Raw genomic sequence first — 490,246 nt, forward strand, 5'->3', positions numbered from 1 at the left:
CCACAAACATGGGCAGAACGTGTAAACTCCACACAGTCACCCAAGACCGGGATCGAACCCAGGTCCCTGGCACTGTGAGGCAGCAGTGCTAACTACTAGGGTGTGGCTAGCTATCAGCACAATTCCACAATTATTCAACACTATAGCCAGAATGTTTCTGGGACTCATTGATTTCAACTGTATCCGGTGCACTCAGCTGCTTCTTGGTGTTTTGTGCATTGAATACAATTTGTTGAAGACTAGCACCTGTGGTGATGGGGATTTCAGACGGAAGACTAGATGGATCATCCACTTGACACTTCTGGTTGAAAATGGTCTCAAATTTTCAGCCTAGTACCTTGCATTGACATACTGTACTCTGATATCATTGAGGATGTTCATTGAGCCTCCTTGTCCTGTTAAGTATTTAATTATCGATCATTAATGACAGGACTGCAGAACTTTGGTCTGATCCATTGGCTATGGAGTTGCTTAGCTACATCTATAGCACACATACATACATGCAGTAGTCCTATGAGACGAGATACACCGAGGGATGGTGATGAAGGAGTCTTGGATATTTCAGTGAGGTCTTAGCTTGTGAGTAATACTATGTCAGGCTGATGCTTGACTAACCTGTGGGACAGCTTTTGTTATGACACCCTAGGCAAGTCCAGCCCCACTCATCCCGAAGTCACACCACGTGAATTAACCAACAATTCTATACCCAAAGTCATTGGCCCCTTGCTGCCCAATAATTACAGTCACCAGATTTGTAAGTTTAAACACAATTACTATTTATTTATAACAAGAACTATAATGAAATACACAGCAAATACAATTGGTTAACTATTATGTAATGAAATGAAATGAAAAATGAAAATCGCTTATTGTCACGAGTAGCTTCAATGAAGTTACTGTGAAAAGCCCCTAGTCGCCACATTCCGGCGCCTGTTCGGGGAGGCTATTAAGGGAATCGAACCTTGCTGCTGGCCTGCTTGGTCTGCTTTCAAAGCCAGCGATTTAGCCCTGTGCTAAACAGCCCCTAACTGGACTAATACCTAACTCCAACATCAACTGGCATCCTGTCCTCTATGCGCGCACACACAAGACAGACAAACACAGAGGGGTGGAAATGGGAAAAAATAGGTGAAAGGGAAAAGAGTCTTTGCTTCAGATGATGATTCTTAGGATATTTTCTTCACAGTAAGCTTGCAGACTAAAGTATTTTTTTGCAGCCGGTTTCAGTTTGTCGTTTGTCTTCAGGCCTCGATAGTTTAAGGAACCCAACACCAACAGGCTTATTGGAGAGAGCGTAGCTGGATCTTTCTGGAGAGAGTTGCAGCCCTCACAGCAGCCTTCTGGAGAGAATTAGCAACAACTTTTCAGAGAGGATTAGATGGGGCTGTTCACAGTTCTGCCAAAATTAAAACTGAAACCTCTTTAGATCTCTGATCAATTTCAGTGCAATAAGATCTAATCACCACCTGTTACTGGGCAAAGTACAGTCTTTTAGGCCAATTTATTGAACGCCAGCCCAATCAATCAAACTGAGTCATAGCCCATCTCTTCTTGCTGCTGCCGGCCAGTCTATAACTCCAGTTTAAACCAACACAGCTATCTGAATTCTTCTGCTTGAATTAAAAGCCCCTTACAAAGACATGTGTCCATTAATCATTCATGAATCAAAAATCTAACTGCAAAATAAAGAATGGAAAAATAAGGGAATAAACAGGAAATACTCTGACACTTTGAAATTTTGGTATACGTCTCTGGAAGTTGGTGAGGAAAGCTTTGCAGAGTTGATTGGGCAGCATATATCTTTGTCATTTTCCAGTGGGAAGGTTAATGCTGTGTGGTCACAGAATCATAGAATTTACAGTGCAGAAGGAGGCCATTTTGGCAATCGCGTTTGCACCAGCCCTTGGAAAAAGCACCCTACCTGAGCCCATACCTCCACCCTATACCCACACCTCCACCCTACCCCGTAACCCTACTTAACTATTTTTGGACACTAAGGGCAATTTAGCATAGCCAGGCCACCTAACCTGCACATTTTTGGACTGTGGGAGGAAACTGGAGCACCCGGAGGAAACCCACGCAGTCACGGGGAGAACGTTCAGACTCCGCACAGACAGTGACCCAAGCTGGGAATCGAACCTGGGGCCCTGGAGCTGTGAAGCAACTGTGCTAACCACTATGTTACCGTGCTGCTCTGATCAGTCCAGTTTAATTCATATTTGATTTTGCATTAGTGATTTGATATAACTGAGCAGTTTGCTAGGTCATTTCACAGGGCAGTTAAGAGTCAATCTCATTGTTGCAGCTCTAGACTCACATGAGGGGAGAGAGACGTAGAGGGAGGGAGGCTAAACAGGAGATGGGGAGCAAGGAGAGTGAAAGAGAGGAAGGAGAGAGGGAATGTGGCAGTGGGTAGTAAGGGAAAGGGAATGCATGAAATGCAGAGGGAAGGAGGAGGGTTATGGACAGGGGAAAGGGGACCACTGGAAGGGGAGAGGGATGGAGGAGAGAGAGGGAGGGAACAAGAAATGTAGGGAAGGAGAGATTAAGTGAGGGAGAGAGAGGAAGGAGAGAAGAGGGAAGGAACAGCAAAGGAAGGAAAAGAGAGGTAGTAGAAAAGAGGGATGGAAGACTAGGGAGAAGGTAAGCAAGTGAAATTGGAGAACCACAAACAAGAGAGATGGAGAGAACAAAATCACAAGCTGGGGAGAGGGAGGTTTGCTGACACCACTGGTCATCATGGTGCTGCACACTAGAATTTCCATAAATCACCAATATCAAGGACTTCCAAAAAACTACTTTATTTCTGAGCTCACAGCTAAATACAAAACTTGTGCTGTGCCCACGTTCCTGATCACTCCCATGCTTCTACCACTTGGCCTCTTGTAGGTGCGTCATCACATTCGCAACGTAACTATTTGGTCTGCATACACCATCCTACAGATGCATTTTCCTCTGCTCAAGAAGGTCATAGATCATTCAGCAAACAGGAAGCTGTAGGAATTTTTTTTTCTTGTGCGGTCCACCCCCGCCGGCGGCGGGATTCCTGGTCCCACCAGCCAGGCCAATGGGGTTTCCCACAATGGGCAGCTCCATGCCATCGGGAAATCCCCAGACTTGTGGGTGCGCTGCAGGTGCAACGCTGCCGGAAAATCCGGCCAATGGAGAATCCAGCTGCACTTTCCTTTCTCCCACCGAATGCATCTTGTGTAGTATTACTGACAAGCAATTTAAATCCGAGTCGCTGGTCATTGGCTCAGAAAGATCACTTTGCAATGTCAGTACATCTGGTTGACAATTTGTACTTTCCAATTTTGCAAGTACTTCAGTTGGTTTGTAATTACCCATGACTGACTTTGAAAAATCAGTAATATTACTTAGTTCAATTCTTTGAACAACTCTATCAGCATTCAACAGTGAGTTTTTGTTTTATTCAGAGTAACAACTTTCGAATTGCAACACTCCATACCATCTAACTTCTTGATTTCCTCCAGTTTGCTTTGAAGCTCAAAAATCTTATTGTTCATCTCACAACCAAGTTCTAACAGTTCGTTAGTTTTGGTTTTAATTCCGCATTCAACCAATCATTATGATTTACCAGAACCTCCTTTTCTTCTTCAATGCATTTTCCACGATTCTTCATAACTACCTTTAATGCTTACCGGCCTCCACATTACTGGAGGAGGCGCTGACGACAGGGGACTGGAGAAGGGGGTAGTGTCAGCGGTCTAAGGAGCTATTTTGGAGGAGGAGAAGGCACCCCTGGAAGGGATCAAAGCAAAGTCGGAGGAAGAGTTGGGAGAGGATATGGAGGAGGGGTTCTGGTGTGAGGTGCTCCGGGGAGTGAATGCCTCCACCTCGTGCGCAAGGTTGGGGCTGATACAGCTGAAGGTGGTATACAGAGCACGCCTCACGAGGGCGAGGATGAGCCGATTCTTTGAATCACACGTGTGAACAGGACGTGTGTGAACATTGCCGGGGGGGGGGGGGGGGGGGGCGCTAATCACGTTCATATGTTTTGGTCCTGTCCAAAGCTAGAGGATTATTGGAAAGAGATTTTTAGGGTAATTTCTAAAGTGGTGCATGTGAAACTGGATATGGGCCCCCGGGAGGCTATATTCGGGGTGCGGACCAGCCAGTGTTGGAAACGGAGGCAGATGTTGTAGCCTTCGCCTCGTTGATCGCCCAAAGGTGGACCCTGATGGGTTGGAGGGCAGCCTCTCCACCCTGTGCCCTGGCGTGGTGGGGGGATCTGTTGGAATTCTTGACTCTTGAGAAGGTTAAGTTTGAACTTAGGGGAATGATGGAGGAGTGCTACAATTCATGGGCATTTTTAATTATGCACTTTCAAGAACTGGATAACATCAAACATTTGTTGAGTGGGAGTGGGTGGGAGGGTTGGGGAGGAGGGGGGGCGATGGGTGTTAATGGTGGCCATGGGTGATTCCTGATTCCTTTTTGTCAGTTGTTTATCTGAACATGTGGGCAAATGTTTTGGGTTTTGGGTTTGGTGGGAGGGTGGGATCGGTGTTATTGATATGGGGATTGACATATTTGTTACTGATTATTGTTTATTACTGATTATTGTTTATTGTTGGTGGGAGTTGTAGCCACCTGGGGTGGCCACTGCCCAACACAAAATGGAAGATTGCAAAGAATGCAGGGAAAATGGACATGTTGGAAAGCAAGCAGCTCGCAAGGCGATTGTGTATTGGGACGACTGCAGAAACCAGACAGCACTGTGAAAGAAAACCCGTTAACATACTAATGAGGCAATACCGGGCGAGTCCCCGATACAATGGACACAAGTTAAGCACAAATCGATACATTCTATGGAAGGCCAGACCCAGTGGCACCAGAGAAGCCCAAAACAATAGGTCCCAAGAACCGCCCCACCCACCAAGGAACTGCCATAGGATTGGGGGGTTCAAACATATCGATTGGGAAGAGACCCAATCGATTCCAAGCAGGTAAGGGAGTCCGCCCAAAGGGGCGCGGACCCCCTGGGACCTATAAAAGAAAGGTCCCACACATGGTTCAGTCTCCTGTCTCCGGGCTCCTGTCTTCTACTACAGCCGTCGAGCAGCAGCCACCAACAAGTAAGTGCCTAACGACGATGACCGCTACCAGACATAGGCACTCCTGACACCCTTGGCAACTGATAGCAATCTGAAGTCTGCAGACCAGAGCATAGCAAGAGGCCTTGTTCCCTGACCTCGCAGTTCCTTCAAGATAAGTATTAGTTGTTTAGCGGTAGGAGTAAGTTTAATCCTTTAGCATGTGCATGGGTAGTTATTATAATTGTATTATAATAAACTCTAGTTGTTTGGACTTACTAATTGGTGTACGGTTTTATTGCTTTGAACTTCACCTTGAAACTTGTGGCGGTGTCTTAACGGCACCTGGCGACTCCAGAGCTTAGATCGAGAAACAGAGCCAAGTGAGTGATAAGCACACTCACCCAGAACAACCAACATTTAGTGGCAGACTCTGCCGGGACTCGATTAGAAGTGCCCCCCCCCCCCCCCCCACTCCGAGAGAACCCAGAAATTTGAATTGGAAATCCAATTGGGAAAAGGAAAAACCACAAGTGTTCAAGGAGTTCAAATCAATAACGATAATTCGGAAGTGTGTTTTTGCATGCATAGCTAACAGGGTTGTAAGGTTAAACTGAGAGATTTTTGTTGCGTCAAACTGTCGGAAGTTTTATAATCAGAACATAGCGAAAGCCGTACCCATATTTAAAAACATTACCTGATCATCCCCTGTTCCAAATTAAAGAGAGATGGCCATGCAGGCAATGGAACGCCTCATGAACCCAGAACAGTTCGTGGTCGCAGCGACCAGCAGTAGCAGAGTAGGGCAGTGTCCCGTATGGGGGCTGGAACTCAGGAAATATCTCAAAGGGAAAGGATGGCCCCTTTGGAGTGAGTTTTGTGTGAATGAGGAGACAGGTCCCAGGAGTATAGGACATACTTGGTGGGAGAACCTTTCTCAAATTCACAGGAAGAATTTAAGTAAAGCACGCAAGCCGATGGCAATTGTGTCCTGCTTGGCACAATTGCGAGGCACAGAGGAGGTCGTTCGGACGCTCCGAGCAGAATTAGAGGAAAGGAAAAGGATGAGCAAAGTGGATGTCAGGGACATCGAAAAGGAAAACCTAGAGTTAAGAAGGAAGCTGGCAGAGAAGGATAGAGAGGTGGATGATGCCAAGAGGGCACATCAGTCCTGTCTAGCCCATCTGAGCAGTTCCCAAACCCAATACGAAAAAGCCTATCAAGATGTGCAGCGCCTCTTCTCTTCTGATAAGAGAAGAGTCAGAAAAGCAGATGTTACACTTGAAAGTTTTGAAAATATGTTGCAGAATTCAGAAAACCTGGTATATTAATTGCACAGAAAGTTTACATGTTCATGGCATGGCGGACAGTGGTTAGCGCTGCTACCTCACAGCGCCAGGTTCAATTCCGGCCTTGGTTGACTGTCTGTGTGGAGTTTGGATATTAGACCATGAGACTTAGGAGCAGAATTAGCCACTCGGCCCATCTAGTCTGCTCTGCCATTCAATTATGGCTGATACTTTTCTCACCCCCATTCTCCTGCCGTCTCCCCATAACCCCTGATCCCCTTACTAATCAAGAACCTATCTATCTCTGTCTTAAACACACTCAGTGATTTGTCGTCCACAATCTTCTGTGGCAAAGGGTTCCACAGGTTCGCCACCCTCTGACTAAAGAAATTCCTCCTCACCCCTGTTTTAAAGGATTGTCCCTTTAGTCTGAGATTGTGTCCTCTGGTTCTAGTTTTTCCTACAACTGGAAACATCCTCTCCACGTCCACTCTATCCAGGCCTCGCAGTATCCTGTAAGTTTCAATAGATCCCCCCTCCTTCTTCTAAACTCAAGTATAGACCCAGAGTCCACAACCGTCCCTCATACAACAAGCTCTTCTTTCCAGGGATCATTCTTGTGAACCACCTCTGGACCCTTTCCAGGACAGCACATCCTTCCTTAGATATGGGACCCAAAACTGCTCACAATACTCCAAAATGGTCTCTGACCGGAGCCTTATACAGCCTCAAAAGCACATCCGTGTTCTTGTATTCTAGTCCTTTCGACATGAATTCTAACACTGCATTTGCCTTCCTAACTGCTGACTGAACCTGCACCTTAACCTTAAGAGAACTGTGAACAAGGACACCCAAGTCCCTTTGTGTTTCTGATTTACTAAGTATTTCCCCATTTAGAAAATAGTCTATGCCTCCACTCCTCTTTCCAAAATGCATAACTTCACACTTTTCCACATTGTATTCCATCTGCCACTTCTGTGCCCACTCCCTTAGCCTGTCCAAATCCTTCCGTAGTCCCCCTGCTTCCTCCATATGACCTGTCCCTCTACAGATCTTTGTATCATCTCCAACTTAGCAACAGTGCCTTCAGTTTCTTCTTCCAGATCATTAATGTATATTGTGAAAAATTGTGTTCCCAGCACCGATCCCTGATGCACATCACTAGTCATCGGCTGCCATCCTAAAAAAGACCCCTGCATGGGTTTCCTCCGGGTGCTCCGGTTTCCTCCCACAGTCCAAAGATGTGCAGGTTCGGTGGATTGGCCATGATAAATTGCCCTTAGTGTTGGGTAGGGTTACTGGGCTATGGGGATAGGGTGGAGGTGTTGATCTTGGGTAGGGTGCTCTTGGCAAGAGCCGGTGCAGACTCGATGGGCTGAATGGCCTCCTTCTGCACTGTAAATTCTATGATATCTATGATTCAGCGACCGTTGAGGGCTAGCACCGGCACCACATGGAACACAATCGATTCCAATGAGAATCGGTGCCGGATTCACCGGGTTTGGGATTGACATTCAGGAGGCTGATAAGCTGCAGCCGCATATACAAACTGCACTCCCCCCACACACTCTCAGCTAATAAGATGGCACTGGTTGCGCTGGAGCATACCCATCCCATTGATGGGTCAGCTGCGGCCAGAGGGCACCTAGAGGGAGTAGTCTGGGGTAACAGCCATACGACTGTGGCACTAAGTTCACAGTGGGCAGACAGCGGCATATGCAGCTGCATGGCTGCCTTGCCAGCTGCAGCAATGGTGTTCTGTGCCCGTCCACTCCGACCCATCAGCCCACCTCCTGGCCACCCCCCACTACTACCCCCGACCCTGGCAGAAGCCCCACCCCCCCCTCCCCCCAGCCAGTGGCACAACTGTCAGCAAATTATGGCGATGTTGGACACTTCCAGCACTCCCTCTCTCCCCCTCAGGAGCCATGGTGCCTACTTCACGATTTTTGAAAGCACAAGTGAACCTAGCCGTCAGGAATTCCCATGGTGGAGGCGGAGAATTGCAGTGGCCATGGAGAATACCGGGTCAGGCTCGCTAATGATATGTAAACGCCATTTACTGTACTGCACGTGCGGAACCCGACGCCCGCCACGATTTCAGTGTCAAAACCAATTCTCCGCCTATTCGCCTTTCCCAATTTCGGCATTGGCCGATGGAGAATACCGCCTGGGATTTTTTAATTCTCTGAGGTCATCAGCTTCCATTCCTCCCCCCCGCCCCCACCCACCTCCCCCCACCCTGACCACTTGTACCCAATCACCAGTGATTCCTCCAAGAAATCTGTTGGAGTCAGCACAAGGTCAATCAGCAAGCGGAAGTGCCTGTCTGCTGCATTTTATAAACATGCAACAGGAAGTTCAAGGATAATAATGTTGACTCTTGAATTGGTCTTTATTCCAACGGCGACAAATAATTTCATGATATGTGAAAGAACAGAATTTACACAACATTATTGAAGGAATTTTTTCAAACAAATCTGCTATTTCTGTTGGACGATGAAGTGACACTGATGATATCAATCTCTTGATAATGTGGTTAGTTTTATACTCCATTAGGAGCAGAGTTCCCTGTCGGCGGGATCCTCCAATCCGCCGGCAGTGCACCCATGCCCGCGGGTCACCTGACGGCACGGGGTAGCCAAAATGGCCGGCTGCGGGAAACCACTGTTGGTGGGGGCGCGCCACGTGGGAAAACTGGGCTGGAGGGATGGAGAATCCCATTCTCTGTTTTTGATACAACAAATCCTGGGACTCAACTCGAGCCGTTTCCATGATTTCCGACAGACACGGCTTCCGCCTCTGAAAACAACCTGGTGGATTTTCCTGAATCATGACTTTTATTCTGACTGTACTGGCTGGCCTCCTCAGCAAATTCGGACACACCAGGCTTAGTCTGATCCTAAGATTCTGGCCCAGCAACAACCCTGCTGGCGGCACTCCCATTGTTGAGTATGAAGTGGTTCTATAGCCTAGAAATAATCATGCGATTCTGGTCTCCAAGGTTGCCCTTGACTGTTTTTTAAGGCCTACCTTGAAGGATTGGACTGCTCATTCAGACAGTCCGTTGGATGTTGGGTGGTTAGGCACAGTCCTGATGTGCTTGATACTATTTATTGGGGTGAAATTTCAAAACTCAACTGGCCTGGAGGCTGTTCCAATATCTGACACTGTAACTTCAGGTATCCCGTGGGTTGACAAACACTGACACAGTCTCTCAACTGTGTTGTGCGACCGCCACAGATTTTGTTTCAAACACTTCCATCTGCTTTGAATGGGCATCAACAAGAAGCAAAAACACTCTGCCCAAGAATGGCTTTGCCTAATCAACATGAACTTGTACCAATAACCAGTCCAGTCATTCCGAAGGGTGCAGTGGGCCAGTAACAGGCTACCTTTGTTGCATTTGACACTGTTCACAGCACTTCACCAGACTCTCAATATTGGCATCAATGCCAGGCCACCATACATAAGTCCTGACGCGCATCTTCATCTTCGATATACCCGGATGGGCACTTTGTAATTTGGTGAGAAGTAACTCCCCTCCTGGTGCAGGAAAGACTGCTTTAGCTCCCAAAAGTATGATTCCATCTTCGCAACTTAATTCATCGTTTCATATACAGTTAATGTCAGGCGCTATTTAAGGGAACCATTTCTATGTATCATTTTGGGCGCAATTGGGGTATGTTTCTCAACGGCAGCATTGGCGAGAGAGTGGGCTTTATTTAACGGCCAGAAATGAGCCCCCATTACTCGCTGTCTCACTGTCTGATTTACCAGACTCATGCCTCAGCTTCTCGGCACTAACAAGGGGGAGCTGCTTATAAACGCTCCCTCACTATTCAGTCCAGTTAACACACAGGCATGGCAGCACGCAGACCTGCTCCTCGCGTTGGGGTTGCCGACCTGGCCAGGCACCTTGATGCTGTGGATGAGAGATGGGACATCCTGGGCGGAATTCTCCGACCCCCCGCAGGGTCGGAGAATTGCCCGGGGCCGGCGTAAATCCCGCCCCGCCGTGGCCGGAATTCTCCGCCACCCGGGAATCAGCGGGGGCGGGAATCACGCCGCACCGGTCGGCGGGCCACCCGTGTCGATTCTCCGGCCCGCAATGGGCCGAAGTCCCGCCGCTGTCAGGCCTCTCCTGCCGACGTGGTTTAAGCTACCTCTGGTGCCAGCGGGAGCAGGCGGTGCGAGCGGGCCCCAGGGTCCTGCGGGGGGGGGGGGGGGTTGCACGGGGCGATCTGAACCCGGGGGGTCCCCCGCAGTGGCCCTGGCCCGCGATCGGGGTCCACCGATCGGCAGGCGGGTCTGTGCCGTGGGAGCACTCTTTTTCTTCCGCTGCCGCCACGGCCTCCACCATGGCGGAGGCGGAAGAGACCCCCTCCTCCGCGCATGCGCCGGCGTGACGTCAGAAGCCGCTGACGCTCCGACGCATGCGCGGACTCACGCCGGCCGGCGATGGCCTTTCGGCCAGCCGTGGTGCCAGTCGGCGGGGCGCCAAAGGCCCTTCGTGCCGGTCGGCAGAGCGGGAGCCACTCAGCGTGGGCCTAGCCCCTAAAGGAGCGGAGAATTCCGCACCTTAGGGGAGGCCCAACGCCAGGGTGGTTCTCGCCACTCCGGTACGCCGGGACCCCCCGCCCCGCCGGGTAGGGGAGAATCCCAGCCCCTATTCCTCAAAGGGGGTTAGAGGACCAGTAGCGGGGTCACCAATACCGCCTAGGAAGTAGTGCCAGCGGCTGTCTGTGCGGGCAGCATGACCAGGAGGACCACCGTCCAAAACAGGAAAAACAATGACATTCATCAAACTGCAACGTTAAGTTCCCACCTCTCTCCTGGCATCAGTTCTGCCTGGCACCCCTCAAATTCCCCAACCCACCCCATCCCGGAAATCACTGGCTGGCACCTCTCACCCTCCCCATATCCGATCTACGTGCTTACTCCTCAGAACCCACTAGCACCCACCAGCACATCCTCTTTATGCCCAGGTGCCATGCCCACACATGCAGACCTCCCGAAACATCAAGCTTCAGTTCATAATGCCCTCTTTTTCTCCCTGCAGGGAAAGATAGTCCATAATAAGCCGGAAAGGGCCAACAGGGAGGGGCGGGCGGGCACCACAGCTTCAAATCCTCACCCGCAAAGAGGAACCAGCCCTGGAAATCTTGGGGTTGTTGAGGAGACAGCAGTCATGGACAGTGAGATTGGCCTGCGTCACAGAGGTGAGGTTACACTGCCCCTTCACCCAGATGACTTGCCTCAAGTGAGTTGTTCATCTCAGAATAAATTATCCTTCCCTGTCACTGACCACATGTCCATTGTCTCACAGGATCTCCATCTGAGCCATCCGGAAGGACCGAGCCATTCAGAGTTGTTCACCCCAGCTGCCACCTAAGAGAACACCTCAGAGAAGAGCTCCGAAGAGACCACCATCGAGGTATCACAGTTTTCACCCCCATTTTTCATTAGCGCAGACACACACTCCTCGGTGAGCGACATTATTGGACAGACTTCTGGGGCACAATCTGGAGAGCATTGGACAGTTGCTGATGCACATAGGGTGGAGGCAGGAACATCGAAGGGAATCAGCAGTCGGAGGTCTGCTGGATCCCAGGACTCAGTTGAGTCCCAGTCAGATGCTGAGCCTTTGGACAACGTTAACCCAGAGCTGATGCAGATGATAGGACACGGCCATGAGAATCAGGAGGGAATGTCAGCGACATTCCAGTGTGTGCATGTCTGCTTGGAGGAGTCCCACAGGCTATGAACACAGGAGATGATGTCGCCAATGCGTGGCATCGAGGCCAACACTGCTAGCGTTATGACCGCAGTGGAAAGACTGGAGCATGATGTCAGTGTCTTGAGTGGCTGTGCCCAAGGCATGGCACAGTCTGTGGCGAGTATAACTGAGGGCCTCGCGTCATGTCCCAGACGATGAGGTGCATGCCCAAGAAGCAGGTGGACATTGCCGAGGCACTCCAGAGCATGACAAAGAGTCGTCCAGACTCTCTTCCCTCTCCAAAGATGCCGTCAGACTTGCTGAGGTTGTTCAGTATTTTCTGTTATTCTTTCACTCCAGAGCATGGCCCAGTCACTGAGGAGCATCGTTGAGGGTGTCGGCACAATGGTACAGACATTGGGGAGACGCCAGGAGTGGCAGAGCCAGATGATGCAGAGGCCTCTGGAGCTCACTCCAGCTGCCCCTCCATCCCATGGAGACCTCCAGGGTCCTATGAGCACCGTCAGGGAGGAGAAAGCGCTGGAAGCCAACCTGGGCCTGCCACCAAGGAGTGAACGACGGTCTCCAGTTTATCAGAATCCCCCCTCCTGACGCTGATACATCTCAAGGGCAGCGGGCAGAACAGGGCAGCACGAGCTCCAGGTGCTACAGAAGACTTCTGCCTAGGGCATCAAAGTCCACAGGATGCGGAAAGCACCTCGGATGTGCATCCTGGGGACAGACCTCGATGTAGCATTAGACCACAAACGATCAAGACGAAAGGATCACTGAATGGGCAGTGGGGAGGGGGGAATATCTGTACCTAGGGTGAATGCAAATGTCAAATATTCACAACTAAATCATGTTACACCTGATACATGAGAAGCCTCTGTCACATTGATCTGCACTGCGGGCCTGCCTGCACCCCCATCCAGTGTTGCCCTCCGCTCCCACCACCCATGCACCCTGGGGACAGCGGCCCAATATCAAACAGCCCCAATGCAGACCCCATCCAGAGAATGGGTGTAGGAGCGCTGTCAGCAGAAAGACAGGAGTCAGACTTTGACATAGACTGAGGAGCACCAGAGCTAATCTCACAGCGAGTTATCACAATCTCCTGCCTTGGACATTGACCCGTTGACAGTGCCGACACAGACCCTTGGAGCGTGGAACAGGATAGTCGAGAGCGGGGGTGTGGGGGGTTGTGGTTGTGGGAGGGACAGGGAATGGGGGGGGGGGGGGGGTAAGTAGAAAAATGGGTGGAAATTAAACGAATTGGGAAGAGGGTGGGTATGGGGGGGGGGGGGGGGTGACCTGACAAAGTCTCACACTATGAGAATCGGGTGCGGTTGAGAGCCTCCCGGGTCCTCCGGGCATGCCGGACCCCCATCCTCCAGAACCTCCTGCAGCTCCTCCCCAGGCTCGTCCTTCAGTCCCTCCTGGTCCAGCTCCTCCTACTCCTCAGATGAGGCCACATGTTCCTCCTCCTCAGGTTCGATTCCCGGCTGGGTCACTGTCTGTGTGGAGTCTGCACGTCCTCCCCCTGTGTGTGCGTGGGTTTCCTCCGGGTGCTCCGGTTTCCTCCCACAGTCCAAAGATGTGCGGGTTAGGTGGATTGGCCATGCTAAATTGCCCATAGTGTCCTAATAAAAGTATGGTTAAGGGGGGGTTGTTGGGTTAGGGTATAGGGTGGATACGTGGGTTTGAGTAGGGTGATCATGGCTCGGCACAACATTGAGGGCCGAAGGGCCTGTTCTGTGCTGTCCTGTTCTATGTTCTATGTTCTAGATGAGGCCACATGTTCCTCCTCCTCCAGCATGTCGCCCCGCTGCTGTGTCAGGTTGTGGAGGGCACAGCAGACACCACAAAGCGGGGCACCCTCTGGGGGGTGTACTGCAGGGCATCACCAAGACGCACCGCTCAATGACAGCACAGGGGGCAACATGGGCCTTGTTACATTGGGTCTTCGCCTCCGTCTCCGGCCTCTGTACTGGCATCTTCAGCATGTACTCAGCAGGTTATCTTGTCCCCCAAGAGCCAACCGTCATCCTTGAAGATGCCGGGGGTCTCCAAGTGTCTCAGGATGCAGCTGTCAAACACACTCCCTGGAAAGTGTGCACACACATGCATGATCTGGAGGTGGTGGTCGCAGACAAGTTGAACATTCAGGGAGTAAAACCCCACTGTTAATGAAGGGCATCCTGATGCTCTGGTGCGCGCAAAGCAACATACGTGCCATCTATTGTCCCCCTGGACTGGGGCATCCTGGCGATGGCAGAGAGTCCTGCAGCCCGGGCATCTTGGTGAGATTGGTTCAGCTCAAAGTTGGTAAAATATAATGCCCGGGCATACAGGGACCTTATCCATGGCTGCCGCGCACTTCTGGCCCCACAGTCAACAACCTCTCCCTCCCAGTAGATTGTTCAGGTTTGATTTCATTATCCCCTTTCTGCTTTCCTGACAAGTGATCATTTTCTTCATCGGAAAAATAGTATGAAAAATAGGGCAGCTCGATGGCACAGTCATTAGCACTGCTGCTTCACAACACCAGGGACTGGGTTTAATTCCAGCCTTGGACTCTATGGAGTTTGTACGTTCTCCCCGTGTCTGCGTGGGTTTCCTTCAGGTGCTCAGATTTCCTCTTACGGTCTGTGGATTAGCAGGTTAGGTGGATTGGCCATGTTAAATTGTCTCTTAGTGTCCAAAGATGTGTCGGCTAGGTTAAGGGGTATTGAAATAGGGCTGGAGAGTGGGCGTGAGCGGCGTGCTCTTTCAGAGGATCGAAATAGATTCGATGGGCTGAATGGCTCCTCCTGCACTGTAAGGATTCTATGATTCTCTGATAAGGCGGTGACATACTCTTGAGGAAATAAGTGGGGGAACAGAGGTGACTGGAGGTACAGTTACATCAATCAAGCAAAGTAGTGACTTCGATTGACAAGCCTATTTGAGAGAAAGGAGCAAGGCACTCAGGATTCATCTCCAGAGGGTTGAATTTGAAACACAGAGACATTGGACAGGATCCTTGGTCCCCTAGCCGCGTGTTCTCGGTAGAGGGCTGTTTGCTGGTGACTGGATTCCCTCTTCCTGCCACTTGTCAATGGGATTTTCCATTGAAGCCACCCCATGATACCGGGAAACCCACATGCCGGCCGGGTGCTGCTGGCGGGAATAGAGAATCCCAACAGCCAGAGATTTCTGGCCATGAAGTTAAACTTATAGACCACACAGTTCTGAGACAGTTTCAACAGTTGTGTTCTCCATGTTAAATACAAGACATTTGGAGACATTGGAGAAGGTGCAAGAAAGATTTACTAAAATGATACCAGAACTGAGTATTATACCTCTCAGAGAAGATTGAGTAGGCTGGGGTTCTTTTCTCCAAGAAAGAAGAGACTGAAGGTTTAACCTGATTGAGGCCTTCAACAATATGAAAGAATTTGATATGGCTGCTGGAGAGAAAATGTTTCCACTTGCAGGTGAGACCAGAACTAGGAGCCATAAATGTAAAGTACTTACCAGTAAATAGAAGAGGACCTTCAGAACAAAATCTTCACCCAAAGAGTGGTTAGAATGTGAAACTTGCTACCACAAGGAGTAGTTGAGGTGAATAGTAGATATATTTAAGGGGAAATGAGGTAAACACATGACGGAGAAGGAATGGAAAAATGTGCTCATATGGTTAAATGACAAAGGTTGTCTGTGTGGAACATAAACACCCAAAGAGATCAATTAATTATACACAGCTACGTCCCACAAAAACAATGAAATACAAAACCAGAAAATGTGGCTTCTTGCGCTTGTTACTTTAAGAATAAATACTGACCAAGTGGTCTCCTGCTCTTTTCCAAATAATGTCATAAGATCCTTTAATCAGCCTGAGAGGGTAGGTGAGGCCTATTTCACCCAAAATATTGCATCTTTTGTGGTGATGTGCTCCAACAGTACTGCAAGGAAGTGTCAACCTGGTTAACATGCTTAAATCTGGGAGTAGGACTTGAACGCATTGAACGCTCCAGCGCGGGGAAGAACCAGTTAAGGCCCCGCCTCCCCCGTCATCGTCTCCACCCCCCAGCCCCACAGCGCGGGAAACCAGAGGAAAGCCCGCGCTTTCGCACTGCCCCACCACACCCTTCTGACGCAGGTCCCAAATACCAGCCCCACTCCATACCCCCAACCTGACATAGAATACAACAAACCCCCCCAACCCTCCCCGCAAGATACAAAACTCAAACAATGCCCCACAGCAAAAAAAATAACAGAACAACACCCCCATAAATAACCATATCAAAATTGCAAAAGTACAAAAAAAAAGAGAACACAGCAACAGCAGAAACCAGCAATTAAGCATTACAACCGACCCCGCAACCCCCAACCCCTAGTTCAAGTCCAGTTTCTCCGTCCGCACGAAGGCCCACGCCTCCTCCGGGGAATCAAAATAATAATGCTGGTCCGAATAAGTTACCCACAGGCGTGCGGGCTGCAACATTCCGAACTTTATCATTTTCCTGTAAAGCACCTTTCGTCAGATTAAATCCGGACTGCCGCTTAGCCACCTCCACACTCCAATCCTGGTAGATCCGTACTACCCCATTCTCCCAATTGCTGCTCTTCACCTTCTTGGCCCAGCGCAGCACACACTCCCGATCACTGAACCGGTGGAACCTCACCAGCACCACACGCGGGGGTTCATTCTCCTTCGGCCTCCTGGCCAGTACTCTGTGTGCTCCCTCCAGCTCCAAGGGCAGATGGAAAGACCCGGCCCCCACTAGCGAGTTCAGCATCGTAGCCACGTAGGTTGTCAGGTCCGACCCCTCCAGCCCCTCCGCAAGGCCCAAGATCTGCAGATTTTTCCGCCTCATGCGGTGATCAAGCTCCTCGAAGCGTTCCTGCCACTTCTTGTGGAGTGCCTCGTGTCCCTCCACCTTACTCACAAGGATCCCGGCCTCCTCCTCTCGTTCAGTGGCCTGCGTCTGCAACTCCTTGATGGCAGCACCCTGGGTCGTCTGAATCTCCGAGAGCCTTCTGTTCGTTTCCTGCAGAGAGCTCAGTACCTCAGCCTTGAAGTCTGCAAAACAGCGCAGGAGAGCAGCCTGTTGCTCCAGGGCCCACTGCTTCCACTCCTCTGGAGCTCCGCCGGCCGCCATATTGGATTCCTTCCCCCGTTTTAAATGTAGCCACTATTGACTTTACTCTGCACCTCAGTTAGTGCGACACTCTACTTTGCTTGCCAGCGATTGTGCATAAAAATCTAAGCCGACACTGCAGTACAGTACTGCACTGTCAGAGCTGTTGTGTTTTGTATGAGATGCTTCACTGAAGCCCTGTCTGCCCTCCTGGGTGGATGCCCATATGAACAAAGGAAATAGGTGCAGAAATAGGCCATTTGGCCCCTCCAGCCTTCTCCATGTTTGCTGAGATCATGGCTGATCTATTTGTGTTTCAAGTTCTATGTTCCCATCTACTCCCGATAAGCTTTGATGCCCTCGCCTAACAAGCATCAATCTAACTCCGCCTTAGAAATATTCAGTGATCCTGTGTTCTGGCCATTTTGTATCCCTTAATTAGTGTGAAAACTGATATCTGGTCATTATTGCATTGTGGGGCTTGCTTTGTTCAGATTGGCAGCCATGTTTCCTGCATTAAACAGTGGTAAGAGATTAAAAGTACATAATTATCTGTAAAGTGCTTTTGTGATGATCTGGAGTCATGAAAGATGCTAAATATATTTACTTTTAATGTACCTGTTGATCTTTTAGTGGATTTATAAGTCATAACCTTTGGGGTTGTTTCTTGATGAACAACCTTCCCTATGGTTTTTAGCTCACTGCTTGTTCATGCATTATTTTTATTTTATTTTCTATAGTGAGCTTTTTTTTCTCAATAGGTACAGGATGGTTGGTAGAGCCCACCGGGTGTGTACCAGTGGTGGGTGGGATGGCCAGGTCCCAACGTGTCAGTGTAAGTTGGTACTCCATATCTTTTAATAATACTTTGCTGCTTTTTTGTGACTAACACTTGAGCCACTTATGGAAATTAATATTTCTTCTGTGGTGGCATCATATATCTGATTTTTCCTCATCGCTTTTTGATCTCTCCTGGATAACAATATTGACTCTGGTAGTTATTTCTAGATTTGGCACTCAAAGCACAGAATGGGAAATGGCTATTTGGATAAGCAATCTTAATTATTCCACAGATAAAACAAAATCAATTCCAAACTTATATTTTTTGCCAGGTTATGCATCTAATGTGATGTTTGATTCTAAACTTCTGTAAATTCCTTGTTGAATTGATACTCGCAAATTGTAGCAGCATTTCATGATGGACATGTTGTTCTGATGGATACAAGTTGTTCTGTTTGATGCCTTGGAGGCAGTAGGAGTTTGAACTATGAGGGGATTGCATGTTAGAAAGCTATTCTTTTGAACCCCACTGAAATTTAGTACAAGGGCATTCCAAATCCCAGAAGGGAAACTCGGAATGCTGGTTCTTAACTATTTATTTTTGTGATTTGAAAAAAAGTGAGAAAAATATGAAACCAGGTGAGAAAAAGGGTCAGTCTTGTTGTAAATGATTCAAGTAACAAAATATTTACTAAATCTTAAAACACACACTAAAGGCAACAGTAAAGAACAACATTTATAATGAACTACAATAATGGTTATTCAGAAAATTACCCATCCAATCTAAATCTATCTACTTTCCTAAACACTGACAATACATTTTCCCCAAAACAACATCCCACAGGTGTTAAAACTATGAGCCAATTCCAGCAAATATGTGCCACACTGGACCTGTAGTTTCCTTATGGGACATGTTTGCTACTTTAGAGTAGAGGTTTTGGGATCTAACACAGGGAACTTCTTCTGGTTTCAGCACAACAACCTGACCCCCTCTGAGAGACAAAAAACTGTTTGCAAACTGGGCATGCCATGATCTAGGCCACTTGACTGCTAGACTCCACTTATCAACATATCGGTTTCACACCACTGCTCGTCTAATCTGCACCTCACAAGTCCTCAGTGTAGCTACATGACTATCTTTGTAATTCATTAATTTTAATTTCATTCAAACTTCCTAACAACTACAAATTATTTTCTTGTTGCAAAATTGTTAAATAGAGCGCAATCTTCAATATGTAAGAAGAAAAGAGAAGACTGCAGTTGTGTGAAATTTGAAATAAAGGGGTGAAACTGGGTGGATAATTGGTTAAATGCGCTGGCCAGTTCCTTGAATAGTGCTATGGGAGACAGTTTATCCTGAGAACTGATCCCCCTTTGCATTAGGCTGACGAGTTACAACCAGAAAGCATGCAAAACAGTCCTCAGGGGCTTCTTATTGAGTAAGGGGGATGTGACCCCAACTGTCCAAGGATGGTAAGAGGACTGTAGCCAATCTATGTATACAGTGCTGGGGGCATCATTGCCCTTGTTACCCCACTGTTAACTGTCAGGCTTGAGGCCTGAAAGTTAAACCCCAAAGCAGGAAATGCTGAAAACATTAAACAATCATGCAGTGTCGGTGGCTAAAGGAAGGTCAGGATAATATTTCAGCTCCAAGCGCCTTCATCAGAACCCACTATTTTTTTTAGTGGTTCTTTCTAATGGAAAGGGAAAATATGCTTTTTACAAAAGTAAGATGCGACAGTGGACCGCAGTTATAATATTCTACAAATTCCTGATAGAAGCACAATCACTTTCTACACTGTTCCTCGGTGAGAGTCGGATAACTTAATCTGGGTCTTTGGGTGTGGGCACCTGTGGAACACTCCTTGTTCCTGGACTCTGTTCACGACAATGTGATACTTCCCACTACCCTCACCCTCTCTCAGCCCGCTGCACAATCATCTGTTCCTGCAGTCATTAAGAGGTGACCAATTTCATTCCCTTCCTTCAGTGGAGCAAAGCACCTTTCTGTGCTAACAGGATGGTGGAAACCACAAAGATGCATAATTTCAAAATGTCCTCCTGAAAGCTCCTTCAACTCTCCAGATAAGCAACAATGGTCTGACTATTTTCAGGTGAGAACACTTTAACTATAGCGAGAAATATCTCTCTGACATGTACTGTTCAGGACTGCTTCGATGGCCGATGGGGGTTTTGGGGGTTGGGGAATGGATGAGAGTAGAATCATATCACATTTAACAGAACTATCAATGACAAAGGACTCCAATGTTGACACTCTGTTCTGCAGGAGCTCTGATTGTTTCTGTCAATACGCTGATGAAAATGACAAAGTGAATCAAAAATGGGAGCTGGATAGTAAAATGTGCACTCTCGTTTTCATTGCCAGGTTCTGTTCAGTCATCACTCCAGTGCATTAGTTTCTGTTTAAGCAACATGTTCAGTCATCACTCCAGTGCATTAGTTTCTGTTTAAGCAACATCTTGATACATTAGTTTAAAATTCTCATTTCTTGTTTTCCAATCCCTCCATGACATTGACCCTCCCTTTCTCTGCAATCTCCTTCAGCCCTACAACATTGCAAAATATCTGCCCTACTCCAATTCTTGCTTCTTGAGCATCCTCAATTCTAATCATACTTCTATTCCTGTTTGTGCCTGCTAAGGCTATCAAAGCTCAGGGGCTGGAATTTTCTACCTAAACCCCTCTGACTATCTTTCTCTCTTTTTGTTTTAGGGCACTCCTTAGAACCTACCCTGGCCAAGCTTTTGGCTATCTGCCCTGATATCTTTTTAATGTTGCCCATGTAAAATTTGGTTTAATAACCACTCCTGTGAAGCATCTTGGGTTTGTGATGAATGTACAAAATTGTCATGTTTTATATATTTGCCATAATGTTATTAAAACCTGAGTAGTATGCATGCAGACAGTATGACTGCTAGAGCTGTGATTAAAGTGTTGTAAAAGTGAGATAATCATTGAATTGCAGGTGAAATGTCCTGATAGGTCTTGAGAACCTTTTACTTGTTTACAGATAGGTTGCTAATGGGATATTGTTTAGTTTGAAGGACCGCTGGGCTGTAGGAATATTGTGTTTGGTCATGGCTAAACAGGTCAAGGTACATCTTGTAAGAAGAGACAAAAAAGACCTCATGCACTAGGTACAGATGATATAGTTTAATGGGAGGAGTCAGGTCTGACTAAAGAGTCAGTAGGTCCTAGAACTCTAATCTGAACTGAGGTGTTTCAATTTGGTCCTGAAAAGTTCTCTCTCCAAAGATTCTGCTCAGAGAAAAGCAAGTAAAACCCTGGTTGTTAACTTTATTCATGAGTGATATTTAGTATATATTGGTTCGCTTAATTAAAATATAGTGGCAGGATTAGAAAGTAAGTTAATGGTTTCTTCTTTTTACTTAAGAACTGTTGTAGATGTTTACTGTAAAGTTGTTTCTTTCTTGCCAATGTGGTTAATTCTGTGTTTAAATTAAAGTTTGTTTTAACATGAAAGATACCCATGGGGCAGTGTTATTACTCCGGTGGTGCAGTAACATTTCCTCACAGTTTTACAAATTGAAAACAGTTGTGTTCTCATTCGGACACCGAACAGGTTGTCTTATTACATTAGAAACACTACATAAACATGTTTTTGTCCTATATTCATGTTTTTGTTTGTTATTATTGTATTCACTCACACTTTATTTGCAGTCATGATGCCTTGTTTATCTCTTCCTCACTTTTTTCATTCTCAATCTATCTCTTTGTCCCTGTTGCCCTCTAAAGAAATAATATCAGCAGACTGGGTTTTTGGTTTATGTATTGGGGTGAGGAAGTATCTTACTCTGCATTGCTGCCTATTGGTTCACCCATGTGTTGTCACTGAGCTGACTGAGTTTTAATCTTTGAAGCTTCCAATTTGACAGTCTAATGAGGACAATGGCTGAATTTCATTTTTCCCTAGCCATCAGATGTGAAAATCTTCCACCTATTCCAAATGGGCGAGCTCCAACACCACCCTATGGCGATTATTGGGAATATGGAATGATAGCAAAATATTCATGTATTGGTGACTACTCATTGGTTGGTGCTGATGAACTTACTTGTACAGCGATTGGAAAGTGGAGCAATGACCCACCAAGTTGCAAAGGTACAGTTAATTGATACTTCAGGTGGAAAATTGGAGTGAGCCATTGTTTGACATGGGATTTATGATTCATAACCTTCGAGGATCAGTTCTGGTGGCAGTGAGCACCATGCATATTTGGTGCTGTCACCTCAAATGCCTAATTTTAGCACAAGACTAAGCAGATACTGCTCTGCTGGTGCTTCTGCATTCTGTTGGGTGCCAAACACGCAGCAGGGAGCTAGAAGTGTAGCACATGGTGCTGCCGGCTTCTGTTCTTAAAGGCAGACTGCCCCCCTTAAAGGTCAGCTGCACTGAATGACAGGAGAGTGATACAGAATATGATCACTGCAAAGGGAAATGGAACACCAGGGCAGCTGAGGACCCCAGGATCATTATGCAGTCCTGGATGGTTTAGTGATGGAGGTGATCAAAAGGATAGACACCATGGTTCTGTGTGGCTGCCAGGAGGCCATCAATAGCAACCTTTAGAAAGATATGGGACAGGTCAGTATAGCAGTCATTCCCTGTGGCTGGACCAGAAGACATAGCAGTCCCGCTACAAAAATTTTGATAATTTCATGTCAGTAGTGAAGGGGCTGGATTCTCCAATTTTGAGTCTATGTCTGGACCATGTGTCTAATATTATGACTAAATAATCGGCGGCGCCCTCGCTCCAATGCTCGCCCAGTGTGGCCTCGCAACCATGCCACACAAAACCCCCGACTCTCCCTGCAGATATGGACGAAGAATTGCCGGGTCCGTGGCCACGCATGCGCACGTTGTGCCATACAACATGGCGCCGGCCACACGCGGACCCGTCCTGCCAGATGATGCCCCCCTGTAACCACCTTGCCACCCCCCCGGACCACTTCTCACCTCCCCCCCACAGTCCGCAGCCGCCACACGAGGTTGACAAACACACCTTAACAATACATACCTGCCACATACCTCCAAAATACTCTCCAGTATAGTTTAAGACATTGCAGTAGCAGAAGTTCTTCAACGTTATTTTATCTCCAAGTAACGTGCCGAGGCCTTTCAATTACATTAGTTTTTTTATATTTGTTCAGGGGATGTTGGCTGAGCCAGCAATAATTGCCTATCTCTAATTGCCCTTGAACTGAATGGTTTGCTCGGCCAATTCAGAGGGCATTTAAGAGTCAACCCATTGCTGTGGGTCTGGAGTCACATTGAAAGGTTCATCTTGTAGGTGAACGAATGACCTATTGTGAGTGATACGCAAATTTGTTGGGGGCATGTCAATATAAGCCTACTTGTGACACTAAGAAAGATTATTATTATTTATTCATAATGAAGAGTGATTTTCTGAAAATGTTACACTTTTTGTTCCTCAAGAGTAATGCTGTCAATAGGTTTGAAACTAAAGTGCTAAAATCATGCAGTTTCTTCAATTGTCGAACAGAGGAACCTCCCTAAAGATCATAATAATTCTGATTCTATGCTTTTCACACTGACAGTCCAATTGTTATAAAAAATAATTGAAGCATTACTTAAAGGGTTAGATATCCAATATGCAGGTAAGGCAATTTTGAAGAAATTCTGCAATTGCAAACTGGATGATCCTGTTCTTGATCCAGAACTGTCACATTCCAGCTTGTAACGTTCTTTGATTGTGCCGAGAGAATTAAAGGAGACTGCTTGGACACGTGACACCATTAAACTACCTGAATGGAAGACAATCTAATGTCTCACACAAAGGAATGACATCTCTGGTAGAACAACTTCCTCTCAGTACGGCACTGGATGTGTCCCAGTTCTGTAGTGGGTTTTAAACTGATAACCTTTGGATTCGGTGTAGAGACTGTGGGAAAATGAAGCAGATAATTACTTATCAAGAGATGCAGTTTTGCACGGTTGTAAAGGTGCAATATACTATTGTATGGTTGTACACATCACTATCAGTTTAACCTCCTCCCTTTCGCCCAGTCCATGCATTATCTTTTGCTGCCTAATGTCTTCAAAGAAGCTATGTGGGTCAGCAGATGACTCAAAGGTTACAATTTTATCACAAACGTCAGCCAGTTGGGCCACCATAAGCAGCGTTGTGTATGTGTATGTGTACGGACCTGGTGTATACCTTACTCATTGTTCCGTCGTCATTGGGTGCATTGGTACTGGGGGTGCATCCAGGGATGCAGTGGATATGGCTTCCTCTGAAAGGGTGGTGGCGCAGTGGGCACTGCTTCTGGTGGGGAAGATGGTGGCAGACCCCAATCCTTTGTTTGCATGACATACATTTTTGCATTCTCTTTTAGCTCTGCCCAATCTGACTTCTCTTCCTCCTCTTCCTCTACTCTCCTGAAGGTACACAAAACCGTCTTGAACCGAGAGTAGGGATGTTAATAGGGTAATTTCTTGCTGGCACTTAAGAGTGATGAGTGGTTATTTGTCACTGCCCTTTACTAGCCTGATGAAGCGCTTTTAGTGCTGCCGGCAGGTTGATATACTTGGCTTCTAAGCGTGTCACCCTGTACTCGGCTTCATCTCTCACCAAAACAGAGCGTTGGATGTCTTGGTAGGTTTTCTCACCTTGGGTCTGGAAGATACCCAAATGTACCAAGTTAGCCTGATTAGCTCATTTTAGGTCATTTATTTCCCTGTCTGATGTGACCATCAATTCACTCGAGACACGATAGGAAGTAAACTGTGGTTTTAATAGACTTACAACTGAGCCTGCCTGCGACCAGAAGAACTGAGGGCAGGCTCACAAGGCTGCAGTACTTTATACTTCCGGTAGTGGGAGGGGCCATGGGCAGAGCCGAGGGTGGAGCCCTGTACAAGCTCTTCATCTCCCCCTGTGGGCAGAGCCGCCCAACGGCTCACAGACAGAGCCCACAAGGACACGATACTATACAGTGTGAATAACATGAAGTACATTCACCACATTCACCCCCTGTAAAAAAAATCAAGTCCGGCAGGGGTTACGGGTCTACAGGTTGAGCCGGTTCGGTGGCCGAGTCGTCCTTTGGGATCGGCGGAGCACTGGGGTTGCAGCCTCTTCGGGTGGCTGGGTGGTGACGGTCGGTGTGGATATGAGGGAGGACTCCGGGGGTGTTTCGGTCCGAACTCCATTCCTGACCGGTGCGACCGGCGAAGGGGGGCGCAGGAAACCTATAGGTGTGGGGGCGCAGGGTGTGGGGGGTTGGGTGTTGTGTAGTGTGAGTGGTACCTCGGCGGTGGTGGTGGTAGTGGTGGATCCTGCAGGCGCTCAGTCCCGGAGGGAAACGGTGTCCTGACGGCCGTCAGGGTATTCAATAAAGGCGTACTGTGGGTTCGAGTGTAGCAGTAGTACCCTCTCTACTAGTGGGTCCGTTTTGTGTGTCCGGACGTGCTTCAGGAGGAGAACCGGGCCGGTGACCTCAACCAAGATGGGAGCAAAGCCCCCGTGGTAGTGCCCCTAGGAAAAACAAATAGTCGTTCGTGAGGGGTCTAGTTGGTGGCAGTGCACAGGAGGGGCCTAATTGCATGGAGCGCGTCGGGGAGGACCTCCTGCCAGTGGGAGATCGGGAGATTCCTGGACCGGAGGGTCAGGAGGACGGTCTTCCAGACTGTCGCGTTCTCCCTCTCCACCTGCCCTGGGGTTATAGCTGGTAGCCCTGCTCGAGGCAATGCCCTTGTTGAGCAGGTACTGACGCAGCTCGTCGCTCATGAAGGACGAACCCCTGTCGCTGTGTACGTAGCTGGGGAAACCGAACAGGGTGAAGACACTGTGCAGGGCTCTGATGACTGTGTGGGACGTCATATCGGGACACGGGATGGCAAAGGGCTAGTCTGGTAGTGCGGAAAACGCAATTCTCCTCATTGTAGGTGAGATTGAGTTTCTGGGCGGTTTGGAGAAATCGGTGGAGGTTGGCGTTGTGGTCCTGCTGATCATGGCCGCCGATGGTGACATTGTTCAAGTACGGAAATGTGGCGCGCAGCCCGTACTAGTCCACCATTCGGTCCACTGCTTGTTGGAACACTGAGACCCCCTTCGTGACGCCAAAGGGGACCCGGAGGAAAAGGAAGAGACGGCCATCTGCCTCGAACGCCGTGTAGTGGCGGTCCTCCAGGCGTATTTGGAGCTGGTGGTTTGCAGACTTCAGATCCACCGTGGAGAATATGCGGTACTGGGTGATCTGGTTGACCATGTCTGCAATTCTGGGGAGGGGGTACGCATCGAGGTGCGTGAACCGGTTAATGGTTTGGCTGTAATCAACCACCATCTGAAACTTTTCCCGGTCTTGACGACCACCACCTGAGCTCTCCCGGGGCTGTTACTGGCCTCTATGACTCCCTCACGTAGGAGCCGCTGGACTTCGGCTCTGATGAATACTCTGTCCTGCAGGCTGTACCGCCTGCTGCGGGTGGCTACTGGTTTACAGTTAGCTGTTAGGTTAGCGAAGATTGGAGAAGGGTCGATTTTTAGAGTCGCTAAGCTGCATATAGTGAGAGGAGGTAGGGGTCCGCCGAAGCTGAGTGTGAGGCTCTTGAAGTTGCATTGAAAGTCGAGCCCGAGTAAGAGTGGGGTGCAGAGGACGGGAAGTACATGCAGCTGGAAATGAGAGTAGCTGGTGCCCTGAATTGTTAGGGTCGCAACGGTGCGCCCTTGTATTTGGACCGAGTGCGAGCCCAAGGCGAGGGAGATAGTTTGCCGTGCAGGGAAGATAGGGAGCGAACAGCGTCTTACCAGGTCAGGATGTACGAAGCTCTCGGTGCTCCCGGAGTCAAAGAGGCACGGTGTCTTGTATCCGTTGATTTGATCGGACATCATCGAGCTCCTGAGGTGCTTCGGACGCGACTGGTCCAACGTAACTGCGTTGAGTTGCGGGTAGTCGGCGGCTCGATCAGCAGTGCTGGAGTGGCCCCATGATGACTGTCCGCGGAGGTCGTAGTCGTCGAGGTGAATATCAGGTGATGGCCAAGATGGCGGCCCCCGTTGATCGCTTGTGGCGGGTGATGAAGAAGATGGCCGCCCCCGTAGGTCGCATGTGGCGGGCGGCGAGGAAGATGGCCCCCAAGATGGCGGCCCCCATGATTCGCACATGGCCGGCCGCGTGGGGGAGGATTCCCAAATGGCGGCCCCCATGAGTCGCACATGTCGGGCGGAGTCGGCAGACACGCTACAACGATGCGGGGCCTGCGGGCCTGCGAGTTGGAGGAGCGATTGCTCAGGACTGCAGGGGAGTTAGAGGGTTTTGATTTCGCCAGGCATACTTGGCATAATGTCCTTTTCGACCGCAGCTGCTGCAGGTCACTTTGCGGGCCGGGAAGTGCTGCCGTGGGTGTTGGGGCTGGCCACAAAAATGGCACTCTGGCATGCCATAGTGGGTGGGTGGCCACGTGGCGCAGGCCTGGGGCAGTCACTGGTCGGGGGTCCACGATGGGGTCGCTTGGTCTGCGGGGAATGAGTTAAGACTTTGAAACGCGACCTCCATTGTGGTGGCTAGCGCTACCGTGTACGCCAAGTTCTGGGCCTCTTTTTCGAGTAGTTGCTGGCGCACATAGTTAGACCTGACCCCCGCAACGTACACATCACGGACAGCGAGTTCCATATGCTGGGAGGCAGTTCCAGCCTGAAAGTTGCATTCCCGAGCAAGGGCTTTTAAGTCGCGCAGGAAGTCCTCTAGCGACTCTGCGGCGTGCTGGCGGCGGGTAGCGAAAATGTGCCGTGTGTAGACCTCGTTTACCGGCCGCACGTATAATCAGTCGAGCATAGCGAGGGCCTCGGTATACGAGTCGGTACAGTTGAGTTGCGTAGAGATGCGATGGCTCACCCGTGCGTGCAGTAAGCTGAGTTTCTAGTCCTCTGTAGTCTCGGACATGGTCGATGCAACCAGGTAGGCCTTGAAACACCAAAGCCAGTGTAGAAAGGTTTCCTTCGCCTCTGCAGCCTGCGGGTCGAGTTCTAGTCGATCAGGTTTGAGGGCTGATTCCATAGTTTTCTTAAGTCTATTAAATTGATGTGACCATTAATTCACTCGACACACGATAGGAAGTAAACTGTGGTTTTAATAGACTTACAACTGAGCCTGCCTGCGACCAGAAGAACTGAGGGCAGCCTCACAAGGCCGCAGAACTTTATACTTCCGGTAGTGGGAGGGGTCATGGGCGGAGCCGAGGGTGGAGCCCTGTACAAGCTCCTCATCTCCCCCTGTGGGCAGAGCCGCGCAACGGCTCACAGACAGAGCCCACAAGGACACAATACTATACAGTGTGAATTACATGAAGTACATTCACCACACTGTCTTTGTCAGCTTTTGTTTGCTCCAATTTCTCTTGCTGTTGTTCTTTTAATCTTCTCCTCCTGTCCTTCCTTTAATTTCCTAAACTCTTCCTCCCTTTCCTCTTTAAGTTTCTTTATTTCTTTCTCCTTTTCCTCCTCCAGCTTTTTAATGTCTTCCTCCTTCTCCTCCTGCAACTGCTTTGCTTTTTCTAATTCTTTGTGAATGGTTTTTAAGACCCATTCGGTTCCTGTTAACTGTGCTAAGCAGCTCACTCTGGCTATCACTTTCTCATTCTTGGCTGCTCGCTTTTAATGAGCCTTCATTAAATCGTCCCAGTACATTTGTCCTCAGGCTCCGGGACCTGTTTCCGTATTTGCGCAAAGTTTTGCCCATTGTGACCACCCTTTCTTCTTTACGTAATCTCTTATTTTCTGCTCCCATATGGGACACTTCTCTACTTCTGAACCTTTTCTGACATTCTTAAGGATAAGGAGTAGGGAGTTGACTAGACTGCGGGTACGGCTTTGGGCTATGTTCCGGTCCTAATCCCTCCCAGTTTCAATACAAACTTGTAGAGTTTACCCTATCCTCCTCGTTAGTCACACATGCAGTTAGTATACGGTTTCCCGAGAAAAAATGTGATTCGTCCAATATGGAATACCACACCTGTGGGTTCTGATTTTTAAATAAGCTTTCAATAGAGACCTTCTACTCCCTTCAATTTACTTGAAATCCTGTCCGTTATGTGGGACATTTGCCGTCTTAATTCAGGCTCAGGCTAAATCTCCCTGAGTATTAGGTTTTGTGGGATTCGATATCGGAGCAACAAAGTCACTTCTTGTCAATATCCCACCAGAGTCGCCAATGTGTAGCTACTACAGTGTGTCTTAACCCATATGCAGTAGACAAATGACTGCAAGTCTACATGTTTAAATCAAACAGTATTTATTTGCATTCCTACAATGTTATAGTTAAACAATCACACCATCAATATAAGTTATTCTACAGAGTACTACAAGTTCATACGAGACCTTAATGTAACTTCAGAGTGACTAGCAAGTACCAGACAGATATTGGCCTTTATCTGTGTGCTGAATCCTGTAGTCCTCAGTGTCCGATCCTTGGTCAGGTCTGTTTCTGGCTCTGGTCTTCCTTCTAATGGTGGGGTGATAGTCTTCCTCGTGTTGGCCGGTGAAGATCATCGTTGTTTCATTGCTGCATGTTCAGAGAGCGATTCTAGGGAGGCACAGTACCTTTTAACCTAACCTTTTAATTCATGCCTTTTTGGATGGTCCCTGGGATGCCACCAATCAATCATTTTGGGTTCGATCACCCTGATCGATCAAGTCCAATCAGGGCCTGCCACCTTGATTGTGGGGCATGCACTCACCGGCCATTTCTGTAGGTGTCTGGGGACGTAGACCATTCCAAATAAGGAATGCAGGTGCCATTGTGTCTTTTAGATGAGTATGATTGGCACAATCGTTCTGTTGTCCCTGGGATGGCCTGGAGATGGCCATTTCCCTGTGCATTGCAGATTCTGGGCTGCAGCTTGTTCATCAATGTTTCTTTGAGCTGCTGCCTGCTTGTCCATAAACTTGGCCAATTCTCTCAGCATACTATGCAGGATTGCATCTTAGGTCGCTGTTGAAAATGAAAAATGAAAATCGCTTATTGTCATGAGTAGGTTTCAATGAAGTTACTGTGAAAAGCCCCTAGTCGCCACATTCCGGTGCCTGTCCGGGGAGGTTGGTTACGGGAATTGAACCGTGCTGCTGGCCTGCCTTGGTCTGCTTTAAAATACAGCGATTTAGCCAAGTGAGCTAAACCAGCCCTCGTGCCCACAGCTGTACAACAACAGACATTATAGCAAAATAAAAACAGAAACTGCTGGAAATAATCAGCACGTCAGGCAGCCTCTGTGGTGTCCTGGCTCTGTTCTCAACACAGCAAAGTCAAACCAGGTCATAATGTAGACTTTCAAGAATCTAGCAACCTTACTGTTTGTTAAAAGCATTTACAGTACATGCATTGTTTAAAAGATTGGTTTCAATATTCAGTGGCATCAGAATCCACTTGGTTAACTAATTTTTACATTCACTATATTGTATTGCCTCAAAACTCTCACATTAGAAGATTCAAACGTCACCACTTGTTTTATACAAAGCGCAACAGTCCTCTTCCATCTCAGTGTTATATAACTGCTGGTGGAAACACTGATCTGCGAAGTAAAAGTACACATATAAATGCAGCATAGAATTTCTATTTCCAAAGTTTAATTTCAGCAGTAAGTTAGTGGTTGGTTTAGTTCTGTTGGATGGTCAGCTTGTTTGTGATGCGGAAGGAGGCCAACAGCGCTGGTTCAATTCCCATTTTGGTTGAGGGTATTCATGAAGGCCCGCCTTCTCAACCTTGCCGCTTGCCTAAGGTCTGGTGATCCTCCCGTTAAATCACCACCAGTCAGCTCTACCCCTCAAAGGGGAAAGTCATCTGGAACTATGGCGACTTTATAATTTCAGCACAAACCAAATACAATACCTGCACAATACAGCTAAATCCTAGCCAACAAATAGATATAGGAATACTGGATAAAATATAATCTAAGAAATCAAGGTGCTGGTCTGGATCTTTATATTTATAAAATATGTTCAAATTTACATTAGGCTTGAGAAAAACAAAACATTATTGGGCCTTTTATATTATGATAGTTATGAAATCATTGTAAAAATCAAACTAACTCTGGTAAAAATGAACATTCACATTCATCCAGTTTTCCCTTTAAAATCAGACGTTATAAAACTGGTTACATTCATGCAGATTACTTGTCAAGTGAGCTGCATTTCTGTTAAAAATGTGAATGTCAATGGTTCATGGTAAAGTCAGGTAATGCATAATATCTGGTATTAAATTATCTTTGTTGCGCTGCAAATGAAGATGATCCCAGGAAAGAGGCTAGTGAAGATGCAGTGTTTAGGTAAGTTATTTAAGGCACAATTCTCCGGCCACTGTGGACGTTGACATGATGGTGCAGATCATGTGAGCCACCAGGGCTGGCAGAGCCGGATGATGCGGGGGCAGTCGGGGCTCGAACCAGCTGACCCTCCATCTCAAGATGAACCCCAGGGCTCTATGGACTCCACAGAGAGGCCCCTGAGTGGCAACCTAGACCCATCCCAAGGAGTGGCAACGGTGGCCACCAGCTCCCCTGATTTCCACCTCTCTGATGAGGCCGTGTCTCACAGTCATGGCTGTACATGTGCCGCAAACAAGTGCGCCGGGACCCTCAGCCCCAGAGGCCTGAGGACAGGGGCATCGAAGGCCACGAGAAGGGGTAAATGGCTGGCTGCCTCCACCTCTGATGCGCAATCTGGGACATACCTGGACTTAACGGGAGAGCTAGGAAAGCAAAGCACATCGAGGATTATTTGGTTTGGGGGGGGGGGGGGGGGGGATGGAGGAAGGGGGGGCACCATTGGGACAGTGACTGGGACATGCTCTGCAGCATCTTGGTAATGCCCACCTGCGAATAAGACTAACTCCGCAGCGTCTGGGTCTTTACCATCTGAGAGTGGGACATGTCACGCAGAACCTCACCAACATCAATCTGACACTGGGTAACATCCCACAGCGAGGCGGACATTCTGATGTGGCCCTCAGCCATGACCATCAACGACTGAACGACACCTTGGACACCTTGACCAATGGTGCTGACATTGTGCACCCGAGCAGTGTTGGCCTCGGTGCCATGCATTGCCAGGGACAACTCTTGCGCCAGTAGCTCCTGGGCCTCCTCCAATCGGCAAAGGATCTGCTGGAGTGTTGCTGTTATCTCCCTCTGAATATCCTGACCGCTCTAAACCCTCTCCGGGAATACCTTTTCCATCGGCTCAGCATTAGGCTGAGAACCGGCTGGGTCCTGGGATCCAGCAGACTCCCTGCTGTTTTGCCTGGGGGTTCCTGCCTCCACCTGTTGGGCATCAGTAGCTGTATGGTGCTCATCAGATTGTGCCCCAGAAGCCTGACCAATACCATTTTGCATTGAGATGCATGTATGCATGCATCTGCACTGGTGAAAGGAGGGGATGGCAGCTGTGACGCCTCAATTGTGTCTTCCTCAGAGATCTCCTCCGAGGTAGTCTGGTGGGAGGCTGGAGAGGGTGCCATGTGGGATGGGCTGGCACTGTCGGCAGGAGGACCTGCGAAAAAATGGACATCTGATCCATGAGAGGGATGGGTCAGTCAATAAAGGAATAACAACTCACCATTGACAGGTCCTCTGTTTGGAGCCCGGTGGTTCTTCAACTCTGCAGCATCCGCCATACACCTCATTGGTGACCTTCCTGTCCTCGACCACCCAAGTCACCTCCAGGGCACGTTTCTCGAAGGAGGTGAGGTTTTTTAAGCCTGGAACCCCACTGTCAGTTTGGGCCGTCACCCGGTGATTGTGGGAGAGCTTTTCCTGAGGAGGCACAAAGAAGGCATCATAAGCCACATGCATGGTTCACAGTGGCGGAATGGCTGGTGGTTCAGCATACTGGGCTAAACAGCTGGCTTGTAATGCAGGACAAGGCAGTGGCGCAGGTTCAATTCCCGTACAGGCCTCCCAGAACAGACGTCGGAATGTGGCGACTCGGGGCTTTTCACAGGAACTTCATTGAAGTCTACTTGTGAAAATAAGCAGTTATTATTATTATTTATTATTATTATTGAAGGGATAGGGGGGTGAAGGGAATGATGTGGGTGGTTGAAGGGAGGGGGTGGAGGAAGGGTTAGGGGGCCGCATGGAGATTACAGGGGTGGATGCTCGCAGAAAGGTCTTGGGAGGGGGATGGGGGTGTGTGCATTGGTGTCTACTCACTCATGCTGCCCAATGTGGACCGTTGATCTTTTTCCAGCACTGGAGGCCAGACCTCCTGCTCACTCTCCTGGAGCTCCCAGCCGCCGTGACCTCGTCACAGGCAGCACTGGCTGCCCTGTGCCAGACCTTCCAGGACCGATGTCCTATTCCCCCATGTCCAGGAGCCTCCTCAGATCTGCATTCCCAAATCTTGGGGCCGGACTCCTGGGTGCCATTGTTGCAAGCTGGCTGGGGTTGGCTGAGCAAGTGCTGCTCGACCTTGCTGACGACTGCAATGACAGCGAATTGGCTGGTGAGCCTTCATTTGCGACAAGAATCCTGTGGGACCTCATTAAGTGTATCAATTAATGTTGAATAGCGTTGCCGGTCTCCAAGCACCGGAAAGCTTGTGACAGTTCTTGTTCGCAACCACACTTTGAAATCTTTCCGGAGCATCGCGCCCTGAGTGAGCAATTATATGGGCCGGGATTCTCCGAAATCCCGGGCATGTGTCGACGCTGGCGTAAACACCGAAGTGATGTACACCAGCATCAACAAGCCTCCTGGTCCCGCAATTCACTGGTGTTCAGGGGGCTAGCACGGCGCCCGAGTGCTGCGCGCTGCTCTGGCGATGAAAGGCGGCCCTGCACGGCCGGCGCAGGTCCACACATGCGCATGACATCCGTCTCCGAGCCGGCGCATGCACGTGGTTGCCATCTCCGTGCCAGCGCGGGGCAACATGTCGGGGACCTTACTGCGGGCCGCGCAGAAGGAGGTAGGCCCTCTCCAGATCGCAGCCGCCGATCGGAAGCCCTTGATCATGGGCCTAGACCCCGTGGAGGCCCCTGGAGTCAGATCCCCCCCGGCCCGCCACCAGGACATCCACCGCGGCCGCAGGTCCGACCTCTCACCAGGTGGTACCAGATTGGAACCACGCCAGTGGGACTCGGCGGGAGTTCAGCCGGTCGCCCCCGGAGAATCGCCACGGGGTCTATTTCAGCGGCACCCGACCGGCGCCGCGTGGGTGCGATAGCCGTCGATTCTCCAGTTGCCGGAGCACCATGGTGGGAATTTCCCATGCCCCGGCGATTCTCCAACCCGCCGCGAGCTCGGAGAATCCCGCCCCTGGTGTTTGTTTTATGCATTTCCTAATGTATATCTCATAGTAAAAATTGAGATTGGACCAAAATTCTATGATGTGCAATTAACCCAAGATGCAGGATATAAAAATGCTTTCACAACAGAGATATAGAAAAGAAGACCTTCAGATTTCCAACACAACTGAATACCATACAGATTGATCAGAACAAGCTGATACTTAAATCTGAACAGAAAATTCTACCTCATTTTTATTTTGCTGATATCATAACTTCTCTGAAAAATAAAAATTTATTTAAAACAAAATCAGCTGAAGAAAATTGAATTTTTGACAAATGTATGAGGCAAAACTAATATTTGATATTCCAGCAAAACACATTTTATAAAACTTTATCCTCTTCATCTGAAAATGCATGGATACAGCTAATTTCCATGAATGAGGAGGCAGAAACGGCACTTTTCAGTGCTTATCCTCAATTGTAACAATGTAATCTCTTATTAGTGAACATGAAGTAAATTAATGTGTTTCAAACAATAAGATACTGCAGATCTTTTTAATCACTTAAGAAAATTATAACTGAAGCAGGAAGTAGTCTTCTTAAATGACATTTTACTGAAGACAGTTAACAACAAATCAAAAAAGCTACTTTTCCTTTTAGACAACTGTCAGTCATATGCAGAAGGCTGGAGAGACAAAGGTGCTATTCCGTTCTGAATACATTCCATAAATAAACAGTACAGTGGTGATGTACACTAATTTCACTTTCTTCCTGAATGAAATTAATCTATGACCTCGAATCCAACTCACTTCCCTCAAGTGGACTGTATTCTAGTGTCACAAGTCTTATTTCCAAAGACAAAACATGGCCAACAAAGTTTTCACTGTAAAAATTTTCACTGCATCATAATGGTCAGAAATACAAAGCGACCTTAAAAATATGGAAACAAATTCAGACAAAATTTGTTCTGCAGTAAGCATAGGCTATATTTACATTTGTGCTTTGACTGTGTACATATATTTTTCCGTGTTAAATATATTTTAATGCAGGCATTTATGTATTTTAAGCGGTAAATACATTAATTGAAAGGTTAGACAGAAAACCTAGTATAAGCACATCAGAGGTTTGAATGAGAAGATTGTCAGTTACAAACCAAATCAACAGACAAGACGTTGTTTCAGTTCAGTAGCTCTAAAGACAGCATTAATCTCAATAGGACACCACCAGAAATACAGATATGCCTAGGATGACGAGCAGTTCATGTAGGCGGCCTATTAGAGAAGGGGGAAAAAGAGAATTAACTCATTTAATTTTAAAAGACAGAACACAGTGAGCTATATTACCATTGAAGAGCCTGAAGAATCATGAAATACATGACTTAAAACATGGACAAAATTGAAATAAACATTGGATTACTGCGGATGCTGGAATCTGAAACGAAAGGGAAAATGCTGGAAAATCTCAGCAAGTCTGGCAGCATCTGTAGGGAGAGAAAAGAGCTAACGTTTCGAGTGCGATGACTCTTTGTCAAAATTATCAAATAAACATTCCTGCAAACAAAGTATTCAGTCAGTACTGATCAAGGGGTATTGTAATTCTACAGCAGGATAATCTATTTGGTTAATAAACCACAACGGTACTAGTGCTCACATTACCAGTGCTCACAATAGACTCTCAATAGTATGAAGGAGGAGGAAATATAGGGAAATTTCAAGAAATTGAAAATAAATTGAGCATCATTAGTAGTGATTTCAATTATCCTAATATCAGATGGAAGAAAAAGTGTGGAGAAATTTTTTTTCAAAAAATGTGAAAAGGAGAACTATGTAAAACATTTGTGCACTTGTGAGGTCATTCCTTAGTGCCCTTGAGAAGATGGTGGTGAGGTACCTCCTTCAACCACTGCAGCCCAAATGGTGTAGGTCAGGGGTGGGCAAACTATGGCCCGCGGGCCGCATGCGGCCCGCCAAAGGTCTTTTTGCGGCCCACCAAGATCAAGTCATAAAAAAAAATAAAAAAATAAAAAGTTTAAAAAAAAATTTTTTTTTTAAATTAAGGTTAATGGGGGGGGGGGGAGCTGTTGGGTTACTGGTATAGGGTGGATACGCTGACTTGAGTAGGGTGATCATTGCTCGGCACAACATGTGTTTCATGTGAAGTTTCTACTTTAAAATATTAATTAATAAAAATTAATTGCTTTTTTTTCTTTAAACTGAGTGACTTTGTTTTTCAAATAAATGTGTTTCATGTAAAGTTTCTACTTTAAAATATTAATTAATAAAAATTAATTGCTTTTTTTTTTCTTTAAAAACCTTTTATTTTGGCTATTTTAAATATTAATTATTTTACTTAATATACTATGCGGCCCTTTAAAATTGTGAATTTCTGAATGTGGCCCTTGCACAGAAAAGTTTGCCCACCCCTGGTGTAGGTATACCCACAATGCCATCAGGGAAACTTCATTGCAGTGTTCATGTAAGTCTACTTGTGACAATAATAAAGATTATTATAATATTATCAGGGAGGGAATTTAAGGCTTTTGACCCTGCGACACCGAAGGAATGGTAATCCATTTCAAAGTTAGGATGGTGATTGCTAGGAGAGGATCTTCCAGCAATAGTTTTCCTAGGTGTCTGCTGCCCTTGTTCTTTTAGATGGTAATAGTCAAGTATTTGGAAGGTTCTGTCTAAGGCAGGGTTTTTCAAAGTACAGGATGCGACCCATGAGTGGGTGGCAGGTGGGTTTCAGGAGGGTTGTGGAGTGATCGGTTGTGGCATTGGTGCAGTGGTCCTGATGACGAGAGAAGCACCCAACAGCTGCTATCTGCTGAATTGCTGCTTGTGCCCCCTTTCATATGAGAAGAAATTAGGCTTTGTGCAGTCTTCAGGCCAGAAATGTCGTCAGTGAACAGGTCATGCGCCTGGCAATGTCCACTTGGCGACAAGTGACCTCTATGTACGTGCTTTTGGTGCCAAATCACAGAGGTGAGCTTCTTCCATTTTCTAGCTGCTGGCAAGCAAGGCAAGAGGACTGTGAAGATGAATCGTTTTCTTACAAGTAAGAAATGGCCAGAGACAGAAATAGGCAGTTTACCTACTAAATGGGATTTCACATCTGAATCTGCTGGAGAGCCCAGGACAGGACAGGTCAATGCTAGTGTTAGCTTTGTACAGAGCTCCAAGGGCCTCTGATTAACAGCCTACAAAGAAGAAACTTAACTCGGGAAACAAACAGATGATTCATTCAGGTATAGTTTTGTCAATTCTGCAATGCAAATAAGGATCTAACAACACTCAAGAACCCATGTGTGTTATATACAGTGAAGTACTAAAAAATGAGAGAAGTTTCAGATTTTGAAAGAGAAAGTGGTGGATGAAAAATTCCTTTTGAGGTTGAGATCCCAGCATTAGCTGGCTGAAAATTAAAAGGCTAAGCTGTTGTACTTGACCTATAACAGCATATTAAAAATATGCCAAAAGCCCATGAGGCTGTCAGCATTCTGGAGTAGTATCTCCCAGGAGTATTCAGTGTTGAATAAAACAAGCATTTTGTTGCCATTGCCCTTCACAACAACCTACATGTGCGAGGTTGAATTTTTTATTCTCACAAAAACAAAGATGGCACAAAGAACTGGCTAAAGTCTGCACCTGAAATACGCATTGCCCTGTACTTCTATGAACATTTTCAGAGTTAGATGGTGAGTACCAAGCAGGCTCCCCTTTCACATTAAAGGTAAGTAAATGTGGCGTGTGTCACAAAGGTTGGCTGCTGTGGGTTGTGAAGGTTGGCATGTGCTCTGAAGGTTGGTCGGTTGGCAAAAGGGGGGCCTCGGGAAAAAGGTTTCAAAATCACTGGTCGAAGGAACCTTGGTGAGTTCCTGCAGTGCATCTTGTAGATGGTGCACATATTGCCACTGTGTTGTGTTGGCGATGAAGAGAGTGAATGTTTATGGAAGGGATACCAATCAAGCAGGCCCCTGTGCCCTGGATGGTGTCAAGATTTGTGAGTGTTGTTGGATCTGGACTCATCCAGGCAAGTGGAATGTATTCCATCACACTCTTGACCTGTGCTTTGTAGATGCTGGACAGACTTGGGGAGACAGCTGGTGAGTTATTTTCCACAGGATTTCTAGTTTCTGAGCTTCTCTTGTAGCCACAGTATTTATATGGCTGGTCCAGGAACATTTCTGCCCAATGGTCATCCCCACAGGATGTTGATAATGAGGAATTCAGCAATAATAATGCCATTGAGTTTTAAGGGTCAATGTCTTCTTGGAGATGGTTGTTGCTTTACTTTGGTGATAGTGACCACAATTCGATTACGTTTACTTTAGCGATGGAAAGGGATAGGTATACACCGCAGGGCAAGAGTTATAGCTGGAGGAAAGGCAATTATGATGCGATGAGGCAAGACTTAGGATGCATCGGCTGGAGAGGAAAACTGCAGGGGATGGACACAATGGAAATGTGGAGCATGTTCAAGGAACAGCTACTGCGTGTCCTTGATAAGTATGTACCTGTTAGGCAGGGAGGAAGTGGTCGAGCGAGGGAAGCATGGGTTACTAAAGCAGTTGAAACACTTGTCAAGAGGAGGCTTATGTAAAGATGAGACGTGATGGTTCAGTTAGGGCGCCTGAGAGTTACAAGTTAGCTAGGAAGGCTCTAAAGAGAGAGCTAAGAAGAGCCAAGCAAGGACATGAGAAGTCTTTGGCAGGTAGGATCAAGGATAATCCTAAAGCTTTCTATAGATATGTCAGAAATAAAAGAATGACTAAGGTAAGAGTTGGGCCTGTCAAAGATAGTAGTGGGAAGTTGTGCGTGGAGTCCGAGGAGATAGGAGAGGTGCTAAATGAGTATTTTTCGTCTGTATTCACACAGGAAAAAGACAAAGTTGTCGAGGAGAATACTGAGATACAGGCTACTAGACTAGAAGGGCTTGAGGTTCATAAGGAGAAGGTGTTAGCGATTCTGGAAAGTGTGAAAATAGATAAGTCCCCTGGGCCGGATGGGGTTTATCCTAGGATTCTCTGGGAAGCTAGGGAGGAGATTGCTGAGCCTTTGGCTTTGATCTTTAAGTCATCTTTGTCTACAGGAATAGTGCCAGAAGACTGGAGGATAGCAAATGTTGTCCCCTTGTTCAAGAAGGGGAGTAGAGATAACCCTGGTAACTATAGACCAGTGAGCCTTACTTTTGTTGTGGGAAAAGTCTTGGAAAGGTTTATAAGAGATAGGATGTATAATCATCTGGAAAGGAATAATTTGATTAGAGATAGTCAACATGGTTTTGTGAAGGGTAGGTCGTGCCTCACAAACCTCATTGAGTTCTTCGAGAAGGTGACCAAACAGGTGGATGAGGGTAAAGCAGTTGATTTGTATATGAATTTCAGTAAAGCGTTTGGTATGGTTCCCCACGGTAGGCTATTGCAAAAAATACAGACGCATGGGAGTTAGGGTGATTTAGCAGTTTGGATCAGATATTGGCTAGCTGATAGAAGACAAAGGGTGGTGGTTGATGGCAATGTTCTGACTGGTGTCCAGTTACTAGTGATGTACCACAAGGATCTGTTTTGGGGCCACTGCTGTTTGTCATTTTTATAAATAACCTGGGGGAGGGCGTAGAAGGATGGGTGAGTAAATTTGCAGATGACACTAAAGTCGGTGGAGTTGTGGACAGGGCAGAAGGATGTTACAAGTTACAGAGGGACATAGATAAGCTGCAGAGCTGGGCTGACAGGTGGCAAATGGAGTTTAATGCAGAAAAGTGTGAGGTGATTCATTTTGGAAGGAATAACAGGAAGACAGAGTACTGGGCTAATGGTAAGATTCTTGGTAGTGTGGACGAGCAGAGAGATCTCGGTGTCCATGTCCATAGATCCCTGAAAGTTTCCACCCAGGTTGAGAGGGTTGTTAAGAAGGTGTACGGTGTGTTAGCTTTTATTGGTAGAGGAATTGAGAGCGGAATTCTCCCATCGGGAGACAAACAGCCGACGCCGGAGTGAAACCCGGAGTGTTTCACTCCGGCATTGAAGGCCGCTCCTCGCCCCCTATTCTCTCTTTCTCTCTGCACCCCCCCCCCCCCCCCCGGGGGGGGGGGGGGGGGGGGGGGGTTAGGAGCGGCAGCACGTGAATTCCGCGCGCCGGGCCTTGACGCTTGCGTCAAAGCGGCGCGCCGGGAATGACACTGCCGTCTTCCCCTCCACTGCCCCGCAAGCCATGGTGGCTTGATCTTGCGGGGCGGCGGAGGGAAAAGAGTGCGTCTTTTAGAGGCGCCGGCCCGACAATCGGTGGGCTCCGATCGCGGGCCAGACATCTGCTGAGCACGCCCGTGGTGCTCGAACCTCCCTCCGCCCCCCACAGGCCCCACACTCACCGGTTGCGCACTGTTCACGCTGGCAGCGACCAGGTGTGGTTGGCGCTGGCGTGAACCTGTCGGGTTCGGCAGGTCGCTCGGCCCATTCGGGCCGGAGAATCGCCGGTGGTCGTGAGAAACGCGACACGCCATTTTGGGGGGGGGGGTGTGGAAGAATCGGGGGGGGTGCCAGGGCGGCATGCCGTGATTCGCCCGGCCCTCCCGCGATTCTCCCCATCCGGCGTGGGGTGTGGAGAATCGCGTCCTGAGTTTCGGAGCCATGAGGTCATGTTGCAGTTGTACAAAACTCTGGTGCGGCCGCATTTGGAGTATTGCGTGCAGTTCTGGTCGCCATATTATAGGAAGGATGTGGAAGCATTGGAAAGGGTACAGAGGAGATTTACAAAGATGTTGCCTGGTATGGAGGGAAGATCATATGAGGAAAGGCTGAAGGACTTGAGGCTGTTTTCGTTAGAGAGAAGAAGATTAAGAGGTGGGTCACTGTCTGTGTGGAGTCTGCACGTCCTCCCCGTGTGTGCGTGGGTTTCCTCCGGGTGCTCCGGTTTCCTCCCACAGTCCAAAGATGTGCGGGTTAGGTGGATTGGCCATGCTAAATTTCCCGTAGTGTCCTAAAAATGTAAGGTTAAGGGGGGGGGTTGTTGGGTTACGGGTATAGGGTGGATATGTGGGTTTGAGTGAGTAGGGTGATCATGGCTCGGCACAACATCGAGGGCCGAAGGGCCTGTTCTGTGCTGTACTGTTCTATGTTCTATGTCAGGGTACGTTCTTTACTCAGAGAGTAGTAAGGGCATGGAATGCCCTGCCTGCAACAGTATTGGACTCGCCAACACTAAACACATTCAAATGGTCATTGGATAGGCATATGGATGATAAGGGAATAGTGTAGAGGGACTTTAGAGGGGTTTCACAGGACGGTGCAACATTGAGGGCTGAAGGGCCTGTACTTCGCTGTAATGTTCTATGTTCTACTTGTTGCTTGTCACTTGTCAGTGCAAATCTGGACACCGTCCAGATCTTTCTGCGTTTGAACATGGACTGCTTCAGTATTTGAGGAATCATGAATGATACTGAACAGTGCACAATCATCAGCAAACAATCCCACTTCGAACCTTATGATAGAAAGATAAGTTGGGCTGGATGCCGGCATGGGAACATAAGCCAGAAAAAATGGCGCAAAATGGCCACCAATTCCCCATTTTGCTGGGGGCTAGCAGGACAACAGCGTAGAGCATCCGGATAATTGACTTCCAACAACCTTAACCAACTTCCTTCGTGCCAGATATATCACCTACCAATGGACTGTTCCCCCCCTTGATTCTCATTTATTCCAGTTTTTCAGCTTTGCTCGGGATAATTGATGCCAAACCTGGTCAAATACTGTCTTGATCTCATGTGCAGACACACTCACCTGAGTTCAACTCTTTTGTCCATGTTTGAACCAAGGCTGTAATGTCAGGAGCTGAGTGGCGTTGCCAGGACACAAATGATGCGTCAGTGAGCAGGTCATTGTCAAGCAAGTGCCACTTAATTGCACTGTTGATGACCTCTTCCATCAATTTACTGATAATCCAGAGTAGACTGACAGGGCGGTAATTGCCCGGGTTGAATCTGTCCTGCTTTTTGTATACAGGACATATCTGCACTAGTTTCCACATTGCCAGGCAGATGCCAGTATTGTAGCTGTATTGGAAAAGTTTGGCTTATGGCATCGGAAGGTCTATAAAGTACAAGTCATCAGCACTATAGCCAGAATATTGTCAGGGCCCAGTGCTTTCAGCTGTTTCCTGATATCATGTGGAGTAAATCAAACTGACTGAATACTGGTGTCTCTGATTCTGGTAACTTACAGAGGAGGCCCAGATAAATCATCCACTTGGTAGTTCTGGCTGAAGATTTTGCAAATGCTTCAGCCTTCTCCTTTACACTGATGTCCTGGGCTCCCCCATCATTGAGCACTGAGACATGTGTGTAGCTTTCTCCAGAGTTGTTTAATTGTCTGCCGCCATTCCCGGCAGGATGTCACAGGACTGCAGAGCTTAGATTTGATTCATTGGTTATTGAATCACTTTGCTCTGGCTGTCAACTGCTGCCAATATTGATATGCAAATAGTTCTGTGACGTTTCAATTTTGGGGAATGTACTTGCACAAGTAGAGTATGTTTTTAGAAGGAGAAATTCGAGGTAATTATGACTATTCAATATATTTATATATGTATAATTATAAGGCCTGACGGGATTTTGGTGGCAGCTGTTTTAATGAGCAAATCATGAGATGCAAATCAATGCAAATAGAGTTAACACTGCCAACCAGCAGGGGAACCAACCCACCATTAGGAGAATTTAAAACTGCTTTTATGCTGGTAACTTTCTGATATTTTGGCTTCTGCTTTATTCTCCACCAACCCACCACCAAACCCACTGCAGGTGGGATAGGAGTTTTCTGTGCCAAGTGTCAGCTACAATTGAAAACCATTCAGAATCGAAAGAGTGCTGGTGGAAATTGAAAGAGCCTATAAACAGAATAGAGGAGAATGAGAAAAGATTAGCAGCAATCTAAAAGGAAACTTCATATCCTTTGATCAACATATGGGCTGAATGATATGAGATGCCAGAAATCACACACAAATATTCCCCCCACCCCAGTAATTGGCTGGATGGTGGATTTCCACCATTCTGAGTCAAAATCGTCCGCCTCAGTCAGCTGAAGCTAATTGGAGGACAAGCAGAATCTTGGCATGGAGGCATGAGGCAAAGAATTTGGTTAAGTATTTTGGAGTCTCGCTTGATGCCAGCTCGATGACAGGGGAAGGGTACTAGGGTTTGAAACTGATGCAAAGTGCTAATTAGTATCTCTGCCATGCTTTCTAACTCCTTAAGTTAATCCCCTTTTGGTCTGTTAATGGTCCCATTGCACGCTTGTACTATTTATGTATCCTCTTCCCTCTTATGTTGGCTGGCAGACTGTTCTCCAACTAGAACATAGAACATAGAACAGTACAGCACAGAACAGGCCCTTCGGCCCTCGATGTTGTGCCGAGCAATGATCACCCTACTCAAACCCACATATCCACCCTATACCCGTAACCCAACAACTTAACCTTACTTTTTAGGACACTACGGGCAATTTAGCATGGCCAATCCACCTAACCCGCACATCTTTGGACTGTGGGGGGCACCCGGAGGAAACCCACGCACACACGGGGAGGACATGCAGACTCCGCACAGACAGTGACCCAGCCGGGAATCGAACCTGGGACCCTGGAGCTGTGAAGCATTTATGCTGTCTATGTTGCTCTTATTTCTTGCTTCAATTCCGCCCCCTCCACCCCCGAAATTTTGACATTCAGCCCGGTTCTCACTTGAATTATCGACACGACGTCTGCCGTATGCACCTTTGCATCCTTTTTTTGCTTCATCTTATCATCTATCCATTCCATCAACCAGGTAGCTTTGTTTGAGCAACCATTCCCTCTGTTTGGAAATGTATCTATAATGGGCCCAAATTGTTTCTTCTTTAAAGGCAGCCCATTGTTCTATTAGTTTTGGCTGCTCATCTTTGATTCCAATTTATCTGAAGCAGACACATGCCTATTTTCATTGAAATTAACCTTTCCACAATTAATTATTGAACTGTACCATGTTCTTTTCTATAGCTAGCCTAAACTCTATGATACTATAATCACTGTCACCTAAATGTATCCATACTGAAAGTTGATCCACTTGCCCTACCTGACTCACCAGAGCCAGATCCAAAAATGACTCCTTCCTTATTGATGTGGAAATAAGCTCATGTAGAAAATTTTCCTGAAAATGCAGAAACTCTCTCTCTCTGCCCTACTATCGCAGTTTATAATTTAATAATTAAAGTCCTTTATTATAACTACAATTATTGTACCTCTAATTTCCTTGCAATTCAATATTATTCCCTCTGCTAGGTGCCCTATAGGATAAACACCCAGGAAAGTAATAGTAGCTTGATAGTTTCTTCACTCCAACTAAATATATTCTCCCCTTGACCCCCACTGGAACATCCTCTCCCTCCTGCACAATAATGCTTTCCTTGCTGTCACCCCTCCTCTTTCCTTCCCTATCTATCCTGAAAGGGGGCAGGGAAATCATTAACCTTTCAACTGCATAAGTAGAGCTGGACAGTGTGGTATCGGCTAGAGAGAGCGAACTAGTCCTGCCCTGGTGGAGGTGCCTGGTTTGGAAGATGCTGTCAAAGTAGCCTTGGTGAGGGTGGCATGTGCAGTGCATAGCACAGGGACTGTGGTGCTGAGGACCCTGGTTGGAATACCGGCCCTGGGTCACTGTACGTGTGGACTTTGCACATGTCTGCGTGGGTTTCACCCCACAACCCAAAGATCTGCAGGTTAGGTGGATTGGCCACACTAAATTGCCCCTCAATTGGAAAAACATATATGTATAATTGGGTACTCTAAATTTTTGTAGCCTTGGTGAGCTTCTGCAGTATGTTTTTATAAGGTATATACTGCACTCATTGTGCAATGCTAGTAAGGTGAGTGAATATTTAAATTGGTGGATGGGTGCCAATCAAGTGGGCTGCTTTATCCTGGATGGTGTTCAGTGTTGGTGCTGTGCACCAGCTAAATGCAAAGTATTTCATTACATTCCTGATTTGGACCTTGTAGATGATGGGCAGATTTTGGGGAGAGAGCAGTTGGTCAGAAGTCATATGCCCATCTCAGGCAGAATATATAGGAGGAAGGTTGGACTAATGCAGAAGTGGGCCTCATTTAAAGGTTTTGTGAGGGTCATGAAGAGTCCAGCACAGGTGTGTAGTGTCAAACAGAAAGTAACTTTAACTTACAACAATATTTACACAGCAGCAGTAGTTCGCTCTCTCTAGCCGATACCACACTGGCCAGCTCTACTTATGCAGTTGAAAGGTTAATGATTCCCCTGCCCCCCTCAGTGCAGGAACTCATATTCCTCAAGCATCATGGGGCAACCAATTGTCCCCAGCCAATAGGATACGGGCAGGTTACAACATCCCTCCACCCCAAAGTCTGAGAAATCTACCAAAGAGCCTGGCAAAGGAGGGCATTGGACTCTGTTGACATCAGGCTGGTTATCATGTACACAAGGTGCCGGAACAGGCGGGTATAGCAAAATGGTGAATGGCGACTCTGAGACAAACTCGTAACAGCTGCAAATCTGTGGGCTGTGGACCCAAGGCGTCCCCCTTGGAGGCATCCTGTGTGTCTGTCTTGGAGTTGAGAACCTCTGTCATCTCAGCGTCCCTATTTCGTGGGGCTCAGTAGCTCCCCGAGAAGGCCGTAAGCGCAGTCCCAGAGGCTGGTCTCGAAGATGAGCACCCACTGTTTAGATTGGATTGGATTTGTTTATTGTCACATGTACCGAGGTACAGTGAAAAGCAGCTCAACAGAACATTAAGTACATGGGAAGAAAAGAGAATAAAAGAAAAGACTAATAGGGCAACACAAGGTACAATGTAACTACATAAGCACCGGCATCGGGTGACGCATACAGGGTATAGTGTTAATGAGGTCAGTCCACGTGAGTGTCATTTAGGAGTCTGGTAACAGCGGGGAAGAAGCTGTTTCTGGGTCTGTTCCTGTGTGTTCTCAGACTTCTGTATCTCCTGCCCGCCCGATGGAAGAAGTAGGAAGAGTGAGTAAGCCGGGTGGGAGGGGTCTTTGATTATGCTGCCCGCTTTCCCCAAGCAGCGGGAGGTGAGATGGAGTCAATGGATGGGAGGCAGGTTCGTGTGATGGACTGGGCGGTGTTCACGACTCTCTGAAGTTTCTTGCGGTCCTGGGCCGAGCAGTTGCCATACCAGGCTGTGATGCAGCCAGATAGGATGCTTTCTATGGTGGATCTGGATCTGGATCTGGTCGCTGCTGCGGCTGGAGAAACGATTTCTGGGAACAAGGAATCTGCCGAAGAAATGGTCTTCTGGACCTAATGTGATATAGATGCCAACATTGAACATGACAGTGGGCTTGCACCTCGTAAGAGAGAAGTCCCGTTTGTTGAAGGATAAAGCCTGAGACCACTGAGCGCCACTGGCAAAATTGTGAACAAACACCAGGTTGCCGGCAAACTGCCAGGCAGGCCAATGTCGAGAAGGGAAATGCTCCTGCTATTCCTGATTGCAGTTTATTTTTGCGCCAATGTCTGGGAAAATCATGCTGAGGCGGGTATGAAGTTGCTGTTCCATTAGGAGTTCTCTGGGAGATACCCCAGTCATTGCACACAGAATGGTCCTATAACAAGACAAAAAAGGAGCCAGTCTAGTGTCCACGGATCCGGAAGACTGTGTCTTGAGGCCCTGCTTAAACGTCTGTACTGTGTGCTCCGCAAAGCCATTGGAAGCAGGTTGGTATGGGGCATTGCAAATATGCCGCATCCCGTTCACCTTCATAAAGCCAAGTAACTCCTCACTCATGAAAATATGCTGTTGTCAGTGACGAGCACTTCTGGGAGGCCGTGCATGCAAAAAGATAAACGCATCTTCTCCATGGTCAAGCAGGATGTTGTTCCCACCATTCTGTGTTCCTCGAGCCATTTTGAATGGGCATCAATCAGTAAAAAGTACTTGGATCCCTGAAAAGGACTGGCGAAATCGGTATGTATCCGCGCCTAAGGCTGTTCTCGCCATTCCCAGGGTAATGGCTGGTGGAAGCATCTGATACTCCTGGCAAACGGAGCAGTGCTGGATTATCTTCTTAATGTCGGCGTCGAGGCCCGGCCACCAGACAGAACTCCATGCCAACATCTTCATTTTAGTCATGCCCGGATGACCATTGTGGAGGTCCTTTATGATCAGCTCCTCCCCTTTATCTGGGACAATGACATGTGTCCTCCACAGCAGGATAACACCTTAGACACTGAATTCTGACAGCTTAGGAGAAAATGCCTGCAACTGTTAGCACTGCTGCCTCACAGAGGCAGGGACCCAGTTTGAATTCCGGCCTCAGGTCACTATCTGTGTGGAGTTTGTATTTTCTCTCCATGACTGCGTGGGTTTCCTCTGGGTGCTCTGGTTTCCTCCACAATCCAAAGATGTGCAGATTAGGTGGATTGGCCATGATAAGTTGTCCCTTAGTGTAGGTTAGGTTAGGGGGTTATTGGGGTAGGGTGAGGGAGTGGGCTTGGGCTGATTGCTATTTCACGATGGGCTGAATGGCTTCCTTCTGCACTGTAGGGATGCTATGAACTCTCCTGTGAGCTGTCTATGACTACATGCCGAACCTTGGATAGAAGCAGGTCTGACTGGTTCCACTAACGGATCCGCAATGCCATGACCATGACTTCATAAAATTCAGGTTCGCGACTGCCTCGACCGTTGTAGAAGTCGACAAGAGGCTCGACGTGGCAACTTGCTCAGTGCATCGGCATTTGCAATTTACGTCCCCAGCTAATGCTTCAGAGAATACTTGTAAGCAAAGAGCATCAAAGCCAAGCGCTGGATCTGTACGGAAGCAACGGGCGGAATTGGCTTATCCTTTCTGAAAAGTCCAAGCAGAGGTTTATAATTGGTCACGATAATGAAGTGGCGGATATAAACATATTTGTGGAATCATTTCACCGCAAAGACCACCGACAGACCCTCCTTTTCAACCTACGCATGCTTCTTTTCCGCAGTCAATGTGTAGAAGGCGAAAGCTATTGCCTGATCCCCTCCATTCTTTATCTTGTGAGACGGGATGGCCTCAATATCATAGAGGGAGGCATTGCACATGATGAGCAGGGGCTTTGCAGGATCACAGTGGGTTAGATTTCTGGTCAACGATAAATGTTGCTTTACCCGCTGAAAAGCAGTTCCTTGCAGCCAATCCTAAACTCATACGCAATTCTTCTTAAACAGAAAGTATAATGGGGCCAACAAGGTCGCCAGATTAGGAAAAACTTCCCGTAGTAATTTTTGATGCTGAGAAAGAACCAAGATCGAAAGTGTCTGTCGGGGCAGAGGCCTGCAGGATCTCTGCGACTGGGTGCAAACCTTCATGGTTCACCTGATAACCAAGGTAGATCACTTTCTTCGCCTCCATAACGTACATTGTGGACTACATGGTGGCGCAGTGGGTTAGTCCTGTTGCCTCACGGCGCTGAAGTCCCAGGTTCGATCCCGGCTCTGGGTCACTTTCCGTGTGGAGTTTGCACATTCTCCCCATGTTTGCGTGGGTTTCATCCCCACAACCCAAAGATGTGCAGGATAGGTGGTTTGGCCGTGCTAAATTGCCCCTTAATTGGAAAAAAATGATTGGGTACTCTAAATTTAATTTTTAAAACATACATTGTGCGACGTAAATAGATTCCAACCTATGAGAAACACTTTAGCACAGCCTCAAAAGTGTATAAATGCTCTTGCTCCGAAGTTGAGGTAATGAAGACGTTGTCTAAATAAACAGCGACACGTGGCAACCTTCTCAAGATGTTCTCCATTACGCATTGGAAAATAGCACAGGCAGAGGATACTCTAACCGTGTATACTCATACAAGCCCATGTGCATATTAATAGCAACATGCTGTCGGGAGGCAGTATCCAACTTCAGCTGTAAAGAAGCATGACTCGTGTCCAATTTTGTGAACGAGAGTCCACCCCCAATGGGTAGTTATCCGCTATTTACATGTCGGCAGTGTCCTCCCCTCCTTCCCCTTCCCCTTTTGTTGTTGGGCCTCCCCCCCTGCCCCCCCCCCCTCCAGTCCTAGTTTTGCGTAGAGATCCTTTATGCGGGGCATGGGACAGCCAGGAAGCTGTATTTACCATTAGTTTGAAGTCGCTGCACAAGCGGACCATGTTATCTGACACATTACTTTGGTAGGACGACATTTTAACCCAACCCCATCCACACCACAATGAGGCCACTGGCATCCGTAAATGACAGGTGTCATTGCACCTTGTCAGAGGGGTCATTGCAGTCACAGCAGTGTCTTAACGGTTCCCCTGTATCACGATATAGGTAGCTAACCTGTATCAGTCAAAGCAAGAGTTTGAATATCCCGCTTAATGCGGTCAAACATCTTTCCAACCACGGAGATCTCTGCACCAATGTCCAACTCCATTTCAAGCGGTGTCCATTTACCTGTATTGTCGCCGGAACATCCATCCCTCTGATGCATCCACGACCAGCGTCCACACGCTGAGGCCGACGCCCACAGGTCCGACATATACCTGGCTCTGTATCCGTGGGATCTAGAGAAAGTTCTCTTTGGGTAGAAACTTTCAAAGGCCACCCACTTGGGCCCTTACGGCTCCCCATCCAGGGCATTTCAGGGGTAGAGGGAGGTGCTTCCAGATGGGAGGAAGTGCATCCCAGGGCATTCACCTCCATTCTCTGTAACTCCTGCACTCCCAGTTCTGTGCTTTCTCAAGCCAATGCTATCTGGATGGCCTGTTGAAAAGTCAATTTCGGCTTGGCTTATGGTTTCCCCTAGATAGCCGCATTGTTGATGCCGCAAACCAACCAGTTTTGTAATATCTCTGACAAGGTGGCACCTTATTCACAGTACTCTACAATTCTGCGTAACCTGGATAAGAGCACTACAATGGATTCACCCAGGGTCCTCTCTGCGATGTTCAACAGGTAACGGTGGACTATCACGGACTGGGTTGGGTTAAAATGTCGTCCCACCTAAGTTACAATCATTTTCATGTCAAGTGTGGTCGGCTATGTAAAGCTTTTTATCACCCCAAGCGTATGCACGCCACAGGCGGTTAGTAGAATAACAACCTGGGGGTCATTTTCGGTAATGTTATTCGCCCAGAAGAAGAACACATTCTTTGAATGTACTGGTTTCAATCCTCCAGCGCAGCATTAAATACATCCAAACTTCCTAAAAGAGGCGTGGTGCAACAGAAGGAAAAAACACTTCCAAACTGTATCTAACAAAACTCCAGGGAGGTGGCTTCAGCAGGATAGACAGCTATCCAATTTTGTAAGGGCCACGAAGAGTGTAGCACGAGTTGTAATGTAACTTATTTACAACAATATTTGCACAGCACCAGTAGTTCACTACTGTTTTTCTCTCTCTCTAGCCAGTATCACACTGGCCAGCTGAAAGGTTAACGATTGCCTGTCTCCCGCTTCACTCTCGGAGCTCTGATTCCTTAAGAATCATGGTGTAACCAACCTGGGGTGATGTACACAGCAGTGTAGTTCAATCATCGTTTGCACCAGTTCACAGACTCATAAGAACCCTGCCATTTGTGTGTTCTTGTGGAGTCCGTGCAAGTATTTTAGGCTGCACTTTTTTAGTTTCATGTCCATCCTTTTTTTTGAACTTTTGTTTGCACTTCATTCCCACGCTCCTTTTTAAAAAGATGTTTATATTGACATACTATGCACTATAAAATCAGTAGGGATCACTGCCGATGACAATGTACGTGCCATTTTCCTTTGTGCAGATCCCCCCCTCCTTGGGTCCGCCCGCCCCCTTCATTTGTTGTTTCAGGGTGTACAATGGGTAGTAATCTGCTATTTACATGCGGGCGGTGCCCTCCACTTCCCCTTTTGTTGTTGGGCCTCCCTGACCCCCTCTTTCCTAGTTTTGGCATTCATTCTGAGATTCATTTTCTCATGGTCTTCTTCTAGGCTCCCTGGCCTTTGTGTCAGTTGTTGTGTGACCTGCACCTGTACCCACCCCCACCCCCACCTACAGGATAGGGTCTTTATCCGATCGGAGGTCCGAAGGCTGCTCAGTGAGGGGATCATAGAGGCCAGTAATAGTCCCTGGAGAGCTCAGGTGGTGGTCGTCAAGACCGGGGAAAAATATTGCATGGTCGTCGACTATAGCCAGACCATAAATCGCTTTACGCTCCTAGACGCGTATCCCTCCCCAGAATTGCAGACATGGTTAATCAGATCGCCCAATATCGGCTATTTTCCACGGTGGATCTGAAGTCTGCATACCACCAGCTCCCAATCCGCCTGGAGGACCGCCACTACACAGCATTCGAGGCCGATGGCCGCCTCTTCCATTTCCTCCGGGTCCCTTTCGGCGTCACTAACGGGGTTTCGGTGTTCCAACGAGCAATGGACCGAATGGTAGACCAGTATGGGCTGCGGGCCACGTTTCTGTATCTGGACAATGTTACCATCTGCGGCTATGGCCAGCAGGACCACAACGCCAACCTCCACCGTTTTCTCCAAACGGCACAGAAATTAAATCACTTATAACAAGGAGAAATGTGTTTTCCGCACAAACAGACTGGCCATCCTCGGCTACGCCGTGGAGAACGGAGTCCTGGGCCCAGACCCGGACCGCATGCTTAGAACTCTTAGAACTCCCCCTCCCTCATTGCCCCAAGGCCCTCAAACGGTGCTTGGGGTTCTTCTCATACTACGTCCAGTGGGTCCCTCAATATGCGGACAAAGCCCGCCCACTCTTTAAGGCCACACGATTTCCCCTGTCAGCTGAGGCACGCCAGGCCTTCAGCTGCATCAAGGAGGACATCGCCAAAGCAGCCATGAGAGCGACGGCTTAGAGGTAGCTCTAGCAGCCACTTTAAATCAGGCAGGGAGGCCCGTTGCATTTTTCTCCCGTACCCTATCCGCTTCAGAACTCCGACACTCCTCAGTCGAGAAGGAAGCACAAGCCATCGTGGAGGCTGTTCGTCACTAGAGGCACTACCTCGCAGGTAGGAGGTTCACCCTCATCACCGACCAACGATCGGTTGCCTTTATGTTTGACAACTCGCAAAGGGGCAAAATAAAAAATGATAAAATCCTTCGGTGGAGGATCGAACTCTCCACCTATTGTTACGATATTAAATATCGACCGGGGAAGCTCAACGAGCCCTCGGATGCCCTATCCTATCCCGCGGGACATGCGCCAGCGCGCAGATCAGCTGTCTGAAATGCATCCACGTTGACCTCTGCCATCCAGGGGTCACCCGGCCCGCCCACTACATCAGAGCCTGAAACCTGCCTTTCTCCAACGAGGAGGTAAAAGCGGTCACCAGGGACTGCCCGATCTGTGCAGAGTGCAAACCGCACTTCTATAGACCAGACAGGGCCCACCTGGTCAAGGCTTCTAGGCCCTTTGAGCGCCTTGCGATCGATTTCAAAGGGCCACTTCCCTCCACTAACAAGAACATTTATTTCCTCAACATCATCAACGAGTTCTCCCAATTCCCTTTTGCCATTCCATGCCCTGATATGACCTCCCACACAGTCATTAGGGCCCTGCATAGTGTCTTCACCCTGTTCGGTTTCCCCAGCTACGTGCACAGCGACCGGGGTTCGTCCTTTATGAGCGACGAGCTGCGTCAGTACCTGCACGACAAGGGCATCGCCTCGAGCAGGACTACCAGCTACAACCCCAGGGGGAACGGACAGGTGGAGAGGGAGAACACGACGGTCTGGAAGACTGTTCTACTGACCCTCCGGTCTAGAAAACTCCAAGTCTCCCAATGGCAAGAAGTCCTCCCAGACGCGCTCCATGCAATCAGATCCCTCCTCTGCACAGCTACAAATCAAACCCCTCACGAGCGACTCTTCATTTTCTCTAGGGGCACTACCACGGGAGTCTCACTTCCGGCGTGGTTGAGGACACCAGGCCCGGTCCTCCTGAGGAAGCACGTCAGGGGGCACAAAACTGACCTCCTTGTTGAAAAGGTGTGCCTCCTCCATTCCAACCCCCAGTACGCATTTGTGGAGTTCCCGGACGGCCGCCAGACACAGTATCCCTTCGGGACCTGGCACCCACTGGATCCAGTCCCCCCCCTACCCCCGCTGAGGAACCCCTTACCCCGTTTCCTATGTTGCCGCCCCCTCGCGACCCCGATTCCGCAAGCTCACCCCACCGGTTCTACGCGCCAGAGCCAGTCCGCCCCCAGCGCCCCCAGTCTCCGGTCGAGCCAGAGGTGTATAAAGACCCGACCCGCCCCGGAGTCTGCCATCGTACCCCAGCTCTCAACACCCACCCAGCCACCGCAAGAGGCTGAAACCCCGGTGCTCCGCAGATCGAAAAGAACAATTCATCCACCGGACAGACTAACTCTGTGAGCCACCACCCCCGCTGAACTCAATTTTTTTCACAGGGGGTGAATGTGATTCACACCGGATTATAATCTGTATATACATGTGTCTATATTGTAAGTGCAGTTGCACTACCTGACCACCAGGGGGAGTAGCTCTGGGAATGCTCGAGAATTGTACTGGGCTTCTCCCTTGGCTCCGCCCAGGACTCCTCCCCCTGGAGCTGCTGTATAAAGATCAGTGCCACATGGTCAGCCGGCCAGTTCACCGAAAGTTCAATGACTAACAGGCTGGCTCTGTTGTGAGTATATTAAAACCGCTATTCTAATCCTGCAAGCACGTGTCCGTAGAATTGTTGGTTGCAACAGAGATATAGATCAGTTTCTAAACAGGAAGAGGAACCTGAGCAGTACATTCATCTAGATTGCCTGCACCTTCCCCACCTGGGAAAGTAAGAGTTCATCCCATCTCAGTAGGCCCTTTTTACATTCCACCACCAAACTGGTCAGGTTCCACTTGTGGATCCGTATTCAGTCGTGGACAATCTGGATCCTCAGGTAGCGGAACTTGGTTTGTGTTGATTTAAATGGTAGACCCTCCAGCTCTGCCCCCCCCCCCTTCTTGAGTTCACCCAGAAAAGTGTGGTTGTGCCCAAGTTGATTTGTACCGTGAGAAGGCTCCAAACTCTCCCAGGAGCTTCATGATTTATTCCATGCCGCTTTACGGGTCCGACATGTGAGTCTGTGGAAGATTTCTGGTGTGCCCTGCTCGCTCTGATGAGAGACTGCGATTGCCAGGCCGTTTTGGCCACTGAACGTTTGAACCTGCTAGTGAGAGACGCATTCATTACGGGCATAGGGTCTGACTACATCCACCAGCGCCTCTTAGAAGGGGCCTCGCTCGACCGCGCAGAACCAAGAAACTAGCGCTCTCACTCACAGTCGCCTCATGATCACATGGCACACGCCTCCTGGGCATCGTGGACCCCGCCAGCGGCCACCCCATCAGTGATCGCCCCCAGCCAACCCTACGCCTGCACTGCATGGCTGCCAACCAGCCCCGGGGGACACAAGTGCTACTTCTGCGGACAGACAAAACACCCCCGGCAGAGCTGCCCGGCGCAGAGCGCACTCTGCAAGGCCTGTGGCAAGAAGGGACATTTCGCTGCAGTGTGCCAGGCCCGCTCAATCGCCGCTATTGTCCCTGCACCCCCCACGTGCGGCCAGTGGGCACCGCCATCTTCCTCTCCTCAGACCACGTGCGGCCCATAGCGCCGCCATCTTTCTCCAGCCATGACACGTGCGGCCTGTGAGCGCCGCCAACTTGCTTGCCTCAGAATCAATGGGCGCCACCATCTTGCCTGCTCCAGGACACGTGCGGCCCGTGGCGGCACGTCCGCCTCAGGACCCCTGCCCATAGGGAACCTCATCAGACCACTCATCGCCTGCAACCACCGACGGCCAGCCACGTCTCGCCTCGGTCACGATCAACCAGTCGCGACTGCACAACCTCACGACTGCGTCGACAAAGGTGAAGGTCGACAGGCATGAGATATCCTGCCTTCTGGGCTCCAGAGCCTAACCCTGAAATTTGGCTGGCCCCTACCACCCCTTACTGTTTGCGGCCTCACGACCCTTAGGGTCGACCTGCCTTCCCTGTTTGCAAACCTCACTACCGATTACAAACCCGTCTGACGGTACAATGCCCAGGACAGGACCTTCATCAGGTCTGAGTTCCAGCGACTGCTGCGGGAAGGTACATTCAAGGCCAGCAAACAGCCCCTGGATAGCCCAAGTGGTAGTGGTGAAAACCGGGGAGAAAAACAGGATGGTCGCTGACTACAGTCAGACCATCAATCGGTACACGTAGCTCGACAAGTACCCCTCCCACGCATATCTGATATGGTCAATCAGATTGCACAGTACCGGGTCTTCTTGACAGTGGACCTGAAATCTGCCTACCACCAGCTCCCCATCCGTAAGGCGGACTGCCCATACACTGCGTTTGAAGCAGACGGCCGCCGTTACCATTTCCTGAGGGTTCCCTTCAGCGCCACCAACGGGTCTCGATCTTCCAACGGGAGATGGACCGAATGGTTGACTGGTACGGGCTGCGGGCCACTTTCCCGTACCTGGACAACGTCGCCATCTGCGGCCATGACCAGCAGGAACACGACGCTAACCTTTCCAGATTTCTCCACACCATCACACTCCTCAACCTAACTTACAACAAGAAGTGTGTGTTCAGCACGAACCGATTAACCGATCGGCTATGTGGTTCAGAGTGACCCCAGAGCAGGCCCGACCCCGACCGCATGCACCCCCTCATGGAACTCCCCCTCACCCACTGCCCCAAGGCCCTCAAACGATGCCTGGGGTTCTTTTCGTACTACGCCTAGTGGGTCCCAAACTATGCGGACAAGGTCGCACACTCATTCAGTCCACCGCTTTCCCACTGACGGCGATACTCAACAGGCCTTCAACCGTATCAAGGCCTACATCGCCAAGGACGCGATGCACGCGGTCAATGAGACGCTCCCCTTCCAAGTCGAGAGCGATGCATCAGACGTCGCTCTGGCCGCCACCCTCAACCAGGCAGGCGGGCCCGTGGCATTCTTTTCCCGCACCCTCCATGACTCTGAAATTTGGCACTCCTCCGTCGAAAAGGAGGCCCAAGTGATCGTTGAAGCTGTGCGACATTGGAGGCATTACCTGGCCGGCAGGAGATTCACTCTCCTCACTGACCAACATGTTGCCTTCATGTTTTTTTTTTAATAATAAATTTAGAGTACCCAATTATTTTTTCCAATTAAGGGGCAATTTAGCGTGGCCAATCTGCCTACCCTGCACATCTTTGGGTTGTGGGGGTGAAACCCACGCAGACACGGGGAAAATGTGCAAACTCCACACGGACGGTGACCCGGGGCGGTATTCGAACCCAGGTCCTCAGCGCCGTCGGCAGCAATGCTAACCACTGTGCCACCGTGCTGCCCGGTTGCCAACATGTTTAACAACACACAGCGGGGTAAGATCACAAATGATAAAATCTTGAGGTGGAGGATCGAGCTCTCCATCTACAATTATGAGATTTTGTATCGCCCCGGTAAGCCCAATGAGCTCCCCGATGCCCTGTCCCGAAGTACATGTGCCAGCGCACAAGTGGACCGAATCCAGACCCTGCATGACGATCTCTGTCACCCAGGAGTCACCCGCTTTTACCACTTCATTAAGGCCCGCAATCTGCCCTACTCCATCGAGGAAGTCAGGGCTATCACCAGAGACTGCCAGGTCTGCGCGGAGTGAAATCCGCACTTCTACCGGCCAGACCGTGCGCGCCTGGTGAAGGCCTCCCGCCCATTTGTACGCCTTAGCATGGACTTCAAAGGGCCCCTCCCCTTCACCCACCACAACACGTACGTTCTTAATGTGGTCCCGAGTATTCCCGATTCCCCTTCGCCGTCCCATACCCCGCTATGACGTCTGCCACCGTCATCAAAGCCCTTAACACCATCTTCGCTCTGTTCAGTTTGGCCGCCTACATCCACAACGACCGGGGATCCTCATTTATGAGCGAGGAGCTGCGCCAGTACTTGCTCAACAGGGGCATTGCCTCGAGCAGGACGACCAGCTACAACCCACGGGGAAACGGGCAGGTGGAGCGGGAGAATGGGACGGTTTGGAAGGCCATTTTTAACAAGGGGTGAATGTGGTAGTCACCCCTGTTGTATTATATTGTACATATTGGTATTACGGTAATGCCCCTGTACTACAGGTACGGGGGTAGATCCCTGCCTGCTGGCTCCACCCAGTAGGCAGAGTTCGAAGTGGGGGTAGGGATTGGGGGATTTTCCTCCCCTCCAGTTTGGTTTGTTGTTTTTTGTTGTTTTTTGGTTTGTTGTTTACTGTTGGGATTTTAAGGGGTGAAACGTTCATGTGGGAATGGATGTTCACATCCCCCCTCCTGTTTTATGGAACTGCTTGTGTTTAGCATTTGTTTGTTTCTTTTTAGGGGAGGTGGCCTGGGATTCAGGAGAAGTGTTTGTTTGGGCGCGGGAGGGTAAGGTCATCAGGGAGTCTTCTTCCATGAGCTAAGATGGGGGGAGGGGTGCTTTTGGGAAGGGCTGTCACACTGGCTCCGCCCAGTAGGCGGAGTATAAATGTGTGTGCTCTCTGAACAGCAGCCATTTCACCAGCTGCTGTAGGAGGCCACACATCTCTGTGTAATAAAGGTGATGCTGGTGAACAAAAGTGAGGTGGTGGGAGAGAAGGCAGAGAGGGGGGCACAGGGGTTGGAGGTTGGAGGAGGTTGTTGCAACGTGGCAGTGGGTGAGAGATAACATGGTCAGGGGAAGAGAAAGGAGCCATCTGGGATGGGCTAGGTATAGGTGGAATTAAGGGGGCGGGAGTTAAGTGGGTAAGGTGATGGACGGTAGAGGGGATTGGAGGCGGAAGCCTCCTGTAAGACTGTTAACGTGGAATGTCTGGGGAATGAATGGGCCGGTTAAAAGGTCGTCTGTGTTCGCGCACCTCAAGAGCTTGAAAGCAGGGGTCGTCTTTCTGCAGGAAATGCACTTCCGTGTGAAGGACCAGGTTAGGTTAAGGAAGGGGTGGGTCGGGCAGGTTTTTCACTTGGGGTTTGATTCGAAATCAAGAGGCGTGGCGATTTTGACGAGCAAAAAAATGGGATTTGTGAGTGTGAAGGAGATCAGGGATCTGGGTGGGAGATACGTGATTGTGAGTGGCGTATTGGAAGGGGAGCCAGTGGTGTTGATAAATATGTATGCCCCAAATTGGAATGATGTGGGTTTTATGAGGGGGTTGAAGGCAGCGAGCCCGGATTAGGCCATGCTGCAGTTGATCATGTTAAGTAATGGGTTAAGAGACATTCCAATGAGTTGTTTCATTTATGTTAAGTATCCAATAATTGACACTGATATGTAAAGGGGCTTCAGGTAGCCTTTGTGTCAGGTGATGTGAAGATAGAGTTTTGTGCAGAGTCTGTTGAAGTAAATTAAAGGTGCTTGTGGAAAAGCAGTGGAACCTTTGACTCTTTATACAGCCACAGCTAAACATATAACAAATGGTAGCAGAGGGTGATTGCTGTGCAAATGTGAAGATTTGAAGGATAAAACTTTCCAGACCAAACCAAGGAATGAGTGATAAGACAAAAAAAAAAGATATATGGCTGAACCGAGGATAAAATGGCCGGATATGACTACCCGCCTTATTTTCTGAAAGGGGATCGTGCGATCAATGGAGAAGTGCAGTAGTTATGGGGACTATGGCCTTGGGAAAGAGAAAACAAGGTATGGCATTGGCTCTTTCTTTACCTTATGACAGTAAAATCCAAAGCAAAGGGTTTTCTGAGCTGGACTAGGAAGAGTTAGACTCAGAAGAAGGTCTGGAAACTCTATTACGTTATATGGATAAGATTTATAAAAAGGATGACTTGTTAAGTGCGTATGAAGCATGGTCGGATTTTGATAGGTTCCGGACAATAGAGGATTTCTCCATGGAAGACTATATAATGGAATTTGGCAGACTATATAAAAGGCTACAGAAACACAACCTGGAATTTCCACTGTCCGTGTTGGCCTTTAAATTACTTGACTGGGCTAGAGCGAGCAACATGGATAGGCTCCTGGTTTTGACAGGAGTTCAGTTTGCGAATTATGGAGCTTATTCGATCAGATGACAGAAGCTTTAAAAAAGTTTATGTGGAAACATTCGATTCCGATGGCTCTGATGACCCACAAGGGTCAGTCTGCAATGAAACAGAATATGGAAGACACACTACGAACAGGATGGTGAAATCGCACGGCTACAAACAAGGTCCAAGACTATAGAAGGAGATCGGGACCCGGAAAGTATGAAGACAGATACCCAGTTAGAACCTACAATGAGAAATGCCCGGGCTATGATCTAATCGATGTTTTCGATGTGACTCTCAATACCATTATGCTTTCAACTGCCCAACACGTTATAATAGAGTGTTTGAAGCGACACATGATACGGAAGAGTCAGAAAGAAGGCATTGTCCTATTAACAAGCAGTTTTACGCCAGTAATGAGGGTGTTGGTTGCAAAATCCTTCAATTGTGCTGTATTGGACATCTAATGTGTATGGAATTGACTGGTTAAAATGTTACCTGGACTCCTTGAATGTTGAAAATCAGAACAAGGTTAAGGAATTTGAAAGTTCCACAAGTTTCAGGTTTGGGGATAATAATACTCTGAAGTCGCTGAAAAGAGTGCTGATCCCTTGCATTATTGCTGGAGTGAATCATTTCATTAGCATGGATGTTGTAACAAGTGAGATACATTTGCTTCTGAGCAGACCGTCGATGAAGAAAGCACACATGAAACTGGATATGGAACAGGATAAGACAACAGTTTTTGGAAAGATGGTGGACTTACAATAGTATCCCGACTGCAAATTGTATTCCATTACTGACAAGTAATATTTCAAGTACAGTTGTTAACGATGTGTTAGTGGCAGTTTAAAATGGGACGTCAGCTGATTAAAAAGCTTGTTGTATTAAAACTGCATAAGCAATTTGCGCATCCGTCTCCTCTGAGGCTGAAAAATTTATTAAAGGATGCAGGGGTAAGGGATGAAGACTATACTAAACTGATAGAACAGGTTAGTGATCACTGTGAAGTTTGTAGGAAGTACAGAAGGACACCAGCATGACCGATAGTAACCCTACCTTTGGCCAAGGATTTTATGGACCTTAAGATCTGGAATAAAGCCAATAATATATTTATTTTGCATTTTGTAGATTTAGCAACCAGATTTAGTCAATCAACCATTGTACGAAGTAAAGAAAAGAGAGTAATTCTGGATCAAGTCGTGGAAAAATGGATACAGACAGGAATGTGCCCACCGGCAAAATTCCTCACAGACAATGGGGGAGAATTTGCTAATAATGAGTTTAGGGATATGTGTGAAAATGTGAATATCACAGTTATGAATACGGCTGTGGAAAGCCCATTTAGTAATGGGGTGTGTAAAAGTACCATGCAGTAATAGATGACATGCTTTGGAAAATTTTGGCAGATAGACCAAACTGCAAGTTAAATTCAGCTTTAGCATGGGCGGTACATGCAAAGAATTCATTGCAGATGGTTGGGGGCAATAGTCTCTATCAATTAGTGTTTGGTAGAAATCCTAAAATTCCGTCCATCTTAGATGACCAGAGTCCAGCTTTGGAAGGGACTACAATTAGCTCTGCTTTTGCTGAGCATTTAAATGCATTAGAACATAGAACATAGAACATAGAACAGTACAGCACAGAACAGGCCCTTCGGCCCTCGATGTTGTGCCGAGCAATGATCACCCTACTCAAACCCACGTATCCACCCTATACCCGTAACCCAACAACCCCCCCCCCCCAACCTTACTTTTAAGGGCACTATGGGAAATTTAGCATGGCCAATCCACCTAACCCGCACATCTTTGGACTGTGGGAGGAAACCGGAGTACCCGGAGGAAACCCACGCAGACACGGGGAGGACGTGCAGACTCCGCACAGACAGTGACCCAGCCGGGAATCGAACCTGGGACCCTGGAGCTGTGAAGCATTTATGCTAACCACCATGCTACCGTGCTGCCCCCAAACATAGCAGTTACATAGCAGTTACTGCTACTGCTATTACATAGCAGTAGAAAAGCTTTTTTGGAAGCAGAAGTCTCAAAGAATTCGCAAAGCATTAAGACATAATGTACGGCCATCAAATGCTGTTTTTCAGCAAGGAGACATGGTATACTATAAGAGAGATAATTCTAATGAATGGAAAGGCCCAGGGAAGATCATAGGCATAGATGGCAAACAATTATTTTGCAACATGGCAATAAAACTGTTAGAGTACATTCATCAAGGATAATGGGTACAGATTACAAATTTTTAAATTTAGACAGAGCAGACAGCCATGACGAGGAACCAGTCATAGAATCATAGAATTTACAGTGCAGAAGGAGGCCATTCAGCCCATCGAGTCGGCATCGGCTCTTGTTTTGAAAGAACACCCGACCCAAGCCCACACCTCCACCTGATCCCCATAACCCAGTAAGCCCACCCAAAACTAAGGGCAATTTTGGACTCTAAGGGCAATTTCGCATGGCCAATCCACCTAACCTGCACATCTTTGGACTGTGGGAGGAAACGGGAGCACCCGGAAGAAACCCACGCACACATGGAGAGAACGTGCAGACTGCGCACAGACAGTGACCCAAGCCGGGAATCGAACCTGGGACCCTGGAGCTGTGAAGCAATTGTGCTAACCACCATGCTACCATGCTGCCCGGTACTCTGGTACACATGTGTTACAGAACTATGAGGACCAGTTAACTGATATAGACAGGGTTTCTGTAGAGGAACACAACACTTCTGATGAATTATGTTATGGACCAGGGTCTAGAGAACCGCAAAGTGTATCATGGAGTTCACCTGACCCACAACTTTTAATAGATTGTGGTATGGGGAGCACACGGCCCACTTTACAGGGGTGGTACAGCAGTAATGGAAAAGTATTTTTTAAAGCAAAACAATGTTTATACTATGAACTCAAGTTAACCTTTTTAAAACACACAATGAACATCTTAGCAATCATTAATTCAAATGCAACCCCCAAAGAATACAACAATAAGTAATCCTGAATAAATTCCCAAAAAACATGCAGAAGACAAAAGAAACACCTCTTAACAGACGTACTATATCAGGTTATAATTCTGAATTCACCAAATGAGAGAACAAGAGTACACCTGCTTTGTCTGGCTTCAGCTCCAACACTGGAAAAACGAAACCAAAAAAACACAGGCACACCCAAGCGTTTCTCAAAGTGTACTAAAAAGCAGAGCCAGAGCTCAGCTCCACCCACACTCTGACATCACTGTAGTAACATGAGCAGCCAAACATTTCTTAAAGTGACATTCTCGAGACACCTACCCCCACTCCAGAAAAAAACAATAAACCATCAACTTCAAAATGGTTTCATTTTCACCTTTTCACTATCCTTTAAGAAATGCACATTGTAAATATATTTTTTCATTTCAAAAACAACACCCGCAAACAGGTATAATAATATAGTCCATTTTTTTTTCTTCCTCCAACTGGACTCCTTCTCGATTGACAGTCTCTTTGAACAAGAAGGTCTCTGCACGATCCATCCATTTCTCTATGCCTCAGCATGTCTCTTTAAAGTCAGATACTTTAGTTCAATCTGGTCACGAGTCCCTTGTAATTCTCCAACACAGGAGCATTGGTTATCACCGCTTTCAAGCAGTCAAATGCCTATTGAAACTTCACTGTCCATTGAAATTTTCAGCGTTTCTTCAGCAAGTCCAACAGTGGAGCAATCACGCTCTAAAATCTTTGCACAAATGTTCGATCAAATCCACTCATGCCAAGAAATCGCATTATTTCCATTTGTCTTGAGGGTATTGAAAACTCCTCAATAACTATTGGTTTCAGATCCCGTGTGACCATTCGACCCTGTCCGATTTGTATGGCCAAGGAAAGTTCAAAAGGACTAAATTTGGTTGACTCATTAGGTGCATCCCTAATTGCAAACAGGACGAATGGAATTCCTTTATCCCAATCCTCTAGATAATCGTGACAATAAGCCCTCAACATTGTCTTTTATGTCTGATGCCACCCTTCTAACACTCCCTGTGATTCTGGATGGTGTGCAGTTAATTTTAAATTGTTTTATTCCTGAGCTATCCATAACCTCTTTGAATAACCTTGAGATAAAATTTGATCCTTGATCCAATTGTATTTCTGTGGGTAGTCCATATCTAGTAAATAATTTAAGTAACTCCTGCACAATCTTTTTAGCTGTAATATTATGGACTGAAATGGCCCGTGGAAACCTAGTAGACACTTCCATTATAGTCAAAAGATATTGATTCCCACTTTTCGTTTTAGGAAGCGGTCCTACGCAATCAATTAGGACCAGTGTAAAAGGTTCTTCAAATGCTGGAATGGGTATTAAGGGCGCTGGTTTTATCACTGCTTGAGGTTTCCCTATCACTTGACATGTGTGACATGATTGACAAAATTTAACTACGTCTTTATGTAGTCCAGGCCAATATAAATGTTTTTGTATTTTAGCTTGAGTTTGCATTACTCCCAAATGACCTCCCACTGGTACCTCATGTGCAACTCACAACACCTCCTTCCTATACCCTACTGGCAATTTCTACTTGATGAACTTCTACCCACTTTTCATCCGCCTGCATAGGTAAAGGTCTCCATTTTCTCATCAAGATATCACTTTTACGGTAATAACACTCTGGTATACACTCAGATTCCTCTTCCGTATCTGCTTTCTGATACACCAGTTTTATTTCTACATCTTTCTGTTGTAACTCCACCAATTTTCCTGAACTAAAAATATCCCCCTCATCCTCCACCTATTCTTGTTCTTTTCCAACCATCTGATCAAAAATAGTTTCTGATAGAACATACAGTCCAGAAGGAGGCCATTTGGCTCAACGAGTCTGCAACGACCCATTTAAGCCCTCACTTCCACCATATCCCCGTAACCCAATAACCCTCCTACCCTTTTTTGGTCACAAAGGGCAATTTATCATGGCCAATCCACCTAACCTGCACGTCTTTGGACTGTGGGAGGAAACCGGAACACCTGGAGGAAACCCATGCAGACACAGAGAGAACGTGCAAACCCACGCAAACACAGACAGTGACCCAGCAGGGAATCGAACCTGGGAACCTGGTGCTGTGAAGCCACAATGCTATCCACTTGTGCTACCGTGCTGCCCTGAATGGCACTTCAACTTCATCTTCACTCTTTGATTTCTCCTCTTGTCTTAACCTGTGATTTTGCGACCTTGTTACTACACAATCTGGGAAAATCTCAGGATATTTGCGCTTCAACACTTCAGTTGTCTGATTTTTGCACTGGCTTATCAACCACAGTAGGCATCACTCCCACCTATGATCCAGCAATATCATTACCCAAGATAAACGGGTCTAGGACAACTCATCGCCGCCGACTCATCGCCGCCGACTCATCGCCAGCCCAACTCATCGCCAGCCAACTCATCGCCAGCCCAACTCATCGCCAGCCCAATAAAAACAGTACAGTCAACAGACTTCTTAACAGCGCTCTGGAGTGAATGGAATCTATTTAAACCAACAGACTTCTTAACAGCGCTCTGGAGTGAATGGAATCTATTTAAACCAACAGACTTCTTAACAGCGCTCTGGAGTGAATGGAATCTATTTAAACAATTTAAACCTATAGAAAACCAAGGACATTTTAACATATTTTTCAGTAAATTGACTCTATTTAAAAAGTGCCCAATATAAAAACGATTGTATTTAACCAGAGACTGACGGAAAAATGCATCTAAACTGCATTTTACCACTGGTCGGCTGAGACAGACACTCCAATACAAATCAGATACAATGAGAAATTTCTGGTTTGAGAGGTAGAATTTAATAAAGATTTCTGTCACACTGCAAGGTTTGGCGAAATACTCACGGTGCTTTGTAGACTGTTTACTGTAGGGCTCTATTGAAATAGACACTGTTAATTGTAAGTTACTGTTTTTTGTATTGTGTTTTCCGTCCGTCTCTGGTTAAATACAATCGTTTTTATATTGGGCACTTTTTAAATAGAGTCAATTTACTGAAAAATATACAGTAAACAGTCAACTGACCAAATCTGAACCTAATCAATTTCACATTTATTGCTCGCATGTTCCATAACCCTGGTGTTTGTCAATTTCAGCTATTCAGCTATTCAGACGAAAAGCACAAAATTATATGTGGCAGGTGCGAATATACATTGAGCAACTTTGTGAGTTGCAAAGTGCACTCTGGTACAAGTCAGCTGATATATGCCACTGGTTTCATGCTAATAAGTTTCTTTGAGATGCCACGATTGATAACCCTATGCAGGTGTGTGTGTGTGGATGCGTTTGCGTGGATAGATGTGGGAGGATTATCATGTTAATAAATATATATGCAATATATATAGAGTCAATTTACTGAAAAATATGTTAAAATGTCCTTTGTTTTCTATAGGTTTAAATTGTTTAAATAGATTCCATTCACTCCAGAGCGCTGTTAAGAAGTCTGTTGGTTTAAATAAGACCTAAGAACATAAGAACATAAGAACTAGGAGCAGGAGTAGGCCATCTGGCCCCTCGAGCCTGCTCCGCCATTCAATTAGATCATGGCTGATCTTTCGTGGACTCAGCTCCACTTTCCGGTCCGAACACCATAACCCTTAATCCCTTTATTCTTCAAAAAACTATCTATCTTTACCTTAAAAACATGTAATGAAGGAGCCTCAACTGCTTCACTGGGCAAGGAATTCCATAGATTCACAACCATTTGAGTGAAGAAGTTCCTCCTAAACTCAGTCCTAAATCTACGTCCCCTTATTTTGAGGCTCTGTCCCCTAGTTCTGCTGTCACCCGCCAGTGGAAACAACCTGCCCGCATCTATCCCATCTATTCCCTTCATAATTTTAAATGTTTCTATAAGATCCCCCCTCATCCTTCTAAATTCCAACGAGTACAGTCCCAGTCTACTCAACCTCTCCTCATAATCCAACCCCTTCAGCTCTGGGATTAACCTAGTGAATCTCCTCTGCACACCCTCCAGCGCCAGTACGTCCTTTCTCAAGTAAGGAGACCAAAACTGAACACAATACTCCAGGTGTGGCCGCACTAACACCTTATACAATTGCAACATAACCTCCCTAGTCTTAAACTCCATCCCTCTAGCAATGAAGGACAAAATTCCATTTGCCTTCTTAATCACCTGTTGCACTTGTAAACCAACCTTCTGTGACTCATGCACTAGCACACCCAAATCTCTCTGAACAGTGGCATGCTTTAATATTTTATTGTTTAAATAATAATCCCGTTTGCTGTTATTCCTACCACAATGGATAACCTCACATTTGTCAACATTGTATTCCATCTGCCAGACCCTAGCCCATTCACTTAACCTATCCAATCCCTCTGCAGACTTCCAATATCCTCTGCACTTTTCGCTTTACCACTCATCTTAGTGTCATCTGCAAACTTGGACACATTGCCCTTGGTCCCCAACTCCAAATCATCTATGTAAATTGTGAACAATTGTGGGCCCAACACGGATCCCTGAGGGACACCACTAGCTACTGATTGCCAACCAGAGAAACACCCATTTATCCCAACTCTTTGCTTTCTTTTAATTAACTAATCCTCTATCCATGCTACTACTATAGATTCCATTCACTCCAGAGCGCTGTTAAGAAGTCTGTTGACTGTACTGTTTTTACTGGGCTGGCGATGAGTTGGGCTGGCGATGATTTGGCTGGCGATGAGTTGGGCTGGCGATGAGTCGGCGGCGATGAGTCGGCGGCGATGAGTTGTCCCATTCCCAGATAAACTGTATTCCTGGACAAGATAGTTTTGTTTTTATTAAGGGACAATTTAGCATGGCCAATCAACCTAGCCTTCACATCTTTGGGTTGTGGGGGTGAAACCCACGCAGACACGGGGAGAATGTGCAAACTCCACATGGACAGTGACCGAGAGCCGGGATCGAACCTGGGACCTCAGCACCTTGAGGCTGCAGGGATAATCCACTGCGCCACTGTGCTGCCCCTGGACAAGATAGTTTCTCTATTATTCCTACTACCACTTCACCACTCTTCACGGGACTTTCCAACCTTATCTTATATAATGGAACATGACTCCTCTCACCCTGAATTCCACATATTACCACCTTTTCCGGCAACGTTCTTCCAAAACTACATAACTCCTCATCTCTTACCATTTAAAGATTGACTAGCTGCCCTATCTCTTATATTGTGACTTCTTTACCTGCTCCTCTTGAGACACATGAGTAAACTTTACCCACACAAGTAAATTCTTTAAAGAGATCTGGCACCTTCTTATCAAACACCTCTTGATCACGCTATACAATCTCTTGCACCTCCTTCACTTCACTTGGGCTTTCCTTTACCACTTTAACAAACCCCACTGTCTTGTCCTGTTTTACCACAACAGCCTTCCCAGTGCTTTTCTTCAACCACCAACACTGTGACTTTACATGGCCTAGTTTATTACAGTGAAAACATTTGAAACTTTTCATTTCTTTTCCACCCTCCTGTATTTCTTTTTCAATCTGAGGTACTCTCCTTATTTTCTCCCATCAGATCACTTTTACTTTTACACTTGAGTATTTCTCATGTCCCCAGTTTCTATCCCTCACAGGCTGAAACTGATGTCGGAAACCAAACCTTGATTTATGAACTAATTCATAATCAACTGCCATTTCTGCTGCTAATGTCGCTTTTAACCCTCTGCTCTTCCACATGAGTTCTCACTACATCAGGAATTGAATTTTTTAACTCCTCCAAAAGTATAATTTCTCTGAGAGCTTCATACATTTGGTCTATTTTCAAAGCCCTTATCCACCTATCAAAATTACTCTGATCCTTTCAAACGCCATGTATGGTTGACCAGGTTTTTTCCTTAAATTTCTAAACGTTTGTCTGGAGGCTTCAGGCACTACTTCATATGCACCTAAGATGGATTTTTTTTCACCACCTCATATGTCCCAGATATCTCCTCCGGTAGTGATGCAAACACTTCACTGGCCTACCTACCAGCTTTGTTTGAATCAGTAATACCCACATGTCCTATGGCCATTTAATTTGTTTAGCTGCCTTCTCAAATGAATGAAAACGGCTTCTACCGCCTTGGCAATGCTTGTACATATTTAAATAGATCCCCACCAAGCCTTCGACTATGGCGCACTTTCTCACTATCGTCATCACTATCATCCAACTGTACGTTTCCCTTTACATCCACCAATTTTAACTAACTATCATGTTTCATGGCCATTTTCTGAATTCCGGTTTAAATTCACTACTGAAAACATTTGTAATTCTGAATTCAAAAAATGATCAAGGGATAGTCTTTTCATGGCAGAGAAAACAATAGTACATCTACTTTGTCTGGCTTCAGTTCCAACACTGGAAAAAACGAAGCCAAAAATACACAGACACACCCAAGCTTTTCTCAAAGCGAAACTAAAAAGCAGAGCCAGAGCTCAGTTCCACTCACACTCTGACATCACTGCAGTAACATGAGCAGCCAAATATTTCTTAAAGCCACATTCTCATGACAATTAGAACAGGCCATTTTTCCGAAAGGACAACTGCCAAAAGTTTTTTTTTAAAAATCATTTTTATTGAAAAATGTTGTATTTATATAACAACAACGAACCGCAATAAAATACCAACAATAACAATAATGATAACAGTCATAAACATTCGCCCATCTTCAATGAACAACAAAACATATTAACAACAACTTAAATTAACACAATATTAAGTTAAATAACCACAGAAAAAAATAGAAACAATAAAGTACACCCCCCTTCCACCGCCCCCCCCCCCCCCCCTCCCCCGGGTTGCTGCTGCTATTGACAAAGATACCTATCTTTGAGCCAGGAAGTCCAGAAAAGGCTGCCACCGTTTATAGAACCCTTGTACTGATCCTCTCAGGGCAAATTTGACCCTCTCCAATTTTATAAATCCCGCCATGTCACTGATCCAGGTCTCCACACTTGGGGGCCTCGCATCTTTCCACTGCATCAAGATCCTCTGCCGGGCTACTAGGGACGCAAAGGCCAGAACACCGGCCTCTTTCGCCTCCTGCACTCCCGGCTCTGCTGCAACTCCAACAATCGTGAGTCCCCAACCTGATTTGACCCTGGATCCAACCACCCTCGACACCGTCCCCGCCACCCCCTTCCAAAATTCTTCCAGTGCCGGGCATGCCCAGAACATATGGGCATGATTCGCTGGACTCCCCGAACACCTGGTGCACCTGTCCTCACCCCCAAAGAACCTACTCATCCGAGTCACAGACATATGGGCCCGATGCAGCACCTTAAATTGGATGAGACTAAGCCTCGCACATGAAGAGGAAGAGTTGACTCTCTCCAAGACATCCGCCCAAGTCCAATCCTCTATCTGCTTCGCTAGTTCCCCCTCCCATTTAGCCTTCAGCTCCTCCACTGAAGACTCCTCCACCTCCTGCATTACCTTATAAATGTCAGACACCTTCCCCCCTCCGACCCACACCCCCAAAAGCACTCTGTCCATCGCCCCCCGCGAGGGCAACAAAGGAAATTCCTCCACCTGTCGCCTAGCAAACGCCTTTACCTGCAAGTATCTGAACATGTTCCCTTGGGGAGCCCAAATTTATCTTCCAGTTCCCCCAGGCCCGCAAACCTCCCGCCAATAAACAGGTCCCTCAATTTACTGATGCCCGTCCTAAACCACCCCCTAAGTCCCCCATCAGTGTTTCCTATGATGAACCGATGATTTCCACCTAATGGAGCCTCCATCGAGCCCCCTGTTTCCCCCCTATGCCGTCTCCACTGTCTCCAGATTCTTAGGATTGCCGCCACCACCGGGCTCGTGGTATACCTCTTAGGAGAGAGCTGCAATGGCGCTGTTACCAGGGCACCCAGGCTCGTACCTCTACAAGACGCCATCTCTATTCTTTTCCACGCCGCCCCCCCCACCCCTCCCCCTCCACCCCCCCCCCCCCCCCCCCCCCCCCCACCACCTCCCCCCCCCCTCCATCACCCATTTACGCACCATTGACACATTGGCCGCCCAATAGAACCCCAAAAGGTTGGGCAGCGCCAGCCCGCCTCTATCCCTCCCTCACTCCAGGAAAACCCTCTTCACTCTCGGAGTCCCATGCTCCCACACAAAGCTCAAAATACTGCTAGTCACCCTCCTAAAAAAGGCCCTGGGGATGAAGATGGGCAGGCACTGAAAGAGGAACAAGAACCTCAGGAGCACCGTCATTTTGACGGACTGCACCCTCCCCGCCAACGACAATGGCAGCATGTCCCACTTCTTGAACTCCTCCTCCATCTGATCCACAAGCCTGGTGAAATTATGCTTGTGAAGAGTCCCCCAGTCCCTGGCCACCTGCACCCCCAGGTACCTAAAACTCTCCCCTGCCCTCCTAAGCAGGAGCCTATCAATTCCCTCCTCCTGGACCCAGCGTGCACCACAAACACCTCACTCTTGCCTAGATTTAGTTTATAGCCTGAAAAGGTCCCAAACTCAGCTAGCAGCTCCATCACCCCCGGCATCCCTCCCACCGGGTCCGCCACATACAGTAGCAGGTCATCGGCATACAACGACACCCTATGTTCCTCCCCACCCCGCACCAAACCCCTCCATCTTTCTGAATCCCTCAACGCCATCGACAACGGTTCGATTGCCAATGCAAACAACAAGGGGGACAGGGGGCAACCCTGCCTGGTCCCTCGATAAAGCCGGAAGTACTCCGACCTCCTCCCATTCGTGGCCACACACGCCATCGGGGCCTCATATAGCAGCCTCACCCATCTAATAAAACCTTCACCAAATCCAAACCTCCCCAACACCTCCCATAAGTACCCCCACTCCACTCTATCGAAGGCCTTCTCCGCATCCAGCGCCACCACTATCTCAGCCTCCCCCTCAATCGCTGGCATCATGATGACATTCAACAACCTCCGCACGTTCGTGTTCAGCTGCCTTCCCTTAACAAAACCTGTCTGGTCCTCGTGTACAACCCCTGGCACACAGTCCTCTATCCTGGTGGCCAGGATCTTTGCCAGCACCTTGGCATCCACATTAAGGAGAGATATGGGCCTGTATGAACCACACTGCTGGGGGTCCTTGTCCCTCTTTAAGATTAAAGAAATCAGCGCCCGCGATATCGTCGGGGCCAAAGTCCCCCCTTCCCACGCCTCATTAAGTGTCCGCACCAGCAGGGGGCCCACTAGGTCCATAAACTTTTTATAAAACTCCACCGGGAACCCATCCGGCCCCGGCGCCTTCCCTGACTGCATCTGCCCGATCCCCTTAACCAGCTCCTCCAGCTCAATCGGCGCCCCCAACCCCTCCACCTGCTCCTCCTGCACCTTCGGGAAAGATAGCCCGTCGAGAAAACTCTTCATTCCCCTCCTCTCCACCGTTGGCTCCGACCGGTACAGTTCCCCGTAAAAGTCCTTGAAGACCTCATTCACCTCTACCCCCTTCCGCACCACATTCCCACTCTTATCTCTCACTCCAGCAATTTCCCTAGCCACATCCCGCTTGCGGAGCTGATGAACCAGCATCCTACTCGCCTTTTCACCATGTTCATACACTGCCCCTTGTGCCTTCCTCCACTGTGCCTCCACCTTTCTAGTGGTCAACAAATCAAATTTAGCCTGTAGGCTGCGCCTCTCCCCCAACAATCCCTCCTCTGGTGCCTCCGCGTACCTCCTATCTACCTCCAGGATCTTCCCCACCAGTCTATCCCTCTCACTCCTCTCCCTCCTCTCCCTGTGTGCCCGGATGTATATTAGCTCCCCACGAATCACTGCCTTCAGGGCTTCCCAGACCATCCCCACCGTATCATTCACCTCGAGGTACTCCTCAACACTTGCCCGGACCCTCCTGCACACCTCCTCCTCCGCCAACAACCCCGCATCCAACCGCCACAACGGGCGCTGGTCCCGCACCTCCCCCATCGCCAACTCTATCCAATGCGGAGCGTGGTTGGAGATTGCAATGGCCGAATATTCGGCCTCCTCCACTCTCGGAATCAGTCCCCTACTCACCACGAAGAAGTCTATCCGAGAATAAACCCTATGTACATGGGAGAAGAAAGAGTACTCCCGTGCCCTCGCCCTCACAAACCTCCATGGGTCCACCCCTCCCATCTGGTCCATAAACCCCCTCAGCACCTTGGCCGCCGCCGGCCTCCTACCTGTCCTTGAACTAGACCGATCCAGTGAAGGATCCAACACCGTATTGAAGTCCCTCCCCATAATCAGACCTCCCGCCTCTAGATCCGGGATACGTCCTAGCATACGCCTCATAAAGCCCGCATCATCCCGATTTGGGGCATACACACTAACAAGTACCACCTTCTCTCCCTGTAGCCTGCCCCTTACCACCCTTACCATAACAAACCTACCCCCCTTATCCGCCACCACCTCAGATGCCTCAAACGACACATTTCTCCCCACCAGAATCGGCACTCCCCGGTTCTTCACATCCAACCCGGAGTGGAAAACCTGCCCCACCCACCCCTTCCCAGACGGACCTGGTCAACCACCTTCAGGTGGGTCTCCTGAAGCATTGCCACATCTGCCTTTCGCCCCCTCTGATGAGCCAGTTCCCTCGACCGCTTCACCGGCCCATTCAATCCTCTCGCATTCCAGGTGACCAACCGGATCAGAGGGCGTCCCGCCCCCTCCCCCGTCGACTAGCCATAGCCCGTCGACTGCCCGCCCCAGGCCAGCACCCCCCGCCCGACCCAGTCCCCACAGCGACAACACCTCACCTCTGTCCCCCCGGCCCACACCAGCTCCTTCCTGACCCTGCCAGCAGCAACCCGGTATCCCCCCCCCCCCCCCCCCCCCCCCGCCAGGCTAGGAACCCTCCTAGCCGCGACCCGTCCTCCATTGCACTTCCGTGGGTCAGCTACCTTCTGCTGACCCCGGAAACTCCTGCCAAAAGCCCGACCTCTCCCAAAGTGGGACCGTCCCCCATCCTGTCACTCCTCAAGGCACCGCTCCAGCGCGGGGAGGAACCAGTTAAGACCCCCCCCCCCCCCCGGTCTTCATCTCCACCCCCCCAGCCCGGCAACGCGGGAAACCAGAGGAAAGCCCGCGCTTTCGCACTGCCCCACCACACCCTTCTGACGCAGCTCCCAAATACCAGCCCCACTCCATACCCCCAACCCTATACAGAATACAACAAACCCCCCAACCCCCCCCCCCCGCAAAATACAAAACTCAAACAATGCCCCCCAACAAAAAACAGAACAACACCCCAATAATTAACCATATCAAAATTACAAAAGTACAGAAAAAACACAGCAACAGCAGAAACCAGCAATAAAGCATTACAACCGACCCCGCAACCCCCAATCCCTAGTTCGAGTCCAGCTTCTCCGTCCGCACAAAGGCCCATGCCTCCTCCGGTGAATCAAAATAATAATGCCGCTCCAAATAAGTTACCCACAAGCGCGCAGGCTGCAACATTCCAAACTTTATTTTCTTCTTATAGAGCACCTCCTTCGTCCGATTAAACCCAGACCGCCGCTTAGCCACCTCCGCACTCCAATCCTGGTAGATCCGTACTACCCCATTCTCCCAATTGCTGCTCTTCACCCTCTTGGCCCAGCGCAGCACACACTCCCGATCACTGAACCGGTGGAACCTCACCAGCACCGCACGCGGGGGTTCATTCTCCTTAGGCCTCCTGGCCAGTACTCTGTGGGCTCCCTCCAGCTCCAGAGGCAGATGGAAAGATCCTGCCCCCAATAGCGAGTTCAGCATCATGGCCACGTAGGTTGGCAGATCCGACCCCTCCAGCCCCTCCGCAAGGCCCAAGATCCTCAGATTCTTCCGCTTCATGCGGAGATCAAGCTCCTCGAAGCGGTCTTGCCACTTCTTATGGAGTGCCTTGTGCCCCTCCACCTTACTCACAAGGACCACGGCCTCCTCCTCTCGTTCAGCGGCCTGCTCCTGCAACGCCTGGATGGCAGCACCCTGGGTCGTCTGAATCTCCGAAAGCTTTTTATTCATTTCCTGCAGAGAGCTCAGCACCTCAGCCTTAAAATCTGCAAAACAGCGCAGGAGAGCAGCTTGCTGCTCCTGGGCCCACAGCCTCCAGTTCTCTGGTGCTCCGCCGGCCGCCATTTTGGAATCCTTCCCCCGTTTTTTCTGGGGAGCTGCTGCCGTTTTTTCCCGCTTTCCACTCCGAGTTCGAGGCATTAAATGTGGAGAAAGTTGATCACCACAACTTCTCCCACCGGGAGACGTCGAAAAAATTCCGTTTTGGGCTCTAAAGAGAGCCAAAAAGTCAGTTTGAATCGGGAGCTCCCAAATATGCGGCTTCCTAATTCATCGCCGCCACCGGAAATCCGACAACTGCCAAAAGTTGGTACAAAAGTGACATACGTGCTTGGAGGGTCTAGTCAATGGAAGGATGTAACTGTTATTAGTAGAGCAGGGAAGGCCACTGGAAAGTATAAACATTGGTTGAATGTGCAGCATTCCGGGGAGGCAGTCAAGACAATGGATTGGGAAGTTCAAAAATGGAGGCACAGAAACACAGTGCAAGTTCAGATAGTACATCAGATGGTGAACAGGTCCGCAGGAAAAGGTTGAGAACTATTGAAAGAACATTCCACAGCAGAAGGGAAAGATCAAGCAGGAGCAGTACAGAACGGGATACCAGGCACGATAGGGGACATAAGTTTATCAAGATCTCGGATCATGAGTAAGACTACAAAAACTCATAGGAGTAGAAGCCCACATGCATGTCAGATTTTGGTGGCTTCCAATAAATTAGATGAAAAAGGTATCAAAGATGCCAAACAGCAAGAACTGCATAGTTGGAATGAATTTAGGGTATACACAGAAGTACCGGATAGGGGACAAAGAGCTCATTCCCACAGATGGATTTTTCCCTCTCACCTTACCCTCTGCACAGGTAAGGTCCTGCTTCTTGCTGTCCAGCTCAAGGGCTCTGTCCTCAAAGGGCGTTGTGGCTTTCAATGCAGGCATGATTCTAATAGGCGATGCCTGCTCAGAGCAGTGGTGCTTAGGTTTGTCCTTCATTGAGACAGATGGGGAGAATTTAAGCGGGAGTCCTGCCAGGTCAAATGGTAATGAAGTCTAGCATGCATGGGAGGTGAGTGGGAGCAGGGATGTGAGGAGCAGATTATCTACTGGGCAGATCGTGGGGAGGGTGGTATGACAAATCCAGGAACCTCATGAGGTGGGTGGGAAACCGATCACCGTGGAGCAGTTAAGATGGGTGTGTTAAAGGGTGCACTGGACTAAATGAGGAGGCAGACTTACCCTAGCTGCATTAGGTCATTTATCTTCTTCCAGCACTGCAGCCTCATATTTTTATGGAGTGACCTGGCACTCAATATCATGGCCATAGCCTCCCAGGCGGGGTTGGTTACCTTTCTTACTGGACCTCTGGCTGATCATGGGTAGAGGATTGCATACTTCTGCTCAACATCATCCAGAAGTTTGGTGAGGACGTCCAATGTGAAACATGGTACTATCTTCTGACAGCCATGCCTCCGATTGGACTTAGAGGCATTTTCAAGGAACGCCCCAATGATCGCAAAGATTAAGTCTCCCAGGGTGAGCAAATCCGAGGCAAACTGCCACGAGCACGATGTGAAACAGGTGGAGAGAAAAAAATTGTTAAAGAGGCAATATACGAAAAATTTATTTCCGTCAGCATTCTCCCCAGATTTCTCACTGGAACCGATACTGAAAATATATTGGAAAATTCCACCTAAAGTAACCAGGGGCTGGATTCTCTGATTCTGGGGTTATGTCCCCACACCAGTGCGGGAACAGTGGTGTTTTACGCCAGAGAAAATGGTGCAAAACGGCCACCGGTTCCCCGTTTTGCGGGGGGCTAGCAGGATGGCAGCGTAGAGCACCTGGTTCCAGCTTCCACTATGCCCCGGAGAAATGTTGGGTCCGTGGCCGAGCATGCGCACAGCAACGGCCTGCAGCGGCCGTGTCATGCTACTTGGTGGAGATTGCTTGTAGACCCGGCCAACTAAATAGTCCCCCCCCCCCCCTTCGGCCAGCTTGTGCGCCCCGGACCATCCCCCACAGTGCCCCCAGCCCCGAATAATGTCGCCCCCTGCCCGTAGATTGGCCTTCTCCCGACTGTGGCGGCGCTGGACTGAGTCCACGCCGAGTTCCCGACAGGTGAGACCACATGTGACCCACGCCTTCGGGAAGTCGGGTGCGGAGCATCGGGGTTGGGCCTCGGGCATTGTCCCAGGGGCGGAGCATCACTAAACCTGCGCCACCCCCGATTTGGTCGGAATTGGGTATTCTGTGGCCGAACATAATTTCGGCGTTGGCGACCAGAAAATCCCACCCCAGATGTTTAAACTTGTACCCCTTGATAAAATTATGTAAAAACTCACTTTTTTCATTCAACGTCACTAATCCTTATTTACAATTGCATACTCCAACATCCACTAGTTAGGAATGACCAATGTCCTAATTCCACAGTCACCGTAATACATTCTAAACTATCTTACTTACTAATATTTTTGGGTTAATACATTATTGCAGTGAATTCCATCGAATACCAACTGATGATAAAATAATGAACATATTTTTAAAGTATGATAAGAGAAACAAGTGTTCAACCAAATAGTAAAAGATTATATTCTGAATACCTGCAATGCAATTTCAAGTTGGGATTCCCAAAAATATAATTCTAACACTGTTAACTGTCAGTAGATAATAAGAAAAAATGATAATGTTTCTGGATTATGAGAAAAACTTGTGTTACTCCATTTTCCTACTTACCAAAAATAATTACTCCGTGATCTGCAAAATAAAGATTATTATTAGTTCCATTGTAAAAAAAAATCTTGCAGTTGTCTAATGCACATAATCAAAGGCAATCCCTCTCAAAGATATATCCTTTTGCAGTTGGAAACAGTTAGAATTGTTCATACTTAATCAGTTGGAAGAAACTGATGTTTTGTCTGCCCTCTGGCTTCAGTAAATACTAGTGCTCCCTTTGGGCCATGCAGCAGCCAGAAAGTCTCTTCTTGGTTTGGTTTCTTAAAATTGATCATGTAAACCACACAACAAAAATAAATACATAAAGGGACTGCAAATTTTAAAAGTAACGTTTCTGTCACACAAGAGCCAGGAAATGACCATCTCCAACAAGAGTAAATCTAATAATTTCCCCTTGCCATTCAACACCATTATCATCGCTGAATTCCCCACACTCTGGGGTGTTACAGTTGACCAGAATTGAAATGGATCAGCCTCAGAAATAGCATAGAATAGGTAAGAGACTGGGAAATCTGAGGTGAGTAACCCACCTCCTGACTCCCGAAAGCCTATCCATATCTACGAGGCATAAGTCAAGTCAGGGGTATGATGGAATACTCTCTACTTGCCTGGATAACTGCAACTCCAACAACACTCAAAGCTCAATATCATCCATGATGGAACAACCTGCTTAACTGGCACCTTATTTGATTTATGTCTTCCACCAGCAACGCACAGTGGCATCCATATGTACCATTTACAAGATGCACTGCAGCAACTCAATAACTCCTTTGACAGCACTTTTCAAACCAATTACCTCTATCACATAGAAGGACAAGAGCAGCAGGTGCATGGGAACACCATCACCAGCAATTTCCCCTCCAAGTCACACTCCATCATGACTTGTAATTACACTGCCATTCCTTCACTGTCACTGGGGCAAAGTCCTTCCTACCCATCAGCACTGTGGGTGTACATACACCAAGTGGACAGCAAAAGTTCAAGAAGGCTCACCACCACCTTCTCCAGGGCTATTGGAGATTGGCATCAAATGCTGACCTAACCAATGATTCCTACATCCTCTGAAAGAATCTTCGAAAATCGGCCATGCTCTCAAACTTTGATAGGAATCTTGCTGCTGAACACTTCAGCTTGTTTTCATTCTTGGGTACAAGCATGACCAGTAATTACACAGGAAAGGCGAACCATACATGTGCTAATACTATAATATCAGTGATGAGAAATTCATTAAAGTATCTGTTAGTTAATTACCTCTTTGCACATCGGATTGCTGCAAGTAGAAGCATCAACCTTGGTTAGTCATGCTTTCAGTGCTGCGTTTGTGTAGATTCTGCCAAAAACTTTAAATCATGTCGCAAAGAGTATATAGGAAGATGCAGAATGTACAAAAGCAGAGTGAAAAGCAAGAAGGTGTGGGAAGAGAGAATACAAGAAGGTGGGAATAAATCGTGTCAGAGAAGGCAAGTCAGTAGGGAGAAAGAAGTGAAGGTGAAACAGTTTGTGAAGAGCCAGGGACAAGTAATATTTGGAAGAGTAAACTGAAGGGAGGAATGAGCATTTAAAAGCAACAGCGGAGGATATGTGGCGTTTTGTGACAGAAAAATCAGCGCAGCACCTGCATCGATTCAGCTACTTTAAATAAGCTAGCACCATCACCACATGGAACGGAATCAATTCCATGAAAAAGTGCTGGATTTGTCGGGTCCATGATTGGAACTTATGAGGCACACGCCACAACCAGACTTAAACGTCCCCCCCCTTTCCACGCACACAGACCTCCCCGACCCACCACACCGCCATTTGCCGTGACTGGGCGCAGGTAGCACAGGCGGTCACCACCGTGGGCAGTGCTGCAAGAAACTCCACAACTTTCTCAGCGCTGTCAGGGTGAGTCGGCTGCTCCGTGCTCCTGGCACTAACCCCATCCCCCTCACACACCCATAATCCTGCCCCACCCTCCAGGGGACGGACACCCTGCCATCATCGAGGCCACTATCTACCCAACCCCTGGGCTGCATGCGTTGGAGCATGTAACAGTTTTGTAGTTTTTATTTCTCCCCCCCCCCCCCCCCCAACCTCCCGCTCACAAGAAGGCCGCAGACAACTGCCGGGAGCAGGAGAAGACTGGACGGGAACCAGCAGGACTGCGGGCCCTCACTATGCCCGAGCAGAGGGCCCTGAACATGGCCGATGGCCCAGAGGAAAGGGATGTTGTCAGAGGTGGCGTGTGGTCATGGGTGAGCAAGTGAGACCCCGCTGAGCAGCGGTTGCCCATAACATATGTGTCAAGACACCCCCCTCTCCCCAGCCTGCTGTGCAATCATATGCCGTCTTGTGTCTTGCAGGAGAAGCCCATGATGGGGCCAGTCCATCCGGAGACCCCCGCCCACCGCCAGTGCCAGATCTGGTGCCCCTCAGACAACCGAGCACTGACAGGGAGAGCAGCCCAGTCACCAGCCCTCCGCCCGAGACTCTGGGCACCCTGGGGGCTCAGGTCGGAGGATGACACCGACTTTCCATCACAACTGTCCGACACCGCATGGGTAGCATCCGTGGTGGAGGCATTGGGGGGCGACGTTTTCAGCTATGAATCAGCGTGTCTAAGACCTGGTGCATTCAGTGCAGGCGCAGACCGAGGCTCAGAAAAGGGCTGCCCTCTCACAGGCAGCCATGTGCCAGAGCCACCTGGACATTGCAACAGAGCTCCTCAGCATGGTCCAATCAGAGCAGGCCATGGCTGGGAACGTCAGTGGCACTGGCCGGCGTGGCACAGACACAGGGAGGTAGCCCAGTCACTGGCTGATGTGGCACAGACCCACAGGGTGGTGGCACAGTTCACGGTATAGTACAGGCTCTTGGCTTACAAGTTGCCTCGGACAAGAGAACAATTGCACTTTTTTTAACTGTATAGTGGTCCCAAGGCAATTGAATTGTTTAACTCTTTTCAATTTGACACAAAGGAGGATATAAAGAGCTACAAGAAAGTAATAGAATAATTTGATCATCAGTGTAACCCTCAGACTAACGTGACTACTGAAACATATATTTTTTAAGTGGTTGTGCAGAAAACGCACAAACCAATAGACAGCTTCATTACAGATCTGAAGTTAAAAATGCAGACCTGCAACTTTGCAGAGCTACATTATCACTTTGTCGGATACCAGATCGTGTATGGCCTCCAGAGTGTTAAACGTTGGTGAGCATCTGTTTTTTTTAAAATATTTTTATTCTCCTCATTTTCCACTTTCCACAGAGGTCGATGCACAGGTGCATCTGTGCGGTCACGGAGGTCTACATGCCCGGTTGGCACAATACATCCATTTCAATGTGTATCGAGCACCAGGATGCCCAGGCAGCAGGGTTCGCCGTCATCGCTGACATGCCCTGGGAAAGGGGGGGGTGATCGACGGGATGCATGTCCCCCTACGAGCACCTGCAGATGACAGCACGCTCGACACAAACCAATAGGGGTTCCACTCAATGAACGTGCAGCTGATATGTGACTATCAGATGCGCATCATGGACGTCTGCACCCAATACCCAGGCAGTGTGCACATTGCCTTCATCCTGGCACACTTGATTCCTGGTATGTTTGAGACACCTGGGTCCTGGGTGACGGGGGTTAGCCGTACAATTGTGACTGATGACACCTAGCTGGAGGCCGCAGACCAACGGTGAGACTCGCTATAACAACGCTAACACAGCGGCCAAGGGTGATTGAGCGGTGCTTCGACCTCCAGAAGATGCAGTTCAGGTACCTAGATAGCCTTGGAGGAGCCCTCGAGTATAACACTGGGAAGATAGCCCGCATCCTGGCGATAACACTACATCTAGGTGGTCCCTCAGATGGTACTTCAGGAGTGGATGCAACCTGCTAGGATTCTCACCCTGTGCCTTGGATTTCCGTTGGCAGCGTTTTCTGAGGCCTCTGGGCCTGGATGGGCCCGGCTGCTGCTCGGTTTCCCCAGGTGACGTGATGCTGCCCTGTCCTGCCTGCTGCCCATCAGATGCACCAGGGACAGCAGGGGGAGAGTCTGAGGTGTGCGATGTTCTGGGACCTCCTCTGCGGGAGTACCGGCAGGGGCCCCAACACCTCCTCCTCCCTCCAGATGCATGGTGCGAGAGGAGCTATCCCCTGACTATGGTGCTGCTAGTCCTGGAGTCCCGCCATGGTCTCGGCCAGCATCTGAAATGATATCTATTACATCATCTTTGTGTGTATATAGTATATCATCTTTGTATATATGAATGAATATGTAGATTAGTGTATAATTACAGCACCCAGCCACCAGATAGAGTAAGAGCACATCTCACAGCCCACACAGTGACCCACATGATCTTGGAGAGAGTTAGGTGAGAGGGTTGGAGACAGTTGTTTTTCAGTAGTTCTGTGTATTGTAGTTATTTGATATAATACTTAGCTTTTTCGGCATACTTAAGAATTCGCAATTTATAACTTGGTGTAAATAAATTGACTTTGACTGAGTACAAAGTCTGCATGTTCTTTGTGGCAACACTACAACCATAATAATAATTTAAACAATCAAAGAATATTACATGGTACCAGGGTATGGGTGTCAGAAAGAAAGGAGTATTTAGATCTAGCAATTCGACAAAACACATTGAGGAAAGAAAACATGCGAAAATTGAAACATCCTAAGACCGACTGCAAAGAAAATAGCGCACCTCGTGCCAGATAAAAGATGGAAGGTTTGAAGACTCCACAACACCTGCACACATTGGGCAACATAGATGCGAACTGGCATGATTTGAGATAGCAATTCACGCTGTAGTACAGGCACTTGGCTTACAAGATGCCTTGGACGAGAGAACAATTGCACTTTTTTTAACCATAGTGGGTCCCAAAGCAATTGAATTGTTTAACTCTTTTCAATTTGACACAGAGGAGGATAAAAAGAGCTATAAGAAGATAATAGGACAATTTGATCATAATTGTAACCATTAGACTAACGTGACTTATGTGCACGAGGTTGAGGCATTTACCCTCCGGAGCACCTCATGCCACAGCCCATCCTCCAACTCTTCCTCCCAATTAGCTTTAACTGCATCCAATGATACCTTGTACTCCCCCAGAATCTTGCCATAAATCACCAACACCACCCACTTCTCCATTCCCCCTGTCATCAATACCTCTTCCAACAATGTGGATGCTGGTGCTCCCGGGAAGCTCTGAATCTCCTTCCTGGCAAAATCCCGGATCTGCAGATATCTAAATACCTCCCCCTGCCCCAGTCCATGTTACTCCCCCAGCTCCTCCAGCCTCAAAACGGCCTCCCAGGAACAAACCCTTTAATACCCTAACTCCCCTCTCCTCCCATCTCCGAAACCTCACATCCCACTTCCCTGGCTCAAACCTATGGTTCCCCCGAATCAGCATCTCTCATGACCCCACCCACAACTTAAAGAGCTGCCTCAACTGCCTCCAAATCTTCAGTGTTCCCACCATCATCTGACTCCCAGGATATTTACCCAGGGCCATCGGGAGCAGCACTGTTGCTAACGCCCTCAGCCCCGACCCCCTGCACAGACTCTCCTTCATTCTAACCCACTGGGACCCTGACCCACTTCCTCACCTTCTCAGCATTCGCCACCCAAGTAATAATACAATAGATTCGGGAGGCCCAGCCCCCTACCTGTTGTCCTCTGCAGAAGTCATTTCCTAATCCTTGCCCCCCACCCCGCTACCACCAAATAAACAAGGTAATCATCTTCCCCATCTCCTTAAAAAACGCTTTTGGTAAAAAGATCATCAGGCACTGAAAAAGAACAAAAACCGTGGCAACACATTCATTTGAATCGCCTGCACCCAACCTGCCAGTGACAGAGGAAGACCATCCCACATTCTCTCTTCCCACCAAGCTAGTAACATTGTACCTATGGAGCTCCCGACCCAGTCCCGCGCCAACTGCACCCCCAGATATCTAAAGAGGGTCAGCGCCCTACTGAACGGCAGCCCGCCCCATCCCCGGCCGGGACACCAAAAAGTATTCATTTTTGTCCAAATTTACCTTATACCCTGAAAAATACCCCAATCGTTCGGAGCAGCTCCAGTATAGCCACCATCGACTTACTCGGCTCTGAGTACAATAACAAATCATCCGCTTATAAAGGCACCCTGTTTTCCACCCTCACCCGGCACTATTCCCTTCCACACCCCAAAACTACTCAGCACGATGGCTCAATCGCTGGCGCAGATTACACAGGGGACATGTGACACCTCTGCCCGATCCACGGTGTGGAGCAAAATATCCTGTATTCATACTGTTTGTGCGGGCACTTGCCCTCAGCTCCCTATACAATACCCACTCCACAAAACACGGCCCAATCCCAAACCGCTCTAACACCGCCACCAAATATCCCCATGTTCAAAATTCTATTTCGGTATCCAGTGCCACCACCACCTCTGTCTCCCTCCCCTTCGCCGGTGCTATAACCACATTTAACACCCTCCTAATATTCGAAAATAGCTACCTCCCTTTCACAAACACCGTCTGGTCCTGCCCAATCACTTTCGGAAAACACTCCTCCAACCTAACCGGCAACACCTTCGCCGAAAGCTTTGCATCCACATTCAATAGTGATATAGGCCTGTACAAATCACACTCTGTTGGATCCTTATCCTTCTTCAGCAGCAAGGAGATCGAGGCCTGCCCCAACGTCTGTGGCATCACACCTTTCCCTTTTGCCTCCTCAAACATCCCCACCATCAGCGGCGCCAACTTGTTCCTAAATTTCTGATAATGCTCCACCGGGAACCCATCCGGCCCTGCCACCTTCCCCGACTGCATCCTTCCAATTGCCTCCTTTATCTCCTGTTCCCCTGTCGCCCCCTTAAATGTGATCTTATCTTCCGCCTCCCAAACCCGAGTATTCCAAACCATACAGGAATTCTCGCATCTCCTGATCTTCCCTGGTGGCTCCAACATACACAAATTCTCGTAAAACTCTTCGAACACCCTGATGATCTGATCCGGGGCCACCACCATTTCCCCCGTCCTATCCAGCACCTGAACAATTTCCCTCGCCACTGCCTCCCTCTGAAATTAAGCTGCCAACATGCAACCTGCCTTCTTCCCATACTCATAAACTGCCCCCCCTCGCCTGCCTCAATTGGCGCTCCACCTTCCATGTGGACAACTAATTAAAACTCGTCTGCAGCTCCCTCCTCTCCAAAAGCACTGGTTCCGCATCCTCCGCATACTTCCTGTCCACCTCCAACACCTCCTCCATCAACCTTTGCCACTCCACCCTCTCCTCCTTATCCACCTTCGCCTTAAACTATATAATCTCCCCTCTCACCACCACCTTCAGAGCTTCCCATACCACTGCCTGCAAAACCTCCCCCGTGCAATTAAACTCCAGGTATTCCTCAATTACCTCCCGATCTTTTCACAAAAAACCTCGGTCCCCCAACAACAGTACATCCAATCTCCACCCCAACCCCTGCACTGCCCCCTTCTGCAAAACTATGTCCACCCAATGCGGCACATGGTCTGAAATTGCTATTGCCGAGTACTCTGAACCCTTAACCCGAGACAACAGCGCCTTCCCTACCACAAAAAATCTATCCTCTAATGGACCGACGAGAAAAAAGAATACTCCTGCTTCCCCGGGTGCAAAAACCTCCAGAGGTCCATTCCTCCCATTTCCTCCATAAGCTCAGTCAACGCCTTCAGCCCCCCCACCGACTGGGCAAGCGAGCATGGCTGTAACCTGTCCAATCTTGGCTCCTGAACCAAGTTCCAGTCCCTAGCCACTATCAGCTCATGCGAATGCAAGTCAGGGATGGCCCCACATACCTTCCTCACAAACTCTACATCGTCCCAATTAGGATCATACAAGCTTGCGATGCCACCAACCTCCTCGCCAGTGCCCCTTTCACTATCACATACCGACCTCCCTAGTCCTCCACCACCTTCTCCACCTGGAACTTCACTCTCTTACAAACCAAAACCGCTACCCCCTACACCCTGCCGTCAAACCCCAAATGAAACACTTGGCTAACCCCGCCCTTCCTAAGTCTCACTTGATCCTGTACCCTCAAATGAGTCTCCTGCAGCATAGATGCATCGGACTTCAAACCTTTCAGGTGCAGGAGCACCCTCGACCTCTTCACTGGTCTACCCAACCTCCTCACGTTCCACGTAACTAACCTGACCAGGGGTCTCATCCACCATCACCGTAACTCCGGGCCCTGTCCAGTGGACCTGACCCGTCCCATCCATTGTTGCCATCAAAACCCTCCCCCCTCCCAGAATCCCCCCATCCACTTCCTCTCGAAAACACCTCACCCAGTATCGATCCCCTCCTACCCCTTCACACCTCCAAGGTGCATCAAAACCTGCTCACCAGGCTCCAATGTCCGCAGCTCCTCCCCCACCACACCACCATTCATGACCGAACTGAGGCTTGCTATGCAGGGGGCCCTCTTCACAGTCCACGACCCATTCTTAGTCCCATTCCTCACTTCTGCCCCAATCCTTCTGCCTTCACAAACACCTCCACCGCCTCAAATTAAAAGTCTCTGGAGTTGTAGCTCATCATCATCTTCGCTGCATACATCATTCCAAACCGCACCCCACTGTTACAGTGCCGCCTTCACTCGGTTGAAGGCTGCCTGCCTCCTCGCCTGTTAAGTCCTGGTATATGCGTATACCAGCTCCAGCCACTGCACCTCCCACTTCAGCTTTTCCCATCTCAGGACCTTCTCCTTCACATGGTATCTGTGAAAGTGAACAATCACTGCTCTTGGTGGCTCATTCGCCTTTGGTTTAAGCCTCAACGACTGATGAGTCTGGTCCAGGTCATACCGAGAGGGATCATTCCCCGCCCCCACCAACTCCGCCAGCTTCAGGCCCTCAATTCCCTCAGGCAGGCCCACGACCCTCAACTTTTGCCGCCTAGATCGATTTTCCAAATCCTCCAATTTTGCTCACAGCCTTTTGTTGGCTTTGACCATCCTCTGCATCTCTTCCTCCATCGAGGTGAGCTGTGTGCTGCGACATGGCCTCCTCCACTATTTTCATTTTCTCACCCTGCTCCCGCTCCTCGGCCGATGCCTTCAACACAGCCACCTTCACCGGGGCAATTGCCTCCTCCACCAATACCTTCAACGCCACCATCTTCTCCTTCCTCAGCACCTCCATATTCTTTGCGAACGGCTTCTTCTCCAATTCCAAAGCCATCACCTTGGTCATCTTTTTTGCCGTAAGCAGTGTGGCCCCACCCAGCGTCCGCCATCTTGCCAGGTTCTGGGCTGGCTCTTTCACTCGAAGGTGAACCCTCACTCCCTCCCTTCTTCACGGCGACTTTCTTCTGACTTTTCAACATTTTTCACCTTCCTTATTCCTTGATGCACAATCAATTACAACGAGACGAGAGTAGAATGTAATCGAGGCTTTATTACACAGAGATGTGTGGCCTAGACAGCAACTGGCGAAATGGCTGCTGTTCGGAGAGCACACACATTTATACTCCGCCTCCTGGGTGGAGTCAGCAGGCAGGGATCTACCCCCGTACCTGTAGTACAGGGGCCTTACCGTAATACCCATATATACAATATAATACAACAGTGGTGACTACCACATGCCTTCCTACAGTTGGTCATCAAAAAATTGCCCCTACCTAGGCCCATACCCCTGAAAGGTCACCCTACCTAGGCCCATACCCCCATCCTAACCCCGTAACCCCACTTGCACATCTTTGGACTCTGGGTAGAAACTGGAGCAACCAGAGGAGACCCAGGCGGACACAGGGAGAACGTGCAAACTCCATACAGATAGGCATCCAAGGCCCGAATCAACCCTGAGTTCCTGGCGGTGTGAGGCGGCAGTGCTAACCACTGCCACCTAACATTCAATTAGCTAACAATCCAATAGCCTTCCTAATAGTTTGCTGCACCTGCGTGTTCGCCTTCAGTGACTAATGGACAAGGACACCCAGGTCCCTTTGTGCATCTGCACTTTCTCATTTCTGACCATTTAGGAAATATTCTGCACATCTGTTCCTGCGACCAAAATGGATTACCTCACATTTTTCCACATCATATTCCATCTGCCATGTTATTGCCCGCTAACTAAGTCTGTCCAAATCCTCCTGTAGCGTTTTACATCTTCTTCACAACATACATTCCCACGTAGCTTTGCATCATTTGCGAACTTGGAAATAGTACACTTGGCCCGCACATCCAAATCATGGATGTACATTGCGAACAGTTGGCCCCAGGTACTGATCCTTGCAGTACGCCACAGCCACAGCCAGCCAACAGGAGAATGACCCGTTTATTCCTAAACTCTGTTTTCTGCCTGTTAGCATTAAACTCCAAAAAATAAGCCTCGAGGAGGAGCCACACAACTTCCCCTCTCCCCACCCTACATGCCGCCACCGGAGGTCCCTTGAGCGTCTGTTAAGAGAATCCGAATTAAAGCTCACTGATGCAATTAAAATATGCAAATCAAGTGAAGTAGCATTGAAAAGGATAACAGATTCATCTCCGTTAAAATGTCTTGGAAACGGTAGCTTCCAGCAATGACATTAATGCTGTGTCACAGATCAATCAAAAACGTGGTCTGAGCGGTCATTTCATGTAGGAGGTGTGGAAAGACTCACCCTCTACGGAAATGTCCTGCATATGGAAAATTATGTGACGAAAAGAAACATTTTGCACAACAATGCATGTCCAGTGAGATGCGACAAGTAACAAAGGTTAATGTAATCCATAAAATCTAGACGGTAAAAAATACGTCAGTGACAGATAGATTAATTGAAAATAAGCAATATGTTGATGAAAATATGGCTATTAAACTAGACAATACATTTTCGGTGGGTGCCACCCACAGAATCGAAAATAGAGAAAACTCGAAAAGACTTCTTGCAAGCTATGCCCAGCATGCCCTCTAATTCTATCTTTTACTCTCGTTCTATGCTTCTAAAACTTAATTCTAACTCTTTTAAACTCTCTTACAATGTTCTTATTCAATTACTTCCAGATTTAGCGATCTTTAGGACCTGGAGACACCTGAAACTGACGAACTGAAATCAACTCGGAGCAGCCGACCACGTGTGAGCAGCTGCCGGAGCTGCAGTCCCAGGCCTGGGAATTCCGCTACAGCGGCTGCCAGAGACCAAGAAAACACCCTAGAAGCCAGTGCCTTCACTCTACAGGCTCCCAGAGACCTGGAAAACACCACAGAAGCTGGGACCTCCACTCTTCTGTTCTCCAACGACCAGACCAGCATCCCAGCAACTGCAGCCCCATTCCCACTTTCCACTCACCATTATATACCTGCCCCCCTTATCTGCCACAATTCTCCCAGCCTCGAATGCCACACCCTTACGGATCAGAATTGCTACCCCCCCTGGTCTTCAAATCCAGCCCTGAATGCAACACCTGACCTACCCATCCCTTTCCCAATCTCGTGTGATCTGCGAGCTTTAAATGTGTCTCCTGAAGCATTGCTACGTCTGCCTTTAACCCCTTTAGATGCGCGAACACGCGCGCTCTTTTGACCGGCCCATTCACACCCTTCACATTCCACGTGATCAGACTGGACCAGACAAACCGCCCCCCTGCCGACTAGCCATTGCCTTTTCTTGGCCAACCTTGAGCCCGCGCCCTTCGCTTCCTCGAGCGCCCCTCATAGGAAGCCACCGCCCCCGACCCGCAATTGGTACCCCAAAATTGATACTTCCTCTGTCAGCAAAGCAGCATCCCCCCTCCCCTCCCCCCCACCCCCCAACAGCCCCATGACCCAAAACCCCCTGCCAAGCACCAACTGGGCACTTGCTCAACCTCCACTACGCTCCCGAGAGTCAGCTGACCCATGCTGACCCTGGCAGCTCCCGCCCCTGGCGCCGATCAGACTGTCGCCTCATTGTCCGCACCCTTCTCCCCATGTGAATAAACCAATTAAACTACCTCTCCAGCCCCAGTGAGTAAATAGAAATACGAAACAAAAAAATAAACAGAAGACATTAACATTGCCCTGTGAGGAGACACTTGTTGAACCAAGGCTCCAACTTCCCAAAAATTTGCACGAAGTACAGGCCCTCCTCCCCCCTCCGTATCTCAACTTTGCCGAAAACACTGCACCCTCCAGCCACCACCACAGCCCTTACACGCACCCAACATTGTATACAATCTTATATTAGAAACGGTACTGTGTTACCCAGCCCCACCGCCACATTCCACCAAAGCTTAGCCGTCCTTTAATTCAAGTCCAGCTTTTCTTGTTTGACGAATGACCACGCCTCATCCGGCGTCTCAAAATAGTGATGCACGTTCCTTGTATGTGACCCATAGCCTCGCTGGGTATAGCATCCCAAAATTCATGCCCTTGCTGAAGAGGGTCACTTCACCCGGTTGAATCCAGCATGCCTCTGGGTCAGCTCTGCACCCAGGTCCTGGTAGATGCGTATCACGCTGTTCTCCCACCTGCTGCTCCGTTCTTTTTTTGCCCACCGCTAGACAGGTTCCTTGTCCAAGAAGCAATGAAATCTCACCACCATGGTCCTTGGCGGTTCATTCGTCTTGGGCTTCCTTGCGAGGGCTCTGTGCGCCCCGTCCAGCTCCAGGGGTCGAGGGAATATCTCTGTCCCTATCAGCGTCTCCAGCATCTTGGACACAAATGCTCCCGCATCCGACCCCTCCACACCTTCGGGGAGGCCCACAATTCTGTCTCCTGGACCTGTTTTCTAGGTCCTCCAGCCTCTCCTGCCACTTCTTGTGGAGGTCATCCTGCGCCTCCACCTTAAGGGCCAATACAACCAACTCGTCCTCATGGTCGGATAACTTTTTCTCCATCTCCTTAATCGCTTTCCCTTGTGTTGCCTGAGTTGCGATCATTTGGTCTATTGATGCCTTCATCGGGGCCAGCATGTTCTTTTTAAGATCAGCAAAGCAGCCCCTAAGGAACGCCTGTTTCTCCTGTGCCCGCTGCGCCCATGCACCCTGGTCTATACCGGCCGCCATGCCGTGCCTTGGCGCCCGCTCCTCACGCTTCTGTCTGTTGGGACTTAAACGCTTCATCCGGCCACTCCTGGTCCAGCTATCTATACAATGGAGAGGGAATCCTTTTGGCAGTGTTCGCTTCACCAATCTGCCCCAAAACGTCCATGAAAACTCCTGATAAAGGTCTGAGAGTCCGTTCCAGACGGGAGCTGCCGAATGCGCAACCTACTCCTCCATGGCCGCCACCGGAAGTCTCGTCACCGCTTCTTCAATGGCCTTGGTGGGATCTTTTCACAGTTGTTCCATCTGCTGCTAGAATTCAGCTTTAATAAAGGCCCTCAAGTCAGCTTGAAGCCTTTAAGCTCGCCCTTCCCCCGCCTGCATGCTGGAAGAGGCTTTGTCTTTACTGCAGCTCCAGCCAAATCTTTCACTGTTTCTGCCGGGTCTGGTAACCAAGAGACATACCATTCCTGGGGGAAAGTACTCCTCCAACAATCACCTACATCTTTTCATCAAAATTCCACCCCGTATTGATTAAAAAATAGATCTTTTCTGTAACCTTGGGCAGGAGCTGCCATGTATGTGACCACTTACTCCATGGTCCACACCGGAGGTTCCTTAAAATGGCATCCTGATCCTTTATAAACCTATGTTACTGGTGGGGTGGGCTCATTCATAGCGCACCCATCAGGAGGAAGCCATACTTGGACCAGGTGGCTTGCACCCCGTTTTTCCCGCCCATTGTGCCACTCTGCAAATAAATGAGGCAATTCCAACCATTATTTTATACAACTTTAGTTTAACCTCCTTTCTCTTGTACTCTATGCTCCATAGCTAAAGTCTGGAATTCCGTATGCTTTATTAAGCACTAGAAATCTAAAAACTGAAAATGCGAAAAATGCAAAAGGAAATCAGCATCAGAAATTTTGAAAACATTTCATGTGAAATCTAAATAAGTGTCAACAGATTTCTTTTACAAATAGCATTCATTGCCAACACAATTTACCGAATTGAATAGCAAATATCTACGAAACATAAAACTTACAGTAAGCAAAACACAACAGAGATGGGAAATTTAAAAGTACTTCAAAGAATTAAAGAAATGTCCAAAAGGTCAGGCAGCATCTGAAGAAATTGGAAAAAGCAAACATTTTGATGCACGTCAGTTCAGGTAAAGGGTTACAATTAAAACATTCTCATCTTTTTCCACAGATGCTGTCTGACCTTGAACGTTTCCAGTACTTTAAAATGTTGCTAATGAGCTTAAAAGGTTATTCACAGCTTTCTTTATCAAATTATTGTTCATCTGATGTCTAAATGTGCAATTTTGAGTAAGCCTGTTCAAGGAATATACTTACCATCAGTCAAAATTTTACCACTGGGGGGACGCACCACTACAGAGAGAAAGAAAAAATAAATTATTCAACTGACAGAAAAAATGAACTGTGTTACTATAAAATAGTGATGATGTGGAGTTGGCGGCGTCGGACTGGGGTGGGCACACTAAGAAGTCTTACAACATCAAGTTAAAGCTCAACAGGTTTGTTTCAAATCACTAGCTTTCAGAGCACTGCTCTTCCTCAGGTGGATGAAGAAGTGGGTTCCAGAAACATATAGAACATAGAACATAGAACAGTACAGCACAGAACAGGCCCTTCGGCCCTCGATGTTGTGCCGAGCAATGATCACCCTACTCAAACCCACGTATCTACCCTATACCCGTAACCCAACAACCCCCGTGCGTGGGTTTCCTCCGGAGCACCCGGAGGAAACCCACGCACACACGGGGAGGACGTGCAGACTCCGCACAGACAGTGACCCAGCCGGGAACTGAACCTGGGACCCTGGAGCTGTGAAGCATTTATGCTAACCACCATGCTACCGTGCTGCCCCCAATATATATATATAAACAAAGTCAAAGATGCAATATGATAGATGCAGATGCTGGAATCTGAAACAAAAACATAAAATATTGGACAATTTCAACTGGTCTGACAGTATCTGTGGAGAGAAAAGGGAGCTCACATTTCCAGTCTGGGTGACTCTTTGCCAAAGTTGAGCTCAGATGCTGTTAGACCAGCTGAGATTGGCCAGTATTTTGTTTTTGTACTATAAAATAGCACTTAATAAAACATACATAGCACATAAAGGACCATCTAAAGTAAGCCAATGGTCCAGAACTTTGTGAAACTGAATGATCAGCGATGCACAATATAAATTCAAATTTTTCTGTTTCAAACTTCCTCTTACAAGTTACACTGACAATCCCTGCATAAGTTATTTTTATACTCCAATAAACATAACACAGCCAATGACTTACCTCAGTTGCATCAATAAGCTTATTAAATAAATCAATACTCGCATGATCAAAGTCACTGAGTTCCAAATTTCTAACCTTTCATTTTGCACAACACTTTATCATTTGCAGAAAACTTCTTTGAACTATGACACACACTATAGTTATAATCAGTTTTCAGGAATATTCTAAGCTAAGAGTTAATGTTTTAATTAAATTAAAATATGGTATTTGCAACTTCAGCTAAGTTGGCATCTGCAGGCACCATTCAAGTATTTAGAAAACTTAGCATACAATGAAGGAACATTTTGATGGGCTTTAGCTCAGAATTAAGTATGCCAATAAAGAGCAAACATTTTACTTTACATTGATCATTGAGTTTGAAATGAAATGAAATGAAAATCGCTTATTGTCATGAGTAGGCTTCAATTAAGTTACTGTGAAAAGCCCCTAGTCGCCATATTCCGGCGCCTGTTTGGGGAGGTTGGTACGGGAATTGAACCGTGCTGTTGGCCTGCCTTGGTCTGCTTTAAAAGCCAGCAATTTAGCCCAGTGTGCTAAGGGTTACAAACACATTTACACTGATTTTATGATTTTACACTGACTGCAAGGGCTCGACATCTGACTGATCATAAGGTAAGTTAATTTTGACATTATTCAAGATGCAAAGATGAAGCTACTCTGAGAATCTTGGGAGAGCTATAAATCATGCCAACAACAACTGACCAAGGCCCCAGTAGGGTTTGGGTTGTGGGGGTGAAACCCACACAGACACGAGGAGAATGTGCAAACTCTACACGGACAGTGACCCAGGGCCAGGATTCGAACCCGAGTCCTCAGCGCCACAGTCCCAATGCTAACCACTGCGCCACATGCCGCCCCAAAAATATTTTAAAGTGTGGGCTTGACCTGAGAGAAACTCCCCAAGGCCCAAAGAAATGATTGTTTGCGTAATTCAATGGCCCATTTGGAATTAATCGATAGCGCAACCAGGTGGTTAGATCATGGGGGAGCCAAAAACGAGAACTGCCGCCAATCGGTTTGCCATCTAGCCGGCATGCTCCCATTGGCAACATCAGGAACCTGCCATAGGTTCCGGGGACCCTGTTCCGGGGCCAACCCCAACACCTGCCTCTCTGCCCACTGACGACCCATAACTCCCACTGACCGCGGAGGTCTCTAGCCGCGCAGCTGAAGCCTATCATTATTTGGGATTTGGCAATCGTAGTTAAATGAGCATTTCACAGCTTCCGTGGATAGGCATGTGTGCCATGTAACATGTGAGAGTTATTTCCTAGCATTCTAATCAGACTGTGATGCATGGACACTGTGCCTGAATACTGTGGGAGGCAGCACCAAGGATGCAGCGGCCAACATCCGAACACCCGCGGCTGGCCCCCAGCACTGGGGACATTTTCGCGGCCAGAGAGTGGGTGTGTGCACCGGGCATGGGACCAGCGCCCGATCCAGGTAATGTTACGTGCGGGTGTCAGGGATCCGGTGAGCAGGGCCCCCCACTACCACCGCGAGTGCGTGGGCAGGGTGGGTCAGATGGCAGGGAGATTTGGGGGTGGGGGGGGAGCAATGGGGGAATGGAAGGCCCCTGGGTGGAAAATACCACTAGTCAGTCTCACACCCACTCCAAGCCCTTCCAGGTATTACACAAAATGTATAATATCTTGGACTTGACGGAAGCTGCCCTCGTGGTGCTGCTGGCAGGCCAGTCGGCCAGATGCCAGATTAAGCGGTGGCAGCAGCATTGACAGAGGCTCGAGGCAGTAGCCCATGTGCAGGGCCCTGCCCCACAGCTCACGTAAGTGGCCGCAAATCAGACCAGGGAGGGACCCAGAGGGGGAAAGCCAAAATGTTCCAAGATGTATAGCCTTTGCTGGTTTTTCGAACAGATGGCGAACATCGTGTGCCACAGGAGACTCCGCCTCAACAAGGGGACAGTGTGGCATCTGTGCCATGCCCTTACAGACTTGGCACCATGTGGAGGAGAAGGATACCCGCCTTTGGTGGCCGTCAAAGTCACCGCAGCCCTGAACTTCCACACCGCAGGATGATTCCAGGGTTCGAGCGGGGATTTGTGCGGCATCTCACAAGCTACAGCCCACAAGTCCATCCATGAGGTCAAGAATGCCCTGTTTGTCATGGCAACAAACTATATAACCTTTGACATTGACCAGGTCCAACAGGATGCCCGGGCAGAATGGTTCTCTGCCATTGCCGGGACGTCCCAGCTCCAAGGGTAGTGGATGGCACACATGCATTGTTGCGCTCCCCGGGCTGTCTGGGAGTGCCCTACATCAACAGGAAGGGGTTTCTTTCCATGAACGTCCAGCTCGTGTACGACCATCAGCTCAAGATCATGCACGTGTGCACACTTCCCAGGGAGTGTGCATGGTAGCTACATATTGGGGCAGTTGGCCAACCCCGGCCTCTTCAAGGACCATCCAGAATGGCCGGTTGGCTCTTGGTAGATAAGGAATACCCGCTGAGGACCTGGCTAATGATGCCAGTACAGCGGCCGCTGATCAATGCAGAGACCTGATATAGCGTGGCCCATGCGGCCACCCAAGTTGTCATTGAGCGGTGCATCGGACTCCTCAAAATCTGATTCCGATGCCTCGACCACCCTGGTGGTGTACTGCAGAGCACCCCTGGAGGACTGTCCGCTTTGTGGTGGTCTGTTGTGCCCACCTTGGCACAACTTGACACAGCAGCAGGGCGGCGTGCTGGATGTGGAGGGGTGAAACATGTGGGCACCTACGAGGAGGCATCGGACCAGGAAGAGCTGGAAGACGAGCCTGAGGGAACATGCAGGACCAGCCGGAGGAGGGAGGACAGGCGGCATCGGCGATGTTCCGGCAAGCCCGGAGGACTAGGGTGGCCCTCATCTTTGCCTGCTTCACATAGGAAGTGGCCTCATCCGTAATTCCCCCCTCCGCACTTTGCCCCCCCACTTCCCACCCACCCATTCATCAGCCTGCGCCCTCCCGCTCCTTTCACCCATTCTCTTACCTTCCCCCTTCCCCAATCCTGTCTTCCTTCTCACTCCCCCACCCTTAAGCCTTCCCCCTCCCCCTTCCTCTGCCCCCCTTCCAACCCCCTCCTCACCCTTCACCGCAACCTCCCCCCCCCCCCTCCCCCCCCCTTCATTCCACCCTCATAGGGTCTGTGTAACATCACTCCAGGACAAAGGGACTGCGTGGCACTGTCAGCAGGTCACTGTCTAGAGCAGGAGGGTGATGATGACCCGCTGAAAGCTGAGCGCGGGTGCTCCTCAATCTATGTCATAGTCTGACTCCTGTCTGCCCACTGAGTGCTCGCTTACACCCATCACTTGCAAGTGGTGTGCAACATTTTATAATGCTATACATATATCTGTCCCCAACTGTCCCAATCTCTCCAGATGCTCCACCTTCCTACTCCTTGTAATCCCTTTCCCCACCCTCCCCCCTCTTGCACCCTTGCCCCGTAACCCCCACTCCATGCCCTCCCAGTGATTTGCAATCTACTTAGTTAGCCTTCCTTGCTCTAACGCAGCACCTAGGTGTATCCCCAGGATGCAAATCAGAAGTGGAGGCAGCCTGCTGTCTGCTGCATCCTGTGGCCTTCGATGCCCCGATGGGCATCCTCTGAGACCTAGGGCCAGAGGCCCTGGCCTTCTTGCCGGCGGCACATGCCCGGCTGTGCCATCCTATCCTGGGTGCTGACTCCAAGAAGTGCCGTTGGCAGGGGGTTGGTCTCAGGGGAGCTGGTGGCTGCCACGTGGCCGGGCAGCTCCAGGTTGGCAACCAGTGCTCCCTCTTCCCAATTGGAGCGCATAGGACCCAGGGTTCACCTGGGGGATGGAGGGGCAGCTGGATCGAGCCCCAGCTGCCCTGCATCATCTGGCTCTGCCAGCCTTGGGGGCTCCCCAATGCCTGCAGCATGGTGTCGACACCCAGTGATATTGACATATTCTGGAGTGCCTGAGCAATGCCCAACTGCGATTATGACATGCTCCGCAGCGCATTTACAATGCCCACCTGCAACTGGGAAATGTTCCCAGTGCCTCAATTATGCCCACCTGAGACTGGAACATGTTCCGCAGCGCCTCAGCTATGTCCATCTGAGACTGGGTCAGCTCCCCCAGCGACCAGGACGTGCTCTAGAGAGCCTCGGCAATGCTCATCTGTGACTGGGTCATGCTCCGCAGCACCTCATCAAGGTCCACCTGGAATACTCCCACAGCGACTGGGACATGCTGTCGAGGCATTCACCCCTGGCCGTCACTGACTGAGCCATGCCTTTGACACCTCCACTCATGCTGCGAACGTCGTGCACCAGGCTCACCACTGCGGTCGCCACCGTAGCAGTGTTGACCTCAGTGCCACACATTGTCGGCGCCATCTCCTGCGCCAAAGCCACTGAGACTGTTTGAATCGGTTATGGACCTCCTGTCATGTCGCTGAATCCCCCTTTGAAAATCGCGGCTGCAACCTAGGGTCTGCATCAGCTCTGGGTAAATCTGGTCCAGAGGCTCAGCATCTGACTAGGGCCCAGCTGGGTCCTGGGATCCAGCCAACCTCGGACTGCTGTCTCAGCCGGCATTGCTGATGTGCATCGGCAACTGTGTGGTGCTCACCAGAGTGTGCCCAGAAACCTGTCCACTACTGTCACGCACTTAGGTGTATGTCTCTGCAGGGTAGGGGTGATAGCTGTGCTGCGAATACGGTGGTCTCCTTGGAGGCTGTCACCACTATAATGAGGCCCCACGGGATTCACACCACAAATCATGGTTCGCTTGCTGATTCGCCCGGGATTGCGTCAGCTAGTCCCGTTCTAACCAGTGACAGCAGAACTTTAAAAAAATATATATTTTATAAAGGTGAAGTCACACAGGATCCGAGGTGAGTTGGCAAGATGGATGCAGAACTGGCTAGGTCATAGAAGGCAGAGAGTAGCAATGGAAGGGTGATTTTCAGATTGGAGGACTGTGACTAGTGGTGTTCCGCAGGGATCAGTGCTGGGACCTTTGCTGTTTGGAGTATATATAAATGATTTCGAGGAAAATGTAACTGGTCTCCTTAGTAGGTTTGAGGACGACACAAAGGTTGGTGGAATTGGGGATAGCGATGAGGACTATCATAGGATATAGCAGGATTCAGATCGTTTAGAGACTTGGGTGGAGAGATGGCAGATGGAGTTTAATCCAGACAAATGTGAGGTAATGCATTTTGGAAGATCTAATACAGGTAGGGAATATACAGTGAATGGTAGAACCCTCAAGAGTATTGACAGTCAGAGAGATAGAACATAGAACAGTACAGCACAGAACAGGCCCCTCGGCCCTCGATGTTGTGCCGAGCAATGATCACCCCACTTAAACCCACGTAACCCGTATACCCGTAACCCAATAAACCCCCCATTAACCTTACACTACGGGCAATTTAGCATGGCCAATCCACCTAACCCGCACATCTTTGGACTGTGGGAGGAAACCGGAGCACCCGGAGGAAACCCACGCACACACGGGGAGGACGTGCAGACTCCACACAGACAGTAACCCAGCCGGGAATCGAACCTGGGACCCTGGAGCTGTGAAGCATTGATGCTAACCACCATGCTACCGTGAGGCATGGTGTACAGGTCCACAGGCCACTGAAAGGGGAAACACAGGTGGAGAAGGTAGTCAAGAAGGAATACGGCATGCTTGTCTTCATTGGCCGGGGCATTGAGTACAAAAATTGGCAAGTCATGTTGTAGCTGTACAGAACCTTAGTTAGGCCACACTTGGAGTATATTCTTCCATTCTGGTCGCCACACTACAGAAGGATGTGGAGGCTTTAGAGAGGGTGCAGGAGAGATTTACCAGGATGTTGCCTGGTATGGAGGGCATTAGCTATGAGGAGAGGTTGAATAAACTTGGTTTGTTCCCACTGGAACGAAGGAGATTGAGGGGCGACCTGATATTGGTCTACAAAATTATGAGGGGCACAGACACAGTTGATAATCAGAGACTTTTTCCCAGGGTAGAGGGGTCAATTACTAGGAGGCATAGGTTTAAGGTGCGAGGGGCAAGGTTTAGAGGAGATGTGCAAGGTAAGTTTGTTTACACAGAGGTAGTGGGTGCCTGGGACACAGTGCCGGAGGAGGTGGTGGAAGCAGGGACAATAGTGACCTTTAAGGGGCATCTTGGCAAATGCATGAATAGGATGGGAATAGAGGGATACGGACCCCGGAAGTGGAGAAGATTTTAGTTTTGACGGGCAGCATAGTCGGCGCAGGCTTGGAGGGCCGAAGAGCCTGTTCCTGTGCTGTACTTTTCTTTATTCTTTGTATCTGCTGGGTATTTTACGATTAATCTTGTTATAAATAAACAGTCAATTTATAAATCTGGTGGCTCTAATTATTAGGCAGCCAAGGGCCAAAGATTGCGGAGGATTTTGATACGAATTATTGGTTAATTCACATGTGTTGTGACTCCAGGGTACGTGGGGCTGAACTGACCACACACTTGCCCAGAGCCACCAGATTTTATAGGGGCTGGTTTAGCTCACTTGGCTAAATCGCTGGCTTTTAAAGCAGACCAAGCAGGCCAGCAGCACGGTTCGATCCCCGGACAGGCGCCGGAATGTGGCGACTAGGGGCTTTTCACAGTAACTTCATTGAAGCCTACTCGTGACAATAAGCGATTTTCATTTCATTTTTCATTTCATTTTTCAATAAATCTATTACGATCAAGAGATATTTTGTGAGACTGTTTGAAGAGAGAGATAGAGATCCTGTCAGATTAATGCCTAATGTCTGACAGCCTTCTACAGAAGCTATTTTTCAGCTCACAGATTCTAGCGAACTAAACTAAACCAAACCTTGGCCTGATACAGATCTAGCTCCTCCCACCAACCACTCAAATCCCATGACCTACATACGTACGTTTAAATACAATGTCTCAAATTATCTATGCCCCAGGGAATCCCCAGAAATCATAGCAAAAACCCAATAGGTCTCACTTTGTAAACATATACTGAGCTTCAAAGAATGATTATCTTACTTTACGACATCTTAATTGCACCTTTTGCAGACACAAAGCCTGTCTATCTTTCAAGCCAGGATTTTAAAATAATATTACTGCAGCAGATATATATAATACACTATAAATACCGATTTCTTACATTCATCATACACCAGTTTTTGGTTTCCTGGAACAGTTATAGATCATCATAGGGTAATTTTGTTGCAGAAACCTTAGATTAAATGATCACTTTTAAAATGAGGCAAACTTCAGTTCACATATTCATGTATTAAATAGCTATGTGGCATCAAAATAACGAGCGTCACATTAAAAAGTAATTGATGTTTAAAAGAGAAATATCAATGTTAAGGACACATTTTGCAGAAGTAAAATAGGGAAGAACTAAGTCAACAAGACAATAACTGGGAAAAATCAACACAATATTCAACACTTATGTGCTTTATGTTGAGCAAAACTCAACCCACATCTTCTAACTCTACCCTCATATTTTAGAAATAGTTATGTACCCCTTCGGCAGATAGGAGGTGATGGTGAAAATGTTTCATTTACACCACATCTTATAACACTTTTACCGACCACTTGAAAGCCTTTATTGCATTTGTAGGTAATTGTCTCCTTATATTTGTATGTAGGTCCAAATCCTGCACTTATTCGGCCATTTCGAGGCACTGGAGGAGGTGTACACCTAATAACTGAAAAGAAGCAATATATTAGTCTAACAAGATAGCTGTGTATACTTCTGGCACTTGAGAATTCATCTTAAATGACTGATGCTTTGCTGGTAAAATATATTTTCAAGAAATCAGGCGAAAAAACATTGTGCATGGTCCCAGTGGGTTCGGCGGAGACATCTCTTTCTCGTGAAAACTTCAAAGGAGCAGCGGGGGCGGAGCCAAACGGAGGCCGAAGCCAGGGCGCGATGTAGGTAAGATGTCCCACATTGGATGGCTCCCGCCTAGAACGTGGTAAGAAGACTGAAGCCCGGTCCCAGGAAAATTCTGGAGGAATACAAAAAAGAGAAAGAAATTTTAAAGAAATTTGAGATTGTAGAAGGAAGGAAGGGTGAGAAAAAGGAAAAATAATCAGCCGTTAAAGGATGCGAAAAGCAGCGTCGAGGAAGGGAGGAAACGCATGGTGGGCCACACTACTTATGGTGGAAAGGTGACCAAGATGGCGGTGGAGCTGGAAAAACAGTTTGCGAGGCACCTGGAGGCTTTGAGGAAGGAGACGGCGGTCGCATTGAAGTCATTGGCGGAGAAGGAAATCGCCCCGGTGAGAGTAGCTGTGGCAAAGACATCGGCCGAGGTGAAAGAGCAGGGCGAGAAGATAAAGGAAGTGGAGGAGGCCGTGACACAGCACAGTGACCAGCTCACCTCGATGAGGGATGAGCTGCAGAGGGTGGTGGAGGTCAACAGAGGACTCCGAGCAAAGCTCGAGGACTTGGAGAACCGCTCGAGGCGGCACAATCTGAGAATTATGAGCTTGCCCGAAGGGACAGAGGGTCCAAGCCAACAAAGTACTTTGCTATGAAGTTGGCGGAGCTGATAGGGGAGGGTGAGAAGCCCTCCCGGTACGAGCTGGACCGAGCTCATCGGTCATTAAGTCCGAAGCCCAAAGTGAATGAGCCGCCAAGAGCAGTAATTATCTGCTTCCATAAGTACTGCATGAAGGAGAAGGTGTTAAGCTCGGTGAAGCAGAAGCACGAGGTGCAGTGGGATGGTGCTGGAGTTCGGATCTACCAGGACTTGACGGTGGAGTTGGCAAAAAGACGAGTGGCATTCGAGCGAGTGAAGGCGGCACTGTACAAAAAGGCTGTGTGATTTGGTTTGGTATGGTATGCCCGGCGAAGCTGAGAGTAACGTATGATGCCAAAGACTTTATTTCGAGACAGCAGAGGTGGCTGAGGTGTTCGTGAGGGCAGAAGGCTTGGGACAGACGTGTGGAGCGGAGCTGGAAGAGAGACAGGGGACTGTGATTGGGGAGCTGGAAAGTGTATAAATGCTATAACTTTCTTTTTACTGACGTGTATTGTAATTTCCTTCTCTTCACATTGTTACAGAGTTCAAGTTATGGGTTGATTGGCATTCTGTGTTGTGACGGTTATATCTTAGTTTAGTGAATTGTATGGGTTGGATTGTTGTTTTTTCTTTCTCTGGGACTGGGTGGGAGGGGACGGTATACCTTGGCGGGGGGAGCCACCCGCGCCAGCTAACTAAAGTCGGCTAGTGAACAGAGGTGAGGTGAGAGGAGGGCTGCGGATATTGGAGCCTGGTTAGCAGGTTTCGATGGGCCTACGAGGCGAGCGAGTGGGGGAGAAGGGATTGATGCTGGGAGATGTTTTTTCAAGAAGAAATGTAGGGGGGGGGGGTTTTGGGAGGGGGGGAAGGGGTTCGATGTTAATAATGGATAGGGGCGGTCAGGCTCATGGGGCAGGGCCCGGTCGTATGATGATGGTGGATAAGAAGGGTGGGGGGCATGAGAGACTCCCAGTTAGGATAGTCACGTGGAACGTGAGGGGGTTAGGAGGTCCGGTCAAGAGGTCAAGCATCTTAAAAGTCTGAAAGCCAATGTAGCAATGCTGGAGGAGACTCACTTGAGGGTGAAGAACCAGGTGAGACTTAAAAAGGGCTGGGTTAGTCAGGTGTTTCACTCTGGATTTGACGGAAGGGCTCGAGGGGTAGCAGTAATGGTCAGCAAAAGAGTACATTTACAGAAGGAGAAGGTGGTGGCAGATCAGGGGGGTAGATAGGTGATTGTGACAGAGGCACTGGAGGGGAGGTTAGTGGCGCTGTTAAGTGTATACGGCTCCAATTGGGACGATGTGGGATTCGCAAAGATGGTGTTTGGGGCCATCCCCAACTTGGATACACACGAACTGATAGTGGGGGGGGAACTGCAACTTGGTGCAGGAGCCAAGGTTGGATAGATCACGGCCGTGCTCGCTGGTCCCATCACGGGGGGGGGGGGGAGGCGTTGGCTGGGCTAATGATGGAAATGGGAGGGGTGGACCCTTGGAGGTTTCTCCAAGGCAACCGAGGGAACAGGAGTACTCGTTTTTTCGTTTTTCTCAGCAGTCCATAAGGTCCCGCGGATCGGCTTTTTCGTGGTGGAGAAGGCTTTGCTGGCTGGAGTTAAGGGGTTGGAATACTCGGCAAATGCAGTGTCAGATCATGTTCTGCGTTGGGTGGATATGGTGCTGGAGAAGGGGTAGCGCAGAGGCCGGGTTGCTAATTAGATGTGGGACTTTGGTGGACCAAGTGTTCTGTGACAAAATTGAAAAGGTTATTAAGGAATGTGTAGGTTTCAACTGTAGGGTGAGGTGTCAAAGGCAGTCGTCTGGGAGACTCTAAAGGCATTGGTGAGGGGGGAGGTAATTTTGTTTAAGGCAAGGGTGGACAAGGAGGAGAGGTTGGAGCGGCAGACGGTAATAGTTGAGATGTTGAAGGTAGATAGGAGTTATGCAGAGGATGGGGACCCAGCAAAGCTGGAAAAGAGGAAGAACTACAGGTGAGCTTTGACTGACTATCTACCAAGAAGGCGGTGCGCCAACTGAGACAAGCAAGGTGTGCAGTTTACGAACACGGAGATAAGGCAGGGCGTATGTTAACAGGTCAGCTCCGGAGGGAAACAGCGGCAAGGGAAATTGTGCAGGTGAGGGATAGGGCAGGGAAGTTGGTGGTGGCTCCGGATCTGATTAACAAGGTTTTTGAGGAATTTTATGAGAGGTTGTACAGATCAGAGCCACCTGGAGGAGATCGTGAGATGCAGAAATTTCTAGATGGGTTGGAGTACCCGAGGTTAGGGGAGGGGGACAGGGCTGCATTAGAAGGAGCGATAGTGGAGCAGGAGATAAAGGATGCGATTGGGAGGATGCAGTCGGGAAGGTGGCAGGGCCGGATGGGTTTCCAGTGGAATATTATAAAAAATTCAAGGATAAGCTGGCACCCCTGATGGTGGGGATGTTTGAAGAGGCGATAGAGAAGGGGGTGTTGCAACAAATTTTGGGCAGGCATCGATTTCCCTGTTGCTAAAAAAAGGTAAGAATCCGATGGAGTGTGGGTCGTATAGGCCCATATCACTTCTGAATGGGGACGCAAAAGTATTGGTGAAGATACTGGCGGGTAGGCTGGAGGAGTGCCTCCCGAAGGTGATAGGTGAAGATCAGACGGGGTTCATGAGAGGGAACAGAGGTGGTTGTGCATTGGACGCTGAGAAGGCATTTGACCGGATAGAATGGGGGTACTTGATGGCAGTTCTGGAGCGGCCTGGGATTGGACCAAGATTTGTGAACTGGGTAAAGCTACTATAAGGAGCCGAGGGCGAGTGTCCGTACAAAGAACATCAGCTTGAGATACTTTTCTCTCCACCGTGGAACTAGACAGGGATGTCCTACGTCCCCCGTGCTGTTTGCACTCGCGATTGAACCGTTGGCCATCGCATTAAGAAGTTCGGGGGTATGGAAAGGAATAGTGCAGGGGGGGATAGTGCATAGGGTGCCCTTATATGCGGATGACTTGTTGTACGTGTCGGAAACGAGTGTGCCGATAGGAGGACTATTGGAGCTGCTTCGAGTGTTTGGGTCTTTCTCGGGGTACAAACTAAATCTAGACAAGAGTGAGTATTTTGTGGTGTCTCGGCCAGGGTTGGGGGCAGGGGTGGGTGAGCTGCCATTCCGTAGGGCAGGGACTCACTTTAGGTACCTGGGGGTGCAGGTTCCCGGGGGGGGGGGGGGGGGGGGGGGCTCTGCAGGTACAACATTTCTAGTTTGGTGGGGAGAGTGAGAGCTGATCTGGCAAGGTGGGATGGTCTCCCTCTGTCACTGGCGGATCGGGTACAGGCAGTTAAAATGAATGTGTTGCTGCGATTTCTGTTTATTTTTCAATGCCGGCTGATTTTCCTGCCAAAGGCTTTTTGCAGAGAGATTGAGGGAAGGTTTATGTCATTCATATGGGGAGGGAAGGTGGCCAGAGTGAGGAAGGTGCTGCTACAGAGCGGAAGGCAGGCAGGGGGTTTGGGTCTTCCGAATCTGATGTATTACTACTGGACGGCGAATGTGGAGAAGTTGCGGAGCTGGGTTAGAGGGGTTGACTCCCACCGGGTCAGAATGGAGGAACGTTTGTGCAGGGGGTCAGGATTGAAAGCACCAGCAACAGCGCCGCTCCAGATAGCCCCGGAGAAGTACTCAGGGAGTCCGGTAATAATAGCTTCATTGAGAATTTGGAGGCATTTTCGCCAACACTTCGGGATCAAGGGAAATGCCGATTCGGGGGAATCACAGATTTGAGCCAGGGAGTTGGGATGGAAATTTTCGGACATGGGAGGAGAAGGGGATTAAGACACTAAAAGATTTGTTTCTTAGGGGTCGGTTTGCAGGACTGAAGGAGCTGGAAGCGAAGTATGGGCTGGAACAGGGGGAAATGTTGAGATACATGCAGGTTCGAGATTTTTCCAGAAACGAGATACAGGGCTTCCCGATGGAGCCGGCCTCCACATTGCTGGAGGAGGTGCTGACGACAGGGGGACTGGAGAAGGGGGTAGTGTCAGTGGTTTACGGGCTATTTTGGAAGAGGAGAAAGCACCACTGGAAGGATCAAAGCAAAGTGGGAGGAAGAGTTGGGAGAGGATATGGAGGAGGGGTTCTGGTGTGAGGTGCTTCAGAGAGTGAATGCCTCCACCTCGTGCTGGGGCTGGGGTTGGGGCTGATACAGCTGAAGATGGTATACAGAGCACACATCACAAGGGCGAGGATGAGCCGATTCTTTGAAGGAGTAGAAGATGTGTGTGAACGTTGCTGGGTGGGCCCCGCTAATCACGTTCATATGTTTTGGTCCTGCCCAAAGCTAGAGAATTACTGGAAGGAGGTTTTTAGGGTAATTTTTAAAGTGGTGCACGTGAAACTGGACCCGGGCCCCCGGGAGGCCATATTTGGGGTGTCGGACCATCCAGGGTTGGAAACGGGTGCGAAAGCAGATGTCGTTGGTCGCCGGAAGGCGGATCCTGATGGGTTGGAGAGCAACCTCTCCACCCTGTTCCCTCGCTTGGCAGGGGGACCTGTTGGAATTCTTGACTCTTGAGAAGGTTAACTTTGAACTGAGGGGAAGGATGGAGGGGTTCTACATTCATGGGCATTATTCATTATGCAATTTCAAAAACCGGATAACATAAGAACATAAGAACTAGGAGCAGGAGTAGGCCATCTGGCCCCTCGAGCCTGCTCCGCCATTCAATGAGATCATTGCTGATCTTTTGTGGACTCAGCTCCACTTTCCGGCCCGAACACCATAACCCTTAATCCCTTTATTCTTCAAAAAACTATCTATCTTTACCTTAAAAACATGTAATGAAGGAGCCTCAACTGCTTCACTGGGCAAGGAATTCCATAGATTCACCTCCCTTTGGGTGAAGAAGTTCCTCCTAAACTCAATCCTATATCTACTTCCCCTTATTTTGAGGCTATGTCCCCTAGTTCTGCTTTCACCCGCCAGTGGAAACAACCTGCCCACATCTATCCTATCTAGTCCCTTCATAATTTTAAATGTTTCTATAAGATCCCCCCTCATCCTTCTAAATTCCAACGAGTACAGTCCCAGTCTACTCAACCTCTCCTCATAATCCAACCCCTTCAGCTCTGGGATTAACCTAGTGAATCTCCTCTGCACACCCTCCAGTGCCAGTACGTCCTTTCTCAAGTAAGGAGACCAAAACTGAACACAATACTCCAGGTGTGGCCTCACTAACACCTTATACAATTGCAACATTGAACATTAGTTGGGGGTGGGGGGGGGGGGGGGGGGGTGGGAGGGTTGGGGGGAGGGGGGGGGGTGGGAGGGTTGGGGGGAGGGGGCGGTGTGTGTTAATGGTGGCTATGGGTGATTCCTGATTCATTTTTGCCATTTGTTTGTGTGAACATGGGGGCGAATGTTTGGGGTTTGGTGGGAGGATGGGATCGTTGTTATTGATATGGGGATTGACACATTTGTCACTGATTATTGTTTATTATTGGTGGGTGTAAATTTGGGAGAAAATGTGAAAAAGGAGGAGAATAAAAAATATTTTAAAAAAAGAAAAAATGTGCTGGTCAATGTCTTGCTAAAATCACGGAAGCCTCTGTACAGTTCTATATAGAATGATGAAAGCAAAAGGTATTCCTGAAAGCCTTAAAATAAAGGAAGAACTGGAAAGTTCAACTCTGGCATTTTGGATTTCCCTAATGTTTGACCTTGCACCAAATATTTATCTTCTGTTGAGTGAACAAATCTTTCCATTTTTAAAATACTTTTCACACATTTCCATTTCTACGTGTCTAAATTAGTTTGAAATAATAATTGAATTCATCTCACCAACACCATCAAACACAACTCCTCATTGATGTACACTCGCATCTCCCTTTGTCTAGACCGCAAACTTCAAATTTAATTCCCTTTTTTGCAGAGTTAGTTCTATTTATAACTGGAGCAAGTCTATTACAGCATCCCTAAAGGAACTGTTATTATCCAGTCAACTTCCACTGTTCCATTCCTGCAAATTCTCACAAAGTGTGAAATTGTGAATGGCAAACGAGTGCATGCACAGAGTCAGCGCATGTTCGGTGAACACTTTCCTTGTGGAATGACGTGGGAAGGCTAAAGTTTAACATTCTAAATTGCAGATAAGTGAAGTTTTGTGCCATGAACCTGGATTATCAGTACAAATACATTTGCATAAGTAAACAAATTCACAAGAGAGGGGGTCATGAATGAAGGGAGTTGACTGTATGTCAATGCATTTGTACAGTCTCCCTGTTCTAACCCATCAAATTCTTCACAGTGTTATGAACCTTGTTGATGTTCAGTGCAAGGGTATCCCAAATCCCAGGAGGGAAACTTGGAATGCAGGTTCTTAACTATTTTTGTGATTTGCAAAAAGTGTGAGAAAAGAAATGAAACTGGTGAAGAAATGGGCCAGTTTTGTTGTAAATTATTTAAACACCAAAACATTTACTAAACTTTAAAACACCCAAGAAAGGCAAAAGTAAGGACAACATTTGCAATGAACTACAATAAAGGTTACTCACACCATATACCTAAATCACCACCCAATCTAAATCTATCTATTTCCCTAAACTTCAAACATACACCTTCCCCAAAAGAACTTCCCACAGGTTTTAACACTATGAGCCAAATACAGCTCCAGCAAATAAGTGCCACATAGGACGATGTCGCGTCCACAATCTCTCCACCACCGAACAGTGGCAGCCATGTGTACTTAGTGCAGGATGCATTGCAGGTGCAAAAAGGTTCCTTTGTCAGTACCTTGCAAATCCATGACCAATGCCATCTATAAAGACAAGAGTAGCAGATACCTGCGTACACTGCCACTTATAGGTTCTCCTCCAAGTCACTCACCATCCCAACTTGGAAATATATTGGCGTTCCTTCACTGTTGCTGGGTCAAAATCCTGGAATTCCCTCCCTGACAGAAGTTTGGGTATATGTACACCTCAGGGAGTTCAGCAGTTCAAGAAGGCAGCTCACCACCACCTTCTCAAGGGCAACTAGCAATGGGCAATAAGTGCTAGCCTAGCCAGCAATGGCCATATCCTGTAAAATTAATTTTAACAAATTCTCAATTTGGATATTTCTTGATTTTATGGTTTAGAATCTATAAAGCTTGCTGCCAGAAAAGCGCATGTTTTAATTCCATATTTGATGTTTTTGCATACTGACAGTATTTCAGCTACATGTATTAACCTCAAAATGCTTGATCTTTCATTTCCTTCTTAATCCTTTGTATTGTGAATGAAAGTGAATAATTTTGCAAAAGAGTCATTTTGGGAAGTGGAAAAATCAAAATATTAAAAATCGTTCTGACTTTTAGAAAAGTTGTCTCTGAATCTGAACAAAAACATATAAAAACTAAGAAAAAGCTAACGTGTTTGACCAAGGCATGATTGAAGTGAGGTAAGAATGACTGTCCTTGGCAATAAGACAGTATCTGATCTAATGTGGCTTCAAGGATCCTGAGCAAAAACTAGAGTGAATGGACTTGTTAGTGTGAGAGCACTTTGCAGGTCTCAAGTGGCCACAGATTCTGTTTGCTGCTTGCTCCTGCTTGAGGTTGCAATGTCTGAAGGCCTAGTGTTTATTTGTTGCTGCCTCTTCTGATTCTGTGGCCTGGAGCAAGGAAAAGGGAGGATGTAAGGTGACCAACTGCCAGTCTGAAGAAGGGCAAGTTGTGCTCTTTTACTCTTCTGCTGTGCTCTATATTGTGGCTTTCCAATGTAATTATTCCCACCTTTGAGGGTCTGCTGCTGGGAACTGCAGGAAGGAGAGAATGAGGCAGAGTTACTTGAATGTTGCTGCAGCTGCCTGGAGGCGATGAGTCTGGTTGCTGCTGCCTCCTTTGCTTCTGTGGCCTGGAGCAAGGGACGAGACGGAGCGATACGACCGACTGTCAGTGCTGACAAAGGGCAAGGGCGGCAGCCCGATTCAATTAAGCAACTTGCTGAAGGTACTGTAATAGTACTTTTGCAGTTTGCTGGTGACTTTATTGCATTGTTGACTGTCAACTGAGCAACCTGATGAAGGTATTGAAGGAATACTTTTGCAAATTACTGGTGACTTTATTGTTCTGCTCCATGTTTAATGCCTGGAGGCTGTGTGTTTGTCTGCTGCCCCTTTTGCTTGTGTGGTTTGGAGCAAGGAGGAGGAAAACAGTGCTGGTGAAGGGGAAGAGGTGCTCTTTCGCTCTTCTGATGTGCTCTGCATTGGTATGACTTTCCAGCGTATTTTTGCAGTACTCCTGAGTGACTTTCTACTGATGCGGGTCTATTGCTGTGAGTTGTAAGAGAGGTAGAGAGTTATTTTGTTGTTGACTGTTTGCTATTTAATGCCTGGGGGCTGTGTGTTTTTCTGCTGCCACCTCATTTTGCTTGTGTGGCTTGGAGAAAGTGGTAGGGAGGCTTTGCGATAACCGGGTCCCAATGCTGGTATAGAGGAAATGGTGTTCTTCTGATCTTCTGACATGCTCTGTGTCAGTATGACTTTCTAGAATGTTGCACTGCCCAGATCAGCGGGAGGGGGAAAGAATTTTATACTGTTGATTGTTTAATATTCCATGTCTGGAAGCCATGTGTTCATGTGCTGCCGTTCCTTTTGCTTCAGTAGCCTGGAGCATCAGATGGGAGAAGGAAAGATGACTGACTACCATTGTTGGCAATGGGGAAGAGGTGCTCTCTCACTCTTCTGACGTGCTCTGCATCGGTGTGACTTTCTGGTGCATTGCTGCATTACCCCAGAGCGACTTTACACTGATGCGAGTCTACTGCTAGGAGCTGCGGGAGGGGGAGAGAGCAGTGGGTCTATTCGAATGCTGGTGAATTCTTATACTGTTTCATGTTTAAGTGTGATTAGCTTTCTCTGTATGAATGTATTGCTATGGTTTTATGTTGTTTGCACTGATCTTCTGCAGCGAAAAGGTGCGTATGTGCATACAAACAGTACCTTTTGCTTGATGTATGGATGTTAAATAGTTTTTTTTAATCCTTTTGTGTAATGGTTTTGTTGACTGTTCAATAAACAAAATATTCTCAACTGGTACTGCAGGTTGTGTTGGCTGATTGGTAGCTTCCAACATGTGAAGGCCAGATGTTTATTTGTTGCTGCCTCTTCTGATTTTGTGGCCTGGAGTAAGGAAAAGGAGAATGTAAGATGACCTGCTGTCAGCGCTGGAGAAGGGGAAGGAGGACTATCTCTTTCCTGGCGTGCCCTGCATCGTGACTTTCTGGTGTGATTTTCCACTGTTGAGAGTCTCCTGCTGAGAGCTGCAGTAAGTGGATGAGAAGTGGACTGACCCGAATGCAGCTGCAGCTGCCTGGAGATGTCTGTTTGTTTACTGTGATGTCCTTTGCTTCTGTGGCCTGGAGCAAGGAAAGGGAGGATGTATGAAGAACTGCTACCAGCGCTGGAGAAGGGGAGGGCATGCTCTTTCTCTTTTACGGTGTGCTCTGGATCGGTATGACTTTCTGGTGTGACTTTCCACTGAGAGCTACTACTCGGAGCTGCAGGTGGTGGAGAGAAAGGAAGATTGATCCAAATGCAGCTGCAGCTGCTTGGAGGCTGTGGATTTGTTTGCTGCTGCCCTTTGCTTTTGTGGCCTCGAGTAAGGAAAGGGTGGATATAAGATGACCTGTTGCCTATGCTGGAGAAGGGGAAGGGAAGATCTTTCTCTTTTCTGGTGTGCTCTGCGTGGTGTGATTTTTCCTTTGCTGAGGAGTCTACTACTAGAATCTGCAGGCAGGAGAAAGAGAGGTGGATTGATCCAAATGAGAAACTTGACAAAGATATTGACAAAATGCTTTTGCAGATTGTTGGTGACTTTATTGTACTGTTGACTGTTTCATGTTTAATGCCTGGAGTTGGTGGGTTTGTTTGCTACCACCTCTTCTGCTCCTGTAGCCTTGAACAAGGAAAGGGACGATGTCTGATGACCTGCTGCCAGCGCTTGAGAAGGGGTGCTTTTTCTCTTTTCTAGCATGCTTTGCATCAATGTGATTTTCCACTATCGAAAGTCTACTGCGGGAGGGACTGGGGGGCGCAACCCTGAACTTTTATGCCACTGGATCAGTTCAGGGCTCGAATGGGAACTTGTGTGGCATTTCACAACCTACAGCCGACAAGTGCATCTGTGAGGTCACGGATGCCCTTTATTCTTGGGCAACTGACTATATCAACTCTGAGCCAGATCAAGCCCATCAATATGCCCAGGCAGGGAAGCACAGTGGCGCAGTGGTTAAGCACTGCTGCCTCATGGTGCCAAAGTCCTGGTTTCGATCCCAGCTCTGGGTCACCCTCCGTGTGGAGTTTGCACATTCTCCTCGTGTTTGCGTGGGTTTCGCCCCCACAACCCAAAGATGTGCAGGGTAGGTGGATTGGCCATGCTAAATTGCCCCTTAATTGGAAAAAATTATTTGGATACTCTAAATTTATTAAAAGAAACATAGGGCGGCACGTGGCGCAGTAGTTAGCACTGGGGCTACGGCACTGAGGACCTGGGTTCGAATCCGGGCCCTGGGTCACTGTCCGTGTGGAGTTCGCACATTTTCCCCGTGTCTGCGTGGGTTTCACCCCCGTAACCCAAAGATGTGCAAGTTAGGTGGATTGGCCATGCTAAATTGCCCCTTAATTGGAAAAAGGAATAATTGGGTACTCTAAATTTATATTAAAAAAAGATGCCCGGGCAGCAGGATTATCTACCATCGCCAGAATGCCAAGGTCCAGGGGGTATAGATTGCATGCATGTCAACTTGCGCGCACTGGGGCAACAAGGAGTGCCCTTCATTAACAGGAAGGGTTTCCACTCCCTCACAGAATCACAGAAAATACAGTGCAGAAGAGGACCTTCAGCCTATTGAGTCTGCACCAACACACAAAAACCACCTGACTGACCTAATCCCATTTACCAGCACTTGGTCCATAGCCTTGAACATTATGACATGCCAAGTGCTCATCCAGGTACTTTTTAAAGATGTGAGGCAACCTTCCATTACTACCCTCCCAGGCAGTGCATTCCATACCATCACCACACTCTGGATAAAAAGGTTTTCCTCAAACCCCCCTCACTTTGAATTTGTGTCACCACGTGGCTGACCGTTCAACTAAGAAGAACAGCTGCTCCCTATCCACCCTGTCCATGCCCCTCATAATCTTGTGTGCCCCGATCAGGTTGCCCCTCAGCCTTCTCTGTTCCAATGAAAACAGCCCAAGCCTATCCAATCACTGTTCATAACTTAAATGTTCCATCCCAGGTAACATCCTGGTAGATCTCCTCTGCAACCCCTCCAGTGCAATCACAACCTTCCTTTAATGTGGCAACCGGAATTGCGCACAGTACTCCAGTTGTGGCCTCACCAAAGTTCTATTCAACTCCAACAAGACTTCCTTGTTTTTGTAATCGATGTCTCGGTTGATAAGGGCAAGTGTCCCATATGCCATTTTCATCAGCCTATTAACCTGCCCTCCCGCCTTCATATATCTATGGACAAACACGTCCCCTAGCCACTGCCTCCCAAGCGGGACTGGCGGCCCTGCAGCTGGCCATCCGATCCCTTGGGAGAAAAAGGTGTCTGGTCCCGTCTCCATGGCATCCAGACGCCTGGCCAGGTCAGCATTCCCAAAACATGTAGCAGGTCTGTGTGGTGCCATGCTCATGTGCTGACTGGGAATGAGTTGGGGGGAACGTTTCAAAGCAGCTGTTCCATGTTAATGGGGAGCTGCTCGGCGTGTGTCTGGTAAATCAGCTAGCAGGACAGGCAGTACCAGCGTGAAGCTCGTGAGGCTTCGATATCGGCACTAAGTGCCATTGACTACGTGCCACAATCTCGCCGGCCTGGCTGTCGGGAAACACTGAGAAAGTCGCGTTCAAAATAACACCTAGAACTTTTCCTATTAGATCGCGCCCTTTATCACCTTTACTTTAGTGATACTGGGCAAAATTCTCCGCCCCCCGCAGGGTCGGAGAATCGCCCGTGGCCGGCGAAAATCCCACCCCGCCGTGGCCGGAATTCTCCGCCACCCAGGAATTGGTGGGGGCGGAAATCACGCCCTGCCAATCGGCGTGCCCCCCGCAGCGATTCTCCGGCCCGCGATGGACCGAAGTCCCGCCGCTGTCGGGCCTCTCCCGCCGCCGTGGTTTCAACCACCTCTGGTGGCATAGGGAGTGGGCTCCCGGGGTCCTGGGGGGGCGCGGGGTGATCGGACCCCGGGCGGTGCCCCCATGGTGGCCAGGCTCGGGATCGGGGGCCCCCGATCGGCGGGCGGACCAGTGCCATGGGGGCACTCTTTTTCTTCTGCCGCCGCCATGGCCTCCAACATTGGCGGAGGTGGAAGAGAACCCCCCTACTGCGCATGCGCCGGTGGTGACGTCAGCGGCAGCTGACGCACCGGCGCATGCGCGAACCGGCGAAAGCCTTTCGGCCAGCCCCGATGCCGGCCGGCGGCCGTCAAAGGCCGTTGGTGCCGGTTTTGGCGCCAGTCGGCGTGGCGCCAACCACTCCGGCGCGGGCCTAGCCCCTCAATATGAAGGCTTGGCCCCTAAAGGTGCGGAGAATTCTGCACCTTTGGGGAGGCCCGACGCCAGAGTGGTTGGCGCCACTCCGCTACGCTGGGACCCCCCGCCCCGCCGGGTAGGGGAGAATCCTGCCCACTGTGTGAAAATGCTGGGACCCCATTCCTAATATTGCAATGGGCGTGCCTACACCACCAGACTGCAGCAGATCAAGATAGCAGCTCATGAACACCTTCTCATGTTGACCTAGCCAGCAATGTATACATTCCTGTGAAAGCCTGAATAAAAACAAATACTTCATGTTGATTGATATTATAAAAAACTTGTCAATGGTTAAATCGGTAGCCCCTTGATGGAATTGACCGTAATTCTTCAAATGCAAGTATTAATTAACTATTGTTTCAGCTTCCCACCTTCCGCTGTGAAAGAACAATTGAAATTAATTTGGATTATCTATCTAAGTACCTGTGCATGTTGGTGGGCCCTTGTTCCACAGTCCTTTCGCTGTGCAAACAACTGTTGCTGAACCAACCAATGAATATTCACCAATACATGAATACATTGCGACCATTTCATATTGCCACTCCTTTGTATGAGGTGGCACTGGGGTTCTTCCGTTACTGAGAAGTGGAAGATCAGGACAGGTGGCAACTGGGGATAAATGAAATTTAGTTAATGCTCTTACCATATTGTCAGATTAAAACTTTATCTTAATTTTCTAATATCAGTCAAAATCACCGCTGCTAACCAGTATATTGCAGGAATCCTAGGTAACCCCCTATCAACATCCTGGGGTTTTTATTTAGGATTTAGGAATCCAGTAACGAGGAACTCACCTCCTTCCAAAGTTTGTCCAACATCGAGAAGGCAGAAATATAATGGAATAATCTCACCTTGCCTGGATGTCTGCATCTCAAACAGCACTCAGGGAACTTGACACCAGCCAGGACAAAGCGGCATGCTTGATTGGCTTCCCCTCCATCAACATTAACTTCCTCCACCGCCGACATTCACTTCCTCCATCTACAACATGGCACCTTCCAAACCCATGACCTCGACCATCTAGAAGGCCAAGGTAAGCATACGCATAGGAACACACCATCTGGAAGCTCCCCTCCAAATCATTCACTATCATGAATAGGAATTATATCACCACTACTTCACTCTCGCTGAGCCAAAATCCTGAAACTCCCTTGCCAACAGTACTGTTCGTGTACCTTCACTACAGGGGCTATCACGGTTCAAGACACAGCTCACCACCACCTTATCAAAAACATGGATGGACAATAAATGCTGGCCTAGCCAGCAATGCCTACATCCTCTAACTGGATTGAAAATATAAAGCACGGTAGCTGTGGGAGTTGATACACCTATAGATACACTTACATGTATTTCTGCCTTAACCTGTCCCCTCCCTCTCAGAACCATGATTGAGTTCTCCTTCTCCTCCCTTTAGTCACACGAACCTCTACATTCAATGAATGTCAGCCATTACCAACATCTCCTATCCTGACTACCTGAAGGACCAAGGATAATGGAAGGTATTTTTTGTGAGGGCGACAAAGAATCCAGCACGAGTTTATAAAGTCAAACAGAAAGGAACTTTATTTACTATATGTACACAGTACCAGCAGTTTACTACTAGTTCCTTCTCTAGATGATACAAAACTGGCCAGCTCTATTTATACAGCTGCGCTGCTAATGATTTCACGCCCCCCCCCACCCACCCCGCCCCTTCCCACCCCGCCCCCTTCCCCACTCATTGGGGGAGCTCATATTCCTCAAGGCACATGGGGTAACCAATTGTCCCTAGCCAATAGGATCTGGGCAAGTTATAACACTGTTAATTTCCTGCGCTTACTTGGGAAAATGTTGGGAAATTGGGGGTGGCAGAGGAAGGGAATTTAACATATGCATTGCAAAATCTAGAATAATTCTTAACAAATAGGGCACTAACTTGGATTCCAGTGGAAATAACCTACACTATCATAGAACATAGAACAGTACAGCAAAGAACAGGCCCTTCGGCCCTCAATGTTGTGCCGAGCCATGATCACCCTACTCAAACCCACGTATCCACCCTATACCCATAACCCAACAACCCCCCCCCTTAACCTTACTTTTATTAGGACACTACGGGCAATTTAGCATGGCCAATCCACCTAACCCGCACATCTTTGGACTGTGGGAGGAAACCGGAGCACCCGGAGGAAACCCACGCACATAGGGGGAGGACGTGCAGACTCCACACAGACAGTGACCCAGCCGGGAATCGAACCTGGGACCCTGGAGCTGTGAAGCATTTATGCTAACCACCATGCTACCCTGCTGCCCAGGGTATCAAGTAACTATCAAGTAAATTCAGATGCTTTGGCTGACCAAAAATGTGAACTTGTGTGTTTTCTTGAGCACTTGTTTGTTCTCATTCCTCATATTCCTCCCTTTTAAATCCCATCCCCATCAAACATTACATTCTCTATTGGAAAATATGTTTTGTGGCCTAGACCACTCCTACCAGCTCGGAAATACAACCAAAAAATGTAATTGAAATCCAACTGTTCTTTCTCATCGGTGGAATTTTCCCTGAGTTGCACTAAATGTGTGAGCGGGCCTGAGAGACTACATTCTACCCACCAGTCACAATGGTGGGTTTTCACATCGTATCACCTGCTCATTAATTATGCACACATGTGCAGCCTGCCATGATGCTGGCGGGTGTCCTCTGATTTGGCCTCCCTTACTCCAATCAGCTCACTGTTTCCTCATTCCAGGCACAATTTTTAAAATGGGGACATGTACAGCCTTCTCAATCTCAGGACTTCTCCACCAAAGACATGCCGCTAACTGTCAAGAAGACAGCAACCCGCAAATTCAGTGACTCCTTACTAGGTCACCTGCTGGACAGTCAACACCCGCAAAGATGTCCTCTAACTCCGCCCTCGAGGTCCAGCAAGGTGATCAATCTAGCTTGGGAGGCAATGGCAGCAGTGGTCAGTATCAATCCGGCCATAAGGTCAATCACATTGTGCTGTGAGAGGATGAATGATCTCACCCTTCTGCTAGGGTCATTAAACCCATCAATCTCAACTCAAATATTCACAAGGCTATTATGCATTCACTGGCATCTCTCTGACTGCCACCTCAGGGAGCAGCACCACACATTAACTCACACACTACCATATTTCCATTAAGGCATACTCTGGAGATCATGTCCTCACTCAGTCCATGGCTTGCTCACCATCCATGCATGGGTAGGCATCATTATCAAGTGCTCTGGCATACGTCTGTCTCACACCCTCTCCACCTTTCTTTATTAAGGTCAAGCTGGCACACAATAAAACGGAGAGGTCCCAGACTGTGGGCAGAGTGCCTGACATCAAGTTCCTCAGAGTACAAGAATTGAGCCATCGGGGTAGCTAGAGAGGACATTGACTATGCCTCTGCCTATTGTGAGTTTGACCACGATATCCAAGTGAGGATCCTGCGCCAGTTCATCCCATTGACAGCCATAGATTGAGTGCTATCTTAGAGTCACCTGCTTGCACTAATTATCTCTCCTTTCTCTCATGAGCACCTCTTGAAAGTTCCCAATTGTGTCCACAGCCCTCATCCTCAGCATGGAAGACACCCTGGATGAGGGTGACAATACAAGACACGTCACAGAACTTCCCCAAACTATACACCAGTGAAGGTATACACACATGAGGGGACCTAGTTCTAGCTCATGGTCACAATCTGGTGAGCACAGACACAAACGGGTCTACAGCAGGAGGGGGTAGTGACACCTGAGGATTGCTTTTGCTGGGTTCAAGTCAGATTCTGCTGAGTCCAAGTCAGATGGTGACCCTCAGGACTCAGTCAGCAATCAGTCGCTGGAGCTGCAGCGACAGTCAAGGAAGGATGCAAGCTGAAAATCTCAAATTGCAAGGGATGTCTACTTTCAGTCTACGTTGATAGCATCAGTCTGCCAACGTACAGCGGTCAATATTGGCAGGTTAAGGACCACCGTGGGCACATGGTCCAGGACATTGGTCCATCGCTACATTACAGCATCCCTTGGTGGCATCCATCAATGGCTATGTGAGGGGCGGAATAATTCGATCTCACTCCCACTGTCCCGTATCCTTAAGGAGTCTGTCCCAAGCCCTTAGGCATTCATAAGGAGATGGACCAGCAGCTGTACACCCTGGGTCCATCCAGCCAAGTGACCCAAGACCCTTGATGATCCCTTCTTCCTGTGACTCGATCATCTACAGCTCCACAAGCCATAGGGCATGTACCTTCTCCACAGCAGGACATCTGAAGCAAGCCAGGGCCCTCCAGGTCACGCTCCTCCGGAGGATGGCCACCAAGTTCATCACAGACAATCGGGCGTAACAATAAGCTGGTTGCCTTTACTGGCAGTGTGTATGTTGCAGAAGCACCAAAACGTAGCAGTAGTATTAGGAAAATTAAAACGGTTCAGCAGCACATTGGTATTCAGACATGTATGTAATGTGCACCGTTACAGACAGGAAGGGGATAAATTTAAACTGCTCTGTTTTCACTGTTCAGTGCCCATCTGTAAACAGAAAGGCTTTTCTTTAATTCTTATGTCCCCCTGTATAAATGGTGATGTATTTTCCCCAAAACTTTAATTTGTAGAGTTTCAATCCTCTATGAATAACTTACACAGCAAACCTGAGATAAGATCAAATAAAAAGAGTGGTTTATTTTCATGCACACACATAAATGCAAGAGGAAATATCCATCCCTTTGTGCTCACACAAGAAATGGGAGATAAGGGAAAAGATATCAACAATAAAATACAAATTAGGCTTTTACATGTGTCCAGAATCAAAAATCAAATCGAATTTTCATTTAGAGGGAATGTATGCTTATTGTAGAGTGATCTGCATTACTAGAGCAGGACCTCCACGATGGGAGAAGGCATGTAGAATGTGTTAATCTTGGAGGGACAAGTTCCAAGGTTCCAGCGATTGGCAGTATTTATGAGGGCAGCCAGAGTTCTTTCTGCTGCCACTTGCTTGATGTGGCTTGCAGGTTGTGGCCCGGAGGTCTGACCTTGTTGGAGTTAAAATCAGTAACGACTTAAAAGGTCCCAGAACTGTATAATTAAAGGAAGTCAGCCGGCCCAGGTCTCGGTAATGTGATACTAGTTTTGGGTTGTCAAATGAGGCTCTCTTGTTGAAATCATTTTGAGATTTGGACCTGCAAAAACTGGGCGCGGTTCTCCGGCCTTGTTACACTCTCACTCAAGTGAAATAAGGCCGGTGAATAGGGGAAAGGCAGAAAACGAGAACCGCGCCAGGTGCCAAACAATTTGCGATGCAACCAGTCCAGTCCCGTCGACAAAATCGGGATCTTGCCGCAGCGTTGCGAGATACCAATTATCACCACTTATGTTCCATATAATTAACAAGAGCTACCCGTATCCAACGACCTCCTGTCATTTAGTGGCCTCCCAGCAACTGGTCACGCTGGCACTGATTAGTACTCCTTTTGAAAAATGTGAACCTGGCAGAATGGCTTCTGTAAAGAGCCAAGGAAATGAGTAGCCATCTTTGCTCACAGGAAAAGAGCCTGGGGGCGCTGAACCTGCCACCACAGTGCTTGGTGGGGAGGTGGGGAACCCCCAGCTGGGGGTGCGGGACACTCCGTAGGAGTGGGCCACCGTGGGAGCGTGAGGGGAGGTGCTGAAGGGGGCAATTGGAGGGAAACTGCATTTGGCACACCATGCCAACCCCTGGATCGTGTGTACCCATTCCGGGGGCAACTCCTGTCCCTGCCCACCTGCCCCATCGACCATCCATGACCCCACCGACAGCCGAGGCCTCTGGCCGTGCAGCTAAAGGCTATTGCTAATAGGGAATTGGCAATCATGGTTAAGTGAGCACTTCACACAACCCACGTGAATTCCCGTGGGGGCCAGGCTATGTAGCATGTAGGGGCCATTGACCAGCATCCCAATGACACCTTGATGCCTGGACACTGTGCCTGAACACTGCATGAGGCAACACACACACTCAACAGCCAACATCCAAACACCCAGAGGATGGGACACAACTCCGGGGGCATGTCCATGGCCAGAAGGTGGGTGAGTGCCACGGGGTAGGGTGACTGGGGATGAGCCAAGGATTTGGAGATCAGCACGCATTGTGGAAGAAAGTGACAGAGGCATCAAATTAGTTGTGCACAAAGGTGTTTATTATGTTTTACTGTTCCCCAACTTCCTTATGGTGCTTCCCCCTCCCCCACCCTGCCCCCTCGTTCCCACTATCTACCCCCCATCCAACTCTCCCTACCCTCGCCGGCGCCCTCAGTGATCCTCGCTGTACTTGGCCCTCCTAGCTCAACCACTAGGTCTAAGTGTGTCTCATCAGGATGCACAACTGAGGTGGAGGCAGATAGCTGCTTATCACGTCCCGTAGCCTTCGATGCTGCGGGTGTCCTTGAGCCTTCTCTGGGGGCTCTGAAGCCGGACATCCCCAGCTCACTTGTCAATGGCACATGCCCAGCATGCCTCCCTGTCTCAAGTGGTGCCTGTGAGTCGTGGCTTCATCAGAAGGGTGGAACTCGGGGTAGCTGGTGGCCACGGTCGCCACTCCATAGGACGATCCAGGTTGACACCCGGTGCCCCCCCTCCCCTGCTGCTCAGTGCCCATAGGGCCCAGGGATTTGCGTCGGCTGCCCCTGCATCATCTGGCTCTGCCAGCTCTGGTGGTTTCCTGTGGTCTGCACCATCGTGTTGACATCCTGACCATCGTGTTGACTGCATTGATCTGCAGTGATTGGGACAAGCTCCGCAGTGCCTCGGCCATGCCCATCTGAGAGCGGGTTATGTCCCGCAATACCTCATCAAGGTCAGCCTGGCACTGGGTCACATCCCGGACATTCTGTCAGACCCACAGCCATGGCCGTCACTGACTGTGCAACACCCTGGACACCTTCATTAATGGTGCCCATGTCGTGCACCAGGCTCTCCACTGCTGTCACCGCCTTTGCAGTGTTGCCACGCATTGCTGGTGACAGCTCCAGTGCCCATAGCCTCTGGGACTTCTCCAAGCGACTATGGATCTGCAGGAGTGACATTGACCTCTCCCTCTGAATGTCTCGGCCACACCCTAACATCTCCATCAGCGCCGGAATGCCCTCTTCCACAGGCTCAGCATCAGGCTGGGACCCAGCTGGGTCCTGGGATCCGGCAGACCTCCGACTGCTGTCCTGCCTGGGGGATCCTGCCGCCACCTGATTTAATTAGCAGCAATATGGTTCTCACCACATTGTGACCCAGAAGCCTGTCCACTAACATTTCCCACCAAGGTGTATATATCTGTGCTGATGAAGGGTATGGATGACATTGTGACACAACTATTACGGTGGCATCCTCGGAGCTCTCCTCTGAGGTGATCTCATGGGAAACTGGAAAGGGGGCCAAACGGGCTGGTCCGCTACTATCGACTAGGGGTTGCGAGAGAATGGACATGTGGCCAGTGGGAGGAATGGGTCAGTCTGTATGGCAATAACAACTCATGTTTTATAGGCTCCCTGGGTGGAGCCCGGTGATTCCTCACCTCTGTGGCATCTGCTAGCCTCCGGGTTGGCGACCACTCAGTCCTCAGCCACCCCAGTCACCTCCAGGGCATGCTCCTCAAAGGTTGTGAGGATCCTGATGTCCGGCACACCAATGCCAGTCTGAGTCCTCTCCGGTGATTGTGGGAGAGTTTTTCCTGAGGGCTCATAGAGGGCACCATTAACCATACGCATGGCTCACAGTGGTGGGTGGTGGAATGTGAAGGAAGGGTTGGGGGGTTTGAAGGGGGTGAGGGTTAGGGGTCACATGGACAATTGGAGGGTTGGCTGCTTGCGTGGGGACGGGAAAGCTTCGGAGGGAGCGGGGCATGGTATTTACTCACTCATGCTGCCACGTATAGGTTATTGACCTTTTTCCTGAACTGGAGACCAGTCCTCCTGATGACAGTCCCCGAGCACACAGCCGCTGCCACCTCATCCCAAGCAGCATTGGCTACCCTATGGCTGACCCTCCTGGACTTTCGGACGAACAGGACATCCCTCCTGGCATCCACAGCATCAAGCAGCCACCCCAGGTCTGTGTCCTTGAATCTTGGGCCAGTCTTCTCAGTGCCAGCTGGCTGGTGTTGGCTGAGCAAGTCCTGCTTGATTGGTGGAGCAGATGACTATGAACTGTTCTTACAACCTCATGAAAATGATTTTGCAATCTCAAAATATTTTCTACTCCTGCCCACCATGGTGCTCACTGCAAATGGAGCTGAAAATTCTGGCCTCTGTCTCTCCAACAGAGCTAAGCACCCGATCTATCCCATCTTATATACGTTTCATCTAATCAAGTGATGGAACATGCTTGATAGGCTGAATGTCCTATTCCCGTTCCTATGCACATACCATGTGCCCAACTTACCAAATATTAAAGATGGCCCAATAGTATAAAAATATAAGGTTGCTTAATCGTTTGGCACACAATAGTCACCCTTCTAGACAAAATGGAACTTTAACTTACTTTCACATGATGGAGCCACGCCATCCCAACCATTATTTGTACAAACCCGGTGAGCATCACCAACTATCAGATACCTAGAAAAGGGGAAAACAATTCATGTGACAGTGTAAATCGATTTTTAAAAAAGAACGTACTGTTACGTATTCTTTTTACAACCTTCAGAGGCACAAAATGATTTACAGTCAGCTAATAACTTTTGAAGAGTAGGAAATGCGGCAGCCAATCTCTGTATTGCAATCTCCCCAAAACAGATTTGAATTAATATCCAGATATGCTCTATCTATGTTCATTGAGGGATACGTGATGACCAGGATGCAAACAGACAAAATGAGTAGAAGTAGGCCATTTGATCCCTCGAGTTTGATCTGCCATTCAGTAAGTTCATGGTATCTATTTGTGTTTCGAATTCCATATACCCATCTACCCCCGATAACATTTGATTCCTTTGCCTAACAAGAATCTGTCTACCTCCAACCTCTGAGGCAGAGAGTTCCAAAGTTGTACAACCCTCTGAGAGAAAATAATTCTCATCGCTGTCCTCAATGGGAAACCCTTCATTCTAAAACAGTGCCCCCTGATTCTGGAACCAGCTACAAGAGAAAATATCCTTTCCATGTCCACGATGTCAATACCATTCAGAATATTATATACTTCAATAAAGTCATCCCTTACACTTTTAAACTCCAGAGGAAACAAGCCCAATCTGCATAATTTTTCCTCATAAACAACCCATTATTTCAGGCGCCAATCTAGTTAACCGCTTCCAATACACTTAAGATTCTGCCCAAGGTCCTACCTGCAAGTGTGGAGGACACACAGCCTCTTGAGTGAGATCAAAGATCTTGATTTCTCATTTTGGAAGATAGTCAATGGCCATTTAAAATTTTTAAATTAGACACAGAAGCCAGTGTAACAGTCCTGTCAGATAAAGAGCCATAACTAAAACGCCTCTGGCTTCGAACACCAGACAAACCAGTCCAGGGGTCCAGAGGAATCAGAACTTTTGTCATTGGCATGATTCTGGACCAACTAATGTATGGCGTAAAATAAGTATTCAATCTGATGTATACCAGGTGCGATTTGATGGAAAAGAAAGTCCCCTTTTGGGCGTGTTCAGCCGGGTGTTTCCCGGCGCTACACCACCAAGGATAACCTCCCTATTCAATGGGACTCTGCTTCTTTTCCGGGCCTCGATGAGCAACGCCCCGCTGGGGCTGCTCTTAGGCTCATTTCCTGCACTAACGAGTTCAACCAACCAGTGCAGGAAGAGATCAGAGTGCCATTTCTAAATCGCACCCCAATCTCAGAACTCCACACCATGGCCTCTGGACCCCCCAAGCGTCCCGATTTACCAATTAGGGGGTCCTTGAGCACCCACCTCCACTCCAACTCATAAGGGCAGGGGACCCCCAGCCCGGTACGGCAAGATGCTACCTGGACACCTTGGCACTGCCAGCACCACCCAGGGATCCTGAGATTGCCAGGGTGCCAGGCTGGAAATCTTATGGTGCCCAAGTGGCATCAGGGTACTACCCTGCCAAGGCCCAACCACCCAGGGGCCCCTGACCATTTGTAAGAAACTCCCAACCCTCTTCCCCTGCCAAGTAATAATAATAATAATTGCTTATTGTCACAAGTAGGCTTCAATGAAGTTACCGTGAAAAGCCCCTAGTCACCACATTCCGGTGCCTGTTCAGGGAGGCCGGTACGGACCTGATCCACTTTTGTGGATACCAATGCTAAACGGCACCCGCTTGGGTCTCCGAGGCAAAGCCGCTCAATCCAGCGCCTTGAGTAACTCTTCCACAGACATATTGAAGTGAGCCTAACTTCTCACTTGAATGTACAAATCTGGTTCCCACCTTTAATGGCGCTAGATCTCGTTAGATTTTGCGAGGCGCAACAAGCGTCGTAAATCTCGCTAGAGGCCTCTCCCAAGATTTACTGGCCTCGTCACATCCAGAGTTGGGCCCAACGAGGCCAATAGATCACAGCAATCATCTGCAACCAGCTTTTCTCTCTCGAGCATGAATGCCTGTGTAGCCCTGAATCTCCTCAAAGTAGCAGTAGATATCATAAAGCAGTGTCATTAACATACAAAACTACAGGTTCCTGAGTACTCAATCAAAAACAGAGCAGGTTTGCCCATTGTTAAAAATAAAATTAAAATAAATCATCTTTATTGTCACAAGTAGGCTTACAGTAAAACTGCAATGAAGTCACTGTGAAAAGCCCCTAGTCGCCATATTCCAGCACCTGTTCGGGTACACAGAGAGAGAATTCAGAATTCTCAGCTGGTACGGAAATTGAACCCACGCTGCTGGCCTTGTTCTGCATCACAAACCAGCTGTCTAGCCTACTGAGCTAAACCAGCCCCCTACTAAAGGTGCTGGAAAACCTTCAATGATCAGACCAGCCAACCACCCAGGAGGCAACCAGGATGTCACAACTTAAGAATTTAAACAAGACCAATCAACATTTAGCACTGACAACAGTCCAGTAGGCCAACACTACAACCACTGAACATACAGTGCAATCTCCAGCCAGAAATACCAAAGACACAAAAGGGCTGGAAACTGGTAGCCACCATCCATTGCCAACAGGAAACACAGAGCTGACTGTGTGACTAAAACTTTATTCTAGTAGCAGGAATTCTAATCCTCAAAATAGAAAGATGTCCTCCATCACACTTAAAGGCAGTACATTCCAAACCTGAACCACTTGCAATGTGAAAACGGTTTTCTCACATCACATTTCCTTTGTTTGCAAATCACTTTAAACTCATGCCCTCATTATTGATACGTTTATGAGAATTAGCACTGTTTATTCCTATCTACTCTGTTCAGCTTCATCATGATTTTGAACATTATATCAAATCTCTTCTTCGCCTTAGTACGATCTCTTATTTTCTAATAAGAGTCAAAGTCCGGTGGTAGGTTTACATTGAGTTTATTGCAAAACGTACTTGGTACAAATTCAGATATAAAAAAGAAACAAAAGGAACACAGAGAACCAGAAAAAGAACCACGCGCACTGAAGGTCAAGCTATCATAAAAATTGCACATTTTTGGTCACACCCCACTTCGTCCCCCAGTGGCTTAGTAATCCTGAGTTGTGGCTCCTGATTGACACGCCATCTCTGCATTTTATAGCAGTAATTTATGCCTGCAACTTATGGACTACTGTCGAACTTCTAATTGGTTTATTCGCCTCTACATTCAGGCATTTACACTTACCTAATTTACTGCCGGCTGCGCTTACATTGTTACATTCGTGTTTGGCTTTTAAAAAGCTAATGTGTCACTCTGAAGATTCAATATTTTCCCACAGCCTTATTTTCTCCAAGGATAACAGTCTCAAACTCTCATAATTGAAGTTTCTCATCCCTGGAACTATTTTTGTCAACCTCTTCTGAACACTCTTGTGTTCACATCTTTCCTATAGTACAGCTCGCGAAACTGCACGATATTCCAGATGAAGTCTAACTAATGTTTTGTATAAGTTAAACATAACCGACTTGTATTTGTACCCTCTGCCCTGATGAATAAAGTCCAGGATACTAAATGCTTTAACTGCTCTCTCTACCTATTCTACCACCATCAATGTTCTGTGCACATATACACTCGGGTCCCTTTGCTCCTGAGCGCTGTTGATAATTATACCCTTTATTTTATATTTTCTTCCTACCAAAACGCATCTCCACATTTAGCTTCATCTGGCAGCTTTCTGCTAACTTGTCTATGCCCTTTGTGAATTTTTTGCAATCAGGTATTTGGAGCGCGGTGGGAATTCGGTGCAGGGGGGAAAGTGCGGTTTTGTGCTTTTTTAATTTGCTTTCTAACTTTTTAAATCTTCAAAGAGTGGTCTTGCACTGCTGCAGCAGTAGAGGCTACAAGGGAGAGAGAAATTTGGTAACTAGTGGATAAGGTCGGGTAAATATTTACTACTTTTTTAGCTTCTTGTGTGTAAGGTCTTTTAGTGGTTTTTAGTTTGTCAGGGTATATTCTCAAGTAATGAGGACCAGGAGAGAAGAGTCCTGCAGTATTGTGTTCTCTGTTTTTGTTCTTCAGGATTGTGAAGGTTGTAATGTTGACAAAGAACAGCACGCAGTGATTAACAAAGCTAATTTATTACACTATTACATTACACTTAATTAGATTCAACATATTACTAAGGAATTAGATAAGTAAAGAATGCACTACACTTCTACAACACTAAATTATGCTATCAGTTGGACTATTTCACATCTACTCTGTCTGGTTTCCTTCCACTCTCTGCCACTCTCTCCTGTGTCTCTCTCAGAAGTCAAGGAGGCATGTGATACTTGGATGGTTACTCTATAGCACCACCTAGTGACTAGAGTAGTAACATTACATTAGCCCTTTATGTTGTTTACAATATCCACATATTGTGACATACAGTAATTGATATTATCTGATATAAAGCATGTTCCAGAGGTTTAATTTAATTTAAACGGGGTAAGTCATGGAAGACGAGTTCAAAGCTGTGGATTGGATTCTCCAATTTGGAGACTATGCCCCCATGCCGACGTGAAAACGGTGGTGTTTTACGCCAGGAAAACTGGTGCAAAATGGCCACCCCGATTCCCCATTATGCTGCAGGCTAACAGGGAGGCAGCGTAGAGCACCCGGCTCTACCTGCTGATATGGCCAGTAGAATTGCCAGGTCCGTGGCTGCGCATGCGCACAGCAGCGGCCTGCAGCGACCGCACCGTGCTTCACGGCGGATGCCGCTTGCGGACCCGACCTGCAAAATAGTCCCCCCCTTTCGGCGGCTCAAGCGCGCCGGACCAGCCCTCACAGTACCCCAGCCCCAAATATGTCCATCCTTCCCCGAGGATCGGCCCTCCCCCAACTGTGGTGGTGCTGGACAGAGTCCGCAGCTGCCATGCTGCGTTCCCGCCGGGTGAGACCATAAGACACGCACGCTGTTGGGAACTCAGCCGATCGGGGATGGAGATTCGCGGGGCGGGCCTCAGCCAACGTACGAAGGCCGTGGAAATGCCGTGCGAGAGTCGGCCACTTTTTAGGGGATGGAACATCGGAAAAACAGCGCCTCCCCCGATTTAGCCATTATTTGGGTATTCTCCGCCCCGTCGCCGAACGCGATTTTGGTGTCAGGGATCGGAGAATCAAACCCGTGGTGTGCTCCTTGTACTCCACACGGGAAGCCGAAAACATTTCCAATGCTTGGGGCCAGCATGTGTGTAGAATGTGCTCCAGCTGCAGCCCCAGGTTTCAGAGCTGGAGCAGTGACATAGAAAATAGAAACAGGAGGAGGCCATTCAGCCCTTTGAGCCTGTTCTGCCATTCATTATGGTCATGGCTGATGATTAAGTACAAAACCCTGATCCCACCTCCCCCCCCCCCCCCCCCCCCCCCCCTCACCCCGGATCCCTTGATCCCTTTTGTCCCAAGAACTATAGATAAGTAGGCACTGTCTACTTATCTCTGTAAGTTGGAGAATATCATGGATAGTATGTATAGAGAGGTAGTCAGACCGCAGGCTCAGACTCCACAGGCAGGAAGAGAATGGGTGACAACCAGGCAGAGCAAGGGGACTAGACAGGCAGTGCAGGAATCTCCTGTTGCCTTTCCCCTGCAGAACAGATGTACTACATTGGACACTATTGAGGGAAATGGCCTCTCAGGGAAAGCGGCAACAGCCAAATTTGTTGCAGCACGATTGGCTCTGCTACACATGGTGGAGTAAAAAGTGGGGGAAGGCAATAGTTACAGAGCATTCAATTGTAAGTGAAATAGATAAGCATTCCTGTCGCCACAAACAAGACTCCGGGATGGTATATTGCCTCGTAGTGCTACGGCAAGGATGTCTTGGAGCAGTTACATTACGTTCCGGAGGGAGAGGTGAACAAAAGTGGTTATGGTACACATTTGTACAAATGACTTAGGTTAAAAAAAGGGAATTGATCCTAAAACCAAACTATAGGGAATTCGGAAGTTGGAAAGTAGGACTTAAAAAGTAGTGATCTCAGGACTACTGCCAGTGCCATGTGCTATACAGAGTATAAACAGCAGGATATATCAGATGACTACATGGCTGAAGAGATGGTGTGAAGGGGGAGGGGGGTTCAGACTACTGGGACTTTGGGACCAGTTCTGGGGCAGGTGGGATTAGTAAAAATTGGACAGGTTACACCTGAGCAGGATCGGGCTGATGTCCTGTGTGGTATTATTGTACATGAAGGTAATGCAATGGTAATTGCTAGAAATCTACTTTTCTTATAGGTAATAAAAGTTTAAAGGAAGAAATGATTTAGTGACATTATACTATTAAAAATCATATATTAGACATGACAGCACAAAAGGCTGAGAGCGTGGGAAAAGATCAGGGGCGGAATTCGCCCGGGGCTGGCGTCAATCCCGCCCCCGCCATGTCCCGAATTCTCCGCCCCCCGAGATTCGGCAGGGGCGGGAATCACGCTGCGCCGGTCGGTGGGCCCCCCGCTGACAGGCCTTTCCCACTGGCGGGAATCAAGACACCTACCTGACCGGTGGGATTGGCGGCACAGGCGGGGCAATCTGACCCCAGGGAGTGCCCCCACGGTGGCCTGGCCCGCGATCGGGGCCCACCGATCGGCGGGTGGGCCTGTGCCGTGGGGGCACTCTTTTTCTTCCTTCACCATGGCGGGGGCGGAAGAGACCCCCTCCCCTGCGCATGTGCCGGTATGACGTCAGCAACCGCTGATGCACGGGCGCATGCGCAGACTTCCGCCAGCCGGCGAAGGCTTTTCGGCCCCGGCTGGCGGTACGCCAAAGGTTGTTCACGCCGGCCGGCGGAGCGGGAGCCACTCCGTGTGGGCCTAGCCCCTCAATGTGAGGGCTTGGCCCCTAAAGGTGTGGAGAATTTCGCACCTTAGGGAGGCCCGATGCCAGAGTGGTTCACGCCACTCCGTCCCGCCGGGGCCCCCGAGCCCCGCCGGTAGGGGAGAATCCCGGCTCAGATAAGGAAGTCAGTTTGAAAACTGACCGTACACTACAAGGCCACATTGCAGAATAAACTAATTGTTATTACTGGGCAAACATCCCAGTTCTAGAAAACATGGTGGGAAACAGGTGGTTTGATCACACCATATTATGGAAACATATAGAAATTCTCCCATGCCACATTATCTCTCAAAACTTGATAGACAGACATTTCGGTCGAATTAGATGAATTATAATTATTTTAACCCAATCACAGTCAGAAAGGGGACAGAACCTAAACGATTATTATTTCTTTATGAGACCGGGAGAGAACCTTCTCTCTCTGAATTCATCTTTAACCTAACCTTTGAAACCTATTCTTACTTTGCTTTGCAAACAGCTATTTCCTTTTGTTTCATTTTTGTATTGTGTATTTTGATCAGAAGAAATTACCATGAACTGAATTGTATTTGAATTCAACTCAACCACCTGTATTTGCGTTGGACAAACAAACTTTCTAGATTCTGTATTCGCATAAAATTTGACTTGATCAGTAGACTTTAAAACTGACACCAATAAAGTTATAATTTACTTCACCCAAGAAGCTCAGTCTCGAGTTCTGTCGATTAATATATAGTGCGGCGACACATAAATATATTAACAAATTACAGATCCATCAGTAATGAAGTGGATACAGACAGCCACTAGAGGGAGCTAGTCCTATAAGTATATAAGGGATGATGCTTAGCCTTGTGGGAGAGACGGTTGGAGAAGGTGGTAATAGCAGGAGGAGGAATTAGCTAGAGAGACTGAAGATAGAGAGATAAACAATAGTTTAATCTGGTAGTGAGTTAGCTGTAGAGAAGAATGGTTGATATGTTATTGATCAACTGTCTGTTGCTTAGGGATAAGTGTCGAACCCAGTCCAGTTAAGTAGTGTTAATAAAGTTAGTTTTGTTTGTCAACAAGACTTGTTATTCTTTGGCTCAACACTACAGATCAAACCCTGAGGGTAAAGTAAAACAGAGAACAACACATCATGGAAGAATATTGCAAGAGTTGACGGGGAGGATTAAAGCCAAAATGGGAAGGGGGTGTGAACCTATGCGGGAAATCAGAGGAGGGGAATCAAGGACAAGAACTAAATATGGCAAGGGGAATAAGAAAAGTGATAAGCATGGAAATCTAGGACCAGAATGAAATAGGACTGTAGTGAAAAATGGAAACGGAGCAAGTAATGTGAAAAAGACAAACCTTAAGGCTTTGTGGCTTAATGCGCAGAGCATTCGTAGTACAGTGGATGAATTTATATAAACCGGACTGATATTGTCTGAATTATGGAGACATGGCTACAGGATGACAAAGGGTGGGAACTAAACATCCAGAGATATTCAGTATTTAGGAAGGAAACACAAAAAGGAAAATGCAGTGGAGTTACATTGCTGGTTCAAGAGGAAATGAAAGCAATAGTGAAAGATATTGGGTGAGATTTTCCTTGGCCGACACTGAAATCGCTAAACCTGATTGGGCGGAGAATCAGTTTCGACACTAAAATCGCGGCGGGACTCGTATTGATACCAAATCGCAACTCTCCGTCACCTCGACAGCGCCATCAATGCGTACCGGATCACACATTCAGTAAACATCATTTGCATATCATTAGTGGGCCCAACCCAGTATTCTCCGGGGCCTCCATGATTCTCGTCCTCTGATGGGCCAAGTTCCCGATGGCACGGTTTACATGTGCTTTTAAAAATTGTGAAACCGGTGTCATGGCTGATGAAGGAGAGAGGAGGTAGAAACAGAGAGGAGTGACTGTGGGCTGCCAGGCCAGACACTGGGTCAGGCTGACTGGGGTGGGTAGCGGAACACTGCCAGGGACAGGTGAGGGGGGTGATAGGGGGGGAAAGACCAAGCGGCCGACGTCAACCCCACAGACTGGGGCAGTGTCCAGGCACAGACAGCCATTACCACGGCCATCTTGCTGCGCACCCCACACACCACTCACCTTGGCCCTTGCTCTTGGAGTTATACCGGCCGTATTGGTGCCCATACCCCCTCACCCCTGCACCCATCCTCCGCCACCCGCCGACGGCCCAACCAGGGCAACACCCACAGTAGCCCCTACAGGAGCCACGGAGCATGCCCCTGGCAAGGGCAGTGCCAGCACGGTACCCCTGGCACCAGGGACGGATGCCACGGCCAGAGGCACCCACAGTGCCAGCTACCGACAGGGCAATGGGTGCGGGGATGGGGGAGGGGAGACATGCGGGGCAGAGTCCACAGTGTCAACCAGGGCCACCATGTACCCCATTGGACCGGGTTGGGCACAGGGGTATGCACCAAGCAAACATGTTGTTCTCTCAGCCCCTGCAGACAATTGATATTGGAATTCAACCAGTCGCCGCAACGTGGTGGATGGCATGCGGCTGTACGAGGTGGAGCCACTCGAGGAAGGGGAAGCTGCAGCAGCAGAGTGTGCCGCAGAGGGACAGGTGGCAGCAGCCCAGGATGAAGAGCTGGCTGCCCGTCAGGCCATGAATGTGGCGCATGAGGCTTCGTATGTACTGGCACGGCGTGTCATTTGAGGACCTGCCAGACTGGGCGTGCCGTCGAAGACTCCGGTTGAGAAGAAAGACAGTATGACATTTCTGCCAGATGATGGCACACCTGGCACTGTGGGGTATGGGGAGGACACTGCCCACGATTGCCATCAAGGTGACGGTTGCTTTCAACCTTTAAGTGCTGGGTCCTTCCAGGTGCCGAGAGGGGACTTGTCCGGGATCTCACAGACCTCAGTGCACAGGTACATCAGTGATGTCAGTCACAGAGGCCCAATATGCCCAGGCGACTCAATACAGCCACATAAATGTGGGCCGAGCCCACCAGGCAACGGATTCGCTGCCGTCACCTACATGCCCCAGGTCCAGGCAGTGATCGACAGGTTGCATGTCTCTCTTCGAGCACCTGCAGAGGACAGGCCGCTCTACGCCAACTGAAAGAAGGCAGAGAGTAGCAATGGAAAGGGGCTTTTTAGATTGGAGGGCTGTAACTAGTGGTGTTCCGCAGGGTTCAGTGCTAGGACCTTTGCTGTTCGTAGTACATATATAAATGATTGTGGTAGTAACCACTGCTGTATATATTAGGGTATGTATGGTAAGGCCTTGTACTACAGGTACAGGGGTAGTCCCTGCCTGCTGGCTCCGCCCAGTAGGCGGAGTATAAATATGCGTGCTCCCCGTATAGCAGCCATTTCACTAACTGCTCAGTGTAATAAAGCCTCAGTTGTATTCAACTCTCACCTTTGTGCACTTGATCGTGCCTCAATTTATTACACTAAAGTTTTCAGAGATGGACCTCCGCATCAAGCCAGATCGCCTGCAGCTGGATTCGCAAACAAGCAACGCCAAAAAGGACTTTGAACACTGGCTAGCTTGTTTCGAAGCTTACATCAGGTCTGCACCAGACCCAATTCCGGAAGCTCAGAAGATCCAGATCCTCTACACGCGGCTGAGCTCCAGCGATTTTCTGCTTATCCAGGACGCGCTGACCTACGATGAAGCGTTACTGAAAGAGAATTACGCTCAGCGGACTAACACGCTTTATGCCAGGCACATCCTTTCAACTCGTAGTCAATTCCCTGGTGAGTCAATAGAAGATTTCTGGCGTGCCCTAATTCCCCTGGTCAGAGACTGTGACTGTCAGGCCGTCACGGCCACGGAACACTCGAATTTACTCATGTGGGACGCTTTCGTTACGGGGATTGCATCAGATCACATCCGCCAGTGACTTTTAGAGGGGGCCACGCTCAACCTCGCGGCAACCAAAAAGCTGGCGCTATCAATGACGGTCGCCTCGTGCAATATCCAGGCCTACACGCCCAGCCGTGCGGCCCACCCCTCCTAAGCATCGTGGACCCCTCAGACGGCTGCCCCATCGGGGATCCCACTCAGCCAACCCTACGCCTGTGCCACGCGCCAACCAGCCAATCCCGGGGGCCCCAGATGTTACTTCTGTGGGCAGCCAAAACACCCCTGCCAACGCTGTCCGGCCCAGAGCGCCCTTTGCTAGGCCTGCGGCAAAAAGGGGCACTTCGCTCGGGTGTGCCAGGCTCGCTCAGTCGCTGCTATCATTCCGACCCCACCCCGCGTACAGACAGTGGGCGCCGACATCTTCCCCCCCGGGACCACGCATGGCCAGTGGGCGCTGCCATCTTCCCCTCCCCAGGCCACGTCCGGTCCATGGGCATCACCATCTTGTTCAACCCCCACCACGTGCGGCCTGTGGGCGCCACCAACTTGTCCTCCTCAGGATCGTCAGGCACCGCCATCTTGTCTCCCCCACAGCACGTGGGCGCCACCATCGTTTCAGGACCTGTGCCCCCCAGGCACGCTATTGACACCAGTGACGTCCAGCCGTGGCTCACCTCGGTCACGATTGACCAGTCTCGCCCACACAATCTAGCAACCGCCTCCACAAGCGTGAAGATCGATGGGCACGAGATGCCCTGTCTGCTGGACTCCGGGAGCACCGAGAGCTTCATACATCCCGATACGGTAAGGCGTTGCTCCCTCGCAGTATACCCCGCCAATCAGAGAATCTCCCTGGCCTCCGGGACCCAATCCACGGCGATCCGGGGGTACTGCATAGCCATGCTCACCATCCAGGGCGTAGAGTTCAGTGGCTTCCGCCTCTATGTCCTTCCCAACCTCTGCGCTGCCCTGCTACTCGGCCTGGACATCCAGTGTAACCTCCAGAGCCTAATATTTAAATTCGGCGGGCCCCTACCACCCCTTACTTGTTGCGGCCTCGCGACCCTAAAGGTCGACCCACCTTCCCTATTCGCAAACCTAACCCCGGATTGCAAACCCGTTGCCACCAGGAGCAGACGGTACAGCACCCAGGACAGGACCTTCATCAGGTCCAAGGTCCAGCGGCTGCTTCGGGAAGGCATCATCGAGGCCAGTAACAGCCCCTGGAGTGCCCAAGTGGTAGTGGTGAAAACGGGGGAGAAACACAGAATGGTCGTGGACTACAGCCAGACCATCAATCGGTACATGCAGCTCGACGCGTACCCCCTCCCTCGCATATCTGATATTGTTAATCAGATTGCAGTCCCGATCTTCTCAACTGTAGACCTAAAATCCGCCTACCACCAGCTCCCCATCTGTAAGGCGGACCGCCCATACATTGCCTTCGAGGCAGATGGCCATCTCTACCATTTTCTTAGGGTTCCCTTCGGCATCATTAACAGGGTCTCGGTCTTCCAAAGGGAGATGGAGCTAATGGTCGACCGGTACAGGCTGCGGGCCACTTTCCCGTACCTAGACATCTGTGGCCACGATCAGCAGGACCATGATGCCAACCTTGCCAATATTCTCCGCACCGCCACTCTCCTAAACCTCACTTATAACAAGAAGTGCGTATTCAGCACGAACCGCTTAGCCATCCTCGGCTATATGGTCCAGAACGGAGTTCTGGGGCCCGACCCTGACTGCATGTGCCCCCTCATGGAACTCCTCCTTCTCCATTGCCCCAAGGCCCTCAAACGCTGCCTGGGGTTCTTTTCTCACTACGCCTAGTGGGTTCCAAATTATGCGGACAAGGCCCGCTCACTCATCCAGGCCACCCTTTTCCCCCTGACGGCCGAGGCTCAACAGGCCTTTAACCATATTAGGGCCGACATCGCCAAGGCTGCGATGCATGCAGTCGATGAGACGTTACCCTTTCAAGTGGAGAGCGACACATCAGACGTTGCTCTAGCCGCCACCCTCAACCAGGCAGGCAGGCCCGTGGCATTCTTTTCACGAACCCTTCATGCCTCCGTAATTCGGCACTCCTCCGTCGAAAAAGAGGCCCAGGCCATCGTTCAAGCTGTGTGGCATTGGAGGCATTTCCTAGCTGGCAGGAGATTCACTCTCCTCACTGACCACCGGTCGGTAGCCTTCATGTTCAACAACACACAGCGGGGCATGATCAAAAATTATAAAATCTTGAGGTGGAGGATCGAGCTCTCCACCTACAACTACGAGATTTTGTATCGCCCTGGTAAGCTCAACGAGCCCCCGATGCCCTATCCCGAGGTACATGTGCCAGCGCATAGGTGGACCGGCTCCGGACTCTGCACGACAACCTTTGTCACCCGGGATTCACACGGTTGTACCATTTCATTAAGGTCCGCAATCTGCCCTACTCTGTCGAGGTAGTCAGGGCCATCATCAGAGACTGCCAGATCTGTGCGCAGTGCAAACTGCACTTCTACCAGCTGGACCATGCGCGCCTGGTGAAGGACTCCCGCCCCTTTGAACGCCTCAGCGTGGACTTCAAAGGGCCCCTCCCCTCCACTGACCGGAACACGTATTTCCTCAGTGTAGTTGATGGGTACTCCAGATTCCCCTTCGCCATCCCATGCCCTGACATGACGTTTGCCACCGTCATCAAAGCCCTCAACACCATCTTCGCTCAGTTCGGCTTCCCCGCCTACATCGACAGTGACAGGGGATCCTCATTCATGAGCGATGAGCTGCATCAGTTCCTGCTCCACAAGGGTATTGCCTTGAGCAGGACGACCAGCTATAACCCCCGGGGAAACGGACAGGTGGAGAGGGAGAACTGGACGGTCTGGAGGGCCGTCCAGCTGGCCCTACGGTCCAGAGGTCTCCCGGCATCCCGCTGGCAGGAGGACCTCCACGATGCACTGCTCTCATTCGGTCGCTCCACCATCTCCGGGGTGTCGCTCCCGACTTGGCTCGCAGCTCCAGGACCCGTACTCCTCCGTAAGGAAGTACGACTCCATAAGGAGGACCCATTGGTGGAAAGGGTGCAGTTACTCCAAGCCAACCCCCAGTATGCCTATGTAGCGTACCCCGATGGCCGCCAAGATACTGTCTCTCTCAGGGACCTGGCACCAGCAGGTTCCATGCCCACACAACCCCCCAGCCTGGCACCACCCTCCCCTCCCCTCGCGCACCCAGCAGCAACCCCCCCAGGACCATCCGTCCTCCCACAGCCCACACCCGAGAATGAAGAGGATCTCGGCATGCTCCCGGAGTCACCAAGGACCCAACCGATGCCAGAATCACCGCCACCACTGCGTCGCTCCCAACGTCAGATCAAGGCTCCGGACCTTGTAATTGGTTCTGGACTCAAAACTGTTTTCTCTGTATATTAAACTTCTGCTGTATTTAGTTCTCCACCACCCCCGCCGGACTTAAATTTAATAGGGGGTGAATGTGGTAGTAACCACTGCTGTATATATTAGGGTATGTATGGTAAGGCCCTGTACTACAGGTACGGGGGTAGTCACTGTCTGCTGGCTCCACCCAGTAAGCAGGGTATAAATATGTGTGCTCCCCATACAGCAGCCATTTCGCCAGCTGCTGTAGGATGCCACACGTCTTAGTGTAATAAAGCCTCAGTTGTATTCAACTCTCGTCTTTGTGCAATTGATCGTGCATCAATGATTTGGAGGAAAATGTAACTGGTCTGATTAGTAAGTTTGTGGACGACACAAAGTTGGTGGATTTGCGAATAGCAATAAGGACTGTCAGAGGACACAGCAGGATTTAGATCATTTCGAGTCTTGGGCGGAGAGATAGCAGATGGAGTTTAATCCAGACAAATGTGAGGTAATGCATTTTGGAAGGTCTTATACAGGTAAGGTAGATACAGTGAAAGAGTATTGACATTCAGAGAGATTTAGGTATACAGGTCCACAGGTCACAGAAAGGGGCAATACAGGTGGAGAAGGTAGTCAAGAAGGCATACAGCATGCTTGCCTTCATTGGCCGGAGCATTGAGTATAAAAATTGGCAAGTCATATTGCAGCTGTATAGAACCTTAGTTAGACCACACTTGGACTATAATGTTCAATTCTGGTCGCCACACTACTAGATGGACGTGGAGGCTTTGGAGAGGGTGCAGAAGAGATTTACCATGATGTTGCCTGGTATGGAGGACATTAGCTATGAGGAGAGGTTGAATTAACTTGGTTTGTTCTCACTGGAACGAAGGAGGTTGAGGGGCGACCTGATAGAGGTCTACAAAAGTATGAGGGGCATAGACAGAGTGGATAATCAGAGACTTTTTCCCAGGGTAGAGGGGTCAATTATTAGGAGCCATAGGTTTGAGGTGCAAGGGGCAAGGTTCAGAGGAGATGGAAGAGGCAAGTTTTTTTACACAGAGGGTAATGGGTGCCTGGAACTTGCTTCCGGAGGAGGTGGTGGAAGCAGGGACAATAGTGAATTTAAGAGGCATCTTGACAAATACATGAATTGGATGGGAATAGAGGAATATGGACCCCGGAAGTGTCGAAGATTTTAGTTTAGACGGGCAGCATGGTCGGCCAGGCTTGGAGGCCTGAAGGGCCTGTTCATGTGCTGTACTTTTCTTTGTTCTTTGTTGAAAGGGGTTCCACTCGATGAACATGCAGCTGATATGTGACCATCAGCTAAGCATCATTCACCTCTGCGCCCTATACCAGGGCAGTGTGCATGGTGCCTTCATCCTGGCATACTCAACAATTCCTGACATGGTCGCGATGCAACCCCGGCTTGGGGGAGGGGGGGGGGGGGAGAGAGACTCCTGGTTGCCAGGGTTATCCGCTATGGTCGTGGCTGATGACACCTATCGGGAGGCCATAGACCTACGCAGAGACCCGCTGCAATGATGCTCACACCAAGACCAGGAGCATGATCGAGCGATGCTTCAGCCTCCTGAAGATGTGGTTCAGGTGCCTGGACTGCTCTGAAGGAGCCCTCCAATATGATGCTAGGAGAGTTTCTCGCATCGTGCTGGCCTGTTGTGTCCTCCACAACATCGCGCAGCATATATGTGGTGTGCTGGAGGAGTGTGGTGAACCACTGTACACCTGTATTAGGGAATGTAAGGTATTACAGGTTTGCCGGTAGCCCCCGTCAGCTGGCTCCGCCCAGTAGGAGGAGTACAAATATGCGTGTCCTCCACTGATCTGCCATTTCGCCAGCTGCAGCAGGAGGCCACACATCTGACTGCAATAAAGCCACAGTTGTAACCAACCTTAGTCTTTGTGCAATTGATCGTGCATCAATTTATTGCAGTCAGATGCGTTGCCTCCTGCTGCAGCTGCCGAAATGCCCTTTCTGTTACAAGACTTGCAAGTGGGCGCGGGCGGGCCGGGCAGCGTTGGCGGGGGTGCTTCTGTTGGCCACAGAAGTAGCAGCGGGGACCCCCGGGGTGCGCAGATTGGCGTGTGGCGCAGGCGCATTGGCTAGGCAGGGCCCCAATTGTGGGGGGTCATTTGCGGGGTCCAGGAGGGATAGGAGGGGTGGGCCGCGCGGCGAGAGGGGTAGGCCTGAACATTACGGGAGGCGACCGTCATGGGGAGCGCTACTGTTTTTGTCTCTGCTTGGTCGAGTGTGGTCCCTTCCAACAGTCGTTGTCTGATGAGGTCCGACCCAATCCCCGTTACGAATGCATCGCGCATGAGAAGATTAGAATGTTCGGTGGCCGTAACGGCCTGACAGTCACAGTCCCAGACGAGTGGGATTAGGGCCTACCAGAAGTCTTCGATGGACTCACCAGGGAGTTGAGAGCAAGTGGCAAGTAGGTGCCTGGCGAAGAGAGTGATCGCTTTTTGCGCGTAGTTCTCTTTTAGGAGTGCCATGGCTTCCGCATAAGTCAGGATGTTCTGGATCAGCAGGAACACGCTTGAGCTCAACCTGGAATACAGGACCTGTATCTTCTGAGCCTCCGTCGGTGTGGGGGTCGCTGCGTTGATGTAATCCTCGAAGCAAGCTAGCCAGTGATTAAAGTCCTTTCTGGCGTCGGCCGAGTGTGGATCCAGCTGCAGGCGATCTGGTTTGATTCTGATATCCATCTTGTTGAAAATCTGACTGCAATAAATTGATGCACGATCGAATCGAGCTCTCCACCTATAATTATGAGATTTTGTATCGCCCCGGCAAGTTCAACGAGCCCCCAGATGCCCTCTCCCGAGGTACATGTGTCAGCGCACAAGTAGACCAACTCCGGGCCTACATGACAGCCTTTGTCACCCGGGGGTCACTCGATTGTCCCATCTCGTCAAGGCTTGCAACCTGCCCTACTCCGTCGAGGAAGTACGGACAGTCACCAGGGACTGCCAGGTCGGTGCGGAGTGCAAGCCGCACTTCTACCGGCCCGACCGTGCATGCCTGGTGAAGGCCTCCCGCCCCTTTGAGTGCCTCAGCGTTGATTTCAAAAGGCCCCTCCCCTCCACCGACCGCAACACGTATATCCTCAGTGTGGTCGATGAGTACTCCAGATTCCCCTTTGCCATCCCATGCCCCGTTATGACGTCTGCCACCGTCATCAAAGCCCTCAACACAATCTTTGCGCTGTTCGGTTTCTCTGCCTACATCCACAGTGACAGGTGATCCTCATTCATGAGTGATGAGCTGTGTCAGTTCCTGCTCAGCAGGGGTATCGCCTCCAGAAGAACGACAAACTACAACCCCCGGGGAAACGGGCAGGTAGAGAGGGAGAACGGGATGGTTTGGAGGGCTGTCCAGCTGGCCCTATGGTCCAGAAACCTCCCAGCCTCCCGCTGGCAGGAAGTCCTCCCTGATGCACGGCACTCCATCCGGTCGCTACTGTGCACCGCTACAAATAACACACCCCATGAACGTCTTTTTACCTTCCCCAGGAAGTCCACATCCGGGGTGTCGCTCATGACCTGGCTCGCAGCTCCAAGACCGGTCCTGCTCCGTAGGTGCATCCGACTCCACAAGGCGGACCCGTTGGTGGACAAGGTACAGTTGCTCCACGCCAACCCACAGTATGCCTTCATGGAGTTCCCCGACGGCCACCAAGATACTGTCTCCCTCAGGGACCTGGCACCGTCAAGTTCCAACCAAACACACTTCCCCGCCCAGGCACCATCCTCCACTCCCCCGGTGTTCCCAACATTAACCCCACCAGGCCCATACCTCCTTCCCCTGCCCACATAAGAGGACAAAGAAAATTTCGGCACGCTCCCGGAGTCATCTGACAGCAGGCCAGCACCAGCACCGCCATCCGTGACACTGGCACCGCAAGCTCCGACATCGCTGCCTCCGGTACGTCGCTCCCAGCGGAACGTCAAAGCACTGGATCGACTGAACCTCTAATGGGCACCGGACCATCAAAATGGACATTTCTTTCCACCCCCACTTCTTTTCTAAGACTCTGTACATAATTCACAACACTGTGTATAGTTCCACACCACCCCCGCCGGACTCATTTTAACAGGGGGTGAATGTGGTGAACCACTGTACACCTGTATTAGAGGATGTAAGGTAGGACCTGTATTACAGGTTCGCCGGTTGCCTCTGCCGGCTGACTCCGCCCAGTAGGAGTATAAATATGTGTGTCCTCCATTGATCTGCCATTTCACCAGCTGCAGCAGGAGGCCACGCATCTGACTGCAATAAAGCCACAGTTGTACCCAACCTTAGTCTTTGTGCAATTGATCATGCATCAAGAAGGAGGATGAATACAAGGCTTTGTCCAATGAGGAGGACGTGGGGGAGGGGATGGATGGGCTAGACATAGGGTCCAGGCAGGCACCGGAAGCCGCACAATGGCGCACCAGGACCAATGCGCATGGGATGCTCTGATCGCCTCCAGGTTCACTGACTGGGAGGGAGGGGGGAATGGCCAAGGTTTGTAACTCTCTCCTTGATACATACGTGCCGCATAACGAGGTGGGGGCCTTGGGTTGACAGTAACAGCGGGTCTGGCCCAAGGGATGGAGGATGATGACAACCCGTTCTGTGATGAGCTCTGGTGCTCCACAGCATCAAAGTCTGACTGCAGCCCACGGTAGCACTTTCCACCATCCACCTGGATGATCCCTGCATGCGAGCTGGCACACCAGTTGCATCGAACCCTGGGGTGACAGCGGTGGGGATAGTCGGGGGATGGGGTGGTGGAGGGTGGGGAGCCCAGTCTGTCCGTCCCCCCGTCCCCTCCACAACATCAGCCCATTTCTATATGTGGCCAGTCCAGAAAGGCTCACCCCTCATGCCCATCCGACAGAGCACCGAGACAAGTTGTAACTGTGGAAACAGATGTTTAATGTGAACAAATATTTACAGATTTGCTCCCGAGCCCCTATAACTAATCTGTGCCCTGCACCGGTGCCAACTTAACTGGTGTCCAATTTTCTGGTCTTATGGGCGCTAACTCTACGCCTCGGTGGTTCCCCAGACGGTACACCAGGGTAGAGGCTGCCTGCTGTGATTCCTACCGTGCGACTGGGTCCCAATTGGCAGGCGTCTGGATGGGCCAGGCTGCTGCTTGAGTGTCCCAGGTGGTGTGGTGCTGTCTCGTTCTGCCCACTGCCCACCAGATGCACCAGGGACAGGAGGGGGGAATCAGAGGTGCTGCAGTGTTCCAGTAACTCCCTTACAGGGGCCTGTATCCGTAGCTAAAGCTGCATGATCACACTGGGACCCTGGTAGCCCCCTGCAGGTGAGTGAATTTTACCAACCTGACACCTTGGTAGTGCTAGCCTGGCACCCTGGTAGTGCCCCTGCCAGCTAACAGTGCTACCTGGACACCTTGGCCATGCCACGCTGTCACCTAGATACAGATACACTTCCAAGGTGCCAGTTCCGGGATCCAGGCTAGCAATGCCAAGGTGTTTGGGTAGCATCAGCAGTTCCAGGGTGCTGCCCTGCCTCCAAACCCCTGGGAGATCCCCCCGGGTGCCGTTCCATGTCGTCCCCATTTGTGGAGACTGAACGGTACTTGCCTGAGATCTCAAAGGCAAGGGGGTTAGATCTCATGCCTTGGGTAGATCGCTGTCTCACTTTAATATGCAGATTTGCCAGAAAGTGATCCTGGCCAAAATTGGAGGGATTCACATCACAACCTCTCGCAAGATCATGTTAGATCTCGTGAATCATGGTGAGCCAGGTAGATCCCGGAAGAGGGATCACCTGGCATCTACTGACCACGCTGCACTGCCTTTTGGTGAACAGTGCCGGTCTCCACAAACGGGGACCAGATGGAACGGCACTCATGGGGGTATCCCCGGGGATTGGGGGCAGGGTAGCACTCTGGAACTGCTGGTGCCACCTGGACTCCTGGAACCCTGCACTGGCACCCTGGCCAGTCGGTAGATCTCACCCTTCATAGCAAAGCACTTAGAAAACAGAAGTAGAATCGGACAGAATAAGCACGGATTTATGAAAGGAAAATCACACTTGACAAATCTATTGGAATTCTTTGAAGATGTTACTGCTAGAGTTGAAGAGGGGATCCACTGGATGTGCTTTATTTGGGCTTGAAGGCGATTGACCAAATAAAGCACATAAGAGAGCATGTAAAATTAAAGCACATGGGTTTGGGGGTAGTATACTCAGATGGAAAGAAAACTGGTTGGCAGACAGGAAACAAAGAGTAGGAATAAATGGGGCTTATTCCGAAAGGCAGGCAATGACTAGTGGGGTACCAAAGGGATAAGTGCTAGGACCCCAGCTATTTGCAATATATCTTAATGATTTAGTTGAGGAAGTTAAATGTAATATCTCCAAATTTGCAAATGACACAAAGCTGGGTGGCAGGGTGAGCTGTGAGGAGGATGCAGAGATGTTTCAGTGTACTTTTCACAAGCAGTGAGTGGGTAAATGCATGGGAGATGCCGTATGATATGGACAAACGTGAGGTTATCCACTTTGGCAGCAAAACAAGAAGGCAGCTTAGTATTGAAATGGTTCTAAATTACGAGGGAATTGGACTTGGGTGCCCTCCAGTCGCTGAAGGTAAGCATGCAGGCACAGCAGGTAAAAAAGCAAATGGTATCTTGGCCTTCATACCAAGAGGATTCAAGAACAGGAGCACGGATGTCTTAGTGAGGCACACCTGGAATATTGTGTGCAATTTTGGTCTCCTTATCGGAGGAAGAATGTTCTTGCAATAAAAAGAGTGCAGAGGAGGTTCACCAGACTGATTCCTGGGATAGAGGGAGTGACTTTTGAGGACTGATTGGATTAATGGTTAGGATTATATTTTCTGTATGGGCTTCCGGTAGCACGATGTGAGGGAAAGACACGCAAGAGCTGTCTCCCGCTGGAATCCTGATCTGACATCATGGTCACGGAGGGGGAGTGGGAGGCTAAAAGAAAACACTGAAAAGCTGCAGAAAACTGTCAGGCTTGCTGGGGGGTGGCAGCCTGGGCCAGGGACAGTAGCAGGGAGTCATTTGGTGCGAAATCTGTGGACTTAGGGTGCCCCTCAAAATCGAGGTGGCCTGGCTCATTGTTGCAGTCTGTCTTTTAAATGCACCCCGTTGGTGCTACTTACAGGCTCCTAGCTGCTCGCACTGCTGAGTGCTGCGTGCATCCTTCAAATATTCTGAAGGCCTCTGGTCATCCTGGAGCCCACCCAGACCACCCTTCTGGACATCCTCATACCCCAGCTGTATCATCAAGCATCAAGCACAATAAGGGGCACAACAGGGGTTGCAGTTCCTCAGAAGCGCTGCCCAATTGCAGAGGAAGCAGTGGATCAACAGTGGTCACTCCAACCAATGGACACCTGGATCATGGCCTTTGGAGTCCTGCCTGGTTTGCTGCCCCTCTCAAGGCAGAGGCCTCAAAAGAGGCCCACACCCCTTTGGATCACCAGCAGTCGCTCCCTGATGAGGCTGGCAGTGCGGACAGCCTCTGCCAGTACCTCCCCTTCAGGAGTGCCGACTCGATTCTGGCGTAGGTGTCTCTCCGCTCCTCATTGGCATGGGCTTGTGGGTCCACTTGGGACTCCAGACCCCAGGGAGAGCTGGTGGTGATTTAACTGAGAATCACCACACTTCAGGCGAGGGGCAAGATTGAGAAGACAGGGCTTCATGAATAACCTCAGCCGGTACAGGAATTGAACCCGCGCTGTTGGCTTCCCTCTGCAACACAAACCAACTGTCCAGCCAACTAAACTAAACCATTTTTTTTCTTGATTGATGACCTTGGTTATACAAGTGATTTCTACTGTTCACTCCTTATAATAATCTATTTTCTTTCTTTTGTTATTACCATTTGGCACGACTTTCAATTGCCTTCGCAGCACTCTAAGTTAAATAAGCTTTTACTCCCCAGTTGTGACTCTCCCTGATAACAAGGTGTGTTAGTTAATGGGACTTACACGGCCTTCTGCAGCTCTTGATAGTTTTAAAAATTAGCTTAGTGTTTGTGTTGATCCATGTTATGTTATTTGTAGGTTATTGTTTGCCACCGTTCCATTTGCTTTTGGATGCTGTTATGTTCGACTGGATTAGCTTATTTGGGTTGGGGAGGGGGAGGGGGGCGAGGTGGTTTTAGTTTGCTGACGGTGTCTACTGGTCTCTCTTTGTCAAGTTACCTGACTTGGCTTGGTGTCCTGACTTGAGTTGATCGTCTCGCTTTGTCTTCTCAGTGCCCCTTGTTTAACATTCCTCCTTGGCAATGGCTGACCCCAGTTTGCGGGTGCTGAGAGACCTCCAATCCGACTCACTACCTGGAACGTTAGGGGCTTGAATGGCCCTATAAAACTATCAAGAGCATTCATGCAACTTAAGAATCTCAATTCTGATAATTTTATTTGCAAGAAACCTATTTACGCATTAAAAATCAGAACAGGCTACGCAAAAGATGAGTTGGGCAAGCTTTCCGTTTTAGTTTTAATAACAGGGACAGGACCATGGTGATTTAAATCAACAAATTAGTCAAATTCTCCTCATCCCAGATTGTGATTGACACAACTTGTCGATATATAATCCTATGCAGCTCCCTATTGAACATCCCAGTGTGACAATATGTACACTGTAAGAATAATGAAGAGTTAACAATTTACTGTAACTGCATCTAACCACTAGATGATGATCAAGTAGATCACGTGATACTCTTGATTCGGGGAGAAGTTTTTTAGACGAGGTAGAGAATAGTTATGTTATCAGGAGCTTTGTAATTAGAATCATAGTTTTAGTGAATCTATAATCTTTTATATCTTAGCAAGCAAGTCAAATCTATATAGTTGTAGTGTAAATAAATTAGCTTTGTTCAAAACTTAGCTTGATGTTCTTTGTGAAACACAACACTTCAAAGTCATCCTCATTCAGAAAGCAAAGAACATTGCATGATACAAGGAGTGGAAATCATAGGGTATTCTAAGATAAATAGAAAAGTTCAGAAAGAGATGAGAAGTTGGCAAAACATTTCCGTGAACCAAAACTTGAAAAAATAATTCTCACCAGAGTCTGACTACAACGTCGACGCCAAAGCAAATCCCAGTCGAAACGAGATGGAAGGTCAGGAAACTCCATGGCAATTTCATACTTTGGGTAAAGTAGATGTTAATAGGTGCAATTTCAAGCAGCAGCTTGAATTGTGTATTTCTGGCCTGGACCTAGAAGTGGACAGCGACCAGCGAAAAATAGCTCTGTTTCTAACAGTGGCTGGCTTGCAAACCTCTGAAATCTAACTCATTGGAGTTTGAGGATGAGGCAGATAAAAAAAAAGTATGTCAAAGTAATTGAAAAGTTTGACAAGCACTGCCAGTTGCAACAAAACAAAACGTTTCAATGGTATGTGTTCAGGTAAAGAATGCAAAAAGCAGATGAAACGCTTGACTGCTTCATAACGCATCTGAGATTCAAAGTGCAGACATGTAGGGCTGGATTCTTCGCAGCCCCGCGCCAAATCGTGTTTGGCGCAGGGGCGGAGAATCCAATTTCACACCGGCACTGGTCCGCCGATTCTCCGGGACCCGAAAATCGGCGTGTTCGTGGAGTACTCCATGCGGCTAGGGGGCCACTGCCAGAGGCCCGCCCAGTGATCCACCGCACCCGTACGGCTGGGTTCCCAACGGCGTAGTTCTAATCACCTTGCGCCGTTCGGGAAGCACGTGTGGCGGTTGCAGACTCAGTGGGGGAACAGACACTGGGGGTGGGGGGCCTTATAGGCAATCCAGGGGACAGATTGGGGCAGTTGGATCTTCGGGTGCACGGCCGAACATTTCTTAGCTGCCTTCACGGTCCAAGTCCGCCATGGCGCTCGGCGTGGCCGCTGGAAGCCGCTGCCAGCGCATGCGTGGACTCAAAACCGGATGTGTGGGAACCCGTACCGCAGCTAAAGTTGCGTGAATCACACTGGGACCCTGCTAGCCTCCTGCAGGTGAGTGAATTGGCTGATTTTCTTAATAGGAATCTTCGGAATGAAAGGCCAGCATTTTTACACCGGCGTGGCGACATATTCCCATTTTGGGAGAACCCAGTCCGTAATTTTTCGATTCTCCTCGACTCATTTCTGCGAGATCAAATAGTCAACAGAATTAAAAAGTGACAAAGGTTCTTGCAACAGTCTGATTTGATACTAGAAGGCACAATCAGTATGTGTAGAGCAAGCGGATGTGCCAGAAATCAATTCTCAGAAATGTTGGTCGGAGAAAGTGGCGCGAAAACGAATAACATGGCCAACACCATTAATGCAGTGGCGCACCTAAAAAAGAAATGTGCTCCGGGCGGCAACCATATTAAGAATGACAGCAGCATTTTACGCATGACTTCACGAGGTACATGTTATAGCCTCTTTTGCTGTGCACTTTTATTCTGGCAAAATGTGTTGCATTCCAAGAACAAATTGATTTTACTCTCTGTGGGAATATCATGGTTATGTTGTAATGCACCGACTGACCACTAGGAGTCTCATTAGTATATAAGTGAATTTTAGAGTCAGGTGACCTCAGATTGACTTGGGAACTGAAAGAAAGAGGATGCTTGTGCATGTTCATACCGTTATTCATCTGTTGTTTTGCATATATTGACCCACAGTTAATGTTAATAAATCACTTATAGCTTAAGCTACAAGCGTTCTTGCAATATAAACCACGCCACCCAACAAGAACATTACGTGGTACCAGGGTTGGATGGTATTAAACACTGAGGAAAAAGCCAGCCTGCCACAAGGTCTATAGAGATTTGAAGATTTTGTAGACTGGATTAATTAACAACATGGAGTCGTTGAAGTCACCAATGAGTCTCAGATTTCATGTTGTGTGTTAAAACAGCAATTTAATCTGTTTCTTACTGCAGAAAATCTGGGAGATTAGTCAGATTTGTGTATGGCAGTGATTCTCCTAACAGCGACAGATGAAAACAGTAAACGATGAAGATAGTAAAAATGTAACCAAGTAATTTGAAGATTTGATGCACATTACACCCGCAGAAAAAAATGAATTTTTTGAGCGTTATGTGTTTGGATCATGTTTACTGAAGACAGAAGAGGCCATAGATCATTTCATAACTTAATTTTTAATAATCTTCATTGTCACAAGTAGTCTTACATTGACACTGCAATTAAGTTACCGTGAAAAGCCCCTTGCCGCCAAATTCCGGCGTCTGTTCGGGTACACAGAGGGAGAATTCAGAATGTCCAAATTACCTAACAGCACATCTTTCTGGACTTGTGGGAAGAAACCAGAGCACCCGGAGGAAACCCACGCAGACACGGGGAGAACGTGCAGACTCCACACAGACAGTGACCCAAGCCGGGAATTGAACCTGGGACCCTGGAGCTGTGAAGCAACAATGCGACACACTGTGCTAACATGCTGCCCTAAAAGGTTAAACTTATTTAAAGTTAAAAGCTAAAACCTGTACAGGATCATCTCCACGTTCTCATGTGCCCCTTGAACCTAATTCAGTTCAAAGTACCACATGGGACACACTTGGCCAAGGCAAGGGTGAGCAGGATTTCCCCAAATGTTGAGAATAACTGTTCTCTTGCACCCACAGATTGCATGCATATGTTTTGGTTCTATCCCAGACTCGCCAGCTTCTGGGCATCCTTTTTTTAAAAAATGACTAATATTCTCCAAAAGAATAACAGCCATGTCCGCTGGTGGGCATATTTGGGATTTCTGTCTCTCTGATAGTTCACTCTGGGGCAGAGGCGGACGTTATCCCCTTTGCCTCATTGCTAGCCCGGAGGCGGATACAAAGAACAAAGAACAAAGAAAATTACAGCACAGCAACACGCCCTTCGGCCCTCCCAGCCTGCGCCGATCCAGATCCTTTATCTAAACCTGTCTCCTATTTTCCAAGGTCTACTTCCCTCTGTTCCCATCTGTTCATATACCTGTCTAGATGCCTCTTAAATGATGCTATCGTGCCCACCTCTACCACCTCCACTGGTAAAACGTTCCAGGCACCCACAACCCTCTGCGTAAAAAGCTTTCCAAGCACATCTCCCTTAAACTTTCCCCCTCTCACCTTGAAATCGTGGCCCCTTGTAACTGACACCCCCACTCTTGGGAAAAGCTTGTTGCTATCCACCCTGTCCATACCTCTTTTTTTTTTTTTTAGAACAGTACAGCACAGAACAGGCCCTTCGGCCCTCAATGTTGTGCCGAGCCATGATCACCCTACCCAAACCCACGTATCCACCCTATACCCGTAACACAACAACATCCCCCTTAACCTTACTTTCATTAGGACACTACGGGCAATTTAGCATGGCCAATCCACCTAACCCGCACATCTTTGGACTGTGGGAGGAAACCGGAGCACCCGGAGGAAACCCACGCACACAGGGGGAGGACGTGCAGACTCCACACAGACAGTGACCCAGCCGGGAATCGAACCTGGGACCCTGGAGCTGTGAAGCATTTATGCTAACCACCATGCTACCCTGCTGCCTCTCATAATTTTGTAGACCTCAATCAGGTCCCCCCTCAACCTCCGTCTTTCCAACGAAAACAATCCTAATCTACTCAACCTTTCTTCATAGCTAGCACCCTCCATACCAGGCAACATCCTGGTGAACCTCCTCTGCACCCTCTCCAAAGCATCCACATCCTTCTGGTAATGTGGCGACCAGAACTGCTCGCAGTATTCCAAATGTGGCCGAACCAAAGTCCTATACAACTGTAACATGACCTGCCAACTCTTGTACTCAATACCCCGTCCGATGAAGGCAAGCATGCTGTATGCCTTCTTGACCACTCTATCAACCTGCGTTGCCACCTTCAGGGTACAATGGACCTGAACTCCTAGATCTCTCTATACATCAATTTTCCCCAAGACCCTTCCATTGACCATATAGTCTGCTCTTGAATTTGATCTTCCAAAATGCATCACCTCGTATTTGCCTGGATTGAACTCCATCTGCCATTTCTCTGCCCAACTCTCCAATCTATCTATATTTTGTTGTATTCTCTGACAGTCCTCCTCACTATCTGCAACTCCACCAATCTTAGTATCATCTGCAAACTTGCTAATCAGACCACCTATACCTTCCTCCAGGTCATTTATGTAGGTCACAAACAGCAGTGGTCTGAGCATGGATCCCTGTGGAACACCACTAGTCACCCTTCTCCATTTTGAGACACTCCCTTCCACCACTACGCTCTGTCTCCTGTTGCCCAGCCAGTTCTTTATCCATCTAGCTAGTACACCCTGAACCCCATACAACTTCACTTTTTCCATCAACCTGCCATGGGAAACCTTATCAAACACCTTACTAAAGTCCATGTATATGACATCTACAGCCCTTCCCTCATCAATTAACTTTGTCACTTCCTCAAAGAATTCTATTAGGTTTGTAAGACATGACCTTCCCTGCACAAAACCATGCTGCCTATCACTGATAAGTCTATTTTCTTCCAGATGTGAATAGATCCTATCCCTCAGTATCTTCTCCAACAGTTTGCCTACCACTGACGTCAAGCTCACAGGTCTATAATTCCCTGGATTATCCCTGCTACCCTTCTTAAACAAAGGGACAACATTAGCAATTCTCCAGTCCTCCGGGACCTCACCCGTGCTCAAGGATGCTGCAAAGATGTCTGTTAAGGCCCCAGCTATTTCAACCCTTGCTTCCCTCAATAACCTGGGATAGATCCCATCCGATCCTGGGGACTTGTCCCCTTCCGTATGACAACTTGACCTTGAGTATTTAAACGTCCATCCCTAGCCTCAACATCCGTCTTGTCCCTCTCCTTTGTGAATACCGATGCAAAGTACTCATTAAGAATCTCACCCATTTCCTCTGAGTCCACGCATAAATTCCCTCTTTTGTCTTTCAGTGGGCCAATCCTTTCTCTAGTTACCCTCTTGCTCCCTACGTACGAATAAAAGGCTTTGGGATTTTCCTTAACCCTGTTAGCCAAAGATATTTCATGACCCCTTTTAGCCCTCTTTATTGCACGTTTGAGATTCGTCCTACTTTCCCGATATTCCTCCAAAGCTTCATCAGTTTTGAGTTGCCTCGATCCTTGCCCCGTGAGGGGCCTCACGGTGGCATAGTGGTTAGCATCAATGCTTCACAGCTCCAGGGTCCCAGGTTCGATTCCCGGCTGGGTCACTGTCTGTGTGGAGTCTGCACGTCCTCCCCGTGTGTGCGTGGGTTTCCTCCGGGTGCTCCGGTTTCCTCCCACAGTCCAAAGATGTGCGGGTTAGGTGGATTGGCCATGTTAAATTGCCCGTAGTGTAAGGTTAATGGGGGGACTGTTGGGTTACGGGTATACGGGTTACGTGGGTTTAAGTGGGGTGATCATTGTTCGGCACAACATCGAGGGCCGAAGGGCCTGTTCTGTGCTGTACTGTTCTATGTTCTATGTTCTATGTATCCTTCCTTTTTCATCTTAGCTAGTCTCACAATTTCACCCGTCATCCATGGTTCCCTAATCTTGCCATTTCTATCTTTCATTTTCACAGGAACATGTCTGTCCTGCACTCTAATCAACCTTCCCTTAAAAGACTCCCACATTTCAAATGTGGATTTACCCATAAACAGCTGCTCCCAATCCACATTCCCTAGCTCCTGCCGAATTTTGTTATACTCTGCCTTTCCTCAATTTAGTACTCTTCCTTTCGGACCACTCTTGTCCTTGTCCATGAGTATTCTAAAACTTATGGAATTATGATCGCTATTCCCAAAGTAATCATCGACTGAAACATCAACCACCTGGCCGGGATCATTCCCCAATACCAGGTCCAGTATGGCCCCTTCCCGAGTTGGACTATTTACATACTGCTCTAAAAAATTCTCCTGGATGCTCCTTACAAACTCTGCTCCATCCACGCCTCCCATTCAATGTTGGGGAAGTTAAAATCTCCCATCACAACCACCATATTGCTCCTACATTTTTCTATAATCTGTCTGCATATTTGTACCTCTACTTCATGCTTGCTTTTGGGAGGTCTGTAGTAAAGTCCCAACAATGTTACTGTACCCTTCCTATTTCTCAGCTCCACCCATATTGCCTCAGTGCTCGAATCCTCCATCGTGCCCTCCCTAATCACAGCTGTGATATCATCTCTGACGAGTAATGCAACTCCTCCACCCCTTCTACTCCCTCTCTATCCCTCCTGAAGCATCTATACCCTGGGATATTCAGTTGCCAGTCCTGCCCTTCCCCCAACCAAGTCTCAGTAATACCAATAACATCATATTCCCAGGTGCTGATCCAAGCCCTAAGTTCATCTGCCTTACCTGCTACACTTTTCGCATTAAAACAAATGCACCTCAGACTACGTGTCCCTTTGCATTCATCATCTCTTCCCTGTCTACTCTTCCCCTTAGTCGCATTGAGTTTATTGTCTCGTACCTTACTGGCTTTAGTTTCTGCTTCTTTACTGACCTCTAACTTCCTAATCTGGTTCCCACACCATCTCTCAAGCCACGTATTCATTCTGACTATTCTTGAATTTCTACTCTGACTGTCCCGTGGCACTGGTAGCAATCCTGAGATTACTACCTGTGAGGTCCAACTTTTTAACTTATCTCCTAACTCCCTAAATTCTGATTGTAGGACCTCATCCCTTTTTGTAACTATATCGTTGGTGCCTATATGCACCACGACAACTGGCTGTTCACCCTCCCCCTTTAGTATGTCCTGCAGCCGATCGGAGACATCCCTGACCCGAGCACCCGGGAGGCAACATACCATTCGGGAGTCTCGTTTTCGACCATAGAAACGCCTGTCTACTCCCCTTACAATTGAATCCCCTATGACTATAGCCCTGCCAGTCTTTTTCCCGCCCTTCTATGCAGAGCCAGCCACAGTGCCATGAGCCTGGCTACTACTGCCTTCCCCTGGTGAGTCATCTCCCCCAACAGTATCCAAAACGGTATACCTGTTTTGGAGGGAGATGACCGCAGGGGACACCTGCACTTGCTTCCTTCTCTTCCTCTGCCTTTTGGTCACCCATTCCCTGTCTCCATCACCAATTCTAATCTGCGGTGTGACCAACTCACTAAACGTGCTATCCGCGACCTCCTCAGCATCGCGGATGCTCTAAAGTGAGTCCATCCGCAGCTCCAGAGCCGTCATGCGGTCTAACAGGAGCTGCAGCTGGACATGAAGGAGTCAGGGGCATCGGCCGCGTCCCTGAACTCCCACATTGCACGCGAGGAGCATAACACGGGTCTGGGATCTCCTGCCATTTTTACCCTTTACCTTAACTGATTACAAATATAGTATCAAATAATTAATAAGTGAAAGGAATAAAGATTTTACTTACCAATCACAATACTCACCAACACACGAAGAGTTAAATTTCCCCCAGCAACTGCTAACTGGAGCACTTTGCTTGCCAGCCAATCAGGTCACTGCTTTGCTGTGATGTCTCCCTTCAAGGTAAGTTTTTAAAGAGATAAACTTACCTTCCCAACAACCACGGTTGGTTTTTTTTGGTTAGAGGAGGAGGTAGGAAGGGAAACACCGAGGAAGTGTTTCGGATACTGCTTGGTTGGAGCTCTCCCGCTCCGCCTCGTGCATCTGGCTAGTTAGCGGACTTAAGGTCCTTTTTGCACTTGGAGAAAATTAAATTTACCATCAGGGATTCTGTTGAGAAATTCTGCCTGAGATGTCAACTGTCTCCTTTTTCAAAGATCTAGACACTGTCAGCTGTTAGGAATTTAAGGATTTAGAGTTTTAAGTTATTTGAATTTTCTTTGTTTTGTTTGAATTATTGGAAAAAATTCTTAGAGTGGGGGAGGGGCTTATCTGTAGATTTAGGGGTAGTTTTTTTTTTCTGCCGAACACTTGTAAATTCAATCCCTTTGGAATTCCCCCTGCACACCAAGATCGACATCATTAATATATCAGAAAAAGCAAGGGTCCCAAAACCAATCCCTGGGGAACTCCACTTCAAACCCTCCTCCAGCCCAAAACTGATCCATTGACCATGACTCTGTTTCCTATTTTTCAGCCAATTTTGTAGATTGTTGCTGCTGTCCCTTTTATTCCATGAGCTACAATTGTTCTCACAAGTCTGTTTTGTGGCACTGTATAGAATTACTTTTGAAAGTCCATGTCAACTATATTAATGGAATTACCCTCAAACTTTCCTGTTACCTCTTCCAAAAAACTGCGTCAAGCTAATTAAACAGGATTTCCCCTTCAGAAATCCATGCTGGCTGTTCAAAATCAACTCATATTTTGCCATGTGACTACTAATTCTATCTTGAATAATTGTTTTTAGAGGTTTCCGAAACACTGAAGTTAAATTGATTGCTCTGTAATTGCTGGGGCTGTCCTTACAACTTTTCTTGGACAAAAACATAACATTTGGAACTCTCCAGTCCTCTGGCATCTCTTCTGAGTCTAGGGAAGACGAAAATTTAGTGTCGTGCCCCTACAATTTCCACTCTTGCTTCCTTCAATATCCTTGAATGTACCTCATCTGGTCCTGGTGCCTTGTCAACCTTAAGCATCGACAGTCTATTTAACACTTCCTACTTATCAATTTTGAACTCTTATCGTGACAGAGTTTCCTCTTCTTGACATGTCCAGGATAGCACCTACCTCGTTGGTAAAGACAAATGCAAAGTATTAATTTAATACCTCAGCCATGCTCCCTACCCCCCTAATCAGCCTCATTCCTCCTTTTACTACCCATTTACTACTTATGTGCCCAGAGAAGATTTTGGGATTCACCATTATGTTCGCTGCCAGTCTTCTCTCATAATCTGCACATTCTTCCCGTGTTTGCATGGGTTTTCTCCGGGTGCTCCGGTTTCCTCCCACAGTCCCGAAAGACATGCTGTTAGGCAATTTGGACATTCTGTACTCTCCCTCTGTGTACCCGAACAGACGTCAGAATGTGGCAACTAGGGGCTTTTCACAGTAACTTCATTGCAGTGTTAATGTAAGCCTCATGTGACAATAAAGATTATTATTATTATATAATCCTTCTTCTCTTCTCTAATATGCTTTTTCATCTGCTCTCTGAACCTTTTGTATTCCTCTTGGTTCTCAATAGTGTTTTCTAGCTGACACCCATCATGAGCACACTTTTTCTTCTTTATCTTAATTTCTATCTGTTTTTTCATCCAGGGAGCTTTAGATTTGCTCCACCTTTGCTTTTTAAGGGAATATACCTTGACTATACCTGAACCATTTTTTAAAGGTAACCCATTGTTCAACTAGTTTTACCCATCAATCTTTCGTTCCAGCCTATCCAGCCCAGATCTATTATTACCCCGTTGAAGTAAGCTCTCCTTCAGTTAAATATTCTTATTCTGGATTGTCCATTGACCTTTTCAACAAGCATGCTAAACCTTGCAATACAATGATCCAGTCTACTCAACCTCTCCTCGTAATCCAACCCCTTCAGCTCTGGGATTAACCTAGTGAATCTCCTCTGCACACCCTCCAGTGCCAGTACGTCCTTTCTCAAGTAATGAGTAAATGGTCCCACACTGAGGTTAAGTGAATGGGCTAGGGTCTGGCAAATGGAATACAATGTTGACAAATGTGAGGTTATCCATTTTGGTAGGAATAACAGCAAACGGGATTATTATTTAAACAATAAAATATTAAAGCATGCTGCTGTGCCGAGAGACATGGGTGTGCTAGTGCATGAGTCACAGAAAGTTGGTTTACAGGTGCAACAGGTGATTAAGAAGGCAAATGGAATTTTGTCCTTCATTGCTAGAGGGATGGAGTTTAAGACTAGGGAGGTTATGCTGCAATTGTATAAGGTGTTCGTGAGGCCACACCTGGAGTATTGTGTTCAGTTTTGGTCTCCTTACTTGAGAAAGAACGTACTGGCACTGGAGGGTGTGCAGAGGAGATTCACTAGGTTAATCCCAGAGCTGAAGGGGTTGGATTATGAGGAGAGGTTGAGTAGACTGGGACTGTACTCGTTGGAATTTAGAAGGATGAGGGGGGATCTTATAGAAACATTTAAAATTATGAAGGGAATAGATAGGATAGATGCGGGCAGGTTGTTTCCACTGGCGGGTGAAAGCAGAACTAGGGGGCATAGCCTCAAAATAAGGGGAAGTGATTTAGGACTGAGTTCAGGAGGAACTTCTTCACCCAAAGGGTTGTGAATCTATGGAATTCCTTGCCCAGTGAAGCAGTTGAGACTCCTTCATTAAATGTTTTTAAGGTAAAGATAGATAGTTTTTTGAAGAATAAAGGGATTAAGGGTTATGGTATTTGGGCCGGAAAGTGGAGCTGAGTCCACAAAAGATCAGCCACGATCTCACTGAATGGCGGAGCAGGCTCGAGGGGCCAGATGGCCTACTCCTGCTCCTAGTTCTTATGTTCTTATATTCTTAACATTTTTTGAACACCAAGGGCAATTTAGCACAGTCAATCCACCCTAACCGGCCCATCTTTGGACTGTGGGAGGAAACCGGAGGACCCGGAGGAAACCCACGCAGACACGGGGAGAATATGCAGACTGCACAGACAGTGACCCAAGCTGGGAATCGAACCTGGGACTCTGGAGGTGTGAAGCAACTATGCTGCCATCCTGGCAGATACTACTCCAGAATGCTGACAGACTCGTGGGCTTTTGGCGTGTTTTTAATGTGCTGTCACAGGTCAGGTACAGCAGCGTAGTCTTTTCATTTGAAGTCAGCTGTAAGTTAATAACTGACTCTAGTCTCAATCTCAAAACGTTTTTTTTCACAACTTTTCTTTCAAAACTGAAACTTCCCCCATTTGCCTGTACTCCCTGCATATAACACACATGGGCTTTGCATCGGTTTTGCATGGCACAATTGACAAAACCATGCCTCAAGAAATCATCTTTATACTGCTTTGCTCGCGAGTTAAGTTTCTTTGCAGGCTATTAACCAGAGGCCCTGGAGATCTCTACAGATCTAACACTAGCACAGATCTGTCCTGCCCTGGACTCGGGTACTCTGCCTATTTGTGTCTCTGACCATCTCTTGTAACAAAATGATTAATCTTCACAGTTCTCTTGCCTTGTTTGCTCGCAGTTATAAAATAGAAGAAGCTCTCCATGATTTGGTTCCAAACACACATACACACAGGGCGCTTGACTTCAAGTATGCATGCAAGATGTGTGTCATGCTCACTACTGCCATTCATGGCCATAGGACTGCACACCGCCTTATTTCCTTCTCATTTAAAAGGTGCAATGGTTTCCATTCTCATAAATTCTGGTAGCAATTGTTGAGCGCTTCTCCCGTGATCGGGACCACCACAGGGACACTACGACCAATCACTCCAAGACCCTCCCAACACCCACAGGGGGGACACGATTCATACTTTGAAAAATACTGTAGTAGGGGATGAAATTTTGCAGCATACTTCAATACAGAAATCCATACATTAGTCTATCGCACTAGTGGTTAACATTGTTGCTTCACAGCTCCAGGGTCCTATGTCCGATTCCTGGCTTGGATCGCTGTGTGGAGTCTGCACATTCTCCGTGTCTGCGTGCATTTCCTCTGGGTGCTCCGGTTTCCTCCCACAAGTCCCGAATGAATTGCTGTTAGGTGAATTGGATATTCTAAATTCTCCCTCTGTGTACCCAAACAGACGCCGGAATGTGGCGACTCGGGGCTTTACACAGTTACTTCATTGCAGTGTTAATGTAAGCCTACTTGTGACAATAAAGATTATTTTTATTGTTAGCCGTTCATCTTGAAACAGTCTTGAGCATATAGCGTGTGGACAAAACTCTCAAAAGTATCAACGTGACTGAGATAATCTGTTTAACTAGAGACACTTCTTTCCTTGTGTTATTGTAAATTATTATAACAAATTATGCTTTCTCAGGACAAGCTGAACCATGAATTTTGAAACTTATTTCAAGTTTTCAGAGAATTTATTTTTGAGTGCTTTCTATTTGAGAGTCTGGATAAAATTGGATTTGACTTAATACCCTTGCCATATGTTAAATTATATATTTAATATGTTGCCTATTACAAGCAAAACACCAACACATCATTCGCATTGCAAAAAAGACATTAGTAAGTTTCTTGTCTGTTCATTCATAGGATGTGGACACAAATGGCATTAGCAATTATGCCTCAAAATGGCACTCAACAAACTTTCTGATATATCCTGAGAAATGAAGACACTACATTCTGCACAATTTGAATTCAATGAAGCGACTCAAGGTAAAAATATCAAATCCAAGTCTGAATGTTTATAGAGATCATGATATAGAAAATCAAGCACAGTAGGTGAATTCAATAATTGTGAGGATTTTTTAATTTAAACACCTTTTGGGCATTGAAAATGAGAAGGGATAGAACAGTGCCATCGTGTGGTTGGTCCTGTAAGTATGCAGCAACAAGTTATGGATGTGGACATAAAAAGTTGTAATTGAAGTGAATTGTCCTAGGACCACAGAGAAACCATTTTTGGTCTCCTCATGGGACTTGTGGAGTACGATCTTTGCAGGTAGGGGGCAGCAGCCACCCAGCTGGAGCTCGTTAAAGATTGCACATAAAAGCCGGCCAAGGAGGGCCCACAGCTGTTGGTTATCCCAACAAGGACTAGATTGGGAGAGAGTTACTGTCGTGGGCCGTGTATTGTTCGTAGTTCAATAAACCCTTGTCCAACTACCAGTGGCTTCCTCAAGTTACAAAATTGGTAGCGAGAACCAAAGGAAAATCCAATCTCACTTGTGGAACCACTTAGCTGGCCCGGACAATTACTATCCCTGGAATGGACAGAAAGTTCAAATGCCACTATTTGGTAAGCTGGAAGTCTTTGATGTATGCCTGAAAGACTGGAGCCAGTACACAAGGTAAGGACTGTGCATCAATGTTCTGGCCAGGCTCTGAGTCATTGGGCTTTGAGAGGCAGCTTCAGACGATGAATGGACAAAGAGTGTGATGAGACCATCAATTCACGCGACACGTGGTTAGAAGTGAACAGTGGTTTTAATTGTCTTACAACAGAGCCTGCCTGTGATGAGATGAACTCCAGATAAACTGGCAGGCAGGCTCCGACTGCCAAGCTTTATACAACCAGTGGGGGGGGGGGGGAAGGAGTCATGGGCGGAGCCAAGGGTGGGGCCCAGTACAAACTTCCGTACATTCCCAGTATACCTCCCCCTAGGGGCAGAGCCGTGCAACTGCTCGTGTGCCGAGTTTACATGTGTGCAACATGTGTGATAACTGTGAATTATGCTATTATGATTCACCATATTCACCCCCTGTAAAAAAATCAAGTCCGGCGGGGGTGATGGTTTACAGATTGAGCCTGTCCGGTGGTCGAGTTGTTCCGGTGGTCGAGTTGTCCATTGTGATCGGCGGAGTGCCGGGGTTGCAGTTTCTTCTGGTGGCTGGATGATCACGGTCGGTTGAGGTACGATGGCAGACTCCGGGTGTGATTCTGTCCGAGCTTCGTACCCGTCTGGTTCGACTGCGGAGTGGGGGCGCTGGGAGCTTGCGAGTGCGGGCGCGTGGAACATGTGTAGCGAACTGGTAGGTGCGGGGTCGTAGGGCGCTGCGGGTTGGGTGGGATGTAGTGTGAGGGTTACCTCGGCGGTGGTAGTGGTGGGGTTTGCTCCTGCAGGCGCTAGGTCCCGGAGGGATACGGTGTCCTGACGGCTGTCAGGGAACTCTATGAAGGCGTATTGGGGGTTCGATGTAGTAGGAGCGCTTTTTCCACAAGCGGGTCAGTTTTGTGTGCCCTGACGTGCTTCCTGAGGAGCACTGGGCCCGGTGTCTTCAACCATGCCGGGAGCAAAACCCCCGTGGTAGTACCCCTGGAAAAGGTAAAGAGCCGCTCGTGAGGGGTCTGATTGGTGGCGGTACACAAGAGGGACCTAATAGCGTGGAGCGCGTCTGGGAGGACTTCTTGCCAATGGGAGATCAAGAGATTCCTGGACCGGAGGGTCAGTAGGACGGTCTTCCAGACCATCGCATTCTCCCTCTCCACCTGCCCGTTCCCCCTGGGGTTATAGCTGGTAGTCCTGCTCGAGGCGATGCTCTTGTCGAGCAGGTACTGACGCAGCTCGTCGCTCATGAAGGACGAACCCCGGTCGCTGTGTACATAGCTGGGGAAACCAAACAGGGTGAAGATACTATGCAGGGCCCTGATGACTGTGTGGGAAGTCATGTCGGGGCACGGGATAGCAAAAGGGAATCGGGAGAACTCGTCGATGACATTTAGGAAGTACACATTCCGGTTAGTCGAGGGGAGTGGCCCTTTGAAATCGATAGCGAGGCGTTAAAAGGGCCTAGAAGCCTTTATCAGGTGGGCCCTGTCTGGTCTGTAGAAATGCGGTTTGCACTCCGTGCAGATCGGGCAATCCCTGGTGACGGCTTTTACCTCCTCGGTGGAGAAAGGCAGATTTCGGGCTTTAACGTAGTGGGCGAGCCGGGTGACCCCCGGGTGGCAGAGGCCATTGTGGATGGCTTTTAAGCGGTCGCTCTGCGTGCTGGCGCACGTGCCGCGGGACAAGGCATCTGGGGGCTCGTTGAACTTCCTCGGTCGATACATAATATCGTATTTGTAGGTGGAGAGCTCGATCCTCCACCTCAGAATTTTATCATTTTTAATTTTGCCCCTTTGCGAGTTGTCAAACATGAAGGCAACCAATCTTTGGTCGGTGATGAGGGTGAACCTTCTACCTGCGAGGTAGTGCCTCCAGTGACGAATAGCCTCCACAATGGCTTGTGCTTCCTTTTCGACCGAGGAGTGTCGAAGTTCCGAAGCGGAGAGGGTTCGGGAGAAAAATGCGACTGGTCTCCCTGCCTGATTTAATGTGGCTGCAAGAGCTACCTCTGAGGCATCGCTCTCAACCTGGAAAGGGACGGATTCATCCACCGCCCGCATGGCCGCTTTGGCGATGTCCTCCTTGATGCAGTTGAAGGCTGGCGGGCCTCAACTGACAGGGGAAAAAGTGTGGCCTTAAAGAGTGGGCGGGCTTTGTCCGCATATTGAGGGACCCACTGGGCATAAAATGAAAAGAACCCCAGGCACCGTTTGAGGGCCCTGGGACAATGAGGGAGAGGGAGTTCTAAGAGGGGGTGCATACGGTCCGGGTCGGGGCCCAGGACTCCGTTTTCCATGACAAAGCCGAGGATGGCTTGTCTGGTTGTGCGGAAAACGCATTTCTCCTTGTTGTACGTGTGATTAAGCTTCTGGGCCGTCTGGAGAAATCGATTGAGGTTGGCATCGTGGTCCTGCAGGTCATAGCCGCAGATGGTGACGTTATCCAAGTACGGAAACGTGGCCCGCAGCCCATACTGGTCCACCATTCGGTCCATTGCTCGTTGGAACACCGAGACCCCATTTGTGACGCCAAAGGGAACCCGGAGGAAGTGGAGGAGGCGGCCATCGGCCTCAAACGCCATGAAGTGGCGGTCCTCCGGGCGGATTGGGAGCTGGTGGTATGCAGACTTCAGATCCACCGTGGAGAAAATCCGATATTGGGCTATCTGATTCACCATGTCTGCAATCCTGGGGAGGGGGTACGCGTCGAGGAGCGTAAACCGATTAATAGTCTGACTATAGTCGACAACCATGCGGAATTTTTCTCCAGTCTTGACGACCACCACCTGAGCTCTCCAGGGACTGTTACTGGCCTCTATGATCCCCTCACGTAGGAGCCTCCGGACCTCGGTTCGAATGAACACCCTGTCCTGTAGGCTGTACTGCCTGCTGCGAGTGGCTACGGGTTTACAGTCCGGAGTGAGATTGGCAAAGAGAGGAGGGGGTGGGGATTCGCAGAGTGGCTAGGCTGCAGATAGTGAGTGGGGGTAGAGGTCCGCCGAAGCTGAGGGTGAGACTCTTGAGATTGCACTGAAAATCGAGTCCCAGTAAGAGTAGGGCGCAGAGTTCGGGCAGGACGTATAGTTGAAAATTAGAGTAACTAATCGTTAGAGTCGCGACGGTGCATCCTTGGATGTGGACAGAGTGGGAACCCGAAGCGAGGGAGATAGTTTGCCGTGCAGGAAAAACAGGGAGCGAACAGCATCTTACCAGATCTGGGTGTACGAAGCTCTCAGTGCTCCCGGAGGCGAAAAGGCACGATGTACTGTACCCGTTGATTTGGACTGTCGTCATAGAGTTGTGGAGATGTTTTGGGCGCGATTGGTCCAGTGTGACTGCTTGGAGTTGCTGGTAGTCGGCGGCTCGGTCGGCTGTGCTGGGTGGCTCCGCGATGAGTGCCCGCTGAGGTCGCAGTCTTCAATCAAATTTTCTGAGTTTGGAGAGGATGGAGCCCAAGATGGCCGCCCCGTGGATCGCACGTGGTGGGCGGCGAGGAAGATGGCGTGCAAGATGGCGGTCCCCATGAGTCGCACGTGGTCGGCCGCGTGGTGGGGTTCCGCCAAGATGGATCGCACATGGTGGGCGGGGGCGGAGTCGGGGTATAGGCCGCAGCGTTCCGGGGCCTGCGGGCCTGCGAGTGCGGAGAGCGGTTGCTTTGTGCCGCGGGAGGGTTAGGGGCTGGGGCCTTCCTTGCTAGACACACTCTGGCGTAGTGACCTTTTCACCCGCAGCTGCTGCAGGTTGTGTTGCGGGCCGGGCAGTGCTGCCGCGGGTGCTGGGACTGGCCACAAAAGTGGCAGGCTGGGGCAGCATGGTGGCTGGGCGGCCGCACGGCGCAGGCCTGGAGCAGTCGCTGGTCGGGGGCCCATGACGGGGTCACGGAGTCCGCAGGAAACAAGGTGAGGCTACGAAACGAGACCTCCATAGTTGTAGCGAGTTCAACAGTATCTTCTAAATTTTGAGCCCCTTTCTCCAGCAGTCGCTGGCGCATGTAATTCGATCTATGGCCTGCAACAAAGACATCGTGGACAGCAAGTTCTCTATGTTCAGCAGCATTTACTGCCTAGCAATTACAGTCCCGGGATAAGGCTTTTAAGTCTCTTAGAAATCCTTCTAGCGATTTTGTGGGGTGCTGGCGGCAAGTAGTAAAAACGTGGCGTGCGTAGACGTCATTGACGGGCCTCACGTACATTTTGTCGAGTAGGGCCAGGGCCTCTGTATATGAGCCGGTACAATTTAACTGAGTAGATATACGAAGGCTCACCCTTGCGTGCAGTAGGCTGAGTTTCTGCTCCTCCGTCGTTTCTGTGGTGCTTGCTTTAGCCAGGTAGGCCTTAAAATATCAGAGCCAATGAGAAAAGATTTATTTCGCCTCTGCATCCTGTGGGTCGAGTTCCAGTCGATCAGGCTTGAGGGCTGATTCCATAGTCGTTCCTTACTGTTTCTTAAGACGATTAAATTGATGAGACCATCATTTCACGCGATACGTGGTTAGAAGTGAACAGTGGTTTTAATCGTCTTACAACAGAGCCTGCCTGTGACGAGATGAACTGGCAGGCAGGCTCCGACTGCCAAGCTTTATATAACCAGTGGGGGGTGGGGGGGGGGGGGGGTAGAGTCATGGGCGGAGCCAAGGGTGGAGCCCAGTACAAACTTCCGTACATCCCCCTAGGGGCAGAGCCGTGCAACTGCTTGTGTGCCGAGCTTACAGAGGCATGGTACAACATGTGTGATAACAGTGTGAATTAGAACATAGAACATAAAACATAGAACAGAACAGGCCCTTCGGCCCTCGATGTTGTGCCGAGCAATGATCACCCTACTCAAACCCAAATATCCACCCTATACCCATAACCCAACAACCCCACCCCCTTAACCTTACTTTTTAGGACGCTACGGGCAATTTAGCATGGCCAATCCACCTAACCCGCACATCTTTGGACTGTGGGAGGAAACCGGAGCACCCGGAGGAAACCCACGCAGACACGGGGAGGACATGCAGACTCCGCACAGACAGTGACCCAGCCGGGAACCGAACCTGGGACCATGGAGCTGTGAAGCATTTATGCTAACCACCATGCTACCGTGCTATGCTATTATGATTCACCACAGAGTGGTCCTTAGGAGACCTGTTAACTGTCAAGTCTCTCTTTGATACTGCAGTGAGGAGAACATCGGAAACATGGAGCATGATGAAATCGCTGTCATTCTTGCTAAAAGGCAGGAGAGAAGGAAAGATCAATGGAGGTGCCTTGTTCACAAAAGACAGGATCAGAACCACAAAGTGGAAGGGATAGCAGGGCTTGCTCCCCAGGCAGAGGATGAACCCCAGAGAACCATTGCTCGGAGGTTTATCACGAGACCCAGGGTGACATACCTGCCGAGAACCAGTATAGGCGAAGACTATGTATGTCCAGGGGTTTAGTTGGTCACATCTACCACTTTCTGTAGCATCTGGAGCCATAGTAACTTGAAAGACATCCACTGCCAGTGTCACTGAAGCTGACTGCAACACAATGTTTACACCAGTGGCTCCTTCCAGGTTTCCACAGGTGGAATTTTGCAAGTCTCCGGCACGCAAGTGCATCCAAGACATGGTGGACACAATCTTCATGACAGCACAGAATTTTCTGCAATTCGACCAGCACCAGGCAAGCCAGGATGCAAGATCAGTAAGATTTGTGCAGATTTCTGGTTCTCCACGGGTGCAGGGTGATATTGACTGCACTCGCATAACACTCAAGAGTTCATCGGCATCAAGCTGTGAACTATCAAGTAGTGAACTATGTGAACCGCAAGGCCTTTTACTCACTTGAGTGTTCAGCTGGTCTGTGACCACAACAAACATATCCTCCAGGTGTGTGCTCGATTGCCAGGGACTATGCAGGACTCTTGCATTCTGAGGCACTCTCAGATCCCTGACATTTTCAGGGACCATAAAGGTTGCACGTTGAGTCCTCAGAGACAAGGGTTACCCACTGAGAAGTTGGTTGACACGCGCGACGCCTGCGCGGAGGGCACAGAGTGCAACTGAGACAAGATACAATGATGCTCATGCAGCAACTCACACTTTGATGAAGCAGACCATAGGGATGCTGAAGATGGGGTTGCAGTTCCTGGACTAGTCTGATGGAGCCTTGCAATACATTCCACAAAAGGTTTGGGCATTATGGTCACTCGCTGAACTCTACAACCTGGCGTTGTGCTGCCTGAGGTGGAGGGGCATTTTTTTTCTCCAATAAGGAGGATGTAGATGGGGACGAGACTGAGGAGAATTTGTTGGCCATGAGGCATTGGCAATGTCTAAATAAGGCAGAATCTAACTCATTGCCGTTAGATTCATGGATGATGATGAGCAGATGCAATGAGGAAATCCTATTATATTCACATGGCTTCTGTGAGCATTGCTCTTCCATCTCAATTATTCATTGGGTGCAATTCTCCGACGTCGTTGTGCTCTCGCTCAAGCATAACAAGGCTGGTGAATAGTGGGAGAGGCCAAAGACGAGATACGCGCCGGGCGCCAGTTTGTGAAGCAACCGGCCCGCTCCTGTAGGCGAAATCGGAATCTTGCCATAGCATAGCGAGAAACCAATTATTACCACTTAAGCCCTATTTCCATACAATTAACGAGAGCCACTTGTCATCCAATCGCCTCCAGTCATTTACCAGCCTCCCCAGCAAGTGCTGATGCTGGCGCAGATTAGTACTCCCTTTTAAAAACATGAACCTGGCAGAAGCTGTGGCGAGCCAAGGAGGTGAGTCGCCATCTTTGCTCACAGGCAGACACCGGGGCCTCTAGGTTTGCTACCCCAGTGCTTGGCTGGGGGTGGGGGACGCATGGCAGGAGTGGGCTGCCAAAGGCGGTGGGGGGGGGATGCTGGGAGGGTAACCAGGGGGTAACCGCTTACGGCACCTCCATGCCTGGATCATGATTATCCGTTCTGGGGGCAACCCTTGTCCCTGCCTGTGCTCCACTGATCACCCATACCCCCCACTGACTACTGAGGCCTCTGGCTGCGTTGCCTCAGGCTATTGTGGAAGGGAATTGGCAATCGTGGTTAAGTGACTCTTGATCTACTTGGCTCACCTAATTTTTAAGAACTAGATCAAACAATGCATCCTTTCTTGTTGGCCTGGACACATATTACTAGAGAAAAGTTTCCTGAACACCATCTAGTCACAATGTCAATGTTCTCCTGATGCTCAGCATGCTCAGTGGTGGATAGGTGAGCTCTGGAAAGGGAACCTTACCACATGTTCAGATCACATTAAGATAGAATTGTTGGAGCTTGAGAATCATTTATTGCAGGTGCAATGATGCAATATGGAGGGGTAGTTGAGGATAATGATGAATTGCTGGTGATCAGTTTCATTGGTGGAAGAGCGCCCATAAATTAAAATCATGCAATTTCTGACAAGGAAGTACAAGGGCGAGGAGTTTTTTCTCAGTCTGGGCATGGTGAGTTTCAGTGTCAGTGAGGGCCCTTGATGCAAAAGCCACTGTTCTGCCATTCTGGATGCACACACCTCAAAGCACGTACTGAGGTGCATCTGCTGATAACACTACAGATGTTCGGACATTGAAGTATTATAACACTGCTGGTACTGAAAGCAGATCCTGGAATCTGTTGAATACACTGTTGTGGTGCTCTGGCCAGCAACAAACCACATCCCGGTGGAGAAGTTTGCACAATGGTGCAATCATTTTGCAGGAGCAAGGAATTAACTTTAATAGGTAATCTGTCATGCTGAGGGGGCACTGCAATGTATCTTTGTGATCAAGAGTGGACATTTGTTATATCGCCTTTGTCTTGTCTGGGTTTACCATCGGCAGTCAGCAAGTGGCCCAAAAAATGGACCTCACTGGCTCTGAATTTTCATTTGGCAGGGTTGAGCTCCTACAGTATTATTCTGATTCTGTCAAGGACCAAAACAGTTGTTTATCCTTCACTGTGTGCCCCCAAATTAGGATGCCATCAGCAATGATTTCATTATATTGACCTGCGGAAAACGATTCCATGGACCTTTGGAAGGCCTCACTACCAGTGGAAATGCCACAGGACATGTGCAGTAATCTGTATCTGCCTACTGGAGACATGAATGTTCTAAGCTTCGACTATTCTTCATCAAGCGGAATTTGCCAAAATCCGCTGAACACCTTGGTATTGGGCATGTCTGCTATGATCTGTTCAATTGTTTTCATTGGATATTGAGGTCTCAGAAGTGCTTTGCAAGGTGAACTGGGTCGGTACAGATTCTGACTGTGCCATCTTTCCTGACTGCAGCAACCATTGCGGAGACCCATTCCGTGGTATCATCTATGGGGGATAAAACACCCAGTCTTGTCATTCTGTCTAATTCAGCTATTACCTTCTGTTTCGTGGCAAGGGGTACTCTTCTTGGAACACAGGCAGTGGATAGTACTGAAACATACAGCCTCAAGTGATGTGTAACAGGTAACTTCTCAATAACATCAGTCAAAAAGTCTCTGTATTCAAGAATCTCTGGTGATTGTTGCCATAAAGTTTGTGTACATCCAGCCCAAGGTGGATTAGTCTTAATGCAATGCTGTCATGGAAACTCAGCAGTGGTTTAACATCCTGGTTGACCATATGGATTTGAAACTTGCCCTGTGTTCATTCCAAGATGACTATGCCTTCTGTGCATATGTCTGTCCACCATATGCAACAAGGTTTACTTTGTTGGTGGAACTGAGTGTTACAGAGAACTCAATTTTCTTCAGCAGCAGGTTCAACAAAACATTGCAGTTTTCTTCGGTATCAACTTAAACTTTTAGTTTGGCAATGTTGTGAGCAATTTTGAGCATTATGAATTTTGCGCTCTTTTCAGTGATGATGTCAAATACTTTTGCAGCACAATGTTTCCAGCAGTTCCAAGGTTTGATTTATTTTGCCATTTCTACTCAAACTTTTTCCAGTTTTCGGTGATGTTCTCATAAAAATTACGTGGGCTGATTCAACAGAGTGTTTGTGCCATCTCAGCCACTTCCTGCCACCATGGGTTGGATTCTCCATTTGGGAGAGTAAGTCCTCATGCCAGCGTGAATATGGTGGTGTTTTACGCCATGAAAACTGGTGCAAAACGGCCACCGATTCGTGTTTTGCTAGGGTAGCAGGGAGACAGCGTAGAGCTCCCAGCTCTAGCTGCCGATATGGCCCTGAGCATTGCCGGGTCTGTGGCCGCGCATGGCGGCGGCCTGCAGCGGCTGCTCCATGCTTCATGGCAGACTCAGACCGCAGACCCAGACTGCAAAAATAGTATTCCTCTTCAGCCGCTCGCGCGCCCTGGACCGTCTGCCCACAGTGTCTCCAACCCGAATGAAGCCCCCCCTGCCCGCGGATTGGCCCTCCCCCGACTGTGGTGGTGCTGGATTGGGTCCGCAGCCATCACGCTAATTTCATGATGGGGGAGATCACATTGTGGAGTGACCACTTCCTAGAATGTTTGTGACTCTCAGTTAATCCAGCCACTTCTAAAACTTCATAATTGTGAGCTTAAGCTCAAGCAACTGACAATACTTCCCACACATGCAGCTATCCAAAACAAATGATGTGCCCTAAAGCTCCCTATAGAGAACAGAATGTGCTTGCAAAAATTTAAAGCTGACCTTTCCTGATAGTCAATAAGATGACTTCTAAATCATTGTGAGAATGACCACTAAAGTACTTAACAACAAACTCTAAAAATCACTGAAGCCGACATCTAATTCACTGAGATGTGGTGGCTCTATAAAATTCTAAGAAACTGCTTCTGAAAGACTGAGATACGGAAGTGGTGGATATTTAAGATAGCTTCCCAACTTGCTGTCATTTTAAACTCTCCCACCACTTCCTCACAAACATTTACACACAACAAGTTAAAATTCACCAGTGAAAATCAGAGCTATTTTGTGCAAAGACAGGCAACTTGAGCAAAGAAAGACAGCTGTGTATATATAATTAATTGTATTCTTGTAGACAATAGCTTTTGATAACAATTGTATTACATGACTTATATGACTGGGATTTGCTGTGGATACAGAAGTATAGCACAGAAAATGCTGTTCTCTCAAAGCCCATTTTAAAATCTCAAGTGTGTGAAATGTATGGACAACAATAGCAGCTGCGCTAAAATGCAAGAAAGAGAACTTATATGCATTACTGTCAGAATGCATCTTAACCTTGCAATAGGCTTCTGCAATGAACTAGAGAAAGGTACAGCACTGGGGGGCATGGTGGCACAGTGGTTAGCACTGCTGCCTCACGGTGCCGTTAAATACCAGTTGCGATATTGTCACCGTGGCTGTCGATAAACGCCCCACCAATCGTGCCCAAAATGACAATTCAAAATTTTTCAGTTTAATCGTTCCCAAGATTTCTTTTCTCTCAGAGGTTTATAAATCTTTGGAACTCTTCTCCAAAGAGTGGCGAAGACAGGATCAATTAATAGTTCTAAGGCATAGGTGGAAGGATTCTTGACTAACAAGGAAGTTACCTGGGAGAGGCGGAATGCAGCGTTGAGCAAGCTCGAGGAGCTGACTGGTCTACTCCTGCTCCTAATTCGTATGTTCAATCACATATAGTTGGAACCTGAGGGAAGGAGACACTAAAGGAGTCCTGTTAGAGTTTCCCTTTGCAAACAATATAAATGGTCAATAAATGTTTACTCATTTGCGACAGAATGATTTCTAATCCTCTTCAGTTAAAACTTCTCAGAGCGCGGTCATGATGATAATATAAACTTCTAACCCACTCTTGTGTACAATTCAGGTCGCCACACTACCAGAAATATGTGGATGCTTTGGAGAGGGCACAGAAATGGTTCACTAGGATGGTGCCTGGTATGGAGGGCATTAGCTATGAGCGGAGGTTAAACTCGGTCTGTTCTCACTGGAACAACGGAGGTTTAGAGGCGACCTGATAGAAGTCTACAAGATTATGAGTGGCATAGACAGAGTGGATAGTCAGATACTCTTTCCCAGGGTAGGAGAGTCAAATACTTGGGGACATAGGTTTAAAGTGCTTTGGGAAAAGTTTAGAACAGATGTGCAAGGCAAGTTTTTACACAGAGGGTGGTAAATATATGGAACGCACTGCCTGGGGAGGTGGTGGGAGCAGGTACGATAGCAGCATTTAAGGGACATTTAGACAAATATATGAATCGGGTGGGAATAGGAGGATACAGATTCCGTAAGTGCAGAAGGTTTTAGTTCAGGCAGGTACCATGGAGGGCTAAAGGGCCTGTTGCTGTGCTGTATTGTTCTTTGTTCTTCTGGTCACAATATATACATGACTGGTCCAGTTAAGTTCAGAGTCAATGGTGACCCAGGGCTTTGGTAGTAGGGAATTCAGTGATTGTAACACCACTGAATGTCATGAGGAGTTCGCGCACTTGCTGGAGATGGTAAAACAAAGCGGCCACCTCTTTTAGGCTCATTCATCATGGGCGCAAATCCATAATTGCCACTAACTCTCGTGAGAGGCCAAAAATGGGATTTGAATATTTGAGAACTCAGAACGCAATGTTCCTGGGCCCTTCGCACTGACGTAATCAGATTCATGCCCAGGGACGTGAACAAGATGATCGTAAATTTGAATTCATTTACAAATGCTTAAACAGCTTAACATGATTGCTTCAAGGAACAACAGATGTTCCCCCCATCGGTGTAATGTCACGCCAGCGGGTATCACTACTGGGGTCAGATTCTCCAACTTTAAGGCCTTGTCCGGATGTGACGTTTTATATGGGTAAAGCGGCGCCGCCCCCTCACCGATCCTCCGACTGGTGAGGGGTTAGCAGCTGCGCCACATAAAATGCCCAGCCTCCACTAAATAAACGGCCGGAGAATTGCCAGGTTCGTGGTCACGCATACGCACGCCAACAACCTGCAGCGGTTGTGCTGGACAACATGGCGCTGATTGTGCCCGACCCATCCTGCCAGATAGCGTACCCCCTGGCCACCCCCCACCTGCCCCCCGGTCCTCGCGGAAGCTGCCCCGGACAGCAGTATGGCTCCCGCACGACTGTGGTGGCGCTGGACAATCCGCATCCTCCATGCCGGATACCCACATGGCTGGGACCACACGTCCCCCGCGCCTTCGTAAACTCGGCCCATCGGGGGTGGAGTATCGGGGGAGGGCCTTCAGTTGACGTCCTGAGGCTGTCCCAACAGCATGCGGCGCGCGCCACAATGATGCCGTTTCAGAGAGCATGCAAAAACAGGTGCTTCCCCCGATTCCATGGTTAAAAGGGATTCTCCGCCCGATCGCTGATTACAAAATCAACGTCAGGAAACGGAAAATCTCGCCCCTGTTTCCAAAATCAGAAACCAGTGTGATGAGCATGCCGGTGGCTCAGAGGTGAACGTAACCCCCGAGTGGTGAGGGACATAGCTGGACAGTGCCATACCAGATTAACACTACCATGGGTTGGGGCATTAGGAGGGATTCCCATTATGTTACGGGGGGTGGCAACAATGGCAATGATGTGAGGGGGAAGGGGAGCTCCGATATCGACGATGGTGGAACGGTGGAGCCGTCAATTTCTCTTTGAGAACGATGCATCCTTTTTAAAGGGTGCCCCGATCTCAGAGCCAGGCTTGCCTGCACCTTTAGACCCTGTCCCTCAAAAATGACAGCGCAAAACACACTACCCTGCTTTTTTCTGACAGAGTGTCAGAAGACTGGTGAAAAGCTGCCAGTTTCGCTGGGGAGAAACACACCAGTTTTCAGTTAGAAACCAACACCTCGCCATTTTTTGAGAAAATTCCACCCAACATGTTGTCCAGGTCTTCCTGCATGTAGACATAGACTGCTTCATTATCGAACAAACCAAAATTTATCACTAATTGAGCAAACAATTATTTTTGGAGGGGTGGATGCAAGGAAATCAATAAAACTCTTTACTTTGACAGTTGGCATTTCACTCAGAGGTAACAGGACTCAGTATCATCAGGGATGTAAAGAAAAAGTAAGTGGTCATATTTCTAGGCAGATTCATTGTTTTACCAGCATAGAAATACTTTGCCTGCACTTTAATAAGTAAAGGAAAATAACTTTACCAATATCAATCTATACGTGATCTATGTACTGCATTGAATACTCACCCAACATGACAATAATAAGTAGCACGACGGTTTAAAGTGCTATCTGGTACCTCAAAATACCCATTTAGAATCTCTCCGGGGTTACCGCAGTCTTTTGCTAGACAGTGAAAAAACAAATGGGAAATAGTTAGGATGATACTGGCATGATCCAGCTCATGTAAAAAATGGACAGCTCATGTGTTTCTAAATGGATAGATGCTACACCTCCAGAGTACAATTGTGTATGAACCAATTCCGACAACATTTTTCCCCTAAAATGTTTTGCTTCAAAATAAATCAATCATTCTGAGTTTATTGAAAAAAGCCTGGTTAAAGTCTCTTTTAACTTGGGTTTAATAGTAGCTAAGATAAATAATTGGCCATTTTGGTGACTATATTAAACTTTTAAACTAATGGTGCGACCTGCAAAGTGGTGGGGTTATATAAACTGTACACTCCTCCAATTTGCTCGTAACATAAATAATCTCTGAATTTATTCAATTTTTAAATTTAGTACAAAAAGTCTTTCCAGCATAGATGTTTGAAAACATAATCATGTCCCAATCAGTTATTGGTTTATATTATTGAAGATTTGGCTCAATGCAAAAACCCTCTCTTCCCACACCTCACACATGAGGCCATCTGTTTCTTATTCCGTCTTTGTTGCAATCTCTCTCCCAGTTATAGTATATGATGTTACGACACCCTGGGCTAGTGCACGATCAATTCCAGCCCCACTTGACCCAGAGTCGCAACACAACTCAGAATATCCAGCGGGATTCTCCCGCAACTGGCCGGATGGCCCGACGCCGGCGCCAAGAGGGCATGAACCATTCCGGCATCGGACCGACCAGAAGGTGCAGAATCCTCTGGACTTCCGGGGGCTAGGCCGGCGCTGGAGGGGTTGGCCAACCTGCGCCAAAAGGCCGGTGCGAGTTGGCGCATGCCCAGAACCGCTGGCGTGGTTCTGCACATGCACAGACCGGCCTGCATGTTTCCTGCGCATGCGCAAGGGGGTTATTCTTCGTGCCACCCATGCCAGAGTCCTGCAGAGGCCGGCGCGGAAGGAAAGAGTGCCCCCATGGCACAGGCCCGCCCACAGATCGGTGAGCCCCAATTTAAGAATTGCCTACCCAGGTTGAAGAAAGAGTGAAGACTGCTAGACAAGCAGCAATTATAGCTGACGATTATGAGCTAATCCATAAAGTTAAACCTTTGTTCATCAACTCCGTAATTTTGAAAAGGATAGGAATTGGGAGAGTGAAAGTAAGGCAGGTAGCCAAGATAAAGGAATGGATAACTGAGAATTCTCCGCAATCTCCTCCTCAGACTGGGAAGGAAGGTAATGAGGGTGAAGGTGAGATACCCTAGGTGTTAACATTGTAACAAGATGGGACATGTTTGTTCGGCTTGTTGGAAGTTGCGAGAATAGCCCATTGAACTTGTTGGCGTTCAAAAGGAGGATTTTGAAAAGGGAACAGAAGTGGAGAATACCACAGGACAGGCTGTAGCTTTGATGGAACTTAGGAGACCAGGGGTAAATACTGCTGTAGGAGCAGGTAGGATGAATGAAGTAGATGAGAAATATACAGGGTTTTTGTCTAAAGGGAAGATTACCCCATTTTCCTCAACTAATGTAGCCAAAACCATAACTATCTTAACGGACTCAGGTACTATTCAAACTCTCTTACTGGAGAAGGATTTGGTTTTCCCTTCAGAGAGTTCAAGGAAAGATCAGTGGCGGAATTCTCCAACCCCCAGGGGGTCGGAGAATCGCCCGGGGCCGGCGTCAATCCCGCCCCCGCCGTGGCCTGAATTCTCCACCACCCAGGAATCGGCGGGGTGGGAATCACACCGGTCAGCGGGGACCCCGCGGCAATTCTCCGGCCCGCGATGAGCCGAAGTCCCGCTGCTGACAGGCCTTTCCCGCCGGCGGGAATCAAAGCACGTCTGGTGCCAGCGGGATTGGCAGCGCGGGCGGGCGCCGGGGTCCTGGGGGGGGCATCGGCCGATCTGGCCCCGAGGGGTGCCCCCATGGTGGCCTGGCCCGAGATTGGGGCCCACCGGTCGGCGGGCGGGCCTGTGCCATGGGGGCACTCTTTTTCTTCCGCCCCGTCATGGCATTTACCATGGCGGGGGCGGAAAAGACCCCCTCCCCTGCGCATGCGCCGGTATGACGTCAGCAGTTGCTGACGTCATATCGGCGCATGCGCGGACTTCCACCGGCCTTTCGGGCCCTGGCTGGCGGGGCGCCAAAGGCCGTTCACGCCGGCCGGCGGAGCGTGAGCCACTCCACCGCGGGCCTAGCCCCTAAAGGTGCGGAGAATTCCGCACCTTTGGGGAGGCCCGACGCCGGAGTGGTTTACGCCACTCTGTCCCGCCGGGTAGGGGAGAGTCCCGGCCCAGGTGTAACTGAATGGGATAGGTGGAGATTATATCCCGGTTCCATTGAGTAAAGTACAATTGAGCTGATTTAGTTTCAGGTCCAGTAGTTGTCTGAGTGGGTAAGAAAATTCCCAGTGGTTGGAGTAGGCTTACTTTTGGAGAATGATTTGGCAGGAGTGAACGTTGTAGCTTCACCCATCATTACAGAGAGTCTGAGGGAAGTACTGAAGATAACGCATGAGATACCAATGGCAGGACATATGTGGAATAGGAAAACGCATTGGACATAAAATGACTCAAATAAAGGAATGTTGAAAGACATTAATCACACATCAAATGACAATGGCAGTGAATTTAATTCTGCTGATGCAGATGAAATAATCTCTACGAGAATGATTCCTCACAAAAGATTGTCAAAGATAAAACCTCGTAGAAAATTAGATTTTGAGAACTCTGGAGGAGTGCGATGCTAATAGTATTAGCAGCGATGAAGACTCAGATAAGAATTCTGAATCCGATTTAGATTCTTATTGTGAAGAACTGATAAACAATTTCTACCAAATAGACCCTGTCATTAACTGATCTTGCAGGTAATTCTTCCAAATCTAGGAAAGCCAGCAAATCGGAAGAAGAAAGTAAATTAGACTTTTCCAAAAGTAATTTGTTGCAGCCCCTTGCAGTAAACCCTATTGGCATTTATTTGAGGTGCAAATATTTCCTGCAGCATTCCTGTTTTGAAGGAAAATATACATGGCATCAGCTATTCAGGATAAGGACAGCAATGACTGGGAAGTAAGTGAGCCACCAATAATTGCTTTGACCCTTTGACACATGTAGCACCCCTCCCGCCCACACCACCCGCACCACTCCCACCCGCGGTTCAACCATTCATAGAACAATACAGCATGATACAGGCCCTTTTGCCAAGATGTTGTGCCGACCATTTATTCTAATCTAAGATCAACCTAACCTACACCCCTTCAATTTACTGTTGTCCATGTGCCTGTCCAAGAGTTGCTTAAATGGTCCTAATGACTCTGACTCCACCACTTCTGCTGGCAGTGCATTCCACACACCCATCACTCTGTGTAAAGAACCTACCTCTGACATCTCCCCTATACCTTCCTTTAATCACCTTAAAATGATGTCCCCCTGTGACAGCCATTATCGCCCTGGGGAGAAGTCTCTGGCTATCCACTCTACCCATGCCTCTCATGACCTTGTGCACCTCTATCAAGTCACCTCACTTCGTTCTTCGCTCCAGTGAGAAAAGCCCTAGCTTCCTCAACCTTTCTTCGCAGTTGTACAACTGTGACTACAGCTCTGTTACTTCTGCACCTTTCCAAGATCTGCTGCCCAATCTGTTCCTTCATCTCTCTGCTGCTATTAGAGGGTCTATAGAAAACTCCCAATAAAGTGACTGATCCTTTCTTGTTTCTGACGTCCACCCATACGGATTCAGTAGACAAACTCTCTTTGACTGCCTCCTTTTCTGAAGCTGTGATGCACTGATGCACGATCAATTGCACAAAGACTTGAGTTGGATACAACTGAGGCTTTATTGCTCTAAGATGTGTGGCCTCTCACAGCAGCGGGCGAAATGGCTGCAGCATGGAGGACACACATATTTATACGCAGGGAGTACCAACGTACCTGTAGTACAGGTCCTACCATACATCCTCTAATAGAGGTGCAACAATAGAGGTGCATACAATGTTTACCACATGCATTCTCTAATTAACAATGCCATTTCCCCTGCTCTTTTACCTCCCTCCCTTTTCTTGTTAAAACATCTGAACCCCGAAACATCTAACAACCATTCCTGCCCCTGTGAAATCCATGTCTCCGTAATGGCCGCAACATTGTAGATCCAAGTACTGATCCATGCTTGAAGTTCATCTCCCTTATTCCTAACACTCCTTATATTGAAACAGACACACTTTAACCCATTCCACTAAGTGCAACTTTGCCCTATCAATTGTCTATCCTTCCTCACAGACTCGCTGCATACTATTTCTGCCCATTCAACAGCTACCCTATCCTCTGATCTGTAACTCTGGTTCCCATCCCCCTGCCAAACTAGTTTAAACCGTCCTGAAGAGCTTTAGGAAACCTCCCGCCCAGGATATTGGTGCCACTCCAGTTTAGGTGCAACCCGTCCTTCATGTACAGGTCCCATCTTCCCCAGAATCCAATTCCAATTATCCCAATGATCAACATATCTGAAGCCTCTGCTCCTGCACCAGCCCTGTAGTCACCTGTTCAGCTGCACTCGCTCTCTGTTCCTTGCCTCACTAGCACGTGGCACCAGTAGCAATCCTGAGTTTACTACTCAGCTCATCCTGCTCTTTAGCTTCCAACCTAACTTCCTAAAATCACTTTAGATCCTCATCCCTTTTCTTAGCTATGTCATTGGTCCCAATATGCACCACAACTTCTGGTTGCTTCCTCTCCCCCTTAAGAAGCCTGTAGACTTGATCCAAGACATCCCTGATCCTGGCACCCGGGAGGCAACATACCATCCGGGAGTCTCATTCGCGGCCACATAATCTCCTATCCATTGAGTCTCCTATCACTATTGATTTTCTATTCTATTCCATGCTGCCTGTCTAAACTAAAATCTTCTACACTTCCGGGGTCCGTAACCCTCTATTCCCATCCTATTCATGTATTTGTCACGATGCCCCTTAAACGTTGTGGTGATAACCACTGTCGATATGCATACTTGCAGTAGGGGGATGTATGGCTGTACCTGTAATACAGGTTCCTCCGGTAAGCCCCTGTTGGCTAGCTCTACCCACAGGGAGCTTGTGTATAAATATGCGTGTGAGTCACTCAGACTCTAGTCTTCAGTTGCAGCCGGAGGAATAGCATCACACAGCATTAAAGCCCCGATTGAACTTGTCTCTCGTCTTTGAGCATAATTGTTAGCGCCACAATTTATTGCTGTGTGATTTTCCGTACACCATGGACATCAGAATCAAGCCTGACCGTCTGCAGCTGGATCCGCAGTCGCCTCACACCAGGAAAGACTTTGTTCACTGGCTTGCCGTTTTCGAGGCCTACATCTCTTCAGCGGACCCTCCCCCGACGGAGGATCAGAAAAAGCAAATCCTGTACTCGAGACTTACCTCCACTGTCTTTCCGCTAATTTGAGATGCGACTGACTACACCAGAGCTATGGAACTGCTCAAGGAGAACTATGCACAGTCGACGAAAACCCTGTTTGCGAGGCATCAACTCTCCACTCGCGTCCAGCTGCCGGGTGAGTCGATTGAGGACTTCTGGAGGGCCCTTATACCTCTGGTACGAGGCTGCGATTGCCGGGCCCTCACAGCTAAGGAACACTCTGACTTACGCATGCGCGATGCCTTTGTCACAGGCATTGCATCGGACCCCATCCGGCAACGACTGCTGGAAGGGGCCGCCCTCGACCTCGCTGCCAGAAAGACTCTGGCGCTTTCCATGACGGCCGCCTCCCGTAGTGCGCGAACTTACTCCGCTTGCCGCTCGGCCCACCCGTCCTACCCCTCGTGGACCCCGCAATCGGCCCCCCAGGCTCACCTGTCCTACCCCTCGTGGACCCCGCAACCGCCCCCCCCCCCAGCAGCCGCCCCAGCGCACTACGCTTGCGCTGCTCGCCGCACCGCACTCCCTGGGGGTCCCCACTGTTACTTCTGCAGTCAGCAGTAGCACCCCCGCCAAGCTGCCCTGCCCACACCGTGACTGCCAAGCTTGTGGCAAGAAAGGCACTTTGCAGCGATGTGTCAGTCCCGGACGGTTGCCGCTATCGTGCCCCCATTCCCCTCGCCTCAGCCGATCGCACAATGTGCCAGCGCACAAGTGAACCAGCTCCGTGCCTTGCACAAGAGCCTTTGCCATCCGGAGGTCACTCGCTTGTACCATCTAATCAAAGCCCGCAATCTGCCCTACTCCGTCGAGGAAGTACGGACAGTCACCAGAGACTGTCAGATCTGTGCCGAGTGCAAGCCGCACTTCTACCGGCCAGATCGCGCGTGCCTGGTGAAAGCATCCCGCCCCTTTGAACGCCTCAGCGTGGACTTCAAAGGGCCCCTCCCCTCCACCGACCGCAACACCTACATCCTTAGTGTGGTCGATGAATTTTCTAGGTTCCCCTTCGCCATCCCATGCCCGGATATGACGTCTGCCACCGTCATCAAGGCCCTGGATTCCATTTTCGCCCTGTTCGGTTTCCCCGACTACATCCACAGTGACAGGGGATCCTCGTTCATGAGTGAGGAGCTGCGTCATTTCCTGCTCAGCAGGGGTATCGCCTCCAGCAGGACGACCAGCTACAACCCCCGGGGAAATGGGCAGGTAGAGAGGGAGAACGGGACGTCTAGCTGGCCCTACGGTCCAGGAACGTCCCAGCCGCTCGCTGGCAGCAGGTCCTCCCTGACGCGCTCCATTCCATTCGGTCACTACTGTGCACCGCAACTAACAGTACACCCCATGAACGTGTTTTTGTCTTCCCTAGGAAGTCTACATCCGGGGTGTTGCTCCCGACGTGGCTCACGACTCCGGGCCCAGTCCTTCTCCATAGGCATGTCCGGCACCACAAGGCAGAACCCCTGATGGACAAAGTACGCCTTCTCCACGCCAACCCTGACGGCCGCCAGGACACAGTCTCGCTCCGGGACCTGGCTCCCTCAGGTGCCGATCCCATGCCCTCGCCCCTTTTTCCCCCCGCGCCACCCTCTTTTTCCCCTGCGCCCCCCTATTCGTCCCCACCAGGTCCATCCCTCGTCCCCCTGCCCACACTGGAGGACACGGAAGATTTCGGCTCGCTCTCGGAGTCATCCCGCCAGCAGCCAGCACCAACACCGCCAGCACCTGCACCAACGTCGCCACCACAGCTACGCCGATCACAGCGGAACATTCGGCTGAACGTGTAACCTGCTGACCGGATGGACTCTTGGTTTTCTTTGTTTGGACCCTGTTGTAAATATTTCATCCTTTGTATCATAGTTATACGTCACCCCTGGCGGACTCATTTTTTACAGGGGGTGAATGTGGTGATAACCACTGTAGATATGCATACTTGCAGTCGGGGTATGTATGGCTGTACCTGTAATACAGGTTCCTCCGGTATGCCCCTGCTGGCTAGCTCCGCCCACAGGGAGCTTGTGTATAAATATGCGTGTGAGTCACTCAGACTCTAGTCTTCAGTTGCAGCTGGAGGAATAGCATCACACAGCAAGAAAGCCTCGATTGAACTTGTCTCTCGTCTTTGAGTATAATTGTTAGCGCCACAAACGTCACTATCGTCCCGGCTTCCACCACCTCCTCCAGCAGCGAGTTCCAGGCACCCACTACCCTCTGTATAAAAAACTTACCTCATACATCTCCTCTAAACCTTGCCCCTCGCACCTTAAATCCATGCCCCCTAGTAATTGACCCCTCTACCCTGGGAAAAAGTATCTGACTATTCACTCTGTCCATGCCCAGACTATCCACTCAGTTCTCTGCTTTGGTCTGTGGCTTCCGGATAGGCATTATCAGCCATGACCACAACGGATAATGCCTGTCACCGAGGAGACTTCCACCTCGTGAGTGAGGGCCTTGAATGTTTTGTGAACCGTCGAGTGTGCCAGGACAAAGGCCCGTCATGCACGCTGCCCGTGTGGTCTAACACCAGTGGCACGTTCATCTAGTAGAACCCTTTTTCGTTCATGAAGGGCACCTCCTCATGCGCCAGTGTGACCTGGGGCACTCCAGTGATGGCGGCGAAGCTTGCTGCCTGGTGTGCTGGTCCATTTTCAGATTGATGTATTGCGCTGCCTGGGCATACAGGGCCTCCGTAACGGCACGCATAAACCTGTGCATGGAGGTCTGGGAGATCCCAGACAGGTCCCTATTTGGCACCTGGAAGGACCCCATGGCAATAAAGTTCAGGGCGACTGTCACCTTGAGAGCCACCGGGAGCGGGTGTCCCCACCATACCCCCACTGCTCCAGGTGTGTCATGATGTGGCAGGGGTGTTGCACTGTTTCCGTGCTAAGCCGGACTCTTCGGCGATACGCCCAACCCGGCAGGTCCTCAAAAGGCAGGTGCTGCCGATACACACAAGGCCTGATGCAGGGCCTCCTTCCCTCCTCTTCCTTGGCCTGTTATTACTGGCTGGCTCCTGCTCCACTGCGGCATGCTCCTGCTCTGCAGGGTCCTCCCCAAGCAATTCCTGCCCATACTCAGTGCATCCTCCAGGGCTGCGGCAGCCAGGCAGATGCCAACCATACCTGGTTGGATACCGATACCGACTGCATGGAGGGGAAGGGCAGACTTATTAGAGTGGTAATTACAGGTCCAAATGGTGGCTCTGGCCTGCATCTCAGCCCCTGGCATCACATGCCGCCCTCCCCCTCCCTCCCCAGCCCCGGCCGTTCCCTCTGATACTTTGCCCTCTGCACCGCACCTCCTGGACCTGTCGGTGCCTGGCACCGGGGAGCTTCCAACTCTAGCACCCGTCCCTGCCAGCAGGGGTACACATGGCTGGAGCTAGCTATGCCAGCAGTACGCTCTGCTGCCCCTGTCCTTCACACTGCTGTGAGGCTTACTGTGGGTGTGTTCTTTGGGAGAGCCGTGTGATACCCCCCGCTAGCAGGATAGCACCCAATTGTGGGTGGGGAGCAGGATCTCTGGGCTCCTAGGGTGGTGGCATTGGAGAGGGGGCACCCATATGGCCTGTGCTTTGTACAGCAAGATGGTTGGCTTGCAGGCCGCGGTTGTGATGGTCAGTGCCCGGACACGTCTGTCCTGGGGGGGGGGGGCTGACACCACAGCCCATCCTCTGGTGGTCCACGCTATTCCCCGGCCGATGTCCCTCCCAGACAGTGGCACAATTGTCAGCCCACAGTTGCACCTTTTGGAACATGTCTTACCTATTCTATTCCCCTCAGTAGCCACAGCGCCTGTTTTCCAATTTTCAGTACCACAAATGAACCTTGCCAGTGGTAATTCCACCTGGCAAAGGCGAAGCATCGTGGAAGGCCCAGAGATTCTCAGGTAGGGCCTGTTAATGATATGCCAATGACCTTTATTGTACAATCTGCATGTCCACGGCAGCGTGCAGCGAGGAATGCCTTCATGCCGCTATTGAGACACCGGAACATGACATTCTGTTGGGAGTCCAGCGCCGGCCTCAATTCTCGGCTGAAGCTTGATCACCCGGCTTTAGCTGCCGATAAGGCCCAGAGAATTGGGGCACATGTGCACGGCGCCAGCCTGCAGCGGCCGTGCCATACAACATGGCGCTGGCCGCGCATGGACCGAGCATCAGACCACCGCCCCAACAGTGCCCCAGCCCCTGACATAGTCCTGTCTGCCCGTAGATCGGCCTTCCCATGACTGTGGAGGCAATAGACTGAGTCCACAGCTGCCACACCAAGTTCCCGACGGGTGAAACCATGGGAGACCCACGGCGTTGGGAACTAGGCCAGTCGGGGGCGGATCATCGGGGGGGGGGGGGCAGCTCGGTAGCATGGTGGTTAGCATAAATGCTTCACAGCTCCAGGGTCCCAGGTTCGATTCCCGGCTGGGTCACTGTCTGTGTGGAGTCTGCACGTCCTCCCCGTGTGTGCGTGGGTTTCCTCCGGGTGCTCCGGTTTCCTCCCACAGTCCAAAGATGTGCGGGTTAGGTGGATTGGCCATGCTAAATTGCCCGTAGTGTCCTAAAGGTTAAGAGGGGGGGGTTGTTGGGTTACGGGTATAGGGTGGATACGTGGGTTTGAGTAGGGTGATCATGGCTCGGCACAACATCGAGGGCCTGTTCTGTGCTGTACTGTTGTATGTTCTATGTTCTACGTTCTCTTCAAACTTTCCTTTTGATGTGACCATCAATTCACTCAAGACACGAGAGAAAGTAAACTGTGGCTTTAATAGACTTACAGCTGAGCCTGCCTGCGACCATAAGAACTGAGGGCAGACTCACAAGACCGCAGCACTTTATATTTCCGGTAGTGGGGGGGGCCGTGGACGGAGCCATGGGCGGAGCCAAAGGCAGAGCCCTGTACAAGCTCCTCATCTCCCCCTGTGGGCAGAGCCGCGCAACGGCTCACAGACGGAGCCCACAGGGACACAGTGATAAACAGTGTGAATTATGCATTATACATTCACCACATTCACCTCCTGTAATAAAAATCAAGTCCGGCGGGGGTGACGGGTCTACAGATTGAGCCGGTCCGGTGGCCAAGTCGTCCGCTGGGATCGGCGGAGCACTGGGGTTACAGCCGCTTCGGATGGCTGTGTGCTGACGGGCGGTGTGGATCTGAGGGTGAACCATGGTGGTTCGTTCAGAGCTTCGTTCCTGACCGGTGCGACGGGCGAAGGGGGGCACAGGAAACCTGCAGGCGTGGGGGCGCAGGACGTGGGGGGTCGGGTGGGGTGTAGTGTGAGGGGTACCTCGGCGGTGGTGGTGGTGGTGGATCCTGCAGGCGCCAGGTCCCAGAGGGAAACGGTGTCCTGATGGCCGTCGGGGTTTTCTATAAAGGCGTAGTGTGGGTTCAGGTGTAGCAGTAGTACCTTCTCTACCAGTTGGTCCGTTTTATGTGTCCGGACGTGCTTCCGAAGGAGAACCGGGCCCGGTGTCCTCAACCAAGATGGGAGCGAAGCCCCCGTGGTAGTGCCCTTAGGGAAAACAAATAATCGCTCGTGAGGGGTCTGATTAGTGGCCGTACACAGGACGGACCCAATTTCATGGAACGCGTCGGGGAGTACCTCCTGCCAGTGGGAGGTTGGGAGATTCCTAGACCATAGGGTCAGTAGGACGGTCTTCCAGACCGTCGCGTTCTCCCTCTCCACCTGCCCGTTCCACCTGGGGTTATAGCTGGCAGTCCTGGTCGAGGCGATGCCCTTGTCGAGCAGGTACTGACGCAGCTCGTCGCTCATGAAGGACGAACCCCTGTCTTGGTGGACGCAGCTGGGGAAACCGAACAGGGTGAAGACACTGTGCAGGGCTCTGATGACTGTATGGGAGGTCATATCGGGGCAAGGGATAGCAAATGGAAAACGGGAGAATTCGTCTGTGACGTTGAGGAAGTACACATTACGATTGGTCGAGGGGAGGGGCCCTTTGAAATCGATGCTCAGGCATTCAAAGAGCCGGGAAGCCTTTACCAGGTGGGCCTTATCTGGTCTATAGAAGTGTGGTTTGCACTCCGCGCAGATCGGGAAATTCCTGGTGATGGCTTTTACCTCCTCGGTGGAGAAAGGCAGATTTCGGGCTTTGATGTAGTGGGCGAGCCAAGTGACCCCCGGGTGGCAGAGATCATTGCGGATAGCCTGTAATCGGTCATCTTGCGCGCTGGCGCATGTGCCGCGGGACAGGGCATCTGGGGGCTCCTTGAGCTTCCCCGGCCGATATATGATGTCATAATTATAGGTGGAGAGTTCGATCCTCCACCTCAAGATTTTATCGTTTTTTATTTTCCCCGTTGCGAGTTGTCGAACATGAAGGCAAGCGATCTCTGGTCGGTGATGAGGGTGAACCTCCTACCTGCGAGGTAGCGTCTCCAGTGCCGTACGGCTTCCACATGGCTTGAGCTTCTTTTTCGACTGCGGAGTGTCGAAGTTCTGAAGCGGAGACGGTCCGGGAGAAGAAAGCTACTGGTCTCCCTGCCTGGTTCAGAGTGGCAGCAAGAGCGATCTCTGAGGCGTCGCTCTCCACCTGAAAGGGGACGGATTCATCCACCGCCCACATGGCGGCTTTGGCGATGTCCTCCTTGATGAATTGATGGCCTGGTGGGCCTCGGCTGACAGTGGGAAGAGTGAGGTCTTAAATAGTGGGCGGGCTTTGTCTGCATACTGGGGGACCCACTGGGCATAATAAGAGAAACATCCAAGGTACCTCTTGAGGGCACTGGAACAATGAGGGAGAAGGAGTTGTAAGAGGGGGCGCATTCGGTCTGGGTCAGGCCCCAGGACCCCGTTTTCCACGACATAGCCAAGAATGGCTAGTCTGGTTGTGCGGAAAACGCATTTCTCCTTATTGTATGTGAGGTTGAGTTTCTGGGCGGTTTGGAAAAATCGGTGGAGGTTGGCGTCGTGGTCCTGCTGGTCATGGCCGCACATGGTGACGTTATCCAATACGGAAACGTGGCCCGCAGCCCGTACTAGTCCACCGTTCAGTCCATTGCCCATTGGAACACCGAGACCCCATTCGTGACGCCAAAGGGAACCTGCAGGAAATGGAAGAGGCGGCCATCTGCCTCGAACGCCGTGTAGTGGCGATCCTCCGGGCAGATTGAGAACTGATGGTATGCAGACTTCAGATCCACCGTGGAGAAGATGCGTACTGGGCGATCTGGTTGACCATGTCTGCAATTCGGGGAAGTGGGTATGCACCGAGGTGTGAGAACCAGTTAATGGTCTGGCTGTAATCAACCACCATCCGGAACTTTTACCCGGTTTTGACGACCACCTCCTGAGCTCTCCAGGGGCTATCACTGGCCTCTATGACTCCCTCACATAGGAGCCGCTGGACTTTGGCTCTGATAAATACCCAGTCCTGCGGGCAATACCGCCTGCTGCGAGTGGCTACGGGTTTGCAGTTAGCATTGAGATTAGCGAAGAGCGGAGGGGGGTCGATTTTTAGCGTCGCTAAGCTGCATTTTGTGAGAGGGGGTAGGGGTCCACCAAAGCTGAGTGTGAGGCTTCTAAGATTACATTGAAAATCGAGCCCGGGTAGGAGGGGGGCGCAGAGGTCTGGGAGTACGTACAACTGGAAGTTAGAGTAGTTGGCGCCCTGTATTGTTAATGTCGCAATGGTGTGCCCTTGTATTTGAACCGAGTGTGACCCCGAGGCGAGGAAGATAGTTTGCCGTGCTGGGAAGATAGGGAGCGAACAGCGTCTTACCAGGTCTGGATGAACGAAGCTCTCAGTACTCCCGGAGTCGAAAAGGCACCGTGTCTTGTATTCCTTGACCAGAACGGACATCATTGAGCTTCTGAGGTGCTTTGGCTACGACTGGTCCAAAGTGACTGTGTTGAGTTGCGGGTAGTCAGTGGCTTGATCAGCAGTGCTGGAGTGGCCCCGTGATGACTGTCCGCGGAGGTCGTAGTCGTCGTATGAACATTGGGTGATGGCCAAGATGGCGGCCCCCGTTGATCGCACGTGGCGGGTGATGAGGAAGATAGCGCCCAAGATGGCTGCCCCCGTGGATCGCACGTGGCGGGCGGCGAGAAAGATGGCGCTCAAGATGGCGGCCACCATGACTCGCACATGGCCAGCCACATGGGGGAGGATTGCCAAGATGGCGGCCCCCATGACTCACACATGTCGGGCGGAGGTGGAGTCGGCAGACACGCTGCAACATTGCGGGGTCTGTGGGTCTGCGAGTTGGGGGAGCGATTGCTCTGGATCACGGGAGAGTTAGAGGGTTTAGATTTGGACAGGCATACCTTAGCAAAATGTCCTTTTCGACTACAGCTGCAGCAGGTCGCGTTGCGGGCCGGACAGTGCTGCGGTGGATGTTGGGGCTGACTGCAGAAATGGCACGATGGCGCTCCATAGTGGGCGGGTGGCCGCACGACGCAGGCCTGAGGCAGTCTCTGGTCGGGGATCCACGATGGGGTTGCGTGGTCGGCGGGGAACGAGTTCAAACTTTGAAACGCGACCTCCAGCGAGGTTGCTAGCGTTACCGTGTCCTCCAAGTTCTGGGCACCTTTTTCGAGGAGACCCTGGCGCATGTAGTTAGACCGGACCCCTGCAACATACACATCACGGACAGCGAGTTCCATATGCTGGGAGGCAGTTACAGCCTGAAAGTTACATTCCCGTGCAAGAGCTTTTAGGTCATGCAGGTAGTCCTCTAGCGACTCTGCGGGGCGCTGGTGGCGGGTAGTGAAAATATGCCGTGTGTAAACTTCATTTACAGGCCGCATGTATAGGCGGGAGCTTCGGTGTACGAGTCGGTACTATCGAGTTGCGTAGAGATGCGATGGCTCAACCGTGTGTGTAGGAGACTGAGTTTCTGCTCTTCAGTAGTAGCGGAGGTAGTCGACGCGGCCAGGTAGGCCTTGAAGCACCGAAGCCAGTATAGAAAGATTTCCTTTGCTTCTGCGGCCTGCGGATTGAGTTCTAGTCGATCAGGTTTGAGGGCTGATTCCATGGTGGTTTTTTAAGTCTATTAAATTGATGTGACCATCAATTCACTCAAGACATGAGAGGAAGTAAACTGTGGCTTTAATAGACTTACAACTGAGCCTGCCTGCGACCAGAAGAACTGAGGGCAGACTCACAAGACCGCAGCACTTTATACTTCCAGTAGTGGGAGGGGCCATGGGCGGGGCCATGGGCGGAGCCAAGGGTGGAGCCCTGTACAAGCTCCTTATCTCCCCCTGTGGACAGAGCCGCGCAAAGGCTCACAGACGGAGCCCACAGGGACACAGTGATACACAGTGTGAATTATGCATTATACATTTACCACATCTTTCCAGTGTGAGATTTTACTGAAGATTTATTCAGGTCTCTGTAGTTTCAGAAATACAATGCTCACTGCACTTCTGGAGAGAGAGAGAGCGCATGTGTTAACCTTTGTTTGCAGGCTGTAATGGTTTCCCTGTAGCTTCATTCATTCAGATTCTCTGCAGCTTTGAAAATACAGCACTCAGCCTATCTGGAGGGAGAGTAAAGAGGGCCTTGTCTCCGTGAGTCTCGGACTCAACTGCTCCCTGAGGTCTCTGAGAACTATCCCACTGGGATATAATCCAATCACCACCTGCTTCAGGCCGGAGTCTGGCCTTTTGGCAAATTCATTGGTCACCAACCAATCAATCAAACTGAGTCCGACCCCATATCTCTCTCTGGTGCCAAATGTCTAAGGTTTCCTGTTCAAACTATCAGAGACTAGCCTAATGTTCTCTCCTGTAACTTCTGAATCCCTCTCTGATGCTCTGAATCCCTCTCTGCTGCTTGACTTAAAGATACATGTCCATAAATCATCCATCAATCAAAAGTGATAATGACTAAATAAAAGAAAGGGGAAATAAGGGAATAAACAGGAAGGACCCTTACATTAATTAATGTAGAAACTGGCAAGGGAACTTATATAATGGGGATGGATGGATATGTGTTTGTGATTTATGTCTTGCATACCTCATAATGAAATGTCCATACCCTGAAGTTTAATTCCTTTTAGGGAGGTGTGGTGAATGTCTAATATTAATAATCCACCATTGTATCTGTGATATGCTGTTGCCCTTGTATTTGTATCTGCGCTATTCTGTTGCCCTTGTGGGCTCCACCTATGGGCCATTGTATGGCATTATCCATAAGGTAACATGTTGGGGCCTGTATAGGCTCCGCCCATGGCTCCTCCCCTTGAAGGGAGGTATAAAGAGCAGTCGACCTGTAGGCGGCTCTCAGTGTTAGATCAGTCGCAGGCAGGCACTGTTCTAGTTGATTAAAGCCACAGTTTATTTCTACTCTTGCCTCGAATGAATTGATGGTCACATCAGGAGGTAGGTATGGAAGGGTTATTCCTGTTGATTCCCTTATTCCATCTTTCTTTATTATTTTGCCTTTATCGTTTTGAATCCTGGGCTCAAGGGGAAAGGAACATAGAACATAGAACAGTACAGAACAGAACAGGCCCTTCGGCCCTCGATGTTGTGCCGAGCAATGATCACCCTACTCAAACCCACGTATCCACCCTATACCCGTAACCCAACAACCCCCCCCCCCCCCCCCCAACCTTACTTTTTAGGACACTAAGGGCAATTTAGCATGGCCAATCCACCTAACCCGCACATCTTTGGACTGTGGGAGGAAACCGGAGCACCCGGAGGAAACCCACGCACACACAGGGAGGACGTGCAGACTCCGCACAGACAGTGACCCAGCCGGGAACCGAACCTGGGACCCTGGAGCTGTGAAGCATTTATGCTAACTGATATGCTAACTGAGCTAGGAATTGCTCTCTCTCTTCTCTTTTCTTCAGAAAAGCTGCTGTATTTCTGAAACTACAGAGAACCTGAATGAATGACTCGAAAGTGAAAACCATTACAGACTGCAAACAGAACCTCGACCTGAAAGCTTACTTTGGAGGACGGTGTTCTTAAAAACAACCATCTGAAACAGACTCTTTATCCTCTTTCTTATTATTTTTCACCCCTCTCTTTCTCTCTATTTTTGCTTGTCTGTGTTTGTTTGTTGTGTGTGTGTATATAGAGGATGGGGGCAAGTTAAAGTGGGCATTAGAAATTCGATCAGAGTTAACCAGTTGTGTTTGCTGCATATTTCATTGTAATTTTTGTTATTAAGTTCGAGTTATATAATTGTTATTCTTGTTCATGTTGTTAGCACTGCTGCCTCACAGCGCCATGAACACAGGTTCAATTTTGGCCTTAGGTCACTGCCCGTGTGGAGTTTGCACCATCTCCCCATGTCTGTGTGGGTTTCCTCCGGGTGCTCTGGTTTCATTGCATGGTCCAAAGATGTGTGTGTTAGGTGGATTAGCCATGATAAATTGCCTCTTAGTGTCCAGGGAGTGTAGGTCTGGTTTTGGAGTTCCATGGACAGGGGAGAGTGGACATGGGTATAGTGCTCATTCAAAGGGTTGGTGCAGACCTGATGAGCCAAATGGCCTCCTTCTGTACTGTAGAGATTCTATGATGCTATTTTATGATTAATAAGAAGTAATTTTGTTTAAATTTACAAACCCAGTGATTGTAATTATTGGGTAGCCAAGGGCCATAGATTCTACATATTTTTCTAAGAATTCTTGGTTAATTTATGTGTGTTGTGACACTGAGTACAGTGGGGCTGAAAGTGACCGTGCACTAGCCCAGGGTGTCATAACAATAGAAAATTGCTTTTTGCACAATCTTGAAAAGTCTTCTGGATGGATAGGGCAGGAATCATTTCATACTCATGCATTCTGGAATTGCACTGAGACACACAATGGGCAGACTTAAAAAAGTGTGCAAATAAACTTTCCCCAGAAACGTTTGCTTCCTTTTCATCAACATCACTCAGTTTGATGCAATAAAATTCTACACATACAAACAAAAAAAGAATCAGCTACTTTAATTGAATAACACTCCTCGAGTGCAAATAGCCTCGATGAAAAGCCTGAAACTACCTGCTTGAACATAGACCTCAAAAAGTCCGCATTGTGTCATCTGCACCATTATTTTAGACAGTGTCTGCTGGCGATGGAAGTCTGTGGATGTCACTTACGCCTCTTGAGACCCATTTTTTACTTTTTCTTGATCTATTGTATCCCCTATTTTGCCTTGCATCATTCCTTTTGTCATTTCATTTTCCATGTTCTTTCCCTGCCCTTGTACTTGCTTCAAACCTGCTCACATCAAATTTTTTTCCAGTACTCATGAAAGTTCAATAAGCTTAAATGTTAACTTTGTTCTCCCTCTGCAGATGCTACTATTTGGTGAACTTCCGGACACTTTCTCACACCAATGCAATGGCAATCCAGCCAAGTCACTTTCTTTGGAAAAGAACAGAAGATTTAAAATGTTTTTATAACTTACGTTCACAAGCAGCATTCAGTGGGCTCCACGTTAAATCGTTCATACAAGTGCTGTTAAGCGACGCAATTCTTGGATGAAAAAAGTACCCTGAATCACATGTGTAAAGAATTTGGGTACCCTTGGCAACCTCCCACGGCGACTCAGGAGTAGGAACAATCGGTGACCCATTTTCCAAAGTTGGAGGAGGTGTGCGACAGGCCTCAACTAAAAATAAATACATATTTTTAAATATATATTCATTGTTTCAGCATTCAGTTACAGTCTTAGTTTTTAGTTATATTGTGAGATCAGTGAGTACATAGCTAGGAGATATCTCCCCTACACTCAAAAGTCCATTCTTCATTTACAGCTTTTATTATTCCTTACATAGTTTTCTGAACATGTACTGCTCACACATTTAAATTTCTTTGTATTCTGTTCACTCTTCATTAACTCAAGAAGGATTTCCAGCTCTAAAAGGTCTAAAATTGGAAAATAAGAGCAGGAGTCAGCCATTCAAAGAACAAAACAGCACAGGAACAGGCCCTCCAGTATAGGTTCTTCAAGTCTGTTTTGCCATTCAATATGATCATGGTTGATCCTCTATCCCCATAGGCTTTGACATGTTTAGAATCAAGAAATGTATTTCCTTCTTAAATATATTCGGTTGACTTGGCCTCCACAGGACTCGATAGCTCCACCACCCTCTGAGTGAAGACATTTCTCTTCATCTCAATCTAGGAATAATTGCTAGTGACATCAATAAGAAATGTGCATACTATGAACTGGAGCAGAATAGCCTTCTACCAAAGTATCTAACTTAATGACCTGGCATATTTCTTAACTTAAATTACCATCACACCAGAGCCTAGAAATGTAATAAGTTGACGGAGACAGAAGTCCCTGATGTGTTGTGTATACTGGGTCTGTAAGGACTGTGTTTACTGTAGCAGTGAGAGAGACAGGCTTCCAACACTTGAAGAAATGCAACTCTATTTTATTGAATTCTTAACTATTAAAGATACTTGCACTGTGGGTTGACACTATGCTGAGTTGACTGGAGACCTGAAGCTAACCTGACCAGACTATCTTACTACCACATGGTGGGTGTTCTAGTTGTTGCTCACAGGCTCTGACTGTCTCAGAGGCTGCAGCCCAAGACAGCGGGAAAACTAGTGCCCTCTGGCTTTAAAGTGGCCGTGTCCTGTCTGGTGATTGGCCGCTGTGTTCTGTGTGTTCATTGGTCATCCTGTGTGTCAATCAATGTCTGTCTGTGCGCCATCATATACGTGTGTATATTATGACACCAGAATTCCTTCACCAGAATTCCATTTATTTACAAAACCAACACCCAAACAACCAAATTCATTCAGCTTGATGTCTACACTGGGAGTGCAGAGGATCTGACAATCCCTGTTATATACAGAGAAAGGGGTTCCCTGATTGGGCCACTAATCAGGGAACTCATTTTCTAATTGGCCAATCTCAAACAAAATCATTACACCCCTCCCCCGCAAAGTCCGAGGCGTTCCTGTGCTCCTCGTGACTCACGGGTCGCCTGCTTCGTTTCTGCGGCGGGTCCGGGTCCGCTCTTCGGCCTCCGTCGTAGGGGGGAATATAATGACTAGGCGCCCGTCTTTTCCGATGAGAGCCCCTGAGGGGCTATTCACCCCCTTCCTCCGGCGGCAGGGGGACAGCCGCGGCGTCATCCATGGTGTCCATATCCGAGTCCAATGCCCTTCCCAGTGGTGCCGGAGGGGTGTGAATAGTTTGTCGGGGAGGACTCTCCACGGTCTTCCGTATGCAGATCGGAGTCAGCTCCGGGAGAGGAAATGACTCTAAGGCCCGCACCTCATCCAGATGTTTTTTACCATGTGTTCTCCCACATGTATCTCATATGTCACAGGTCCTGTCCTGGCCTTGACCATTCCTGCTACCCATGTGGGGTCATTGGCATAATTTCTGACGCATACCTTTTCACCCGCGTCAAACTGCCTTTCTCAGCTAGTGTTGTCGTGTCCCCTGCATTGGGCCTATTGGTGTCGTGCTACTCTTTTGTGTAAATTTGGGAAAAGTAGACTCAGCTTGGTTCGGAGTCGTCTGCCCATGAGTAGCTGCGCCGGTGCTTTTCCCTTTGTGGTGTGTGGGGTTGTCCTATAGTCGAATAGCCAGCGTGATAGTTTAATCTCTATTGATGCTATTGACTGTTTTTTCAACCCGACTTTTAGGGTCTGGACGGCTCTCTCTGCCAACCCATTTGATGCCCGACGTTATGGTGCCGTCCTTATGTGCCGAATGCCATTTGACTTCTGTGAATTTTGTGAACATCTGGCTGATGAAAACCAATCTATTATCTGAAACTAACATCTCATTATCTGAAACTAACACCACCAATCCATTATCTGAAACTAACATCTCCGGGATACCAAGTGTTGCAAACAAGTTTTTTGATGGTTGCTGTTGTGTTTGCCGAGTTCATTTTGTAGACATCCAGCCATGTGGAATGGGTGTCTACTATCACAAAAAAACATTGAACCCATAAACAAGCCTGCAAAATCGACATGAAGACATGACCATGGTATACCTGTCGATTCCCATGGGTGCAGCGGGGCTGCTGGTCTTCTCCCCTTGTTGGCATTCTTGGCACCGACCTACCAATGCCGCTATGTCTGTGTCCAGGCCCGGCCACCAGACATAGCACCTGGCCAGCATCTTCATTTCTGAGACTCAAGGGTGCCCATGATGTAGTTCAGCTAGTATGGCTCGACAGCCTTCACTTGGACCTATTACCCGAGCTCCCCATAGCAGTACCCCGTCTTCCACAGTGGTCTGCTCTCTTCTGCTCCTGTAGGGGTGAAATTCTGCCTGGACTGGTCTTTCCATCTCCCTCGTTAGCACCATGTGTTTTATTTCTGCGAAAACTGGGTCCCTTTGTGTACACAAATGAATGTATTGTGCGGCCACTGGAAGGGTGTCCAGGAAATGTAGTGGCATCACTGTTTCTTCTACTCTGGGTACCAATGGCGGGGTGTCCGGTAATGGCAGCCTGTTTAATGCATCGGCGTTTGCCACCCGGTTTCCCAGCCGATGCTCCAGTTGATATTGGTGCCAGTAATAGGGCCCAGTGTTGGATCCGGGCCGAAGCTATTGGTGGCACTGCTTTGACTTCTTTCAGCAAGCCCAGAAATGGCTTGTGGTCTGCGATTATTGTGAATTTCCACCCATACAAGTACTGGCGAAATTTCTTCACCACGAAATTCACCTTCTTTTCCAATTTGGGTGTACTTTCGCTCTGCTGCTGCTAACGCCCTGGAAGCAAACACTATAGGCCGTTCCTGTCCGTTTTGCCCTCTGTGTGCCAGAACCGCCCCAACTCTATATGGAGATGGGTCGCAAGTGAACACCAACTCTTTCCTGGGGTCGTAGTGCACCAAGACATTTTTTTCTGAGGAGAGCTATTGTTTTACCCTCTTTAAAGCCCTGTCTTGGCAGGTGGACCACTCCCAGGCTTGCCCCTTTTTTAGTACTTGGTGTGGGGGCTCCAGGATGGAAGTCCTGTTCTGTATGAACTTTATGTAGTATATCACCAGTCCTAAAAAAAAATCTTAACTCCTGGATTGTGATGGGGGCCAGGGCATCTTTAATCGCCCTCACCCGATCATCCAAAGAGTTTAGCCCTGACTTGTCAACTTTGTACCCATGATAAGTTACTTGAGGTGCTGAAAAACATATTTCTCCCACTTTAGGCCTACGCATGCTGCTGAAAACCTCTTAAGGACTTCCTCCAGGCTTTGCCGGTGTTCTGTCCTTGATTTTCCCATAATGAGGACATAATCTAGGTAAATGGTGATCTGTGGTAACCCTTGTCATATATTCTCCATTGACCTGTGGAGTATCGCACAGGCTGACAATACCCCAAAGGGTAATCTTGTGTACTGTCATGTGAGAGTATCTTTAAGAAATGGGTGTGCAGATAAATATCTGTAGTGAGAGCACCTTTAAGAAATAGGTGTTTATTACTGCAGTGATGTCAGAGAGTAGGTGGAGCTCTCTGTGGGTACTCTTGGGCTGCCAACGCAGCGATGGTGCATAAGTGGGTAATGGACGGGGAAGGGGCAGCATGGAAGAGGATGGAGATGGCATCCTGTGTGGACACGAGCCTGGAGGCGCTGGTAACGGCTCCGTTGCCGCTCCCTCCAACGAGGTATACCATGGGCCCGATGGTGGCGGCTACCCTCAAATTTTGGGGGCAATGGAGACGGCATGGGGGGAGGTGGGGGGCTCGACGGAGTCCCCAATACGGGGGAACCACCAGTTTGTTCCAGGGAGCATTGATGACGGGTATCTTAGCTGGCACAGGGTAGGTATTAGGAGGTTGGGGGACCTGTTTGTAGATGGGAGGTTTGCGAGCTTGGGTGAGTTAGATGGGAAGTTTGGGCTCCCCCCGGGGAACATGTTTAGGTACATGCAGGTTAGGGCATTTGCCAGGCGGCAAGTGGAGGGGTTCCCTCTGTTGCCCCCACGTGGGGTACGGGACAGGGTGCTCTCGGGGGTGTGGGTTGGTGGAGGGAGGATTTCGGACATGTACCACATAATGCAGGAGGTAGACGAGGCCTTGGTGAAGGAGCTGAAGGGTAAATGGGAAGAGGAGCTGGGTGAGGAGATTGAGGAGGGGACGTGGGCGGATGCCCTGGAAAGGGTGAATTCCTCCTCTTCTTGTGCGAGGCTTAGCCACATACAGTTCAAGGTGCTACATAGGGCTTATATGACCGGGATGAGGATGAGCAGGTTCTTCGGGGGCGAAGACAGGTGTGCTAGGTGCTCGGGGGGCCCAGCGAACCATGCCCATATGTTCAGGGCATGCCCAGCGCTGGGGGTATTTTGGAAGGTGGTAGCAAACACGGTGTCGAGGGTGGTAGGATCCAGGTTCGAGCCAGGCTGGGGGCTCACAATATTTGGGGTAGCAGTGGAGCCGGGAGTGCAGGAGGCAAAAGAGGCCGGTGTTCTGGCCTTTGCGTCCCTAGTAGCCCGGCGGAGGATTTTGCTTCAGTGGAAGGATGCGAGGCCCCCAAGCATGGAGGCCTGGATCAATGATATGGCGGGGTTCATCAAATTTGAGAGGGTGAAACTTGCCCTGAGGGGATCAGTACAGGGGTTTTTTAGATGATGGCAGCCTTTCCTTGACTTCCTGGCAGAACGGTAGGAAAATAGGCCGGCAGCAGCAACCGGGGGAGGGGGGGGGGGAAGGTTGTTTCGGTGGAGGGCAGAAATGTGTACCTGTGTTTGTTGAATATGCCGGGTGCTAATCTATTTCTTCTGTTTGTAATTACTGGGGGGTGGGGAGGGGGGGGGGGGGGGGGGGGGGGGGGGGGGGGTTGGTTTTGGGGGTTTTTCTTTTTTTTTTTCGTTTTTGTTGTTAATATTGTTTTCTTGTTGATATTTTCTGTTTTTGATATCTTGTGAAAATCTCAATAAAAATTATTTTTTTTAAAAAGAGTGTGGGTGGAGCTGGGATGGCTGTTTAGTTTTGTTTTCAGTGTTGGAGCTGAAGCCAGACAGAGCAGGTGTACTGTTGATCTGTCTGCCATCAAAAGACTATCTCTTGATCATTTGGTGAATTCAGAATTATAAATATTTTCAGAAGTGAATGTAAACCTAATGTGCTCCTGTTAAAAGGTGTTTTAAGTCGTATGAATGCTAAAAGGAAAGCTTAAAGGATTACTTAGTGTTGTATCCTTTGGGGGTTGTATTTGAATTAATGGTTGCTAAGACGATCACTGTATGTTTAAAAAAAAAGGTTAACTTGAGTTCATAGAATAAACATTGTTTTGTTTTAAAAAAATACTTTTCCATTTCTGCTGTACCACATCTATTAAAACTCCATGGTACACTTTGGGGTTCTCTAAACCCTGTCCCATAACAAATTGGGAGCTCGAGGGGGATAAAAGTCTATCTATTGGGCTGGCTTAGTGAACTTAAAGACAATTAGGGGTGAGTATATTGTGGTTGCTTTTCAGGTGTGGTATTCTAGTTTAAGTGGGGAGTGTGTTTTGGACAATGGTTCATTCAGAGGCTCTGAAGTTTTTGGAGGTGGAGACGGTACCTTACAGACAGAGACTAAAAGCAGACTGTTAGATTTGGCAAAAACATTGCAGTTAACATTACCTGACAAAATGCAAAAATATGAGGTAATTATGGTGGTGGCTAAGCATTTAAAGTTGCCTGAGATACAGTCTGACTCATTAGAAATGGCAAAGATCCAGTTGCAGATTAAGCAACTTGAACATGAAAAAGAATTAAAGCAGCTTGAATATGCAAAGAAAGAAAAAGAAAGAGAAAGAGAGATACAGATCACAGAAAAAGAAAAGGAGAGAGAAGAAAGAAACAAAGAAAGATTAGCCCAAGCAGAACAAAAGTAAAGAGATAGCGAGGAAATGGAAAAAGAGAGAGTTTGAACTTCAGAAAATGGCTATGAAACATAACAGTCAGTTAAAATTGCCAGATGTAAAGGGAAACGTACAGTTGGATGATAATGATGAGGATGGTGAGAAAGAGCGTCAAAGTCAAAGGCTTGGTGGGAATCTATTTAAATATGTCCAAGCATTGCCAAGGTTTGATGAGAAGAAGGTAGAAGCCTTTTTCATTTCATTTGAGAAGGTAGCTAAACAAATGAAATGGCCACAGGACATGTGAGTATTACTGATTCAAACAAAGCTGATAGGTCGGGCTAGATAAGTGTTTGCATCACTACCGGAGGAGGTATCTGGGACGTATGAGGAGGCGAAAAAATCCATCTTAGGTGCATATTAACTAGTGCCTGAAGCTTACAGACAAAGGTTTAGAAATTTAAGGTAAGAATTTGGTAAAACATACATGGAGTTTGAAAGGCTCAAACAGAGTAATTTTGATAGGTGGACAAAGGCTTTGAAAATAGACCAAACGTATGAAGCTCTCAGAGAAATTATACTTGTGGAGGAGTTTAAAAATTCAATTCCTGATGTAGTGAGAATGCATGTGGAAGAACAGAGGGTTAAAGCTGCGAGATTATGGCAGAAATGGCAGATGATTATGAATTAGTTCATAAATCAAAGCTTGGTTTCCGACATCAGTTTCAGGCTGTGAGGGACATGAGAAATATTCAAATGGTAAAGGTAAAGTTGATGTGATGGGAGATAATAAGGAGAATCTACCTCAGATTAAAGAAAGAAATCCAGGAGGGTGGAAAAGAAATGAAACGTTTCAAATATTTTCACTGTAATAAACTAGGCCATGTAAAGTCACATTGTTGGTGGGTGAAGAAAAGCACTGGGAAGGCTGATGTGGTAAAACAGGATCAGACAGTGAGGTTTGTTAAAGTGGTAAAGGAAAGCCCAAGTGAAGTGAAGGAGGTGCAAAAGATTGTATAGCATGATCAAGAGGTGATTGATAAGAAGGTGCCAGATCTTTTTAAAGAATTTACTTGTGTAGGTAAAGTTTACTCATGTGTATCAGGAGGAGCAGGTAAAGAAATCACAATTTTAAGAGATACGGGAGCAAATCAATCTTTAATGGTAAGAGATGAGGAGTTACGTAGTTTGGGAAGAATGTTGCCAGAAAAGGTGGTAATGTGTGGAATTCTGGGTGAGAAGTCTAGTGTTCCATTATATAAGGTAAGGTTGGAAAGTCCAGTGAAGAGTGGTGAAGTGGTAGTAGGAGTAATAGATAAACTATCTTTTCCAGGAATACAGTTTATCTTGGGTAATGATATGGATGGATCACAGGTGGGAGTGATGCCTACTGTGGTTGATAAGCCAGTGCAAAATCAGACAACTGAAGTGCTGAAGGACGAATATCCTAGGATTTTTCCGGATTGTGTGGTAACAAGGTCGCAAAGTCTCAGGTTAAGACAAGAGGAGAAATCAAAGAGTGAAGTTGAAGTGCAATTATGAGAAACAATTTTTGATCAGATGGTTGAAAAAAAACAAGAACAGATGGAGGATGAGGCAGATATTTTTAGTTCAGGAAAATTGGAGTAATTACAACAAAAAGATATTGAAATAAAACGGATGTATCAGAAAGCATACATAGAAGTGGAATCTGAGTGTACCAGAGTGTTATTATCATAAAAGTGATGTCTTGATGAGAAAATGGAGACCTTTACCTATGCAGGCGGATGGAAAGTGGGCAGAAATTCATCAAGTAGTATTAGCGGTAGGGTATAGAAAGGAGGTGTTGCACATGAAGAAACAGTGGGAGGTCATTTGGGAATACGGAAAACTCAAGCTAAAATCCAAAAACATTTTTATTGGCCTGGACTACCTAAAGAAGTAGTTAAATTTTGTCAATCATGTCACACATGTCAAGTGATAGGGAAACCTCAAGCGCCTTTAGTAGCCATTCCAGCATTTGAGGTACCTTTTACAAGGGTCCTAATTGATTGCTTCCTAAAACAAAAAGTGGGAATCAATATCTTTTGACAATAATGGATGTGTCTACTAGGTTTCCAGAGGCCATTCCAATAGGTAATATTACAGCTAAAAAGATTGTGGAGGAGTTACTTTAATTCTTGACTACATATGGACTACCCACAGAAATATAATTAGATCAAGGATCAAATTTTACCTCAAGTTTAGTCAAAGAAGTTATGGATAGCTCAGGAATAAAGCAATTTATATCAACTGTTACTATGCAGAATCGCAGGGAGTGTTAGAAAGGTGGTATCAGACATTAAAGACAATGTTGAAGGCATATTGTCACGATTATCCAGAGGATTGGGATAAAGGAATTCCATTTGTACTGTTTGCAATTAGGGATGCACCTAATGAATCAACCAAATTTAGTCCTTTTGAATTAAGTTTTGGTCATGAGGTAAGAGGACCACTTAAATTGATTAAGGAAAAATTAGTGACTGAGAAATCAGAAATTACATTTTTGGATTATGTGTAAAATTTTAGGGAACGATTAAATAGAGCATGTGAATTGACTAGACAACATTTGAAAGTTGCACAAAATGTGATGAAACGGGTCGCGGACAAGAAATCCAAAGCTCGTACTTTTGACAGTGGAGATAAAGTTTTATCATTGTTACCAGTGGTAGGTGAGCCTTTAAAACTGTAGACCTTATCAAATTGAAAGGAAATTAAGTGAGGTGAATGATGTGGTAAAAACACCAGATAGAAGGACGACTCACCGAGTGTGTCATGTGAATATGCCTAAAAGGTACTTTGAAAGGGAAGGAGAGAAAAAGGAGGAGGTTTTAATGATTCTAACTCAAAGTGACGAACCAAATTCAGATAATCTTAAATAATCTCAGATAATTTAAGATATTCTTAAAAATTGGGATAAGTTGTTGAGTTACCTACCAGAGGAAAAACGGACTGATCTAAATGAGTTATTGATCGCACATGGGCAAGTTTGTGGAGATAAATTGGGAAGTACTAAAATGGCTATACATTATGTAGATGTGGGAAATGCTGTTCCAATCAAAAAACATCCATATAGACCTTAAAGAGATTGAGAGTATGCTTAAAAATGGCATAATTGAAGTGGGTTGCAGCCAATGGAGCTCACCCATAATGGTGGTACCAAAACCAGACGGTACCCAACGGTTGTGTGTGGACCATAGAAAGGTAAATTCAGTTACAAGAACGGACTCTTATCCTATCCCACATTTGCAGGATTGCATTGAGAAAGTGGGACAATCAGCTTTTATTTCCAAACTGGATTTACTTAAAGGTTACTGGCAGGTACCTTTATCCGAAAGGGCGAAGATTTCAGCTTTTGTGAGTCGAGATGGTATATACCAATTCAAAATTATGCCATTTGGCATGAATAACGCCCCAGCCACATTTAAACGGTTAAGTAACAAAGTTGTTTTAGGATTACCCAATTGTGCGGTATACATTGACGTAATTTTCAGCCAGACATGGAAAGAACATTTAAAACATCTGATAGAGTTATTCGATCGACTTCAAGAGGCGGGTTTGGTGGTAAACCTAGCCAAATGTGAATTTGGAAAAGCCCAAGTCACTTTCCTTGGCCATACAATTGGACAGGGTGAATGGTCACATAGGATGTGAAACCAACAGTTATAGAGGAGTTTTCAATACCCTCGAGACAAAAGGAAATAATGCGATTTCTTGGCATGAGTGTATTTGATCCAACATTTGTGCAAAGGATTTGTAGCGTGATTGCTCCACTGATGGACTTGCTGAAGAAGCGTAACAAATTCCAGTAGACAGCGGAGTGGCAACAGGCCTTTGCCTGAAAGCTGTGACGACCAATGCTTCTGTATTGGAGAATTGCAAGGATCTCTGTGATCAGATTGAACTAAAGTATCTGACTTTAAAGAGAAATGCCGAGGCGTAGGGAAATGGAAGGATTGTGCCGAGACTTTCTTGTTCAAAGAGACTGTCCATCAGGAAGGATTTCAATTGGAGGAAGAAAAACAAAAAGAAAATGGACTATATTATTATACCTGTTTGCGTGTGTTGTTTTTTGAAACAAAAAAGTAATTTACTGTGTGCATTTCTTAAAGGATAGTGAAAAGGTGAAAAATGAAACCATCTTGAAGTTGATGGATTCTTTTTTTTTCATGTGAGAGTACCTTTAAGAAATGGGTGTTTATAAATGGCTGTGCAGATAAATATCTGTAGTGAGAGTACCTTTAAGAAATGAGTGTTTATTACTGCAGTGATGTCAGAGAGTAGGTGGATCTGGGCTGTCTGCAGTTTTTTTACTTTTGTTTTTGGCTGTTTGCTGCAGGGTGTGTTTTAGTTTTGTTTTCAGTGTTAGAGTTGAAGCCAGACAGAGCAGGTGTACTGTTGATCTCTCTGCCATCAAAAGACTATCTCTTGATCATTTAGTGAATTCAGAATTATAAATGTTTTCAGTAGTCAATTTAAACCTAATGTGCTTCTGCTAAAAGGTGTTTTAAGTCATATGGATGTTAAAAGGAAAGCTTAAAGGATTACTTAGTGTTGTATCCTTTGGGGGTTGTATTTGAAATGATGGTTGCTAAGATGTTCACTGTATGTTTTAAAAAGGTTAACTCGAGTTCATAGAATAAACATTGTTTTCCTTTAATGTCTGATCCAAACTGCTAAATCACCCTGAATGTCATGCCTCCATATTTTCTGCAATAGCCTACCATGGGGAACCTAATCAAACGCTTTACTGAAATGCATAAACACCACATCAACTGCTTTACCCTCGTCCACCTGTTTGGTCATCTTCTCAAAGAATTCAATAAGGTTTGTGCGGCACGACCTACCCTTCACAAAACCGTGTTGACTATCCCTAATCAAATTATTCCTTTCTAGATGATTATAAATGTATCTCTTATAAACCTTTCCAAGACTTTGCTCACGACAGAAGTAAGGCTCACTGGTCTATAGTTATCGGGGTTGTCTCTACTCCCTTTCTTGAACAACGGAACAACATTTGCTCCAGACTTCTGGCACTATTCCTGTAGACAAAGACAACATAAAGATCAAAGCCAAAGGCTCTGCAATCTCCTCCCTAGCTTCCCAGAGAATCTTAGGATGAATCCCATCTGGCCCAGGGGACTTATCTATTTTCACACTTTCCAGAATTGCTAACACCTCCTCCTTATGAACCTCATGCCCGTCTAGTCTAGTAGCCTGTATCTCATATTCTCCTCGTCAACAATGTCTTTTTCCTGTGTGAATACTGGCGAAAAATATTCATTTAGCACCTCTCCTATCTCCTCGGACTCCACGCACAACTTCCCACTACTGTCCTTGACTGGCCCTACTCTTACCCTAGTCATTCTTTTATTCCTGACATACCTATAGAAAGCTTTAGGGTTATCCTTGATCCTACCTGCCAAAGACTTCTCATGTCCCCTCCTGGCTCTTCTTAGCTCTCTCTTTAGGTCCTTCCTAGCTAACTTGTAACTCTCGAGCGCCCTAACTGAACCTTCACGTCTCCTTACATAAGCCTCCTTCTTCCTCTTGACAAGTGATTCAACTACTTTAGTAAACCACGGTTCCCTCGCTCAACCACTTCCTCCCTGCCTGACAGGTGCATACTTATCAAGGACACACAGTAGCTGTTCCTTGAACAAGCTCCACATTTCAATTGTGCCCATCCCCTGCAGTTTCCTTCCCCATCCTATGCATCCTAAGTCTTGCCTCATCGCATCATAATTGCCTTTCCCCCAGCTATAACTCTTGCCCTGCAGTATATACCTATCCCTTTCCATCGCTAAAGTAAACGTAACCAAATTGTGGTCCCTATCACCAAAGTGCTCACCTACCTCCAAATCTAACACCTGGCCTGGTTCATTGCCCAGTACCAAATCCAATGTGGCCACTCCTCTTGTTGGCCTGTCTACATACTGTGTCAGGAAACCCTCCTGCACATATTGGACAAAAACGGACCCATCTAAAGTACTCGAACTATAGCGTTTTCAGTCAATATTTGGAAAGTTAAAGTCCCCCATAACAACTACCCTGTTACTTTCGCTCCTATCCAGAATCATCTTTGCAATCCTTTCCTCTACATCTCTGGAACTTTTCAGAGGCCTATAGAAAACCCCTAACAGGGTGACCTCTCCTTTCCTGTTTCTAACCTCAGCCCATACTACATCAGTAGACGGGTCCTCATCAAACGTTCTTTCTGCCACCGTAATACTGTTCTTGACTAACAATGCTACCCCTCCCCCTCTTTTACTACCTTCTCTGAGCTTACTGAAATATCTAAACCACGGAACCTGCAACAACCATTCCTGTCCCTGCTCGATCCATGTCTCCGAAATGGTCACAACATCGAAGTCCCAGGTACCAACCCATGCTGCAAGTTCACCCACCTCATTCCGGATGCTCCTGGCGTTGAAGTAGACACACTTTAACCCACCTTCCTGCCTGCGGGTACACTCCTGCAACCTTGAAACCTTACTCATGACCTCACTATTCTCAACCTCCTGTATACTGGAGCTACAATTCAGGTTCCCAACCCCCTGCTGAATTAGTTTAAACACTCCCGAAAAGCATTAGCAAATTTTCCCCCAAGGATATTCGTACCCCTCTGGTCCAGGTGTAGACCATCCCATTTGTAGAGCTCCCACCTACCCCAGAATGAGCCCCAATTATCCAGGTATCTGAAACTCTCCCTCCTGCACCATCCCTGTAGGCACGTGTTCAACTGCTCTCTCTCCCTATTCCTCGTCTCACTAGCACGTGACACGGGTAACAACCCAGAGATAATAACTCTGTTTGTTCTAGCTCTAAGATTCCACCCTAGCTCCCTGAATTCCTGCCTTACATCCCTATCCCATTTCCTACCTATGTCGTTGGTGCCTAATTGGACCATGACTCGGGGCTGCTCCCCCTCCCCCTTAAGGATCCCGAAAACACGATCCAAGACATCATGGACCCTGGCACCTGGGAGGCAACACACCAACCGTGAGTCTCTCTCATTCCCACAGAATCTCCTATCTATCCCCCTAACTAAAACCACTATGCTACCGTGCTGCCCACAGCTTTGAGAATAAGAGTTCTCCAGCCAGCTTTGCATACAAATCCTCAATCCGGCAAATTGGGTATTTGTCCAGTTGTGAGTAGCGATTAATCGTTTGATTGAAATCACCACAAAGGTGGAACGAGCCGTCCAGCTTAAGGATAGGCACCACGGGTGCTGCCCATTCTGCAAACTGGACTGGTTTTATTATTCCTTCCCGCTCCAATCTTTTGATTTCTTCTGCCTTAAGGTGAAGGGTACCGGTCAGGCCTTTGGATCTACATGTAATGTCGCCTTTGCTCCCTTTATTGTTCCGAGCTCTTCTCGGAAAATCTCTGGGTATCTGCACAGGAGTTCACTCAGGCGACCCAATCCAGCTGGATTTCTTTTAGCCAGTTTCGTCCCAATAAGCTTGGTCCCGCACCTTTCACCACCATTAAAGGCAGCCTAACCAGTTGCTCTTCAAAAGCCACAGGTACATTTGTTGAGTCCAACACTCTCAGTGGTTCCCTTGTGTATATCCTCAGTTTTGCCGAGGCCCTGGATAGGGATAAGGATTGGAGTCCAGGGCAAATTTTATTAAATACTGTTTCCCCTATCACTGATACAGCTGCTCCCGTGTTGATTTCTATTAATGTGAAATGAAAATGAAAATCGCTTATTGTCATGAGTAGGCTTCAATGAAGTTACTGTGAAAAGCCCCTAGTCGCCACATTCCGGCGCCTGTCCGGGGAGGCTGGTACGGGAATCGAACCGTGCTGCTGGCCTGCTTGGTCTGCTTTATAAGCCAGCGATTTAGCCTTGTGAGCTACACCAGCCCCTGTGGGACGTCCATTCAAAGTTTTGGTTAATTTAGTGGGTTTTGTTTTAACCATCGCTGCACAATTTAGCTGTTCCTTGTTGGAGGTAGGTGGGGCCTGCAGGGTGTGCATTCTCCTGTACCCCAGCCTATATGTCCTTCTCCAAGATGTTGGTTTTGGACTTCTATTTCTCCTCTCTGGCTCCAATCTCTGGCAACAACTGCAATATCTTGCTGGGCGAAAAGCTGCAAGGATTGCCGTCTGTCTGGTCCTAATTTTCCCTTGCTTGGGAGCGGTTCTGCGAATGGGCCTGGGTTCCTTAGTATCCGAGTCATTCCTGAGGGTGGCTATGTAGTTGCCTATCCCCCAGCGGTAGTCCCTTAAGTCAATTTCACTGATGTGGCCACCTACCTCCATCAGAGTACCCTGTAACTCATGTGCTCCGCTCTCCTTTTTTCTAAGGACAAAGCCAGCTGCAATGCTTGTTTGCAATCCAGCTCGGCCTCTGCTCGCAAATGTTTAAACGTTTTTGTATTGCTAAATTATTTATTCCGGTACACACCAACCGGTCTCGGAGCATCTCATTTAGTGTCAGGTCATATTTGCAAGCCTCCGCTAATCGCCTCAATCTTGTTAAAAAGTTAGTGACTGACTCCCCAATGCCTCGAAATGCTGAGTTAAACCGGTACCGTCGCAGGATCAGAGGTGGCTTAGGGTCATAGTACTCTTTTACTAAGTCCATCGATTCCTGGAAAGTTTTCATGTCTGGTGCCTCCAGAAAAGTGAGACTGCACATAATGACAAAAGCTGCCAGCCCATACGCGGTAAACAGAATGACCCATTGCTTTTCATCCATAACTATATCACTTACTCTAAAGAAGTACTCATCCGCTCTACATATTCGGCCCAGTCTTCCACTGGAAAGAATCCAACTTCCCAAATAAAGGTATTTTGCCTGTCAGTGGCTTACCCTCAATATGTGGCAGCTACTAATGAGCAGGTTCCTTTGGGTCATTCCGTTTTCCTCGTCACCACTGTAATAAGTTCACAGAGGCAGAAGTCCCTTCACCAGAATTCCTTTTATTTACAAAACCAACAGCCGAACACCAGGCTGGTTGCTGTCTACAGTGGGAGTGCAGAGGATCTGACACTCCTTTATATACAGAGAAAGGGGTTCCCTGATTGGGCCACTAATCAGGGAACTCATATTCTAATTGGCCAATCTAAAAGGCCTAGCCTAAGTCATTACAAGAAAGCATCACCAGACACATCCAAAAATGGAGCAACTTGAATAAGTTACAACACAGGACCACATGTCTGCAAAAGAACAAAGGCAGCGTGATACAGACAGATCGAGGTGAACCCACCACCAAAAGATCAAACCAAATCTCTACAATACTGCAATTCCAGTGAAGATTGGCTGTGAACAATTAAACAACTAAAGGAGAGATGGCAGGAACATATCCCATCCTCAATAATGTTATAACCCAGCAGGTGAGGGAGAAAGGCAGGATGGCAGACTTCATCATTATCTTCAAAAAGTGCAGAGTAAATTCTGCTTCTCAGTCGCCTCTTGAGGGCGCCACCACACAGAACAGTCTTCAGCAATTTGATTCGCTCCATGTGATATTAAGGATCAATCGAGTGTGCAGGCTTGGGGCCCCAGCAACATCCCAACTGTAGTGTGGAAAGTCTGCGCTCCAGAACTAATGGAACCTCTAGACCTGTAGTTCCAGTATATTTACAGAATTTGTATCTAACTAACAAAGTGGAGAATTTACCACCGAAGGCTAGTTCACAAAAAACAGAACAATGCATCCATCCATAATTAGTCACCGTTCATGAGCAACCGGAGGAATCTCTCTTTGTTCCCTGCAATTCTGCACACTTCTGTCATTCTTCCCTCTGTCCCGGTTTTGATATTGTGTATCCATTCAGTTCTCCTCTGACATAAAACATTCTCGCCAGGTATTTCACCTTCTATTGACACCAAGAATAGCCTCAATCCATATTTCCAATCCAACCAATTCATGATCCATCGGTCTATTTTTGATCAACAGCAAAGTAAGAGAAAGCATTGTTCACAAGTTTAACAAGCAGCACTTATTAAACACAACTTCTGCAATCAGTTGCTCATCTTTTAGTCTCCTGGGATTACTAAAATCTACACGTCAAATTTACAGAGAGGTGCAGCAATTACAGAGTAGCTACCGTGGATGACATTAATTATCTGATAGTCATGTAAAGTAGTGTAAAGAGCAGAGAGGGCAAGTGTACCTAGACTGTGCTTGGGAATTTTTTTTTTACGAGATAGGAAGTATTGCTAGGCCTGGTTCTTGGGAGGTGAGCCAAGTGGATTAAGCGTCAGTAGGCAGAATAGATAAGGAACAGTGACCTTTGTGTCATAAGGTTTAGGTTGACTGTGGGAAAACACAAGGAACAATTCAGAACACAAAATGTTAAGTGCAGAAAACCAACTTCAGTGAGGTAATAATGGATTGGCCTAGATGAAGTGCAAAGACAAGCAGACAAACTTTAATTGAACAAGGGGCAGTCTTGAAAGAAGAGATAGTTCAGGCACAATCAAGGGACATTGCCACAAAGAGTAAAAGTAGGGCAAACAAAGGCAGAGATCCTTTGATAACAAAAGAAATAGGGATTAAAGTCAAGTGTGCTTTTAATAAATCTGATACAACAGAGAACCAGAATGAATGTAGAAAGTTCAAAGAGAGGTTGAAAAGCAAATATAATCACTGTGTTTGTATGGGTCTCACCAATCCAAAAAGATGTGCAGGCTAGGTGGATTGGCCATGCTAAATTTCCACTTGATGTCTAAAGATGTGCAGGTTCGGTGGATTTCCAGCGATAGGGAAGGCCTAGGTAGGGTGCTCTTTCAGAGGTTCGGTGCAGACTCGATGGATCGAATGGCCCCCAGCTAAACTGTAGGGATTCTATGGATGTAAAGGGAATTACGGACCAAAAGATAGAGGCACTGAATATAGTACTTTGCATCTGTCTTTATCATAGAACAAGATACTGCACAGGTCATGGTAAAATAATAAGCAATTCAGACACTTGAAAGGTTTACAATTGATAAGGAAGAGGTATTGGATAGGCTGTATGTATTGAAAAGTTGATAAATGCTTCAGAACCGAGTGAGATGTATCTAGAATACTGTGGGAAATGAGAGTGAAAATTATGGCGCAACAGGCAATAATTTTCCAGTTTTCCCTACACTTAAGGCTAGTACCAAAGGATTGGCGAAATGCAAATGTCATATACAAATGCTATACCCTTGTTCAAAAAAGAGTGCAAAGAGAACTCCAGCAGCTAAAGACCAATTAGCTCAACTGCGGTAGTAGAGAAGCTTACAGAAACAGTAATGCGGGACAAAATTGATAGTCACTTGCATGAATCTGGATTAATTAAGGAATGCCAGCACAATTTTGTTCAGGGAAACTCATTATTAACCAATAGGAGGGGGTCTTTTTGTGAACTAACTGTCATAGGCAGAATGTATGTGCTCTCTGAGTACCCATGATTGTATTGTTTTGTATGGAAACAGGTGTGTTTTTTCTTACCCTTTAGAGTGTGTTTCCAAATTAAATTAGCCAGCACCAAGTTTTTTTTTAAATTTAGAGTACCCAATTATATTTTTCCAACTAAGGAGCAATTTAGTGTGGCCAATGTACCTAACCTGTACATCTTTGGGTTGTGGGGACAAAACCCTCGCAGACACGGGGAGAATGTGCAAACTCCACACTGACAGTAACCCGGGGCCGGGATCGAAACCAGTATTCTCAGCACCTTAGGCAGTAGTGCTAACCACTGCGCCACTGGTCAGCACCAAGTTATTGTGAGGTTTGGATTTGATGATTTCATAGAATCATAGAATCCTACTGTGCAGAAGGAGGCAATTCAGCTGATTGAGTCTGCACTGACGCTTCGAAAGACCACCCTACCTAGGCCCGATCCCGTGCCCTATTCCTGCAACCCCACCCTAAGGGGCAATTTAGCAAGGCCAATCCACCTAACCTGCACATCTTTGCACTGTGGGAGGAAACTGGAGTACCCGGAATAAACCCTTGCAGTATGGAACATGGAAAAAGACAATCTGGAAGCTATATTGTATTTTGATTTGGCCCATCTTAAGAACATAAGAACATAAGAACTAGGAGCAGGAGTAGGCCATCTGGCCCCTCGAGCCTGCTCCGCCATTCAATTAGATCATGGCTGATCTTTTGTGGACTCAGCTCCACTTTCCGGCCCGAACACCATAACCCTTAATCCCTTTATTCTTCAAAAAACTATCTATCTTTACCTTAAAAACATGTAATGAAGGAGCCTCAACTGCTTCACTGGGCAAGGAATTCCATAGATTCACAACCCTTTGGGTGAAGAAGTTCCTCCTAAACTCAGTCCTAAATCTACTTCCCCTTATTTTGAGGCTATGCCCCCTAGTTCTGCTGTCACCCGCCAGTGGAAACAACCTGCCCGCATCTATCCTATCTATTCCCTTCATAATTTTAAATGTTTCTATAAGATCCCCCCTCATCCTTCTAAATTCCAACGAGTACAGTCCCAGTCTACTCAACCTCTCCTCATAATCCAACCCCTTCAGCTCTGGGATTAACCTAGTGAATCTCCTCTGCACACCCTCCAGTGCCAGTACGTTCTTTCTCAAGTAAGGAGACCAAAACCATCTTTGTGTCATCTGCAAACTTGGACACATCTTAAAACAAAGAGTTGTGTGAATTCCACAGAGAGCTACGAGCTAACCTCGCCTACATCCATATTTAATCAGGTATTTGTCAGAGACCCGATATTGATTATAGCTCAAGTGCCAATTGTCACATATTTTGCAGCAGCCATTTTAACAGCTTGTTTGTGTTCAACTTTTAAGTATATTTTCTGAAAGTTCAGAATATGACATCCCTGTATTGGACATGACATATCAGAGAAAGAGGGTAATACTGTTGATGTGATGTACATGGATTTTCAAAAGGAATCTGATAAAGTGCTGCCAATAGATGTGAATAAAGTTTGAGCTCATGGAATTAAAGGGACAGCACATATGGGTATGAAATTGGCAGAGTGACAGAAAACAGAGTATTTGTTAAATGATGTTTTTTGAACAGGAGGGACATTTATATTGGAGAAAACAGACAGCCACAAAAGCAATAGCGCAAGTTAGGAACAGAAATGGTAGGATGGAAGCAGACCCAAACAAAGTTAACAAGGCCATTGCAAATTTTTACCGAGGGCTGTACAACTCCGAACCCCAAGAGGGGATCTCGGAGATGGAACAGTTCCTCAACAGATTGGATATACCGGTGGTGGGGGAGGACAGGAAACAAGGGCAAGAGGCATCGCTAGGGCTGGATGAATTTCATGCAGTCAGGGAAAGAGCCGGGACAGGATGGCTTCCCGGTTGACATTTACAAAATAATTTGCAGCAGCGTTCGCTCCGTACCTGGGAGATGTTCAACGACTCACTATCAAAGGGAGCACTGCCGCCCAGGCCTCGATCTCATTGATCCCCAAAAATGAGAAAGACCCGATAGTGTGTGGATCATACAGATCCATCTCTCTCTTAAACACTGATGCAAAGGTCCAAGAAAAAAGCGCTGGCGATGCGCCTGGAGAGCTGCCTGCCAGAAGTGATTGCGGAAGATCAGAGCAGGTTTGTCAAGGGCAGCCAACTAATAGTGAACATCAGACACCTGCTGAATGTAATAATGACCCTATCCGGGGAGAAGACACCAGAGGTGATCTTCTCCATGGACGCTGAGAAAGCTTTTAATCAAGTAAAGTGGCGGTACCTCATGGAGGTACTTGAACGGTTTGTGTTTGAAGCAGGGCTCACTGCATGGGTGAAGTTCCTGTACAACGCTCCTACGCTGAGCGCACAGAGGAATGCCATCAGCTCTGAATACTTTCAGCTGCAAAGGGGAAGGAGGCAAGGGTGCCCACTATCCCAGCTCCTGTTCGCACTGACAATCGAGCCACTGGCCATCGCCCTAAGATTGTCGGAGTGGTGGATGGGCATTCGGAGAGGTGGCAGAGAGCGCAGAGTCTCACTCTAGGCGGATGATTTACTCCTCTATGTGTCAGACCCCCTAGCCAGCATGGGAAAGATGAAAGGATTCCTTTGGAAGTTTGGTGCCTTCTCAGATTACCAACTCAACCTGGGAAAGAGTGGCATCTTTCCGGTGAACTCCCGAGAGGGAGGAGTGCAGCTGTAGGAACTACCGTTTAAAGTGACAGAAAACAAATTCATGCACCTGGGGATTCAAGTATCTATTCCTAGATGAGGCTCTAGAAATGGAACCTCTCCTGCCTGGTGAAGGAGGTGAAGAGAGACCTGCAAAGGTGGGACTCGCCCCCTCTTTCGCCAACAGGAAGGGTACGGATGGTTAAAATGAATGTGCTGCTGAAATTTCTCTTCGTATTCAGATCACTCTCGATCTTCATCCCCAAATCCTTCTTCACCAGGGTTGACAAGTTATTCGTGGCCTTCATCTGATGGGGAAGGATGGGATACACAAGACCATATTACAGCGAGTGACCACACTAAGAACATGGAACTAGTTCAGGTGGCATTTCAAGCTTGACGAGATGTCCATCAAGGCCCCCATCTGCAACAACAATAGGGAGGATAGACACCACATTTGGGACGTGGAGGGAGGACAGATAGAGACAGAGTTAATAACATGTACGTGGACGATAGACAGGTAACTTTGGGGGATCTCTCAGAGAAACTCCAACTTCTGGAAGGGAACAAGCTCAGGTACCTGTAGCTGCGTAACTTCCTTCACAAGGAGACAGAAGCATTCCCCCAGAGACCTGGACACACATTTCTGGACACAATGGTAGGGCTGGACTGATTAGGGGACAATAAATGTGGAGACATATACGGGAAACTCATAGAAAAGGTTAGGACCCCACTGGACGAGACCAGATGGAAGTGAAAAGAGGAGTTGGGCATGGAAATAGGGGAGGACACAGGATCAGGGTGCTGCACAGGATCAACTTCACCACTTCTTATGCCAGGATGCAGCTCACAGTAGTGCACAGAGCGCACCTTACTAAGACACGCATGAGCGGGTTCTTCCCGGAGGTGGAGGACAAGTACATGAGGTGTGTGAGCGCGAGAGTGCAGTGAAAATATGAGTCTTAAGCTTAGAGTTTGGGGATCCTGAAGTGACATCTGGATGCAAAAGTTATGTGGGTCAAGAGTCTGATTGGGTCAGTATGGTTGGGTAAGTATTTGCTACATTTATCGCTTAGAATTTGTAAGATATTTATTTTTTGGTTTATAGTCTGTAAGGGCTATATTCAGTAGTAACAAGGACCAGGGAAGAAGAGCCTAGAGTAATTGTTATTATTTGAATTTATGTATCTTCCAAAAAGTTTCATTCAAAGAGATGCGTCATGGCATCAGAGCTCAATACTATAATGTGCTCCTCCTGCACTATGTGGGAAGCCAGGAACATTTCCAGTTCTGGAGCCAGCATGTGTGCAGGAAGTCTCTCAGAGCAGCTACAGGGCATTCTAGATGGGTAGGTTGAACAGCCAGTGGTCTTGGTACACATTTGTACAAACCACACAGGTTAAAAAAGGGATGAGGTTTTAAATGCTGAATATAGGGAGTTAGGACGTAAGTTCAAAAGTTGGACCTCAAAGGTAGTGACCGCAGCATTACTACCAATGCCACGTGCTAGCCAGAGCAGGAATAGCAGGACATATCACATGAATATATGGTTGAAGAGATGGTGTGAGTGGGAGGGTTTCAGATTCTGGGTCATTGGGACTAGTTCTGGGGTAGGTGGAACCATACAAACTGGATAGATTGCACCTGGCAGGACTGAGACTGATGTCCTAGGGTATTTGCTCGAGAGGTTGGGGAGGATTAAAACTAAAACAGTAGAGGAATGAGAAGCTATGCAAGGAGTCAGAAGAGGACAAAAAAAGAAAAAGAACAAAAGTCAGAAATTCAGAAAGTGATAGGCAAAGAAATCAAAGGCCAGAATCAAACAGGGTTACAGTGAAAAATAATTAGAACAGGACAAGGAATTTAAAAAAGACAAGCCTTCAGGCTTTGTGCCTTAATGTTCAGAGAACTTGACTTCCGGTGGCGGCGATGACGTAGGAAGCCGCACATTTGGAAGCCCCCGATTCAAACGGACTTTTCGGCTCTTTTTATAGCCCTCAACGGAATTTTTTCGACGTCTCCCGTGGGAGAAGGTGTGCTGATCGACTTTCTCCACATTTCATGACTCGAACTCGGAGTGGAAGGGGGAAAAAACGGCAGCAGCTCCCCAGAAAAAATGGGGGAAGGATTCCAAGATGGCGGCCAGTGGAGCACCAAGGAGTGGAGGCTGTGGGCCCAGGAGCAGCAAGCTGCTCTCCTGCGCTGTTTTGCAGAGTTTAAAGCTGAGGTGCTGAGCTCTCTGAAGGAAACGAATAAAAAGCTCTTGGAGATTCAGACGACCCAGGGTGCTGCCATCCAGGCGTTGCAGGCGCAGGCCACTGAACGAGAGGAGGAGGCCGTGGTCCTCGTGAGTAAGGTGGAGGGGCACGAGGCACTCCACAAGAAGTGGCAAGACCGCTTCGAAGAACTTGATCACCGCATGAGGCGGAAGAATCTGAGGATCTTGGGCCTTGCGGAGGGGCTGGAGGGGTCGGATCTGACAACCTACGTGGCCACGATGCTGAACCCGCTAGTGGGGGCAGGATCTTTCCATCTGCCCCTGGAGCTGGAGGGAGCCCACAGAGTACTGGCCAGGAGGCCTAAGGAGAACGAACCCCCGCGTGCGGTGCTGGTGAGGTTCCACCGGTTCAGTGATCGGGAGTGTGTGCTGCGCTGGGCCAAGAAGGTGAAGAGCAACAATTGGGAGAATGGGGTAGTACGGATCTACCAGGATTGGAGTGCGGAGGTGGCTAAGCGGCGGTCCGGGTTTAATCGGACGAAGGATGTGCTCGATAAGAAGAAGATAAAGTTTGGAATGTTGCAGCCTGCGCGCCTGTGGGTAACTTATTTGGATCGGCATTATTATTTTGATTCCCCGGAGGAGGCGTGGGCCTTCGTGCGGACGGAGAAACTGGACTCGAACTAGGGGTTGGGGGTTGTGGGGTCGGTTGTAATGCTTTATTGCTGGTTTCTGCTGTTGCTGTGTTCTCTTTTTCTGTACTTTTGTAATTTTGATATGGTTATTTATTGGGGTGTTGTTCTGTTTTTTTGTTGGGGGGCATTGTTTGAGTTTTGTATCTTGCCGGGGGGGGGGGGGGGTTGTTGTATTCTGTATCGGTTTGGGGGTATGGAGTGGGGCTGGGTATTTGGGAGCTGCGTCAGAAGGGTGTGGTGGGGCAGTGCGAAAGCGCGGGCTTTCCTTTGGTTTCCCGCATTGCGGGGCTGGGGGGTGGAGATGATGACGGGGGGGGGGGGGGCCTTAACTGGTTCCTCCCCGCGCTGGAGCGGTGCCTGGAGGAGGGACAGGATGGGGGGATGATCCCACTTTGGGAGGGGTTGGGTTTTTGGTGGGAGTTTCCAGGGTCAGCAGAACTTAGCTGACCCACGGAAGTACAATGGAGGACGGTTCGCGGCTAGGAGGGTTCCTAGTCTGGGGGGGAGGGAGGGGGGGGGGAAAGGGGAATACCGAGTTGTTGCTGGCAGGGTCAGGAAGGAGCTGGTGTGGGCCGGGGGACAGAGGTGAGGTGTTGTCGCTGTGGGGACTGGGTCGGGCGGGCGGGGGTTGCTGGCCTGGGGCGGGCAGTCGACGAGCTATGGCTAGTCGACGGGGGAGGGGGGCGGGACGCCCTCTGATCCGATTGGTCACCTGGAATGCGAGAGGATTGAATGGGCCGGTGAAGCGGTCTAGGGTACTTGCTCATCTGAGGGGGCTAAAGGCAGATGTGGCAATGCTTCAGGAGACCCACCTGAAGGTGGCGGACCAGGTCCGTCTGAGGAAGGGGTGGGTGGGGCAGTTTTTCCACTCTGGGATGGATGTGGTGGGGAAAAATGTGTCGTTTGAGGCATCTGAGGTGGTGGCGGATAAGGGGGGTAGGTATGTTATGGTTAGGGGCAGGCTACAGGGAGAGAAGGTGGTACTTGCTAGTGTGTATGCCCCAAATTGGGATGATGCGGGCTTTATGAGGCGTATGTTGGGACGGGTCCCGGATCTAGAGGCGGCAGGTCTGCTTTTGGGGGGGGGGGACACTTCAATACGGTGTTGGATCCTTCACTGGATCGGTCCAGTTCAAGGACGGGTAGGAGGCCGGCGGCGGCCAAGGTACTGAGAGGGTTTATGGACCAGATGGGAGGGGTGGACCCATGGAGGTTTGTGAGGCCGAGGGCACGGGAGTACTCTTTCTTCTCCCATATACATAGGGTTTATTCTCGGATAGACTTCTTCGTAGTGAGTAGGGGACTGATTCCGAGAGTGGAGGAGGCCGAATATTCGGCCATTGCAATCTCCGACCACGCTCCGCATTGGATGGAGTTGGAGATGGGGGAGGTGCGGGACCAGCGCCCGTTGTGGCGGTTGGATGTGGGGTTGTTGGCAGAGGAGGAGGTGGGTAGGAGGGTCCGGGCAAGTATTGAGGGGTACCTCGAGGTGAATGATAAGGAGGAGGTCCAAGTCCGAGGTCCAAGGTCCAAAGAAGAACCAGGCAACGTGCCTCAATGACTACCGCCCGGTGGCCCTGACGTCAGTTGTAATGAAGTGCTTTGAGAGGCTGATCATGAAGCGCATCACCTCCATACTCCCGGAACGCCTTGCCCCACTTCAATTCGCATACCGTCGCAACCGGTCCACATCAGACGCCATTTCCCTGGCCCTACACTCATCCCTAGAGCATCTCGAAAACAAGGACTCCTACATCAGACTCTTATTTATTGACTACAGCTCCGCCTTCAACACCATAATCCCAGCCAAGCTCATATCAAAGCTCCAAAACCTAGGACTTGGCTCTCCACTCTGCAACTGGATCCTTGACTTTCTGACCAACAGACCACAGTCAGTAAGAATGAACACCAACACCTCCTCCACAATAGTCCTCAACACCGGTGCCCCGCAAGGCTGCGTACTTAGCCCCCTACTCTACTCCCTGTACACACACGACTGCATGGCAAAACTTGGTTCCAACTCCATCTACAAGTTTGCTGACAATACGACCATAGTGGGCCGGATCTCGAACAACGACGAGTCTGAATACAGGAGGGAGATAGAGAACTTTGTGGAGTGGTGCAACGACAACAATCTCTCCCTTAATGCCAGCAAAACTAAAGAGCTGGTCATCGACTTCAGGAAGCATAGTACTGTACACACCCCTGTCAGCATCAACGGAGCCGAGGTCGAGATGGTGAGCAGTTTCAAATTCCTAGGGGTGCACATCACCAAAAATCTATCCTGGTCCACTCATGTCGACGCTATCACCAAGAAAGCACAACAGCGCCTTTACTTCCTCAGGAAACTAAGGAAATTTGGCATGTCCACATTAACCCTTACCAACTTTTACAGATGCACTATAGAGAGCATCCTCTCGGGCTGCATCACAGCCTGGTATGGCAACTGCTCGGCCCAGGACCGCAAGGAACTTCAGAGAGTCGTGAATACCGCCCAGTCCATCACACGAACCTGCCTCCCGTCCATTGATTCCATCTACACCTCCCGCTGCCGGGGGAAAGCAGGCAGCATAATCAAGGATCCCTCCCACCTGGCTTTTTCACTTTTCCAACTTCTTCCATCGGGCAGGAGATTCAGAAGTCTGAGAACACGGACGAACAGACTCAAAAACAGCTTCTTCCCCACTGTCACCAGACTCCTAAATGACCCTTTTATGGACTGTCCTCATTAACACTACACCCTGTCTGCTTCATCCGATGCCAATGCTTATGTAGTTACATTGTATATCTTGTGTTGCCCTATTATGTATTCTCATGTATTTTCTTGAATTATGTTCAATTCCCTTTTCTTCCCATGTACTGAATGATCTGTTGAGCTGCTTGCGGAAAAATACTTTTCACTGTACCTCGGTACACGTGACAATAAACAAATCCAATCCAATCCAATCCAAGTGGGGATGGTCTGGGAAGCCTTGAAGGCAGTGATTCGTGGGGAGCTGATATCAATCCGGGCACACAGGGAGAGGAGCGAGAGGAGTGAGAGGGATAGACTGGTGGGGAAGATGCTGGAGGTAGATAGGAGGTACGCGGAGGCACCAGAGGAGGGATTGTTGGGGGAGAGGCGCAGCCTACAGGCTAAATTTGATTTGATGACCACTAGAAAGGCGGAGGCACAGTGGAGGAAGGCACAAGGGGCAGTGTATGAACATGGTGAAAAGGCGAGTAGGATGCTGGCTCATCAGCTCCGCAAGCGGGATGCGGCTAGGGAAATTGCTGGAGTGAGAGACAAGAGTGGGAATGTGGTGCGGAAGGGGGTAGAGGTGAATGAGGTCGCAAGGACTTTTACGGGGAACTGTACCAGTCGGAGCCAACGGTGGAGAGGAGGGGAATGGAGAGGTTTCTCGACGGGCTATCTTTCCTGAAGGTGCAGGAGGAGCAGGTGGAGGGGTTGGGGGCGCCGATTGAGCTGGAGGAGCTGGTTAAGGGGATCGGACAGATGCAGTCAGGGAAGGCGCCGGGGCCGGATGGGTTCCCGGTGGAGTTTTATAAAAAGTTTGTGGACCTAGTGGGCCCCAGGCTGGTGCGGACACTTAATGAGGCGTGGGAAGGGGGGACTTTGCCCCCGACGATGTCGCGGGCGCTGATTTCTTTCATCTTATAGAGGGACAAGGACCCCCAGCAGTGTGGTTCATACAGGCCCATATCTCTCCTGAATGTGGATGCCAAGGTGCTGGCAAAAATCCTGGCCACCAGGATAGAGGACTGTGTGCCAGGGGTTGTACACGAGGACCAGACAGGTTTTGTTAAGGGAAGGCAGCTGAACACGAATGTGCGGAGGTTGTTGAATGTCATCATGATGCCAGCGATTGAGGGGGAGGCTGAGATAGTGGTGGCGCTAGATGCGGAGAAGGCCTTCGATAGAGTGGAGTGGGGGTACTTATGGGAGGTGTCGGGGAGGTTTGGATTTGGTGAAGGGTTTATTAGATGGGTGAGGCTGATATATGAGGCCCCGATGGCGTGTGTGGCCACGAATGGGAGTAGGTCGGAGTACTTCTGGCTTTACCGAGGGACCAGGCAGGGTTGCCCCCTGTCCCCCTTGTTGTTTGCATTGGCAATCGAGCCTTTGGTGATGGCATTGAGGGATTCAGGGAGTGGAGGGGTTTGGTGTGGGGTGGGGAGGAACATAGGGTGTTGTTGTATGCCGATGACCTGTTACTGAATGTAGCGGACCCGGTGGGAGGGATGCCGGGGGTGATGGAGCTGCTAGCTGAGTTTGGGACCTTTTCAGGCTATAAACTAAATCTAGGCAAGAGTGAGGTGTTTGTGGTACACCCTGGGGACCAGGAGGAAGGAATTGGTAGCCTCCCGCTTAGGAGGGCAGGGGAGAGTTTTAGGTACCTGGGGGTGCAGGTGGCCAGGGACTGGGGGACTCTTCACAAGCATAATTTCACCAGGCTTGTGGATCAGATGGAGGAGGAGTTCAAGAGTGGGACATGCTGCCATTGTCGTTGGCAGGGAGGGTGCAGTCCGTCAAAATGACGGTGCTTCCGAGGTTCTTGTTCCTCTTTCAGTGCCTGCCCATCTTCATCCCCAGGGCCTTCTTTAGGAGGGTGACTAGCAGTATTTTGAGCTTTGTGTGGGCACATAGGACTCTGAGAGTGAAGAGGGTTTTCCTGGAGCGAGGGAGGGATAGAGGCGGGCTGGCGCTGCCCAACCTTTTGGGGTACTATTGGGCGGCCAATATGTCAATGGTGCGTAAATGGGGGATGGGGGGGGGGGGGGGGGGGGGGGCGGTGTGGAAAAGAATGGAGATGGCGCCTTGCAGAGGTACGAGCCTGGGTGCCTTGGTAACGGCGCCGTTGCCGCTTTCTCCTAAGAGGTATACCACGAGCCCGGTGGTGGCGGCAACCCTAAGAATCTGGGGACAGTGGAGACGGCATAGGGGGGAAACAGGGGCTCGATGGAGGCTCCATTAGGTGGAAATCATCAGTTCATCCCGGGGAACACTGATAGTGGATTTAGGGGGTGGCATAGGGTGGGCATTAGTAAACTGAGGGGCCTGTTTATTGGCGGGAGGTTTGCGGGCCTGGGGGAACTGGAAGATAAATTTGGGCTCCCCCAAGGGAACATCTTCAGATACTTGCAGGTAAAGGCGTTTGCTAGGCGACAGGTAGAGGAGTTCCCTTTGCTGCCCTCGCGGGGGGCGATGGACAGAGTGCTTTCGGGGGTGTGGGTCGGAGAGGGGAAGGTGTCTGACATTTATAAGGTAATGCAGGAGGTGGAGGAGTCGTCAGTGGAGGAGCGGAAGGCTAAATGGGAGGGGGAACTTGGGGAGCAGATAGAGGACGGGACTTGGGCGGATGCCTTGGAGGGGGGGGGGGGTTTATTATTGTTTCTATTTTTTCTATGGTTATGTAACTTAATATTGTGTTAATTTAAGTTGTTAATATGTTTTGTTGGTCATTGAGGATGGGCGAATGTTTATGATTGCTATCATTATTGTTATTGTTGGTATTTTATTGCGGTTCGTTGTTATATAAATACAAAATTTTTCAATAAAAATTATATATTTTTTTAAATGTTCAGAGAACTTGCAATAAAATGGCTGAATTTATCGTGCAAATAGATGGAAACGAGTATGATATAGTCTGGGTTCCGGAGATATTGGCTGCAGGTTGACCAGGGATGGGAACTGAACATTCCGAAGTATTCAGTATTCAGGAAGGACAGACAAAAAATAAAAGGCAGTGGAGTTGCACTGCTGCTAAAAGAGGAAATTAATGCAATAGTGAGGAAGGGCATTAGCCATGACAATGTGAAATCTGTATGGGTACAGCTGAAAAACACCAGGGGGCAAAAATCATTAATGTGTGTTGTATCTCGACCCCCTAGATTCCAGTGGTGATGAAAGGACATTTGAGATGCATGCATTAAAGGTACATCTGCATGCGATAAAGCAACATTCAGCATATAGATTGAGCAAATCAAATTAGTAACAATACCGTAAAGGAGGAATTCCTGAAGTGTGTATGGGATGATTTTCTGGACCAATAGATTGAGGAACCAACTAGAGAACTGGCCATCGTAAACTGGGTATTGTATAATGGGAAAGGAATAATTGGCAAACTAGTTAATGCCCCTTGGGAAAAAGTGACCACAATATGATGGAATTCTTCATCAAGGTGGAGAGTGACGTAGATGATTCTGAGACTAGGGTCCTGAATCTAAATAAAGGAACCTACGATGGTATGAGGCACGAATTGTCTATGATGGATTGGAGAACATTACTTAAAAGGATGATGATGGATAGGCAATAGCAAACATTCAAAGAATGCCTGGGTGAACCACAACATTTGTTCATTCCTGTTTGGCTCAAAAATAAATGGGAAGGGTGGCCAAAGCATGACTTTTCAAAAGAAATTCGAGATAATATTAGATCCAAGGAAGAGATACACAAACTGGCCATAAAAACCACAGACCTGAGGATTGGGAGCAGTCCAGAATTCAACAAAGGAAGAACATAGAACATAGAACAGTACAGGCCCTTCGGCCCTCAATGTTGCGCCGAGCCATGATCACCCTACTCAAACCCACATATCCACGCTATACCCGTAACCCAACAACCTCCCCCTTAACCTTACTTTTATTAGGACACTGCGGGCAATTTAGCATGGCCAATCCACCTAACCCGCACATCTTTGGACTGTGGGAGGAAACCGGAGCACCCGGAGGAAACCCACGCACACAGGGGGAGGACGTGCAGACTCCACACAGACAGTGACCCAGCCGGGAATCGAACCTGGGACCCTGGAGCTGTGAAGCATTTATGCTAACCACAATGCTACCCTGCTGCCCGATGGATTGTTGAAGAAGAGGACAACAGATTACAAGAGCAAGTTTGCGGGATCATAAAAAATGACTGTAAAAGCTTCTATAGGTATGGGAAGAGAAAAAGGTCCCTTGCAGTCAAAGCAGGGAAATTTTTATAATGGGGAGCAAAGAAATGACTGGTCAAATAAATACATATTTGGTTCTGTCTTCGCAAAGGAGGACAGAAATAACATACCAGAAATGTTGGGGAGCACAGGTCATAGTGAGAGGGAAGAACTGAAGGAAATCAGTATTAGTAGGGAAATGGTGTTGGGGAAAATGATGAGATTGAAGGTCAATGAATTCCCAAGACCTGATAATTTACATCCCAGATAGTTTAAGGAAGTAGCCATAGAAATAATGCATTCATTGGTAGTCATCTTCCAAGATTCTACAGACTTTGGAACAGTTCCTCCAGATTGGAGAGTAGTTTATGTAATCCCACTATTCAAAAAGGGAGGCAGAGAGAAAACAGGGAGCCAGTCAGACTGACTTCGGTAGTGGGGAAAATGCTTGAGTCCATTATAAAAGATTCAATAGCAGAGAACTTGGAAAACAATGCAGGATAGGACAAAGTCAGCATGGATTCACAAAAGGGAAATCATGCTTGAAAAATCTTCTAGAATTCTCTGAGGATTTAACTAGTATATTTGATGAGGGAGAGCGGGAGATGTGGTTTATTTGGGCAGGATTTGATTTGTGGGGAGGAAGGGGCCCGCAATCACACCTCGATATCGGACTGCCCGCTCAAAATGGTTGCCCTTTACCGGGATTCCACGAGCTCTCCCCAACACATAAACTGGCCTTGTGAAAGGGAGAGACCTGCATACCGCACTCTATTCCCAATGCTTGTGGAGACAAGCAGGGATTCTCTGCTGACGGGAGAGCATAGACTCCAGAATGGAGAATTCAGACCTGTTTACGTTTCCCACCTCTTCTCCCACCAAACAGTTGAACACATGTCACCTGCACTAAACTGTATCCTCGGTGCAAGCCCTATGAAGAAATGACCGAGGTTTAGATGCGATGAAAACTGTACTTGAGCCATGCTTAAAATTTCCTCTTTGAAGGTGGTTGCATGAACAACCAATTGGGTATAATAACTGGACAACTGCTACACACAACCAACCAAATTCCAGCCAAATCACTTTATTTGGGAAAAAACAGAGCAGGAGAAGAATAAAATAATTCTGATAACTTACATTCACATATAGCATTTAGCGTTGTCCAACTTTTATCCTCTCCACAGGTACTAGTTGGTTGACTTCCATTTCTTAACATGTTGCCTGGGCTGCACACATATCTAACGATGGTACCCACAAGAAAGTCAGTGATATTATCAACAATTCTTGAACCGTGAGTTAATGTTGGAGGGGAGGAGAGACAGACAGCTGTTTAATGAAAAAAAAAATCAGTTTATTCATAGTTTTGACATTCAATGACTGTGTTCCTTTGCGCTACATTTAAAGATTAAATACTGTATTAAGTTTATTCATAGAAGATATTGCGCTTAATGTCAAATGTTTTTCTTTTCAAATACTTCCAAAAAAATATTCTCATAGCTTTACACGATTTGTTGACCCACTTCAAATCTTCTAGTCTTTTTTGTTTTTGGTTAGCACTTCCCCATCACTAAGCAGGATTTCTCCCTGTTAAGAGTATAAAATTGTGACGATGTAACTTGGATAGATATGCAAAATAAAATTTTGTGATGCACAATATTTGGGGTGAATTATAAAATATACAGTAACAGAAACTTCTACAAATCTAGTGAACAAGTCATTAAAAACTATAAGATGAGGAATAACTGTTAATGATATCAGCAGTGAAAGAAAAGGAAGATTCACATTTTTACAGCATTTTTCATGATGACTGTACATTGTGCTTTATAGGCAATAAATTACATTTGACAGGCAGTTACTAGTTATTGCTGTAATGTCGGAAATGTGACAGCCAATTTGCACACAATCCCACACACACCAATATGAAAATGACCAGATACTGCATTTCTATTAAGTGGATTGAGGGACACATATTGACTGGAACACCACGGATCTCTTACATCAACTCAAACAACCAGATGGAGCTTTGTGGTTTTTATTTCAAAGTCTCATCTAAAGACATAGTGCAGCATTCTCTCAGTGTTGCACTGAAGCATCAACAGATTTTCATGCTCAAGCCCTGGAGTTTGAGTTGAACACAAAACTCCTTTACTCAACTGGAGTGCCACAGATGGCACATTTATTCCTTGCCCGGAAACACTTCCATTATAAAATTATCTTCCACACTTTAAACAGTTCCATGCCCTTTCACCTCAAATTCTTAGTATCCCCCTCCAGGCTACAGCTCTCTGAGATATCTCCAATGGTGATCTCTTACATATCAACAATTTTCATCACTCCACCAGTGGCTTTTGAAAATCTCTGGAATTACCTTCCTAAACTTCTCTGCCTTTTCACTGTCCTCCTTTAAGATAATCTTCAGAAATGATTTAATTGGTCAAACATTTGCTCACCAGTACTATTGTCTCCTTCTGTGGCTTGGTGTAAAATTATTTGGTTTCATGCAAAGTACATTGGAATATTTTACTATATCAAAACAGCTTGTAAATGCAAGTTGCTTTTGTTTTTATGAATCTTCCAGTAAAGCACTGATATTTCAAGTTCTGCAGAAGTTAGCACAAAACTTACATATTCCCAGTTGAAGCATAGAAATTACACTTAGAAATGATGCAGTAACAAAAATGCTTCACTTACTCCTAAGACTGTTTATTGCTTCAACAGAGGCTTGAATCTAATTGAGCTATGCCTGGCATTTGAAAATTTACATGCCATCAATAACAGTAGTCAGTAACCTAATGATCTAACATATCTCCTATTCTAAACTTATCAACAAACCAGTTAAACCAAGCTTCCCCCTCTGATTTGAGACTTTGGTGCATTGTGGATGCCAGACCCCACCTTCTGTGAGGGAATCTCTGCCAGGCAATCCCAGGCTGCTGAGGAATTCTGTTCATCTGGCCTCAACGAGCAGGAAACAATGTCATCTGTGTGGGGAGAACCAGATCCAGAATCCTTGAGTGCCAGCTGGAGGGGTCTGAGCCAGAAGCTACGAGAAGCAACAGCAGCAGTAACAGCAGGGAGAAAGAGGAGCCCAAAGAGAGATAGATTGAAGGCTTGGCCAGGTAAGTCAGAACCCCTGAGTCTAACAATCCCAAAAGTGCAGGAGATATCTTCTTGTCTAGATGGCAAGACAATTGGACTCACTTGTTTCTGAGGATTTAGCAACAGGAATGCCACATGTGGACTCTTTCTCAAACCTGTTTCTTTGCTGCGAACATTAACCGTCGCTTCCACTTGAAGGCAGCCTTTTTGCAAGGCATCCCTGCTCCCATTGCACTACAAATAGGTTTGCAACATGGTGTATTTGAGACCTGGAGAGTAGCTTTTGGTTTTCTATTTTTTCTGGACTGCTGGACCATCCATTGTAAAAAGTTGATTTCTTGAAGATAACTATTTGTAGATTTGGTATGATTGGAATAAAATATCACTATTCTGGATCTTTTATGCATTCCATGTGCTTAAATCCTGCATTGCACCAGGGTCAACCCTTGTGTCATGTGATGGTCCCTTTAAGAAAAATGTCTTTTATCAAATGGATGCAGTGATTTCACTGTGTGGGTGGAGCTGGGCTGTGATTCTGTCTTTTACCTTTGTTTTGAGCTGGAAGCTGCTTTGTGGCTTTGAGTTTTTTGGTGTTGTTTTCAGTTGGGAGCTGTATTCAAACAAAGGTGTATTTTTGGTCTCTCTCTCTGCATACTAAAGAATGTCTCCAGACCACTTCATAACTTCAAAGTAATACCTGTTTTCTGTAAGGAATTCAAACCTACTGTTTTTGTAGAAAAAGGGTGTTTGGCTTATGGATTTTGATAGGAAAGTTATTCTGGGTTACCTAAAGAGTACTGTATCCATCAGACGGTTGTGTGTTCACTGCCACATTTCAGCTAAGTGTAGTACTGCAACGTGCTGCCTTGCTAGAAATGCCATTTTCCAGTTACCATGTTACACGGAGGCTCGGCCTCTCATGTGGCTGTAAAAGATTCCATGGGACTACATTGAATAAGAGCAGGAATTATCCCTAGTGTCCTTACTGACATTTATCCCTCAATGAAAATCACAAAAACAGATGATCTGGTCTTTTTCACATTACTATTTGTGGGACCTTGCTGTGTGTAAATTGGCATTACAGTAGTGACTGTAATCATTGGTTGCAAACTACTTTATACTCACATAGTTGTGAAGGTGCTAAAAAAATGGAAATCTTGTTTTTTTTTCATAATTCAAACATTGACATCAACCTTGTGGCTCTCTGCACTTTGAATATATCTCTACTTTCACAGGGTCATGTAGTTCTACAACACAGAATACAGAAAGCGGCCCTTTGGCCCATCATGTCTGTGCAAGCCATCAAGTGGGTCCCGAAGGTCAGCCATTTGGCAAAAGTGGGTCCCGGGAAACAAAATTTTAATAACACTGATTAAGGCTTTCCAACCCCATCCCAGATATCAGTTGAGTAAACTTTCACTGAGTTATCTCTAATGCATTTTCTTAAATAAGGAGACCATACTGTACATCATATAATGTCTGATGATGCACTGCAGCTATTGGCATAAAATCATAGTATCTTTACAGTTCAGGAGGCCATTTGGTTTATCGGGTCTGCACTGGCATGCCGAAAGAGTACGCCACCTAATCCCACACCTCTGCCATCTTGCACATTATTTCTTTTCAGGTAGGAATCAAGTTCCCTTTTCAATGTCTGTGTGGAATCTGCTTTTACCACTCTTCAGGAAGTTTGTTCCAGATTCTGGATATAAGAATTTTTCCTCATGTCACTCCAACGTCTTTTTCCCATTATTTTGAATCTGTGCTCCCTACTTTTTGCTGTACTCTCGAGTGGAAACAGTTTTTCACTATTTACCCTGCCCATACCCCTCAGGATCTTGAATTTCCCCATCAAGTTTCCTCTCAGCCTTTTTGTTTTAAACTTAGAGTGCCCAATTATTTTTTTCCAATTATGGGGAAATTTAGCATGTTCAATTTACCTACCTTGCACATCTTTGGGTTGTGGGGACGAAACCAACGCAAACACGGGGAGAATGTGCAAACTCCATACGGCAGTGACCCAAAGACGGGATCGTACCTGGGACCTCAGCGCCGTGAGACTGCAGTGCTACCACTGCGCCACCCTGCTGCCCTCTCTCAGCCTTTTTCTTCAAGAAAAACAGACCCAACTTATCCAATTTATCCTCACAGCTACAATTCCTCATCCCTGGAATAATTTTTGTTAGTCTCCTCTGTATTCTCTCCAATACCTTCACATCCTTCCTCCAGTATGCTGCCCAAAATTGGACCCAGTACTTCAGATGAGGTCGAACTGCAGCAGGATTCTCCACCGGCGGGATTCTTTGTTGCACAGGCAACGCACCCATGCCCATGGGTTTCCTGGTGGCGTGGGGTGGCGAACAGAGATTCTTATATCCAGAATCTGGAATAAACTTCCTGAAGAGTGGTAAAAGCAGATTCCACACAGACATTGAAAAGGGAACTTGATTCCTACCTGAAAAGAAATAATGTGCAAGATGGCAGAGGTGTGGGATTAGGTGGAGTACTCTTTCGGCATGCCAGTGCAGACCCGATAAACCAAATGGTCAGGTGGTGGGAACAGAGATTTCCACTGCAGGCAAGGGCATGCCACCCAGGAAAACGCAGCTGGCGAACCAAAGATTCCTGCTCCAGGTGTTTCATACAAGTTCAGTATGACCTCTCCACTCTTGTTCTGAATGTTTCTATTAATAAAACCAGGGATACCATATGCTTTATTAACTGCTCTTTCAGCATGTCCTGCCATCTCCAATGACATATGTACATATACACCAATGTCCCTTAGTTCTGACACCTCCTTAAGAATTTCTCCTTTTATTTCATAGTGTCTCTCCACATTCTTCCTGCCAGAATGAATCACATCATGCTTCTCTGTTGCCTCTTGGGCAAGTTAAAATGGGGCATTAAGAATTAGATCATACTAAACCGGTTGTATTTGCTGCATGTTTCATTATAGTTCTTGTTGTTAATCAAAACTAATTGTGTTTAAATTTACAAACCTGGTGACTGTAATTATTGGGCAGCCAAGGGCCAAACACTTTGGGTATTGTTCGAAGAAATGTTTGATAATTCAATTGTATTGTGACTCCGGATTAAGGGGGGGTGGAATTGACCACCCCCTAGTCCAGGGTGTCATAACAATGGAAAGTTGCATTTTGCACAATCTCAAAAAGTCTTCTGGATTCATTCATGCAGTCTTGGATTGCATTGAGACACATTATTGGGCAGACATGAAAGTGTGGAAATAAACTTTCCTCAGAAATATAGAATCGTAGAATTTACAGTGCAGAAGGAGGCCATTCGGCCCATCGAGTCTGCACCAGCACTTGTAAGAGCACCCCACTTAAGCCCCCACCTCCACCCTATTCCTGTAACCCAGTAACCCCACCTAACCTTTTTGGACACCAAAGGCAATTTATCATGGCCAACCCACCTAACCTGCACATCTTTGGACTGTGGGAGGAAACTGGAGCACCCGGAGGAAACTCACGCAGACACGGGGAGAACGTGCAGATTCCGCACAGACGGTGACCCAAGCCGGGAATCGAACCGGAAACCCTGGAGCGGTGAAGCAACTGTGCTAACCACTAGGCTACCGTGCAGCCCACAATGTTTTCTTCCTCTTCAACAACATTAGTCAGCTTGATGCAAACAAAATTCGACCCATACAAACAAAAGAGCATCAGCTACTTTAACTGAATAACACTCCTTGAGTGCGAATAGCCTAGTTGAAAAACCTGAAACAACCTGTTGGAACATAAGAGTTCAAATATTTTGCATTGTATCATCTGCACCATCGACTCCATCTGGAGCTTCTTCCTCTCCTTCAACAACCCCTCCTCAAGAGCTGTTGAATATCTCTGATCCAACACCAGAATGGTCCCCATCTCTGACTCACAAACCATTCAACCTTTTCCTTATGCACCTGAATCAAAATAAATACGCCCCCCCCCCAAAAAATACTGCCTTCACTGACTCCCACAACATGACCACAGAGACCTCCTCACATTTATTGACCTCTTCATAAGTAAGTATGGTGTCATGTGAGAGTACCTTTAAGAAATGGATGTTTAAGCAATGTACCTTTAAGAAATGAAGCGGCTCATATTACTGAAGTGATGTCAGAGGGGGGAGCTGAGCTGAGCTCACTTCTGCTTTTTGGGAGTTTTAGTTTCAGTTTTGAGGGAAAGAGCTTGGGTGTGTCTGTGTTTGCAGTAAGCTTGATCTGCTGTGATCTCTGCCAGGAAAGATAATCTCTGAATCATTTGGGTGATTTAAACTCATAATAGTAATGTATTTTACCTGATGTGTTTCTGTTTAAAGGTGTTAAGTCTTTTGGAGGTTTGAAGGAACATTTTGAGGGATTATTTAGTGTTGTATTATTTTCGGGGTTATCTTTGAAGTAAGGGGTGGTAAGTGATCCAATGTTTATTTAAAAAGGTTAAGTTGAATTCATGGAATAAACAGTGTTTTGTGTTTAAAAACCCATGTGTCCATAATTGTAATACCACACCTGGAGACCAAGCTGTATGCTTCAAAAGCAACAATACATTAAAGGGAGAGGTTGGTTGAACTCCATGACACATTTTGGGGTTCTGAAAACGTCGCTCCCATAACAATGGCCACCCTATTTTCTCACATATCACCTTATCAGCCAACATCCCAAATCCAGCCTCCACTATGGCCGCTGGCAGCCTCTCTTCTCCACAGCCAGGTTCACAAGATGCAGCGCATGATCCAACACCACAATCACCGAATACTTCGTCCCAACCATCCTGCCAACAACATCTTGTCCATGATACAAAAGTTGTGGCGGGAATACACCCAATGAACATGCGAAAAGAACAAAAATTCCTTTGCACTCGGGCTTCCAAACCACCACGGATCCACACCCCCATCTATTCCATAATCCGCAACAATTCTCTCTCTATTCCTAACACCTTCAAGGGCTTGGGGCATGACCAATCCAGCCTAGGATAAAGAGCTGTATTCAAATCCGCCCCCCGCACCCACCGATAATCAAACTGCGTGATGAGGTCTGCAACCTTCGCCAGCACCCTTTTCATAAAATCGCCAGCATCCCACTGGGGGCATAGATATTCACCAACCCATAGGCACACCCACCAGCATCTCACTCACCATCCCATACCTACCCCTGGGTCCCTCACTATACTGCTAGCTGAAATTACTAATCATCACTGCAATCCCCCTGTCTTCATATCTAATCCTGAAGTGAAACACCTGCCCCCCCCCCCACCCTTTCCTCAAGCTCGTCTGATCCGCTCCTTCCCCCAACTTAACTTTTGTTAACTAGCCTAGCTACTAGCAGGATGGTTCCCACTCAAGGCAAATGACCCACTTCCTCGGTACAAAAGCACGCTTCCACCCTCCTTGCCCCACCCAGCCCGTGCACCATAACAAAACCCTTCCCCCCTCCCGTGGCCCACCAAGCCCACACATTTTATGTTGCAAACAACACTACCCCCAACATGGGGAGGCAGAGGCAAAAAAGATACAAAGCATTGCATTTACATACTTAACTATACAGAATTGATAATAAAAGAATAATACCCAACAAACCAGCCCCACGCGAAATCATACAATTCTCCTCCCTCCCTGAGTACAATAGCTCCAGTCCTTCAAGCAGGTGAACCAACCAAAACCCAATGTTCACAAACATCCCCCAATCCATGGTCCCTTAAAAAGCTGCTTGCCTCCTCTGGCATGTCCAAGTAATGCTTGTTACCCCCATGCATGACCCACAGACGAGCAAGATACAGCACCCCTAACAGCATCTGGTTCCTAAATAGGGCTACCTTGACCCTAATCAACCCGGCCTGCCGCTTAGCCAGCTCCGCTCCCAAGTCCTGGTAGATATGGATCGTATGGCCTACCTAGGTGCACTCACGGGTCTCCTTCGCCCACTTCAGAATCCTCTCCTTATCCAAGTACCGATGTAGCCTCACAATGATCGCTCTCGGCAGCTCTCCCGCTTTCAGCTTCCTCCGCAGCGATCTATTTGCCCAATCCACTTCAGGAGGATGGTCAAAGACCTTCTCCCCCATCAACTGCTCAAACATCTTGGCCATATACTTGGTGGCCATGCTCCTTCGATCTTTTCAGGCAGCCACACGATCCCCAGGTTCTGCCTCCTCAACAATTCTCCAGGTCATCGACCTTCTCCCTCAATTTGTAATGACGCCTGCCATCATCAGCATTTCAGCCTCCAACGAGGCAATACAATCCTCATGGTCAGCCATCGCCTCCTCCACCTTCTGGATTGACGCATACTGTGCCTCCAGCTTCTGTTCCAATCTCTTCAGGGCAGCCTGAATATGCTCTGCCACCGTGGCCAGATCTTCTGAAACTGCCTTCCTTTACTGATTAAACTCAGCCACCCAGAATTTCCACCAGCTGCTCCATTGAACATTGTGCGGGCAATAACACCACAGATTGGTCCACCATCTTTTCCCCTGCTGGGCCACACAAATCCTCTAGTTTGAATGTTGCCCCTTATTTGTTGCACTCCTCGTTTGGTGACTCTTTGACATTGCTCACCAAAGGCGGATACCTTAAGTCTTCAATATTCTCACTTTTTCCACTTGCCAGAGCCCCGTAAAGCAGAAAAAAAGGGTCAAAAATCTGACCTCAGACAGGAGTCACCTTATGTTCAATCAGTCACTCTGTGACCGCTACCAGAAGTCAAGAATAGAAGAAGATTAAAAATGTTTTTATAACTTACGTTTACAAGTAGAAAACAATGGCGTCCAAGTTAAATCCAGTTTACAGGAGCTTTTGAGTGCTGAAACTTTTGGATCAAAAATGTAACCAGGATCACATTTGTAAGAAACGTGGGTACCCATTTCAATCTCATACGGTGGATTTAGAGGAATGATCAGTGAGCCTTTTTCCAAAATTGGAGGATGTGTGCGACAGGCCACATCTAGAAAGAAAAACATATTTTTAATATACATTCATTGTTTCAACATTCAATTACAATCTTAGTGTTTAGCTATATTGTGAGATCAACAAATACATAGCAAGGACACATCTCCCCTACATTCAAAATTTAATTCATTCATTAACAGCTTTTATGATTCCTTACATATTTTTTTAATTCATGTACTGCTGACTTATTTCAATTTTTTTGTATTCTGTTAACCCTTCATTAATGCAAGATGGGTTTCCAGCTATAAAAAGACTAAAATTGTTATGGTTCTTCAAGTCTGTTCTGCCATTCAATATGATCATGGCTGATCCTCTATCTTAACACCACACTCAGTGGACTCCTCATACTCCTTGACATCTTTAGAGTCTAGAAATGTATTTCCTTCTTAAATATATTCAGTGACTTGGCCTCTCAGCCTAATGTGATAGAGGGTTCACCACCCTCTGAGTGAAGGAATGTCTCCTCATTTCAGTCCTCAATGGCCTACCCCATGGTCTGAAACTGTGCCCCTATGTTCTGGACCCTTCCAGCCAGAGGAAATAACATCCCTGCATCCAGTCTGTACATCACTGTCAGAATACGTTTCAAACTTGCATTCTTCTAAATTCCAGTGACCACAGCCCCATTTGACCCAATCTCGCCTCATACAAACATCCTGATATCACGGGAATCACTATGGTGAACCTTTGCTGCATTCCTTCTATAGCAAGTATATCCTTCTCAGATAACAATACCAAAACTGCAAACAGTACTCCAGGATGGTCTCACAAAGGTCCTGTACAAAATTAGTTTTCCTGTACTCAAGTCCTCTTGCAAAGAAGGCCAACATACAATTTGCCTTCCTAACTGCTTGCTGCACATGCATGCTTGCTTTCAGTGACTGGAGTACTAGAACATCCAGGTTACATCAACATTTCCAATCTACCACCATTTAAATAATACTCTGCCATTCTGTTTCTCATTCCAAAGTGAATAATTTCACATTTTCCTACGTTAAACTGTATCTGCCATGTATTTGCCCACTCACTTCAACTTGTATGGAAGGCCTTTAACATCTTCCTCACCACTCACATTTGCAGCAAGTTTTGTGTTGTCAGAAAACGTGTAAATATTGGGCGTGATTTAATGGCTGCGTTGCACTTCAGTGAAACCGTGACCGTTAGATCGCGAGAGAGGCCAAAATCAAGAACCATGCCGGGTGCCGATCGGTTTGCAATCTAACCAGCCCTCTCCCGTTAGCAAAATCAGTATCCCTTGGTGGCATGGCGAGAAACCAATAATCACCACTTCTGCCAATCTCCATAAAATTAACGGGAGCAACCCCCTATCTAATGGCCTCCCGTATCCAACTGCCTCCCAGCAAGTGGTCACGCAGGCACCAATCAGTACACCTTTTCAAAAACATGACGTTGGGGGAATGGCTGCTGTGGGGATCCGAGGAGGTTTGTAGTCATCTTCGCTCTGAGACAATGAGCCTGGGAGCACTGGGATTGCTGCCCTGGTGCTGGGGTGGGGGTATCTCAGCGGCCATAGCTCCATCATGCCACACCCTGGATCATGTGTACCCGTGATGGGGGAAAGCACAATCCCTGCCTGTCTGTCCCACCAAACACCCATAACTTGCACTGGCCTCTAGCCACGCAGCTGAAGGCTATTGTTAATAGGGAATAGGCAATTGAATACTTCACAGCTCCCAAGTGGATCCTGGTGGGTAACATGTGAGGGTTATTGTCTAGCATCCCAAACAGACTGTGATGCCTGGACATTGTGGCTGAATATGGCGGGAGGCAACACCTAGGTCGCAGCGGCTAACATCCGAACAACCAGTGCTCCTGCACCGGGGATATCTCCGCGACCAGAGGGTGGGTGTATGCACTGGGGAGGAGACCAGCACCCAGTCCAGGTAACATTACGTGCGGGTGTCTGGGGCACAGGGTATGGGGTCTGGACCCAAGGGCCCCAGCTGCGGCTGGAGGTCATGTTGGATGGCAGGGGATGTGGCAAGAGGAGGGGGTGGGGAGCAATGGGGAATGGTGAGTCCTGGGATGGAAGGCACCACTCGTTGTCAGTCTCAGACCCTCTCCAATTCCTTACAGATCTTACATGGAATGGATGTTATCTTGGACCCCGTGGAAACTGCCCTTGTGGTGCTGTTGGCAGGCCAGGCAGCTAGACTCTGGAGGAGGCGGTGGCAACAACATTGACAGAGATTCAAGGCAACAGCCATGTGCAGGGGCCCATCAGGCAAGGGAGGAACCCAGAGGGTGAGCCCAGTGACAGCCCAAGGTCTACAGGCATCGATGATCTTTCGAACAAATGACAGACAGCAGGAATCTCCGCCTCAACAATGGGATGGTGCGGCACCTGTGCCATGTCCTTGCCGTCTTAGCACCATGTGAAAGAGGAGAATACCTGCTTCCGGTGGCCATCAAGGTCACCGCAGCCTTGAACCTTTACGCCTCAGGATCATTCCAGTGCTCGAGCAGGGACTTGTGTGGCATTTCACAAGCTACAGCCCAAGGCCGGGATTCTCCGACTCGGCGCCGGGTTGGAGAATCCCCGGGGGGTGGGGGGGTACGAGAATCGCGCCCCGACGCTGGCTTCCCATTCTCCGGCGCTGTTTTTCGGGCGCCCACGGGATCGCCGCCACGAAGGTCGGGGGCCGTTGACAGTGGCCTCCCTGGCGATTCTCCAGGCCCCGATGGGCCGAGTGGCCGACAAGTTTGGCGGGACCTGGCAGGTGAGTGCGCGGGGGCCATCCTGGAGGGGGCGGCAGGGGATCTGACCCCGGGAGGGGGCCCCATGGTGGCCTGGCCTGCGATCGGGACCTACCAATCGGCGGGCAGGCTGTTTCCGTGGGCGCCAGGCTCCTGTAGGGCTCCGCGATATTGCCTGGGGGCCGGCACGGAGAAGGGAACTGCCGCGCAGGCACGTAAATACGTCAGCTGTTCCATGCATGCATGAACTCGCGCGGGCTGTTCCGCGTCGGCTGGAGCTGCGGGGACCACTCCGACGCCAGACTAGCCCACTAGAAAGGGGAGAATTCCTCACTTTCGGGGGCCGTTGACACCGGAGTTAGTCGGCGCTGGTTTTCCTGCTGGCGTGGGGACATAACCCCATTATTAGAGAATCCCGCCCAACATGTGCATCTGTGAGGTCTGTTATGTGAGTGTCCCTTTAAGAAAGGTTTTGTTTTACCAAATGGATTGTAGCACGGCTTTAGTGTTGTCATTTGTGGGTGGAGCTGGGCTGTGGCTGTCAGGTGAGTTTGGGTTTAGTGTCTGGGTTTCATTTTCGGTTTGTTCGTTTGGACAATAGAAGTAGAAGCAAAGCAAACAGAGCTGCAGGAAGTTTCCCTGTTTTCTCTGTTTACTTTTAAAGCTGTTCCAGTGAACTGAAAGCACATTAGGTGTGGTAAACTGCCTTGGTAACCTTAAAGCTAGAGTTGATTTCCAGAAGTAGTTTTGAATCTGCTGGTTGGAAACTGAACCAGAATTTCAGGGAGGGGACCAATCCCATTCAAGTGAGATTATAGTGTGTGGAGCCATGCCCTTGCAAGGGGTTTTGATTTTATTGACTTTGGTATTGGATTGGAACAGCTAAGGGGGATTCATAAAAAGTTATATGCTAGATTACTGCAGCTGTTGTGTGTTTTTTTATGTATGTTGTGTGTTTCTTGCTAAGTGTTTTATATGTTAACTACATGCTTAACATAAATTTTGTTTTGATAAAAGTGCCTAGGAAGTCTGATGAGTCACACCCAAAGTGAAGGATCTTGTGCTCATCCTAACCCAAATTCAACATGAATGTTATAGGTCAGAGTGCCATGGTAGCACTGTTGCTTCACAGCTCCAGGGTCCCAGGTTCGATTCCCAGCTTGGGTCACTGTCTGTGCGGAGTCTGCATGTTCTCCTTGTGTTTGCGTGGGTTTCCTCCGGGAGCTCCGGTTTACTCCCACAGTCCAGAGACGTACAGGTTAGGCAAATTGGTCATGCTGAATTGCCCTTTGTGTCGAAAGGGGTTGGATGGGGTTGCTGGGTTACGGGTATGGGGCGTAGGTGTGAGCTAAAGTGGGGTGCTCTTTCCAAGGGCTGGTGCAGACTCGATGGGCCGAACGGCCTCCTTCTGCACTGTAAATTCTATGTCTATGTCAGGTGAGCATCATAATACACTTTGGAGTTTCTAAGCCCTGACCCATAACAGGTCACAGATGCCCTGTTTGCCCAGGCAGCAAACTATATAAACTTTGACATGGACCAGGCCCAACAAGATGCCCGGGCAGCAGAATTCTCTGCCATCGCCATGCTGTCCCAGGTCCAGGGGGTAATAGATGGCACGCATGTCACCTTTCGCGCACTAGGCCATCAGGGAGTGCCCTACATCAACAGGAAGGGATTCCACTGCCTGAACATCCAGCTCATGTGCAACCACTGCCTCAAGATCATGCACGTGTGTGCACGCTTCCCCAGGGTGTGTGCACATCAGCAAATCCTGGGGCAGTGGGACATCCCTGGCCTTTTCGAGGACCACCCAGGATGGCTGGTTGGCTCTTGGGGTACAAAGGGTCCCTCCTGAGTACCTGGCTAATGAAGCCAGTATGAGGCCAGCGATCAATGAGGAGACCAGATATAATGAAACGCATGCAGCCACCCAGGCTGTCATTGAGCAGTGCATCGGCTCCTCAAAATGCGGTTCCGGCCGATGGCGGCCATAGAGTGAGCAGTCGCACATTTGATAGCTCCCGCTGAAGTAGACTTTTTTGGTTCTTTCCCCGTCTGAGAGGGGGAATTTTGGATGGGAAGAGGGCTAGGAGTGCCAGGAGAAAGTGTAACACCTCTGGTGTGGCTGGTGGATGGATCCACGAATTAGGAGTGAGTCCAGAAGAGGGGAACTGCTGGAGCATGAGAATCTTTATGCGCCACATGTCAAGATGGTGGAGGGAATAGGGCCTGTTCTACCCACCCAATGGTCAATGGAGCAGCTGGTGGACTTCTTAAATGAGAAGTTCAGCCAGCAGAGAAGAGAAGCCCTGGAGAACCTCGCCAAGGTGGTAGGGCAGAGATTGACCGAGTGGAGCAGAGGCTGGAGGTTGACCGAGTGCGCATTGAGGAAGCCACATGCGGGCAAGCCGCTGAGAGCGATGATGGCACTGCTTCTTAGAGAAAGAGAAGATTCTTCGGTCGGCGAGGCAGGCGAGGAAGTGCACCAGGGAGTGGAACAAGCTATGGGTCTACCAGGACCTGGGCTCAGAACTGACGAAGATGAGGACAGGGTTTAACTAAATAAAGGCTACCCTCTTCAAGAAGCAAAAAGGGGGTGACGTTTGGAATGCTGTACCCGTCCCGCTTCTGGGTAATTTTCCAGAATCGAGAATACTATTTTGGTACGTCAGAGGAAGCAATGGAGTTTTTGAAAGTCAATGGACTGGCAGGAGTAGGAGGATATTGAACTTTGGAGGAGATGTGAGGTCTTTCCTTTTGGTGGTTGTTGGAGAGCTTTATCTCTTTTGAAATGCTTAGTTGGGTTGGTGGCGGGGTGCTTCGGGCACATCAAGGGTGAGTGTACCTTTTCCTGTTTCCTTGTTTCCTGAGAGAGTGCCTGGAGGAGGGCGCGGGGGGGCTGCGGGTAGGGGGGGTGCGGGGAGGAGAGAGAGAGAATCAGGGGGAGGGGAGTATGGATGCCAGCTGGGCAGGCTAGTGCTGGGAGCACAGTGGGGGGGGGGGGGGGGGGGGGGGGGGGTCAGGTGGTTGGTGCAGGGGAGGGGAATGGAACTGTTGTTTTGTTTGGATGAGGAAGGGGTGCTGACAAGGGTGCGTTTTTTGTGGCGCAGCTGGAAAGGGAGTGGACATCTGAGGGTGGGCCTGGAGATTCGCATGACAAGGAACATGGTTGATCCTTGTCAGGGAGCCCCCCAACCAGCTGGTCACGTGGAATGTGAGGGTGTTCAATGGGCCAGTCAAGCGATCACATGTGTTCGCGCACCTGAGGAGGTGCAACTGACCAGAAAGACCGATCATTGCCATGGAGAGAGAGGTGGCGAGGTTTGTCGCGACACAGGGCAGTCTGAAAGGAAAAGGTGAGGACCAAGAAAACCAGTCGAGAAGGCATAACCTGCGGATTGTGGGCCCACCGAAGGGGATCGAAGGTAGGGACCACACAAACTATGTAACCCAGATGCTGGACATCCTGGTGGGAAGGCAGACCTTCCCCAGCCCACCAGAAATAGACAGAGCACACTGGTCGCTGCGACCAAAACTTCAAGCCGGGGACCAACCAAGGGCAGTAATAGCCACTTTCCAACTGCACTGGTATCCAGACCAGGAGAGAATCCTGCGCTGAGCCAGGCAGTCCAAGAAAATGTCAGCAGATGCAGCATTCCAAGGTGGGGGGTGGGTTGGGGCGGATTGTTGTTGTATGGTTGAGGAGCGTGAAGATTGGGCTGGGGGGGGGGGGGGGGGGGGGAGGAATGTTTATTTTACCATGTTGATGTAATTGTTTATGTTACTGTTATAAAAAAATTCAAATACCACAATAAAACATTTTTGTAAAAAAAGTTTAACAAGCGGAAAAAAAATTAAACATGAAAAATTGTATTATGATACCATAGTCCTTTGCTTCCCCCTTAGAGTCAAAAATATACAGATTTTAAGGTTCACATGGATTATAAAGCATATCCATGTGACCCATAGTCCCACTCACACAAAATCCCTTTAAACACATAGACTGACTGTGTCAAAACACACACATCACTCTGAACCCAAATTAATGTCTATGGATGTATTCTCAAAATCCCCCTCAGATGAGTGTCACACTCAGTTCCCAAAGTCCACTCCCAATAAACACACTTTAAAATCTTCTTTCACAATAATACCTTCCATCAGTGGTTTTCATTCTGAAATCCAGTCCAGGTGTTCCAAATGACTCTTTTAACCAAAGAATCTGCTTCACTTTTAACAAAGAATCTAGCATGCAGGATTTTCAACGCTTTCTTTAGGATTTTTGTCTTGACTGTTGTACAAGCTGTTCACAAGTGCTTTAACTATCAATTCCCAGACTCCATTAAGACAGCATCAAATTTTTGATTTAACTCTGAAGCCTGCGTTCCCTCTTCAGCTCTGTTTACTGTAAATGTCTCTTTTTCTCAAAATACTTTTTCTTTCCTTTGAATTCTTGGCAGTCTAATGGCAGTGGGATGTTGGTCACCCCCATGTGTGCATGCTGTGTGGGGGCGGTGGGGGGGCGGGAGGTGACCCGTTATTCCCATGGTGGGGGGAGACAATGTCCCTATTTGCCAGCGGGGTGGGAGGGGCAGGATTTTAATTGTGGGGGGTAAGGGACCCACCGACAAATGCCGGTATTGGGCTCAAAATGGTGGCCTGATATTCGGATTCTGCGCCAATCATAAATTAGTATGGCAAAGTAGAGAGAGCCGCATAACACGCCCCACTTCCAGTGCCAGCCGAGACCAGCAGTGGCTCTCCATTGGTGGGAGTGCTTAGATTCCAGGATGGAGAATTCTGCCTGCATGCATTTCCCACCACTTCTCCCACAGAACAACTGAACACATGTCATCCGCACTAAACTGTATCCTCGGTGCAAGCTCTATCAAGAAATGATCAACTCTTAGATGTGATGAAAACTGTAATTGAGGCCTTGTTAAAATTCCCTCTTCAAAATTGGTTGCAAGTACAAGCAATTGAAAATGAAAATCACTTATTGTCACGAGTAGGCTTCCATGAAGTTACTGTGAAAAGCCCCTAGTCGCCACATTCCGGCGCCTGTTCGGGGAGGCTGGAACGGGAATTGAACCGTGCTGCTGGCCTGCCTTGATCTGCTTTCAAAGCCAGCGATTTAGCCCAGTGTGCTAAACCAGCACCTATTGGGTATATACCCAATTGGGTATAATAACTGGACAACTGCCACAAACAAGATACCAAATTCCAGCCAAATAACTTTCTACAGGGAATAAACAGCACAGGAGAAGAATAAATTTATTTTGATAACTTACATTCACATGTACCATTTATTGCTGTCCAACTTCTATCCTCTTGACAGGTAGTAAGTGGTTGACTTCCATTGGTCAATCTGTAGCTTTGGTCACAAATAATTCTAACGGTGGTACCCACAAAATAGACATCCGCTTTACCAGCAATTCTTGAACCGTGAACGAATGTTGGAGGGGAAGAGGCACAGTGAGCTGTTTAATAAAACAAAAATCAGCTTACTCATAATTTCAACATTCAATGACTGTGTCCCTTTGAGCAGCATTTAGAGATTAAAATCTGTATTACGTTTATGCACAGAAGGAACTTCCGGTGGCGGCCATGGAGTGAGTGGTCGCATATTTGGTAGCTCCACTCATGGTGGTCTTTTCGTGGCCTTTACCCTGATTTGCAGTAGGAATTTTGGAGGAAAGAGGTGAAGAAGAGAGAGCAGAAGAGAGTGACCCCTAGTTTATGGAGTGATGGATCAGAAGTGCCTGGAAAAAAGCAAACGAGTTGGCTGAGGCAGGTGAGGTGCTGGCAACGCATGCGGAGATGGCGGATGGGCAAGGTCCGGCCCTGCCAGCTCAGTGGTCGATGGAACAGTTGGTGAGCTTCCTGAACGAGAAATTCACCCAGCAGCAGAAGGAAAGTTTTTGGAAGACCTGGCCCAGGCAGTGGCTCAATCAAGGAGGTAGTTGACCGCATTGAGACAAGACTGGCAGCCCAGGGACAAGCGATCCAGAGGTTGGAGAAGCTGGCGGGGGAAAATAAGGAACAGTCCACCTCGATGGCAGCAGAAATGGGACTGATGCGAGGCTAGCAGAAGAGACTGCTGGAGAAAGTGGAGGACCTGGAAAACCGTTCTTGTAGGCAGAACATCTGGATCGTGGGCCTGCCGGAGGGGAGCGAAGGAATGGATGCTGGTGCATACGTCGGAAAGATGCTGGAGAAGCTGCTTGGGAAGGTGCGTTTGACCAGCGTTAGAGGTAGATCGAGCCCACAGGGCGCTAATGCGCAAGCCCCAGGGGGCGAGCCACCATGGGCGATGGTGGTGCGGCTGCATCGGTTCCTGGATAAGGAACGTATCATGAGGTGGGCCAGGCAGACGAGGCGTTGCAACTGGGAAGTTGTCGAGATTTGTGTGTATTAGGACCTGGGGGCAGAGCTGGCAAAGAGGAGGGCGAGCTTTAATAAGGTCAAGTTGGCCCTGTACAAGAAGGGCGTAAAGTTCGGACTACTGTGCTTTGGCTCGCCAGATGAGGCAGTGAACTTCATGAAAGACAATGGACTGGCAGGAGAATGAGGACCTTGAACTTTGATGGAGGAAAAGTGGAGTGAATGTACTATATTGCGAAAAACTTTGGTTTTTGGTGTTCGGGTTCTTTTCGTTTTGCGTTTTTCTGATTCTTGCCGATTGGCTGGTTTACAGTTCTTTGTTAACGGATATGGGGTGGGTCTCTGTGCTCGGACCTTGGGACGGATTGTTTATTTGGTTTTATTTCTTGCCTTTGTTCCAACTGTTGGCACTAAGAGCGAGGGGGGTGGAGGGGAATCAGTGGGGAGTAGGATGCAAGGCGCTATGGACAGGGGCTGCCAGGCTACCTGGGTGGGCTAGTTCACGGAAGCACAGTGGGGAGTGGGCTGAAGATCTATGGGAGGGGTGGTTGGAGGAGGAGTGGGGGCTTTGGTTGGGGGGGGGGTTGGACTGCTGACAGGGAGGAGACATTCAAAGTGGAGGAGGAGGAGGCTGGATGGCAGTGGTTGTCCGAGGGTGGGCCGGGGGAGGTGTGGTAATGGGCCCAAGACTGGCCTAGGAAAGGCTATGGCTGATCAGCCACGTGGAACATTTGGGGACTGAATGGGCCAGTCAAAAGGGCCCCTGTGTTTGTGCATTTGAGGCAACTGTAGGTGGACGTGGCCATGCTGCAGGAGACACATTTGAAGGTGGGAGATCAGATTAGGTTAAGGAAGGGATGGGTTGGGCAATTATTCCATTTGGGGTTAAATGAGGGAGGTGGCGATTTTCGTTAATAATCAGGTGGCATTCGAGGTGCGGAATATACAGGCGGACCCAGGGGTAGATATGTTATGGTTAGTGGGAAACTGGAGGGAATAGTGGTGGTATTGGTGAATATTTTTGACCCCAAACTGGGATGACGTGGAATTTATGAGTCGGGTACTGGGGAAGATTCCAGACCTAGATTCGCATTGATTGATTACGGGGAAGATTTCAACACAGTCCTTGATCCAAGGCTGGACCGGTCAAGTTCTAGGTCTGGGAAGGTATCAGCTATGGCTAAGGAGCTCCGGGGGTTTATGGAGCACATGGTGGGGGTCGATCCGCGGCGATTCGGGAGGCCGAGGAGTAAGGAGTATTCGTTCTACTCCCAAGTGCATAAGATCTATTCCTGGATAGACGTTTTTGTGATTGACAAAACGCTGCTGGCAGAGGTGGTAGAAGCTGAATATTCAGCAATAGTGGTGGCTCACACTAGGTGGACTTGCAAGTTAATAAAGGAAAGGCCCAGCGCCCGCAATGGAGGTTGGATGTGGGGCTATTAGCAGAAGAGGAGGTGTATGAGCGGATGAGGGAGGCCATTTGGGATGCATTAAGAGTAATGATACGGGATGATCTGAAGGCGGTTATCAGGGGAGAATTCATCTAAATTCGGGCCCATAATGAGAAGGCTGAGCGGGCGGAGTTAGACAGGCCAGTAGGAGAAATTTTGCAGATAGATAGAAGATATGCGGAGACTCCGGATGACAGGCTTTTGAAAGAGCATCAGAGACTGCAGCTAGAATTTGGGCTCCTGTCCACAGGTAAGGCGGTGCGACAGCTGAGGAGGGTAAGGGGCGGTTTATTAATATTGGGAGAAAACTCAGTAGGATGCTGCCGCATCAGCTGAGGAAACAGGAGGTGGCGAGAGAGATAGGGAAAGTGAGGGACACGGGGGGGAAGGTGGTTCTGGACCCGATGTATACATCGGAACCCCCAGCCGGGGAGGAGGGATGAAATGATTTTTGGGGGGCTGGAGCTCCAGAGGATAGATGAAGAGCTGGTGGAGGATCTGGGAGCCCCAAGTCGGCTCGGGGAGGATTTAGAGGGGTTTGGGGCGATGCAATCGGGCATATCCCAGGGACCAGATGGATATCTGATGGAGTTCTAGAAGAGGTTTTCTGGGCTGTTGGGCGGCTCTTGATAATGATGTTCAATGAGTCAAAGGAGTTGGGAGTGCTCCCTCCAACGTTATCGCAGGCATCGATTTCCCTTATCTTGAAATGGGATAAATATTCGGAAACCTGTGGGTGGTACAGGTCAATCTGCCTGCTAATGTGGATGCAAAATTGCTGGCAAAGATCTTGGTCACACAGATAGAGGACTGTTTTCCAGGTGTAATAGGGGAGGACCAGACGGGATTTGTTAAGGGACGACACCTGGCGTCCAACATTAGGTGGCTCCTTAACATAAATAATGATGCCTGCGGAGGGGCGTGAGGCTGAGGTGGTGGTGGCCATGGATGCAGAAAAGGCCTTTCATTGGGTGGAGTGGAAATATCTCTGAGAGATCCTGGGAAGGTTTGGGCTCAGATAGGGATTTATGGATTGGGTTCGGTTGCTATATCAGGCACCGGTGGCAAATGTAAGGACGAATTGGAATATTTTAGCCTTTGTCGGGGGACGAGACAGGGATGTCCACTCTACCTACTCCTATTCGCCCTGGCCATAGAGCCATTGGCAATGGGGCTGCGAACATCGAACATTTGGTGGGGCATAGTGAGAGGGGGCGTGAAATGATTTACCCTTTTATATAACGGGCCGACTGGGGAGGATTGCAGGAATTATGGGGACACTGAAGTAATTTGGCCGGTTCTCAGGTTATAAATTGAATATGGGCCAGAGCCAGAGATTTGCAATCCAGGCAAGCGGGCAGGAGAGGAGATTGAGGGAGATGCCATTCAAGGTGGTGGGAGGGAGTTTTAGGTGTCTGGGTATTCAAGTGGCACGGGACTGGGGTCAGCTTCACAAACTAAATTTGGGCAGGTTGATATAGCAGATGAAAGAGGACTTCCGAAGTTAGGACGTGCTCCCGCTATCATTGGCGGGGAGGGTACAGTCTGTGAAAATGACAGTCCTCCTGAGATTGCTGTTCATTTCTCAGTGTCTCCCAATTTTCACCCCTAGGGCATTTTTTAGGAAGCTGAATGCGGCGATCTCGGGTTTTATTTGGGCCGGGAAAGCCCCGTGGGTGAAGAAGGTCCTACTTGAGCGGGGGTGTGGGATGGGGGGGGGGGGGGGGGGGGCTGATGCTTCCGAGCTTTATCAACACTGGGTGCCTAATATATTGATCGTTAGGAAGTGAGTAGTGGGGGAGGGGTCCATGTGGGAGCGGGTAAAGGCAGCATCTTGGAAAGGCACGAGTCTGAAGGCTTTGTTAGAGGCACCTCTGCCGTTCTCGCCGGCTTGATACTCCACAAGCCCGGCTGTAGTGGCAGCCCTGAGAGTGTGGGGGCAGTGGATGCAGCACATGGAACTGGAAGGGGCATCAGTGTGGTCACCGATCTGTGACAACCACTGGTTCGCTCCGGGGGCTGGACGGGGGCTTTAGGAAGTGGCAGTGGGCAGGGATTGTGACATTTGGAGATATTTTTATTGAGGAGGGTGTGGTAGTCTGTGTAGAGGTATTACAGTACCTAGTAATGCTAGAACACCATTGGCAGATAATGCATGCTTTCTATTGGTTGAGCCTGTATGGTAGCTTTGCCCTGCAAAACGGGGTATAAGAGCCCGTGTCGCCCCAGCAGCTTCCTTTCTGTACCTGAGCTGCTGGGGGAAACATCTAGCTTATTAAAGCCTTCAGTTGTACTACAACCTCGCTTTAGTAGTCATTGATTGTGCATCAATTTTATTTTTTTTTTATAAATGTTTTTTATTCAGTTTTCATGTTTTATATTGAACAAATTACAAATTGTTAGAGAGAGAGAAAAAAAAGAACACACAAAAATTAACATATATATTTACAGGTGAGCATCTTCGTAGTAATAACTGTGGCCTCCCCCTTTTTGCCGGCATACATATTTTACATTCCCCAACATGTTTATTGGCATTTATTTAGTTTGGTTTTGGGCCTTAGCTAGCCATCAAACCCCCGTAACGAGCCCGTAGCCCCCCCCCCCTCCCCGCCGGCTACCTTCCCCCGACTATTCTTCCTCTTGTACGTTGGCCACAAACAGGTCCCGGAACAATTGCATGAATGGCTCCCACGTTCTGTGGAAGCCGTCGTCCGACCCTCGGATGGCGAATTTGATTTTCTCCATTTGGAGAGAATCCGAGAGGTCGGACAGCCAGTCTGCAGCTCTGGGCGGTGCTGCTGACCGCCAGCCAAACAGGATTCTACGGCGGGCGACCAGGGAGGCAAAGGCAAGGGCGTCCGCCCTCCTCCCCAGGAATAGATCTGGCTGGTCTGAAACCCCGAAGACCGCCACTATCGGGCATGGCTCCACCCTCACCCCCACCACTTTGGACATAGCCTCGAAGAAGGCTGTCCAGTACTCCACAAGTCTGGGGCAAGACCAGAACATGTGGGCGTGGTTGGCCGGGCCTCTTTGGCACCGCTCACATCTGTCCTCCACCTCCGGGAAGAACCTACTCATACGGTTTCTCGTTAAGTGGGCTCTGTACCACTTTTAGTTGCGTCAGGCTGAGCCTTGCGCACGTGGAGGTGGAGTTGACCCTATGCAGTGCTTCGCTCCAGAGTCCCCACCCTATCTCCACCCCCAGGTCGTCCTCCCATTTCCGTCTTGTTGCGTCCAGTACGGTGTCGTCCCTATCTACCAGTCGGCCATACATGTCGCTACAGTTCCCTTTCTCTAGGATACTTGCGTCCAGTAGGTCTTCCAGTAGTGTCTGTCGTGGCGGTTGTGGGTACGTCCTTGTCTCCTTTCGTAGGAAGTTTTTGAGCTGCAGGTACCGTAGCTCGTTCCCCCCAGCTAGCTGAAATTTCTCTGTCAGTTCGTCCAGTGTTGTGATCCTGTCGTCCGTGTATAGGTCCCTGACTGTCAGTGTCCCCCCGTCCTGTCTCCACCTTTTGAAGGTGGCGTCAGTCAGTGCTGGTTTGAACCTATGGTTGTTGCAGATGGGAGCCTTGTCCAACATTTTGTTCAGGCCAAATTGCTGCCGCAGTTGGTTCCAGGATTGGAGGGTGGCTGTCACCACTGGGCTGCTGGAGTGTTTTTTGGGTGGGGATGGGAGTGCTGCCGTGGCAAGGGCCCGGAGGGAGGTCCCCATGCAGGAGGCCTCCTCCGCACGCACCCACTCGGCTTCTGGCTCCTGGATCCATCCCCTTACTCGCTCGGCTGTTGCCGCCCAGTGGTAGAATTGTAGATTCGGGAGGGCTAGCCCCCCCCTGGATTTTGTTTTCTGTAGGACCTTCTTTGGGATCCTAGCATTTTTACCCCCCCATACGAACGCCATGATACGTTTGTCCAGCGCTATGAAGAAGGCCTTGGGGATGTAGATCGGAATGGATCTAAACAGGAAGAGGAACCTGGGCAATACGTTCATTTTGATCGTCTGGACTCTTCCTGCGAGGGAGAGTGGGAGTGTGTTCCATCTTTGCAGGTCCTTTTTTACTTCCTCCGCCAGGCTGGTGAGGTTCCATTTCTGGATCCCTTTCCAGTCATGGGCTATTTGGATCCCCCGGTAGCGGAATTTATGTCGGGCTTGTTTGAACGGCAGCCCCTTTAGTGCTGCCCCCCCCCCCCCCCCCCCCCCCCCCCCTTGCTGGTGTACTGGGAAGATCTCGCTTTTGCTCATGTTGAGTTTGTAGCCCGAGAAGGCTCCAAACTCTTTCAGGAGCGCGATGATTCCGTCCATGCTGCTTTGTGGGTCCGAGATGTAGAGGAGCAGATCGTCTGCATAGAGTGAGACTCTGTGCTCTCTGCTTCCCCTTCGGATCCCCCTCCAATTTTTTGCTGCCCTGAGCGCAATTGCTAGCGGTTCGATTGCTAGTGCGAACAGCAGTGGGGACAGTGGGCATCCTTGTCTGGTGCCCCTGTGCAGCTGGAAGTATTGGGAGTTGGTATTGTTGGTCCATACACTCGCCATGGGGGCGTCGTATAGGAGTTTTACCCACGCGGTGAACCCTGTTCCAAGCCCGAACCGCTCCAGTACCTCTATGAGGTATTTCCATTCGACTCTGTCGAAGGCCTTTTCTGCGTCCAGGGAGACGATCACCTCTTGTGTTCTCTCCCCGGAGGGGGTCATTATCACGTTCAGCAGGCGCCTGATGTTCGAGGTGAGCTGTCTACCTTTGACGAAGCCCGTCTGGTCCTCTGTGACCACCTCAGGTACACAGTCTTCCAGCCTTTTGGCTAGGATTTTGGCCAGTATTTTGGCGTCTGCGTTCAGCAGAGATATGGGTCTGTATGACCCACATTCCGTTGGGTCTTTGTCTTTCTTAGGTATCAGCGAGATTGAGGCCTGTGCTAACGTGGGTGGCAGTGTGCCCCTAGCTAGCGAGTCTGCGAACATCTCCCGCAGGTGCGGGGCCAGCGCTGTCGCAAATTTTTTGTAGAAGTCCGCCGGGAATCCGTCCGGTCCCGGCGCCTTCCCCGTCTGCATGGAGCTGATACTGTCCATGATCTCTCCCAGTGCTAGTGGTGCTTCCAGGTCCCGTTTCCTGCCCTCTCCCACGACTGGTATGACCAGTCCATCAAGGAACCGGTTCATCCCAGCCTTCCCCGTTGGGGGCTCTGAGGTGTACAGCTCTTGGTAGAAGGCCTTGAAGGTTTTGTTAATCCTCTCTGGTTCTGTTTCCAACATGCCTCTGGTACCCCTGATTTGCCCAATTTCTCTGGTGGCTGCCTGCTTTCTCAGCTGGTGTGCCAACAGGCGGCTGGCTTTGTCTCCGTGTTCGTACAGGGTCCCGCGCGCCTGGCGGAGTTGGTGCACTGCTTTCCTGGTGGAGAGCAGGTCAAAGTTCCTTTGTAGTTCTTTTCTCTCCGCCAGGAGCTCTACGGTCGGGGCCTCGGAGTATTTACGGTCTACCTCCAGTATGGAGTCGACCAGCTTCTGCCCAGCCACCCTTTCCTCCCTATCTCTTTGCGCTTTGAAGGCAATGATTTCCCCTCTTAGTACGGCCTTAAGCGCTTCCCAGAACGTGGAGGATGATACCTCCCCGTTTTGGTTGTGCTCCGTGTACTCCGCTATGGCCCGCGCTATCCTTTCGCTGAAGGCCTTGTCAGCTAGTAAGGCACCGTCCAACCTCCATGTGGGGCGCTGGGCCCTTCCCGTCTCCAGCCGCACGTCCATGTAGTGTGGGGCGTGGTCTGATATCACAATTGCGGAGTATTCCACCTTGTCTATCCCTGGAAGCACCGTTTTCCCCACCACAAAGAAGTCAATTCTGGTGAACACGTTGTGTACTGGGGAGAAGAAGGAGAATTCTTTCTCCCCCGGGTGGGTGAACCTCCAGGGGTCCACAGCTCCCATCTGCTCCATAAAGTGACCGAGTTCCCTTGCCATGTTTGAGGTTTTCCCCGTTTTGGGGTTTGATCTGTCCGTCTTTGGGTCCTGTACACAGTTGAAGCCCCCCCCCATGATTAGTCGATGCGTCGCTATGTCCGGGATTTCTGCCATGGTCTTTTGGATGAAGCTCGTGTCGTCCCAGTTGGGCGCGTACACGTTGACTAGGACTACCGGCGCCCCATCCAGGGCCCCGCTGACCATGACATATTGCCCCCCTGGGTCTGTAACCGTCTTTGTCGCCCTAAACATTCTCCTCTTGCCGATCAGTATCGCCACCCCCCTGGCCCTTGTCCCATAGCAGGAATGGTAGGTTTGTCCCACCCAGCCCTTTCTTACCCGCAGTTGGTCCTGCTCCCTCAGATGCGTCTCTTGGAGGAAGACTATGTCGGCCCTCATATTTCTGAGGTGGGTGAGGACTCTGGATCTCTTCACTGGGCCATTAAGTCCCCTTACGTTCCAGGTGATTATCCTGGTGGGGGGCTTCTTCCCCCTCGTTCCTGTGGGATTAACCATGTTTGTCTGGTGGACGAGCCCCTGCCCTCCGGGGTTTCCCTTTGTTAGGGGGCCGTCCAGGATGGCCATGCGTTCGGGTCTCTGCGCTCCGGGGTTTCCCCTTGTCTTGGGGGCACCCGCCATGGCCGTCCACTGTGTGTCCGCCACGCGGGTAGTCCCCTGCACTCTGGGGGGCCCCTTTGCCCACAGACCGTACTGGGTGGGTGCTTGCAGCGGTTCCTTGTTCCGAGCCCTTGGTTGTGGCACTTTGTAGCCCTGTTCCTTTTCTGGCCTCGTTTGTCCCTTTGACCCTACCGTTCCCCTCCCTGTGTGCCACCCCTGGTCTCTCCCTCTACCCTCCTCCCCTGTATACCCCTCCTTTGCTCCTCTATACCCTATTCCTGTCCCCGTTTGCTCTCCCGACTTTGGTGGGTGATCTCCCCCCTCCCCTGCCTGGCGCCTTCCCCCCTGTTGGGGGTGCGCAGCGGCCCTGCTTTGTTGCGTGCCCCCGGCGCTAGCTTTCCTGCTATTACGGTGGCTCCCCTCTCGAAGGTTGTTGTCTCGCTTCTCCTCTACCTGGCCTCTACGGTTTTCTGCCTGCTCTTCCCCCATCCTACCCATTGGCGTGTCGTTGCTCCTTGCCAGGGGCCCCTCGTCCCTACCTCCCCTGCTGTTCTTCCAGCCCGTGCTCCTCGACGAATCTATTCGCCTCAGCAGGGGCTGTAAAGAAATATTCCTTGTTTTGGTATGTGACCCAGAGCTTCGCTGGGTACAGCATACCAAAACGCACTTTGTTCCTGTAGAGAGCCGCTTTCGCTCTGTTAAACTCAGCCCGTTTCTTAGATATATCCACTCCAAGGTCTTCATATATTCGGATGGTGTGCCCATCCCATTTGCTGGCTCTATTTTCCTTGGCCCAGCGCAGGATTGCCTCCCTATCCCGGTACCGGTGCAGTTTGGCTATGACTGCTCTCGGTTGATCCCCTTCCTTGGGCTTCGGGCGCAGCGACCGATGTGCTCTGTCCAGATCCGGTGGGGTGGGGAAAGCTTTCCTGCCCACTAAGCTGCCCAGCATTGCAGCCACGTATTCTGTGGGTTTCTACCCTCGGTCCCCTCTGGCAGGCCCACTATCCTAACATTTTGCCTTTTCGAGCTGTTTTCTTGGTCGTCTACCCTGCCCTTCAGGCTCCCCTGTGTTGCGCCCAGTCTCGCCACTTCCCTTTCTAGGGCCGTGACCTCGGTCATGTCTGTCGCTGCTTTCTCTAGCTCCTTAATGGTTGTCTCATGGGCTTCCAGTTTCCCCCCTTGAGCTTCCAGTTTCTTCCCTTGAGCTTCCAGTTTCTTCCCTTGGGCATCCACTTTCTCCTCCAATCTGGTCAGAGCCTGCTGCACCCCTGACATGGCCCTGGCCACTGCTGCCTGTGCTGCGGCCTCTGCGTCTGCTTTCAACTCTGTCTTGATTGCCTGCAGCTGCTCCCTCACCACCTCAGTAAAGGCTTCCTTCCAATTCACGCCCCCCTCTAACCCCAGGGGAGAGGGCACCTGTCTGTCCGGCTCTTTTTGATGCGGCGGTACATCCGTCCCGCTGCTTCGTGTGCTAATCCGCTCGCGTGAGCTGGCTTGCCTTTTGTCCCGTCTGCTTTTGGTGCCCCCTTTCCCTTGGCTCCCTTCTGGCGTTTTTTTCTCCCCCTTCCCTTTCATCTTTTCTTCTCCCCTTGTTTTTCTGTTCCCCCTTTTTCGATGCCCGATTTTTATTTTATTTATTTGTTTATTAATTATTTTCTCCCACCTCCTTTTATGCAACTCCCCTCAGGTGGGCTTGCTTTGATGGGAGTGGGTGTAGAAAAAGAGAAAATAATATATATATCCCTCCCCCTTTCTCTTTAACAGTGTTCTTTTTTAAAATAAAAGTCCTTTTTTTTTTTCCCCCCCCTCACTTTTCCCCTACCCCTCTCACGCAGGAGAGAGAGAGAGTGAGAGGAGTCTGTCCAGTCCTTTGTTCAAGCCACGTGGTGGCTGCTGCCGGTTTTTTTTTGGGGGGGGGGGCCGTGTATGTGGAGACTCCGCTCCGGGCCTGTTTGGGGGGGGGGAGAGACTCTGCTCCGGCCCTGGGGGGGGGGGGTATGGACGCCGCTCCGCTCCGGCCCTTGGGGGGGGGGGTATGGACGCCGCTCCGCTCCGGCCCTTGGGGGGGGGGTATGGACGCTGCTCCGCTCCGGCCATGGGGGGGGGGGTATGGACGCCGCTCCGCTCCGGCCCTGGGGGGGGGTATGGACGCCGCTCCGCTCCGGCCCTTGGGGGGGGGGGTATGGATGCCGCTCCGCTCCGGCCCCTGGGGGGGGGGGGCAGGCGCCGCTCCGCTCCTTTGGGGGGGGGGTGTATGGACGCCGCTCCGCTCCGGCCCCTGGGGGGGGTAGACTCCGCTCCGGCCCTTGGGGGGGGTATGGACGCCGCTCCGTTCCGCTCCCTGGGGGGGGGGGGGGGGGGGGATGTAGATGCCGCTCCGCTCTGCCGCCGCTTGGGCCTCTCTCCTGCTGCTGCTGCTGCCGCTGCCGCCGCCTGGGCCTCTCCCGCCGCCGCTGCCGCCGCCGCCTGGGCCCCTCCTGCTGCCGCTGCCGCCCGGGCCTCTCCTGCTGCTGCCGCCGCCGCCGAGGATCCCTCGATGACCGGTTTGTTTGGGGGGGGGGGGGTGTGTGCGTCCGTTCCCTTCCCTTCCCTGTTCTCCACCGCTACGGGAGCCCCTCAGCTTGCGACCGCTCCGCTTGCTGACCGGAAGCTCAATGTGCATCAATTTTATAAGCTAGATTTAAAGAATGGGCTCCGAATCAAGCCGGACTGTCTGCAACTCAGCCCCCCCCCCGCAGTAAACTCGGCGACAAATTTCAAGCACTGGCTAGCGTGCTTCAACGGCTACCTCGGAACGGCAGAAAACACACCCACGAGAGAACAGAAACTGCAGATCCTGCACTCGAGGGTGAGCCCAGAAGTCTACACCCTCATCGAGGATGCGGACGACTTTGATGCCACGATGGAGTTGCTGAAAGGACATTACATTCACCCTGTAAATCAGGTCTACGCCTGGCATCTACTAGCAACGAGGTGACAAATTCCTGGTGAGTCACTGGAAGGATTCTACCGTGCGCTCCTAGTGTTGGGGAGAAACTGCAGCTGCTCGCAAGTTTCAACAAACGACCACACTGAACTGTTGATTTGGGATGCTTTTGTTGCGGGTATGCTATCCTCTCAAATCCGCCAGCGTTTGCTGGAGAAAGAAACTCTAGGCCTCAAGGAGGCACGAGCCCTTGCCGGCTCCGTGGATGTGGCCTCCCGAAACGCCCGCGTCTTTGCCCCCGACCGCACAGCAGCCGCCTGGGCAGCATGGAATCCCTCTGCAGCCGACTCCGAGACAATGCCCCACACTCCCCCACAAGTCTGCGCTGCAAGACGGCCCAGCAACCCCGGGGGGCCCCGCTGCTATTTTTGCGGGCAAGCCAAACACCCCCGACAGCACTGCCCAGCCCGTTCGTCCACCTGTAAAGGGTGCGGCAAAAAGGGCCATTTCGTGGCGGTATGCCAGGCCCGGGCAGTCGCTGTGGTCTCCGGAAGCGAATGCGGACCGCCACTACAACCCTCTCCACAGGCCCTGTGCGGCCAGCGAATGCTGCCATCTTCCTCCTCCAGGACCACGTGTGGCCTCTGGGCGCCGCCATCTTGTTCCACGGACGCTGCGTGCGATGGATAGGCGGCGCCATTTTGTGCCAGCCACGTGCGACTAGTGGGCGCCGCCACCTTGGATGGACTCCCAGGACCTCAGTGCAGATGACCACACACTGCCCAACGAGAACACCCAGCTGCTGCCACAATTAGCCTCAGTGACCCTGGACCAGTCTCGGCCTCGAACATTCTCAACTGCTACTACAACGGTGCTAATCAACGGACACGAGACGTCCTGCTTAATCGACTCTTGGAGCACGGAGAGCTTCATGCACCCCAACACGGTAAGGCGTTGTTCTCTCCCCGTCCACCCTGTTAATCAAAAAATCTCCCTGGCCTCCGGTTCCCACTCAGTAGAGATAAAGGGGTTCTGTGTAGCAAATCTCACGGTCCAGGGAAGGGAGTTCAAAAATTACCGGCTCTACGTCCTTCCCCACCTCTGCGCAGCCACACTCCTAGGGTTAGACTTCCTGCAACCTCCAAAGTCTAACTTTCAAATTCCTCCTCACTGCAGCCTCGCAACCCTCAAGGTTTGCGAACCTCACCCCGGATTGCAAACCCATCGCCACAAGGAGCAGACGGTACAGTGTCCAGGACCGGATCTTTAGGTCAGAGGTCCAATGGCTACTGAGGGAAGGAGTTATTGAAGCTAGCAACAATCCCTGGAGAGCTTAAGTACTGGTGGTAAAGACCGGGGAGAAGAATAGGATGGTCATCGACTACAGCCAGACCATCAACAGGTTTACGCAGCTGGATGCGTACACTCTCCCCCGCATATCTGACCTGGTAAACAGGAACACGCAATACAAGGTCTTCTCCACAGTGGGCCTTAAGTCCGCCTACCACCAGCTCCCCATCCGCACGAGTGACCGCAAGTACACTGCCTTCGAGGAACATGGGCGGCTCTACCACTTTTTAAGGGTTCCTTTCGGTGTCACTAACGGGGTATCGGTCTTCCAGCGAGAGGTGGACCGAATGGTTGACCGATACGGTTTACGGGCAACATTCCCATATCTCGATAATGTCACCATCTGCAGCCACGACCAGCAGGACCACAGCACTAACCTCTGAAAATTTCTCCAGACCGCGAAAATCCTTAACCTTACGTATAACAAGGATAAATGCATGTTTAGCACCAACCGCCTAGCCATCCTCGGCTACGTAGTGCGAAATGGAGTTATGGGCTCCGACCCTGAATGCATGCGCCCCCCTTATGGAGTTCTCCCTCTCTCACTGTTCCAAGGCCCTGAAGCGCTGCCTAGGTTTTTAATTTCTTACTCCGCCCAGTGGGTCCCAACTATGCAGACAAGGCCCGTCCTCTGATTCAATCCACAGTCTTCCCCTGTCGATCGAGGCCCGCCAGGCCTTCAGCCGCATCAAAGCAGATATTGCAAAGGCCACGATGCACGCCATCGACGAGTCCCTCCCCTTCCAGTTCGAGAGCGACGCGTTCGATGTAGCTCTGGCGACCACCCTCAACCAAGCGGGCAGACCCGTGGCCTTCTTCTCACCTACCCTCCATGCTTCCAAAATCCGGCACTCCTCAGTCGAAAAGGAGGCCCAGGCCATAGTAGAAGCGGTGCGACATTGGAGGCATTACCTGACCGGCAGGAGATTCACTCTCCTCACTGACCAACAGTCGGTCGCCTTCATGTTCAATAATGCACAGTGGGGCAAGATAAAAAACGATTGCGGTGGAGGATCGAACTCTCCACCTATAACTACGAGTTCTTGTATCGTCCCAGGAAGCTAAACGAGCCTCCTGATGCCCTGTCCCACGGCACATGTGCCAACGCACAAGTGGACCACCTCCGTGCCCTCCACGAGGACCTCTGTCACCCAGGGGTCACTCACTTCTTCCATTTTGTCAAGACCTGCAACCTGCCCTACTCCATTGAGGAGCAGGGCCGGCCCAAGGTACCGGCAACTCGGGCAGTCGCCCGGGGCGCCATGTGCTAGGGGGCGCCAGAGACTCGGGTCCCGCGCATGCGCAGTTGGGCCGGTGCCAACCAGCGCATGCGCGGTGGCCGCCCTCCCCCAGGGCGGCCCATCCGCCCTCCCTCCGACCTCCGTCTGCCGCCCCCGGCCCCGCCCCCGGCCCCCTCAGCCCCGCCCCCCCCTCGGCCCGCCCCCCCCTTGGCCTCGGGCCCGCCCCGCCCCCCCCTCGGCCTCGGGCCCGCCCCCCCCTCGGCCTCGGGCCCGCCCCCCCCTCGGCTTCGGGCCCGCCCCCCCCCCCTCGGCCCGCCCCCCCTCGGCCCGCCACCCCTCGGCCCCGGGCTCGGCCCCGCCCCCTCGGCCCCGCCCCCTCGCCCCCCCCCCCCCCAAAGGGCGCCGAAGTTCAGCTTGCCCGGGGCGCCAGCAACCCTAGGGCCGGCGCTGTTGAAGAGGTCAGGACAGCCACCAGGAATTGCCAAATCTGCGCGGAGTGCAAGCCGCACTTCTACCGGCCAGAGATAGCGCACATGATAAAGGCTTCCCGTCCCTTTGAACGCCTCAGCATGGACTTCAAAGGTCCCCTCCCCTCCACCGACCGCAACAGGTACTTCCTGAACGTGATCGACGAGTACTCCCGATTCCCATTCGCCATCCCCTGCCCCGACATGACAGCAACCACTGTCATCAAAGCCCTCCATAGCATCTTTACACTGTTCGGGTTCCCCGCTTACATACATAGTGATAGGGGGTCCTCCTTTATGAGCGACAACCTGCATCAATTCCTGCTCAGCAAGGGCATTGCCTCGAGCAGGACGACCAGTTACAACCCCCGGGGTAACGGTCAGGTAGAGAGAGAGAGTGGAACGGTCTGGACCATCCTACTGGCCCTACGGTCCAGAAATCTCCCAGTCTCCCGCTGGCAGGAAGTCCTCCCGGATGCCCTCCATTCCATCCGGTCCCTGCTCTGCACCACGACCAACCAAACACCTCACGAACGTCTCGTTTTCCCCAGGAAGTCCTCCACTGGGACCACGCTCCCGACCTGCTGGCAGCCCCGGACCCATCCTGCTCTGAAAACACTTGCGGGCGCACAAGTCGGACCCGTTGGTCGAGAGGGTCCATCTTCTCCATGCTAACCCCCAGTACGCCTACGTGGCTTACGCCGACGGCCAACAAGACACGGTCTCCCTATGAGACCTGGCGCCCGCCGGATCCCCGCGCACACCCCCGCCACCAGTCCCAACCCCCATCCCACCGGTGCACCTTACAGCTGCCCCCTTCCCATGAGGATCAGTTCTTCCGCCGGCCCCGTCTAGGCCCCCCGCCCACCGACGCACCCTGCAGACACTCCCTTCCCAGGTCAATAAGCTCCCCCACCAGCGCCGTCTAGGGGTGTTGAAGCTGCCACAGAGATCAAAACCACGCTCCCGGAGTCACAGACGCCCGAACCTCCACCAGCGTCACCACCGAAGATTCGACGATCACAGAGGACGACCAGGGCCCCCGATCGACTGATTGCTTCATTTTAATGTGTATATAGTTCATTGTAAAATTGTAAATAGTTACGATAATAAGACAAAACGCTGTACGGAGGCATTACGGTACCCCATAACCATAACTTCTACCACGTTACCATGTTGTAATAACAAGCCACCACCCCCGCCGGACTCTTTTTTTTTAACAGGGAGTGAATGTGGTAGTCTGTGTCGAGGTATTACTGTACCTAGTAATGCTGGAACACCATTGGTAGATAATGTATGCTTTCATTGGTGGAGCCTGTATGGTAGCTCGCCCTGCAAGGCGGGGTATAAGAGCCCGTGCCGCCCCAGCAGCTTCCTTTCTGTACCTGAGCTGCTGGGGGAAACATCTAGCTTATTAAAGCCTTCAGTTGTACTACAACCTCGCTTTAGTCGTCATTGATGGTGCATCAGAGGGCTTTCCGAGTTTGGAGGAGCTAGAGGAGGAGTTTGAGTTGTCAGGTGGGAATGGGTTCCAGTACTTGCAAGTACAGGATTTTGTTTAGTCAGGTCTTGAGCTTTCCGCACTTACCACAAAGGGAGTTACAGGATCAGGTGATGTCAAAAACAGGGGAGGGGAAGGTCTGGGAAATATATAAAGAACTGATGGAGTGTGAAGGGGTTCCAATAGGGGAGGTGAAGAGTAAGTGGGAGGGAGAGTTGGGAGGGGAGCTGGAAGTTGGGTTATGGGAGGAGAGTTAATGCATCCTCGCCGTGTGCCAGGCTTAGCCTGATCCAATTCAAGGTGGTCCACAGGGCTCATATGACTGTGGCCCGTACAAGCAGGTTTTTTGAGGAGGTGTGGGTGGTGTAGGGCTAGTCCTGCAATCATTTGCATATATTCTGGGTGTCTCCGAGGCTGAGGGGATTTTGGCAGGGATTTGCGGATGTCATATCAGAGGTCCTGGAAGGAAGGGTGACTCCGTGCCCAGAGGTGGCAATATTTGAAATGTCGGAAGAGCCGGGATCCCGGGGGGTAGAAAGGATAACGTTTTGGCCTTTCCCTCCCTGGTGGCCCGGAGACAGATTCTGTTGAAATTGAGGGTCCTCCAAAGTCGGGGGTTTGGGTTAGTGACGCGACAGTGTTCCTTATGTTGGAGAAAATCAAGTTTGCCTTAAGGGGTTCGTTACAGGGGTTCACTCGGAGGTGCTGATGCGCAATCAATAACTAATGAAACGAGGATGTAGTCCGAATTGAAGGCTTTAATCGACAAGATGTTTCCCCAGCAGCTCGAGTACAGAAAAGGCAGGCTGCTGGGAAACACGGGCTCTTATACTCCGCCTCACTGGGCGGAACTACCTTACACTCTGACCAATGAAATACAAACCATTGGGCCAATGAGCAGCTAGCCTTCTCCACTAATGGTGGCTCAGCATTCCCAGGTACCGTAGTACGTCTAGTCATACTACCACATTAACCCCCTGTTGAGAAAGGAACCAGAGGGGCGGGGGGCTGCTCGGCCATCCAGCCATGACTGACAGTCCGTGCAGGTGGGATAACTTACTGGTAGTATGACTAGTGATATGATACTACACTCCTCTCAAACGGCGGCTGCCCACTGGCCCGTAACTATTTACAGAGACAGAAATTGTGTTATATACATGGCTTGTGTAAAAAAGAAGAAAAAAAAAAGTCCATCAATAGTTCATATTGACTCGATCAGGCGATCGGGAGCCTTGGACGTCCTCTGTGATCGATGGAGCTTCGGCGGAGACGTCGATGGAGATGCGGGCGTCCATGTCTCCGGGAGCGATGATCCGGTCCTCGTGGCGGCTTCAACACCCCTAGACGGCGCTGGTGAGGATGGTCGGGCCGGGGAGGGGGCGTCTAGTCCTCTAGGCAGCGCAGGTGAGGGGGTTGGCGGACCAGGGAGGGAAGTGCAGTTGTGGGTGGGGGGGGGGGGGGGGGGGGTCCCGGCATAGCCTGTGGGGGAAACAGACTTCCTGGGGAAGACAAGGAGACGTTTGTGAGGTATTTGATTAGTTGAAGTGCAGAGCAGAGATCGGATGGAGTGGAGGGCGTCTGGAAGGACGTCCTGCCAGCGGGAGACTGGGAGATTTCTGGACCATAGGGCCAGTAGAACGGTTTTCCAGACCGTTCCGTTCTCCCTCTCAACCTGTCCGATACCCCGGGGGTTATAACTGGTCGTCCTGCTTGAGGCAATGCCCTTGCTGAGCAGGAATTGACACAGTTCGTCGCTCATGAAGGAGGACCCCATATCATTGTGTATGTAGGCAGGGAACCTGAACAGGGAAAATATGATGTGGAGGGCTTTTATGATGGTGTTTGTGGTCATGTCGGGGCAGGGGATGGCGAACGGGAAACGGGAGTACTCATCAATTACATTCAGGAAGTACGTGTTGCGTTTGGTAGACGGGGGGGACTTTTGAAGTCCATGCTGAGGCGTTCAAAGGGACGGGAAGCCTTTATCAGATGCGCTTTCTCGGGGCGATAGAAGTGCGGCTTGCACTCTGCGCAGATGTGGCAGTTTCTGGTGACTATCCTGACCTCCTCAATGGAGTAGGGCAGGTTGCGGGTCTTCACGAAATGGAAGAAGCGTGTTCCACAACAGATAGCTCCCACCTAGGAGGAAGAAACAAAGCTGTAACCTTGTCCCACGGGAGTTCTCAATGAGTACACAGTAGAAAGGAAGAGAGCTGGAAGATTTAAAGAAGTTTAAAGAAGTTTGGTGAAGTTTTTTTTCCTCCCCTTTGTCTTTAAAAAAAAAAAATAATTCAGATTGATGAAGGACAGAGGGTGGAGGGAGAGAGAGGAGAAGAAAAAGAGAAAGTGAAAAACAATAAGCTGCTAAAGGATGCGAAAAACAGCGTCGAAGAAAGGAGGAAACGCAGGGTCGCCGCTGAAGGAGAAGACGAATAAAAGTGGTGATAGGATGGCGGAAGCCGAACTGCAAAGCGGGGCCGCACTATTTACGGAGGAGAAGATGACCGAGGTGATGGCGGGGGTGTTAACATGTACTAGATGCTGTGGTATGAAGAAGCAAGAGTTCAGCTCCTTTTTCACCAACACACCTTTAATCGTTCAAACTCACTCTGCACAGAACTCTCCAGATCATCACAAGCTCCAGAGTCCACCTGAAGCCCCTTTACATATCAGTGTCAATCATTGAACACTTAACATAAATGAGACAATCATTGAACACTTAACATAAATGAGACAACTAATTGCAATGTCTCTTAACCCATTACTTAACAGGGGGAGCTGGAAAAACAGTTTGGGAGGCACATGGAGGCCTGGAAAAAGGAGACAGCGGCCGCATTGAAGGTACTGGTGGAGGAGGCAATCGCCCCGATAATTGCCCCGTTGAAGGTGGCGGTGGCAAAGGCATTGGCCAAGGTGAGAGAGAAGGGCGAGAAGATGAAAGAAGTGGAGGAAGCCATGTCACGACACAGCAACCAGGTCACCTCGATGGGAGATGAGTGTAGAGGGGAGGGCTGTGGAGATTAATTGAGGTCTCCGAGCAAAACTGGAAGCCTTGGAAAACCGCTCAAGGTGGCATAATTTGAGAATTGTGGGCTTGCCCGAAGGGACAGAGGGCCCAAGGCCAACACATTACTTTGCTAAGAAGTTGGCGGAGCTGATGGGGGAGGGTGAGAGCCCCTCCCAGTATGAGCTAGACCGAACCTATCGGTCATTACGTCCGAAGCCCAAAGTGAATGAGCCGCCAAGGGCAGTAATTATCTGCTTCCATAAGTTTTGCGTGAAGGAGAAGGTGTTAAACTGGGCGAAGTAGAAGCGGGAGATACCATGGGACGGTATTAGGGTCCGGATCTACCAGGACTTGACGGTGGAGTTGGCAAAAAGACGAGCGGCGTTTGGGCGAGTGAAGGCGACGTTGTACAAGAAGGGGGTACGGTTTGGTATGGTGTACCCAGTGAGGTTGAGGGTAACGTATAACTGCAAAGACTTTTATTTTGAGACAGCGGATGCGGCTGAGGCGTTCGTGAAGGCAGAAGGCTTGGGACAGACATGAAGAGCGGAGCTGGAAGAGAGACTGTGGACTGTGTTTGAACAGCTGGAAAATGTATAAATGTTACAACTTTCTTTTTACGGATTTGTATTGTAATCTACTTCTCTTTGTATTGTTATAGAGTTTAAGTTAATGGTGGGTTGATGGGCGCTCTGTATTGCGACGGTTAAATTTAATGTTAGTGAATTGTATGGGTTGGATTGTTGGGTTTGGTTTTTTTTTTCTCCGGGACTGGCTGGAAAGGGAGGATATGTCTTGGCGGGGGGGAGCCACCCGCACTAGCTAGCTAAAGTCAGTCAGCTAGTGAACGGAGGTGAGAGGAGAGGAGGGCTGCGGACATTGGAGCCTGGATAGCAGGCGTCAATGGGCCTCAAGGCGAGCGAGAGGGGGGGAGGGATGGTTGGATGTTGGGGGATGTTGTTCCTGGGGGAAAGGTAGGGGGGGTTTTCGGGAGGGGGGGGAAGGGGTTCGATGTTAACAATGGACAGGGGCGGGTCAGACTTATGGGGCAGGGCCCGGCGGTATGTTGATGGTGGATAAGAAAGGGGGGGGGGGGGGGGGGGGGGGGGGGAGACCCCCAGTACGGATAGTTACGCGGAACGTGAGAGGGCTAGGAGGACCGGCCAAGAGGTCAAGGATGCTTGCGCATCTTAAAAGTCTGAAAACCGATGTGGCAATGCTGCAGGAGACTCACTTGAGGGTGAAGGACCAGGTGAGACTTAAAAAGGGTTGGGTTAGCCAAGTGTTTCACTCTGGATTTGATGGAAGGGCTCGAAGGGTAGCAGTGTTGGTCAGCAAAAGGGTACGCTTCCAGATGGAGAAGGTAGTGGCAGATCAGGGGGGTAGATATGTGATTGTGGCCGGGGCGCTGGACGGGAGATTAGTGGCGCTGGTAAGTGTATACGGTCCCAACTGGGATGATGCGGGATTTGCGAGGAAGGTGTTTGGAGCCATTCCTGACTTGGACACACAGGAGCTGATTGTGAGGGGGGGGGGGGGGGGGGGGGGGGGGGGAGACTGGAACCTGGTGCAGGAGCCAAGGTTGGACAGATCACGGCCGCGCTCGCTGGTCCCATCGGGGGGGGCAAAGGCGCTAGGTGGGCTAATGGTGGAAATGGGAGGTATGGCCCCTTGGAGGTTCCTGCACCCAGGGGAACGGGAGTACTCGTTTTTCTCAGCAGTCCATAGGGTATGCTTGTGGGTTGACTTTTTTGTGGTATGAAAGGCTTTGCTGGCTGGAGTCAAGGGGTCGGAATACTCTGCAATTGCTGTGTCAGATCATGCGCCACATTGGGTGGATATAGTGCTGGAGAAGGGGGTAGTGCAGAGGCCGGGGTGGAAACTGGATGTGCCGCTTTTGGGGAACCAAGTATTCTGTGAAAAAATTGAAAAGGTAATTAAGGAATGTGGTGATCTCTACCACTGTATAAATGTGTGTGCTTGCATTAGAAGATGTATGACAGTACCTGTATTACAGGTTTGCTGGTAAGCCCCTGCCGGCTAGCTCCGCCCCCAGGGAGCCGTATAAATATGCATAAGTTTCCCTGAGATGCCATTCTACAGCTGCAGCCAGAGGAATAGCATTCACTGTAATAAAGCCTCTCTTGTACCTCATCGAATCTTTCGTGTGCAATTGTTAGCGCCACAATTTATTACAGTGAGATTTTCCAACACCATGGACATCAGAATCAAGCCTGATCGCCTGCAGCTGGATCCGCAGTCGCCACACGCCCGGAAAGACTTTAAGCACTGGCTGTTTTCGAGGCCTACATCTCCTCAGCGGACCCGGAACCATCATAGGCTCAGAAGATACAACTCCTTTACTCTAGACTGAGCTCCAGCGTGTTCCCGCTGATTCAGGACGCGCCTAATTACGCCCGGGCCATGGAACTGCTCAAAGAGAATTACGCTCAATCGTCGAACACTCTGTTTGAGAGACATGTACTCTCGACTCGCGTTCAACAACCGGGTGAGTCGATTGAGGACTTCTGGCGGGCCCTTATCCCTCTAGTATGGGACTGCGACTGCCAGGCCGTCGCGGCCGCAGAACATTCGAATCTACTCATGCGGGATGCATTTGTAACAGGTAGTGCATCGGACCCCATCCGGCAATGACTGCTGGAAGGGGCCACTCTCGATCTTGCGGCAACAAAGACCTTAGCGCTCTCAATGACGGCCGCTTCCCGTAATGTGCAATCCTACCCCGCCAGCCGCACGGCCCACCCATCCTACCCCCCCGTGGACCCCGCAACAGAACCCCCCGACTGTGGCCGTTCCCGCGCAGTATGCCTGCGCAGCTCGCCACACCACGCACCCTGGGGGTCTCCGCTGCTACTTCTGCGGTCAGCAGAAGCAGCCCCACCAGCGCTGCCCGGCCCGCACCGCGACCTGCAAGTCTTGTGGCAAGAATGGCCACTATGCAGCAATGTGTCAGTCCCGCATCGGCTGCCGCTATCGCGCTCGAACTCCCCCCCTCGCTGCAGCCGATCACGCAATGGGCCCTGCCGTCCGCCGCCCCTGGGGCCACGTACGATCAGTGGGCGCCGCCATCTTCCTTCCCCAACTCCACGTGCGATCGGTGGGCGCCACCATCTTTCGCCGCCCCCATCATGTGCGCACCATGGGCGCCGCCATCTTCATCCTCCGACTCCATGTACGCTGCATGGGCGCCGCTGTCCTCTTCCCCGCAGGTACTACAGATGCCGCCATTTTGTCCTCCCCTCGGAACTGGACCACGGGACCCGGGTCTCTGCCCCTACTCATCGGACTCGGCGGATGCTTTGGTCGATCGCCTGCTACTCACCTCCATTACGCTCGACCAATCCCGTCCTTGCAACCTGGCCACCGCTTCTACGACGGTGCTTGTCAACGGCCACGCGACCTCCTGCCTCATTGACTCCGGGAGCACGAACAGCTTCATCCATCTGGACACGGTAAGGCGCTGCTCCCTCGTGGTCCATCATGCCAACCAGCGGATCTCCCTGGTCTCCAGATCCCACTCTCTCCCGGTCCGAGGCTTCTGTCTGGTTAAACTCACCATACAGGGCGTTGAATTTAACCGTTTCCGCCTGTACGTTCTCCCCAACCTCTGTACGACACTTTTACTGGGCCTGGACTTCCAATGTAACCTCCAGAGCCTCACCCTCAAATTCGGTGGCCGCCACCTCCCCTCACCGTTTGCGGCCTCACAATCCTCAAGGTTGACCCTCCCTCCCTCTTTGCCAATCTGACTGCAGATTGCAAGCCCGTCGCACCAGGAGCAGACAGTACAGCACCCAGGACAAGACCTTCATCAGGTCCGAGGTCCAGCGGCTGCTTCGGGAGGGTATTATCAACGCCAGCAACAGTCCCCAGAGAGCCCAAGTGGTGGTGGTTAAAACTGGGGAGAAACACAGTTTGGTCGTGGACTACAGCCAGACCATCAACCAGTACATGCAGCTCGACGCGTACCCCCCTCCCTCGCATATCTGATATGGTCAATCAGATTGCACAGTACCGGGTCTTCTCGACAATTGACCTGAAGTCCGCCTACCACCAGCTCCCCATCCGTAAATCGGACCGTCCCTACACTGCCTTGGAGGCGGACGGTCGACTGTATCAATTTATTTGCGTTCCCTTCGGCGTCACTAACGGGGTCTCGGTTTTTCAGCGAGAAATGGACTGAATGGTTGACCGGTACGGACTGGGGCCACGTTTCCGTACTTAGACAATGTCACCATCTGCGGCCATGACCACCAGGCCCACAACGCCAACCTTGCTAAATTTCTCCACACCGCATCTCTCCTCAACCTCACGTATAACAAGGAGAAGTGCGTGTTTCGCACAGACCACTTAGCCATCCTCGGCTACGTAGTCCAAAACGGACTACTGGGGCCCGATCCCGACCGCATGCACCCCCTCATGGAGCTTCCCCTCCCCCACTGCGCCAAGGCCCTCAAACGCTGCCTGGGGTTCTTTTCTTACTATGCCGTGGGTCCCACAATACGCGGACAAGGCCCGCCCACTAATCCCAGTCCACAAAATTTCCCCTCACGGCCGAAGCACGACAGGCCTTCGCTCATATTCGCTCAGACATAGCCAAAGCCGGGATGCACGCAGTAGACGAGACACTGCCCCTCCAAGTAGAGAGCGACGCTTCAGATGTCGGCCCTGCCGTCACTGTAAACCAGGCAGGCAGACCCTTGGCATTCTTTTCCCGCACCCTCCATGCCTCCGAAATTCGACATTCGTCTGTTGAAAAGGAGGCCCCGGCAATCGTTGAAGCGGTGCGGCACTGGAGGCATTACCTGGCCGGCAGGAGATTCACTCTCCTCACTGACCAACGGGACACGCAGCAGGGCAAGATCAAGAACGACAAAATCTTGCGGTGGAGAACCGAGCTCTCCAACTATAATTACGAGATCTTGTATCGCCCTGGTATGCTCAACGAGCCCCCAGATGCCGTCTCCCGAGGTACATGTGCCAGCGCACAAGTGAACCAGCTCCGTGCCTTGCACAAGAGCCTTTGCCATCCGGGGGTCACTCGGTTGTACCATCTGGTCAAAGCCCGCAATTTGCCCTACTCCGTCAAGGAAGTACGGACAGTCGCCAGAGACTGCTAGGTCTATGCGGAGTGCAATCCGCACTTCTACCGGCCAGACCGCGCGCGCCTGGTGAAAGCGTCCCGCCCCTTTGAACCTCTCAGCCTGGATTTCAAAGGGCCCCTCCCCTCCACCGACCGCAACACCAAAACCTTAGTGTGGTCAATGAATTCTCTAGGTTCCCCTTCGCCATCCCATACCCGGATATGACGTCTGCCACCGTCACCAAGGCCCTTGATTCCATATTCACTCTATTTGGTTTCCCCGACTATATCCACTGTGACAGGGGATCCACGTTCATGAGTGATGAGCTGTGTCAGTTCCTGCTCAGCAGGGGTATTGCCTCCAGCAGGACGACCAGCTACAACCCCCGGGGAAACGGGCAGGTAGAGAGGGAGAACGGGACGGTGTGGAGGGCCGTCCAGCTGCTCCTACGGTCCAGGAACCTCCCAGCAGCTCGCTGGCAGGAGGTCCTCCCTGACGCGCTCCATTCCATTTGGTCACTGCTGTGCACTGCAACTAACAATACACCCCAGGAACGTGTTTTTGCCTTCCCTAGAAAGTCTACATCCAGGGTGTCTCTCCCAACTTGGCTCGCTGCTCCACGGCCAGTCCTTCTTCATAGGCATGTTAGGCACCACAAGGCAGGCCCTCTGGTGGACAATGTACGCCTGCTCCACGCGAACCCACAATATGCCTATGTGGAGTTCCCCGACAGCCGCCAGGATACAGTCTAACTCAGGGACCTGGCTCCCGCGGGTGCCGATCCCATGGCCACACCCCTCCCTACCCACGTGCCACCCTCTTTTTCCCCGGCGCCCCCAAATTCAGCCCCACCAGGTCCATCCCTCGTTCCCCTGCCCACACTAGAGGACATGGAAGACTTCGGCTCGCTCCCAGAGTCATCCCACCACTAGCCAGCACCAACACTGCCAGCACCTACGCCGTCGTCGCCGACACTGCCTGTGCAGACGTCGCCACCACTGCTGCGTCGCTCGCTAAGGATCGTCCGACCGCCGGTCCAACTCAACCTGTGACGGGCACAGGGATGCCCGATGGACTCTTGATTCCTTCCCCCCCCCCCCCCCCCCCAACCCTCCCTCTGTAATTATATCACTTTTATGTATTATAGTTTCACGTCACTCCCGCTGGACTCATTTTTTACAGGGGGTGAATGTGGTGATCACTACCACTGTATATATGTGTGTGCTTGCATTAGGGGATGTATGACAGTACCTGTATTACAGGTTGGCTGTTGAGCGCCTGCCGGCTAGCTCCGCCCCCAGGGAGCCGTATAAATACGCATGAGTTTCCCTGAGATGCCATTCTACAGCTGTAGCCAGAGGAATAGCATCTCACTGTAATAAAGCTTCCCTTGTTCCTCATCGAGTCTTTCGTGTGCAATTGTTAGCGCCACAAGGAATATGTAAGATTCAACTGTACGGGTGAGTTGTCAATGGCAGTCGGCTGGGAAGCTCTAAAGGCGGTAGTGAGGGGTGAGGTAATTTCATTTAAGGCCAGGGTGGACAAAGAGGAGAGGTTGGAGCGGCAGAGGCTAATAGATGAGATGTCGGAGGCATATAGGAGTTACGCGGAGGATGGGGACCCAGTGATGCTGGGAAAGAGGAAGGAACTACAGGCGAGCTTTGACCAAATATCCACCAGGAAGGCGGTGCGCCAACTGAGGCGAGCGAGGGGTGCAGTTTATGAGCATGGAGACAAGGCTGACAAGGCATATGTTAGCAGGTTAGCTCTGGAGGGAGGCAGCAGCAAGGGAATTTTTTCAGGTAAGGTATAGGGCCAGGAAGTTGGTGGTGGCTCCGGAGTTTATTAACAAGGTTTTTGAGAAATTCTACGAGAGGTAGTACAGGTCAGTGCCACCCGGGAAATACCGTGAGATGCTGGAATTTCTGGATGGGTTGGAGTACCTGAGGCTAGGGGAGGGGGACAGGGCTACATTAGAAGGAGCAATACTGGAGCAGGAGATAAAAGACGCAATTGGGAGGATGCAGTCGGGGAAGGTGGCAGGGCAGAATGGGTTTCCGGTGGAATATTATAAAAAATGTAAGGATAAGTTGGCACCCCTGATGGTAGGGATGTTTGAAGAGGCGATAGGGAAGGGAGTGCTGCCGCAAACCTTGGGGCAGGCATCGATTTCACTGTTGCTTAAAAAAGATAAGGATCCGACGGAGTGTGGGTCGTAGAGGCCCATTTCACTTCTTAATGTGGACGCAAAGGTATTGGCAAAGGTACTGGTGGGTAGGTTGGAGGGGTGCCTCCCACAGATGATAGGTGAGGATCAGACAGGGTTCGTGAAAGGGAGACAGCTGTTTTTGAATATTAGGAGGGTCTTGAACGTCATTATGGCACCGGCGGAAGGGAAGGAAACAGAGGTGGTGGTGGCACTGGACGCCGAGAAGGCGTTTGATAGGGTGGAATGGGGGTACCTGATGGCAGTGCTGGAATGGTTTGGGATTGGACTAAGATTTGTGAACTGGGTAAAGTTATTATATAAGGAGCCGAAGGCGAGTGTCCGCTCGAACAATATCAGTTTGAGATACTTCTCTCTCCACCGTGGGATGAGGCAGGGGTGGCCTATTTCCCCCGCCCCTGCTGTTTGCGCTTGCAATTGAGCCGTTGGCAATCGCATTAAGAAGTTCGGGAGCATGGAAAGGAATAGTGAGGGGGGAGGGGGGGTGGGGGGGGGGGGGGGGGGGGGTGGGGGGGGGGGGGTGGGGGGGGGGGGGATAGAGCATAGGGTGTCCTTGTATGCCGACGACTTGCTGCTGTATGTGTCCAAGCCGAGTGCGTCGATAGGAGGAATATTGGAGTTGCTGCAGGTATTTGGGTCTTTCTGTGGGTACAAGCTGAACTTGGACAAGAGTTAGTATTTTGTGGTGTCTCAACCGGGGGTTGGGGCAGGGGTGGTGGGGCTGCCATTCCGTAGGGCAGGGACTCACGTTAGGTATTTGGCAGTGCAGGTTGCCCCGGAGTGGGGAAGGTTTCGCAGATACAACATCACCAGTTTGGTGGGGAGAGTGAAAGCTGACCTGGCGAGGTGGGATGGTCTCCCTCTGTCACTGGCGGGTCGGGTGCAGGCGGTTAAAATTAATGTGTTGCTGTGATTTCTGTTTATTTTTCAATGCCTACCGATTTTCCTGCCAAAGTCTTTTTTCAGGGAGATTGAGGGGAGGATTAACTTGTTTATATGGGGAGGGGAGGTGGCCAGAGTGAGGAAGGTGCTGCTACAGAGGGGAAGGCAGGCAGGGCGTTTGGATCTCCCGAACCTGATGTACTAATACTGGGCAGCGAATGTGGAGAAGGTGCAGAGCTGGGTCAGGAGGGTTAATTCCCAGTGGGTCAGAATGGAGGAGAGTCATGCAGGGGGTCGGGGCTGAAGGCACTAGCAATGGCCCCGTTCCCGATAGCTCCGGGGAAATACTCAGGAAGTCCGGTAGTAACAGCCTCATTGAAAATCTGGAGGCAGTTTCGCCAACACTTCAGGTTGGGGGCAGGGTCGAAGGAAATGCCGATCCGGGAGAACCACAGATTTGAGCCAGGGAGGTGGGACGGAAGCTTTCGGAAATGGGAAGAGAAGGGAATTAAGACTCTAAAAGATTTGTTTCCTCGGGGTCGATTTGCAGGATTGAGGGAGCTGAAAGCGAAGTATGGGCTGGGGCAGGGAGAAATGTTTAGGTATTTGCAGGTTCGGGACTTTGCCAGGAAGGAGATACAGAGTTTCCCGGAGGAACCGGTCTCCACGTTGTTGGAGGAGGTGCTGGCGACAAGTGGACTGGAGAAGGGGACAGTGTCAGCGGTATACGGAGCTATGTTGGAAAAGGAGGGGATCACTGGAGGGGATCAAAGTGGTGAAAGGAAGAATTGGGAGAGGTTATAGAGGAGGGGGTCTGGTGTGAGGTGCTCTGGAGAGTGAATGCCTCCACCTCGTGTGCGAGGTTGGGGCTGATACAGCTGGATGTGGTGTACAGGGCACACCTCACGAGGGCAAGGATGAGCCGATTCTTTGAAGGGGTAGAAGATGTGTGAACATTGCAGGGGGGGCCCCGCTAATCACGTTCATATGTTTTGGTCCTATCCAAAGCTTGGGGAGTACTGGAAAGAGGTGTTTAGGGTAATTTCCAAGGTGGTGCATGTGAAGCTGGACCCGGGTCCCCGGGAGGCCATATTCGGGGTGTCAGATCAGCCAGGGTTGGAAACGAGTGCGGAGGCAGATATCATAGCCTTCGCCTCGTTGATCGCCCGAAGGCGGATCCTGCTGGGATGGAGAGCGGCCTCTCCACCCTGTGCCCTCGCCTAGCGGGGGGACCTGTTGGACTCTTGAGAAGGTTAAGTTCGAACTGAGGGGAAGCTCGGAGGGGTTCTACAAGTCATGGGCACTATTTATTATGCACTTTCAAGAACTGGATAACATTGAACATTAGTTGGGGGGGAAGGGTGGGTGTGGTGCAGGGGGAGGGGGGTTGTGTATGTTGAAGATGGCTATGGGTAATCCCTGATTCCTTTTTTTTCTTTGTCATTTGTTTATGTTAACATGCGGGATGATGTCTGGGCATGGTGGGAGGATGGGATCGTTGTTACTGTTATGGGGTTTGAGATATTTGTTGTTGGTTATTGATTGTTGTTGGGTGTAAATTCGGGAGAAAAATTGTGAAAAAGGAGGAGAATAAAAATATTTTTTAAAGAAAAGAAATGGAAGAAGCTAGTGACCCCCGGGTGGCAGAGATCCTCGTGGAGGGCTCGTAGGCGGTCCACCTGTGCGTTGGCACTTGTGCCGCGGGATAGGGCATAAGGAGGCTCATTTAGCTTCCCGGGACGATACAGGATCTCGTAGTTCTAGGTGGATAACTTGAACCGCCACCGCAAGATTTTATCGTTTTTTATCTTGCCCTGCTGTGCATTGTCGAACATGAAGGCCACCGACCGTTGGTCTGTAAGGACGGTAAACCTTCTGCCGGCCAAGTAATGTCACCAATGTGCACAGCTTCTATTATGGCCTGTGCTTCCTTCTCGACCAAGCAGTGGCAAATTACGGAAGCATGGAGGGTGCGCGAGAAGGCCACGGGTCTGCCCGCTTGGTTGAGGGTGGCTGACAGAGCTACGTCGGACATGTCGCTCTCGACCTAGAAGGGGAGGGACTCGTCGATGGCGTGCATCGTGGCTTTTGCGATATCCGCTTTGATGCGGCTGAAGGCCTGGCTGGCCTCCGTCGACAGGGGGAAAGTGATAGTTTGTATGAGAGGACGGGTTTTGTCGGCGTAATTGGGGACCCACTGAGCGTAGTAGGAGAAGAAACCGAGGCAGCGCTTCAGGGCCTTGGAGCAGTGAGAGAGGGGGAGCTCCATAAGGGGGCGCATGCGTTCCGGGTCGGGGCCTATCACTCCATTTCGCATTACGTAGCCGAGGATGGCTAGGAGGTCGGTGCTAAACACGCATTTTTCTTTATTGAAGGTCAAATTTAGGAGTTTTGCGGTTTGGAGGAATTTGCGGAGGTTGGTGTCGTCGTCCTGCTGGTCGTGGCCGCAGATGGTGACACTATCGAGATACGGGAATGTTGCCCATAAACCGTATCGGTCGACCATTCGGTCCATGTCTCGCTGGGAGACCGAGACCCCGTTTGTGACACCGAAGGGAACCCTTAAGAAGTAGTAGAGACGCCCATCCGCCTCGAACACAGTGTACCTGCGATCGCTCGCGCAGATGGGTAGCTGGTGGTAGGCAGACTTCAGGTCTACATGGAGAAGTCCTTGTACTGCACGATCCTGTTGACCAGGTTGGATATACGGGGAAGAGGGTACGCATCTAGTTGCGTAAACCTGTTGATGGTCTGACTGTAGTCTATGACCAACCTATTCTTCTCCCCAGTCTTTACCACCAGAACTTGTGCTCGCCAGGGGCTGTTACTAGCCTCGATGACCCCTTCCTTCAGAAGCCGCTGGACCTCGGACCTGATGAAGACCCGGTCCTGGGCACTGTATCGTTTGCTCCTGGTGTCGACGGGTTTGCAATCCGGGGTGAAGTTTGCAAACAGGGACAGGGGATCGACTTTGAGGGTCGCGAGGCTGCAGAGAGTGAGGGGAGGTATAGGGCCGCCGAATTTAAATGTTAGACTCTGGAGGTTACATTGGAAGTCAAACCCCAGGAGTGTGGCCGCGCAGAGGTGGGGGAGGACGTAGAGCCTGTAATTCTTGAACTCCCTCCCCTGGACTGTGAGGTTCACTACACAATACCCCTTTATCTCGACCAAATGGGAGCCCGAGGCCAGGGAAATTTTTTGATTGACGGGATGGACAGGACGAGAACTGCGTCTTACCGTGTCGGGGTGTATGAAACTCGCCGTGCTCCCAGAGTCGAGCAGACAGGACGTTTTGTGCCCGTTGATCAGCACCTTCGTCGTCGCTGTAGAGAGGGTGCGGGTTGAAACTGGTCCAAGGTGACTGATGCTAGTCGTGACAGGAGATCGGAGTCGTCATCGGGCAGTGCGTAGTCACCCGCGCTGGGGTCCTCGGAGCTGGTCTAAGATGGCGGCACCCACTGGTCGCACATGGAGGGGGTTGGACAAAATGGCGGCACCATCCCCCGCACGTGGCACAGAAAGAACAAGATGGCGGCGCCCGGAGGCCGCACGTAACATTGGGGGAGGAGGACAGTGAAGTTCGCGGGCCGCACGGGGCCCGTGGAGAGAGTCGGGGCGGCGTCTCGCAGTCGTCGCCCGGGACCGCAGCGACGGCCCTGGCTTGGCAGACTGACATAAAATGGCCCTTCTTACCGCAGCCCTTGCACGTTGCCGATCGGGTTGGGGAACGCTGTCGGGTGTGTTTTGCCTGTCCACAAAAATAGCAACGGGGCCCAGCGGGGTTTCCAGGGCGTCTCGCAGTGCAGGCCTGAGGCGGTTCAGAGTCCGTAGGAGAAGAATTCCATGCTGCCCGGGGGGTCGCCGCGCGGTCGTGGGTGTATGAGCGGGCGTTTCGGTAAGCAACGTCTAGTGAGTTAGCGAGGGCCCGTGCCTCCGTGAGGCTCAAAGTTTCCTTTTCTAAAAGTCTCTGGCGGATTTGTGGGGACTGCATACCAGCAACAAAAGCGTCTCGGATCAACAGTTCGGTGTGCTCATTAGCAGAAACTTGCGGGCAGCCGCAGATCCTCCCCAGTGCAAGGAGCGCACAGTAAAATTTGTCTGCCGACTCACCAGGGGTCTGCTGCAGCGTAGCCAGCAAGTGCCGAGCGTAAACTTGATTCACTGGTCGGATGTAATATCCTTTTAGCAGTTCCATGGCGGAATCATTGTTGGATGCATCTTCGATGAGCATGTAGATATCGGGACCTACGCACGAGTGCAGGATGTGCAGCTTCTGCTCCCTCGTCGGTACGTTTTCTGTCGTGCTGAGGTAGCTATTGAAACAAGCTAGCCAATGCTTGAATGTAGCTGCTGCGTTGGCCGCATGGGGGCTGAGTCGTAGACACTGCAGCTTGATGTGGAGCTCCATCTTTTAAAAATCTTGTCGATTAAATTGATGCGCAATCAATAACTACTGAAACAAGGATGTACTCCGAATTGAAGGCTTTAATCGACAAGATGTTTCCCCAGCAGCTCGAGTACAGAAAAGGCAGGCTGCTGGGAAACACGGGCTCTTATACTCCACCTCACTGGGCGGAGCTACCTTACACTCTGACCAATGAAATACAAACCATTGGGCCAATGAGCAGCGAGCCTTCTCCACCAATGGTGGCTCAGCACTCCCAGGGACCGTAGTACCTCTAGTCATACTACCACAGGAGGCAGCCATTCATCGACTTCTTCAAGGAAAATTAGACCGTCAGCAGGGGATGGGGGTGGTGGGGCAGGGAGGGGAAAGCATGGTAGTGATGAATAAGGTTAGGAAAACTAATGAAGGGAGAACCATGCAACAGAGTAGTTACGTAATAATAGTTAGGGTTTATGCTTGGGGAGTGATGGTTATGTTATTGTGGATTTTTTGTGCTTTTTCGATCTTGCTGATTAAAATGTTAAAATTATAAATGCCTTCATAAAATATTTTCGAAAAATAAAGTTTATGCACAGGAGATATTGGACGGGATTCTCCGTTCCTGAGACTATTTTTGACGTTGGGGCAAGATTCGTGGACTCCATTACAGCAAAGCTGGCGCCGCACCTTGACCGATACAACGACTGTTAAGGGGCTAGCACCAGCGCCACGCGGAACACAATCGATTCCAATCAGAAATGGTGCCGGATTCGATGGATTTGCAATTGACAAGCTGTAGCCACATATACACACTTCACTCACTCCTGACATACTTCACTCCCGGCACACCCATCCCAGCAAAATAGATGGCAGTGAGGAGAGCAGCTCAAAGGTTCACGGATACCGAGCTTGAGACCCTCCTGGAGCCATGTATGAGAAGATTGTAGTTTAGTCGGGCAGCATGGTCGGCAAGGGCTTGGAGGGCCGAAGGGCCTGTTCCTGTGCTGTACTTTTCTTTGTTCCTTGTTCTTTGAGAGGCGGGCCACCTTGTACCCCGGCCCAGGAAGGAGGCTGTCAGCCACCGCCGTTCACCATGCCTGGGCGCAGGTGGCAGAGGCAGCAAGCGCCACCAGCAACACCATTCGGGGCAGCCTGCAGTGCTGCAAAAAACTGCACAACCACCTCAGGGTGGCCAGGGTGAGGTGTTAGAACTGTGCTCCTGGCACCAACCCCCACCCCACAAAACCATAACTCTACCAGTAGTAGGGCGGCCAAATCCCCCCCTGCACCACATGCCGGCACCCATACTGGCTGGCATGGCCAGGTGCCCTGGCCACTGAAGCCACCAGCTAACCACCCCCTAAGCTGCATGCGTCAGACTGTTTAACATTATTCCCCACAACCTCGCCCCTGCCCCCATTTCCCCGCCCCAGAGAAGACCACTTATAACCGCAGAGAGTGGGAGAAGACTGGAGGGGGTTCGCCGGACCTGCTACCCCTCACCGAGGCAGAGCAGCGGGCCCGTGCAGTGTTGGCATGGCCGGCAACACTCCTGCTCCAACACGCAGTTGGACTCCTCCAACTGCACCTGCAGGTGCTGGATATTCACCAACATCTGCTCATGTAGTCCCTGGCTCTGCCCCTGCATCTCCACGATGAATGAGACAGAAGCCCGAAAACCTGGACAGCTGCTTGTCCATGGGACAGACCACCCTCGGACCATCTACCCATTCAGGAGTTACTACCTACAGCTGATGTACCGGAGCTGCAGCGCTCCTGAGGGTGGTCCAATCACAGTGGGCATGGCTGAGAGTGTCGGCGGCATTGCTCAGGCACTAGCCAATAGGCATAGACACAGATAGAGGTGGCCCACTCCCTGTGCTCCATGGCAGCGAGCATGCAGATCCTAGCCGGATCAGCAGTGGGACTCCAGGACTGGCAGAGCCAGGTGGCGGGAAAGCCTCAGGGGTTAGCTCTGCTCGCACCCCCGTCCCATGGAGTAGCCCGGGAGCCACGGGCACCCTGAGTGAGGAGGAGGTGATGGCAAGTGATTCCTGCAGGGGAGATGCAGGACCACTGCAGCGCCTCCGACTTCCCCTCTCCTGTCCCAGGCGCATTTGGTGGGCAGAACAGGGCGGCACCACACCACCTAACGCTCATGGTAATCCAGGCCCGGTCGCCCCAGAAGATGGCGGCGAATGGGGACCCAGGACACAGGGCAGCAATTACAGCAGGTCACCTCCAGTCCTGATGAACCATATGGGGATCCACCTAGACATAGCATTAGGGCCCGTAAAGCCAGAACATTAGACACCAGTTAAGTTGGCATGGGTGCAATGCACAGTTTAGTGATGGGGCTAGGGCACAACTCTGTACATATGTTGTCACATTAAATACCTGTTCACGATGTTACAACCTGCCTCGGTGCTCGGGTGGGGCCTAGGAATTGGCGGACATTGGGGGTCGGCGTGGCTCAGGGACCATAGTTCAACCAGCGCTCACCATTCAGGTGTCCCACCCCCACCCTCCCCATCACCGGCCCCACCTCCGCCACCCCAGGGATTCGATGGGACTGTGTGATGAAATGGCCAGCTCGCATGAGTCTTTTTACTAGGTCTCTGCATGGATCTGTGACCTCCGGATGGGCGATATCAGCCATGGTCGCAACGGATAACCCCTGTCACCCAGAAGCCAACCCCTCAGCCGGGGGTGCACCTCGAAGAATCATCGAGTGTGCCACAATGAAGGCGTTGTGCACACTGCCTGGGTGTCAGGCGCAGACGTGCACGATGCGCATCTGATGGTAACATATCAGCTGCACGCTCATCAAGTGGAACCTCTTTCAGTTTGTGTAGAATAGCCTATCATCTGCATCCCGTCAATCACCCCCTGGACCCGGGCCATCTCGGCGATGGCAGCGAACCACGCTGCCCAGTCACCCTGGTGGGCTCAATCCACATTGAAATGGATGTACTGTGCCAACTGCGCATACAGGGCTTCCATGACAGTGCGGATGCACCTGTGCACCGAACCTTGTGACATCCCAGACAGGTCCCCACTCGGCTCCTGGAAGGATCCCGTAGTGTAGAAGTTAAAGGCGGCCATCATCTTGAAGGCCACTGGCATTCCTCCCCCATTCCTCCGGGGCCAGGTACGCCATGATTTGGCAGATATGTCGCACTGTTTCGCTGTTCAGCTGGAGTCTTCAACGGCATGCCTGGTCCGGCAGGTCCTCGAATGACAGGAGCTGCTGGTACACATGAGGCTTCATGCGGCGCCTCCTTTGTGACCTGTTGGGCAGTGGCTCTCTATCCTTGATGATCACCTACATTCTAAACTCCAAAATCAACACAAGTTAAACATGAATTAAGAGGCAAACTACAGTCGATTATGAACTATAAATTACCCATTAAATGGCAGATACAAATAAGACAACTCTTATGAATTAGCATGGCAGGCCATTCAATTGATAGATCTTCAATCTCAGTCACCAAAGTCCTTCAAAAATCTATCTTTCTCCCAAAAGACTGCAGCTCTGCTTTTTCGAGGAATTAGCTTGATCCCTCGCTGGCAGTCGCTCAAAAGCAAGGTATCTTCCAAAGGCGTCTTCATCATAAATGTCATTGATCTGCTATACCTCCTAAACTCTGCTTGCAATAGTCTGGATGGGGTAGCAACAACTGAGCATTTAATTATTTGAAGCTTCTTGATCTAGTATTCAACCTGCCTGCACTGCACCACTGGAATCATCAATTTCTGAGGTTTTTTTAATGTATTTTATTACAAACATGTATCAAATCAGGTTGCAGCAAATAAACACCCCGGGAAACATACAGCCAACAATCAACAATGCAGTCTGTACATAATTTTCCCCTTTTTCACTGCCGTCACCATAGCCCTCAAACTAGACTACTTACAAGATTCCTCCTTCATCCTACCCCACTCTATCCCTTCTCCTTCCCACCACCGCCGCACCTTGTCCACATTTGCTGCCCAATAGTACTGAAGAAGGTTCGGCAACGAAGCTGTCTCAGCCTCTGTTGCAGGGTCCTCCCTACCCTCGGGACCTTCCCTACAATGTCCACTTTCCAAAAAAATACCTTTTGTATAAAGATTGGGAGAGACTGAAAGATAAACAAGAACCTAAACAGAATATTCATTTTCACCACTTGGACCCTCCCCGCCAACGTGAAGTGCAGCGTATCCCACTTATGAGATCCTCCCTGGCCTCATCCACCATCTTCGTTAAGTTCCACTTATGGGGCCTTGTCCATTCCCTCGCTACCTGAATCCCCAAATACCTATACCTATCCCTCGCTATCGTAAATGGCATCACCCCTAAATTAGCCCACTGTCCCAGCTCATTCACCGGCAATACTTCGCAATTCCCTACATTCAGTTTATACCACGAGTATCTTCCAAACCTCCCCAGCAGGCCCATAATCCTTCCCATACTCTGCAACGGAACCGAAACATACAGCAACAGGTCATCGGCATAGAGTGACACCCGATTCTCCTTCTGTCCCCTCATAATCCCCGCCACTCCGCCGAGCCCCTGAGAGCCATCACCAACGGCTCTATGGCCAGCACAAACAGCAACAGAGACAGTGAGCACCCCTGCCTCTTACCCATGTAAGTCGAAGCTTCGTGAGCTCATATCATTCTTCCTCACCCTCGCCCTTGGTGCCACATACAGCAACAACACCCATGCCACAAATCTCGGCCCAAACCCAAAACTTCAAACAAGTACCGCCACTCCACCCTATCAAATGCCTCCTTCGCGTCCATGGACACCACCACCTCCGGTACCAGAGCCCCCGACGGATTTATCACCACATTCAACAGCCGTCTTATATTACGCGCAAGCTGTCTGCCCTTCACAAAGCCTGTTTGATCTTCTACAACTACTTCCAGGAAACAGCCCTTCATCCTCCCCACTAACAACTTTGTCAATACTTTCACATCCATGTTCAATAGTGATATGGGTCTATGCGATCCACATTCCATCGGATCCTTCCTTTTTTGTGGATTAGTGTGATTACTGCCTGCATCATCGTCTCCGGCAACTCTCCCTTCTCCAGTGTTTCATCAAACTCCCCCAACAAATGTGGTGCCAGGTCCTCCGCAAATTCCTTATAAAATTCCACCAGGTACCCATCCGGCCCAGAGGCCTTCCCCAAATTCATATCCCTGATACTATCCAGCACCTCCCTCAGCCCCAGGGGCTCCACCTACCTTGTTCCTTCCTCCACCTGGGGAAATTCCAGCTCGTCCAGAAACAGCCCCATGTCATCCTCCTCCCCGGGTCTGCTTCGTAAAGTCCCTGGTACTCTCTAAATGCCTCATTTATCTTCCCTGGCTCCAATACCACATCTCCAGCCCCAGTCCGTAGCTTCAATATTTCACTGGATACAGCCTGCTTCCGCAGCTGATGCGCCAGCATGCGGCTTGCCTTCTCCCCATACTCATATTGCACCGCTCTTGCCCTACGCAGTCAGCCTGTCAAACTGCCCCAGCAACTTTTTCTCCTCAGCAATCCCTCCACGGTGGGCACGCTAGAATATTCCCTGTCCACCTCCAGTATCTCGCTCACTAGACGGTCATGTTCCGGCCTCCTTTCTTTACCCGCACGAGCCATAAACAAAATAATTTCTCCCAGGACCGCTGCCTTCAGTGCTTCCCAAAAAGTGCCCGCAGACACCTCCCCATTCTGATTCAACTCCACATACTCCTTAATCGCAGCTCACCTTATCACAAAAACCTCCATCCGCCAATAACCCCGAGGCAAACCTCCACCCCGGCCTCTGCTCTCAGCCCCTTCTAAACCGAATCTCCAGCCAGTGGGGTGCATTGTCCGAGATAACTATCCCCGCAAACTATGCCCCCTCCACCTAAACCAAAATCTCCCGACTCATGGCAAAGTAGTCAATCCTCGAATACACCTTATGAACGTGTGGAAAGAAGGAATACTCCCTTCCCCCTGGGTTCGGAAAACACCATGGATGCACCATACCCATCTTCTCCATAAACCCCTACAGCTCCCTTGCCATTCGTACCCTACCCATCAACCTGGGGCTCGACCTATCCACCCTCGGCTCCAGGACACAGTTAAAATCTCCTCCCATGATCAACTGGTGCGCAGCCAAATCCGGGATCGCTGCCAGCAACCCCTTCATAAAACCCACATCATCCCAATTTAGGGCATACACATTTACCAACACTACCGGTGACTCTTCCAATACCCCACTCACAATCACATATCTCCCACCCGGATCCCTCACCTCTTTCACACACACAAATCCCATTTTTTTGCTCATTAAAATCGCCACTCCCCTCGATTTCAAATCAAACCCAGAGTAAAATACCTACCTGACCCAACCCCTTCCTTAACTTAACCTGGTCCTTCACACGGAGGTGCGTCTCCTGCAGAAAGACCACCCCCGCTTTCATGCTCCTGAGATCTGGGAACACCTGTGACCTTTTAGCCAGCCCATTCAGTCCCTGGACGTTCCACGTTACTGTGGTGAATTTATTATGCCAATAATCCACCATTGTATTTGTATCTGTGCTGTTGACCTTGTCTTTGTATCTGTGCTATGCTGTTGCCCTTGTGGGCTTCTCCTATGGGCCATTGTATGGCATTATCCATAGGGGAACATGTTCTGGCATATATGGGCTCTGCCCATGGCTCCTCCCCTTGAAGGGTGGTATAAAGAGCAGTCGACCTGTAGGCGGTTCTCAGTATTGGGTCAGTCGCAGGCAGGCACTGTTCTAAGTTGATTAAAGCCACGGTTTACTTCTACTCTTGTCTCGAGTGAATTGATGGTCGCATCAGTTACAAACCTGACGCCTCCTTACGCCTCCAATCCCCTCTACTCTGTTATCTTCCCTACTTAATCCTTGCCCCCTTAATTCCACCCTATACCTTGTCCATCTCAGATGACCCCTTTCTCCGCCCCTGACCATGTCATCTCTCACCCTCTGCCATATCGCAGCAACATTCCCCCCCCCCCCCACTTCCCCTCTCCCCTCGGCCACCCCTCTAAGCTTTCTCCCCCACCACCTCACTTCCGTTCACCAGCATAACCTGCTAGCACAGCTGTCCCTGCCCAAAGGCACCTCCCAATGACCTCCCCCTGCCTACCCCCGCACTCCTCAGCTCAAGGGAGAAGGCTCGCTGCTGACCTTACCCTCCCCCACCCAAACAAGGACTTGTCCTGAACTCCAGGCAGTCTTCTCCAAAAGCAAACAAAAAATGTTGAACACAAAAGTCCCATAAAACAGGAGGGTGGGGATGTGAACATCAATCCCCACGTAAATATTTCACCCCCACAACTCCTTCCAATCTCAACATTAAACAGCCAACCCCCCTCCCCCCCAAAAAAGATGAAAATCCCCCAATCCCTACACCCACCTCAAACATGCTCCCGACCATTACAAAGTGCCAGCACCCCGGTTCACAAGCATTGTCCGCTCAATTCTCCCCAGTTTATGCTCCTTAATGAAGTCTTCGGCCGCTTCTGGGGTCTTGGAATAATACTTCCGGCCTCCGAACCTCACCCATAATTTCACCGGCTAGAGAACCCAAAACCTGATCTGCCACCGGTACAGCACGGACTTGGCCTTGTTGAAACCTGCCCGCAGCTTTTCTAACTCGGCTCCTATGTCCTGATAAATTCGGATGTTATTCCCCTCCCAGTTGCAGGTACGCTTCTCCCTGGCCCATCGCAGAATCATCTCTTTCTCCATAAATTTGTGTATTCTCACAATCACTGCCTGCGGTTCCCCAGCTCTAGACTTCTGCTTCAGGGACCTATGTGCTCTGTCCACTTCAGGCGCCTTATCCAGCACCCCTCTGCTGCCATCCCCGCCAGCATCTTCGAGACGTACCTTGTGGCACTCACAGTTTCTACTCCTTCAGGCAGGCACATTATTCACGGGTTCTGCCTTCTTGAGGCATTCTCCTGTTCCTCCACTTTTGCCCTCAATATTTTACACAGGTACCTTAGGAGCCCCACCTCCACCTCCAGAGCCACCACACGATCGCTGTGGTCCGAGATCACTCCTTCGATCTCCCGAATCTGTGACCCCTGCACCTCCAACACCTCGCCACCCGTTCCAGAGGACTCTTCAGGGGTGCCACAGCTTCTTCAATGGCCTTTGCGTGATCCTGATGCATTTCTTTCCTCTGTTGATGGAATTCCTCCTTGATAAAAGCCATCAGTTCCTGTATCTGGGGCCTTCCAGCTTGCAGCAGCTTTCCCCCGCATGCATGTTTAAAGAGGCTGTTGCTGCAGCACAAGACTGTTCCAACTTTTCAGCCAAGTCTCTTACTGTTTTCTTCCGGGTCTGGTACCAGCAGACATATCACTCCCGGGGGAAACTACTCCTCTAACATTCACCTATGCCTTTTCATCAAAATTCCACCCAGTACTGGGTAAAAAGAGCTCTTTTCATAGATCATAGAATTTACAGCGCAAAAGGAGGCCATGCGGCACATCGAGTCTGCACCGGCTCTTGGAAAGAGCACCCTATTCAAGCCCACACCATCCCATGCGGCCCATCGAGTCTGCACCGGCTCTTGGAAAGAGCACCCTATCCAAGCCCACACCATCCTATCCCCATAACCCAGTAACCCCACAGTAATAATCGCTTACTGTCACAAGTAGGCTTCAAAGAAGTTATTGTGAAAAGCCCCTAGTCGCCACATTCCGGCGCCTGTTCGGGGAGGCCGGTACGGGAATTGAACCCGCGCTGCTGCCTTGTTCTGCATTACAAGCGAGCTGTTTATCCCACTGTGCTAAACCAGCCCGTGACTTTAAGCAGGAGCTGCCTTGGCTGCGACCATTCATTCCATGGTTACAATCAGAAGTCCATCAATTTCTGAGTTATGATGACTCTGTGTCAACCAAGTATCACTTTTCTTAAATGTTTTGTTTTCCAATCTCAGTTTCAGTTTTGATTCCTTCGCAATTGGGAGTTTATTCTCTCGGTTTGTATTTTCAATTAAGGGCTGTCTTAAAAACAATAAAGAGCTGGATTCTCCATTTCAGCGGATAAGTGCTGACGCCTGCGGAGCATGTGTGGTCTTTTACGTCCAAACAAATCTGCGTGAAACCCTCACAGTTTCCAGGACAGTGAGGGGGTAGCACCGGCGCTGGGAGAAACTCCTGGCTCCTGCGCCAAAAGCGGCTGAAGAATGGCTGGGTCCCTGGCCGCGCATGCGCACGATTGATGACCTGCAGCATTTGCGGCGTACAACATGGTGCCGGCCGTGTGCAGACCTGACCTGCTATCCGTGACCCCACAGCCCACCCACTGGCCACCCCACACCATCCCCCCAGACAGCCAGCAGCATGGATTCCGGATGAGTATGGTGGCACTGGACACAGTCCGCAACCGCCACACCGGGTTCCCACACGGCTCAGACCATACTTGTCCCGCGCCGTCGGGAACTCAACCCATCAGGGGCAGAGTATCACGGAAAGGCTGGCCGATGACCCGACAACGCGTTGCAACGCGTTCGGTGTGAGACACAGTGACACCATTTTGAAGGGGGCGGAGCATGGCTGACCGGCGTCAAACCGGCCGACCCCGATTTTAGCATCGGAATCGATTCTCTGCCCGATCGCCGATTATGATATTGCCGTCAGGCAACAGAAAATCCCGACCAAAAGATTTGAAACCACACTGATCAGGGGAGGCAGTGCCACAATGGTATTGTTGGTGGTCAAGGAATCCAGATTCTTAGGGCAATGCCCCAGGGCCCTAGGTTCAAATCCCACAACAGAAGATGGAAATTGAATTCAGTAAAAATCTGGAATTAAACCATTGCCAATTGTCAAAAAATCCATCTGGTTCACTAATGCCAAACCTGCCATCCTTACCTGAATCTGACCTATATGTGAAATGGTCTCACAACCACTCAGTTGATAGGCATTGAATACGTCAATGTTGGCCGTGCAAAGTCCTCCTGACACAGATCTGGGGTATTGTGTCAAAATTTGGGGAGCTGTCTCACAAATGAGTCAAGCAGCACAGCTTACATACAATGTCCCAGCCACCATCCCTGGCTATGTCTTGTATCAGCAGAGGTGATGGCAGTGCAGTGGTATAGAGTCATGAGAGAGTTGTCCTGGGAAGCCTCTGGACCTCATGAACCCTCATGGCATCAAAAATGGGCAAGAAAACTTCCAGCCGGTTACCATAAGACACAGCTGCTAGACTGGATATGCGGTAGCTGGTTTGGGAAATGATATGCAGAGGCGGAGCCCACAGTGCCAACAGTGGCCACCATGCAGCTCATTGGACCTGGTTGGGCACAGGGATATGCACAATGCTGACATGTCGGCCTTTCACCCCCTGCAGGCAATGAATATTGGAATTTAACCAGCAATGGTGGCATTCCAGCTAGCTGCCACAGCCCTTGGAGATGCCCTGCGGTTATACAGGCTGGAGCTGCTCGAGGAGAAGGAAGCTGCTGTAATGGAGCGTGCAGCAGCAGAGCATGTCGCAGAGGGACAGAAGGCAGCCACCCAGGATAGAGAGCCAGCAGCCCAACAGGCTAAGGAGGAGGAGGTGCCAAGGAGGCGGAGCACAAAGCCTCATGTGTACCGACAGTGCCTGTCATTCGATGACCTGCCGGAGTGGTCATCCAATACTTCAGCTGAGCAGAGAGAAAGTGAGACATATCTGCCAGATAATGGCACACCTGGCACCACGGGGATATGGGGCAGGAGATGCATCAAGGTGACAGTCGCCCTTAACGTTTACGCCACGATGTCCTTCCTGCCGAGTGGTGACCTATCTGGGATCTCACAGACCCCGGTGCATAGGTGTACCCGAGCCATCACAGAGGCCTTATATACCCAGGTGGCTCACTACATCCACTTCAATGTGGACCGAGCCCGGGCGCGGGGTTTGCCGCCATTGCAGACATGCCCCGGGACAAGGAGGCGGTCGACAGGATGCATGTTCCCCGACGAGCACCTGCAGATGACAGGCCGCTCTACACAAACTGAAAGGTGTTCCACTCAATAAAAGTGAAGCTGATATGTGACCACCAGATGCGCATCATTCACCTCTGCACCCGATACCCGGGCAGTGTGCATGACGCCTTCATCCTGTCACACTCGACGGTTCCTGACATGTTTGAGACACCCCACCCCAGCTGGGGGTTTGGCTCCTTGGTGACAGGGGTTACTCACTGCAGTCGTGGCAGATGACACCTATCGGCAGCCACAGACCAACGCGGAGACCTGCTAAAACGACGGCCATACAGCGACCAGGATTCGAGTCATGCTTCGGGCTCCTGAAAATGCGGTTCAGGTGACTGGACTATTCTGGAGGGTGTCTTGTTATGCTCTTCGCATTGCATAAGCAGCTTCCTCGATGTGCACTCTGACGAAGGAAGGTTCGGACGTGGAGATAACTTCAACAAACCAGTCTGCTACAATCCACGTGGTGGGTGTGATATTGAATCAACCCTGTGTCTGTACTCACTGAGTGTCTCCACTGGAAAGAGGAAGATCATGTGTGCTGTGTCCTTTATATATGGGTTGGTGTAATGCCCCCCTGTGGTAGAGTCACCTCCTGATGCTGCACGTAGTTGAACTCCTCCAACTGAAGGTACTGGCTGCCAACCGTCATGGCCAGGATCCGCACACTCGCAGCCATGGACCACAGGGACTGGACCATCTCTGTCTGGGACTGCGCTACATCTCGTAGTTCCTGGTTCTGAGACTGCATCTCCATTGATGGGACTGTCCATTCCAGAAGCCCGAAACTCGTTTGACGGCAGCTAGTCCTTTGGGTCAGCCTGCTCTCCAACTGTTCACCCCCTCGGGTTTTTCTACCTACACCTGTTGTACCGGAGCAGCTTTTTGGTGAGCACCAGATAATGTCCCAGGAGCCTCTTCACTAACATGCCCAAGCCAGGTGAGAGTCTCTGGGATGGTGGGGGGTGTAGGGTAGGAGATAGCTGTGACAGGAAATCACTGTCATCCACCAACCCGAGCTCTGGGGACTCATGGGTGTCTCTGGCTGTGGCACTGGCAAGGACGGGGGATGCCAGATGGACCCGTCCCACCACCTGCAGGTCCTGTAAGACATAAGACAAGATGCATGATTAAACCACAGGACGGGGGATGGTGAGCATGTGGGGGGGGGGGGGGGGGGGGGGGGGTAAGAGGTAGGGTGGTGTAGGGCGGGGGTGGTGTGGGTGAGCGTGGTGTAGGGAGGGGGTGGTGTGATGGTGTGGGTGGGGGTGAAGATTATGTGGGTTTGAGGGTGGGGGGTGAGGGTGGTGTGGAGGTGAGGGTGGTGTTGGTGGGAGTTGACACACGCAACATGGGGAACTATAAGTAAGCGGGGTCTCACTTCCTCGCCCGTGACCGAACTCCACCTCGGCGACCTCCCTTTTCCCTGGGCCGATGACCACATCCAGGGCCCTCTGCTCTGTCACAGTGAGGAGCCGTAGGTCTGGCGGCCCCCATCCTGCCTTCTCCCACTCCCGGCTGTTGTGCGCAGCTGCCCATGGACACACACAAACACACACACACACAGAAAACAACAGTGTTAGACAGTCTGAAGCATGTAGCACAGTGGGTGGGTAGCTGGTGGCATAAGAGGCCAGGACAGCCAGCCATGGCGGCCAGTATAGGTGCTGGCATGTGGTGCAGGGTGGGGGTTCTGCTGCCCTCCGGGTGGAGGTGTTAGAATTACGGGTGTGTGGACGGGGGTTGGTGCCATGGGCAGAGCGCTGCCTACTCACCCTGGCCGTCCTGAGAAGTTTGCGGAGTTTTTTACGCACTGCTGGACGGTCTGGACGACATTGCCTATGGTGCTGACTGCCTCTGCCACCAGCGTCCATGCACGGCAAAGGCTGGCAGCCTCCTTCCCGAGCCGGGGCACATTCTCCCCTCCTCCATGGCATCCAGGAGGATCTCAAGATCTGTGTTCGCGAAATGTGGGGTCGCGTGTCTTACTGCCATCTTGTTCGCCTGGATGTGTATAGGGAGTGCAGTGTGTATATGCGGCTGCAGCTTGTCAGCCTCCAGAATGTCAATTGCGAAAGCGGCGAATCCAGCACCGTTTCTCATTAGAATTGATTGTGTTCCGCGTGGCACTGGTGCAAGCCCCTTAACGGTAGCAGTCTCCCTCCAGGTGCGGCGCCAGTTTTGTTGTCGTGAAAGTCCATGAATTCTGCATTGGCATCCACTTAGTCTCAGAAACAGAGAATCCCGCCCTAAGCATTTGCTACAGTCTTCAGCCAGAAGTACTGAATTAATTATGCATCCTGGCCTCCTCCAGAGGGCCCCAGCATCGGGGGGTTTGTTAGGTATATTATTGTGCTTTTGTTTTTGTTGAAATTTGATGTTTAAAATTATTGAAATGATAAATGCCTCTATAAAATATTATTTAAAAAAGAAAACAATAACTCCAAAAATCTGCAGCCTCTATCACTTAGAAGGATATGGGAGCAGGGAACGCCAAGGATGCATGAGAGCACTATCACTAAGTTCCCCTCCAAACCACATGCCATGCTGAAGTAGAAATATATTGTCATTTGAAAATGGCACATTGTCAAAATCCTGGAACTCTTTTCCTATCAACATTGTGGGAGTACCTTCCCATAATACAGTGGTTCAAGAAGACGATTCAATATCACCTTCTCAAAGATGATTAGGAGCAGGTAATACAATGCTGACCTTGGTTGCGACACCCACATCTCCCTGATTGAATAAAAGAACATTCTGAAAATAAAAGTACCCAAATGTTCTCAGTATCTGCAGTTGAGTACATGTAGGTTCCTTTACCGAACAAAACGTAATGGTAGTCTTCTATGCAAATTAGCTAAGGAAGAAACTCAAGAATTGGCTATGGCGGCATGTATAGTTGAGTCCTGGGCAAAACTTCCCGTTCAAAGTTGCATTCAAGAGCAGTCATTTTGTGTATTGCTTGGTATGGCAACTGCTCGGCCCAAGATCGCAAGAAACTGCAGAGTGTGGTGAACTCAGCCCAATGTTTCATACAAGCTTCCCATCCTCCCATTGATTCTGTCTACACCTCCCGCAGCCTCAGGAAGGCAGACAGCATTGGCAGTGACCCCTCGCACCAGGCTTTGCTCTCTTCCAGACCCTTCCATCAGGCAGAAGATACAGAAGTCTGAAGACCTGCACATCCAAGGCATAGAACATAGAATTTACAGTGCAGAAGGAGGCCATTTGGCCCATCGAGCCTGCACCGGCCCTTGGAAAGAGCACCCCATTTAAGACCAGAACTCCGCCCCATACACGTAACCTAGCAACCCCACCCAGCCCCTTTGGACACTAAGGGCAATTTATCATGGCCAATCCACCTAACCTGCACATCTTTGGACTGTGGGAGGAAACCGGATCACCCGGAGGAAACCCACGCACACACGGGGAGAACGGGCAGACTCTGCACAGACAGTGACCCAAGCCGGGAATCGAACCTGGGACCCTGGAGCTGTGAAGCGACAATGCTAACTGCTGTACAGCTTCTTCCCCACATCTACTAGACTCCTCACCGACTCTCCCTCGGACTGATCTGTTCCCTGTAAGTACACTGTTCACGACGCCCTATGCTGCTCTTGCTCATGTATTTGCTTTCTTTGGCCCTTGTTCGCACTGTAACCAATCACAATTTGTCGATGTACTTTGTTGACGATTCTTTTTGTCTACTGTGCACAAACTGTGAATTTGGCAGCAGCAAAATGCTTTTCACTGTACTTCGGTTCATGTGATATAAATCAATCAATCATTCAACCAACTCACTCTCAATGAGCCAAATTCCAGCTGAGTCACTTCCTTTGGGAAAGAACAGGTTAGAAAAATAATAAATTTATCGCGATTACTTACATTTACAGGTGGCTGTTAATGGCGTCCATCTTGCAAACGGAGTGCAGGTACTAACTGTTACGCTTGTTGTTGTGAATTTGTAACCTGTGTTGCATTTGTAACTAACAACAGTACCTACATTAAACTCAAACTCCGCAATCCTGCCAATATTTGCTGACCCATTTTTTAAAGTCGGAGGGAAGGGACAAAGACCTGTTTAAAAGAAAAAAATAGTTAATTTCATAATTTCAAAATTCAAGTACAGTCTCTCTCTTAGTTACATTTAGAGACCAATTAGTAAATAAAAGCTTACATCCAAAAGATATTTCTCTTAATTAGAAAAGTTGATCTTTTCATCAACTCCTTTTATCGTGCCTTATATCCACGGAAGGTAAGTATGGGCTTTTCTAAATATTCAGTAAAACTTTTGTCGATCAAGAGACAAAAATTCTGATAACATAAATTGGGCATACATGGAAAAGCAAAATGATCTGATATATAATTAAGGGGGTAAATGATGTAATTCACAGTCACAGAAGGCTTTGACAGTCTGATGCACCATGCAGTTGAATGAAATAAGCCGAGTATTAACTAACTATGATATCAGTAAGAAATTTGATGATCATCAACAGCAGAACTGTACTGCAGCCTGGAAAACTCCAATGGCCCAGCATATCTCCTATTTGAAATTTACCATCAAAGCAGGGCCTGGTTCAATAAGGAGTATAGAAGAGAATAACAGGAGCACTGCAAAGCATAGCTTCAAATGTCATCAGACTGATGAAGCCAAAATATAAGGCAATGCAGATGCTAAACAGCTGAAATAGCAGGCTACTTACAGAACCAAGTAATACCACAATTAACAAACAGATCAGATTAAAACTCTGCAGTCCTGCCACACCAAGTTATGAACAGTTAAAGATAATTAAACAATTAAAGGAAAGAGGAGGCTCCACAAACAATCCATCGTCAATGATGGTACAGCCCAGGATGTGAGTATAAAACACAAAGTTGAAGTGTTTGGCACCACCTTCAAACAAAAGTGTCAAACGGAAGATCCATCTTAGACTCTTTCCAAGGTGCTCATCTACACAATAGAAGTCTTCAGTCAAATTAATTCACTCCATGTGATATAAGAAAGTGACCGAGCACACTGAATACAGTAAAGCTTATGATCAATATCCTGATTAATTCCCTGTGATTCTGAAGACTTGACTTCCGATGGCAGCCATGGTGTGAGTGGTCGCACACAGGGCCAAGATTTGTGGCATGGGTGCAGTTTCTGTATGTGGCATCAAAAGCGAGTGCGAGGACGAATCATATGAGTTCACGGAGCTTTGACTTACACAGGGCTAAGAGGCAGGAGAGCCCGCTGTCGCTGTTACTGTTTGCGCTGGCCATAGAGCCGTTGGCGATTGTTCTCAGGGAGTCGGCCGAGGGGCAGGGGATTATGAGGGGACAGAGCCTTTAGGTACTGATTGAGTACTTAGTTAGAGAATGGAATTATTCTCAAGGCCATGACTGTGAAAAGATAGTCATTGTTTCAGATAATGAAAAACTATTGAACTTTAGGGTCATATCTGCAGAAATTCAGACATCGTTTCCATGAATGTTTCATATAATGAATAGACCATTCTATTCCAGTGCTTTTAGTAATAAGAATGTATCAAATTATTATTACTAGTTACAGCAAGGTTGATGGCTTTCTGTGGCATGAGAATTCGATTGTCGTAAGGCGGCGCACTTAGGCACTGAATTATTCCTGACAGATACCAGTCAATCTTAAGTAAGGGCCAAATTTAATTAATAAATTGTCCTCTAAGTAATAGACATCTGTTTGGACAAACCAGGAGGTCTCGGTAGAGAATTAGAAACCCATGAGAGTAAATGAGGGATTAAACCATAGATAAGGATTCCCTGAAGAGTAAGACCTTATAGTCCAGGACACATTCCTGAGTTTCTGCCTTCCCGAACTCTTGAATCATTCCATTTGTATATTTAAAGTGATTTCTGTATGTTTTTAGGATTAATGAAGTCTTTGCCATGTATTTGAGCATTTTATTGTAAGTTTTGATTTAGTTCTTATGTAAGTGTGTTGAAGTGAATAATTAGCAAAAGCGTTGTATTTTGGACACTGCCAATCAACTGTACAATCAGCTCTTATAAGAAGATAGAATAAGAGATCCTCCAACGTGTCGAGGCAGCCAGGGGAGCAACGGAGAAGAAACCGAAAACCACACCTAGGTATCGGCAGAACCGAGGTAAGTGACCTTCACGTCTGCAGCCATTTAGAGTCGGGTGATTCCTTATGATCACGTTCGGGGTGAAAATGGCTCAAGTCCCAGTAACAGACAGGTTTCTGACAAAGGTTTTTGTATTCTATGGCACTATAGATATATACATATCGCAATCCTTTCCACTAAAAGACTAGTCTGCGACTTAAGGCCCGTGGTCGAAATGGCAGCCGCGAATCTGCCTACAACCTCTAGGGGTGGCCAAGATCCACCAGCAATTACTGCAGAAGAAATATTTCAGATGGCGAAGAGTTACATAGAACAGCAATTTGATTTGATCAAGACTGGCACAGAAATTGAACAGAAATTTTTAAAGCATGATGCTTCCAAAGGACAATGGTCACTTGACGATATAAAAAAATGTTTGGGGAAAAAAAGCTACCAGTATAAGAGATAGAGATTGGACCAGATGGTCCTTGATTGTAATGAGGCAGATCCAAAGGAGAAACGAGAATATAGCAAGTATCAATTATGATTGTGAGATTTAAAAAACAGAAGGAACAACTACGGGCAGTCTGTGAAGAGCTCAAGAGAGAAAAGCCCAAAATCGAAAAATTAGAAAACTTGGGGAAGAAAATGAGAAATTTAAATGTGAAGTAGAAGGGCTGAATTTAGAGAAAAATGAACTACGATTAGGAAAAAACAAGTTAGCTTCAGAAAATACAAAGCTTAAAATGGAAGTAAACAGGATTTCTGATTCAGAATAGGGAACTAAAAAGTAGAATACCGGAAGAACTCCTGACCTGGGGGGAACGTCTCTTTAGTGGGCCTTCAACACCCATACAACCAAAGTCCATCCCAGGCGCAGTAGATCGGACTTCAGAAGCCCCGTCCTTGTCTCCGCCTCTGCCAGTTGGTGAGGTAATAGAGGCCACTCCCAACGTAAGACCTACCGTCCCAATGAGAGCGAAGCCCGTTACAGCCGCAAGCCCTTCTGAAGCAGTTTCACCCCATTCCAAATCAAAAATATTTAAACCAAAACATTCGAAAAAGAAAACCCCAAAAAGGGCCCCAGAAACTGAATGGGTAACTGAATCGGAATCTTTAGAATCTTCGGAATTCTGTAGCAATTCTGCCAAAGAGATTATAAAGGAGGAGGAAAAACCTAAAAAGAAAAAAACAAAGTCCCGAAGGGCCAAAGTCTTACGGTTAACCCCTTTAAGTCAAAACGGTATAAGTCCGAGATGGTAAGAGCAGTCTCTTCGGACAGGGATAGAAGAGATACTCAAGCCAAGTATGCCCAACGGTTGGCCCACGTACCAGCTAATCAGGAAAAAATTGATAGATGGTCTGAAGAATGACCTAACTTCAAGAAGGCAGGAATGGGAACATGGGAAGGGCTCGAGCGATTACGACATATTTACCATCTTCACGAGTTGGACGGAGTTCAAATTTTGTCGGTAGTAATTCCTAGACGGGAAAGCGGACAACATTATACAGATGTTAAAGAAGGGGCAGCATGGTGGCACAGTGGGTTAGCCCGGCTACATCACAGCGCAGAGGTCCCAGGTTCAATCCTGGCTCTGGGTCACTGTCCGTGTGGAGTTTGCACATTCTCCCTGTGTTTGGGTGGGTTTCGGCCCCACAACCCAAAGATGTGCAGGCTAGGTGGATTGACCACGCTAAATTGCCTCTTAATTGGAAAAAATGAATTGGGTACTCTAAATTTGTAAAAAAAATAGATATTTTTTTTAAAGTACTAGGGGACGACGAACAATGGAGCAGTGGCTGTTGGCCTCTAGCTGCTGCTGAGTAAAGAGTCAAGAGATCTGCTCCTTTTCCCAAACACCTTTATTGTCCTTAGAACACACTCAGCACCAAACTCTATCAACACATCACATGCCCCAAAGGTCACCGGTAGCCTCTTTACATATCAGTGCCAATTATTGGATCAATAAGACATCTAATTGGAATGTTTCTTAACCCATTCCTTAACAGTCTCCCCCTTTGGAGAAAAAAAATAATTTGGTGAAAACAAAATTTCAAGACACTAAATAACACACGCAATTCCCCCCCCCCCCCCCGCCCTTTTTTTTTTTGAAAGGAAAAAAAAAACAAATGGTCACAGAAACAGGCCCCCTTCGTTAACAATATCCAAAAGTTCCTGTGAACCAGCCCCTCTTTTGGTTAAACAGTCGGACAATTGATAACGACTGTCGACCAATTTAATTTTTACTATCTCCTCTCTATCCAACACCTTACGATATCTATCCTTAGCCTTTTCTCATTGACACATTTTTTAGAGTGCACATTTTCCCACAGGGATTTATTGTCAATGTGACACTCAATGGGTATGTTACCCAAATCCCCTAATCCCAAAATGTCTGTTAATACCTGAGATATATAAAAGGTAATGTCCACTGCCTCTACAAGGCTTAAAGTCTCAGCAGCCAAAGTGCTTTTGACGACTCTCCTTATTTTCTTTGTTTCCCACACAAGACGGCAACATTTACCATTGTTCCCTAAAAGAAAAGTTATAAAACCTCCTGCCCTTGAAACCCCATCACATAAATTTGCACAGGATGCATCGCTATAAACTATGAGTTTGAAGTGCCTAACATCACCTAAAACCGGGAACCTCAAAACACACTCCTGCATTTTTAGTTTGACCAATGCTTTATTTGCCCTCATTATGTCTTCCACTTTTGGATCATTCATTTTTGTACTCAACTCTAAGACATCAAAACTCACATCCAGTCTAGTCTGTTGACCTAACCAATTTAGTTGCCCAATTAAACTTCGCAGTTGCTCTTTTTCCATCTTTGAAACCACTGCATCTTTTTGTGAAACCTGACTATGACTAATTGCCATTGGGCTGATGCTCTCCAAAAAGATTGTTGACGTAAAGTTGCCCCTAACTTAGTCTGTCCAATTTCCAGTCCAATATAATTAAATACACCGGAAGCCTGACTTCCAACCCTGAATTCTTTCCTCAACCCAGAGATTACAATAGATTTGAGATCACTAGTCTCACCGCACAAAAAAATCATCAACATGCATCATAAAGATGCCAGAAAGATTTCCCTTATGGTGCCAGTAAAACATTGCCGGATCTGCTTTCAACTGGCAACAGCCTAACCTTAACAAAACTGACCTTACCAAAAAATACCAGACTCCAGACACATCATTTAATCCATACACACATTTGTTCAACTTCAAGAGTACCCCTTCTGTGGTAGCTGCATCTTTAGGATGGAGACAAATGTTTCTCTGAAGCTGTTGCCCCTGCAAAAAGGCACCTTTTATATCTATAGATTTACATTCCCATGCCGTTGTGGCTAATAGAGCCAAGAAGGTCTTTAAAATAACCTTTCCTGCCGTAGGTGAATCTACCCTTAAATCCTGATCTTCTAAGTTTTCTTCAAATCACCTTGCCACAAGCCTGGCCTTTGCCTTATAAATTCCATCTGAAAGAACCTTTTCCGTGCAAATCCATCTGTGGGACAGAGTTTTTTGTCCCCTATCCGGTACTTCCGTGTATACCCCAAATTCACTCCAATTATGCAGTTCTTGCTGTTTGGCATCTTTGATAACTTTTTCATCTAATTTATTGGAGGCCACCAAAATCTCACATGCATGTGGGCTTCGACTTCTAGTAGCATTCATAGTCTTACCCATGTTCTGAGACCTTGACAAACTACGTCCCCTATCCCGTCTGGTATCTTGTTCTGTACTGCTACTGTTTTACCTTTCCCTTCTGCTTCTGCCAATTACGGGAGATTGAGAGTATAGAGGTCAGGAGCACAGATTTGACTTCGCAGGAGGGTGCCAGTGTTCAGGTAGGTGGTTTGAAGTGTGTCTACTTCAATGCCAGGAGTATACGAAATAAGGTAGGGGAACTGGCAGCGTGGGTTGGTACCTGGGACTTCGATGTTGTGGCCATTTCAGAGACATGGATAGAGCAGGGACAGGAATGGTTGTTGCAGGTTCCGGGGTTTAGATGTTTTAGTAAGCTCAGAGAAGGGGGCAAAAGAGGGGAAGGTGTAGCGCTGCTAGTCAAGGACAGTATTACGGTGGCGGAAAGGATGCTAGATGGGGACTCTTCTTCCGAGGTAGTATGGGCTGAGGTTAGAAACAGGAAAGGAGAGGTCACCCTGTTGGGAGTTTTCTATAGGCCACCTAATAGTTCTAGGGATGTAGAGGAAAGGATGGCGAAGATGATTCTGGAAAAGAGCGAAAGTAACAGGGTAGTTATTTTTTTTTTTTAAATAATTTTTATTGAAGAAATTTTTCAAAATACAAACATTTTAACCCCCCCTACATTTAAATTTAAATTATATCAAAACAAAGTCAAACCCCCCTACTTAACAAAAAGTCCCCCCCACCCCCTACTCGCGCGTCCCCCCCACCCCCCCCCCCCCCCCCCCCCCCGCCGGCGAACCGACAGTCAGACCAACTTATCATTTCTGGCCGTGTCCTCGGGCAGGCCTTGCCCGTGCCACCACCGCTACCGTACTTCCTTCGTTGTTGTCCCCCCTCCCCCCCCCCTCCCTTCCCCCCCGCCCTCCCCCCCCTCCCTCCCGCCCTCCCCTCCCCTCCCGGGTTGCTGCTGTCACGACCTCAGTTTCTATCTCTGATCTAAGAGGTCCAGGAAGGGTTGCCATCGCCTGAGAAACCCCTGCACCGACCCTCTCAGGGCGAATTTGATCCTTTCCAATTGGATGAAGTTTGCCATGTCGTTTAACCAGGTGTTAACACTTGGAGGCCTTTCGTCCCTCCACTGAATCAAGATCCTCCTCCGAGCCACCAAGGACGCAAAGGCTAATATTCCAGCCTCCCTCGCCTCCTGTACCCCCGGCTCCACCCCAACCCCAAAGATCGCAAGTCCCCATCCTGGCTTGACCCTGGACCCCACCACTCTCGACACCGTCCCTGCCACCCCCTTCCAGAACTCCTCCAGTGCCGGACATGCCCAAAACATATGTGCATGATTCGCAGGGCTTCCCGAACATCTAATACACCTGTCTTCACCCCCGAAAAACCGACTCATCCGTGTCCCCGTCATGTGGGCTCTATGCAGTACCTTAAATTGAATAAGACTTAGTCTCGCACATGACGATGACAAGTTGACCCTCTCCAGGGCGTCTGCCCATGTCCCGTCCTCTATCTGTTCCCCCAGCTCTAACTCCCACTTATCTTTCAGCTCCACTACTGGTACCTCCTCCACCTCCTGCATAATCTTATAGATGTCCGAGATCTTCCCCTCCCCGACCCAGACCCCTTATAGCACCCTATCACTCGCCCCCCTGTCGGGAAGCGCGGGGAACCCCTCTACCTGTCGTCTGGCAAATGCCTTCACTTGGAGGTACCTGAACGTGTTCCCCCGGGGGGAGCCCAAATTTCTCCTCCAGCTCTCCCAAGCTCGCAAACCTCCCCTCTATAAACAAGTCCCTCAGTTGTCTAATACCCACCCTCTGCCAGCTCTGGAATCCCCCTCCTGTATTTCCCGGTGCAAATCTGTGGTTCCCTCTTAATGGTGCCCCTATCAGACCTCCCACTTCCCCCCTGTGTCGCCTCCACTGCCCCCAGATCTTGAGGGTGGCCGCCACCACCGGGCTCGTGGTATACCTCGTGGGAGGGAGCGGCCATGGTGCCGTTACCAGTGCCCCTAAGCTTATGTTGCCGCAGGACGCCCTCTCCATGCGCTTCCAGGCTGCCCCCTCCCCTTCCATCATCCACTTTCGTACCATCGATGTATTTGCCGCCCAGTAATATCCTGAAAGGTTGGGTAACGCCAGCCCTCCACTATCCCTACTCCGCTCCAAAAAGACCCTTCTAACTCTAGGGGTGCCATGTGCCCACACATACCCCATGATACTACTCGTTACCTTCTTGAAAAAGGCCCTGGGGAGGAAGATGGGCAGACACTGGAACAAAAACAAGAACCTCGGGAGGACCGTCATTTTAACTGACTGCACCCTCCACCCTGTCAAATGCCTTCTCCGCGTCCAGCGCTACCACTATCTCCGCCTCCCCCTCCACTGCTGGCATCATGATCACGTTTAAGAATCTCCGGACATTTGTGTTAAGTTGGCGTCCCTTCACGAACCCCGTCTGGTCTTCATGGATTACCCCTGGCACACAGTCCTCTATCCTGGTTGCCAGGACCTTTGCTAACAGCTTGGCGTCAACATTTAGGAGGGAGATGGGCCTGTAGGACCCGCACTGGACCGGGTCCTTGTCCCGCTTCAAAATCAAGGAGATCAGGGCCTGCGACATTGTTGGGGGCCGAACCCCCCCCTCGCGCGCCTCATTAAAGGCTCTCACCAGCACTGGGCCCACCAAGTCCACAAATTTCCTGTAAAACTCCACCGGGAACCCATCCGGCCCCGGCGCCTTCCCCGCCTGCATCTGGCCTATCCCTTTAATTAGCTCCTGCAGCTCTATCGGCGCCCCCAACCCTTCTACCAGCTCCTCCTGTACCTTTGGGAACCTCAATTTGTCGAGAAAGTTCTTCATTCCCCCTCTCCTCTTCGGCGGTTCAGACCTATACAATTCCCTATAGAAGTCCCTAAAGACCCTATTCACCTCTTGCCCCTTCTGCACTACGTCCCCACCCCTCTCTCTCACTCCCCCAATCTCTCTTGCTGCATCTCGCTTACGAAGCTGGTGTGCCAGCATCCTGCTCGCCTTTTCCCCGTACTCATACGCCGCACCCTGCGCCCTTCTCCACTGCGTTTCCGCCTTCCTAGTGGTCAGTAGGTCGAACCTGGCCTGCAAGCTACGCCGCTCCCTTAATAGCCCCTCCTCTGGTGCCGCCGCATATTTCCTATCTACTTCTAGGAGCTCCCCCACCAGCCTCTCCCTTTCCTGCCTCTCCTTCCTCTCTCTGTGTGCCCTTATGGAGATCAGCTCTCCTCTAATCACTGCTTTCAAGGCCTCCCAAACCGTCCCCACCTGCACCTCACCTGTGTCATTCGTACCCAGATAGTTCTCAATGCCCGTTCTCACCCTTCTGCACACCTCTTCGTCCGCCAACAGCCCTACATCCAGGCGCCACAACGGGCGTTGATCCCGCGCCTCCCCCATTTCCACGTCCACCCAATGTGGTGCATGGTCCGATATCGCAATGGCCGAGTACTCCGTGTCCTGCACTCTCGGTATCAGCCCCCTGTTCAATACGAAAAAATCTATCCTAGAGTACACTCTGTGGACGTGGGAGAAAAAAGAATACTCCCTCGCCCTAGGCCTACCAAATCTCCATGGGTCTACCCCTCCCATCTGCTCCATGAACCCCCTTAACACCTCTGCCGCTGCCGGCCTCCTATTCGTCCTGGAACTCGATCTATCCAGCCCAGGGTCTAACACCGTATTAAAGTCCCCTCCCATGATCAGGCCCCCTGCCTCCAGTCCCGGGATGAGGCCCAGCAGGCGCCTCATAAAACCCGCGTCGTCCCAGTTCGGGGCATACACATTTACCAGTACCACATTCTCTCCCTGCAACCTACCCCTCACCATCACATACCTGCCCTCCTTATCTGCCACCACCTCTGCCGCCACAAACGACACCCTCTTTCCCACCAAAATCGCCACCCCCCGGTTCTTGATATCCAAGCCTGAGTGGAACACCTGTCCCACCCACCCCCTTCTCAGGCGGACCTGATCTGCTACCCTCAAATGAGTCTCCTGCAGCATTGCTACATCAGCCTTCAGTCCCTTCAGGTGTGAGAAGACCCTTGATCTTTTAACCGGCCCATTCAGCCCCCTTACGTTCCACGTGATCAATCGGATCGCTGAGCGACCCGTCCCTACTCCCTGTCGATTAGCCATGTCTTGTCCCTTGCTCGCCCCGGGTCATCCCTCCTTTTCTGACCCGCTTCCCATAGCGATGCCCCCCCCCCCCCCCAGCTCTCCCCTTCTCGTCCCTGGTCTTTCCAGCAGCAACCCGGTGTCCCCCCCTAACCCCCCCCCTCCCCCCCCCCCCCCCCCCGGCTAGGACCCCTCCTAGCCGCGATGTACCCAACATCGTACTCCCGAGAGTCAGCTGGTCTCCGCTGACCCGGCTGCTCCTGCCACATTCCGACTCCTCCCGGTTCAAGTGGGGGGGAGGGGCCTCCCCCCCCGCCATTCCACTCTGACCCCGCTCCAGCGTGGGAAAGGCCGCCATTACTGGCCCCGCCCCACTCTTCTCCCCTCCCCTCTCCTCCGTCCCGCGCGCGGGAAAAACAGAGAAAAGCCCGCGCTTTCTCCCGGCCACACCCCGCCCCGCCATCTTCCACTCCCCCCCATCCCCATCTGCGCCCGTGAAAGATCCCCTTAAAACCCCAGAGAAAGACCCGCATGATCAGCCCACTCCCCCCCGTCCCGTCTCCCCAACTTAACGATATAAATACCCAATGGCAAATAAATACATAAATACTTAACTACATACTTAAATAACAAAATAATTAACTAGCTATCAACTAACAGTGTGCTCAACCATCACCCTCCATCAAACAGTATAAATAACCACAGATAACCATAACCAGAAAAGAAAGAAAGAACAAAAAACAAGCACCCGAAGGAAAAGGGTAAAAGGGGTAAATAACTAAGGGAAATTGGAAACGGGAAGAAACACCCCATAAGAAGCCAACGACCCACAATAGAGATTTCAACAGTTCAAATATACAGAAACACCCAACAACTCGAAACCTTCAAGATATTCAGAAAAGTCAAACGTTCGAGAAAAAACACTCCAAACAATCCACAAAACTGTTACCCAGTTCCGACCTGGCCTGAAAAAGAAAAGGGCCACTTGCTCAATCAAGAGTTCCCAGGCGGCTACGACCGCCGGTGCTCCCAGGTTTTAGTTCGTGTCCAACTTTTCCTCTTGTACAAAGGTCCAGGCCTCCTCTGGGGACTCGAAATAATGATGTTGGTCCTTGTAGGTGACCCACAAGCGCGCCGGCTGCAGCATTCCAAATTTGATCTTTTTCGCGTGCAGCACCGCCTTTGTCCGGTTGAACCGGGCCCGCCGCTTTGCCACCTCCGCACTCCAGTCCTGGTACACCCTTACCGTCGAGTTCTGCCACTTGCTGCTTTTCTCCCTTTTTGCCCACCTCAGGACTTTCTCTCGCTCACTTAGCCGCTGGAACCGCACCAGCGCCGCCCTCGGGGGCTCGTTTGCCCTAGGCCTCCTGGCCATGACCCGGTATGCCTCTTCCAGTTCCAGGGGCGCCGGACCGGCCCCTTCCCCCATCAGGGAGCTCAGCATCTCCGCCACATATCTCGGGAGATCCGACCCCTCCAGGCCTTCTTCCAGGCCCAGGATCCTCAAATTTTTCCTCCTCATCCGAGTGTCCAGCTCCTCGAAGCGGCTCTGCCACTTCATGTGGAGTGCCTCGTGCACCTCCACCTTTGCCCCGATGACTGTGGCCTCCTCCTCCCTCGCGGTCATCTCCTGCTGCAGCTCTCTGATCGACGCCTCTTGGGTCGCCTGGGCTCCCACCAACCTGGTGGTCGTCGCGTTCATGGACTCTAAGAGCTCCACTTTCAGCTCCGTGAAAAAACGGAGGAGAGCGGCCTGCTGCTCCTCCGCCCATTTCCTCCAGTCCTCCGGTGCACCGCCGGCCGCCATTTTGATTTTCTTCCCCCGCTTTTTTTGGGGAGCTGCTGCCGTTTTTCTTGCCGCTCCACTCCGGGTACCGACCATAAAATCGGTCTAGTTCTCCTCAGGGGACCTTCCCCCACCGGGATTCGTCTTTACTGCACCTTTGGGGCCCTCCAGTTGGCCCGAAAACACCTTTGTCGCAGGAGCTTCCAAGTGTGCGACTTAGCTGGTCATAGCCGCAACCGGAAGTCCAACAGGGTAGTTATTATGGGAGACTTTAACTTTCCAAATATTGACTGGAAAAGATATAGTTCGAGTACATTAGATGGGTCGTTCTTTGTACAATGTATGCAGGAGGGTTTCCTGACAAAATATGTTGACAGGCCAACAAGAGACAAGGCCACATTGGATTTGGTTTTTGGTAATGAACCAGGCCAGGTGTTAGATCTGGAGGTAGGTGAGCACTTTGGAAGCAGTGACCACAATTCGGTGACCTTTACGTTAGTGATGGAAAGGGATAAGTATACCCCGCAGGGAAAGAGTTATAGCTGGGGGAAGGGCAATTATGATGCCATTAGACATGACTTAGGATGTGTAGGTTGGAGAAGTAGGCTGCAAGGATTGGGCACACTGGATATGTGGAGCTTGTTCAAGGAACAGCTATTGCATGTTCTTGATAAGTACGTACCAGTCAGGCAAGGAGGAAGGGGTCGAGCGAGGGAACCGTGGTTTACCAAAGAAGTGGAATCTCTTGTTAAGAGGAAGAAGGAGGCCTATGTGAAGATGAGGCGTGAAGTTTCAGTTGGGGCGCTTGATAGTTACAAGGAAGCGAGGAAGGATCTAAAGAGAGAGCTAAGACGAGCAAGGAGGGGACATGAGAAGTCTTTGTCAGGTAGGATCAAGGAAAACCCAAAAGCTTTCTATACGTATGTCAGGAATAAAAGAATGACTAGGGTAAGAGTAGGGCCAGTCAAGGACAGTGGTGGGAAGTTGTGTGTGGAGGCTGAGGAGATACTAAATGAATACTTTTCGTCAGTATTCACTCAGGAAAAAGATAATGTTGTGGAGGAGAATGCTGAGACCCAGGCTATTAGAATAGATGGCATTGAGGTGCGTAGGGAAGAAGTGTTGGCAATTCTGGACAAGGTGAAAATATAAGTCCCCGGGGCCTGATGGGATTTATCCTAGGATTCTCTGGGAAGCCAGGGAAGAGATTGCTGAGCCTTTGGCTTTGATTTTTATGTCATCATTGGCTACAGGGATAGTGCCAGTGGACTGGAGGATAGCAAATGTGGTCCCTTTGTTCAAGAAGGGGAGTAGAGATAACCTCGGTAACTATAGGCCGGTGAGCCTCACGTCTGTTGTGGGTAAAGTCTTGGAGAGGATTATAAGAGATACGATTTATAATCATCTAGATAGGAATAATATGATTAGGGATAGTCAGCATGGTTTTGTGAAGGGTAGGTCATGCCTCACAAACCTTATCGAGTTCTTTGAGAAGGTGACTCAACAGGTAGACGAGGGTAGAGCAGTTGATGTGGTGTATATGGATTTCAGTAAAGCGTTTGATAAGGTTCCCCATGGTCGTCTATTGCAGAAAATACGGAGGCTGGGGATTGAGGGTGATGTAGAGATGTGGATCAGAAATTGGCTAGTTGAAAGAAGACAGAGGGTGGTGGTTGATGGCAAATGTTCAGAATGGAGTTCAGTTACAAGTGGCGTACCACAAGGATCTGTTCTGGGGCCGTTGCTGTTTGTCATTTTTATAAATGACCTAGAGGAAGGCACAGAAGGTTGGGTGAGTAAATTTGCAGATGACACTAAAGTCGGTGGAGTTGTAGACAGTGTGGAAGGATGTTGCAGGTTACAGAGGGACATAGATAAGCGGCAGAGCTGGGCTGAGAGGTGGCAAATGGAGTTTAATGTAGAGAAGTGTGAGGTGATTCACTTTGGAAAGAAAAGCAGGAATGCGGAATATTTGGCTAATGGTAAAATTCTTAGCAGTGTGGATGAGCAGAGGGATCTCGGTGTCCATGTACATAGATCCCTAAAAGTTGCCACCCAGGTTGATAGGGTTGTGAAGAAGGCCTATGGTGTGTTGGCCTTTATTGGTGGAGGGATTGAGTTCCGGAGCCATGAGGTCATGTTGCAGCTGTACAAAACTCTGGTACGGCCGCATTTGGAGTAATGCGTACAGTTCTGCTCGCCTCATTATAGGAAGGACGTGGTAGCTTTGGAACGGGTGCAGAGGAGATTTACCAGGATGTTGCCTGGTATGGAGGGAAAATCTTATGAGGAAAGGCTGATGGACTTGAGGTTGTTTTCGTTAGAGAGAAGAAGGTTAAGAGGTGACTTAATAGAGGCATACAAAATGATCAGAGGGTTAGATAGGGTGGACAGTGAGAGCCTTCTCCCGCGGATGGAGGTGGCTAGCTCAAGGGGACATAGCCTTAAATTGAGGGGTAATAGATATAGGATAGACGTCAGAGGTAGGTTTTTTACGCAAAGAGTGGTGAGGCCGTGGAATGCCCTACCTGCAACAGTAGTGAACTCGCCAGCATTGAGGGCATTTAAAAGTTTATTGGATAAGCATATGGATGATAATGGCATAGTGTAGGTTAGATGGCCTTTAGTTTTTGACTTCCCATGTCGGTGCAACATCGTGGGCCGAAGGGCCTGTACTGCGCTGTATCGTTCTATGTTCTATGTTCTATGCTGTGGGATGTCCTTTTAATAGTTCTCGACCTTTTCCTGTGAACCTGTTCACTATCCGATGTACTCTCTGAACTGTCACTGCGTTTCTGTGCCCTCCATTTTGAACTTCGTGATCCCAATCCATTGTCTTGACACCTCCCCTGTATGCTGTACATTCAACCAGTGTTTATACTTTCCAGTGGCCTTCCCTGCTCTACTACTAACAGTTGCATCCTTCCATTGACTGGACCCTTCAGTCAAGTACATCACTTTTGTACCAACGTTTGGCAGTTGTCCTTTCGGAAAAATGGCCTGTTCTAATTCATCAGGCATATTGTGTTCCTCTACAGAACCCTGTCTTTATCAGTTAACTGCTCCTCATAGTTCTGTAACACATGCATACTAGATGACCCTGGTTCCTCATCGTGTCTGTATGCTCTGTCTGAAGTTGAACATTTGTAATCTGTACCCATTATCCTTGATGAATGTACCCTAACAGTCTGATGCCATGTTGCAAAATAATTGTATCGCCATCAACGCTTATAATCTTCCCTGGGCCTTTCCATTCATTAAAATTGGCTCTCTTATAGTATACTATGTCTCCTTGCTGAAAAACGGTATTTAATGACCGTACATTATGCCTTAAAGCTCTGTGAATTCTTTCAGAGACTTCTGTTTCCAAAAAAGCTTTTCTACTGCTATGTAATGCATTTAAATGCTCAGCAAAGGCAGAGCTAATTGTTGTCCCTTCCCAAGCTGGAGGCTGGTCATCCAAAATGGACGGAATTTTAGGATTTCTACCAAACACTAATTGATAGGGACTATAGCCCCCAACCACCTGCAACAAATTCTTTGCATGTACCGCCCATGCTAAGGCTGAATTTAACTTGCAATTTGGTCCATCTGCCAAAATTTGCCGTAGCATGTCATCTATTACTGCATGGTTTCTTTCACACACACACCATTACTAAATGGGCTTTCTGCAGCCGTATTCATAACTGTGATATTCACGTTTTCACACATATCCCTAAACTCATCATTAGCAAATTCTCCCCCATTGTCTGTAAGGCATTTTGCTGGTGGGCCCATTTCTATCCCTATCCATTTTTCCACGATCTGATCCAGGATTACTCTCTTTTCTTTACTTCGTACAATGGTTGACTGACCAAATCTGGTTGCTAAATCTACAAAATGCAAAATAAATATATTGTTAGCTTTATCCCAGATCTTAAAGTACACGGCCACAATGTCGTTAAAATCCCTGGCCAAAGGTAGGGTTACTATCGGTCGTGATGGTGTCCTTCTGTACTTCCTACAAACCTCACAGCTATCACTAACCTGTTCTATCAGTTTAGTATAGTCTTCATCCCTTACCCCTGCATCCTTGAATAAATGTTTCAGCCTCCGAGGAGACGGATTGCCAAATTGCCTATGCAGTTTCAATACAACAAGGTTTTTTATCAGCTAAAGTCCCATTTCCAGCTGCCAATAACACATCCTTAACGACTGCACCTGAAATATTATTTGTCAGTAATGGAATACAAGTGTCCCGACTATGTAAATTGTAAGTTCACTGTCTTTCCAAAAACTGTTGTCGTACCCTGTTCCATATCCAGTTTCACATGTGCTTTCTTCATCGACGGTCTGCTCAGAAGCAAAGGTATCTCACTCAATACAACATCCGTGCTAATGAAATGATTCACTCCGGCAATATTGCAAGGGATCAGCACTCTTTTCAGCGACTTCAGAGTGTTATCATCCCCAAACCTGAAACTTGTGGAACTTTCAAATCCCTTAACCTTGTTATGATTTTCAGCATTCAAAGAGTCCAGGTAACATTTTAACCAGTCAATTCCACATAAAGTAGATGTGCAGCCACTGTCCAATACAACACAATTGAAGGATTCTGCGACCAACACCCTCATTACTGGAGTAAAACTGCCTGTTAATAGGATAATGCCTTCTTTCTGGTCACTATCTTTTTCCTCTTCTGATTCTTCCGTGTCATGTGTAGCTTCAAACACTGCATTGTAACGTGTTGGACAGTTGAAAGCATAATGGTATTGAGAGTCACACCGAAAACATCGATTTATCATATCCTGGGCATTTCTGGGGTTCATTTTCCTATTTCTATTCTCCATGTCCCTCCTCCTACTGTACGTTTTAAATGGGTTTCTGTCCTCATCATTTCTGGGTCCCGATCTCCATCCATATTCTCGTAACCTGTTCGTAGCCGTGCGATCTCGCCATCCTGTCAGTAGTGTATCTTCCATGGTCTGCTTTATTGTTGACTGACCCATTTGTGATATAAGAACCATAGGAATTGAATGTTCCCCCAGGAACTTCTTTCAGGCATCTATCATCTGATCAAATAAGGCATCATTATCCACAAACTTAACTCCTGTCAAAACCAGAAGCCTATCCATATTGGACACTCTCGCACAGTCCAGTAACTTAAATGCCAACACAGATTGTGGAAATTCTGGGCGGTGTTTATGCAGCCTTCAGTGTAGTCTGCTAAATTCCATTATGTAGTCTTCAATAGAGATATCCTCTGTTTTCCGGAATCTATCGAATTCTGACCAGGCTTCATATGCACTTAACAAGCCATCCTTTTGATAAATCCTATCCATAAAACGTAATAGAGCCTCCAAACCTTCTTCTGAGTCTAATTCTTCCAATTCCAGTTCAGAAAACACTTTGCTTCAGCTTTTACTCTCATAAGGTAGAAAAAGAGGCAATGCTATACCTTGTTTCCTCTTTCACAGGGCAGTTACCTTCGTCCACACAACAACTTCACTTCTCCATTGGTCATACGATCCCCTTTCAGAAAATCACGGGGGATAATCATATCCAGCCATCTTTATCCTAGGTTCAGCCATATTTTCTTTTTTTCCTTCTCACTCACTCCTTGGTTGATGTTTTTTTTCTTGGAAAAGTATCTTTCAACCCTTTACATTTAACCAGCAACATCTTCTGCTACCAATGTTGGCCTCTGGTTGCTCTTGAGTAAAGTGTCAAGAGATCTGCTCCTTTTCCCAAACACCTTTATTTGTCTTCGAACACACTCAGCACCAAACTCTATCACCTCATCACATGCCCCAAAGGTCACCTGTAGCCTCTTTGCATATCAGTGCCAATTATTGGATCAATGAGACATCTAATTGGAATGTTTCTTAATCAATTCCTTAACAGTGGCTGTTAAAATATAACCCCCAAAAACTGTTTGGACAGTTGGCTGGGCGGTAAAGAAGTAGATTATCTTTTTGATACAGGAGCAGAGTTAACCTGCTTTCCTTTGGAGTATGGGAGTATGCTAAATTGTTTCCTTGGATCACAAAAAAATATAGCCCATGGTCTGCTAGGGGGTGATCTGCTGACTATCAAAAGAACTCAACTGATGTCCATAGAATTCGGCCCACATGATTGGATTTCTCCGGTCTGGATAGACCCAGTGACTGGGCCATTCTGGGTCTGGATATTCTATCCAAATAAAATTCTTCTTTATACCATGAAAATGGAAAAGTAACATAGTCAATCAGAACCTTCAGGAATGATCAGGGTCTGGATTATCCCCCCCCCCCCCCCCCCCCCCCAATGCCGAAATTGCGTTCCGCGATGGGGAGGAGAATCCATTTTGGCACCAAAATCGGGAGCGGCGCCAATTTTTCAATTCTACGCCCCCTGAAAATCAGCGTACTGTAGCCACCTGGGTTGGCCACTTCCCGACTTAAAACAGAGATTCGCAAAGAACGCAGGGAAAATTGGACAGTATGAGAAAACAGAGTTCTTCTGGATATTCGAGTTGCAGAAAGCAGACAACGTTGAAACCAGCAATCTGAATATTAATGAGCGATTCCCAGGCACAATGGTAACAATCAGGAATAGCCAAAGCAAAGCCAGACTCCTCGGCGCCAGCAGGAGTCCAAGACAAAAGAGACTAACGAGAACCCAAGGAATGCCCAGCGATCAAGGAACAGCCACAGTATTGGGGAATTCAAACCGACGATTGGTACATGATCCAATCGATTGGAGTCAGGTACGGGGTCCGCCCAAAAGGGGGCGAAGCCCCTGAGGCCTATAAAAGACAGGTCCCAAGTTCAATTCGCTCTCTTGGCAGTTTCTCTCGATAGACTTATCGGCAGGGTCACGCAGCAGACCGAAACAACACTTGACCCTGAACTGCCTTGCAGCTGCACCACCAAGTAAGTGTCCAGTCAACGCACGCTACAACATAGTTGCTCCTGACCCTTAGTCCATACCAGTTGGAAGCCTGCAGCCCAGGATTGAACAAGAGGCCATTGTTCCCTGACCCGGTGGGCTCTTTTCCAAAGATAAGTATTGGCCTGTAGCGGTAGAGGTAGTCTAGTTTCGTAGTGTTTATGCATGAGTAGCGATTAACTGTGTATATAATAAACGTGTTTTGATTTGAACCTTACTAACTGGTGTACTGAGTTATTGATCAGCACTTGAACTTGAACCTCGTGGTGGTATCATAAAGATACCTGGCGACTCTAGAGCAAGGGAATAAAACAGAGCCAATGAGTGTAAAGCACACTCACCAAAACGAGCAACATTTAGTGACAACCTCTGACGGGACTCGATCTAGAAGTGGCCTCACCACTCCGAGAGAACCCAGAAATTTTAAATCAGAAATCCAATTTGGGACAGAAACAACCACAAGTGTTCAGGCAGTTCTGATCAATCCTCAAAATTCGGAAGTGTGTTTTTGCATGCGTAACTAACAGGGTTATGAGGTAAAACTGATAGATTTTGTCGCGAAAAACTGTCGGGAGTTTGTTTTCTGGAAAATAGCGAAAGCCGTACCCGTGTCTACAACACCGCCTTATTATCCCTCGTTCCAAATTTTAAAAGAGAGCATAAGATAGGAAAAATGGCCATGCAGGCAATGGAACGCCTCATGAATCCGCAAGAATTCGTGGTCGCAGCGACCAGCAGCAGAGTAGGTCAGTGTCCCGTTTGGGAAGTTGAGTTGAGAAAGTACCTCAAAGGGAAGGGATGGCCCCTTTGGAATGACTTTTGCTCAAATGAGGAAACAGGTCCTGGGAGTATAGGACATACTTGGTGGGAGAACCTGAGCGAAATACACAAGAAGAGTTTAGGAAAAGCCCGTAAGCCGATGGCAATTGTGTCCTGCCTGGCACAATTGCGAGACACAGAGGAGGTCATTCGAATGCTCCGCAAAGAGTTACAGGAGAAACATCAAATAAGTAAAGTCGATGTTAGCGAAGTAGAGAGCGAGAATATAGAATTAAGGAAGAAGTTGGCAGCAAAGGACAGAGAGGTGGATGATGCCAAGAGGGCACACCAGTCTTGTCTAACACATCTGAGCAGCTTCCAAACACAGTACGATAAGGCCTATCAGGATACGTAGCGTGCAGTCCTGGTAAGAGAGGAAACAGAGAAGCAGGTAGAGGCATTGCGAAAGCAATGTAATGACTTAAAGGCAGCATTAAGAGCACTCCATGCTGCTACCACGGAGCAGAGACAGAGCTCCTTCGACCATGCGAAATGTCGGAAGCAGATTGCTGAACTGCAGTCTTTGCTTTCCGTACAAAATGGGTTTCAAAGCACATTTGGATCCCAGTTAGAGGAAGAAGATGGCCCTGATTGGCAGGAACTGAGTGAGGCAACGCAGCGATATGTTCAGGGAACATGTGCGCAGGGAAAGCCCCAGAAAAGAAAAGCACCCCAACCCCCCACAGAGCAGATAGATCAGGCACCAATGAATCAGGTCACCACCCACCGCACAGTCACAGCGGACGGAGACGCGGAATTCACGTACACCACCCCCTTAACCGTGACCCAATTAAGGGACGCGTGCGAGAAGATCCCACCGTTCCTCCCCACCGCAGACCCCCACCAATTCTTCGCTAGAATAAAGCAGCAAGCGACCATGTACGGCCTGGATGAGTGTGAGCAGGTGAAGCTCACCGTTTTAAGTTTAGACCCCTCGGTTGTAGCGGCCCTTCCTGACCCCCAGAACGTAGGAGGAGGCACCCTTGCAGAGATGCACACGGCGATCCTAGACGCGATCGGTTATAACAGAGGTGACCCAGTTGAAGGCCTGAATAAGTGCAGGCAAAAGAAAACAGAACACCCCACAGCGTTTGCAGGACGTCTGTGGATACATTTTACAGCAGTTTTCGGTGACTTACAGGTTAGGGTCTTTATCCGATCGGAGGTCCGACGGCTGCTCAGTGAGGGGATCATAGAGGCCAGTAATAGTCCCTGGAGAGCTCAGGTGGTGGTCATCAAGACCGGGGGAAAATTTTGCATGGTCGTCGACTATAGTCAGACCATAAATCGCTTTACGCTCCTAGACGCGTATCCCCTCCCCAGAATTGCGGGATCGGGGGCGTGAGGGGGCGGCAGCATAGGGAACGGGGTAAGGGATTCCTCAGTGGGGGTAGGGGGGAGCTGGATCCAGTGGGTGCCAGGTCCCGAAGGGATACTATGTCCTGGCGACGGTCCGGGAACTCCACGAATGCGTACTGGGGGTTGGAATGGAGGAGGCGCACCTTTTCAACAAGGGGGTCGGTTTTGTGCACCCTGACGTGCTTCCTCAGGAGAACCGGGCCTGGTGTCCTCAGCCACGCCGGAAATGAGACCCCGGCGGTAGTGCCCCTTGAAAAAATGAAGAGCCGCTCGTGAGGAGTTTGATTGGTCGCTGTACAGAGGAGGGATCTAATTGTGTGGAGCGCGTCTGGGAGGACTTCTTGCCATTGGGAGACTTGGAGTTGTCTAGACCGGAGGGTCAGTAGGACGGTCTTCCAGACCGTCACGTTCACCCTCTCCACCTGTCCGTTCCTGCTGAGGTTGTAGCTGGTAGTCCTGCTCGAGGCGATGCCCTTGTCGAGCAGGTACTGACGCAGCTCGTCGCTTATAAAGGACGAACCCCGGTCGCTGTGCACGTAGCTGGGGAAACCAAACAGGGTGAAGACACTATGCAGGGCCCTAATATCTGTGTGGGAGGTCATGTCGGGGCACGGGATGGCAAAAGGGAATCGGGAGAACTCGTCTATGATGTTGAGGAAATAAATATTCTTGTTAGTGGAGGGGAGTGGCCCTTTGAAATCGATCGCAAGGCGTTCAAAGGGCCTAGAAGCCTTGACCAGGTGGGCCCTGTCTGGTCTATAGAAGTGCGGTTTGCACTCTGCACAGATCGGGCAGTCCCTGGTGACCGCTTTTACCTCCTCGTTGGAGAAAGGCAGGTTTCGGGCTCTGATGTAGTGGGCGAGCCGGGTGACCCCTGGATGGCAGAGGTCATCGTGGATGGTTTTCAGACGGCTGATCTGCGCGCTGGCGCATGCCCCGCGGGATAGGCCATCCGAGGACTCGTTGAGCTTCCCTGGTCGATATTTAATATCGTAACTATAGGTGGAGAGTTCGATCCTCCACCGAAGGATTTTATCGTTTTTTATTTTGCCCCTTTGCAAGTTGTCAAACATAAAGGCAACCGATCGTTGGTCGGTGATGAGGGTGAACCTCCTACCTGCGAGGTAGTGCCTCCAGTGACGAACAGCCTCCACGATGGCTTGTGCTTCCTTCTCGACTGAGGAGTGTCGGAGTTCTGAAGCGGATAGGGTACGGGAGAAAAATGCAACGGGCCTCCCTGCCTGATTTAAAGTGGCTGCTAGAGCTACCTCTGAGGCGTCGCTCTCAACCTGAAAGGGAGTGGATTCATCCACCGCCCGCATGGCTGATTTGGCGATGTCCTCCTTGATGCAGCTGAAGGCCTGGCGCGCCTCAGCTGACAGGGCAAATCGTGTGGCCTTAAAGAGTGAGCGGGCTTTGTCCGCATATTGAGGGACCCACTGGGCGTAGTATGAAAAGATGAGGGAGGCGCATACGGTCCGGGTCTGGGCCCAGGACTCCGTTCTTCACAACGTAGCCGAGGATGGCCAGTCTGTTTGTGCGGAAAACGCATTTCTCCTTGTTATAAGTGAGGTTTAATTTCTGTGCCGTTTGGAGAAAACGGTGGAGGTTTGCGTCGTGGTCCTGCTGGTCATAGCCACAGATGGTAACATTGTCCAGATACGGAAACGTGGCCCGCAGCCCGAACTGGTCTACCATTCGGTCCATTGCTCGTTGGAACACCGAAACCCCGTTAGTGACGCCAAAGGAAACCCAGAGGAAATGGAAGAGGCGGCCATCGGCCTCGAACGCCGTGTAGTGGCGGTCCTCAGGGTGGATTGGGAACTGGTGGTATGCAGACTTCAGATCCACCATGGAAAATAGTCGATATTGGCCGATCTGGTTAACCATGTCTGCAATTCTGGGGAGGGGTTACGCGTCTAGGAGCGTAAAGCGATTTATGGTCTGGCTATAGTCGATGACCATGCAAAATATTTCCCCGGTCTTGACGACCACCACCTGAGCTCTCCAGGGACTATTACTGGCCTCTATGATCCCCTCACTGAGAAGCCGTTGGACCTCCGATCGGATAAAGACCCTATCCTGTAGGCTGTATCGCCTGCTGCGAGTAACTACTGGTTTGCAATCTAGAGTGAGATTGGCGAAGAGAGGAGGGGAGGAGATGCGTAGCGTGGCTAGGCTGCAGATAGTGAGTGGGGGCAGGGGCCCACCGAAGCTGAGGGTGAGGCTCTTGAGGTTGCACTGGAAATCCAGGCCTAATAAGAGTGGCGCGCAGAGGTCGGGCAGGACATAAAGTTTAAATTTCGAATAACTAGCGCCTCGAATTGTGAGCGTAGCGATGGTGCGTCCTTGGATTTGGACTGAGTGGGAGCCCGAAGCGAGGGCAATAGTTTGGCTCACAGGAAAAATAGGAAGCGAACAGCGTCTTACCAGCTCTGGGTGTATGAAGCTCTCGGTGCTCCCGTAGTCAAAGAGGTATGGCGTGCTGTACCCGTTGATCTGGACCTGCACCATCGAACTTCGTAGGTGCTTGGGGCGGGATTGATCTAGGGTGACTGCGTTGAGTTGCGGGCCGCGTGATGGGTGCCCGGGGAAGTCGTAGTCTTCCGAGTGGGCGTCCGGTCGAGTAGGTGCCGGTACGTTCTGGCGAGCTTGATGCAGGATCGCTGCGCTGAGTTGCGGGCCGCGTGATGAGTGGCAGGGGAAGTCGTATCTTCTGATGAGCTATCTAAGCATGGAGATGCAGATGGGGCCCGTGGATCGCACGTGGTGAGCGGCGAGGAAGGTGGCATCCAAGATGGCGGCCCCAATAGTTGCACGTGGCCGGCCGCATGGTGGGGGTTTGCCAAGATGGTGGCCCCCATGGATCGCACGTGGCAGGAGGGAGCGGAGTCGGGGCGTAGGCCGCAGCGTTTCGGGCCCTGCGGGCCTGCTGGTGCTGGGAGCGATTTGTTCTCTCTACTGGGGAGTTAGAAACTGGGGCCCTTTTCGCGAGGCACACTCTGGCATAGTGGCCTTTCTTCCCGCAGCTGCTGCAGGTCGCGGATCGGGCTGGGCAGTGCTGCCGCGGGTGCTGGCTTTGGCCACAGAAATGGTAGGCTGGGGCAGCTGAGTAGCTGGCTGGGGCAGCAGAGTGACTGGCTGGGGCCGCAGAGTAACTGGCTTTGGTAGCTGGGGGGCCATGCGGCACAGGGCTGGGGGTGTTGTTGGTCGGGGGCCCATGATGAGGTCGTGGGGTCTGCGGGAAACGAGGTGAGGCTGCGGAAGGAGACCTCCATAGTGGTAGCAGCCTCCACAGTAGTATCTAAGTCCTGGGCCCCCTTTTCTAGCAGTCTTTGGCACACATAGTTCGATCTAAGGCCCGCTACGAAAACGTCCCGCACAGCAAGCTCCCTATGTTCAGCTGCGGTAACAGCCTTATAATTACAATCATTAGAGAGATTGTTCAGTTCACGTACAAACTCGGCTAGCGTTTCTGTAGGCCGCTGACAGCGAGTCGTAAACACGTGGCATCGCCAGCGTTGCGGTGTAAGAACCGCCCGGATTTAGCTGTGTGGAGATTCTGTGACTTACCCTCGCATGCAGTAGGCTGAGCTTTTGTTCCTCCATTGTTTCAGCGCTGCTGGCTTCTGCCAGGAAGGCCTTAAAACATCTCAGCCAGTGGGAGAAAATTTCTTTAGCCTCTGCATCCTGCGGGTCGAGTTCTAGGCGTCCGGGCTTGAGGGCTGCTTCCATAATTTACTTCGACTGTTTCGTAAGTATATTAAATTGATGGAACCATCAATTATACGGACACGAGCTTGTAGGATTAGAATAGCGTTTTTTTTTTATAAATTTAGATTACCCAATTATTTTTTCCAATTAAGGGGCAATTTAGCGTGGCCAATCCACCTACTCTGCACATTTTTGGGTTGTGGGGGTGAGACCCACGCAGACACGGGGAGAATGTGCAAACTCCACACGGACAGTGACCCAGAGCCGGGATCGAACCTGGGACCTCAGCGCTATGAGGCGGTTGTGCTAACCACTAGGCCACCGTGCTGCCCTAGAATAGCGGTTTTAATATACTTACAACAGAGCCAGCCTGTTCGCCGTTGAACTTTCGATGAACTGGCCGGCTGGCTCTGTGGAGCCCAGTACAAACTCTCGAGTACTCCCAGAGCTACTCCCCCTGGTGGACAGGTAGTGCAACTGCACTTACAATATCGGTACATATATATAATGGGAACAGAGTGACATTGGTAACTTATAATACCGTGTGAATCCCCTGAAATCGGGGTTATGGGTTAGCAACATGGCGGGGTTTCTCAGGCTTGATAAAATTAAGTTCGCCCTGAGAGGATCAATGTTAGGGTTCGTCTGGAGGTGGCAGCCGTTGTATCGACTTCTTCAGGGAAACCTAAGCTATTAGCAGATAAAATAAAGGGGGGGTGTGGGTTAGGGAATGAGGGGGGTCGGGGAGGTTAGTTTAGTTTAGTTAAGGCGGGTTCAGCAAGAGGAGATGGAGGGACTTGGAATTGTGTGTGTTGTTGGTTGTGGGGGGGTGTTACATACTGAATTATGTTTACATTTGTATTTGTATCTTTTGTTATAAAACCATAAATGCCTTAATAAAATGTTTGTTTAAAAAAAAATTCAACAAGATTCTTAGCTGTGATGGAAACTGCAGTGGGGTGCTTGCCAAAACACCCTATTTAAGACTGCATGCAATTACAACATTTTGTATGAATTGCAAGACACCTAGTTCACATTCATGGAACCAAATTCCAGCGCAGTGACTAGAATGGGACAAAGACACGGGTGCTACTGGTATCTCGCCAAAGTAACTCAATTAATTTTCTTGTGGGTGTATATTTTCTAAACTGTAGTGTGAGAGATTCAATTTAAAATAACCCAGCAGCAGAGTTTTTATACTTAAAAAAGAAAAGGTTTGTTTATTTCACACAATTGTTCTGGAAGTTACTGAAGAAAAGACAACAATACTTTAAAAAATTGAATCAATTCAGTCTTTCCTGCCCGACGTACTCCTGGTCATATTTGAAGTCAAAATGTTACAGTATCTGAAGAGAAGGTTTAGAGGTTTTACAATTGTCCCTGCAGTTGGAATGACTGTCACATATGACATTCTGGCGGTCGCTTTTAAGGGCAGATTAGAAGATACAATCAGGTTTAGAGGAAGGTTTCTTGGTTCTTTGGTTCTCCAGGTGAAATACTTTCAAACTGCACAGTTACTCAAAACAGACCATTAACTATTTTCTGATGCTTCTTCCTTTCTCCCTAGGTCTTGTCTGCTTATCTAAAGATGTTTCCTTGTGGATTTTCTGCTTCTTGCTTTTTACAATGCTATTTGCATGTAAAACTGGATGGTCACCATTATTTTGTGGCCCACACCAGGATTCCGAGACATTTTCCACATAAGATAAGATAGCTCCTTAACCTCTACAGGGATCAAAAGGATCAAGGTTGTTCACACCTCCCAGTAGTTTATCGGTTAATGAACATGTCTGAGGTATGCATCCTGGTCTCGGCAGACGGCAAGATAAAGATGATTGTTATCCACACTTCTGTCTGTTAACTGGAAGCCATTTTCTGAACAGTTTTTAAACTAGAATCATAGAATTTACAATGCTGAAGGAAGCCATTTGGGCCATCGAGTCTGCACCAGCCCTTGGACCCCACTTAAGCCCACACCTCCACCCTATCCCCGTAACCCCACCTAACCTTTTTTTTACACTAAGGGGAATTTAGTATGGCCAATCCACCTAATCTGCACATCTTTGGACTGTGGGAGGAAACTGGAGCACCCGGAGGAAACCCATGCATACACGGGGAGAACATGAAGACTCTATGCAGACAGTGACCCACGCATGGAATAGAACCTGGGACATGAAATTAAAAATGAAATGAAATGAAAAAAAATGAAAAATGAAATGAAAATCGCTTATTGTCACAAGTAGGCTTCAAATGAAGTTACTGTGAAAAGCCCCTAGTCGTCACTTTCCGGCGCCTATTCGGGGAGGCTGTTACGGGAATTGAACTGTGCTGCTGGCCTGCTTGGTCTGCTTTCAAAGCCAGTGATTAAGTCCTGTGCTAAACAGCCCCTTGGAGCTGTGAAGCAACAATTCTAACCACTGTGCTACCGTCCCACCCAGAATTCCAAGGGTTTTTATTCTGCGACTGTCAGAGCAGTTTTTCATAAAATCTGTCATGTCAGAATTGTGCACTATGAGAAGAATACAATTATTCTGATAACTTACGTTCACAATCGGCTACTAATGGTGTCCATTGTGCTCCAACTCCACAGATACTGGTTGGTATACTTCCTTGTGTGAATGTGAAACCTGGATTACATTTGTATGTAACAGTGGTACCCAAACTAAACTCAAACTCAGAAATCCTGTCAAAATTTGCTGAACCATGCTTTAAAGTTGGAGGGAAGGAACAGACATCTGTTTTAACAAAAAAGAGAACATAAAAGAGAAAGGTTAGATGTAGTATTAGTGATAGGATCAAATGTTAAAATGTTAGTATGGTTGTATGTCATGTGAGAGTAGCTTTAAGAAATGGGTGTTTAAGAAATGTACCTTTAAGAAATGAGTGTTTATCAGTGATGTCAGAGTGTGGATGGAGCTGGGCTGTCTGTCAGCTTTTTACTTTTGTTTTTGGCTGTTTGCTGCACGGTTTTCGTTTTCAGTGTTGGAGCTGAAGCCAGACAGAGCAGGTGTACTGTTGATCTCTCTGCCATGAAAAGACTATCTCTTGATCATTTGGTGAATTCAGAATTATAAATGTTCTCAGTAGTGAATGTAAACCTAATGTGCTTCTGTTAAAAGGTGTTTCTTTTGTCTTCTGGATGTTGTTTGGGAAGTTATTAAGGTTCACTTAGTGTTGTATTCTTTGGGGGTTGTATTTGAATTGATGGTTGCTAAGATGTTCACTGTATGTTTTAAAAAGGTTAACTTGACTTCATTAATAAACATGAATAAACATTCATTTGTTTTTTAAAATACTTTTTGATTTCTGCTGTACCACACCTGTAGAGTGGGCCGTGTGCTCCCCACACCACAATCTAGTAAATGTTGTGGGTCAGGTGAATTCCATGATACACTTTGGGATTCTCTAAACCCTGGCCCATAACAGTAAGAGATATAGGAAGAGGATCCGTGTGAGTGAGCTTGCAGAGTCACCACGCATCCGACGGCATCCCGCTGCCAGTAATGTAGTTCCCGGTGCGGTGGGGAATACAACGCAGCCAAAAAACAGGGGGCAGGATTCTCCCAGCCCTGGGCCAGGCAATTCCCGCAAACAGACCACAACACCCCGGCACGCGATTCTTCGCAGAGCATGGTTGGCGCGGCGCTGGTCGTGGGCTGCTCTATGCGGCCAGCCTGCCGATTCTCCAGCCCGGATGGGCCAAGCAGCCGTAAGAAAAGAGCTGAGTCCCGCCGGCGCCATTCTAATCTGCTCTGGGCTGGCGGGACCTCAGCATGTAAGGGTCGGGTGCTGGCCTTTGGGGGGGGGGGGGAGGGGAGGGACGGTGTCCCAACCCGGGGGGAGGGGGGGGGGGGGGGCTCCGATGTGGCCTTCCCCGTGATCGGGGCCCACCAGTCGGCTGGCCGGCCTCTGTGGCTAGGGGCCTCTTTTCCTACGCGCCAGCGCCTGTAGTCCTGCGCCATGTTGCGTTGAAAGAGGCCACTTCCATGCGTGGGTTGGCTCCGGCGCCACTGCGCATGTCCTCATTGGCGCCGGCTCAACTGCGCTTGCGCTGATCCCACGGCGCACAGCTCGTGTCGGGATCTGCAGCTGGAGCAGCACGAACCCCATGTAGGGGCCAGAATTAGTCGTGGGAGCGGATCATTCACGCCGTCGTAAAGCGTAACAGCGTTTACGACGGTATGGACACTCTGCCGTGGGATCGGAGAATCCACGTGGGATTGGCGCCCGGTCCCCCACTAGCGGTGACATTGCGGTTCACACCCTGCACCAGCTGAGCACTGAATTCTCTAAGCCCATGTGAACCACCGGCCTCTGGACCAGGCTTCACATGGACGAGAATCAATGCAGGTATTTCCCAGCACAGTCCTCGCGGTGGGCCAAGAGGGTACCTCTTTAGGGAGTTGCCTACAAAGTGATTCAGAGGGCCACCCAATATCCCACAATGCAAATCCTGCCCACTCCACCCCACCAGATGCCCCCGCATGCCCAACCCCTACGAGAGATCCCCATAAGAGAGGCCCCCACCAGACCCATTACAGAGACACCCACCAGAACCCGCCCCCCGATTGAAAGAGCCCCCCACCACAAGCCCCCCATTATAAAGATCGCCACCAGGAAGCCCCCATTATGTAAACCACTGCCGGAAGCCCTCCATTACAGAGACCCCTGCCTGGAAGCCTTGCATTACAGAGACTCCTAATTGCAAGCCCACATTACAGAGACCCCTGCCTGGAAGCTAGAGAGCAATCCAGACAAAGACAGTGAAAAAAACAACTGCTTTAAAATGAACCTATGCAATACACCTGCTGGCACAGGCAGAGGAAGCAGCATCTGTAAATTGCTAGAAAGAGAACACCACCACAGCTGCGTTTAAACACCAAGAATTTTGCTCTGCAATGCTTTCATTCATATCAATGTGAAATTGATTTTACTAGGATGTGATTGACAGCTTCCACACATAGCTTAGTCATCTCATTTCCCTTCATACTTGAATGGATTTCAAGTAGTTAGCAGTGAAACTAACCACAATATATATAAATATCTGACTTCCCGTCAAGATATGTAGGAGGAGGGACAGCACAGTGGCGCAGCGGGTTAGCCCTGTTGCCTCACTGCGCCAAGGTCCCAGGTTCGATCCCGGCTCTGGGTCACTGTCCATGTGGAGTTTACACATTCTCCCCGTGTTTGCGTGGGTTTCACTCCCACAACCCAAAAATGTGCCGGCTAGGTGGATTGGCCACACTAAATTGCCCCTTAATTGGAAAAAGTGAATTGGGTACTCTAAATTTATTTTTTTAAAAGGTATGTAGGAGGAGGTCGTGCACTAGGTAGCTCCTATCAGGCTGAGTTGTGTTTGGCCATTTTTGCCCGGATCCTGGGTTTTTTGGTGGACAAATTCTATCCATATGAAAGGAGAAGGAACCTATTGTTGAAGAACGTCAAAAAAGGCTGGAAGTAAAAGTCTGCAGGTGCAAATTCTTCAATAGATCTGGATTTTTTGTGTGGCGCCTCAGCAGGGAAGTTGGCAGCAGCGGCTCCGGTGGTTGCAGCCATCCCTATATTGGCAGACATGCTAACTGGGGTACTGGCTACTGAATTTGACAATCACATTGAGAGGAAATGGACAGTGATGTTTGAAACCCTCCGTAAATCGATTGAGGAGGTGCTGGGCCCTGTCCAAGAAAAGTTAGAGAGAACTTTAGGCCCGTGAAGGTGCATGGTGAGGTGTAGAAGGGAGTGGAGATGGTTCTGTCGAGGCTAGCGAACAAATTGCTTTGCTGGAGGCCGAGACCTCGTTGGTGGCAAAGAAAAATAAGAGTCTGAGGGTGAAGGTGGGCGGCCTGCCTGTCAAGGCGACAAAACCTCAGAATCGAGGAGTTGCAGAGAGTGTGGAGGGCCAGAATCCTATTGCGTACCTCTCGCAGATGTTCAGTAAGATGATGGGGGTGGATGGATTGGTGTCGCCTCCAGATCTGGATAAGGGCCATTAAACACTTCAGCAGAAGCCTCGGGCAAGTGAGCCACCACGGGCAGTTATAGTGAGATTCTATAGCTTCCACTAAGAAGGAGCGGGTCCTGGAGTGGGCCAAGAAGAACTGTGATTTGAGTTGGGTTGAAAGCCTCATTAGAATTTATCATGATGTCGGAGCAGAGCTTGCGAGGAGGCGGGCCCTTCAATATAGCTCATTATCTGGGCAGGCGATTGATAATCCTTCTTGGTGGAAATGGCTGACACCAGGTTGACGGGGGTGTGGGAGACCCCTGATTCGGTTGGTCATCTGGAACATAAGGGGATTGGGGGCCCAGTATAAAGGTTGTGGGTTTTCTCTCACCTAAAGGATCTGATGTCTGATGGGGTGTTTTTGCAGGAGACTCATCTGCGGGTGAGGGGCCAGACCAGACTGCGGAAGGGGTGGGTGAACCAGGACCTTCATTTGGTTTCAACCAGGGGTGCAGCAATTTTAAGCAATAAACAGGTTCTTTATTCAGCGGTCAAGGTCATGGCGGACCCGTATGACAAATATGTGATGGTCACTGGATCTTTGGCAGGTACGCTGCTGGCATTTGTTAATGTATATGCCCGGAATTGGAATGATACAGCATTTATTAGGAAGCTGTTGGCTTCCATTCCAGATTTGTATAGACACCAACTGCTTCTGGGAGTGATGTAAATTGGGGACTTGATCTGGCGTTTAAGGGGCATCTTGACAAATACATGAATAGGATGGGAATAGAGGGATACGGGCCCCGGAAGTGCAGAAGATTTTAGTTTAGATGGGCAGCATGGTCGTCACAGGCTTAGAGGGCTGAAGGGCCTGTTCCTGTGCTGTACTTTTCTTTGTTCTTTGTTCTTTGAAGTTGGATTGTTCTAGGCCGAATTGTTGGCTCCTTCGGGGGTGGTGAAGACACTGTTAGCATTTATGGAGAAGATGGAAGGAGCAGATCCATTGCAGTTTATGCACCCGGGATTGGGGGGGGTAAAGAATACTCGCTCTTTTCTCCTGTCCACAAGGTTTAATCTGGGATCAACTTTTTCTGGTGGGTAGGCCTCTTCTCCATTGGATGAGAAGGACTGAGTATTCGGCCACTATCATCTTGGATTATGCCCCACAAGTGGTGGATTTGGTTTTGGAGTTGGGCCCTGCTCAGAGCCTTCCATGGAGGTTAGATATAGGGTTATTGGCGGATATGGAATTCTGTGGGCACATGGGTGGTGCACATCAGATAACCTCTTCACTAATGTGCCCAACAGAGGCGATAGTCTCTGTGATAGTGGAGGGTGTAGGAGACAGCTATAATGGATGGTCAGTGTCATCCTTTGACCCGAGCTTCAGGGTGCCCTGCGTCTCGGGCGGAGAGCTGCTCTCCTCAACAGTGCTCAGCTGTCTGGGGGGCACCCGCTGGAGGCAGGGGGCTCTGGATGGACTGGCCCCATCTCCAGCAGGTCCTGTAAGACACAAGACGATTTGTATGATTATGTTCCCCCTCCGGTCTTCTCCCACCCCCTGCGGTCGTGCGTGGCCTACTCCTTGGGGGGGGTTGCACATACAATGACACCGTTAGACGGTCCCACGCATGCAGCCCAGGGGTTGGGTAGATGGTGCCCTCGGTCGCCAGGGTAGCTGGTGTGGGTGCTGGCATGTGGGGCAGGGTGGGGATTTGGCCGTCCCGGGGGAGGGGTCGGGCTACGAGTGTGTGGGGGGGGGGGGGGTTAGTGCTAGAGGCACAGAGCAGGCGACTCACCTGGCCGCCCTGAGGAGTTTGTGGAGTTTCTTCTGCATGCCAGTCCGGATGACATTGCCCACAGAGCTGACCGCCTCTGCTACCTGCGCCCAGACACGGCAAACGTGGCGCCTGGCGGCCTTCCTCACAGGCCGTGGTACAGGGTCATACTTCTCTCCTCCACGGTGTCCAGCTCAGCGTCCCTGAATCATGGCGCTGCTCTCCTTCCGGGCAGTCTGGTTGACTGGAACAGTGTGTGTGGGGGGAAGGACCGTTGAAGTGCGGCTGCAGCGTGTGACCCTCATGTGTGCTATCATGGGCCTGGGCAATCCGTCACCGTTTTCCATGGAATTGATTATGTTCCATGTGGCGATGGTGCTAGCCCATTTAAAGTAGCAGAAGCAGTACAGCTGTTGCACCATTTCTTCTGTCGTAAAACACCACTGTTTCCACGCTGACGTCGGCACCTAATCTCAAAACTGGAGAGCCCAGCCCTTAATTTCTGAAACAGAGAATTCCGCTGCAAAACCTTTACTTTTTTTTAAGAAAACATGGGGCGGGATTCTCCGCCCTGCCGCCGGCTGCTGAATTCTCCAGTGCCGGTTTTTAGCGGGGGCGGGGATCACATCATGCCAGGCGGGAGCCGTTGGCAGCGCCCCCACCCCCCGGCGATTCTCCGGGCCACGATGGGCCGAGCGGCCGCACGTTTTCGGCCGGTCCCCCCAGCGTGGGGGATCCCACTTTGGCCTGGCCCGTGATCATGGCACACCAATCTGCGGGCAGGCCTGTGCCGTGATGGCACTCTTTCCCTGCATGCCGGCCTGCGTAAAGCTCCGCCATGGCCGGCGCAGAGACAAAACCCCCTGCGCATGCACATGAATTACGTTAGCAGTTCTGCGCATGCGCATTTTACGCCGAAGCAAAGAAAAACAGAGCCCCATTTGATAGCGGGGTCATTCTCGGCACTGTAGGCGCCGAGAAACTGTCTTCCAAACGCGCCCAAAACTGTTTTTTTTCTATTAAATAGTGCCCATAATTTTCAAATCCACCTTCTCGCCTTATCCACATTAACCCTTGTTTCCCTTACTAATTAAAAATCTGTCTATCTCAGCCTTGAACATACTTAATGACCCAGTCTCCACAGCTCTCTGCAGTAAAGAATTCCACAGATTCACTACCGTCTGAGAGAAGAAATTCCTCCTCATATCTGTCTTAACGGGGCGAGCCCTTACTCTGAGATTATGCCCTCTGATCTTAGACTCTCCCACAAGAGGAAACCTCCTCTCAGCATCTAGCCCGTCAAACCCCCTGAGAATCCTATATGTCTCAATAAGGTTATCTCTCATTCTTCTAGACTTCAGTGGGTACAGGCCCAACCTACCCAACCTCCCACATAAAAAAATTCCTCCATACCTGGGATCAACCCAGTGAATCTTCTCTGGACCACCTCCAAAGCCAGTATATTTTGCCTGAGACAAGGGGACCAAAACTGTTCACAGGGCCAGAGGGTGCTGTCTTCAGGGAACCCCATGGTTGGGTGGATTCCCAATATGTGGCGATGTCGGCAATGGTGATGGGGAGATCCTTTTCTTTCATTTTGATATTGGGGTGCCCTTTAGAAATGGTGCCTCAGTCTCTGTAGAGTCGGGTTTGCTGACACTATGAGGCCCCAGCCCGCCAGAGTGATGGGATAAAACATTCCCCCTGCTTTTTTTTGGCAATGCATCAAAAGGCCTTGAGAGAAAACCTGGCTGTTTCTCTCGGGAGGAGAAACACATCTGATATATTTTGGAGGAAATCTCGCCCTATAAACCCCTTAAAACGACTTTTGTTTTCCTGACATTAGAGAAAGTGAGACATCTCAGAGTGATTGTCCACAGATCCCTGAAGGTAGCAGGGCAGGTTGATAAGGTGGTTAAGAAGGCACATGAAATTCTCATTTATTATTCGGGGCACAGAAAATAAGAGCAATGGGGTTATTTTGGAACTGTATAAAACATTACTTAGGCCAGAACTTTCATGCTGTGTGCAGTTCTGATCACCTCATTACATAAAGGATGCTATTGCTTTAGGAGGTACAAATTAAATTTATGAGGATGTTACCAGGGCTGGAAAACTACAACTATGAGGAAAGATTGGATATGCTGGGTTTGCTCTCCTTGGCACAAGGTGGGTTGAGGGGAGATTTGATGAAGAATGCACTGCCAGCGGAGGTGGTGGAGTCAGAGTCCTCAGGAACATTTAAGCGACTCTTGGACAGGCACATGGACAGCAGTAAATTGAAGGGGTGTAGGTTAGGCCTACAGTATCCTCCACAACATCGTGCAGCAGAGAGGTGATGTGCTGGAGGAGGAGGATGAAGGCTAGGCCTGTTGTGATGAGGGCAAACGTGCACGGGACACTCTGAGCCCATGGTAGCACATTTCACCATCCATCTAGGTGGTTCCTGCATGTGAGCTGGCCATTCCATCACAAGATCCTATTGGATCTCTGGGATGACGTGGTGAGGATGGTTGGGGGAGGGGAGAGTGGGGAGCCCAGCCCACGCGCAACATCCGCCCATCCTCCCCAACCCCGTGCACACTCACTGGCCAGCCCAGGCCAGCCCACCCCTCACATCCATCTGACGTGGAGCTCAGAGGCAGATTGTAACAGTGTGAACAGGTGTTTAATGTGCACAAATATTTACAGTTATGTGCCCTAGCCCCTACCACACAACTGTGCCCTGCCCCAGTGGCAACTTAACTGGTGTCTAACTTCCTGACCTTACGGACCCTAACGCTACGTCTAGATGGAACCCCAGATGGTACAGCGGCCTGCTGTAATTCCCGCCTTGTGACCTGAGAATCCATTGGCGGGCGTCTTCTGGGACAACCGGGCATGGGAGGGCCCAGCTGCTGCCCGGGTGTCCTAATTTGGCATGGTAGTGCCTCATTCTGTTCGCTGCTCACCAGATGCACCAGAGACAGGAGGGGAGGGAGTTTGAGTGCTGCAGTGTTCTGGCGTCTCCCCTAATGGGAGTCACCGACACAGGCCCCATCACCTCCTCCTTCCTCGGAGTGCCCGATGGCACCTGGGCTACTCCATGGGATGGTGGTGCAAGCAGAGCTAACCCCTGAGGCTCCCCGCCACCGGGCGCTGCCAGTCCTGGAGGCCTGCTCTGATCTGGACCAGGGTCTAAATGCTCACAGCCATGAAGCACAGAAAATGGACCATCGCCATCTGGGACTGCGCCAGATCACCCATTGATTGTGCCACCACCTTCTGGGTCTGTGTCACATCAGCTGGTCACTGCACCATCTCCCTCGAGGACTAAGTCACCTCCCTCTGTGTCTGTGCCATGTCGGTCAGTGCCTGAGCAATGTCACCGACGTTCTCAGCCATGACCTGCTGTGATTGGGCCACACTCAGAAGTGCCACTGCGATTTCCAGGTGGCTCTGGCACATGGCTGCCAGATGGGCCCGCATCTTCACCAACAAGTCCTGAAAGACACAAGACAAGACACATGATTAGACCGCGGTTCGAGGGGGAGGGGAGAGGAGGTGGTGTGGTGGTAAAGGTGGTGTGGGGGTGGTGGTGAGTGTGCTGGTGAGGGTGGGTTGAGGGTGAGGGTGGTGTGGGGGTGAGGGTGGCATGGGTGTCGCGGTGAGGGTTTGGTGACAGTGGTGTGGAGTGGTGGTGAGGGTGGTGGTGAGAGTGGTGTTGGGGGGATTGACACACGTGTCACGGAACTCAGCGGGACTTCAGTTCCTCGCCAGCGGCCAACCTCCACCGAGGCGATTTCCCTTTCTTCGGACCCACCAACCACATCCAGGGCCCTCTGCAGCCCTGGTGGGAGACTGCAGATGCGGTGGTCCTCCTTCAGTCTTGTCCCGCTCCCGGAGATTATGGTTGGGTGTCTCCTGGCGGCTGGGGGGAGAAACAGGAAACAGAAAACAACAGCGTTAGTCCAATGCATGCAGTCCAGGAGTGGATAGTTGGTGGCTTCAGTGACCGGGACACCCGGCCATGGCGGCCAGTATGGGTGCTGACTTATGGTGCAGGGTGGGGTTCGGCCGCCTTCGGGTGAGGGTGGGGTCGTGGGTGTGTGGAACAGGGGTTAGTGCCAGGGGCACACTGTCACCTATTCACCCTGGCCGCTCTGAGGAGGTTGTGCAGTTTCTTCCTGGATCCGGGTGGTGTTGCAAACGGCACTGACCGCCTCTGCCACCTGTGCCCAGGCATGGTGAACGGTACCAGCTGGTTGCCTCCTTCCAGGGCCAGGATATCGGGTCGACTGCCTCTCCTCCATAGCGTCCAGGAGTGACTCCAGCTCGGCGTCCAGAAATCGTGGAGCTGATCTTGTTGACTGGGATGATGTGTGTGGGGAGTGAAGTGTGTATATGTGGCTGAAGCTTGTCAGCCTCCTGAATGACATTCGTGAATCCGGCAAATCACGCACCATTTCTCATTGGGATCGATTGTGTTCCACATGGCGCCGGTGCTAGCCCCTTAAATCGCTAAATCGGTCTAGGTGCCTGCGCCGGCGTCAACACTTCATCTCTGGATTGGAAAATCCAGCTTGTTATCTACTTTCTGTCAAGATCAATGGCAGAGGATTCAATGGCACAATCATTGTTGAATCTCTCACCATTAACATTGTGGGCATCACCAATTATCAAGAACTTAACTGGATCAACCCAATTAATACTGTGGCGACAACAGCAGGTCAAACATATTGTGCTGCAAGTGACTCACCTTGTTACTCCCAAAGGGCATTCAGCACAAATCAAAAACAACATCATTTCAAATTTATTTTCTGTTGTGAGCAGCATATTCATTTAAGTGCATGAGCTCACATGTGTGATAACTCAAATAGGAGGAATTGAAATGAAAATCGCTTATTGTCACAAGTAGGCTTCAAATGAAGTTACTGTGAAAAGCCCCTAGTCACCACATTCCGGCGCCTGTTCGGGGAGGCCGGTACGGGAATTGAACCGTGCCTCTGGCCTGCCTTAGTCTGCTTTCAAAGCCAGCGATTTTGCCCTGTGCTAAACCAGTCCCTGCACCACCTGAGCTGCAACCTACGGTTTCAAGCATGGCCACACCACAGCTTATAGGGAACATTTGTCAGGTGTGGTGAAACATTCTCCAAATGCCTGGATGGGTGCAACTACAACATTCAGGCTGCTCAACATGTTCCAAAACAAAGCAAACTGTTAGATTAGCATCACATAAACCATCTGAAACAATCACTCTCTCCACCACCCAACACCATGTTGCTACAGAGCATGTCATCCACAAGATGTGGTACAACAACTTGCCTGGTTTCCTCAATAAAACCCTACCACCTAGAACAGGAAGAGTAGCATGGGAACGCAAAGTCCCAAGTGGGTGGCACAGTGGTGAGCACTGCCTCATAGCGCCAGGGACCCAGGTTCAATTTCAGCCTTGAGTGACTGTCTGTGGAGTTTGTATGATCTCCCTGTGTCTGCGTGAGTTTCCTCCGGGTGCTCCAATTTCCTCCCACAGTCCAAAGACGTGCAGGTTAGGTGGATTGGCCATGCCAAAATTTAATAATAATAATCTTTATTGTCAAAAGTAGGTTTACATTAACACTACAATTAAGTTACTGTGAAAATTCCCTAGTCGCCACATTCTGGGACCCAGGAGCTGTGAAGCAACAGTGCTGCCCAGCCCCTTATTGTCCAAAGATGTGCAAGATAGGTGGGGTTACGGGGATAGGGTGAAGTATTGGACCTGGGGAGGTGCTCTTTCAGAGCGTCAGTGCAGACACGATGGGCTGAATGGCCTCTTTCTGCACTGTAGGGATTCTATGATCCTATGAAGTGGTACAGCATGCTGTGATTCTGGAACACCCTACATAACAGCATTAAGAAACTATCTTCATCGCAGACAGCAGTTGCTGAAGGAGGCAGCTCACCACCTCTTTCTCAAGGGCAATTTGAAATGGTCAAGAAGGCAGACCTTGGCAGCGATGTCTACAACTCATAAAAATATCCAGCTGTTCTCAACATTCTTAGATGAGTGCATATAAAAAAACTAATTCCCATTCCTGATCACATACTGATGATGCTGCCACAGGTCCTTGTGCAAATTGGCTGCAGAAACAATCAAGGCTTAACACAATAGAAATTGTCATTGACCGCTGATCAAATTACCAATTCAAAGCAACATAAAAGAACCATAATTTGGATGAACTACTGGGCATCTGGTCACAGCACTAGAATAAATTCCCGCTGGGTGACTTCCTTTGGCAAAGAACAGAACTGGAGAAGAATAAAAGTATTCAGATAACTTACGTTCACAAGTGGCATTTAATGGCGTCCATTGATTGTTAGCTTGGCAGGTACTAGTTGTTGTACTTCCTGGCTTGAATGTGTAACCATGATCACATTTGTATGCAACACTGGTGCCCACATTAAAGTCAGTTAAAGTTGTGTTATCATCTGTTGAGCCATGATGTAAAAGTGGAGGAGATGCACAGTTACCTGTTAAAAAAAAAGTTAATTTCATAGTTTCAACATTCAATAGCACTCTCTCTTCATGATCTGGTTATGAAAATGTGTTACATAAAATATTAGCTTATCGTATCACTGGTTTCACATATATATTAAACTTATTGAAAATAGCACCTTTGTTAAGAGAAGGACTCTAGCCTGTAGCAGTAATTATGTTCTATTTGCGTAGTTCTGTTAGATCAGCTTTATGGAGGCACAGAGGGCGATATTTTCTCAGAAAATGGCACGGGCTGATGATGAGTGGGGAAAGCGGCATGTAGAGCGCCAATGACAATTTTCACACCATATAGAGCGGCAGTTAGTGCCAAAAATCTTGCCTACATGGGTTCCATACCGTATTGCTGGCGGACAGACACTGATTCACCCATCTGGACTTCACCTCAACACTTTAATGATCAAGAGGCCACAATTAAAGGTTGCACCAGCTTACAGCTAGCACATGTGCCATTGAAAAGTCATGGCTGCAAAATCTAAGAAGCATATTGCTCCGAAATTCAACAATACCTCCCTGGAGTGCCTGCTTGGCACAGTGGGGGCCCGTTGCAATGTGATATACCCGCACTATGGTTGAAGATCTGCACGTAGGATCACCAATCCAGCATGGGAGGCGGTGACAGTGGCGGTCAGCCCTAACACCTTGTTCAAGAGGACAGTCATCCAGTGACGCCAGAGGATGAATGACCTCCATTCTGCCAGTGTAAGTTATTTTCTCATTACTCTGGGCAGCACGGTGGCACAGTGGTTAGCACTTCTGCCTCACAGCGCCGAGGTCCCAGGTTCAATCCTGGCCATGGGTCACTGTCTGTGTGGAGTTTGCACATTCTCCCCATATTTGCGTGGGTTTCGCCCCCACAACCCAAAGATGTGCAGGGTAGGTGGATGGGCCATACTGCATTGTCCCTTAAGTGGAAAAAATGAATTGGGTACTCAAAAAAAAAATTTTTTTAATTAATTTAAAAAATCAAATTTCTCATCATTCTCAACTCACACACTCAGGGATCTGAGGTAATACCTGCTGAAGGGAAATCACAACTTGCTATCCCACACACATCTCCCCTGTGGGTTGTGTCCTTATCACCTCACTGATCCCACTCACCATCCACTTCTGCTAGGCATCATCTGTCCTGGCACATGTCCTGCTTACACTCTCTCCATCTGTCTTCATGCAGGACAAACTGGCTCACAACAAGAGGAAGAGATCCCAGATGGGTGGAGGGATGCCAGAGCTGAAGGTCCTCACGGACTGTGAGGGGACAGCCATCCACCTGGCCATGGAAGACATTGCATTCACAAAGCCCAAAGTGGAAGAATTGCCACAGCATTCACGCACATCAGTGCAGGGACACAAGCCTTGGTGGGATCTATTTTTCGAGCCGCCTCAGGATCACAATCTGGTACAACATGACACTGTCAGATCCACAACATGAAGAGATAGGTACTTCCCAGGGTGCCAGCAATTGGAGGTTTGCTGGAGGCCAGAAATCTGCTACATCCCAGTCGGATGGCATGCCTCTGGACTCAATCATGCCTCAGTTGTGTGGAGCTCCAAAGTCAAAGGAGGGAAATCCTTGGATTGAAAGGCTGCATGGAGGAGGCCGTTTGCCTTACGTCTGAGATAATTGTGCCAACACTCTAGTTCAAAAATGCCAACAGAGCTAGGGTGGTGGCTGCTGAGGAGACCTTGGGCCAAGAGATTTGTTGTGCATTGCTAAAGGACATGCACTCCATGGTACAAGGACCTGCTGGTATCCATCAGCGCCTTGACCAGTGGATGGCGGAGCTTCTCAACCTCATTCCAGCTGCCCCACTATCCTAGAAAGGAAGGCGGAGCACTTGAGCACCAAAAGGGAAGATCAGCTAGTTCACATCCGGGGGGCATCCTCTTAGGTGACTTCACCCCATCCCTGCAACCCCACCCAACCTGCACATCCCTGTACACGAACGGGTAATTTTATCATGGCCAATCTAGCTAAACTACATATCGGGGCTGCACGGTAGCATGGTGGTTAGCATCAATGCTTCACAGCTCCAGGGTCCCAGGTTCGATTCCCGGCTGGGTCACTGTCTGTGTGGAGTCTGCATGTCCTCCCCGTGTGTGCGTGGGTTTCCTCCGGGTGCTCCGATTTCCTCCCACAGTCCAAAGATGTGCGGGTTAGGTGGATTGGCCAGGCTAAATTGCCCATAGTGTCCTAAAAAATAAGGTTAATGGGGGTTGTTGGGTTACTGGTATAGGATGGATACGTGGGCTTGAGTAGGGTGATCATTGCTCGGCACAACATCGCGGGCCGAAGGGCCTGTTCTGTGCTGTACTGTTCTAATTCTAATTCTAATTCTAATCTTTGGACCATGGGAAGAAACTGGGGCACCCAGAGCACCTTAGGGCAGCACGGTAGCATAGTGGTTAGCACAATTGCTTCACAGCTCCAGGGTCCCACGTTCGACACGGGGAGAAAGTGCAAACTCCACAGTCACCCAAGTTCGGAATTCAACCTGAGTTCCTGACGTTGTGAGACAGCAGTGCTAACCACTGTGCCACCACGCCACCCTACTTTAGTATAACATTCAAGCCTGTAAATAAACTCTACTAATTGCACCTTTTCTATGACTCCTTGTTCCGATGAGCTGTATTCCTGTAATTCTTGAATAGGAAAACTTGATTCCTGTACAAGAGAAAGACAGGGTGACCAGTTCAGGGCTTCAGTGTGCTTTGTGCAAAGTTCCCAGCTTAATGATGGTGTCTGTTCACAGTGACTGAACACAAGTCATGCTTGTATCTCATAGGGAATGAGATATTCTCACAGGGCTCGCACATCTCATTCATGACATTGTCCACAAAGAATGCCGTAGGATCAGAAGAGGCAACATTTTTCTCTTCGCCGTGATATAACCTTAGTCATTGAGACCAAGCAAGCTGTCATCAGCCAGGCAGGAGTAAGACACTCATAGAAACTCTGTGGAGATCCATGCTGTTAGTTGTTGTCATCCTCCTGGAATGTAGGAACTACAGGCAATCACCACCCCCCATAAGAGGAGCCTTACCCCACCAAAGGGTGGATGTTGCCATCGGTCAGATGGGGGTGCAACACTCACAGAGGCCATATGAAGATAAAAGGATGTCCTTACTGTATCTCCTCATCACCCTTCATGAATCTAGTGGCAATGAGCTTGGCTGCTTCATCTGGACATCGCGACTGCCTCATGGCTTACATGCCCTCTCTTGAGGACCTCCTCAGCTTCATCCCCTTCGATATCCTACTCATCGGAGGAAACATGCAGCTTCTCTATCTCCTCCTCAACCAGCTTCTTCCCCCATTGCAATGCCAAGTTGTATAGGACACATCAGACAACCTACTGCAGGCTGTATTGCATGGCTCTACCAGATCAGTCCATGCACCAGAACGTCACCTTCAGTATACCTACATATGGTTCCACCAAAATGCCAGTTGCAGCACGAGTACAATTGTATCTTGTCTCAGCTGCACACTGTAGCCTCTGCATCGGCATCATTAGCACTTCTTCAGTGTGTAGTCCTTGTGCATGAGGAACCAACCCTGCAACCACTGTGGACCCGAAAACATGCCAGGGATCTGAGAGCAGCACAGAATGTAGGAGTAGTGCATTCCCTTGAAAGTGAACACACACGCACAAAGCATTTGGTGTGGTCACAAATCAACTGAACATGTAGCAAGTGAAAGCCCTTGCGCTTTTCATTGTTCATAGCTTGATGCCACGGAGCTCTGAATGCCATGTGAATGCAGTCCATGGTACCCTGCACCCGCGGGAATCCAGAGATCTGTGTAAAGCCCATTGCCCTTGCTTCCTGGCATGCCTGATCGCAGTAGAAATGAAGATTATGTCCGTCACCTCCTGGATGCACTTCATAGAATAGAATCCCTACAGTGCAAGAGGAGGACATTTGGTCCATCGAGTCTGCACCGTTCCATGTCCCATTCTATCCCTGCAACCCCATAACCTAATCTTCACATCATTGGACACTAAGGGGCAATTTAGCATGGCTAATCCACCTACTCCATACATCTTTGGATTGTGGGAGGAGCCGGAGCACCTGGATGAAATCCACGCAGACACAGGGAGAAAGTACAAACTCCACACAGACAGTGTGCAGTGGTTTACAAAATCCCACAGAGGTCACCTGTGTAGCTCTGGAAGGAGCCACTGGCGTAAAAATTGATCGCCACAGTAACTTCCCGTGACACTAGCAATGGATGCCCACCAAACCGAGGTCAGTGACCATTTGTTAGAACTAACGCAAATTGTGGATCTGAAGCATTTTGACCCTATTTTCTGTTTATATTTCAGATTTCCAGCATCTGCAGTACTTTGCTCTCCAATTGTATGCATTTGAAAGCATGCTAGTTTCAATTCAAGTTGAGAAAATACTTTTCACTCAATGCAAAGTGTCAATTTTCTGTAAACAAATCCCACTTGTGTGGATAGAAAGCACATTATTGCAGGTCAGTAGGTTGTTGCTAAATTACCCTAGGTTTTGTAATTTTTAAACTTGGAAGTGAAACCAGAAGTCATGAGTTTGGGTAGCACAGTGGTTAGCACTGCTGTCTCACAGCGCCAGGGACTCAGGTTCAATTCCGGTCTCAGGTGACTGTCTGTGTGGAGTTTGCACGTTCTCCCCATGTCTGCGGTTTCTTCCGGGTGCTCCGGTTTCCTCCCATAGTTAAAAGCTGTACAGGTTCGGTGGATTGGCCATACTAAATTGTCACTTAGTGCCAACAACATAAGGTGGGATAATGGATAGAGTGTGGGAATGGGCCGAGGTAGAGTGCTCTTTCCAAGGGTCAGCACTGACTCGATGGCCGAATGGCCTCCTTCCACACTGTAGGGATTCTATAATTCTATGATTCCAAGCCCCAAGGTGCCAAATCTTGCAGAAGGTGGCAGATGTGACCAATCAGTTCCCTGGACATGCGTATTCTTCGTCAACACTGGACATCTGCAGGTATGTTAAGCGCTGTCTGTAACCCTGGTTTTGGCATGTTGCCTCTCTGGGGTTCATCCACTGTGTGTGGAGCAGGCCCTGCCATCCTTTCCTCATCATGTGAACCATGCATTTAGTGAACCAGATGCCTCCATTTACTTAATCCTCTTCTCCTGGCTATAAGTGAGAAGAATGACAAGATATTATCAGACTCCATATTTTGTAGTTCCCCTCACTGCAGTATCAGAGAGACAAGACAGTTAGTATTTGTCCCTTGAGGACCACTCTTTGTCCATTCATCATCTGAAACCGCCTCTCAAAGTCCACTGACTCTTGTCCTGGCCACAACATCAATGCCCAGTTCTAACTTCACATTCTGCTTTGGCAACACACACCAATCTTACCACATACCACATGTATTAATGGTCACAGCTTTGTCCAATCTACTGCTTTCTGCACTTTAGGCACAGGCATTGTCCAAAGCTTCACTACAAGGCCTTGCGTTGAACTGGCCTATGGGGGGTCACTTACAATTATGCACTTCAACACACAGCAAAAGATTAGGAATGCATGTAGGTGAAGGGCACACGTTGGTAGAGCGTGGCTTTTGATCCATCGCATCCAGTTTTTGGGGAGAAATTGGTCTGATTATTTGTGGGAAAGTCTAAAATGCCGAAAATCCAGAAAAAGAATCCGGGGAAAAGTGGGCGAGTGAAAGTCCGCCGGAGAGTTCGGTGGGGAGTCCAGCAGGAGGAAAGATGACAGGTGCAAGTGTCTTGAGTGGGGCCACACCCATTACGGTAGTTAAGCTGGCTGAAGTGGTTGTGGGGGAGTTTGCACGGTTGTTTTCCAAATACGTTGAGAAGTAATGCAAGGGAAATGAGTGCTCAAAGAATGGACGGATGAGACTCTTGCCCCGAAGAAGGAGACTTTGTCAAGGACATCAACGGAGTTGTGAGAGCAAGCAGAGATGGAGAAGGAAGTAGAGAAGGCATTGTCATAGCACAGAGACCAGTTAACCTCAATGGGAGAAGAGCTGCAGAGGGTGATGGAGTATATCAAAGGGCTGAGAGTCGAAGTGGAGGACCTGGACAATAGCTCACGAAGACAGAATCTAAGGATTGTGGGACTGCCTGAGGCGCTGGAGGGCAGGATGCTGATGGAATATTTTGCGGAGATCATAGAATCATAGAATTTACAGTGCAGAAGGAGGCCATTCGGTCCATTGAGTCTGCACCGGCCCTTACAAAGAGCAACTCACTCAAGCCCATGTATGTACCCTATCCCCGCAACCCAGCAACCCCCATTTAACCTTTTTGGACACTAAGGGCAATTTAGCATGGCCAATCCACCTAACCCACACATCTTTGGACTGTGGGAGGAAACTGGAGCACCCGAAGGAAACCCACGCACACGCAGGGAGAACGTGCAGACTCCGCACAGACAGTGACCCAGTCGGGAATCAAACCTGGGACCCTGGAGCTGTGAAGCAATTGCGCTAACCACTATGCTATCGTGCTGCCCAGATGTTCACCAAGTTGATGGGGGAAGAGGAGGACCCATCCCTCTACGAATTGGACAGGGCTCATCGATCACTCTGGCCAAAACCAAAGGCGAATGAGCCACCAACAGCTGTGATAGTATGCTTCCACAGCTATCAGGTGAAGGAAAAGGTGCTGAGATGGGCGAAGCTGAATCTAGAGGTGAGGTGGAGAGGCATTGGTATTCAGATAAACCAGGATCTCAGGGCGGAACTGAGAGAAGGCTGTAATAACCTATTATCTAGATTAGTGTCACAAGTAGGCTTACATTAACACTGCAAAGTCTGATTTGGGGCAGTCTACCCGGCAAAGTTGAGGGTCACACACAACTCCAAGGACTTCTACTTTGAGACAGCGGACGCAGCGGAGGTGTTTGTGAAAGCTGAAGGATTGGGACTGAAATAAGTTTAGACTTCGGTGGTGTTAATTTTTTTTCTATTGTTTCTTTTCTTCTTTCACTTTTTTCTTTTGTTTTTTTTTCTCTCTGCTTAAGTTGTATTTGACAAGGCATGGTTTGGAGCTTTGTAGTGATTGGCTGGGATTTGCTTCCGGTTTGAGAGATAACTGTGTTGGGAGTTTGGAAGGTTTGGGTGAGGGAGGGTCTTGATGTGTTTTTTCTATGTGGGGGACGAGGGTCTGGCAGCGGCCACCTCACCAGCAAATGTGAGTTGTCTAGTGAACGGGAGCGAGGTGTGGTTGGGGGGGTGCTGGTGCCATGGTCATTGGAACCTGTATGGACAGGTTTCGATCGGCCTGGAGGTGTGAGTGAAGGGGGAATGGGGATAACACTGGGCAAAGTGGTTTTGAGAAGGTGTGGCTGGGGGGTTTCTGGGAAGGGGGAAGGAGTAGAGGGCTGACGGTGACTAAAGTAATCTATCATCTACAATCTTTATTAGTGTCATAAGTAGGCTTACATTAACACTGCAATGAAGTTACTGTAAAAATCCCCTAATCGCCACACTCCAGTGCCTGTTTGGGTATACTGAGGGAGAATTCAGAATGTCCAATTCACCTAACAAGCACATCTTTTGGGACATGTGAGAGTAAACAACAGCACCCGGAGGAAACCCACGCAGACACGGGGAGAACGTGCAGAATCCACACAGTGATCCAAGCTGAGAATCAAACCCAGGTCCCTGGCTCTGTGAAGTAATAGTGCTAACCACTATGCTACCGTGCCACCCTAGAGGTAGGGTTGGGTCCCACCTGTTGGGTGGGTCCAGGAGTAGCGGTTATGACTGATACGAGGGGTGGGGTCAGTGAGAAACCTGCGATCCGGGATTTGATGTGGAATATGTGAGGACTGGGGGGGGGGGGGGGGGGGGGGGGGGGGACCGGGGGGGACCAGTGAAGCAGAGCTTGGAGAGTTGATGTGGTGCTATTGCAAGAAACCCACCTGAGAGTGAAGGGCCAGGTGAGGCTACCTGGGTGCGTCAGGTGTTCCACTTGGGCTTTGATAGTAGGGCCCAGGGATCGCGATTTTATAATAATAATCTTCATTGTGACAAGTACGCTTACATTAACACTGCAATGAAGTTACTGTGAAAAGCCCCTAGTCGCCACATTTTGGCGCCTGTACAGTTACATAGAAGGAGAATTCAGAATGTCCAAATTACCTAACAGCACGTCTTTTTGGGACTTGTGGGAGGAAACCGGAGCAACCGGAGGAAACCCAGCGCAGACACGGAGAATGTGCAGACTCCGCACAGACAGTGAGCCAAGCCGGGAATCAATCCTGGGATCCTGGCATCATGAAGCAACAGTGCTAGCCACTGTGCTACCGTGCTGCCCTGCAGTGGGTACAAAGATGAGATTCCAGATGGGGAAGATGGGGGCTGATCAGGGGGAAAGGTTTGTTCTAGTAACGGGTGCTTTGGAGGGGTGGTTGGTGGTTGGTTGGCATATATGTCCCAAATTGGGACGACGTGGGATTTATGAAGAAGATGTTCGCTGCCACACCAAATTTGGATACACAGGTGGACAGAGAGGCAAGAGAGGAGTGGCAGTGTTTGGCAGAGGAAATTTTGGAGGTGGATGGATGGTATGTAGAGGATCTGACTCCGGATCTCCTGGTGAGGAGAAGGGAGTTACAGGAGAGGTTTGACCTTCTGGCCATGAGAAAGGCGGTTTGGCAGTTGAGGCAGGGGAGGGGGCCCTGTATGAGTATGAGGAAAAGCCCAGCCTCTTGTTTTTCTGGCCAGCTCCCCCGGCAGGCGGCTGCGAGAGAGACTGTTCAGGTCCGGAATGGGACAGGGGAGCTGGTGGTGGCACCAGAGCAGATGAACAAGGCATTTGAGGAGTTCTATAAAAATTTATATACGTCTGAGCCTCCAGAGGATGAGTTGGACATGAGGGAGTTTTTGGGGGGATTGGAGTGTCCCGAAGTAGGAGGGGAGGAGACGGTCGGGTTGGAGGAGCCAGTGGAGGTGGAAGAAGTGTGAGTAGCGATAGGAAAAATGCAGACCAGTAAGGCACCGGAGCCGGATGGTTTCCCAGTTTTATAAAAAGTTTATGCATAAGTTGGCACCGGTGTTGGTGAAGATGTTTGAGGACGCGGTGGCTAAGGAGCACTGCCAGAGTCAATGGGGACAGGCATCCATTTCACTGTTGTTTAAGAAGGACAAGAACCCAGTGGCGTGTGGGACGTATTGGCCTGTACCTTTGTTGAATGTGGATGCTGAGATATTGGCGAACAGGTGGCATGGTGGCGCATTGGTTAGCACTACCTCCTCACGCCACCGATCCCAGCCCCAAGTCACTGTCCATGCAAAGTTTGCACATTCTCCCCTTGTCTGCATGGGTCTCACCCCCATAACCTAAAGATGTGCAAGGTAGGTGGATTTGTCATGCAAAATTGCCCCTTAATTGGAAAACAAATATATCGGCACTTAGGCTGGAGGAGTACCTCCTGAAGGTGATTGGGGAGGATCAGATCGGGTACGTAAAGGGCAGACAGTCGTCGTTGAATGTGCCGTATATGTTGAATGTGGTGCTTTCTCCAGCAGAAAGGAGGGAGGTGGAGGTGGCGCTGAATGCAGAGAAGGCAATTGATCGTGTGGAGGCTTTGTGGGTGAGGATGGAGACAGGTTCTTGTCAGGTTGGTTGGGGTTGTGACGCTGGCAACGCCGCTGCTTCTGTTTGCCCCAGTGATGTTCTCTGTGGTGGTGGCGAGGCTGAAAATATGGAGGCAATTTTGGCAGCACATTAGGTTAAGGGCGAGTTCGAAGTTGATGCCGATCCGAGGGAACCACGGGTTTGAGACACAAAGGATGGATGTGAAATTTCGGGGATGGAAGGAGCGAGGCTGATGGAAATGAAGGACTTCATTTTGAAAGGGCGGTTTGCAAGTTTGGAGGAGTTGGGGGAGAGGTTTGGGGTCCCGCGTGGCGAGGGTGTCAGGGACATGCAGGTGCAGAATTTTGTGAAAAAAGTTTATCCGACCTTTCTGGTGGCACCGCCCTCCTCATTGCTGGAGGGGGTGTTGTCAGTGATAGGGTTGGAGGGGGAGGGGGTCATCTCGGAAATCTATGGGAGGACTTTGGAGGAAGATAAGGCATCCTTGGAGGGCGTGAAGGCTAAGTGAAAGCAGGAGCTGAGGGTGGTGTTGGAGGAGGGTCCAATCACCTACACATGTTCTCATCCTGCCTAAAGTTTTTGGACATCGTTCTTCAGCACCATATCGGTAATCTTGCATGTGGATTAAGAGCTCAGTCCCCTGAGAGCTCTATTAGGGGTGTCAGACGTGCCAGAGCTGCAGAAGGGAGCGGGGCAGATATTTCAGCTTTCGCTTCGTTGATCACTCACAAGCGGGTTCTGTTTGAGTGGAGGTCAGCTCCTCCACCCAGTGCCTCGGTGTTGTTGGAGGATTTAGTGGAGTTCTTGCACGTAGAAAAAGTGAAATTCGCTTCAAGTGGGTTGAGTAAAGCATACAATAAAAGATGGGTTTTGTTTATACTACATTTCGGGGAGTTGTTTACCATCAACTGCGAGTGTGGTGAGGAGGGTGGGCGGGAGAGGAGGGTGTTGGGTTTATTTTGAATAATAATGTTATTAGCGTTAAATGTGAAAAATGTCAAAATTTGAATAAAATACTTTTTTTTAAAGTAGCTGCTTGTCCAGTCAACCAATGATACAGGCACACCATGGCAAACATTAATTTTGGTCGTCAGGGGTTGTATCTTGACAGCAATCAGTGGCACTCACAAACCTAAGTGGGCTTGAATATTCATAATTGTTTAACTTGTTTGACTCCAGATATGTCAAATACATTACAGCTCAGTGGTCTCAGCTGCAACGGTCATCTGTCACTTGTCCTTCAGTTTTGCTTTCATTGAGCATTGACCTTTGGTCTCCTATTAACACATTCTGCTATCTTACACTTATGCCACTATCAGCACTTATTTAGTCCTTAATGTCGCCATTAGCTCTCCCTTTGTCTTGTGACCATGACATCAAACTCTCACTAGCTCTGACCTCTCCTTGACCTTCTATTCTGCCCAACCTCCTCCACCTCCCGCTCCCACTCTCCTTTCAGTATTCCTTTGTCTTGAATTACCATGTGCATTCAAATTTCCATACAATCTCTCTCAGGTATTCAGCCATGCCAATGGAACACTACTGCTTCATAGGCTATATTCAGGTAACAAACCTTAGGATTACTTTAAATACCTGATTTCTCGCTAGTCAACTTCACGAGGCCTGCACTTCTCAGCTTTGTCTTTAATTTTAATGAACAGTACCTTGTTCAAATTCCTATTCCTTTGACTTCAATCTTCTTGGGCCTTCTCTTTTCTAGAACTACTTGTTGTTTAGTTTCTGGCACTATTTTTCCATGGAAATAACTACTAAGTGGCATTAATTAAAAAAACAAAGTTCTGATGAAACGGCATCAACCTGAAACATTCATTTATTTCTCTCTCCACAGATGCTGCCTGATCTGCTCAGCTTTTCCAGTATCATTCCTTTTTCTTATCAACGTAATTTGACTTAAAAGAAAACAAAAGCTCAGGATGTACAGGAAGGTTAGGTCACATTCAAGTAAAAGGGATTAACAATGATGGACAGGAAGGAGCTAGGGGGGTTAGAATCAGAGATGGAGATTACTTGGTCTGGATTCACACTGTCGGGATTCTCCTCTGCACTAACAGTGCTCCGACACCCGAGGATTTCCCGATGGCGTGGGACTGCCCACAATGGGAAACCCCATTGGCCGGCTGGCGGGACGGAGAAACCCACTGCTGGCGAGGACACGCCGCACCAGTTTTTTTTTATTTGGAGGCTATTACAAGGGACATTTTATTATTTTAAGTCCTATCTGCAAAGACTTGTTAAGTAAAAATCCAGTTATATGACAAAACTGGTTGCCTGTTACCTGGAACCTCAGAATAAATCCCAAACTTTCCAACTATTTAATTCCCTTTGCTTTTCCTCTCTTATTCGTTTACCTTTAAACCAATTTGCAGTCACCAAAACTTCACAATCGTGAGGACTTTTGCTTCTTGTAATAAATCTATTCTGTGGTCTTTATTTCAATCACTAATAGGTTGAAGCTATGGCCTCTACATCTATTAGATCTACTACTGTACTGGGAGATCACCCTCTTGCACTATTGCAGCCTTTTTCTCTGGTACGCAATCACTTTCTGATACAGGAGTCACTTCTGGATTCACCATCAGCTCAGTCTTATACTGCATATTCTTATTCTCCACTCTTTCACCCTACTCTGCTACTTCATGGACCTTACATCCTAGCCATCATCCTGAATATTCAACCAATATTTAAACATGCCAGTAGCTTTTCTATACGTTGCAGTTATCACATCCTTTGATTCACTGGAACCCTTTGAAATTTGTTTCACCCAAATGTTCTCTCCAAACAACTGACTTGTGGATGTGATAGCTTTATCCTGTGTGTCATCATCAGTCACATTAACACCACACAGCCCTTGATTGGCTGCATTTTGTTCCTCAGGACTTTCATCACAAAATGAGCATTTAAGCTCATTTATAAAAGAAAGTCCCTCATTCACTTCTATCAGTTGCTTAGAGTCTGCAATTTTATAATTAATTCCAGTCGATGTTGAAGAATATACCTCAAGACATTGACATGCTTATCAGTACTGCCATGCCATTACAAGCTATTTCAATTTGCTATGATTATCTCTTTTACAATACACCAAATCTCCTGAATTAAATTATTTCTCAAATGGTTTTATATATTGCCTCAATCCTATTTGACTTTTCTCCAAAACCTTAACTTTGATGAAATCCCATCTCCCTGCATGTAAAGATTTAATTATGCAGAAAAAACAAATTGGTTGTGGGAACTTCAAGCACAGGAGGACTAGCACAGAGAGCAGAAAGAAATTTGGGATGTTGCCTACACATCAACTGATAGGGACCCTCACCTCCAACCATTTGCAATGAACTCTTTGAATGAACCACACATTCCAGGAAAGTTGTCAACTTGGTGAATCAACTAAACGTTTATGCAAGTCACTGATAGCTAGCCTGCTAGCTGCAAACATTAATTTTAATCACGGATCATAAGACCATAAGACATAGGAGCAGAATTATCCCACTCAACTTATCGAGGCCGCTCCACCATTCAATCATGGCCGATATGTTTCTCATCCCCATTCTCCTGCCTTCTCCCCATAACCCCTGATCCCCTTATTAATCAAGAACCTATCTATCTCTGTTTTAAAGACACTCAGTGATTTGGCCTCCACAGCCTTCTGTGGCAAAGAGTTCCACAGATTCACCACCCGCTGGCTGAAGAAATTCCTCCTCATCTCTGTTTTAAAGGATCGTCCCTTTAGCCTGAGATTGTGTCCTCGGCTTCTAGTTTTCCCTACAAGTGGAAACATCCTCTCCACGCCCACTCTATTCAGGCCTCGCAGTATCCTGTAAGTTTCAATAAGATCTCCCCTCATCCTTCAAAACTCTATCGAGTACAGACCCAGAGTCCTCAACCATTCCTCATACGATAAGTTCATCATTCCAGAGATCATTCTTGTGAACCTCCTCTGGACCCTTTCTAAGGCCAGCACACCCTTACTTAGATACGGTGCCCGAAACTGCTCGCAATACTCCAAATGGAGTCTGACCAGAGCCTTATATAGCCGCAGAAGTACATCCCTGCTCTTGTATTCTAGCCCTCTCGACATGAATACTAACATTGCATTTGCGTTCCTAACTGCCGACTGAACCTGCATGTTAACCTTAAGAGAATCATGAACACGGATTCCCAAGTCCCTTTGTGCTTCTGATTTTCTTAGCATCTCCCCCTTTAGAAAATAATCTCTTGCACAACTTCACATTTTTCCACATTGTATTCCATCTGCCACTTCTTTGACCAAGCCTGTCCAAGTCCTTCTGCAGCCCGCCTGCTTCCTCAATACTACCTGTCCCTCTACAGATCCTTGTATCATCTGCAAACTTAGTAACAATGCCCTTAGTTCCTTCTTCCAGATCATTAATGTATATTGTGAAATGTTGCGGTCCCAGCACCGACCCCTGAGGCACACCACTAGTCACCAGCTGCCATCGTGAAAAAGACCCCTTTATCAGACATGACTTTTTCCCCGGGTGGAACACACCATTACAAGGGGACATAAATTTAAGATAAATGGTGGAAGATATAGAGGGGATGTCAGAGGTAGGTTCTTTACCCAGAGAGTAGTGGGGGCATGGAATGCACTGCCTGTGGTAGTAGTTGAGTCGGAAAATTTATGGACCTTCAAGCGGCTATTGGATAGGTACTTGGATTAGGGTAGAATAAGGGAGTGTAGGTTAACTTCTTAAGGGCAGCACGGTAGCATTGTGGATAGCACAATTGCTTCACAGCTCCAGGGCCCCAAGTTCGATTTCGACTTGGGTCACTGTCTGTGTGGAGTCTGCACATCCTCCCCGTGACTGCGTGGGTTTCCTCCGGGTGCTCCGGTTTCCTCCCACAGTCCAAAGATGTGCAGGTTGGGTGGATTGGCCATGACAAATTGTCCAAAATTCTATGATTAACCTAGGACAAAAGTTCGGCGCAACATCGTGGGCCGAAGGGCCTGTTCTGTGCTGTATTTCTCTATCTATCTATCTATCTCCACTCTCTGCCTTCTGCCAGTCAGCCAATCTTCTATCCATACCAGAATCTTACTCTTAACTCCATGAACTCTGAACTTATTTAACAGTCTCCGATGCGGCACCTTGTCAAAGGCCTTCTGGAAATCTAAATAAACCACATCTACTGGTTCTCCTTTGTCTAACTTCCTTGTTACTTCCTCAAAGAACTCTAACAGATTTATCAGACATGACCTCCCCTTGACGAAGCCGTGCTGACTCAGTCCTATTTTATCATGCACTTCCAAGTACTCTGCGATTTCATCTTTAATAATGGACTCTAAAATCTTACCCATGACTGAAGTCAGGCTAACCGGCCTATAATTTACCATCTTCTGCCTCCCTCCCTTCTTAAACAGCAGTGTTATATTAGCCACTTTCCAGTCCTCTGGGACCCTTCTTGCCTTCAGTGATTCCTGAAAGATCACCACCAATGCCTCCACCATCTCCTCAGCTATCTCTTTTAGAACCCTGGGGTGTAGTCCACCCAGTCCTGGTGATTTATCTACCTTCACACCTTTGGGTTTCCCCAGAACCATCTCCTTAGTGAAGGTCAGTGCACTCACCTCTGCCCCCTGATTCTCCTGGAGCTCTGGCATCCCACTGTTGTCTTCCACCGTGAAGACAGATATTAAGTAACTATTCAGTTCCTCTGCAATTTCTTTGTTTCCTATTATTACTTCTCCAACCACATTTTCCAATGGCCCAATGTCTATTTTTGACTCTCTCTTACCTTTTATATATTGAAAAAAAACTCTTCCTATCTTCCTTTATATCACTAGATATCTTGCACTCATATTTCATCTTCTCCCCCCTTGGTGCTTTTTTAGTTGTCCTCTGCACACTTTTAAAGGCTTCCCAATCCGCTGGCTTCCCACTAATCCTCACCAATTTGTATGCTTTTTCTTTTGCTTTTATGCTGTCCTTGTCTTCCCTCGTCAGCCATGGATGCCTTGTCCTCCCCTTAGCATGTGTCCTCCTCCTTGGAATGAATTTCTGTTGTGCCTTCTGAATAACCCCCCAAAACTCCTGCCATTGCTGCTCCACTGTCTTCCCTGCTAGGCTCCTTTTCCAATCAACTCTAGTCAGCTCCTCATGTCTTTACAGTTACACTTATTTAATTGTAAGACCGTTACATCTGATTGCAGCTTCTTCCTCTCAAATTGCAGAGTAAATTCTGTCATATTATGGTCACTGCTCCCTAAGAATTCCTTCACCTTAAGTTCCTAATTCAAGACTGCCTCATTACACATCACCAAATCCAGAATTGCCTGTTCCCTATTAGGTTCTGTCACAAGCTGCTCCAAAAAAACATCTCTTAGACATTCCACAAATTCCTTTTCTTGGCATCTACTACCAACCTGATTTTCCCAGTCCACCTGCATATTGAAGCCCCCAATGATTATTGTAATGTTGCCTTTTATACATGCCTTTTCTATCAATAATAATAATCACTTATTGTCACAAGTAGACTTCAATGAAGTTACTGTGAAAAGCCCCTAGTCACCACATTCTAGAGCCTGTTCGAGGAGGCCGATATGGGCATTGAACCAGCGCTGCTACTTTGTTCTGCATTATGAGCCAGCTATTCAGTACACTGTGCTAAACCAGCCCCAGGATGCTCCTGATTTATTTTCTGCCCCACATCCTGACTATTGCCAGGGGTTCAGTACATAACTCCCATCAGGGTCTTTTTACCTTTGCGATTCCTCAATTCTGCCCACAGAGATTCTATGCCTTCTGATCCTATATCGCTCCTCGATATCGATTTAACTTCATTCCTCACTAACAATGCAACCCCGCCCCCATGCCCATCTGCCTGTCCTTTCGATAGGACACATATCCTTGGATATTTAGATCCCAGCCCTGATCCCATTGCAGGCACATCTCTGTGATGCCCACAACATTGCATCGGCCAATTTCAATGTGCACAACAAGCTCATTTACCTTCTTCCGTATACTGCATCTTTTTTGCTCTGCCTGAGGGTGATGTTGTTGTCTTATTTTGGATCTCTATTTCCCCTTCAGTTATTACATCTTCTAAGCTAACATTCTGGTTCCCACACCCCTGCCATATAAATTTAAATCCTCCTGAGGACTAAATGAGATTACATATAGATGCTGTTGCTAAATAAATGGCCCTGTTGACTTTGTAAGTATACCTGTGAAACATACTGCATTCAGTGCTTCAGTTGCTTGAGGTGGTATTGCAGTTGTTCTGGACCGCCAGATGGAGCTCTGTCAAATCACACTGGCTGGGATTCCACATTTCAGAGACTACTTGCAGGATGAAAGGCTGGATTCTCCGCCAGTGGGATGCTCCATTTTGCCGGAACCTGGGGGTTTCCCAAAGGCGTGGGGCTGCCCCACACGGGAAACCCCATTGATCAGCCTCTCTACCTCGCCGGCGTGGTGAACCAGAAATGTGCTGCAGCGGGACGGAGAATCCAGTCCCCCATTTATGAGACCAAGAGCGGGAATCTCCATTGTTCAAGGACAAAATTAGGAAAGGCAATTGGGCAGAGAATCGGTTCCGACACCAAAATCGCAGCAAGCAGCGATTTGACACCAAATTGCGATTCTCTGTCTCCTCGACAACGGCATCAATGTGTTCCAGAACGCCCGTACAGTAGATACCGTTTGCATGACATTAAGGGGCTGATCCGGTATTCTCAACCGAATCGCCTTTCGTAATTTTGACATCAGCCAACGGAGAATCCCGTCGGAGGAGAATTGCACGTGATTTGTGCTCCCACTGAGAGCGCAAATCATGAAGCAATTAATTATTCCTCACCATGCACATTTATGCATGGCGAGGAATATGAGGGATTTCCCCAGGGAATCCTGCAATCGGGCCGCCATTTTGAGTGGGCGGCCCAATAGGGAGGTCCCACGGTCGGCCATCGCCCTCCCACCGCATTGCAAAGGAATCCCCCAATCGTAAATCAGCCTCCGAATTTTCAGTGTCATACTTCCCCCCAAGTACAGGGGTGACCCGACTTGCCTGCCCCCAGGGACCCCCTAAATAGGAGATCTCCCCCCCTCCACACCCCCCCCCCCTCACCCTTGCAGGGAGCCCCGAAATAGAAATACCCCCGCAGGGACCCCCTAAATAGGGAGAGCCACCAGGGTGCCCTAGTCAGAGACCACCCCCGGTAAATAGCAAGACCTCCCACAGGGATATCCTAATAACGGACTGCTCCCAGAGATCGCCTAAACAAAGGGACTGCCCCACAGATTCCCCTCTCTTAGTTAACAAAACTGCTGTTGTAATACTCATCCGGAAGCACCACATGTCCACTCCTGGAAAGAGAAATACAGTGACCTGTGTTTAAACCCCTCAGATCCTTTAGCTGCAAGTCAATCATTCATTTCTGGTAGTGGGCTATGATTGACAGCTTCCACAAAACAACTGTGAGCCTTGCTTCATTCATCTCCCTTCATGGATGAGTAACTCTAAAATGCTATAACAACATTTACGAACATCAACCACTTCAAAGAAAGTTGAGTGCTCTCAATTTCCAGCTCAGCACTTCAAAATTACTCAAGTGAAGGGTGGGTGATTGGACTGCACTTAACTCTCTTTGAGGGGGGTCCCTTTAGTTAGGCAGTGTCTGAGGGGAACACTTTAGTCAAAACCCAAAGTGAAAGTAAAATCTCACAGAGCTACAGCCCAGCTCCACCCACACAATGACATCACTGAAGCCATGTGATAAGACATAAACATTTCTTAAAAGGACACTCCCATGACAGAAATCTCCCCATTTTGGGTGTCCCTGTGGGGGGTCTCCTCATTTAGGGAATTCCCGTGGTGGGTCCCCCTATTTTGTGGGTGCCTGTGGGGAGTTCTCCCCATTTTGGGGTCCCTGTGGGGGGTCTTCCTACTTAGCAAATCCCAGTGAAGGGTCTCCTTATTTAGGGAGAACCTGGAGGTCTCCCCATTTAGGGGTGTCCTTGGGGGATCTCCCTATTTAGGGGGTACCTGGCAGGATCTCTCTATTTAGAGAGCCTGGGGTGGGGGGTGGGGGTGGTTCTCCCTATTTAGGGGGTCCTGTGGGCAATTCATTCATTTCCCTCGGAAGGATTTTTTGGGGGTTTCTCTCTTAAGAAATTATCATCTTTGGTGATACCTGTAGTAATCCCCATGCGATTCACGGCCCTAAGAATCATGAGGGCCCGGATAATCTGATGTGGGGCCCACTAAGCATACATTAATATCCTCCTGCCTGCGTGCATCCATGAACCCAATCCCACCACTAGCAGGGGGCCAGAGCATAGTGATTGGTTCAGCGCCTGGCATGAACCTCAATTTCGGCTGGAAGCCCAATTCTCCGCATGGTCGCAGTCCACTGTGCCAGCATCGCGGATGGAGAAGCCAGCCCATTATCTACATGGATGTTGTATGGCTATGTCACATGAATAGTTTAAATACCTTGGGCACAATTCAGCAGACAGAAATTAACTTGCGCTTTTGGACATATTTGGCAGGGTATTTCTCGGCGGCTGCACCACCGACAATCACCCTGCTATTCAACGGCCTTTGCCGATTACCTTTGGACTCGGGGACTTTCTCCTCATCAAGATCACACTCAGTAAAATGTCCTGCTGGCAGAGCCGGGGTACATTTTGAACAGCGGCCCCGATCACCCCCCCCCCCTCCCCCGCTTTTAAGGAACCCCCCCCCCAACTTTGCTTGCTGAGTCCCCTGGGAACACCTCCTCACCCACCCCTATAATGGACAAGGACACCCTCTGATAAGAACCCTTGTTGAAGACAAAAGGGTGAAGACTGCTATTATGAGCTGATCCATAAATTTAAACCTTTGTTCCATCACTGTCCCCATAATTTTGAAAAGGATAAGAACTGGGAGAGTGAAAGGAAGGCAGGTAGCCAAGGTAAGGCATGGATAGCTAAGAATGCTCCAAGATTCCTCCCTCAGATCTGGGTGGAAGGTATTGAGGGTGAAGGTGAGACTCAAAGGCCTAGGTGTGACCATTGTAATAAAGTGGCACACCTTCGTTCAGCATCTTGGAAGTTGCAACAAAAGTCCATGTAACTTGCTGGAGTTCCTAAGGAGGATTCTGAAAAGGGAACCAAAGTGGAGAATACCACAGGGCTCTAACTGGACTTAGGAGACCTGAGGTAAACACTGCTGTGGAAGCAAGTGCGATGAATGACTAAGTTGAGAGATATGCAGGGTTTTTGCCTAAGGGAAAGATCATCCCATTTTTATCAACTGATGTAGCCAAACCCATAACTATTTTAACGGGCATATGTGCTATGCAAACTCCCTCAATGGAGAAGGATCCGGTTTTCCCTTCAGAGAGTTCAATTAAAGCTAAGGTATTAGTGAATGGGATAGGTGGAGATTATATACCAGTTCTATTGTACAAAGTACAATTGTAGTGTGATGTAGTGCCAGGTCCAGTAGTTGTCAGAGTCATTAAGACATTACCAGTGGATGGAGTAGACTTACTTTTGGGGAATGATTGACAGGTGCGAAGCTTGTAGCTTCACCCATGATTACAGACAGTCCAAAGGAAGAATTGTAGATAGCACATGAGGTACCAATGGCAGGACAGGTGGGGATTAGGAAAATGCATTGGGCTGTAAATGACTCAAAGAAATGTTGAAATATATTAATTACATATCAAATGATAATCATAATGAATCTGATTCTGCTGATACTGATGAAATTATCTCTATGAGATAGATTTCTTGCAGAAGATTGTCAAAGGTAAAATCTAGTAGAAAACCAGATTCTGTGACTTCCAAGACTGAAATTGATCCTAAGAAAGGGGAGTCCGAACCTAATAGTAATAACAGTGATGAAGATTCAGACAAGAGTTCTGAAGTCGATTTGGATTCTGGTTATGAAAAAATTATAAACAACTACTACCAACTAGATCTGTCACTAACTGATCTTGAACAGATAGCAAGTAATTTTTCCAAAGCTAAGGAAGAAGAGAGGAAATCAGAAGAAGAAAGTGAATCGGACTTTCCTAAAAGTAACTTGTTACAGCCTCTTGCAGTAAATCCATTGCTATCCACTTCAGGTGCAAATTTTCCCAGAGCATGCCTATCTTGAAAAAAATACATACATAATAGCATGGCATCAGCTATTCAAGATAAGAACAGAAATGACTGTGAAATAACACCAAGCAAACAGCTGATTAACCAATCTCCATTTAAAGCCCACAGGGCCTCTTCAAGGTAAAGGAAGCAAATAGCAAAGATGGATTAACTAGGGATCAATTCCTTTTGAAAGTGAAGAGGAAGATGGATGAAGAAGCAAACAGTGATTCTGCAACCACATCTGTTAACATAAAACAGAAAGTTCATGGAACAATATATTATCCTCTGATTCTGATAATGATGTGAATAATAGTTGCAGGCCACCACCATTTAAAGGAATGATATCTATTCAATTCAACACATCTACCATGGACACTCCTAGCTACGTATTTCACCTTGGTATGTATGAAAGTAAAGAAGAAAAGGTGAAATCTGGAAAGCACAAATTGTTTCAGTCTGTATTACTGAATGAAAATGAATGCTTTGATTATGAAGACTGGTGAAGAAGGAAAATCTGTAAAACCAAGAATGGCGCATATTAAACCAACCAACTCTGTGAATATTGAACCCTCAGCTTTACTTGTCGCTGAAAATAACCATGTTGAGGAAAAGAGAGAATGTAGAGTTGGAGAGGTTGTAAAGTCTTTATTGATTAAAAGTGAAGCAAATATTTCCCTCAACATTGACAATATTGCTCGTAGTTTGGCTGCAGAAGATCCTCAGAATTTGGATAAACATTCATTGGACAAGACTGGCGGTATTACACAAGAGACAGAAAGAAACAGACATGCAGAAGAAACTCATTCAGGGGGTCCTCTCCAATTTGGACAATCAGAAACCTGACAAAGGGAAGCACAATGTCTTTGATTTTGAGGAAGAGAGTGCAAATAAAGCACTGTTGGAAGATATTAGAGGGAGCTCTGAAACCAAAAATGCAAACCTATCAGCAGAAGAAAAGCAGAGAGAAGATCTTTTTTTAATAAATTTAGAGTATCTAATTCACTTTTCCAATTAAGGGGCAATTTAGCATGGCCAATCCATCTATCCTGCACATCTTTGGGTTGTGAGGTGAAACCCACGCAAACACGGGGGCCAAAATTCTCCCAACGGGAGACAAAGTGCCGACGCCGGAGTGAAAACCGGAGTGTTTCACTCCGGCATCGGAGGTGCTCCTCGCCCCCTATTCTCCCACCCCCAGGGGGCTAGGAGCAGCGCCGCGTCAATTTTGCGCACCGGGCCTTGGCGCCACGTCAAAGCGGCGCCTCGTAAATGACGCGGTCGGCGGTGCTTAAATGACATCACCCGCGCATGCGCAGGTTGACCGGCGCCAACCCGTGCATGCGCAGTTGCCGTCCTCCCCACCAGTGCCCCGTAAGTCATGTCGGAGTGATCTTGCAGGGCGGCGGAGGAAAAGAGTGCATCTTTTAGAGACGCCGGCCCTCCGATTGGTGGGCACCGATCACGGGCCAGACCCCCACTGAGCACCCCCCTGGTGCTCGATCCTCCCTCCCCCCCCCCTCCACAGGCCGCACACGCAGCGTTCACACGCTGTTCACGCCGGCAGCGACCAGGTGTGGTTGGCGCCAGCATGAACCGGTCGTATTGGGCAGGCCGCTCGGCCCATCCGGGCCGGAGAATCGCCGCTCGACCATTAGAAACGGTGAGCGCCGATTAACCGAGCGGCCTGTCGTAAAACTCGGCACGCCGTTTTGGGGGGGGTGGGAGAATCACGTGCGGGAGCCAGGGCAGCGTGGCGGGAATCGCCCGGCACTCCCGCGATTCTCCCACCCGCCGTGGGGGGGTCGGAGAATCGCGCTCGGGGAGAATGTGTAAACTCCACAGAGGCAGTGACCCAGAACCGGGATCGAACCTGTGACCTCGGCGCCGTAAGGCAGTAGTGCTAACCACTGCACCACCGTGCTGCACAACAGAGATATCTTTTAAAGATAATGAAATGATATAGACAGATTCATAGGGACACAGCAGGATGCACAATATTAACTAGTCATGATATAGAATAAGAAGCTCTGAACCTATAAAGACACATCCGTCCCGATGAAAACTACAGAGACTGGCTCAGTTAGAGACTGAAATACAGTGCATGGTGGATGTTATTGCCAAATCGTCGTGGTCCATAGAACGTCGAAGTAGAGTTTGGGAGATTGAAGTCTGATGCTGGATCAATGACTCCAGAAGCGAGATTGGACGACAATTGAAGGCTTTATTGTACTCGATGTTTCCCTCAGCAGCGCAGGTACACAATGCAGCTGCTGGGGCGACATGGGCTCTTATACTCCGCCTTACTGAGTGGAACCAGCAGGCAGGCTTCACCAATGATACAGCAGTCTCAGGTACCTTCCACACCAATGGTCTTACAGCATTGTCCAGGATACCATAATACCCCTAATACCGACTACCACATTCACCCCCTGTTAAAAAAAAGAGTCGGCGGAGTGGTGGTCTCGCGTTATACAGTGGTAGAGGCTGAGGTTATGGTGGTACCAGGTATACATTAGCACAGTGTTTTCCCTCATTACATGTCACAACTATTTACAGTATTTATTTACAATCAGAATGAAGCAATTAGTCTATCAGGGGCCCTGGTCATCCTCTGCGATCGTCGTAGTTTCGGCAGTGATGCAGGCGCCGGCTCGTGCATCGGTGGCTCCGGGAGCATGGCTTCGGCTTCTTCTGCAGCTTCATCACCCCTGGATGGGACCGGTGGGAGGACCGATCCACCTGGGAAGGGGGCGGCTGTGGGGTGCGCCGGTGGCAGGGAGGGAGGTAGTGGTGGTGGAGGTATGGGTGGGGATCCAGTGGGCGCCAGGTCCCGAAGGGAGGCCGTATCCTGTCGGCCGTTGGGGTACACCATGTAGGCGTATTGAGGGTTAGCATGAAGGAGATAGACCCTCTCGACCAATGGGTCCGACTTTTGCGCCCGTACATGTTATAAGAACATAAGAACTAGGAGCAGGAGTAGGCCATATGGCCCCTCGAGCCTGCTCTGCCATTCAATGAGATCATGGCTGCTCTTTTGTGGACTCAGCTCCACTTTCCGGCCTGAACACCATATCCCTTAATCCCTTTATTCTTCAAAAAACTATCTATCTTTATCTTTAAAACATTTAATGAAGGAGCCTCAACTGTTTCACTGGGCAAGGAATTCCATAGATTCACAACCCTTTGGGTGAAGACGTTCCTCCTAAACTCAGTCCTAAAATCTACTTCCCCTTATTTTGAGGCTATGCCCCCTAGTTCTGCTTTCACCCACCAGTGGAAACAACCTGCCCGCATCTATCCGATCTACTCCCTTCATAATTTTATATGTTTCTACAAGATCCCCCCTCATCCTTCTAAATTCCAACGAGTACAGTCCCAGTCTACTCAACCTCTCCTCATAATCCAACCCCTTCAGATCTGGGATTAACCTAGTGATTCTCCTCTGCACACCCTCCAGTGCCAGTACGTCCTTTCTCAGGTAAGGAGACCAAAACTGAACACAATACTCCAGGTGTGGGCTCACTAACACCTTATACAATTGCAGTATAACCTACGTAGTCTTAAACTCCCTCCCTCTAGCAATGAAGGACAAAATTCCATTTGCTTTCTTAATCACCTGTTGCACCTGTAAACCAACTTTTTGCGACTCATGCACGAGCACACCCAGGTCTCTCTGCACAGCAGCATGTTTTAATATTTTATCATTTAAATAATAATCTCTTTTGCTGTTATTCCTACCAAAATGGATAACCTCACATTTGTCAACATTGTATTCCATCTGCCAGACCCTAGCCCATTCACTTAACCTATCCAAATGCCTCTGCAGACTTCCGGTATCCTCTGCACTTTTTGCTTTACCACTCACCTTAGTGTCATTTGCAAACTTGGACACAATACCCTTGGTCCCCAACTCCAAATCATCTATGCAAATTGTGAACAATTATGGGCCCAACACTGATCCCTGAGTGACACCACTAGCTACTGATTGCTAACCAGAGAAACACCCATTAATCCCCACTCTTTGCTTTCTATTAATTAACCAATCCTCTATCCATGCTACTACTTTACCCTGATTGCCATGCATCTTTATCTTATGCAGCAACCTTTTGTGTGACACCTTGTCAAAGGCTTTCTGAAAATCCAGATATACCACATCCATTGGCTCCCCGTTATCTACCGCTCTGGAAATGTCCTCAAAAAATTTCACTAAATTATTTTGGCACGACCTGCCCATTATGAACCCATGCTGCATCTGCCCAATGGGACAATTTTCATCCAGATGCTTTGCTATTTCTTCTTTGATGATAGATTCCAGCATCTTCCCTACTACCGAAGTTATGCTCACTGGCCCATAATTACCCGCTTTCTGCCTACCTCCTTTTTTGAACAGTGGTGTCACGTTTGCTAATTTACAATTCGTCGGGACCACCCCAGAGTCTAGTTAATCAATCCAGTCTCATTACACAGGACCAAATCTAGGACCGCTTGTTCCCTTGTAGGTTCCATTACATAATGTTCTAGGAAACTGTCGCAGATACATTCTATAAACTCCTCCTCAAGGCTGCCTTTACCGACCTGGTTAAACCAACCGACATGTAGATTAAAATCCCCCATGATAACTGCTGTACTATTTCTACATGCATCAGTTATTTATTTGTTTATTGCCTGCCCCACCATAATGTTAATTTGGTGGCCGATAGACTACTACAATCAGTTACTTTTTCGCCTTACTATTCCTGATTTCCACCCAAATGGATTCAACCTTGTCCTCCATAGCACCGATGTCATCCCTTACTATTGCCCAGATGTCATCCTTAAATAACAGAGCTACACCACCTTACCATCCACTCTGTCCTTCCGAATAGTTTGATACCTGATGAGACCATCAATTCACAAGACACGTGATTGGAAGTAAACAGTGGTTTTAATAGTCTTACAACTGAGCCTGCCTGCAACGAGAGGAACTGAGAGCAGGCTTACGACTGCAGTGCATTATACTTCCGGTTAGTGGGAGGAGCCATGGGCAGAGCCAAGGGTGGAGCCCAGTACAAACTCCTCATCTCCCCCTATGGGCAAAGCCGCGCAACGGCTCGTATACAGAGCCCACAAGGACACAATACATGCAAAGCAATACAGTGTGAATTATGAGGTATATAATTCACCACATTCACCCCCTGTTAAAAAATCAATCCGGCAGCGGTGATGGGTCTACAAATTGAGCCGGTCCGGTGGCCGAGTTGTCCTTTGGGATCGGCAGAGCACCGGGGTTGCAGCCTCTTCGGGTGGCTGGATGGGGGCGGTCGGCGAGGGTACGATGGTAGACTCCGTGGGTGATTTGGTCCAAGCTTCGTACCCGACTGGTGCGAAGGGCGAAGGGGAGCGCAGGAAACCTATAGGCGCGGGGGCGCAGATCATGGGCGGTGAACCTATAGGTTGGGGGGCGCAGGGCACAGAGGGTTGGGTGGGGTGTAGTGTGAGGGGTACCTCGGCAGTAGTGGTGGTGGAGTTGGATCCTGCAGGCGCCAGGTCCCGGAGGGAAACAGTGTCCTGACGGCCATCAGGGTATTCGATGAAAGCGTATTGGGGGTTCGAGTGGGGTAGGAGCACTCTTTCTACGAGTGGATCAGTTTTGTGTGTCCGGACGTGCTTCCGGAGGAGAACCGGGCCCGGCGTCTTCAACCAAGCTGGAAGCGAAACCCCCATGGTAGTGCCCCTAGAAAAAACAAATAGTCTCTCGTAAGGATCTGGTTGGTGGCGGTGCATAGAAGGGACCTAATAGCATGGAACACGTCGGGGAGGACCTCCTGCCAATGGGAGGTCGGGAGATTCCTGGACCGGAGGGTCAGTAGGACGGTCTTCCAGACCGTCGCATTCTCCCTCTCCACCTGCCCATTTCCCCTGGGGTTGTAGCTGGTAGTCCTGCTCAAGGCGATGCCCTTGTCAAGCAGGTACTGTCGCAGCTCGTCGCTCATAAAGGACAAACCCCTGTCGCTGTGTACGTAGCTGGGGAAACCGAACAGGGTGAAGACACTGTGGAGGGCTCTGATGACTGTGTGGGAGGTCATATCGGGGCACGGGATGGCAAAGGGGAAGCGGGAGAACTCATCGATGACGTTCAGAAAGTACACATTTCGATTGGTCGAGGGGAGGGGCCCATTTGAAATCGATGCTCAGGCGTTCAAAAGGCCGGGATGCCTTTACCAGGTGGGCCTTGTCTGGTCTATAGAAGTGCGGTTTGCACTCCGCGCAGATTGGGCAATCCCTGGTGATGGCTTTTACTTCCTCGGTGGAGAAAGGCAGATTTCGGGCTTTGACGTAGTGAGCGAGCCGGGTGACCCCCGGGTGGCAGAGGTCATTGTGGATAGCTTTCAGGCGGTCGTCTTGCGCGCTGGCGCACGTGCCACGGGATAGGGCATCTGGGGGCTCGTTGAGCTTCCCCGGTCGATACATAATATCATAATTGTAGGTGGAGAGTTCGATCCTCCACTGCAGGATTTTATCATTTTTAATTTTGCCCCTTTGTGAGTTGTCAAACATGAAGGCAACCGATCTTTGGTCGGTGATGAGGATGAACCTCCTACCTGCAAGATAGTGCCTCCAGTGTCGTATAGCCTCCACGATGGCTTGTGCTTCTTTTTTGACCGAGGAGTGTCGAAGTTCCAAAGCGGAGAGGGTTTGGGAGAAAAAGGCGACTGGTCTCCCTGCCTGATTTAGAGTGGCTGCGAGAGCGATCGCTGAGGCGTCGCTCTCCACCTGGAAGGGGACGGATTCATCCACCTCCCGCATGGCCGCTTTGGCGATGTCCTCCTTGATGCAGTTGAAGGCCTGGCCAGCCTCAGCTGACAGAGGAAAGAGTGTGGCCTTAAATAGTGGGTGGGCTTTGTCCGCATACTGAGGGACCCACTGGGCATAATACAAGAAGAATCCCAGGCACCTCTTGAGGGCCCAGGGACAATGAGGAAGAGGGAGTTGTAAGAGGGGGCGCATACGGTCCGGGCCGGGGCTAGCCTGGTTGTGCGGAAAACGCATTTCTCCGTGTTGTACATGAGGTTAAGTTTCTGGGCGGTTTGGAGAAATCGATGGAGATTGGCGTCGTGGTCCTGCTGATCATGGCCACAGATGGTGACGTTATCCAAGTACGGAAACGTGGCCCGCAGCCCGTACTGGTGCACATTCGGTCCATTGCTCGTTGGAACACCGAGACCCCATTCGTGATGCCAAAGGGAATCCGGAGGAAATGGAAGAGGCGGCCATCAGCCTCGAATGCCGTGTAGTGGCGGTCCTCCGGGCGGATTGGGAGCTGGTGGTATGCAGACTTCAGATCCACCGTGGAGAAGATGCGGTACTGGGCAATCTGATTCACCATGTCTGCAATCCTGGGAAGGGGGTATGCATCGAGGAGCGTGAACCGGTTAATGGTTTGGCTATAGTCCACTACCATTCGAAATTTTCCTCCGGTCTTGACGACCACCACCTGAGCTCTCCAGGGACTGTTACTGGCCTCTATGACCCCCTCACATAGGAACCTCTGGACGTCGGTTCTGATAAACACCCTGTCCTGCAGGCTATAACGCCTGCTGCGAGTGGCTACGGGTTTGCAGTCTGGAGTCAGGTTAGCAAAGAGTGGTGGGGGGTCGATTTTTAGCGTTGCTAGACTGCTGATAGTGAGTGGAGGATAGTGAGGGGTCTGCCGAAGCTGGTTCTGAGGCTTTTAAGGTTACACTGGAAGTCGAGTCCCAGTAAGAGTGGGGCGCAGAGTTCGGGGAGTACGTACAGCTGGAAGTTCGAGTAGCTGGCGCCCTGGATCGTTAGGGTCACGACGGTGCGCCCTTGGATGTGAACAGAGTGTGAGCCCGAGGCGAGGGAGATAGTTTGCCGTGCAGGGAAGATAGGGAGCGAACAGCGTCTTACCAGTTCTGGGTGTACGAAGCTCTCGGTGCTCCCAGAGTCGAAGAGGCACAGTGTCCTGTACCTGTTGATTTTAACGGCCATCATAGAGTTCCGGAGATGTTTCGGACGCGACTGGTCCAACGTGACCGCGCTGAGTTGCAGGTAGTCGGCGGCCTGATCAGCTGTGCTGGAGTGACCCCGTGATGACTGTCCGCTGAGGTCGTAGTCTTCAAGATGAGTTTCAGAGGTTGCAGAGGATGGAGCCCAAGATGGTCGCCCCGTGGATCGCACGTGGCGGGCGGCGAGGAAGATGGTGTCCAAGATGGTGGCCCCCATGAGTCGCACGTGGCCGGCTGCGTGGAGGAGGGTTGCCATGATGGTGGTCCCCATGAGTCGCACACGTCGGGTGGGGGCGGAGTCGGCATACAGGCTGCAGCATTACGGGGCCTGCGGGCCTGTGAGTTTGGGAAGCGAGTGCTCTGGACTGTGGGAGAGTTTGGAGTAGGGGTTTTCTTTGCTAGGCATACCCGGGCATAGTGTCCTTTGCGACCGCAGCTGCTGCAGGTCGCGTTGCAGGCCGGGCAGTGCTGCCGTGGGTGTTGGGGCTACCCACAAAAATGGCACGCTGGTGCTACGTAATGGGTGGGTGGCTGTGCGGCGCAGGCCTGGGGCAGTCGCTGGTCGGGGGCCCATGATGGGGTCGCTTGGTCCGCGGGGAACGAGGTGAGGCTGCGGAACGAGACCTCCATGGTTGTAGCTAACTCTACAGTGTCCTCCAAGTTCTGGGCCCCTTTCTCAAACAACCGTTGGTGCACATAGTTGGACCTGAGCCCTGCCACGTATACATCACGGACAGTGGTTTTAATAGTCTTACAACTGAGCCTGCCTGCGACGAGAGGAACTGAGAGCAGGCTTACGACTGCAGTGCTTTATACTTCCGGTTAATGGGAGGAGCCATTGGCGGAGCCAAGGGTGGAGCCCAGTACAAACTCCTCATCTCCCCCTGTGGGCAGAGCCGCCAACGGCTCGTATACAGAGCCCACAAGGACACAATACATGTAAGGTAATACAGTGTGAATTACGAGGTATATAATTCACCACAATACCCTTGGATATTTAACTCCCAGTCGTGACCATCCTTTAACCATGTTTCAGTAATGGCCACCAAATCATAGTCATTCACGATGATTTGCGCCATCAACTCATTTACCTTATTCCGAATACTACGAGCATCAGGTAAAGTACACTTATGTTGGCTTTTATACCTCGGTTTTGAATCTTAACACCTTGATCAGTCACCTCTCCTAAGTTATATTTCCTCTTAACTTTTCTCCTAATTTTCCTTGTTGTTGAACCCTTGTCTTCATGTAACAACCTGCCGCGTCGCTTACCATTTATGTTTTTACTTCCTGTTTTATTCCTTTCAGTATTACTGGGCCTATTCACTGAGCTTCCCTCAGTCACTGTACCTTTCACTGTCGCCCTTTTTGATTTTTGACTATGGCTCCTCTGCCTTACACTTTCCCCCTTACTGCCTTTTGTTTCTGTCCCTGTTTTACTACCTTCTGACTTCCTGCATTGGTTCCCATCCCCCTGCCACATTAGGGCAGTGTCTGCGGAGCAGGATGCGTCCAGGAGCTGCCAGCCAGGTCGGGAGTGAGGTCCCGGAGGAGGACTTCCTAGGGAAGACAAGGAGATGTTCGTGAGGTGTTTGGTTGGTCGTGGTACACAGCAGTGATCGGATGGAGTGGAGAGCATCAGGAAGGACCTCCTGCCAGCGGGAGACTGGGAGATTCCTGGACCATAGGGCCAGTAGGACGGTCTTTCAGACCGTTCCGTTCTCCCTCTCTACCTGTCCGTTCCCCCGGGGGTTGTAACTGGTCATCCTACTTGAGGCAATGCCCTTGCTGAGCAGGAATTGACGCAGTTTGACGCTCATAAAGGAGGGCCCCCCTATCGCTGTGTATGTAGGCGGGGAAACCGAACAGTGTAAAGATACTGTGGAGGGCTTTTATAATGGTGGTTGCGGTCACGTCGGGGCAGGGGATGGCAAATGGGAACCGGGAGTACTCGTCAATCACGTTCAGGAAGTACATGTTGCGGTCGGTGGAGGGGAAGGGCCCTTTGAAGTCCACACTGAGGCGTTCAAAGGGATGGGAAGCCTTTATCAGGTGCACTTTCACTGGCCTGTAGAAATGCGGCTTGCACTCCGCACAGATTTGGCAGTTCCTGGTGGCGGTCCTGACCTCCTGGAGTAGGGCAGGTTGCGGGTCTTGATGAAATGGAAGAATCGAGTGACTCCCGGATGGCAGAATCCCTCATGGAGGGCCCGGAGTCGGTCCACTTGTGCGTTGTGCGTGCCACGGGATAGGGCATCAGGAGGCTCGTTTAGCTTCCCGGGACGATACAAGATCTCATAGTTGTAGGTGGAGCGTTCAATCCTCCACCGTAAGATCTTATCGTTCTTTATCTTGCCCCGCTGTGCATTATCGAACATGAAAGCGACCGACTGTTGGTCAGTGAGGATAGTGAATCTCCTGCCGGCCAGGTAATGCCTCCAGTGCTGCACAGCTTCTACTATGGCTTGGGCCTCCTTTTCAACTGAGGAATGGCAGATTTCTGAAGCGTGGAGGGTGCGTGAGAAGAAAGCCACGGGTCTGCCCGCTTGGTTGAGGGTGGCCGCCAGAGCTACGTCTCGACTGGGAAGGGAAGGGATTCATCGAATGCGTGCATCGTAGCCTTTGCAATGTCCGCTTTGATGCGGCTGAAGCCCTGGCGGGCCTCTGCCGACAGGGTAAAAACCGTAGATTGGATTAGTGGGCGGGCCTTGTCTGCATAATTGGGGACCTACTGGGCATAATATGAAAAAAATCCCAGGCAGCGTTTCAGGGCCTTGGAGCAGTGTGGGAGGGGGACTCCATGAGGGGGCACATGCGTTCAGGATCTGGGCCTATGACTCCATCATGGACTAGGTGCCAAGGATGGCTAGACAGTCGGTGCTGAACATGCATTTGTCCTTGTTGTAAGTTAGGTTAAGGATTTTTGCGGAATGGAGGAATTTATGGAGGTTGGTGTCACGATCCTGCTGGTCATGGCCGCAGATGGTGACGTTATCGAGGTACGGAAACGTGGCCAGCAAACAGTACCGGTCAACCATTCGGTCCATCTCCCGTTGGAAGACCGAGACTCCATTGGTGACACCGAAGGGAACACTTAGGAAGTGGAAGAGCCGCCCATCTGCTTCGAATGCTATGTATTTGCGATCGCTAGGGCGGATGGGGAGCCGGTGGTAGGCGGACTTGAGATCCACCATGGAAAAGACCTTGTATTGTGCAATCTGGTTGAACAAATCAGATATGCGGGGGAGAGGGTACGTGTCGAGCTGCGTATACCTGTTGATGGTCTGACTATGCTTCTTCCCGGTCTTTACAACCACTACTTGAGCTCTTCAGGGGCTGTTGCGAGCCTCGATAATGCCTTCCTTCAGTAACCGCTGGACTTCCGGTTTGCAAAAAGGGAAGGCGGCTCGACCTTGAGGGTCGCGAGGCTGCAGACAGTGAGGGAGGGTATAGGGCCGCCGAATTTAAAAGTTAAACTTTGGAGGTTACATTGGAAGTCTAACCCTAGGAGCGTGGCCACGCAGAGGTGAGGGAGGACGTAGAGGGGGAAATTTTTTAATTCCCTTCCCTGGACCATGAGATTCGTACACAGAACCCTTTGATCTCTACAGAGTGAGACCTGGAGGCCAGGGAGATTTTTTGATTAACTGGGTTGATCGGAAGAGAACAGCGCCTTACCGTGTTGGGGTGTATGAAGCTCTCTGTGCTCCCGGAGTCGATCAGGCAGGATGATTTATGCCCACTGATGAGCACAGTCGTCGTCGCGGTCGCGAGCGTTCGGGACCGAGACTGGTCCAGGGTCACCGAGGCAAGTCGTGGCAAAAGCTGGAAATTTTCTTCGGGCGATGAATAGTCATCCGAATCGGGGTCCTGAGACTCCAGCCAAGATGGCGGTGCCCACTGGTCGCACATGGCTGGGGATGTGCAAGATGGCGGTGCCCATCTGTCGCACGTGGTCCCTGAGGAGCAAGATCGTGGCGCCCAGGCCCACACGTGGCTCTGGGAAAGGAAGATGGCGGCACCCGCTGGCCGCACGTGGCTCGTGAAGAAGGTTGAGATAGCGGTCCCATTTCGCTCCCGGAGACCGCAGCGACCGCCCGGGCCTGGCATACCGCCACGAAATGACCCTTTTTGCCGCACCCTTTGCAGGTAGAGGAGCGGGCCGGGCAAAGCCGCCGGGGGTGCTTGGCTTGCCCGCAAAAATAGCAGCGGGATCTCCCGGGGTTGCCTGGTAGTCGTGCCGCACAAGACTGCGGGGGATGGGGGATGCATCGGAGTCGGCCTTGGGGGGGTTCCACGCTGCACAAGGGGCTGCCGCGCGGTCGGGGACATATTCCCGGGCGTTTCGGGAGGCTACATCCATGGAGATAGCAAGGGCCTGTGCCACCTTGAGGCTGCGTGTCTCTTTTTCTAGCAGCCGCTGGCGGATTTGGGAGGACAGTATACCTACAACGAGTGCGTCCCGGATCAGAAGTTCTGTGTGGTTGCTGGCTGAAACTTGTGGGCAGTCACAGTTCCTATCTAACACCAGGAGTGCACGGTAGAAGTCCTCCAGTGATTCCCCGGGGATTTGCCGCCTCGTCGCTAGCAGATGTCGGGCGTAGACCTGATTCACTGGGCGAATATAGTGTCCTTTCAACAGGGCCATGGCGGCCTCGAAGTTCTCCGCATCCTTGATGAGGGTGTAGATCTCTGGGCTCATCCTCAGGTGAAGAACTTGCATCTTCTGGTCCTCTGTGGGTGTAGCTGTGGCCGTCCTGAGGTACTCGTTGAAGTTCGCCAGCCAGTGTTTGAAGGTTGCTGTTGCGTTTGCCGCGTGGGGGCTGAGTTGCAGACACTCCGGCTTGATTCGGAGCTCCATTCTTTAAACTCTAGTACAATAAATTGATGCTCGATCAATGACTCCAGAAGTGAGATTGGATGACAATTGAAGGCTTTATTGTACTAGATGTTTGCCCCAGCAGCACAGGTACAGAACACAGCTGCTGGGGAGACACTGGCTCTTATACTCTGCCTTACTGGGCGAAACCAGCAGGCAGGCTTCACCAATGATACAGCAGTCTCAGGTACTTCCCCACACCAATGGTCTTACAGTATTGTCCAAGGTATCGTAATACCCCTAATACCGACCACCACAAAGCCCATATGAATAAGCGAACTGGTGCAGGACATCCGGACTTTACCTTACCATTGTAAATGGCCACAGATGCCTGTGACCTGGGGATAGGGATACTTGCTATTACAAGACAATAATGCAGCAATATGGAGACCAATAGAGAGGGATATTTTTTTTTTAAACCAAGTCCATGCCAAAAGAGGTATTCCACCACTGAAAAGGAACCCTTAGCATTGTTACTAGCCCAACAGCACTTTGAAGTATATGTTCTGCATGACAATAAACAAAATTTAGTTTATACAGGCCATATTCCTCTTTCATTTATAGAAAAGTTTAAAACCCAGAACGCAAGATTATTCAATTGGAGTTTTATTACAATAGTTCAATATTAAAATTGTATGCATCTCCAGAAATAATTATGTGATTGTGGATGCTTTGTCATGTGTGTAAAGGCTGACTAGTTACCAAAATAGAGACTGGGAAGGGAATTTATATAATGGGTATGGATGAATGCATATTTGCTTGTAATTTACGTCTTGATAGCTCATAATGAAATGTCCGTGCCCTGATGTTTCAATCCTCTAGGAAGATATGAGAAGGCCTATTTGACCCTTTATTTTTGCTGTTATCATTATGATCCATGGATGCTTAATGGACATACACCTTTAAGTCGAGCAAGGGATGAGGAATTCAAAAGTTACAAAAGCGAACTGTGCTCACCTTCGGACAGCAGAACTCAAACTTTTCGGCACCTGAGAGATTGGTGGGACTCTGATTGGTTGCCTGATGGCCAATGAATTAGCCAAAAGGCCGTATTCTGCCCAATAACAGGCGGTGATTGGAACCAGTCCGGGTGGGATGATTCTTTTCAGAGAACCAAGGAAGGACAGTTGGAGTTCTGGACACTCTCAGTGGAAAGAAGCTGCTCTCTCTCTTTCTCTCTTGTTTTTTTTCGCCAGAAAAGCTGCATAACTGCTGTATTTCAGAAACTGCAGAGACCTGAATGAATCTACAGTGAAAACCATTACAAACGGAATGCAGAAACCTCAAACTGAAAACCTAAATGGAAGGATGGAATGCTCGAAGACCATAATCTGGGTGGAGTCTACACGTTCTCCCTCTGTGTGCGTGGATTTCATCCGGGCGCTCCAGTTTCCTCCCATAGTCCAAAGTTGTGCAGATTAGTTGGATAGGCCATTCTAAATTGCCCTTAGTGTCCAAAAAGGTTAGGTGGGGTTACTGGGTTACGGGGATAAAGGGGATAGGGTGGGGGTGTGAGGCTTAAGTAGGGTGATGTTTCCAAGGGCTGGTGCAGACTTGATGGGCTGAATGGCCTCCTTCTGCACTGTAAATTCTATGATTCTATGAAATGGGCTGTGATCTACTGGCCTCGCCGCATCCGACTCACTGCAACAAGGCCGTTAAATCACGTGATAGGTCTCTCACAAGATTTAACAGCTTTGTTACACCTTGCACAATCTAACAAGATTGGCAGGGGCACTACCATGGTTCCAGGCTGGCAGCGCCAAGGTGCCCTGGTAGCATATTGCCCATGCCAGATACCAGACCCAGGTGTTCCCTGCTATTATGAGGTGACGTGCGGGGAGGCTTTAAGGCCTCCCTCATTGGTAAGTTAGGGCATTGGCGGTGTCTAGAGGCCGTGGTGAGGGGTTCAGAGATTGGGGCACCATTAAAAATGGCACCCCGATCTCTTCTTTCACTAGCGAGCAGAGCAATTAGTGCAGGAAATGGGATGATTTGAGGCCTTGGCAGGGCGTCATTGGCCGAGGCCCAGAAATGAAGCAGAGTCCCATTTAATAGCAGGGTCATTTTCGGCACTGCTAATGCCAGGAAACACCCAGTGACACGCGCCCTACAAGGGACTCTGTTTGATTTCCATTATATTACGCTCAAAGTCTCTTATCCTTTTAATTATTATTGTACACCCCCTCTGCTCCCCTGTGTTTGTTTGCCTTCGGTCGGGAATGGGTTAACAATGAGATAATAGTTAACCATTAAATTTGCTGTATATTTCATTGTAGTTATTGTTATTAATAAAATCAATTGCGTATAATTTACAAACCCAGTAACTGTAGCTATTGGGCAGCCAAAGGCCAAACACTTAGGGTGTTTTTCTAAAAAATATTTTTAAAATTTTATTATGTTGCAATTCTGGGTCAAGTGGGAGGGAATTGACGGTGCGATTGCCCAGGAGGCCTTAACACTTCACTGTGTACAGAGGGCAGACCTGCTCTAAAATAATAATCTTTATTAGTGTCACAAATAAGTTTACATTAACTGACCAACCCTTACAGTGTACATAGTGAAGAGCTGCTCTATCCCACTGACATTAATACCAAATCCTACAATGTGTACAGAGGACAGAAGTGTTCTATCCCATTGACAATAATAAGAAATGAGACACTGTACAGAGGGAAGAGCCGCTTTATCCCATTGACATTAATGTTAAACCCTACAGTGCAGTCACAGTGCAGATCTGCTCTATCCCATTGACATTAATACCAAACCCTACACAGTGTCATTCAACCTTTTTTGCCTGAGACCTGTTTTTACTAACTGGCCATCCTTCGAGACCCACATCAGACAACCTTCGGGACCCACACCGGGTGGCCTTGCAGCCCACGCTGCCTGAACATCACACCCACCATTTTTGCTTACCTTTAACATGATAGGTGAGCCTGCTTGGTCCTCACGATCTCATTTGCTTTGTCATTATAGAACATAGAACATAGAATGATACAGCGCAGTACAGGCCCTTCGGCCCACGATGTTGCACCGACTTGGGAAGTCAAAAACTAAAGGCCATCTAACCTACACTATGCCATTATCATCCATATGCTTATCCAATAAACTTTTAAATGCCCTCAATGTTGGCGAGTTCACTACTGTTGCAGGCAGGGCATTCCACGGCCTCACCACTCTTTGTGTAAAAAACCTACCTCTGACGTCTGTCCTATATCTATTACCCCTCAATTTAAGGCTATGTTCCCTTGTGCTAGCCACCTCCATCCGCGGGAGAAGGCTCTCACTGTCCACCCTATCTAACCCTCTGATCATTTTGTATGCCTCTATTAAGTCACCTCTTAACCTTCTTCTCTCTAACGAAAACAACCTCAAGTCCATCAGCCTTTCCTCATAAGATTTTCCCTCCATACCAGGCAACATCCTGGTAAATCTCCTCTGCACCCGTTCCAAAGCTTCCACGTCCTTCCTATAATGAGGCGACCAGAACTGTACGCATTACTCCAAATGCGGCCGTACCAGAGTTTTGTACAGCTGCAACATGACCTCATGGCTCCGGAACTCAATCCCTCTACCAATAAAGGCCAACACACCATAGGCCTTCTTCACAACCCTATCAACCTGGGTGGCAACTTTCAGGGATCTATGTACATGGACACCGAGATCCCTCTGCTCATCCACACTGCTAAGAATTTTACCATTAGCCAAATATTCCGCATTCCTGTTATTCTTTCCAAAGTGAATCACCTCACACTTCTCTACATTAAACTCCATTTGCCACCTCTCAGCCCAGCTCTGCAGCTTATCTATGTCCCTCTGTAACCTGCAACATCCTTCCACACTGTCTACAACTCCACCGACTTTAGTGTCGTCTGCAAATTTACTCACCCAACCTTCTGTGCCCTCCTCGAGGTCATTTATAAAAATGGCAAACAGCAACGGCCCCAGAACAGATCCTTGTGGTTCGCCACTTGTAACTGAACTCCATTCTGAACATTTGCCATCAACCACCACCCTCTGTCTTCTTTCAACTAGCCAATTTCTGATCCACATCTCTAAACCACCCTCAATCCCCAGCCTCCGTATTTTCTGCAATAGACAACCGTGGGGAACCTTATCAAACGCTTAACTGAAATCCATATACACCACATGAACTGCTCTACCCTCGTCTACCTATTCAGTCACCTTCTCAAAGAACTCGATAAGGTTTGTGAGGCATGACCTACCCTTCACAAAACCATGCTGACTATCCCTAATCATATTATTCCTATCTAGATGATTATAAACCGTATCTCTTATGATCCTCTCCAAGACTTTACCCACAACAGACGTGAGGCTCACCGGTCTATAGTTACCGGGGTTATCTCTACTCCCCTTCTTGAACAAAGGGACCACATTTGCTATCCTCCAGTCCTCTGGCACTATTCCTGTAGCCAATGATGACATAAAAATCAAAGCCAAAGGCTCAGCAGTCTCTTCCCTGGCTTCCCAGAGAATCCTAGGATAAATCCCATCAGGCCCCGGGGACTTATCTATTTTCACCTTGTCCAGAATTGCCAACACTTCTTCCCTACGCACCTCAATGTCATCTACTCTAATAGCCTGCGTCTCAGCATTCTCCTCCACAACATTATCTTTTTCCTGAGTGAATACTGACGAAAAGTATTCATTTAGTATCTCGCTTATCTCCTCAGCCTCCACACACAACTTCCCACCACTGTCCTTGACTGGCCCTACTCTTACCCTAGTCATTCTTTTATTCCTGACATACCTATAGAAAGCTTTTGGGTTTTCCTTGATCCTACCTGCCAAAGACTTCTCATGTCCCCTCCTTGCTCGTCTTAGCTCTCTCTTTAGATCCTTCCTCGCTTCCTTGTAACTATCAAGCGCCCCAACTGAAACTTCACGCCTCATCTTCACATAGGCCTCCTTCTTCCTCTTAACAAGAGATTCCACTTCTTTGGTAAACCACGGTTCCCTTGCTCGACCCCTTCTTCCCTGCCTGACTGGTACGTACTTATCAAGAACATGCAATAGCTGTTCCTTGAACAAGCTCCACATATCCAGTGTGCCCAACCCTTGCAGCCTACTTCTCCAACCTACACATCCTAAGTCATGTCTAATGGCATCATAATTGCCCTTCCCCCAGCTATAACTCTTGCCCTGCGGGGTATACTTATCCCTTTCCATCACTAACGTAAAGGTCACCGAATTGTGGTCACTGTTTCCAAAGTGCTCACCTACCTCCAGATCTAACATCTGGCCTGGTTCATTACCCAAGACCAAATCCAATGTGGCCTCGCCTCTTGTTGGCCTGTCAACATATTGTGTCAGGAAACCCTCCTGCACACATTGTACAAAGAACGATCCATCTAATGTACTCGAACTATATCTTTTCCAGTCAATATTTGGAAAGTTAAAGTCTCCCATAACAACTACCCTGTTACTTTCGCTCTTTTCCAGAATCATCTTCGCCATCCTTTCCTCTACATCCCTAGAACTATTAGGTGGCCTATAGAAAACTCCCAACAGGGTGACCTCTCCTTTCCTGTTTATAACCTCAGCCCATACTACCTCGGAAGAAGAGTCCCCAATTATGTGCTACATTTCTGCTGAGGACTTCAGTTGATGCTTTCAGTTCTCACTGCATCCATTGAAAAGAATCAAGAGCTTTGTCCTAGAACTCGCCATGGTTAGTTTTCAAATAAATTTGAAGTTTTGAGAGTTTTAAACTGTCATCCGTCAGTATTTCCCTGCATATAACACACATGAGCTTTGCATCCTGATTTGCAGTGGCACAATTAATAAATCCATACCTGAAGAAATCATCTTTACGCTGCTTTGTTCCTGATTTCAGATTCTTCTTAATAGGTTGTTCATCAGAGGCTCTGGGGCTCACACCAGCTCTGCTGGCAGCTACAAAATGGAGAAATTTTTATCGCGCCCACTACACATGGCATCGGCATCCAGGGCACGTGACCTGCTCTCTGCCACCGCTTCTGGAGAGAAGACGCCATTGATTTTTTTAAAAGAATCTGCTCCAGGGTCAGTATGCTGAAGTCAGGAGCAGAGAGTGCTTCACAGGGTCCAGGCCTGTGCACTGCTGAGGGGGCACACATAGCCAGCATTTTGACTATGCTCGAGGCTGGCGTTTTGAAAAGCCCGTCGCGGCCGTTGGACATTTCTCGACAACTTGCCCGCAACCCACCTGGCAGGTCGACACCCCGAGTTTGAAAATGACTACTCTACATTCTGTACAGAGGGCTGAGCTGCTCTGTCCCATTGACATTAAAACCAAACCTTACACTGTGTACAGAGGGCTGGACCCAGTGACATTATAGCAATAACAAACTCTACAGTCTACAAGAGCTGAGCTGCTCTATCCTATTTGCATTAATACCAAACTCTACACTGTGTGCAGAGGGCTGAGCTGCTCTGTCCCATTCAGACGCTAACAGTAAACCTGCGGTAAACCTGCCCCTTCACTGATCTGAAAACATCTCGGATGCAGCTATAAAGAGTCGGGGCAGCTGCTTACCCGTGACCTGGGCCACCCAGGCGGCCGTTAGAGCGAGGATCAGCCTCCCTGACATCCCCCAATTCTCTCGATCTTTTAACGTTTCGGGGGAAAATTTTCCCTCCGCCGGGGGGCGGAAAATGTAAAGAAAACTCCACAATGTCCTTGCGGCTATTTTATTGATCACTCAGTCTCTCCGTGTCCGTTAATTTTCCGTTGGATTTTCACCGTCCTCGTGCCGGAAACTTCCCGCCATTTCCCGAGAGCTGCCGCGCCTGCGCGCTCGCAACCCGCCGAGGCGGTCTGCACAGGGCAGCTGGCAGCTCCTGACTCTTATGGCCAGAACCCTCAATAGCTTTACCACCTCCTTCCTGTGCTTGCCCAGCCTGCCCTGAAAAAAGTATAGAGGTGATTTTCCAAAACCACTCCCTGCAGCTGAGAACCACTTCCTGGATGTAAGAGTGTATTTTGAACTTTGGAAAGCCATGTACACCACATTACGGCCATCAACCCTTCACGAAAAGCAAATTCGTTCAACACCAGTTACCCTGAAATCCATGCTTCATCCTCATTTGTAAAAAGTCACTGGCAATTTTGTTCTGGATTATCCATTCTGCAAGAACATGGAACATACAGTGCAGAAGGAGGCCATTCGGCCCATTGAGTCTGCACCTAAGCCCTCACTTCCACCCTATCCCCGTAACCTAATAACCCCATCTAACCTTTTAGGACACTAAGGGCAATTTATCATGGCCAATCCACCTAACCTGCACGCCATTGGACTGTGGGAGGAAACCGGAGCACCCGGAGGAAACCCACACAGACACTGGGAGAAGGTGCAGACTCCGCACAGACAGTGACCCGGCCGGGAATTGAACCTGGGACCCTGGTGCTGTGAAGCCGTAGTGCTATCCACTTGTGCTACCGTGATTCCCAAAAGCTTTCCCATCATTGAGATCAAAATGTAATTGCTGGATTTATCCCATACCTATTTTGGAATATGGAAGTAACAGTTGCAATTCTCCAGTCACCTGGCATCAAAGGTGACACCGTGGCAATACTGCCTCACAGCACCAAGGACCCGGGTTCAATTCCGGCCTTGGGTGACTGTCTGTGTGGTATTTGCACATTCTCCACAGGTCTGCGTGTGTTTCCGTCCAAAGATGTGCAGGTTAGGTGCATTGGCCATGCTGAATTTTCCGTTCGTGCTCAGAGATGTGCAGGATAGGTGGGATCATGGGGATAGGGTGGAGGAGTGAGCCCAGGTAGGTTGTGTCATATTCTCTAGACTGGCCAAAGTGAATGATGCACTACAGAATATTTAGTTTAAAATAATTTATTGTAATTTATCTGCGTGATAAGATAACTAGGATAACTAAAATAATAAACAATTAACACCAAACAACTAGTGTGGAACCATTGCAAATACATCTATATCCTAGCACGACCAACTCCCAGATCACATGGTCATGTGATGGGCTTACAATGCCATCTAGTGGTCAGAGGTCTGCATAATATTATGTGCAAACTTGCATTATGCATATCATCACATCCCCATTCCTTTGGGTTTGTTTTTAATTTAGAGTACCCAATTAATTTTTTTCCAATTAAGGGGCAATTTAGCGTGGCCAATCCACCTAGCCTGCACATCTTTGGGTTGTGGGGGCGAAACTCACGCAAACACGGGGAGAATGTGCAAACTCCATATAGACAGTGACCCAGAGCTGGGATCGAACCTTGGACCTCGGCGCCGTAAAGCAGCAGTGCTAACCATTGTGCCACCGTGCTGCCCATCCACCTTCCTTTGTAAAAGAAAATTATTTACAAACATTAAATTACATTTTACATTTCAACATGCTTAGCTATTTACATGTTCATATATTTTTTGTTTTGCTTTACAGTCTGTTACACGTTCAGCCTTTCGGCTTGTGCCTTATTCTTGTGGATTTTCTCAGTGTTTGCTCAACTAGCACAGGCTCTTCATTTTGTTTAATATTTGGGGCCTCACGGTAGCATGGTGGTTAGCATCAATGCTTCACAGCTCCAGGGTCCCAGGTTCGATTCCCGGCTGGGTCACTGTCTGTGTGGAGTCTGCACGTCCTCCCCGTGTGTGCGTGGGTTTCCTCCGGGTGCTCCGGTTTCCTCCCACAGTCCAAAAAGATGTGCGGGTTAGGTGGATTGGCCATGCTAAATTGCCCGTAGTGTAAGGTTAATGGGGGGATTGTTGGGTTACGGGTATACGGGTTACGTGGGTTTAAGTAGGGTGATCATTGCTCGGCACAACATCGAGGGCCGAAGGGCCTGTTCTGTGCTGTACTGTTCTATGTTCTATGTTCTATTTGTCATTTGTGAATGATGTTGTTCATATGCTGATGTAGCATCCTCTTGTTGCATTGGTTCCTCCTCTTGTTGTGTTGGTTCTGTATGAACTTCCGATGTTTTAGGACCATTGTATGCTTCTTCTGGTGGTTGCATCACAAATGAAATGAAATGAAAAATGAAAATCGCTTATTGTCACGAGTAGGCTTCAATGAAGTTACTGTGAAAAGCCCCTAGTCGCCACATTCCGGCGCCTGTTCAGGGAGGCTGTTACGGGAATCGAACCGTGCTGCTGGCCTGCCTTGGTCTGCTTTCAAAGCCAGCGATTTAGCCCAGTGTGCTAAACAGCCCCTCGTTGCCGTCCTTTGAGCAAAGCTCTTCTCTTCCATCTCAAAACAACACCTTCATCCGTCAAGCAAGGTATGATTTTGGACTGGCTGGTGGCAGTACCTTTGCCTGTTTAGACCATCTATTGCCTTTGGAGTCTTCTACTCTCACCGTATCCTCCGACTGCGGAGGTTGAAGCCTTTTGACAGGCCTATCATAGAACCCCTTCTGCCTCTTTTTCTGAGAGCTCAATTGTGTCGCTAATGAGTGGTTCATGGGCTCATTAGGAAAACAAGGTAGAGTCATGAGTAGTTTCCTGTTCGTTAACATTTGAGCAGGCGAGAGGCTATTGACTAGCTGTGCCAAACAATAGCGGAGGAGCTCAACATATGTATCCTCACAATTGTCGAGTGCTTTCTTTAAGGGTTGTTTGACAATAGCTCTTTCCAGCTTGCCATTCGACTGAGGGTAATGCGGGCTGGAAGTTACATGCCGGAAATCATATTACCGCGCACATTCCGTCTATTCATTGCAGACAAAACAAGGATCAGTATTGCTCATGACCGCATCTGAAATGCCATGTCACGCAAATAATTCTTTGACATTCTTGATAACACATCTTGCCATTGAATTTGTCAACTGCGCTATCTCTGGGTAGTTCGAGAAATAGTCTATGACCAGAAGATACTCCTTTCTATTGAAATGAAAATGGTCCACGTCAACCTTCTGACAGTAGTGACTGTCTCGCCCATCTGCATTGGTTCCTTGTTCTGCATGCGCCAAATTCTTTGGCATGTTTCACAGCTGTCCACCACCAATTCGATGTCCCGGTTGATCCTCGGCCAATAGACTGTCTCCCTGGATCTCCTCTTGCAATTTTCCATCCCTAAGTGCCCTTCACGCCACTTGATGAGGATCATTGATGGCAATGCCTGTGGAATCATAATCCATTGATTTCACAACATAAATCTGTTAACGCCACTTAATTCTGCTCAAATATTGTAGAAACTAGAACATGATCCTTTGGGCCATCCTTCATGGATGTTCTTTATAATTTTCTGCAACATTGGGTCCTTCTTAGTTTCTTCTCTAATGACCTTTGACTTATTGTCAGAGACTGGCAGACACTCTGTCACCATGTTAACGTGGACCTGTACGTCTTCATGTGATTCCTCAGTACCAGTAGCTCTCGAAAGTGTGTCAGCCATCATAAGATGTTTACCCGGCGTATACACTAATTCAAAATCATACCGCTGCAAATTCATGAAAACGTGTTACAGTCTCGGCGACATCTCGCTAAGATTTTTTTTTATGATGGCGACCAGTCCTATGGTCAGTCTCCACAATGAAAGTTGGAAGCCCATACACACAATCATGTAACTTTGTTGGTCCATTAATGAGCCCAACACACTTTTTTTCAATTTGTGCCTATCGTTGGTCAGTGTCGGACATCGCCCTGGATCCATACGCACTGGCAGCGAATCGCCTTCCAGATTCTGCTGAGGCAGGACCGCCTCTAAGCCATCCTGTGATGCATTGGTTGAAATTCTTGTGCTCTTGGCTGGGTCAGAAAAGGTGAGCACTGGCACTGTGGTAAGCAAACCCTGCAGCGCCTGCCATTCTTTTTCATGCTTGCCAGATCACTGGAGTGCTGCACCTTCTTTATGGTCTTCCTCAGATGTGCTGTTTTGGCTGCCAATTTGGTGGTAAAATTGGCTTTTTATCCCTAGGACGTGGCATCTGTAGAATTGCCCTTATCTTGTCTTGATCGGGCTGAGCCCCTTGTACGGCCAGCCTGTCTCTTGGGAATGTGATACTATGCACCCGACTTGACATTTCACCCTGTTTAACTTCAGACCGTTTTTTCTGAAAATCTTTAGGGCCCTTAGCAGATGCTTATTATGTTCTTCCCGAGTTGAACCCCAAATAATAATCATCCGCATACACACGGACCCCAGGGATTCCTTCAACCATATGCTCCATGGCACAAGGAAGTATCTCCAAAGCCGAGATGTTGCCAAATGCATCCATAAAACACAATACCTCCCGAAGGGTGTGTTGAATGTTCACATTTTTGTGCTTTCTTTATCTAGCTTCAATTGCCAGAAGCCTTGTGATGCGTCCAATTTACTGAAAGAGGTTGCTCCTGCCATTTCACACGTTATCTTCTCCCTTTTTGATATAGGGTAGTGTTCCCTTTTAATATTAAGATTCAAATCCCACGGATCCATGCAGGTTCTTAAGTCCTAATTACGCTTCTTAGCATAGACCGTGGAATTAATTGTTATTGGGTTACAGGGATAGGGTGGAAGTGAGGGCTTAGGTGCAGACTCAATGGACGTTCTGGTGTATGGACAGAATTTATAGCACTCAATGGCTTTGTTTCTTTCGGAGAGCAATGCTGATCGAATTGTTTAAGCACTTCTTCGAAGGTTTTGCTGTCAGCCTCGTTTTCAAATGCAAAAGTATTGAAAATCTCATTTGCTTGCCAACCTGCTACAATGATTGGATTGGATTGGATTTGTTTATTGTCACGTGTACCGAGGTACAGTGAAAAGGATTTTTCTGCAAGCAGCTCAACAGATCATTAAGTACATGGGAAGAAAAGAGAATAAAAGTTAATACATAACAGGGCAACACAAGATATACATGTAACTACATAAGCACTGGCATTGGATGAAGCATACAGGGTGTAGTGTTAATGAGGTCAGTCAATAAGAGGGTCATTTAGGAGTCTGGTGACAGTGGGGAAGAAGCTGTTTTTGAGTCTGTTAATGCGTGTTCTCAGACTTCTGTATCTCCTGCCCGATGGAGGAAGTTGGAAGAGTGAGTAAGCCGGGTGGGAGGGATCTTTGATTATGCTGCCCGCTTTCCCCGGGCTGCGGGAGGTGTAGATGGAGTCAATGGATGGGAGGCAGGTTTGTGTGATGGACTGGGCGGTATTCACGACTCTCTGAAGTTTCTTGCGGTCCTGGGCCGAGCAGTTGCCATACCAGGCTGTGATGCAGCCCCATAGGATGGTTTCTATGGTGAGCAGCAATGCGATATACCTCTCATCGGTCTGTGCCAGCAGACTAAAAGTTTCAACATAAAGTTTAAACTGCTGCTTAAATACCCTCCAATTTTCAGCGACATTACTGGTAAATCAAAGCTGTTGAGGTGCCTTGATACCTTCCATTCCAGGCTTCAAAGTTTTACCGCGTGTTGAGCAAGATGCCGGTAGCTTGCAAGGTTAGTCGCAAAGGTTTGTTTATTTTCTTATCCTGCAGAGTTATCATCAGTGTTTTGGATTTCTTTGTTCAAAATCTTCAAGTTTTCGTTAAATCATTAATTCTGGTACCATGTCATGTTCTCTAGACTGGCTGAAGTGTATGATGAACTACAGAACATGTAGTTTAGAATAATTTACCGTAGAAGAATTGCATGGTAAGATAACTAGGATAAATGAAATAATAAACAACAAACACTAAACAACGATTGTGGAACTACTACAAATACGTTTATCTCCAAGCACGACCAACTCCCAACTCCCAAATCACATGGTCACATGATGGGTTTACAATGCCACCTAGTGGTCAGATGACATACATGACATTATGTATAAACTTGCATTATGCATAGCATCACAGGGTGCTTTTTCGAAGGGCCAGTGCAAAGTCAAGGGGCCAGGTGGTCTCCTTCTGCATTGAAGGGAGTCTATGAGAACTAGAAGATTAAGGATGGCAGATTGATGTAGCTGCTTCCATCCAGACCATCATTGGGCATGCAACTCTGCAGTCTACTAGGGATGTAAACACTTCAAAGGGATAAAGGAAGCACCTTCATCCTGAGGTGCCCTTGGAGAGGTAAGTAAAAACTGAAGAGGATAGAGGATCGATTAACAGACAGGAGACAGAGTGGGAACAAGTGTTCAAGTAGGGACTAATGGAGAGCTGCAAAGATCTGTGCTGAACTGTGAGGAGGACACAGAGAAGCTGAAAAGAGATGTAGATGGGTTAAGTGAGTGGGGAAGTGTGAGGTTGTTCACTTTTGTCATAAGAATAGAAAAGCAGAATAATTTTTTAAAGGCTTGAAACGTGTAGATGTTGATGTTCAGAAGAACTGACTGTGTACTCTTACAAGCAAAACAGAAGGCTATGATTGCAGATACAGCAAGCAATTAGGAAGCTTTTATTGCAAGAGAATTGGAGTACAGGAATAAGAAAGTATTGCTATCATTTCACAGGGCTTTGGTGAGACCATGCCTGGAGTAGTGTGTGCAGTTTTAGAGGAAGGATATACTTGTATTTGAGGTGGTGCAACAAAGATTCACTAGATTGGTTCCTAGGATGACTGAGTAAATTGTGTCTTTGTTCCCTGGAGTTTAGAAAAGTAAGAGGTGACCTCACTGAAAAATACACGATTCCAAAGTGGGTTGACAAGGGTAAGCAGAGAGATTGTTTCCCTTGGCTGGGGAATCTAGAATATAGTGAAATGGTCTCAGGATAAGAGGTTAACCATTTAGAACGAGGATGAGGAGACATTCCTCTGCTCACAGAGTTGTGCATGTTTGAAATTCAATACCCTCGAGAGTTGTAGATGCCCCATCATTAAAATATATCGAACGCTATGATAAATAGCTTTTTGGTCTTGTGATGAATGCAGGATTTTAGATACATTGGATGACAGACATTCGGCAATTTGAGGGTTAAGAGCCTGGGTTAGAGCGTGTTTGACTGCAGTAGTCATGTTTTTAAAAGAATATTGTTTTGCAAAACCAGAAAGCTTTCAAGAGCCAGAGGTAAAATTCACCAGAGTAAAAGGCATGTGCTCATGCACTGTTGTTGATTAAGTGGATCCCTGGGGAGATAATGCCATTATTGGGTGCAGGTAAGGCATTCAGATGCTTGGAGGAAGCGTTGGAGTTGAGTTCTAATCTGGCTAACGCTTTAGGCCACAAGTAAGGTCTTTTAAAGCAGTGCAGACTTGTCTGAGGACAAGGGGGAAGCCGAAATAAACCAGTTGAAAAGCTTTTTGAAGACATACAGCCAGAATCTAACAGGAACCAAATCTGACCTGGAAAACAAGTACTAATCTGTGCCATTGGGATTGAGAACTGTATATTTTTCCTTTCTTGTTGTTTAATTGGAATAGCGATAGTAATTAAGGATATTGTATTCACTGTATTAAATAGTATTATTTGAGGGGTAATTGTAAGCTATTTTGGGTGTGATTTTAAATATTTAATACAGTATTGTGTTAATAATAAAGTTTTGTTTCAAAATACCAAATCCCCGTTTCTTTGTGAAATCACTACTGGAGCGAAGTAATCTTTCTGCACAATCCTAAAAAGCCTGTGGTAGTATTCTTGTGGAGTGTGAGTTACTATTGGTGGAGAAGGCTCGCTGCTCATTGGCCCAAGTGTTGCTTTCTCATTGGTCAAGATGAAGGTAGCTCCGCCCCATGAGACGGAGTTTAAGAACCCGTGTTTCCCAGCAGCCATCATTCTTTCTGTACTCAAGCTGCTGGGGAAACCTCTTGTAGATTAAAGCCTTCAATTCAGATTATTCATTTGTTTCTGTGGTTATTGATCGCGCATCAATTTAATCTACAAGTTTTAAAGGATGGAGCTCCGCATCAAGCCGGAGTGCCTACGACTTAGCCCCCACGCAGCTAATGCATCAGTCACATTCAAGCACTGGCTGGCTCAGTATGGCGGAAAACGTACCGACGAGGGAGCAGAAGCTACACATCCTCCACTCGTGCATTGGCACCACCATCTACACGCTCAACGAGGACACGGCCGACTACGACGCAGCCATGGTACTGCTCAAAGGACACTTTATCCGGCCAGTAAATCAAGTCTACGCTCGGCACTTACTGGCTTCGAGGCAGCAGATCCCTGGTGAGTCACTGGATGATTTTTACCGTGCACTCCTTGTACTGGGGAGGAACTGCGGCTGCCCACAAGTGTCTGCTACTGAGCACACTGAACTCCTCATCCGAGACGCTTTTGTTGTGGGCATGCAGTCCCCACAGATCCGCCAGAGACTGTTAGAAAGGGAAACATTGAGCCTCACGGAGGCACGGGCCCTTGCTAAATCCCTAGATGTCACGAACAGAAACACCCGCTCATACGCCGCCGACCGCGCGGCAGCCCCCGTGCAGCATGGAATTCAACCTCCCTTTCCCCCACAGACTAGGACTCACCCCAGGCCTGCGCCGCAAGATGCCCTGAAAAACCCGCTGGGCCCCGCTGTTATTTTTGCGGCCAGGCGAAGCACCCCCAACAGCGTTGCCCAGCCCGATCAGCAACGTGCAAGGGCTGCGGGAAGAAAGGCCACTTTTTGTCCGTCTGCCAGGCCAAGGCAGTTGCTGCGGCCCTGGGCAGCGACCGCGGGACTCCCCCTCTCTCTCTCCAAGTGCCCCGTGCGGCCTGCGAACTTCTCTGCCCCCATCCCCCAACGCCACGTGCGGCCTCTGGGCACCGCCATCTTGTGCCTCTGACGACACATGCGGGGGACGGGCGCCGCCATTTTGTCCACCCCCCGCCATGTGCGACTGATGGGCGCCGCCATCTTGGATCGGCTCCGAGGACCCCGGAGCAGGTGACTACGCACCGCCCGATGACAACTCCGATTTTCTGCCACGACTCGCCTCAGTCACTCTGGACCAGTCTCGACCCCGCACCCTCTCTACGGCGGCGACAAAGGTCCTGCTCAATGGGCACAAAACAACTTGCCTACTGGACTCCGGGAGCACGGAGAGTTTTGTACACCCTACCATTTTAAGATGCTGCGCTCTCCCTGTCTAGCCCGTCAAGCAAAAAATCGCCCTGGCGTCTGGCTCCCATTCAGTGGTGAGCACGGGGTATTGTGTTGCGGACCTCACGGTCCAGGGGAGGGAGTTTAAAAATTACAGACTCTGCGTCCTCCCCCACCTCTGCGCGGCCGCACTCCTGGGGTTAGGCTTTAACCTCCAGAGCCTAACATTTAAATTCGGTGGCCCTATACCTCCTCTCACCGTCTGCAGCCCTGCGACCCTCAAGGTCGATCCCCCATCCTTGTTTGCAAACCTCACCCCGGATTGCAAACCTGTCCCCACCAAGAGCAGACGATACAGTGCCCAGGACCGGGCCTTCATCAGGTCTGAGGTCCAACGGCTCCTGAAGGAAGGGGTCATCGAGGCCAGCAACAGCCCCTGGCGAGCTCAAGTTCTGGTGCTAAAGACCGGGGAGAAGAATAGGATGGTCATAGACTACAGTCAGACCATCAACACGTTTACGCAGCTGGACGCGTACCCTATTCCCCGTATATCCGACCTGGTCAACAGGATCGCACAGTGCAAGGTTTTTTCCATGGTGGACCTCAAGTCCGCCTACCACCAGCACCCCATCCGCGCGAGCGATCGCAAGTACACTGTGTTCGAGGCGGACGGGAGGCTCTACCACTTTTTAAGGGTCCCCTTCGGTGTCACAAACGGGGTCTCGGTCTTCCAACGGGAGATGGACCGAATGGTCGACCGATACGGTTTACCGGCAACCTTCCTGTATCTCAATAATGTCACCATCTGCGGCCACGACCAGCAGGACCACGACACCAATCTCCGCAAATTCCTTCAAACCGCAAAACCCCTGAATTTGACTTATAACAAGGATAAATGTGTGTTTAGCACCGACCGCCTAACCAGCCTCGGCTATGTAGTGCGAAATGGAGTGATAGGCCCCGACCCGGAATGCATGCACCCCCTGATGGACCTCCCCCTCCCCCACTGCTCCAAGGCCCTGAAGCGCTGCCTCGGGTTTTTCTCGTATTACGCCAAGTGGGTCCCCAACTACGCCGACAAAGCCCGTCCTCTCATCCAAACGTCCACTTTCCCCCTGTCGGCGGAGGCCCGCCAGGCCTTCAGCCGCATCAAAGCAGATATCGCAAAGGCCACGATGCATGCTATCGACGAATCCCTCTCTTTCGAGGTCGAGAGCGACGCGTCCGACGTAGCTCTGGCAGCCACCCTCAACCAAACGGGCAGACCCGTGGCCTTCTTCTCCCGTACCCTCCATGCTTCCGAAATCCCCCGTCCTCAGTCGACATTGGAAGCATTACCTGGCCGGCAGGAGGTTCACCCTCCTCACAGACCAACGGTCAGTGGCTTTCATGTTTGACAATGCACAGAGGGGCAAGATAAAAAGCGACATAATCTTACAGTGGAGGATCGAGTTACCCACCTACAACTGCAACATCTTGTATCGTCCTGGGAAGCTAAACGAGCCTCCCGATGCCCTGTCCCGCGGCACCTGTGCCAACGCACAAGTGGACCGCCTCCGAGCCCTCCATGTGGACCTCTGCCACCCGGGTGTCACCCGCTTCTTTCATTTTGTTAAGACCTGCAACCTGCCCTACTCCATCGAGGAGGTCAGGATGGTAACGAGGAACTGCCACATCTGCGCGGAGTGCAAGCCGTACTTCTACCTCCCCGAAAAAGCGCATGTGATAAAGGCTTCCCATCCCTTTGATTGCCTCAGCATGGACTTCAAAGGCCCACTCCCCTCTACCAACCGCAACATGTACTTCCTCAATGTGACTGACGAGTACTCCCGCTTCCCGTTCGCCATCCCCTGCCCCGACATGACCACAACCACCATTATAAAAGCCCTCCACAGCATTTTCTCCCTGTTCAGATTTCCCGCTTCCATACACAACGATAGGGGGTCCTCCTTTATGAGTGCCGAACTGCGTCAATTCCTGCTCAGCAAGGGCATTGCCTCAAACAGGACGACCAGTTATAACCCCCGGGGGAACGAACAAGTCGAGAGGGAGAACGGTACGGTCTGGAAGACTGTCCTACTGGCCCTACGGTCCAGAAATCTCCCAGTCTCCCGCTGGCAAGAGGTTCTCCCAGACGCCCTCCACTCCATCCGGTCGCTACTTTGCACGTCTACAAATCAAACTCCTCATGAACGCCTTCTTGTCTTCCCCAGGAAGTCTTCCTCAGGGACCCCGCTCCCGACCTGGCTGGCTGCCCCGGACCCATCCTGCTCCGGAAACACGTGCGGGCACACAAATCGGACCCATTGGTCGAGAGGGTCCAGCTGCTCCACGCTAACCCACAATATGAGTATGTGGAGTACCCCAATGGCCGACAAGACACGGTCTCTCTACGGGACCTGCCGCCCAATGGATCCCCACCGTCGCCCCCCGCACCAGCCCCACCCACCCCCCTCTAACCCCAACTGCTCCCCGCGGTGCTCCCCTCCCTGGCCCGCCAACTCCCTCACCTGCGCCGCTAAGTGGACCAGACCCCCCCCCCCCCCCCCCCCCCCCCCCCCACCACGGCCTGGCCCTCACCAGCTCCGTCTAGGGATGTTGAAACCTCTACGAGGACCAGATCATCGCTCCCGGAGTCATGGACGCCCGCATCTCCAACATCTCCGACGAAGCTCCACCGGTCACAGAGGATGTCCAAGGCCCCGATCGTCTGATCGAGTCGATATGAACTATTAATGGACCCTTTTTTTTCTCTCTGACTCTGTAAATAACCTGACTCTGTAAATAATTTGCCGTGTGATAACACAACTCTGTATATAGTTACGGGTCAGTGGGCAGCCGCCGTTGGAGAAGTATCACCCCATATCACTAGTCATACTACCAGTAGATGGTCCCACCTGCACCGGATCACCAGTCCTGGCTGGATGCCCCCCGGCTTCTCAACGAGCACCCTCCCCCCCCCCCCCGGTTCCTTTCTCAACAAGGGGTGAATGTGGTAGTATGACTAGGGGTACTACTACGGTATCTGGGAGTGTGAGTTACTATTGGTGGAGAAGGCTCGCTGCTCATTGGCCCACGTGTTGCTTTCTCATTGGTCAAGGCGAAGGTAGCTCCGCCCCATGAGGCGAAGTATAAGAACCTGTGTACTCAAGCTGCTGGGAAAACATCTTGTAGATTAAAGCCTTCAATTCGGACTACTCGTTTCTGTTATTGATCGCGCATCAAAGCTAAACTAAAATATTGGAGTTTCGGTCCAATATCCTTGCTACTGTTGGGGTCTGGTCTGAGATCATAATAATCTTGCAGTGAATCAGAGATCTGAGGGGCAGATGGGAAGGTGGAGGTAAGGCTATTCACCAGCCACAATCATATTGAATCATGGAGCAACCTGAAGGGTCTCTTTGCTCTTCTTGCAATCATATTTCTTATGCTTTTATGATCTTAAAGTCAGAGGGACCAAGAAGTCACGTCTATAAGGTCTTCCTTGTCCATTTGGGGCATGGAGCCTCCAACTCAGGTGGATAGAGTTCAGGTATGGGGCAGACCTGGAAGGCAGTAGCAAAGAAAACAAATAGGTAAATCAGAAGAAACTTCGCTATCCAGAGAGAGTGGTCATAGTATGGAACTCACCACCTCAGGGCAGTGATTAAGGAGGAGGAGAGGCACTACCGTACTGGTATTATCACTGGACTAGTAATCCAAGGCACTGCCCTAAGGGATCCGGTTTCAAATCCCACCACGGCAGATCGTGAAATTTGAATTCAGGTTAAAATGTCCTTTAGGGAAGGAAATCTTACCCGGTCTAAAACATGATTATTTTTTAAGGCAAGACAAAACCAGCAAGGCAGCAGAAACCAAATGTTAAGGCAGTTAGAGGTTAACAATTACACAGTGCTCCCAGTTAACAGAAATCAGATGCTGGAACCCCCCTCTCTTCTTCCTTTGCCTCTTCGTTCCTTATGTTTTCTACACTAACCTCTCCTCCGCCTTTTCTCTCACACCTCCACTCTTTTGCCCCTCCCTCATTTCCTTTTACTCTTTCACTCCAACTGCATTCCTGCCCCTAGTTTGTTCTCCTCTTCTCAGCATTAGTTGGGTTTAATCCAACATTAATCACTTAAAAATCGTGGTTACTTCACAGAGTTGGAATTGCAAAGTGGAATGAGTGTTCTTTCTGATGAAGTTTTTAATTTGGACCTCTGACGTTGGAAGATATCAGCCCAAACCGAAATGTTGCCTTTTACACATAGCCACACACTGCTACACGAGGAATTGTAAATAGCATTGAACATGATGCAATTAGCAGTGAACACCCCCACTTCTGACCTGTTGTTAGAGGAAAGGTCATTTTTATGGACAGAAGGGAGATTATTTAAACTGTCTGATTTCTCCTCTCCATACCCGTCTGTAAACAGAAAGGTGTTTTATTTGTTTTCGATGTCCCCTTCTCAATGTTGGCATGTTTCCCCCAACCTTTAAATTTGAAGCGTTCCAATCCTCGATGAACAACTTGCGCTGCAAGCTCAAGGTGCGATAAAATCACAAGACAGTTGCTTATTTCACACCCACACAAACCACGGAGAGAGGTTTTGCAACATCTGCGCCTTTTTCACTCACACAACACAAAGAGGGGTGGGGAAAGGAAGGAGGTTCAGGATACAACCACTAGTTGGGCGTTTACATGTGACAAGAGTCATGAATCAAAAATCAAACGCAATGTTTCTTCAGAGAGGTGGTTGACTCTGCAGGGTGACCCCATCTATGCAGAAACTAGATTCCCACCAGGGTTAAGGCACACAGAATTGACTTAGTCTTGATGGCAGAAGTTCCAATGTTCCCGTAAATCACAGTGCAGATGAGGGCCAGAGTTCTTTCTGCTGCCAACTGCTTGGTGGTAAGATGGTGGACAGTGCAGGCTGTCTGGAGTTACTGTGTCTCTTCAGGCTTCAGGCTGTAACTGACTGTTAGATCCAATAGCTTACCTTTAAAGGAATTCAGACAGCTCAACTTTTGGTCATGGAAGAGCATGGTTTGGGGTAACTAATGAGGCCCCTGGTTGCAAACTATTGTGTGTCAGCATGAGTAACGCTTAGTCCATTAGTCCCAGATTGGAAATTAGGAGTTTAACCATAGTTGTCTGGGGAAGACAGCTCGTCTGCTAAGCCATTCTATTACGTTGGCTTGGCAGGAATGTTTATATGATGCAAGGAATATCACAGTCCAAGGAGTTTGAGGTGCCAGCCTTTGTTCAGTTTCAAACTGTTCACAAACTTCCAGAGCTAACATCTGATCAACTGGAGTAATGTTATCAGCCCAGTAATTGTCCAGTTTGAAAAACCGAGGATAAATAATTTTATATAGTCCGGCTGACGGAAATATATGTACATTTTCCTTCCCCCTTAGTGAAAATGAAATCAATGCTATTTTATTAGAATAACTAATGTGATCTTAGGGAAGGACTTCCCCAAGAACTAGAAGCAGGAGTCGGCCATCTGGCCCCTCGAGCCTGCTCCGCCATTCAATGAGATCATGGCTGATCTTTTGTGGACTCAGCTCCACTTTCCGACCCGAACACCATAACCCTTAATCCCTTTATTCTTCAAAAAACTATCTATCTTTATCTTAAAAACATTTAATGAAGGAGCCTCAACTGCTTCACTGGGCAAGGAATTCCAGAAATTCACAACCCTTTGGGTGAATAAGTTTCTCCTAAACTCAGTCCTAAATCTACTTCCCCTTATTTTGAGGCTATGTCCCCTAGTTCTTCTTTCACCCGCCAGTGGAAACAACCTGCCCGCATCTATCCTATCTATTCCCTTCATAATTTTATATGTTTCTATAAGATCCCCCCTCATCCTTCTAAATTCCAATGAGTACAGTCCCAGTCTACTCAAATAGAAATATACAGGCATTCTTTCATTCATCACCGGCATATCCAACACGCAGTGATCAGGGGGAATGGTGGTTCCAAGCTGCATCTTCTTTTTGAAGTTTAAATCCTGGTTAAAGCATCTGCAAGATCTTGGTCCAGTCATGGGAGGTTTTGAGCGACTTGGGGGAGGATTGAAATTCATCTGCCTGTGGAAGCTTATTTAATGCTACATTTCTGACTTCACTTCCCTCGGTTGGGGGTCAGGCATTCCTACCTCCTAATTAAATACCTCCAAAAGGATCTGAGGTTTGACAGGGTGGTGAAAGGATTCAGCAGGTGTCTAGTGTGGGTTATACTTCACCACGCGATGCACAGGGAATTGCTGGGCATCTCACTCTGGGGGCGCCAGGCCCTAGGCCAATGAGACTGAGCTGTTCCTTACCAAATTAGCACCTGCCTGTTCACTTGGGTAACCTGTTGGTTCAGTTGTTTGGACCCAGTGGAGGGGAAGGTTTGCAATGAAACACACCGTGACTAGGCACAGGCCCCACAAAGACAGGGGGCTCCAAAATGATGAGCGATTCTTTCACAGCCAATCAAGGAGCGAACTACTTTGAATCTCTTTCAGAAGTTACATGTCAATCATTGAGCACAAAGGAGGGGCAGCTTTTTCCTGACAGGTGCTCTCTCAAATTTGCACACTCGAATCCTGGGCACTGCAGAGGGCAGCGCCCAGCATTTGCGTGTGCAAATTTGAGAAAAATGAGTCTGTGTGACTGCTACGTTGGGGGAGAGCTGGAATTGCAGGTGTGCACTTCTAAATCCCAAGAGAGAACCAGGGTGATGGGAACCAGGATTGCAACAGATTAACTCCTTCTATCCCATCTCCCCACCTACACTACTCTCATTCCTTTGTTCACCCCATCTCCACTCTCTCGCCCTCCCTCCCTCACCCATCCCATTCCCTCTCCCATCCTCCAGTAAAAAACCATTGATTGTGTGGGAAGCATAGAGAATGTATTTCTGTGGGACACCCTCTTATATCCAGGCTCCTTCAGGAGTGAGCCTATCCTGACTGTGGTGAATGTATTCACCTAATGCATGAGCTGTCTGTATAATGATGTGACCTATGACCTGGAAGTGATGATACAGACTACTTCCAGGGACTGTACTGGAACCCCGGTGGGCTCCGCATCTGGCCCCGCCCTCACCGGGGCCATATATAGACCGGTGGGTGGCATTCATTTGTACAGCCCACTCTGGCAGGCAAGTTCATGGATAATAAAGCCTAATGTTCACTCGTTCTCATGGTCTCACAGTGAATTGACCGTATAACAATTTATTATCCATCGACAGAACCATGGAAGCTGCTATAAAGCCAGATAAGCTCAAACTCGATGCACGCATGTCAGAGGCCAAGGATATCTTCAAACATTGGCTTCGCTGCTTCGAGGCCTACCTCGACTCCTCCACAACGTCTCCCACTGAAACCCTCAAGCTGCGACTCCTCCACTCTCGGGTGAGCCATCGAATCTCCGTGATGATCAAGAAAGCTACAACGTATGAGGCGGCAGTTACAACCCTAAAGGTGCATTTTGTGAAGCCCGTAAACGAGGTGTATGCCCAACACCTTCTCACTACTCGCTGCCAAAGCACCGGGGACTTGCCAGATGAGTACCTGGAAACCCTGACCCTACTCGCGAGGAACTGCAGCTATCAGGATGTGATGGCAGAGGAACACATGAACCACAGATTCGTAATCCGCTGGAGTCCGATCGAACTACTTCAGGCAGCACTTGCTGGAAAATGGGACCTCAGACCTGCGGGACATGGTAAAGCTAGCTACCTCATTAGATGCCAGCACAAGTGGATAGCACTGTGGCTTCACAGCACCAGGTTCGATACCCCGCTCGTTCACTGTGCAGAGTCGGCACATTCTCCCAGTGTCTGCATGGGTTTCCCCCAGGTGTTCTGGTTTCCTCCCACTGTCCAAAGGCATGCAGGTTACGTGGATTGGCCATGATAAATTGCCCTCAGCGACCAAAAAGGTTAGATGGGGTTATTGGGTTACAGGGATACAGTGGAAGTGAGGGCTTAAGTGGGTTGGTACAGACTCAAAGGGTCTCTTTCTGCACTTTATGTTCTATGATCTTATGCGCTTCAAATGGACTGTGTGTTAATAAGACTATGTACTTTGTAATTTGTTAGTCTTGTGTTACTGTTAATCTAAAAGAGTGTAGCATAATCCAAATTTGTTTATGTTTAATAAATGTGTGTTTTAAAACTTTTTGGAGGAAAAGAGTCATGATACCATTAAAAGTTACCGGACAGGATTCTCCAGCTGTTTCTCGGCCGCGCAGTCACTGGCAGTGCAATTCCATCTTCCCGGCACTTAACAACACCATTCTGAGATTTTCCTGTCCATTTATATCAATTGGGACCATAACATTCCCCCAGCATGTGGTGGAATGATTATACCAGGCTATGTTTGGGAAACCATATTTGCATAACTCGAGACCCTCAAGTTTGACACAATAATAAATTGTTAAAGTTCGGTTTACGATGAAAGAAACAATTGCTGAGCAAAAGCACAGAAAAGTCAAAAATAGAAATACATTGATCAGTGCAAGAGGGTCACTGCACTCTTCATTGGGCTTGGTGGCAATGTTGGAGTTGGGAATATGCTGGCCCATGAGGTTACAGATGGTGCTAGAATACAAATTCTGCTGTTGCTGATGGCCCACAATGCCTCACTGTTGCCCAGCATTGAGCTGCTGCTAGATTTGTTGAAATATATTTCATTCACCATGGTGCCAAGTGCCACATATGGAGGACATCAAATGTGAAGATGGGATATCTCCACAAAGACTGTGGTCACTCCTACTGATGGCATCAGTCCATGACACTTCTATAGAAAGGAGGCTGGTGAGGATGAGGACGAGGTCAAGTGTGTTTACTCTCTCTACTTTCCCAGATGTTAGTAGGGTTAAGTTATCATATCTATAGGGTTAAGTTTATCACAGCCAGAGACTATATCAATGTCAGATGGTCCATCCAGTTTCATGCCTTTTGAGAGCCTAGATCACAATCATGGTCAGTCTAAATTCCAGGTCTATAATCCTCCTCTCCACGTCATCTGGTATCTGCCTCTTGCAATGAAGCTTACTTGGGTATGTTACAGCCTTGTGCAAACTCCATTTCAGAGCTTAATCTCTACCCTCATTTTCTGGGGGCTGAATACTGTTAGCCAATGATTCTGCTGTCCCATTTACATGTCTGGAGCCATCTCGGTTCCTACATTTGCCCCATTAGGCATCCTTCCAAACCTACTACCATCTAGAAGGTCAAGGGCAACACTGTCAACTGAGAAGTTCCCTTGAAAGCCACTCATCATCCTGACCTGAAACTATATCACTGTTCCGTCATTTGTTCCTGGGTCAAAATCCTGGAACTCCACCCCTACCAGCACTAGGGGTGTACCTACACCACATTGCACAGTTTTGCCAAGGTAGCTCACCACTTCCTTCACAAGGGCAGTAAATACTGGTTGAGCCAGCAACACCCACATCCCTTGAATGAACAAAACTAATTACCTTTTGAAAAATCCATCAGCTATTTTAGTTTGGTGTCAATGTAAGACTATAGGAAAATTCATGCTTGTAATTTAGTGCAAATTTGCTTTCAACTTGTGTTATTTCCTCAGTCGCCAATGTGGTGATCTTTGAGGGGTTGCCAGAGCATAGTGATCACAAACATACTGAAGTTCCCTTTAAGAACTAAATTAGAATTCAACGCTTCCAAATGGTAAACACTTAAACTACACTCACTAACACTATCTTTATCTACTTACCATCTTAACTAGCTCTGCAGTACACTTAAACATTTTGGTCTTCAGCTCTAATCCACTCAGTTTCATTTTGGCAGCATCTGTCAAATCTACACTCTGGCCTGGTGCCAGATGTTTTTAAAAAAAATAAAATATACCAAGCTTGAATCACAAAAAAAAATCATTGCAAGTTTGAGAAAATTAACGTTCATCTTTATTTGAGAAAGTTTAAATCTATTACCTGTAGCAATTTCAATACAATTTAGATTTCAATAATTAAACTTATAGGAAAGAGGTCCTCAAGGCACTAAGTACGGAGGTTGCTTTGCCACATTGTTGAAGCATTTATATTATTTAAAGTATGCTCATTATCAGTGCAACATTCAAACAGAATTGCCATCTATTGTCTTACAGGGCTATGACCCTTGTAACAAATATTATAATTGATCACAATACAAAGATGGGAATAATTTTCTGAGGCATTCCAATTGAAAGAAACCTGGTTAAAAATATCCCAATCTTGCAGTGCATACAATATATATTTTAAAGTGCAATTCTGTCTGGATTTCAACATTTATTCAGGTTCATAAACTTCAGTAAAAAAAAGTCTGTTATAAATTAGAATAAATTACATTTTGATTTGTACAGAATCCTAAAAATTCAGTGTTTGCATACAAGACTAATAGAGTGCAAAAGCCTGAGTCCAAACATCATTTCCAATGTCACTATTTCAACACAGATAAATCTGATGTAGACAGCCCATTTGGGTAGCAATAATAGGTGAAAATCTGAATTTTGCTGGATTCAGAAATTGAATCTGGCATTTTTAAGAAACTAGAAACAGTGTACCCTTTCTTCATATCCTAAAGACCAAAGCATGAATTGCCAAAAAAAAACACAATGAATAAATCATTACTTGGCTGGAAAACACTTGGGGATGGGGGCTGTGTCAAGGACATGTTACATACAAGTCTAAATCTTTAGAAAACTGAAAAATGTTCCCTACAGTACAAATTTTTGAAACGCTAGATCAATAAAAATCAACACTGCCTTAATTTTACATTAACAGATAAATCACCAAACTTTTAGGTCATGCCTCTTTGCACTTGATAACATTTCATGACAACTGCCAGCTTCACAAGATTTCCCATTTTACCTGTTCAGCTGCTGTACCATGGCTGTTGAGTATTGTGAAGATGAAATTTTAAAAAGACAAAATGTCACTTTTAGATTCGGATTTTGGTAATTTTGATTTTAACACAATACCTTTTAAGCGGAAAAATAATTTGGCTTCTAAATTTCTGATGGGTTACCAGCCCAACAGGTAGAAATGTTGCGAATGCTTTCAAAATTTATTGACAGAATTGTTGAGTGGAAATTCAAATAATGGATCATGCTACATGTTTAACACACTATACAAAAGGACTGGTCAGCTACATCACTACACAAAACCTGAACAGTGACTGAAATGATCAGTGACTGAAATGATCAAAGCAAATAAATAGTTTTAACTAAACTAGGTTCTAGAACACATTAATGCAAAACAAACACATTCAGATGTGCAAGGCTAACATTAGCCAGTAATTTAAATTGTGACTTTCAAAGACATTACGAAAAAGGTAGCAATTATATTTAAACAAAATTTTGCAACAGGTTCAATAAACAATGCTTTTTAGAAGACTAGTCAAGTGCTCAAAATACAATCTATATCCATCCACAGGACATTTTTGCAGCACAGCATCTATTTCATTGCAATGCAGAGATAAATTGACTGAGATTTCCCCATAACTAAATCATAAAGTGCAGTTTCTTTACAGGCAGGATCAAATTAGGACATCATAAAAAGAGTGAAACAGAGGCCAAGGAGCAGCAGCAGTTCAAATTGTTGACCTGCAAGGAAATTTAAAAATAGGTTAAAAACCTGACATACAGAAAGACAACAATGGCCAATTTTGTTGAGTGATCAATATAGGCTGTTAAAATGACAAATTTCATCAGTAACCTGTAAAATTTTCATTTCTATACAAGGCAAATTCACTTAAGCCTCTAAAACTATTTTAACTTGTAGCTAACCTATTTGGAAATCCCAAGGTGTGGGATCAAAAGGCCTCATCTCAGACTTTGCAGTGGTATTTAGCACTGGTTTCCACAAACATGGACCAAGTGTAACGGCACATGGAAGGGGGCGAGTGGAAATGTCAGAGGTCCCCAGGTGGTCATGTTCTGGGCAGACTGGTACCTTGGCAGAGGAACTACTTCTCACAGGAGGGTGGTGATTGTGGAACTTGCCGACCCATACTGCGATGGAATTGGAGTTGAGACAGATATATTGCTAAAAAAAAAAATGGGTTAAAGGGATATGGGTAAACAGGTGGATTTAAGACCAGAAAGATTAGCCATGATCTGATCGAATGACTGAATTGCCTACTTCTGCTCCTAATTCTTATGTTCTTTGTTCCACCTGGGAACCTTGCCGCTTCCAGGCTAGCATGGGCACTGCCAGCTTGCCTATACCTGGGATTGTGCCCAGGGGTGCCCTGGCCTTGAAATGGGGTGCAGGTGGCTCAAGGACCCCCGAATTGGCAGGTTGGGGCATGGAGGAGCCAGAGGCTGCGATGAGGGTAAGATATTGGGGCTCATTTAAAATTGAGTTTACGGGTGGCCTCGGTGGAGCATTCCTCGCCAAGGCCAAAAAAACAGCATAATCCTGTTTAATAGCAGGATTGCTCTCAACGCTGAAGATGCCAGACAACACTCTTCTAAACATGCCCAAAATGGAAGACCATTTCCCCCATGAAATCATGCCCCATGTTTTCCTGCCAGAGGTGAATTGCGATTTGTCTGCGGAGACTGCACATCCTCCTCGTACGTGCGTGGGTTTCCTCCCAGTCCACAGATGTGCAGGTTAGGTGGTTTGGCCATGCTAAATTGCCCTTAGTGTCCAGGATTGCCCTTGGTGTTGTGTGGGGTTACAGGATGGGGTGGAGGTGTTGGCCTTGGGGTGGGGTGCTCCTTCCAGGAGCCAAGAGAGAGTGAAGAGCTATCAATTTCCAACTGAGCACTTAAAGGGTGGGGGGGGCTGATTCACAGACACACACAGACCGAGAGAGCGCGAGAGAGACACACAGACCGAGAGAGCGCGAGAGAGACACACAGACCGAGAGAGCGCGAGAGAGACACACAGACCGAGAGAGCGCGAGAGCGCCACACAGACCGAGAGAGCGCGAGAGCGCCACACAGACCGAGAGAGCGCGAGAGCGCCACACAGACCGAGAGAGCGCGAGAGCGCCACACAGACGAGAGAGCGCGAGAGCGCCACACAGACCGAGATGAGCGCGAGAGCGCCACACAGACCGAGAGAGCGCGAGAGCGCCACACAGACCGAGAGAGCGCGAGAGCGCCACACAGACCGAGAGAGCGCGAGAGCGCCACACCGAGAGAGCCGAGAGCCCCCGGATAGCGCGAGAGCGCCACACAGACCCGAGAGAGCGCGAGAGCGCCACACAGACCGAGAGAGCGCGAGAGCGCCACACAGACCGAGAGAGCGCCACACAGACCGAGAGAGCGCGAGAGCGCCACACAGACCGAGAGAGCGCGAGAGCGCCACACAGACCGAGAGAGCGCGAGAGCGCCACACAGACCGAGAGAGCGCGAGAGCGCCACACAGACCGAGAGAGCGCGAGAGCGCCACACAGACCGAGAGAGCGCGAGAGCGCCACACAGACCGAGAGAGCGCGAGAGCGCCACACAGACCGAGAGAGCGCGAGAGCGCCACACAGACCGAGAGAGCGCGAGAGCGCCACACAGACCGAGAGAGCGCGAGAGCGCCACACAGACCGAGAGAGCGCGAGAGCGCCACACAGACCGAGAGAGCGCGAGAGCGCCACACAGACCGAGAGAGCGCGAGAGCGCCACACAGACCGAGAGAGCGCGAGAGCGCCACACAGACCGAGAGAGCGCGAGAGCGCCACACAGACCGAGAGAGCGCGAGAGCGCCACACAGACCGAGAGAGCGCGAGAGCGCCACACAGACCGAGAGAGCGCGAGAGCGCCACACAGACCGAGAGAGCGCGAGAGCGCCACACAGACCGAGAGAGCGCGAGAGCGCCACACAGACCGAGAGAGCGCGAGAGCGCCACACAGACCGAGAGAGCGCGAGAGCGCCACACAGACCGAGAGAGCGCGAGAGCGCCACACAGACCGAGAGAGCGCGAGAGCGCCACACAGACCGAGAGAGCGCGAGAGCGCCACACAGACCGAGAGAGCGCGAGAGCGCCACACAGACCGAGAGAGCGCCACACAGACCGAGAGAGCGCCACACAGACCGAGAGAGCGCCACACAGACCGAGAGAGCGCCACACAGACCGAGAGAGCGCCACACAGACCGAGAGAGCGCCACACAGACCGAGAGAGCGCCACACAGACCGAGAGAGCGCCACACAGACCGAGAGAGCGCCACACAGACCGAGAGAGCGCCACACAGACCGAGAGAGCGCCACACAGACCGAGAGAGCGCCACACAGACCGAGAGAGCGCCACACAGACCGAGAGAGCGCCACACAGACCGAGAGAGCGCCACACAGACCGAGAGAGCGCCACACAGACCGAGAGAGCGCCACACAGACCGAGAGAGCGCCACACAGACCGAGAGAGCGCCACACAGACCGAGAGAGCGCCACACAGACCGAGAGAGCGCCACACAGACCGAGAGAGCGCCACACAGACCGAGAGAGCGCCACACAGACCGAGAGAGCGCCACACAGACCGAGAGAGCGCCACACAGACCGAGAGAGCGCCACACAGACCGAGAGAGCGCCACACAGACCGAGAGAGCGCCACACAGACCGAGAGAGCGCCACACAGACCGAGAGAGCGCCACACAGACCGAGAGAGCGCCACACAGACCGAGAGAGCGCCACACAGACCGAGAGAGCGCCACACAGACCGAGAGAGCGCCACACAGACCGAGAGAGCGCCACACAGACCGAGAGAGCGCCACACAGACCGAGAGAGCGCCACACAGACCGAGAGAGCGCCACACAGACCGAGAGAGCGCCACACAGACCGAGAGAGCGCCACACAGACCGAGAGAGCGCCACACAGACCGAGAGAGCGCCACACAGACCGAGAGAGCGACACACAGACCGAGAGAGCGCCACACAGACCGAGAGAGCGCCACACAGACCGAGAGAGCGCCACACAGACCGAGAGAGCGCCACACAGACCGAGAGAGCGCCACACAGACCGAGAGAGCGCCACACAGACCGAGAGAGCGCCACACAGACCGAGAGAGCGCCACACAGACCGAGAGAGCGCCACACAGACCGAGAGAGCGCCACACAGACCGAGAGAGCGCCACACAGACCGAGAGAGCGCCACACAGACCGAGAGAGCGCCACACAGACCGAGAGAGCGCCACACAGACCGAGAGAGCGCCACACAGACCGAGAGAGCGCCACACAGACCGAGAGAGCGCCACACAGACCGAGAGAGCGCCACACAGACCGAGAGAGCGCCACACAGACCGAGAGAGCGCCACACAGACCGAGAGAGCGCCACACAGACAGAGAGAGCGCCACACAGACCGAGAGAGCGCCACACAGACCGAGAGAGCGCCACACAGACCGAGAGAGCGCCACACAGACCGAGAGAGCGCCACACAGACCGAGAGAGCGCCACACAGACCGAGAGAGCGCCACACAGACCGAGAGAGCGCCACACAGACCGAGAGAGCGCCACACAGACCGAGAGAGCGCCACACAGACCGAGAGAGCGCCACACAGACCGAGAGAGCGCCACACAGACCGAGAGAGCGCCACACAGACCGAGAGAGCGCCACACAGACCGAGAGAGCGCCACACAGACCGAGAGAGCGCCACACAGACCGAGAGAGCGCCACACAGACCGAGAGAGCGCCACACAGACCGAGAGAGCGCCACACAGACCGAGAGAGCGCCACACAGACCGAGAGAGCGCCACACAGACCGAGAGAGCGCCACACAGACCGAGAGAGCGCCACACAGACCGAGAGAGCGCCACACAGACCGAGAGAGCGCCACACAGACCGAGAGAGCGCCACACAGACCGAGAGAGCGCCACACAGACCGAGAGAGCGCCACACAGACCGAGAGAGCGCCACACAGACCGAGAGAGCGCCACACAGACCGAGAGAGCGCCACACAGACCGAGAGAGCGCCACACAGACCGAGAGAGCGCCACACAGACCGAGAGAGCGCCACACAGACCGAGAGAGCGCCACACAGACCGAGAGAGCGCCACACAGACCGAGAGAGCGCCACACAGACCGAGAGAGCGCCACACAGACCGAGAGAGCGCCACACAGACCGAGAGAGCGCCACACAGACCGAGAGAGCGCCACACAGACCGAGAGAGCGCCACACAGACCGAGAGAGCGCCACACAGACCGAGAGAGCGCCACACAGACCGAGAGAGCGCCACACAGACCGAGAGAGCGCCACACAGACCGAGAGAGCGCCACACAGACCGAGAGAGCGCCACACAGACCGAGAGAGCGCCACACAGACCGAGAGAGCGCCACACAGACCGAGAGAGCGCCACAGACCGAGAGAGCGCCACACAGACCGAGAGAGCGCCACACAGACCGAGAGAGCGCCACACAGACCGAGAGAGCGCCACACAGACCGAGAGAGCGCCACACAGACCGAGAGAGCGCCACACAGACCGAGAGAGCGCCACACAGACCGAGAGAGCGCCACACAGACCGAGAGAGCGCCACACAGACCGAGAGAGCGCCACACAGACCGAGAGAGCGCCACACAGACCGAGAGAGCGCCACACAGACCGAGAGAGCGCCACACAGACCGAGAGAGCGCCACACAGACCGAGAGAGCGCCACACAGACCGAGAGAGCGCCACACAGACCGAGAGAGCGCCACACAGACCGAGAGAGCGCCACACAGACCGAGAGAGCGCCACACAGACCGAGAGAGCGACACACAGACCGAGAGAGCGCCACACAGACCGAGAGAGCGCCACACAGACCGAGAGAGCGCCACACAGACCGAGAGAGCGCCACACAGACCGAGAGAGCGCCACACAGACCGAGAGAGCGCCACACAGACCGAGAGAGCGCCACAGCGAGAGCACAGACCGAGAGAGCGCCACACAGACCGAGAGAGCGCCACACAGACCGAGAGAGCGCCACACAGACCGAGAGAGCGCCACACAGACCGAGAGAGCGCCACACAGACCGAGAGAGCGCCACACAGACCGAGAGAGCGCCACACAGACCGAGAGAGCGCCACACAGACCGAGAGAGCGCCACACAGACCGAGAGAGCGCCACACAGACCGAGAGAGCGCCACACAGACCGAGAGAGCGCCACACAGACCGAGAGAGCGCCACACAGACCGAGAGAGCGCCACACAGACCGAGAGAGCGCCACACAGACCGAGAGAGCGCCACACAGACCGAGAGAGCGCCACACAGACCGAGAGAGCGCCACACAGACCGAGAGAGCGCCACACAGACCGAGAGAGCGCCACACAGACCGAGAGAGCGCCACACAGACCGGAGAGAGCGCCACACAGACCGAGAGAGCGCCACACAGACCGAGAGAGCGCCACACAGACCGAGAGAGCGCCACACAGACCGAGAGAGCGCCACACAGACCGAGAGAGCGCCACACAGACCGAGAGAGCGCCACACAGACCGAGAGAGCGCCACACAGACCGAGAGAGCGCCACACAGACCGAGAGAGCGCCACACAGACCGAGAGAGCGCCACACAGACCGAGAGAGCGCCACACAGACCGAGAGAGCGCCACACAGACCGAGAGAGCGCCACACAGACCGAGAGAGCGCCACACAGACCGAGAGAGCGCCACACAGACCGAGAGAGCGCCACACAGACCGAGAGAGCGCCACACAGACCGAGAGAGCGCCACACAGACCGAGAGAGCGCCACACAGACCGAGAGAGCGCCACACAGACCGAGAGAGCGCCACACAGACCGAGAGAGCGCCACACAGACCGAGAGAGCGCCACACAGACCGAGAGAGCGCCACACAGACCGAGAGAGCGCCACACAGACCGAGAGAGCGCCACACAGACCGAGAGAGCGCCACACAGACCGAGAGAGCGCCACACAGACCGAGAGAGCGCCACACAGACCGAGAGAGCGCCACACAGACCGAGAGAGCGCCACACAGACCGAGAGAGCGCCACACAGACCGAGAGAGCGCCACACAGACCGAGAGAGCGCCACACAGACCGAGAGAGCGCCACACAGACCGAGAGAGCGCCACACAGACCGAGAGAGCGCCACACAGACCGAGAGAGCGCCACACAGACCGAGAGAGCGCCACACAGACCGAGAGAGCGCCACACAGACCGAGAGAGCGCCACACAGACCGAGAGAGCGCCACACAGACCGAGAGAGCGCCACACAGACCGAGAGAGCGCCACACAGACCGAGAGAGCGCCACACAGACCGAGAGAGCGCCACACAGACCGAGAGAGCGCCACACAGACCGAGAGAGCGCCACACAGACCGAGAGAGCGCCACACAGACCGAGAGAGCGCCACACAGACCGAGAGAGCGCCACACAGACCGAGAGAGCGCCACACAGACCGAGAGAGCGCCACACAGACCGAGAGAGCGCCACACAGACCGAGAGAGCGCCACACAGACCGAGAGAGCGCCACACAGACCGAGAGAGCGCCACACAGACCGAGAGAGCGCCACACAGACCGAGAGAGCGCCACACAGACCGAGAGAGCGCCACACAGACCGAGAGAGCGCCACACAGACCGAGAGAGCGCCACACAGACCGAGAGAGCGCCACACAGACCGAGAGAGCGCCACACAGACCGAGAGAGCGCCACACAGACCGAGAGAGCGCCACACAGACCGAGAGAGCGCCACACAGACCGAGAGAGCGCCACACAGACCGAGAGAGCGCCACACAGACCGAGAGAGCGCCACACAGACCGAGAGAGCGCCACACAGACCGAGAGAGCGCCACACAGACCGAGAGAGCGCCACACAGACCGAGAGAGCGCCACACAGACCGAGAGAGCGCCACACAGACCGAGAGAGCGCCACACAGACCGAGAGAGCGCCACACAGACCGAGAGAGCGCCACACAGACCGAGAGAGCGCCACACAGACCGAGAGAGCGCCACACAGACCGAGAGAGCGCCACACAGACCGAGAGAGCGCCACACAGACCGAGAGAGCGCCACACAGACCGAGAGAGCGCCACACAGACCGAGAGAGCGCCACACAGACCGAGAGAGCGCCACACAGACCGAGAGAGCGCCACACAGACCGAGAGAGCGCCACACAGACCGAGAGAGCGCCACACAGACCGAGAGAGCGCCACACAGACCGAGAGAGCGCCACACAGACCGAGAGAGCGCCACACAGACCGAGAGAGCGCCACACAGACCGAGAGAGCGCCACACAGACCGAGAGAGCGCCACACAGACCGAGAGAGCGCCACACAGACCGAGAGAGCGCCACACAGACCGAGAGAGCGCCACACAGACCGAGAGAGCGCCACACAGACCGAGAGAGCGCCACACAGACCGAGAGAGCGCCACACAGACCGAGAGAGCGCCACACAGACCGAGAGAGCGCCACACAGACCGAGAGAGCGCCACACAGACCGAGAGAGCGCCACACAGACCGAGAGAGCGCCACACAGACCGAGAGAGCGCCACACAGACCGAGAGAGCGCCACACAGACCGAGAGAGCGCCACACAGACCGAGAGAGCGCCACACAGACCGAGAGAGCGCCACACAGACCGAGAGAGCGCCACACAGACCGAGAGAGCGACACACAGACCGAGAGAGCGACACACAGACCGAGAGAGCGACACACAGACCGAGAGAGCGACACACAGACCGAGAGAGCGACACACAGACCGAGAGAGCGACACACAGACCGAGAGAGCGACACACAGACCGAGAGAGCGACACACAGACCGAGAGAGCGACACACAGACCGAGAGAGCGACACACAGACCGAGAGAGCGACACACAGACCGAGAGAGCGACACACAGACCGAGAGAGCGACACACAGACCGAGAGAGCGACACACAGACCGAGAGAGCGACACACAGACCGAGAGAGCGCCACACAGACCGAGAGAGCGACACACAGACCGAGAGAGCGACACACAGACCGAGAGAGCGACACACAGACCGAGAGAGCGACACACAGACCGAGAGAGCGACACACAGACCGAGAGAGCGACACACAGACCGAGAGAGCGACACACAGACCGAGAGAGCGACACACAGACCGAGAGAGCGACACACAGACCGAGAGAGCGACACACAGACCGAGAGAGCGACACACAGACCGAGAGAGCGACACACAGACCGAGAGAGCGACACACAGACCGAGAGAGCGACACACAGACCGAGAGAGCGACACACAGACCGAGAGAGCGACACACAGACCGAGAGAGCGACACACAGACCGAGAGAGCGACACACAGACCGAGAGAGCGACACACAGACCGAGAGAGCGACACACAGACCGAGAGAGCGACACACAGACCGAGAGAGCGACACACAGACCGAGAGAGCGACACACAGACCGAGAGAGCGACACACAGACCGAGAGAGCGACACACAGACCGAGAGAGCGACACACAGACCGAGAGAGCGACACACAGACCGAGAGAGCGACACACAGACCGAGAGAGCGACACACAGACCGAGAGAGCGACACACAGACCGAGAGAGCGACACACAGACCGAGAGAGCGACACACAGACCGAGAGAGCGACACACAGACCGAGAGAGCGACACACAGACCGAGAGAGCGACACACAGACCGAGAGAGCGACACACAGACCGAGAGAGCGACACACAGACCGAGAGAGCGACACACAGACCGAGAGAGCGACACACAGACCGAGAGAGCGCCACACAGACCGAGAGAGCGCCACACAGACCGAGAGAGCGACACACAGACCGAGAGAGCGACACACAGACCGAGAGAGCGACACACAGACCGAGAGAGCGACACACAGACCGAGAGAGCGACACACAGACCGAGAGAGCGACACACAGACCGAGAGAGCGACACACAGACCGAGAGAGCGACACACAGACCGAGAGAGCGACACACAGACCGAGAGAGCGACACACAGACCGAGAGAGCGACACACAGACCGAGAGAGCGACACACAGACCGAGAGAGCGCCACACAGACCGAGAGAGCGACACACAGACCGAGAGAGCGACACACAGACCGAGAGAGCGACACACAGACCGAGAGAGCGACACACAGACCGAGAGAGCGACACACAGACCGAGAGAGCGACACACAGACCGAGAGAGCGACACACAGACCGAGAGAGCGACACACAGACCGAGAGAGCGACACACAGACCGAGAGAGCGACACACAGACCGAGAGAGCGACACACAGACCGAGAGAGCGACACACAGACCGAGAGAGCGACACACAGACCGAGAGAGCGACACACAGACCGAGAGAGCGACACACAGACCGAGAGAGCGACACACAGACCGAGAGAGCGACACACAGACCGAGAGAGCGACACACAGACCGAGAGAGCGACACACAGACCGAGAGAGCGACACACAGACCGAGAGAGCGACACACAGACCGAGAGAGCGACACACAGACCGAGAGAGCGACACACAGAGAGAGCGACACACAGACCGAGAGAGCGACACACAGACCGAGAGAGCGACACACAGACCGAGAGAGCGACACACAGACCGAGAGAGCGACACACAGACCGAGAGAGCGACACACAGACCGAGAGAGCGACACACAGACCGAGAGAGCGACACACAGACCGAGAGAGCGACACACAGACCGAGAGAGCGACACACAGACCGAGAGAGCGACACACAGACCGAGAGAGCGACACACAGACCGAGAGAGCGACACACAGACCGAGAGAGCGACACACAGACCGAGAGAGCGACACACAGACCGAGAGAGCGACACACAGACCGAGAGAGCGACACACAGACCGAGAGAGCGACACACAGACCGAGAGAGCGACACACAGACCGAGAGAGCGACACACAGACCGAGAGAGCGACACACAGACCGAGAGAGCGACACACAGACCGAGAGAGCGACACACAGACCGAGAGAGCGACACACAGACCGAGAGAGCGACACACAGACCGAGAGAGCGACACACAGACCGAGAGAGCGACACACAGACCGAGAGAGCGACACACAGACCGAGAGAGCGACACACAGACCGAGAGAGCGACACACAGACCGAGAGAGCGACACACAGACCGAGAGAGCGACACACAGACCGAGAGAGCGACACACAGACCGAGAGAGCGACACACAGACCGAGAGAGCGACACACAGACCGAGAGAGCGACACACAGACCGAGAGAGCGACACACAGACCGAGAGAGCGACACACAGACCGAGAGAGCGACACACAGACCGAGAGAGCGACACACAGACCGAGAGAGCGACACACAGACCGAGAGAGCGACACACAGACCGAGAGAGCGACACACAGACCGAGAGAGCGACACACAGACCGAGAGAGCGACACACAGACCGAGAGAGCGACACACAGACCGAGAGAGCGACACACAGACCGAGAGAGCGACACACAGACCGAGAGAGCGACACACAGACCGAGAGAGCGCCACACAGACCGAGAGAGCGACACACAGACCGAGAGAGCGACACACAGACCGAGAGAGCGACACACAGACCGAGAGAGCGACACACAGACCGAGAGAGCGCCACACAGACCGAGAGAGCGACACACAGACCGAGAGAGCGACACACAGACCGAGAGAGCGACACACAGACCGAGAGAGCGACACACAGACCGAGAGAGCGACACACAGACCGAGAGAGCGACACACAGACCGAGAGAGCGACACACAGACCGAGAGAGCGACACACAGACCGAGAGAGCGACACACAGACCGAGAGAGCGACACACAGACCGAGAGAGCGACACACAGACCGAGAGAGCGACACACAGACCGAGAGAGCGACACACAGACCGAGAGAGCGACACACAGACCGAGAGAGCGACACACAGACCGAGAGAGCGACACACAGACCGAGAGAGCGACACACAGACCGAGAGAGCGACACACAGACCGAGAGAGCGACACACAGACCGAGAGAGCGACACACAGACCGAGAGAGCGACACACAGACCGAGAGAGCGACACACAGACCGAGAGAGCGACACACAGACCGAGAGAGCGACACACAGACCGAGAGAGCGACACACAGACCGAGAGAGCGACACACAGACCGAGAGAGCGACACACAGACCGAGAGAGCGACACACAGACCGAGAGAGCGACACACAGACCGAGAGAGCGACACACAGACCGAGAGAGCGACACACAGACCGAGAGAGCGACACACAGACCGAGAGAGCGACACACAGACCGAGAGAGCGACACACAGACCGAGAGAGCGACACACAGACCGAGAGAGCGACACACAGACCGAGAGAGCGACACACAGACCGAGAGAGCGACACACAGACCGAGAGAGCGACACACAGACCGAGAGAGCGACACACAGACCGAGAGAGCGACACACAGACCGAGAGAGCGACACACAGACCGAGAGAGCGACACACAGACCGAGAGAGCGACACACAGACCGAGAGAGCGACACACAGACCGAGAGAGCGACACACAGACCGAGAGAGCGACACACAGACCGAGAGAGCGACACACAGACCGAGAGAGCGACACACAGACCGAGAGAGCGACACACAGACCGAGAGAGCGACACACAGACCGAGAGAGCGACACACAGACCGAGAGAGCGACACACAGACCGAGAGAGCGACACACAGACCGAGAGAGCGACACACAGACCGAGAGAGCGACACACAGACCGAGAGAGCGACACACAGACCGAGAGAGCGACACACAGACCGAGAGAGCGACACACAGACCGAGAGAGCGACACACAGACCGAGAGAGCGACACACAGACCGAGAGAGCGACACACAGACCGAGAGAGCGACACACAGACCGAGAGAGCGACACACAGACCGAGAGAGCGACACACAGACCGAGAGAGCGACACACAGACCGAGAGAGCGACACACAGACCGAGAGAGCGACACACAGACCGAGAGAGCGACACACAGACCGAGAGAGCGACACACAGACCGAGAGAGCGACACACAGACCGAGAGAGCGACACACAGACCGAGAGAGCGACACACAGACCGAGAGAGCGACACACCGAGAGCGACACACAGACCGAGAGAGCGACACACAGACCGAGAGAGCGACACACAGACCGAGAGAGCGACACACAGACCGAGAGAGCGACACACAGACCGAGAGAGAGACACACAGACCGAGAGAGAGACACACAGACCGAGAGAGACACACAGACCGAGAGAGAGACACACAGACAGAGAGACAGAGAGACAGAGAGACAGAGAGACAGAGAGACAGAGAGACAGAGAGACAGAGAGACAGAGAGACAGAGAGACAGAGAGACAGAGAGACAGAGAGACAGAGAGACAGAGAGACAGAGAGACAGAGAGACAGAGAGACAGAGAGACAGAGAGACATCAATCACAGCCCAGCTGAGGGAAATTAATAAGTGCATTGAAGCTCAAGGATCTGAGGGGTTTAAACACAGGTCATTTTCTCTTTTCCGCTTCCTTGGTCTGAGCGAGCTGGTGTATGCCCAGCTTGTTAGAACAGTAATTTTTTTTTCCCCCCCCACTGCCTGTCTGAACTGCTTTCTAGCTTCCAAACAGGTTTCTCCTGATGGCCCTCCATCACATTGTAAACCCTGCTATCGGTGGAGACTTCTGCCTTATCTCCACCCAATTTTCTGAAGAATAGAACTGTTGAGTACCCCAGATGTAAAAGCACCTGAACTACTTGCTGCAATGGCATTTCAGGCACCAAGATAACCAAACAACTTAGGAGAAGGCAGGTTAATGTCAAAATCTTTGCTGCAGTTTGAAGCAATTGCCTGCCCAAGAAAACCAAGGACTGAATTGCTCAATGAATGTTCAAGGTTACTGGGATAAGGCCCAATGTTCTTTCAGCAGGCCAGTGCAGATCCAACAGGCTGGAAAATGCTCCAGGCTAATAGGACAGAGAAGCAAATTTCTACCCGAACTGAAATGACACCCATCCTAGAGAACAAAATAGTTAAAATATTTAAAGGCATGCTTGCCTTAGTCAGCAGGGGCATGGAGTACAAGAGTTGGCAGGTCCTATTACAGTTTGACCAAATTTGTAATATCGCATGCCACACTACCAGAAGGACATGGATTCTTTGGTGCAAAGGTTTACCAGGATGTTGCCTGGTCTGAAGGTTATCCAAGAGGAGAAGTTGAATAAGCTAGACGGAGGAAAGGGGAGACCAGATTGAGGTCTACATAAATATAGACTGGGTGAATAGTCAGAAGTACTTTCCCCAGGGTGGAAGATTTTACTACAAAAGGGACACAGGTTCAAGGGGAGATGGGAAAAGTTTAGGGGAGATAAGCGGAAATTTTTTTTTTTCATGCAGAGGATGTCGAGTGCCTGGAACGTGTTGCCACTGGAGGCACACAATTAAGACACATGAACAGACAGGCAGGGAATACAGATCGTTTGGGCAATTAGGTCTAAATAAGGAATCCGGGCCAGCACAGGCTCGGCAGGCTGAAGGACCAGTACCTGTGCTGTAAAGTTCTTAAGTTCTCTTTGTAGAGAAATTATTTTTTTTTAATAAATAAATTTAGAGTACCCAATTATTTTTTCCAATTAAGGGGGCAATTTAGCGTGGCCAATCTACCTAACCTGCACGTCTTTGGGTTGTGGGGGTGAAACCCACGCAGACACGGGGAGAATGTGCAAACTCCACACGGACAGTGACCTAGGGCTGGGATTCAAACCCGGGTCCTCAGCGCCGTAGGCAGTAATGCTAACCACTGCCACCGTGCTGCCCCTTTGTCGAGACAATTAACAGGATTAATAAAGCTGTTGAAGCAGAATTCAGGCAGAGGCACAATAATTAAGCGACTAGAATACCAAATCACTTGTAAATGATATAACATTCATATTTATAAACCAATTTGGTCACATTAAACTGCACAGCATAAAAATAAGCAGGAACTATTTACCATACCAATAGGAATTTAAATGGCAAATGGCAAAAATATGCAGTAAATGCCATTAACTGTTTATGCTTAATTTAGAAGCTCGGAATCCCAAAATAGCCATTACTTTGTGAATATTTGAATTTTGCTTGCCTTTGCCAATTAACAATTTGTAAAATCATGTTAAAAATGCATTGTACAAACATTTGCGAATATCCACACGTTTGTACTACCCAGTTCTCTATACTCACCAACATTTCTTGAAGATCCACCTGTGGAGAAATTTAAAAAATTAGAAAAATATTAAACCAATAAATGCACAAAAGCAATGTACATATTGTATAGTACACAGCAGTCAAATCCTTTTAATCATACGAGTAACAAGTGTCCCTCGAAAAAATAAAACACCTCTACTATAGGGTAGAAAAAAAAGACATAGGTGCAACCTCGATAGCCAGGGTGGTCAAATCTGGCAAAAGTAAACATTTCTGGAGGTGAAAGTAACTGTTGGAATTGGTCGCTAATGATGCTGCGTTCCAAAGTAATATGTGCTGATTCATAGTTAACAAAAATGTGCTCATTAACACAGTTAGAAACTAGCAGTTTGAGCCCAACACTACTCCACTCAAAAACATCATTCCTATTTTTGATTAACTGGCCTATAGTTTCTGGTTTTCTCTCTCATCCTCCTTTCTTTGTACATTTGCAACCAATTGGAGGATTCTAGAAGATCAAAACCAATGCATCAACCATCTCTGTACCTACATTGGTTTAGGTTTATGCAGCTGATCAAGTCCAGAGCATTTGGGACTTTGTTTTTCATAGAATTTACAGTGCAGAAGGAGGCCACGCGGCCCATCAAGTCTGCACCGGCTTCCGGAAAGAGCACCCCACCCAAGGCCAACACCTCCACCCCATCCCACAACCCAGCAACCCCACCCAACACCAAGGGCAACCCAGGACACCAAGAGCAATTGATCATGGCCAATCCACCTAACCTGCGCATCTTTGGACTGTGGGAGGAAACCGGAGCACCCGGAGGAAACCCACACACGCACGAGGAGGATGTGCAGACTCCGCACAGAGTGACCCAAGCTGGAATCGAACCTGGGACCCTGGAGCTGTGAAACAATTGCGCTATCCACAATGCTACCCTGTTATTTACCAATACCAATTTCACAAGTTTAAAATTTGTTCCCTATAATTTCCAAATTTTGTCTCTTCACAGTGGACACTAGTATACATTATGCCATTTCTTGATGGGCAACATAAATTTTTTCTGCCAATTAACAGACCAACTGGTAACGGCACCGTTGCTGCTCCCTCCAACGAGGTATATCAAGAGCTCAATGGTGGCGGCTACCCTCAAAATTTGGGGGCAATGAAGACAGCATAGGGGAGAAGTGGGGGGCTCTATGGAGGCCCCGTTACAGGGGAACCATCGGTTTGTCCCAGGGAGCATTGATGGCAGATTTCTGGGCTGGCATAGGGTAGGGGTTAGGAGGTTGAGGAACCCATTTGTGGAGGCGAGGTTCGCGAGCTTGGGGGAGTTAGAGCGGAAGTTTGGGCTCCCCCCGGGGAACATGTTTAGGTACATGCAGGTGAGGGTGTTTGCCAGGCGGCAGGTGGAGGGGTTCCCCTTGCTGCCCCCACGTGGGGTGCAGGACAGGGTGCTCTCATGGGGTGTGGGTTGGAGGAGAGAGGATTTCGGACATATACCAGGTGATGCAGGAGGTAGAAGAGGCTTCAGTGGAGGAACTGAAGGGTAAATGGGAAGAGGAGCTGGGTGAGGAGATTGAGGGGACATGGACGGATGCCCTGGAGAGAGTGAATTACTCCTCTTCCTGTGCGAGGCTTAGCCTCATACAGTTAAAGGACGGTGTCGAGGGTGGTGGGATCCAGGGTCAAGCCAGGCTGGGGACTCGCAATTTTTGGGGTTGCAGTGGAGCCGGGAGTGCAGGAGGCGAAAGAGGCCGGTGTCCTGGCCTTTGCGTCCCTAGTAGCCCGGCGGAGGATCTTGCTCCAATGGAAGGATGTGAGGCCCCCAAGCGTAGAGGCCTGGATCAATGATATGGTGGGGTTCATTAAATTGGAGGTGAAATTTGCCCTGAAGGGATCAGTACAAGGGTTCTTTAGGCGGTGGCAGCCTTTCCTGACGGAAAGGTAGGGAAATAGGCCGGCAGCAGTAGCAACCCGGGGGAGGGGGGGGGAAGAGAGAGAGAGAAAGAGGACTGTGTACATGGGTTTGTGGGATGTGGCGGGTGTTATTTCTTTCCCTTTTGTTGTTTGGGTGTTCTTTTGTTTGTAGTTGCGTTTGAAGATGGGTGGGTGTTATTCTTGGGTTGTTACGTTAATATAGTGGTGATGTTTATATTTTGAAAAAAATTATTTTTTTTAAAACAGACCAACATGTACTTCACTAATCTCTTCCCTTTTTACATACCTATTGAAACTTTTACAATCTATGCTTACCCCTAGAGTCTATGCTAATGCCTAGAGTGCAAGGAAAGTGCATCTTGGACCATGAATTCAAAAAAATGTACATGAGTAATATAGCCAATTGTGTTGGAAGCAAACTCAAGGACCTACTATTTCCACAACCTGTGGGCCATAAACATAGACAAATGTTTGCAAAACCATTTTGCATTATTGCGACAAATGCAATTAATTGTTTTCAGAGTGGTGGGTTGCAAAATTGTTTTTAAAACGTAGGACAAGCTTAGAGTTCAAGACCAATCCCAGTAATGTAACAGGGATCCCAACTTTGGGATCTTCATTTTCAATTAAAAATTCAGGCCCCCCCCAATGCTAAAAATTGTCCAGTCCACCCACATTAAATTGCCCATTCACATAGATGCAAAGGCACTGCATTCCGGCGGCAACTCACCACCTTTATTTTTTCAATCTTTTAACACCTGCCTCACGAGCATGACATTGTGGGGATCCACTTCTTTTGTCAAAGAGTTTAAAAATGTGGCTGGGAAAACCGACAATGGCACCAGTGGGCTCCCACCACTTTTCCAAACCAAGTTGGCACTGGGGCACAATTTAACAGTGCACTGGTTAAATAGCAGAAGAGACCGAAATCGGGATCAGAGTTCCGCTCTCACCCCCTCCCCTCTTTGGAGGACCGCTTCCCTCCCCACACAAATGAGACCAGCCCATCCACTCCTTTAAAGAAGGACTTTGGGAAAAAGATCGGCAAACACTGGAACCGAAACAGGAGGCTCTTGAAATTAAGCTTACAAAGTCATGCCCAGTTCCATGCCACCTGCAAATGCCTAGAATGAGTTACATGGAAAGGCACCCCTCCCACATCTGGCCTTGTAGAAGATCACATAATATTCACTTTTGCTCAAATTGAACTTGTATCCCGGAAACGGCCCAAATTTCCTTTGCAACCCTATTATATCTCACCGACAAGCTCGGGTCTAAGATGTACAGCGGCAGATTGTCCATGTACAGCCCTATGCTCCACCCCCATTCACAAGTCTGAACCCCTCAGCACAATGGCCAAGGGCTCAATCGCCAGCACAAGCAAAAGAGGGGGCAGCCTTGCATCGTTCCCAGAAATATAGTGGAAAGTACCACCTGTATAGTTTCCAGAAATAGTGAAAATGCCATTCACACACAAATGCTCTTGGACCCTCAATAAATTTCACCCATGCCACAAACATCTCCAGTACCACAAATACACAACTCCACCCCATCAAACAACTTATCCACATCTAATGCCACCAGCACCTCCAGCTACCTTCCTTCTGCTGCCTGCCCTCGACGAACCCAGCCTGATCCTCCCCCACCAACTTTGGAAGGCATTCTTCCAGCCTCACCAACATTTTTACTGAATGTCGATGCAAAGATATTGGCAGAGAAATGGGCCTATATGACCATGCTCCACCGAATCCTTCTCTTTTTGTAATTTGTGATATTGATGCCTGTCCCATCGTCTGCAACAATACTACCCAAACCCAATTGCATCCTCAAACGGCGGTGTCAACTTATCCTCAAATTTTCTATAAAATTGCACTGAGAGCACATCTCTCCCTGGCACCTTCCCATCACTGCCTGCACTTCTTCCACCCCCATTGGTTCCTTCAATCCCGCCCTCTCCTACCTCCAGACATTCCTTCATCTCAGACGCTCCTCTGGCAGCTCCAATTTATGCAACAGATTAAACTAGTGGCTGCAAATAGCGCAGTCAGAAAAAAAAACTATAATACCTCTGTTCAAACTTTCTCAACTTAAAGATGATAATCAAAACTAATTTTGAACCTATACCTCGACACGTTGGTGGATCACTCCACTCTCCAGCCAGAGTACAAGTGATGGATTCATCGCCAATCAATGTAAAGTTCCCATTACATGAATATGTCACTTTCATTCCAAATTCCCAGATCTCTTCTTTAGGTGATGAAGTCGCATCCTGAATGAGTGGAGGATCAGGACATGTGATAGCTGGGAAAAATAAAACTCAAAAAAGTCAGAGACCTGAACAGGCTGTTAGATCAAATGCCTTAGGTCACAAAAAGAAAAAAAAAAAGGCTCAATCAATCAGGGAGCCCCCCCTCTGAGGCTCAATCAATCAATCAAGGAGCCCCCCCTCTGAGGCTCAATCAATCAATCAGGGAGCCCCCCCTCTGAGGCTCAATCAATCAATCAGGGAGCCCCCCCTCTGAGGCTCAATCAATCAATCAAGGAGCCCCCCCTCTGAGGCTCAATCAATCAATCAGGGAGCCCCCTTTCTGAGGCTCAATCAATCAATCAGGGAGCCCCCCCTCTGAGGCTCAATCAATCAATCAATCAGGGAGCCCCCCCTCTGAGGCTCAATCAATCAATCAGGGAGCCCCCTTTCTGAGGCTCAATCAATCAGGGAGCCCCCCCCCCCTCTGAGGCTCAATCAATCAGGGAGCCCCATTTTATTTGTAAGAAAATTAGCAGTTCTTTTGATCATAGATCTAGTTTGTAAGCTTGGGTACCAACAAGATTTTTTGCCATTGCAAATTGGAGCCGACAGATAACTGCAAGACTCCAGTGCAAAATATGGTGGACAAAGTCATTAAGGGGCTGTAAGTGGATAGAGTTTCACGAATTTCACATTTTCCAACATCAAAATGATATCATTGCACTTGGCCAGAATTGTTTGGTAATGTTTTTGATATTTTATGAAAAACTATATTTTCACACAAAAAGAAACAGACAAGAACAGTGCATCATTCTTATCTTCATCATACCCCAATAGCAAACTTGTTCAGTCATTAATAACTTCTTGCACAAGCTGCTCTGCCTTTGTTTTGCCCATAAAGCAACTGGACGAATTGCCTGGCTTGGACTCGAACCAAATCTCAACAGCACAGCATTACCCTGCCATGTGGAGGTCATCCCCAAGAACAACCATTACACTTCATATTGTACCACCATATTTTAGGAAGACTTATCCATAATATATTCAAAAAGTGGCCAGGTGTACTGTGGTATAGACCCGGTGTGACAAAGCCAAATGGCAGCAGTGATATTGTTCATCCTCATGATTGGAGTTAGTTTTGGTTTGCCTGCTATTTTGGGCATCAACATACTTGCCTACGATACCATTGTCCCACTCTTCATCTTATTTATTGATTTCAGTTCAGCATTCAACACAATGTAAATTCACATTCTGTTACAAAAGATTGTTTGAATGTGAATGGAAGGGGGGGGGGGGGGGGGGCTAAATCATTGGATCATCTATATACACCATATAGGAGATGAGAATCAAGGGAACGTAACATTTAAGTGTGCAGATGATATGGATTTGGTGGAATTTTTAAAAGATAAAATGACAATTGAAAGGAAATTCACATGTTTCCAGCCTTTAGAAATAGTACAATTAAAAGATCAATATAGGTAAATCCAAAGAGCTACTTTTATATAGCAATGGTCTGCATGTGCAAACATTAATTTGTATCTTATCAACTGGTAGAGGTTGTAGAGTGTCAAGTATCTTGGAACAGACCAGAAATCAAGCTTCACAAAATTACCATCTTTAAAAAAAGGCTAGCCAGTACCTGTTCTTAATTAGAAAACTGGGGATTGGAGTGAGTCAATATTTCAGAGGACATATGCCAAAATCTGTTAGAGAGGGTGTTAAAATTCTGGTATGGTAACCCAAGTAAGCTGGCCTGAATTGTCAACAATGCAGGTAAAATCATTAGTAGATAGCAGGCCTGTAACAGTTAGAGGAAAGCTTAGGGCATCATTGGTGACCCCAAGCTCTTCAGATCATACATTTTAAAGCTCCCTTTGGGCCAACCCTTTAGAGTGCCTTTATCATGGTGGGACAGTAAGAACTTGGGTCCAGAAATGGGGTCCAAGACGTAGCAGGCAATTTTAGGCTTACAAAGGGGAAAAACTAGCATGCATGCATTAACATGCCTAGTGTCACAAAAGCTAAAATTACAGAAGTGATATTGTCCACCTGGTGAGAACCTTCATATATTGGTTATCGGTATACTAGAGTTCCTTTCAATCCCATTGTCCCTCACAAAGGGTCCAAATACTGTACCCAGATAGGCATCTTGCAACACCAACAAAAGTCAACTCTATCACCATGCAAATAGTGGGAGCAGCATAAACTGCTATGATCTGCAGCCAGGGAATAAGCACTGCAGCTGATTAGACAGCCACTTCACGAGATATGACTGTTGCTATATCTCAGGTGGACAATGATTGAACAGACTCCTCATACTCCCAAGAGCGACATGGCTCCCTGAACATTCGTGACAAAAAGACAGTGATTGATTAGTGGCTGTCCGGTGAGTACTGTAGCCACCGGAGTTGGCCACTTCAAGTTCAAAATGGAGAAACACAAGGAACGCAGGGTAAATTGGACAATTCTAGAGAAACAAGCAGTTTGCAGACTGTTCCTGTGTATTCTGCCTACAAAGAAAGCAGACAGCACTGAAACCAGCAGCCATGCATATTAATGAGCGATTCCCGGGCACAATAGTAACAATCAAAGGTGATCGAAGTAAAGCTAGACTCCTCGGCGCCAGCAGGAGTCAAAGACAAAAGAAGCAAACAGGCACCCAAGGACCACCCAGCGATTGGGAAACAGCCCCAGTATTGGGGAATTCAAACCAATCGATTGGTATGGGATCCAATAGATTGGAAGCAAGCTCAGGGTCCGTCCAAAAGGGCGCGAAGCCCCACCCCCCCCCCACCCGAGGACTATAAGACGAAGGTCAGTTCGCTCTTAGCCAGCCCTCCCAGCAGAACATCTTGGCAGCTCTCAAAGAACTTGACTGTAAGGAGGAGAAGCCTGGCCAACTGCTGCACCATCAAGCAAGTGTCCAGACAACACACTACGAGATAGATGCTCCTGACCCCTTAGTCCGTACCAGCTGGAAGCCTGCAGACTCAGGATCGAGCAAGAGGCCATTGTTCCCTGACCCGGCGGGTTCCCTTATCCAGATAAGTACCGCCCGTTAGTGGTAGGAATAGCCTAGTCTTTTAATATTGTCTGCATGAGTAGCGATTAACTGTGTATTAATAAACGTGTTTTGATTTGAACCTTACTAATTGGTGTATTGAGTCATTGATCTGAACTTAGAACCTCGTGGTGGTATCATAAGGATACCTGGCGACTCTAGAGCCAAGTAATAAAACAGAGCCAAATTGAGTGTAAAGCACACTCACCAGAACAAGCAACAGTACATGACTCGAAGCATGATCAGTCAGCAAGATCTGTACGAGGAGACACAAAGGAATGTCTAGAGTGACAACTATCGTAAGAACGTACCCTGGGTCTGGGACTCGAGGGAGCCTGATCATCTCACTTCTTAATCTGGCTGGCGTTTAGGCCCAAGCAATGAGTTTTGATACTACTGGATAATGAAGTCAGAGGTGATATTAAGGATTTGTCACAAAAGTTTTGAAACTGTAATAGGGTTTAGATACCTTTTGTCACGGAGCTCGATGCTTCTGTGGTACCTTTTGTCGTGAAGCTCGATACTTCTGTGGTACCTTTTGTCGTGAAGCTCGATACTTCCGTGGTAACTTGTACAATAAAAAGGGAATTTGTGTTACAATAAGGTGCAAGTTTGAATCTTTCATCTGGAACATTAGTTGGCCAGTGCCCAATACTTACCCAGGTTACACAATTTATACCTTCCCAATTTGTCTTAAAACCAAATATCTAACTGGACAGCATTTTAACATCTCATTTCACTTATTTATTAATGTGGAACCATTTACTTGGTTAGCCTAGTAAGTGTGCACAACAGTGAATTCTTACATTAAATAGGAAATGGGAGAAGTCACCGAAAAGAAATCAAATTTTTACTTCTGGGCATAAAGTATTAGGTTCAGGCACTGGAGGGAATTCTGCCATCTGGTGATGCTTCACTTGCCCATCCAGCCAACTTCAATTGTCTGCACAAAAAACTTTGGACATTGGGTTCTTGGTAGCATTGACAAACAGTAGTCAAATGATTCATTCAAGAGCCACTCATTTTCCTTTTGTAATTTTTGAAAACCGATGTGCTGCAACACAACATCATGCTCCAAGCTTGCTTTAATCATATTTACCCTATTTTCTGCAGTTGAACTGCAGTCAGAAAAAGTAGTTTTAAGTGATCGATATTTCATAGAATTTGCAGTGGAGGCCATTCGGCCCACCAAGTCTGCACCGACCCACTGCGAGCACACAAAGGTGAATTAAAGCATGGCCAATCAACTTGGCAAGTCTTTGGACGGAGGGAAAACTGGAGCACCCAGGAGGAAACCCAGTTGCTCTGCAGACACTGGGGGAACGTACAAGTCTGGAGGAACGTACAACTTCAGTCATCCGAGACTGGAATTGAACCTGGGTCCCTGGAGCTGTGAGGCAGCAGTGTTAGCCATCTTGCCACCTGACATGGTATACTGTTAATATTAGAAATAAGGTAATGTAATTGGGTTTATTTTCGTGCTTTTGCGTAAAGGGTAATCTTATAATTAGATTCATGTGTCAGACAAGTTGTTTGCATCTGGGGATTTTTGGTTTCAGTTGAAAATGTGCATCTGTTGGGCTTAAAGAGAAATCTATTACATGAAAAGTAGACAAGGGTGTTGTTGTGTAGCAATTAGGGAGGAACCTTAACACAAGGCTTTTTCATTGAAAGTTTAGCTGACTTTATAGCAGTTTGCTTTAGGAAGCTGGAGGGGAACATTTTCGCAACTTTGCTAGAAGAAAAGCTATATCATAGAGCAATGGTGAAGAAAGCAAGAAACTAAGAACAGCTAGCTAAGGAACTGGAAAAAAAAAATTGAGAAGTTAAGAGTTTGTGGTTAAAAAGTAGGACACTGCTTATGGAAAGGTAAAGACAGATCTGGGAAGAGAGAGTTGATGAGGTTTGCTGCAAACAAGCCACATATCTGAAGCAACTCACGAGGTTGGGTGTCCTTATTTCCAGTGTTTGAAGAATAATATTTGTTGGGGACCGAGTATCTGAAGTGTGTAATAGCATTTAAGAGGAAAGGAAACTCTAGAGGAGCGGAGCTTAGTTTGAAAAACCAGGAATAGATTATTAAAGCAAACAGCATGGTTTGAAAGATGATTTTAAAGTGGCCTTTTTGGGTTTGAAGAGAATTCCACAGAAGATCAGTTGAGTGGCATCAGTCATTTGGTTCAGAGTGGGATGTTTTTTGAAAACTGTACACAGTTGAGGCTTTATAAATCAAACTATTTCTGTACAAATTTTTGGTCCCATGATTGTTCCTCCAGGGTTTTCTTTAAAAAGTTACAATCTACTGAGCCAGTCTCTATCCTGGAATCTCCCCATCCAGTATTCACAACCAGATCATAAAAATAGTTATATTCCAAAATACATGAGCCAGATATCTACAACACTGCCACTATACACATACCATGTCTTCTCAGAGGTTTTCTACAGGTAGAGGGAGCAACTTTCTATCTTATTTGTAATAAACCCAAAAAGTCAATGTCTTCACATTCTAAGTTTGTATGATATGACAAGCCTCTTAGCATCTTCTGACCTGCAGAAAATGCATTTTTCTACCCACTTTTGGGTCTATAATTGCCTGCATTGTAATGTAATTCCATTTCGTTTTAGTTGCAGAAGGTCCCCTTTTGCTTATTGCATGGGTTCTAGTGAAATTTGCCTAAAATTCTACATGAACAATGCACAAGATTGAATTTCCAATCTCAAATTGTGCGCTAAAAATTGCTCTCAAAGTTTCCTCATGCTCAAAATGGGCTATGACCCTAGGGTAAATTAATCTCCATTGGCAATTTCTGCTTTGGGTACAAGGTTCCCAACCGGGAATACAAGAACTAGAAGTAGACCATCTGGCCCTTCGAGCCTGCTCCGCCATTCAATGAGATCATGGCTGATCTATTGTGGCGTTATCTCCACTTTCCTGCCCAAACACCAGCTCAGGGGTTGCGCAACTAATTTATGGGCTACTAGCACAGTAGTTAGCACTGTGCGTCAGGCTTGGGTCAATGTCTGTGTGGATTGTGTGTGCTCTCCCCGTGGGTTTCCTCCAGGTGCTCCGATTTACTCCCACAAATACCAAACGTGTTTGATAGGTAAAGACATTGAATTCTCCCTCTGTCCGTCTGTGTACCAAACAGGATGGAGTGGCGACTGGGAGCTTTTCACACTCTTCATTGCAGTGTTAATGTAAGCTGACTAGTGACAATGAAAATTATTATTATTACTTTTTTTTTTTAAATTTGAGGAACTCCAGGTGAACCCAAAATGGGAAAACTGGTTCAAGCAGCTTTTTAAAAAATGTAAAAGTAGTCATCATTGGGGAAACAGATACCAGAATAAGAGGAGAACTGACATTTCATTAATGTTGCACCTCTGAAAACACACCACTACCAGCTGGTGTGCTTTGGGCCCCGAGTGGAACTTGAAACCACATCTACCTAGGAAGCAAGACGGATACCTCAACTCAAGGGAACAAAAAGGTATAGATCAGAGTTTTAGATGAACAGGAGCCAGAATTGAAAATAGGCAATCACAATGGCAACATGTAATCAATCACTTTAGGGTCAATATCACACCATTGTTAGGCTGGTTGCGTCTCAAATAATGGTTAGAGCAGTGGGGGTTACATAGCTTCAGAGACATGGAGACCAAAGACAACAGTCCTGGTGCCCTGGCCAATACCTTTGGGCAGTCTTTAAAGGAGGAGAAGTTCCCAGAATGACATGACAGGAGCGAGCAGCAAAGAGAAACGAGCAAGCAGAGAGATCACGAGGTGTGTGGGTGGTGGTGTTTGGGGGGGGGGGGGGGGGGGGGGGGGGGTGTATGTTGACACTGGGAAGGAAAGCTATTGCAGTGAATCTCTGGCTACTGGTAGATGAAAATGCAACCAGCATGTCTGCAGCTCCACTCAGCTGGACATCAAATGCTGCATTGGAGGTTGGTGCAGTTAGTGGTGCTAATGTATAGTATACAGACATGTCAAGAAGAGCCAGACAAGGGCATACCTGTGGGAAGCATCAAACACTCAATTAGTTTTCCATAAAGGCCATGATATTAATTCAATCCTCCACAAAGATCATGGATGGAAAGGGTGTTGACCACAAGGAAGTGGACATGTTAAAATGGATGATAATAGTTGATTTGCTGTCATTGTATTATTGGGTACTGTTAGAGATGAACAAAATTAACCTCTTAGGGTATGCTGAGCTGGAAGCACCATACATTGATGAAATTAGAGAATAGTACCAGTTCTGGACTTGCACACAACATCATAGTTCAATAGGATGCTGTAATAGAGCACAGAGGGATTTGGGACACTAGAGATGAATAATTATAAGCACATAGGAAAACCACTTAGTGCAACTGGATTGTTAATTTCTCAAATGAAACCAATATTGATCTATAGTTCTTTACCTTGACATTCAGTTAGACTATCATACCTTGACATTGTTACGACTATCAAAGCATATAACTCGTGGCAAAGGTATTTCCACTTTTCCACTCACTTGTGTAGATGTGTGGTGGCAGCAGGGGGAAAATGAAGGAAATAGATCCAAAATGAAATACTTTATTTGGCTGGCAGCAACATAGGGAGCCCGATATACAGTTGCAGTTTTGTAGTGGATAAAGTTAGTCAAATAAATCCATAAAAAGACATGCAAAATCTTTGTACCTTTGGATGTTGAATACAAAACAAGACGGCAACAAAAAGGGAGATTGGGAAGTAGAACTCCAACAATAACTAGAGTTCTGCTAGCATTTGTAATAAATTCCCTCCAATCCCACGATTGGTCCAAAGAAGCTCATTTAATTAATGGAGATAATCAGAACAGGATAACTATTTAATTTTTAAAGATTACAGCACCAAACAGGGAGTTTGCAGTGATGTTGGGCGAGAAATTAATCAAAGCCAAGTTGTATTGAAGCCTACATTTAAGGCACCTCAACATTATCCAGACTGATCAGAACAAGGTTCGATTCCCGGCTGGGTCACTGTCTGTGTGGAGTCTGCACATCCTCCCCGTGTGTGCGTGGGTTTCCTCCGGGTGCTCCGGTTTCCTCCCACAGTCCAAAGATGTGCGGGTTCGGTGGATTGGCCGTGCTAAATTGCCCGTAGTGTAATGTTAATGGGGGGATTGTTGGGATACGGGTTACGTGGGTTTAAGTAGGGTGATCATTGCTCGGCACAACATTGAGGGCCGAAGGGCCTGCTCTGTGCTGTACTGTTCTATGAATCTATGGTCCTGCAAGACTGGTCAACCACATGGAAATGTATTACAGCAAAGTCATGAGAGAAAATGGGCAAAAGAAAAATTAAAGAGAGGGTAAATGAAATAAAATTGTTCATTACTTACATTCAGGTTCACAAACAGCCTGTAATGGCGACCAAGTTGTATCTTTCAAACAGGTGATATATTTTGAACTACCTTTCTGAAACACGTAACCTGGGTCACATTCATAAGTAATATTCGTACCCACAGGAAAAGTGGTCTGAGACACATTGTCAGTTCGAAAGCCATTTTTCAATACTGGAGGCTGCTTACAGTTACCTTTTTCAACATAAAGAAAAAAGTTAGCTCCTATGCTTAATATTTAATTGGTAACAATACACAAATGTACTATTTTCACTACATTCAATAACACTTCCCAACCCATTTTAAAAAACAAACAAACGTCATTACATTAAATGCACAAGTGTCCCAGTAACTATATAGGAGGTTGAAAATCTAGAACCACCTGTCCATAGAGGCATTTCGAGCTGATCATTGCCATAAAGAGCCATGCATTAGTCTCAAGTATTAGACAGGTCTTCCTGTAAAAATAAACTGGGCTTGTGAAAGTGGGGCAGGAAAGAGAAAAAATATATAATGTCCAATTTTGTGAATTAATAGGTATCTATCTGCAATTGACTAAAAATAAAAATAAAAAGAATTGAGCATCCATGAACATGTAGATTACCGAACAATTAAAAAAACACGAGCTAAAGAGCACAAAAGCAAAAACAAAAGCCACAGGATCAATATTTGAGCCATTAATTTTGATCAACTGAGGAAAATTCACAACAAAAGGATCGCGTTTTAAACAAAGTGAAGCGCCAGCTGCATCTTTTCGTTTCACCCTTAAGAGCTGAAGAAATGTTTACTCACCTGGTTCACAGGTAGGTGGTGGTGGTACAAATGTGTTATTTTCAGTACATTTAATAGTACTCTCTCCAACCATTTCAAAATGCTCATCACATTTATACGTGATAGCGTCCATATAACTGTATTGAGGTTGAAGGCCTGAAATAATCCTTCCATTATCAGGATTTTTGGGGCGAGCACATTGAACAACTGCCAAAAATAAGTTTTTAAAATCAAGGTGTTAAAGACTAGCATGAGTTTTAAGTGTCATAGACAGGTCTCAGCATTAAAATAATTGGCTTATGAGAGGAGATGGAGGGTGGGGGGGGGGGTTTAAGAAAGAGAAATAAAGTACACAAAAGGGAACGCCATGGCCAAGATGAAATATAAAAAAAAAAAACACTTATTGTCACAACTAGGCTTCAAATGAAGTTACTGTGAAAAGCCCCTAGTCGCCACATTCCAGCACCTGTTTGGGAAGGCTGGTACGGGAATTGAACCATGCTGCTGCCTGCTTTCAAAGCCAGCGATTTAGCCCTGTGCTAAACCAGCCCCCAAGATTTTCTGCCCCACCGAAGGGGCTACCCACAGCAGGTTCCCCAGCAGTGCTTAGTACAATCTGATACAGCCCAGCTATTAATACCATTTTCATCTCCTCTATTATCTTGACCAACAGAATCTAGAATCGCAAATATTTAAATCATTGGATAATCGGTCTCAAGTTGGGGCAGCCAATCGGTCTCAAGCTGGGGCAGCACAGTAGCATGGTGGTTAGCATAAATGCTTCACAGCTCCAGGGTCCCAGGTTCGATTTCCGGCTGGGTCACTGTCTGTGCGGAGTCTGCACGTCCTCCCCGTGTGTGCGTGGGTTTCCTCCGGTTTCCTCCCACAGTCCAAAGATGTGCAGGTTAGGTGGATTGGCCATGCTAAATTGCCCGTAGTGTCCTAAAATGTAAGGTTGTTGGGTTACGGGTATAGGGTGGATACGTGGGTTTGAGTAGGGTGATCATTGCTCAGCACAACATCGAGGGCCGAAGGGCCTGATCTGTTCTACAAGTTTAGCATTTTTTTGTAATATCCCTTCGTCCAAGTCTTTTCACAGTTTACTTGCATTACAAGTGTCCCTCAACAGGATTATTATTATTATTATTATCCTAGACTGCAACTTCCTTTTTCTGAAGCTTGTCAAGTAAAACGACATGGGCTATGGCTGACAAGTTACTGACGTGGCAGTGTAGTCGCCGTCAACCGCAAGTCACAAGTAGGCTTACATTAATACTGCCTGGATGAAGTTCCTCGAACAGCCCCTAGTCACCATACTCTGGCACCTGTTCGGGTTCACAGAGGGCGAATTCAGAATGTCTAATTCACCCAACAAGCAAGTCTTTTGGGACTTGTGGGATTCCACCCACAGACACGAGAACATGTAGATGCCACAGTGACCCAAGTGGGAATCAAACCCAATCCTTGGTGCGGTGAATAAGCAGTGCTAACCACTGCACTACCATTCTGTCATAGCCATGATGTGGAGATGCCGGCGTTGGACTGGGGTGAGCACAGTAAGAAGTCTTACAACACCAGGTTAAAGTCCAACAGGTTCGATTCAAACACGAGCTTTCGGAGCGCAGCTCCTTCCTCAGGTGAATGGCGAGGTATGTTCCAGAAACATTTATATAGACAAAGTCAGAGATGCTGGACAACGCTTGGAATGCAGGCAATCAAATCATTGCAGATCCAGTAACTATTCTGTCATAGATCACCACTGCCAAAATAGATTTCAGAAGTAAAAGGAAGACGTGGATTCTATTTAACATTTCATCCAAATGATTATTTAACCTCATCCAAATTATGGCACCTCTGCATTGCTCCCAGCCTATTTTGTGCCACAGGTCTTGGAGTGGGATTTGAAATCACATCCTTCTGGCGACGAGACAAAACTGGTACCTATAGAAGCAATCAACTCCAGCACGTAACAGGCACAGATCAGAGTTCAAGTAGATGAGCAGGGGCCAGGATTGGGTGACAGGTGGAATAGGCAGCCATGATGGTGACAATGTGGCTGGAAGTTCAGGTTAATATAGCACCAACTTTAACCTCAGACAATAGTCAGTGACAAAGTTTGTGGTGGGAACCACAGACAATAATCCTGATACACTGGCCAATATCTTGTTGGCTGCCTTTACAGAGGAGTTAGTTCAGCTGAAGTCTAGGTACATTCCCACAAGGGGGAAGAAAACAAAGCCGCTGCTCCTTGGGCAAGTGAAGGAGACGGGAGGGAAAAGAGATGGAGCAAGCGAAAAAGGGGGCTCGAGGTCGGACAGTTGACAAGACTCATGTTTTTGTTTTTTTTTTTAAAAAGCAACAGCATTCCAAAATGGTTTGATAAAGTGCCTCAGAGGTTTGTCATAAAGTCCATGGCATGACAATGAGTGTACAGCAACAGTTAACAGTTGTTTTCAGACTGCAGGGTGGTAAGTGGTGGGGTTCCCCAGGAGTCAGTATTTGGCATACTGCTTTTCTCGATGACCTACACTTCTGGGTGTAAAGGACAAATTCAAAGGGAGAGATCCTCTGTTTGGGGAGACAACGATCTAGTGCAGACCCCCCACCTCGGAAGTCCACTGAAGTGGTTGGTGTTTATAAACATTTGGATAGAGCACTTCAGAGTTATTCCAAACCACGAAGGAAGATGAATGAAGCAAATCTGACAGCTTGAGGTTGCCAAAGGGAAACCAACAAATGGCTTGCAGTTCAAGGATCCAAGGGGTTTAAGCACAGCTGACCAGTTTCACTTTCCAGGAATTGACACATTGGGTGTTTCCAGAGGGTACAATTCTCCCCCCCCCCCCCCCCCAAACTGACTTCCTAGCTTCCAGACAGGGGTCCCTTTACTAAGTGCAACATCCCATTGCCGGGAACTAAGCCAGCAAGGGGCTGCAGCATCGCAAACGTATTGGCCAGTTTTCTCCCAGGCGCTGGATTTTCCACTGCACGGTAGCATCCTAGTGAGGCCCATTCCCCTGCCATAAACTCACTAACCTGCACATCTTTAGCATGTCCAATTCACCCATCCTGTACGTCCCTCTTTGGACTGTGGGAGAAAACCCACACAGGCATAGGGAGAAAGTGCAAACGTCACAGACAGTCACCCAAGGTTAGAATTGAACCTGGATCCCTAGCGCTGAGGCGCAGCAGTGCTAACTACTGTGGCAATGTGCAGTCACTTTGTCCACAAAACATCTCTGGCTCCAAATCCATGTCACAATGGAGTATGTAGAGGGAACTCTGGATAAATGAACAATTAAAACCAGTAACAAAAACCCATTTCCTTTGTAATACCACAAATTAAGCCAACAGCTGTTAATATGACTAGTCAATAAACCGGTTTATGATCAAACTTCAATTTCTGCAGATGACAATTGAATACTGATAGTTCTTTACCTTGACATCTTGGTGGATTCCCGCTCCACTCTTTTGTTTGTGTGCAGGTGATGAAATTTTCACCGATCAAGGAAAGGCCCGCAATGCATGAATATGTTGCTACACTTCCATATATCCAATCCCCTCCATTTGGTGGTAATGAAACTGACCCATTACTAATAGATGGAGGATCAGGACACATGACAACTATGGAAAAAATAAATTCAGTCAGAGTATCCACAACTAGTGGCAAAGGTATTTTCACTTTTCCACTCGCATATAACTCAATGGAGAACCGATCTTATGGAGATTGCTAATGGGGGCATGTGGTGGCAGCATGGAGTACAAAGGATTCCAGCTATGTTTATATTGATACTATTTCATTTTATATATTTGAGATCATTGGATGTGAGCCATCTGTATTCTGCAAAGTAAAGATCAAAACAAATCTCTGCAGAAAGTTTCTTCCAAAGCAAATCAAAATAACTTCCAAATTCAGGAAGTTCACTAGTTGCACAACAAATTGCTGCATCATGAAGTGTTATTTTGCAGTATCTAATATTTGAAGAATATTTACAGCAATGATTACTGTAGTATGTAATGATCCTTGAAAGATTGCTTCCTTACTAATATTTGGCATGCCAAAAAGCTAACAATGAATCAAACATTCCAGATACGCAAATTTCATTAGTGTGATTCAATCATTGGAGATAGGAAAAACAAGGCAACCATTCTATGCAATTTAGAATTCCAAACTTACTTTGGCATGTCGGAACCTGACCATCCCAACCATTAGCTGTACATGTCCGGTAGGTCTTACCGACGATGATGTATCTGGGGGGGGGGGGGGGGGGAGAAGGGGAAAGCAACTGAATTAAAACAGGTTTCTGCTTATTACACCATTATTCTAAGAGTTATTAGGGATTAAATGCCACAAAATGGTAAATATATCAACTCATTAGCAATGGAGCAAAGTAAAAAGCAAAATAACTTTAGTCTGGCTGTAATGTTCTTGTCGGATGGTCTGATTTATTAGAACAACCCTTGTAGCTAGAGACTATGCATGAACATCAACTCTGGGGTAAATTATATACTGTTATTAATCATTGTTTTGTATAATCATGCCACAAGCAACCGCTCTCCAGCTTCCTCCAGCCAGTCTGGGGTCAGCTGACTAACATTCACTTGTACAGACGTCTGGTTGTGGCGATGCGGAGCCAAGCCGCACGTTCGGTAGCTCCTGCTATGTTTTGGACTTCGGGCTCTTAAGTGCCTGCAACGGCACTGATCAGACTTTTCCTCGGGTGGGAACACAGCCACTGTGCTCAGCAGCCGGTGGATGGGCTGGACTAGGAGCAGAGCGGTCAAAAAGTCGACTTTGCAGCAGAAGGTGCGAGGTAGAAAAAAGATAGCGGCGGGCAGGGAACCGGCAGTGTGGGCGTGGGAGCAGCAGGAGCTGCTTCAGTGCTCCTTCAGGGAACTAAAAGCTGAGATCCTGGAGCCGTTTAAGGCCTCGCTGGACAAGCTCATGGCGACTCAGGCTGCAGAGATCCAAAAGCTGCAGCAAAAGGCTTTGGAGAACAAGGACAAGCTCTTGGGCCTGGCAGTGAAGGTGGAGCCGCACGAGGTGCTTCACAAGAAATGGTTGGCAAGGATGGTGGAGATAGAGAACAGCTCCCACCTGAAGAACCTGCGGATTTTGGGCCTCCCGGAGGGGCTGGAAGGTTCGGTTTTGGGGGCCTACGTGGTCCTGATGCTGAACTCGTTGATGGGCGTGGGGTCGTTCCGGGGACCCCTGGAGCTGGAGGGTGCCCATCGAGTGCTGCTGCAGAAGCCCAGGCTGAACGAGCCGCCCAAAGTGGTGCTGGTCCGCTTTCACCGCTTGGTTGACCGCGAGTGCGTGTTGAGATGGGCGAAGAAGGAAAGGAGCAGCAGGTGGGAGAATGCGGACATTAGGATTTATCAGGACTGGAGCACGGAAGTGGCGAAGAGAAGGGCTGGCTTCAATTGAGCGAAAGGAGTGCTTCACAGGAAGGGGGTGAAGTTTGGCCTGTTACAACCGGCTCGCCTCTGGGTCACACAATGACCGCCAGCTCTACTTTGACTCTCCAGGAGGAGGCCTGGGCTTTTGTCCAGGCAGAGAAATTGGACTCGAACTGAGGGGTTGGGGAAAGATGTACATTATTTGGAGGCTCTGTCCTCCTTGGTATCCTTTTGCTTATATTGGCTGTGTTTGATGTTGCCTTTTCATTGCTCTGATTTTTCGTCTTTTGAGGCTGTTATTTATTTACCGTGGTGCTTTTTAGTTTTTTCCACTGGTGGGGGGTTGGGGAGCAGTTTTGAGGTCCCACTGGGTCATGTGCCTGTCTTTTTCCCACGTGTTGGTGGGGGGGGGGGGGGGGGAGATTCGGGATGGAAGCACGGGCTTTCTTCCCACGCCGGAAGAGTTGGGGATTGGTGGTTGTGTTGCATCCGGGGGGGGGGGGGGGGGGGGGGGGGGGTCATTGGTATGGCGGGAGTAGCCAGGGTCAGCAAGAGTCGGCTGACGTACAGAAGTACAATGTCAGGGGTAACGCAGCTAGGGGGGCCCTAGCTGGGGGGGGGGGGGGTACCGGGTTGCTGCTGCAGGGGCCACAAGGAAACGGCTGGCAAAGGGGGGGGGGGTTCTGCCAGCGTGGGATACGGGCCTGGGGGGGTTCCCTGGGCACGTGGTGAGCCGAAGGAACTATAGCTGATCGGCCCAGAGGGAGGGGGGGGGGGGGGGGGGGGGGGAAGACCCCCCCAGATTTGGCTGGTCACATGGAACGCGAGGGGGCTGAATGATCCGGTGAAGCGGTCCCGGGTCTTGGCACACTGGAGGGGGCTGGGAGCAGACGTGGCTATGCTCCAGGAGACACACCTTAAGGTTGCGGATCAGGCGAGGCTAAGAAAAGGCCTGATCCCGGACCTGGAGACCCGGGGGGGGGGGGGGGGGTTTGATCCTGGGTGGGGACTTTAATACGGTGCTGGATCGCTCGAAGTAGAGGACGGGCAACTTACCAGCGGCAGCCTCGGTGCTGAGGGGGTTCATGGATCAGATGGGAGGGGTGGACCCTTGGAGGTTCTTGAAGCCGGGAATAGGGAGTTCTCCTTTTTCTCCCATGTTCACAAGGCTTATTCCCGGATTTACTTTTTTGGTCCTCAATAGGGCGATTGTCATATCTGACCATGCTCCGCATTTGGTGGATCGGGAGCTGGGGGAGGGGAAGGATCAGCGGCCACTATGGAGGTTAGATGTGGGGCTTTTGGCAGAGGAGTGTGGGCGGGTCCGTAGGGGCACAGAGGGGTATCTGGAAGCCAACGACAACGGAGAGGTGAAAGTTGGGGTGGTTTGGGAAGCGCTGAAGGCAGTAGTCAAGAGGGGAGCTGATATCCATTCGGGAACACAGGGAGAGGGTTGAGAGGGAGAGGCTGGTGGAGGAAATGGCAAGGGTGGACAGGATGTATGCGGATGTCCCGGAGGAGGGGCTTTTGAGGAAGCGACACAATCTCCAAGCAGAGTTTGATATACTGACCACCCGGAAGGTGGAGGCGCAGTGGAGGAGGGCGCAGGGGGCGGTGTACAAGTATAGGGAGAAGGCAAGTCGGATGCTGGCCCACCAGCTGCGGAGACGGGAGGCAGCGAGAGAGATAGGGGGAGTCACGGATGCAGGAGGGAACTTGGTGCGGGGTGGCAAGGACATCAATGGGGTGTTCAAATCCTTTTATATATGAGGGGCTGTACCGGGTGGTGCCCACTAGAGAGGCAGGCGGGATGGACCGCTTTCTGGATAGGCTAGAGCTCCCAAGAGTAGAGGATGAGTGGGTCTGGGGGCCCCAATCGAGTTGGAGGAGCTGATGGAGGCGATGGGAAGTACGCAGGCAGGGAAAGCGCCGGGACCTAACAGGTTCCCGATGGAATTTTACAAGAAGTTTTCAGATCTGCTGGGCCCGCTGCTTGCAAGGACCCTGAATGAGGCCAGGGAGTGGGGGGCTCGGCCCCTGACAATGTCCAGGGCAATTATCTCTGATCCTGAAGCAGGACAAAGACCCCCTTCAGTGTGGGTCTTACAGGCTGATTTCACTCCTTAATGTGGATGTAAAGTTGTTGGCAAAGGTACTGTCCAGAAGGGTGGAAGATGTAGTCCCGACGGTTATCCATGGGGACCAAATGGGATTTGTAAAGGGGAGGCAACTGAATGCCAAATTACGGCAGCGCCTTAATGTTATGATGGCGTCGGTCGCTGGGGAGGCAGAAATAGTAGCATCGATGGATGCAGAGAATGCTTTTGATAGGGTAGAGTGGAGTTACCCGTGGGAAGTGCTGAGGAGGTTTGGGTTTGGCGAGGGATTCATCAGCTGGGTGAGGTTGCTGTACAGCTCCCCGGTGGAGTGTGGTGACGAACGGGAGGAGGTCAGAGGACTTTTGGCTTTCCAGGGGGACGAGGCAGGGGTGCCCCTTGTCTCCTCTGCTCTTCGCATTAGCGATTGAGCCCCTAGCCATGGCGCTGAGGGATTCGAAGAACTGGAGGGGGATTGTGCAGGGGGTGGGGAGGAAAGAGGCTTAACTTTGAGGCTGGTGGAGCAGATGGAGGAAGAGTTCAGGAGGTGGGACACGCTGCTACTCTCGTTGGCAGACAGGGTCCAGTCGATTAAGATGGTGCTCCTGAGGTTCTGGTTTCTTTTCCAGTGCCTCCCCATATTGATCCCAAAGGCTTTTTTCCAAAAGGGTGAATAAGTCTATTCTCGGGTTAGTGTGGGCACAGAAGGCCCCGAGAGTAAGGAGGGTATTCCTGGAGCGAAGAAGGGAGGTAGGCGGTTTGGTGTTGCCCAATCTGTGTGGGTATTACTGGGCTGCGAATGTGGCAATGATGCGCAGGTGGGTGATGGAGGGGGAGGGTGCTGCATGGAAGAGATTGGAGGTGGCGTCTTGTGTGGGTACGAGTCTGGAGGCTTTGGTGACAGCCCCACTTCCACTCTTCTCTTCCCCCCCCCCCCACCCAGCAAGGTACTCCACGAGTGCGGTAGTGGTGGCTTCTCAAAATCTGGGGGGCAGTGGAGGCACCAGGGAGAATGGATTGTGGATTTGAGAGTTGGCACAGGGCAGGCATCAGACAGATGGGGGACCTCTTCCTTGATGGGAAGCTTGCGACTCTAGAGGAGCTGAGGGGAAGTGGAACCGCCCCCCGGGAACGCTTTCAGGTATATGCAAATCAGGGCATTTGTTAAGCGGCAGGTGGCGGAGTTTCCACAGCTGCCACCTAGGGGGGTACAGGATAGGGTTCTCTTGGGGACATGGGTCAGTGAAGGAAAAATCTTGGCAATTTATCAGTTGATGCAGGAGGAGGAAGAGACCTCAGTAGAGGAGCTTAAAGTGAAGTGGGAGGAAGAATTAGGGGAAGAGATTGAGGATGGAACGTGGTCGGATGCACTGGAAAGGGTGAACTCGTCCTCTTCTTGCGCATGGCTCAGCTTAATTCATCTGAAGGTGCTGCATAGGGCGCACATGACAGGGGCCAGGATGAGCCGGTTCTTTGGAGGGGAAGACAGGTGCGGGAGGCCCGGCGAACCAAACCCATATGTTTTGGGCCTGTCTGGCCTTGGAGGGGTTTTGGAAGGGGCTGGTGGGGACTTTGTCCAAAGTGGTCGGTTCTAGGGTCAGGCCGGGCTGGAGGCGCGCGATCTTTGGGGTAGCTTCGGAGCCGGGAGTGCAGGAGGCAAGAGAGGCCAGCATTCTGGCCTTCGCATCTCTAGTAGCCCAGTGCAGGACCCCGTTACAGTGGAGGGACACGCAGCCCCCCCCCCCCCCTCCCCCCCGGTTGGAAGGCCTGAATTAATGACATGGCTGGGTTAATCAAGCTGGAGAAGGTCAAGTTTGCCCTGAGGGGGTCGGTACAGGGGTTCTTTCGGCGGTGGCAGCCCTTTCTTGATTTCCTGGCGAAGGGGTAGAAGGTGGTCAGTCTCAACAGCAACCTGGGGGTTTGTTATTTCTGTACAGTGGTTCTCACCCACGAGATGAACCCCAGCCCCAAACATTCAAAAACCTTGTGGTACATATTGGTACAAATTACATAGACAGGAAGAGTGACAAGGTTCGGCAGCAGGAGTTCAGAGAGTTGGGTAGAAAGTTGAAAGTTAAAAATAGGGGGCGAAATTCTCTGACCCCATGCAGGGTCGGAGAATCGGCCGGCGGCGGCGTTATTCCCGCTCCCACCGGGTTTTGAATTTTCCGAGCGGCCAAAAACCGGCGTTGTGCAAATCCCGCCGGCAGCCTCCGAGAACAGCTGGCGCTGGCGGGATGTCATTTAATTTTTAATGTCAATTAATCTCTGGCCCGGATGGGCCATGTCAGCGATGATAGAGGGGCGGCGAGGGGGGCAGGGGTGGCGAGGGGGGCAGGGGACTGCTGGGAGCTCTTCCAGGGCAGGCAAGACCAGGTTCCATCTAAACTGGAGGGGCATAAATATGCTGGGTGCGAGATTGCTAGTGTCATACAGGAGGGTTTAAACCAGTGTAGCGAGAGGGCGAGAACCAAAGTATTAGGCAGAAGGTGAAATAACGGACAGAGAATTTAGAGAATAGAACCAGTGAGACCGAGGAAGAGCAGGCAGGGAGATGTTGCTGAACACAGCAGGACTGGTGGCCTGAAGTGCATTTGTTTCAATGCAAGAAATATAACAGGCAAGGCAGATGAATTTGGATTAGTACATAGAACAGTACAGCACAGAACAGGCCCTTCGGCCCTCGATGTTGTGCCGAGCAATGATCACCCTACTCAAACCCAGGTATCCACCCTATACCCGTAACCCAACAACCCCCCCCCCCCTTAACCTTACTTTTTAGGACACTACGGGCAATTTATCATGGCCAATCCACCTAACCCGCACATCTTTGGACTGTGGGAGGAAACCGGAGCAAACCCACGCACACACGGGGAGGATGTGCAGACTCCGCACAGACAGTGACCCAGCCGGGAATCGAACCTGGGACCCTGGAGCTGTGAAGCATTTATGCTAACCACCATGCTACTGTGCTGCCCCGTACTTGGAACTATGTTGTTGTTGCCATTACACAGACTCGAGGGGAAACAGGAACAACAGCTAAACGTTCCAGGATGTAGAGGTTTCAGGTAGGATGGAGGGGAATATCAAAGGGATTGGGAGAGTTGCACTATTGGTTAAGGGGACTGTCACAGCTGTACTGCGAGAGGCCACCTTGGAGGGCTCATGCAGTGAGGCAATATTGGTAGAGCTCAAGAATACGAAGGATACAATCACAATGTTGGGGTTTACTACAGGCCTTCAAAACAGCCACTGGGAGATAGGAGAGCAGATATGTAGGCAGATCCTGGGAAAAAACAACAAAAAAAAACACAGGATTGCTGTGGGCAATTTTAATAAATAAAAACAGCATATTGTCACAAGTAGGATTCAATGAAGTTACTGTGAAAATCCACTAGCCCCACAGTCTGGCCGGCGCCTGTTCAGGGAGGCCAGTATGGTAATTGAATCCACACTGCTGGCATTATTCTGCATTGCAAGGCAGCTATTTAGCCCAGTGTGCTAAACTTAACTTCCCATGTTGACTAGACCTCTGGGTTAGGGGCTTCGATGGGGCAGAATTTTGAGCATCCAGGAGGGCGTCTTGAAAGAATATGCAAATAGTCCAACTGGGGAAGGGGACGTACTAAACCTATTGGGGGAAAAGAGCCTGGCCAGTTGGTCAGTTTCAGTAGGGGAGCATTTTGAGAATAGTGACCCAATTCAGTAAATTTTAAGGTACTGTTGATAAAGATAAGAATGGCCCTCAGGTGGAGGGGCTAATTATAACAGGAACTGAAGAATCTAGGTGGGGACAGACAGATGTTTGAGGGTAAATCCACATCTGGCATAAGAGTCTTTGAATTCAATTGATTGGAATGAAGCCGGCATATTCCAGTGATGAAGAAGCACAAATATGACAAGTTAGGAACCTTGGATAGCAAGATACTTGAGAGTCTAGTAAAAGAAGAAAAGGGGCAACACAGCGATGCAGTGGTTAGCACTGCAGCCTCATGGCACCAGGGACCACAGTTCAATCCTAGGCCACTGTCTAGGCAAACTCCACATGTTCTGTGTCTGCAGGGGTCTCACCCCCACGACCAAAGATGTGCGGGTAGGTGAACCGACCATGCTAAAATTGCCCCTTATTTAAAAAAAAAAAATTGGGTACACTGTGTCATTAAAAAAAGAGAAAAAAGGAAGCATTTGTAAGGGCAAGGCAGCTGGGAACAGATGAAGCCAGTGAGTAATATAAAGAAAGTAGGAAGGAACTTAAGGAGTCAGGATGGCTAATATTATTCCTTTGTTCAAGGGTAGCAAGGATCATCCAGGAAATTATTGGAAAGGATTCACTCCCATTTGGAATCAAGGGGATGTATTAGCGAGAGACAGCATTGTTTTGTGAAGGGAAGGTCAAGGTCTCACTAAATTGATTGAGTTGAGGCAGTGACGAAGATGACTGATGAAGGTAGGGCAGTGGATGTTGTCTACATGGACTTCAGTAAGGCCTTGACAAGGTCCCTCATGGCAGACAAATACATATCGATTAGAGACTTGGAGAGATGGCAGTTTAATCCAGACAAAGGAGTGTTAATGCATTTTGGAATACAGGGAGGAAATATTCAGTAAAAGGCAGAACCCTCAAACGATTATGGACAGGCAGACAGGCAAAGGGATCTGGGTGTACAGGTCACCGAAAGTGGCACAGGTGTGGAGAAGGCAGTCAGTCAATTAGAGTATAAATATTGACAGGTTATGCTGCAGCTTTATAGAACCTAAAGTTAGGCCACTCTTTCCTCCCTCCCTATACACTAGCCTCCCCTCACGAGTGATCTGCCTCCCCTGCCCAATGTGTTCCTTTCCACTTTGGAACCTTTCTGCCCTCTTCCCTCCTTCCAGGGACTTGCATCAGTTTTGAAAGCAAGGGAACTTCAGCCCATGCAATTCTTCATTGGAGTCAGAGTCTGTTCTCACTTGCTTCCCCAGTCCATGTTGGCGCACAAACCTGTCTGCCAGATAAAATAATGTTCCTTTCTCAGACCGGTCGGTAAAATAATAATTTTCTTCTTGGGAAGGTTACCCACAGCCTGGCTGGGTATGGCATTGCCAGGTCTGCCCCCAATGCACCCTCCCCACTTGCAAAACTGCCAGTTTAGGGTCCAGCATAGATTGACAATGATGCTGTGGTTGTCCTAGTTTTTGGCCTCGGCCAGTGATCTGTTGGCCCTATACATTTCTGGGGGTTTGGGGCAGTTTTCCTACCCAGCCAACTTTTCCCAGCATCTGAACACATACTTATACCTTCCAGCATATCCACGATGTGAAGGTCTGGCAGTGGGACTGGTTCTCTTGTCCTCCACCTTCTCCTTGAGACACCAACCTCGCCACTGATGTGTTATGTACCCTGGGATAACAGGCTGCAACTGGATGCAGCTTTTAACCAAAAGATACTCCAGACCTTGGAAGTTAGTTCAATCTGACTTATTGAACCAGTAGCACAGTTCTCTACAAGTTCGACTCTCTGCTAACCCTCTCTGGAACGGGTGCAGAGGAGATTTACCAGGATGTTGCCTGGTATGGAGGGAAAATCTTATGAGGAAAGGCTGATGGACTTGAGGTTGTTTTCGTTAGAGAGAAGAAGGTTAAGAGGTGACTTAATAGAGGCATACAAAATGATCAGAGGGTTAGATAGGGTGGACAGCGAGAGCCTTCTCCCGCGGATGGAGGTGGCTAGCACGAGGGGACATAGCCTTAAATTGAGGGGTAATAGATATAGGACAGAGGTCAGAGGTGGGTTTTTTTACGCAAAGAGTGGTGAGGCCGTGGAATGCCCTACCTGCAACAGTAATGAACTCGCCAAAAATTGAGGGCATTTAAAAATTTATTGGATAAGCATATGGATGATAAGGGCATAGTGTAGGTTAGATGGCTTTTAGCTTTTTTTCCATGTCGGTGCAACATCGAGGGCCGAAGGGCCTGTACTGCGCTGTATCGTTCTATGTTCTATGTTCTAAATGTGGTTACTCTGTCAGACTGCACCAGACTAGTTCTTCGCCACATGCTGGAGGTGTGATAATGTACATACACCCTGACTCACTGTAGATGTTCAGTGGAAAGAGGTGGCGAGAGAGTGCCTCGTGTCTTTTATAGTGAGATACCACCCCCGAGTGTCCTGCCTGCACATTGGTCATGTCCTGTTCTCCGTGTTCATTAGCTGCATATCATGACAGCCACCTCTGCTTTGGTCGCTCTGCCTTTTGAGCTCCTGTACCATAGCTTCATGCAACTACAGTGTCGCTTAGTCTTCTCCAGTGCCTCCTTGAATGGGGCCAGGGTATCTGTGACTGCTGCCTTTCCTTAGCTGTAATCTCCTTTTTAATTGTGTCCCTGGGCAGTACGGTGGCCTAGTGGTTAGCACAACCGCCTCACGGCGCTGAGATCCCAGGTTCGATCCCGGCTCTGGGTCACTGTCCGTGTGGAGTTTGCACATTCTCCCCGTGTCTGCGTGGGTTTCGCCCCCACAACCCAAAAATGTGCAGAGTAGGTGGATTGGCCACGCTAAATTGCCCCTTAATTAGAAAAAATAATTGGCTAATCTAAATTTATAAAAAAAAAAAATTAAAAAAAAATTGTGTCCCTGAGTTTAAGGAGCTCCGTCATGGACTTATTGGCAGGTAGTCCAGTATGGGGTCAGTAACCCAGCTCCTGCGTGCCCACCCCCTCGACTTCTCTACTGGCTGTTGCTTGGTTTGCAGTCTTTGTCCCTTGATTGGGTGGGGGGAAAACGTGTGTGTTAGTGTTGTTTGTGGAGGTTTATTTTCAGGCTAAGTGTGGCAAAAATCCAAATTTCCAAAAGGAGAGCCACCTTTCCCGAGATGGCTTATTCAGTTATTAATATTCTCACGTATATTAGTTTTTACTTCAATAAATATTCTTTATTAATTGTTTCACACAACAACTGGTCACTGTGGGTAACCAAAGAACCCCTCCATTGACAAACAGGAGGAAGATCAGCATCCAATAGAGGCTGCAGAAGAGGATTCTGGGAGAGGTCAACTCAAGTCACCTTGACTGTACTGTGGGTAGTCAAAGAGCTGGGGCGGGATTCTCCGACCCCCGCCGGGTCGGAGAATCGCCCGGGGCTGGTGTCAATCCCACCCCTGCCGTGTCCCGAATTCTCCACCACCCAAGATGCAGCGGGGGCAGGAATTGCACCGGTCGGCGGCACACCCCCCCCCCCCCCCCCCAGGCGGTGATTTGCCGGCCTGCGATGGGCCGAAGTCCTGCCGCTGACAAGCATCTCCCGCCGTCATGGATTAAACCACCTACCTTACCGATGGGAGCAGGTGGCATGGGGCGATCTGACCCCAGGGGGTGTCCCCACAGTGGCCTGGCCTGTGATCGGGGCCCACCGATCGGCAGGCCTTTCTTCTGCCTCCCCTGTGCATGTGCTGGTAGGACGTCAGCAGTCGCTGACGCTCTAGCGCATGCACAGACTTATGCCAGCCAGCAGACGGATGCACGCACACACACACGGGAAGCAAGGAGAAATGGGAAGTGGGGTTGGGAGGGGAGATCAATTGGAGTGTATGAAGTGCAGAGGAGTGAGAGAGGTGTTGGTGGGGGCCAGCGAATCATTAACACTATTTTGGGGTTGCGAAAAATTAGGAAGATTCTTGGCTAGAGTTCGTGGTCCTAGCCAGGGTAGTAGACCCAGACCCTGGTGGCAATATTTGGGGGGTTTGGAGAAGCTGGAGCTCAAGGAGAGGAGGAAGGCCAATGCAGTGGCATTCACCTCTGCTTGCATGGTTGTGGTGAATTTTGCTGGAGGGCAGTCAGCATTGCCACCTGGGGGTAGTGGCATGGTTGGGTGACCTGTACAACTTCCTGTGGTTGGAGAAGATAGAGTATGGAGTTAAGGGGCGCAGCAGGGGAGTTTGAGAAAAGATGGATGTTTGTGACCGTGATACAGGTTTGTAATAACATTTTTTAAAACTAAATGAATAAATGATTTGGAAGAAAATGGAGCTGGTCTGATTTGTAATCCATAGAAAATTGGTGGAGTTGCGGATAGTGAAGAGGATTCTCAGGATGCAGCAAGATGTAAACTGATTGGAGTCATGGACAGAGGAATGGCAGACGGAGTTTAATCTGGACAAATGTTTGGTAATGCACTTTGGAAGGTCCAATGCATGTAGGAATTACACAGCAAATGGTAGAACTGAGTTTTGACAGGCAGCGATATCTGGGTGTGCATGTCTGCTGATCTTTGAAAGTGGCAATGCATGTGAATAAGGTGGTCAAGAAGGCATATGGCATGCTGGGATCAGGGCATTAAATATAAAAAATTGGCAAGTCATGTTGCAGCTGTATAGGACCTCACTATTGTGTAAAGTTCTGGTGGATGTGGATGCTTGGGAGAGAGTACAGAAGCGGTTTACTAGGATGTTGCCTGGTATGGAAGGCATTAGCTATGAGTAGAGGTTAGATAAACTCGGTCTGTTCTCACTAAAATGACAGAGGTCGAGAGGTGACCTGATAGAGGTCTACAAGATTATGAGTGGAATGGTCAGAGTGGATAGTCAGAGGCTCTTTCCTAGGGTAGGAGAGTGAAGTACTAGGTGAAATAGGTTTAAAGTGTGTGGGGAAAAGTGTAGAACAGATGTGGGAGGCAAGTTTTTTTTTTTAAATACAGAGGGTGGTAAATATATGGAATGTGCTGCCTGGCGAGGTAGTGGGAGCAGGTACGGTAGTTGCATTTAAGGGGCATCTGGACAAATATGAATGGGTGGGAATGGAAGGATAAGGACTCCGTTAAGTGCATACGGGTTTTAGTTTAGGCATGTACCATGGTCGGCACAGGTTTGGAGGGCCAAAGGGCCTGTTCCTATGCTGTATTGTTCTTTGTTCCTCACATTATTGCAAACAAAAATACACTAAGGGCCATTATCATTATTTCAAGTTATCCTTCAGGGTTTTCAGACATTTCACAGGTAACAATCAGCAAGGTTCTTGCCAGTAAAAAAAAAAAAAGGTTTACACCAGCAATAACTTTTCACAATTTAAAAATGATACGACAACCAAGCTGTAGGTCAGGAAACCCATGTTTAGAGGCAACAGATGAATCACCACCAGAAATAAGAGCAAGTGGTTTTCTTCTTACGGTGCAACAAAATACCATGACAGACCGCAGTTAAGATTTAAACAAAATCTAATCTTTTACTCCAGTGAGCAACCTCATGGCACTTACCCTTCATAACAATAAAATGCAGCTTTACTCCCCAATGTGGTATTTGGTGCATCGTAATATCCATTCAGAATCTCACCTGGATTGCCACAGTTTTTTGCTAGAGGAAAAGTAGTAAAGATCTTAAAATATAACATTCGCAATAGGGTTTTGAACATCATTCACAGTTTAATGTTTTGAAAAAATACTGCACATTTTTCTTTTTTCACTTTCTCCATGTTATATGCAAGTCCTCATGGTAATGAAAATTATAAATTCCGTTCAATGAAAAAGTACAGCACAGGAACAGGCCCTTCAAGCCTGCACCGACCATGCTGCCCGTCTAAACTAAAATCTTCTACACTTGTGTCCTTATCCCTCTATTCCAATCTTATTCATGTATGTGTCAAGATGCCCCTTAAAACGTCACTATCATCCCCGCTTCCACCATCTCCTCGGCAGCAAGTTCCAGGCACCCACTACCCTCCGTGTAAAAAAGCGTGCCTCGTATATCTCCTCTAAACCTTGCCCCTCAACCCCATGTCCCCTAGTAATTGACCCCTCTACCCGGAGGAAAAGCCTCTGACTATCCACTCCGACTATGCCCCTCAATTTTGTAGACCTCTATCAGGTCGCCCCTCAACCTTCACCTTTTCAGTGAGAACAAACAGTTTATTCAACTGCTCCTCATGGCTAATGCCCTCCATACCAGGCAACATCCTGGTAAATCTCTTCTGTACCCTCGCCAAAGCCTCCACATCCTTCTGGTAGTGTGGCGACCAGAATTGAACACTATACTCCAAGTGTGGCCTAACTACAACTGCAACATGACTTGCCAATTCTTATACTCAGTGGCCCAGCCAATGAAGGCAAGCATGCCGTACTTCTTCGACTACCTTCTCCACCTGTGTTGCCCCTTTCAGTGACCTGTACACCTAGATCTCTGACTGTCAATACTCTTGAGGGTTCTACCATTCACTGTATAATTTTTAATTCAAGCTCAAGGCAACCGCATAACAGTAACAGGCATTTACCAGTCAACGTAAACAGTGGAATTATCCAGCTGCATTGTTTTAATGGTTAGGTCTATTAAGGCCATATAGATAGATTAATTCATTTTTCCTTGTGATCTAGGCAGATAAAGAAATTTATATAGCCTTTCCTAACTCTACTTTTGGTGATGGTAATGAAGTATTTGGATGTTAAGTCACTTATTGAACCTAATAGGCGAGCCGTTCTGTGCACCAAAAGCTCCCACAGGTAGAAAATAGATGCTGACAGGTTACTCCATTCTTAGATGGTGATCGAGGGAAATGTGTTGGCCAGGACACCAAGTAAAACACTTTCTAAATGAAAACAAACTATTGAAAGTATTCAACATGTCTGACAGCATCTGGAGAGAGACATGACATCCAAAATATCCAGTTTCAATTATTAACAGGATTTGTGTTTGGTTACTCATTGGTTTTTCAACTATAATAATATTTATTAATGCCACATGTAGGCTTACATTAAACACTGCAATAATGTTACTGTGAAAATCCCCTCGTCACCACAATATGGCACCTTTTTGGGTACACAGGGAGAATTCGGAATTTCCAATTGACCCAACAAGCACATCTTTTGGGACTTGTGGGAGGGAACGAGAGCATCTGGAGGAAACCCACACAGACATGGGGAGAACATGCAGAATCCACACAAGACAGTGACCCAAGCTGAGACTACCCAGTACTCTTGGTGTTATTGCACCAAGAGTAGAACATCCATTACTGATCCTTGCTGAGATTTTCACTGTGTTGCATGAGAAATGATCAAAGTCTATATCACCCAGATTCACAAACAAGAGTAGAAGTAGTACGGAAAAGTTGCTTGTCCTCACATATATACCCAGCACAAGTCATTTCTTGGAGAGAAAATAGATCCAGGGGAGAAAAAAGTGACAGTGATGGAAGAGGGAAGTAAAATGTATTACTTACGTTCACAAACAGCTCGTAAAGGTGACCAAGTTGAATTTTCTCTGCAGAAAACAACTTTTGAACCTCCTTCCTTAAATATGTAACCTGGAAAACATTTGTAAGTAGCTCTGGTGCCCACAGGGAAGGTGGTATTAGAAATAAAGTCATCAGTTGGAGAGCCATTTTCCAATGGAGGAAGCTTGCCGCAGTCCCCTTTATAAAAATAAAATGAAGCTCAGTTATTGGAGGAATAAATACATCAAGGTCACATATCTCTTTAAATCCAAAGTACTTCAGACTTCCTGCTCACCTGATGCTAGAATTTTGGAGGTCTTTTAAAATTTGATTTTGCACCCGTTTCAAATCCACTGATACCATCTTCCTAATAGAATCAAAGTTGTGATTCTAACACCTTATGCCCAAAAATGTTTCAGGAGCATAAAGTATGAAACCGAGCCCAACAGGGAGTATTTAAAATGGAAGATGAGCTACAGAGAAGGAGCAGTGAAGCAAAGCGGTGTCTGAACTTGGGATCTAAGCAACTGAACAGCATAAACCATCAATTAAAACCAGGGATGGACAAGTCAGAATATCTTAAAGGGTAATTTAGCTGGAGTAGATTAGAGAAGCCAGGGAGGAATTTGAAAACAAGGCTGAGAATTTTAAAAATCAAGACATTGCTTGACCAGCTAACATGGATGCTTGACCAGCTAACATGGATTCTGTAGCATAAGGGAATGCAAAAGATAAAAGGGTAAAATGTGACAGAGTACATGTGAATGAGGATGGCTAATATTCCAAAAAAAACTTTAAGTTGTTAAACAAATTTTTAAATTTAATATATTTCAGTTTCATTAATTGTATTACTAGATTTAGTATTACCATATTTAACATATTTTAAGACCAGATAACAGAAGACAGAAACCAAAGGGGGCATTTTAACCTCCCCAGAGGACTGTTAATTAAAATTTCCCCCAAGAATTATCCACTTATCTAATGCTCTGTCCCCACCATCTTCCAATTTAAGCTGCCTTTTGTGCAGGTGGCAAGGACGGAGTTCTGATTTTTGGAACATACAAATTTGGGTCCAGTGGCTATTTGACTCCCATTTTAAGTTGCAAGCCAAACAAACAGAATGCCAGTGTGGCTTTTGTGCCAATTGCAGATAGTCAGAAATGAACTTGCAGATAGATGTGGTCAAACAGGCACCCACAAAAACAGGTAGGTCTTATGATCAGAGGTGCAAGCTGAACTTTATAAACAGACAGGTTGTTGTAGAAATCAAGTTTTAAAGTTGACGAATAGTCAGATGGTGGGGAGGATACAACCACCGCAGATGTTCTTTGCTGAGTAAGCCAAATCACAGGGGGAAACTCTAACAGATCACTTTTTTGTATTTAAAAAAAAAGGGCTGGGAAAAAAAATTACTTGCCCTCAAGAAACAAAACATGTTCAAAGGCAAATTTAAAATGTGTTCAGAGGAAGAAAACTTAGCACAAGATTAAAGTTACATAATTTTAAAAGTTTTACAAAAAACAGTGCCCCCCCCACAAAAGGAAAAACCTCACGGTTCGGCAGAATGTACAAATAAGCACCTTCTTGGCAACAATCCCTTGTAGATTTGTAACTCAAATCGAGTAATAGGTAAACCTGTGTCACTTCAGTAAAGGTATGCCACAACTTTTCAAAAGACTCATTCCACTGTGGACATGCAAGAAAATTCAGAAACAAGGCTGCTTTCTGAAAGACATACTGGTTTCCAAATGGCTGCTTCAGATTTTGCACATTCTCAGCACAAGAGCTGTCTGCAGGATTTCTTGCCCACAGAGCAAACAACTAAAATCATCTCGCCTTGTATATCCTTTGTCACGTCCCTTTCAAACTTTAATTCCATTGCCCTCAGCACCTCTGAACTCAATTTTACAAAATAAAATGTATTCTTACTGCCTCCCCTTTCAGATCAAATTGTATATTTTTTCCTGCTACTTATGCAGTTGTAAGTCCCTCATTCCCCTTTAAAATTGACAACTGTAAAGCCAAGTCCCTATCCATTTTTCTTTCTAATCCTAGCCAGGTTACTTACAAATCGACATCAGCTTTGACAAGGTGCCATATAGGAGGCTGAGAGCCCATGGTGTTAAATGTATGAGATTGGCATGGATTTGGATTGGCTGACTGGCAGAAGGCACGATAGAGGGGTCTTTTTCAGGAAGGCAGCCAGTGACAAGTGATGTGCCTCAGGGGACAGGGTTGGGACCACAACTTTTTTCACAATATACGTTAACGATCAGGAAGAAACAACAGAGGGCACTGTTTTCAAGTTCGCAGATGATAAAGAAATACTGGGCAGCATGGTGGTAGTGGTTAGCACTGCTGCCTACAGCACTGATGACCTAGGTTTGATCCCAGGCCACTGTTGTGTTTGCACATTCTCCCCATGTCTGCATGGGTTTCACCCCCACAACCCATGCGCAGGTTAGGTGCATTGGCCACACTAAAATTACCCTCAAAAATTGGAGAGAAAAAAAATAATTGGTTACTCTAAATTTAAAAAAAAAGGAATGCTGAGGGACAGGTGGTACTGAGGAAACTGCAGAAGGACTTGGAACAGGTTAGGAGAGTGGGACAATGTGGCAGATGGAATACAATGTGGAAAAATGTGAGGTTATGCACTTGGTAGGAAGAATGAAGGCATAGAGTATTTTCTCAGCGGGGAAATGCTTAGGAAATCAGAAGCACAAAGGGACTTGGGGAGCCCTTGTTCATGACTCCCTCAAGGTTAACGTGCAGGTTCAGTCAGCAGTTAGGGAGGCAAGTGAAATGTTAGCATCCATGTCGAGAGGGCTAGAATGCAAGACTAGGGAAGCACTTCTGTAGCTGTACAAGGCTCTGGTCAGACCCCATTTTGAGTATTGTGAGCAGTATTGGGACCTGTATCTAAGGAAGGATGTTCTGGTCTTGGAAATGGTCCAGAGGAGGGTCACAAGAATGGTCCCTGGAATGAAGAGCTTGTTGTATGAGAAGCGGTCAAGGACACTGGGTCTGTACTAATGAGGGGGTGGGGGGGGGGGGGGGGGGGGGGGTGATATGCATCACTGTAAATACACAAGGGGTTAATGTAAATACACAGACTAGATAGACACTAGAGGAAGCACCAGTCAGACATACAGTCAATCAATAGGTCAGTAAGATAAGACACGACCAATGGACATCCACGATGCACAGGTGACACTACCACAGGGGGGCATTACACCAACCCATATAAAAAGGACACAACACACATGATCTTCCTCTTTCCAGTGGAGACTCAGTGAATACACAGGGTTGATTTGGAACACATCACACTCACCACGTGGATTGTAGCGGACTGGTTCATCAGTAGAGTAGCTATAGCAGGATTAACAGGAGAGTCAAATCAAAGTAGGAGAATCGTTAACACTTTAATAAATGTGTTAAAGCTATCTCCAAGTCTGAACCTTCCTTTGTCAGAGTGCACATCAAGGAAGCAGCTTATGCTACGTCAAGAGCATAACAAAACAGGGGGGGGATCTTATTGAAACTGGATACTGCAAGACCTGGATAGAGCGGACATGGAGAGGATGTCCACGAGTAGGAAAAACTAGAACCAGAGGGCACAGCCTCAGACTGAAAGAATGATCCTTTAAACAGAGAGGTGGAATTTCTTCAGGCAAAGGGTGGTGAATCTGTGGAACTCTTTGCCATAGAAGCCAAATCACCAACTGTCTTTGAGACGGAGACATATAGTTTCTTTGATTAATCAGGGTGATCAAGAGTTTATGGGGAGAAGGCAGGAGAATGGGGGGGGGGGGGGGGGGGGAAAATGAGAAAAATATCAGCCATGACGAATGGCAGAGCAGACCTGATGGGCTGAGTGGCCTAATTCTGCTCCTACCTCTTATGATCCTACTCTGGCCTCATTAAAAAGGTCTTATCGTCTTATTAAAAATATGCATTTAATCCATACCGCATGAATGTTTCCCCCTAATTAAGCATGGCCAATCCATCTACCCTGCACATCTTGGCCAAATATTTCCCCCAAATCCTCAAGAGGTAAGCCATGCGTCGATACACAAGTCTCCCCTCCCTCCTCCAGTCCGCCGCCGCCTGCTGGAAACCGAGTGACTCCCGCCGCCAGCGATGTCCACCATTAAAGGCTCCCCCATTTCTCACAGCCTGGTTGGGATCCGGTATCCGCAGCTCCGAAGGAAATGGAGATGTCTAGCGGTGGTCCCTCAGTACACGCATAAACACTGGCTCCATGGTGTGGGAAACAGCAGCACATAAACTACAAGGAGATACGGTCGGTCGGACTTAGTTCCAACACTGCACATTGTGTATATCCAGCTAATTATCACCCGCTTTATGGTGGAGTGGATTAGGACAAGCCGGAGAGAGAGACATGGCGGGAAAGCAGGTGTGGAGTCGCGGCTGCAGTGAACACTGCCGCTCTCCTGTATCCGAGCTGTTCGAGTTGACAGGAAATGCATCACGCCCCTTCACTTGCGGTTAGCCAGAGGTGATAAGGAGCCGGATTCCTGATCAAGGCAACCATTGCTGGCAGCGGTGAATCCTCACATCCACAAGGAGGGACAGGGGGAAAAAAATTGTATAAAGCACAGTTTTCAACCCACCCGTTTCCTCCCTACTATCGTAGTGAAATCTGAAAATTTGGGGACATTTTACGGGAAGAGTTGAGGTGATACCAGTTTAGGACAATCTGTAGAGAAATATAGCAGTTAGTTTACGCAAATGCACCTTGTATAACAAAACCATTTTAAAAAGTGCTGGAAACACTCAAGCAGCATTTGTGGGGGAAAAAGGGTTACCATTTCGGGTTTTTAATCTTAACCGTTCACCATGCGCTCGAACAAATATCGAAGTCAAGTGTCAATTTAGCTCTACTCCTGTTCAAGTTCATTTATCGGTGAAAAAAATTAACAGTAGTTCAAAAGTAAACTTGGAATTACCTCCTCTGGGGCATCATACCCCACTTGGTCAGCCATGATGGAGAGTTGTCGGCGTTGGACTGGGGTCGGCGTTGGACTGGGGTGGGCACAGCAAGACGTCTTAGAACACCAGGTTAAAGTCCAACAGGTTTATACACTCCGAAAGCTAGTGATCCCAAATAAACCTGTTGGACTTTAACCTGTTGTTGTTAGACTTCTTACTGTGCCCACTTGGTCAGGGTTAACCCGACTCAAGATTCTTGTTGCTTTTACACTAAAGAAAGGAGTCAGGTCAAAGTCGAACTGCTTCCGTCAAACTCTGCATTTAACTTCAAACAAAAACACCGACCAGAATAGCTGATAATATAATTGAAAAATATAAATGGATATTGTTACCAATACCAAATCCTACACTGTATACAGAAGGCAGAGCTGCTCGGTCATAGACTTTACACAACAGGAAGACTTTACACAACAGGAAGCCATTCAGCCCAAGACAGTACAAGAGGTCATTCAGCCCATCGAGTCCACACCAGATCTTCCAATGACCACGCTATCCCCATAACCCAACCCAACCTTTTGGACACCAAGGGGCAATTTAGCATGGCCAATCCACCTAACATGAACATCTTTAGACCGAGAAAACTTCCAGAGCACCCTAGAGGAAAGCCACACAGACACAGAACATTCAAACTCCATAGTCACCCAAGGCCAGAATTGAACCTGGGACCGTGAGGCAGCAGTGCCAACAACCATGCCAACCCATTGACAATACCAAACCCTACAGTGTACAGAGGACTGAGCTGCTGTCACATTGACCCTCCAGATACACCCTGCTGGAGGGAAAAATTGGGATATACACACACACACACGGCCAGGGGAGCAGGGAGGAGAAGGGTGGTGAAGATCAAGGAGAAATGGGAAGCAGAGTTGGGAGGAGATCTATTGGAGTATGGAGTGAGGTACAGTGTATGGTAAACAGCACAAGGAAGAGCCATATGCAGGTGGTGCATGCAGCTCAGGTGAGAACGAGTGGGTTATTTCAGGGGGTAGCAGATAGAGCGAGAGGTGTGGGCAGGGGCCAGCAAATCACATGATTTGGGGTTGCAAAATATTGGAAAGATTGGGGGGGGGGGGGGGGGGAGGAGAAGAAAAGTGTTCAGTTTTTAGCCAGGATACCGGAGGAAGTGGACCAAAACCCCTTTGGTGGCAATATTTGGGGTTGCAGGGATGTCAGAGCTCATGGAGAGAAGAAAGGCCTATCCAATTGTATGGCAGCAAATTTTTTACCAGAGTGGCTATCAGCGTTGTCACCGGGTGTAGCAGCTTGGTTGGGTGGCCTGTACAACTTCCTGCAGTTGATGAAGTAATGAGTTAAGGGGCTCTGCAGGGGTTTTGAGAAAAGGTGGGGGATGTTTATGACAGTGTTTGAGGAGCTGTTCGTCATGGGGGGGGGGGGGGGGTGAGAAAGGGGGAAAAAGTCTGTATAGTTGATTGCTGGGAAGTATGTTTCCCAGAGTGTTTATTGGCTATAACGAGGTTTGATACATGTTTGTAGTAAGATAAGTGTTCAGAGCTGCTGTGTCCCACTCAGACACCTGCGGTAAATCTGCCCCATCACTGACCTAAAAACATCCCCGCGGGAGCACTAAAGAGCTTACCCGTGACCCGGGCCACCCAGGCGGCCGTTAGAGCGAGGATCAGCCTCCCCGACATCCCCCAATCTTTTAACATTCGGGAAAACGTTCCTTCCGCCGGGGGCCGGATAATTTGAAACCTCTACGATGTTTCTCTTGGGAGACCGCGAATGCGACTTTCCTTCAGACTCCCGCCTCGGCAAATCGACTCCTGGTCTTGTTCACGCCGCGTACGAATGTAACTATTCCAGGACAACTCACCGCTTCTTTTATACCCACGTAGGAGAAGCGGTGGAAACACATCCGCCCAGTGGTGGCTTTGTTCCAGGGATTTATGTTAAAACAAGGATCGACATCAATTCAATCAACCATAACATAAGCTAAAAATGAAAACCTATTTCACACGTAGGACATAGTTTCGCTTGAATTACATTGTCTCAAAGCAAGGAATTATTCGAGAAAGTAACTTTATCAGTCCCACCCGATGCCATTCATTCATTCATTCGAGTGACAATGAGTCCAATTGTCTCAAAAGAAGGAGGTGAATCCACACTGGGATGCGCCATCTGACCCCTTTAATCACATTTTATTTTGAGGATTTAAGTTTCATTTGTGATTTGTTTTTATTTCAGACAGCCCCTTTAAATTTGTGTGGTAAACCACTGTAGTAGATTATATGTGTATTGTGGTGAACTGCCACTGTATTACATGTAATGTGGTGGACGCCATCGCCGTCTTCTGCTCGGATCCCACGTCTGTGCGCAAGCTCTTGGACACCTGCGACCAGTTTGAACTGGCCTCAGGAGCCAAGGTAAACCGCGGCAAGAGCGAGGCCATGTTCTTTGGGAACTGGGCCGACCGGTCCTTTGTCCCCTTCACGGTCAGGTCAGATTACCTGAAAGTGCTGAGGATATTGTTCGGAACGGCTGGGGCGTACACCAAAAACTGGGAGGAGCGCATTGCCAAAGTTAAACAGAAACTGGGCTGGTGGGAGCAACGCTCCCTCTCCATTGCGGGCAAAACCCTGGTCATCAGGTGTGAGGTACTCTCGGTGTTACTGTACGTGGCGCAGGTCTGGCCCATCACTCGGACCTACACCGCAGCAGTCACCCGGGCCATCCTCAAATTCATTTGGAGATCCAAGATGGACCGGGTCCAAAGAGACATAATGTACAAGCCTCTAGAAAAAGGAGGGAGGAACGTACCCAACGCCGCCCTCATCCTGATGGCCACCTTTGTGTGCAGCTGCATCAAGCTGTGCGTAGACCCCAGGTATGCAAACACCAAGTGTCACTACATACTGAAGTTCTACCTGTCCCCGGTGTTACGAAGGATGGGCCTGGCCTCATTGCCGCGGAACGCTCCAAGTAGTTGGACCGTGCCGTACCACATGTCCCTCGTGGAAAATTTTTTGAAGGAAAACACCTTTGACCACAAAGCAATGAAGCAGTGGTCAGCATGTAATGTCCTCGAGACCCTCAGGGAAAAGGAGACTGTGGAGGACATTGGATGGTTCCCTGAGCAGACTGTCAGAGTCATCTGGCAGAATGCCTCATCACCAGAACTTTCAAACAAGCACCAAGACCTAGCTTGGCTGGTGGTGAGAAGGGCCCTCCCTGTCAGATTCTTCATGTACACCCAAAGGCTCAGCACCGTTGCACGCTGCCCTCGGAGTGGCTGTGGGGGAAATGAGACAGTCACACACCTCCTTGTGGAATGTGCCTTTGCAAAGAAGGTCTGGAGAGAGATGCAGTGGTATTTGTCAAGGTTCATCCCGAGCAGCTCTGTAACACAGGACTCTGTGCTCTACGGACTGTTTCCAGGGACACACACCGAGACAAATATCAACTGCTGCTGGAAGGTCACCAACTCGGTGAAAGACGCTCTTTGGTCTGCCCGAAACTTGCTGATCTTCCAGTGCAAAGAATTGTCCTCAACCGAGTGTTGTAGACTGGCACATTCCAAGGTCCAGGACTACGTGCTGAGGGACGCACTCAAGCTTGGGGCAGCTGCCGCCAAGACGCAATGGGGAAAGACCACTGTGTAAGGTCTTACCAGCAAATGTACACCGAGGGGTTGGTAACAGTGTAAAGCCCCTCGGTCCGGGTCTTCAATATCACAATGTATGAAAGAAACAAAGCAATGTAAATATTTAATAAGAACTGTAACTTAAAGTAGGATACGTGTGTAACGTTATCCCAATTGAATTGAAAAAGACAAATTAATGTAACTCAGATGGAAATGTACAGTCAAGACAATTTGAAATGTTCTGTAAAGTTTATTATAAATTTTATGAATAAAGTATATTTTTTGAAAAAAAAAAATCTGTTCTTATCAGTGCCTTTGCAAAGAAGGTCTGGAGAAAGATGCAGTGGTATTTGTCAACGTTCATCCCGAGCAGCTCTGTAACACAGAGCAACTCCCCATCGACAGTTCCATGAGTTGTTACTCCTCACAATGCTCCCCGGGCACAAACGAGCAGCCATGTCCAGAAGTGCCGCCCTGGTTAGCAGTGCTGCCTCACAGCACCAGGGACCCTGCGAGTGCCGGGAAACACGTGGATAAACGTGCTTGCTCGGGGACTTTGTTCCCTTTTGGGAAAATCACGGCCTATGTATTCCTGCTGGGACTGAATAGCGTGAGATTGCACTTCCCTTGGGTGTGCTATTCGGTAAGCGAGTCAGGACATGCAAATGATTGATACATTTCTGATTTTTTAAAATGGATTAAAAGGATGTAGAGAACAGGTAGGGAAGACCAGGAAGAGATCAGCCATGATCTGAATAAATGGTGGAGCAGGTTCGACGGGGTTAATTGCGTGCTTCTGTTTCTAATTCCTATGTTCCTATCTCAGGTCTATGAACTTGGCACCAATTCATTTCCTGCTACTGCCCCTGACCCGGGCAACCACTTCCCAACAAGCCTGACAATATTTGAGGCTTTTTCAGAGTTTTTGTAACCTCTTCCTACCTCCCCCCCCCCCCCCCCCCCCCCCCCCACCCGCCTCCCCTCTCCCTCCTCCGCAGACATGGCGCCCAACCACCACTTGTGAATACTTGAACTAATTCGTAAGTGGGAGTCTTCCATCTACGAGAGGTGGAGCAACGCGGAAAGATTGAGCATGAAATATCGAAGATAATGATTAAATCCATGCAAATGATGGTTTTGCATGAACCTGCTGGTGCGGGGCACATACCTTGATCATGCTGCCAGCATGGGACTGGAGCATGGCTTTGGATTTGATGCTGGGCGCAAAATGAATTTTTTTCAATTTTGCGCGGTTCGCAATTCTTGCTTTCAGCGTTGCGAAGCAGAGAATCCACCCCAAACTCTTAGTGATCACAACCCCCCACCCTCCAGAGCTGTCATGTGCCCCCTTTGTCCCCTTGGACTCCCGGGTAGATGGTGATGACCTGCATGCTCAACTCCAACCTCCCTCTCGGAGGTCATGGCACTAGGTTCCCATTTTTAAAGAGCAGTAGTAATTTGTGCTGGCATGACATCACACCAGCTGGGTGGGAAGTTACAGCGAGGTCAGACGTTGCATTATTGCTTCTGCTAATGAGATGATGATGCAAGCAAATAAGGCTTGCAACCTTGGGGGTGAACCCGATCGTGCTATTGAAGGGGGGCTGGGAAGATTGTAGACCAAAATCTCACCATCAACATTTGCATTTTTGACATCACGTGAGATTTAGACCATTTCGGGAATTGCACCATGGCTAATGAGGCTTCCAAATCGTGTTCCAGGATTCAAACCAGACTCCAGCGCTTGCACAGAATCTACTGAAATTCAGTATTAATGGAGTGCTGCATCACTGGTGATGCTTGACCACATAAAATAATGAACTAGATATGAAGTTCTTTTTTAAAAAAATATTTTATAAAGGCACTTGTAATTTTAACAGTTTTAACAACAAGATATCAAAAAAACAAAATGAACAACACACACCCAACCAACAACAAAACCCAGCCAACATGGCTTACATAAACAACTCCCCTATCCCAATTTCCCACTAACCTTACCCAACGCCCCATGCCTCCCCTTTAAACACCGCCCCCCTACCTCTGGGCAAACCCTAGCATCAATCCCCTCAGGGCGAACTTAATCTTCTGGAGCCGGAGAAATCCTGCCACGTCACTGACCAACACCCCCGATCTCGGGGGGGCTCCGAGTGCCTCCACGCCAATATAACCAATATGACGGGTTACCAGGGAGACAAAGGCCAAGACATCAGCCTATAACACCCCTGGACTCCTGGGTCTTCTGACACACCAAAAATCGCCACCTCTGGCCTCAGAACCACCCTTACCTTGAGTACCGCTGACATGACATCAGCAAACCCTTGCCAGATTCCCCTGAGCATCGGATATGCCCAAAACATATGGACATGATTCGCAGGCCCACCCGCACAGCACCCTAACCTATCCTCCACCCCTTCAAACAATCTGCTCATCAGGGCCACAGTCATGTGCGCCCTGTAGAACACCTCGAATTGTATCAGGCTGAGCCTGGCACACGATGAGGGCACCCTCCCACAACCCAGCCACCAGTCCCTACACAGCTCTTCCACCCACTTTTGCTTCATCTCTCCTATCACGGCTCCCTACCACTCCATCAGCTCCTTATGAATCTCCAATACCTTCCCCTCCCCCACTCCCGTTTTCCACACCATCTTATCCTCTAGCCCCTGGGGTGGCAGATGCGGGAAAGTCGATACCTGCCTCCGCACAAAGTCCCTCAGCTGCAAGTAGCGGAATCCATTTTCACCAGGCAGCTCTTTAAAAGGGGAAGCTGAGGAGTGTCCTAACAGAGGTTGTTAAAATCATTGCAGGGATTTGATCGAGCGCCTCCCTAATCTGCATATCTTTTGCAGTCCCTGAACCTTCCCAGGTGTGTAAATTCCTCACTCTGGGCTCTTGAGTATCCCCAATTTTAATTACTTTGAGGCAGCAGTGCTAACCACTGTGCCACCATGAGGAGTTGGAGGGCACCCCTCGTGGCCATGAAGGTCACAGAAGACCTGAACATTTATGCAATGGGTTTGTTCCAGGACTCCACCGGTGATTGGTGTGTCATTTCAGTCATCCACCCCTAAATGCATCCATGAGGTAACGAATGCACTCTGTGAATTTGCCTTGGACTTCCATTTCAACCTGGATCAGACCCAGCAGGACGAGAGGCCTGCGGGATCCATCAGCATCGACCACAGGTGAAGGGAGTGATCCACTGCACTCATGTCGCTCTACATATCCCACGGCATGAGGGAATCCTGTTCATCAACGGGAAGTGGTTCCAATCCCATAATTTCCAGCCAGTGTGTGATCACCAGACGAGTTTCATGCACGTGTGGCACATTTATATCTTCATATGTGGCTTCCTGTCTGTTATAACCTACATGAGATCTATGGGGTCAGACCAATGAGTCTCCCCATGAGTCTGGTTGAGTAGGAACTCCCCCTCTGAGGGGCGGGGCCCAATTAGCGGAACCATGGACACTGAATAAAAGCTCGGTTCGAGTGGGAGGCGAGCAGTGAAGTTCTCACTGGGACTTATGTATACATGTAAATAGTTTCTTGTTCAATGAACAAACAGTTTTGTTTAGCCTCTTGTATGGAGTCCTCTGTGGACACAATATTGGTGACAAGGATAAAGTGGAGCTGCAGATGGTGCTGTTAATCATTGGAAACCAGACCATCTCTACTCATGCCACTGGGGACAGCTTTGCGTTTCTTTAAAAATGCTGCTCTTCGGGAGATTGGATGCATTTGATGAGAGCACAGAAGATCGGACTCAATACGCCAACACACGCGCTACTGCTTCAGGGCCAAAGTTATAACGAGTGAAGAGCGCCAGACTGTGATACTGTTGACTGCCTGTGAAGCATCCACATTCAACGTAATCAAAAGTCTAACATACCCTGCATCTCCAGACTCAAAGACATTTGAGGAGTTGGTAATGTTAGTAGCAGACTATTATGACCCCAAACCGTCGGTTGTCGTGCAAAGATACTGGGCTGGTTTCTCCGCCGGTGGAATGCTCCGTTTTGCCGGAAGCCCGGGGGTTTCCCGATGGCGTGAGGCTGCTCCACAATGGGAAACCCCATTGACTAGCCGGCATAATGGAGCATCCTGCCGGTGGGATGAAGCAAAAATGGGGGCACGATTCTCCGCAATCACGATGGGTGGGAGAATAGCGGGCCGCGTCGTTTTTTCCCGCGACGCCAGTCTGCTATTCTCCCCACCGGCCAAATGTCCGTGGTCGGCATACTCACGGAAATCCAGGAGAGTCGCCCGACGGAGGCAGAACGGCGACTCTCCAGCACCCCCGCTACTTTCCGGCCCGGATGGGCCGAGCAGCTTGCCGTTCCCGACCTGTTCATGACGGCAGCAACCACACCTAGTCGCTGCAGTCGTGAACATGGCGCGCCAGGTAAGTGTGGGACCTGTGGGGGGCGGATCGGGGATCGAGCGCCACGACCATGCTCGGGAGGGGACTGGCCTGCGATCGGTGCCCACCGATCGTCGGGCCGGCGTCTCTAAGAGACGCACTCTTTCCTCTCCGCCGCCCCGCAAGATCAATCCGCCATGTCTTGCGGGGCGGCTGAGGGGAAAGACGGCAACCGCGCATGCGCAGGTTTGAGCTGCCCAAACCGCGCATGCGCAGCTGACGTCATTAGGCGCCGCCGTGGCGTCATTCTTGGCATGCCGGGCCTTGACACCAGGGACAAGGCCCGGCGGCCGAGTTTCCCGGCACAGCCCTCCCATCCCCACCGGTAGGGGAGAATAGGGGGCGAGTAGCGGCCATGGAGGCCGTCGTGAAACTTGGCCGAGTTCATGACGGCTTTGCCGATTTTTTCCGGTTGCGGAGAATTCCGCCCAGGGCGTGGTCGGGCGGAGAATCCAGCCTCCTGTTTTAACATAGCTGAAAGAACCATAGGGGAGTCTGTTATCAAATGTTTGGCGTGTCGAAGGAACCTGGCTGAGTTTTGTGAGTATGGCTGTTCTCTGACCAAAATTCTATGGGACAGATTTGTCTGTGGGGTGAATAATATGGTGGCTCAATGGAGGTTGTAGTAATCCACGGGAGGCAGGAGTTCCGTCACCACACCAATATTTATTTACAATAACGATATTACAGGAGCAGCTACAAACAGTGCTGCTAGCAGTCTAGTCAACTTAAGACTGCTCACAAAGCCTACACAGGTGATTATATGGGCCCCCTCAATGAGCTATCATTGAGGGATCTCATACTCCAATTGGCCAACCAATAAAGCCAATTGGAGTTCATTACAGAGGTTGCTCACCGAACCACTGCTTGATAAAGAAGGCCTCAGAAATCTCTCTCTCTCTCTCTCTCATGGGGCATTCAGCAGGAGAAACCACAGTGAGGGGAACCACAGAGTGGGCAGTCAGCCCGCCACTCCACTAGACGTAGGCATCAACCTCGATCCCATACCTTCCTCTTATAACAGCCTGAAGACAAGTGTATGTATCTCGATGGCATCACGCAAAGGGCCTCCATCAGAATCACTGTTCAACTAAACGGCCAGACCTTGGACATGGGACACAGGAGCCGCTGTCTCAGTCACTGGCAAGCAAACATTTGAAAAAATTAAATCAGGCATGCAATGCCTGTAGCTGCTGGATACTGAGGCAAGATTGGCCACCTTTACAGGAGAACCGCTGGCCATAGCGGGAACTACGATGACGCCGGGTAATCTACGAACAACAGTTTCCACTCATTATCATAAAAGGACATGGCCCCAGTTTGATAAGACGCAATTGGCTGCAGAGTCTCCGCTTTGATTGGCAGCAAATTTTCCAGATGGGCTCTGGAGGCCTCTGTAAGACATCGGGAAAGTACCCCGAGGTTTCTCAGACTTGCCTGGTGAAAAATAAAGGAGGCTGTGGAGAAAATTCACGTCAGCCCTGACGCACAACCAAAATATTTTCAGGCTCCCCTGGTTCCCTACGCGCTGCTACTAAAGGCTGAGGCTAGAAGAGCGGGGATCATCAGGCCAGTTAAGTTTGCCGAGTGGGCAGCCCCAGTAATCCCTGTCCTGAAGCTAGACATGTTTCCTTTTGTGGCGATTATAAACTGTCTGTGAATACGGCCTCCAGATTGGACCGATAGCCAATGCCAAGGATCAAGGAAATATATGCAAAATTGACTGGAGGTCACTCATTCACAAAATTTGATATGAGCCTGAAATTGGAATTGGACCCTGAGTCACGGCGGTATGTGACAGTAAATACCACAGGGGGTTCTATGAGTGCACTAGACTGCCTTTCGGGGTATCATCAGCTTGTGCGGTTTTCTGGTGAGTTATGGAAAATATTCTGCGAAGCTTGCCACGGATGGTGGTCTATTTGGATGATGTTTTGATTTGATTTATTGCCACGTGTACCTAGGCAATAGGTACTCTTCACTAGCCAGTGAAAAGTATTGCTCTGCATACAGTCCAGACAGATCTTTCCATACATGAAAAAATGTAGGACATACATAAATATACAATGTAAATACATAAGTACAGGCATCGGGTGAGCATACAGAGTATAGTACCACTCAGTAGAGATGTGTGGAGAGTTAAGTTCGGTTCATTCAGCAGTCTGGTAACAACAGTGGAGAAGCTGATTTTGAACCTATTAGTGCATGTTCTCAGACTTTCATGTCTCCTGCCCGATGGAAGAGGTTGGAAGAGTAAATAAGCTGGGTGGCAGGGGTCTTTGATTATGTTGCCCACTTTCTCAAGGCAATGGGAGGTTTAGACAGAGTTAATGGATGGGAGATGGTTTTGCGTGATGGACTGGGCGGTGTTCATGACTCTCTGTAATTTCTTACAGTCTTGGGCCGAGCAGTTGCCATCCCAGGCTGTGATACAGCCAGATAGGATGCTTTCTATGGTGCATCTAGAAAATTGATGAGTCAATGTGGACATGCTGAATTTCCTTAGTTTCCTGAAGATGCATAGGCGCTGTTGTGCTTTCTTGGTCATCGGGTTGACATGGGTGGACCGGATGGATTGTTGGTGATGTGCACACCTAGGAATTTGAAGCTGTCACCCATCTCCACCGAAGCACCATTGACACAGACAGAGGTATGTACAATACTTTGCTTCCTGAAGTCAATGACCAGCTCCTTAGTTTTGCTGACGTAGAGGGAAATATTATTGTCATTACAGCATGCCATTAGATTCTCTATCTCCCTCCTGTACTCTGACTTATCATTGTTCGAGATCCGATCACTACGGTCATGTCATCAGCAAAATTGTAGATGGAGTTGGAGCCAAATTTTACCACACACTCATGTGTGTATAGGGCGTATGGCAGGGGACTAAGTACGCAGCCTTGCAGGGCCCTGGTATTGAGGACTATTGTGGAGGAGGTGTTGTTGTTTAACTTTACTGATTATGGTCTATGGGTCAGGTAGTTGAGGATCTAGTTGCAGAGGGAGGAGCCAAGTCCTAGGTTTTGGAGTTTTGATATGAGCTTGGCTGGGATTATGGTGTTGAATGCGGAGCTGTATCAATGAATAGGAGTCCTTGTTGAGATGCTGCAGGGATGAGTGTAGGGCCAGGGAGATGTCGTCTGCTGTGGACCGGTTGTGGCGGTATGCGAATTGCAGATGATCAAGGGAATTCTGAGAGTATAGAGGTGATATGTCTCATGACCAACCTCTTGGTCACAGGCACGGCAGAGCGTGATCACCTGATTAAATTAGATGAGGTTTTCTGCCTCATTTCGGAGACAAGCATACTCAAGAGAGATGTGCGTTACTGATGCCACAGAAGTCGTCTATGGGGTATTGGATAGACCAGGAAGGTCTGCACCCAGTGGAGGAAAAGGTGCGTGCCATCAAAACCTCACACCGGAAAACACAACCCAGCTACAACCATTCCTGGGACTAGTAAACTACTTCGGCAAGTTCACCCCCCGGGCCTCACAACGGTTCTAGCCCCCAGCACACTCTGAACAGTACAGTACAGTACAGCACAGAACAGGCCCTTCAGCCCTCAATGTTGTGCCGAGCCATGATCACCCTACTCAAACCCATGTTTCCACCCTATACCCGTAACCCAACAACCCCCCCTTAATCTTACTTTTATTAGGACACTACGGGCAATTTAGCATGGCCAATCCACCTAACCCGCACATCTTTGGACTGTGGGAGGAAACCAGAGCATCCGGAGGAAACCCACGCACACACTGGGAGGACGTGCAGACTCCGCACAGACAGTGACCCAGCCGGGAATCGAACCTGGGACCCTGGAGCTGTGAAGCATTTATGATAACCACCATGCTACCCTGCTGCCCCGTACTCTGCTTAAAAAAAATCAGCAGTGGACATGGAGAGTGCGGCAGGAAGAAGCATTTGCTAATGTGAAATGCCTTGTATAGCAATACATACCACATGCTGACAGGAACTCTCCCTCCCTCCATCAAATTATGTTTCCTCCCATTTCCCTCCTTTCCCAGGTTGTATTTTTCCCTCTCCCTCCTTCATTGGTGTTTTTATCCCTCCCTTCCCAATTTATCTAATCTCTCTCACACTCCTCTGTTACTCTGTCAGGACTCACAAAGGTTTCAGCCAATCGTATTTGACCTCAACGCTGTCAGGCTCGCAACCAGCAATAAAGCGGTGTTTCAGAATAACATGGGAAGGGACCATCACGGCTCAGTCAATGGAATTTGATTGCAAGCTACAAAAGCCAGGGTATTGGTCATGAGCATGCTGGATATGTTTCTCCTGAATCACCATCTCAGGAAACAAATCGCCCATTCTAATAGATTTGTGTTCAAAATATGAGCGTTTGGGAACACAAACAATGTATGTGATGGTTCGTTGCCAATATTGATTCACTATTGATCACATCTGGGAACTCTGAATCATTCTCAACAATTAAATGGGCTGTGATACATTCAACTAGAATCTTTAACATGAGCACATACTATTAGACTAGAAACTAAACCTGACCAGCCACATAAATACAGGTACTGTGGTGCAAGACCAGGTCAGAGACTGGCCATTTTTCAGCTAGTAACAAACATCTTGACTCTCCAAGTCCTGCCCACAAGTCAAGAATGTGATGGAATACCCTCCATTTGGCAGTAAGTGTTTAGCTCCAGCAACACACAAGAAGCTCAACACCATCCAAGACCAAGCAGACAATATGATCAGCCCCCTTTTCACCACCAATGCAAAGTGCTTGCCATATATATCATAGACAAGATGCACTGCAGCAACTTATTAAGGTTCCTTCAACAGCACCTTCCAAACCTGTGACTTCTACCACCAAGAAGGACAAGGGCAGCCAAGGCATAGGCACACTGCCAACTGCAGGTATCCCTTCACATGACATACAGTTGGAACTATATAATTGTTCCTTCACTATCTCTCAATCAAATTCATTCCTATCAGCACTGTGTGTGTATCTAGCCCAGATAGATTGCAGCGGTTCAAGAGGGCAGTTCTTTACCATTTGTGTCTACGTCTGTTCAGGTTATATCATATGAGATCTGACACAATCAGAGAGGGAATCATAGAATTTACAGTGCCAAAGGAGGCCATTCAGCCCATCGAGTCTGCACCGGCCCTTGGAAAGAGCACCCTACCCAAGCCCACACCATCACTCTATCCCAATAACCCCACCCGACCTTTTTGGACACTAAGGGCAAGTTGGCATGGCCAATCCATCTAACCTGCACATCTTTGGACTGTGGGAGGAAACCAGAGCAGACACGGGGAGAACATGCAGACTCCGCACAGACCATGACCCAAGCCGGGAATCGAACCTGGGACCCTGGAGCTGTGAAGCAACTGTGATAACCACTATGCCACTGTGCTGCCCTTCACTCTGAGGCAAGGCATGAGAGGAATAACGTAGAGGTCAGCACCCCCCAAATTCATGGTGCTCATTATTCCGTTAACATCAACATTCATCAGGCAAGAGTCCCCATTGTGAATTCAGCATCATTTAAATTTCCCATTACATGTGATACCATGAGTTTTAATGGAAATTAAGCCATAAAATGATACGCAGAATCTCAGAAAGACCCACCAGTGTTATATTGCAAGTAGCTTATCTTTTGAATTGTTGTCTGGCTAAGGCGCAGAATTCTGAGAATTGCGCAAGTGCTATTAAGGTAACCTTTGCACAAGCATATGTTCTTACATGACCTTCATCACATGACAAGTCAGATTGACTGGTGGAAAAACTTACGCCAGTTTGGCATTATTGTTTATTGAAATCCATGAAGTAGTTCCTGTTTTTCAAGTTACCTGATAGATTCTGTGGAAGGGAACAATGCTGTATTTATTCCACACATGCTGTAAGGCGAGGGATAATGTAGCCCACAGTTACGCAGAAGATTTACACTTATTTCTTAGGAAATAATTTAAAATGGCGCATAAAAGAGCATGAGATTAATAATTAACAGCACATGCCTATTACCAAGGAACAATGAAGTTCCAATAGATTAATCCAAATACTAAAGACAATTAACTTGTGACCCACCGCTGACAATTAATATATTCCTCAGGAACAAATTCAATCTAATGTCTAAAATATTGTCAACTTTTTCTCCTGTAATTTTGTACCGTCCTGCTTTCATTCCCTTTGATATTATCAAGCAACACACCCATTGAGGGTGAGATCATTCTGAGTTGATTTCTAAACAGGCATGAGGCATGCCACAGACCACTCCCTGATTTTCCATGCCAATGTAATGAGAACCTTCTTGCAGCAATATGATCTACGTTCAGGAACTAATGGATGACACATAAAGGACTTATATTCTTCTCACATTCTCCCCGTGTATACGTAGGTTTCACCCCCACAACCCAAAGATGTGCGGGTTAGGTGGATTGGCCACACTAAATTGTCCTTTAATTGGAAAAATAATTGCGCACTCTAAAGTTATTAAAAATATATATTTTTCATTCTTCTGATGAAAGGCCATAGACATGAGCCATGCTGTCCGATCCTGCGCCGGGTTGGAGAATCGCTGGGAGGACACGAGAATCTCGCCACGCCGCTCCAATGCCGGGCCGCCGATTCTCGCCGCGCTAGTCGGGGGGCCATTGAAAGCGCTCCCCCCCCCCGCCGCCGATTCTCTGCACCTTGACGACCCGAGTGCCCGCCGAGTCCAGCTGAATCCGGCTGGCATAGGTTACGTATGGTCCCAACCGGCGTGACCTCGGAGTTCTGGCTGCGGGGGCTGTCCTGGTGGGGGGCCGGGGGGATCCGTCTCCGGTGGGGGGAGGGGGGCCTGCACGGTGGCCTGGCCCGCGATCGGGGCCTACCAATCGGCGGGCGGGCTAATTTTGTGGGGGGCCCATGTTCCTCCACGCCTGGCATGTAGGGCTCCGCCATATTGCCCAGGGGCCGGCGTGGAGGCGGGAACCTCTGTGCATACACGGACTCGCGCCGGCCGTGGCACGCATGCGCGGACCCGCATTGGCCGTGACGCGGATGCGTGGACACGCGCTGGCTGTGGCGCGCCGGCTTTCGAGCAGTGGACACCACTCCAGCGCCGGACTAGCTCCTTAGGAAGGGGCGAATACCTGGGCCTGGCGGCCCGTTGATGCCGGAGTGGCTCGCGCCGCTTTTGACGCTGGCGTCAGAACTTGGCCGCGGGATCGGAGAATCCGGGCCATGAAATTTCAGCACATTTCTACAAATGCTGCCTGACCTGCTGGATATTTCCAACATTTTTTTGTTTGGTTTTTAGATTTTCAGCATTGACAGTACTTTGCTTTTATACTCAAGATTCTTTCTGTACAATTTGCTCTTCACACTTTCCTCACAATTCTCTCTATCTCTCCCTCCACATCTCTAAAGCTACCTTTGGGTGGAGAAGGAGAAAGAGGCTTCCAGTGGAACTGAATAAAAGCTAATTACTGCGGCTGCTGGAATCTGAAACCAAAGGAGAAAATGTTGGAAATTCTCAGCAGGTCTGGCAGTGCTTGTGGGGAGAGAAAAGACTAGGGTCGGGATTCTCCGACCCCCTGCCGCGTCGGAGAATCGCCCGGGGTCGGCGTCAATCCCGCCCCCGCCGTGTCCTGAATTCTCCGCCACTTGAGATTCGGCGGGGCGGGAATCGCGCCGGTTGGCGGGCCTCCCGCGGCGATTCTCCGGCCCGCAATGGGCCGAAGTCCCGCCGCTGACAGGCCTCTCCCACCGGCATGGATTAAACCACCTACCTGACCGGCGGGAGCAGGCGGTTCGGGTGGGCGGCAAGGGGCAATCTGACCCCACGGGGTGCCCCCACGGTGGCCTGGCCCGCGATCGGGGCCAACCGATCGGCGGACGGGCCTGTGCCGTGGGGGCACTCTTTTTCTTCCGCCTTTGCCATGGTCTTCACCATGGCGGAGACAGAAGAGACCCCCTCCCCTGCGCATGCACCGGTATGACGTCAGCAGCTGCTGACGCCCTGGCGCGTGCGCGGACTTACGCTGGCTGGCGAAGTCCTTTCGGCCCCGGCTGGCGTGGCGCCAAAGGCCGTTCATGCCAGCCAGCAGAGGAGTAACCACTCCGGCGCAGGCCTTGCGCCTCAATGTGAGGGCTTGGCCCCTAAAGGTGCGGAGACTTCCGCACCTTTGGGGCGGCCGACGCCGGAGTGGTTCACGCCACTCCCAACACGCCCGGGACCCCCCGCCCCGCCGGGTTGGGGAGAATCCCGCCCCTGATGTTTTGAGTCCAGGTGACCCTTTGTCAAAGCTAAAAGGCATAGAAAGTGAAGATATAGTACAAGTTGTGGGAATGAAAGATGAGTCATAACCATAGAAACCAAGGGAACAGTATAGGGCAGCATAGTAGCACAGTGATTAGCACAGTTGCTTCATAGCTCCAGGGCCCCAGGTTCGATTCCTGGCTTGGGTCACTGTCTGTGCGGATTCTGCACGTTCTCCTCGTGTCTGCGTGGGTTTCCTCAGGGTGCTCCGGTTTCCCACAGTCCAAAGATGTGCGGGTTAGGTGGATTGGCCTGCTAAATTGCCTTTAGAGTCCAAAAGGTTAGGTGGGTTTACTGGGTTACAGGGATACGTTATAAGTGTGGGCTTGACAGGATTCGACTTCTGGGCGGCGAGCGGAGCGGTCGCGCTAAAAGGGGCTTCCGCAGAGTGAAGAGGCCGGGGCCTTTATCGCAGCAGCAGGGAGAGCAGGGCAGAGAAGGGAACCCCCCCCAATGAAACGGCCGGCGGAGGATCCTCGGCAGAGGCAGCGGCAGGTCCACCCCCTCTCTCTCTTCCCCCCCCCCCCCCCCCCCTCCCGCGGCAGCAGAGCGCAGGCCAGGAGCAGAGCGGCAGCGGCCCAGTCGGAAGTGGGGCCCAGCCTGCGGCAAGGAGGGCACGGAGGAGCAGCGACCTAACCACCCCCACCGGGAGAGCACGGGGTGCGACGAGCGGCGACCCGGACGGAGCAGCGGGGACCAACCCAACCCCCCCCCCCCAAACCGGTAGCAATCACCTCGAGCCAGGAACAAAGAGACTCTGAACCAGAAGCTTCTCTCTCTACCCTGGGTGAGTGTCCCACCCAAAACAAGCCCACCTAAGAGGAGTTGTATAAAAGGGGGAAAAATAAAGTAGCAAAGGAAAGGAGGGAAGAAAAAAGGAAGAGACAAAGAATAAAGATAGGGTGCGGAAAAGGGGGGGAAAGAAAAACAAGGAGAGAAGAAAAGAAGAAAGGGAAGTGGGAGGAAAAAATGCCAGAAGAGAGCCAGAGCAGAGGGAGAAGGGCCACCAGAGACAGACGGGGCAAGGGGCGAGCCAGCTCAGGCGAGCAAATCGGCTCACGAAGCGGCGGAACGGAAGTATTGCCGCATCGAAAAGAGCTGGAACGACAGGTGCACTCCACCCCAGGGCCAGCGGGGAGCTGGAACTGGAAGGCAGCCTTTACCGAGGTGCTGAGGGAGCAGCTGCAGGTACTCAAGGCAGAGGTGAAGGCAGAAATAGAGGCCGCAGTGCAGGCAGCAGTGGCCAGGGCCATGTCAGGGGTGCAGCAGGCCCTGACCAGACTAGAGGAGAAATTGGATACCCAAGGGGAGAAACTGGAAGCCCAGGAGGCGACCATTAAGGAGCTGGAGAAAGCAGCAACTGACGTGAGCGACCGGGTCACGGCCCTGGAGAATGAGGTGGCGAGACTGGCCGCAACTCAAGGGAGCCTGAAGGGCAGAGTAGACGACCAGGAAAACCGCTCAAGAAGGCAAAATGTCAGGATAGTGAGCCTGCCAGAGGGGATCGAGGGTAGAAACCCCACAGCATACGTGGCTGCGATGCTGGGCAACTTAGTGGGGAGGGAAACTTTCCCCAACCCACCAGAAATGGACAGAACACACCGGTCGCTGCGCCCGAAGCCCAAGGCAGGGGAACAACCGAGAGCAGTCATAGCTAAACTGCACCGGTACCAGGATAGGGAGACAATCCTGCGCTGGGCCAAGGAAAATAGAGCTTGCAAATGGGAAGGGCACGCCATCCGAGTCTATGAGGATCTTGGGGCAGATATAACTAGGAGACGGGCTGAGTTCAACAGAGCGAAAGCAGCTCTCCACAGGAGCAGAGTGCGTTTTGGTATGCTGTACCCAGCGAAACTCTGGGTCACATACCGAAACAGGGAATACTTCTTTACAGCCCCCACTGAGGCGAATAGGTTCGTCGAGGAGCACGGGCTGGAAAACAACCAGCGGGGGTACGGACGAGGGGCCCCTGGCAAGGGGCAACGACACGCCGACAGGGGTGGGGAGGGGCGAGGCAATGCCAGCCCCCCCCCCCCCCCCCCAGGCAAGAACACCCAGAACAAAGAACAAACCACTGCCCGAGGGACCGCTCCAGGTGGGAGGCCAGGCCCCAGCACGAGGGAACGAGAGTAGCGGAGAAGGGAGAGCAGGAGAGTGGGGTGCAGGGTAGGATGGGGGAAGAGCGGGCAGAAAACCGTAGAGACCAGGCAGGGGAGAAGCGAGACAATCACCCCCAAGAGGGGGGCCACCGTACTAGCAGGAAAGCTAGCGCCGGGGGCACGCAACAAAGCAGGGCCGCAGCGTGATGAACCATGAATTGAACACGAGACGAGTTGCTGTACAAAAGTAAGGCTTTAATCAGCTAGATGTTAGCCCTGCGGTCGACTACAGTAAATGGATGACCGCCGGGTGTACTGGGTATTTATACCTCGCCCTGGAGGCGAGGTTAACTCAGCCTCTCGACCAATCGGGGAGCCGTCACATGACTGGTCTCAACCAATCGGTCGAGAGGCACATGACCGACCAGGGCCAATGGTAAGCCGGTGTTCTGCACCAATGGCAGGCAGCTATGTTAATCATACCACCACACAGCGCACCCCCAACAGGGGGGGAAGGCGCCAGGCGGGGGATGGGGGTGAACACCCGTCAAAGTCGGGAGAGCAAACGGGGAGAGGAACAGGGGATTGAGGTGCAAAGGAGGGGTATACAGGGGAGGAGGGAAAAGTGAGAGACCGGGATGGGGGGGGGCACACAGGGAGCGAGAGACCAGGGAGGGGAGATGCAGGGAAGGAGGGAAAAAAGCGGCCAGAAAAGGAACAGGGCTACAAAGTGCCACAACCAAGGGCTCGAAACAAGGCACCGCTGCAAGCACCCACCCAGTACGGTCTGTGGGCGAAGGGAGACCCCAGAGTGCAGGGGACTACCCGCGTGGCGGACACACAGTGGACGGCCATGGCGGGTGCCCCCAAGACAAGGGGAAACCCCGGAGCGCAGAGACCCGAACGCATGGGGAGAGCAGTGACAGCGGCCATCCTGGACGGCCCCCTAACAAAGGGAAACCCCGGAGGGCAGGGGCTCGTCCACCAGACAAACATGGTTAATCCCACAGGAGCGAGAGGGCAGAAGCCCCCCACCAGGATAATCACCTGGAACGTAAGGGGACTTAACGGCCCAGTGAAGAGATCCAGAGTCCTCACCCACCTCAGAAATATGAGGGCCGACATAGTCTTCCTCCAAGAGACGCACCTGAGGGAGCAGGACCAACTGCGGGTAAGAAAGGGCTGGGTGGGACAAACCTACCATTCCTGCTATGGGACAAGGGCCAGGGGGGTAGCGATCCTGATCGGCAAGAGGACAATGTTTAGGGCGACAAAGACGGTCACAGACCCGGGGGGCGGTATGTCATGGTCAGCGGGGCCCTGGATGGGGCACCGTTAGTCTAGTCAACGTGTACGCGCCCAACTGGGACAACACGAGTTTCATCAAGAAGACCATGGCAGAAATCCCGGACATAGCGACGCATCGACTAATCATGGTGGGGGGGCTTCAACTGTGTGCAGGATCCAAAGACGGACAGATCAAACCCCAAAACGGGGAAAACCTCAAGCATGGCAAGGGAACTCAGTCACTATATGGAGCAGATGGGAGCAGTGGACCCCTGGAGGTTTGCCCACCCGGGGGAGAAAGAATTCTCCTTCTTCTCCCCAGTACACAACGTGTACACCAGAATTGACTTCTTTGTGGTGGGGAAAACGGTGCTTCCAGGGATAGACAAAGTGGAATTGATGTACCATCAATTGGACGCGAGACACGATGAAGATCCAAACTGTGGCTTTAATCAGCTAGTTGTTAGCCCGGTGGTCGACTACAGAGAAAGGCCGACCGCTGGGAACTCTGGGTACTTATACCCCGCCTCGGAGGCGGGGTCTACTTGCCTCTCAACCAATTGGTGAGCAGTCACATGACTAGTCCCAGCCAATCAGAGGAGAGGCACATGAACAGCCAGAGCCAATGGGAAACCAATGCTCTGCACCAATGGCAGTGCTCCTATTCATACCACCACATTCACCCCTTGTGGAGAAAGAAGGCGGTGGGGGCTGTAAGGGGAAAAGAGAGAGAGAGAGGGGAGGGTCCGAGGACTGGTGGTATGAGTAGAGACAATCGAGAAGCTGTGGGCTGCCCACTGGCTCGTGGCAAAAATGAACAATAGTAACTACATTAGGATGCAAAAAAATTACAATAGAGTCCAATAAAGTCCCCTGGTTGCATCAGATGGACACGATCAGCCTGTCGGGTGCCCATGATGTTCTGGTGGACCGTCGCAGTGGAGCCGTCGGGCTGATGGTCGTCCTTGCCTCCGGGAGCGTCGGTCGAAGATGTGTCTCCATACCCCAGGCCGGTGGTGGAGAAGCTGTAATTGGGGAAGAGGGGGGCTGGGTCGTGGGGGCGCGGGGTGCACTGGGGGGAATTGCGGTTGGGGGGGGGGAGGTGTTGATGTAAGAGGAGAAGGCCGCACGCCGGCGGGTGCCAGGTCCCGAAGCAAGACCGTATCCTGCCGACCGTCGGGATACTCCACGTACGCATACTGTGGGTTGGCGTGGAGTAACTGGACTCGCTCAACCAACGGGTCGGACTTGTGCACCCGCACATGCTTCCGAAGCAAGATGGGCCCGGGAGTGGCCAGCCAGGTCGGGAGAGGGGATCCTGAGGACGAATTCCTAGGGAAAACAAGAAGACGTTCATGAGGTGTTTGATTAGTGGTAGTACAGAGGAGAGACCGGATTGACTGTGTACCTGAGGTGGTCACAGAGAACCAGACGGGCTTCGTCAAAGGTAGACAGCTTACCTCGAACATCAGGTGCCTGCTGAACGTGATAATGACCCCCCCCCCCCCCCCCCCCCCCGGGGAGAGAACACAAGAGGTGATCGTCTCCCTGGACGCAGAAAAGGCCTTCGACAGAGTCGAATGGAAATACCTCATATAGGTACTGGAGCGGTTCGGGCTTGGAACAGGGATCACCGCTTGGGTAAAGCTCCTATACAACGCTCCCATGGCGAGCGTACGGACCAACAATACCAATTCCCAATACTTCCAGCTGCACAGGGGCACCAGACAAGGATGCCCACTGTCCCCGCTGCTGTTCGCACTAACAATCGAACCGCTAGCAATCGTGCTCAGGGCAGCAGAAAATTGGAGGGGGATCCGAAGGGGAGGCAGAGAGCACAGAGTCTCATTCTATGCAGATGACCTGCTCCTCTACATCTCGAACCCACAGGGTGGGGGGGGTAAAAATGCTAGGATCCCAAAGAAGGTCCTACAAAAAACAAAATCCAGGGGGGGGGGGGGCGAGCCCTCCCAAACCTGCAATTCTATCACTGGGCGGCAACAGCCGAGCGAGTAAGAGGATGGATCCAGGAGCCAGAGGCCGAGTGGGTACGCGCGGAGGAGGCCTCCTGCATGGGGACCTCCCTCCGGGCCCTTGCCAGGGCAGCACTCCCATCCCCACCCAAAAAACACTCCAGCAGCCCAGTGGTGACAGCCACCCTCCAATCCTGGAACCAACTGCGGCAGCAATTTGGCCTGACCAAAATGTCAGACAAAGGTCCCATCTGCAACAACCATAGGTTCACAGCAGCACTGACGGACGCCCAGGGCCGGCTCAAGGCACCGGCAACTCGGGCAGTCGCCCGGGGCGCCATGTGCTAGGGGGCGCCAGACTCGGGTCCCGCGCATGCGCAGTTGGGCCTGTGCCAACCAGCGCATGCGCGGTGGCCGCCCTCCCCCAGGGCGGCCCCCCCGGCTCGGGCCGCTCCCCCGCTCGGTCCCCTCCCCCCGCCCTCTGTCCGCCCCCCCGCCCTCTGTCCGCCCCCCCCGCCCCCCCCGGGTCCGCCCCCCCCGGGTCCGCCCCCCCCCTCGGGTCCGCGCCCCCCCCTCGGGTCCGCCCCCCCCCCTCGGGTCCGCCCCCCCCCTCGGGTCCGCCCCCCCCTCGGGACCGCCCCCCCCCGCCCCCCCCTCGGGTCCGCCCCCCGCCCCCCCCTCGGGTCCGCCCCCCCCTCGGGTCCGCCCCCCCCGCCTCCCCCTCGGCCCCGCCCCCCCCCGCCTCCCCCTCGTCCCCGCCTCCCCGCCTCCCCCTCGGCCCCGCCCCCCCAAGGGCGCCGAAGTTCAGCTTGCCCGGGGCGCCAGCAACCCTAGAGCTGGCGCTGCGGACGCCACCTTCAAAAGGTGGAGGCAGGACGGAGGGACACTGACAGTCAGGGACCTATACACGGACGGCAGGATCGCAACACTGGACGAACTGACAGAGAAATTCTGGCTAGCCAGGGGGAACGAGCTATGGTATCTGCAGCTCAAAAACTTTTTACGAAAGGAGACAAGGAAGTACCCACAACCGCCACGACAGACACTACTGGAAGACCTACTAGACGCAAGTATCCTAGATAAAGGGAACTGTAGCGACATGTATGACCGACTGGTAGAAAGGGCCGACACCGTACTGGACACAACAAGAAAGAAATGGGAGGGGATTGAGATAGGGTGGGGACTCTGGAGCGAGGCACTGCATAGGGTAAACTCCACCGCCACGTGCGCAAGGCTCAGCCTGATGCAACTAAAAGTGGTACATAGAGCCCACTTAACAAAAACTCGTATGAGTAGGTTCTTCCCAGAGGTGGAGGACAGATGTGAACGGTGCCAAAGAGGCCCGGCCAACCATGCCCACATGTTCTGGTCTTGCCCTAGACTTGCGCTGGGGGAGTTTTGGAAGGGGGTAGCAAGGACGGTGTCGAGGGTGGTGGGATCCAGGGTCAAGCCAGGCTGGGGACTCGCAATGTTTGGGGTTGCAGTGGAACCGGGAGTGCAGGAGGCGAAAGAGGCCGGTGTTCTGGCCTTTGCGTCCCTAGTAGCCCGGCGGAGGATCTTGCTTCAATGGAAGGATGCGAGGCCCCCAAGCGTGGAGGCCTGGATCAATTATCAAATTCATCAAATTGGAGAAGGTGAAATTTGCCCTGAGGGGATCAGTACAGGGGTTCTTTAGGCGGTGGCAGCCTTTCCTGGACTTCCTGGTGGGACGGTAGGGAAATAGGCCGGCAGCAGCAGCAACCGGGGGGGGGGGGGGGGGGGGGGGGGGGTGGGGGGGGGGGGGGGGGGGGGGGGGGTTGGGTTCGGTGGGAGGGAGAATTGTGTACATGGGTTTGTTGGATGTGGCGGGTGTTATCTCTTTCCTTTTTGTTGTTTGCTTTTTTTTTGTTTTTTGTAGTTGCTTTTGTAGTTGGGTGATTGTTGTTCTTGGGTTTTTACCATGGTTGTTTTTTTAATATTGTTCTGTTGTTTATATTTTGTGAAAATCTTAATAAAAATTATTTTTTAAAAACATTTTTTGCCAGATGTACAGAGCTGCCGCTGCCGAGCTGGTGCACAATACCCCACCAGTTATTCCATTTCATATGTTATTGTATTTTTTTTAATGTTGGGTTGTGCCCTTCTCCTCTAAATGTGTGTATATATATATATATGTGTGTTTCTTATTCTGTGTACATAATGGTAATTATACCTTGTTCAAAAAAACCCAATAAAATCATTTATAAAAAAAAAAGAAGTGTGGGCTTAAGTGGGTGCTCTTTCCAAGAGTTGGTGCAGACTCGATGGGCTGAATGGCCTCCTTCTGCACTGTAAATTCTCTGATAATGGCCGTCCGCAGAGAGAATAAAAGGTGTGAAAGGCCAAACAGCAAAGAAACTAAAATCGGAGGGTAAGCTGTGACAGATGTAGATGTGGGGGAAGGGGGGACATGGGAGGGAGAGATGTAGAATAAGAAAAAGTTGGGAAGGGGAAGCAAAGGGGAGATAAGGTAAGGTAAAGGGGGATAAGGTAGGGGTGAGTTAAAAGATATAAAGAAAGACAGGAAAGAAATAAATAGTAAAAGATAGTTAAAATGGAATGGAATGAAAACAAAGGGCCCGCCGACCATGTCCAGGGCCCTCTGCTGTGCTGTGGTGAGGGGCCGCAGGTCCGACTGTCCCCCAGTCTTCTCGCATTCCCAACGCTCATGGGCAGTCTTCTGGGGCGGGGGGGGGAAATAGAAAACAAAAAGTGTTAAACAGTCTGACACATGCAGCCCAGGTTGGGTAGCTGGTGGCTTCAGTTGCCTGTGCATTCGTCGGCCATGGCGGCCGGTGTAAGTGCCGACATGTGATGCCGGGGTCAGGTTCGGCTGCCCTCTGGGTGGGGTGGGGGGGATGGGTAGGGTTATGGGTGTGTATGTGTTTGGCAGGGGGGTGGGTGGGTTGCTGCTGTGGGAACAGTGCTGCCTACTCGCCTTGGCTGCCCTGAGGTAGACATGCAGTTTCGTTGTTCACCGATCTGGACGGTGTTGCTCATGGTGATGAGCACTTCTGCAACCTGCGCCCAGGCACGGCGAACGCCGGCGGCTGGCAGCCTCTTTCCCAGGCTGTCCACTTCTCATCCATGGTGTCCAGCATAGTCTCGAGCTCGGCACCTGTGAAACAGGGTTCTGCTCTTCTCACAGCCATCTTGTTGGCTGGGGTACCGTGTGTGTGTGTGTGTGTGTGTGTGTGTGTCGAGTGCAGTGTGTACATGCGGCTGCAGCTTGTCAGCCTCCTGCATGTTAATCGCGAATCCAGCGCCGTTTCCCATTTGAATTGATTGTGTTCCATGTTGCTACCCCTTAACAATCGTTGATCCTTTCCAGGTGCGGCATAGTCCACCTTGTCTCAGGAACGGAGAATCCCGCCGTTGGTCTTTGTGAGGGAGGTAGAGATAAGAGCACAGTTGCTGACATTTACCGTTCTTGACATTTATAACACTTGCAGTATTTATCTTTTACAGTCATCGGAAAATGAGCACTAAATACACACAGTATAAATAATGTGGCCACCACAGCAGGTCAGACGCTGGGAATTCTGCAGAGGCTAACTCACATCCTGGGCTGGAGTCTCTGCTGGTGGGATGCTCTGTTTTGCCGGCAGCCCGGGGGTTTTTTGACGGCCTGGGGCTGCCCCACAATGGGAAACCCCATTGACCAGCTGGCGTAACGGAGCATCCTGCCAGCGTGCTGAAACAGAAATGTGGCGCGGTGGGGCAGAGAATCCAGCTCCCTATCCTTCTATCTCCTCAAAGTTTGTCGCCCACCTACCTTGCACAAGTCAGGAGTGTGATGGAATACTCTCCACTTGACTGGACAAGTGCAGCTCGCTCCAATAGCAGTTAAGAAACCAACAGCATCCAAGATGAAGCAGGGCAACTGATCATCAAGCCATCCACAAATGTAAACGTTTACTCTCTCCACCACTGATGTACGGTGGCAGCAGTGTACACAAGTTGCAACATGCGCTACAGGAACTCACCAAGTCTCCTTCAACAGTAGCCTCCAAATCTGCGACCGATACCACTTGGAAGGATGAGGATAGCAAATGATGGTGTAACGCACCCAGGTAACGCACTATCTTGACTTGGAACTATGGGCAGAGTTCTCCTATCTGTGTATAAGTCGGCGGTGGGGAAGGTGATGGAGAGTTTTTGCTGCTGCTGCGGATGGCGGGAAAACACGCCATATCGTCCAGCCCTGACCTCGTTAATTATAAACCCAGGGGTTTCGAGCTACATTCTTTGATGGGGTGGGCATGATGGTTTGCGTGCTGCCTTCATATCTGGGTGCCATATTTTAAAAACGACCAAGATCACTGATCCACCATTGAAGAAAGAAGATGGATCTCCATGGATGCTCTGAGGCTGGAAGATGGATCTCCTCGATGACACTGAATCGGTAAAATCCACCTGATAGATGAGCTCCCCCCTCCCCAACCATCTCTGTGGTGTTCTGAGGTCCAGAGTTGCTTACGGCTTCTATCCCAAAACTCTGGAGGCAGCCCCAGGCTTTATTCAGGTGCTTCCTGACTCCTACGTGCCAAATTGTTCTGGACATGTTCTGGGCTGGCATGTTTTCCTGCTGGCATTGAGGAGAATCAGCCAAGGGGGAAAGATTCAGGTCGGGGCTTCATCCGCATCCTATTAGTGGAATGCCATTCAGTTTCACACCTGCCTCCAGCGGGTTTCCTGATCCACCACGATGGGCACAGGCATGAAACCGATTTTGAGATGCCTGCTGAGTTTTCCCCACCTTTGAACCCGCCGTGGGGGCACAGGAGAATTCTGTCCTATATCCTTCATTGTCACTGGGTCAAAATCCTGGAACTCTTTTCCTAACAGCACTGTGGGTGTACCTGCACCAAGTGGACTTCAATGGTTTTAGATTGCAGCTTACCACCACCTTCTCAAGGGTAGTTCGGGATCTGAAATAAATTCTGTCCTTGCCAGCGATACCCACATCCCATGAAAGAATAAAAATAACAATATTCCCTGGTGCTCTGTCTTTGAAATGTTGTGCCAGTGAATTTTTAAAAATCTACAAGTATTATCCCATATAAATGCGTTCATTGTTTAAGAGGCCTAGAGATCCATATAAACCCAGAATCCTCATTGAGATATTTTTGATTTTTTTTAATGTTAAGACTGGAGGATATTGGTGGGAAAATACACTTTTGACACTTGGGACATGATTTTGCCGTCCATATATGTAGGAATGAAGGTGGGCAGGTGCAGAATTTCACAATGTCAGCTGGCATACTGCTTCCCTGTTATAGTTTTAACTACTGACCATTTTCCTGGAGGGCAGTTTGGGCATAGAATGGCCACCCTCTTGATGGTTTAATTAAGAGAACAATTAAGGTCAGTTAAGATCAGAGGCCAGTGGAAATTTCCATATCCTACCCCCCACCCCCCAACATCCCATCAGCATCCTGTCCTGGGCAGATACCTGGAACGGCCCCTGCAGTGGCAGCTTGGAGGGGCCAACACTTCAAGATCACTTTGGAACCAACTACCAACCCCAACGTCACGGGCAAGTGAAGTGAGCAGACCTATGTAGCTGTCGGCTGCCCAAGGTGTTTTGACTCCACAATGGTACCTGGAAGCTGAGGCTATTTTGTTTTTTCAGTTTTGTGAAATTTGATGGGAGGACATATGTCCAGATTTGAGAGTTTGCCCACTTACCCTTCATTGGCTGGTGAGTATGCCCTTTGGATACCAATTCATCAATCTTGCAATAATTGTTGCTGGGTGAATATTTCCAATATGGGATGCAGGATTGGCAGCCACGTTTGATCCCAAAATCTGGGTCCTGACCACAAACAGAAAATGCTGCCCCTGTTTTCGGCAATTCTAAGCAAAGTTGGTCAGACATGGATGTGGTGGTATGACCAGGGAGATTACGGTACCCTAGAACCAAGCTGCCATTTGTGCAGAAGACTCGCTGCCCATTGGCCCAGGCAAGTCATGTGCCTCTCTACCAATTGGCTGAGGCTAGTCACGTGACTCCCCGCCGATTGGCTGAGAGGTTGGTAGCTCCGCCTATGAGGCGGGGTATAAGAACCCGTACCGGCTGGCAGTCGGCCTTTCTCTGTACGTCTACTGCCGGGCACACATCTAGTGTATTAAAGCCTGTTGTTTGGAACTACTTCACGACTCGAGTCCAATTGATGGTGCATCAATTTAATACACTAGAATTTTGAAATGGAGCTACGGATCAAGCCAGAATGCCTCTGCATCAGCCCGCATGCTGCAAACGCGTCAGCAACGTTTAAACATTGGCTGGCATGTTTCAACAGCTACCTCACCACAGTAGAAAACTGCCCGACAAGGGAACAGAAACTCCACATCCTCCTCTTGTGCGTGGGCACCGCCGTCTACCCTCTGATAGAGGATGAACTGGACTATGACGCCGCCATGGACCTGCTGAAGGGACATTTCATCAGGCCAGTGAATCAGGTCTACGTGCGGCACCTCCTGGCTACGAGGCAACAATTCCCCGGTGAGTCCCTCGACGAATTATATTGGGCCCTCATTGTCCTGGGGAGAAATTGCGCCTGCCCGCAAGTCACTGCGGCTGAACACACCGAACTCTTGATCAGGGACGCCTTCGTTGCGGGCATGCAATCATCCCAGATACGCCAGAGGCTGCTGGAAAAGGACACTTTAAGCCTCGCTGAGGCACGGACCCTCGCATCCTCCTTAGAGGTCGCTGACCGCAATGCCCGCGCCAATGCCCCCGGCCACGCGGCGGCCCCTTGAGCAGCATGGGACCTCCCTCACCCCCGCCGATTCTGAACCCCCCAGACCTGTGCTGCAGGGCGCCCCGATAAACCCACGTGGCCCCGCTGCAACTTTTGTGGTCAGGCCAAGCACCCCCGCCCGCACTGCCCGGCCCGCACTGCAACCTGTAAAAGCTGCGGCAAGAAGGGCCACTTTGCGGCCGTCTGCCAATCAAAATCGGTCGCTGCCGTCCCGAACAGCGGCCGCGGGTCGCCCCCTCCTGCGCTCCTCTAGGGCCCCGTGCAGGACGTCGCTGACCCCACCCCCCACCGCCATGAGTGATCCCCGGACGCCGCCATTTTGGGACCCCGACACCACGTACGATCCCCGGGCGCTGCCATTTTGGACCCCCGACTCCACGTGCGACCCCCGGGTGCCGCCATCTTGTTCACCCCCCACCACGTGCTGCCGAAGGGCGCCACCATCTTGGATCAGCACGGAGGACCCCGCAAGTGCCTACTCGATGATGGATGACAACTCTGAGTTCCTGCCACGACTTGCCTCGGTGACGCTGGATCAATCACAGCCTCGCACGCTTTCCATGGCGACCACACAGATCCTCCTCAACGGCCATGAGATGAGCTGCCTACTGGACTCCGGGAGCACAGAGAGTTTTGTCCACCCCGACACGGTAAGACGCTGCGCGCTCCCCGTTCACCCAGTGAAACACAAAATCGCTCTGGCCTCCAGTTCGCACTTAGTCCAAATCACCGGGTGCTGCGTAGCGGACCTCACGGTCCAGGGGAGGATTTTTAAAAACTATAAGCTCCTCGTCCTTCTCCGCCTCTGCGCATTGGCACTCCTAGGACTGGATTTTCAGTGCAACCTGCAGAGCTTAACTTTCAAATTCGGCAGCCCTATTCCCCCCCTTACTGTCTGCAGCCTCGCGTCCCTCTAGGTTGACCCCACTTCTTTGTTTGCAAACCCCACCCCGGATTGCAAACCCGTCGCCACCAGGAGCAGACGGTACAGTGCCCAGGACCAGACCTTCATCAGGTCCGAGGTCCAAAGGCTTCTGAAGGAAGGGATCATAGCGGCTAGCAACAGCCCCTGGTGAACACAAGTGCTGGTGGTTAGGACTGGGGAGAAAAATCGGATGGTCATAGACTACAGTCAGACCATCAACAGGTTTACGCAGCTGGACGCGTATCCTCTCCCCCGTATCTCCGACCTGGTTAACAGGATCACGCAGTACAAAGTCTTTTCCACGGTGGACCTTAAGTCCGCCTACCATCAGCTACCCATCCGCGCGAGTGTCCGAAAGTACACTGCGTTCGAAGCGGATGGGCGACTACCACATTTTAAGGGTTCCATTCGGTGTCACAAATGGGGGGCGGAATTCTCCGCGCCCGAGAAAAATCGGGAAGGCCGTCATGAACATGGCCGAGTTTCCGAGCTTGCGTCAAGGCGGCGCACCGAGAATGACGTGGCCGGCGGGCCTAAGTGACATCAGCCGCGCATGCGCAGGTTGGCCGGCTCCAACCCGCGCATGCGCGGCTTACGTCACGACGGCTGACAGGCTCAAACCGGCGCATGCGCATTGGCCGTCTTCCCCTCCGCTGCCCCGCAAGACGTGGCGGCTTGATCTTGCAGGGCGGCGGAGGGGAAAGAGTCCATCGCTTTGAGATGCCGGCCCGACAATCGGTGCGCACCGATCGCGGGCCAGTCCCCTCCCGAGCACCACGGCCGTGCTCGGGAGGGGACTGGCCCACGATCGGTGCCCACCAATCGTCGGGCCGGCGTCTCAAAGCGACGCACTCTTTCCCCTCCGCCGCCCCGCAAGATCAAGCCACCACCTCTTGCGGGGCAGCGGAGGGGAAGACGGCAACTGCACATGCGCGGGTTGGAGCTGTCAGCCGTCGTGACGTCAGCCACGCATGCGCGGGTTGGAGCCGGCCCACCTGCGCATGCGCGGCTGACATCACTTAGGCGCCGCCATCGCGTCACTCCCCTCTCCGCTCCCCATAAGCTTCAAATGGGCCTTTGGCGCTGATGTTCACGACGGCAGCGACCAGGTGTGGTTGCCGCCGTCGTGAAACGGTCGCGAACGGCAGGCCATTCGGCCCATCCGGGTCGGAGATTCGCCGGTCGCTGTGAAAAACGGCGAGCGCCGATTCTTCCGAGCTGGGAGTGGGAGAATAGCGGGGGGGGGCACCAGGGGGCGTGAAATGAATCGCCCGGCCCTCCCGTGATTCTCCCACCCGGCGTGGGGAGCGGAGAATCGCGCCCGGGGTCTCTGTCTTCCAAAGGGAGATGGACCGAATGGTTGACCAATACGGTTTACGGGCAACCTTCCCGTATCTCGACAATGTCACCATCGGCGGCCATGACCAGCAGGACCACGACATCAACCTCCGCAAATTCCTCCGTACCGCAAAACTCCTTAACCTCACTTACAATAAGGATAAGTGCGTGTTCAGCAACGACCGTCTAGCTATCCTCGGCTACGTAGTGCATAACGGAGTGATAGGCCCCGACCCCAAATGCATGCGCCCCCTAATAGAACTCCCTCTCCCCAACTCCCCCAAAGCCCTCAAACGCTGTCTGGGCTTTTATTCCTATTATGCCCAGTGGGTCCCTAATTACGCCGACAAAGCCCGCCCTCTCATCCAGTCCAACACATTCCCCGTCGATGGAGGCCCACCAGGCCTTTAGCCGCATCGAAGCAGATATTGCAAAGGCCACGATGCGCGCTATCGACGAGTCCCTCCCATTCCAGGTCGAGAGCGACGCGTCTGATGTTGCTCTGGCGGCCACCCTCAACCAAGCGGGCAGACCCGTGGCCTTCTTCTCCCGGACCCTCCATGCTTCCGAACTCTGCCACTCCTCGGTGGAAAAGGAGGCACAGGCCATTGTCAACATTGTGCGACATTGGAGGCACTATCTGGCCGGATGGAGGTTTACCCTCCTCACAGACCAACGGTCAGTGGCCTTCATGTTTGATAATGCACAGGGGGGCAAGATCAAGAACGACGAGATCTTGCGGTGGCGGATCGAGTTGTCCACATACAACTACGATATCTTGTATCGTCCTGGGAAGCTCAACGAGCCTCCTGATGCCCTGTCCCGCGGTACCTGCGCCAACGCACAGGTGGACCGCCTCCGAACCCTCCACGCGGACCTCTGCCATCTGGGGGTCACCCACTTCTTTCATTTCATTAAGACCCGCAACCTGCCCTACTCCATCGAGGAGGTCAGGACAGTGACCACGGACTGCCACATCTGCGCGGAGTGCAAGCCGCACTTTTACCGCCCCAAGCAAGCGCATCTTATAAAGGCTTCCCGCCCCTTTGAACGTCTCAGCATGGACTTCAAAGGTCCCCTCCCCTCCAACAACCGCAACGCATATTTCCTAAACGTGATTGACGAGTACTCCCGCTTCCCGTTCGCCATCCCCTGCCCTGACATGACCACGACCACCATCATCAAAGCCCTCCACTCCATCTTCTCCCTGTTCGGTTACCCCGCGTACATCCATAGCGACCGGGGGTCCTCCTTTATGAGCGACGAGCTGCTTCAATTCCTGCTTAGCACGGGCATTGCCTCTAGCAGGATGACCAGTTATAACCCCTGGGGTAACGGTCAGGTCGAGAGGTAGAACAGTACGGTCTGGAAGACCGTCCTACTGGCCCTGCAGTCCAGGTGTCTCCCGGTCTCCCACTGGCAAGAGGTCCTCCCAGACGCCCTCCACTCTATTCGGTCTCTCCTCTGTACCGCCACGAATCAAACACCTCACGAACGTCTTCTTGTTTTCCCCAGGAAGTCTTCCTGAGGGACCCCGCTCCCGACCTGGCTGGCCACCTCCGGGCCCATCCTGCTCCGGAAGCACGTGCGGGTGCACAAGTCCGACCCGTTGGTTGAAAGAGTCCAGTTACTCCACGCGAACCCGCAGTACACGTACGTGGAGTATCCCGACGAACGACAGGACACGGTCTCCCTTCGGGACCTGGTACCGCCGGAGTGCGGCCGCACCCCCCAGCACCAGCACTCCCCCCCCCCCCCCCTCCAGTCCTAAGCGCCCCCAGCGCCCCCGCAACCCGGCGCACAGGAATCCCCTCCTGGCCCGGCCACCGCTAGCTCCGACCAGGGGTACGGACACAGGACCACGACCGCCGCTCCCGGAGTCACGGACTATCACCGCTCCAACGTCACCGGCACTGCTGCGCAGGTCCAGCAGGACATCGAAGGCATCCATCCGGCTGATCGAGTCAATTTGATGTACTGATAGACTTTATGGACTCTTGTGTTCTTGCACATGTTCCTTGCCTTTTTGTTTTCATTTTTTTTAGTTGTTGTTCTCTTGTACACTGTATACAGTGATATCGCTTTCTTGCACGTTCGTTGCGGGCCAGTGGGCAGCCATACATACCTCGGTACAGCTTGAAATATCTCTAGTCATACTACCAGTCTTATGGGGCACACACCCCCTCTCTTCCGTCTCTCCTCCCCCCCCCCACCCCCCCGCTTCTTTCTCAACAAGGGGTGAATGTGGTGGTATGACTAGGGAGATTACGGTAGAACCAAGCTGCCATTGGTGCAGAAGACTCGCTGCCCATTGGCCCAGGCAAGTCATGTGCCTCTCTACCAATTGGCTGAGGCTAGTCATGTGACTCCCCGCCAATTGGCTGAGAGGTTGGTAGCTCCGCCTACGAGGCGGGGTATAAGAACCCGTACCGGCTGGCAGTCGGCCTTTCTCTGTACGTCTACTGCCGGGCACACGTCTAGTGTATTAAAGCCTGTTGTTTGGAACTACTTCACGACTCGAGTCCAATTGATGGTGCATCAATGGAAAAGTCTGAATCAAAATGAAATTGTCTGTTCTCTCCAAACAGTGTGATTTTACCATGGCCGCATAAGCTATCCTTACAGCATACCTGCATAAAATTGTCAATTTTGAGGAGTTGTCTGGTTTTGTTTAATTTTATTCCTTTCTGAAAGTTACAAAGCCACTGTGCAGGGTGTACAGGGCAAGGCTCTAATCCATCTCCTTGCCTGTTCCAAAAAACAATTCAAGTTCAAATTGAATCCAATTCATGATCCTCACAAAAGTAGGGAACCATGTCTGCTAGAAGCTGGGTTGATACAATCCAAATTAATTAATAGTACAGCCCTTAAAGCTAACATGGAGAAAACGTTAATCCACCAACCTGATTTCTGAAATGAAAAGGCAATGTGGTAAATAATTACACCATCCAATCCTTAGCTTTAAAAATCAACTCTATCATTAAAGATAAAATGCTGAATACTAGCATTTAAAAGCTTGTATTTCAAAGAGCCTGTTATTACATAAGCATAAACCACTAAGTCTAACCCCTCCTTCTGAGTTCTAATCTTGAACAGATGTGTCGGTTCCTTCAATAATTTTGGGAGAGGATGCAGTGCTGTAGTTGCTGCCTTGTTTATGATTTATAAAAATCAGCAGAAACATTAGACTAAATTATTCATTAACTCAAAAGTTACATGCAGTCTATCTTTCAAGGCATTTAGCAGTGATTTATTGATCTTTTCCCCATCTGGTTTCACCATTTAATGGGCCAATGACTGTCTGGCCAGTAGGTGATGTGTAAATGTTCCGTGGGGTAACTCGCATTGCTGGTCCTTGCTGCATTTGGAAAAGCATCAAACCTTCTGTTGTCTCCTCCTTATAGCAAGACAACTAGGGGTGGTAGCCACATACAGGCAGTGGTGGGCAATCTGCGGCCCAGATGGCACATGTGGCCCATTTGGGTTCTGAGTGCGGCTCACAAGACATTAAGTTGACCTTTGCCCTATGCTGTTGCTACATTCCGTTGATTTCTGTCCGCGTAGTTTTTTTTCCTACCTGTGTGACTGAAGTGCAACGCACTAAAGCAAGGGCAAGTGAAGTGAGGTGAGTCCTGCTTGTTCACAACATTGACTGTGAGAGCTCTGCGTTCCCTCTGCATCCAAAGTATAAATATATATTTTGTTTTACCATTTGAACATAGAACATAGAACATTACAGCGCAGTACAGGCCCTTCGGCCCACGATGTTGCGCCGTCCTGTGAAACCCCTCTAAAGTCCCGCTACACTATTCCCTTATCGTCCATATGCCTATCCAATGACCATTTGAATGCGTTTTGTGTTGGCGAGTCCACTACTGCTGCAGGCAGGGCATTCCACGCCCTTACTACTCTCTGAGTAAAGAACCTACCTCTGACATCTGTCCTATATCTATCTCCCCTCAATTTAAAGCTATGTCCCCTCGTGCTGGACATCACCATTCGAGGAAAAAGGCTCTCACTGTCCACCCTATCTAATCCTCTGATCATCTTGTATGCCTCAATTAAGTCACCTCTTAACCTTCTTCTCTCTAACGAAAACAGCCTCAAGTCCTTCAGCCTTTCCTCATATGATCTTCCCTCCACAACCAGGCAACATTCTTGTAAATCTCCTCTGTACCCTTTCCAATGCTTCCACATCCTTCCTATAATGTGGCGACCAGAACTGCACACAATACTCCAAATGCGGCCGCACAAGAGTTTTGTACAACTGCAACATAACCTCAGGCTCCGAAACTCAATTCCTCTACCAATAAAAGCTAACACACCGTACGCCTTCTTAACAACCCTCTCAACCTGGGTGGCAACTTTCAGGGATCTATGGACATGGATACAGAGATCTCTCTGCTCGTCCACACTACCAAGAATCTTACCATTAGCCCAGTACTCTGCCTTTCTGTTATTCCTTCCAAAATGAATCACCTCACACTTTTCTGCATTAAATTCCATTTGCCACCTGTCAGCCCAGGTCTGCAGCTTATCTATGTCCCTCTGTAACTTGTAACATCCTTCTGCACTGTCCACAACTCCATCGACTTTAGTGTCATCTGCAAATTTACTCACCCATCCTTCTACGCCCTCCTCCAGGTCATTTATAAAAATGACAAACAGCAACGGCGCCAAAACAGATCCTTGTGGCACACCACTAGTAACCACTTGGAGGGGAGGGGACCTTTGAAGTCAACCACCACTCTTTGTCTTCTATCAGCTAGCCAATTTCTGATCCAAACTGCTAAATCACCCTGAATCCCATGCCTCTGTATTTTCTGCAATAGCCTACCATGGGGAACCTTATCAAACGCTTTACTGAAATCCATATACACCACATCAACTGCTTTACCCTCATCCACCTGTTTGGTCACCTTCTCGAAGAACTCAATGAGGTTTGTGAGACACGACCTACCCTTCACAAAACCATGTTGACTGTCTCTAATCAAATTATTCCTTTTCAGATGATTATACATCCTATCTCTTATAAACCTTTCCAAGAATTTTCCCACAACAAAGGTAAGGCTCACTGGCCTATAGTTGCCGGGGTTATCTCTACTCCCCTCCTTGTACAAGGGGACAACATTTGCTATCCTCCAGTCCTCTGGCACTATTCCTGTAGACAAAGATGACTTAAAGATCAAAGCCAAAGGGTCAGCAATCTCCTCCCTAGCTTCCCGGAGAATCCTAGGATAAATCCCATCCGGCCCAGGAGACTTATCTATTTTCACACTTTCCAGAATCGCTAACACCTCCTCCTTATGAACCTCAAGCCCTTCTAGTCTAGTAGCCTGTATCTCAGTATTCTCCTCGACAACTTTGTCTTTTTCCTGTGTGAATACTGACGAAAAATACTCATTTAGCACCTCTCCTATCTCCTCGGACTCTACGCACAACTTCCCACTACTGTCCTTGACTGGCCCAACTCTTACCTTAGTCATTCTTTTATTCCTGACGTACCTATAGAAAGCTTTAGGGTTATCCTTGATCCTACCTGCCAAAGACTTCTCATGTCCTCGCTTGGCTCTTCTTAGCTCTCTCTTTAGAGCCTTCCTAGCTAACTTGTAACTCTCAAGCGACCCAACTGAACCATCACGTCTCATCTTCACATAAGCCTCCTTCTTCCTCTTGACAAGTGATTCAACTGCTTTAGTAACCCATGGTTCCCTCACTCGGCCACTTCCTCCCTGCCTAACAGGTACATACTTATCAAGGACACGCAGTAGCTGTTCCTTGAACATGCTCCACATTTCCATTGTGTCCATCCCCTGCAGTTTTCCTCTCCAGGCGATGCATCCTAAGTCTTGCCTCATCGCAACATAATTGCCTTTCCCCCAGCAATAACTCTTGCCCTCCGGTTTATACCTATCCCTTTCCATCGCTAAAGTAAACGTAATCAAATTGTGGTCACTATCACCAAAATGCTCACCTACCTCCAAATCTAACACCTGTCCTGGTTCATTACCCAGTACCAAATCCAATATGGCCTCGCCTCTTGTTGGCCTATCTACATACTGCATCAGGAAACCCTCCTGCACACATTGGACAAAAACAGATCCATCTAAAGTACTCGAACTATAGTGTTTCCAGTCAATATTTGGACTATTTGGCGCCATTTGAAGTTGATAGTAGTTCCATTTATACATAAATTATTAACCATTTTCTATACCTAATTATGAAATATTCGGCATGTATTAAATGTATTTAATCTTATTCATGGGGTCACAGTTAGCGAACAAACTTGATTTCAATATTGATTTCACTAAGGTGAAGGAGGGCCATTCATGCAACCCACTCACTAGCCTAGGTTGCCCATCACTGACAGACAATACTTCACCATTGCCCCTCATGCTGGATTTCCAAGGCATCATATCAGCATATTTAGTTTTATATTTTATAATCATGGGGGCTGAAGGAAAACTGCATATTATAATTGTCCAATGTAGTAACAGTTTCTTATTATGGTAGAAAATTTATATTTAATACAAAAATGGTCCAACGAGAACAGATTTCCTGTCCGGGGCACTTAAAGTGTCACAGTTAATTTTCTGTGTCACATTACGAAGAAAAATCTAAAGAAGCAAACACAAATAAATTGCAGAGCAATGTGCTTGTCATAGCAAGCAAATCACCAGCTTCTTTATTTACATTTGCAAGAAAGTCATTGTTTACTTAAAGAAATTAGACTTTGCTCTCAAAAATCACTGCAATTACATGATGTAATATTCCTGACCTTAACACGCAATATATAATGCGCTGTCTAACCAAAAGAAAGAGTCCATTCTGGGCGAGATTTGACGGGCCATTCCCAATGCTTGTAGCGCCAGGAATGACCTCGCTATCTAACAGCACTCTATTTTGGGGGGGGGGGGGGGCCTCAACAGGAAATGCCCGCCAAGTCTGCACTCAATCACATTTCCTGCACTGAGGAGCACCATTTGCCAGTATCAGGGTCCATTTTTAATGGCATGCCTGGAAATGGCTGGCTCAATGACACCTGCTCTGTCATCCCCTTTATAACACGGCAATGAGCCTACTGCTCTGTAGATGATGAGCTTGATGCCATGTCTGAGGTCCTGGTCTTCAAACACTCTCTTCGTCTGGGAATCAAACGCTGCACTGGCACACTGCAGGTCATGTTGAAGCTTGTTGTCAATATCTGTGGGCTCCCAATTGGTCGACATTGTCCAATGCCATGTTGTGAATTTTGACTGGGGATCAGTGGCGGAAGCAGGTTGGCAGAGGATCTTCGCCGTACAGATATTTAGTGCAAGGCAGTAGTGGTTGAATAAATTCCTGTTTGTTCTGTAGAAAAGCTCCACTCTAGCAGGGAACTTGCTGAGGATGAGATGGAGCATTGCAGCGAGGAAGACCGAGAAGAGCATCAATGTGATGACACCTCTTGCTTAACCCCAGCCCGAACGTGAGTTGGGTCTGTGGTGGATCATTGAACAATAGAACATTACAGTGCAGTAGAGGGCCTTTGGCCTTCAATATTGCGCCGACCTGTGAAACCAATCTAAAGCCCATCTACACTATTCCATTATCATCCATGTATTTATCCAAATAATCATTTAAATGCCCTTAATGTTGGCGAATCCACTACTGTTGCAGGCAGGGCATTCCACGCCCTTACTACTCTCCGAGTAAAGAACCTACCTTTGACATCTGTCCTAAATCTCCCCTCAATTTAAAGCTATGTCCCCTCGTGCTAGCCGTCACCATCAAAGGCTCTCACTGTCCACTCTATCTAATCCTCTAATCATCTTGTATGCCTTTATTAAGTCACCTCTTAAGCTTCTTCTTTCTAACTAAAACAGCCTTAAGTCCCTCCACCTTTCCTCATAGGATCTTCCCTCCATACCAGGTGACATCCTGGTAAATCTCCTCTGCACCCTTTCCATTGCTTCCACATCCTTCCTATAATGCGCTGACCAGAACGGCACACAATACTCCAAATGCGGCTGCACCAGAGTTTTGTACAGCTGCAACATGACCTCATGGCTCCGAAACTCAATCCTTCTACCAATAAAAGCTATGGCACTCTTAATAAGCTTACACATCCAATTATCACCAATTTGAATACGGTGGGTGGGCTTCTGATTTCTAGGGCTTCCCACCTAGTGTATTTATTGCGTTCCAGGTGATGAAGCCAGGAATGTGATCCAACATCATCATGCTTAACAATGCTTCAGCACCATCGCGATACAAGCCTGTTTTCACCACATAGCATTCAGCCCAATACATTTTTGTTAGTAAAGGTGAAATATTCTTGTAAGTAAATGTGAAAACTAAAGGGTAGAACATGCAAGCCAGTTTTGGCAGCAAACTTTAACACATTTCTGTTGCTAGAGGCGGTAGCATTGTGGATAGCACAATTCACAGCTCCAGGGTCCCAGGTTCGATTCCTGCTTGGGTCACGATTTGTGCAGAGTCTGCACATTCTCCCTGTGTGTGCATGTGTTTCCTCCGGGTGTTCTGGTTTCCTCCCACAGTTCAAAGATGTGCAGGTTAGGTGGATTGGCCATGATAAATTGCCCTTAGTCTCCAAAATTGCCCTTAGTGTTGGGTGGGATTACTGGGTTATAGGGATGGGGTGGAGGTGTTGACTCTGGGTAGGGTGATCTTTCCACGAGCCGGTGCAGACTCGATGGGCCGAATGGCCTCCTTCTGCACTGAAAATATCATTAGCATAGATAGAAACTCAATGCGTAATCAATGAGATAGTCCACTGGATAGCTGAGTCATAGAGTAGAAAATATTAACCTTTAAACTCAGTTGAGGTGGCTGAACTCAGTTGAGCATCAGTGCCCTTGAATTAAAGAGAATAAAATTGTTCAGGGTTCCCATTCACGAGCCACTGCTTGTGTAGCCTGTCATCACTCACCATCAATTCTTGCAGTCATACAGTTTGCCACCATTCACCAGCAATTCTCACATGGTAGTACTGCCCAACATTTTTGACCATCAATCACAGAATTGTTATGGCATAGAATTAGGTCCATTCGGCCCATCGTGTCTGCACCAGCTCTCCAAACAAGCTTCATGCCATAGTGCCATTCCAGTGTCTTTTCCCCGTACCCCTGCACACTGTTTCTATTCTAGAAATCATCTAATGTTTCCTTGAATGCCTCGATTGACCCTATCTCCACCATACCACCTGGTAGTGTATTCCAAACCTGAACAATTTGTGCAAAAACGCTGCTTCTCACATCACATTTGCTTCTTTTGCAAATCATTTTAAATCTGTGCCGTCTCGGTTTCAGGAGGGAATGATCTTCGGACATAGGCAACTGAAGTCATTGACCACCAATGTAAAGTAATGAAAATCAAAGATGGACAAGAGGTCAGAATTGGAAGAGGGGACTCAGAGGGATGGAGGAGAAAGGTGAGACTTTGGAGATATTTGAAAGCAAGAGTGATCTTTTCAAGGGCAGTACGGTGGCACAGTGGTTAGCACTGCTGCATCACAGCGTCAGGGACCCGAGTTCAATTCCGGCCTTGGGTGTGTCTGTGTGGAGTTTGCACATTCTCCCCGTGACTGCGTGGGTTTTCCAGATGCTGTGGTTTACTCCCACAGTCCAAAAATATGCCGGTTAGGTGGATTAGCCACACTAAATTGCCCCTTAGTATTCAAAGGTTATGGGGATGCGAGGATAGGGTGGGGAGTGGGCCTAGGTAGGGTGCTCTTTCGGAGACTTGATGAGCTGAATGGCCTACCTCTGCACTGGAAGGATTCTGTGATTCTAAGAAATCTGAAGTGATGCCAGAACAAGAGCCAATTAATGTAGGTCAGAGAGCAGAGTGTGAGCTGGGGTGAAGAGGAAAATCTGAGCTCACAAGTGAGCTACGAAATTTGGATGAGCTGAGGTTTGTGGAATGTGAAAGATGAGAGAGAGGGCCTAGGAATGTTGAATATAAACAATACAGGTGAGGGTTTCATACAGCAGATGAATTAAGGTGGGACAGAAATTTCTGATTGGTTCCTTTGAAGCGCAGTACGGCACACCCAGGAATATGCAATTAGTTCCTACCCACTGAAACAGGTTTAGCATTTTCCGTAAAGTTTAACTTGATCGAACCATTGTCAAAATTCTCACAGGAAGCCAATAAGGAAATGTAAAGCTCTTAAATCCAATCGCTTTAAAAAAAATTGACAGGGAGCTAAATAAAGATTGAGGCATAGCTCCAGGGTAAAGACATAAGTGGAAATACAATGGGGGAAAAAACTATAATTATTTTTGAAATCTGGTAATGAACATGATAGACTTTTAACCCAAGAGAGAAAATGCTGGAAAATCTCAGCAGGTCTGGCAGCATCTATAGGGAGAGAAGGAGCTAAAGTTTCGAGTCCAGATTACCCTTTGTCAAAGCTGTGGCTGTTACCGGATCCCAACTAGCAGTCTGACCTCGTGGCTAATGGTGGACAGACAATCACTACCAAGGTTGCAATTACACTTCATTGTGCATAAGGAAACTTTGATTCCCATGTCGTGAATCAGAATGTAAAGCCACTGTTAGGTCTTTGAGATAGTATTACGCGAGAGTTCATTCAGCTTGGCCCAGAAGTACATGTCCTGCAACTTTAAGCCCAGACATGACAACGTACAGCGACGTTTACGACTGCCAAGTCATCAGCAAACTACAAGTCCTATATCACATGCGATTACACAGATCCGCTGACAGTATGTGCTCCATGAAGAGTATCAGTAGCCATGAGGCAAGAAGTCATCCATGAGCTGCATTGTATGATAGCTTTGGGTGTAATTACCCCAATAGAGGAGAGCACGGAATGGGTTTCAGCAATGGAAGGCACAGTAAAAAAGGATGTGTGGTTTCCTCTTTTTCTTTCTGTCACCTATTGGATATATGAGCTAGTAGGGTATGCTACTTGGCCTCTTTTAAGTCAAGAGTATTGCTGCTGATGCTACACAGTCTGGTGGGCAACAGACAACACGGTTTCACAAATCTAAACTGCATTGGAATAACTTGGTCATCAGTGTTTCTCTTGAATCTCTGATGGATCTTGCCCTGTTTCTACTTCTGACCCCTTTTTTTTTTAAAATAATTTTTATTGAAAGAGTTTTTCCATACAGACATTTACCCCTACTAATATTTAAATTATTTACAACACAATCCCTCTAGGCAAATATCCCTCCCTCGCCCGCCCTCTCGCGCGCCCCAGCCCTCCCCCCCCCCCCTCAAGCAACAACTTAACAAACAAGGCAGCCTACAGTTTCAGACATGAGCAGCGAGCAGACTTGCCCGCGTTACAGTTGTGCTTGTCCCCCCACGACCATTGCTGCCCCCCCCCCCTCCCCCCCCCCCCCCCCCGGGTTGCTGCTGCCACGACCCCGTACGCCTATCTCTGATCTAAAAAGTCAAGGAAAGGTTGCCACCGCCTGGAGAATCCCTGTACCGACCCTCTCAGGGCAAATTTGATCCTTTCTAGCTGAATATAGCTAGCCATATCGTTAATCCAAGTTTCAACGCTTGGAGGCCTCGCGTCCTTCCATTGAATTAATATCCTTCGTCGAGCCACTAGGGACGCAAAGGCCAGTATTCCGGCCTCCCTAGCCTCCTGTACCCCCGGTTCTACCCCGACCCCAAAGATCGCAAGCCCCCATCCTGGTTTGACCCTGGACCCCACCACCTTCGACACCGTCCTTGCCACCCCCTTCCAGAACCCTTCCAGCACCGGACATGCCCAGAACATATGCACATGGTTCGCTGGGCTTCCCAGACATCTGACACACCTGTCCTCACCCCCAAAGAACCGGCTCATCCTTGTCCCCGTCATGTGAGCTCTATGCAGCACCTTAAATTGAATGAGGCTCAGCCTTGCACACGAGGAGGAAGAATTGACCTTCTCCAGTGCATCCACCCACGTCCCGTCTTCTATCTGCTCTCCCAGCTCCCCTTCCCACTTGGCTTTCAGCTCCTCCCCTGATGCTTCTTCCGCCTCCTGCATTATCTTGTAGATGTCTGATATCTTCCCCCCTCCGACCCAGACCCCCGAGAGCACCCTATCACTCGCCCCCTTACTGGGGAGCAGGGGGAACCCCTCCACCTGCCGCCTAGCAAATGCCTTCACTTGTAAATATCTGAACATGTTTCCCGGGGGGAGCTCAAACTTCTCCTCCAGCCCTCCCAGGCTCGCAAACCTCCCCTCTATAAACAGGTCCTTCAGCTGCCGTATGCCCACCCTGTACCAGCTCTGAAATCCCCCGTCGATGTTCCCCGGGATGAATCTATGGTTCCCTCTTATTGGCGCCGCCAACAGACCTCCCATTTCCCCCCTGTGTCGCCTCCACTGCCCCCATATCTTGAGGGTGGCCGCCACCACCGGGCTCGTGGTGTACCTCGTGGGGGGGAGCGGCCATGGTGCCGTTACTAGGGCCCCCAGGCTTGTGTTGCCACAGGACGCCCTCTCCATTCGTTTCCAAGCTGCCCCCTCCCCTTCCATCATCCACTTGCGCACCATTGACACATTTGCCGCCCAGTAATACCCCGAGAGATTGGGTAGTGCCAGCCCTCCACTGTCCCTACTCCGCTCCAAAAAGACCCTCCTCACTCTTGGGGTGCCGTGCGCCCACACGTAGCTCATAATGCTACTCGTCACCTTTTTGAAGAAGGCCCTAGGGAGGAAGATGGGCAAGCACTGAAATAAAAACAGGAACCTTGGGAGGACCGTCATTTTGATTGACTGCACCCTCCCCGCCAGCGACAGCGGTACCATGTCCCACCTCTTAAATTCCTCCTCCATCTGTTCCACCAGCCTGGAAAAGTTCAACTTGTGGAGGGTCCCCCAGTTCCTTGCCACCTGCACCCCTAAGTACCTAAAGCTCTTTCCTGCTTGCTTGAAGGGGAGTCTCCCAATACCCTCTCCCTGGTCCCCCGGGTGTATCACAAAAACCTAGCTTTTGCCCAAATTTAGTTTGTACCCCGAAAAGTCCCCAAACTCTGCTAATAGTTCCATTATCTCCGGCATTCCCCCTTCTGGGTCTGCCACGTACAGCAGTAGATCATCCGCATACAGCGATACTCGATGTTCCTCCCCTCCCCTAGTCAGTCCTCTCCACCCCCCGAACCCCTCAGTGCCATCGCCAACGGTTCAATCGCCAGTGCGAAAAGTAGGGGGGATAGGGGACATCCCTGCCTGGTCCCTCGGTGGAGCCCGAAATACTCCGACCTCCTCCCGTTTGTCACTACACTCGCCGTCGGGGCCGAGTAGAGCAACTTCACCCACTTAATAAACCCTTCCCCAAACCCAAACCGTTCCAACGTCTCCCACAGGTACTCCCACTCCACCCTGTCGAATGCCTTCTCCGCGTCCAGCGCTACCACTATCTCAGCCTCCCCCTCCACTGCCGGCATCATAATTATATTCAGCAATCTCCGCACGTTCGTGTTGAGCTGCCGCCCCTTCACGAACCCTGTCTGGTCCTCATGGATTACCCCTGGCACACAATCCTCTATTCTAGCTGCCAGGATCTTTGCCAGCAACTTGGCATCCACGTTCAGAAGCGAGATAGGCCTGTAGGATCCGCACTGCACGGGGTCTTTATCCCGCTTCAATATCAGGGAGATCAGAGCCTGCGACATTGTCGGGGGCAGAACCCCCCCCTCTCGCGCCTCATTAAAGGCTCGTACCAGTACCGGTCCCACCAAGTCCACATTTTTCTTGTAGAATTCCACCGGGAACCCATCTGGCCCCGGCGCCTTCCCCGCTGGCATCTGACCTATTCCCTTGACTAGCTCCTCTAGCCCTATTGGCGCCCCCAGCCCTTCTACCAGCCCCTCCTGGACCCTTGGGAACCTCAATTTGTTTAGGAAGTCCTCCATTCCCCCTCTCCTCGTCGGCGGCTCAGACCGATACAACTCCTTGTAAAAATCCCTGAAGACCCCATTCACTTCTTGCCCCTTCTGCACTACCTTCCCGCCCCTCTCCTTCACTCCCCCAATCTCCCTAGCCGCATCTCGTTTGCGAAGCTGGTGTGCCAGCATCCTGCTCGCCTTTTCCCCATACTCATAGGCCGCGCCCTGTGCCCTTCTCCACTGCGTCTCTGCCTTCCTGGTGGTCAGCAGGTCGAACTTGACCTGCAGGCTGCGCCGTTCTCCCAGCAGCCCCTCCTCTGGTGCCTCCGCATATCTCCTATCCACTTCCAATAGCTCCCCCACCAGCCTCTCCCTCTCCTGCCTCTCCTTTCTTTCTCTGTGTGCCCTTATGGAGATCAGCTCTCCCCTGATCACTGCCTTCAGGGCCTCCCAGACCATCCCCACCTGCACCTCACCCGTGTCGTTCAAGTCCAGATAGCTCTCAATGCTCTTCCGGACCCTTTTACACACCTCGTCATCCGCTAACAGCCCCACATCCAGCCGCCACAGCGGGCGCTGGTCCCGCGCCTCCCCCATTTCTACATCCACCCAATGTGGTGCATGATCAGAGATCGCAATGGCCGAGTACTCAGCTTCCCGTACCCTCGGGATCAGCCCCCTGCTCAACACGAAGAAATCGATTCTGGAGTACACTCTATGGACGTGGGAGAAAAAGGAATACTCCCTCGCCCTCGGCCTACCAAACCTCCATGGGTCTACTCCTCCCATCTGCTCCATGTACCCCCTCAGCACTTCTGCCGCTGCCGGCCTCCTATTGGTCCTTGAGCTCGATCTGTCTAGCCCGGGGTCCTACTTCTGACCCCTTGATTATTCTTGATATGACGGGTGGGATTCTCCGCCTCCCAGCCATGTATTCCTCGGCAGCGGGAGGCAGTGCGCCGCTCACTGGCAGCAGGCTTCTCTGTTCCCAATGGGAATTCCCATTGATGCCGCCCCACACCGACAGGAAACCCATGGGTAGGGGTGCCCTGCTAGTGGGATCAGAGAATCTCACCGCCAGCGAATGACCATAGAATTCCGGCCTATTGATTGCCTTATGGGCCCAAAAATCTGGAATACCCTCCCTGTCTCTGTATCTCGCTTTCCTCCTTTAAAACACTGCTTAAAATCTATCTCCTTGACCAAAACCTTAGTTCCCCTGATCTAAAATCGCCTTATGTGGCTTGGTGTTACATTTTGTCTTATGACTCTGCTGCGATGCATCTTGCGGCATTTTATTACGTTAAAGGAACTATATGAATATTGTTGTAGTTGTTTCCCATTTATATAATTGGTGTGGAAATAAGTACAAGTCGGAATGATAATGAAGTTTGTTGATTATGTTCAATTGTTTGGGGGGGGGGGGGGGGTATTGCAAACAGTGAGGAAGAAAGCAGGAGAGAGCAGAGAGTTTAATGGAATCCGCAGTTATCCAACAATGGATTTCAATGCAAGAAATATGGAACAAAGCATTTGAAAAACATAATAAAAGTATAATCTACACAGTAAGCTGTTGGGAACGGAGACCTGGGGTTCCAGGTCCACAGATTTTGCAATGCAGATAGAAAATGCGATAAAGATGCAAATGGAGTTTCTGTGTTCTGGACACATTGAACATAAAATCAAGGAAGCGACATTGAATTTCTACAAGTTAGAATATCGCATGCACCTGAGTCCTCATATTAGAATAATGTTCGAGGCTCAGAAAGATGAAAATAAACAGAGATTAGAATTATAATGTATGTACTCTTGGACTGGGCCTTGTGCCCGGAGATGGGCGAGCACACAAGTTTGCACTGCTGCCAGCCAGCACCCGCCAGCAAATGTTCCTGGAGGCAAAATAGGGAGGGGAGGAGTGGGTGGCAGGACTACCTGCCTGTAATTGGTGGGAAGCCAATTAAGGCTGATGAAGACAGATTAAAGCTGATTGTGAGAGACCAACTGGAATTTTCCAGTCGGCCTTCAGGCCTCTTCGGCTTTGGAGAACTGCCTAGCTGCCTCGAAGCAACCTCCTGGAGGAAATCCAAAAGGTCAGCATTCCAGGCAGACTTTGTGGCCCTCCCTGCCTTCCATAAATAAATCCACTTTAAGCAGTGGTAATTGTATGTGTTTTGCTGCCTTAATGTTTGTTCGCCTCAATCTGAACCAGCGCATGCAATTACATAACACATAATTACCTCTGCTTGTAACTGGCAGGAAAGCCAATTCAGACATGCAATACCACACCTTTATTTTTTAAAATATTTTTATTAAAGTTTTGCAAAAATTTTCATAATAGTAATAATCCTAACGCAACAAAATAGAGTGACCGTTAACATAGTGCAGAAAGAGAATATACAATAGCAATTAACTAGACGTTACCCCACGCGCCTCAGTCTTCCCACACCCTCCCAAAGGAGCACGCACCACCCCCCCATGGATCACTGCTGCTGACGTTTTAATTTTCCCCGAGAAGTCAACGGACAGTATTATGCCCCCGCTCAACAGCAGCAGCACTGTACACTTGGCAAAATTATTTACACACATAAGTAGGCATCTATTCGTTGTGTTGTCCCTTGCTTCTCCCGGACGGAGTTGGCTGCCGTTGTCGACTCATGTGCACTTCCGCTTCTGCGGCCCTCCCGTCTTCCCCGCTTTCTCTGTTCCTGTGGATGCCAAGTTTTTTACGTTTCCCTGCCTCCACCCTCCCCCTCCCTGGCTCTCCTCTATTGTTCCCAGTCTTTTCCCTCTACCCATCCCCACCCCCGCTTCTGCCCCCTCCACCCCCCCCCCTCCCCTCCCCGTGGTTCGTCTTTCTTTCCTCTTAGATTTAGCTGCCCCCCCCCCCCCCCCCCCCCTCTCTCTCGGTCTATCTCTCCCTCTCATGCTTTCGCTACTTTCCCCTGTTTCTTGGCTACCTGGCTATTCTTCTGCTTGTTTGTTGGCCACGAACAGGTCCTGGAACAATTGGCTGAATGGCTCTCACGTTCTGTGGAAGCCGTCGTCTGACCCTCGGATGGCGAATTTGATTTTCTCCATTTGGAGGGATTCCGAGAGGTCAGACAGCCAGTCTGCAGCTTTGGGTGGTGCTGCTGACCGCCAGCCGAACAGGATTCTACGGCAGGTGATCAGGGAGGCAAAGTCAAGGGCGTCCACCCTCCTCCCCAGGAATAGATCTGGCTGGTCTGAAACCCCGAAGACCGCCACTTTCGGGCATGGCTCCACCCTCACCCCCACCACTTTGGACATTTGCCTTGAAGAAGGTTGTCCAGTTACTCCACAAGTCTGGGGCAAGACCAGAACATGTAGGCATGGTTGGCTGGGCTTCCTTGGCACCGTTCACATCTGTTCTCCACCTCCGGGAAGAACCTACTCATACGGGTTCTTGTTAAGGGGCTCTATGTACCACTTTTAATTGCGTCAGGCTGAGCCTTGCGCACGTGGAGGTGGAGTTGACCTTATGCAGTGCTTTGCTCCAGAGTCCCCACCCTATTTCGATCCCCAGATCCTCCTCCCACTTCATTCTTGTTACGTCCAGTAAGGTGACGGCCCCTTTTACCAGTCGGTCATACATGTCGCTACAGTTTCCTTTATCTAGTATGCTTGCGTCCAGTAACTCTTCCAGTAGTATCTGTCGTGGTGGTTGTGGGTATGTCCTTGTCTCCTTTCGTAGGAAGTTTTTTAGTTGCAGGTATCTTAGCTCGTTCCCCCTGCCTAGCTGGAATTCCTGTCAGTTCGCCCAGTGTTGCAATCCTGCTGTCCGTGTATAGGTCCCTGACTGTCAGTGTCCCTCTGTCCTGTCCCCACCTTTTGAAGGTGGCTTCAGTCAGCGCTGGCGTGAACATATGGTTGTTGCAGATGGGAGCACCACACCTTTATTTGCAGCTCCTTAACCTTTTCTTTAGCGATGGCTCCTACACAGATATTTGCACCATATTAAAGAATCATTCTCAGCTTGCGTCTTCCTTGTAAGCAACGGTTTATTTACATACACAAGCCATTATGGCTGAACTGGCTTCAGAAATTTTAATGCTCTTGATTAGCTTTGATTCCTCATCAGTCAGTTAAGTTAACAGTTCCATTTTCTTGGACATTTTTAAGCCTAAACTCACTCAAGATGACATGTTGCAGGCAATTTAAAGGGCATTCTCCTTGCATAGTTCAGCCTGAGCAGAAGGCTGGAGAAGGAACACAAAGTTTATGGCGGTGACTGAAAATGCTGGTTTTGCTCTTTCGAATAGTCGGTTGAAGAATTATTAAAATTTCATTAAACAATGTTTAATTGTCAATGCTGTGGGGTCAAAGGAAGTAGAGTCGTAGACCTGAATCTCACCACCATATATATGAAAACTAACCATGTACGTAGACAAATACATTCAATGTCATTGTCTAGATGAGGCAGGTGAGTGCAGCACGTGGTAGGAGTTACGTGAATGCAATCTATAATGGAAAAATGGAGGAAGTACTCAAAAATGGGACTGCAGCCAGAACAATCGTAGTGCTGTGAGGGCATCGTCACAATTGGCTACAGTGCTAAAAGATACTTGTGACAAATGCATTAATCCCACTCCTAAAAAGCAGCAAATTTCAGTTGTTTGTGCCTTTAAGACTGTAAAATCTATGTTTATAAATAAGCCTGGGATCAATCCGAGTTTAGCCATTGCTGGGGAAGATATTTTAGGGTGACAGGTGTAAACTTCCTCCACCAAGGATATCTAACCTATGGTTGAACCTAGCAGAGGAATGCTTTTCTCTCACATTTTAGAGATTTGGGTGTGGTGGAAATTAGAATTATAAAATTAAATGTAACGAAATAAGTCCTTGATCAATGTCATCACTGACAATGGAGGTAACATTGAAACAGCAACACATACATTGGGCAGAATTCTCCATTTGGGAGACTAAGGGCGAGATTCTCCGGCCGCATCTGCCCGCCCTCCCCCCCCCCCCCCCCTGCCAGGGCGGAGAATCGCTGGGGGCCGGCGTCAATCCCGCCCTCGTCGTGTCCCGAATTCTCCGCCACCAGAGATTCGGCGGGGGCAGGAATCGCGGCGTGCTGGTCGGTGCCCCCCCCCCCCCCCCCCCGGCAATTCTCCGGCCCACAAACTGCCGAAGTCCCGCCACTGTCAAGCCTCTCCCGCCGGAGGGAATCAAAACACCTACCTGACCGGCGTGACTGGCAGTGCGGGCGGGCTCCGGGGTCCTGGGGGGGGGGGGGGGGGCGCGGGGCGATCTGGCCCCAGGGGGTGCCCCCAAGGTGGCCTGGCCCGCCATCGGGGCCCACTGATCGGCGGGCAGGCCTGTGCCGTGGGGGCACTCTTTTCCTTCCGCCTTCGCCATGGTCTTCACCATGGCGGAGGCGGAAGTGACCCGCGCGGGGATGACGTCAGCAGCCGCTGACGCTCCGGCGCATGTGCAGACTTACACCGGCCGGCGAAGTCCTTTCGGCCCTGGCTGGCGTGGCGTCAAAGGTTATCCACGCCAGCCGGCGGAGTGCCAACCACTTGGCCCCTAAAGGTGCGGAGACGTCCGCACCTTTGGGGCGGTCCGATGCCGGAGTGGTTCACGCCACTCCATCACGCCGGGGCCCCCCGCCGGGTAGGGGAGAATCCCGGCCCAGGTCAATGGAGTTCTCCATTCCACGCGGCTCGCCCGTGACTTTCTTGCAGCAGACGGGACGGAAGAATCCAGCCCTAAAGTGTTGCTGCCAGTACTGAATTGCGTGCAGTTCACATTCCCATTGAAACTATTTGCAGAGTAATTCAGGGCATGATAATAGGCCAGCACTCTACCCATGTGAATCTAGAGCAATTCTCATTCCCGCCGGCATCTGATTCACTGGGGCCGGAATTGATGCTGGAGAGCTTGACAAGCTGAAGCTGGCAAAAGCACTCCATTCACCACACACTCTCATTCCAGTCAAGAAGAATACTCAGAGGAGGCCTTAGGGCAGCTCAGGTGAGTCACCACCTCTGTTCTTTGGCATCACTCCGGTCCCTCAATCGGGGGCAGCATGATAGCATTGTGGTTAGCACAGTTGTTTCACAGCTTCAGGGACCCAGGTTCGATTCCCGGCTTGGGTCACAGGCCAACACTGAACGGGTGGTGTCCACGGTGGACGCCTTGGGTGAAAAAGTCACAGCCATGAGTCAAGGCGCTCAAGGCTTGAGACAATCTGTGCAGTTGATGGCTGAGGCTCAGGATAGGGGAGTCCATTCACAGGCAACCTTGTACTGGGCCCACATGGCATTGTTGCGGAACTCCAGAGCTGGGCACATTCACAAAGGGTCATGGCTGAGGGTATCGAGAGCATTGGCTGGGCACTGAATGACCGGGGCCAGTCACAGAGGGATGTAGCACAGTCCCAGAGGGACACGACCGAGACAGAGAGGGACATGACTCACTTGCTGAGGGACATGACCCAGTCTCAGTGATCCATGGCTGAAAGCATCGAGACCCTGGTTCAGACGAGAGTGGGACTCCAGGACTGGGTCAGGTGACAGTGGAGCCTCCAGAGTTCACTCCATCCCATGGAGTAGACCAGGGGACATCGAGCACCCCGAGGGAGGAGGAATGATGCCTCGCACAGGGAAGGTGCTGGAACACCTCAGTGCTTCTGAATTCCCCTCATCTGACACTGGCGCATCTGATGGGCAGTGGCAAAAACAGGGTGGCACCTCGTCACCTGTGACACCCGAAATTCAGCCGGGCCCATCAGCTCCAAGTCCTACAGTGGACGGCCGCTGCAGCTATCTCAGGTCAGAGGTGAGATACAGAGCAGGCCACCTCCAGTCTGATGAGCTGACTGGGGTCGACACCTAGAAGGAGTGGTAGGCCACTTAAGAAAGTGAGACACTAGTTAAGTTGGCACAGGTGCATCACATAGGCTAAAGGTAGGGGGTCTGTGCACGCTGCCTCGGATCATCCTCAGAGGTGGTAGGGAATAGAACATAAAATGCAGAAGGAGACCATTCGGCCCATCGCGTCTGCACGACCCACTAAAGCCCTCAGTTCCACCCGATACCCGTAACCCAATAACTCCATACCCCCGCGTTAACAGGTGTACCAGACATGTGGACTCCCTGGTTAGCCAAAGTCTTTGGCAGCACAGGCGGTCTGGTATCTGCTCAACTGACAGGCGCTGACAGTATACATGTGGCCTGATGTGCGCCTCATTCCACTTCCTCCTCGGCCTGTTGAACAGCCGGCACTGAAGCCTCACTGACTGGCCAAAGCTTTCTGGAACAGGTTCCTCTTGTGCAGGGTCCTCACCAAGCAGGCCCTGTGCCTCCGGACTCCATGCGTCCACAACAGCAGCCACGGCCAGGTAGATGGCGAGCATTGCTGGATGAACTCCGAATTTCATTCTCTGAGGGGGGAAAAGACATGTTAACAAGATGAGTATTCCCTTGTCCATCCAAATCTAATATACAACATGGTGACTCTGATATACACATCAGCTCCACCCTCCACATGTCTCCTCCCCGCCTCCCACACCACCCCAACCCACTGCCACCCCTCAGCCATTCTCCCCTCAGCTTTCTACACTACACCCGTCCCCATCAGAGTGGCACAAGGGAGCTTCTAACCTCACCTGTCCGTCAATGGGGATACTGGTGGCTGCTGTGACTCGTGTTTCCCCTGTGGGGTCTACTGTGGGTGCCCTCCTCGGATGGCCCATGTGTTTTCACGCATGCAGGGTGCCACCTGGTTGTGCTGTGGAGAGGGTCACGGTGTCAACAATCATCTCCATGCTTAGAGTCTTGTGTGGGGGCAGGTCCTACAGATGGGTGTGAGGCAGGGAAGTGTGCACCCGTTGGGAATATAGCTAGTGTGATGTGGGTGTGACATACATGTTGTGAGAACCTATCCGGGAGCAGGATGGATGGGAGGAGGGGTGCGGTGGGCGGGCAGGGCTTGGAGACAGCTGGTGGTCCTGTGGAGTGTGCTACCTGATAGTGTAACTGTTGAGGCCTCTGCCCTGAGAGGGGTAGTGTGCCAGGGAGGGTGCCAAAGGTCACGGTGCACATATCATTTGTTTGGGGTGAGCTCTGCTATTCCCCTGAGTGGGGCTGCGCTTCTGATGTGTGCACTGAGGAGTGCCATTGATTGAGCTTGGCCGAGTCCATCCCATTGATGGATCAGCTGGATCTGAGGGTTTTCAGAGGGTGGGGTCCCAAATGACCAGACGCTCCGTGAACATTTGCAGGACAAAGTGAGCACTCAGCAGAATGAGAAGCCAAGGGGCTGTAACTTATACCAAATGCATGCGTTTAAAACAAATACTACAGTAATGGCGGCCTGAGCTAGGCTATGACACCCCCAGGCCCGATTGTTGGCAAGGGCAAACTGGCATCTGAACACTGCCAGTCTGTCTCACCTTGGCAATGCCACCCAGGCACTCTGGCAGTGCAAAGGTTCCTGCTATTATGAATACAGGATTTTAGATATATTGGATTATAAAATTCATTTGAAATATGGGCATAGCTGCCTGGGCCAGTACGCATTACCCATCCCTAATTGCCCACGAACCTAGTGGCTGGCTAGGTTGTGTCAGAGGGCATTTAAGAGTTAACCCCATTGCTGTGGGTCAAAGATCACATGAAGGCCAGACTAGGGGGTAAGGATGGTAAATTTCCTTCCCTAAAGGACGCAAGTGAACCAGATGTGTCTTCATGACAATTGACAAGTTTCATGATCATCAGACTTTTAATTGCAGATTTTTATTGAATTCAAATTTCATTATCTGCCTAATTTGGTGGGATTTGAACCTGGGTCCTCAGAGCATTACCGTGGGTCTCGGGAATACTAGTACAGTGACAATACTACTGCGCCACTTCCTCCCCAAGGATTAAACGCCAGTAGAGCGTTTTCAAGAAAAATATTTCAAGACCAAAAGCTTTAGGAGCCAGAGGTGACATTGACTGCCGTAAAAGTCTGACCAGGGGAGTGAATGTGTCTGCAGCTTGTGAAGATTACGCCATTGCTGGGGGGAGATGAAATGAAATGAAATGAAATGAAAATCGCTTATTGTCACGAGTAGGCTTCATTGAAGTTACTGTGAAAAGCCCCTAGTCGCCACATTCCGGCGCCTGTCCGGGGAGGCTGGTACGGGAATCGAACCGTGCTGCTGGCCTGCTTTAAAAGTCAGCGATTTAGCTGAGTGAGCTAAATCAGCCCGTCAGTGAGCTAAATCAGCCCGTGATAAGATATTCAGACATTTTGAGAAAGCTTTTGAATGGAGTTCTGATGTGGCTACCCTTTAGGTCACAAGTCTTTTACTGTCACAGTAGGATAATTTAAAAAGATTAGCATTTAAAGCAGTGCAGAATTGTCTGAGGACAATGGGAAAGTGGAAAATGTCCAGAGGTAATTGCAGTGAAATCACAATCTTGAGTGATTGGAACGCACTTAGTGCTTTGAATGCTCTTACCTCTCTTTGATGTGGTCAATGTTCACAAACATTGGGGTTTCACCACTTAGATCACTGAACCATGAAGGGAGATGAATGAATCAAAGCTGCAGATGTTTGTAGAAGCTGTTAGTCACAGACCACTACTAGAAAGCTATAAACGGCTTGCAGCTGATGGATCTGTGGGAACTAGGCAGGTCACTCCTGCTCTTCTTCAAGGAATGGACACAAGGAGCTGCAAGGTAAGTGTTACAGCTGTAATACCTCTCACTGCCCCTGTCTGGACTGCTCTCTGGTTTCCAAACAGAGGTCTCTTTTCAGGGTGAAGGGGGGTCTGTGGTAGAGGGTTCCTGTGGGGGTTTCCCCTATTATAGGGGTCCCTGCAGATGGTCTCTCTCTTGCAGGGGTGCTAGTTGGGAGGGGGGGGGAGGTTGCCCTGTTGCAGGGGTCACTATGGGGGGTTCCCTTATCAAAGGGGTCCTTGTGGTAGAGGAGGCCTGGACAGGTAGTGCATTGTTGGAGGAGGGGTGGCCCTCCAATGGGCTT

The 490,246-nt window shown here is 49.3% G+C and overlaps 2 protein-coding genes across 6 annotated transcripts; both read right to left on the minus strand.

Annotated features, from left to right (window-relative positions):
• Window positions 1-29,914: 29,914 nt before the first annotated feature.
• On the minus strand, window positions 29,915-363,358 carry LOC119979068 (complement receptor type 1-like). 3 transcript variants are annotated; one of them, XR_005463633.1, is made up of 16 exons: window positions 363,200-363,358; window positions 322,871-323,059; window positions 311,386-311,577; window positions 284,234-284,425; window positions 237,138-237,326; window positions 228,923-229,123; window positions 220,219-220,407; window positions 188,780-188,983; window positions 170,909-171,005; window positions 121,880-121,953; window positions 113,806-113,991; window positions 99,804-99,989; window positions 91,336-91,371; window positions 77,008-77,028; window positions 35,409-35,526; window positions 29,915-29,965 (listed from the first exon to the last, which is right to left on the minus strand). XR_005463633.1 is itself a non-coding variant. In XM_038821049.1 (15 exons), exons 1-15 carry the CDS (start codon window positions 363,252-363,254, stop codon window positions 35,465-35,467), a joined length of 2,073 nt encoding a protein of 690 aa, XP_038676977.1. In that variant the 5' UTR covers window positions 363,255-363,358; the 3' UTR covers window positions 34,887-35,464. The 3 variants fall into 3 exon arrangements, 2 of the variants coding, with proteins under 2 accessions (XP_038676977.1, XP_038676978.1); XM_038821049.1 differs by lacking the exon at window positions 29,915-29,965 and having other exon boundaries at window positions 34,887-35,526; XM_038821050.1 differs by lacking the exons at window positions 29,915-29,965; window positions 35,409-35,526; window positions 77,008-77,028; window positions 91,336-91,371 and having other exon boundaries at window positions 99,833-99,982.
• Window positions 363,359-382,456: 19,098 nt separating this feature from the next.
• Window positions 382,457-437,493, minus strand: LOC119978301 (C4b-binding protein alpha chain-like). Of its 3 annotated transcripts, none has more exons than XM_038819827.1 (11): window positions 437,265-437,493; window positions 430,658-430,849; window positions 428,706-428,802; window positions 416,158-416,231; window positions 415,419-415,604; window positions 412,002-412,187; window positions 411,210-411,404; window positions 406,313-406,411; window positions 402,659-402,835; window positions 398,629-398,649; window positions 382,457-384,155 (listed from the first exon to the last, which is right to left on the minus strand). In XM_038819827.1, exons 1-11 carry the CDS (start codon window positions 437,335-437,337, stop codon window positions 384,094-384,096), a joined length of 1,362 nt encoding a protein of 453 aa, XP_038675755.1. In that variant the 5' UTR covers window positions 437,338-437,493; the 3' UTR covers window positions 382,457-384,093. The 3 variants fall into 3 exon arrangements, with proteins under 3 accessions (XP_038675755.1, XP_038675754.1, XP_038675756.1); XM_038819826.1 differs by lacking the exon at window positions 437,265-437,493 and adding an exon at window positions 434,828-435,040; XM_038819828.1 differs by lacking the exons at window positions 402,659-402,835; window positions 437,265-437,493 and adding an exon at window positions 434,828-435,041.
• Window positions 437,494-490,246: the final 52,753 nt, after the last annotated feature.

The sequence above is a fragment of the Scyliorhinus canicula genome, chromosome 15 (genome assembly GCF_902713615.1).
Source record: "Scyliorhinus canicula chromosome 15, sScyCan1.1, whole genome shotgun sequence".
Classification (NCBI taxonomy): domain Eukaryota; kingdom Metazoa; phylum Chordata; class Chondrichthyes; order Carcharhiniformes; family Scyliorhinidae; genus Scyliorhinus; species Scyliorhinus canicula.

Excerpts from the sequence above, each read along its gene's own strand:
- LOC119979068 (XM_038821049.1), bottom strand. The coding sequence starts at position 363,254 with ATGTCAGGGAGGCTGATCCTCGCTCTAACGGCCGCCTGGGTGGCCCAG. Across the intron at positions 121,954-170,908 it reads ACTTATTATTGTCATGTTGG|GTATCTGATAGTTGGTGATG; the intron begins GTGAGTATTCAA and ends CCCCTTTTCTAG. Across the intron at positions 91,372-99,803 it reads ACCTCCTATCTGCCGAAGGG|TGGTGCGTCCCCCCAGTGGT; the intron begins GTACATAACTAT and ends TTCTCTCTGTAG.
- LOC119978301 (XM_038819826.1), bottom strand. The coding sequence starts at position 434,939 with ATGTGCTGCTGTTTCCCACACCATGGAGCCAGTGTTTATGCGTGTACT. Across the intron at positions 411,405-412,001 it reads ACCACCTACCTGTGAACCAG|GTAACTGTAAGCAGCCTCCA; the intron begins GTGAGTAAACAT and ends ATGTTGAAAAAG. Across the intron at positions 402,836-406,312 it reads ATCGAGCTCCGTGACAAAAG|CTATCACATGTCCTGATCCT; the intron begins GTATCTAAACCC and ends TATTTTTCCCAG.